The sequence below is a fragment of the Dermacentor andersoni genome, chromosome 8, assembly GCF_023375885.2.
Source record: "Dermacentor andersoni chromosome 8, qqDerAnde1_hic_scaffold, whole genome shotgun sequence".
NCBI classification, from domain to species: domain Eukaryota; kingdom Metazoa; phylum Arthropoda; class Arachnida; order Ixodida; family Ixodidae; genus Dermacentor; species Dermacentor andersoni.
This window is the reverse complement of record NC_092821.1, coordinates 32,438,939-33,015,654: the sequence shown is the minus strand read 5'-3', so window position 1 is coordinate 33,015,654 and position 576,716 is coordinate 32,438,939. Positions and strand designations below refer to the sequence as shown.

General features: G+C 46.4%; 8 protein-coding genes and 2 non-coding genes across 22 annotated transcripts in view; 5 read left to right on the top strand and 5 right to left on the bottom strand.

Moving 5' to 3' along the window:
• LOC126526470 (cytochrome P450 3A24-like) overlaps positions 1-60,139 on the top strand; it is a 109,226-nt gene extending 49,087 nt beyond the window's left edge. For 2 of the 3 annotated variants that reach the window (XM_050174386.3, XM_050174388.3), the window contains exons 3-14: positions 8,815-8,867; positions 14,951-15,047; positions 16,840-16,965; positions 26,177-26,420; positions 41,190-41,320; positions 47,052-47,160; positions 49,618-49,684; positions 49,742-49,850; positions 53,143-53,231; positions 54,016-54,156; positions 55,748-55,913; positions 59,778-60,139. In XM_050174386.3, the coding sequence (XP_050030343.2) occupies positions 8,815-8,867; positions 14,951-15,047; positions 16,840-16,965; positions 26,177-26,420; positions 41,190-41,320; positions 47,052-47,160; positions 49,618-49,684; positions 49,742-49,850; positions 53,143-53,231; positions 54,016-54,156; positions 55,748-55,913; positions 59,778-59,867 (1,422 nt within the window). In that variant the 3' untranslated portion in view covers positions 59,868-60,139. The remainder of the gene's footprint in view (positions 1-8,814; positions 8,868-14,950; positions 15,048-16,839; positions 16,966-26,176; positions 26,421-41,189; positions 41,321-47,051; positions 47,161-49,617; positions 49,685-49,741; positions 49,851-53,142; positions 53,232-54,015; positions 54,157-55,747; positions 55,914-59,777) is intronic. The other variant, XM_055068209.2, reaches the window with a different exon arrangement.
• LOC140219781 (uncharacterized) lies at positions 43,214-47,042 on the bottom strand. The gene is given in 1 exon segment (XM_072289614.1): positions 43,214-47,042. A coding segment is annotated over 1 exon segment (1,194 nt). The 5' UTR covers positions 45,670-47,042; the 3' UTR covers positions 43,214-44,475.
• A 41,873-nt stretch (positions 60,140-102,012) lies between the features above and the next one.
• LOC129380134 (uncharacterized) lies at positions 102,013-150,672 on the bottom strand. 4 transcript variants are annotated; one of them, XM_072289612.1, is made up of 5 exons: positions 150,493-150,672; positions 146,343-146,450; positions 145,144-145,298; positions 134,000-134,206; positions 102,013-103,206 (listed from the first exon to the last, which is right to left on the bottom strand). In XM_072289612.1, the coding sequence occupies exons 4-5, from the start codon at positions 134,190-134,192 to the stop codon at positions 102,158-102,160; spliced, it is 1,242 nt and encodes a 413-aa protein (XP_072145713.1). In that variant the 5' UTR covers positions 134,193-134,206; positions 145,144-145,298; positions 146,343-146,450; positions 150,493-150,672; the 3' UTR covers positions 102,013-102,157. The 4 variants fall into 4 exon arrangements, with proteins under 4 accessions (XP_072145713.1, XP_072145712.1, XP_072145714.1 ...); XM_072289611.1 differs by lacking the exon at positions 145,144-145,298; XM_072289613.1 differs by lacking the exon at positions 145,144-145,298 and having other exon boundaries at positions 150,572-150,672.
• Positions 116,663-116,737, top strand: TRNAS-GGA (transfer RNA serine (anticodon GGA)). Its single transcript has one exon. It is a non-coding gene; the product is annotated as a tRNA-Ser (tRNA).
• Positions 117,222-117,296, top strand: TRNAF-GAA (transfer RNA phenylalanine (anticodon GAA)). Its single transcript has one exon. It is a non-coding gene; the product is annotated as a tRNA-Phe (tRNA).
• Positions 150,673-189,834: 39,162 nt separating the features above from the next.
• LOC140212946 (uncharacterized) lies at positions 189,835-190,752 on the top strand. Its single transcript, XM_072284050.1, has one exon. The coding sequence runs from the start codon at positions 189,835-189,837 to the stop codon at positions 190,750-190,752; it is 918 nt and encodes a 305-aa protein (XP_072140151.1).
• A 16,235-nt stretch (positions 190,753-206,987) lies between these two features.
• Positions 206,988-425,277, bottom strand: LOC126526471 (uncharacterized). 6 transcript variants are annotated; one of them, XM_072289604.1, is made up of 5 exons: positions 424,995-425,277; positions 397,763-397,960; positions 338,364-338,561; positions 236,887-237,273; positions 206,988-212,798 (listed from the first exon to the last, which is right to left on the bottom strand). In XM_072289604.1, the coding sequence occupies exons 1-5, from the start codon at positions 425,059-425,061 to the stop codon at positions 211,969-211,971; spliced, it is 1,680 nt and encodes a 559-aa protein (XP_072145705.1). In that variant the 5' UTR covers positions 425,062-425,277; the 3' UTR covers positions 206,988-211,968. The 6 variants fall into 6 exon arrangements, with proteins under 6 accessions (XP_072145705.1, XP_072145706.1, XP_072145707.1 ...); XM_072289605.1 differs by having other exon boundaries at positions 338,385-338,561; XM_072289606.1 differs by lacking the exon at positions 424,995-425,277 and adding an exon at positions 414,098-414,181.
• Positions 425,278-427,132: 1,855 nt separating this feature from the next.
• LOC126526472 (uncharacterized) lies at positions 427,133-448,503 on the top strand. Of its 3 annotated transcripts, XM_055068211.2 has the most exons (5): positions 427,133-427,259; positions 427,750-427,858; positions 431,491-431,544; positions 435,835-436,041; positions 445,177-448,503. In XM_055068211.2, exons 4-5 carry the CDS (start codon positions 435,849-435,851, stop codon positions 446,223-446,225), a joined length of 1,242 nt encoding a protein of 413 aa, XP_054924186.2. In that variant the 5' UTR covers positions 427,133-427,259; positions 427,750-427,858; positions 431,491-431,544; positions 435,835-435,848; the 3' UTR covers positions 446,226-448,503. The 3 variants fall into 3 exon arrangements, with proteins under 3 accessions (XP_054924186.2, XP_050030355.2, XP_072145711.1); XM_050174398.3 differs by lacking the exon at positions 431,491-431,544; XM_072289610.1 differs by lacking the exons at positions 427,750-427,858; positions 431,491-431,544.
• An 85,280-nt stretch (positions 448,504-533,783) lies between these two features.
• Positions 533,784-552,175, bottom strand: LOC129386848 (uncharacterized). Its single transcript, XM_072284049.1, has 2 exons — positions 552,094-552,175; positions 533,784-536,481 (listed from the first exon to the last, which is right to left on the bottom strand). Exons 1-2 carry the CDS (start codon positions 552,173-552,175, stop codon positions 535,346-535,348), a joined length of 1,218 nt encoding a protein of 405 aa, XP_072140150.1. The 3' UTR covers positions 533,784-535,345.
• A 13,574-nt stretch (positions 552,176-565,749) lies between these two features.
• LOC140212945 (uncharacterized) lies at positions 565,750-575,075 on the bottom strand. The gene is made up of 4 exons (XM_072284048.1): positions 575,058-575,075; positions 574,741-574,979; positions 570,172-570,380; positions 565,750-568,786 (listed from the first exon to the last, which is right to left on the bottom strand). The coding sequence occupies exons 1-4, from the start codon at positions 575,073-575,075 to the stop codon at positions 567,786-567,788; spliced, it is 1,467 nt and encodes a 488-aa protein (XP_072140149.1). The 3' UTR covers positions 565,750-567,785.
• Between the last annotated feature and the right edge of the window lie 1,641 nt (positions 575,076-576,716).

The window sequence follows — 576,716 nt, the reverse complement described above, 5'->3', positions numbered from 1 at the left end:
CCTTTTAAATGTCACTGTGGCGCGCAGTTCAAAATCTCATTTTGGATCTTAATGTAAACGCCACGAATTCCGCCTTCGGTGCCTACGACGCGCTTAGCATAGGGCAAACGCGGTAGTACCATAGAATAAAGAACAAACTTAGAGAAGGGAAACTGTACCTTCCGCCGTGGTTCGAAAATAAGCAGCGGCAGCGCATGGAACTTACTTTGGGGGACGCCAGATGACGTTGCTCAAACCGGAAGCGGAAGTGCACATTTTTTTTTTTTTAGAGCAAAATTCAATATGGCCGTTTTTTGCCGGTCGCGTACGCTGGTACGCGCCGTGCTTGCCCTGCAGGCTATGCGGCATGCCTCAATGCCTTCGCTGCCGCGTAGGTGGTGCGTTCTAATTGCCAAGAGCCTCTACTGACGCCCATACAAACAAGCCACAAGTGAGTGAACAGAACGCGCGACTTTATTGGCAGAAGACAAGCAGTGTACATTCTCGTGCAATAGCAGAAATAAAGTTTGCATGTCGAGATACGCTGGAATCATTGACGCGAGCTCGTAAACGGCTCACCGTCGTCGTCGCACATGGTGGTCAGGTTAACGAGCAACAACCAGCAGCGGAAACATATTGGACAGAGTGTGCCACTTGTTTGCAGCGACAGTCGCCGTTAAAAATGCCCAAATTGCATTGCGAAGCAATCGGGAGACGCAGGCATCTGCTGCCGCAGCCTACACAGCGACATGGGCTACCCCAGATTTTAGCCGTTCACTCCTTTCCAACCTGCACGTTTCTTTTCTTTCGGGGGCCGCTAATGTGTGGCTCACACTTGGTGTCTCAGATTGTCTCACTATGGACAAGTCGCTTTCGTGGGCATCGCCTCCATCAGCTACTTTTGCGGGCCTTTCCAACCATCTGGCTATCAACTTCATACGCATCGGACTATGTAAGCACGTATGCCGGTCTCCGTTCATGCCTAATCGCGGCCGAGAAAGGCCAGAGGCACAATATGCCCATTGCTGCAGCAGGAAAGCGCGAATGGGGAGCACGAATCACGGTGCATGAAAATTGGGAGTCTATGTCGCTGTGCAGGCTGCAGGAGCGAATGCTTACTTCGAGAGACTGCTTCCCAGTGCAACCGACCAGGCCGCAATATTCTAAAAACATAACACTGCGACCATAACCAAGTGACATAACAGCAAAATTAAACAGCAATCAGTCACCGCATGAGGTTCAGACAATACATTATACATTGGCGACGAACCATATGGCAACAGTGAGCATTCACATACACGGGTCTCTTAGGGTACATTGAGCTGCCTACCTACAGGCGTAGTGCCTGCCTTCGTCGCATGTGGTGGTCTACTAACGAGCAACAACCAGCAGCAGAAACAGATTGGACAGAGTGTCCCACCTGTTTGTGGCGACAGTCGCTGTTAAAGATGAGCAACTTGCAGTGCAAAGCAATCAAGTGACGCAGGCATCTGCTGCCGCAGCCTACACAGCGACATGGACTACCCATCATTTTAGCATTGACTCCTTTCCAGCCTGCATGTTTCCTTTCTTTTGGAGGCCGCTAATGTGTGGCTCACACTTGGTGTCCCACATTGTCTCAATATGGACAAGTCGCTTTCGTGGGCATCACCTTCATCAGCCACTTTTACGGGCCTTTCCACCCAACTTCATACACGTCCGACCATGTAAGCACTTATGCTGGTCTCCGTTCATGCCTAATCGCGGCCGAGAAAGGCCAGAGGCACAATTTGCCCATGGCTGCAGCAGGAAAGGGTGAACGGGGAGCACGAATCACGGTGTGCGTAAATTGGGAGTCTATGTCGCTGTGCAGACTGCAGGATCAAATGCTTACTACGAGAGGCTGCTTCCCAGTGCAACCGACCAGGCCGCAATATTCGAAAAACATAGAACTGCGACCGTAACCAAGTGGCATAACAGCAAGATTAAACAGCAATCAGTCACCGCATGAGGTTCAGACAATACATTATACATTGGCTACGAACCATCTTACGGCATAATGCTTGCCTTTGTCACATGTGGTGGTCTGGTAACGAGCGACAACCTGCGGTACAAACAGATTGGACAGAGTCTCGCACCTGTTTGAACCAACAGTTGCCGTTGAAGATGAGCAACTTCCATTGCGAAGCAATCAGGTGACGCAGGCATCTGCTGCCGCAACCAACACAGCGACATGGACTACCCGGCATTTTAGCGTTAACTCCTTTCCAACGTGCACATTTATTTTCTTTCGGGGGCTGCTATGTGTGGCTCACACTTTGTCGCAATGTGGACAAGTCGCTTTTGTGGGCATCACCTTCGGCAGCCATTCTTGCGGGCCTTTCCACCCATATGGCTATCAACTTCATACACTTCGAACCATGTGAGCACATATGCTGGTCTCCATTTTGAGCAAATCATGGCCGAGGTAAGCCACAAGCACAATTTGCCCATTACTGCAGCAGGCCAGAACGAACGGGGCGCACCAGTTACGGTGTGTGTATACTGGGAGTCTATGTCGCTTTGCGGACTGCAGGAGCAAATGCTTACCTCGAGGGACTGCTCACCAATGCAACTGACCAGGCCCCCACATCTGAGAAACGTAACACAGTTACCACAGCCAAGTGTGGCAGCAAAACCAGATTCTGCAATCAATTACTTCACTGTAGCTTGCACAAAGACCCAGACTATCAAGGAAGAGGAGCAATCATCAACGAGACTAGGAATATGGAAAATGAGAAAGCTTGCATTCAAGAGAGAAGCCACTCTGCTCTGCAAGCATTGAAGGCTAAAAACATCAAGAAAAGTAAAATGGTGCATAGCACATGTGCATAGGTTAATGCAAGACGCATGCCGATGCTGCATCAGCTATTTCAGGAGAGGAATTGCGCATGACAACATACACTAGAAGATACTGCTACAGATATGTTAGGCTGCTAGACAGTGACTGGTATTAAGTATCAGCGAAGAATCGGTTGACCTTTATATTTGGATGAGGATGAATGACCTCTAACAAAAATGGGCAATGAGAAAGCTTGCATTTATAGAAGAAAAATTACACTTGGCACAAACGGAATTAACATGGCTAGGAAGCTGATTAAGGGCAAACTGATGGAACTCAATCTTTTGGCCAGCGTCGTCCGTGCTTGGTCAGATGTTGCAGGTGCACCTGAAGACGAAGAATTTCTAGAAAGTCCTTTTTGAGTTACCTGGATGACTCAACCAAATGTCCGTGCTGGTGGAATGGTGGCTGAAGCTCTTTTCAGTCTTGACACAGTCCTCTGTAGACTTGATATCTCATTCATATTCTTCTGCATGTGCTTCTTTGTTCTTGGTGTAAAAGCCTTGCAAATTCGGCTCCCGCCCCTTCCTGTTGGCGCAGATAGGAGCTCCTGTGATGACCAAGATTTGCTTGGCATAGACTCTGTTGAGGCAAAACGGTGACACATGAGATACAGCACAGATTAGCCAAATTTATGTGTGTTTTATATGTTCGAACCAATTATACTGAACCATAAATATGAACAAACATTCATATCTGCTGCAAACAGCAAGCCAATACAGCATATATCAAACATATTTATTTCTGAACCATGTGTTGTTTACCTTGTAGTAGTAGCCAATGTCCACACAATGACCTTGTTGTAGCAGGCAGCAGCTTCTGTTTAGTGCGTGGAGTGTGTTGCTTTATACTGGTGCCGTCTTCATTACTGCATGTCTGGAACAGAAATTTTGACTGAATCAGAAATTGAAAAAGCAAAGTTTTAAAATGCAAAAAGGTGTGACATATATGTTGTAATGATTTGCGACTACAGAACACATGCAAATGTACACTGTCTGTTCAAGGGTGCTTAAGCAGCATGTTAAATAAATATTGCTATTGTCCATAAAATTGATGTCTGCCTAACTACAATGCATGTCAACAGCGCAAGTACTATTAAGATCACAAATGAGAACATTTGTGGGTTCATTTATACACTAGAAGTGATCACACTGCTAGTTCCACAAGCAAATGCATGAAAGTCATGAAGCTATTAGAACTGATGCATTATTTTTCTGCACAAACGTGATGCACCGCTTCACTACTGCGAAAATAAATGCCCTACGGTAAACCAATCTGAACAGCAAGAACATTTGGAACCAACAAGTACGAAATATGGGTGAATTATCATGCTTGCAACTGTTTAATACATTAAATTCTGTACTTTCACTTCATTTTACCAAAGGATTATTCGGTTTTGTGGACGAAAGACGTTGCCGGCCGACTCGAAAAAAATGTTTAATATGTATATTGATAAGGCTACTCAGTCACCTACAACCACGGCTACAATAACATGAAAAATGAGACGCGCGTTCCGATATCGCTCTTTCTTTCCTGGTTGTGTGTGTAAACCAAACGACAGACTCGCAAGTAAAGGTTTATGAAACAGCAACTGAGATCCTCACTGCCCATATGTAATGCAGGATCTAGTTCGTTAACTTGTGCCCGCCTGGAAGGTAATGACACGGATATTATATAACGATTCAAGCAGCGGTGTTAAACGACTCACCGTTATTGCCGTTGTCAGCCGCAGCAAAATCCAGCTCCCGTTTCGATGCAGACCTGTTCCGAATGGCTCACGACCGAAACCCAACTGCCGGGCTTACATGTCCGCTTGCAAACACGTAACTTCACCCCAAGTTAAATAACGCGAGACATCGAAGCGCAAGAAACTAGTTTTAGAAACAAAGCAGTCTTGAGTGTACGAACGAATGAATCCGTGCCGCCGTCCACTCGGAAATACCGGTAAAAATTTTAAATCCAGGCCAGAGGTCACGTGAAAGATCGATGATGCTGAACGCTATTTGCGTTTATAATGGCGAAGAAACAATAAAGTTACTAACAAAGAGTACAATATCTAATTAGCAATGATAATTTTGCCCTGTTTTTATGCAAAAGAAAATGCTTCAGTAATTGTAAGAGAAAGTTTGTAAGATAAAATTGCGCTTGTTACGACGCCTCTACCGGGAAATGTTGGAACTAACGAACGAATCCCGAAGTGATGCTACTACGTCGGCTTTGTTAGCAGCGGCGCGCGGTCGATTTTTTCGCCCTCTGTGGCCATTTGTTGAACTTGAGAGTGTGCTACCCCTGGTAGTACCCTCATCGAGCTGCAGTGCGCTTAGCCAGTGGACCCGTGGCGGCACCCCGCGGCGGCCGCGGTATCTACGCCATCTTGCCGACGGCAGCTTCATGTCAGCGACCGACCAATAGCAGCCGTCGAACGGAGTGAGAAAATGGTGCGTCTAGAAGAGAGTGAGGACAGGGCTTCGTGTTGAAAAGAGAGCGTTTGAGAGAAGGGGAGTTCGCGAACCGCTTGCGAGCTCCACGCACTGCATACGACAGTCAAACTTGGCTGAGGTGTTCACAGTTGCGTATGCTAACATGATTTTGGCTTCTAGCGCGAAGTGCAACACGGACACAGAAAGGAGCAGACAGGACGAGCGCTAACTCTCAACTAAATTTTTATTAAAACGAAGAACATATATATATGGGTGATTGCAAAAACCGTAGCAAAAGAAGATGACAAGGTAAAAGCATCAGTTTAACATATCAGGGGGTATCGAAGTCAAGGAACAAAAATTACTTCAGATTAGTACACGTATTGTGAAGGTACTGAAATTCGCAATCTAACAGAGACAACGAAGCATGACTGACGCAAGTGTTCTTCGTTTTAATAAACATTTAGTTGAGAGTTAGCGCTCGTCCTGTCTGCTCCTTTCTGTGTCCGTGTTTCACTTCGCGCTAGAAGCCAAAATCATGTTACCGTGCCAACTCGCCCAACTGTCTATCCTTTTGCGTATGCTACCCGCGGAGTATGTTATTTCACCAAGACTGAGGGGTGGTTCAGGGCCCCTCTAAAGCGGTGAATTTGGTGAATTTCACAACTGTGAAATTCACCAAAAATTTGTGAGTAGGATTCGTGCGAAACCCTCGTGAATATCCTAGCAATGTTACTTAAGCTGTAAACTCATACATCCAGTGCACTCGCTTTAGATGCTCTAAAAGTGGCAGTTTGCAGAATGGTCCCATTTGTTCTTGCTGCAGAGTTAGAGTTAACTTGGTGTGTGAGCTTTTCGAAGCATCAGTTTTAAGCAATATTTCAAAATGTTTTGTTACTTAAATCAAAATTATGCCCTATAGATTCACTACAATATACCTTTCTCTCACAAATGCAACAAGCTTCATTCAAGTCGGCCCAGCAGCTATCTCATTACTGCGTTTTGCATTTCTGCATTGTAAAATCTGCATTCCCTTTATGCATTTCTGCATTCATTTCTGCATTGTCAAATAATTTCTGCGTTTTGCACGTATTTCAATAGGTAAATCGGAAATGGCCCCGAGCTAAAAATCTTAAGTAATAGGCCCTCACCATGCCTCTTGGACAATTTCACTTATACATTTGAATGAATGTGGTGCCCCCTAGCGTGCGTTTTACCGCCAGAATTTTTCAGTACTTCATTATTAATACGTCAGGTGAAATTGAAATGTCGGCTGCCATGTTACAAGGAGGAAAGCATCACTGTCACATTAGACAGTCTTCCTGTGCATAGGACCGCAAGGGCGCCGCCATGCAGCGACTCCGTGGAGGCGGCGTGCCATCGCAGGTGACGAGATGCGATCCGGACGAGGCGCGCAGTCCACGCGAACCCACGGCTCCCACAGCATGATCGCGCCATCCAGTTAAGGCGCCAACAAACGGATCCTTTTACGCACCGTAAATTTACGTCAAAGATCTATAAATGGCCATTGGACCTTTCTCAAAAATGTACAGAATGATCTGCACACGTTCTTCGTACGTGCAACCTATAAATGCTTATTTTCGCATCACTTTTTCAATATCTTTAGCGTTGCCATTTTTTTCCGCCCAGGTCTTCCTCCAGAGATAACAGACTAACTCTACGCTCCTCTGCATCAACTAGCACCCTCAAGCGACACGTCTTCGCGGCTTACTCCCCCACCGGAGCTGAAGGACCGCGTCACGTTTACGTCCCGCGTATAGTGTACTGTTCCCGAGCCAGTGCCTTACAAAACAGTAAAGTGGCGCCGTCTCGTAGGCATGCCAGGAAACTTGCGTGATGATCCTTGCGTGGCGCACGTACAGCTCACCAATGTTTTGTGGAGCCCGACCTAAAATGCATTCATGCTCAAATCCATGCACGAGGTTGTTGTGGGTCAATTCAACTTGTGCTTACGCATGCGGCTCCGTCTCAATTTAGTTTTGGTACACAGGACCACTTTGATGGAGGCGCGGCTATCTCTGACGGCATGTTGGACGCGCCACGGACTGATTAAGAAATACACTGGAACGCCTATACAACGAAATGACACGATAACGAAGGATTGCGCATCTCCCTGCCAAATTCCTATCTACCACGTGTCCGCCCCCACAGGGAAGACCGCTACTACGAATATGCTCGTTTAACAAAGGAATACAGAAGACCCTGAATGCTAATTTGTTGCTTTACAACGAGCGCCACGTAGCGGCGCCACCATGAAGCGGTGGCACGCATAGGAAACGTCTCCATGCGGGAGAGTCCGGATACCACCGTAGTTGTGGTACACCTGCCTCTCTCCTACTTTCAACCGACGGGGTGAGCGACTCTGAACTGACGAGTCACGGCATTGCCGAGGTCATCAAGGGCTAGACTGAGGTCGACCAATGCAGCAGTGGTGACGAGCCTGCAGGCTAGCCAAGCATTTTTTTTACGAGGCAGGCACTCGAGGCTACGCAGATGTGACTGCGTCGCTTTCGTATTTTTGGCGCTTTACATGCTACGAACCTCTGCCATAGACTTTCGCCTGCAGTCGCACATTCTGGTGAACTAATTGGACAGAAGAAATATTACCGACTCATTTCCGGAGTATCTTTTGTATTCATGCTAAATAAAGATTTTCTTCTTGCCGAGCATGCTAGGCCTTCTGTGTAGCGAAGCGGTACGGTGCGCGATTTTTACACCTAAGTGACCTGTACTCGAGATTTCAAGCGCTTTGTTATAAAGGCGTTTCACGTGTAGTTCTTTTTTTCCTCCTAGCGCCTGTAGGTAACAATCAAATTGTGCATATGCTCTGACCATGCGGCAGAATTTTTTTTTAGACTTCAATGTTATTAACCTTGCACTAGACCAATGTATAAACGGATAAATTCACGTCTAAACTAGATGTTTGAAGGGATGCTAAACGAAATAATTAAGTCAAGCTAGATCAATGGATTAATAGTGTAAAAATCTATCATAATTTTCTTTGTGCCAATATATCACTTTGTTGAGAGCACTGCCGCCGAAGGTCCCGCTGCTCCTTCTCGATATGAACCGATGGGATCTCCGTGTGACCTCCCTCTAGGCCACGCTCTGTAAATCAGCTCGTGCTTGCGCCCAAGAGATGTACCATAGTCAACAACAGGTAGCGCCACTACGAGTTTCCATTTTCCACATTTGCTCGCTTACAAGTGCGCTGTCATTGCTGCGAATAGCGAATTCGTTATTACAGAAGCCTGATATTTCAATCTAGCTCTACTTATTTTTCTTTAGGCTCTCTTCAACACCTAACTGTAAACTGCGCGAAGGGTCCTCCTATTACCTTGATTTTCTTTCAGTGGAGTCTTGAATGACTTGGCTGCAACTGTGACTTGACGATGTAACTGTGACGTAAATTTGACACGCTTATCCCAATTCGAAATTGAGGGGAATAATTTGTAAATTTATTGACTTCCTCGTGTTTTTCGAAGCATTGAAAAAGTCTTTTGTTTTAAATATCATCCACTTCTTTCATTTAAGCGTACCGAGGAAGTTATGGATGAGTGGTTCAAGAAATACGGTGACATCTACGGGTAAGTGAACGTATCAATTTAAGTTATTCTCTTTTATCCACGTCAACAATGGCCCATACAAATATCCACTAATATTGTGCGAAGAATACTCGATTTCTTGACTTGTTTATGCGAACAAGTTTGGCTCATACACAGTCATGTCAAAGGCAATCAATGTGAAATGGTTCCGTAATCAATGCTTTCTGGACGCGCCGTTGACCTCCTGGGTGGTAAAACACGTTAAACCTTTTGCGTGCTGCGTTTAGAATGTACATCAGTCCTACAAAAATAGTCCATATGATCTGCGTAGTGTGATCTGAGTAGTTTAGCATTGCAGAGATCAGACGAGGACACCGAAAGAACCATCAATGTGGACTCTGCTATGGGATGATCAAAAGTTCTAAATCATAACCATAATGTTTACCGCCTTCCTTCTTAAAGCTAAGAATTTTAAGAATGATTTGCTTGCGTTATTCAAACTAACAACTAGCAACATTCATCTTCCCTCGCATGCCTGCACCAAAATTATAGTAGCAATAATTTTATCCAACTTGCTGCATTTACTAAAGAAATATTATCACCTTGTGTCTGGCACAGCATGGCCTTAGCCGTTTTTACACCATTGACCCAATTTAACTAACACTTTCTCATCATATTACATCAGTATTCTTTTAAGTCTTACACTCAATTTGCAAAAAAAGCGGATGCACTCGTGTGAGAGATATTGCGATAACAACACTGAGACTCAAACTACTACTCACTTTTTTTATACTGCTCCATCAGTCTTATCAGAACCTCTAACTCTTCAATCAGTTCTTGGGTTCACCTATATAAAAGTACCTTTCTTTCTCTGAAAATGAGAGTGATTGCGTCAATGGTTTTGTTGTAGCGAAAATGATTGATTGAATGATGCATTATTAGATTCATTTGAATTGATTCGATCATTGAAAGATCACAGCTGCTGCACAAGAACTGGAAACCTATATCTCCGTGCGAATAAACTGATTTGAGCAATGTAAATTTCCCATTTCTGAGAATATTTCTTATATCTGTTTTATATATACTTTCAAGCGCTGAGAATGATAGCACGGGAAGCAGATTTAAGAGGAAGTTTCAGCACGGGCCCAACTCCAACGCAGCCTATTCAGATACATGTAAAACGCAAGAACGCTCTTCTGGGATAACCCTTGGACCGATTTTAATGAAATTTGTTGCATTTGAGGAAGTTAAATTCTAGTTACTGCTGGAAGCGGATTTTTTATTTAGGGCCAGAATTTTGGTGAAATAATTTTCGAAAATTCGAAAGCTAGAAAGAAAACAGAAGCACGAAGTTTACATATTAACAGCTCTCCATCAAGAACAGATATCGCGATTCTTTAAACAGCGTCCATTAGATCATTCAAAGCGGACAAATTCAGCATGTCAATTTATATATAACGTGAAGTTTTTACATTATGCACAAGGGTTCCGCAAAAGCTGTATTTCCAATTTGCAAAATTTTTGAAATTCATGTGTAACTTATCATTTTTTCAGCTTTAGATGTACTATTCGATGCAATACACACGACTGTGGTATAATTTTTCATTGCTGAGTTACAGAGTTGCTAACTTGACAGTTTCGTTCTCTGAAAATTTCCGATTTTTGCGTATTTCAAGTAAAATAATTGGTGACCTCATCGAAAATTAGAAACAGAGCATTACTTGATTTTAATTTTTTCTTTTAAACGCAACAAACATCGTCAAGTTTGGTGGAGTGGTTGCCGAGAAAAAGCGAATTCCCCTTTTACATGTATTTAGATAGGAGCACCCGTGCTGGCCAAGAGGGGAAAACGCGCTTTCCTATCGCTCAAGGTTGCGCGGACATAGTATAACTCTAGCGTCTAGGAACAGCTTAACCAGGTGCGGGGGCGCCACGCATAGCGTGGGAAGCTAGCCGCCAGAATAACTATCACAAGGACTGCTGCTGACGAGGGCGAAATACCTTCGTGTAATTATAATAACTTTATTAGGACTACTTTCGAAAGAAAAAAAAAGGAAACGGCCCAGAGGGCTATACTACGAGAGCTAAAAACCGACTATCGCGGACAACATTAGTCCCTTTCCATGTAAGTATGAGGCTCGGAGCAGGAGCTATGGCGCTTGAAAGTAACCTGGGGCCTGACAAACCAACCGACTGAGCTATCTTTCCGGGCAACATCCACCGGTCACGAGTTCAAATCACCTGTTATGTTCCTTTTTTTTTCTTTTTCCTTCTTTTTTTTTCTTTCTTTTAATGTCTTTTCCTTTATTTTATCACTGTACGGGAACCCTTCTAAAATAAAGAAAAAGAAAGATATATATCTTCAATTATGTATGGCCACACATGTGCAGGTCATAAATACCAGGTTCTCTAGCCGAGTGCCATCCGTGCGGTATAACCGAGCTCAGATTGGTCCACCTTGACTGATCAAATAGGGCACCACTGTAGGTTAAATGAGGCTTACAACTACTGCGGGACCCGCCGTGGTTACTCAGTGGCTATGGTGTTAGACTGCTGAGCACGAGGTCGCGGGATCGGATCCCGGCCACGGCGGCCGCATTTCAATGGGGGCGAAATGCGAAAACACCCATGTACTTAGATTTAGGTGCACGTTAAAGAACCCCAGGTGGTCGAAATTTCCAGAGTCCTCCACTACGGCGTGCCTCATAATCAGAAAGTGGTTTTGTCACGTAAAACCCCATAATTTAATTTTTAATTTAACTCCTGCGGGGTCGGTAGAGTATCCGCCTCCTGTGCAAGAGGACCGTGATTCAAATCCCGGTGCCGCACAATTCTCCAACGGAAAATACAAAAAAACCGTGCGTTGAGAAAATTGCACAAACAAGCCTGGACTGCGGCCTGATCCCGGTGACCAGAACCGGTAACGCACTCTCTCACCAGAGCAGGATTGGCCACCCTGGTGCAGTACTTGGCCACAACCTCCTATATGAACACAGCAATCAAACCCCGGCCCTCAGTCCCCAGCAGCTGCGAAGCAACTCACCACGGCGGCGGTCAGACCTGCGACGCTGCAGAGGGTGCTAAGAATCCCTGGCTCCGGACAGGCCGCCATCGGAATATGAACCTGGCAACGTTTAACGTTAGAACGTTATCTAGTGAGGCGAGTCTAGCAGTGCTATTGGAGGAATTAGAGGGCAGTAAATGGGATATAATAGGGCTCAGTGAAGTTAGGAGGCCAAAAGAAGCATATACAGTGCTAAAAATCGGGCACGTCCTGTGCTACCGGGGCTTAGCAGAGAGACGAGAACTAGGAGTCGGATTCCTGATTAATAAGAACATAGCTGGTAACATACAGCAATTCTATAGCATTAACGAGAGGGTGGCATGTCTTCTTGTGAAACTTAATAAGAGGTACAAAATGAAGGTTGTACAGGTCTGCGCCCCTACATCTAGTCATGATGACCAGGAAGTCGAAAGCTTCTATGAAGACGTGGAATCGGCGATGGGTAAAGTCAAAACAAAATACAGTATACTGATGGGCGATTTTAATGCCAGGGTAGGCAAGAAGCAGGCCGGAGACAAGTCAGTGGGGGAATATGGCATAGGCTCTAGGAATAGCAGAGGAGAGTTATTAGTAGAGTTTGCAGAACAGAATAATATGCGGATAATGAATACCTTTTTCCGCAAGCGGGTTGGCCGAAAGTGGACGTGGAGGAGCCCGCATGGTGAGACAAGAAATGAAATCGACTTCATACTCTGCGCGAACCCTGGAATCATACAGGATGTAGACGTGCTCGGCAAGGTGCGCTGCAGTGACCATATGATGGTAAGAACTCGAATTAGCCTTGACTTGTTGAGGGAACGGAAGAAACTGGTACATAAGAAGCCAATCAATGAGTTAGCGGTAAGAGGGAAACTAGAAGAATTCCGGATCAAGCTACAGAACAGGTATTCGGCTTTAACCCAGGAAGAGGACCATAGTGTTGAAGCAATGAACGACAATCTTATGGGCATCATTAAGGAGTGCGCAATAGAAGTCGGTGGTAACGCCGCTAAACAGGAAACCAGTAAGCTATCGCAGGAGACGAAAGATCTGATCAAGAAACGCCAATGTATGAAGGCCTCTAACCCTACAGCTAGAATAGAACTGGCAGAACTTTCTAAGTTAATCAGCAAGCGTAAGACAGCGGACATAAGGAACTATAATATGGATAGAATTGAACAGGCTCTCAGGAACGGAGGAAGCCTAAAAGCAGTGAGGAAGAAACTAGGAATAGGCAAGAATCAGATATGTGCGTTAAGAGACAAAGCGGGCAATATCGTTACTAATATGGATGAGATAGTTCAAGTGGCTGAAGATTTTTATAGAGATTTATACAGTACCAGTAACACCCACGACGATAAGGTGAGAGAGAATAGGCTAGAGGAACTTGAAATCCCACAAGTAACACCGGAAGAGGTAAAAAACGCCTTGGGAGCTATGCAAACGGGGAAGGCAGCTGGGGAGGATCAGGTAACAGCAGATTTGTTGAAGGATGGTGGGAACACTGTCCTAGAAAGATTGGCCGCCCTATATACACAATGCCTCATGACCTCGAACGTACCGGAATCTTGGAAGAACGCTAACATAATCCTAATCCATAAGAAAGGGGACGCCAAAGACTTGAAAAATTATAGACCGATCAGCTTACTGTCCGTTGCCTACAAAGTATTTACTAAGGTAATCGCAAATACAATCAGGAATACCTTAGATTTCTGTCAACCAAACGACCAGGCAGGATTCCGTAAAGGCTACTCAACAATAGACCATATTCACACTATCAATCAGGTGATAGAGAAATGTGCGGAATATAACCAACCCTTATATATAGCCTTCATTGATTACGAAAAAGCATTTGATTCAGTCGAAACCTCAGTAGTCATGAAGGCACTACGGAATTAGGGTGTAGATGAGCCATATGTAAAGATACTGGAAGATATCTATAGCGGTTCCACAGCCACCGTAATCCTCCACAAAGAAAGCAACAAAATCCCAATAAAGAAAGGCGTCACACAGGGAGATACGATATCTCCAATGCTATTCACAGCATGTTTACAGGAAGTATTCAGAGACCTGGAGTGGGAAGAATTGGGGATAAAAGTTGATGGAGAATACCTAAGCAACTTGCGATTCGTTGATGATATTGCCTTGCTTAGTAACTCAGGAGACCAATTGCAATGCATGCTCACTGACCTGGAGAGGCAAAGCAGAAGGGTGGGTCTGAAAATTAATCTACAGAAAACTAAAGTAATGTTTAACAGTCTCGGGAGAGAACAGCAGTTTACGATAGGTAGCGAGACACTGGAAGTGGTAAGGGAATACATCTACTTAGGGCAGGTAGTGACCACGGATCCGGATCATGAGACTGAAATAACCAGAAGAATAAGAATGGGCTGGGGTGCGTTTGGCAGGCATTCTCAAATCATGAACAGCAGGTTGCCACTATCCCTCAAGAGGAAAGTGTATAACAGCTGTGTCTTACCAGTACTTACCTACGGGGCAGAAACCTGGAGCCTTACGAAAAGGGTTCTGCTGAAATTGAGGACGACGCAGCGAGCTATGGAAAGAAGAATGATAGGTGTAACGTTAAGGGATAAGAAAAGAGCAGATTGGGTGAGGGAACAAACGCGGGTAAATGACATCTTAGTTGAAATCAAGAAAAAGAAATGGGCATGGGCCGGACATGTAATGAGCAGGGAAGATAACCGATGGTCATTAAGGGTTACGGACTGGATTCCAAGGGAAGGGAAGCGTAGTAGGGGGCGGCAGAAAGTTAGGTGGGCGGATGGCATTAAGACGTTTGCAGGGACAACATGGCCACAATTAGTACATGACCGGGGTAGTTGGAGAAGTATGGGAGAGGCCTTTGCCCTGCAGTGGGCGTAGCTAGGCTGATGATGATGATGATGATGACCCGTGCTAAAGCTTTCTCTTAAGCATTCGTAAAGGTATTTATCTTGATGTCACTTGAACTCAAACGCTTTCCAGAGCTTTTGCTGAGGAGGCTGTACTTCACAGCTCACATTCGTTTATTTTTTATTTCGGGTCTTTCAAAACTTGCCTGTGCTGTTTGATGTCATCGCAGGATGTTCAATGGCGACGCCCCTTTCGTCGTGGTGAAGGACATTGAACTTTTGAGGCGTGTTTTCGTCAGCGATTTCAGTCAGTTCGTGGAGAGGGGGGTGAGTGCACTTCTCTTAAGACTGCTTTCACGATTCGTAACCATTGTAAAGCTAGCAAGGTTGTGCAATAATTACGAGAACGCACGATTGAAACCATCGCTTTTCTCGTGTGATGAACCATGGTGGAAGAAGGGAACCGTGAATTGAGTCAATAATTCCACAGCGGAACGCATTCAGCTCAGCAAAGTAATGTATTTTCATTAAGGGCCTCACCAAGGCAAGACCCTTTGTGGAAACGCAAGAAATGGGATGAGCAGTTCAAGTGATTAAGACTAGCGATCTTATCAAAAACGATGACTCCAGGTTGAGGCTTCCCTTGTTCTGATCAATTGGTCTCCATCGTCTTGTGGTCCCACTGTCTTGTTTCACTTTCATCAAATAACACAACACCGGCTCTAAGCAGAGAAAGCCTTCTGCAGAAGTTCACCTAAAGCTTACTTTTCTCGCAGCAGGATGAGAACTTATAACCGATGTGGCGGGATTGGCCGAAAACAAAACCTGGTCAACTTACATCGACTACTCATTGGGCTCTATTCAGTCAGCACGTATTCACCTTCATAGACAGAAAGTAAGAAACATTCGGCTTTCCTGCAGAAAAAGAATCGCATAGGCTAAGCGTTTACCCGCCGTGGTTGCTCAGTGGCTATGGTGTTAGGCTGCTGAGCACGAGGTCGCGGGATCGAATCCCGGCCACGGCGGCCGCATTTCGATGGGGGCGAAATGCGAAAACACCCGTGTACTTAGATTTAGGTGCACGTTAAAGAACCCCTGGTGGTCGAAATTTCCGGAGTCCCCCACTACGGCGTGCCTCATAATCAGAAAGTGGTTTTGGCACGTAAAACCCCACAATTCTTTTTTTTAAGCGTTTCAACTAAGAATTTCCTGCTGGTTGCCTCATGAAATAAGCTATCTGAATTTCATTCTGTCATGTTTATTGTGAAGTCCACTGGCCTTTGTGCCTGCACAGTTGCGAATGGCGCCAGAGTCGGGTATTGTATTGCTATGCCACTGTCGACAACACTCGTGACAGTTCTGTCTCCCGCACTCCACGAAAGCATTGTCACTGCAGGTTGCGTTATCACAAAAGCCTCGATGTGTCACTGTTGCAAGGTAGCTGCCAGGAATCAGACGCGACGGCGTTATCGCTTAGGTCGTTCACCTTCTCTTCATGTCAAGCGCTCGTGCGCGTTAAACTACACGCCTACAAAAGGGCTCGAGATTTGTACGCGTGGCTTTTTATCCCGTGATGGTTGCTGCCATTTCCACTTCTGCACCTTGCCTGCGAACTGCAGCTATGTACGCGTCACATTTCGCAGCGCTTAACATTTTGCTCCAATATATTTCTTGTATGCATGATAGTCATTTCGTAGCCAATGTTGGGAAGCTCTCTACCTGTACATGAAATAAAAAATGCATAGGGGTTACGGTAATCGCCGAACCCCCAAATCTCGAGAAAAAGTAGTAGAAAAATGCTATAGCTGACTGAAGGTGTTTAGCTGCTTAATTTATCTAATTGGAACGTGTACATGGCGATAATTCACAACTGCGCAGTTCACAAGCAGTCCTAGAACGCGGAACGGCTCTCTTCAACGCAAAAGTGTCGATTCTGTCAAGTTTTGAAGTATCGATGACTGTGTACGAAATTAGAAGTGCGAAGAGTACGTTGCGACGTACACCGCCCTCTGGCGAAACAAGGATGCGAAAACTATGTGCGCATTCTAAGAGGCGATGCTAGGCGCACCTCTCGATACGCTCCTTGACTTACCGTTTTTGACATGTGTATTCCTCGCAGACTGTGTGGAGATCCATGAACGAAAACCCGGCGTTCCGCAACTCGATTAGCTTTGCACATGCGGACAGGTGGAAACCCCTACGGCGGTGCATCTCGCCGGCATTCACAGGAAACAAGCTGCGAGGGGTAGGCACAATTTCTTTTCTATCAGCGCGCATTGTCGTCCGCTAGCGGCGGTTTTAACGCACCTTCTAAATTTCTCACCATTGAGACTTCGCGATTGCGATGGGCGACGTTAAAGGCACGCTTACGAGAAAATTAATTTCATCTGCATTAGTACATTACCCTTTCACATTATAAAAGACGCCACTCTCAACAGGAGAGGAGGGTTGGTAAGCGAAAAAGGGCGCAAAAAGAAAAGACGGTTGGCGACGCCATATTGAAGTTCCCGCACCTGCTTGCCGTGACGTCATCGATTTTGACAGCGCATACTACTGCCTAGTTAGGTATATTCCGCAAAAAAATTACTTCATTGTGTTCTAAAGAAGTCAAATATCGAGCATGCCTAGATTCAGGGACCTTGACTGAGCGAATGCGGCCCAAATATAGGGAAAATAAACTTACAAATCCATGACGTCACAGTGGCGTGTCGGCGTTTGGGTTTCGATACGAAATTTAAAAACAAGAACCATAACTTGCACCTTCCTTTATCTTTTAGCATTTTCCAAGAACACTTTATCAGTTTAAACTTAGTGCTTCTCGTTTGTGTTCTCTTTATACGGGCTGCTGAATCGCAAGCGCCTTGTATTTGATTTTTTTAATGCAATTGCATTTATTTGAGTATGAGTCGCCCCTCCCTTACTATATTTGTGAATATTACTATCCTCAACGCACACTTTAGAGATATATCTAGCCTCTGCACTATACCTCGGCGATTAGCCAATGTGAAATAAGAAATAATTTTAACATTCGTTGTGTCCGAAAGAAGCAGTGTTTTAAGGCTACAACGAAACAATAGGCCCATTGCTTTGGGAATTTCGGTACCACCACTCTCCTGCCGTATTGCATTGCCTAAAAACGAAAAAAAAAGGTTTGTAATAACTTTACTCTTGCAGTACACCAAACAGTTTAGTAGTTCACATTAAAGCCATTAGGATCACAAAAAAGACATAAAGACCCTTTTCTTTTGATGCTAATTCAACTTCAGACCGAGCCTATATCGTAATAAGCGGAGCGGCGATCGTTCGCCTCATTTCATTCATTTCGCTTTTTCATTTATTTGCTCTAAAAGCCCTAAAGGCATTACAGCGAGGAGTGCTTACAAGACAAATAAAAAAAATCTTATGAAACAGCGCATGGTCGCAGACAGCCGTGCTCATGGTCCATATAACGTCAAACTATTCCAATGTGTCTTTATTTCAATGTCCTGACGTCAAATTTGCGTAACGAGCGACGCAAGCATCGGGCGTTGACCTGCAGGGTTGTCTGAAAAGACAAACCAAACGCTCTCTTCGTTTATAGGCGGGCACTTTTGTTTGCTTTAAAAACGAATAACGTTGCCTACAGCGAGCTGCTTGTCTTATCTAATTGGTCGACAAGAGGAGAGGAGCACGCTCAAGTGGAGAGGGATTAGATGGGGCCGAGCCACTGCACTGAAAATCGATAACTGCATGAAGAGGGTGGTGCCGGCGTCTGCGACTGGTCCGCTTTCCCTTACTTAGCTTGAGGTGGCTGGTCAAAAATCGCGGCGGCATGCAAAGGAAGGTTAAAAATGCTGCTAAAACGGACCCTGACCAAAGAAGAGCTGGCAGAGCGGGGTCGTAAACGTGCCGAAAGTGCTCGAAAACGTCACATGGCCACGCAAGAAGTTTTATTGTCCGCAAATAAACCCCTGCTCTGCGGCATGTGCGAGTATCCAGTGCCTGAGCGATCGGTGGCAGTCATCTTTTATTCCTTTCGGAACGGGGCAGCCTGTGGATAGCCAGTGTTGGAATCGCACCGCTGGCCCGAGTTGTTGGGGTCTCGGTGCTGACGCCCGTTATTGCCAATGGGTCGCAAGCCCCAAGGGTAGCGTTGGCCTGGCGGCCTGGGGCACTGGAAGCATCCGAAGGTCCCGGCAAAGCATGAGAAGACAGGTAACAGAACAACTTGTTTATTCTAACATGGCAAAAGAGCGGCCGGTCAGGTCGACCGAAGTGGAGAGACGGGAGAGCACGTAACTCAACAGTACAAATCGGAGCCTCTCTCTTGGCGTCCGGGGGCAGCTGCTCTTATACTCCCGGCGTCGCGGTCCAAAAGGGAAGGAGGGAAGGTCACGGGATGAAGGTCACGGGACGGCGCAGCAGGAGCCCACGACGGCGCGAACTGTCGGGCCGAGAGACCTGCTGAACCGAGTGTAGTGACGCATCGCCAACCCTCACCCACACGACGGCGCGAACAGTTGAGCCGAGAGAGACGTCCAGGCTCCTCATTCGGGGAACTCCGCTCCCCGGCTGCCGCGCTTTGACAAGCGAGGGCACACACACACACACGCACACACGAAGACACGTGGCACTGAAACACGCCTGGACACGCTTGGCGGGTAGGCGTTGCGGCGGCGTCGAACAGGCCAAAATGTCCGCCGTTTTGAACAAAGCCCCGGCGTCCGTTGCATCCGCGCCGGCATTACCGCGCGTTGTAGGCGAAACGTAACAGACCGCCCCGCCGGGGGAAGGAGATCCCGATGGTCAGGGGACTGCATCCGCTGTCCGGAGGGATGTCGCTCGATGATGCTCATAACCGAAGTCGGGCGTCCTTTGGCGTTTCTTGAGCGCAGCGCACAGAGAAGGCCTCGTTCTCACGTTCAGGTGCACACAGGACACTGCAAAGTGACTTCGGGAGAGTTGACATTTTTGTTCTCGTTTCCGGCAAGCGTTAGAACCACGCCAAAAGTCAACCGCTCAGTTAGCAAGCACGGCACAACCCTCACTAAGCCCTGCCAGGCTCTTTCCCCTTTTATACTGCTGCCTAGTTCCTTACAGTAGTTTAGCAGCACTCAGAACGCGTCCACAAATCGGAAAAATTGCACTAAAAAGCACATCATCACTTTGAAACACTACACAAAAGCAATAGGTTAAAAATCCTGCCTCAGGAAGAAAAACATCAGTAACAAGCAATTTTGAGGCTGATTCCCACGTTAGGGGCTTCGACTTAAGCCATCGGCGTTACCGTTGAGACTCCCCTTTTTGTAACGCACCTCAAAGGAATATTGTTGCAAAGCGAGGCTCCAGCGCAGGAGGCGGCCATTTTTGGGAGAGATGGTCTGCAGCCATTGGAGAGGGCAGTGATCCGTTTCAATGATAAACCTCGAGCCAGCTAGGTAACATGACAATTTCTGAACGGCCCACACGATACACGCACACTCTTTCTCGGTGGCGCTATACGCCTGCTCACGACTCGTCAGCTTACGACTAGCATACAGGACGGGGTGTTCTACTTCTCCATTTTCCCGTTGGCACAGTACAACGCCCATGCCTCGCTCACTAGCATCACACTGAACAACGAACCCTTTTGTGTAGTCGGGCGATCGTAGGACAGGCTGGCTTGTTAGGGCGCTCTTTAGGGCGCTAAAAGCTCTTTCCTTTGTCTCATCCCAGACGACTGTTTGCGGCTCTGTCTTTCTTAGAGCATCCGTCAAGGGAGCCGCGATATCCGAGTACCTGGGGATGTACCTCTGATAGTAGCCGGCGACACCTAAGAACGACCGAATATCGGTCTTCGTGCGCGGTTGCGGGAAGTCTCGCACAGCGGCCACCTTTATTTCAGAGGGGCGGCGACGACCCCGACCAATCACGTGTCCGAGGTAGACAACCTCGGCCTGTGCTAACTGGCACTTGGGAGCCTTGACTGTCAAGCCCGCATCGCGCAGGCGGGTTAGCACTGCCCGCAAGTGCGCCATATGTTCCGGCCAGGATGCGGAGAATATCGCTACGTCGTCTAGATACGGTAAAGCGAATTCTTGCTGTCCCCGCAACACTTTATCCATGAGGCTTGAAAAGCAGTATGGCGCGTTCTTCAAACCAAAACTCAAAACTTTAGGACGGAATGTCCCCATGGGTGAAATGAACGCCGCATACCTACTAGCCTCTTCTGTAAGTGGAACCTGCCAATAACCCCTGACAAGATCTAGGGTGGAAATAAACTGAGCGCTACTCACTCTCTCAAGGCGCTCCTCGATGTTAGGGATCGGATAAATTTGATCCTTAGTGATGGAATTAAGCCTGCGGTAGTCGACGCAAGGACGAGGTTCCTTGCCCGGTACCTCAACTAAAATCAAAGGGGAGGTATAATCACTCTCACCCGCTTCAATAACACCGAGCTGTAGCATTTTCTTTACCTCAGCCTCCATAATATCGCTCTGGCGGGGTGACACCCGGTACGCCTTGGATCGTACTGGCTCTGGGGAGGTAAGTTCTATGTCATGAGTAAGGACAGAAGTCCTACCAGGCCTCTCAGAGAACAGACCTTGAAACTCTTGTAAGAGCTGGTGTAGTTCGGTTTTCTGCTCAGGCGACAGCGATGCTTTACTTATTAAGTCACTAATGACTTGATCGGTGTCTTTCCTGTTCGTCACTGAGCCTAGTCCCGGAAGCTCGACCGGAAGCTCTTCTAACTTTCCCGCATCGGGAATTTCCTCTCCAGTATCTGGTGCCTTTAACGCTACAGGCTCAATTTTATCCCGTTCGGGCGTGCTCTGAATACTAGCTTGCTGCGCCTCTGACCCTTTCTCATCGTTCAACAACGTCGGCCCCGCAACTACCGCCTTTGCAGCGAGCTCCCGAACCTTCGATCTGGTTAAGGCCTGAACGCTAGCCTCACCAAACAAAAGCCCCTTCTCGCGCAGGAGGTGATCGGACCTGTTCGAAAATAAGTACGGGTACTGGGGGGGCAGCATAGATGACACTGCGGCCTCCGTCTCAAGTGCTCCGAAAGGTCCTTCAATAAGCACTTTTGCTACCGGCAGACACACGCTATGAGCTTCCACTGCTTGCTTGATCCATGCGCACTCGCCTGTGAACATATCGGGTTCTACGTAAGAGGGGTGAACTACATCCATTGTAGCTGCGGAATCGCGAAGCACTCGGCACTCTTTCCCGTTCACGAGGAGGTCTCGCATGTAAGGCTCGAGAAGCTTCATGTTCTCGTCAGTGCTGCATATAGACAAAAACACGACTTGTGTTTTTGTTTCTGGACACTGCGCCGAAAAGTGACCCGGCTTCTGGCACGTATAACAAACGCGCGCTTGCCTCGTCTCGAACCGCTTTCTGCGTTCGGCTTCGGTTGCCGCCGTCTCCTTACGTTCGGTCGGACTGCTTTCACTCGCATCCGCACTACGTGTATCCCCCTTTGCTCTCATGGGTGTGAACTTCGGCCTCTCCAACTTGGAGCCAAATTCACCCTTTTGACCGTCCTTAGCTCCGCGAGCCCGACGCGTCACAAACTCCTCGGCTAGCTCAGCGGCTCTAGCCACCGTACTAACGTCTGGCCTATCCAAGACCCAGTACCGCACGTTCTCAGGTAACCGACTATAAAACTGTTCTAGCCCGAAACACTGCAGAACTTTCTCGTGGTCACCAAACGCTTTCTCTTCTTTGAGCCACTCCTGCATGTTTGACATAAGCCTGTACGCAAACTCTGTATATGACTCACTTCTGCCTTTCTCATTTTCCCGAAACTTCCGACGGAACGCCTCCGCTGACAGCCGGTACTTTTTTAGCAGACTCGATTTCACTTTGTCGAAATCCTCTGCCTCCTCTCTCTCCAAGCGAGCGACTACGTCGGCCGCCTCGCCGGGTAGCAAAGTGAGCAAGCGCTGTGGCCACGTTTCCCGAGAGAACCCCTGCTTCTCGCACGTTCGCTCAAAGTTAACCAGGAACAAACCAATGTCCTCTCCAAGCTTAAACGGCCGCATCAGGTCAGTCATTTTGAACAATACTCGTTCTCCTGCACCGTGTGCCTGACTTCCATTACGAGCGCGTTCCATCACTAACTCGAGACGCTTCATTTCCAAAGCGTGTTGACGGTCGCGCTCTTCTTTTTCTTTCTCTTTTTGTTCTTTAAGTTCACGCTCCTGTCTCTCTTTCTGTTCTTTAAGTTCACGCTCATCTTTCTCTTTCTGTTCTTTAAGTTCAAGCTCCCTCTCCTCAATTGTCTCAAGGCATTCCGACAGCTCGTCATCCTCAGCTTCTAACTCAAGAATAGCCCTTAGCAGTTCTGGTTTTCTGAGTTTGTCTGAGACATCCAGACCCAACTCTCTTGCAAGCTCCAGCAATTTCGGTTTGCGCAACGACTTCAAATCCATGGCTGCTCTGAATGCTGCTTTCTCTACTGCCTACTATTGTCTTGCCGCAAACTAACCCGGTAGCAACGACAACCACAATTACCAGCTCTGTTTCTAACACTAACAAAAGCCTGGCAAAACTCAGAAGAAGAAAGTCCCGCACTCACCAAACCTCGCAGCCAAGACTTCAGCGCAGTCGTTCCGCTGCAGGCAACCAGTCATCACACAGGGCTCGTTGCGCTGCTCCCGGATGGTCGTTGTGCTGCTCAGCATACAGTCAACCGCATCTCTTCGCTGCTGGCCTCCGTTGTCGCGATCTCACCGCTGGCAACCAGATGTTGGAATCGCACCGCTGGCCCGAGTTGTTGGGGTCTCGGTGCTGACGCCCGTTATTGCCAATGGGTCGCAAGCCCCAAGGGTAGCGTTGGCCTGGCGGCCTGCGGCACTGGAAGCATCCGAAGGTCCCGGCAAAGCATGAGAAGACAGGTAACAGAACAACTTGTTTATTCTAACATGGCAAAAGAGCGGCCGGTCAGGTCGACCGAAGTGGAGAGACGGGAGAGCACGTAACTCAACAGTACAAATCGGAGCCTCTCTCTTGGCGTCCGGGGGCAGCTGCTCTTATACTCCCGGCGTCGCGGTCCAAAAGGGAAGGAGGGAAGGTCACGGGATGAAGGTCACGGGACGGCGCAGCAGGAGCCCACGACGGCGCGAACTGTCGGGCCGAGAGACCTGCTGAACCGAGTGTAGTGACGCATCGCCAACCCTCACCCACACGACGGCGCGAACAGTTGAGCCGAGAGAGACGTCCAGGCTCCTCATTTGGGGAACTCCGCTCCCCGGCTGCCGCGCTTTGACAAGCGAGGGCACACACACACACACGCACACACGAAGACACGTGGCACTGAAACACGCCTGGACACGCTTGGCGGGTAGGCGTTGCGGCGGCGTCGAACAGGCCAAAATGTCCGCCGTTTTGAACAAAGCCCCGGCGTCCGTTGCATCCGCGCCGGCATTACCGCGCGTTGTAGGCGAAACGTAACACCAGAGAAAAATTCTGTTTTGTTCGGCATGTTAGTTCATCTTTAATGCGTACATGTCACTTTGACGCGGTGAGCTTTCGCGATTTCGTGAGGTCGCCTGATAGGCAGGTGAAGTGGGTGCAGCCCAAAAACTTTTGACCAATAGCTGAGGGCTAGTGGCGAAAAGGTGTCGAATAAGAAATAACTATTTTTTTAATTAATAAAGGGAAAAATCAGACATCCACCCGTTCGAAGCAATTAATTAATTACTTCTCTTCACCTTGCGGGTTTCTGCAGAACTACTACGCCAACTATTTTTTTTGTTCGGTCCAATGAAGCATAATCAGTGTGTACGCGTCATATCAGATATGGAGCCATCGCGGTTTTCGTGACGTCGCGTGACAGACAGGCGAAGTGGGGGTGATTCTAAAAAGTCTTTGACCAATCGCGGAGGGCTGATTGCAGAATTGGAATAGAAAAGTTGGGAATAGCTTTACGTTATAGCGCCCCATCATTCCAACACGAGTGATGATGGCGATGGAAGCGGGAAGGCGATACCAGTTTCGGCTTGTTTTTTGAATAAAATATCCAGAGGAGAGGCTTCTCTTGCATTACGACAACTTTCATGCGCCGGTCACTGCGGGATGTCAAGTGCCTGGGAGGCTTAAAAAGAGGCATCCTCAAATCACTATTATTGCAATGGCAAATATACAGACACTCCAGGCAAATTTTTGCCATCATCATCGCCTTCGGTGTCGCCGTGATGTTCCCTAAAAAGCGGAACTGTGTAAGTTCGCGGAAGCGCGCCATCACACCACGCCGTAGGTGTGATGGAAAGCATGCGAGGGTGAGCAGAGGAGCATGGTGGCTTGGAACAGTCATGTCTTTTCACGTGATCGATAGGGGATGGCATGGGGGAGAGGTCACGCCGACATTTTGCGTGTGCGAAAAATGGGAACTGGGGAAGGACAGGGTAATGCGCGTCTCCGCTTTTACCGCGTTCACCGCCGCGGCTACGCATGGCGCCGCTGAGCACAGCCGCGCGCCTCGTGTCCTCGAGGTAATATGCGATGGAACCCACCGCACTGCTGATGGCTTCGTGTGCGCTGTGTTCTAGTGCACCTAGTTCGCGTAGAAGCTTGTGCAGCACGAACGGAAATTCGCTCACCGCTACTGCCGCTCTTCATCACGTCAGCGTTCTGACAGCGCGTATCCGTGGTCATGGAGTGTGATGTGTTCATGTTTGCCTGTGGGCGCCTGACACCTTGCTTCCTAATTTATCAATAAGTGAATATTTACAGCAGCTGATGAATGTACTAACCTTATTGCTTCTAACTGTCTGATAATTTGCTCTGGCGATCGATGCCTTGCGTGCGAAACTGCAACTTTCTCGTTTAGTAAACTTTCTGGAACAAGTATATGTGAGAAATATGGCGTCTAGTAGCTAGGTGACGGATTTAGCTTCGTGCAAAAGACGCTGACCCTGCCATAATGTGCAGATCAAAACTTCGCTCATGTCGCTATAGGGAGGTATGTCCGATATAGGAAGGTATGATAATAGGTGACGTTGTTGACTCATAGATAACTGCTAAATATATAATGTCGGTATAACTCGCCCGTGATTAGAGAAGAACTCTTGCCAATGTCACTAGATCTAAAGATTGTATAGTAAGATGTCAAACTTCTATCCCACGTCTCCGTTGAAACATGAGGGCTGGTCTCGCTTTTTCTGTTCTGGCCCAGTACGACTGCCTAATCCAAAATAGGTAATAATAAACTATTTCGTGTACAAATGTCTTTTTTTTCTCAGTATACATTGTTTATTATGTGTTCCCCCAAATTTTAGTTGTTTCTAGTTTTTTGTGCTACAACTCCCAGTCAAAATAATTTACATACTGTTAGTGTCGAAAATTTGGACCCTCTAACAATACAGTTGGGTACAGAATGGTATCTATAAATGTACGTGTTCTGCATCGTACTGCTAACATTAAAATTAAACTCAGTTATTTATCCAGTGATTTCGAGAAGCGTGCCGTAAACTATTGGACTTGACCAGTTTGTTTCAGGCATGGTGGAAGCCGTGGACAGCTTCTTGGAGATCCTCGAAGAGCGAAGCCTTCGCGAGTCTGGTGGGCAGATGGACGTACGACCTTACCTAAGCACCCTGGCGTTCGACATGTTCTCCAAGACCGCATTCAGTATGCGTCTTGACGTCCAGAAAAACCCCAGAAACCCGCTGTTCGTGCACGCCACGTCAGCCCTTCCGGGAACACTGGCCACCCTCTACCGCACGGCGATACGTAAGTTATTTCACATGGCCCATCGGTCATTTCAAGTCCTTCCACTCCTCCTTCTCTTCATCATCATCATCACCATCATTATCAACATCCTATTCTTATGCGCATTGGCATGACGAAGGCTTCTCCCAGCGATCTCCAGTTACCCCTGTCTTGCACTAGCACGGCGATGCGTAAGTTAGTTCACGTGGACCATCGGTCAGCTTGAGTAAACATCATCATCACTAGCCTATTATTCTGCCAGTTGGCAGAATGAAAGCTTCAAGGACTCGGGCCTGCCAGATCATAACTGAGCAGAGTCTCAATAAAGTTGTTACCACCACCCTCCCAGAGATCTCCTATTACACCTGTTTTGCGCTAGCTGATTCCAACATTAGCCTGCAAGTTTTAAGATGTAGATGTAACTAGCACCTGACGATGAATTAGCACCATTTCGAAAATGCCCGTAAGACCCATATCCAATGATTCAGTGCAAGCATATAGAGGGTCCCAGAGCAAAGTCCTTATGTTCCCATACACCACATGGGGGAAGGCATTACATAAAGAAACCTGTATGTTCCAATACGTCATGTGAGGGTTGTTCCCCATATAATGTATAGGAATACACAGGTTTCTATTTGTTATCCCCATGCGTTCGTATAATCATATGGGACTTGTAACGTATCGTATGCGGGATATGCCGTTCTTTTATGTGATTCTGTTCGAACGTATACTTATATGGGACTTATATGTGGAAGCACACGGGTTCTTGTATAGCATATATCTTCATGTGAGCACGCTTTCTTTTTGTGTGGGTTTATTGGATATGGGTTCTATTATTTTAATTCTTTAGTATGCAGATAAGAACGAGGTAATGATTGAGGAAAAGCTTGAAACTAGTTCGCTATCAATACTCATCCGGAGAAAAAGAAAAAAAAACAAATAAACATGCAACAGCGCGACTTTGGACTAGGGCAAGATGAAGAATAGACGACGGCAACCTCTTGTATTAGTCTGTTCTGCAGCTCCGCCATGTCCAAATTCGCGCTGTTACGTCTTGAATCGTTGCATTTATTTTACCCTCGTATCCATTCAGAATTAGTGGGGGAGCGGGCACGTAAGCTGCACAACATGAATGTGTATAAATGTGGAGCATGACATTATCTGTCAGAAATCGCAGTGTGAAACATTAAAATATAAGCACAATAATAATACAAGTGCAATGCAGCGTAATTAAATATTAACAGCGTTAACCGTACAGAATCAACTAGCTCAATATTTGACGTCGCTGAGCCAAAACTTACTTCTGCATTTTTTTTTTATTTGGCATACAGTGCTTAGTACACAGCACATTGAATATTCAGAAATGACGCAGAAGAGTATTTCCTATAAGTATAACCAGTACACAACGCTGTTGCTGCCGTAGGAGTCAGTATATAGCATCTAGCCGTAGGTGGCGCTGTTAGTCCAATTAGTACAAAAATGTTACATAACAATTGACAAACACGTAACGATAACTAAGTCGCTTAAAATATAAAATGAAGCAATAAACAGAAAAGAATTAGGTTAGATTGAAAAACGCATTCTTGCATCTCCTTTTTAGACATCGTGACTTTGTTCGCACCATATTTGTGGCAGGCATTAAGATGGTTTCGGTAGGGAGCGTTTCCACATGTGGTTCTTGCAGGTCAATTCCCCTACTCAACTGCACTTAAATAGTCAACTTGCTCTCATCAGACAACCACAAAATCGATTTGCCCTTCGAAGGAAGACCTATACGTGAGACATAATGCCATATACAGCTGTGCAAGGGAACGTGCTAGTTTTCGTACAGAATCCCTATGGTCAGGCACGATGGTGCAGCGTGCGGCGAAGACGATGCTCCTTCACTCGCACTCATACTCGCTCCTTGACTGGAGCTGCCGCTTCGACGTACCGTGGTGGATACCGGGAACAATCCACTCCTCTATCAGAATGTCACTTAACTAAAACACAAGGTGTTACTTTTTAGACAATCTTGTAAGCTTTACCTTATTTGCGACTACTCAATCGTTGAATAATGCATTATTTATTGGTCTCTGATTGCTACCGTTCGGAGCCTGGATGCGGCACACGAGTACCGATTCCACTGTGCTATCCTAAACAACATGCCGGTGATCGACTACGTTCTCTGTGGTATTTTCCAGAGAAACAGCCTACAGTATTTAAATACCTTCACTGCCACTGATATTCGCATTGCAGGGCGTAATATAGCAAAATAAACATTTTCTCATTTCACAAGGCGTCTAGCGTTTTTATGAAATTGCACGTGGCACACATTCAATGGAGGCTTGCAATAATTTTTTTTTTTTTTTGCTGAATAAAATGATTCCGCACCAAAGCCACCCGCGGTTGAGCAATAGAGGAAAGGAACGCCAAAGCGATCAGTGCAGCCTGCGTAATGCGTTCCAGCTAGCGCTCGAAACGCGCGCGCCCAGAACTGAGGCCAGAATTGTGGTTCAGGCATTAATGTCGGCGGCTTGGAGCACTACAGTCGATTCAGCCGCTGTGCCCTATGGGAGTGTCCGCTATTGTCGAATTTCGTTCTCGGTGGCCGCACTATAAACGCTCCTTTAGAGCCGCCCGAGTCCAGGCAATCCGACAGCAACGAGAAGATTCCGAGCTGGCGGATCAGGAGGCAGAAGCGATCCGGCACCGTTACCTGTGTGTTACTTAACCGCGACATAGATCAAGTGCACGCAGGACAACCCTCGCGCACCCTTATTTTCCTATAGGGGAGGGATGGCCATTTAAGTCGGTCTCGTATTTGAATTCTCACCTTCTTTTAGTACTCATCAAGAGCTTCAATGCCATAGCTTCCGCTGTAGATTTACCTAGCATTTCTTGTCGATCACATAAAGGATAGAAAGGAGATACGACGAACGTGCCGCTGCATCTCTTGCTAGAGCAACCTACTGCAGGAATAAATACATTGAGGGCTAGTTTGGCAAGGCAGCCAGGGCATGTGAGGTGGCTATTCAGAGTGACTATATTAGAAGTTTGGGCATTTCCTTGGCTCCATCGACATGACGGTCCATGCTTTCTGCTGACACCTGCTAAATAAGTTGAGGCCGTTCAAAATTAGTTTAGCGTAGATCTAAGCATAAAGACGAATCCTCTGATCGCGCGGAACTCCAATGCCGCCTGTTTCAATGCATTTAAAACGCAGAAATCTTTTTTGTTAGACAAGCGGGAGATCCACTCGAAGTAATCTTTTTGCATTTGAGGAAGCACGTGAAGTTCTACTGACTGTAGGGAGCATAACTTTGATTTAGGGCCTCGGATTTTTGACAAACAGCAAAAAAATTGAAAAGCCTTAAAGAAAGTGCGAAGTTTACAAAACCGCAACTCTGCGCTAAAAACAGACATTGCAGTTCTGTAAACTAAATCCTTTAGAGCATCGAAGGCAGGTACATCGGATGGAAGAATTTACGGCTTACGCAAGTTTTGCAAGGCACCTGCTCGCATATTATTGGTATGTCCTAGGCGGTCTGCATTACACCCCTTTTGTCAGCTTTGAATGTATTATATACATCTCGCACCTTATAAAGCTACAAACTTATTGTTCACTGCTCAGTTAGAGTTTTAACGAGATGAATTTGTTTTTTGAAATTTTCTTATCTTTAGCAAATTTTATTTAAAAATAGCCGGCCTAAACAAAAGATCCACTGCCTACAATCACTACATTTTAACTTATTCTTTTGAATTGATGGGTGGAAACAACTTTATTTCAAATCGGCAAAGTTTAACGACCCGGGCTCAGGTCTCCCATGAGGGGACTTCGAGGCCTTACCTCGTCGGCGCTTCTCGGGCCTGCAGGACTGCCCACTCTTGTGTCTTGAGGTTGGAGCTGCGCAGAGCGACAGCCCACGTCGACGCAAGAGCCTCCGGAGCTACTGCCATTCTAGCTGATATAACAACACTCCCACAACACGTGTGAGAGCGTCGCTCTAGTTCCCTGACATAACTTTCAAAGAGCACTCGGATATTGCGCGGGGAAATTGTGCCGCAATCGCACCGGACTGGGGATGGTATATATTGTCACGTGGGGGGTGACGTTAAGAACACAGTAGCAATACTGTGAAAGGCAAAACTAGATTTTATTGGGCGAACCTGTGCCCACAAAACAGGCTACACTTATAGCACAACGAAAGCGGCGAACACAGTCGGCGATCGTCGGAAAATCTATCAGCGGGTCAAGCGCGTCGGCTTTTATACAGCAGTCGTCGAATGTTCCAGACTAATCATTGGGACCCGCGTGCCTTCCACAAAGTTCTACACGATTCGCGTCACGCGATGAAATCTGATAACACAAGGTTAAGCGACAACAGACAGCCGGGTAGAAGCATCGATAACTTTCCAGACGTGTCGCCCGATAAAGACAAGTATACGTGTCAATACCCCCCTCTTAAAAAGCATCGACCCGATGCTGCATACAAACGAAAGTATAAAGAAAACACCCGTAGCAAAGAAAACAAAATAAGGAAGTTCGTCAGCGTGCGTAAAAGGGTTTCAGACGCACCACGTGGACCACTTCAGATCGTGCGCGGCGCCGCTGTGAATGCGAAATTCCGTCTGGCACGACCTCATAGTCCAGTGCGCCAATACGTCGAATGACCTTGTAGAGTCCGAAATAGCGGCGCAATAGTTTCTCACTCAGTCCTCGTCGGCGTATCGGGGTCCATACCCAAACACGGTCGCCGGGCTGGTACTCGACGAAGCGTCGTCGCAGGTTGTAGTGTCGGCTGTCGGTCCTCTGTTGGTTCTTGATCCGTAGGCGGGCGAGCTGTCGGGCTTCTTCGGCGCGCTGGAGATAGCTACCGACGTCAACATTCTCTTCGTCAGTGACGTGGGGCAGCATGGCGTCAAGCGTCGTCATCGGGTTCCTGCCGTAAACCAGCTTAAACGGCGTGATCTGTGTTGTTTCTTGCACTGCCGTGTTGTAAGCGAAGGTTACATACGGCAGGACCGCGTCCCACGCCTTGTGCTCGACGTCGACGTACATCGCTAGCATGTCGGCGAGGGTCTTATTCAGGCGTTCCGTGAGACCATTGGTCTGCGGATGGTAGGCAGTTGTCCTCCTGTGGCTTGTCTTGCTGTACTGCAGAATGGCTTGGACGAGCTCTGCTGTAAAAGCCGTTCCTCTGTCGGTGATGAGGACTTCTGGGGCACCATGTCGCAGCAGGACGTTCTCGACGAAAAATGTCGCCACTCGGCTGCGCTGCCTTTTGGTAGAGCTTTAGTTTCAGCGAAGCGGGTGAGATAGTCCGTCGCCACGACGATCCACTTATTCCCGGATGTTGACATCGGAAACGGTCCCAACAAATTCATCCCAATCTGCTGGAATGGTCGGCGAGGAGGTTCGATCGGCTGTAGTAATCCTGCTGGCCTTGTCGGTGGTGTCTTGCGTCGCTGACAGTCTCGGCATGCCTTGACGTAACGAGCGACGTCGGCGGTCAGACGCGGCCAGTAATACCTTTCCTGTATCCTCGACAGCGTCCGGGAGAATCCCAGGTGCCCAGCGGTTGGATCGTCGTGTAGGGCGTGCAGTATTTCTGGACGCAGCGCTGACGGTACAACAAGAAGGTAGCTGGCGCGGACTGGTGAGAAGTTCTTCTTCACGAGCAGGTTGTTTTGTAGCGTGAACGAAGACATTCCACGCTTAAATGCCCTAGGGACAACGTCGGCGTGCCCTTCCAAATACTCGATAGGGCTTTTAGCTCCGCGTCTCCTCGTTGTTGTTCGGCGAAGTCTTCCGCGCTTATTATTCCAAGGAAGGCGTCGTCATCCTCGTCATCTTGCGGCGGCGGGTCAATGGGGGCGCGTGATAGGCAATCAGCATCTGAGTGTTTTCGTCCAGACTTGTATGTTACAGTGATGTCGTATTCTTGTAGTCTGAGGCTCCACCGTGCCAGCCGTCCTGAAGGGTCCTTTAAGTTAGCTAGTCAACACAACGCGTGATGGTCGCTGACCACTTTGAATGGCCTGCCATATAGGTAAGGGCGAAATTTCGCTGTAGCCCAAACGATGGCGAGGCATTCCTTTTCAGTTGTAGAATAATTGCCTTCCGCTTTTGACAACGACCGGCTAGCGTAAGCTATCACGTGTTCATGTCCATCTTTTCTCTGGACTAGGACGGCACCGAGGCCTAGGCTACTGGCGTCAGTGTGGATTTCGGTATCGGCGTGCTCGTCGAAGTGCGCAAGTACGGGCGGCGACTGCATGCGTCGTTTTAGTTCTTGAAATGCGTCGGCCTGCGGCGTTTCCCATTTGAACTCGACGTCACATTTAGTTAGCTGTGTCAGAGGCTCAGCGATGCGTGAAAAGTCCTTGAAAAATCGCCTGTAGTAGGCACACATGCCAAGAAATCTACGCACTGCCTTCTTGTCGGTGGGCTGCGGGAACTTCGCGATGGCAGCTGTCTTCTGCGGGTCAGGGCGGACTCCAGACTTGCTGATGACGTGACCTAGGAACAGAAGCTCATCGTAAACGAAGCGGCACTTTTCTGGTTTCAGAGTGAGCCCTGATGACTTGATGGCCTCTAGTACTGTGGCAAGCCGCCTAAGGTGATCGTTGAAATTGCCGGCGAATACAACGACGTCATCCAAGTAAACGAGACAGGTCTGCCACTTCAATCCTGCTAAAACCGTGTCCATCACGCGCTGGAACGTTGCAGGCGCCGAGCACAGTCCAAATGGCATAACCTTGAACTCGTAGAGGCCGTCTGGGGTGATGAAGGCGGTCTTTTCGCGATCTCTTTCGTCGACTTCTATTTGCCAATAGCCAGACTTGAGGTCCATCGAGGAGAAGTATTTAGCGTTGCAGAGCCGATCCAATGCGTCGTCTATCCGTGGGAGGGGGTATACGTCCTTCTTCGTGATCTTGTTCAGACGACGATAATCGACGCAGAAACGTAGGGTTCCGTCCTCTTTCTTCACCAGGACAACAGGGGATGCCCACGGGCTTTTCGACGGCTAGATGATGTCGTCGCGCAGCATTTCGTCGACTTGTTCTCTTATAGCTTCGCGTTCTCGCGGCGAAACTCGGTAAGGGCTCTGGCGGAGTGGTCGAGCGTACTCCTCGGTGATTATGCGATGCTTGGCGACTGTTGTTTGTCGAATCCTCGATGACGTCGAAAAGCAGCCTTTGTATCGTCGGAGCAGACTTCTGAGCTGCTGTTGCTTAATCACGGGGAGACTTGGATTAATGTCGTAGTCTGGTTCGGGAATTATGGTCATCGGGGTAGATGCGGCGGAATCCGAGAGGACAAACGCATTACTGGTTTCCAGAATTTCCTCGATGTACGCGATCGTCGTGCCCTTGTTGATGTGCTTGAACTCCTGGCTGAAGTTTGTCAGCAACACTTCAGTTTTCCCTCGATGCATTCGAGCGATCCCTCTTGCGACGCAAATTTCACGGTCTAGCAGTTAGGTGCCCACAAAACAGGCTACACTTATAGCACAACGAAAGCGGCGAACACAGTCGGCGATCGTCGGAAAATCTATCAGCGGGTCAAGCGCGTCGGCTTTTATACAGCAGTCGTCGAATGTTCCAGACTAATCATTGGGACCCGCGTGCCTTCCACAAAGTTCTACACGATTCGCGTCACGCGATGAAATCTGATAACACAAGGTTAGGCGACAACAGACAGCCGGGTAGAAGCATCGATAACTTTCCAGAAACTTCGGATGCATGCAGGCGCGTCCCACGCAGTGCGGTAATATTTGTTAGGCGGCCAAACGTGTCGCCCGATAAAGACAAGTATAGGTGTCAATATGTGTCTGCAGTTGTCTCCAGACGACTCCTTGGCGACGTTTCAGGTTGGGATGAGGTGGGGGCAATATCCGCCTGCCTAGCTCGTAGTGCTTGGTGACGTCGTTGTATCTGGCTAATCGTTCTCACGTGTTTCGAACCAGGAGTTCCGAACTCGAGGAAGGGGTCTCCGATTCTGCACGGCGGGTCAGTTCTCGCACAGAGCGGTGTGCTACCTCATTCAGGTTAGGGTGGCCCTCGTCGGTGGGGGTGGCTACGTGCGCTGGGAACCACATGATCGCCGTGGTATCGAAGTGCTGTCGACCAGCTTTCCTTAGGATCTGAAGAGCTCCGGAGAAAATGCGCCCCTGCGCGTAGTCACGAACTGCGGATTGTGAGTCGCAAGGAACTACCTCGCAGAGAGGGTCGGTAAGCGCAACCTCTTCCCCTGTTTCTGGGTATTCCGTGCAGACACTACACGCGTGCGTAAGCCGGGAGTTCACGCCTATGACTACCGCCGTGAACCGGTGTTCTCGTGTGTATTCTGCGCGTAGGTAAGCGCGCAGTCCTCTTCCCACCAAAGGAGCGCAGCAGGGCCTCGGCACCGGCGCTGCGTCGGCCCCCGTTTGGATTATATTTGTTGCTTTTATTTTAAAAAGTTCAAACCTAGTAGCTGTAGCGAGCAATTTCTTTTATACCGGTATTCATGTTTGATAAAAATTGTTCAAAATTGCAAAGCAAAACCAGAAACCTTACGTATTAAGTTTTTACCTCTGTAGTACAATTCTGTAAAGCTAAATAAAACGATGTAGTATACAACACTCAGAAATACACCAATAAATTAAGAGTAGGACTTGTGCGAAACCCTCGTGAGCATGCTAACAATGTCAATTAACCAGTAAATTCATATATTGAGTGCACTCGCTTTAGAAGCTTTAAAGTGGCAGCTGGCAGAATCTTCAGGCCTGTCCTTGCTGCAGAGTTACTGATTTGTTGACTTGGCACGTATACTTTCTCAAACATCACTTTTTAAGAACATTTCAGAAACATTTCATTACTGAATTCAAAACGCTGCTTTCGATTCACTACAATTTACCTTCTTTCTCAAGTGCAACAAACTTCATTCAAATCGGTCCAGCGGCTGTCTCATAAAAGCATTTCTGCATTTTACATACATCTCAGTAGGCAAATCGCAACTGGCCTCGAGGTAAAGCTTTTATAGTAAAAGCCACCCCACCAAGGCCGACGACAAATTTTGCTTGTACAATGGAAGTTGCGCGGCACCCTCTAGTAAGCGTTTCACCGCAATATTTTTTTCAAAGCGCTTCCTTATTAAAACGCTATGCGAAATTGAAATGTCGGTTGCCATGTTACTGGGAGGCAAGCGTCCCTTTCAACGTGGGCACTCTCCCTGTGCTTCCACTCTGTCGACTAGCGTCCTCAAGCGACGCTTCTTCGCGGCTTACTCCCATTCCGGAGCCGAAGGACTTCGTCACGCTTACGTACCGAGCCAGCGATTTACAAAACAGCAAAGTGGCGCCGTCTCGTAGGGATGCCAGGAAACTGCAGTGATGATCCTTGCGAGACGCACGTCCAGCGCACCAATTTTTGTGGAGCCCGGCATAAAACACGCTCGTGCTTAAAATCGGCGCCTGAGGTTGTGGGCCAAGCGAACCTTCTGCTTGTGCAATGTGGCTCCGTTTCGCTTTATTATTGGCACGCAGCACCACTTTGGTGAAGGCGCTAACGGCATGTGCGACGTGGCGCGGTCTTTCATCAATGATCACGGAATACACTGTAACGGTTCTACGACGAAATGACATTAAAAAGAAGTGTTGTGCATCGCCCTGCCAGATTCCTATCTACCACGTGTATTGCGAACGTCGTCTTCAGCGAAGACTGCTACAACGAATATGACTGCACAACAAAGGAATACAGATGGCCCCGAAGGCTAATTTGTTGCTGTACAACGAAGGCCGCGTAGCGGCGGCACACATAGGAAGCTCCTCAGTGCGGGAGGGTCCGTATACCACCGTAGTTGTGGCATACATCTTCCTCTTCGGCTTTTCAACCGACGGAGTGAAGCTACTGGAAACTTACGACGGGCGACATCGCCGAGGCCATCGAAGACTAGACGGAGGTCGACGAAGGCAGGAGTGGTGACGATCTTGTAGACTAACAAATAATTTTGACGAGCCAGGCAATCGAGGCTACGCAGCTGTACCTTGCGTCACTTCCGGATTTTGCCGCTGTGTATGCTACGAAACTCGCTGCCATAGCATTGTCTGCAGTCGCACATTCTGCCAAATTAATTGTGCAGAAGAAATATCAGACTTATTTCACGAGTATCTCCTGAAATCAGGCTAACCAAAGTATTTCTTTTGCGCAGCACGTTTAGCTTTCTGCGTAGCGCGCGCTACGGTGCGCGATCTCTACACCGAAGTGACCTGCGTAACGAAGAACTTTCGAGATCTCCGTCTCTTTGTTATAAAGGCTTTTCATTGTGTAGCTTTTTTGCGCGCAATCGTAGATGCCACGCGTGTCAGACTGGCAATATTATCGTTGTCGCCGCAAGCGAAGGCGGCGCCGGAGGAGGAAGGCGCCTGAAGGTGGAGAACAATTAACGTCCTTGAACGCGCTTAAACCAAGTTTGTCGAGCGATAGAACAGTTTTGCTCACTTTGGGAAAGGACACAGACGCTACTCAGCGCAGTGATCAAATACCGCATCTACAAATGCGCCACGAGATAACACACATACACATAGGCGTGATTCAGCACCGTTGTTTGGCGCTCCGTCAGGCCAAGCGAATTTGCGTCGGGGGCGCTCTGCTACAACAGCACGCAGCCATGGGGAAAGAAGGTGCCCAGCCCTCAGCAGCGTATAGAAAACTTCTAGAAACGTCTAGAAAACATCTAGAAGCGTCTACAAAGTCTTTCCGCCGGCTGCGCCGGTATTATGAAACAAGGTGGGTGGAGCGGCATGATTCAGTCGCATTGTTTGGAGAAGCACATTCTGGGATAGTTCGCTCACTTGAAGAGTTCATGGACACCTTCCCTGACAAAGCAAGAGCGTCCACCGCTCATTGCCTCCATCAGCGAATCTGTTCTCAGCTTTCTTTCATGCCTCGCTGTTAGCGAGACATTCCTAGGCCTCACACGCCACTTGTCCGTGTATCTGCAAAGCCCATCTATTGATATGAGCGTCTCCTTGGAGCAGGTTGACCTGGTGCTGACTAAACTCAGAGAGATGGGCACTAATGCAGAGGCTGAGTTCCACAAAATATTTTCTCTATGTCAAATAGTGCGGCGGAGTTCGAAGTAAAGTGCGAGATTCCAAGGGTGGTAGTAACAGAGATACCGGACAAACTACCCTTGTAGTTCTGCGAAAGAGTACAACAGGCGAGCCACGTTCATTCCATACATAGATGACCTGAAAGCTTCACTCAAATGGCGCTTCGCAAACCATCAGAAAACACTGCAAAGTTTGCAATTTATGTTGCCAAATCACGCCTCCAAGGGTAAATCTGAATCTATGCAGCCGGCCTCCGATTTTTACCTGAGATATACGACAACAGCGCATATCCTTACACTAAAAGGTGAATGGGAAATCTGGAAAACTAAGTGGCGAGCCATGCAAGAGGAAGAACTTCCACGCTTTGCGACGGACGCTTTAGCTGAATGCGACAAAGCCCTCTTCCCGAACGCTCACACACTCCTCAAGATATTGGCAACGCTCTCAGTGAGTACAGCTGCTACAGAACGCAGCTTCTCGACACTGAAAAGAGTAAAAACATATTTGAGGAACCGGACGGCTGAAGAGCGGCTTAATGGCCTGGTTCTTATGTCCATTCTCCGGATGCAAGTAAGTATCGACGAAGTTAGGACTGTGTTTATGGAGATACCGCGACGTATGAAAATTGCAGCTTGAATCCCTCTTTTCGGACAAGCTACATGTTTCGTTCCTTTTATTTTTTGCACTGACTTCTTCTATATTGTAAAACCATTCATAATGCCATTCTTTAAAATTACTTGCTGTAGAAAGGAATGTTCACGTTCTGCATCTTTTGTGTCCTGAAAACATGCGTGATTTGGTTCTTTGTTGTTCAATAAAAATGTTTTTCCAAATATGTCTGTTTCTTGATTAAGAATTGCTGCCATAAAATGGCTCTCATTCTTCTCGCAGGCCAGTTCTTCAGACAGAGAGTGAAAAATTGGGTAGAGAAAGCATCCGATAATTTTCGTTTTTATTTACCACACATCTTCGTGAGTGGGTGCCTGATTCCTTCGCATTCCCTTTTTTTTTGTGTCACTCCTCTTTTCGTCACTGACTCTGTATGGCCCTTCTTGGTGGAGATTATTTGGTTGGAAAGTATTCTGTCTGCTCACACGCACTAGATTTATTGCAGTGTCATAAAATTGCTTTCCAGCTCGGATTAACTCGCCTCTTGTGCTGGTTTCTACTCTTTTCTTGTTCTCTTCTAATAATTAAGCGCCTTCTATATTCCCGGGCATTTTTCCTCTTTTTTATTTTGCCATGGGAAGAGTTTCTTTCGAACAATTAGGCCTTGCGCTCCCCTGCCCCCCTAAAAGAAATCCTGGCTACGTGCCTGACCCGAGTAGCAGAGCTATCGCTTTTAAAAGGATCGCCGCGTTCATGCCTTTTCCGTTTGTGCTTCGACGCCGCGGTGATAGCTGTGCATGTGCCCGGCGTCGCTACGTTTGCGCGTAACCCGCGTTCACCAAGCGAAACGTCACTGTAATGTAAGCTTAAACGGCGGAGCCGTTTAAGCTTTCGTTCCGCCGTAGAGCGTTACCAGAAAACCTAGCCCAGCTGTGCGCCGCCTCGCGTTGCCTAGCAACCGCCTGCGAGAGCACCCAGCCACGTAACCTCCTCACACCCCACGCGCGTAGGGCGGAATCGTGAAGTCACAGGCCGCAGCATCGGACTCCTCCAGGCAGAGACTCAAACAGCTGCTCACTTCCAGCCATCCGGATGGCAGGGTAGCTACCAACCCACCCCAAAACTCCTCACTGAGAACGGTCTCTCGCGACGGGACCGTTCCACACTCCTTCGTCTGCCCACGGGCTCCGTGTGGACGGCAGCTAGGCTTCATGCCAAGGGACGCATCGCCTCGCCGGCCTGCGGAAGGTGCGGTGACGCCGAGACCCTCGAGCACCTACTCTGCACCTGTCCTGCATTAGCCCAGGAGCGCGCTCCAGTCACTGCCACCTACCGACGGTATGGACTCCCGGCTACCTCAGAGACACATCTGCTCTTCCCGGCCCGCTACCACCTCCCAGCACTGGCAAGCCTGCTTGAATATGTGTACTCAAACGGGCTCCTAGATCGCCAATAGACTTCGGCCTCGCACGGCCTCTGCCTCAAGCGCCGGCCATCGCCCCTGGATGATGCTGACGTCGGCTGCCTGAAACCTACTCTCCCTTTCCCCCTCTATACTCTCATCTTTCATTCCCCGCCCCCATCCCCATTACGCTGCGCCGTGCTCCCATATGGGCTGCAGAATTGAGCGTATTTTCCCTCTCCCAAATCACGAAGAAGAAGAAGAAGAAGGCGAGCAGAAGCTCGGAACGGCCGGCCCGGCGACACACCTCTCGCCTCCTCTGCTCCGTGCGTACGTGCCGCTCCCATGGAAAGACCGAAGACCGGACGCCCGAAGAAGCGGCTTACCAGGAAGAGCGCCGTACTGCCAAGCGAGAAGCGATGCCTCGCCACCGAGCTGATCCGGACCACCGCGCCGAAGCTGCGGCTGAGAAGAGGTGACACCAAGTCGAGGATCCCGAGTTTCAGTCCAGGGAACGCGAGAGTCGGCGCCTGAACGCTCGATGTCGCCGAGAAAGCGATACCCGCCTGCGACTGCTCTAAAGCTTCCAGCGTTAAGCCCACCGAGACACATGGGGGGCGAACGGCTGATTGCAGCGCGAATTTCTGAGCATAGAGTTTGGGCACGGCTGTGGCGTCTGTGACCGACAAGGAAGCTCGGCGCGTGGCTCAGCGGGACTACGATCGACGAAGGAGAGCCGATCCTGCCCATCGTCCCGAGGCCGCCGCCGAGCCGAGGATCCCGAATTTCGGGCCAGAGACAACGAACGCTGCCGACAGAATGCTCGGCGCCGCCGGGAATCGGTTCCGGGTCTGCGCGTCACCGAGAACTTCCAACGCCAAGCCCGCAAATCCATGGGAGGTGCGAACGGCCGCTTCCAGCGCGAATTCCTCGGCATAGAGTTCGGGCACAGCTGCTGCGTCTGTGACCGGGTCTGGTTCGACGTGAATCTCTCCACGCTGAGCTCGGTGCGGAACTTTGAACAGAACAGCTCTGCCTTGCAAGTGCTCCGCGAAGCCTTCCCCGACGCCACCAACCACGACGACGGTCGGACGTCGAGGATGAGGACCGGATCGACAATGTTGACGACTGGCACTGAAGCACTGTAAATAATAAATTGTCCTGCACGTACTGCGGCGTGTATGCATATGACTTGCTGGGGCTTGTGTGGATTAACGGCCTGGCCGTGTATGATCTCGCAATAACTTGGCGAAACTTAGTAATTACTATCGTGGCGACATTTAGTACGAGCATAGTTAAGCCATGCATAACCTCTTACGAGGTTATGCATGGCTTCTTCTGACCGCTAAACTACGCTTCCATAATTTTGACAATTGATATGTGCCAGATGTAATCATGAGTGCTGTTCATTATTTGGGGCGTTGATAATTGCTACGGACAATCGCAGAGAGAAGCATTCGTCCTGCAGTGGACATAAAACAGGATGAAGATGTTGATGATGATCCTCGTAAGACATTGCAAAACCTAGCAGCGTTTGGTATGAGCCTAGCCAAGCCATGCATAAATTCACAAAACTTAGCAAATCCTAGCAATAAGCAAAAGCCGTAACTATAGCTCCACTGTGACCCAGCCTTGCACCACTATTGCGAGCTGCCCACATTTTTTTCTTCTTTTCCTCCTGTATACAATTACGAACAGAGTTGTTCTCGGACGTGAAGGGCTGCTTGCCTGTCATGTTGACCCTGGATCGATGGTTCGGATACGATGCGTTCCAGTCACTGGCCGATTGCTCCGTACCCGCCATCAAAATGCGGAAAGAGGACCCGACGGTAAGCAAAATGAACGCAATCTTCTTCTGACTGCTAAACTACGCTTCCATAATTTCGACAATTGATATGTGCCAGACGTAATCATGAATGCTGTTCATTATTTGGGGCGTTGATAATTACTACGGACGATGTCAGGGGTCTAGAGTTCTTGGCATCTTTAACGCTAACAGCAATATTGGAACACATTTTTTTTCATTTTTCATTTTATTATACGGTCTGCCTCATTTGGGCTATAACAGGGGTGGACAGGAGCATAAATACTCAAAAAAATAAGCACTCCTTATATAAACAACTATAACCATATCACAATGATTGACAAGGGATAGCCAAAGCTCCTTACTCTGAAGCACAGCAAACAATGCATAAAATACACTTTACATCTTTAAACACTAAGTCATTTAGTTTTTTTAACGAAAGAAGGTACACATTCACATGAAACAGTGGAATTTGGCAGCCTGTTCCACTCATTGATCGCCCGTGGAAAAAAACTGTACTTAAAGCAATCGTTGTGGTGTCTCGGAGGAGGAATGTACATGTTATTCCGGTGTCTTGACGTTTCCCCAGTTTTTATTTCTATGTACTTTGATCTGTCAATTTTTACTTGATCTTTAGTTATTAGAAAGAGTAATTTAAGCCTTTCATATTCAGTCCTTTATTCTAGTGGTTGAAGGTGTGCTAGTTTACAAAGTTGAGTTGGAGAGTGCAAAAGCTGGTATTTGTTAAATATGAGCCGTGAAGCCAGTCCTTGTATTATATCTAGCTTACTGCAATTACTTTTTGCATACGGATCCAACACCACCTTTGCGTACTCCATGATTGGCCGTACGAGTGCCTTGTAAGCCAAACATTTAATTTCTGGGCTGGCATTGGGCAGATTTCTCCACAGCGTCCACAGCGCTTTGTTGGCCTTAGCACAAACGGAGTCGATATGTAAACTCCATCGCAGATCTGAAGTTATCCATAAACCCAAGTATTTGTGTTGTTCGACTCTGGCAAGCTCGTGATCACCTATGGAGTACGGCCATTCTAGGATGCTTTTCTTCCTGGAAACGATCATTGCAACGGATTTTGCCATGTTTAGATGCATCTGCCAAGTAATGCGCCAGTTATTTATTTTCCGGAGGTTTAGATATAGTTCTGATTGGTCAGAAGCAGACTTAACTGGATTATAAATTACGCAATCATCTGCAAAAAACCTTATAGGGACAGTAATATATTTAGGTAAATCGTTGATAAATATCAAAAACAGCAGTGGGCCCAAGACCCTACCTTGGGGAACTCCAGAAATAACGCTAGTAAATGTAGATTTTTAGTATTGACTTGAACGTATTGGGGCTTGCGATTGGAGAAGAAAAAAACCATTGCGTTATGTTTGGGTTTTTAAAGATGGCATCTATTTTAACAACAATTTAGCATGGGACACCTTATCGAACGTTTTCGTGAAATCCACAAATATTATGTCAACCTGACCCCGGTAGTTTATTTCAGAGGCGAGGTCGTGAACAAGCTCAACGAACTGAGTGGTCGTGGATAGGCCTTTTCGAAATCCAAGTTGCTGAGGGTATATTATGTTGTGAACATCTAGATATGCCAAAAGATGTTTGGAGACAATATGCTCGAGAAGCTTGGAACTGGTATTTGTAAGTGAAATGGGACTGAAACTTTTGCAGTCGTTAGCACTACCACCTTTGTGTGTGGGTATGATCCATGTCCTTCTAAGCATTGGGAAAGCAACCACTGGTTATTGAGGACTGGAAAATAATTGTTAAATACTTCGAAAACCAAACTGCGTACCTATATAGAAATTAATTTGGTATTCCATTAGCTCCTGCGCTTTTCTTTTTATCGGTTTTAAGGAGCAGGTTCAATACCCCTTCGTCACTAGTCGCTATTTCTTCTATGGCAGGTGTGTCAGAAGCCTCATTAAAGTCGGTACTTGTCCATCATCGTGGGTGAACACTGACGAAAAAAAAAGCATTAAAACATTCAGCACGAGCTCGTAGGTCTTCTTTATCGGCATTAGGAATAGTTTGTGTTTTTGGGTTCACGTATCTCCAGAATTTTTCTGGCACTTCATGTAAGAATTTTTTTAACTTCGCATTATAAAAATTACCTTTGGATTTCTTAACAAGATGCCTTCATTCCGTGCTCATAATTTGAATGGTTCTCTTCCTCTCAGGGCAAGGTTTGTTTGAGTGTGCTTTACGTTTCCTTTTGGCACGGATCACTTCACGTTTTACCCAAGGATTTTTCTTTGCTGTCTTTTTTTTAGCGTGTTGGAATAAACATTTGAATTGATTCAGTGACCACCTGCGAGAAATATTCCCATAGTCTATCCGCACCTGAATTCGATTTTCGCAGGAGAACAAATGTAGCGAAGCAATTTTCAAACATTTCTAAAACAGAGAAGTCATCGGCAGCCTCAAAATTCAAAACTGTATTTTTGTAATCATTATGCAACTTGGCAGGTGCCATATCTAAGGAAAACATAGCCATCTTATGATCAGAGATACCCTCAATTACATCACAAGATTTAACGTTTGCTTCCAGGGGCGATGATACAAATACGAGGTAGAGTATAGAGGAAGCAGCCTTGAAAACACGTGTGTAATCTTACACAATTTGGCATAGGTTAAAACAAAAGGCAAGGTCTAAAAGATGTTCGCAATGTGCTACTTCGGCTCCTGTAATTTCATGTGAATCCCATTGAATACCTGATAAGTTGAAATCAGCAAAATTATTTTGTCGTTATGGGGCATATTAGAATCCATAAAACATATTAAGTCGGTCAGAGTCGTAACAGGGGAACAGGGGGGTCTGTACATAACTCCAATGTGCACAGAGAGATAATTTAATCGAATCCTAACCCATACCACCTCAATGGCATTAGGACCCGGTAAAATTTGAAACCCTCTGTCTCTCTAAATCATAAGTGCTACCCCGCCTCCTCTCTCGTCTCGATCTTTCCTTATTAAGACGTAACCTGGTGGTGTAACTTCCACATCATGTACTTCACTGTGCAACCATGTATCGGTGATTGCCAATATGTCAGGATTATGTTCTAGGGTTAAACTTTCTATTAAATGGCTTTTATTCAGCACGCTTCGAGCATTTAGGTTTACGATTTTAAGGTCAACTGGTTTGGGTCTTACAGGTCATGGGTGGTTGGGCTTAGCAGATGCTTTGCATCTGACCTTTTCCTTGGAATTTTCATTCCAGGCGTATAGAGCATTGTTCATCAGCACTTTGTCATAAACCAGTCTTACTTTTACTCCTTTCTTTCTTTGTTCCTTTCTTTCTTTCTTTCTTTCTTCTAGAGTTGAGATCCACAAGTTTCTCCGTATTTCAGTGACTCGTTTAGAGTAGTCCTCACTAATGTTAATGCGAGTGCCCTTTAGCTTGAAACAATTCAATATATTTACTTTGTCCCGGTAATCTGAAACTCGAATGATTACAGGACGATCCTTGCCAGGAAATTTATTTCCCAGTCTATGTATCTTTTCCATAGAATTCAGTTTCTGATTAAGAATGGACCCAAATATGTCGTCATTTATGTTCCTCAGTAGGACGTCTTCATTCTCGGGGCCTTCTTCTTTTACTCTTCTAATAATAATGCTATTTCGTCTCCAGCGGTTTTCTACGTCGTCAACCTGTCTACACAGAGCGCTCACTTCAATATCGCTCCTATCAATTTCATTCTCAAGTTGTTGCAGCCTGCCATCCACTTTCTCTAGGCACTCTAATTTCTTCTCAATGGTTAGTAATCTGTTCTGTACTTGAATCATAGTGGACTCGGATTAGGCCTATTTCTCTTGCATTTGCGAAATTTTAGACAGAACTGTCTTTTGCGTTTCTAATAGGTCCTGAAACATTGAATCCGTAATAGGTCCAGGGTTTACCTCGACATCCCCTGACAATGAAAGCAACAGACCTGCTAGCGCAAAACAGTCACTTATGCAGTTTATAATAGTCTGTGGACACGACAACACAATTAAGCAAGGATCGTCACTACGACAACGAAATTTCCAGCCATTAACCTGCACAAGTAGGGGTACATCAGGTGACATCGTCACGGCTTGGTTGCCGTGTCCACTGCCGCTCGAAGCAATAGGCGTCCCTTTTATAGGCACTGGCGTGGCGCTGGCGGGGTGGACTGATGATGTCGTCATGCCACGTAGTTGTGCGCAGCAGCGGTGGTGCTCGTCATGCAGGAACTGTGATACCGGCTTATTGAAGATATTGCCACCGTCGATGCCCGTGCCGAGCTTGAGCGATGTAGCAACGGTGTGAAGTAGGTGTTCAAACTGGTCCTTGCAAAACGCCGAAGAGCCGGACGACAAACGAGGCATCCCGTCAAAACCTACACAAGTAGGGGTACATTAGGTGATATCGCCACGGCTTGGTTGCATTATCCACCCGTAGGAGAAGTTGAAATAGCTTGCTTAGGCCAAAGTTGATTCAAATGGAATTAAATACTGTGTGTTTAACAGAAACATTCAAGTTGTGGTAGTACAGCAGCTGGCGCTAGATACTTTCTTAGTGTCGTTCTTTACATTGTTTGCAAAAAGCAAAAAAATGTCGGGACTCTGGATGATATTCAAAAAAATAATAACCAGATCATATAGCTATGCATTGAGACGAGACAACATCTTGTGATAAACCAAAACGCTAAATCATCTAGATTGAACAGTCGCCTGTTGTTTTACTTACATTTACTTAGTCATCTTACTTTATCTATTGTCTTGCTTTTTGCAGTTCACTACTTAAAGCTTCTCATTTTTTTCTTTTTGCGTTTGCTTACCTAAAGTATGGTACTCTTTTTATATGTAATACTTTTCATTTTATCCCTTTATTTATCGCATCTGTGAAGCTCAGATTATTTTGCGACACACTATGCTGTGTTCATTGAATATCTCTGTTACTATCTTGCTTTTTGCCTTCTTTATTTTGTTTATGAAATGTCGGTATGCCACGGACACGTACGACCCGCTCTTGTAATCACCTCGCCGCCATTAAGGAATGATAAATAAAATGAAATGGATTGAAGCACCAAGGGTCAGATGTGTAGCTCCCGAGTAAATATCAGAAATGCGATTAAATGTATTTATACGACATTTCATCTAAAACGAATAAGTTAAGGAACTAATATGTGCAAGCAGCTAAATCACGTAAATAATATGCGCTGGCCGAAAATTTATAAAGGCGAACTAGTTTATACACGTCTTAAACTGTCTCTTAAAACCATTGTGGTATCCATAGTGTGGGGAGTGACTGAGTGAAAGAGTAGTTTACTTTAAATTATAAAATTTTTCTGGTGCTTGAGAGTAGAAAAAACATGGGGAAGACAAGCAGTACTTTGCATTTACCAATATGTTTTACTAATAATGTCGAATTGCCTTAGCAGTTGTCTTAGCAAGCAATTAGGAAGGTCGACATCATTTCAGTCAGTACTTAGAAGCTCAACTTTTCTCTTAACGATAGCTTTGTACGAAATAAAACAGCGAGCTCTTAGTTTTTATGTTGCAGTTGGGATGCAAAGAACGTTGCCAAAGGAAAAATGTTGCCAGTGTAGAGAGTATGTTGTTTTAGCCCTCCTCGTTAACCCGCTTGGCGTAACATAGTGAAATTAATAATGCAAAGAAGGGATAAAGCGTTGTGAATTATGAATCCTTACCAACTAGCTCAGTTTTCTGTTGTTCTAAATAGTGAAATTCTCGTTAATCTACTCAAGCTGTCACGGCCAGACCTTCTCCAGTGCCTGCTGGAAATGGAATTCGAGAAAAGCCAGATGGACGAGAGCGGATTCCAATGGACCCAGGAGGAGCGGGAACAACACAAAGGTGCGCCTTATTCCCGTCACATATCTGAACCTTTCGCGGTCACACGTGTCAGACGCTCTACGTTCCCATAACTGCTTTTGACGCGGTAGTGATTAAATACACTTGTGTCGCAATTGCGCCCTCGTCTTCGGCGTCGTTGTGCTGCCCCAGTGTCGAATCCCAATAAGCTACTCAGGTGCGGAGAGTTAGAGGGTCTCCAGAGCGGCACCGCGCGTTTGGCTGCAAGAAAAAAAAAAAAGAAGTGAAGAAGCCAAGTGTCGCACCGTCCTGCTTTGCTCGATGGACTTTGCCAGAGCCACGGCAACGTTCCATCTTTCGCTCCTGGCACGAGCCCTATGAGCACACACGCCAACCTTCCATCCGGGCTGCTGCGTGCAAGCTGCACCGCGACGCATACACCAATCAGAGCGGAAGACTCGGTAAACGTTAAGGTAGCGTCAATTCGTCCTTTCATTGAGCTCTGTCGAACCCCGATGGTCCTCCTTCGTCCTGAACTCGTGAAGCATAGGAAGGCGACGCCTCAGACGCCCGTTGGTGGAGCTCCTATAATAGTAAAGCTTTATTTTGTATTCTATCTTTCTGTTGTCATATATACATATATATATATGCAGACGAAATCATAACATATATTTAAATAATAAACAGAAATTCACAAATTAACTGCCTGATAATTACTTTACGGCACATACTGCAATTTACGAATTGTAGCCGGTGAGCTTGCTAGACGTATCCATTTGAAAATCTCCAGGACGACACCAACTTCGACATGTTATTTTCCAAAGTGTTGAACGCAGTACATAGAGCGTTCCAGCTACTTTTGCATGGGAATGCATAAGCAAAAGCGTTTTGTCAAGATACGTAAGTGAAACCACAGTGCCTTTCTACCGCTTGTTTGATGGCGTACATCTATAACTCCCCTGCCATACTCAATATTTATTCCTATGGGATGTGCCTTGCAATCTAACCGGCCATAATTCTCGAATTGCGGTATGTGCCGTAGAGTAATTAACAAGTTAATTACTGAATCTTCGTCAAATAGCTGAAAATGTGTATAGATTCTTTTTATCAGTAATGTCCATCTCTGTTAATATTCCATCTCAAGAAATTGAACCATGCTGTCAGCCGCGAGTGATATTTTAAAAAATCCGTAAAATTCAAAAATGATCACTGCGTACATTTTTAACCTATCTTAGCAAAGCTATATGTTCTCTTTTTTGTTCACTGTTCTTGTATGCTGAATGTTTCAGTTGTTTTTGAAATGCCTATATCACCGCAGTTCCCAACTATTTTATTGTCTACAATTATTGGACAGTTTTGCTTGTAGCCTTCATCACTACTTGGTAGCGTCCATTTTTCTTATTTACTCGCGGTGGACGTTGTGAAGAAGGGTAAAAAGGACACCGACCACTGAAAGAATACAAGAAAAGACGTGGGAGCCTTGTTCACAATGAAACCAAGGACGTGCGATACAATGTTTATATTGATTTAAAATATATGACGCAAGCAGCGCGTGTAGATGGGGAGGAGGGTTCTGTCAGTCCGGTTGAGAATGTTATCTGTCATTTGGATTAGGAGGTATTCCAAGTCAAATTGTACATTGGACATTGCATGCGGGACTGTGTATTGCGCGTACACGAAACTAATATATTCTGGACACCGTTGTTTTATTTCTTAGTCAAACCTTGTTCTTTATCTGGTTTCCTGTAGTCCGATATTTATGTTTGAAATGGCATTTATGTGTCCACTTTATTGCAACTTCATGCAATGGTAGCGCTGGCCCTCACGGCATTGATATGTATGTATGTATGTATGTATGTATGTATGTATGTATGTATGTATGTATGTATGTATGTATGTATGTATGTATGTATGTATGTATGTATGTATGTATGTTGTCACGTGTTCATGACGGTGAATAATGCAGCGGTAAAACTGAATGATGAAACTGACTCATTATTGAGCGAATTTGTGCCCACAAAAGCAAGTTACACTCAAAGAACAGCAATGGCGGCGAACACGGCCGGCGATCTTGGAAAATCTTATCAGCGGGTCAAGCGCGTCGACTTTTATACATCAGTCATCGAAGGTTACAGAGCAATCGCTGGGTCCCGCATGTCTTCCAGGAAGTTCTACACCATTCTCGTCACGCATGCAAGCAATCAGATTACACAAGGTTCGGTGACAATAGACAGCGAATAGAACCATGGATAACGTTCCAGAAACGTGCGATACATGCAGGCGCGTCCTCCGCTGAGCGATAGCAATTGCTAGACGATGAAACGCACTCACCCGATGAGCAAGTGCACGTGCTATTATGATAAAGCAATAGCGTATACAGGTCCCATAAAACGTTCTCGCCCCAAATTACACTGTTGCAGTGATGCCGTTGTATTAGTTAGTGCAACTGCCGCGTTAGATACCTCTTGAAAAACGTTCATTTTCTTCCTCAATTTTCAGGAAAGGAGAAATTTGTAATGCCCATTAAAGACATTGCTGCGAATGCTGCCAACATGCTTCAAGCTGGGTGAGTTTTCTAATCCAAGATTAAACAGGAGGTTGACAAAGCTGCTTTAAAAAACAGGGTCGACACCGTGGGAGTCACGCTGTCGCACTGCCTATTCTGCATCGCCAAGTTCCAAGCTGTCCAGGACAGGATCAGGGCTGAAACTGACGCTGTCCTCACGAAACACGTGAGTCAATCCACTTTGTAAATATGCTAAATCGAAAACAGCCGCGAGAGGAGACACTTCAAATGAATATATATATATATATATATATATATATATATATATATATATATATATATATATATATATATATATATATATATGTGTGTGTGTGTGTGTGTGTGTGTGTGTGTGTGTGTGTGTGTGTGTGTGTGTGTGTGTGTGTGTGTTGTGAGGCATTAAGCCGCGATATGATTATGAGGGGCGCTGTTGTGGCTGACTCCGGATTAATTTCTTACCCCCTGTGATTCTTTCATCATCAGCCTGGTTACGCCCACTGCAGGGCAAAGGCCTCTCCCATATTTCTCCAACTACCCCGGTCATGTACTAATTGTGGCCATGTTGTCCCTGCAAACTTCTTAATCTCATCCGCCCACCTAACTTTCTGCCACCCCCTACTACGCCTCCCTTCCCTTGGAATCCAGTCCGTAACCCTTAAGGACCATCGGTTATCTTCCCTCCTCATTACATGTCCTGCCCATGCCCATTTCTCTTTCTTGATTTCAACTAAGATGTCATTAACTCGCGGTCTTTCCCTCACCCAATCTGCTCTTTTCTTATTCCTTAACGTTACACCTATCATTCTTCTTGCCATAGCTCGTGATTCTTTACGTGCACGTAAATCAAAGTACGATCAGCGTTTTCTTTTTTTTCTTTTTCATTCCGAGGTCACCGCGGCAAGCATCGTACCCGCGAGGTCCAGTAACGGTGCAGGGCCGTAGCCACTAAGACACTGCGGTGGGTCGCCAATGAATCTAGACCCTTGAGAATCCTTTCTGTGAACGTCGCAATATTTGTTTCATGGCAAGCGTTGACTTGGTGTGGCTACGGGATCTCACACTCCTCGTGTAGTACAAATCGCCCGTGACGAACTGGTGTGTTTACGTTGTAGCTGCACCTAACGCTGTTTGACGGGCTGGTTGTTTGGTAGATTTGCGAAACCAGTCATGCCAACACAACATACACGCAGTGACTCAATTAGAATCTGCAGGGCTGGTCAAGAAAACTGGTAGAATGTAACACTAAAATATGCAATTATATGACTCTGTGTTCAGTCGTCCGGCACCTCCACCACCAGGATGATCATTGTTTTCTAATTGCCTAGATAATATGAAAAAATATTCGTCTGAAATTCCTCTGAAAGAGCTGTTTTTTTTTTTTTTTGCTGTCGTTATGTAGCAGGAGTGGTTCCCGCCTTAATGTGGCTGCGGATACTAGCTGCGTCTTAAAAGATCGAATTTCGCACATTTCCAGCGCACTGTGCCGTGCATAATTATTTTATTTTACCCGCGTTAACCTTGGAGCACTAGATACTAACAACGCCGCATTGATTAAGTGTCCGTGAGCCATGACACTAGTGGGCCTAAAAGTTCTTTGATCGAACTAACTGCGCTCATTGCTTAACACGGCAACGGCCGGGTCGTTACATTGGCTGCAATGGTCACGCGGAACAGGAAGCTCGCAATCAGCAGAGGCCAACAGAGGCGCTAACAGCTTACCACTTCTAGGCGGTGGCTGTGGTTCGTTAAACAGGTGATACTTTCTGATACTTTCTTTTTGTCTTCATGCCATGCCATGCCGTGCGGTGCCATCATGCCATGACAACTGACTGGCTACGGGCGTCCTCCTGCACCCCACAAGGTTTCGATCCCACTTTCCTAGGGCATCATTGCGATGCTGACGAAATTCATAACCGTCCCTGTGCCGAGAGTTGGGCGAGCATTTCAAAGAAAGTCTTCTGGCCAAATAATCCGGAGATATGTACAGCGGAATCAACGACCAGCTGAAGCTGATTGATCCACAGAGCGGAGAAGATAGCAAGACCCAGCGGAGCCCTGGACTAGGGACTCCGACCATCAACGGTGCCCCCATTCGGAGTGAGGCTTATAGCGCGTGAAAAAGACAAGGACAAAAGGGAGACGTGACACACACAGGCAGTAGCGCCTGTGTGGTTCACGTCTTCCTTTCGTGCTTCTCTTTTTCACGCGCTATAAGCCTAACGATGTCTTACCAACAAGCCCAAATCACTGCTTTACACCCATTCGAAGGCCACCTGCAAAAACTGAATATTCTCTCAATAAAGTATATATGATAAAGGAGGTTTATTACACGACGGGCCGACGACTGGTTGAGCGCTTCACCGAGCGCATCCTCTAAGCTCGAGCATCTGTTGGCAATCCTGCTGCCTGCGTCCAGGCAAAAACGTTGGTCCAGGCGTCCTTCTTCATTACAATGGCCCCATCGGAAAAAGGAGCCATCCTGGCGACTTAGACTGAAGATCGGGTCGCAGAATCATGATAGGGCCGCTGGACGTGGACGACTTCGCGGTTAAGACTACGCATGTCAGACGGTGGGGTGAGTGGCTCTATGAGGGAGTTGACGGGAGAAATTCGCTGCAGAACGCGGTATGGTCCATCGTCTTTAGGAAGAAGTTTTGAACCGAGTCCTGGTGTCCGGGTCGGTACGGACAACCAAACGGGGGCCCCCGTAGAAAAGTTGGAGTCGATTTGCGAGCATCGTGTTTTGATTTTTGGCGATTGTTTGTTTAGCGATGTTTCTTTGTGGGGAGTGTAGTTTGCATTGGAGTCGACCGGATAACGAGGCGCCCGGAGATCATTGTCGATTGTTTGCACCCGGCGGCAGAACCTTGCGACGTGTCCAGGATACCTACATGCAAAGCATATAGGCCGATTATCGTGCGTGCGCCACGGGTTAGCAACAGGAGGGCCGGGCCAGGAGATGGGAAGAGAAGGGCGGCGCACGGGCTGCTAAAAGGGTCGTGTCGGCTCTTGGCGTGGCCTGGCAACTACCGCAGCATAACTTAGTGCAGCGGCCGCAAGCGGCTGCTGGGGAGCAACCGGTAGTGCGCAAGCGACTTCTCCTTGAATGACGTTGCGCAGAGCAGATGTGTATATATATATACATATATATATATATATATATATATATATATATATATATATATATATATATATATATATATGTATATATATATATATATATATATATATATATATATATATATATATATATATATATATGTATATATATATATAATCTTTTACAGATACAGATGTGTCACTCCAAGACGTTAGAGGCAGCAAATTTTCTTTTGTTTTTCGTACGTGAAAAATATGTCATTCCTATAGGCATTACTTCTTACACTTTAGCTTTAATATAGCTAACTATTCTGTGCAAGAAACATCTACGTTCATCATGTTTAGTGAATATGCCATTTCTCTTTATTGCCTCCTAGGGGGAGTTCTCCTATGACGCCATTTCCGACCTACAGTACACTGCACAGACATTACTGGAAACCCTGAGAATGTACACTCCAGTGGTCTCGTAAGTGCTGGTGCCTTTCGCACGACGTTTCAACGAAAGACGGCTCTGTATCGTATCGTTAATTACGTTATCGGCACCCGAATGCCAAACGATTACCTCCTCCACTAATTCCAGGCAAAAGTAGTTACTTTGCCTACTCTGTCAGGTGTCGAATATCAACAGCGTGCCGTAAACCTTTCGACGCACCGAAGTGACCGCACCTACGCTGTTCGGATAGCTGAACACGTGCCGGCGGTTCCGGGCCAGTCACCAAGTGGCTACTGACCTTTATCCCCCACAAAGCTCAAATGACATCCAATTAATGTGTATAACAACTGAAACTTCTTGTTCACCTATATTTCTAGCCTAGGAGAGCATAAATTCGTGCAAAAGCAACGAACTTGTAATCGAGTTAAAATATTAGTTTAGTAGTCATAAGTTATTGCTTCTTGAGCCATCGACAACCGAAACTTCCCTCAAGCGTATCAATAACGCTACTCTATTCTTTGCTTTAAACTTCACGCCATTCAATGAAAATGTTGAGGAATCAACTACAGGCTTAGCAGAAGTTATACGCTAGGTTTTGTCCAGTTAAGTAGATAACTGCAAGTTATCGTGTTTAATCTAGTCATCCGCTACAACGTCTCACATATCCAAGGTATTGGCTTCAGGCATTGATCCCTGTCATTCAATCAACGAAATCAGAAGATTTATCAGACGAAGCGACAAGCTGCGTGGTATACGACCAAAAAACATACGAATTGTGAATACCGTGACCGGTTCTCTATATTCTCACTGACCGCAGGTTTACAAGCAGACGTGCGTCCTGTGATTACCGCTACGAAAACGTGCTTCTGCGGGAAGGTGTGAGCGTTTTGGCCTGCAGTCACCAGGTTCACAAAGACCCCAACTTGTGGGAGCGACCAGATGAATTCGACCCAGAAAGGTGAGCACACTGCAGACACGAGGGCCATCAAGAGTGCGTTGAGAGCGACTTTCCGGCTCGACGCGTCAACGAGGTACGAAGCTGCTACGGTCACGAAATCCTCATTTGTGAATGGGCCTCTCATCTAAATACCTCAAAGCAATGGGACGACTGAGAGTAAACCCCGATGTTTTGCGAAACCCGCAACAGTGATCACGTATTCTCTTAAAGATTTGCCTGAAATGTCACTCATACGACCACCACGGTGGCTAAACAACTCCGACTCCACGTATGTCGCCTCTGCGACCAACGGCGCGATATTAACTTACACTGTGTCCTGGGGCACACAGGCACACCAGGAACTGTACCTGACCATCGACTAGAACTCAAAGGTTCCTGCTCTACCAGATGAGTTACCGTTGGTAGTATCCGGCATTCCCATAAGAGAATGGATAAGTGATTTTTTTGCAAAGGGGAGCGCAGAAGCGTTGCGGAAACAAGGAGACTTGGACAGGATAAACGCTCAATTGCAACTATATATATTTTCAGAAACAAACCACCAGGATCGTTATGTGCATGCGCGGCCATCGAGAATTCTGAAAAAGAAAATATTAAATTTTTTTATATAAATAATCGCCCGACAAAGGGGCATACATCACTACATCAGTAATGATAGCTTATGTTGGTAATAGCAACAACGCCACGTACAAGTGGCTTGACAGAACTCGTTCCGTAATAAACCTTCAGGGAGAGCGAGGCAGAGGAGGGGGCCGTAGAAACTGCAGCCAAAGGCGAGGAAGGTAATTTTCCTATTCCATCAGATGCACTGACGGGGCACTAACACAACGGTCTGTTTCTGAAAATGTACTTGGTTGCAAGTGAGCGTCTATTCTGTCCAGGTCTGCCTTTTTCCACAACTCTTCTACGCTCCCCTTTGCAAAAATCATGTCAAACCAACAAGCCCAGCAGCTTACTATTCTAAAGAATGAATAGGTGTTCATATAGAAAAGTAACGTCTATTCACCGATGTCCCAGTATTGTTTGTTCTTGTTTCACGTCGACTGAGACAGGAAAGAGGCTGTATTTTTGTCTGCGGCGGTCCGTTGCGCATAAGCAATTGTTGGAGAAATTCAGATGATTCCAGCTTTTTAACATTTGCAATTGATTTAAACAAAGGAAGTTCGCTTCTTTCCGGTGAATTTGCTGACTTCACTTTTTCCGGGCAGCTAAATGTGTTGCTAAACAAACAAGCGCCTCCACTCCCCTGATTCTTCTGGGACATATATAAGCACGATGTCGCGCTTCTTGCAAATGAGCATTCATCGTCATCATCATCAGCCTGGTTACGCCCACTGCAGGGAAAAGGCCTCTCCCATACTTCTCCAACTACCCCGGTCATGTACTAAATGAGCACTGCAATAATAAAAAAAAGAATTATTGGGGTTTACGTTGCCAGAACCACGATATCATTATGAGGCATGCCGTAGTGGGAGGCTGCGGATTAATTTTGACCACCTGGCGTGCTTTAACGTGCCCCCAGTGCACAATAGACGGGTGTCTTTGCATCCACATTGCACTGCCAACGCCGTGCCTTCTCTATCGGTTTCCGCAGGTTCTCTCCCGAACAGAGAGCGTCTAGAGACCCGCTTGCCTTCCAAGCGTACGGCATGGGACCTCGAAACTGTGTCGGCATGAAGCTGGCGCAGCTGGAAATGACGCTCGTTGTTGCCAAGCTCGTGCACCGATTTCGGCTGCATCTGGGCTCGAAACACGTGAACGTAAGGACCGTTTGACTATTTCTGTTTCAGGAAGTTCGCGCGATGTACTCCAAGTTCAAACAGTGCGTGTATGTATGTGGGTACTTATCCTTGTCTTTTCGCACTCTTTAAACTTGCCATAAGAGGCCCTCCTTCTCTATATCAGATGTTCGTTTTGGAGCTAACATATATATATATATATTAAATCGCCTTACAAATACCACACATCTCTACTCATTCAGCTGCATTACTCAGTGAGGCGGACATAAATCCCACAAGGAGTCACAGTACGTAGACATAGTTAAAGAACCATCAATACTTCACTAATCAGGATTTAACTCATAACCTTTGGGCACATATTGCAATATGCGAATTCAGCCAGGGACGACGCATCCACTTGGAACTGTTTTTCTCTCACCGGCACGTGTTGAATTAGGCACTGTCAAAGTTGCCGTAAAAATTCGTGGTTCCACTTATTTCTTTAACAGTACGCCCTTTTATGCTTAGAGCAGAATTAACCAAAATGTCCAAGCACAATTTGGGAGCGCGTGATTTGAAACTGGTGTCATCACTGCAATATTTTTGACATCAGTATGTCTTGCTAACACACCAATTGCAATTCGTAAATTGCGGCATGTACCGTGAAGCAGTCAGTTTAGATTTTAATGAGAGAAAATTTGACACGTATTCAATCCCAGATTTTTATTCCTCGTGCAAATAATGTCTGCCTCTTGCAATACTCCAGCTCAACGTGCAAAGCTTTGCTGCGTTACACAGGCTATTTTTCAGAAGTTTGTTAACTCTAAAAAAAAGCTACATATACGCATGTTCCCCAAACTTACAATAGCTTTCTACCCTGCGTGTACATAAAAAGGATAGTTCATTCCTTGGTGTGCTTCTAGGCATGCCATTGATTTCAACTCTCAGAGAGTCGATCCTCGAATCTCGAGAGCTGGTTCGACTTTTCTCGATTTAAAAAGACATCATGCCGAGCAAGTTCACTCACGCCAGCTTTTGAGCCGGGGGTATGCTCTCGAAAACAGCGGCGATGTAGTAAGGAAGAGAGGGCCTCTAGGAAATCGGGAACAGCCCGGGCGCTCCTGCTTTATTTCCACTTCTTGGCGGCGTCCTCCATCTTGTGTTGGTCAGACGAGATGCGTCGGGGAAGGACACTTGCCGAATCGCTTTTATTAGCCACAGACGGCTTGCACTGATGTAATCCTAGCCGACATCTTGGATTAGCCACAGACGGCTTGCACTGATGTAATCCTAGCCGACATCTTGGAAATGCCGCACGGTGAGCAGCTGATTCCGCTGGCACCTCGCGCGGCTCCAACGGTCTCCAGCTGAGCTGACACGATAGGGGCCTCTCCTAGGCTTTCCTTCCTCCATGGAAGCAGGTAACCCGCGGGGCAGTGGATTTGATACACGGACGTCATTCCAGGTGCCCCATTGAAGAGTTTTACAGGGAGAATTAAGCTGCGTTCGTGACGTCAGGCGCAAGCTATCTATTGACGCCACCCCGTTGAAAATACGCGGTACCCATTCTAATGACTCGAAATGTCCCGTTTAAAATCAGTTTAATGCAAAAAATTATGGGGTTTTACGTGCCAAAACCACTTTCTTATGAGGTACGCCGTAGTGGAGGACTCCGGAAATTTCGACCACCTGGGGTTCTTTAACGTGCACCTAAATCTAAGTACACGGGTGTTTTCGCATTTCGCCCCCATCGAAATGCGGCCGCCGTGGCCGGGATTCGATCCCGCGACTTCGTGCTCAGCAGCCCAACACCATAGCCACTGAGCAACCACGGCGGGTCCAGTTTAATGCAGTCAACCACTGAGAACAAAAGCGAAAATCACCAGGTTGCATTGCAGCGCGGAATGAGTGACAGTTTTCTCAAGTAGAGTCCGTTTTGTTACAGAACTCACTGGTGCTTGCTTTTAACAGCGCTCTCTCGGCGTGACGCCCGCAGTAGTTGCCTACCAGAGCACGGCCACCGAGATCCACGGCACAGCTATGTAAAACGAATCACTAGACTCCTGTTACTCCTTACTTATCGTAAGTATAATGCTGAAGACCAGTTGTAATTGAGACATCTCCACATATTAGAGAATCCGACAAGTGCTTGGGAAGCCCTACAGTACTCTCGAAAAACACCCAGAGAACGCCAACGCCTAGCATTGCAAAAGCGTAGGTTTGCGAAGGTATAGCTTCTCAGTCCCAGCAGTAACGTCGGCCTAATGGTCTGCAGCTTGACCAAGTCCGTAAGTGGAGAGGGCCGAACAGAAACGAGGTGACGTAGAACAAAAGGAAATTCTGGCAGACACCACAATATTGAAGTAATATAGCGCCACACAGTATTGCCGACGTCGAGACGCGTCATGTTTAGGAGCCGTGTACCACAGCCGTGCTCCTTTCCCATACTTATCTCTGGACATGCTGCGCCGTTTAGCGGTTGGCGCACGAAGTCCTCCTCTTTTTCTGCGGCCTCTTAGACTGCACCGGTGGCAAGCCTGTGCGTGCTAACTCTGAGAATTCGTCCCTCGCTGAACCTGGGAATTCGTGATGCAGTGCCACAGCTTCGGCCTGCTGTGCTTGAGAAAGCTGTATGACGTGGTTTAGAGTCGGCCCAGCACAAGTTTAAAGAATTCTTTTATTACAGAGGAAGGGGCGTGAAGAGGACAGACGGACAAACGGACGGACAGACAGACAGACAGACAGACAGACAGACAGACAGACAGACAGACAGACAGACAGACAGACAGACAGACAGACAGACACACACACACACATACATACATACACACACATACATACATACATACACACACACACATACACACACACACATACATACACACACATAGACAGAGATAGAGAGAGATAGAGAGAGTGAAGTAGGCTAAGAATGCTAATGGCATAGATAACGCGTTAATTAAAGAGCACTTAAGTGAGCAAGCTGCTCGAGAACGAAAGGTGAAGGCTGTTCTGCCGGCGAGGCAAGCCCCTCGCCCAGGACGGAGAACGAATCATGTGCAAGTCCACGGTCAGTCGACCTGCCCGGGAACTTCAGGCTCAATGCCTCCAGGCGAAGCGCGCGCCAGAGAGTAGTGGACAAGGTTCCGCGCTGAGGCACGACCGCAAACACCTGGCACCTACGCGTGCAGGCACGCTCGTACGTCTTCGGCGCTCGAAACACGGGACTTATCGTTTTCAAGTGTCCAACACGTGTTCGTTCTTTGGAGCAGTTGGTGTCGATTTTCGCTGCGTGGTGCGAATGTTTGTCCGGAGGAACAGCCGTAATGTCCCGGAAGACTAAAGATTGGTATAATAGCTAACCTTTCTTTTACTGTACTTTTAAATGACACAGCCTGTAGTGAGACACGGATCTTCCCATGACGGGGGCGATATGCATGAAAGCCTGTGTCCCGTGCCCTGGGGACACGTTATGGATGTACTGGTGGTCAAAAATTAACGCGGAGTCCCCCACTGCAATGTGCCTCATAATGAAATCTTCGTTTCGGCTTCTAAAACCCCGAAATTCAACTCAACATCTTCCCATGGAACGCTCATTCTTAATGAAGAGGCGCAGCGTTGCTATCGTGAAGTCAGGAAAATGGGCTCGGCGAACTTGAGACCTGGAGAAATAATTGATACCAGTTTAGACAGTGTTAGCTGTGAATAGTATTATAAGTAATTGTCGCTGTAAACCGAAGGTACTCATTCGTTGGCAAACTTAACCAACGAGCCAACGACTACTGAACTTCTTTTGTTCGGGCCAAGTGATGCAGAACGAGAGTGTCGCACAGGCCACATTTTGTAGAACTGTAATAAGCATTCTATATCTTCAGTCGTTAACTTGATTTTCTCTTTCTTCATCAGGGTGAACTGAAACGACACACATACTCCATCATTGCATGCCCCGTGGATGGAGTCTGGATCCGTCTTGAGAAGCTCATGCGTGAATCATAACAAGACAGGTCAAGTATGCAGCGACTTTTCAAGCGGTCCAGCCAACCAAGCATCATTCGCCGTCGCGCAGGGAGAAGACGAAGGCAAAGCGAAGGGGTTGCAAGTGTTCATTGTACATCAAAGAACAAAAAAAATGTCGCCGCGTGGAGCGTCATTTCTGATACAAAAGTCCTCTGTCAGTCCTCGGCAACTGCTCCGGGGTTTTATGTCACATAATGCGTCGCTGTTGAATAAATCTGTGTGCATACGTGCGTAATTTAGTATTAACATGATACGCTTTATTGTTGTGCTTCCTAAGCTAAATTTTTAGGCAATGTGAAAGACTCTTCTCTTCCTTGAATTTTTTATTGCCCTCGGTGTAGGGTAGCAAGCCAGACCCTCGTAAGGTTGACCTCCTTCCCTTTCCTCTCCTTGCTTTCTTTCTTTCTCTCTGGGCCCGGAAACTTGAGACTTGAGACACCACTGAAAATGTCACTTCAGACATAAAAGTCCTCTCCCGGGTCTCTGCAAACTGTTCCGCGTGTATGTCCGAGAATGTGTCACACTGAAATAAACTTTAGTGTACACCACGTGATAAATTAGATAAAAAACACGATACGATTCACTGTCCTGCCTGTGCCATGCACAAACTTTTTTTTCTTCCAATTCTTGCCAACAACATGCACTAATGAGTTAAGTACTAAACTAGACTGTAATAAAATTTTACTTGATCGTTAGATAGTTGTCAGGGCAGTATGAGAAACCCGCGTTCCTCTCCGAATTTTCCCTACCCCCCAGTGTGGGCTAGCAGATTGTACGCTCCTTAGGTTGACCTCCCGGCCTTTTCTCTCCCTGCTTTCTTTCTCTTCCTTCCTTTCTCATGGCACGGTAACTAAGAATACAATGTCGCCATTCAGACATCGCAGATTTCATGAATGTGGTAGGGGGCGCCATGGTTTTTGTCATTGCCACCCCACTGTCTTCGTCTGTCGTCGCCTTACTGTTACCTCGGAACTCGCACAGTAAACCACACGAGATCTGCTCGTTGCTTGTGTTGAAAAAAGAATCTAATCCACCCGAGTGCAGCATGAAGCTACAAAAGAAACTTGCATACGCCTTTTCTCGTAAAGAAAGCTGAGCGCTTGAAGAATGCATTGCCTTAGTCCGGATCTCGAACCAGTCACCAACGCCTTTCCGGAGGCGGTCGCTCTACCATATGAGAAAAGCTGTATAGACTAGTGGGTCGCAAAGCGAGGGCTAATTAATGTACCACTCAAGCGCGGCAACACTGAATAGTGCAAATCAGTTCCGCGGAAATCCTGGAGACAAAGGAAGTTCCGTGAAAGGGACATTGCCATCCGTCCGAGCGTCGCACGAACCTAGAAAGCTTTATTGCTTTGTAGATTCGTGCTACATTCGCGTGGATGAGCTCACGTGACTATAGAGAAGCTTCATCATAAACAGGCACCTAGAAAAAGAACACTGCAAAAAAACATGGCATCAGAAAAAGGTTGAATTTTTTTATGATGCCACCTTCTTTCCTGATAATGTATTGCGATAGCTTTGGCACGTGTCTGAATAAAAGCATAGTCTCTATAGCAATCACCTTCCTTCTCGACCGATTGTCTGCAGTGCCCGCCGTGCTATGTCCTATCAGGGTGGGGAGCACGCGCCTCAAAACAAAGGCAGGGATATGGATGCAATATACGTATAAGGAGATGGAGCACCGGACGAGGCCGTTCGCTTGCGCAAGCCTGTACGTACAGTCCGCGTCACCTTTGTGTAGAGCGCGGGAACGGCGGCTGCTGGGCCGCTCCGCAGCCAGCCAACGATTTCTCACGGTAGCTGCTGCGTTCGAGATAAGTAGTGTCTGGGCAAGCCCGGCCGACGCGTCTAATCTCGGGTCTAGTCATTATCGTTAGACGGCGCTGGCTGGCTGCGGAGCGCCCTGGTGGCCGCCGTTCCCGCGCTCTACACAAGGGTGACGCCGACTGTATATGTTCGCTCTGAGGGCCACTACGCGATGCTATCTCGACCAGTTTTATCTACAGGCTCCCAACCATGTCTTACCATTGATAGCAGCGAGCTATTAACAGTGTCTCCGATGTTTACTTTCAAAAACAAAATTAAGCACGAAAACACCAGCAGCACAGTGCACGCATTCGTGGCTCTTTTTGAGAAATCGCATATCCTCAGTGTGCTACATATAGCCTTCACACAGGACGGCGTTTCGCCTTTATTCCGCAACTTCGTCACTATTGCAGCGCTTAATCTATACTGCTCCGGCTCAAGCGGCCGTCCTGCCGGTCTCTGTTTTCTCAGACCGCAAGTGAATGAAGGAACAAGAAGCATGTGCTTGCTGCGGTAAAGCTAGGGAAACGATGGAGCATGTATTATTAGAGTGTGATCTCTAATCAGCGGTCGATTTAGGCACCCCTGGGCTCCTTGAAGCCCTTAGGTTCAGCGAGAGCAGGGTAAAAGTAAACATGTCCGCAGTAGGAGATTAGTAAGAGGCGATTGGAAGATTGGTGGAAGTAGGGAAACGACAAAAAACGGAAGCGTAGAAAAACAAAGTTCACAACAGGGGGTCAGGAAATTTTATTGTGGGAGTTCATCGTGTTCTCTTTTTCTTCTTTTTAACCTAGGTAGGAGATTAGGCAGTATAACAGCAAGAGTTTGGTGACGCAACCCACCACCCCCTTCCAAAGGGGACGCTCATAACATCCATCCCTCCATCCATCCGGGGGCACCGAGGCAGACGTTGGAACTTCCTGACTGAAGCGTGTGCGTGAGGCCCTTCGCCGTCATGACGTAATTATCAACTCGTAATAAACCTTGTTATGTTGAGTACACAACATCTGGCAACGAGGATGGGATTTCTAGGTACCCGGAGGCAAGCGCAGCAAAAACATCAGCCTGTGAAAAACAGAAGCAAGTGAATTTACGCCGGCGGAGTGAAGCACATTCTTTTCCGCGCAAACATGGCGACGTTTGGCCGAGTAGAGGAGTATGACAACAAAGAGCCGTGGTCGTCATACACGGAACGGCTAGACGCGTTCTTCAAAGCCAAAGGCATCGAGGACGACGAAAATAAAAAATGGAGATTTCTCTCGACAGTCGGCACAAGTACGTACGCGACGCTTCGCACACCTTCGAACACGCCCAGTCCTCAACCTTGGCAAGCTTCACAGCCTGTTGGCGCCCGCAAAACCAAAGGAGAAAGAGTTTAAAGAACTCAATGTCAATTTTCAACAGTCACTTCAGCCTCGCTCCTTGGGCGGGGACAGATGCTCAGAAACAGACTTATGCATGGGATTCGTGACAGAGCCGTGTAACAGCGGTTGTTAGTCGAAAAAACCTCACTCTGAATAAAGCCTTCGAGATTGCAAGAACGGCAGAGGCCGCAGAACTCAATGCAAGCGAGCTGCATAGGGGCCACTCGGACATACCCACTTCCCCAGTTCATGAAGGCTCGGTAAATTATGTCAAGTTCAAGAAGCGGCACTTACAAGCGTCCAAGAGTCAGCAAGCACGTGAACCCAATCTAAGAGGCGAAATCAAGGCTGTACTTCAAAAGTTCAAGCCGTGTGTGCGCTGTGAATCCCGTGATCACAGACCCCCGGACTGCAAGCATATCAACATGAGGTGTTACACGTGCGGAAAAGTAGGTCATTTAGCGAGCTGCTGTTTGGCTACTGACAAAGAAAAGCAGCAGCGTGCATCGCAGGTGAACAAAGTGCAGTCGAGTGACAAGCTGCCAGAGTATTACTTGCATTCTCTGCGCACGCAGTCACCCCTGAAGCCAATTACAATAACATTCATAGTCAACAGAATGCCATTGGAAATGGAGTTGGATTCAGTTTCTCCAGTTTTGATAATCTCAAACGACACCTACCTGCAGTACCAAGGTGCTTTGCCAGTGCCAGTGCAGGTGCTGCCAGTACGCGGAACAATACTCGTGCAGGGAACGCTCGGTGTTGATGTACGTCTGGGCAGGACTGCAAGTCAGCAAGCACTGCCTGCAAGAGCCCGTCTATGCGGTACGGATTGGTTTACCATTTTTGATTTACAGCCACGCCAAGTAAGCGCAACGCAGTTGCAGTCTGCCACTGATGAGAAGGTACCCGAGATGCTTCTGGAGTTTGAAGAGATCTTCAAGCCGGGTTGCGGCACATTGAAAGGACCGCCTGTGCATGTCAAAGTTTAACCTAATGCAGAGCCACGCTACTACAGGTTTCGCGCAGTACCATACGCCCTAGGGGTCAAGGTTGACAAGGAACTTCAGCGCCTGGAACGCGAGAACATCACGCCAGTAGACCATTCCAATTGGACTTCGCCAATAGTGCCAGCTCTGAAAGCAGACGGCCAGAGCGTCAGGATCTGCGAGGACTATAAGAACGTACTGAACCCAGCAATAATGACAACATAGTACCCATTATCCAAAGTGGTAATGCATCCTTGCAAGGTGGAGTGAAGTTTTCCAAATTGGATTTTCGCGAGGCTTACAACTAGGTGCCCATGCATGAAGAAACCAACAAGCTACTGGTTATCAGCATGCATAGAGGTCTTTTTGCATACAAACGCCTGGCATATGGCGTCTCCTCTGCCCCTGCCCTCTTCCAAAGAATGGAAGAAACCCTTCGTGACATTTCAGGCACCTCAGTATACCAGACGATGTCTTGGTGACCAGCAGAACGGACGCTGAGCACCTCCAGAATCTGCGCAAAGTCCCACAGAGAATCAGAGAGTCAGGGTTGAGACTAAAACAGGAGAAGTGCGAGTTCTTCAAACCATCTCTTATTTACTTGGGCCACGAAATCAGTACAACTAGTCTTTAACCATCAAGGAAAAATATTAACGCCATCATTGAAGCACCCGAGCCCAACGACATTGTTGAGCTAAGATCCTTCGCTGGGCTCCTGTCACACTACGGAAAGTTCCTACCAAACTTCTCTACAATGCTGGCGCCCTTGTATGCTTTGCTTCACAAGTACAGTGCCTGGAGGTAGACAGATGAAGAACGAAAAGCTTTCATCATAAGCAAGGAAGTCATCATGGAGGCAAAAGTGTTGGCACACTATGACTCACTTAAGGAACTGGTGCTAGCATGTGATGCTTCGCCATATGGAGTTGGTGCGGTGTTTCATATCGTGAAAAAAGGGGTGGAGTACCCATTATAATTCGCATCTTGAACCTTCACACCAGCTAAGCAAAACTATTCGTATCTGGAAGAAGAGGCACTGGCCATTATTATTGGTGTCACACGCTTTGAAGACTACTTGCTGTGTCGGAGTTTTGTCCTAATGACTGATCATAAGCCATTGGTCGGCATCTTTCGTGAAGACAAGGCAATTCCAGCCATGACTGCTCCCCGAATCCAGCGTTGGCCACTGATACTCGGAGCCTACCCTTATACCATTGAACACCGACCGGGGCGGGCATCTCTACGGAAAAGCTGATGCCATGAGCCTGTTACCACTGACAGTGCTTTATACAGACCCACCTGAAGCCGCGGAGCTGGTCAATACAATCTCAAAGCTGGAAAAGCCAACAGTGTCAGTGAGGCAACTACAATAGTACACCAGCAGTAACCAAACTGTAAGCCAAGTGCTGCAGTGGGTCGGAAATGGGTGGCCGCAAAGCACTCCAGACAAAGCTTTCCAACAATTCTGGCAAAGACGTGACGAGCTCAGCACGTACATCGATTTTTTGTACTGGGGGAACCTAATTGTCGTGCCCCATACCGCTCAGAAGTATATCTTGCAACTACTACATGAAATATACCAGTGGATGGTCGACATAAAAGGTACGGCATGGTCGTTAGTTTTGTGGCCAGAGATAATGCGGAAATAGAAAAATGTGCTCGCGAGTGCGCAAAGTGGTTTTCAGAACTCACCGTTGCCAGCAAAGGGTGAACCAGTGTCATGGCCTGAGCCGCGTGAGTACTGGGAACGGGAGCACTCAGATTATGCCGGACCATTTGAAGAGAAAATGCTCCTTATACTTGCTGATGCCAAGTCAAAGTGGCTTGAAGATGTCATCGTGTCAAGTGCCACAGCTGAACAGACCGCATAGCACTTGAGGAATATTTTCACAAGGTTTGGGCTACCTAGCTGCATTGTAACGGACAATGTAACACCATTTACGGGCCAAGCTTTTCAGGCATTTGTGCTGGAAAATGGCATTAAGCCCATGCGGACAGCTCCCTTTCAACCTTCATCTAATGCTGTTCGAACTGTGTTCGAACTGTGTGTTCGAATCGTGCTATTCGAACTGTGAAGGAGGGTCTCTAGAAAACCACAGGCGGAGATCTCAAGCTACGGTTTGCAAGATGGCTCCTTATCTACTGCAGAGCACCTCGCCCAAACGGAATGTCGCCATCAGAGCGGATGTTGGCATACCCAATGAAGGCAAAGATGTACCTTTGCATTCCCAGAAAGACGAAGGAGAGGATGCCGAAACAGTTTGGGACAGAGTCCAAGGGGCACGCTGGAGGTAGAAGCAAAAGGGGTCAAAGCTCAAGAAGGGAGACAAGGTCGCAGTTCGCAATTTTGGTAGAGGCCCTAAGTAGTGGTTGAGCAAAGTTGAACAAACAAACGGAACTTCCATGGTAACCGTTTCAAATCCTGAAGAGAAAGTTTGCCGCCACAACAACCAACTGAAAAGACACTTGGTCATCCCCACAAGTTCTGCGAGTACACTGGTAAACACCGAGGAAAACCACGTAGCCAGCACCCCAGACACTTTGGAGGCTTCAACAATACCTTCCTCGAGACATCCTTCTCGAACTGTTCACAAGCATCTACGTTACCAAAAACTTTGAGGAGGGAGGAGTGCTATGTATGCTTATGTGGCGTGCTCCTGCAGATGGCGCCACTGCCCCAAGCTGCATGTGGTGCCCGTTCCGGCAGATAGAAGCACCGGAGCAGACGTTGGAACTTCCTGACTGAAGTGTGTGCGCGAGGCCACTCGCCTTCGCGACGTAATCATCAACTCGTAATAAAGCTTGTTAGGTTGAGTACACAACAACATGGCACTCCAGACAGGTCGCAAGACTCAAAATGAAAGGCTGATGCATATACGCTAGAGCGTCTGATAGCCAGCCATCTAGAGCAGGAATTTGCAGGATGCATAAGAGAGCCCCTCCTCCACGTGAACACACACACACACACACACACACACACACACACACACATACTTGCTCAATCGCAGAGTACGGCACACACGCGCACAGTCGACGGGTGCACAACACGCACGAGTGCCAATTCAGTCCAGTCGCAAGGGAGTCCGAATGGTCAGGGGGTTGGAGAGCAAGCTCTGTATGCCAAATATAAGCATAGAGTTGCGGTGTCAAGCCATACAGGCGTGATGGGGCTCAGGCTGTGCTGACCGCTTGTTAAAACTGAAGAAGAAAAGTGCAGTGCAGAGAGCCGTCAAACACCTTGCAGAGTAGACAGACTAGTAGAGCGTTGCGCTGGTATTCCATGGTGTGCCACCTGAGGGCTTTGAGGCAATCCTCGAAGACGGGAATAGAGGGTGCATGTTGCCCGATGCTGGGGCCCTGTAAAGTAAAACTATTCCAATATGTCTTTATTCCAATCTCCTGACGCCAAATTTGCGTAACCGCCGACGCAAGCATCGGGCGGTCACCCGCAGAGTTGTCTGAACAGACCAATCAAACACTCTCCTCATTCGTAGGTCACTTTTGTTTGCTTGAAGAACGAATAACATTGCCCAAGCTGAGCGGCTTGTCTTATCTAATTGGCTGACAAGAGGCGAGGAGCATGCTCAAGTGGAGAGGGATTCGATGGAGCCGAGCCACTGCACTGAAAATCAATAACCGGATCAAGAGGGTGGTGCCGGCGTCTGTGATTGGTCCGCTTTCCCTTACTTAGCTTGCGGTGGCTGGTCGAAAATCGTGGCGGCATGCAACGGAAGCTTAAGAATGAAGCTGATATGGATGCTCAGCAAAAAAGAGTTGGCACAACGAGGTCATAAACCTGCCGAATGTACTCGAAAATGTTACACGGGCACGCAAGAAGTTTTATCATACGCAAATAAACCCACGCTCTCCGGCAGGTACGAGTCGCCAATGCCTGAGCGATCGGCGGCAGCAATTTTTTATTCCTTTCGCAACGGGGCGGCCTGCAGCTATTCAGCAGAAAATTCAGTTTTGTTCGGCATATTAATACATCTTTACCGTGTACACGTCACTTTGACGCGGTGAGTTTTTGCGGTTTTGTGGCGTCGCGTGACAGGCAGGTGAAGTGGTTGCAGCCCTAAAACTTTTGACCAATAGCTGAGGGCTAATGGCGAAAAGGGATCGAATCAGAAATAACTATTTTTCTTTTGTTCGGTCAAATCAAGAATAATCAGTGTGTACATGTCATATCAGATGGGGAGCTATTGCGGTTTTCGTGACGGGCAGGTGAAGTAGGAATGGTCCAAAAAAGTTTTTGACCAATCGCGGGGAGCTGATTGCCGAATTGGAATAGAAAAGTTTGGAATAGTTTTACGTTATAGCACCTCTGAACAAGCTCAAGTTCGTCAGCGACGCGAGTTTGGTACATGGGCTATAGACCGTTTTTTCGTAGGCGCCGCCATATAGTGAACGCGGTGGCGCCGCCTATGAGCAGCGCCATACTGGCTTGGGTGAAAGCGGTCTTTTGCATGGCAGGTATACGCTCGGCGGTAGGTTCTGGCGTTTGTTTTCGCGTTGGTGCGGTCTGTTTAGTATGATGTCCGTCTTCTACGTGGTAAACGGTTCTGTGAGACGTTCTGAAGTGGTTTAAGGCGTCATGGCCGGAATTTATGCAGGCGTTGAGGTGGACGGAAGACGCAGCGCGATGTGTGCGCGCATATTTGAGCCCACAATCAGCCTCGGAGATCAATTGTGTATTTATGAATGTTCCAATCACTAATGTGACCTTATTGCAGTATTATCCTCTATTTCTAAGCTGTGGTTTAGGAGCCATGAAACATACGCGACGATCGTAACAGCGTGGGTGCCGTTCTGCTACGATAGGAGCTGTGCTGTTATACTTTGACAAGCGTTCAAACAGTTCGCTGCAGGTTACATTGCGTGACTGCTTTGTTCGATGGATGAGGTTTTCACCCATGAATAATATAGTTTTGGCTAGTAATAGCAGCATACCTTACAGTCTGAATTAAGCTTGTCCAGCAAAGCGACCGTTTACAAACTGCGCGAGCGCCCTACGCATTAGTAGGTGCTGGATTACAGACATCTTTGTTCTATATAGCACATGGTCCAAGCATACGGCATCAGCGGTTATATATTTATAAACGTTCTGCGGCGTTAGCCCGTTTTCTCTTGCTTTTTAGAGAAAGAGAATGATAACCGAATTTTTTTTTTCGGTTCTGTTCGGTTGTGTTCCTTCAGTTCTCTACGACGCCCTCACACCGTATTACGGAACTATTGCGCTCAAAAATAGCCATCGCATTTTTTTATACGAACCCTCTCATATATTATGGCTGTATACAGGCCAAACAGGCGATGCCGAAGCACACAGCTTATATATGCATCGTGCTGCCTCACCAACCGCAGTGATCGCTGTGTTGAGCAGCGCCATGGGCCTCATGCAGCAAGGCTAGCGTAGGCATATGGTAATTTCAAGCACACTAGACTTAAAATGCGTGAGAACGATGCCAGTGTATCACAAATATTTGATAGCGCCTGCCGCTCAGATGTTTCGTGGTTGCCTTAGGTTGGCCGCGCACGAGCATGCGCTCTTATGTTTTACTCCCTACGCCAATCGATCAGACAGTGAGCTGATTTACCATTTAATGCTGGCAATACAGAGACGCCGGTTTTCTTTGTTGAATTAAAATCGATATAAGCAAAATAGTAAACAACACGTACACGCGCGTACACCGCGGCTGATTATGCGCGTCACATTTTTGCGCCCCCAAAACATATTTCTGCCTACAGCAGTTACCGATGCACCGAAAGGCTTCCCTGACGACCTTATATGAACGAACATGGTGTAAATTTCACAAAGTAAGATCTAAAACATCTCGAAATCGTTCCGCAGCGCGCGACATAAATACTTTCAAGCGGCGCCGCGCCTGATCGCCCAAGCCAGAGAGGAGGAAAGGCTCTCCGCGCGCCCTATCCTCCTCGCCCGATGAAACGGTCTATATTGATCAGTACTTAAGCCGTGGCAGAATGATAGGAGTGCAGAGTGCTCGGAAAACCTCAGGTCCATAGGGAAGGGGGACACGGGGCACAAACCCAAGAATGCGACGACCCTTAAATAAAGTGCTGGTGACAATGTGGAAAAGTCGAGAGAAGGGCTGAATGTTACACCCAGAATGGGGTGGGCTCCAACAGTCTTCATAGCGGTGCCTCCGGGGAAGTAGGTTGGACACGCGGCAGCTTTCTTTGTGGCTGATACGCATGGTAGCACTTTTTGCAGTACTACTACAAAGTTTGTTATTGTAGGCCTAGTCGTTCACCTTTACGGAATGTATGTATTTCAAGCGCATAATGTTGCAGTGGAAGTGTTAACTTGTTAATCAAACACATTCTGCGAAAGAGCATTAGGAACTTGGTTTTGAGTTAATCTTTTTCCTGACTACAGTTTATAGTATCGCTGGGAGAAACATTTTAGTGGAAGCTGAAGAGATTTAGACAGGTAAAGGATACGGACTGCACAAAGCGCTATGACACCTTTTCATCTTCCCCGCAATGCACTCACACCATCTGCTCTTTCCATAAACGAAAAAGAGATGAAAAGCCAATGACACTTTCATTCCCTCAGTACGTACTGCTTCTCAAGCAGGCATCGAAGCAGTCAGGTATACGCGGCTGCATGCATAGGTCTTGCATGATACAGGTCCTCCTATGCATTGCACACGGTGCACATATTGCACACAGATAATTTCTTTTAAAGTAAAAGCTTTCTTTGCCTCTTCCTTCGACTTTGCTGCTGCTGCTGCTGCTGCTGCTGCTGCCGCCGCCGCCGCCGCCGCCGCCGCCGCCGCCGCCGCCGCCGTCGTCTCGCACACCGCGTCGGGGGGTGGTTCCGAGCGTTTATGTACATGACAGGCGCGAGTAAGGAAAGGTGACGGGAGAAACGCGTGTTCACCCCACCGCGTAGAATCTGCACAATGCCCTCTGTAGCTCCCTGACCGTCGCCACATTAGCCGCTTGACAGCTGTAACTATCCGCGACTCCCCTCAGAAGCATTGCAGAAACTGCAGCGCTTCCTTTTCTACTAACTTGCGAGGCAGAACGGACGCAGATAGAACTGTAGACAGAAGGAGATGGGGGAGAAGCAACGCCGCCTAGACTGGCTCGAAGTCGAGGAGCTGCCTCCGTGACGTAAGCCGGACGGGGCCTGCTCCGGCGGAAGCATAGGAACGCCTCAGCAAAAGTCCGCATAATAGTTGTGCGCTTGGCTGACTTTTTTTTTTTTCGGCTGCGTGTGTAGTACTCTGATTAAAGTAAAACTCTTGCTTGGGCTAGTTGGTTCATGCTTGAACTAGTAAAGGCAAGGCGCAGAAGACCAGGACTCAAGAACACAAACGACACGACCGGCGCCTGTCGCCGGTCCTGTCGTTTGTGTTCTTGAGTCCTGGTCTTCTGCGCCTTGCCTTTACTAACTCTGAATAAAATTAGGCAAAAATAGAAAACAGAGAGACATGTGTTTTCTACACGCAGCGGCATTCTATTCGTTTATTCGCTAGAGTTTGCAGCTTCCGCTCTTTAGCCTTGTTGTCCGGGCCAGACACCTTGTCATTCAACCACCGGCAGAAATTTTTGAGGAGAATGTTTGTGCTGCGCCACAACACATATTTCAGCACCACCTCACTCGTGTGACCCTTTTCACAGGCGTCAAAGTCTGAAGGCTCCTCATCGCGGTGTAGTTGGAGTGTCAGTTCCGTGGCCACATGGCGCTGGTTTTGGACCTTTAGAAATTCCGCATGCTTGGAAAGCTTTTCCGCGACAACGTACTAGTGAGCCACAGCATTCACAGGTGGCATTGCTGGGTAAACCAGCCCTCCCCTGTCAATTTCTTTTGACAAGACTGTACATGTTATTTTCCGGCGAAACTGCGACAGTCTTGTCAATTGTCGAGATCTCCTTGCATTGGTCACATTTCAACCGCTTCAGAGCGATGTGCACCGAGTAACCAGCAACATAAGCAATGGCTGGAACGGCATCCTTCAGTTTTGACAGCGCCTGTTCGGTCACAACAATGTTTAATTTTCCGCTTGGCACGGCTGCTTGCGTTTGCAGTTCTTCCCAATTTTGATTTTTCTCGTTGTCGATTGCAGGTACCGCGCTCATTCGTGGAAGTGTGTTCTGTAGTCGCAACTTGTTTTCACACTCATAGCTCTGTATTACAGACAGTCCCTTCTCTGGACAGGTAGCTTGGGCAATCGGGAAATACCGCCGGTATGGCATCAGGTCGAAGCCGTAAACGTGAGAGCGACGCTGTCACTGTGCGGCCGGTGGCTTCGTCAATATAGCTTTTTTCTCGAACGATGCCTTCGGCTTTGAAGTGACGCTCGCACACCTAAACAAAATAAATATAACCTAGCATAAGTGCGGTTACTTGACATCGCGGGCTATGTGTGACGCATTTAGCCTTTACGTACCACAAAGGAGTTGTAAGCAAGGCTTGCAAACCAACGGTAGAAGCAACTAATAAGCATTCAAAATTTCTTACCCTGGAGTTAGCTGACACGACCACGTTTTCACGTGGAACCATGCTTTTCCACGTTTTCAGTATCCACGCTTTTCTTACTTCGTCGGTTTTAGGGAACGAGAAGACGTGCACCTTGGGGCCTGTCTTGTAATTGTCGTTGCAACGCGGCACACAACACTTCCCAGGCATTTCGCAGTTTCTTCTAATTGAGCACAAGCCTGTTCGGCACGCATAAGACGCGATAAACGCCGATGTCAGTCGCCGTTGCCGATTCAAGCACAGAAATAAAGATTCAAGCAAACAAACACGTTTTGCAGCGACCACGTGCGTTTGACGGCACCGCAGACGCGCGTTCAAGCATGCCACTGCTGCCGCCGCCGCGCCGGGGACCAAGGCCCCATGCCGATGACGTATGATCACGTGGCCACAGGAGCACCCTGGCCTGGAAGAATTTCCTCTAGGTGGCGTTGGGAGAAGAGGCAGTTCCCATACAAGAGGGGGGGGGGGGAGGTGACGTGAGAAGGCAAGGAAACCCCAATACTATACAACAGCGGTTGCGGGGAAACAGGATAAGCTTAAGTTCAAGCTACGGTACAGTACGCTGCTGCTATTTCTGAAAAATAAACGTCCTACAAATATACCAACGGGCAACTTACGCAGGCCGTGCAAAGGCAGAGCCGTATTAATTAAAGAGCACTGCTGGGTCCAGGAGACACTACGGAAGCGGTCGACCGTCAAATGAACACTTCCCGCGAAACATGGAAGCAGCTATTTGATGCGTAAAAGATGTCTTCAACGGCTAATTCAAAAGTCTAGTAGCTGTTTTGATCAAGACAATTTGTAGCCATAGACGTCTAGAAGTATTTCAGTAAGCCCTGCTAACGTTGCGCTAAAAGTTGGCTAATGGACAGCTTGAAAAGAACAACTGAAGACTTCTATTAGACGTTCCTTCAAATGTTTGCGGCAGTTCTTACCGTAACACGAGGTTTGCCCACAGTTACAATTTATTTCAAACGAGGCACGGTCATCAGAAATAAAGTTTATATTGTCGAATAGAGTCATGCACAGGTAGTTTTTTTTTCCAAATATGAACAATGGGAATAGTGTAGTACAGCCTCATTGGTCGATTAGTGCTTTCTACTTAGACCAATCAATTGAATGCCGCCTGTAAGAATTATTTTGAAAATAAAACAAGATCTGTATTGTATGCTGCTATCATGCCAATGTTCGCCCATGGATCTAAACAAGAACACCTCTGCATGACACACGTCATTATTGACAAAACTTCGTCCTGGTGGGTCTCCACCGAATTGAAATCGTTTCTAGCAGGGAAACATTTTGTCAGTGATGCTGCGGTTCAGGCAAAAATTGCATCCCCGTTTCAGCTATAGGAGGCAGGAAAGCCCGATACAAGTATACGAAACAGAACGCTGTACTGCAATAAATTGTTAATAAATAAAGGATAGTTCACGTCTGGAAAACAACTCTGCGGACCACTCTAACTAGCAATATCAATATATTTTTTCTGATGTCCTGTCCATACCTCATTTAACAGTAAATTGTAGCTAACTTTGTTGATGCCCGTTGTAAGGTAACGCCACATGCTTGCACAGCATGACGCAGAAATAATGGCCAGTTCTTCGGCATACCACCAATTACTGAATTCCTTGCACGTTGCATGTTACCGGAACTGAAAAATAAATCATAACATGCTGTTATTTTTATTCATACACTGTACGATGAGTTTTTCATGCGTTAAACATGATTGCAAGCGAAATTGCAGCAAGACATCTACTTCACACCATGTCACATAGTCATATTTTATTACCTAATAAATTATAAAAGATGCAGAAAGTGTAATTAACAAGAGTGACAAATAGCAGCAAAGGTGATCATACATGAATCTTGAAGATGATTGCCGCCGCTGCCAAAGCAGGCCAGCCTTCGTAGGAGAGCACAAGCTGCCCACAAAAGCTTGCTGTCACAGGCCACGCGTGAGTGTTCTTATGTCTCGACACAACAGTTCTTGTAGACATAGGCAAGCAACACCTGCACAGAAGAGGGAAACAAGGTGAGGGAGCAAATGGGAATGTTTAAATTGGAACTTCAATTAGCAATATGTGCAAAGTAAGAAGTTTGGCTCACATTAAAAATAAATTTAAGCACTCCTTTCTCTTATATTACGGGTATCTTAAGGTATGTATGCGATGATGTTTAATATTACTAGTATATTTTCTGGCATAGTTATTAAATTGCAGAGCAGAGTTAGACAAAGTTAGCCTTATAATTAATATATGGTGTTTTGTGGCTAGAAAGCTTTTATCAAGTTGCCGAACAAGCCTGAGAAGCTTCCTGTAAAATATAATCAGTTTAAAACAGCAATCCACTCTGCAGGTGAATGATGTACTAACTTAAATAAAAAGTTAAATAGCGCTTTATAATGTTCAATTAAAAGCAAGTTTGGCACTTTGCACTGCCTAGCTGTTGCCTTTCTTTTTAAACTTAAACATGACACAGTACAGAGTAAGCAGGTAGCAGGCAAAGGAGGACTGGTTATAAAGTAGTGTTCCAAAGCAACACTCCTTGCTGGATCAATCACTTTTGTTGATATATTTCATGTGACCCTGATTGGCTTAGGGCAATACCTCACACCAATGACGCATCACATTGCATGATACGTCATAAAAATTGAAAGTATCTCATGATGTGATCAAACGATAACATTGTCCACTGTCTTGGAAGTGTTAACATGCTTGTTGCGCGAGAAAGTGCAAAGTGATTTGTATAGGTAGCAAATTCATAAGTGCCTCTATAGCCTCAGGTGATTCTGAGCATCTACATTGACTCGCGGTTGAGAAGCCACTCCACACAAAAAGATGTATTAAACTAATGGTTCACATTGAATATTTGCCCACCTAGTGAAAGGTCAAATGTGGAAGCCTAATGAGCCAGGGCAAATAAATTGCTAAATTCTCATAGCACCTCCAATACTATTATTGAAATAGATGACAAGAAACAGCACTAGTAAAGTTATAGTTATGACAAAATTTTAAAAGCACCTCTGCAAACTCATAGAACCTCCAGCATCATGCCTGTTCTACATGCACATATATTGCAGCACAATCTCTATCTCAGACACAGGCGCCTCCACACGATTGTGCGCCCTCCTCACAATAAGGTTAAAAAACAGTCTACACAAGCTACCTCATGTGGTTCATTTGGCAAGCGCCAGCCAAGTGCTGATGGTGGTAGAGCCAAATTGAGGTTTGTTCTTGTACGGAAGCATTGGACCATGTTTTATCAACTGTAGCGGCAAAGCATACATTTTACAGCACACACATAAATTTTAAATTAGACTTCTTGCTGATGCTGTACAGTAAATTCTTGTAAAGAAACGAAATCACCCCGAAAACATTTAGAATACAGAACTAATCAGATACTGGCTTGGTTACATTGGTTACATAAGCAAGGTGCAATGTACACTGCTGTAGTAAATTTTTACTCGTGCATGGAATACTGGTAAGTTATGACACAACAGAGTCAATTTGTGAGTTCTTGAATAGCCCTGACTACCTACAATTAAATTTTGCAAGGCTTAGGGAAACTATTTAATAGTGGAACTGTGTATGTACACTGGCACTGAGAAATTGGCTATAATAGTGGTAGCTTATAAGAGACTAGTGCAAAAATATTCCCTTTGGTGAGACACCAACTAGCTATATTACCACAAAGCGCTCCCTGGCCTTAACCTATATCCAAAGCACTGGGAGGACCAGAGGGTGTAGAGTACATTGGCTTACATTGATCATGATGAGGTCCCGTCATCCAGCTAGCGCCAAGGGACAAGTAGGATGCCCAGCAGTCTATAGAGCGAAAAGGAACAAAATAAAAGAGCATCAAGTCAGTTGAAAAACAGATTTGCAATTACAAATGAGGTGAATGAGGTGACCCACAGTCATCAATTAATTAATGCCAAGCAGTCATGATTGCACTCCCAGATGAAGCACCCACTAGGCTCAACGTTTTGCTGTTTATTTAGAACAAAACACCAGTGAAATTTTTACCTCGGTAGCCGATTGCATTTGGAATTGTACAGACGAAGTAAACATTGCGGATATATTTTTGTTTTGGGAACGCTACAAGCTGCATAGTCACTGACACGCGCGCGCGCACGCAACGCTGTAACCCATGCAAGAACAAAATGACACAAAATAGGGAGAATTCAGTCTGATTCAGGATTACATCCAGCGCGTCCTCTTCGAATGCACTCCCTTCGGTTAATTTTTTATTCATGCTGCGTTAACCACAAAGACTAACAAGCAGAACCCTCGTATAAAAGTAAAGATGACGAAAACCCACAGGGCAGAAGAGCCCATCCATCAAGAATTGTCACAGGTAACACCTAAAAATATTCACATTGTTGACGAAAAACGAAGTGCAAAGTATTTCACTTAATGGAAAAAGTGTTATGCGAACGTGCGACGTACAAAGACGCACCGAGAACAACGAAGGCGGCGAACGCAGATCCCGCCATTCTGATAGCAAGCCGTCGGCGAAAACACGCAATAGAGCCGACGTCACGAAGCACTGATGCAAAACACACGGCATACAGTATCAGCACAGCTAAATGACTCCAGTTAATGTCCAGTATAAATGTACAGAACGGCTTATAATGATGCACAGCTGGCATAACGAACTCACGACCGAGACACTGCGGGCGGCAGTGGCCGTTCTTTCAAACTTCCTGCCTACCAGTGTTTCCAGCATGGAATGAGATGCCTAACAAATTTGAAGCGTGTCTACTTCACTGCCACCGAAGTGGTCGCAGCGTGGTGGCTCTGTGACACCACTGTGGTCACTGCAACACCAGCGTTTCGCTCCTGCTGCTGTCAATACCTGCTGCGCGACCATAGAAGAAAGGTTTCCAGGAGTCGTGTGCGCGCCCCGTATGGAAAACAACACGCCCTTGATCGTTGAAGTTCTGGTGTGAAATTATTTAACATTAAAGACAACTTATGTTCTTCCAACAAGTTCGATTTCTCTGCGGTGTCTTTTATTCGTTAACGCCACGGCAGACGGTACCCGTAGTTTTAACACATCGTTTCGCATTTTATGCACTTTTAAACAAAAATATATAAAAAAGTTCTTGAGTTAGACGTTCTGAATGTGTTTAGCAAAATAGACTCTAGTAACACCAGTAGTGGGTTTTACCGCAGATAGAATAGATACTAGCATGTTCCAGGTGCTGCAGGTTATGTTTAGAAGAAATTCTATTTTCAGTCTTATCATAGACCAAGACGTCTATAGCCGTTTGTAACCCTTTGGCTTCGAAGAGGTTTTAAAGAGGTTCCGTGTTTCGTGGGTTCTGTGCCCGCCGCGTTAGCTGTGCGGCTATGGCGTTGCTAGAAGTGGATTTGATCCCAATCGCGGCAGCCGCATTTCGACGGAAGCGAAATAGAAAACGCACGTGCACTTAGATTTTGGGACACGTTAAAGAACATCACGGTGTCAAAATTATTCCAGGGTCTGCGAGTACGGCGTGCCTCATAATCCTAGTGTGGTTTTGGTACGTACAACCCCCTAATCCAATTCAAGTTCAATACTTCTGCCACAATGCGATGTGCCATGTGAGGCATGATAATGCTCAACCCTCTCAGAGGTTCTAAAATATGGCGCACAACAACACCTCAAGCAAACACCTCTCCATTTGTATTCTGTATACTACGCAGACAAACAGCAGTGGTGCACGCAAGGTAACGTTTATTATCAACTAACCGCTCTCGTGTTAGCGCAAACGTTGAAGAAATTAAGCTTTAGCCGTCAACATTACCGCCAATTATCGTCAATCAAAGTATTCTGCACGGAAAGCTTCGCTTACATCGATTCCCACAGTGCGTGGGATCTGCATATTTTTTGCAGTGCTCAAGTATAAGGACACACTGACTCAAACATGACTGCGTTGTGTCATGTTTCCTTCAGTGCGTCAGCGTTCTTGAGTGCTGCACGAGCGATTTATCCCCAGCTAGCCCACAAGAAGCATGCACTTCAAGAAAGTGATGAATGAGTACTGTCAACTCATAGTGAACTGGATTCACATGCCGAATAGAATAGCGCACTGTCAGCTGTAACGGACGGCATGGCTGATGATCTACGCATATCCCATTTTTGGCTACTAATGTCTTTCGCTTTTTAAAGTTACCGTTGCCACTGGAAACAACGCAATGCTCTCCCGTTAAGCTTGAGCCACCTGAGACCACACGAAATAAACCGCGGTTCACCAACCGAAGTTCCACACGGTTCATTCACCACATCAGACACCACATGAAGTTAGAGGTGCCATACTTTAAATCGCTGCATCGCCAAACGGAACTGAAATTTCATCTTCTTAGACAGAATCTCTCAGCTGATCTCGTTCAATCGCCAGTTACGAACCTGATGGATGCGCTAGGCCTAGGCGTAACGTAAACAACATGGGTCCTAGGCGAGTGCTGATACATCCAGACTTCGGAGTTCGGAAGCATGTTTCTATTCATTTCGAAAACAACAAAATACGCATACACCAAGCACAGACATTGCCGCAATCGTGAGTAGGTTGGGTGTTTTAGCAAACAATCACACTGAGACCGGCGGAACACAGTGGGTAGGATGGATTTGTCGGTGTCGTTCGAAGTCGGTTTAGATCCACGTCGCACTGCCCCAACCATGAAGGTCGGTTGTGACATGTCGGCCTACTATCACAACACTCTTTCAAGAACACTATCGCGCGCGTCGTCCATCCAAAGAACTCGGACGATCATTGGTGTCGGCGTCTTCGCACCGGCGGCCATCATAGGCATAGCAGCGGGAGGCCTCACAGCCTCCGATTCGTTGACGCCGGTGACGCATCGCAGCCTCTAATTGGTGCACGCCAGCGAAGCGTCACCGAACTTCTAGCGTTGGTAGTCGACACAATCGCTGCACGTCGCCACGCGTCACTCTGTTCCCGACCAATGCTTTTGACGCTGTTGACAAATTGGCGCGTACCGAAGCTTGCCGACACGTGCCAGTGGTTCGCGCTGATGCGAGCGGCAGTGCGAAGGTCAATTCGCTTACTACTGCTGCCGCGCTTACTCACTCCAACGTTTTCACAGCGAGTTTCCGCGGTCATCGAGTGAGATGTGTTCATGTTTGCTTGTGCACGCTTCACACCATGCTTGTTAATTTAACTAGCATGCCTATGTTTACAATTTTATACGCACTATAAAACTACCACCTTTAGTACAGTTGTCCACTAATTTGCTGTCGCAATCGATGCTTTGCATCTCGGGCGAAGCTGAGACTTTTTTACCTTGGCTGCCGTTGGCTTGTGTTCGCCATATACCCGCAGAGTGGATTTACACCTGAAACCTGAGCCTCCGGAGCGCCTTTGCATGTTTTCCACATCACGGACTCGCGTTCGAGTCAGTCGAAACATCAGCAGTCATGGAGGCATTACGGAATCAGGGTGCAGACGAGCCGTATGTAAAAATACTGAAATATATCTATAGCGGCTCCACAGCCACCGTAGTCCTCCATAAAGAGAGCAACAAAATTCCAATAAAGAAAGGCGTCAGGCAGGGAGATACGGTCTCTCCAATGCTATTCACAGCGTGTTTACACCACCTATATACCTACATACCTATACCCACCTCACTTATACCACCTATAACACCCCACCTGTGCCACCCCACCTGTACCACCCCACCTATATATACTGTGGCGAGGAAAGCGTACGTCGCCTTGAAGAAGACAAGTCCACTTGTCGAAACGTTGGCTCCTGCATTCACCTTATTCACGTTTTGCTCATCGTGTTTACAGGAGGTATTCAGAGACCTGTATTGGGAAGAATTGGGGATCAGTTAATGGAGAATACCTTAGTAACTTGAGATTCGCTGATGATATTGCCTTGCTTAGTAACTCAGGGGACCAATTGCAAGACATGCTCACTGACCTAGAGAGGCAAAGCAGAACGGTGGGTCTAAAAATTAATCTGCAGAAAACTAAAGTAATGCTTAACAGTCTCGGAAGAGAACAGCAGTTTGCGATGGGTAGCGAGGCACTGGAAGTGGTAAGGGAATACATCTACTTAGGGCAGCTAGTGACGGCCGATCCGGATCATGAGACGGAAATAATGAGAAGAATAAGAATGGGCTGGGGTGCGTTTGGCAGGCATTCTCAAACCATGAACAGCAGGTTGCCACTATCCCTCAAGAGAAAAGTGTATAACAGCTGTGTCTTACCAGTACTCACGTATGGGGCAGAAACTTGGAGGCTTACGAAAAGGGTTCTGCTTAAGTTAAGGACGATGCAACGAGCTATGGAAAGAAGAATGATGGGTGTAACGTTAAGGGATAAGAAAAGAGCAGATTGGGTGAGGGAACAAACGCGAGTTAATGACATCTTAGTTGAAATCAAGAAAAAGAAATGGGCATGGGCAGGACGTGTAATGAGGGAAGACAACCGATGGTCATTAAGGGTTACGGACTGGATTCCAAGGGATGGGAAGCGTAGCAGGGGGCGGCAGAAAGTTAGGTGGGCGGATGAGATTAAGTTTGCAAGGACGACATGGCCACAATTTGTACATGACCGGGGTAGTTGGTGAAATATGGGAGAGGCCTTTGCCCTGCAGTGGGCTTAACGAGGTTGATGATGATGATGATGATGACATTGTGTTCATGCTGACAAAGGACTCTCGATTGACCCGAAAAGAGCAGAAGACATCCTCGCAGTCCAAGTACCAGACAATACTAAGGAACTCAACACGTTCGCGGGAATGGTGAATTTTATTGCTAGATTTGTCCCGAACATGTCGGAAATGAGCGCTCCGTTGCGAAACCTGCTGAAGAAAGGTAACACATGAGTCTGGAGAGACTCCCAGCAGTAAAGCTTTGAATGCCTTCAGACAGCCCTATCACAGGCACCGATCCTGGCATGCTACAAGACGCAGCACCTCGTGCTGCAAGTAGATGCTAGCCAGCATGGATTGGGACCTGTCACCCTGTAGAACATACACGCTCTGACCTACTCTTCTTGCTGATAGAAGTGCAAGAGAAGTATGCACAAATTGAAAAGATGTTAGCCATTGTGCATGGCTGCACCCGCTTCCATGACGTCTTTGCACAGCCATGCATCCTAGTGGAATGTAACCACCGCCCACTCGAGGCGATCTCTAAGAAGCCGCTCCACTAATGTCCACTACGTCTGAAAAAAATGTGCCCGACACTCCAGAAATACTCACTTCGGATAACGTACTGACCAGGAAACAAGACGTTCACAGCAGATGCCTTGTCTCTGTTTCCTTAAAAAGAAAAGGTGCCGGAAGAAGAGCACTTTCAAGTGAACGTCGTCCAATAGTACATCTCCACAGAAAGACTTCAGCAGATAGAGCATGAAACAAACCACGATGAGGAGCTCTGTGCCCTGAAGCAATATGCAAGTACAAAATGGCTGGAAGACAAAAAGGTTGTCCCAACAAATCCGGGCCTACTGGCCGTACTGTGACGAGATCAATGTTGAAGAAGATGTCCATTTCCGATCCAACCAACTTGCCATTCACTGAAGCATGAGGAACCACGTCCTAGACCTCCTGCACACGGCACATGGAGGTACAGAAAAGACGAAGCAACGTGCCAGAGACGTCCAAGTTCTGGCTGGGTGTGTCAGCAGATATCCAAGAGAAAATGGAAAGGTGTGCGCTCTGCAGACAACACAAGCCCAGAAACCAACGGCTGCCAATGAGCCACGACGTCCCCGAACTACCCTGGCAGACAGTTGGCATCGACTTTTTCCACCAAGCGGGATAGTATGGAATCATCATTGACTTTTACTTGTTATATATTGAGGTTCGGTGCTTTTAAGTACACAACGGTAGAAGCTGTGATTAAGTTCTGCCAAGAGGTCTTCGCTACGCACAGCATTGCCTGCAAACTTATCAGTGACAATGGGCCACCATATACAGTCACAGGTTTGCTGAATACATGGAACTATGCGACATCATCCACACTGCATTGAGCCAGCACTACCCCCGTTTAAACGGAATGGCAGAGCAAGCCGTCCATGAGGCGAAGCTTTGGAGCAAGACACCCTACCACAAGACAGTTTTACAGCACACTACGGGAGTGGAGAAACATGCCACATAACAATCTCCTGCAGTCTCCACTCCAGCGTCGAATGGGAAGGAAAAGGTAGCTGCCTAGCACACCAAGCTTCTTGAGCCTGAGACAGTGCCACGCCAGCAGGTGACTGAGAGACTTAAGGAAATACCCCAGCGCCAACATACATACTACAACCGAAGTGCAAGAAACCTGCAGCGTCTGCACCCTGGGTCTGTGGTTGCAGTGTTTTACAGCCGAACTGAGTGGTCCCCAGCGGTCGTGGACACAGAAGACCCTACACCCAGGTCCCACATTGTGGCAAAAAAGACGGTCAAGAGCCTCGTCACAACAAATAGCATCTCCACTCCCACAGCCCCACATCAACAGCAGCGACCATGCCACAGCCTACAGGACCCCAACCCCAGGCACTTAGGCTAAGCTCGAGACAGCGCCGAAAGCCACAATGCTACGTGGAATGTGACTGAGCCTTAGTTCCTAGACAGTCATTTTCTTTCACTAAAGAAAGGGTGATGTGGCCAGCAGCATCGTCATATGCGTCATATGCATCACCACCGTTGCGAGCGCCGCCTACCTCCTTAATCAATTTCAATCAAAGCACACCTATAAAACGTATTTATTTCTCAGCGGCCACAACATGCACCTGTTTGTTCACCACGGTCATAGGAAGGTGGAATAAGTACAAGCAAATGCAGAGCAGCGACTTTAATAGGCACCAGCATCATCATCATCATCATCAGCCTGGTTACGCCCACTGCAGGGTAAAGGCCTCTCCCATACTTCTCCAACTACCCGGTCATGTACTAATTGTGGCCATGTCGTCCCTGTAAACGTCTTAATGTCATCCGCCCACCTAACTTTCTGCCGCCCCCTGCTACGCTTCCCTCCCCTTGGAATACAGTCCGTAACCCTTAATGAACATCGGTTATCTTCCCTCCTCATTACATGTCCTGCCCATGCCCATTTCTTTTTCTTGATTTCAACTAAGATGTCATTTACCCGCGTTTGTTCCCTCACCCAATGTGTTCTTTTCTTATCCCTTAACGTTACACCCGTCATTCTTCTTTCCATAGCTCGTTGCGTCGTCCTCAATTTCAGCAGAACCCTTTTCGTAAGCCTCCAGGTTTCTGCCCCATACGTGAGTGCTGGTAAGACACAACAGTTATACACTTTTCTCTTGAGGGATAGTGGCGACCTGCTGTTCATGATTTGAGAATGCCTGCCAAACGCACCCCAGCCCATTCTTATTCTTCTGGTTATTTCAGTCTCCTGATCCGGATCCGTGGCCACTACCTGCCCTAAGTAGATGTATTCCCTTACCACTTCCAGTGCCTCGCTACCTATCGTAAACTGCTGTTCTCTTCCGAGACTGTTAAACATTGCTGTAGTCTTCTGCAGATTAATTTTCAGACCCACCCTTCTGCTTTGCCTCTCCAGGTCAGTGAGCATGCATTGCAATTGGTCTACTGAGTTACTAAGCAAGGCAATATCATCAGCGAATCGCAAGTTGCTAAGGTATTCTCCATAAACTTTTATCCCCAATTCTTCCCACTCCAGGTCTCTGAATACCTCCTGTAAACACGCTGTGAATAGCATTGGAGAGATCGTATCTCCGTCTGACGCCGTTCTTTATTGGGATTTTGTTGCTTTCTTTATGGAGGACTACGGTGGCTGTGGAGCCGCTATAGATATCTTTCAGTATTTTATGCGAAGCATACTAGCCGCACAACCACGCTCTTCCTTGCTGCGCCGCGCGCGGCCGCGTAGCTACCATATGACGTCATAACAGCTGCAAAAGCGGAGGCTCAACTCGTGCGCTCGCTTACGGCCGCGTATCTACATAGCCGGGTCTCAGCTCGTGCGCTCGCCTGCGGTCGCACAGATGGTACTGCGGCCTAACTCCCGCTCCTCCCGCTAGGGCACTGACGGCACAACAGCTGCAAGCCGGGCTCAACTCTTGCAAGATGGGCTGGGTGGGAATCGAACCAGGGTCTCCGTAGTGTGAGACGGAGACGCTACCACTGAGCCACGAGTACGACGCTTCAAAGCGGTACAAAAGCGCCTCTAGTGAATGCGGTGTTGCCTTAGAAACGAGCTGTTTCTAAGGCTCAGGCGTGCGTCGCTTGCTCAGGCGCACATTTCGTTGCCGAGCCGAACGCTGCGTTGCTCGACGCTCACCGCGTCCAATGCGGGGCGCGTAGTCGCTGCGCCGTAGCCCATTGTCTTACACCCCTTGGCGGGTCGACGGGAACGCTGTCGCGTTCCACTCTTGAAGGCGAAGCAGAGTAACGCATGAGTTGTTTCTTCGTCTAGCCGAACCAAATATAGCCAAGCAACAGCAGTTCACCAGGCTAAACAGTGGTTCAACAACTAAAATGAAGGCTAGTATGCTTCGCATCCTGGGCTTAACCTTAGCTAAGCCAAGCCATATTTTACATATGGCTCATCTACACCCTGATTCCGTAATGCCTCCATGACTGCTGAGGCTTCGACTGAATCAAACGCTTTTTCCTAATCAATGAAAGCTATATATAAGGGTTGGTTATATTCCGCACATGTCTCTATCACCTGATTGATAGTGTTAATATGGTCTATTGTTGAGTAGCCTTTACGGAATCCTGCCTGGTCCTTTGGTTGACAGAAGTCTAAGGTGTTCCATGATTCTATTTGTGATTACCTTAGTAAATACTTTGTAGCCAACGGACAGTAAGCTGATCGGTCTATAATTTTTCAAGTCTTTGGCGTCCCCTTTCTTATGGATTAGGATTACGTTAGCATTCTTCCAAGATTCCGTACGCTCGAGGTCATGAGGCATTGTGTACATAGGGTGGCCAGTCTTTCTAGGACAATGTTCCCACCATCCTTCAACAAATCTGCTGTTACCTCATCCTCCCCAGCTGCCTTCCCCCTTTGCATAGCTCCCAAGGCGTTCTTTACTTCTTCCGGCGTTACTTGTGGGATTTCAAGTTCCTCTAGGCCTTTCTCTCTCACATTATCCTCGTGGGTGCTACTGGTACTGTATAAATCTCTTTAGAACTTGTCAGCCACTTGAACTATCTCATCCATATTAGTAACGATATTGCCGACTTTGTCTCTTAACGCATACATCTGATTCTTGCCTATTCCTAGTTTCTTCTTCACTGCTTTTAGGCTTCCTCCGTTCCTGAGAGCCTGTTCAATTCTATCCATATTATAGTTCCTTATGTCAGCTGTCTTACGCTTGTTGATTAACTTAGAAAGTTCTGCCAGTTCTATTCTAGCTGTAGGGTTAGAGGCTTTCATACATTGGCGTTTCTTGATCAGATCTTTCGTCTCCTGCGATAGCTTACTGGTTTCCTGTTTAGCGGCGTTACCACCGACTTCTATTGCGCACTCCTTAATGATGCCCATAAGATTGTCGTTCATTGCTTCAACACTAAGTTCCTCTTCCTGAGTTAAAGCCGAATACCTGTTCTGTAGCTTGATTCGGAATTCCTCTAATTTCCCTCTTACCGCTAACTCATTGACTGGCTTCTTATGTACCAGTTTCTTCCGTTCCCTCCTCAAGTCTAGGCTTAATTCGAGTTCTTACCATCCTATGGTCACTGCAGCGGACCTTGCCGAGCACGTCTACATCTTGTATGATGCCAGGGTTTGCGCAGAGTATGAAGTCGATTTCATTTCTAGTCTCACCATTTGGGTTCCTCCACGTCCACTTTCGGCTAACCCGCTTGCGGAAAAAGGTATTCATTATCCGCATATTATTCTATTCTGCAAACTCTACTAATAACTCTCCCCTGCTATTTCTAGGACCTATGCCATATTCCCCCACTGACTTGTCTCCAGCCTCCTTCTTGCCTACCCTGGCATTGAAGTCCCCCATCAGTATTGGCCTCGAGCTCCACCACCGGAAAAGCTGGCGCCACCGTCGGCGTGATGTGCTATTAGGGATCACGTGGACATAGCGGCTGCGTCGGCTGCTTCGGGAGCGCCGAAGCGAGCTGAAAACGAGAGTTTAAATTCCCTCGTACGCTGCGGTCCTCATTTAGTGGCGAGATTTTCCCGCTTCGAGTGTCTCCTTTACAACGCTTTAAAGCACTACAATAGGTAGTGGCTGCCTTTGAAGGCGCGCAGCATGGTAGGCTACTGCTCGGTGCCGCAGTATCGGACGTGCGCAACGGAGCCTGGTGTCAGCCTTATTTACACGTAGCCGCAGGACAGGAAGCTGCGTGAAGCTTGGAAACATAAAATCGGCAAACAGTCATCGGCTACAACTCGGGTATGCAGCGAGCCCAGACGTGAGGAAGGTTTCTGCTACGGCGCCGGGTCTGCGATGTTCGGAAAACGCGCACTAAGACGCTCGCCCGAGTCCGCTGCCCGACTTATGTCTTGAAGGTTTGGTCTATGAACTTGTCGGTGCTATAGATACTGGCAAGTTCACTGGAGTGGAAAGGGAGCGGTAAGAAGCACATTAAAGAAAGCATGGCACATGGTTATGTTTGTGTTATGCATTAATGCACTGGATTACAAAAAAGAAGCAGCGGGAAATCGCACGCTGAGAACACCGAGAAACATACAGTGCGACGCAACTCCAGAAATAATATTGAAACGTCCAAGGATTTAGAAGAAAAAAAAAAAGATTGAATCGTCCCGACGGCACATCACAGTCCCCGTAGGCGTCGAAGTCTCTACAATGAAATTATTTTTGAACTGCTGTGATAGCGCCCACGCAACAATGGTTGCTTGTATCCTGTCAAATGCTCATGTTCTGCGGCCTAAAGCACATGAAACGGTGCGAAAATGCGCACGCAGCGAAAGCGAAACAGTGCGCGGAAAAGCATGCAGACGCGCAGTCGGTCGCTGCGAATCTGTGCGATCGCTGCATTGAGGCTTCATTCTATTACGCTCCATTTAGTTATACAAACACTATAAGAACATATTTCACATAGTTTGCTCTCAGCGTTTACCTACCTTTCACGCAAAAAGCCTGTTCGGGAAACTCCATCGCGGCAACCGCGCGCAGTGGCGTTCACTGTACGTATTCGGTAAAGAGATAGCGTCTGTAAACGATTCTGTGCTTTCAGTTTGCCCAAGGTTATTATTTGGACAGTAAAAAACTTCTCTCGTTTCGAAAGTACTTACAGAAATGTGCGGGAGAGCTCGCGCGTGGCGTTTTCAGTGAGCGCTGACAGCAAAACCTATGAGGAGCGCGCCACGTGATCCCTCATGCTATGCCAGCTAGGCGCTTCCGATAGATGGCGACTCCGTAACTCCTCGCCGCCAATAGTTTATTTTTTGACTTTACTCATCGCCGATTCCACGTCTTCACAAAAGCTTCCGACTTCCTGGTCATTATGACTGGATGTAGGGGCGTAGACCTGTATAACCTTCATTTTGTACCTCTTATTAAGTTTCACAAGAAGACATGCCACCCTCTCGTTAATGCTATAGAATTCCTTAATGTTACCAGCTATGTGCTTATTAATCAGGAATCCGACTCCTAGTTCTCGTCTCTCTGCTAAGCCCCGGTAGCACAGTACGTGCCCGCTTTTTAGCACTGTATATGCTTCTTTTGTCCTCCTAACCTCACTGAACCCTATTATATCCCATTTACTACCCTCTAATTCCGTCAATAACACTGCTAGACTCGCCTCACTAGATAACGTTCTAACGTTAAACGTTGCCAGGTTCAGATTCCAATGGCGGCCTGTCCGGAGCCAGGCATTCTTAGCACCCTCTGCTGCGTCACAGATCTGACCGCCGCCGTGGTCAGTTGCTTCGCGGCTGCTGGGGACAGAAGGCCGGGGTTTGATTGTTGTATTCATATAGGAGGTTGTGGCCAAATACTGCACCAGGGTGGCCAATCCTGCTTTGGTGAGAGAATGCGTTACCGGTTCTGGTCACCGGGATCAGGCTGCACTCCAGGCCTGTTGGTGCAATTTTCTCAACACACGGTTTTTTTTTCGGTGGAGAATTGCGCGGCACCGGAATTCGAACCACGGTCCTCTTGCAAGCGAGGCGGATACTCTACCGCCCCCACAGGAGTTGTACGCCTCATTTAACGTACAGTGGTGCCTTATTTGATCATTCAAGGTGGACCAATCTGAGCTCGGTTAAACCGCACAACCGCAAATAGGCACCACCGAGCCGTAAATCTGCCCCCCTACTAACAGGTCAGGGCGTGTGAGTGCGACCCGACCAAGTACACACTACAGTGTTGAGCTTGGCCCAAAGGCCGCGATGCTACATGGTTGAAATGCAGCAAGGTATTGTCCTGCAGCTTAATTGGTGCCACCCAAGGAGGTTAAAGAAGAACTTTCTTCTTTCTTTCTTGCAATATTTCTTTAACCTCCTTGTTGCCACCTGATAACTTTCATTCCTGCAAGAGAACAGCAGACAACTTCACCAGGTACACAAGAGCCACCACAGCAGGGTCAAGAATTACCCAGAGACAGTCAGTCCTCTATGGATGGTGATCGAGTAGTGTGGACATGTGGTGGCCAATGCTTGTTTCCGCAGATGGCCTGAACTTTTGTTTCCTGGCCTCAACTCTCTTCTGTAGTCTTTAAGGGGGGAGATGTAGAGGATGCGACTGTTAGAATGCCAAACGTTCATGGCTCCCTCTGGACGTTCGTTGACTAATATGTACTGGCCTTCGAATAAAGCGGGCACTTGTTTATTTGGGATCGAACGTGTCGGGCATGTCTTTCAATGCTGTGATAACAAGTGGCATGGGCCTACAAGACTACATCGGTCATATTTTCATACATCTTACATCTACACCATAGTGTGGGCTCCTACAATAAACCTACGCCGTGTTTACATGCAAGATGTAGGGAACAATGTGCAAACATAGTACCTCGCATAGCACCATCAAAAGAAGCAATACTAAATACAGGGTGTCTACCAAGTTGACATTTCCAAATTCCCTGAGTTTTCCCTGTTTTCCCTAAGTGTCTCTGCAAAATTTCCTGAGAGATGCAGAACTATGCTTTATGTCAAGACGGGCAGAAACCATATCGCCCGATGCTGTCACTCTCTAGTAAGCATACGAAAAATTTAAAAACAAACTACTTAGTCCAATTTGAATACTAAGGAGTAGCGTTTTGTTATTCACAGAGAATAGAAGGGAGGGGGTTAGAAATATGCACAGCAAATAAAATGTCTTCGAATTGCAAATCGAGTCAGACATTCTCAAATACGAATGAAAAGGAGATGCATACAGAAGCAAATATTTTCTAATATGAGCTATTTCTATCAACTGATAGCAAGCTCAGTGGTATGAGGCCCGAACGTTGTCACAATTGAGATTCGCTCTAAACAGAAGTCAACCTCAACTGTCCTGACATACTCTCAGCGCGCGCACGACGCCTCAGTGTTGTGTTTCACTGCTTTAAAGAGTTTATTTTGGTTTTGATGAGGGACCCCTGCATCTCGGCATCAGCCAACACTGTTTTTTGAGCTCAAGCTCCTTCAAAACGGCGGCAGCACGCTTCCTTTCCTGATCATTCCTCAATGCATAGGTACTTTGTTCTTGTTATCCTTCCGCCACTCGTTCGCCCCACAGACAACTTGAAGCATCTTCTTGGTCAGTTGCAAAGTCCACGTCTAATTTTTTGAGCTCCTTAGAGGCCGTGAAAACGTCAGAATAATCATCCAGTTGGAAAAACTAAATACATGTCATTTACTGCCCTTAAGGGCTCAAACCGCCACAGGCACATTCGAAAACGCTCTGAAGGCCTGCCGGTACACGTATTAGGCATATTGGTGCTCGTACTGTGACAGGAAATACCGGTTGCACGCGTGTATAATTAACCCTTTCGCTGTCGGACGTTTCTGGCCGTGACGCACCCCCAGTGTCGGCTTGCTTTCAGGGAACGAGCATAACAGGGAATGAACATAGCAATTTATTTTTGATTATGATTGGTATACAAATAACATAGTCAATGCAATATGCATATTTCAGTGTTCTGCAGCTGTTAGTAAACATCATCATCATCATCAGCCTGACTATAAAATCTGTTCAACATCCGAATCTGACGATGCGGAACCCTCTTCGTCTCAAGCGACTTTGTCCGAGTCCGAATCCGAGCTCGGCTCGTATTCTGAATCGGAATTCAGCCACCGCTCCCATGAGCAGACGAAGGTCCCGCGCGCCGAGCCATCCGAAAGTAACCGCGCGCAGGGAGGATGCGCTTTCAGTCGCCCGCGCAACGGAGAGAAATGGGACGTTGCGTGATCAAGAAGACAGAGGGAGATAAAAAAGGCTAAACAAAGTTCGAAGGGCTTTACGTTTACTGCTGCAAGTCGGAAGCGAGGGTGCGGCGAGAGAGCGAAAGTAGCAATCGAGTCACCCCTTTTGGAGAGGCAACGGCACGTGCGCCTGAACTTGACGCGCCGTAGCAGGCACACCAACAGAAGAAAAATAAAAACCTTCAAACCAGCGGAGATTACAGAACAACCCTTGAACCCATAACCACACGCGCGCGGCGCATGATCCAGCGAACGCGGAGCCACCGCGCCACTCAGCAAAGAGAAAGTGGGGAGTGGCAGTCGCACCGTACTCTTCAATACATGGGTTAACACAGGTTGGAGCGAATATACGAACTTGTAGAAAGAGTCAACAGATGGCGTGGCCAAACCAGGAGCGCCTGTTTTTGCGCTCAGGCGCGAAATTTTGAACGCACGATAGAGAACGTACCGGTACGTCAGTGACACCGTGGGGGGGAAGCGCGATGACGTACCGGTACGTCAGTGACAGCGAAAGGGTTAAGGAACACATACTGTCCCACGGCAATAGCCCCACCCCACGCTTGTTATGCTTCACTGCAATACTTTTGCGTATGCTTCACAGGGTGTCTACCAAGTATACATTTTCGAATTTCCTGAGTTATACAGGTTTTCCCTGAGTGCCTTTGCAAAATTCCCTGAATGACGCAGCACTATTTTTTATGTCAAGATGGGCTGAAACCACGTCGCCCGATGCTGTCACTCTCTAGTAAGCATATAAATAAGAAATAAGAATAGAAAAGAGGGGTTAGTAAAATGCACAGCAAATAAACTGTCTTCGAAAAAAAAAATGCAAATCGAGTCGGACATCTTCAAATACGAATAAAAAGGAGATGCATACAGAAGCAAGTATTTTCGAATATGAGCTATTTCTATCACCTGATAGCAAGCTCAGTGGTATGAGGGCCGAACGTTGTCACAATTGAGATTCGCTCTCAACAGCTCGTAAGTCAACCTCAACTGTCCTGACATACTCTCAGCCCGCATACGACGCCTCAGTGTTTTGTTTCACTGCTTTAAAGAGTTTATTTTGGTTTCGATGAGGGACACCTGTATCTCGGCATCAGCCAACATTTCTTTTTTTTTTTTTTTTTTGAGCTCAAGCTCCTTCAAAACGGCGGCAGCACGCTTCCTTTCCTGTTCACTCCTCAATATGTAGGTCCTTTTTGTTTTTGTCCTCCTTCCGTCACTCGTTCGCCCGACGGACCATTTGAAGCATCTTCTTGGTCCGTTGCACAGTCCAAGTCCGATTTTTCGAACTCCCTAGGGGCCGCGAACACGTCCGAAAACTCAGCCAGTTGGAAAAAATAAATGCATGTCATTTACTGCGCTTAAAGGGCTCAAACCACCACAGGCACATTCGAAAACGCTCTGAAGGCCTGCCGGTACACGTATTAGGCATATCGGTGTTCGTACTGTGACAGGAGATACCGGACGCGCGCGTGTATAATTAAGGAATACATACTGTCCCGTGGCAATAGCCCCTTCCCACTCTTGTTATGCTTCACTGCAATACTTTTTCGTATGCTTCACGAAGTAACATTTCTGTGAAAGGACTTTCAGGAACCGGCATTATGCAACGCACCGTGCTTTCCAAGCTTCTAAGCCAATCGCGAGGACCACAGAGGTGCGGTCGGTACCATTGCTGACAGCGGTGAATTCTTTCAATGAAAAACACGGCACCCAACGGCAAGAAGCTTAATAGCGAGCGTCGAAGCAGCTAGGTCTAGCGTTGCCGCACTGGTGGCTACGGCTGCCAGCGATCTGCGTGCGAGAGCGCCGGTTCGAGGCAGCGAGGTAATCAAAACGGCAGCGGTGGTGGCTTTGATTAATGCCATTTCGGACCTACGGTCACGGCAAAAAGTCCGGAAAATGGGATGCATGGCGAAGGGTTCATGCGTCCGAAATTTCAGACTTTCTGATACATTGACTCTATGGGGTAAGTGGGTGGTGCAGCGAAGCCGTCCAAATTATCGGGAATCCGGAAAGCCGGTCGTTGACTGTACACAGGAAACTCCTCCAGCCTTCGACAGGGCCTAAAAGACGATTCATTACGATTCCTGTCTGTAACTCGAGCCAGCATTACCGCGACTTTCGACCCTTTCAACAAAATTAGCGCTAATTTTCCCTGATAAAGGTACAAATTCTCAGAGTTTTTCCAGACTACTCAAAATCCCTGAGAATTACCGGTTTTCCCGGTTGGTAGACACCCCGACTTCACCAAGCAACACTTGTGTACGGAGGCGAAGCTGACTTTCGGGAACCGGCATTATGCAACGCACCGTGCTTTCCAAGCTTCTAAGCCAATCGCGAGGACCACAAAGGCGGATTCCGTGCCATTGCTGACAGCAGCGAATGCTTTCAAAAAAACACGGCATCTAACGGCAAGAAGCTTCATAGCGAACGTCGAAGCAGCTAGGCCTAGCGTTGCCGCCGTGGTGGCTACGGCTGCCAGAGGATCTGCGAGCGAGAGCGCCGGTTCGAGGCGGCAAGGTAATCAAAATGGCAGCGGTGGTAGCTTTGATTAATGCCGTTTCGGACCTGCGGTCACGGCAAAACCTCCTGAAAATCGGACGACTAAGAGTTCTTACGTTTGAAATTTCAGACGGTCTGATACATTGACTATATGGTTATGAGGTACGTGGTGGTGTCGCGAAGCCGTCCAAATTATCGGGAATCCGGAAAGTGGGTCGTTGACTGTACACGGAAAACTCCTCCAGCCTTCGACAGGGCCTAAAAGACGATTCATTACGATTCCTGTCTGTTACTCGAGCCAGCATTACCGCGACTTTCGGCCCTTTCAACAAAATTACCGCTAATTTTCCCTGATAAAGGTAGAAATTCCCCAAGTTTTCCCTGAGTTTTTCCAGACTACTCAAAATCGCTGAGAATTCCCTGTTTTCCCGGTTGGTAGACACCCTGTAAATAGCAGCTTGGCAATCAAGCTGTAATAAATCTCACAAAAATTTTTGCACTTCAAGACAGCCAAACTTTAGAGCAAAATTGAGCCTGACTAGAACTATGAGGGGCTGGGCCACATTCCTCAATATTTGTCTTTATTGTTTACATCTGGGTTACTGAACATGTACCTTTTGCATTGTGGAATACAGGTACTCAAGCAAGTCTTCAATTCACTATCCACAAAAATCTGAGATAAACAGGATAACAGAATGAACATGCAAGGCAAGAAACAATACACGTAAATGCTACGTAGAGTGCCATTAAAATTGGCAACAGCTCACCTACTCGCGCATTATCTAGAACAGCAAGCCCCATGAAGGGGGAAAATGTTTTTTTGCGATCGATGCACAAAAGTAAGTGGCAACAGCAGCAACAAGCGTAAGAACCAATTTAAACATTTGTACCATAAGAGAAAGGCTAAGCTGAGAGCACACATGTGCCCTATTCACAACAGCAAATTCAACAAACAAGAGCAACAGCACTTGAAGAAAGGAATAAAAGCTGCCCAAGACTAATGTACCAACCATAAACACACTGCAAGGCATAAGGAAATGAGCAACTCCAGAGTTTCACCTAAGTGTCCCAGCGTGTGTGTGGTCAGACCTTAAGTTTTGCATTGTTCAAGACTAGTTGAGTGTTCAAAACTAGCAAGACCCAACGACTATGACACCGATAAGGAGGAGGCCAGTTTGATTCCTATGTGGGCGGCTGCGGCCAATGGTGAGGCTCCAGAGGTACATATGTATTACCGAAATTTGGAAGCAAATTTTTCCTTACTTCGACCTGGTTATTAAACTCCATGGATACATATACACAGTAAACATAAGAAGAAGCACACTCATCCAAACACCCTTCTTGACTGATGCCAGCTATTCACCAACAGCCATGTGCCGCAATCACCTACATTACAAAATAAAGCAGCCCGAGAAGAGTTAGGAGCATGTTTCTGTCTAAAAGAAAGAGCATGAGAAAAAAGGTGACCTTGCACTCCACTTGCAAGCTCCACGCGTTGCACAGAACTCCAAAATTTGGCAATTGTGCCCGAACTATATGAACCTGCACTATCTTTCACTTTGGAACTATACATCTTTAACCACTCACAAGACAACAAGGGTCCGTTGGTGAATTCAACAGATTGCAACAACTGAAACAACTATATACCTACAAGATGCTCTGTGATACATGCAGACATGGGGGTTAACTCAAGAGGTAGACAAATAACTTCCTCAAACACAACACACCCTGAGATACAAGCTACTTGGAGTTATGTTATGAAGTTTTCAGATAGCTTATTATTTGAGCTTCAGGTTATACATGATGCGACAGAAACCCTTGCCAACATGCCTAGCATCAACATAGCCCACGTCTACAGTCACAAGCTCACCACAGTTAAGCAAAAAAAATTATGCATATTTGTAAGCAGGTAAAGAAAATTCACGATTCTATGCTCGTGAACATTACTGTCCACTGGGTGCAGGCACATATGGCCATGACTGTAACATTTAATGACATTGCAGACCACACTGTTCACTCTTTCTTGACATCCATAACTCCTCTTTCCTTTCCCTCTGGCCCTGCTGTTTTCAGTGGCAGAAAATCCATCATCCAGTGTGACACGTGTGCCCTTAACCCCCTGCATGTCTGCTTCATTGCCCACAATCTTTCTCTGGTGGAGGCAGTCTCTGTCCGGACACTTTAAGCCAACCCGCCATTACTTTCGCCTGGGGTCAGCGCTACGTACACATTGTCCGGTGTCCCGCAGTGCTCCGCTTATGCATCTGCAGCTGACGCCCGCCATCTACTTCAGACATGCCCTGCTGGGCCTCTAGGACAAAGACAACTCACAAAAGTGTGCTTAAAGGTGTGAAATTAAACAGTGATCAAGCAGAAGACTATGAACAATGGATTATGGACAATAAATTCTTTACGTCTGTTGCTGTATTTCAGTGAAACGAGCCTGCATGCATATATACAGTTTCATAATGACGTTAGGCCAGTTGGCAACCAAAGAGAATAAAAAATAAGCGTTTCGTTTCGGCCGAGGCACACTGTTACATTCCAGGCAATGCGGGCATTTATACATTAGCACTACGACTGATACATCAAAGACCATTCCGGAACGCAAGTGCCAGGTAACATTTCTTTGCAAAAAATACTATAGGTTTTCATGCATCTGACACTTCCACTTGCATGAACATGCCGTTACTGGCACGCTATACCTAGGGTGGCTGCCATATGGTTTGCCTGCACAGCACACTATGGAGAGTGGAAAAATAATTGTCCATATATCATGGCACCTAACTCATCAGCAGAAAAGGCCCTCGAGAGTAAAGGTAACACATTAATCTGCATATATTGGAGACTAAAATAGGATGCGGCAGCAATGCTAAGGCAGATCCAAAGGCTCCCCCCAACCCCCGATCCTTCTCCCGAAACATGCCACCTTCTTTGCGCTCACAGTATTGAGTGTGCAGCAACATCCCCTTATCCCCATTCCATTCTCCATGAGCATTAATGAGCCCTTATGTTAAGTCTGTGTGTAAGCAGGTCAGTACAAAAATGAAGGGGGGGGGGGGGGGTGCAGCACTATCCAAAAGCTGACGGGTTATCACTAAGGTCAAAAAGTTTGAGAACAGCTGCTTTGAGTAACTGTGCAATTTTCTAAGAAAGGCCTATACGCTAGCGCAAATTCCAACAGAATTTGAAGTGATCTATGCCACTTATTGTGAGCAGAGCCTGTATATGACAAAAAAGATGTATATATAGAATACAATTGGTAATGTCATTTTGCTTCCACACACTTGTAGACAAAAGGATCGCTCATGGCACAATGAGAAGATTCCAACAAAACAAATAAGCTTATTCACGAGTGCATTCACACTGCTTATGTCCTAAGCGTCTCGGTTGTATAGCTTAGCTCAAACTAAACGAGGCATCCACATATTGGTTCTACTCGACCAAACAGAATTTTCCAACAATTCAGGGCCTTAACTAAGAGAAACAATATGCACTTAGCTTTTGTTGTGCACATGTAAATCTTTTATTCACAAGGATGTTCAATTAGGCAGCCATTTACATGGAGAACATGTCCTAGTTAGCTGTGCAACATTCACAATTTATTGCTAATGAGTATTTTACTGAACACAGGAGTCTTCTGTAGGCATAGTGAATACACAAGTACTTCGCTGTCGAGCCGTTACATCAAGGAATATCACATGGCCATGGCCACTGAAATTGGTGCTCTAAACTGATTACCAAAAATGTCTCTGCAACCTTCAGCCCAACTGGCCTTAGCTATATCTTTATATAACTAAAGAACTTGTTATGTAATAATATATTTATTTTGATACAACACTTGACATGGTATGATGATGTCAGTGTCATGTGTCACGTCGTATCAGTGTTTACCAACTGTTTCATTGCATTTTTAAAATAAAATGAAATGGCTTGTCACATTGTGCTGGAACATGCTATGAATTACCGCAGCAGCTACACATATCCAAGCAAATAGTAATGCTTCTGTAACAGAATGCCATGCAGCATATTGCGCACATATGCATTTTCCCGTTCATATATTACTTTTTAACAGATAGACACCTACATGACATAACTGTGTCAATAGACAATTACTATCCGAGTTCACAAGTTACAAAGAAGCTTTGAAAGAACCGGCACTGAAATAGCCACATGTTGGTGCAGGTGCCTCTTCACATGGATGTAACGTGCCAAAGTGTGAAGGCGTATGCACCACCAAAATGGCTGAGTGGATGTGGAGGTGATCCTTAGGAGAGGAACTGGCAAAAAAAAAAAGCCTCATGTTTATTTATTAGATGTAGGTACATTGTTGCCCAATATAGAAGTAATTTTTCGGACTGAATGGAATACGAATCAAATAGTGCAAGAAGTGAAACAAATGTAGAATACGTTTGAAACAGTTTTCAAAAATGAACAGCTATTATCAAAATATGTGTAAAACACCCACATCCTGGTGTTCATAACATTGGCAAGTTCCCGTAGTTCCATTGCACATTATGCAGCATTGTTTACTAAAAGCACAAATGGAGCACAAGGAGTGAATTATGAAATTGCTGGCATACAAAGGGCTCTTCAGAGAGCACAAATGATCCCTGTATAGCCAGGAAAGGCTAGCTCCCTGAGAAACATATACAGCCTCTACTACGCACTTTCTCATATTTGAAGTCTATACTATGCCCAAGGGGGTGACATTTATCATGTTTGTTTCCATTTGAGCTTTACTTGTGCACAGGTAATGTTTTAAGCGTTCAAAGGCAATTAGAAAATATTTGTACTTACGAAGTGCCTACTTTAAAGCATCAAACATTCACACACCCTTAATCAAAACAGTGAATTCTTGGATTTATTATCTTGAAAAACATGTTGTGCGCATAATTTTGTTGGTCAGGAACTTCCTTATGAGAGACTGGCACAACTGCAATTCAGAAAGAATCTTTTCAAATGTTGATAAACAGGATTGGCCGAATTTCTTGCCTTTTGCACACAAATGTATTATACAGTGAAGCTGTATGCACGATTCAAAATCTAAATTTTATACAAATATTTCTACAGGTATACGTCACATTAGTGCTTATAGAAATTCGTTGAAATAAAATGTAGGAATGAATTAGGCATGGTGGACTTGACATTTCACTCAGGACTCAAATTACTCCTGTATGTTAGCTATAGCAAGTTCTTTCCGTGTTAATAATGAACTTCCAACTGCCATCACTTAAATTCTCTTGCAGCCCCAGACACAATAAAATGCTAACATCCCTGTATTGCATGCTGCCATTGAAGTACTAAAATACCAAGAACAGACAAGGAATACTCAATAAACAATGACATTTATTTGGTGCTCTGATGAAACAGACAGTGGAAAGCTAACACTGAACAATAAATTGCTCTGAAAAAGAACCCATCTGTAAAAAAACAAAAAGTGCAAATAGACTAAGATCAAGAGCCTGCAGGGCGAACCATGTATAGCAGAACCTAGAAGCAACAATACATCAGTAGGTCTAACAGAACAAGTTCATATCTCCCAAAAGCACTACTGAAAAAAAAATTGAAAAAAAGAACAACACAGTCGTTACAGAAATCAGATCATTCACGCTTATGTAGTGTATTAATAAGTATTACAGTGAATATATATATTCTGTAGGGGCATGCAAACAGAATTTTTGAGATCGAAAGAAATGTTGAATACTTTTCTAATAATAGAAAGTCACATATAACAAAGCAAATCGCTGATTTTACCGACATCATTATATCAAGGTTTAAATGCATTTTGAATTTTTTATCAGCTATAACGGCTTTGGGTGGGTCAGTTCTCATAATTCCTTTTGCTCTGTGTTATGACCCTGAAAAAATGTGTTTCAGGGACACTTTAAGAGGAAGCTTTAGCTCGAGGGCTCCTATCTAAATACATGGGAAAGGAGAAATCGTTTTTCTGGACAACTACTCCGCCAAATTTGATGACATTTATTGCATTTAAAAGAATAAGTTGGAATCTAGTGGCTGTTGGTAGTGAATTTTTTATTTAGGCCATAGACCTTTTTATAAAAATTGCTGAAAACCACAACTTTTCAGAAAACAGAACTATCAGGTTTATAACTCCATAACACAGGAATGAAAAACAAAATCACATATCTGCAAAATGCATCGAATAGGACATCTAAAGCTGACAAAATCGATGTATTAAGTGGGCATTCAAATATATCACTAATATGTGAGTAAGACTTTTGCAGAACCCTCGTAAACAATGTAACAGGTTAACGAAAGATATTTCATTTAATTTATTTCATTTATTTTCACCTTAAAGGCCCAGAGGCATTACATCAGAGAGGGCTTTAATCCTTGCGACAATGTTGGAACAAATGTAGGGAACAGTAAAGAAACAACAATAAACAAAAACAAGGCAGGAACAATTGTGAAAAAACAGGTACATTGTGTTGGAGTAAGGCTGGGTAGGATCGGTAAATAGGCAATGTGGTTTTTAACATTTCGCGGAATGATTTACGGTCAGTGCATAAGGCAATATCTTCTGGGAGGTTGTTTTAATGGGTTATTGTGTCAGCGAAGAATGAAGTGTTCATGGCAGATGATCGGGCGATAATGTAAGCTATGGGACAATTGAGGCTTAAGCAAGTGGATGTACGTAATGGTGGATTTAACAGGGAATGCCTGTAGTACAGATGGTAATAAAACCTGTGAAGCAAGCAGAGACGAGAGGTGATCCGGCGGGAAGCAAGTGAAGGTAGTTCAAGTGTACGTTTTAATGCAGCTATGCTGGTTTCACTAGTCACTGGAAGTTACAAACCGAGCGGTGCGATTTTGTATTGCTTCTATGCCATCGGTAAGATATGATTGGGAAGGGTGCCAGCTAGATGATGCATATTCTGACTGCGGACGTATGAAAGTTATATATGCTAGCTTTTTTATTTGTGGTGATGCGGTTTCCAGGTTACATATTATATATCCAAAGGTACGTGAAGTATTCGAACAGATGGTGTCAATATGAGTTGACCATGACAGTGTCGATGTCATGGGAAGGCCGAGCTATTTGCAAGATGGGGCATGACTGATAGGAGCTGAATTTATTGTGTAGGTGCGACTGGTTAAGTCTGGTTGTGGGTGAATGACAAAGCTTTGCATTTATTAAGGTTAAGCAGCATGAACCATTTCTCACAACATACTGCGATGGAATCGAGATCATGTTGCAGTGTGGTGATGTCATTTGAGCATTTGATAGGGGAATATATGACACAATCGTCCACGAAAAGACGCAACTTATTCTTAACATTAGCAGGTTAGTCATTAATGTAGTTGAGGAAAACTAGAGGCAATAAGCCAGCGCCTTGTGGCAGACCCGATGTTACGCTGCTAAGGGACGAATTACGGTTATTTGCAGAGGTAAACTGTGCACGCCCTTTTAAGTGTTCGAGCCAGTAAAGCAAGCTATTTGGGACTCCGATGCGAGTCATTGAAGCATGTGATTGTGGGAAATGCGGTCAAATGCTTTCAAGTAATCCAAGAAAATTGCATCAATCTGCAAGAGAATGTCCATGAATTGCAGAATGTCATGGGTGAACTTGGCGAGTTGGATCTCATATGAAAATAGTTTTCTGAAGCCGTGCTGGTGAGGGTAAAAGAAGTTGATAGACTTCAGGTGAACCATTAGGTTGGATGAGATTATATGTTCTAGTAGTTTGAAAGGAATGCTGGTCAGAGAAATTGGGTGATAATTTATAGCACGGGAGTGGTCGCAAGTCTTAAAAGATTGGTACGACATGAGCCATTTTCCAGTCGTCTGGCAAGTTTTCCGTCCATAAGGATCGCGTAAATGTTAGGTGTAGTACCTGGTTAGAAATGTTACTGGTGTTAACAACTATTTTGACATTTATATTACCACATTAAGCTAAGGTGATTAGTTTTAGTGAATTAATGAGGCTATGTATCCCATCAACGTTGATTTTAATGTCCAGCATCAATTTTACTGAAAGTGGTGGTATTAGTTTAACGGGAACGTCATTAGTGTTGGAGAAAACTGAGGTGAAGTAGTCGTCAAGAGCCGACACGCATTTCTCAGAGTTAATGAGGTTTCCATCCGAATCTGCTAGTTCAATCTGCCTAGAACGTGTCTTTACTGAAAGTAAGTGCCAGAATTTATTGGGATTTGAGTGTAGAATAGTCTGCAGTCTAAGTAGTCTGCAGAATAGTCGTAGAATAGTCTGCAATGTAAACTGATACATCAAATCTCTCGGCATTGGATGACCTACTGTATGTAGTTTACAAAACTATGACAATTATTCTAAGTGCAGAGCTACGAATTTATAAACTTCTTGTTCCAACTTTTTCAAATTTTTGTAAACTCCTGTTATTACATTCAGGCCTTCAATCAAAATTCTGCTTCCAGCAGTCACTAGAACATAACTTTTTCTCTGAAATACAACAAATTTCATTATAATTGGATCAGTGGTTGTCTCAGAAAAGCGTTACTGCATTTTACATGTATTTGAATTGGCAGCATCAAAATTGGGCCCAAGATAAAGCTTCCTCTTAAGAGCACATGGAGATACTTGTGCTACATGATGCAGCAGAGCAGAATGCAACATGCTGCACATTTGTAGATTTATACTTCAGACTCTCGTTCAACATGGTTGTTGACCTATCCTACAGTATCATGGTGCTGTGTTCTCTTATGTCTGCAATAGCGATGAGACTGCATAAAGACTTGGAGCAGATGGTGCAACTATATGGCCGGTCACCTGTATGAATGGGCTGGTGTATCTTGAGGGCATTCTTCAAGAATCTCTGAAGGCATAAAGGGCACTGAAATGGCTTCTCGCCTCATGTGTTGCCTAAGGTGGCTCTTTTGTGAAAAGCTCCGAGAGCATGAGGGGCACTGATACGGTTTCTCACCTGTGTGGGTGCGCAGGTGGACTTTCAGGTGACCCTTGTATGAGAAGCTCTGAGAGCATGAAGGGCACTGATATGGCTTCTCACCTGTGTGGGTGCGCAGGTGAACTTTCAGGTGAGACTTGTGTGAGAAGGCCTGAGAGCATGAAGGGCACTGATATGGCTTCTCGCCTGTGTGGGTACGCAGGTGGACTTTCAGGTTACGCTTGTGTGAGAAGCTCTGAGAGCATGAAGGGCACTCAAATGGCTTCTCGCCTGTGTGGGTTTGCAGGTGGTCTTTGAGGTGGCCCTTTCGTGAGAAGCTCTGAGGGCATGAAGGGCACTCAAACGGTCTCTCGCCTGTGTGGGCACGCAGGTGAACGCTTAAGTCGTATCTGTTTGAAAAGCCCCGAGAGCATGAAGGGCACTCATATGGTTTCTCACCAGTGTGGATGAGCAGGTGGGCTTTCAGGTGACCCTTGTGTGAGAAGCTCCGAGAGCATGAAGGGCATTGATATGGCTTCTCGCCTGTGTGGGTGCGCAGGTGAGATTTCAGGTAGCCCTGCTGTGCGAACCTCCGAGAGCATGAAGGGCACTCAAATGGCTTCTCGCCTGTGTGGGTGCGCAGGTGGGATTTCAGGTAGGCCTGTCGTGCAAACCTCCGAGAGCATGAAGGGCACTCAAATGGCTTCTCGCCTGTGTGGGTGCGCAGGTGAACACTTAACTTGTGTCTGTTTGGCAAGCTCCTATGGCATGAAGGACACTGAAATGGCCTCTCGCCAGTATGGATGCTGGCATGTGCTTCCAGATGAAACAGTTCATCAGCCTCATAGTCCCATAGGTGACATTGGTGGAGGCAACCTTGCTTTGGGGTGTCACATTTGGCAGTTGACGGAGAAATAGAATGTCTTGATGCTGCACAAATAAAACGAAAGTAGGCAAGAGTTATTATGAAATGCCAAAGAAGAATGCACATGCTAAATTTACCGACAAGCTTTTTTTTATTATTCGGGAGATCTTCATGGTGACTTCAAGTATGATGAAACAAAGAACTCCTGATAGCCCTTTTTAATTTAATCAATATTGCTGTATTTGAATGCTTCATGACCCTGTTTGTGAAGTACACTTATAAAATACTTATACATGTATAATTATTTTACAGAAAAGTAAAAAATCATTAAGTGGCAGAATATGGAGTGTATGACGAATCTCAAATATGTATGAACCTCAGAGAACACTTTAAAAAATGCTTTGACCAAGCTTGCTCTCTCATCCTCAATGAGCACTTGAGGTCTGGAGGCCATATTTGGCACTTGCAAAATGTGTTATGATTCACTGACACAAGAAATGTGTCTCATACGAGACTTCATCAGTGGCTTTTTTCTTGATCAGATGCTGAACTTCGGCAACGTTTTCATAAGTTGAGATTGCGAGGAGCTGGCCGGGAAATACCGTAATTTTGCCCATATAACCCGCCAACAAGTACAACCCGCATCCTCTTTCAGAACAGCCAAGAAAGAAAGAAATAATGTGCGTGTATAACCCACAGAAATAACTGCATACAACCCTCAGAAGTTTACAAAAACAGTATCCATTGGGGATAAATGATTTGTCCATGCTGTATCTTCAGCCAGTGAATCTGCTTTACTGTTTTCCGAGACTGAAGCTGGGCCGTTGAGTGCGGCTTATCGTGATCCAAGTAATACTTTGCCAGCGCCATGCGCTAAATTCGCAAACTGCTAAACGCAAAATGGCGACCCATGAAGAGGAGGAGAATGACCGACAATGTAGGAGGGGAGAAAGGAGCTTCAACACAGAGGGGTGCAAAAACAGTGCGCTACCCCAGGAGATAACGAAAGTGTGAGTAGCTGAGAACCTTGCCTTGAAGTGTGGCTTTGTGGCAACACAAGCTGTGCTGCCATGGAGCCACACTTCAAATATAAATTCGAGTAATCTGCACCCCAATCCTGACTTTACTGTAAAATTTTTACTATGTTTGATGCGGCTTATAGGTGCTAAAATACAACAATTTCTTTATGAGTGCACTCTGCTCCTAGTGCCCTGCCATCACAAAATAGTGGCAAATGATTGCTGGAACTGACAAGGAATAGTAAAAAAAAAAAACGCCCCCTTAACGAAGCGTAATGCATTTTAACACACAAAGAGGTGAAGGTATTGTGGTGTTTGTGAAGGGAGGCACTGAGCATCGTCGGTGGCTTTGAAGGAACGACACACACACTAGTTCCACACCGCACCCAATTACCCCTCGGTTGCAATAAGGGTGTTTAAACATATATAGTGGGGCGTCCCCTGGGGACACCCAACAGAACAAAGTACTATAATTTTCAACAGGTATAACAAAACATAACCTAAACACAGCTGGATAAAAACAAGGGAGGCAAGTGTATGCAGTGATGGAAGCTGCATTTCGTCTTTTGGAGAAGCTTTTAGAGCAGCAAAAATTGCAATTTCGAGAAGAAATATATGCTTCTGGAGCAGAAAATCTGCCGTTTGGAGCAAGAAAAGAATGCCATTGAGCTCTAACTTACTGCTCCGGTGCAAAGAGGAAGCACTGTGTAAGTTAGTACTTTTTGAATTAATGCTTTCAATGTGAATTACGCAATGCTGCCAGTATTTCTTCCCCAACTTGTTCCATTCTTGTGTTATTATACAAGAGGACTAAGAGAAGCACCAACTTAATAGTAATTCACAGTTAACTCTGCATTTCAACAAAAAGTTAAATCCGCCACCCTCAAGCTGTCCTTGGCTTCATTATTCATTTCACCTGCTAAATGATCTATTATAGCATTTCATCTGCTAAACAACTAAGCTGAATGCACATAGCCACCCAATTCTTTATTAATATGGTGCAAGCACTGTATCCTCGCAGATTAAACATACTGCGTAAGGATAACCTCATGCACTTGAAGCTCATGCTAGTCAAAGCGTATGGTCTTCCAGGATGTTCCAAGCAAAGCACTGGCACACCACTTATTTGACGCTGACACAATGTTAATAAATAACTGGGTGGCTGTACTATATTCACAATACATATTCCTCCAATTGAAATTACTAGCTGAGCAAGTTGGTAGTTGATCAGAAGCACGACTAAGCAGTGAAAATACAGATGGAACAGCAACAATGATACAATTTTAATTGTCATCGCAGGAATAGATTGAATAGCATCTGCGCAGTGTGACTTGTGCGCCTTTGACTATTTCCATGTCCCGTTTTCAATTTTCTTTTTCCATGTCGGAGCAGCCATGTCGTAATATAATGTGCTTATGCACTTGTCTATATACCACTAAGTAACCGCGAGAAAGGTACATTGAGAAGCTGTGCCCTTGCAATAATGTGGCACCATAAATACATCACATAATTACAATTGCTATAACAATTATATGTCACTAGAGGAGAAATTCCATGGTCATTGTCAGCGTCATTTTGTGCATAATGTCCAAGTGCGATAAGATGGTGCCCATGCACCCTAGATGCTGTAGCTGTGATGGAAACCGTGTGTGGACGAGTAGCGAAGGTTGGTTGCTTGATGCACGGTGCCTTGTCACGCACACAGAATATTCCCAATTTGGAGCTGTGCATGTTGGCTCAGGCCCGGCGGTATGGCTGTGGTAAACAACAATTTGGCATAGCATGTAGCAGCATTTCCTTCACAGCGCAATTCACGCAGCACTTCCATTACTGACAAACTTTTTTTCTGGTTACATTTCGGTCCGCCCTCATGCTTGGTTTTTGCAAGGCTTAGATGACCTATGAGTGCATGAAATTTTGTTGCATCTTCACATGAAGCAACACCATATGAAGGAACACCGCGTGTACATGGCAGCTGGAACGGCAAGAAAAAAACTTCGCTTGACATGTATATGGCTAAAGCAGGTGAAGAGCAAACAACATTTTCACAATAACGGCGTAGTCATTATTGTTTGCATAATGCAGCAGTGAAGAAAGTATCACCCACATGAACATCACCTCAATAAAAAAGATGAATTTGGTATGACTAGGGCTACATTAATCATATACTTTTCCCTAAAGCCTCCGTTCAATTGCTATCACACTGAACTCTTATTGTTTCCAACATAGGAATTCAAAAACACAATAACAACTTCAGATAGAAGTGAGCGCCATTGACTCTGCAGTGCGGTTCGTCAATGACTCTCTACCCCGAGCTTTCTCTTTCTCGCCTTTCTTTCTATTCCCCTTCTCCCTTCCCCCAGCACAGAGTAACCTATCGATTTTTTGACTGGTTAACATCCCTGCCTTCTTTTTATCTATCTCTCTCAAATAGAAGAATTCTGATAAAAAATGCTCCACAACATTTTCTGTCTCACTGTCACAGTATTAAACACTCTGAGTAGCAAGCTTTTCATTGCAAAAAAGAAAAAAATTAGTACCATAAATACTCATTGTCGGTTCCTTAGATAAGATATTTACTTTCACCTCTGGCTAACTGCCCCTTGTTACAACAGCAGAATTTTATGCATTTCAGTGTTCACAGGTTCACAGTTATTTCCCTGACGCCCCAGAATGCCACACAAGTTACTGCAGACACATTTAGAATCCTAGTTCCAGTTCTGTTACCTCTATCAGATATAAGGAAATGGCTATTTTTTTTTTTACTTTGCTGTAGTACAGTAAAACTTCAAGTGATACGTCTCTTGAGACAAAAGAAAAAGTAACAGCCGGGAAAACATAACAGTCACAAATGCCGCAAATTGCCACAGCAATGTCAGAAACAGCTCTGAATTGCTGCCAGTACCGTTATCAGACATCTCGGTGCTTGCATTATGACTGGGGATGGAGTGCGCACATGTGCATAACTAAGGGACCTATACAATGTTCCATGAAAGTGGCCACTTTCAACTTTATTGTGCTTCACTGCAATGCTATGCACATGCTTCACTGCATACCACAGCTATATTGCAGTGAAGCTGAATAAATAGAAGTGGTAAGGTGCCAGTGGCACTTAGGACTGCTTGAATGGGTGAATGCGAAAGCATTACCCTTCCTTTGGCAAAATGTTTTTCTCTGCATGTTCCTTGTGTGCGCAAGCTTTCGCCTGGGTTCTTATGTGCCAAGCGTCTCTACACGCTCGCTTGCCCGCGAGGTGTTCACAACTTGAAGGACCACTCGGCGGCTCAGCTGAGAGCAAGCTGTTTGTCTTGTTTTCTGCAGCACACGCTTTTGCAAGGTGCACGCGAGGACATCTGATTAATTGTATAAGTGCCACAGTCACAAACAATGAAGCAGACGCAAGCGAATGAAAGAGCACAATCGCACATCAGAACTGGGCAAAAAAATGGGGCAGATAGCTTCATTTACTGCACGAAATGACAGCCACAATAGAATAACAATAAATGAGTTTCGTTTACTCCATGAAATGACTGCACGATGTGGTAACAAGCAGACAATACAGAAATATGTACCTCTAGCTACGGCACAGAGTAAAGCATGGATTCACAGACATTCAGTTTGTAGGTTTTATAATTTCTCTAATTGTGAATCGTCATGTGTAATAAACTTTATTTAAAGACAAGGCGATAGTGGTCCTAACCCAGGTGGGTGGTGTCCTCAGTACAGGATGCCATGGTTTCTCACTGCCCGTCACACTCTGTGCAACAGACGGAGCTGGTCTTCAGGGCACAAGGAACTGCTTTTATAGCACGAGTGGCATGAAAAATTTACTTAATTTTGCCCTGTCCTGCACTTGACTGATACAGTCAATGACTGAATTTTCGGACGGCCAAATTTTCGGACATACCTTCGACGTCTTCGCGGCACTGCCACGAGCCCCATAGAATCAATGTATAAGGACATCTGAAGTTTCGGACGCTCGAACCCCCCGCCGTCCAATTTTCCTGACTTTTTGACGGACGGAAGGTCTTTTGGCTCCTCGCACAGCGCCCTTGCGAAGTAAATCGACTTGCAGCCGAAGCATATCACCGCTTTGAACCACAACTAGACGAATATAGCCGTCACACACCGATTTGGTCTGGCCACGCTGGCTATGTTCATCGCCGCACTTCCGCCTCCGGTAGAGTTTCTGGAGCGGCGCCATTTTGTTTGTTTGTTTGCGCAGACCACATTTTGGTTAGCGTGGTGAGTGGTTGTGCTATTGTGTCAAGTGTGCTCTGCGACGCTAGGCCTAGGTGCTTCGATGCTCGTCAGCGAACTCCACTGTTCGCAACATGAGGATTTCGCTTGGCTTTGATGGCGCCCACTCCGTCTTCGTCGTCCTCGCCGATGGCATCGAAGCGCGGAAAGCAGTACAGTCGGACGACGTGATCAACGACCTCCGCTCTGCTGGGGTTTCCATACCCACAGAAATAACTTTTGAACAGTTTGTTGACGCTGACAACGAGCTCGACTTCCGCGCAGAACTGACTGACAAGGAAATAGTCCGTCAGGTTGTGGTGGATTCAGAAGACTCCGATGTTGAAAATGAGGAGCCAATGCCTGCCAAGTTGACGCGAGCACTGTTGACTCTTTCATCGGTGTAGTACAGTGCTGACATGACCCTTGCTCAGATCGAGGAGAATATGATCACATGCAACCGGAACGCCGTCCAAACAACAATCAACAAGTTCCTCAAGCCACTGCAGCAATAACACCGGCTGCCCGACGATGCACATGTACATAATAAACCGGCAGTCGGCTGCATACAGAGTTTTTGAACGCCTCTTTTTATAGCCACTTCACTGATGCTGTGGCAGGGTTTCGGAAGCCTGTTACTTCGCCCTGGGAAAAAAAAGGGGGGTGCGTTTTTTTGCATGCATTCATTTTTTTGGACTGCCTGAATTTTCGGACGTTTTTACGTTCCCTAGAGGGTCTGAAAAATCGGTCGTTGACTGTATACTACATGCTTGAAATACCACAATGATGGATACCGAGGAGGTAGTTTGGTTTTGCTTGTCTTGCAGCTTGATGCATGCCGCACCCCATCACAAGATGTAGGTATATGTGCACGACCTTTGACTCTGCAACACTGTCCGATTAGGCTCTGGTGCACGAGCTCAGTTTTGCGAAAGCCTTCATAGTAGCTGCCAGCATGTCATCCGCAGACCCAATCTCGACCTCCGGCCAACAGACTGGTGCATGATATCAAAACCAATCGCCGAGGCACTTTACTGGTTTGAACAAACTTGAGGCCACCTAGCTGCAACTGGCTGCATGGCCACCATCACGTCAGTTAACAGTGAATTTTTGTTTATGGCCATACAATGCAAGCAGCTTAAACATAGGCCTAATCAGCTACACTTTTGTCAGTATCCTACGTCGAGAGTTGCTGTTTGGTGCAGACTTGACCAGTATCTTCATAGCTGCCATGCGTCATTTATAAAGCCATGCAGTCACTTTGCCAACAAAAAGGAGGGATAGAGGACAGACTGAATAGTGCAAAAATTGTTCACAGACACCATGTCTGCGACTTTGTGCGCATTATGTTGGAAATATCGAACAAGACACCATACAGTGTCCGAAACACTAATTGCCATTTTACATCGGTCATACATAATCAAGGGTTCGACGAAGTTCTCCAGACGCCTCAAGAAACATAAACGCGACGTAAGAAATAATAGTCACACGACGAACACCATTGCCGAGCATGCGCAGGAAAATAATCACAAGATTGACTGTGACAATGCCACTGTGTTGCCAAAGAAAAGAACCTGTCATCCTGACGGCTGCTAGAATTTCTAATCATTCAATCGACGCCAGCTACTATGAACCGGACACCGGGGACTATGCCTGCCGTTTACGCACGTTTATTACGTCACATGCTGACTATATAAGTGACCACGATTTTCTGTCCAACTCAGTGAACGAGGAACCCGTATGCGGTTCCAAAACGTCAGATTATTCATCAGACTTGGTCAGTGACCGTGATTCCCTTCATTGGTCATACAAGAGAGGAGCGCGGGGTCTTGCTCGGTGCCAATGTGATCGCTTGCTACAGCCTGAAACACGATGCTGTCCCATTGCCTAAGCAGCCCACACGGAGTGGGCATTCAAAATACAACAGTCCAAGGATGAAACAGTGGTACGATCCAGGCTCAACTGACTCGCTCTTGACTCAGTCTACCGCGAGGTTATCACAGCTGCAGGTTCACCATGTTCCTTTTGATGGCACGGAGAAACGGTGCTTGAGGACCAAGTTCAGTTTTCAAAAACCGAAGCAATACTTTCAGTGCAGGGTGGGCTCACATTTCTCATCTTTTGCTGAAATGAAGCAGGATGTAGGAAAATTCAGTGCAAACGGTGGAGCGGCAGCATCACTGCATGAATACCCAAACCCAGCAGCTTTGCCGTTTTTTTTTTAAAACCATTTGTTTCGGCATCTGCAATGCTCAATTTATGACGTATCAAAATGATTTAGTTGAAAACACACTCTAAGTGTTTAAAAAAGTTATGTCAGCGTGGACGACATGAAAGGAGTCTGTAATCGTACAGAAACACCACAGTTCAAGGAGCCATCTTTAGTCGTTTCTGCTGCTGAGCGCGCACCATTTTGGTATCATTCGAAAAAGTTCCGTCTATTCATTCCTTGCTTACAATGGCCACATAGGAAGACTGCGAACACACACACACACACAAAAACCATCAGGGGCCAGTCTCACAAAGCTTTAAGTGCAATCGGCGCTGCTAAGGGCTCATCACACCAGCAAGTTGAGAGAGACCTTATGATAGGTTGTTGCTATGGCAATCGTGCAACAATGCTGAGAGTAGCATTGCTAGGCCAGCACCTGCTAGGCCTGCTTCGAAGCTGATCTGCCATTTCTTCATTGATCAGACCATGATTACAAGCAGCGATTGTAATCACTTGTTTTAAGAAGTTCGGAACTGAACTCGCATACAGAAAGCAAAGCACACCCATTATCAGATAATATGGCAAGAAAAAGGAAGCGTTTGTTGCAAGCATTAGATGAGCCAGTAATATACCACATGATTACTAGCCCTGGTGATTCATATAAATGGCAAGGGGATCCCCACAATGTGTCACTCTGGTGTAACAAACAGAAAATGAAACTTAATGCTGAGAAGTATAGATATATGTGCATATCACGTACTGTAAACAATGGCAATCAGTACAGATATATATTTAAACCTTGATATAGTGGCCTGTAAAATCGGCAATTTGCTTCGTTATAGCGAAATTCCATTCTATTGCGATTCCACTTTTTCTGCAAATAATTAGTCACTGATCTATTTTTCGTACATGGAAAGGGGCCAAAAATTTTCCGAATTATCGGGGAATCGAGAAAACAAACAAATTACAATGACAAAACAATTCAATTCGATAAATTTAAGAGTCGGCGACGAATGATACGGTTTCATGCCACTAGTCGATGATATCTTCTCGGCGGTACGAATTAAGCGAAGCCAGCCATGCTTTCGAAAGGCACTCTGCCCCCGCGGCTGATAGCGCTGCCAGCACTGGGAGGACACTATCAGCAAAAGCGCCGGCAGTGGGGAGCACACGCTTCGTCTGCTTCTCGCTCCAACTGGTTACCAAAGCTCAAGATTACGCAACCTCCAATACTAAATGTGTGGTAAGACAGCTTACATTGTGTCACGCCGTCTCAGCATGCCCACTCTATGCACACGCAACAGATTACCTCTAAAGCAACGTGAGTGGCTGTGTATTCGCTTAGCTGCACTTACAGCCATGCGCAGCTACGGCCCAGATGTACGCCAGAAATCGAGACCCCCCCCTCACGTGCGCTTTATCGCGTTGCCACGAGCTCACTCCACCACCTCCTTACAATGCACGGAAAGGTGGCAGCCTTGAAGCCACCATCTTTCTTGTCTCACCCTCGCACAAGGTGCATGGGGTGCAATAGGATCTTTTTGCACTTGGGAACACGATGCGGCTCCACTTCGGCCATCGCCCTTGTTGTGTGGCGCATGATTTGTGAGGTGCGTTGGCAAGCGGCCACTTGTGATACGATTATCTGACCATCTGCGTTGGCAGAAGTTTCCATTTATTGCTTCGGCATTGCTTTCCGGCGGCAGCGACATTTCATTATATTGTAATCCCACGGAAACACACTTCGTTACATTCAGGTTCTAAATACCTCGTGTTCTATGGATAAGAGGTCATGAAAAGTTAAATAGTTCATTATATCGAGACTTTCGCTATACTGGAGTTCGTTATATCGAGGTTTAACTGCATACTGATTGACACTTTGCTATCATCAGTTAACACCCAGAAATATCTTGACCTTGACATAACTAATGATCTGTCAGGGAATATGCATCTTGACTATTTCAGTGCGAATGCTAATTGCACATTGAAATATCTTGGTCGCAATTTTTCCTCTTGTGCAAAGACTAACGCTCTACGAAAGCCTAGTTCCCTCAAAACTACAGAACTACAGGCTTTGCCATTCTTGAAATGCAAGCACCAGGCAATTTAATCCGAGGCGCCATTTTAATCTGAGTGCCACACAATGTAATCCAAGCACCGCTGAATTTAAACACCAGCAGAAATAATCCAAATGTCAGTGAATATAATCCAAGCATAATGCAATTCAAGAACGGTTGAATTTTCAGGCAACTGAAATTTTGTGAAAATATTAAGGGTCAACATACCTTCAAAATAAGAGGAACAGATGAGAGACCAGCAGCTTTCCTGCCATGTGACTAACGACAACCTTTGGGTTTTTTTTTCTCGTCTTTGTCACAAGAGTGACACAGCAGATGACAATTCTCACAATTAATTGAGAGAAAATGCCAACATGAGATTGTTAAGAGAATTATTGATACACATATGATTTGGTCATGGTTATCAAACAGAATAAAGAGTGATTCAATGATAATCACTAGGCACTGGTAGGCATCGGTCAATAGCGAATACGATTCACTATTTTACTACAATATCTGTAGCCTCCAATCAAAAATTTCGTCATTAATACCACTAAAACACACATGAAATAACAATTAATTGCATAATACACCTAACTGATAGGCTTGAGTAACTAGTGAGCACAAGTGAAATACAATGCTGATACAATCTCGACCGGGTAAGGTAGGTCTCAACACAAGCATCAGGAAATGATGACGAAGGCCGGCATCGTGATGACGAAAAAAAAAGTTGAAAAGAATGTATTCACTTCACTGGTACATGGTTGTGACTCTGTGCGAGTCTCAAACAGTTCTTCCTAATAAGGGGGCCAGGATGGCCTTAAATAACCCCTCGTAGTATTGTAGTCGTCGATGTCTTCTTGGAAAACTTGCGGAACGTGTGGAAATGTCAGTGCCTTTATCAGGTTGTGAAGTCGACAAGATCTCCCCCTTTGTGTCTCCGCCTTCAGTTTCTCCCGTTTTGTCTGTTCAAGGCGTAGAGGGTTGATGCTTTTTCAGGCATGGGAACACACGCATGAATCTTTCCCACACTGGTGAGGTCAAAGTCCAAGCTTATGCTAACAGCCTTCTCTGGGACGAGGCAAATCATCTTGACATGGGAATGTCCGCTTGAACCTTTCCTACACTGGTGATGTAGGAGTTTAGGCTGAACCCAACAGCCTTTTCTGGGACAAAGGAAATCGTCTTGTCATGGGAACACACGCTTGAATCTTTCCCACACTGGTGAGGTCGATCATAACAATGCGCAGTTCATTGTTCTCGCTATATTGCACACCATAACATCATCTATATCAAATGAAATGTGATAATACGAGCGACTCAACCATGCTTACTATGAAGTCGTATGCTTAGGTCACTAGTCATTATTATTGATTTATTTTACTGTCATAGTGGCAGCCTTCACTTGTAGAAGCCGTCATTGGTACCAATCACGCTGTAATAAAATGATCACACTTTTGTTACCACTCCTAATAACACCGAGTCATTAGTTATCACTAGTGATGCGTAAGTATCACTAGTAAGTAAGTAAGCAAGTATACTAGTATCACTTACTGCGATGTTGTCCTACTTTCATGCAGAATAGTATCATGGATATCAAATGAAACGTCATTAAGATGACGATTCAATAACTATAATACAATAACTAGGATATATTAAGACTGAGTGACTACTGATGATGAATCATTTTGTGCAGTGCGACCTTGATTTGTGTTGTTCGATTTTGTGTTGCAGCCTTCATTCGTACACATCTTCAATAGTATAAATGAAAGTGTCAATAAATGAGTTTTAACTAGTCAACATTCCTAACTGATATCAGAGATTTAATGAGGCTGTGAAAAACAAAACATTAATTTATACCTCTAAGCAGCGTATCAAGCATTAGGCACGCTGAAATAGAATTCTGCACTTGATTTCACGGATGTTTCAGGTTCACAACCGCGGTGTACATAGCATCCAGTGGCTGCGCGAACACTGGCGGCTATAATTTAGCGTGAATGAAATCGGTGAGTGACTCTGTCAACAACAGTGCACTTTGCGTGAAGGCCAGGGTCGGTGTCAAAGGCAGGCCACTGTCAATCTCGTTGTCACTGCCGCTGCTATCGTCACCTCTGTCGCACAACGCCGCCGTCTGTGTCGCAACAACAATCGCCTCGTCAGGAATTCTTAGCCTAATGAGGCAGCACTATCTACACTCGGAAACTACTCCATTGAAGCACCGCCTATTTTATCGCCAGTAGTGACATGCTCCCAAAGTTCGTTAATGTCAGCGGCTGCCACCGTGTTGGTTTCACACATGGGGCATTTCACCCTGGTGCACAAAGTCTGCCATTTCCATTGATCAGCATGATCACTGCTTCAAGCCTTCATGATGGTGGTGGTGATTGCGGTTTTCAGAATTGTCGATATTGTTGACTGTGCGAGCTTGTACATTCAGTTTTGCAAAATTTGCAGCTTTGCACTTTGTCGGTGCACCGACCGCTGCTTCCGCGGCACATTTCTGCGCTTGCTGAGAGAGATTGTAGAAAGGGAGCGCAGGTGCGGTTTGCTTAACGCTTTTTCTTTTTCTCCTTTTTTTTTTGTCTGGACGCTTGCTGGCAACGCATGATGCGAAGCAGCTGGCCCCATCTTGTGGGACACTGTGCCAACTTGCGATGCTCTCCGTGGCTTTCGCACTCAATGCACTGCCGGGACGTGCTGCGCTGTAATGGCGGCAAATAAGAACTCGCGTAGGCAAACTTTTTGCGCTGTCTCGGTTAAAAGGAACTTAGCAACGAAAATTTCACGGTTATTCTGCATAGAAAATGCCGCCCAAAAGGCAGAATTTAGATCGTTATGTCCGATATGCAGTAAATAACATATCATTACGTACAGGTTTTTTCTCATAGCCTTAAGCATAAGTTGATACTTTGAAGTAGATTCATCATTATAGCTGATATATCATTATTATTGTTATATGTTGTATGGTTATAAGTGGACTGCACTGTAACCAAAAAAGACATGTACCGCTTACCTCTCATAGATGACGCCCTTGACTGTCTCAGTGGTTCCGAGTATTTTTCTTTGATAGACCTTCGTTCCGGATATAGGCAGATTGCAGTTGACGACATGGATAGTGAAAAGACAGCGTTTATTACACCTGATGGGCTCTTTCAGTTTAACGTGATGTCATTTGGGCTATGCAATGCCCCCCCACATTCGAACGAATGATGGATGCCCTCCTTGACGACTTGAAGTGGTCAATCTGCTTGTGCTACCTCGATGTAGTCATTGTCTTTTCGCCAACTTTTGACACACACCTCGAGCGTCTCTCGACAGTTCTTTCAGTGTTCCGCAAGGTGAGACTTCAGCTCAATTCGACAAAATGTCACTTCAGTCACGGGCAACTTACTGTGCTCAGACACCTCATCGACTCTTCCTGTGTTCATCCCGATCCGTAGAAAGTTCGCGCGGTCAAGGATTTCCCTGTACCCACCTGCGCAACTGACATTCGAAGCTTTGTAGGCCTATGCTCCTACTTCCGCAGATTCATGCAAAATTTTGGTGACATCACCAATGAGCAATGACCGCGACCCTTACCTGAGAGACATATTCTCAGCCCGACGGACCTGCCAACTTAACCCCCTTCGCGTATGCGCTGCAAGATGGCATATTGTACCATTACAACATGCACCCTCACGGCCCTGAACTGCTACTGGTCGATCCCAAGCGTATGCATGAGACAATGCTCGCACAGTTGCATGATGACGTAGTAGTTCTGCGGAAACCCGCAAGGTGGAGAGAAGTAATGAATGAAGGGAAAATCAGACATCCACCCGTTCGTAGCAATCGCTACAAAGGAAACCAATACGGTTTCCTCGAAAGAAAAGCCTCATAGTTGAAGAAAAATTCGTCCTGGTACGGGACTCGAACCCGGGACCACCGCCTTTCCAGGGCAGCCGCTCTACCATCTGAGTTGTCGACAAATTCGACTTCGCCCTGCCATCTGCTAGCAGCCTGGTTAGCTCAGATGGTAGAGCGGCTGCCCCGGAAAGGCGGTGGTCCCGGGTTCGAGTCCCGGACCAGGACGAATTTTTCTTCAACTATGAGGCTTTTTTTTCGAAGAACCCGTATGGGTTTCCTTTGTAGCGATTGCTACGAACGGGTGGATGTGTGATTTTCCCTTTATTCATTGCTTCTCTCCACCTTGCGGGTTTCCGCAGAGCTACTACGTCAAACTCTTGCCTTTGCTTTGTGTTGTCGACAAATTCGACTTCGCCCTGACATCTGCTAGCCGCCTGGTTAGCTCAGATGGTAGAGCGACTGCCCCGGAAAGGCGGTGGTCCCGAGTTTGAGTCCCAAACCAGGACAAATTTTTCTTCAACTATAAGGGTTTTCTTTCGAGGCCGTATAAGTTTCCTTTGTAGCGATTGCTACGAACGGGTGGATGTCTGATTTTCCCTTTATTCATTACTTCTCTCCACCTTGCGGGTTCCCGCAGAACTACTACATCAAACTCTTGCCTTTGCTTCGTGTTGTCGACAAATTCGACTTCGCCCTGCCATCTGCGAGCCGCCTGGTTAGCTCAGATGGTAGAGCGGCTGCCCCGAAAAGGCGGTGGTCCCGGGTTCGAGTCCTGGACCAGGACGAATTTTTCTTCAACTATGAGGCTTTTCTTTCGAGGAACCCGTATGGGTTTCCTTTGTAGCGATTGCTACGAACGGGTGGATGTCTGATTTTCCCTTTATTCACAGTTGCATGATGTTCCAACCATTGGTCATCCAAGAGTCTCAAAGACGTATGATTGTGTTGTTTGGCATTGTTTCTTCTGGCTTGGTGTTTCCCGTTCCATTTGCGGTTACGTCGCCTCCTGTAAATCTTGTCAGCATCGCAAGAAACCAGCAGCCCTATGAGCTGGCCGTATTCATCCCATTCAAATACCATCTTCACCATTCTTTCAAGTTGGTCTTGATCTCTTTAACCCTTTTGCTCTATCACTTAGTGGGAACAAGTGCAATTGGAAGCATAGCAGTTGCTATGGCCTACACCACCTGGTACATGATCATGCGGGCTCTCCCGACCAGTTGTGCAACTGACATTGCTGACTTCCTTCTCAACGCCATGATACTTCACCACTGCACTCTCCGACAACTCTTTACCGACCGGGGCCGCTACTTTCTCTCACAAGTTGACCAGGACATCTTGCACACCTGCGCTACAAAGCACAAGTTTACAACGGTGCACCACTCTCAGACCAATGACCTCACAGAGCGGCTCAATAGAACTATCACTGAAATGCTCGCCACGTACGTTTCCTCCAGCCACCGTGACTGGGATGCCGCTCTGCCGTTTGTCATATTCACCTACAATATGTCCCACCATGATTCTGCTGACCTTATACTGCCATTTGACACGATCCTCCCAGCCGTTCTCGATACGTCAGAATATGCCCGAGATGCCATATCCAGAGCAACCGAGGCACGTGACATTGCGTGCCTGCGTCTGATTACTTCCCAAGAAAAGCAAGGACGCATATATGACACTCACCACCACACTGCCCACTTTAACAATGGTGACAATGTGCTTCTTTGAAAACCAGCACAGTGAGTTGGTCTTTGTGAGAAGCTGATTTCACCCTACTCAGGCCCATACCATGTCTTGCGTCAAGTGACAGACATGACCTACGAGTTGCAGCCTCTCGATACCTCACCAATGTGATCCTCCTCTGATTTCGTTCATGTCGCTCGCCTGGTATGATATCACTCCAACCCACCAAGTGCTGGGACAGTGCCTTCGCCACCGGAGGTCATGCTATGAGATGCTGCAGTAGCAAACGATGATGAGAGAACTGACGAAGACAATGATCACCAATAATCGTGGCAGAATAAATGTACACTCGCCAACTGAAAAAATTCAAAACACAGATTGACGTTTCGGCACCCAATACAGGTGCCTTGTTCACAATCAACGAATGCATGGTGGTCTTCATTATATACGCGTCGGAAGACGTAATGCACTTGCGTACAACTCAGGGAGGGGTCCCCGTGTCCGGTTTATCGTGTTAGTAGTAGATTGTATGCAGAATGATTCAAGGAGCAACGGGATGATAATTCTTTCTCTCTTTCGATGATAAAAGCCGAATGCCAGTTAATACCGTGTCCAGTCTTTTCGTGATGCTCTGCCAGGGCACTAGAGATCGTGTGTACCAATAATCATGCGCATGGGCTCCATCCTGTATGCTTCTCTTGTGCCCATTGTATAGATTGTGTAAATATGTTGTCAAGCGTCTTGTCTCCCCATAACAAGATCTATCAAAATGTCATGGAATAAGCATTACTTCTGTTACCATTGCTACCTGATAATGAAGAGTGATTAGTGATCACTGGAGATAAGCTCAGTTCAGTGTACTCTTACTATTGTAAAGCATAGTGTTACGGATGTCAAATGATAATTCGAATGGCGATTCAAGATTAATAATTAAGAGATGATAACAATTGGTCACTAGTTATCCCGAATCACTTTGTTTGGTACGACCTCAGTAGCCATCATCCATTCATTTTGCCACAGGTATGAGTATGTTCCTTTAAATACTTTCTGCTGTTTCAGATTGCAGATGTGGTCGAAACAGGGGTTCTCACTAGTGATTATGTTCACTTCAACTTTCTCGACTATTCACGAATCACAGCTTCATGGACATAAAGTGAAAGGCCTCTTAAAGGGTGATTCAATTATGACAATTATGAACTGAGTAGTTTGAGCCAGTAGTAAATATTAATATCCTTCTTACCATGATAGCATTTACTTGTACACGGTGCTGTTGAGCAGAATAACGTGTCAACATACCAGCGGTTAGTCGAAGAAAATAAAGAATATCAGTGAGCCAGTAGCGACAAGTATTGCTTTCGCACAGTTCTGTGTTGTCAGCATTTACAATGCTTCAGCGTAAGGATCTCACATGAACAGACATTAACACGGTTATTAAATTAGGTTGTGTGGGATCTCATATGCTTGAGTCCCTAGAGATCACAAGCGAACACAGCGTTGATGGTGCTTTGCAATGCAGATGGCAGCTCTGATGCATACAGGACGATTTCTCAAGTCTCGTATATTCAGATAACGGTGGTTGATTTGACAATTTGGTATTATAAATTTCTTGAAAGGGCGTATGGTGTGAAGCAGTAAAAAGTTGACAACAAAGGACAAAATGCCCAACAGATCTGTAAGGAATGAAGCAACCATGTGTCCATCAGATACGATTGCTCGGTGCCACTGCTTTAATGGAACCCCGTTTTCCCTGCCTTTGCACAGTTATGTCGCACTTCTTTTTCTGTTCACAAAACACTGCCACACATGAGGAAAGGGACAAGTTGGTCGATGATGACAGTGCTCCTTTTACTTGATGTTCTTCAGTTTACTGTGGATAAGGAAGTCATTGGCATTGTCCAGATTTTCTTGGTAGCTTCTTTAGGCACACCGTCCTTACAAAGTTCTTCAGCTGGTGGCAGTCTAATTGGTGAAAGTCATACCTGCTCTCTTTGTCACTTTCCGAATCTGCAACAGGCTGAAACGGAAGCCCAGGAACCACCCAACAGAGCGCGAACTACTGCCGCAGTCGTCAGAGTGGTTTGTTTCCATTCCTTCTTGGACCAGTTCATCAACAGCAGGTAGTCCATGTCATTCTTGTTCTCAACCTAGGCACCAGGAAGACGTCCGCAGGAACACGGGCGCAGCAATCTGTTGTACATCGTGATGGTGCCACAGCACTTTCAATCGAATTCGACTTCAGTCGTCTAACATGGAGTTGTTGGGCACCTGTGGCAGTGGCAGGCTTTGTGGTGTAGTTGGTGGCAAATAGCTCTGCCGGTAAATGAAAGTGAACCTTTTGGTCAAAGAAATTGGTGCAGTCACATACAACCGGGGCACGGTTGTGAGGTCCTCAACAGAGTAGTAGTGCTCGCATGGGTCTGTTCTAAACTAGAGCGGGTGCTTGTAGCGGTCTTTTCCAATGGTAACGTAGACATTCATGTGACTGTTGTTGCGGCCGCTTGTGTCATACATCTTTGTACAGAGTTTTAGGCAGCCTCGATTCTTGTCATTGATATGTTGTATTCATGCTTGTGGTTACGAACAGTGCTTCGCCGGTGGTGTTCGTTCTCCTCGCTGCAGTGGCAATGGTGGGAGGAGCAAGAGCGGTAGCAATTTTGTCATTTGTATTTCCGATGCTCGCAGGATAGGTTCCAAATCTGTGGCACCGTGTGCACAATGCAGCGCGAGTGAGCAGATGTATACAAATCGTCGACCAACCTGAGTTGTACCATTCGGCTAGTCGCCAGCATCTGTTCCCTGCCCAACTGATTTGGCCTCACTAACTGTTAAATAATGTGGGCTGTCAAGCAATTGGCACCTTATGCTGGCTCTCTGTTCTAGCTGTGATCTTAGGGTTTGAGTTGGTGATCACCTTCTCTTTGTTCAGGATGAACTGACGCTGTATCCTCACCTCGGTCTTGAGCTTCGGTGGTACGCACGGTGTCAGCGGTCTGGCATTTGTGCTGACATTCGGCTGCTTACCAGTGTACAGACTGGATGCACTGCATGCTGTGCTCGAAGGACTGGCGGCAGTAGGTAGTGATTCAATGCCGGCTCGGTAATAAAGACCAAAAATAACCTGTCTGACAGCACAAGATTTTTTTCATGGTAATCAAGCACCTTGGTGAACTCTGCTTTCTTTTCGTCATCGTTGGTCATGAGCTCTTCAATTTTGGTGTCAATTTCAGTGAGGCAACGGTCCTAGTCATCGAGTTCAATAAGGACTACTTTCAAGATGGTAGGCATCGTTTTGGTTTCTTGCAAGGCTGCGGCTGCGGCAGCGATGACATAGGTAGCGGTGCTTCGAATTATGTCAAACTGACGCCGCAGTCGGTCCATGGTCAGTTGTGCAGACAGCAGTCTCTTTCCCGGGTTTCACGGCACCATAATGAAGAAACAAAGTAACTGCACGTCTGTCGGTTATGGTTTGTCGGTGCGACTGCTTTAATGGAACCCCGTTTCCCCTGGCTCGTGTGCGTGGTTATGTCGCACTTCTCCTTCAGTTCAGAAGAAGGGCTGGGATGGACACGAGTGCTCAAGATGGAATTACTAGGAACGGCTATAAAATAAGAAAAAAATATCACCCCTCTTGAGAAACAAGCACAGCGGTGTGTGCTACTATCTGTCTTTTGTTTTCCGTCACATAAAAATAACGCACTATGAATGTACTGTGAATCATAAATGCTAAGAACATTTGTATTTCTTTCGTGTTGAAATGTTTTTGCGTAAATTCCTTTCAGGGAGAGCTTAATACATTTACTAACATTCGTTGCATGGTCCAAAGGTCAATCTTGTGTTAATCCATATTAGTACTGCGTTAATCGTTCGTTAATGTTACTAGGAAATTTCAAGGCTTCGGGCTACCTGACAGCAAGAACTCCGCATTCTGCTGTTTCCCTCTTCAAACATAACGCTTCACATTTACACTACATAAAATACATAAAACCCAAAAGCAAGGGAACCTACGTAGATTGACCCGTGTAGCCAATAAGGAAGTGCTTCACTGTCAGAAGCAAAATGTGGCAATCGTCAGCATCCCTACCCGCATACAACAGCAAAGCAGCTGAGAAGCAATTAAATGAAGTGTGGCGTGTATCCTCCAGCAAGAATACATAGCCAATACTGTGGTTGTTCTCTACATGAGCAACAAGAATGTCCAGGACGTCACGTGAGGGACTATAATTTCAAATGGAAATGATGCTTCGACATTCTGTGTCAAAAGAAATGTAAATTCAATACCGCAGAACAGCACTCTGATTCATCAATGCAGCAAGCACAAAGTTTGTTCGACTTCTTGTAAATCGCAGGAAGTCATCATCAGAGTAGCCATCACTGATGTCCATAAAGTGCTTCCACGCGTTCCAAAGTGATTGCAGAAGCCAGACAATGTCTTCAACTGACAATGCAACACGTACATTCAGCTCATGGGCATATTCCAGGAAACTCTCGAGTGGGAAGACAAGTCTAAAGTCTAGTCTGTCTAGGCTCTGCCATTATATCAGCCTGTTTTGTTCACCTCCTTGCCATCACAATGCTTGGAAATACTTGGTGCAATTTGTAACATGCTTATCATACTCAAATACTATTTGCTATAGCACTACCGTCCATTTTGCTAAGTTATTTTTTTAAATGCAAAGCTAAACAAGCGTTTACTGTAGTTACTCTCGTTAAACCCCTTTTGTATATCAAAACAGAAAATTTTTCTCTACTGCTTCTTTCTCATATAGTTAAGTTCTCAATAGATATTTTGATGGGGGCAAAATGCACAAATGCTGTCTCTCGTGCATTGGGGCCATGTTAAGGATCCCCTGGTGGCCAAAATTATTCTCAAGTCCCCCACTACGATGTGCCTCATAATCAAATCGTGGCTCTGACACACAAAACTCCAGAATACAATTCAATAGAAAAGATGCCTGGCTGTTTTGCACAGGAAGTATTTTGTCAACTAACATTTGAATATATGTAAGCATAAAGTTTGTTTTTATAACGCAGTTCAAACACAACGTTTAGGGTATAGCACATGGGCCTGAGCATTGCTTCTTTGTAGCACGCTTCAGCAAGCATGCTCAGTGTGACTCGGCCTTCTTAGGCATACTTGCGTTTTATAATGCCACTTGATGGGCAGTGGAAGTAGTGGCCATGCAGACTAAGGTTAGCCCATTTGTTTTGATTCATGTGCCAGTCAATTTAGGTGCCATACAAATTATTGCAGCAAACAAGAGTACTGAGTGCCGTTCAATTTATCCAAACAAGCCGTCAATCCTCAAGCCAGTCAACTTATTTAAAGTGCCAGTAATTTTTCCAAATGCGATATACTTCCAAAGCAATCGAAATTCAATGCAATCAAATTTCTGAAAAGAAGCCGAGGAGAAGGTTTTAGTAGGTAACTTTATGAATTTCTAAGCCTTTTTTTCCAAGAGCAGTACAAGAGGCATCAATTGACTGGAATAAATAAATCTAAACAAAAAAGTTAACCTAGCAGAAGCAGCACTTCATCAATCGGCTTGCAGCAGATTGGTGGGAAAAGAGCTAATTCGTCTTTTTGGTCTTACAGCCTTCATATAGTACTATGGTTAGTACGTTAAAAGTGCTTTCAGACTCTTATGAAGCAATTGATGATCCGCGCTGCAACAGCTATGCCTTAGAACACAAATGCTTACCATAAAAGCTATCAGTTGATCTGTGAGAGACCAACCTTTATAATATCAACACTCTGTTAGCTCTTTGTTAGAAGACTATCCACTTTCTTTTGCATGCACCACTGAGCAGTTTTCACGTATCATGGCACTTTAGGGCAGATTGCATAAAAGTGTAGTTTTGCCTGGCATAGGCAGCGCACTCTACTCGCAAAATGTGCAGCATTAACTCTTCCGCAGCCTCTACCAACAGTGCACGGTCATGCTGTTTCTTGGGAGATGCCTGGTGGTGTTGTGAAAAGGTCATTTCAACATCTCACTAGAACTTCTTTCACTAGCCTTGAACTTCGAAAAAGCTTCTTCAATTGGACTGAAGAATGGGCTGTACAGCAGCAGCCGCTTTACTGAGTGCTCAGTAGTGCCGAGGACAACTTCCTCAGCACAGCAGTGGGCCTCAGCGCCAGGTTCTTGATGACGAACCTTCTTGGACACATTGTCGAGAAATTCGCTGAATACAGTCCAGTGGATCTTTTCCACTAAAGTCCAATGCAGAAGGCTATTTGCAGACAGGCAAGCCAAAACATTTATACTTGTGCCCTTCGTGCTGGTTGCAAGATGAATAGCTGGGGCAGCTCGCCTTGCTATGCCAAATCTTCTTGCACACCACACATTGAAGCTCGTTGAGTCAATGTAGTGTCGCTTGACTGTAGACCCCTTGTTTTGAAGCCATTGAGCAAACTTGCGGCGCTTTTCTTTGAAATCAGGATGGTTACGGTGAACCTGCCTCTGAGTTACTAACTGAACCGTATAACCATAGCCACCAATTTGCTTATTTTGGTGCCGGGAAACTTCACTGTGAAGCACATGCTAATTTGCATAAGCCTAATGGATGGATTCATTTGTATAATTTCATGCAGCATCTCCACCACATCTCGGCCAAACATTTTTGACGAACCACCATGTTTCTTGGCTGTTTTTCAATCTGTCACAGCAATAGAGCGCACCGTCTCTATATATATTCCCAGGATTTGGGCCAGCTGCTTCAACCCACCACCACGTTGGTAGGCATCGATGATGCAGAAATGATCCACAACAGAAAAGTGAGCTTACTTGGTCATCTCTTGATCAAGCATCTTTCTCGGTCGCCCAGATGCTCACAAGTTGCCTTCACCATAGCACCAATTTTCAAAATATTCATTTTATATAAAAGTTCCAGTACGCCACTCACAACAATCACACAATGCCCAACGCTGGTCATCTGCCTGTCATGCAACAGTGTCCCAACAGTGTCATGCAACAGTGCCCCTGACCCATGCAACAGCAGTATTAGTTGTATTAGAGTCTGTATTAGTTGGAATGGTATTCTGTCCTCTTGAATGCCAGTTCAAGAATTTATCTTTTGTACAATAACGCCGAGATACTTTTAAGATGGAAGCTTTCATCATCTTCTTTTTTTATAGAATATATAGAAGTGTCTGAATTACGATGTCCAGAGGATTGCAACAACATCCAACAGAAGAGTGCAACTTCCTTGATCATCTGCTCGCACCTTGCAAGAAATTGCTTGCGCTATCTTGCACCTTTGGCACAATTTGTGCAAACAAATATCAGCTATGCTTCGCTTCTCCTTCTTATGTTCGGTGATCCAGCTTAACGCTTCAACACACATTATGAGGCTGAAGAATCAAAATAACCTTGAACTTTTGCTGTGTGACACCAAAGCGCTCTGACGGTCGGAAGCCTAGCGTATAGATCAGCCTGGCTTCTTGTGAACCCAAAGTATAGAGGGATTTCCTACTTTTACCTAGTACATTGTCAGCAGCATGGTAAAGCATGGAAGCGGAGCTGTAATACATAAAACGGAAAATTCATTGTGCCTATTTGAAGGGGTTCTAGCATCTCCTAGTTATCATAATTGAATCATTGTTTAAAAAAGTTTTCATTTGACATCCATGAAGCTATAACGCATAAAGTACAAGAACACCGAACAGAGCTTATTAGTAGTGACCATTAATGACTCTGTAATATAAATTAGGAATGTTGACTGATTCAAGATCATTAATTGACACTTTCATTTGAGCCATCGACGACGTGCATGAATGATGGCTGCAACTGCCACAGTACACAAAGTGATTTGTCATCACTAGTGACTAAATCTTAGCATCTCCTAGTTATTATATTATAGTTATTGAATCGCCGTTTGAATTACGCTTCATTTGGTATCTATGATGCTATTCTGCATGAAAGTAAAACATCACAGTGAGCGCATCACTAGTGATCACTGATGACTTGCTATTATCAGCTGGCAGTGGTAACAAAAATGTGCTTATTTTATTACAACTGGATTGATACCAATGACTTCATTCACGAGCGAAAGCTGACGCAGTGACAGTAAAATAAGTGAATAATGTTCAACAGTGACTTTTCCTCTCTATTGATTGCTAGAATTGTCAACTGCTATGTCACTCTCAAGACAAAGGAGAAAAAAAACTCCTAAAGCTGTCATTAGTCACATGACAGAAAAGCTACTGGTCTCTCACCTGGCCCTTTTATTTTAAAGGTATTAACCCCAAATATTTTCACAAAGCTTTAGTTCCCTTCAAATCTAAAGGTTCTTGTATTATGTTGTGTTTGGATTAAATTCACTTGCAAGTGGATTATATTGGCTAGTGTTTGGCAATGGTGCTTGTATTGAATTGGCACTCGGATTAAATTGACTAGTGCTTGGATTAAATTGAGCGGGAAAGCCTGTAGAATATGTATTTGTCATTTGGGATAAGAATTGAACATCACAGACCCTTGCACTTAAGAGATTCAAAATCGAGCACTTGGCTTTATTTTATTTTACTATTTCTGATATTCTAGTGTAACATGCATGAAAAAAAAAACTGAATCTTCCAGATTTCATAGCGCCTCAAATGTGCTTGCCTTTTCCTATTACACAAAGTTTATCACTCCAACCTTGTAGTGAAGAAACAACAGATCATATCATCTCTCTGTGTTTCATTGAGATTTGACTAGCATATAAAATTTGCATGCCAGCCACCAAATGAACAGGTGTCATGATCCTTTCTTGCCCTGGTGAAAAAAAAAAAGAAACAAAAGCAAAACTACAAAAATAGTTCCTCTTTTGGGCACTGGATGGTGCTAGCTATCCAGAAGCGCTCCAAGCGCGGCAGGATTCTAAGTTTGAACCAATGGCAATACATTATCGAGAGGCATAGGCACGGACAGAAAAGTGTTAAATAGGTGTTAACAAAAGCATTTTCGGGACCAAAAAGTCCTTGCACGCAAATCAAATTTAAGAGTACAGAGTGCGGTGCTCACACTTTTCGCAGGGCTAAGCAAAGTGGTACTTTCTCCCATGCTAATTAAAGAGGAAGCCATATCATCTCTGCTATTACATATATGGCACTTGACACATACCAGAAAACCTTTCTCTCGATAGAGTTGACATAGTCCATGTTGACTATCTTGTAACACTAGCGTCTGGTGTGATGTAAGTTAGTTACAAGGGTACAAACGTTCGAGGGTACAAAGTCCTGGTCTATGAAAATCAGCAGCAAGGCAAGCTGCAATGCAATTTGTGCGGCGAAATTCTTGCACAAGGCTCCCTTTGATTGGATCAAGCCAGCCCACCAACGGACAAAGCATCCATCCTATCAAGACAAGGACATAGAGTTCTTTATTACTGTAGAAAAAAAATTATTTTGAAAATGTGAAATTTCGAGAAGTCAACCATTTATTGTACATCCCTTCATGATGATTGTCCCAAATTTTTTTTTTTCGGATGATATGAATTTTTGCACCATCCTGAGAGGTTCATATAGAGATTCTACTGTAAATATTTTCACTGCTGAAATGTATTGCAGCTTTGTTACATTTTATTTTTGTATTCGTTTACAATCGCTGACTAGTTTGAGATTGCCACCGAAAAGTCGGGCATTCCGAAAAAACGAGTTAAAAAAAAAAATTTCACTGTATTTACAGAGTGGCTTAAAAGCTCGTCAATATGTTTCAGCGAGGTGCTACGTTGTCATACCCATAGATCAGCTTGCAGATCAACGAAGCTGACATTCTCACTGTAAACAGCTGAAAGCACCTTGCAGGTTTGTGTTAGCTAAGAGTTGGCAGCACGGACACCGGCTCCTCACTGCCAAAGCCTGATTCATCTTATAGCACCTGACAACTATTTTGTTGTGGATAACTTAAGCACAGAACTATAATTCGTCAACGTTGGTGAAGCGCTCCAGCATCATTTCAGTACGCAAATGAACGATGAGGTCAGCAGGTGAATGAGCCTAATCAGGTTCTATAGAGTTGCAATCAATGCATGATGCCAGCATTTCATGTCGGATCGTGAAACCCATGTGGCTCTGGATTGTGTTCTCGGCCACGGTCTCCATGCGTCTGAAAGCATACTGACTGCTGAGATCAAGTCAACATTGTAGCTCTTGCTACTGTCCATGCATAGCGCTATGCAACTAGGCATGCGTGGCCGATAGAGCTGCTTGAAGTCCGGACAATCCTTTGGTCCATCAGCTGTAGGAGTGATGTTGTGTTTGGCGGCTAGAATTCCACTTGCATATTTCTGACGTCTTTAACATGGCCCCGAGCAATGCAGTTGCCCATTATCATTAGAACTTTGGGTCCTTGACACTCCAACATCCTTCCGAGCTTCTGAGTGCATTCTTTGAAAGGAAGTTGCTTATCCACACCTTCTTGTTGGCTTCGTACAGCACTTGAACATCCGCTCTCCCTCAAGCATCTCAGATTTTTCTATTTACTTATAAGCATTGGAAGCTTTTCAGTTCCCAGGATGTTGCAACCGACAAGGATGGTCAGCTGTTCCTTGCAGTGCTTGCCACCGTGGCAAGGGTCCCCAGTGAATGCAAGAGTTTGTTATAAAACAGCTTGTAAACTTATAATACGGCCGGTTTTGTCACAGTTATCGTATTTACTTGAATCTAACATGCACTTTCTTCCAATAAAATGGATCCGAAAATTGCGTACGCATTAGAATAGAGTAAGACTCTAAACCTGCATTACCATATTGCCATCGGCATTACAAGGTGGCCACCTCGTATGCCCTTCAAGCCTAGCTGCCGTAGCTTCCTTCATGTGCTGTAGTACATGTGCTTGGGTTAGTCCACCACCTGTCTTGCCGTTTGCTGCATTTGCTCTATCAGCATGGAAGTGCAGACTGCGAAGACACGCCAAGTTCAACACGATGCCTCAGTTAAAAGGAAAGTGATCATGTGTGCGAAGACGAATGGAAATCGGGCCGCATCAAGGGTGCTTGGAGTTACGAAAACTTGCATGCAGGACAGGCACAAACAGGAGAGGCGTTCTACTCCGGTGGCAGCTGCGTATGGCATGGTCATGCGGCCCCTATATTGAAAGCGATATGCGATGAAGGCAGAGCTTACACGTCTAGGTGCCCCACACTGTGTTCTCGCCGCTTAGTTCGTGTTAAAGCAAGAGGTCACACAGAGGTCAATTCGCTTGCTCCTGCTACTGCACTTCCTCCCTCCAGTGTTTTGATAGAGTTTCCACAGTCACTGTGTGAGACGTGTTCATATTTGCTTGTGCGCATGTGGCATCATGCTTGTTAATTTAGTTAGTAAGTGAATGGTAAAAAGTTCAAATGGCCGATAAAACTACTATCCTTACTTTATGTATAGCTGTCTAATCATTTGCTATCACAATCTATGTCGCCCTTTGAGCAAAACTGTGATTTTTTTTTATTTATCGTAACCTTAGTGCATTGTGAGTAAACCTTTGTTTTTCCAAATGAGAGAAAGTTGTATTTCTACGTGAAACCGTGAGGTGTGCGGTACTGTCAAGAATTTCCTTTTTTTAGGTCATGGCAAATGGGTGCACATTACAATCGAGGGCAGTTTTCTTTCTCCCTTTCTTTCTTTTAGGTCATGAAACATGGCTGCGTGCCATGCTCGAGGGCATGTTAGAATTGAGTAAATACAGTAAATGTGCCTTCCAAGACCAATGACAATAACCTACTACAACGATAACTTTCAATAGCAGACTCGTCCACCAGTGGCACTTTCACCACACATCTTGTTAAAGCCCAAGTTTTTTCTCATCTTAAAAGGCCCCTCGCCAGGCCACAGAGCAAATTTCGGTTATAGGCTGGAAGTTGTTACTTGCACTCTAGGGAGTGTTCTGGCACAAGAATTTTTCAAATTGGTCCATTAATAACTGAGGCCGAAGCATTTCAGTGCCGCAAACCCATGATTTCAGGAGGCGAGGGCCACTGCCAAGAGACACTCTCTCTGCTTGCCCCTTCTAGCCTCCCCAAGCTAAATTCCTTCCCTGCGTTCTCCCATACTGGAGCTCGCGCATCGCGTGACGCATACATCACAGGCCCCGCCTTCACTTTTTTTTCCCTCTCTTTTTTGCTGCGCACCATACTTCCACTGACGGCATCGTGCGAGCTGTTGCGTTTGTCTCGTTTCACGCAGCACATAATTTTATGCGCTGTGCACGAGAACACCTGACTAGCGGTATAAGTCGGCGCTAAGCAAACACTAAGGCAGGCACAAGCGGCTCAGAAGTTTGGACGCTGGAATGCAGGATAAAATTACATACTTTCGTTGTCTGTGTGTGCAACTGCACGACGTGGAAACAAGCAGACGAAATGTAAGTACATCTCTCTTGCTGCTGTGCGAGTAAAACAAAAATGCAGACATTCGGTTTGTGCGTTTCATTATTTCTCTAAACTATCATTCGTCTACTGAAGCAACAATTACACAAATGTCAGATATTGTCTTGAATAATTCTCGAAGTCACGTGTCACTACGAGCAACGTCACAGCAGTGAAATGTACATGGGCGCACCTGTGCGATATACAGTCGACCGATTTTTCGGACCCTCTAGGGAACGTAAAAACGTCCGAAAATTCAGGCAGTCCGAAAAAATGAATGCATGCAAAACAACGCACCCTTTTTCTTTTTTTCTCAGATCTAAAGGTAAAGGGCGAAGTAACAGGCTTCCGAAACCCTGCCACAGCATCAGTGAAGTGGCTATAAAAAGGCGTTCAAAAACTCTGTATGCAGCCGACTGCCGGTTTATTATGTACATGTGCATCGTCAGGCAGCCGGTGTTATTGCTGCAGTGGCTTGAAGAACTTGTTGATTGTTGTTTTGACGGCGTTCTGGTTCATGCGATCATATTCGCCTCGATCTGAGCAAGGGTCATGTCAGCACTGTACACCGATGAAAGAGTCAACAGTGCTCGCGTCAACTCGGCGCAGGCATTGGCTCCTCATTTTCAACATCGGAGTCTTCTGAATCCCCCACAACCTGACGGACTATTTCCTCGTCAGTCAGTTCTGCGCGGAAGTCGAGCTCGTTGTCAGCGTCAATAAACTGTTCAAAAGTTATTACCGTGGGTATGGAAACCCCAGAAGAGCGGAGGTCGTTGTCGTTGATCACGTCGTCCGACGGTACTGCTTTCCGCGCTTCGATGCCATCGGCGAGGACGACGAAGACGGAGTGGGCGCCATCAAAGGCAAGCGAAATCCTCAAGTTGCGAACAGTGGAGTTCGCTGACGAGCGTCGAAGCACCTAGGCCTAGCGTCGCAGAGCACACTTGACACAACAGCACAACCACACACCACGCTAGCCAAAACGTCGCCTGCGCAAACAAACAAACAAAATGGCGCCGCTCCGGAAACTCCGCCGGAGGCGGAAGTGCGGCGATGAACATAGCCAGCGTGGCCAGACCAAATCGGTGTGTGATGGCTAGATACGGCTAGTTGTGGTTCAAAGCGGTGATATGCTTCGGCTGCGAGTGGATTTCCTTCGCAAGGGCGCAGCGCGAGGAGCGAAAAGACCTCCCGTCCGTCAAAAAGTCCGGAAAATTGGACGGCGGGGGGTTCGAACGTCCGAAACTTCAGATGTCCTTATACATTGATTCTATGGGGCTCGTGGCGATGCCGCGAAGGCGTCCGAAATATCGGGCATGTCCGAAAATTTGGGCGTCCGAAAGTTCAGTCGTTGACTGTATACATAGACTCTCCGGCTGGGAGCATGGCACCCACGAGAAAAGGTCAAACAGCGTTCCATTTGAAATTTAGTTCTTTCCGTGGTGCATAGTATTGTAATACCTAGCAGACACGATCTTTAATGCGCAATGTATGCACGGCGCTTGTCAGGTCGAAATGGCCACACCTGGTGAGGGGCCCTTTCACATTTCGGACCCAGCCATCACTCAGTTGAAAACCCTTAATGTACATCTGAAGCACCGCAGTTTCTGCCTTTTAATTTAAAGCATCACCAGACACCGGCACATGCAAAGCGATCATAGCTTTCAGCCGCATCACAATAGCTTCAAGTTCTGGGTGGGCACTTTGGCTGACATTCTTCTGTCGGGATTCAGAAGATTTCTCGGCAGCTTCCAAAATCTTCACCTAGTTGTTTATGTAGTCTGATATTGTCTGCTTTGAGATTTCTAATTCTTTTCCGACAGCCGATTGTGACAGGTCACTTTACACTTTTCTGATAACGGTGGCATTCTTTTGCACTGTCAATCTGCTACGATTTCCTCGCTTCGAAGCCTTTGTCGACTTGGAGACAGGCGACGAAGGCGGTGTCGGTACCACTGGTAGCAGGTGGCAATGAAACCACAGAAGATTGGTTGTTGAAACTGCTAAGCCTAGCACCGCGGTATGTAGCTGAAGAAAACTACAATGCACACGAGAGGCGGTACAAACAGTACCGCTGACCATATGCGACTGACGTGTGCTGACCACAATGACAGCACAAAGGCTCGTGAAAGAGTGCAGCAAGCAGTGCCTGCTATTGAGACTGTACTGGAAATGGAAGCTCTGAATTGGCAGGCGAGATGTGTGCAATGCTGGTGTGAGACTGCAGAAAAACAAAATGATGGCGATGTTGTTTTCCTTTGCGGTACCTTTTGACTTGCGATTGTGAGAAAAATGTTTAAAAAATCGAACGGGAACTGTTTGAAACATGAAAAACTTTGGTCATGGTTATACATAAATACATGAAGCATGTGACTGTACAATGGCAGAGCCAAAATATTAGGGCAGGCCCTTAAAATCGGGTGTCCAAAAATATTGGTCGGTGATTGTACCATTATTATGCTGTGAAAAAGAACATATTCAAATTTCATCTTGTACCAGTAAACATATTGTAAAACATTTTGCTAATCTTATGCTGCAACCACATGCGCCTGAATTACCAAGGAGAGGTTGGGCCTCGATGAGGTGTCACAATATAACTAACACAACTTTCCTGTGTTTGCCATGTAGTATACTGTGAAACAAAAGAAAGTTTGCTTGTTTCAAGTTGATGAACTGGAGAAAGCATCATCTTTTCATTACTGTAGCAAACACGCCAATTTTGCAAACTTTGTCCAAACAGCGTCTTAATACTGCTAGGGGTGCAAAAATAACATGTCAGGGCTTCACTTTATAACTGCACTTGAAAACAATGTGACAAGATGGGTGGAAGTGCAAAGCAAGATTGTAGCAGTGCGCTGCTTGGTTTCTATGAATAGAAAGTAGAACAGAGCAACTCTCGATTTTCACAATAGGTTTTATTGTGTAATCGCTACCCTGTTGACAGTGAACTTGAAGACATTCTGGTGGAATTCTTTTGTGAGCACAGTTCCCATATGGTTTTCACCTTCCTCAATGAATGAGCATATTTATAAAACAAGGTATGTTCTATAGTTGACTGCATTACAGAATTTTGTTTCAATTTTATTCACTTCAAACCCAAGGGTCAACTTACATTCTGCATTGATCTATATTAATGTTCTTACACTAATACACCAATCTAGCTATAACTAAGAGATTCACTGGGTGTAACGTTATTGTAGAGGTATGTAAGGGCCACAACAAAGCCAGGACAAGAGAGCTCTGGATAAAGCTCTGCCATCTAAGGTGCTTCATGTGCTCAGTAGAGCATTATTTTTGCATTTTGCCCCAATCTGTATGCAGACAAGAATCATAAACCTTCTAATTTGTCCTCGGCATCAACGTCGTACACACTTTAGCAAGTCGTACCAAGCTAGGCCAACTTAGCCATTTACAATACTCCCACACGTAAGCGAATTTAAGAGAAGTGCTGGTCACTGCCCACCTGAGGTGGAGCTTAACTGATCCACAGCCTCTGTAGTCTGCACGCTCCTAGACTCGCTCCCTGCTTTCAACGAGCACCCAACAGACTTGTCAGCCAGAGGCAAGCTGCACTGCATGCCAACCTCGACCTGACCGGCAACATTGGAAGGGCTGTGGCATGCCTTTTTGGCCGCGATGCTTTCAGCTAGGCTCATCGCATTTGTGAAGCCTGCAGAAAATAATTTGGGTGATTGCAGTCTTGTTACAGCACCAAAAACACAACACAAATACAGCAGTAGAATAATTAAAGGGACACTTTACAACGCATAGCCAAGGAACACAAAATAACCCCTTCGGTTCGGTATTCCTAAAGGACTACAAAGGACAATCCACATTGAATACTCAAAAGCAGGGAAACCTCTTTTTCATGGTAGGCTTACGACAGTAGAACGTATTGACACTTCATCTGATACATTGTAAAGGTACTGGTGGAGTACAACTAACGAAAAGTGGTTGTAGAATCCCGAGGTCACCACCATCAGCCTATTTAATGTAGACTATAGGATCTCCAATCACCCCATGTCTCATGCCAGCTGATACCATCCTGTGCTTGCAAGTTTTCTATTTTCTCGCACTACGTGTCTGCTGTCTACAATTGCATGTCAGTTCGACTGGTACCGATTCCGTCACCCAGATAGGCCGTCGGTTACCTGCCCTACACATTACATTGCTTGCCCAAAGTTATTTTCTAGCGTGTTCCAGCGCGCAATTCACTTGTGTCTGCCTCAGTGTTCATATAGCACTGACCAATGCCTCTTCTAAAAAAACTGGGATGTAGCTTGCTTTGCCATTATGGGTATGCCGCCATGCATTGCGAGTGGGCACCGCATGGTGGCACTCACGACTGTACCGCTGGAGCTGGAGTGACGCTGTCGGCAATATTGTGTCATTGCATTGGTGCATCTGGCTACACGTTGAGCAGGCAGTTGTTTGCATGCTCATGACAAGCACTGGAGGCGCAACGTAAAGTGGGCACCTGCTTCATCCCAAAACTTTTCTTTGAAGCAATTAGAAGTATTCTAATGTGAAAGAAATGACACACTTTCATTTTTGCATGTTATTAGGACATGACAGTAGGTTTATGGTTTGCATTGATGTAATTTGTTCCTAGCTTTATTTATAAGTGTTATCACCATTATAAGCGTTATCACCGTAGGGTCTAGGCGACACAATAGAAGCAGAAGCATGTGAAATCAACCCTTTTGTGCTCGCAGTGGTGGCTTTGTGGCTATAGTATCGCTCAAGGTTGCAGGTTCAATCCCGACTGCAGCAGCCATATTTCAATGGGAGTGAAATGCAAGAACACTTGTGCATTTAGATATAAGTGCATTCTAAAGGGATACTGAAACGATTTTGATTCTTTTTTAGAAATACGCTAGGTCGTTAGAATTGATCTTTCTGATCATTAAGTGACAAAAAGCATGTAATTTATTATAAGGTTTTAAAAATGTACATCGCTACCGATCACAGAACACCAGTCTGGCCCTGAGTTTTCAGCCACCCTTGACCAAATGACGTGAGGTGTCTATATGATGCCAGTAGGGCGAGTTATCTGATTGGCTGCCCCGGGCGCGTCATTGATAATTTTTCAAACTTCATGGTGAACAAATGTTGTTTGTAATAGTTGAAATTTTAATTTGTTTCCATAAAAAAGCAAGCAGCTGAAAGAGAATGCACAAGAACCAACTTATCACCCCACTCAAGCACTTCCAGCCTACAGTAAATGTCTGCTTGTGTTAGAACATGCTCCGTTATGACGCGAGCTGCACGTTTGGCGCTGGTCTCGATCTGCCTTTTTACAAGCAATATGGTTTGCCCTTGCGTTGTGGGCTGCAAATGTAGCCATTGGCAACATGTCAAGCTGCGAAATTGTGTCCCTCTGTGGAGCAAACATGCGAGCAGAGCGGCTACAACGCTGGTTGATAGTATCCGATAGACACCAGCACCTGCGTGTTTGCGGCCATCACTTCCCGCCGAATGGTTACCATATACCACAACAGTGTTTCGCGCGATGTATTCGGGTAAACGCAAGTGCAAGTGAACTAGGCTTGGACATTTTACGGGATGAGTGGAGGGGCCAATGTGAACAGTCTGCACGATGCAGCCACTTGGTGGGACAGCGCTCAAGCACAGAACTACTATACAGTAAAACCTCGTTAAACTGTACCCGCATAAACAGTAGTTTCGTTTTAAAAGTAGTAAAGTCAAATCCACGACTCAGCAGCCATTGAACATAATGTGTTTTGTATCCGCATAAACCGTACCAGCTTATTGCGTACGCATCGGTTAAAACGTAGCGTTTCAACTTTTCGTCGCGCAAACACGGCGGTGCGCCGTCTCCATCGGGCGGCCCGGCAGAACAACAAGCCTCAGAGATCGGAACAACGACCTCCAAGCGCCCTGCGCGTTTGCGCGTGAAGCCACATCAACATAAACATCATTTTGACGCCGTGCCAGAGAGCGTTATGGCGTCGTGCAAGCGAGGACTCACGTCGTTCCGAAGCTCGGATAAAAAAGACGCCGGGTGCTCAGCATAGAAGAAAAATTAGACATCGTCCGTGCTATCGAACGTGACACGAAGTCGGCGCTGGCACGCAACAGGGGTTTGCTGTTGACTACAGTGTGTGGCATTTGGAATGCGAAGTTGCTCGGCAGCGCTGCTGCGACCGCGAAGACATGTCGGCTACGAGGTTCAACTTTTCGCCATCGTTGCCTGTGTTGTTGCCGAAGTGTCGACTAGCGACAGTGATGAGGACGACACGGAAAGCGACAGCACGGGCGATTCAGGCCCGACAGTGGCATAAGCTGCGCGTTACGTCAGCCTCATGAATGCAATCGTCGAGACGAGAACAGGGGCGCGATAACGTAACTTTATTCCAAATGAAAAGTATTCCAAACTTCGGCACCCGGCAATGAAAAAGGCGCCCCCGGGACTTCTGCAGCACTACTGCGCACGTGCATGGAGAATACGTAACGCCAACAAGGAATCTGCCATGCGAGTGTTTGCCGAGAAGAGGGGGCTGCTGAAAATGTGGCACGCAGCTTCAGTAAGTTTGAGGCCGCTGTCGTCGTCGTGCTAGGCCGCCGCGGCATCAAACGAAAATAACACTTTTGTCGTGCGAAGTGGATAAATACTGCATGCTTTTTTCCCATTTCATCACACTCTCTCTGAGTTCCGTTTTCGACAGGTAAGTGGGCGATCTCATGCTATTCGGTTAAACAGTACTACCGTTTAGTATGTACTTTTTCCGAGCTCCGGCCAACTACGGTTTAACGAGGTTTCACTGTAGCAGTAACCAAGTGTATTGTATTTTGCTGCAGGCGTAAATTTTTGGTAGGAACGTAATCGTGAACATGTTCTTCTAAATGTTTAAATTTTTTTACACTTGGTTGCAGCAATATTAGCTCTTTGTTTGGCTGGTTAAGCTCTGCGCCAAGAGGTGGCTGGACCATGCAGACTGACAAGGCCGCTCACGTATGTCTACACTGAAGCTCCTTCATCACAGCAATAGAAATATGGGGAGGAGCTTTACTTTATGCCTACAACCATCCGTCAAAGTGAACAGCTCGCCTGTGGTTACCAGAATGCCGGACACACTCAGCGCTGCTACAGAATGCTCACAACGCACACTGCTTCAATAGCTCGCGCTTAGGATCGACTGCGGAGAAGTTGCAGGAACTTCACGCACTGATTCCAAGACAACCAGAAGTAGACGACATGACATCCCATCATGACGCAGAGCCAGTGAAAGTGGAGCTTAACCCCAATTACTCTGTGAGTTCATAAGAAAACGTATGGCTATGGAGGAGGGTAACTTGTAATTTTCTGTAGCTTTCTTGATATGAGATGCTTCACACATATTGTGGTGCGACTGTTTTACTGTAGCTGTACCCTAGGCATCTACAAAACTTGTTCGAACCATTTCAAAAAAGAACATTTAACTACGTGTCTTTACGTACCAAAACCACAATATGATTGCGAGGCACGCTGTAGTGGGGGACTTTGGAAATTTGGAACACCTGCAGTTCTTTAATGTGCACCTAAATCTAAGAACATGGGTGCTTTCACATTTCAATCCCATCGAAATGTGAAAACACTCGTGGTCTCATCAGATTTAGGTGCACGTTAAAGAACCCATCGAAATGCGGCTGCTGTCACTGGGATTCAATCCAGCGACCTCGTGCTTCGCAGCCCAACACCACAGCCAATAAGCAACCACAGCGGGTCCCAAACTGTTTCAGGGACCCTTCAAAGAACAGGGAGTCAAACCTAATCCATAGTCTGCCACTACGGCATGCCTCATAATCTGATTGTATTTTTTACACATACAACCCTATAATTTAATTTATGTTCAACACATCTGCCACAATGTGATATGCGATGCAAGGAATGATAATGCTCAACCTGCTTGTAGGTTATGAACAATGGTGTACAACTCCTCAAGAAATGAGTTGCTGTAATAACAGAGGTGAGACAAAACTTTATCAAAGATGCGCAATGTTAGCAAGAGTGCAGGCCCTAAGCTCTTGTTGGTAAGATTGCTGGCACCTTGTTCAGCCAATTAGAGTGTGAACTTGAGTGAATAAAAATGTGCGGAGACCATACACGATGATTGTCAATGTAAGCGAATAGCCCAAACGAACGAGCGGGTGAATGAGCAAAAGAACAATCGAATGAAAGAACGAAAAGGAGTGAACGAATGTCTTGTTTGCCAAGTCTGACCACCAGCCATTACAGACCATCAACTAACAGCAAAAACAGTCAAAAGAGCCACGGAAAGATATTCCCTTTAGAAGATTTCATCGCAGCCACACGTCCATGCCAGAATGAAATGCAGCGTACACCACACTGTTACACATAAAGCTCAGAGCAAGTGTCAAAGTAGCAATAATATATGACCATAAGAACAATAGGGCTAACAGTTTCCAATCACAACTCAGACAAACACTGAGACATTTAAGCATACCTGCGGGCCTCCAGAGCTATTTCTGATGTTGAAAAAATTTATGCGGTTGTTTTGGCCTACTGGCATTTCCTGCATTTGAGACCTAATCTACACTAACAGTTTCGTCACTGTTCACAGGCATCACTCATGGCGCAGCAAATGCATTGTACAATCGTGGTCAAAGATACGTGGCCCATGGCTACGGGCACAGGAGCAGCTGCGGGGCCACACCGCGGAGCTGCTATCGCCATCGGATGCCTGCTTTGAGGATGCATCGAATGACAACAAACTTCGCCCTCACACTGGAGTTCCAATCGGTCGGCTGAAGTGAACAGACATGTCGTCGGCGCACTCCGCAACCACGGAGTCTATGCGACCTTCACCGACCGCCCTTGACCGCCCTTGCCCGGGCCACTTTCGCCGGGAGTCATATGGGAAGCGGCTTTCTCGCCGTTTCCCACCGACCGCCTTTTCTTCCTGGGACTTTGTTGCCGCTCCCTGCGCCTCTACAGCTCTGAAGCAGTTCCAATGCGGCTTCCCCTGCCAGGGCCATAGCTGCCTTGGCGTGTTTTCTACACCATGAACCAAGAGCGCCAAGCGACCAGCTCTTCTGAGGCCCATGTTCTAAACAGGCGTGTAAAGGGCCTTCGGCCAATTCACCGCTCTGTTTCGATGGAGCATTTATCTACCGCAACGTCATTTTCCAACGAGCAGAAGACGCAATCGGCGAAACGCCGCCGCGCGTTCCTCGACAACAACAAAAGACGTCCGAGGTGGATATTGCGGGAGTGGCCGCCGATCCCATCGTCGCCAATTTTCCCTCCCAACAACGAGAGGTGGATACTCCGACTGGGAAAGGATGGAGGAAGATGCTGCCCCGAACATTTACGACGACAAAACTGACGACGACACAGGTGGCTTTTGGAAGACAGTCATACATAAGCGACGCATCCGTCAAACGCGCGCTAAGACGCAACCCTCCGAGAACATCTTGGGCATTCCGGATGCCTCCCAGCCTACCGTACGCAAGCGCAGTCGGAATCAGAACCTGCCTCAACTTTCTTTGCACGATGAAAAGATAATTCTGCGGCTTCACGGAGGACTTTGTCCCGATAAGTGGATGCGCCCAGAACTCGCCAGTTCTCTATGGAGTGCAGCCGGCCTGACCACCGAGGATCGTCAGGACATCATATTCCGACTGCGACCTCAGCAGAACTTGGAAATCATCAGCACACCCCAGTCACACGTGGACAACGCATTGTACAAGGTGAGGGAGCTGAACCTTGGTCAGCGGGTCTATCCCATCACGACATGTTTTGCAGCCCCAGACAACTCATGCAAGAGAATTCTTCCTGGCCTTTTGCCCGGTACACCGTCTTCCAAGCTAGTGGATGAGCTTGTGGCTCCTGGAACTCAAATACTTCAAGCACGAATGATGGGTCCAACCAACGTTGCGTTGGTAACATTTGAAGGACTTAAAGTGCCTCGCTACGTGCGTTTCTATGGTGCAGAACTCCGCTGCTACCCCCATCAACCCCACCAACTGGTTTGCAAGATATGTCACAAGCTCGGCCATTGGGCTGATTACTGTCCTACGCCGCACATGGTCATTTGCGTGACGTGCGGGACTGACAACCCCACCCCGTCACATCCGTGCACCCCACACTGCAGATCCTGTGACGGGACCCACCCTACAGCGGATCCAAACTGCCCGCGGCGTGCTAGGCAGACACTGAACAAAGCTTGTGTGCGGAAAGCTCCCGAAAAAGAGCAGCGTGAACTCCAACCCTGCAGCGACCCGACCACTACCACAGATACGGCGGAGACCCGAACGTCGCGCGCCCCAACGAGGGAGTCCAGAAAAGTCCGGTCGGATACCCGTTCGAGATCCCGTTGCAAGTTCCGGACCCGCTCCAAGTCTCGGTCCCGATCCCACGAGGCATCGGTGTGCCTCCCAGAGAAGCGCCCTCCTTCCCCATCTTCCCAACAACCTTACAAGAAGGCCCTGCAGACCAACACCCCAGCCAAGGTGACCCTGGTCCCTTCAGGGGTGCAGCAGACCCCGGAGAAGAAAACAGCAATGGAGGCGCCTCAGGAGGTAGGTCGGGTGGAGGGTCCCCCACAGCTCGCTCCGCCCCGTAAATCTCTCCCTACCCCTTCCCCTATTACCAATTCGTTATCAAATCGCGATCCTCTAATAGAAATAGCCCGCCTACGTCGTGACATGGAGACGTGCTGTTAGTGCCTGCAAAAACAAATGGACGCGCTGGTGGCAGACATGAGCACTAGTAGGCAGGCGGCTCTGGACAGGATAGAACGCCAAATGGAGGCCCTTCAAATAGGGATTACAGAGCAAGTGAAATCATGTATAGAGTGCACTTTCGCACGCATGCAAGTTCCTGAGCTTAGCGGTAACAACAAAAGCACGCTTTCCAACCAAGGCTCTTGGCCACAACCTTCAAATGTGGGCACCAGGCGCCCGCATCCCTATGCACGACTGCCTGCTTCCTCTCGCGATGATGATGGCACCGCGTAACGCGGAGCAACTAGTGGTGTGGCAGTGGAATTGTAGGGGATTCCGCCGAAAACGAGGTTCCCTACAGCAGTATATCACCACATCCACGAACCCTCCCGATGTCATCCTCTTACAGGAAGTCAATTGCACCCCTTCTTTATCTGGCTACAGCACGCTCTCGGGTGTCTCTCCTCTTGTGGGAGCCTTAGTTTCGAAACATGTTACATGTCGCATGCATACCACTAACACTGACATTCCTCACCAAATATTGGAAATAATTACGCAAGGTAAACGCAGCGAGTCTGTTTATACTCAATGCATACAGTTCCCCCCGTTCACGAACGCACTGTTTTCAGCACCTACTAACAGAATTTGGTAGGTTTGGACGGGTTTGTGTGGTGGCCGGCGACTTTAACACTCCGCATACTGCATGGGGTTACGTTAAATCGCAGGCTAAAGGGACCCGCTTATGGAATCCCATCTGTAACATGAGATACACACTGCTTACCGACCCAGAGCACCCAACTCGGATGGGCAACAGCTTATCTCGTGACACCTGCCCTGACCTTACCTTCGTGCGCAATACTGGCCCAGTCGTTGCGCACGGGCCTTTAGAGGAGCACTTTGGTAGTGACCACTACATTGTGGCGACTACCTTGTCATTACGGGGTGCGCGCAGGCCCGAGCGAAATGTGCGTATAACGGATTGGACGAAATTCAGGGAACGTCGCCAGGACCCACCTGAGCGCCAAGGGTACGAACGCTGACTTGACTTTCTCGCACAAGATCTAGAGGCCACCACGAGCACACTGCTCACCACAACCGAGACACCAGACATAGACCCGCATTTACTTCATCTTTGGAACGCCCGCAGAGGGTTGACACGACGATGGAAACGACAACGCCTCAACCGCAAACTTAGGAAATGTATAGATCAAATTACATGGGAATCTCAGGAGTATGCAGAGATCCTTACGAGGAATAACTGGCAAGGATTTTGCAATCGTCTCTCAGGCACATTGAGCACAGCAAAAACGTGGTCGATTCTTCGCTCACTCACAGATCCCACCACAACAAAGGGAAAAACATTTCAACAGCTGCACATCCTAACGCACGAGTACAGGGACGATGTCTCGACACTCCTCAGAGAACTAGAGAAGCATTTCATACCCACAGGCCCGCCGCAGCAGTACCCTGACTATCCTTATGTAGGCGAGGCGAACGAATTGCTCGATGCGGACATCACATCTGACGAGGTGCGGGTGGTCCTACAAGACCTACGCCGCAACACGGCACCGGGAGCCGACCACATCCCATACGCCACCCTTCGTGACCTCAGTGACGCGGATATTAACCATCTCACCCATATCTTCAATGATTGCTGGCGCAAAGGCATGCTTCCCCAAGCATGGCGACACGCTGACATCACACTGATCCCCAAATTGGGCAAGCCTGTTAAGGTTGAAAACTTACAACCCATCTCACTAACGTCCTGCATTGGTAAGCTCATGGTGCATGTACTCTTGTGGCGTCTGCAGCCCTTCCTCGAAGAAAAATCACTCTTTTCTAACTCTCAATTCGGATATCGGGCTCATCTGTTTGCCAAAGATGTGCAAAGATGTCAGTAGGAGGTCATAGGACCTCCGTCGTCCGCCTAAACGAGAGCGCTCATCGCCTTAGACCTAAAAGGGGCATTCGATAATGTTGAACATGACCTCATCCTTCGCAATGTTGCACATTCACACTGTGGAATTCGTATGTACAGCTATATTCGCGCATTTCTTCGAGATCGCACAGCCACCGTAGGAATGGGACCGCATCGATCCGGTACGATTCGCCTTGTAGGATGTGGGACACCCCAGGGCTCAGTTCTTTCCCCTACTCTATTCAATATTGCGCTCGCAGGGCTCCCCTGGCTACTTGACCAGATCCCTGATGTCGCCCACGCTACTTATGCGGACGACATTACTATCTGGTCGACACGGGGTTCCGACGGAGCCATGCAGGACCGACTGTAGCAAGCAGTCGATACAGTTTCCGAGTACGCGAGAAAATGCGGCTTAAGATGTGCTCCAGAAAAGTCGAAGCTCATAATCATTCGCCCCGGAGCCGTTCCTCTACTCCCCCTATCACTGTGCACGTAAATGGCACGCCGATACCAAAGGTTAATCTTGCGCGTATCCTCGGCCTACACGTCCAAGCGGATGGCAGGTCAAACTACACTGTTTCCCTTCTATCCAGACAGATTGAGCAAATTCTGGCCATGATCCTGAGGGTCTCCAACAGGCGCTCGGGCCTTCGAGAAGAGGACCTGTTGCGCTTGGTGGAGGCATGCGTGATCAGCCGCCTCACATACCATCTCCCATTTCAGCGGTTGACCCAAGCGCAACAACTTCGCATAGACTCAATGATTCGCAAAGCGACGAAGCTGGCTCATGGCCTCCCGAACTATACTTCCACACGCCGTCTCCTTAACTTAGGGACACATAACACCCTAGGCGAGCTGCTAGAGGCACACTGGGTCAGCCATCGCCAGCGCCTCCTACTCACTCCTACTGGCCGCCATCTTCTCACACAGCTAGGATACTCTGTCCCACCCCTTGAGTCTGAAACCCGTCCAACGATCTTGTTGTCAGCGATACGCCAAGTACTAAGTATTCATCCATTGCCACGTAATATGCACCCCGAACATGACAAAGGGCGGCGCAAAGCCCATGTACAATACATTGGCCGCATGCTTGCAAACATCCCGGAAACGCATACTTTATACACGGACACATCACGCACTCAAGAGGGCTACACCTCGGTAGTTTTGGATGGCACCGAATCCCTGAGAGACTCTGCTGCAATGCGCGGAACAAATGCCGCTTACGGAGAAATTCTCGGTGTTGCTCTTGCAATTCGATACACCATCCGTGTTCCTGAGGAAGTGTATATATTGACGGACTCGCAACAGGCATGCCGGGCGTTCCTATCAGGACATGGCATCCCGAGATCGGCGCACCAAATTCTCAAACAGATCCCGCAAAATACACCAACCACACCTCCCCGCATCTACTTACTCTGGACCCCTGGTCATACCTCGCTGCCGGGTAACGAACGCGCACATGCGGTTGCCCGAGAAATTTCCCTCCGGGCGACTCGGCGTGGTGAGGCGACTAGTTCAGAGTGGGGGGATCCCTTGCTCTGTTACAAAGACATACTCCGTCATTATACACGCATTCGTCGCACCACCGCCGTCCTTCTCGCGGGAGGAAGCAGTGCCATTACGCCAGTTACAAACCGCAACTTTTCCAAATCTTGTCTCTCTCAATAAATTCTACCCACACTGTTATGCAGATCGTTGCCCTGGCTGTGGCAGCTCGCCCACAATCTTTCACGTCACGATTGAGTGCACTGCTAACCTCTTTCCTACCTTGCAAACTCTCCTTTACCCCCTACGCAACAAAGAGCTGTGGGACGATGCCCTTCGCGACGGACCTCCAGAGGTCCTCCGAGCTGTGATACAACGGGCTCGAAACATCGCCGGAATCCTCTTAGGGACCCTGGACTGAGGGTTCCTCCCACACTGCTCTCGCCATTCAAATATTATTAATAAAGATGTTTTTACTCTTGCCCTGACACTCAAACAGCCGAGTCACCCACTTGATAAATTTCAATCAGGGCACTAAGCTGTATCACTGCTGATGGTCGGTGAACAGGAGGGCCCTACCATTTTGCTTCATTTGCTGTGCTGCTGTAGTTCTTGGCACGGCAGTGGCAGACGCCTTCCGGGAACGGCTGGCAGGTTCGGATGGTTTCTGCAATGTGAGCCTAATAACTCTTTTGCCTTAAACGAGAATACAACATTAGTCAGGATGGGCATTGACACTAACATAGTGGTAGCTCTTTGCTTGCTGCTGCTATGCACTAATACCTTGAAATGCCATTTTTCGTTGAGAGCCTGTATGTAAGTGCACCGTGGCACACACGGACGCAAGGCACACGTGAACATGAAGTGTGAAACCAAATCATCCGAACACCACCAGGCATACGTTCTGTGTGCTTAGCCGAACGGCCGAACTCGCGCCTGCCGGAGCCAATGTGCGTATGCAAAAGATGCGAGCTGGCGAGGGGAGGAAGGCAAGCATGCACTGATGAACGCTCTTTCTAATTGACCGTCACCTGCGAAACAGCCGAACGCCGCACTTGAAATTTGTCAAGTATGTGACTTGGCCCCACGAGAGTGAGGGCGAAGATTGGCATCACTCGGCGCACCCTCAAACCAGGTGCCCGATAGAGATAGCAGCACCGTGGTGTGGCCCCACAGCCGCCCCTGTGCCCGGAGCCGGGTATTTTTGACCGCGATTGTACATATAGACACAGATTTATGACAATGAGTCAGACATTGAGGATGCAACTGGCAAGTGATAGTGAACCTGACACAAAAGATGTTGGAAAGCAACAGTAGTCCCACAGGGAAATTGCTCACAGCAGAGCACGATCAGTCGTAGTTCGCAACATGATTATTCCTTATGATTTATTCTCTCGGGACACCTGGAAACAAATTTCCTGGATTATTCTACTATGTCTTCTGTGATGGCATCAGGCATCAAGTGCAACACAATACTACAAGTGTTTTGGCCTAGACAAATTTATATGGGCATTTAATGCATTGTGGGAACTTCCAACCAATAATTGGCCAGCCTTAGTCGCCTAAATCTGAAGGTGCCTTGCCACCTGTACAGCACAACACCTATATGGTCTCATGCATCCCTCAAGCGACCTTTAATTCAATCTTCATATACTGGAATATCTCAAGCTTTAGAATCAAATGCATGCCTTGAGCAAATGGATATACATACCAGATCCTTGACTAAGGCAACCAGCAGCAATCAGCACTTGCAGCTAATTGTTGTCAACAATGCAGAGATAGCATAGATCTTGATGGGCACAACTAACATCAGCACAAACTGTAAAGACAGCAGTAGCACAGTAAAACAAATTAGACAAATGACGGTATACACATCCAGGTACATGGGCCTAGAGCACTTCACTACATAATTCCCACACAGTGAAACGTACGCTCCTCGCGCAACTGGGAAAAAAGTTTTTAGCTGTAAATGTCAGGAGTGTGTAGAGTTTGTCTGGGTAGATCATAACCGATATTCTAAGTGCAGCACAGACAAAAATTAAGGCAGACACACTACCTGTGTAATCTACCATATTAGTGTTATTACAATGGCGATCACGGATTACGAGCATAACATATTGTTACAAGGAGTCTAATTAAGAAACTTGGCACTGAAGCACTGGATGGGGCGAGGCCACCAGACCAAAAGCAAAGTCCTCCTCTTCCCCTGCTCCTTTTTTTCAGTGTACAAAAGTTCCATTATAACATGAACAAAGAAAGCCGTGGACATAGGTATAAGGAGCCGATTCGTGCACTCATCCATGTTTACCTTTGAAGGTGCTCCCAAGCGACAGCAGCAGGGAAGTGAGTTTGTTTACCTGCTCACTCACCACGTACACAATGCATGACACAACTCTACAGCTCACACATAAGTGCTGCTAACAAGCTTTAAGTCAAGTAAATGTATTGTCACTATCTGAAAGCAGGATTACCAAATGGTCCCAACAAAAAATGGCCAAATGATCTCAAAATGCAGCCCAAGAATAGTCAAACAATTTTTCGTGAGCAAAAAGTACCCAATAACATAGCCAAAGCATTTGACGATATTCCGCAGGTGTCTTTTAGATAATGTAGATGGTGTCCAAATCTGTCTGCGTATTTTTACAGCTCTAAAATTACTTCACCTCATGCAACTAATGCAACATTGGCCTCGAGATACGCGAAAAGAAATCTAGTGAGAGCTGCCACTCAGACATGGGTTTAGACACCACTCAGTGTTACAATGAACCGAATAATTTCTTTTCCGATTTACTCATGACATCATTTACTGAGCTGTGTTCTGAGCTGTCTTTAGTTTGCGTCTCGCTTTACCTGAGACCCTTTTCAGTATGAGTCGGGCGAAATATTGCCAGCTCCAACCTCGAGGATCATGGTTCAGCTGGTCACGATCGAGTGCTCAAGAAGCAGCCCGAACTCAAGGCATTAAAATAGGGATGGTTTGACTCATAAAATAAACGTTATTTCCCTCCCACTCACTCTCTCACCTTCTCTCTCAATTTACTCAGAAGCAGCTCGATGCCGAGTTAGCAAACACTGCTGCTTGGAGACACACTGAACTTGCGAGAAAACTTGAAACCTTCTCGCATTGTCCCCGTGCGAAGAAGCGACAGTTGAGACTGCAATTCACCTTTGAGTGGAAACAAACAGAACGACCTGCTGGCCCATAACAGAAGAGGTGAATTAAAGTTCACGGTTTTAATTGCCACCTCAATTACGGCACTGGCAATAATCCAGGTGGTATTAGTGTAGAAAAGTGTTGAACTGTGCAATATTTAAACAGGGATTCTCTGGTAAGATTCACGCAATATGAAAAACATGCACACAAGTTTCTGTGAATGCAGGCACGAATGCATATGTTGCCAAATTTCCAAGGGGAGCTGTGTACCGTATTTTGAGTGCGATTTAAAAAAAAATAAGGTAACGTAATTCCACTAGGGAACACACAAAATCTATTTTATGAGTCTCGCACATCTGTCAAAGTTAAGTACAGCCTAAACCCCTTTGTCTAACAAATTCAGCACTATACATCAGAATAGGAAGTCAGTAGAACACTATATATACCTTTGCAAACTGGCAAGAACTCTTTGTCCAACCAGCACAGCGATGTGGGCAAAAATAATATGGACGTAACAGCACCACAAACAGCTATTATGTTTATCGAATGCAGTTTTTTCTTTTCATGACAGCTCGAAAATATGAGGAGCAAAGAACAATATAATGAATGGTAAGACAAACAAAGACCATTTACAATGGTCACAAAGCATGTAATTGTGCATATAAGACTGTGCATATAAAAAGTAAGCCAAAATTGCAATTACTCGTACATACATAGATTAAAGGGAAAAATTGCCGCAGGTGTACGGTATGGAAATATAAGAGTTCTCATCCTGACGCTGGCAAGGCATCACCGACCTTTGGTGAGTATGCCTTGCCATTTTCACTGTGGATGAACATCCTTTTCGTATATTTACAGAGCTTATCATTGTAATAATATGCAACGTTTAAAATGTATCATGAAAATTTTTACGTAATACAAAGCTGCTTGACTAAAACAAAGAACAAACAGAAAACATTGCGTAGAGTCCCAGTTGATTCTCACACTGGGGATTTATGCAAATGGATTAAACATACAATCTATCCCCACTTAACTCCTGCTTCCACTTAAACCACATAGAACTGCAGAGTTGAAACGCGACACGAACTGTTCATCTGGCTGAAAATCTTTGCAGCAGCCGCCACTCCCTGCCAGACCAAACTTAATGAGGTGTCTCATTTGACATGCGGTTTCTCACATCCCTCTTTGTCAACGAAGTCGTGTTGTTCAGCCAGGTTTCGTTTACAAAGAGGGATGTGAGAAACCGCATGTTGAATGAGACACCGCATTAAGTTTGGTCTGGCAGGGAGTGGCGGCTGCTGCAAAGATTTTCAGCCAGATGAACAGTTCGTGTAATGCGGTGTCTCATTCGACATGCGGTTTCTCACATCCCTCTTTGTCAACGAAGTCGTGTTGTTCAGCCAGGTTTCGTTTACAAAGAGGGATGTGAGAAACCGCATGTTGAATGAGACACCGCATTAAGTTTGGTCTGGCAGGGAGTGGCGGCTGCTGCAAAGATTTTCAGCCAGATGAACAGTTCGTGTAATGCGGTGCCTCATTCGACATGCGGTTTCTCACATCCCTCTTTGTCAACGAAGTCGTGTTGTTCAGCCAGGTTTCGTTTACAAAGAGGGATGTGAGAAACCGCATGTTGAATGAGACACCGCATAAAGTTTGGTCTGGCAGGGAGTGGCGGCTGCTGCAAAGATTTTCAGCCAGATGAACAGTTCGTGTAATGCGGTGTCTCATTCGACATGCGGTTTCTCACATCCCTCTTTGTCAACGAAGTCGTGTTGTTCAGCCAGGTTTCGTTTACAAAGAGGGATGTGAGAAACCGCATGTTGAATGAGACACCGCATAAAGTTTGGTCTGGCAGGGAGTGGCGGCTGCTGCAAAGATTTTCAGCCAGATGAACAGTTCGTGTAATGCGGTGTCTCATTCGACATGCGGTTTCTCACATCCCTCTTTGTCAACGAAACCTGGCTGAACAACACGACTTCGCGTGGAAGCTTGGGCTTGTTGGCGATTCAATGGAAAATGACACAGCGCAAGAAAGACACGGACACGAGAGAGCACTGTGTGCGTGTCGCTATCTCGTGCCCTTGTCTTTTTTGCGCTGTGTCCTTTTCCAATGAACAACATGCATTCGACAGTTGCGTTCGAAAGAGGCAGCGCAACGAGGGACAAGCAAGCTCAGACAGCATGGGGAACACTGCATTTCCGGCACTGCTTTTTGCACTCCTAATTGCTCCTGATGCTAGCCCACAACTTGGCGATGCTTGATGATACTGGAGCAGAATATTTCGTTTTGGTTTCGACAGTCGAGACTACTTCGCTTCGCTGTATTCACTCTTGTGTAAGCGCGCGAATGGCAGCCGCCGGGGCGTTCCGCAGCTAGCCAGCGACGTCGAACGGTAGTGCCTGGGCCCGATATTAGATGCGTCGGCCGCTGCGCGCCCAGAAACCTCGCGTTTCGAGCCGAGCTACCTGTACACATCGCTGACTGCCTCTGGAGCGTCCCGGCGGCCGCCGTACCCGTGCTCTACGCATGGGTGACGCGCACTGTCGCATACATACTCGAACAGTCGCGTTTCTCGTTTAAAGCGACTTGCGGATATAAAGTAAATGAATAACGCGGTGATTTGCGGGAAAACCAAGCAATAGGCATTGAGGAATCTTTGATAAACATTGAAGGAATCATCACGGGTGGAAATGACGCGCCACGTACCACATGCGTACGTACACTTGAGCTGTTCTGCAAGCCCACATAATGGTTTGCTGTATAGCAGCCGGCACGGAACACGTACTCGACAGCTGTCAGCCCAGCTATTTACGCGTGAACCAGCAGCAGAAGGCGCCAAACCCAAAACAACTTGGAGAGACGGGAAACTAGAACCATAGAACTGTACTAGACTATGGTTGAGTGGATCGAACAGCGCTTTTCGCTGAGGCGCCGCATGTGGAAACATTTTGCGAGGGCGCTGCGAGCGAACTGTATTGAGGCGGAGACGCGTGTCGCGGCATATTCAACGTAATTTCGCTGCGGGCCTTGAGACCGATCGCGCGCGTACGCTCTTATAATAGTACTTTATTTCCACTTCAAATTTATAATGACACCTTTTTGCTACGTATAAATATTTGAGACATGGGTTATGCAACATGACGTCCTCAATTTTGCTGTCGTTGTCAAGTGCGTCGTCTGTTAGCGAGCGCGCGTTCGTTGCGCGAACGCTGGCGGACGCCCAGTTTTTCTGGCAAACAGCCTGTGCAGTAAAATTTTTTATCATTTTACTTGCTTTCGTGTGCCCGCGACTCTGGTCGGCCGGTACCATAATCTTAGCCAGGTAAACTCCTATTTTTAACACTGTTTTCTTTTAAGTAACACGTTATTTTTGCCACAGAAGCTGCCTATCTGCAACACAAGGTACGTAAGAAAATTTTATTGATATCATGTCATTTTACGCCCGTTTCTTGTTGGTGGAATATTGATCAGGGACACTGATCAAGGAAAGCAACATATAGGGAAATAAGCCGGCTTTAACTCCGTGGCGCGAAGATGCAGATGAGCAATGCGCGCATGTAATGCATTCTAGGTAAATGCAAGGGTATATAGACATATATATCCATGACATGTATGTAAGTGAACAATTATCAAATATTATAACTACACTGATTGAAAAAGTGACAACTCCTGACCGGAATAAGCGTGTTTCTTTCAAAAGCTGCACCATATCCCTATGTGAATCAATCCACCTTCCGAGTAAAGGCATCAAGGCAGTTATTGGACGTTAATATGAACGACAGTGTTAGGGAAAAGATATTCCCTATGTACTCAGACTGAATCGGGGAGACGTACCGGGAAGTCTTTACTAAAGTAATCTCCGTGGCTTGTCTGCGCGATCTCCTTCAACGTGCCAGCAGGCGAAATGAAGTAGAAACATATTGTATTATCAAATGGGTATTTGCTATTCAGATCGTATCCGACTTCAGAATTCATTATTAAAAATAGTCGACTATAGCTGTTTCCGTTCAAATGTAACGCATAACAGCACTTTTGAAGTCTCGAAGATGAGGAGCCGATGCATTGAGTTAGGACTCTTATGGCCGAATGATTGTGCTGCTGGAGAATCGTGGCTGTTGCGCAGAGGCACACCAGTTCCTGAGAGAATTAACGCACGGGTGCTAATCGGTGCAGACTAGCTTTGATAAGCAACTGGCGAGGCTACACACAGCCGGCTACCAGAGCTCGGTCGTTGGGGCGGTGTCAAAAACATTGCTCCAGAAGGGGAAGGGAAAAAGGCATACGCCTAGGCCCGACCAAAAACGAGGCAAACCCGCAGTGGTGCCATACGTCCACAAGTTTTCCCACAACTTGAAGAAAGTCGCCACAAGGTTTGGTGTGCCAGCTGTTTTCTAGGCACCGCGCAAGTTGGCTGGACTGTGTCCGCGCATAAGCCGCGTTGACAAAAAGTCAGGATGCCAGAAAAAGCTCACTAGACAGTACGTGAAATGTGTGACGGTCGTTATATACGAAATAGCGCTAAAATGTGGGAAATCCTACGTTGGACAAACGGGGAGATGTGTTAATGACCGGGCCCGGGAGCATGAACTGTCTGTAATCAACGAAGGTAACGCGCATTTACCTGCGCATTGCACGGTTTGCCTGGAAGGAACATGCCAGCCACTACTGCGTGAGATAAAGATACTTGGCAGGAGTGGTGATACCTTAGCAAGAGAACTTTTGGAGGCATATCACATATAAGTAAGAGGCACGAGCTGTATTAGTGACACGTCTGTTTTTCTGTTTGAAAACGAGTTGCAAATGCTGAAAACGTCACTGTAATCGCTCTAGGCAACACTGATGCACGCATGCGCATTTGTTCATTGTCCCTGCCCTGCTCTAAGAATATTCAGTTGAAGTTCAGCGCTCAATCTGTCGTTTCGTACTCTTGGTATGGTATGGTATGGTATGGTATGGTACGGTATTCCTTATGTGAAGGCGCACACCCACTGTGGGGGATTGGCCAAAATTTGGGTGAAATTAGGCAATCTTTATTAAATACTAAAATTGGTCAAGCTAACTGGAGGAAACGAACAAAATAAAATGTTTAAGAATTCAAGACAATCTCTTTGTAGCAATTATAAATTCCTCCACGCTTAAGCAAATATCCCTGTGGCACTTTCCAAGAGAGGAGGCTCCTAGAGAAAGGATATTTATAATTGTAAAGCTAAGACCAAGCTGCGTAAATCTTGATTCTAGAATATTTTTTCTTAAAGAAGTAAAACGGCGGCAGAATATGAAAAAAAATGATCTATTGTTTCATCTTCTCCACAGACTGGGCACAGAGAGGAGGGCACCAGACCAGCCCTGTGACGATAGAAGTTTAATTTTGGTATTCGACAACGTAATCGGGTAAAGATGACTTCAGTTTTTCTGGTGTGAAAGGAATTTTTGGGCCAAGGGAATAGGAGGTTTCAATATTCTGAAAAATTAGCTCTTCCTTCCCAAATCTTTATTAATTCCTTTTTTTTTTGGCGCAACAATGTATTAATTAGATCCCAACCAACTCGCCCAGCAACGAGTTCTACTCAGTTAAAAATCGGGGCCGAAAAATCTTGCGTTCTTGTTTCCGCAAGACCAATGACAGAATATTGGATGCCAATGCTAAGGCAAAGAAGAGAAAAGCTGGATTTCTGCTAAATAAGGCAGCGGTTTCTTTGTAATATATATTTGCACGAATGTTCTGTATCTCCATTGCTAAACTCATTTGAAGTGTTGTACATATGTGGACTGCGGTACTTCATGTAATAATTCTTCGAAAGCGAAATTATTCGTTTAGAGCCTAATCTAGACTGGAATAAATACCTGTGTCCCGAATGTGAAGAAGGGCACACCAGCGAAGTTGTCATGAGATATTTGTTATGGTGCAGTGCTAACATTTTGTTGAAGAAATTTTGTGGTCGCATGAACGGCAAACTCTTTGACGCCGATGATAAATCAAGGCAAAGAAGCTACTCTGAAGAAGAGGGCAGCACTGTGACTTTTCAATATGTCATGCTCATAATATGTCATGCTACTGTTCCCCTTGTTAACTATGGCATGCTATCTCTTAATGTGTCAAGCACCTAGAAGTGACACCACCATGTTCTTTAAGTTCAAGCTTTCACCTGTCTGCGAATAATGTATGTGGGCGTCATGAGCTGAGAAGAAAAAACTTTCATTTTTTAATGTCGGGCTTTTTAATTATGCAGCGCGTACATAGTTATGCATAAATGAAATCATTTTGGAACACCCTCTGTTCTCTGCGGGCCATCTGCTCAACTGTGCCTTAAAAAAAAAGCAATAACTGCGCTCTGGTTAACGTTGCCCATAAGGGCGCGATCCCTCTATTCAACATGTACATGTACTTCTTAACATGTACATGTACTTCTTACATGTACAACATACATGTATATGTGCATGTACTTCTTATTAGTCGATTGAACAAACTGATTTTGAATTGAATTGAATTGAACCAGTATCCCCGAGCGCGCCGCCGGCCTCTTCTACATGACGTCACTCGCCCAGCGCTCAGGCCTTCTCTTGTCTAGGTGGTGTTGGCAGTGCGCAGAACACACAGGGTGAGATGTTTGTTTGAGGCGTTGTTGTACACCATATTTTATACTCTGAGAGGATTGAGCGTTGTCATTTCCTCATATGGTACATCGCACTGTGGCAGAAGTATTAAACTTGAATTGTATTATGGGGCTGTACGCGCCAAAACCACACTAGGATTATGAGTATTATTATCTGGAGATAGAGACCTTAATAACTTAACAACACGACTAACCAAACACCTTAGAAAAATCGCGTCTTGGTGTCTTGAGAATGCGCTGCAAATAAACGCCTCAAAAACATGCTTCATGATTTTTCATCCTCATCATAAGCAAACCTTTTTAGTTCCCAGTCTTCATCTAGATAACCACATAATTTAACCATCTGATACGACCAAATTTCATGGCGTCGTTCTTGACTCGCATATGGAATTTAACAAACATACCACATCCCTTGTTTTAAAAAAATTGGTTTTGGCTAACATGTATTAATGAAATCTCGACATTACATTCAGCAGCACGTCTTATACGGTCACTGTATTATACATTCATACATAGTCACCTGATATATTGCCTCACTTCATGGGGAAACACGTATGCAACACACGTCATGCCTTCATCCCTTACAAAACTAAGCAGCACGCCTCCTCACCTGGCATCTGCCCTTCCACTTTACCAGAAACTAATGGCGTTTTTCACTGGTCGATTCGGGGCAGGATTTCTTGCTCCGCGGCAACGAATCCGAATTTCACTGGTCGATCTGGAGCGGGTTCGCGCGTTCCACTGGTCGTTTCGGATCAACTCGCTCCGCGCCGGATCGCTCTCACTTGCTCCGCCGCTGAGGCGCGAATTCGGGCGGAAATAGCTCGCGTCACTTCCGTCTTCAAGTGAAATAGGTACCCGGTTGGTACGCACAACATTGTGTTGCTTCGCAAAATGGCTGCGTTCGGTGCTGCTGCAGCGCTCGCGTTTAGCGATGAGAGCTCGGACGACAGCGATTACGAAGTGACGCAGGTGCTGTACGAAGCCTTCTATGCACGTTGTCCATGCACAATCCTTGCGGGCGCGACATGGAAATGACGGACTATGCGACTGCCACGGTCAAATTACACACGGGGGACGGCGAGTTTGGTTGCCGTGGAAACGTACAGAACGGAAGTCGGGCATGGTTTTCGGAACCGGTTCGTGCGACGCGTGCGACGTGTACGCAGACTTCCTGTGTGATCCACCGCGGAGCGTTTTTGCGCTCCGTTGGCCGATTCAGATTTGTGAAACCCGAGCGCTCGCTCGAGGATTTCGGCGGCCGCTCCAGATCGACCAGTGAAAAACGCCATAAATATCCTTCCCAGGCACGTACCCAGGGGGGGGGGGCCCGGGGGGGCCCGGGCCCCCCCCCGAAATCAAGTGGCGTACCCCCCCCCCCCCCACCCCCACCCACGCCACCACTCCTCACACATTCCTAAAGCGCCGCCAGACCAATGTTGAGACTTGGCAGCTGTTCATCGGTCAGCATTATGCCGCCTTTTTCACTCCTTTTAGATGGCGGTAGTTATCGGCATCTCTTGTAATGTGAAGGACAGTTTTCTCATAGATTCCGCACCCGCGCGATTAACTCGAGATGCGTTCAGTTGTCACCATCTATTCAACCGTCACGCGCATAGCTGTTGCTTTTGTTAGTTCAACCTTCTTTGTTTAGGCTGATCCTGGGACCAGGAGAGGGATGCGGCTGTTACTCAGCTGGTCTGTACTCTCATGGAACGGGTTGCGGCCGGAGAAAACGCCAATTGCATTTAACTTATCCCTTTGCTTCATTATTTCCTTGAGTTACGGCTCGCCGCGACGCTGGCAGATGCCCGGAACCATATACACGTGATATGGGTTAGATAAGGTGGGAAATAAAATAATGTGAAAGAGCGTCCATCATGAAACCCTGCAATAACCCTTAAACCCATAAGCAAGATGACTGTCGCCCGTTACCTCGTCTGTTTTTCCCTAATTGTATAGCACTTTTCGTGCAAAACTGTCAACCGGAAAGAAAAATCGCAAGGAGTTGAGTAATTAAGCGATCTACTAAGGGAGAGAGCCAAGGCAACAACCAAACTGCAAGCAAAAGCGAATAATAAAAAGTTAACCGTTGTTTATGAGAATATTCATGGATCAACATCTTTTTATTTAAAAAGGACGTAGAGAAAACGCCGCCGGAAGTGGAGAACAATTACTTGTTTTGAATGACGCTTCTACAGTTATCGGTCGAACCGCCTCACGTAGCCACTTCTCTGCTGTGCTTATGTGGGTTTTTTTCTAACCTTTCGCGGTGAGCGCAGTACGTCTAGAATCGCAGAGCCCTGCGCTCTACGCGGTTGTATGGGACTGGTGGCCGTACAGCGTTACGCAATTCTCGGAACTCTCAAAACTGATCAACAAGGCGAAAATAACTGATATTCGAAACTATAACATGAGAAAAACTGAAAAAGCCGTAAAAAATGAACGCAGCCTGAAATCAGTAAAGAAGAAACCTGGCATAGGACAAACCATCATGTATGCACTAAAAGATAAGAAGGATAATATCATCAGCAATCTCCAAGATATAGTAAAAGCAGCGGAAAAATTCTAAGCTGACCTGTGTACAGTACCCAAAGGAGTCACGATACCTCACTTAGAAACAGTAATGAACAGGATACAGAAACTCTTTTATAACTAGCGATGAGGTCAGAAGGGCCCTGCAAGACATGAAACGATGAAGAGCGGGAGGAGAAGCTGGAATAACAGTCGATTTAATCAAAGCTGGAGGAGACATAATGCTTGGGAAATTGGCGGCTCTTTATACGAAGTGTCTATCGACTGTAAGGGTCCCACAAAACTGGAAGAATGCAGACATTATACGAATCCACAAAAAAGGAGACGTTAAAGAATTGAAAAATTATGGGAACATTAGCTTGCTCCCAGTATTATATAAAATATTTACCAAAATAATCTCCAATAGAATAAGGGCAACACTGGATTTTGTCAACCAAGGGAACAGGCTGGCTTCAGGAAGAGATACTTTACAATGGATCACATCCATGTCCTCTATCAGGTTATTGCGAAATCTGCAGAGTACAATAAGCCTCTCTATGTGGCTTATATAGATTACGAAAAGGCATTTGATTCAGCAGAGATAACAACAATCATAGAGGCACTACGTAATCAACGAGTACAGAAGGCTTACGTGAAAAGCTTGGAAAATATTGCTACGTGCGTGTGGTATTTGTTTGTTTGAACGAGGCGCGTAGGCGCCATCACTCCAGAAAAGAGGAAGAAGAACGAACTGGGCTCGCGCTGTGAATCTAACCGGTCAGCGCTGCAACCGTTGTTGTAAATATAATCTGTAAATAGTTTCTCGTCTTACTGACTCGTCCTTCGCGTAAGAATATCTACAGAGGTTCTACAGCTACCTTAATTCTACACAAGAAAAGCAGGGAGATACCTATAGAGAAAGGGGTCAGACAGGGAGACACAATTTCTCCAAAGCTATTCACTGCCTGCTTAGAAGAATTCAAGCTATTAAACTGCGAAGGCTTAGGAGTAAAGATCGACGGCAAATATCTCAGCAACCTTCGGTTTGCCGATGACATTGTTCTATTCAACAACAATGCAGACGAGTTACAACAAATGATTGAATACCTTAACAGAGAGAGTGTAAGAGTGGGGTTGAATATTATTATGCAGAAGATGAAGAGAATGATAAATAGCCGGGCAAAGGAACAAGAGCTCAGGATCGCCAGTCGGCCACTAGAGACTGTGAAGGAGTATGTTTACCTAGGTCAATTAATCACAGGGAACCCTGATCATGAGAAGGAAATTCACAGAAGAATAAAAATAGGTTGGATCGCATACGGCAGACATTGCCAGCTCCTGACTGGAAGCTTACCATTTTTATTGAAAAGTAAGGTGTGCAATCAGTGCATTTTGCCAGTGCTGACATATGGGGCAGAGACTTGAGAGCAAGTTAAGGACCGCGCAAAGAGCGATCGAACGAAGATTGCTAGGCATAACGTTGAGAGAAAGAGAGCGGTTTGGATCAGAGAGCGAACGGGTATATACGATATTCTAATTGACATCAAGAGGAAAAATGTAGCTGGGCAGGTCATGTAATGCGCCGGTTAGATAACGATTGGACCATTAGGGTTACAGAATGGGTACCAAGAGAAGGGAAATGCAATCGAGGACGACAAAACACTAGGTGGAGCAATGAAATTAGGAAATTCGCGGGCGCTAGTTGGAATCGGTTGGCGCAGGACAGGGGTAATTGGAGATCGCAGGGAGAGGCCTTCGTCCTGCAGTTGACATAAAACAGATTGATGATGACGACGATAATGATGATGGCGGAGGTGGTGGGCCCCCCCCCGAAAAAAAATCCTGGGTACGTGCCTGATCCTTCCGCTCACTTACTTGTTACAGCTAAAATTTCGTCTTTAATTTATCGCATCCGAAATCAAGGTACTGTCATTAATTATATTTCTGCCCCTCAAGTACTCAACCGTATTAATAGAAGATTATCAGAACAAAATAATATGTTATTACCTAAAGTACGCACAAATTACGGCAAGCAGACAGCGCTCTTTTCGGGAATAATGTTGTGGAATTCATTGCCCATAAACATCAAGTGCGTCTATTCAGAACACTCATTTAATAAAGCCTTGAAAATTCACTTGTGGTCAACAGCCTGTTAGTAATAAATGACCTTTTTTGGCAACGAACCATGTTTTGCTTTTTACACTTTACGTTATGTATCACCGTCTAGTACTTAATTCATTTCATGTATATTTCTCTGTATAGTAATGTTCTAATGAAGTTATGTATTCTCGTTGTTTAATTTATATTTCCTAATACTGTTTCACTGATCTGCAACACGACTGCCTATCTGTATTTGATTATTTTTTGTACTTAGCACAGGAGGTCCCCTCGGCAGCTTAAACTCTGGGACCTCCTTCGGTACTAATATTTACCATATACTTACCTGTATCCAAATATTTTTCAATAAAACCTTCAAAAACCTTCAAGCCGGAGTGGCGGACTCCAGATTAATTTTGGCACCGTGACGTTCTTTAACGTGTCCCAAAATTTAAGTGCACGTGCGTTTTCTATTTCGCCCCCGTCGAAATGCAGCTGCTGCGATTGTGATCAACTCCACGACCTCTAGCAATGCCATAGCCCCAAAGCTAACGCGGCGGCGGGCACAGAAGTGTTGATTTGATGGTCGGCTGCTTCTGTAGTATCTCGCATGGACCCTGCGGTGCGCTTTAATTAATGCTGCTCTGCTTTTGCACGCCCCGCGTAAGTTTCCTGCTTGACATATTTTCATGGCGTTTATTTTTCAGAAATAGCAGCAACGTACTGTACTGTACCTTGAATGCTGTTTCCCCGCAACCGCTGTGTGGGGTTTCCTTGCCTTCTCATGTCACCTCCCCTCCCCCCTGTCTCTTGTAAGGGAATTGCCTCTTCTCCTTCCTTTCATTCTTCTCCTCTCTGTATGGATGATTGGATGGATGGATGGATGGATGGATGGATGGATGGATGGATGTTATGAGCGTCCCCTTTGGAACGGGGCGGTGGGCGGTGGGCTGCGCCACCAAGCTCTTGGTATTATACTGCCTAATGTACTACCTAGTTTAAAAAGAAAAACAAAAAGACACGAACTCCCACAACCAAATTTCGTGATCCCCTATTGCGAACTTTGCTTTTGTACGTCTCCGTTTTCTGTCCTTTTCAATACTTTTCTTCCACCAATCCTCCAGTTGCCTCTTACTAATGTCTATTGCGGACATGTTTGCTTTACCACTGCTCCCGCTGAAACCAAGGGCGTCAAGGAGGCCAGTGGTGCCTAAATCGACCGCTGGGTAGACGTCTTCACATTGTAATAAAACATGCTCCGTCATTTCCCTAGCTTTACCGCAGCAAGCCCATGCTTCTTCTTCCTTCTTATATCTCGCTTTATATGTGCTTGTTCTAAGGCATCCCGATCTCGCTTCGAAAAGTAATGAGCTTCCCTTTGAGTTATCATAAATTATTTCTTTCCTGATTTCGTTTTTTCCTCTTAAGTAGTTACTCATGGCAGGTTTCTTTTCCATTGCCGCCACCCATGAGATTAATTCAGCCTCTCTGACTTTCCGCTTGACCTTCCTTGCTGCTGTGTTGCCCACCCTACAGGCCGCATACTTGCTGGTAGCTTCCTAGTTCTTTCCTCCAGTGTGAATGAATGTTCTTCCTGTACAGATGCCTCAACACTGTCTCAGCTCATTTACTTGGTCCATACCTTATTTTCACCTTGACTTGGTCAGTGACCGCAATTTCTTCATCAACCCGATTTACTTTCTTCCATATTCCTCAGTCGTTCTTCATAATCAATTTTACTGCGAGCTTCCCTCCCTTTAAAACTAGTCCAGCCCAGATCACCCTGCACAGCTTATGGATGGGATGGATGTTTTGAGCGTCCCGTTTGTAACGGACCGGTGGGTTGCGCCACCAAGCTCCTGCTATTATACTGTCTAATGTCCTATACCTAGATTAACCAAGAAAAAAAAAACACCATGAACTCCCACAACCAAATTTTCTGATCCCCTATTGCTGATCCCTTAGCTATTACGTGAGCTTAGATGGATGGATGTTATGAGCGTCCCCTTTGGAACGGGGCGGTGGGTTGCGCCACCAAGCTCTTGCTATAATACTGCCTAATGTCCTACCTAGGTTAAAATATAAAAAAGGAAGAAAGAAAAACACTGTGAACTCCCACAACCAAATTTTCTGATCCCCTATTGCTAATTGTGCTTTCGTACGTCTCCGTTTTTTTGTCGTTTCCCTACTTTTCTTCCACCAATCTTCCAATCGACTCTTACTAATCTCTAATGCGGACATGTTTACTTTTCCAGTGCTCTCGCTGAACCCAAGGTCTCCAAGGAGGCCAGTGGTGCCTAAATCGAACGCTGGGTAGACGTCTTCACATTCTAATAATACATATCCATAGTTTCCCCAGCTCTACTGCAACAAGCGCATGCTTCTTCTTCATTCTTATATCTCGCTTTATAGGCGCGTCCCGATCTCGCTTCGAAAAGTAATGAGCTTCCCTTTATATTATCATAAATTGTTTCTTTCCTGATTTCGTTTTTTCCTCTTAAGTTGTTACTCATGGCAGGTTTCTTTTCCATTGCCGCCACCCATGAGATTATTTCAGCCTCTCTGACATTCCGCTTGACGTTCTTTGTTGCTGTGTTGCCTACCTTACAGGCCGCACACTTGCTGGTAAGCTTCTTCGTTTTTTTCCTCCACTGTGAATCAATATTTTTTCTGTACAGACACCTGAACATTCTCCCAGCCCATTCACTTGCTTCCATATTCCTCAGCCGTTCTTCATACTCAATTTTACTGCGAGCTTCCCTCACTTCAAAACTAGTCCAGCCCATATCGCCCTGCACAGCTTCATTTGTAGTCTTCCCGTGAGCGCCCAATGCGAGGCGACCCACTGACTTTTGGTTCCCATCGAGTCCTGATTGTACCGCTGATTTAAAGCAAACAACCGCATTTCGAAAAGTAAGTCCTGGAACCATTACACCTTTCCACATACCTCGGAGGACCTAGTACCTATTGTATCCCCATAGCGCTCTGTGCTTCATTATGGCTGCATTTCTCTTCCCCTTCACTGTTATTGTTTTTTCTTGTGTTTCAATATATTGTGAGCATTATTCATACGCTTCATATTCTCACCTGTACATACTCATCATCACCGTTTTGGGGCCTGGTGGTGGGGCTCTCTCTCAAGAGAATAAAGAGGAGACTGGCTGCCTAAACCTAAAACCTAAAAAACCTAAAAAAGAAGAAGAACTCGAGGCAGATGTTTGGCGTCACCCGGGAGCCCTGGTCCTGGTCCAAGGCCTGTTCTTGCCTGACTGTTTTTGCCTCGTAGGGTTTTGGCCAAGAATTGAGTAGCTGTTATTTTTTTTTTCTTCTATCGCTTGTCAACAGTTCAGCTAGTCTCATTATTATTTAGCTAATCAGACCACGCAGATGTCCTTTTCTTCGCCAGGGCCAGGGGCATTCCCCTGGTCCGCTTCTCTTCCTCCGCAGGAGTTACCTGTGGATCTGTTTCTACGAAACGGCATCACATCAGTTCCTGTGGCTCTCGTTCCAACCAATAACGGAGTCATACGGATGAAGAATCCGAAAGCGATTCAGGCGGAATTGCGATCGGTGACGGCCCATTTCCAGAACATCACTGAGGTCCGCCAGTTTGGAAGAGGTGGAGTCCTCTGCTTTTCGGCAGACCAGTCCTGTGTACAAGACCTGTTAAACTGTTCGCTGTTTGCCGCCAATCCGGTGAGCGCATTTATTCCTCCCCACTTGGCATGTGTGAAAGGGCTTGTCCGCGGCGTCGACGTGAACATGACACCGACAGAGGTATTAGAGATGCTTTCACCCGCGGGTGTAATTTCAGTTTATCGGTGTGGACGTGTGGTCGAGAAAAACAGGATCCCTACTGAGTCGATCATAGCCACATTTGCAGGGACAAATCGACCCTCAGAGATAAAGGCATGGCCTCTAATCTACAGAGTGGAACCTCTGTCCCCTCGTCCCCTCCAATGTGTGAAATGCTGGCGCTACGGACACACAGTAAAAGGATGTAGATCTGCTTCCAGGTGCCGAATTTGTGGACAAGAGCACAATGCTAGCGAGTGTAAGAGCAAGGAAGAAAGGTGCTGCCTCTGCAACGACGCGCACTCTGCTGATTATTCTAATTGCTCAGCCAAGGCACGGGAAATTGAAATTCTGGAAATCGTTGAACGAAGACGTTGCTCACGTAGAGAAGCCGTAGCGGAAATTCATTCTAGGACACAGGGTTACGCCGGCGTCACAGCCCGCCAGGTGACAGCAACGGATACGTCTATTTCACATTCTATTGCTAATGCCATTGAAAGGGCAATGGAAAAATCTATGGAACGCCTAGCTGGAAACCTTTGTGAGTCCCTGACACAAATTCTAACTAGCCAGATGGCGCACATATTTGGAACAACAACAGCAGTAGGTATAACTTCTCGAACTACTGAGTGTCAACGTCCTTCAAACGAGGAAGTAACCGCCAATTTCACGTCGCAAGATGCCCAAAGTGTAATCCCACCTGTCGCTGTTAACGAGACCCAATGCACAGGCTCCAACGATAACACAGAGGGCGCAGAGGAAATGGACATGGATCCTCGATCTTTAAAACGATGTAGGTCCCCTTTGTCTAAAAAAGCTACGACTCTAACTCAGGCAAAGAAAAAAAAGTATCAGAAAGACAGCCTTACAAAGGAAGATTTATTAAAGGAAAACATTTTAGGTAAGGCAGTTACTGAGTCCATACTTACGCAACCATAGGTCTCCTCAAAATTCTTCATTGGAATTGCCGATCAATTTACTCCGCAGCAACAGATTTATTGTATCTATCATCGAAATTTTCCCCGGATATTATTGCTTTGCAAGAAACATGGCTTTCAGCTCATCAATGTTTTCAATTGGCTAACTATCGCTCTTTCCGACTGGACCGTCCATCGAAGGGCGGAGGTTTAGCTTTCTTCATCAATAACAGAATTAGCCTTAAAGCAAAGATTTCATATAAACATATGTCCCCCGAAAGCGAAATTTTCGCATTAGATATAACTATACCAGGGTGTCTACCTTTCTCTTTAGTAAACGTATACTTTCCGGCGGGTGTACAGAACACTCGATGTTTGAATTCAGCAGTGACTTCATGGTGTAAGGACAAAATTCTGGTTGGAGATTTCAACTCCCATCACACGTGCTGGGGTTTTCGAACTGACCAATGTGGCAAACGCTTGTGGGATTGGATAATAGATAATAATCTGACTTGCCTGAACTCTAGAATTCCTACATATATTTGTAAACAGTCCCGCTCCGCATTGGATTTAAGTTTTGTAAGTTCGTCCTTCACTAACTTATCCTGGACAGCCTTGGACTGTGCAACCAACAGAGACCACTTTCCAATAATGGTTGAAATTGCTTGCCCGATTATGCCATCGTGCTCCCAGGTACGCGTCATTCATCATCATCATTATCAGCCTGATTACGCCCACTGCAGGGCAAAGGCCTCTCCCATACTCCTCCAACTACCCCGGTCATGTACTAATTGTGGCCATGGTGACCCTCCAAACTTCCTAATCTCATCTGCCCACCTAACTTTCTGTCGCCCCCTGCTACGCTTCCCTTCCCTCGGAATCCAGTCGGTAACCCTTAATGACCATCGGTTATCTTCCCTCCTCATTACATGTCCTGCCCATGCCCATTTCTTTTTCTTGATTTCAACTAAGATGTCATTAACGCGCGTTTGTTCCCTCACCCAATCTGCTCTTTTCTTATCCCTTAACGTTACACCTATCATTCTTCTTTCCATAGCTCGTTGCGTCGTCCTCAATTTAAGTAGAACCCTTTTCGTAAGCCTCCAGGTTTCTGCCCCGTACGTGAGTACTGGTAAGACACAGCTGTTATACACTTTTCTCTTGAGGGATAATGGCAACCTGCTGTTCATGATCTGCGAATGCCTGCCAAACGCACCCCAGCCCATTCTTATTCTTCTGATTATTTCACTCTCATGATGTGGGTCAGCAGTCACTAACTGTCCTAAGTAGATGTATTCTCTTACCACTTCCAGTGCCTCGCTACCTATCGTAAACTGCTGTTCCCTTCCAAGACTGTTAAACATTACTTTAGTTTTCTGCAGATTCATTTTTAGTCCCACCCTTCTGCTCTGCCTCTCCAGATCAGTGAGCATGCATTGCAGTTGGTCCCCTGAGTTACTAAGCAAAGCAATATCATCAGCGAAGCGCAAGTTACTAAGGTATTCTCCATTTACTCTTATCCCCAATTCTTCCCAATCCAGGTCTCTGAATACCTCCTGTAAACACGCTGTGAATAGCATTGGAGAGATCGTATCTCCCTGCCTGACGCCTTTCTTTATTGGGATTTTGTTGCTTTCTTTATGGAGGAGTACAGTGGCTGTGGAACCGCTATAGATATCTTTCAGTATGTTTACATACGGCTCGTCTACACCCTGATTCCACAATGCCTCCATGACTGCTGAGGTTTCGACTGAATCAAACGCTTTCTCGTAATCAATGAAAGCTATATATAATGGTTGGTTATATTCCGCACATTTCTCTATCACCTGATTGATAGTGTGAATATGATCTATTGTTGAGAAGCCTTTACGGAATCCTGCCTGGTCCTTTGGTTGACGGAAGTCTAAGGTGTTCCGGATTCTATTTGCAATTACCTTAGTAAATACTTTGTAGGCAACAGACAGTAAGCTGATCGGTCTATAATTTTTCAAGTCTTTGGCGTCCCCTTTCTTATGGATTAGGATTATGTTAGCGTTCTTCCAAGATTCCGGTACGCTCGAGGTCTTGAGGCATTGTGTATACAGGGTGGCCAGTTTTTCTAGGACAATCTGCCCACCATCCTTCAGCAAATCTGCTGTTACCTGATCCTCCCCAGCTGCCTTCCCCCTTTGCATAGCTCCCAAGGCTTTCTTTACTTCTTCCGGCGTTACTTCTGGGATATCGAATTCCTCTAGATTATTCTCTCTTCCATTATCATCGTGGGTGCCACTCGTACTGTATAAATCTCTATAGAACTCCTCAGCCACTTGAACTATCTCATCCATATTAGTAATGATATTGCCGGCTTTGTCTCTTAACGCATACATCTGATTCTTGCCAATTCCTAGTTTCTTCTTCACTGCTTTTAGGCTTCCTCCGTTCCTGAGAGCTTGTTCAATTCTATCCATGTTATGCTTCCTTATGTCAGCTGTCTTACGCTTGTTGATTAACTTCGAAAGTTCTGCCAGTTCTATTCTAGCTGTAGGGTTAGAGGCTTTCATACATCGGCGTTTCTTGATCAGATCTTTCGTCTCCTGCGATAGCTTACTGGTATCCTGTCTAACGGAGTTACCACCGACTTCTATTGCACACTCCTTAATAATGCCCACAAGATTGTCGTTCATTGCTTCAACACTAAGGTCCTCTTCGTGACTTAAAGCCGAATACCTGTTCTGTAGCTTGATCTGGAATTCCTCTATTTTCCCTCTTAGCGCTAACTCATTGATCGGCTTCTTATGTACCAGTTTCTTCCGTTCCCTCCTCAGGTCTAGGCTAATCCGAGTTCTTACCATCCTGTGGTCACTGCAGCGCACCTTACCGAGCACGTCCACATCTTGTATGATGCCAGGGTTAGCGCAGAGTATGAAATCTATTTCATTTCTAGTCTCGCCGTTCGGGCTCCTCCATGTCCACTTTCGGCTATACCGCTTGCGGAAGAAGGTATATGAACAGGTACGCGTATTTGTAGATTATAATAAATTTAAATCCGATCTTAAGGTACATTTGGCTTCTCATTCCGAAGAGCAGGAAGACACCAAGGCTATGAAACTTTGTGCGATAATTAAAAGAACATACAAAAAGGCTGAATTCAGTGTTACATCTGCAAAGCAAACATCTTATAACCCTTGGTGGAATGCAGACTGCACGCGAGACCACCGACGCCGACAGGCAGCTTGGAAGCAGCTCCTGTACAACCAGTGCCCCAAAAATTGGTCTGATTACAAGTTTTATGCTGCTGTCTTTAAACGTACAGTTGCTAAAGCTAAAGAGGATTATGATAGGAAACACTATGATTTCCTTTCTAAATCTAAAAACAAAAAACCGCTGTTTAGGTATATGAGATCTCGGAAAATTCTGCCATCGCCAGCTAATATTGATTGTGTCAATCTGTCTCCCGATGAAATGAGAAAATCTCTCGAACTCCTTGCTAAAGGCTTGGAGAGTAGATTCACGTCATCGATGTCGTTTAATTTGCAAAAATTAGCCCCATCCTTAGTGTATACTGAAGTTTCATTGCCAGAATTATCTCAAGTGATTCGAACCTTACCATTGTCAGCCCCTGGTCCTGATGGAATTACCGTTCACATGATAAAAATTTTATTTGATCTATCTCCTGGAGACCTTCTAAACGTTATAAACTATTCCTTACAGAAAGCCTGGATACCTTACGATTGGAAAGTAGCTAAAGTAATCCCGATACCTAAAAAACAAGGACAAGGTTATAACATAGAAAACATCAGACCTATTTCTCTTACTTCTAATATGGTCAAACTCATAGAGAGGGTATTACACTGCCGCATTACTATGTGGATGACGGATAATTTAATATTAAGTCCAAATCAAATAGGCTTTAGAACTAATTGCTCAATATGGTGTGCCCATGCTGATTTAGAGAGCCGCATCCAACTTGCCCGGAAAAGGAGAGAATATTCTGCTTTGATGAAATTAGATATAGCTAAAGCTTATGACAGCGTCGAACATTCAATTCTGCTAGATATTCTGCAGCGTCGTAATTTTCCCTATTATATAACCGCATGGGTGGCAGAATTTTTGCGATCAAGAGAATTTTATTGCTTTAAGGACGGATGTTCTTCGTCTAAATTCAGACAAACTCGCGGAGTTCCCCAAGGATCTGTCCTATCCCCAATATTGTTTAATATATTAATGAGCTCTATCCCCACTTGTCAGGACGTGCACGTTTACGTGTATGCAGATGACATTGCATTCTTTGCTGCCGACACTGACATTAACACATTATACCAAAAATTACAAAGCTACATGAGCATGCTAGAAGTATGGCTTCAGACAATTTGTATGTCATTAAATGTAAGCAAAAGTGCCATTTTAGTGTTCTCGGTCATGGATCCGGTTTCAATTTCTATTACTTATAAACACGAACCCATTCCACAGGTTGAGTCTCTAAAATATTTGGGAATCACATATAATGGAAAACTCAACTGGAGTCCCCACATAGAGAGTGTAGCGGGTAAGGCACAACGTGCTTTAGGTATTCTGCGCAGAATGAGCAACCGAAAATATGGACTGCGTAGGGATTCACTGTTGATGATTTATAAAATGTATATGCGTCCCATATTGGAATTTGGGTGTGTCTTGTTCTCAGGCGGCCCTGCTTATAAAATAAAGCCTCTGGTTCTTTTGGAGCGTGAGGCTCTACGCCTATGTCTGGGACTCCCAAGGTTTGTGGCTATTAATGTTATCTACCAAGAAGCGCGCCTTCCAACATTGCCCTGCAGATTTCGCATCTTAACAGTTCAAGCCTTTCTGAAATTTTACAGCTTGCAGCTTAGACGATCTGAATACGCATTCATTGATGATCCAAATTCCTTCTTCCTTGCTCATTGGCCTCGATTTCACACTCCACAGATCATATTTGTTCAAAAAGAATTAGATAGCCTGAATGTGAACATTCGAGAGGTAATTCCGTCAACCGAATCACATCAGAATATTAAGATAGATTTTGATGACATATTCCCCCCCAACTCTAAAAATCAATCTGCCACTTTTTTAAATAACCTGTTGCAAGATTACCTAGCGCACGTGCAAACAAATAACATAATAGCTACAGACGCTTCAGTGAGCAACGAAAAGGCGGGCGTAGGCATCTTCTCGCTTCCGCTTGGCTGGTCATTCTCCTTGAGACTGCCAGATTTCACACCTGTTTTTGAAGCCGAGCTTTTAGCAATTCTTTTAGCGCTTCGGAAACTCCCGTCGAACTCAATAAGTGCAGTTATTATAACAGATTCCCTTTCGGTCTGTACTTCTCTTACGGCTTCACCCAATTCGCCACCAATAAAGACGTTTCTAACATTAGTTCCTCCACAGTTGACTTCTCTAAAACTATTATGGGTACCTGGACATTGTGGCTTACATTCAAATGAAATGGCAGATGCATTAGCGCGAGCATCCCTGAGTGGACCTATAATGCCTGTTCTTCCTTTGGTGGCTCACATAACAGCAATCAGATATAGAAAATATTCTATTCATAGAGATGTCAGTGAATCAATAACGACATGGACAGAATATCAGCACCTCAGATTTCCGTGGAAGATCCAGTGGTGTCCATCAAGACAATCAGAAGTAGCGATCACGAGATTACGCTGCCGTGTCCCTCCATTAAACCTATATTTACACAGGACTGGTCTGACGCTATCGCCTCTGTGCCCATACTGCCAAGAAACAGAATCACTAGATCATTATTTTTTGGTATGTCGACGATACAAATTGTTAAGAAAAAGACACCTAGAACTTCCGTTCGCAAAATTAGGGTTAATATTATCACCAGAAATCATACTATCTTTCGGTGCGTCAGTTATAGGGGTCAGCCACAGGGACGTATTTGATGCCGTTTGCAGTTACATTCAGTCAACAAAACGAATAACTTTTTAACTTTTGTCTTGTATTTTGTTTGTTCTTGTACATTTTTTTTTTAATCTCTCTTTCGTTATATTTTTTCTCATCGAATAAGTAGCACTTCAAAAGATTAGGTGAACGTTTCAGCACGCAATTCTTGGCCAATCCCCCAGCGTGGGCATGAGCCATAACATGAGGCCATCATCATCATCATCATCATCAACCTCGTCTCACAAGTGGTGGAGTGTGCTGTCCGGTTCCTTCGCCCTCTCGCTCCCGGTCTCTCTCCAGCTTCACCTACGCTACATTCCTGGAGCTCCGCTCGGGTCGCCGCCTCTACCAACTGCACTCAACCATGTCGCAAGACCAGCAGACCAGTACCACAACATCCACCTTGCCTACTCCTGCGGGAGCCCCTTCTTGGACAGGCACCACCCCTCAGAAGGATCCACCGGTATTTGCTGGGCTTCCAGGTGACGACGTTGAAGACTGGTTGGAGCTATACGAGCGCGTGAGTGACTTTAACCACTGGAACGAATCAGCAAAACTTGCTCACGTCGCCTTCTACCTAACCGGAGTTGCGAAAACATGGTTTTACAATCATGAGCTCGATTTGGCCAACTGGAGCATCTTTAAACACCATCTACGCCAGATTTTCGCGAACTCCTCTGTCCGCTCCCATATCGCTAAGAAGAAGCTTGCAGAGCGTGTTCAGCACTCAGGCGAGTCCTACACTTCCTACATAGAGGACGTCCTCGCCCTCTGCCGCCGCGTGAACACTTCGATGGCAGAGAGTGACCGTGTACGCCACCTGCTCAAGGGTATTGGGACTGCGGCATTCAATGCTCTTGTAGTGCTGAATCCCACTACCGTCGCCGACATCATCAGTACGTGTCAGCGTCTCGATGAGCTTCATATGCTCCGCTTACACCCTGACACTTCTGATTTCAAGGCGTCCAACGACAGCGAGCTACGTGCTTTGATTCGCTCCATCATCCGTGAGGAACTGCACGCCCAAGCTTCGTCAAACCCTCCTGAGGTCCATCTGACGCCTCCTGGTGGCGGCCTACGCCATATCGTGAGGGAAGAGATAGCTGCCGTGACCTGCCCGCAAATCACGAGCCCGCACCCTATCCATACGCCAACGTACGCTCAGGTTGCTTCTATAGTGCCACCCTCCCAGCAGCCACCACAACAGGCACCTGCACCGCACATGTCCCTGAATCCTATCACTACAAGACCATCGCCTGTTCCGTCTTATAACGCATGGAGCCCACCTCGACCGGTTTGTTACTACTGCGGCATCCGTGGCCACATTTCCAGGTTTTGCCGACGCCGTCAGCAAGATGAAAGACGTGGCTATGACGGCTTTGAAAGGGATCAGTTTTCTGGCCCTGTACCACAACGTCGGCATTCTGACTACGATTATTATCCACCACGTTCCCCATCTCCACAGGACTTCAACACTGCCGGTTCATTGCGTTTCCCGCGTCGTCGCTCTCCATCACCGATGCGGCGCTCTTCTTCCCCTCTACGACCGGCTACTTCGTCCTCCGATCACCGCCCGGAAAACTAAATGGTGCAGCTTCAGGAGGGAAAGCTGCATCTGTTAGACAACGTGAAACTCCTCCGGAGCGCCCGTCAAATGTACTTTTGGTGTCTGTTGAAGGTGTCCGAATCGAAGCCTTGGTTGACACAGGTGCATCGCTTTCCGTTATTAGTGCTGACTTGTGTTCTCGATTGCGAAAAGTGAAGACACCGTACAATGGCCCTCCCCTTCGTTGCGCTAATGCAGTTCTTGTTCAGCCCTCCGGTGTTTGCACTGCGCGCGTTTTCATTGATGGCATCCTGCACCACATTCAGTTCGTCGTGCTGTCTTCGTGCACTTACGCGATGATTTTGGGATGGGACTTCCTGTCCTCCGCCTCAGCTTTCATCTCTTGCCGTCAGCGAACTATTCATATGACGGACACTGAATCTTCGTCCGCTGTCAATGCTCATAGCCTGCGTTTTGTCACGTCTACCGACTGTTTCATTCCCGCGGGCAATGAGCATATTCTGACTCTGACTTCCGACACTATTATTAATGGTGATGTGTTCCTTGCACCGAGCGGTTACTGCATTCCTGGTGGGCTTAGCCTTACTCCTAGCCTAGTACGGTTTCAGGACGGTAGAGCGTTAGTCGCTGTTCATAACCCTACTTCTTCGCCAGTTGTGCTCTCCCAGGGCTCTACTGTGACATGCTTGACTGACACCGAACCTCTTTCGCTGGTACCGCTTCACACCGAATCACCACCTTTGTCTACCACAACTGATTATCACACTGCTGCCGCTGCTTTAACGGCCGCGATAAATCCCGATTTGACCACTGCGCAGAAAGAAGACCTTCTGGCACTCCTGCACAAACACAGAGCTTTATTTGACGTCCACTCCAAGCTTCTGGGGCGCACTTCCGTCGCAGTACATCGCATCGAAACCGAAGGCAGTTCGGTTGTACGCCGCCGCCCGTATCGCGTGTCTTCCGCAGAACGGAAAATCATTGCGGATAACGTTGATGACATGCTCAAAAGAGACATCATTCGGCCATCCTCTAGTTCTTGGTCGTCTCCTGTCGTGCTGGTTCGCAAGAAAGACGGCTCTGTACGATTCTGCGTCGATTATCGAGCCCTTAATAAGATCACGCGCAAAGACGTATATCCGATGCCAAGAATTGACGATGCCATTGACTCCCTCCAGGGTGCAGAATATTTCTCTAGTCTAGACCTCAGATCCGGATACTGGCAAATCCCCATGCACAAAGCGGACAAGGACAAGACAGCGTTTGCAACACCAGACGGACTTTACGAGTTCAACGTCATGCCATTCGGTTTATGTAATGCCCCTGCAACATTTGAACGCATGATCGACACAGTTTTACGTGGCCTTAAGTGGAAGACCTGTCTGTGCTATTTAGATGACATCGTTATTTTTTCTACAACTTTTCGTCAGCACCTTGAGCGCTTGGACGAAGTTTTAACGTGCATTTCCAACGCTGGACTCCAACTCAACACAAAGAAATGCCATTTTGCCAGAAAGAACATCAAAGTGTTGGGCCACCTTATCAGCAAAGATGGCGTTCGACCAGATCCCGAAAAGGTTGCTGCCGTGCTTCGCTTCCCTCGCCCTGAAAATCAAAAGCAATTAAGAAGTTTCTTGGGCCTGGCATCCTACTTCCGCCGCTTCATCAGTCATTTTGCGGCCGTGGCGTCGCCGCTACACAAGTTGCTCACGTCGGGCACTGCTTTCCCTTGGACAGATGACTGCGAACTTTCTTTTCAAGCCCTCAAGCAGGCATTAACCTCCGACCCTGTCCTCTGTCACTTCGATGAGAACGCACCAACTTGCTTGCACACCGACGCTAGTGGCCACGGCATCGGCGCTGTACTATTACAGCGTGATACCACCTCACGAGAGAGAGTTGTTGCCTATGCCAGTCGCGCACTAACAGCTGCCGAAACGAATTACTCGATCACAGAACAGGAATGTCTCGCAGTAGTTTGGGCGATCCAAAAATTTCGACCATATCTTTACGGACGCCATTTCACGGTCATAACCGACCACCACGCCTTATGCTGGTTGTCGTCAATCAAAAATTTGTCCGGACGACTTGGTCGCTGGGTGGTACGCTTACAAGAGTACGATTTTGACGTTGTCTACAAGTCTGGGAAAAAGCATCAAGATGCCGACGCTCTCTCTCGCTGCCCGCTGCCACTATTAGCTTCGAGTACATCTATCCATTGCTCGCCACTTGATGATGAGACTAAGTCGTCACTCCCATTATTACCGTTATTACCTCTATCTGTTACTGACACGTTATCTCCCAATCGCGTCACTCACCTCGCCTCGTGTCAACGTTCTGACCCCTACTGCAACAGCATTATCCAACGCCTGTGCGGAACTACATCTGCACCAAATGCCAGATTACGTCGACAACCGCGACTATTTAAGCTTGACAACAATGTGCTGTACCCCTACATATACACCTCCGACGGACACTGCTGGGTACCTATTCTTCCACGTTCGATGCGCACACAAGTCCTTGAAGCCTTGCACGACGACCCATCTGCTGGCCATTTGGGATTCCACAAAACATACCACCGCGTTAGGAGCCGTTTCTTTTGGCCAGGCATGTCTACCTTTGTGGCCAAGTACGTCGCTTCTTGCGTTCAGTGTCAACGGCGGAAACGACCGACTTCGCCTCCTGCTGGGCTTTTACAGCCCATCCCATGTCCCGAGACACCGTTTGCCATCGTTGGAATAGACCTAGTCGGCCCTCTGCCCATTACGCCAGCGGGTCATCGATGGGTCGTGACAGCTGTTGACCAGCTCACACGTTACGCAGAGACCGCTCCTCTACGCTCTAGTTCGGCCTCCGACGTTGCCACCTTCTTTCTAGATGCCATTGTGCTGCGCCATGGTGCACCTCGTGTACTGTAAGCGACCGCGGCAAGACTTTCATGTCAACAATGCTCACAGAAGTACTCGGAGCTTGTGGCACAGTTCATAAGACGACATCCGCATATCACCCACAAACAAATGGCTTGACCGAGCGATTTCATCGCACACTAATAGAAATGATATCAATGTATATCGGGCCAAACCACGACAATTGGGACAAACTTTTACCTTTCGTGACTTTTGCTCACAACACCGCTATCCAACGAACTACGGGATACTCACCTTTCTACCTAGTTTACGGCCGTTCACCGACATTCACCATCGACGCCGCTTTCTTCAATGCCCCAACTAACACCTCGGCCAGTATACCCGAACAGTTCGTCTCGAGACTTGAGGAATGCCGTCAACGTGCTCGCTTCAACACAGAAGTCAGTCAGCTAGATCGCAAGCAACGTTGCGACATCTCTCGTCGCGACGTCTCCTTTCGTCCTGGAGAGGAAGTGCTCCTTTGGACGCCTATTCGTACACCCGGTTTGTGCGAGAAGTTTGAATCCCGCTTCCTTGGACCCTATATTATTAACGAACAAACATCCCCAGTGAACTATCGCGTTACTCCCGTAGACGTTTCTTCCGACCATCGTTGTCGTGGTTCGGAGATCGTTCACGTTTCGCGCCTAAAACGATTCGTCCGGCGTTCCCCTCCTGGCTAAGTCGCGGCCTGGCTGGCCGCTTGCGCGTGCGGGGAAGTTAGTGTGAGCATTATTCATACGCTTCATATTCTCACCTGTACATACTCATCATCACCGTTTTGGGGCCTGGTGGTGGGGCTCTCTCTCAAGAGAATAAAGAGGAGACTGGCTGCCTAAACCTCGTCTCACAATATATATATATATATATATATATATTGCCTTCGTTTATCCATATACCAAGGTATTTATATTCTGTTACCCGAGGTATTTCCTGGCCCTGTATCGCCACTGTCTGTTCACTGTTTTCACTGAATACCATAACACCCGATTTTCTAACACTAAATTTCAAACCTAAATTGTTGCCTTCCTGTCCACATATATTAGCCAGACGTTGCAAATCACTTTGCCCGTTAGCTAGCAACACAATGTCGTCCACATAAAATAAACCTGGAAGTTGCTGCTCTACTACTCTACCCGCCTGTTTCTATGAGAGATTGAACCCGATATTACTTCCTTCTAGCGCCCTCTCCATCCTCACTATGTACATCATAAACAGCAGTGGGGATAAAGGGCACCCCTGCCTCAGTCCTTTGTTGATGTGAACTTTCTCCTCGCTCGTCATCCCTTCCCATTCAAATCAAACGGTATTTTGTAGGTAAATCTCTCTCAAACGCTGTAGGCAATCGTTACCTAAGCCTTCCCCTTCCAGAATATCCCACAAAATGTTGCGGTCTACGTTATAATAGGCTCCTGTAATGTCAATAAAATGGCCACATATAACGGTCTGCTTTCTACTTTTGATATTTCAATACACTGAATAAGAACAAATAAGTTATCATCTAAAAGCCTGCCTATTCTGAAGCCATTCTGAAGTGCTCCCAAAATGCCATTATTCTCTGCCCATACTTGAAGCTTTAATTTGATTGCCTGCATTGCTAGCCTGTATATTACCGATGTAATGGTCAGAAGGAAATTAACAGAAAAATAAAAATGGATTGGATCGCATACGGCAGAGATCGTGAGCTCCTGAATCGAACCTTACCGTTACCATTGAAAAGGAAGGTATACAATCAGTGCATTCTACCGGTGCTGACATATGGGGCAGAGACTTGGAGACTGACAAAGAAACTTGAGAACAAAGTGAGGACTGCGCAAAGAGCGATGGAACGAAGAATGATAGGCATAACGTTAAGAGACAGAAAGAGAGCGGTTTGGATCAGAGAGCAAACAGGTATAGAATTGACATCAAGAGAAAAAAATTGGAGCTGGGCAGGTCATGTAATGCGCAGATTAGATAACCGTTGGACCATTAGGGTGACAGAATGGGTACCAAGAGAAGGGAAGCGCAGTAGAGGACGACAGAAGACTAGGTGGTGCGACGAAATCGGGAAATATGCGGGTGCTAGTTGGAATCGGCTCACGCAGGACAGGGATAATTTGAGATCGCGTGGAGGGGCCTTCGTCCTGCAGTGGACTTTGCGAGTTTCCGCAGAACTATTACGCCAGAGAGTAGAGTGTTTTGAGTAGGGGCGGCTGACTAGCAGGAGAGAAGCGGGAGTGCCAGACGCAACTTGATATGTCGTCTGCTCAGAGTTCATAGAGGAGGAGGGCTGCCGCGACGGTGGGAGCGGAGGTTCAGAAGGGGCGCGTGGCCAGTGTGTAACACTGCACGTGCAGGATTGTGTCGCCATTTCTTGAGCCTTCTTGTAACAACGGAGGAGATATAATGCTGGGAAAACTGGCGGCTCTTTACACGAAGAGTCCTTTCGACTGCAAGGGTCCCAGAAAACTGGAAGAATGCAAACATTATACTAATCCACAAAAAGGGAGACGTTAAAGAATTGAAAAATTATAGGCCCATTAGCTTACTCCCAGCATTATATAAAATATTTACCAAAATAATCTCCAATACAATAAGGGCAACACTGGACTTTAATCAACCAAGGGAACAGGCTGGCTTCAGGAAGGGATAATCTACAATGGATCACATCCATGCCATTAATCAGGTTATCGAGAAATCCGCAGAGCATAATAAGCCTCTCTATATGACTTTCATAGATTACGAAAAGGCATTTGATTCACTAAAGATACCAACAGTCATAGCGGCATTACGTAATGAAGGAGTACAGAACGCTTACGTAAATACTTTTGAAAATATCTACAGAGGTTCTATAGCTACCTTAATTCTACACAATAAAAGCAGAAAGATACCTATAAAGAAAGGGGTCAGACAGGGAGACACAATCTCTCCAATACTATTCACTGCGTGTTTGGAAGAAGTATTCAAGCTATTAAACAAGGAAAGCTTAGGAGTAAAGATCGATGGCGAATATCTCAGCAACCTTCGGTTTGCCGATTACATTGTTCTATTCACCAACAATGCCGACGAGTTACAACAAATGATTGAGGACCTTAACAGAGAGAGTGTAAGAGTGGGGTTGAAGTTTAATATGCAGAAGACAAAGATAATGATAAATAGCCGGGCAAAGGAACAAGAGTTCAGGATCGCCCGTCGGCCTATACAGTCTGCGAGAGGGTACGTTTACGAAGGTCAATTAATCACAGGGAACCCTGATCACGAGAAGGAAATTCACAGAAGAATAAAAATGGGTTGGATCGCATGCGGCAGACATTACCAGCTCCTGACTGGAAGCTTACCATCAACATTGAAAACGAAGGTGTACAATCTGTGCATTTTACCAGTGCTGACATATGGGGCAGAAACTTGGAGACTGACAAAGAAGCTCGAGAACAAGTTGAGGACCGCGCAAAGAGAGATGGAACGAAGATTGCTAGGCATAACGTTAAGAGACAGAAAGAAAGCGGTTTGGATCAGAGAGCAAACAGGTATGGAATTGACATCAAGAGAAAAAAATGGACCTGGGCAGGTCATGTAATGCGCAGGTTAGATCCCCGATGGACCATTACGGTTATAGAATGGGTACCAAGAGAAAGGAAACGCAATCGAGAACGACAGAACACTAGGTGGAGCGATGAAATTAGAAATTCGCAGGCACTAGTTGGAATCTGTTGACACAGGACACGGGTAATTAAAGATCGCAGGGAGAGGCCGTCGTCCTGCAGTGGACATAAAACAGGCTGATGATGATGATGATGAAACCGGCGTTCCCGAGTTTGTCAGTGTTGAAGTCATGGCTGACGTAGTTCTCGGGACTCGGAAGTCGTTAAGACATCATCATCATCATCAGCGTGGTTACGCGCACTGCAGGGCGTAACCAGGTTGATGACAAAACTGGCGTTAACAGGCGTTAAGACAAAACTAGCCCAAATATAGCCATGGAGCCAACTCAGAATTTTCGACGCCAACCCGCATAAAAGGTAGCCCAATTTTGCTATCAATAGCCCAATCTTAAAACCCTGTCTGAGAGCAACAAATGGACAGTGCTGGCCCTTCAGCTGGAGCGGTCAGCACAATTGAACAGTGAGTAAGGGAAAGACAGGCAGCCGTGTGTGCATAGGTCCGCAGTGTGGGAGAATACCAACTCACGCTCACTCATAATTTTTCCAGGCCCGGCACTCACGTTCACGCTCACCTCCACTCACACTCACAAGCGCCCACTCACCTCCACTCACACTCACTGGAACTCACTCGCACTCGCACTCACCTCCACTCACACTCACTGGGACTCATTCACGCTTGCACTCACACTCACTCAAACTCGCACTCACTGGCACTCACTTGCACTCACACTCACTGGTACTCACTCGCACTCACCTCCACTCATTCACTGGCACTCACTCACACTCGCACTCGCCTTCACTCACACACATGGCACTCACTCGAACTCGCACTCACCTCCACTCACACTCACTGGCACTCATTCACACTTGCGCTCATTCACACTTGCACTCACACTCACTCAAACTCTCACTCACTGGCACTCACTTGCACTCACACTCACTGGTACTCACTTGCACTCGCACTCACCTCCACTCACTCACTGGCACTCACTCACACTCGCCTTCACTCACAGACATGGCACTCACTCGAACTCGCACTCACCTCCACTCACACTCATTGGCACTCATTCACACTTGCACTCACACTCACTCAAACTCGCACTCACTGGCACTCACTTGCACTCACACTCACTGGTACTCACTTGCACTCGCACTCACCTCCACTCACTCACTGGTACTCACTCACACTTGCACTCGCCTTCACTCACACACATGGCACTCACTCGAACTCGCACTCACCTTCACTCACACTCACTGGCATTCATTCACACTTGCACTCACACTCACTCAAACTCGTACTCACTGGCACTCACTTGCACTCACACTCACTGGTACTCACTTGCACTCGCACTCACCTCCACTCACTCACTGGCACTCACTCACACTCGCACTCGCCTTCACTCACACACATGGCACTCACTGGAACTCGCACTCACCTCCACTCACTCGCACTCACCTCCGCTCACGCTCACTGGCACTCACTCGCACTCGCACTCGCCTTCACTCACACACATGGCACTCACTGGAACTGGCACTCACCTCCACTCACTCGCACTCACCTCCGCTCACGCTCACTGGCACTCACTCGCACTCGCACTCGCCTTCACTCACACACATGGCACTCACTGGAACTCGCACTCACCTCCACTCACTCGCACTCACCTCCGCTCACGCTCACTGGCACTCACTCGCATTCGCCTCCCCTCGCACTTGCTGGCACTCACTCGCACTCGCACTCACGTCCGCTCACACTCACTGACACTCACTCGCACTCACGCCTTTTAATTGAGTGCGAGTGAATGTCGAGTGGGTGCACTCATGAGTGAGTGTGCTGCCCTCTGCCGCTCACAGTTCGTGTATATTCATACCGAAGCTTCCAATTTAGCATCTATTACATATGGAGTGGGAGAAGGCAGTGTTTTGGGCCCAGTTTTATTTTTAATATACATAAACGATTTGTCTTCCCGATTACATGGTAACATCTTTCTATTCTCTGAAGGTTGCTTTTCGCACCGCGAAATTAATTGCAATCTGGGCACGGTGGCACCGTCGACATGCATGCGGTTCACAAATTGCCCATTCGTCTATATTTTGCAGTTCGTCTTCGGCCTGCTGCTCGACGCAGGCGATGTGCGCTTCGGAACTACCGGGACCACTGTGACTGCGATGGACCGGTATGCAAGGAATGACTACGCACCGACGCTGTCAACACGGATCTTCGACTATCAGCTGCATCAGCTTACCGGCACATGCGCCTACCCATCTGCTGTAGAGCGCCACCCAGAGTCTGCACAATCCGCGGCTATATATGCGTTCTAAAAGGGACCCCCTGCCACTGGGCACGGTGGCACCGTCGACATGCGGTTCAAAAATTGCCCCTTCGTCTATATTTTGCAGCTGAGAAGGCGGTTTGGAAAATGCATCGGCTTAAGTGACCGTTTCTTGCTTGTGGTGCCGTGCCCTTGGCAGTATAGAGCTGTGTGTGAATCGTGCATGACATATTTTAAGAAGTTATTGTTGATGGGCGGATATATCGAAAGCAACCCGGTGCCTGACCTTGAGGGAATCGCCAAACAACTTACCGAAATTGTTTCCGACATTAAAGATATAAAAGAAAAGCGACTAGCGGATATAGATAGCAAGCTATCTTGAAGGAAACTTGAAGCTGAAGTCACCGCATGCCATACAGAAATGGCTTGTATGAATAAGGTAATTAAGAGTCTTGAAGAAAGAATGGACGACCTAGAAAACCGCAGCAGGAGGTCAAACCTAATTGTTTATGGCCTACCAGAAATCGAACAAGAAACAAGCGAAGGGTTAGAACAGGCCGTAAACGAGGAAATAATCGCAAAAATACCTGAACTGGAACCTGTGGCCATAGAGCGCATACATAGCTTAGGAAGACGAGGACCAAACAAGACGAGGCCAGTCATATTTAAATTGCTAGACGCTAGAGATAAAAGTGCCACACTAAAAAAGCGGCTTTAAACTAAAGAACTCAGACCTCTCGATAGGGGAAGATTTTTCACGAAAACTTAGAGAGACCCGAAAGAAACTCTGGGACATTGCTAAGCAAAACCGCGAAAATAAAGACAAGGTGTCGTTAGCATACAACAAACTATTCATTAACAACCGTGTTTTCATCTCGGATGACGAAAAGAATGACAGGGTAGAAATAAAGAAGCAGGACAAAATGGAGCAAAAAAACAACGCGGACGTAGAAAAAAGAAAAAACGAAGTAAACCGCCCGGCAACACGGCAATACCAGCGCAAGAAAAAATAACGTTGTTAAACGTAAACGCTCGAAGTGTCTTGAATAAAGTACAGCCATCTGAAAACTTATTGCTCGATTGTGAACCAGATAAAGTGGCACTCACCGAAACATGGTTGTCATCGTCTGTCTCAAGTCATGAAGTTACTCCCCCAAACTACGTACTGGTTCGGAAAGACAGGCAATCACGTAGTGGAGGCGTGGCGTTAGCAATAAAGAAATCAATCCCACTGGTCATTCTTCCAGAAGTAGCTGATGCTGAGGCAATCTTTTGTAATATTAACACTAAAGGCAAAAGTATAGTTGCTGGCTGCATATATCGAAGCCCCGTATGTGGACACGAATGCATAATTGCCATACAAGAATATCTGCAGCAACATGATCGAAATTGTCGTATTATTCTTATGGGTGATATTAACCTTCCCGACCTTAACTGGTCTACCATGCAGTACACAACAAAGGCTTCAGAAGCCCTCCTCGATATGATGTTAAATGTTAGCTTTCGCAAAATTGTGGAATGCCCCTCAAAGGTGCAAAACGAGTCTCGGAGTATACCTCACCTGAGCTTGTTAAATAGCAACTTTCTCTTAGGACAAGTGAAGGTAGAAGTAATAGAAGGAATATACGATCACAATATTCCGATGTGCATCGTACCTCTAGATTACAAAATATCAGTGCAAACCACAGCCCAAACTATAATCAATTTCGACAAAGCAGACGACGCCCACATACGAACCTATTTAGCTCACAAATTCCAAGAGTTTTCGGCATTGGCCTCAGATCCTTGGACTGATGTAAATGTTGTCTGGATGCGTTTTAAAGACATAGTGTCACACTGTGTAACAAATTTTATTCCTGTTAGACCGAAAAAAAAGACATTGAAAAATAACCCATGGATTACTCGGGAAGTAATACATGCAAAACGTCAACTCAAAAGGTTACGCAAAGTTAGCAAGGCAACATGCAATAATCCATCTAACACACCTAGGCTAGCGCTTGCAGCAAAAAATTTCAAACTGAAATCCAAAGAAGAGAAACACCACTACTTCAACACTGTACTCCCCAGCTTTATAAAGAAATCCCACATAGATTATGGAACCACATTCGCCAAAAAACACACTCACAACCCAGCTCTCGTTAAGTGAAAAAGCCGATAAAGTCAATAGATATAACCAATTCTTTCGTTCGATCTACACAAAAGATAATGGCGTCATGCCGGACTTAGTTCCACGAACTGTTTCCACTATTGACCCACTCTTTATCACAGACGCTGGTGTTCTTAACCTTCTTGCCCTAGACACTAAAAAAGCGTGTGGTCCGGACAATATGCACAACCAATTTCTTAAAAGGCACGCACAGTGGTGCAGCAAATACCTCGGCCTTATTTTCCGTAAATCCCTTTCAACATCAAAACTACCCAAAGATGGAAAATAGCTAAAATTATTCCAATCTACAAAATCGGGAGATAAATCCATTGAACCAAATTTCAGACCAATGTCGTTAACGAGCACGGCATGCAAACTACTCGAACATATAATTCTAAAACAGTTAGCTTTTTTTTTATTGAAGGCATCCTTTCCCCAAACCAGCATGGTTTTCGCAGTGGTTTATCTACCATAACTCAATTAACCGAAGTCATACATGATCTCGCGCTGGGTATTGGCAATCACAGCCAAACGGATATAATCCTACTTGATTTTTCTAAAGCGTTCGGCTGTGTTTGTCACACCAAGTTAATAACTAAACTAGAAAACATTATCGTAGGCGGAGAAATCGTTGCTTGGGTTCGTAGGTTTTTGCTTAATAGGTGTCAGTTTGTTATTTTCGAACATATCACATCAGATATAGTACCAGTTACGTCAGGAGTGCCCCAGGGTTCCGTGCTCTGGCCCTTATTATTTCTCGTGTATATTAATGATATAACTACTAACATAGACTGTAAAATAAAGTTATTCGCGGATGACTGTATCATTTACAGAGAAATTAAAAAGTTATACAGATCATTACTCCCTTAAGAAATCACTTAGTACTATTACAGAATGGTGCTCAGACTGTCAGATGATAATAAATGTAAAAAAATCAGCATGTATGACTATAACGAGGAAAAAAGAACCTTCAGACTTTTGCTACACCATAAATGGCACAACTCTGACTAAAGTACAGAAATATAAATACCTAGGCTTAACAATAACGTCATTCCTAAGGTGGGGCGAGCATATTCATCCCATTACTTCATCTGCTATGCAAAAGTTATTTTTTCTTCGCAGATCACTCCAACTGGCACCCTTGTCAACAAAACTCCTAGCATACGAAACATTCGTTAGGCCGATCCTCGAATACGGAAACACTGTATGGTTCCCTCATACCCAGGCTAACATAAAGAAAATACAAAAAGTACAAAGGAAGGCCATTCGATTTATCCATAACAAATTTAGACGGGAAGACTCTCCCTCTAACCTTCTAGTTATTTCTGGGCTCCTTACGCTCGAAGCACGAGCGAAACAGGCACGTTTGAAATTTCTTCATCAACACCTGCATAATTATTTCAAAATTGACACCTCAAATTACATTTCTTATTCGCAAACACGACCTACCAGGCATAAACATACACATACCTTAGTAGGGTATAAATGCCGTAATGTTTAAATATTCCTCTTTTTCCGGTTGCCTCCGTGAATGGAATATGTTAACGCCTCTCACCACTAACGCCGAGTCAATGTCTCAGTATGAATTCAAAATTGAAAATTTTTTTTCTAACAGGTTGAAATTGCTAGTGCTATTATTAGATGATGTAAACCACCGTGTACTTGTACCCTCTGTAAGTAGTGGTGTATGTAGCGTATAATGCGTAAATTGCCATTTATTCTATCTTGAACATTAGCGTGTACTTTTATTTGGTGTATACATTATGTAGCGTAATCTGTCTATGTGTAAAGCGCAAAGCTGATGTTATACATGTATTGCTTGATTTTTAACGTGATGAGCGTTCTTTGTATATGTAAATATACATAGTGCCCACCTGATATGGTCTCAGTAGAGACTAGCAGTATTGTAAATGTATAAATAAAATAAAGAATGGTGATCACCATATACAAAATTCCACCTTTTCTTGGTGTCAGGATTGGCAAATTACCCTAGCTGCCCAAAGATAAGTGATGCTAACAGTAAGTAGAAAGAAATAGATATCTGATTTTACTTACATTATTAATGACACACTTCTCAATTGTGTATTTCAGGGTAAATATTTTGGTGTCACTTTAACACGCGCTCTCCAATGGGAAATCCATATTAACCACATAACATCATGTGGACATTAATGTACATGATAAGCACCGAAGCGACTCACCTTTCTTAGAAGACGCCTTCGTCTTGCGCTAGCAGATACAAATCTGCTGGCCTACGAGATGCTTGTTCGACCAGTGCTGGAGTACGCCTGTATTGTTTGATTTACATACACAAAAGAACTCATAAGAAGGGGTGCAGATGAAGGCAATAATTTTCACTTATAATAAATACAAGTTAACGGATTCATCGACAGAATTATTAAAAAGAGACATTTTATTAACAGTGCAAAGTAGGGCAAAACTAGCACGACTAGCGTATTTGTTTCAATTTATTCATGGTGACAAAACCATTGACGCATGCATGCGAAGTTCTTTGAAGTGTACCAGGTCAACACGCCACAACACGCACACCTAATGAGTACACCTTTAACTCACATTGCTTTAAATATTCATATTTCCTTAAAACAATTAGGGAAAGGTTTGAACTTAGTCCTTCCATTACTAACGCTTTATATTTAAATAACTTGACGGCTTCGAGCGGCCGCCAACTTCAACGGCGTTCGCTCGGAGCTTGCCCCTCGTTGATCATCGAGGAGAGAACGGCACGTAGACGAGACGACGTAAAACAGACTTGTTTAATACATCGCTACGGGCTAGCAAACATCGAGCAACAGAGCACCGTAGTGTATGCCAGCAACTCCAAAAGTTAGAAGCAGAGTTCTTATGTACAGAGCAGCGCGCTTTCTTTATATCCCTTACGGAGTTCTATCTTCACAGCACTGGAATCTGGAACAAACAATTCCAATGCGTGTTCATGCTTTGAAGGCCGCATTGGCTTTATTTGTGTACTCGCGCGTTGCATCCCGTCCATTCGGTGTGTATTTAAATAAAAAATAAAACTACTGCGTGGTGTAGCGCGCGTGCATAAAGAACGCGCCGCGGGCACAGGCAAAAGCAACAAAAGAAAACTGCGCATCCGACGTGGGGGGGCGGAAGCCGGGAGCGAGCCGGACAAGTCGCTATAATAATTTAAAGAAAAGCTCCTTTGGAGAGGCGGTGCCGCGCAGCTGCTGTTCCTGTTGCCATGAAGACGTAGGCAACTATGTGCGCCACCACTTTCCTGAAGTATCGCCCGCCCGAAAGGGCCGTAACTGAAGGGCGCCTTGGCGCTAGCGTCGAAAAGAGCGGCTGCATTAACTCGACCAATGGGCGCCATGCGGAGATTCACACGGCGGTCTGGAACACGAGCACGGTTAGAGTGACCTAGAATCCTCCATGCCTAGAATACTGAGAGAGTGTCCAAAGCGCCGGCTCCCCCGTGAGGCTTTTGCGGAGAACTGCCACGTCGCTGCTGTGCCGGACCCGTGGGCTTTCTGCGCTCGTGAAGCAAGTGGAAAGCCAGAGGCGTCTGCTACTCGCTGCAGTTTCCTTGCGTTCAGTTTCTACGCAAGACACTTGGAGGCTATTTAACTTCAGTGGCGCGGTACGGCATGGAACTGACCCGTCTTTTAGCGTTGTCTTAGTGCTGGGGTAGCAAGACAATGGAAAAATCATGTATCGAACAGCATCAGCGTGGCCTAGTTCCGGTGCTATAGAGTTCAGAAACAGTAATATGGGAGCTGTACGTTCGTAGAAATGCGCAAAATGAAGTTGCATGCACAAAGAGGGAATGAAAAAAAATTTATTCGCATGGGGAATTGGGAAAAAAGGGTGATTTATGCAATAATTAAGAGTAACAAAATATCTAAATTGCTCACGCAGTCAACTGCAGTACTTAAGTGATGTTACAGCTTCCATCACCACTACGAGCTTTCCGGTCACGCTTGCCAGTGATTTACAGCCATATCCAAATGTCTTCATTCGACAATTTGTTAGCCTCGACTAGTACTTTATTATCCAAAGAGCACCGAAAGAGAGCTTAAGGGAAACGAGATAAAGAGTAAAGACGGCCGTAGCGCCGCAATCATTTCGCTTCAGAGAGCGTGCAGCAACGAGATTCACCGTGCTTAGACGAAGCTTGAATTAAGTGCAGACATTAGAAATAAAAGCAATGCCAGGTAAACTTTATTCCACGTGGTTTTACACAAAAAGGTGTCCCACAGAAAGGGAGGTTAAGAGATATTCAGATAAAAACAAATTAAGGCCATAGATACCAGCATTTTTGCTGTATAAATTACATCACTGCCGAATCAAAAATACGGCAAGCAATGCACAAACGTAAAAGTGTTATTTCACATACTTTAGAAAATTGATCAGGAATACAAACCTGCTCTATATAAATAATAAATATAATCAACAAATATAGAGGTCTCGTATGTTCCGTGCCTGACAAAAATATAACATTGGAGAACAAACATTCATTATGAACAGGTACAGACTGGACGTTTCGGTGTATGCTGGGGTCAGTCATGCATCGGCTTTGTGTCTTTCTACAGGGATCACTGTACATCAATAAAAAATATTCATCCGAGGTGCTGGGACTGCTACACCATAAGAAGTGCAATAGGTGAGAACAGGTTAAAATAATCCAGTCTCATGTACAACAGCTTAACTTCATATATTTTGAAGATTCACGGTGGTTAGCGTTCGCGCGTTTCAAAAACATTGCAAAAAAATGGAGACGAGTAGTTACGTAGAAAGCAATAATTTCAGCGGTAAGTGAGTGCCGCGAATGGGGCACCCGACCGCAACTTCCCGCTTTTTCCTGATGAGTTCAATAACGTCCATGCATCCCGATTTTGCGATGAAGCTCAAGAGTACTGAAAACCCTGTGAAAATGTTATCAAAATCTCTGATAAATCTAAAGAGATGGCCAGACGAATATAGCCTGCTTGTGCCGCAGCTAGACGTGTGTAGTCAGCTGCGCTCACCTGGCTACCATATTCTTTCTTGGTTAGTAGAATATCGCGACAGCGTTCACACTTTGTTTTCGAAAAGCGGCAAAGGTTAAAAAAAAAAACAATGAGCCTTTCATCACTTTTTTGAGACACGCGTTCGGTGTGATCCGGTTCTGCACCGGACTGGTTGCCTTCTTCTATCGGCCTTTCGATCAAGCCACGTTTTCTGGCTTTGCACCACCTGCATCATCTTGAAATCATCATTGACTCTGAATCGATGCAATGATGCAATGCCTGGCAATGCGGCGGAGGTGCGTAGCTGCGGAATGAGCGAAGAGAAGAAAGTAAAGAAACATTGGGAGCGGTGATGCAATGTGGGAACGACATATTACGCTGTATGATAGCTCAATATGAGCTGAGCAGCGAGAAAGGTTAGGAGACTGGAATTGATGACGTAATGCGGAGACGACATTATTAAGATTACGCCGTATGACTAAAAAGGTGCAGGGGCTTTGCGTATGATAGGTCAATGAGAAGATAGAAAGGAGCGAGGTCCGGAGGTGATATGACGCGGAGACATCCGGTCAACCCGCCAGACGCATTGAACCTTACATCTGGGTCATCTGCATTTGTACGGCCCCTCCTCGTATTAGGAAATTTTCCATTTATACATAAATTATCTTTTTTCTGGATTGAAATGATTATACAACTATTACTGGCCCAGCGGTTTACGCCTTTATTATGTGAAAGTTGAACTGCTACAACAGCCTTGTTACATAATCCGTGAGTCCTCCCATAAATCATCAACATGCAAGTTTTCTCATGCTATCATATGCAACTGGCCCGCCAGTGGGATAAGCGTAATTTATTGCCTAACGCAGGATTGTTACGTAAACTAGCAAGCATTTATTGTGCGTGACGATGTTATGCGTGTTTGCATTAAATTACCACCCTTGATGAACTACAACTATTTCTATTTAAATGTCAGTACTGCTAAGGCCTTCAATGGTAGTAAAACGTGAAAAGTTTACGTCCTTATAAGTTGTCTCTTTTCATTATGTAATTACAACTACGTATTAATTGATCAGCAAGTATAGTTGCTATGTACGAACCGGCGAGCATGCAGAATAAATTGCTATATTTACTTTCATGTTAAGAAGGAAACAGCAGAGCGCGGGAAGCGGTCTTGTAGAGCAAATCGAACCCATAAAATAAAAGGAAGTAAATGATAGGCGCAACGCGTTAGCATGAGCAAGCCGTTTATATCTGCTTCGTCCTCTTGGGTATGCGCGTCATCTCGCGCTTATTCTATTTGGTGGCACGTTTGCGTTCGTCATGCCACACTTAACTAAACACCTCCGCTCACAATGAAGTGCGCGCTGAATGTGTGCCAGAAACAGCCCCGTAAGTCAGGACCATTGCGGTGTCAAACCTGCAAGCATAGAAGGAAATATACAAAATCCCCGTATATACAGCACACAAACGCGTTCTCTGTGTGGCGAGTCGCTGCAGTATTATCTTGCACTTACGTAGTATATTATATTACATCCGCAAAATTACTCCATCTTTGCCACGTGCGTGTTGACATGCTCGAGAGCAACGACAGGTTCCGCCCGTGTATAGAGGCTTTCGATTCTTTACTCGGCAGGTGGTTATTAAAGTGCGTACAAGTCTTGTGACGGTCAGTCGCTGTGAGGTGGTCGGGAAAAGCATCTGCAGCTTCTTCCTCAAATTTCTCAGATGTGCACTAAAGATCGATCAGCGTGTGCAAAGTATTACAGTATTGGTTTCTCCTGTTATAGCCTAGAACGTGTCACAGCTTACTGAGACCTGTGCGTTCAAATGACGCGCAGCGGTCCATCCACTAGTCTCTGGCAAGTTTCTTAGCATGACATATTGCCTGCTCAGTCTTGTGCAGAACATTGATCAGGGTTTGTTGCGTGCGGCCACAATTTAAGTATGCGGTATGCAGCTCGGTTTGCTCACCCCAAAGTTGCAGCAGGTGCTTGTCAGGGCTGGATGTTGCCTCCAGTAAGCTCTAGTTCGCACGTCGCTCTTTGCACTGTGGTAAGAGTTCGTGTTGCTAGCGAGTCTTCAACATCTTCACATTCTGCAGACTCAAGTGCGTTACGGAAATGCGCCTAGCCTGAAACCCTGATCTTCTTTAATATGACACATTCTCACCCCTAGAAGTGTTATCTAGATCGGATAATGGTCGCTGCCTCTTGGGGCAGAGTCGCACTGACACTGGATGAAGGCTACAGTTGCCCATGTTAGGTAAGTGTACTTTCCTTCTGGTTTGAATGGAGGGCGTGGCAGTTAGGATAGTTGGCGTGATTTGTTGTTGTTGTTAAAATGTTTATTAAAATAACGGCGAAATGTTTCCGCCCCCAGGAAGTGGATCCATCAGGGCGGTGGGAAGGACGAAGGAGGAGGTCAGTTCAGATATTATCGGCCATTTTTGAGTCTTTCAGAAATCGAAGTAGTGACTGGAATATGAGGCGCCGGCTCTCGGGAGGACCATTGGGAAGGCGCCAGGCGTCTAAAATCTTAGGCCTCAGAGTAGGAGGGAGTGTGGCTATCACTCGTTTAGGGTGCAATTCTATCGTGCTTCTAAGGACGTCAGCGACGAAGCGAAGAAGCGGGTACTTCTCCACACGTTTTGTGGAGCCGACAATTTCTAACACTGTGCGCACTGATAATGCCGAAGATCCCCGGAGAAGTCAACTTCAATGATTTAGTGACACTTCTCAGACGGCACTTCGACACCAGGACATCCAAGCTTTACAGCCGGTACGTGTTTCAAGGGCACGACCAACGGCCAGACGAGTCGATCAGCAGCTACGCTGCGGCCCTCAGAACCTTGACAGCCGACTGCAACTTTGGAGCGCTGCCTTCAGCTACAATATGGACGACGTCACCTGACACTCAAACGACCGCTTCAGCAGAGAACCCAACTATGCCGCCCCAAGATGTGATGCTCCGGAACAGCTTCGTCCGCGGAGTCTGGGACGAACATCTTCCGCAGAGACTGCTCGCAGAAAAAGTCCTGACATTTCAACGCACTCTGGACTTAGCCCTGTCAGCGGAAAGTGCGTCAAGGCCTCGGCGAGGAATCAAGGGAGTGGCAAACTCGGGGGAAATTAACAGGACGCCGCAAATCAAGCCAGGAAGCAAGCATACGTCAGCACGACATTGCTATCGATGCCACGGCTTGCATAACCCTGAAACGTGGAAATTCAAGACAGCCGAGTGCCGTTTCTGCTCCAAGAAAGTCACGTCGAGCGTGCCTGCATCTCGAAGGAAAAACACGGAACCACGCTCCGACAACAGCAGCAACGGGCGCACAGTGCCAACCCACTACCTGTCAGAGTCCTGCTGCAAGCTGCACACAGTGAAAGTATGTACACACTGCCCCAAGTTCCTCGTGGACTTGAGAATGGAGGGAAAGCCAGTCCAGCTTAAGGTGGACACAGGTGCGGCATGCTCCCTGATGAGTGATGACACGGACTACAGAACGCGGAAGAAGACACCCCGTGGCTTTCAAGCGAGCCGCTCGATTCGTGCATATGGTCCGGTGAAGAATTACGCGTCCTGGGCTCCGCACAAGTTCGTGTGAGGTTGAGATCAAAGGAGCATCTGTTGCCGTTGTTGGTTATGAAGGGCACCGGGTGCAACCTCCTAGGAAGAGATTAGTTTTCGGCACTTCGCATTCAGGTGAAGGGGATCAACCACATTGGAGAGCAAGCACCAGAGATTACAGAGGTACTGGGATGACACCCAGATGTCTTCAAGGAAGACATTGGTAGATATACGGGTCATTTAGATCACCTGGAACTCGAAGACGGTGCCACGGCGAAGTTTTGCAAGGCCCCTCCGATTTCAGTGGTGCCGCAAGAGCTTATGAAACACGAGCTTGATCGTCTACAGCGCCAAGGCGTCCTAAAACCAACGCAGCATACCAAATGGGCAACCCCATTAAGTACCTGATCGCGTCCTACTTCACGGCGACGAGCCATGCCCTGGCATCGCCAAGCTCTGTCGACACCTACACCGTCGCGACCTCTTTGTCGTTTTGATTGACGGCCTCTTCCTCACTCTCTGGAATCTGCCAGCGGTCCGTACCTCGTTCCCCCACGGCGTGCGGTAACTCGCCAGCCTCCGCCGCGCCACACGCGTCGCGGGCTCTCGGCTTGCGATGCCGGCATAACTTGCCTGCGCGGCGACTGACATTTTTTCGTGGCCAGCCTCTCACCATCGTCACCGAAGACATCGCCTGATTTTTTTAGCTCCGGACTCTCGTTCACTTCGAGTGCCCCGACACCCAATGGCTGAGGCACGAGCAAGGATTGGTGCTGGACATGAGCCAATGGCTCACTCCAGAGAGACGAGGTTCCACAGCGTCGGCGGTCGGGCCCGACAGGCACTCTGAGTCGTTCCCGACACGTTCTTCCTTCGCGCGCAGCAGCGCAATCTCCCTCTCCAACTCTAGGACGCGGCGGCAAGACCGTGCCCAATCGTCCTAACCAGTCTCGCGCTGTCGAATTTCTTCGCGCCTCCGCTGCTCTTCCTGCTTGAGGCGCTCGTCCTTTTCGCGCTGACGCCGCTCTCGCGCTTCACTGCGGTCGCGACGATTCGCCTCTCCTTCGGAGCGTATATCGTGCAAAAACTCCCTGAGCGCTGGGCCCTCAAGGCCCATCTGCCTCCCGACGTCCACGATGCAGTCCATCGGCCATATCTCGGCTTTCTTCCGCTCTCCGGGGGTACGCGCCTGCTCTGCCTGCTATGCCCCGTGGTCAAGGAAGATCGTAGTCAGCAAGTCCTGTCGCGGACGCCAGTTGTCAAAGATTGGGGTATGATTACTTGCACTATCCGGGGAACGAACGAAATGGGACGACAACAAACCCACACCGCGTGCATTTACGGATGGTTCGACTGCTGACCCGCGATAAGGTCCACGCCTGATCGACCGTGGACCAGATACATGAGACGGGAGGCGGCGAAAAAAACAAACACTCCGTTTAATAAAATAAAATCAGGCCAGAGACATGATGAAAAAAAAAGAATAAGCAAACTGCAAGCAGATGGTGCAAAGCTTCGCGGAAGGCGTGCGGGTCACACACAACACACTCTGACGTGACGCGCAACACAAAGTCCACCACGTGGGAATTTCTGACACTTCGCGAAATAAAAAGAAATACCGGACACAAATGAAAAATACACGTGACAATAAACGCGGCAAACACTACACTAACAGAGCATACAAAAATGAACACGCGATGAATAAGTAAATGAAAGATGAAACGTGATTAAGCAAAACGAGTCCGGCGGAAGTTCTGAGAGCAGGTTGGAGCACGAGGCTTATCTGTGGCGTGCTCGCCGAGATCCCGATCTGACGAAGCGTCGGGCTGCTGGTATCTCACTGCCGAAGATCTTGACGGATTTGCACCGTCTGTCGATCTACCGGCGAAGACTTCGGCCTGGGGCCTTCAGCCTGCCGTTCAATTCTTCAGCTGTCTCTCGGTGTACGACCACGCTGCTCCGTCTCCCAAATCACTCTCTCCGCTCGCCGAGGCCACCTCGTCTCTCGTCATGCTCTTGCGACCCACGCGACAAACAGGACCGGCGAGCTCAGGAACAATAGGGAACTTGCCTCCCTGCCAACGTGTAAGCGGCCCTGCGGCTGCGGAGGCAATAGCGACCATGTCGAGATGGATGCGGGCTCACACTTTGTGAGAGTGTTAGTGCGACTGAATTAGGTTAGCTGTTTCGGCAAGAGGGCCAACCAATTGTCCTGCTTCTCCAGGAAAACAGGCACAACACGAGACATACAAGGGTACAAAGGCTAACTAAGCGGCTATAGAGCAACGGACATGGTGAGGAAAAGCACTAATTGGGCAGGCTCAAAGGGTCTATTCTGTTTCCACGGACGCTCCGAACATATAATTGAACATTATTTTATCATATCATCATCATCATAATCATCATCATCATCTGCCTATGTTATGTCTACTGCAGGACAAGGCCTCTCCCTGCCATCTCCAATTACCCCTGTACTGCGCCGACCAATTCAAACTAGCACCCGTAAAATTTCTAATTTCGTCGCACCACCTAGTCTTCTCCCGTCCTCTAGTGCGCTTCTCTTCTCTTGGTATCCATTCTGCCACCCTAATGGTCCAACGGTTATCTAATCCGCGCATTGCATGACCTGCCCGCGCCATTTTTTTGCTCTTAATGTCTATTAGAATATCGTCTATACCCGCTTGCTCTCTGATCCAAACCGCTCTTTCTGTCTCCTAAAGTTATGCCTAGCATTCTTCGTTCCATCGCTCTTTGCGCAGTCCTTAGCTTGTTCTCAAGCTTCTTTGTCAGTCTCCAAGACTCTGCCCCATAGATCAGCACCGGTAAAATGCACTGATTGTATAACTTCCTTTTCAATGATAACGGTAATTAAGCTCCCAGTCAGGAGCTCACAATGTCGGCCGTGTGCGATAAACACGTTTTTATTCCTCTCTGAATTTCATTCTGATGGTCAGGGTTCCTTGTGATTAGTTGACCAAGGTAAACGTACTCCTTCACAGACTCTAGAGGCTGACTTGCAATCTTGAACTCTTGTTCCCTTGCCCGGTTATTTATCATTATCTTTGTCTTCTGCATATTAATCTTCAATCCCACTCTTATACTCTCCCTGTTAAAGTCCTCAATCATTTGTTGTAACTCGTCCGCAGTGTTGCTGAATAGAACAATGTCATCGGCAAACCGAAGGTTGCTGAGGTATTTGCCGTCGATCCTTACTCCTAAACCTTTCCAGTTTAATAGCTTGAACACTTCTTAGGCTAAGACAGTGAAAGGAATCCGCTTTGACATTGGTCTACCTCTGTCCCAAAACACCGCGCACCTGACGCAACTTCACTTGGCTTTGACATCTACAAATTCGCTTTCCCCCAGCACAGAATACTCAATCGAGGTGACCTCAATTCACATCACCCACACTGGGGATGCAAAGACATACGGCCAAGAGGATGCCACCTTGACGAAGCAGACACCACAGACCTCGATTTTACGCCTCTGCCGGGGAATTTCACCCGAGCTGAAGCCACACGATTGCGATGCATCTTCACGGAGACAGCAGTGACATCAGCGCGCCGCGCCAAGATGCACCTCCAGACCTGGCAATCAGCCACTTGCCGTTCCTGTCCAGGGAACCACCAGCTGCTGGATCAGCAACGTACACTTGGATTTTGACCACTAGAGCATGCTTAGCAACTTCTAGAAAGGATATGTCACATCCTACCATGTGCCCCTTCCAAGGAGGTAACAGCTTGGTTGGATGCATTAAGCGATGTCCGAGGAGTGGGACATGCATTTCATCGCTAAGCTCTCTCACACGCAGAGAGAGAGGCTGTCTTACTCAGGGGCAATTACGGAAAAGTGTAGCACACGTCATATCGTTTACGGCATTAAAACATGTATGTTCATGATTAGAGTGTATTTTGAAAAAATTTTGAGGCTGATGTATGTTTTCTGTACACGGAGTGACCATTCATTTTACTTTACGTATAAGCTTTCAACAGGGCTTACTCTAAAAGCGTCAGTGGCCAAGCGGATACCTGGATGGTGGACAGGATCTAGCATCTATAGCGCGCTCGGCACCACATTCCAATTGTGATCAAATTGGACTTTTATAAAAATTCCTCAGACATTTTCCGTCGCTACCCCATGTTGTGTGGGATAGAATTTTCAGTAAGCTCATTGTTCTTAGACATATTTAATATAATTAATGTGTGGAATGAAAATAAGCCTGGAGTCAAGTATAATACCTAGAAATTTATGCTCTTTGTTGACAGGTATTTGTTGTCCACACAGTTCCACACAAGGATCTGAAACCAGGCCTCTGTTTCCGGTAAAAAGAATGCAAGTGCTTTTGTGGGGGTTGTTTCTAAATCTGTTTTTGTCTGCCCACTTGGACGCCTTTTTTACGCCATGCTGTACCTGCCTCTCACACACTGCGAGGTTACAGCACTTGAAGCCTATTTGAATGTCGCCCACGTAGACGTAAAAAAAATATGGCCGGTGGTAATTGTTTTATCGGGATGTGCAGTCTCCTCAACGATAGAGAGTGCGCAGCTGAGTACGCCTTCCTGGGGTACACCAGTTTAATGCATAAATGGACGTGATAATGCATTCCCGATTTTTACGCGGGAGGTACAATTAGACAAGTAGCTTTCTATTAGGTTTACCATATTGCCACGCATGCCCATTCCAGACAACTCTCTCAAGATTCCGTAGCGCCATGTTGTGCCGTACACCTTTTCCATATCGAGGAATAGGGTTAAAAAAACTGTGTACAAATGCGTCATGGATATTTCCTTCCATGCGCTGTGTGAACTTCAGTGGTTGTGCCTTCTCTGAAGCCACACTGATAGCGGTCAAGCATTTTGTTCAGTTCAAGGAAATGGATGAGCCGCCGATTAATCATTTTTTTCAAATACCTTACAAAAGCAACTTGTGAGAGCTATCGGGCGGTAACTTGCCACAGAGGAAAGGTCTTTTCCCTGTTTCAAAACAGGGACTACAATGGCTTCTTTCCATGCGGATGGAAAGTATCCGGCAGCCCAAATAGTGTTGAAAAGTGCGATTAGTGTACCTTGTCTGTCAGTGTGTAAGTTTTTGAGCACGTCATACATGACTGTCAGGTCCCGGTGCAGAGCTCTTGCATGCGATCAAGGCAGCTTTCAACTCGGCAATACTGAAAGGCCGGTTATACAGTTCGTTCTGTCTGTATTTACGTAGGACTGGCTTACGTTCTTCTATTTGTATTTAAGAAAAGATTGAGTATAATGGATTTACGTCGATATCCGCTCAAAGTGCTCCCCAAAAGAGTCTGCCTGGTTTTGCAAGGTATTTCTTTGGTCGTTCACTAGAGGAAACATGCGGATTTGTTGCCTTTTTAGCTTCCTTACGCCGTTACACACATTTGCCTCCTGCGTGTATGAATTAATACCCGAGAGGAATCTCACCCAGCTTTCTCTCTTTGGCTGACGCCATGTCCGCCTTCCCTGTGATTTCTTTAAATTGTCTGCACTTGGCGATCTACGCAACACACCCCATGCCGTATTTCGCTTCTTTCGCGCCTCTCTACAGTCTTCATTCCACCAGGGAACAGGTCTTTAAGTGAACCACCATTCGTTTGCGCGATAAGCTTTTCAGCAGCAACAATAATAAAAGCTGTAAAATGTGCGACATTATCATCTATAGTAATATTTATAAAATCGGGTGATAAATAAGTTGATTATTTACAATGCTGCCAGTTAGCTGATGCTACTTTCCATCGAGGAATATTGGGAGGGTTGTAATTCCGCGTTATTAAGTTTAAAGTTACAGGGAAGCGGTCACTTCCAAAAGGATTGTTGACGACATTCCATTCCAGGTCAGGCAGAAGAGAAGCAGATCCAATTACTAGATCTATCGATGTATATGAGTCATGCTGCACGTTGTAACAGGTGGGCTCCTTCTTGATGAAGAGGCACGCACCGGAGGTTAAAAGGAAATTTTCAATTAGTCGACCTCTCGCGTCGCATTGTGAGTCTCCCCACATCGTGTTATGAGCGTTAAAATCTCCCACGAGTATGTAAGGCTCAGGAAGCTGATGAATGAGGTTATAAAAGACAGTTTTTTCGAGATGATGATTCGGGATTATATAAATGGTACATACAGTGACGAATCTATTAACAAAAATGACCCGAACTGACACTGAATCAAGGGCACAAGGGCAGTGTCAGTTCGGCGAGCTGCAGACCTGTAGGCTACTATTGCTACACCGCCGGAGGCATTAGCCTCGTCACAGTCTTTTCGAAAGATGGTGTAATTTCGAAGAAAATTTGTGTTCGTAGGTTTCGGATGTCTCTTGAACAGACAGCAACCTTGGATTATGTTTGTGTAGTTCTCTAATGTCATCAAGGTTATGAATAAATCCTCTAACATTCCGTTGAAGTATTTGTGTATCCATTATGATAAAAGTGTTTTGTGCTGTGTGTCCAGCGCCTCTTGCGAGGCGCTGGACACGCACTCTTCTGAGCACTGTGCTTGACCTGAAGGCCTCGACGCTTTGGAAGAGACCTTTGAGGCCACCAGCCCGGAGGTCAATGACCCTTTCGGCTTCAGTGGCGGAGCAGCGCTAGCTGCATCCGCCGCGGGGTCAGATGGCATCATCGCCAGCTCACTGCGTGTGGGCCGGACAGCTGCCGGAAGCCATTTTGGCACTGCCTCCTGACGCACCACTTCCGCAAAGCTGTTTGGCAGGTATGCCATCCGCCTACGAGCCTCTTCAAACGTGATATTTTCCATTACTTTGATTCTGACTATTTCTTTTCCTTTCTACCAAGCCGGGCATGACCGCGAGTATGCGGCATGCTAGCCATCACAGTTCACGCACTGTGGAGCGTTTTCACGTGTTTCAGAGGCATGGCCACGGGAACTACATTTTGCACATGTCTGCCGGCCTCGCCAGTTCTGAGAACTGTGGCCGAAACGCTGGTATTTGAAGCATGGAAGAGGATTTGAAACATACTGCTTGACCCGTAGCTTTACATAGTCGGCCTCGAGTGTCTCACGCAGGATGCTTGAACAAAAAGTGAGTACTATATGCTTGGTTTTTATCTCCTTGCCATCGCGCCTTAGCATAATTCTTTTAACATTGATCACGTTTTGGTCACTCCAGCCTTCCGATAGTTCAGCTTCTGCTAGCTCCATCAAGTTATCGTCGAAGACAACACCACGGCTGGTGTTCATAGTTCGGTGTGGGGATATTGTCACTGGGATTGCCGCGAATGACACTAATTTAGGAAGGTTTTCAAGCTGGTTCGTATCGCGAAGTTCCAAAAGGAGATTATCACTAGCCATTTCTGATGCTTTGTAGCCTGCGCCAAGACATTTAGACACGAGGAAAGGAGAAATCATTCTCATGGTCTTTTCAGGCTGGTCAGAATGGATGACATGAAATCTGCGGAAATCTTGGGATTTGTTGTCAAGAAATTGAAGAACATCTTCGGTGCGCCCTCGTTCTGAGGGGCATCAGGGAGCGGGGGGGGGGGGGGGAATGAGGTTGCCATTAATATTGTGAAGATTTCGGCAGGGATGGCCGCCGCCTACCATGGAGCCCAACCAGGGGACGACACAGGACGGGAAGTATTCAGTTCTGCGCACGCCAGCGCGGTACGTCCCCGCTATAACCGAATACTTATAACCAAGGCTGGATATACTGCACAAAGTTAACTCTCGCTGCCCGCGATGTCGTAAGTAAAAGGATAATAAAGAGAGGACAGGAAATATTGAAACTGAGAGAAAGACGAAGATTGGAGGGAGAGAGAGACAGGAAAAGGCAGCTAGCGATTTCCCCTGGGTGTGTCAGTCCAGGGGGTGCTGTTTACGTGAAGCCGAGGCCAGACGGGTGTGTTGCTGCCGCTGAGAGGCCCTAAAGGTCCAAACACACGGAATTCGCACAAACCGCAGGATCCCCTTTTCCGCAGACACGGCTAAGCCATGCACGGTTAGACGCGGGAGGGTTCAATCCTCATGTGCTCGGGTACGTGGTGTCGTAACGCACCAAACGTGTGCTTACGCAGGCGCCCCTGCGGGGAACACAGATTCTGTACTGCTAGAGCTCACCGAGGCCAAAGCCACACTGCCCCACTACCTCTACTCACGGCTTTCTGCCAAGTAACACAGAACCTACAACCAACACACGAGCAATTCAAGCACAATCACACACAAGCAACGTTGAACAACGCGCGGTCCGCGGGGGTCAGAGGACGATCACGCCGAGAACGAACGCGCCCCGGCGTCGCTTGGCGCCACCATCGCGCCTTCTCAAGAACCTCTACACGATCCTGCCCCTAGGAACCTAATTTAAGGTCACGTAAGGGATTATTGTAGATTGGTCTCGGAGATCTCGTGCCTTTGTACATGTTTGCGTGGCTTCGAATTTGTGTAACTAGCACCAGCTCCTGTGCCTTCGCGAGAGCCAAGTGGTGCGAAGAACCATGGCTCGATTCTTCTATCTCCATGACGATCTCCGCAAACGCGGTGACGCTCTTGTTGACTGTACACGGAGACATCACTCTTGTGCAAATCTAAGCAAGTCTGATCGCCTCCAAACGATGCCCTGCCTTCAAAAGCAGGGCATTATTAGAGGTTTTCTTAAGCCGTTCTAAGCCTAATAAATTTCATTTTTCTGACTGTTCAATTTTCGGACTATGTTTCGGTCCCCGCGAGGTGCGGAAAATCGGTTGGCTACTGTATACAGTTTCATAATGTCGTTACGCCGGTTGGCAACCTTAAGAGAATAAAAGATAAGCGTTTCGTTGCAGTCGAGGGGCACTGTTACATTCCAGGCGATGCAGGCATTCGCATGCAGGCAATCGCATGCTTAGCACTGCGATTGATACACCGAAGGCCGTTCCGGAATGCAAGTGCCAGTCAGGTAACGTTTCTTTGCAAAAAAAAAAAAATACTACAGGCTTTTGTGCCTCTGACACTTCCGTTTGAGCGAATATGTCGTTAATGGCACACTTTGCCTAGCGTGGCAGCCATATGGTCCGCCTGCACAGCGCATTACGGAGAGCGAAAAAGAAATTGTCCATATATCATCGTACCTACCTCATCAACGAAAATTACCCTCGGAAGTAAAGATCACACACCGAACTGCGTTCACTGGAGGCCAAACCCAGACGCGGCAGCAGTGCTAAAGCAGATCCAAAGGCTCCAGCCAACCTCCCCACCCTCGATCCTTCTCCCGAGACATGCCAGTTCTCTGCGCTCACAGCACTGAGCGTTAAGCAACACCCTTTCTCATCCCCATTCCATTCTCCGTAAGCATTGATGAGCCCTTATGTTGAGTCTGTGTGTAAGCAGGTCAGTGGGAAAACGAAGATAGGGTTGTGTAGCACTATGCAGAAGCTGGCGGGGTATCACCAAAGGAAAAAAGTTTGAGAACACCTACTTTGCGTAACTGTGCACTGTTCTATCTAAGAAAGGCCTATACGCTAGCGCAAATTCCAACAGAATCTGAAGTGATCTATGTCACTCATTGTCAACACAGCCTGCACATGACAAAAATGGAATATACATAGAACAGAATTGGTAATGTCGTAATGTCATTTTGCTTCCACACACTTGTAGACAAAAGTATCACTTATGGCAGAATCAGAAGATTCCAACAACTAAGAAGCTTCATTCACGAGTGCATTCACAATGCTTATCTTCTAAACGTCTCGGATGTGTAGCTTAGCTCCAAACTAAACAAGGCACCGGCATATTCGTTATACTTAACGAAACAGAATTTTCCAACAATTTAGGGCATTAACTAAGAAAAACAATATGCAATAAGCTTTTGTTGTGCACATGTAAACCTCTTTACATGCACAAGGATGTTCAATTAGGCAGCGATTTACTTGGAGAACAACGTGTCCTGGTGAGCCGTGCAACATTCACAATTAATTGCAATGAGTATTTTACTGAAAATAGGAGTCTTCAGTAGGCAGAGTGGATAAACAAGTACTTCGTTGTTTAGCCGTTACATAAAAGAATATCAGATGGTCATGGCCACTAAAATATCTGCTCTAAACTGATTACCAAAATGTATCTGCAACCATCAGCACAGCTGGCCTCAGCTATATCTTAATATGACTAAAGGACTTGTTAAGTAATAATATTTTTACGCGAACGAAGGATTAAGAACTGGAGACTATTTACAAAGTATATTTAGAAAGGATAACTGCAGCGCTGGCCAGTTCAGCCGACAGCTCGAGAGCCAGCAGGGAGCGTTCGTCGTCTTCGTCGGGGCCCTCGCGTGCATCGTCCGCAAGAAACACGCAATATGCGTGTATCATTATCGCCGGCGGTAGAAGAACCGTCCCGGTGCGTCTAAATATCGGTGATAACAGGAGAGTAATATGGTTTGAGGCGTGCGACATGCACAATGTCAGTCGAATTCGGGGCAGATGAGGCACTGGTACTGACTAGGGCAATTTGGTACGTAACTGGAGTCCCGGCACGCCGCACTTGATATGGGCTTGTGTACCGAGACAGGAGTTTTTCTGGCAGGCCAACGTGATCAGTCGGGGACAACAAGAGTACCAGAGATCCAAGCGAAAAGTGGATGTCTCTGTGTCGGCGATCGTACAAACGCCGTTGCTTCTCTTGGGAGGTCAGGAGGCGAGTGCGTGCAATTTCGCGTGCTTGGGCTGTCCTGGTGATGGCGTCAAGTGCATACTCGCTGGTGTCTGCTGCGGCGGAGACAAGGGATGCCTTCAGTGGCAATGTGGGTTCTCGGCTGAACAGAAAGAACGGGGAATAACCGGCAGAGTCGTGACGCGAAGAATTATATGCAAAAGTGGCATAGGGCAGATCAAGGTCCCAACCAGTATAGTCAGACGAGACATACTTTGCAGGCATGTCTGTTGTACTTTGCAAGCATGTCTGTTAGGATGCAATTCAGACGCTCCATGAGACCATTAGTCTGTGGATGGTAAGACGTAGTCAGCTTGTGCTTGGCTGAGCAGGACTGCAGGACGTCAGCGATGACTTTAGGAAGAAATGTCCGCCCATGAGCAGTGAGCAGTTGGCGTGGAGCACCATGCTGCAGAATCACGTCGCGTAAAAGAAAATCGGCGACATCTGTGGCGCAGCTCGTTGGAAGTGTTCTGGTTATGGCGTAGCGCGTGGTGTAATCTGTCGCCACAGCTACGCGTTTGTTGCCAGACGTGGATAGAGGGAAAGGGCCAGTAAATCCAAGCCAACGCGAAAGAACGGCTTCAAAGGAATGTCGACTGGTTGAAGGCACTTGGCAGGGAGCGTCGATTACATGTGCTTTTCAGCGCTGGCATTTCTCACACGCCGCAACGTATTTCCGGACGGAGCGGCCAAGACCTGGCCAAAAGAAGCGTCGGCGAATCCGGTCGCAGGTGCGGGAGACACCAAGTTGACCTGCCGTTGGTAAATCGTGAAGTTCTTGGAGAACAGCTGACCGGAGGTGCTTAGGAATGACGAGTAGGGCAGGACCGCCTGGGCGTACATTGTGGCGGTATAATACACTATCCTGGAGAACAAGCAGGTGAAGGGACGAATCAGAAGGTGAAGATTCCAAGCCATCAATGATGGCGCGCAAGGTGGCATCCCGGCGTTGCTCGTCGGCAACGTGTAACAACTGGGAAACAGAGAAAACGCAAGTGTCGGCGTCGGGGTCAGGGTCGGCGGGTGGTTTGTCCACTGGATAGCGTGATAAACAGTCTGCGTCTTGAAGTAATCGGCCCGACCTCTACACTCCCGCATAGGAATATTCTTGCAGCTGCAGAGCCCAGTGACCAAGCCGGCCGGTAGGGTCCTTGAGTGAAGAAAGTCAGCCGAGCGCGTGGTGGTCCGTGATTACAGAGAAGTGCGTGCCATACAAGTACGTTCGGAATTTGGAAACCCCCCAGGCTCGAGCCAGGCATTCAGCATCTAATCGAATAGTTGTGCTCCGCTGCAGTGAGGAGGCGATAACACGATCTTGACCCTGTTCGCGCTGAGCTAAGACGGCTCCGGTAGCGTGACCACTGGCATTGGTACGTGCCTCTGTAGGAGAGGACAGGTCAAAGTGGGCCAGTATAGGTGGCGTGGTGAGAATGTTGGAGAGGTGCGCAAATACGACAGCTTTAGCGGGGCCCCACGTAAACGGCACGTCCTGCTTCAGAAGATCATTAAGTAGCCGGGCAACCGCTGCGAAGTCTTTACCGAAGCGTCGGAAGTAGGAGCAGAGTACTACAAAACTTCGGACGTCTTTGACAGACTCAGGTACAGGAAACGACGTGGCAGTACGAAATTTCTCCGGGTCTGTTTGAATACCTGAAGCGTCGACGAGGTGACCGAGCACTGTAATCTGCCGACGATTGAAGTGACACTTCGATGAATTTAGTTAGAGCCCATAGCCTCGCAGACTTGAAGAACAGCTGATAAGCGCTCAAGGTGTGTCTCAAATGCAGGCGAAAATACGAGAACGTCGTCTAAGTAGCAGAGGCATGTTGGCCATTTGAACCCTTGAAGCAGAGTCCATACTACGCTCGAACGCTGCTATGGCGTTCCATATTAGACCGTATGGCACAACTTTGAATTGGTAAAGACCGTTTCGTTGCAAGACGCGATAACAAGCTGCAGAGTCCCTGTCAGCATTAAACCGCAATTAGAACAAACATTGACAAGCCTGGAAAAAAGAGGTGTCATTAAAAGTATCGCAGAGCTAACGCAGTGGGTGAGCAGATTGGTTGTGGCAACCAAGTAAAATGGTGAAATGCAAATATGCGTTGACCCACAAGCACTGAACGAGGCTCTCGAACGAGAACGTCACACATTGCCCATCCTTGATGATGTGCTACCCGATCTTGCCAAAGCAAAAATCTTCTCAAAACTAGACCTGCGGGAAGGCTACTGGCAATGTTCTCTCGATAATGAGTAAAGCTTTATGACCACATTTCAAACACCAAAAGGTCGTTATCGATGGCTCCACCTGCCGTTTGGACTCGCGGTAAGCAACAAAATTTTTCAGAAAAGACTTCAAGTGGCACTTGAAGGACTTAGCGAAGTTCTCTGCGTTGCAGACGACATTCTTGTCTATGGAGTGGGCGAAAATCAAAAAGATGCTGTCAAAGATCATGACAAGAAATTAGAGAGTCTACTCCAGAGATGCCAACAAATCGGAATTCATCTCAACAAAGAAAAAACTCAGCTCAGAGCCTCATCAACTGTCTTCGTGGGACACCTGCTGACAAAAGAAGGACTAAAAGTTGATCCAAATGAAGTCAAGGTAATTGAACAAATGCCAAAGCCAGTCGACGTCCAGGGAACAACGCTTCTGCGGAATGATCAACTATCTCTCCAGATTCTTGCCGAAAATTTCGCGTGTATTAGAGCCATTGAGAAAGCTCACTGTCAAGGATATAACATGGCACTGGGGAAAACCGCAAGAAGAAGCATTTCAAAAGGCAAAAGACGCTGTGACAAGAGCTCCAATTCTGGCCTACTTCGACTCACGAAAGCAGTTAGAAATTCAGTGTGATGCAAGCAATCTTGGACTCGGAGCAGCTCTTCTTCAAGACGGACAGCCAATGTCGTTCGCCAGCAGAGAACTTACACCGACAGAGAGCCGCCATGCACAAATTGAAAAGGAAACGTTCGCTATCGTCTTCGTACTAAACAAGTTCCACCAGTACACATTCGGAAGAGAAACAAAGGTCATCAGCGATCACAAGCCACTACAAACGATCCTGAAGAAACGATTGGATTAAGTTCCAAGACGACTAGAAGGCATGATTCTTCAGACGCAAAGATACAACATTGTCATCGAGCACAGACCAGGCAAAGAATTACTTTTGGCTGATGCGATGTCACGTGCGTTCCTTCCCAACAAATGCCAGCAAGAACAGGCCGACGCTACACCGCAACCAGAAGAGGATACCAGCGCGACAAATCAGGCAAACCGCACCACCATCAGACTTCAAAGAAACACAAGACTTCTCAAGAGGTTCGAGGATTTTGTCGTCGGTTGAAAGGTTATCACCAAAAAAGGAAGGATGTTACAAGGCTCAAGAGATGGCGCCACCATACCGCACGTGCTGGCCACGCGCCCCTTCTTGTAACATAGACCATCAGAGGTGACGAACGCGGTCTTCTGTTGGTCATTTTCATCCACAGAAATTTGCCAACAACCACAACGAAGGTCCAATAATGAAATGTAGTTGGCACTGTGGAGACAATAGAGGGCATCGTCAATGCGAGGCAAGGGGTAGACGTCTTTCTTGGTAATGCGGTTTAGATGACGATAATCTACGCAGAAACGCCATGTGCTATCTTTCTTTTAACAAGCACCACGGGCGACGCCCAAGGCCTCGACGAAGGTTCAACAATGCCTTTGGCAAGCACCTTGTTCACTTCAACTTGAATAACCTTACGCTTTGAAGCAGAAACTCGATATGGCCGGCGATGAATAGAACTGGCATCACCAGTATTTATGTGATGCTTTGCAATTGTAGTCTGGCCCAATTGGCGATTGTTGAGGTCGAAGATGTCGTGGTAGGAAACCAAAAGACTACACAGAGCTGTTGCTAGTTCAGGCAGTAGGTCCGCAGCAATCATGGGACGAAATGTGGCGTCAGGGCAAACGGCATCCTGTGGACATGGTGAAGAATCTGAGCAGACGTCTACTCAAAACGTTGTGACGTGGTCATTGCCTATAGCATGAAACGTTGCAACCGAAATGTCTTGGGGTAGAAACTCCTTTGTCAGGCCAAAATTGACGACGGGGAGGCATGTCCGGTTATGGGCGACGGTGACGACGGAGTGGGGCACAGTGATACTGCGCATCAAAAGGACATCAGGAACAGGTGTGGCAACGTAATCACCATCGGGTACATGAAAAGATGATAGCAAATCGACGAAAGTCAAGGCTTTAGGCGGCAGGCGGACGAAGGCTGTCGTACAAAAGTTGTTGGGAAGTTCGGCAAGAATATGCGTGAGTATAGGAAGTTCGAGATAAAGGGTACCGGCAGAACAGTCTATTAAAGCTGAATGCGCCGTAAGAAAGTCGAGTCTGATGACTAGGTCATGGGGACAAATGGTCGGCACTCTTAAAGGAACAGGAAGATGGCGGTCGGCGATACTAATACGGTAAGTGCACATTCCAGTGACGTCAACAGTGCTGCCATCGGCCACGCGTGCGGCTCGAGCAGTAGCAGGCGTGAAAACCTTCAGTCGACGACGGAGGTTACGACTCATTATGGATACCTGGGCTCCAGTATCTATCTATTAACGCCGTCAAAGGGACACCATCGACGTGAACATCGTTCTGCTTCGTTGGGAGCGTCAATGGAGCATATCGACACGACGAAGATAATTCGGCACTACCCCCAGGAGCTATCGCTGTAGTTTTCCGTCCGGGAGGGTTCATATTGGTCGGCGACGGATAGCGGCGTGGCTGAGACGACGGGGATCGACGGCGCTGAGGGGACGGCGAGCGAGTACGACGACTGTCATCGACGGATACGTCAGAGGTAGCAGGCATACGGCGAGGCGAGTAACGACGCGGGTCGGCATATGGGCGAGGAGACTAGGAAAAGGAGCTCGAATACGGCAATGTTCAGGTGGTGCGGCAGCAGCGAGCCACGTGACCAATGCGGAGGCAACGGAAGCAAATGGGCTTGTCGTCCGGAGTTCTCCACTCGGTAGCGTTGCAGTATCTGGGAGGTGAATGCAGATCGCTATGAGGCGTAGCTGTCGGCACCGGTCGGGCGTCAGGTCGGGAGACGGGGCAGGCAGCAGGAAAACCTCCACCATTTATTTCTACAGTGTGGGCCTACATAACTGATACAATATTTGACTGTGGTATCATGCTGTTGTCAGTCTCATATCGTATCAGTGTTCACAAAATTGTTTCATTGCATTTTCAAAACAGAATGATACAGCTTGTCACATTATGCTGGGACAGGGTACGAATAACCCTAGCAGATCAATACATCCCAGAATACGCAAGGCTTGTGTAACAAGATGCCATGCAGCATACTGCAGACGTATGCATTCTTCCAGTTCATACTTTACTTCTATTAATACATAGACACCTACATGGCAGAACTGTGTCAATAGACAATTGCTATGTAAGTTCACAAATTAGAAAGAAACTTTGAAAGAACCCGCACTGAAACAGTCACATGTTGGTGCAGGTGCTTCTTGACGTGGACGTAACGCGCCGCCGTCTGAAGGCATACGTGTCACCAAAATGGCTGAATGGATGTGGAGGTAACTCTTAGGAGTGGAACTTTCAAAACCAAAAGAAAAAGAGAACTGATGTTTATTAGTTACATGTATGTACATCGTCGCTCAATATAGAGGTAATTTTTTCAGATTGAACGGAATACGAATCGAATAGTGCCAGAAATTAAGTGAAAAAAAAATGTACAATATGTTTCCAACAGTTATCGAAGAATGAACAGCTATCATAAACATACGTGCTAAACAATGCGCACGTCCTGGTGTTCATAACATTGGCAAGTTCCTGCATTTCCATCTCGCATCCTAAGGCACTGTTTACTAAAAGCACACATGGAGCACAAGGAACGAACGAGGAAATTGCTCGCATACAAAGGACTCTTCAGGGAGCGCAAATGACCCCTACATAGCCAGGCAAGGTTTGAAAGAGCATAAGTTTGGGCATGTTGGTATTCCATGACTTTTACGTTTTTAGCGCACGAAAAGGACGAGAGACAGATGTACGACGCGGATACAGCGCTAGCTTCCAACAATTGTTTTTTATTCTACGAAGCGGTACACATATATATAGGGAACTGACAGCAGCGCACGCATGCGCAAACAACACGTAAGATTATTGAAGCGGCGAAGATGGCTAGCTTGGGGAACGCTTGTGTTAGCGCGCCTTCAACCAATCTTTCAAAAAAGGAATGTGAGTTTTTAAACGTGACACAGAGGGTGGCTTGATTGAGATAGCATTTTAATCTTGCAGTTAAAAAATTTTTTGAGCTATGCATGGTCGCATTTTGTATCTTCGATATAACCTTAACTTGCCATTACACATGTCTCGTTCCTGTCGTTTTGTTCAAAACCAGTACATATGCGCATGCCTGCGCTGCTGTCTGTTTCCAAAATATATATGTGTACCGCTTCGTAGAATAAAAAAACAATTGTTTGAAGTCAGCGCTGTGCCCGCGTCGTACCTCTGTCTCTCGTCCCTTTTCGTGCGCTAAAAACGTAAAAGTCAAGAAAGGCTAGTTCCCTGAGAAACGTATACAGCCTCTAATACGCACTTTCTAGTATTTTATGCCCATACTACGCCCACGGGAGTGACCTTTATCATACTTTTGCTTAAATTTGAGCTTTATTTTTGCACAGGTAATGTTTTATGTGTTCGAAGGCTATTACAAGATATTTGTATTTACGAAGTGCCTATTTTAATGTATCAAATATTCACACACCCTAAATCAAAACAGCGAATTCTTGAATTATCTTAAAAAGTATGTCCTGTGCACAATTTCGTTGGTGAGGAAATTCCTCATGAGAGAGTGGCACAACTGCAATTCAGAAAGAATCTTTTCAAATGTTGAAAAACATGATTGGCCCAATTTTTAGCCTTTTGCGCACAAATGTATTATAGAGCGAAGGTGTATGCTCGATTCAAGATGTAAATTTTATACAAATATTTCCACAGATATATGTCACACTAGTGCTTATAGAAATGCTGATACTATAGTTGAAATAAAATGTAGGAATGAATTAGGCATGGTGGATCTTATATTTGACTCAAGACTCAAATTACTCCTGTGTGTTAGCTATAGCAAGTTCTTTCTGTGTTAATAATCAACCTCCAACTGCCGTCACTTAACTTCTCTTGCAGTCCCAGATACAATAAAATGCTAACATCCGTGTATTGCATGCTGCCATTCAAGTACTAAAATACCAACAACAGACAATGAATACTCGCTAAACAATGACATTTATTTGTTGCTCTGATGAAACAGACAGTGGAAAGCTAACTTACTGAACAATAAATTGCTCTGAAAAAGAACCCATCTGTAAAAAAACTAAAGGTTCAAATAGACCAAGATCAAGAGCCTCCAGGGCGAACCATGTATACCAGAACATAGAAGCAACAATACATCAGTAGGTCTAACAGAACAAATTCATACGTCCCAAAAGCAATACTGCAAAAAAAAAATATAAAAAGACAAGACAGCACTTACAGAAATCAGACCATTCACACATCTGTAGTGTATTAATCAGTATTACAGTGAACGTATATGTTCTGTAGGGGCATGCAAACAGTAATTTTTAAGATCAAAACAAATGTTGAATACTCTTAAATAATAAAAAGTCACACATACCAAAGCAAATCGCCGATTTTAGCGACTTCATTATATCGATGTTTAACTGTATTTTGATTTTTTCTGAGCTATGGGGCTCTTGCACTGCCCAGGGGGCACTGCGAAAATGGTGCTAAAAAGCGCCCTCTGTCCTGAACTGGGTAGTACCAAGCTCGGTCGTCTGCTTTGGAAAGCACGTTTACAATATCGACCCGCCACTTTCGGTTTTGTTGTACCACGGCTTGCAGCGAATATCGGGCGCCGAAGATTTTTTCACGGGTGGCACACTGCGTAAAGGCAATAAATTATGCAACGCCGAATACGTGTACGCCGTTCAAGAAATAAGCGGCGAAGTTTTAGCGCGGTGTCAATCGCAAGTTAAGCGAGTCGCGTACGATGTTGAACTTCAGGTAAGGTTTGCACGCAGCTAGATTTGGGCGCACGAACACGAAGAAATGCTTGCTATAAATAAATTCACAGCAGCGATAAGCAGACATCATGTTTACGGAACTGCTCGAGCGCACGACGGTACGCGCCGTGACGGCGGCGGTCTTTCGACATGCCGCGAAGCGGCGGGCCTCCAGCAATATTTGTTGACTGCATGCCGCTAGACAAGTAGTTATGCATGCACTATAGCAGCGGCCATCTAACCCTTTAGCAAGTAATAACTGATGCAATGCATATGAGCTCGCAGTAACGTACGTGCGAATCGCGCTGCAGCGCGAGCTCGTGCGCTGCTCGCTTGATGTAGCTTTTAATGACAGCGCTCGAACATCGATGTGCTGCACTGAGCACGTGCTGGTGGGCGAGTTGGTTATGCATGATTACAACGATTGTCTCGTGTGTCCTTTCAACGTCCGTTGTTTTATTTGGCGCCTTCGTTGTAAAGATGTGCTGCAATCAATACTACCTTGCTGTGCTGCCTCAACGTGCTGGCTTGAGGGCAAGGATGGCACATTTGATTCCCTAACCTGTGTCTCTCGTAGTGGGGTCGTGAATTGTCACCGAATCAGCCCGACCATCTGTGCTCATTTGCACACACCTGGTCACTTCACCACTTCGCACCGGTCGAATTGTTAATTGTCGCTGTGGCCGGGTCTCCAATCGTGAATCACTAGTCATGCCTACTGCTATGTCGGTCTGCCGTCGGGACTTTAGGTGCAAAATACCGAATTTAAGAACGCAGATAATCAAGCAAGCTTCAAGACAGGCGAAGCAGTCAGCATGGCGCGAAGTTTCGCTTACCCAGCGCGACGAACTGCAGCTATCCAGCGCGCCCGACGCTCCGCTTCGTGAGGCCTTGAAGGAAAACGGTAGAATGTGATGTTGGGATTCAGGCCGTCTTGTTCATGGCAGCCCACGACGCAGAAGTGACGACGGTGACGCTTTGTCGAGGCTGAGCTAGGTCTCTCCGGATCGGCGTCACCGATTCGTTCTGCTTCCAGCATTACGTCTCACGGAGAGTCCGTTTTCGTTAAACTATAGGCTGCGGCTAGCTCGCAGCGTGGTCTGCGAGAAGTGACGAGCCTTTTCGCACTCGCAACAGGGCAGAAAAAAGTGCGAATCGACGCAAAACTCGGGCTAGAAACGTGCTTCGCCACAGCCAGGGCTCAATACTACCCAAGCTGGTACTACCCAGATAACGTTTCGCGCGCCGCCACCAAGCGCCGCTACTATACCTCAAACTCCAGCGTAAGGCGCCCATAATAGCTTTGTGTGGGTCAGTTCTGATGTTCTCACAATTCCTTTTGCTCTGTGTTCTATAACATGTTGGGAAAAGTTGTACAGCAAATATGATGACCCCAAAAAAAGTGTTTCAGGGGCCATTTAAGCGAAAGCTTTAGCTCGGGGGCTCCTATCTAAATACATGGGAAAGGAGAAATCGTTTTTCTCGACAACTACTCCACCAAATTTCATGAGGTTTGTTGTATTTAATAGAAATAGCTAGAATGTAGGCACAATTGGTAGTGAATTTCTTATTTAGGCCGTCAATCGTTTAATAAAAATTGTTGAAAATCACAAATGTCCAGAAAACGGAACTATGAAGTTTATAACTGTAACTGAGCAATAAAAAAAGGATATCACAATTCTGTAAAATGCATCGAATAGGGCATCTAAAGCTGACAATATTGGTGTATTAAACAAGGCTTTCAAATATACCTTTAATATGTGAGTAGGGATTTTGCAGAATCCTCGTAAGCAATGTAACAAGTTCACGAAATATATAAATGGATACGTGAAATTTCTCCGCTTTGATGATGTACTGTATGCAGTTTACAGAACTACGATATCTATTTTAGGTACACAGCTACATATTTATAAACTTGCTTAATTTTTTTTTCACATCTTTGTAAATTCCTGTTATAACACTCAAGCCTTAAATCAATATTCTGCTTCTAGCAGTCACTAGAATTTAACTCCTTCTCTCAAATGCAACAAATTTCGTTGCAATTGGTCCAGTGGTTATCTCAGAAAAGCGTTCCTGCATTTAACATGTATTTGAATAGGCAACATCAGAGTTGGGCCTGGGCTAAAGCTTCCTCTTAGGAGCACGTGGAGACACTTGTGCTACCTGATGCAGTAGAAGACAGTGCAGCATGCTAAACGTTTGTAGATTTATATTTCAGACTCTTGTTTAACATGGTTGTTGACCTACCCGAAAGTATCCTATTGCTGCGATCTCTTATGTCTACTCAAGTGATGAGGCTGTGTAAGGGACTTTGAGCAGAAGGTACAACTATATGGCCGGTCACCTGTATGAATGAGCTGGTGTATGAATGCGCTCGACACGCGCGTAAGACAGCGCGTGTCGAGGACATTGTTGTTGTACAGGGAAGCCCAAGCGACATAGGTCATCTCTGTGAAATCTTTACACCGGTGAAATTATGGGCACAAAAAGACCTTGCGGCCACGGAATGACGGGCCTGTGCGGAAGTTTCTCAGCTCTGTAGGTTCGCTGAAATGGCTTCTCGCCTCATGTGTTTCCTGAGGCTGCTCTTTTGTGAGAAGCTCTGAGAGCATGAGGGGCACTGATATGGCTTCTCGCCTGTGTGGGTGCGCAGGTGGGCTTTTAGGTAGGCCTGTTGTGAGAAGCTCTGAGAGCATGAAGGACACTCAAATGGCTTCTCGCCTGTGTGGGTGCGCAGGTGGTCTTTGAGGTGGCACTTTCGTGAGAAGGTCTGGGGGCATAAAGGGCACTCAAATGGCTTCTCGCCTGTGTGGGTACGCTGGTGAACGTTTAAATCATATCTGTTTGGAAAGCCCCGAGAGCATGAAGGGCACTGATATGGTTTCTCAGCTGTGTGAGTGAGCAGGTGGGCGTTCAAGTGACCTTTGTGTGAGAAGCTACGAGAGCATGAAGGGCACTGATATGGCTTCTTGCCTGTGTGTGTGCGCAGGTGGGCTTTTAGGTAGGCCTGTTGTGAGAAGCTCTGAGAGCATGACGGGCACTCAAATGGCTTCTCACCTGTGTGGGTATGCTGGTGGGCTTTCAGGTGACTCTTCTGTGAGAAGCTCCGAGAGCATGAATGGCATTGATATGGCTTCTCGCCTGTGTGGATGCGCAAGTGAACATTTAAGTTGTATCTGTTTGACAAGCTCCTATGGCATGAAGGGCACTGAAATGGCTTCTCGCCAGTATGGACGCTGGCATGTGCTTCCAGATGAAACAGTTCATCAGCTTCATAGTCACATAGGTGACATCTGTAGAGGCATCCTTGCTTTGAGTTGTCACACTTGGCAGTTGACAGAGAAATAGAAGGCCTCGATGCTGCACAAATAAAACAAAAGTAAGTAAGAGTTATTATGAAATTCCAAAAAAGAACACAGATGCTAAATTTATTGACAAGCTCTCTTTATTTCGGAGACCAGGTTGATTTTAAGTATGATGCAACAAAGGACTCTTAAAGGTCCTTTTAATTTACTCAATATTACGGCATTTAAATGTTTCATGACCCTGTTTGTGAAGTAGACTTATAAAAAGTATTTTACAGAAAAGTTCAAAAAATCATAAAGTGACAGAATGTGAAGTGTTTCACAAATCTCTCATTCATATGAGCCTCAGAGAACACTTTGAAAAATGCTTTGACCAAAATTGCTTTCTTATCCTCAATCAGCACTTGAGGACCGGAGGCTATATTTGTCATTTGCGAAACTAATGATTCGCTGACACAACAAACTTGTCTCATACGAGACTTCATCAGCGGGTTTCTTCTTGATCACACGGTGAACTTTGGCAACGTTTTCATAAGTTGATATTGCAAGAAACCGGCTAGGAAATACTGTAGTTTTTCCCATATACTACGCCAACACATACAACACGCATCCTCTTCCAGAACAGCTAGGAAATAAAAAAAAAATTGCGCATATAACCAACGGAAATAACTGCGTAAAACCCTCAGTTGTTTACAAAAACTATAACCATTTGGGATAAATGATTTGTTCATGTCATATCTTCAGCCAGTGACTCGGCTTTACTGTTTTCGGAGATGGGAGCTGGCCCCTTGAGCACGGCTTATCGTTATCCAAGTTCTACATTGCAAATGCCATGCGCACTATTCGCAAACTGCTGTACGCAAAATGGCGACCCATGCAGAGGCGGAGAGTGACCGATAATGCAGCAGGGAAGAATGGACTTTGAACGCACAGGGGTGGAAAAACAGTGGGCTACCCCAGGAAGTAACGAAAGTGTCAGTAGCTGAGAAGCTTGTCCTAAATTGTGGCTTCGTGGCAGCGCAAGTTGTGCTACCATGGAACCACACTTCAAATATATATTCCAGTAATCTGCACCCCAATCCTGACTTTACTGTAAAATTTAACTACGTTTGGTGCGGCTTTTGGTGCTAAATACGGTAATTTCTTTTTGAGTGCACTCTGCTCCTAGTGCCCTGCCATCACAAAATAGTGGCGAATGATTGGGGGCACTGACAAGGAATAGCACAAACAAACCACCCCCTTGGCGAAGCGTAATGCATTTTAACACACGAACAGGTGAATGTATTGTAGTGTTTGTGAAGGGAGGCACTGAGCATCGTCGGTGGCTTTGAAGGAACGACACACACACTAGTTCCACACCGCACCCAATTGACCCCTCAGTTGCAGCAAGGGTGTTTATATATATATATATATATATATATAGCGGGGTGCCCCCTGGGGCCATCCAACAGAACAAAGTACGCACTATAATATACAACAGATATAAAACATAATCTAAACAGCTGGATACAAACAAGGGAAGCCCGTGTACGCGGTGAAGGAAGCCGCACTTGGTCTTTTGGAGCAGCTTTCGGAGCAGGAAAAATTGAAGCTTGTAGCAGAAATATATGCTTCTGCAGCAGAAAAATATGCTGTTTGGAGCAAGAAAGGAACGCTTTTGAGCAGTAATTTACAGTTCCGGTGCAAAGCGGAAGCACCGTATAAGTTAGTACTTTCTGAAACATTGCATTCAATATGTATTATGCTAAGATGCCAGTATTCTTTCTCCAACTTGCTGTGCAAGTTTTTTGTTATTATACAAGAGAATGAATATAAGCGCCAACCTAATAGTAATTCACATTTAATTCCGCATTTAAATATAGAGTTAACCCCTCCGCACTTACGTTGTCCTTCACTTCGTTATTAATTTCATCTGCTAAATGTTCTATCTATTATAGCATTTCATCCACTAAACAATTAAGTTGAATGCGCATAGCCACCCTATTCATTACCAATATGGCGCGAGCACTGTATCCGCACAGATTAAATATACTGCGTAAGGATAAGCTCATGCATTTAAAGCTCATGCTAGCCAAAGCGTATGGTCTTCTAGGGTGTTCCAAACAAATCACTGGCACACTCCCTGTTTGGCACTCACGCGATGTTAATAAATAACAGGGTGGCTGTATTTTAAAGACACTATATATCCCTACAAATGAAATTACTAGCTGTGCAAGTTGGTAGTTCATCAGACGCATGACTAAACAGTGCACATACAGATGTAACAGCAACAATCATATTTTATTTGTCCTCGTAGTAATAGATTGAACAGCGTCTGTGTTGCGTGACTTGTGCGCCCGTGACTACTTGCTTGTCCCTTTTTCAAATTTTGTTTGCATGTCGGAGCTGCCTAGTCGTGATATAATGCGCCTTACGCACTTGTCGATATACCACTAAGCAACCGCGAAAAAGTTGCATTGAGAAGCTGTGTCCTCACAATAGCAGGTAAGCATAATTACATCACATAATTATAATTGCTACAACAATTATATGTCACTAGAGGAGAAATTCCACGGTCGTTTTCGGCGTCGCCACGAAATTGTGCATAATGTTCAACTGCGATAGGATGGCACCTCGGTACCCTAAATGCTGTAGCTGTGAAGGAACAATGCGAGTATGAGTAGTGAAGGCCGGTTGCTTGATGTGCTGCGCCTTGTCGCGCAAGCAAAATATTCCCAATTTGGAGCAGGTCCGTGTTGGCTCAGGTCTGGCGCTATGGTTGCGACAAACAGTTTGGCACAGCATGTAGCAGGATTTGCTTAACAGTGCGATTGGCGCGGAAATTCTATTACAGACAATCTTTTTTTCTGGTTACATTTGGGTCCGCCCTCGTCCTTGGTTTTTGCAAGGCTTAGATGACCAATGAGTGCGTGAAATATTGTTGCATCTTCAAATAAAGCAACACCATATGAAGGAACATCGCATGTACATGGCAGCTGGAACGGCAAGAAAAGAAACTTCGCTTGACTTGTATATGGCCAAAGCAGGTGAAGAGCAAACGACATTTTCACAATAACGGTGTAGTCGTTACTGTTTAAATAATGCAGCATAACGCAGCAGTGAAGAAAGTATCCCCCACGTGAACATCAAATGAATAAAAAAGATGAATTTGGTATGACTAGGGCCACATTCATCATATAGGTACTTATCCCTAAAGCCCCCGTTCGATTGCTATCACACTTACCTCGTATTGTTTCCAACATACGAATTCGAAAACACAATAACAACTTCAGATAGAAGCGAGCGCCTCTGACTCTGTAGTGCTGTTCGTCAACGACTCTCTACCCCGAGCTTCCTCTTGCCTTTCTTTGAATTCCCCTTCTCCCTTCGCCCAGCGCAGAGTACCCTACCGATTTTTTGACTGGTTAACATCCTTGTCTTCCCTTTTATCTCTCTCTCTCTCTCTCAGATAGAAGAATTCTGATAAAAAATGCTCCACGACATTTTCTGTGTCACCATTACAGTATTAAACAATCTGAGTAACAAGCTTTTCGTTGCAAAAAAAGAAAAAAGTTAGTACCATAACTATTCATTGTCGGTCCCTTTAATAAGATGTTTGCTTTCACCTCTGGCCGCCCGCTCCTTGTTACAACAGCAAAATTTTTATGCATTTCAGTGTTCACAGGTTGGCAGTTATTTCCCTGATGCCCCAGAAAGCCCCAAAAGTTACTGCAGACACATTTAGAATCCTAGTTACAGTTCTGTTACCCCTATCAGATATAAGGAAATGGCTTGTTTTCTTTTTTGCTTCGCTGTAATACAGTAAAACTTCAGTGATACGTTTCTCGAGACAAAAGAAAAAGTAACAGCCGGGAAACTTAACAGTCAGAAAGGCCGCAAATTGCCTCAGCACTGTCATAAACAGCTCTGAATTGCGGCCAGTGCCGTCATCAGACATCTCGGTGCTTGCACCATGACTGGGGACGGAGTGTGCACATGTGTATAACTAAGGGACACATACAATGTTCCATAAGTGTCCAGTTTCAATTTTATTATGCTTCACTGCAATGCTATGCATATGCTTCAACGCATACCACAGCTTTACTGCGGTGAAGCTGTATAAATAGAAGTGGCAATGCACCAGTGGCACTTAAGACTGCTTAAATGGGTGAATGCGAAAGCATTACGCTCCCTTTGGTGAAATGCTTTTCTCCACGCGTTCCTTGTCTGCGCAAGCTTTCGCCTGGGTTCTAACGCGCGAAGCGTCTCATCGCGCTCACTTGCCCGCGGGGTGTTCATAACTCGAAGGACCGCACGGCGGCTCAGCTGAAAGCAAGCTGTTCGTCTTGTTTTGAGGTGCACACAATTTTGGAAGACGCGTGCAAGAACACCTGAGTTACAAGCAATGAAGAAGACACAATCGAATGAAAGAGTACAATCGCGCATTGTAACCAAGCAAAAAAAATGGCAGATAGTTTCGTTCACTGCAGGAAATTACTGCATGATGTGGTAACAGAACAAAAAATGGCAGGTAGTTTCGTTTGCTGCACAAGATGACTGCACGATATAGTAACAATGAGACAAAAGAGAAGTTGTCCCTCCAGCTACGGCACACCGTAAAACAAGGACTCGAAGACATTCAGTTTATAGGTTTTATAATTCCTCTAATCGTGAATCGTCACGTGTAATAAACTTTATTCAAAGAGCAGGCGACAGCGGTCATCCCCAGGTGGGTGGCGCCCTCAGTCCAGGATGCCATGGTTTCTCGCTGTCCATCGCACTCTGTGCACCAGTCGAAGCTAGTCTTCAGGGCACAAGCAGGCCAGCCGGCCCTCACACTGCTCTGGGGCAGTGGGTTGGGGGAGGGGAGGCAGTGTCACGTGTGTGCATTGTGATACCATATAGTAAAGCGAGCGCGGCGCCGAGCATTTTTTGCAGGCGCACTCGTAGCATGTCGACAATGTCGCATGAAACAGTGTCCTGTGTGCAAACAGGTTTGTCCATAGCCTTCTGTATGCAATGGCCTCCTCTCTCATCAATTTGTGGTGCAGTGGAAGATACGTTCTTCTTCAGAGTTTGTAATGCACCATATCGTCTGGACACGGCTTCACCTTGATCCTCCTTGCATGGACCTCCAGCACGTTAGCCTGGAGAGTTTCACACACCACAACGTTTCCCGCCAGGAGCTCGTGTCCCGGAGTACAGGCTGTGTGTATGTCCGGAATGTGTTTGGTTCTTTCGAGTATGTCGGAGCTAATGCAAGGAAGATCCACCTCCAGCAGCATGGGTTTTTGCACTGTTCTTTATATGTTTGTATCGCAATGCACACGCTGCATGGAATTGTCCATCGTACGCCGGGGTGAGGGGTGGACGCACGTGGTCACACCGAACCAAGACATGGCTGCAGGAATCCATATGCTGGCAGACAAATACAGACCTCTCGTGTCGGTCAGCACGAATTACAAGAACAAGGTCACGAAATGTGGTGAGAAGCTCCCGGATGCAGGTGAAAGTATCATGGGTGCAAGGTGGCGACGACGGCAGAACAATTCTCCAGGAAGAGGCAGGGGAACGCCACACATGAGTTTAGACAAAGAACAACCTAGGCGAGCCTTTAGTGCTGATCGGACGCCCAGAAGTACAAAGGGAAGGTGGAGAAGCCAATGTTCCCTTGGCTGATAGGAGGTGAGGACAGCCTTCAGTTGTCAATTAAGTTTTCTACCATGCCATTCGCGGAAGGATGATTGGCGGTTATATCAATTTGTCGAATGGCCAGGATGTTGGCAAGAGCGGTGAATAGGCCCAACTGAATCTGTGTGGCCTCGGTCAGCGGTGACGACAGAAAGGCATCAGAAACACGACACGCAGCCGCTAATGAAAGCCAGAGCAACTGTCTCTGCCGTAATGTCTGTAATGGGAAACACCTCTGGCCATCGGGTGAAGCGATCCACACATGTGAGCAGGTAACAGGCCCCACGCGATGACGGGAGAGGGCCGACAATGTCGAGGTGGACATGGGAAAACCTCGCGTCTGGAGGCCGAAATGGGTAATTAGACATGATGGTATGGTGATGAACTTTGACATGCTGGAATTGAAAGCAAGTTCGTGCCCAATGACGGACGCCTGCATTGATGCCAGGCCAAAAAAAGCGAGCGGTGACTAGCTTCTGAGTCGCACGAATACCAGGGTGGCACATGTTGTGCAGTTAATCAAAAATTGCGCGATGAAGAGCGAAAGCCACAAGGGGTCGAGTAACACCAGTGGATGTCTCGCACGTCATAAACGAGCAATAAAATGCAAGCGGGCGCTCAGTAAAGGATAGGGACGTAGATGAGGAACGAAATCGATGCAGCTCAGGGTCGCTGCGCTGGGTGGCTGCTAGCTCCTTCATGTCTACTGGTGGTTGGGCACCAAGGCATCGACGCGGGAAAGTGCACCAATGGCAGCATTTTCCGACCCGTGCACCTGACGGAGATCCACTGTGAACTCGGAGATAAAGCACACTTGGCGGATCTCCCATGCAGTGCAGTTGCTGCGATTCCGATGGAAGGCAAAGGTCAGGGGCTAATGGTCTGTGCCGACGCGAAAGTCCCGGCCCTCCATAAAGTGACGAAAATGCCTGATGGCGAGATACACCACAAGGTGTTCTGGACTGAATGTGCTGTATTTAGCTTCAAACAGCTTCAGTTTTTGAGAGAAAATACTGAGAGGCTACTACCGGATATGTGTTGCTCGAGAACTGCGCCGACTGCCGTGCTCGATGCATTGGCGATGAAATAAATTGGGGCATCATGAACGGGATGTATGAGCATGGTGGCATCTGCCAGCGCTTTCCTTGCAGTAGCGAATGCAGATGCAGAGTCCTCAGTCCACTCAAGTGGTCTGAGTGGACTGTGATTGTTTAGAAAGCGCAACCAATGTTTCTTATCACTCAAGTGGTGCAGCCGGATCCGTTTTGATAGCGAGTAGGTCGGTCGAACGATCCAGGAAATTGGCGTACGTCGGGAAAAAGCGGCAATGAAGGTTCAGTAGGCCCAGGAATTCTCTCTTTAGTGAACGCGGATCCGACGGAAGGCGGGACGGCGTTACTGGTGCGCACCAACATAGCAGCCACCCAGCACCTCACGGCGCAAAAGGGCTGCGAGCACACGCTGGTCGAGGTTCACACAAGGACGATTGCCAGTGTCGGAAACATGTTTGTGATGAGCGCATACTGCAGGCCGTCACAAAGGCAGTACGACTTTGAAACAACAGTGAGCCAGGCGAAGAGGTTGGCGGGGAACAGGCAGCTCCTGGCCCTAGGCGACTTCAACGCCCCTCACACTACATGGGGTTACAAATACCAATCTAAACGAGGCAAGGCTCTAGCAAAGGCAATGGATGACCAAGAAATGGCGCTCCTTAATGAACCGGGCGTCGTCACCCGAAAAGGAAACAGCGTCAACAGGGACACCACCCCGGACCTGTCGTGGATAACGGGCTCCCTAGAAGTGGCCTGGCGGAACGAAGACGTAGACCTGGGCTCCGACCACAGCATCATAAGTGTAACGATCAAGGGACCACGGTTCCGGGCAGCCCTCGGCAAAGCCCAGATCACCGACTGAGACAGAATGCGCAAACACACGGACGAAGAAAACGAGACCTCCGGAGACGTTGAACCGCGAGACGGTGAACACGACGATAAGGAAAGCAGTCAAACTCGCCATGGGCATCCCAGTCTACTTGTCAACGCAGAAGCTGCTGGAAATGGCTGCCCACAACACGGTGGAAGAGCTGGTAGAAGCACACCTATCCCACCAGAGAGTAAGGCTGAGCCGGACCGAGCACGGTCGGGCCGTCCTGCGCAAGATAGGATGGCAAATTGAGCAGCAACCGACAACGCAGCCGCTCCCCGCAACGTGGAGAGACATTATTAAGACCAAGCCCCTCCCCCGGAACATGCAGCCGGGGAGGAACGACGAGAGACGCTCTGCGCGGGCCAAGGCACTGGCGCGACAGCCGAAAGAGGACCCCGAGGTTCTCTACGCGGACGCCTCGCTTCCCAAGCACGGAACCAGAGCAACGGCGGTTGTCACCACCATCGATAAACTGGTCACAGGCGCGTCGATACGGACGACGAATACAGCCGAAACAGAAGTGGCCGTGGCCCTCACACTCGCACAACCGGGAGTGAGGACCGTGGTCACAGACTCCCAGACCGCCTACGCAAGCTACCGCAAGGGGAACATCTCTCCCGCGGCACTAGCGATCCTCACCAAATGCAAATCACCGGGACGGGCCGTTGAGCTCTTGTGGGTCCCGGCTCACTCGCAAGTGGAAGGCAACGCACTCGCCGACCACTATGCCCGAGAACTGTCAATCCGGGCCGAGGACGAGCCAGAGCCACCGCACCCCGTGACAAGTTACAAAGAAATCACGCAAATGTACAGAAGCGGCAGATGTAGGCTTCCCCGTCCGCATCCGCAACTCAGCCGAATGCAGCAAACGATCGTGCGACGCACGCAAGCGGGGTCGCTAGCGCATCCCGTGCTCTTGCACAAGATGTTCCCAATAGAGAATGACACTTCATGCCCTTTTTGCAGACGGTCAAAAGACACTCTAGCACACATCCTTGCAGAGTGCACTAAGCTCAAGAACCCTGCCACCATCCCTACCCCCCACCCTCCCCAGCCCCAACCCCAACCCCTCCGAGCGATGGGAGACCTTTTTGTCAAGCCCCGACCTACCGACCCAGCTCGCACTGGCGGCTAGGGGCCAGGAACTGCTGGACGCATATGGGACCTGAGAAGAAGGTTCCACAACATCTGGTGCCAGCGCGCACCAACCGTCACTAAGGACTCAGTACAAAAGTTGATTTTCTTTCTCTCTCTCTAGTGAAGTCGGGGGTGGAAAGTCTTGAATTGCCTTCACTTTGCTGGCGACAAGCTGGATATTTTGTGGGTGACAAAATGGGCTAAAAACTTCATGGTAGCGACGCCGAAGACGCACTTGTTCGGATTAATGACGAGACCGTAATCATCAAGTCGGTGGGAAAAGGGCGCGCAGGTGAGCTTCATGCTCCGGGCTGGATGAGCTTGCGACGAGGAGATCATCAAGGTAGGCGAACACGAAGTCGAGAACTCGCATGACCTGGTTGATAGTGCGCTGAATAGTCTGTGCAGCGTCGCGCAATCCAGAAGGCATCCTGAAATACTCGAAGAGCCCGAAAAGGGTTGCAATGGCCATCTTCGGAACGTCAGCGGGTTCCACAGGAATTCGATAAGTTTTCACTAAGCGAATTTAAGGTAAGATCGTGCATGTAACCGAATTGCATGTGAAGTCTTGTATGTGAGGAAGTGGATAGCGCTCTGGTAAGGTGTGAGCGTTCAGAGCGTGGTAATCTCCACATGGTCTCTAGTCGCCAGAATCTTCTTTTGCCACCATGTGGAGTGGCGATGCCCAGTTGCTTGAGGAAGGTCGTACGACACCGAGTTGAAGCGTGTGCTCAAACTCGCAGCGAGAGATGTCGAAGCGGTCTCCAGACAGTCGGCGGGGCCGAGTAAAGTCGGGAGGTCTAGTGTTCACGATGAGGTGAATGATCGGCGAATGAATGAGGCGATGAGGTGAAGCTGGAAGCAGGGCGGCCGCGGATGCCGGTACGTTTAGGGACAAATGCATACAACACGCGCTAAAAACGTCTACGTAGTAGCTAGGCAGAGTCACATATTCAAGGAGCAAAAGTTCCCACATTTATCTCTCGCACTCGCTCTTACTCGCGCAAGCGCGCAAATGTCCGGCGTCTCCGCAAGTGCCACGCCCAGCTGCACCTACTAGCAATTGTAAATACGCGGCCAGGAGCTAACTTTCTCCTCCTTGACGGTCTCTGCACGGTGTAGGGGTTGTAGGACGGACGTCGGGATGAAAACCAAACTTGGGAGGGTTTATTTTACATTATATACAGAGAGGTGAGAGTCAAGTAACAGTCATACAGTCATTACGGGCCGGCAGCAACTCGGACGCTGCGGCCCGCGGCAAGAAGTTCGAGAGAGGCGAATCAGGGAATGCTCAGGTCTCTCTGGAATGCTTCTTTTAAACCCTTCGAGGACTGGAAGTGGCGTCATGTTCGGCCAATGGGAGGGCCCGCTCCGATGACGCCACCTTCGGCCAATGGAAGGCGCCCGGGCAGTGGTGTCACACCGGCGAAGAGAGTCGCCGTGGTCCCCCTTGCTTGATCGCTTGATCCCCCTTGCCTTGCTGACTAGCAACTCGCCGTCACAAAAGCCAGGTGGGGCGACGCTGCCAGGCCTTCCCTGTACATCGTAGCCGTCTTGTTTCGGGACCCACTTTCCTTGCAAGAATGCCGGGCGATCCCTTCGTTTTCTGGAAAACTCAAGCAGAGAATAGCTACCGGCGGCGTACGAACTTGTTGGCACGTGAACTTGTTGGCTCGAGCGATCCTCTGGAATGTGCTGCGATTCGATGTGGTCCGGGGGAACTCGAAGTAGGCGCAGGAAACAGCTCCATATCTAACAACGGGGAGCGAGTTGTGGCCTGCAGCGCGGGCCCGAGGCAAGGGGCGCTACAGGTACATGTAAAGGCGACTTATTCATCCAGGTTGGTAGTGTCTACACACTGCTTGCAAGTACCTTATCACCAACACTTACTCCTTTCCCCTCACTGTGGTAGCCATGAGGGTGACTACTGTCGTTTTGGCTGAGTCCATATCCCGGGTGCCAACCGACATGGTCACAAGCTGCTCTCCTCTACTCAATCACTCCCACCGCATGCGCCTCCATTCCTCTGCACACTCCGGCATCCGCGTAGCCAACCTCCTCGTTGCCTTCTTTCGCCTTTCTGGAGCATCTAAATTCTTCCCGTTGTTCTTCCCTGGTAACACTCAGGATCCGTGCCGCAAGCAGCGCCGCAACCTTTATGTAGTTTCATAGCTGGTACAATATTATTTTCTTGCCTCTGTTGCTTTCTTCTGCTGAGTATCCCAGGCTTCTCAAGGTGTCTTTCCCTTTTTTGGTACGCTTGAGCCTCTCGAGCTGGCTTCTTCTATGACCTTCTGCCAGCATTTCCCATGTGTTGTGGACAATAATGCTACTGGCGCAAGCCATTCTGGATCAGCTTTTGGAGCAAGTTGTGAAAGCAATTGCAAACTATATTAAGCGGAGTTTTTACAGGGGGCAAGCTATGTAAAAGCAGTAAGTAGTCATTCATAAACACAATCAATCCAAACATTCAGCATAACGCACCCCCTCAATCGCATCATCATCATCAACATCAGCCTATTTTATGACCACTGCAGGACCACTGCCTACGATCTCCAATTACCCCTGTCCGGCGCCAACCAATTCCAACTAGCACCCACAAATTTCCTAATATCGTCGCACCACCTAGTCTTCTGCCACCCTCTACTGCGCTTACCTTCTCTTGGTATCCATTCTGTCACCCTAATGGTCCAGCGGTTATCTAATTTGCGCATCACATGACCTGCCCAGCGCCATTTCTTTCTCTTAATGTCTATTAGAATATGATTTATACCCGTTTGTTCTCTGACCCAAACCACTCTCTTTCTGTCTCTTAAAGTTATGCCGAGCATTTTTCGATCCATCGCTCTTTGCGCGGCGCTTAACTTGTTCTCAAGCTTCTTTGTCAGTCTCCAAGTCTCTGCCCCATATGTCAGCACCGGTAAAATGCACTGATTGTACACCTTCCTTCTCAATGATAACGGTAAGCTCCCAGTCAGGACCTCACGGTATCTGTCGTATGCGATCCAACCCATTTTTATTCTCTGAATTTCCTTCTCATGGTCAGGATTCAGAAAGCCTTGGGAGCTATGCAAAGGGGGAAGGCAGCTGGGGAGGATCAGGTAACAGCAGATTTGCTGAAGGATGGTGGGCAGATTGTCCTAGAAAAACTGGCCACCCTGTATACACAATGCCTCAAGACCTCGAGCGTACCGGAATCTTGGAAGAACGCTAACATAATCCTAATCCATAAGAAAGGCGACGCCAAAGACTTGAAAAATTATAGACCGATCAGCTTACTGTCTGTTGCCTACAAAGTATTTACTAAGGTAATTGCAAATAGAATCCGGAACACCTTAGACTTCCGTCAACCAAAGGACCAGGCAGGATTCCGTAAAGGCTTCTCAACAATAGATCATATTCACACTATCAATCAGGTGATAGAGAAATGTGCGGAATATAACCAACCATTATATATAGCTTTCATTGATTACGAGAAAGCGTTTGATTCAGTCGAAACCTCAGCAGTCATGGAGGCATTGCGGAATCAGGGTGTAGACGAGCCGTATGTAAAAATACTGAAAGATATCTAGAGCGGTTCCACAGCCACTGTACTCCTCCATAAAGAAAGCAACAAAATCCCAATAAAGAAAGGCGTCAGGCAGGGAGATACGATCTCTCCAATGCTATTCACAGCGTGTTTACAGGAGGTATTCAGAGACCTGGATTGGGAAGAATTGGGGATAAGAGTAAATGGAGAATACCTTAGTAACTTGCGCTTCGCTGATGATATTGCTTTGCTTAGTAACTCAGGGGACCAACTGCAATGCATGCTCACTGATCTGGAGAGGCAGAGCAGAAGGGTGGGACTAAAAATGAATCTGCAGAAAACTAAAGTAATGTTTAACAGTCTTGGAAGGGAACAGCAGTTTACGATAGGTAGCGAGGCACTGGAAGTGGTAAGAGAATACATCTACTTAGGACAGTTAGTGACTGCTGATCCAGATCATGAGAATGAAATAATCAGAAGAATAAGAATGGGTTGGGGTGCGTTTGGCAGGCATTCGCAGATCATGAACAGCAGGTTGCCATTATCCCTCAAGAGAAAAGTGTATAACAGCTGTGTCTTACCAGTACTCACGTACGGGGCAGAAACCTGGAGGCTTACGAAAAGGGTTCTACTTAAATTGAGGACGACGCAACGAGCTATGGAAAGAAGAATGATAGGTGTAACGTTAAGGGATAAGAAAAGAGCAGATTGGGTGAGGGAACAAACGCGCGTTAATGACATCTTAGTTGAAATCAAGAAAAATAAATGGGCATGGGCAGGACATGTAATGAGGAGGGAAGATAACCGATGGTCATTAAGGGTTACCGACTGGATTCCGAGGGAAGGGAAGCGTAGCAGGGGGCGACAGAAAGTTAGGTGGGCAGATGAGATTAGGAAGTTTGGAGGATCAACATGGCCACAATTAGTACATGACCGGGGTAGTTGGAGGAGTATGGGAGAGGCCTTTGCCCTGCAGTGGGCGTAATCAGGCTGATGATGATGATGATGATGGTCAGGATTCTCTGTGATTAGTTTACCAAGGTAAACGTACTCCTTCACATACTCTAGAGGCTGACTTGCGATCTTGAACTCTTGTTCCCTTGCCCGGTTATTTATCATTATCTTTGTCTTCTGCATATTAATCCTCAAACCCACTCTTACACTCTCCCTGTTAAGGTCCTCAATCATTTGTTGTTTTGTTGTAAGTCGTCCGCAGTGTTGCTGAATAGAACAATGTCATCGGCAAACCGAAGGTTGCTGAAGTATTCGGCGTCGATCCTTACTCGTAAACCTTCCCAGTTTCATAGCTTGAATACTTCCAAGCACGCAGTGAATAGCATTGTACAGATTGCGTCTCCTTGTCTGACCACTTTCTTTAAAGGTATCTTCCTACTTTTCTTGTGTAGAATTAAGGTGGCTGTGGAATCTCTGTAACGTTGCAGGGTATTTACGTAAGCCGTCTGCACTCCTTGATTACGCAATGCCTCTATGACTGCTATTATCTCTACTTAATCAAATGGTTTTTCGTAATCTATGAAAGCCATATAGCGAGGCTTATTGTACTCTGCGGATTTCTCGATAACCTAATTAATGACATGCATGTGATCCATCGTAGAGTATCCCCTCCTGAAGCCAGCCTGTTCCCTTGGTTGTCTAAAGTCCAGTATTGACCTTATTCTATTGGAGATCATTTTGGTAAATATTTTATAATACTGGGAGTAAGCTAATTGGCCTGTAATTTTTCAGTTCTTTAACGTCTCCCTTCTTGTGGATTAGTATAATGTTTGCATTCTTCCAGTTTTATGGGACCCTTGCAATCGATATACACTTTGTATAGAGAGCCGCCAGTTTTCCGAGCATTGTCTCCTCCATCTTTGATTAAATCGACTGGTATTCCATCCTTTCCTGCCGCTTTTCCCCGTTTTATGCCTTGCAAGGCTCTCTTGATCTCATCTCTAGTTATAGGGGGAGTTTCTGTATAATGTTCATTATTGTTTCGAATAGAATACTCTTGAGTCCTGTGGGTACTGTACAGGTCAGTATAGAATACTTCCGCAGCTTTTATTATACTTTCGAGATTGCTGATATTACCCTGCTTATCTTTCAGTGCATACATCTTGGTTTGTCCTAGCCAAGTTTCCTTCTCACTGATTTCAGGCTGCGACCATTTTTTACGGCTTCTGCCACGTCCTGGAAACGCCACGTCCGCGGAAACGGACAATTTGGTCGATGAAGACAGTGCTCTTTACATGGTGTTCTTCAGTTAGCTGTGGATAAGAAAGTCATTCGCATTATACAGATTTTCTTGGTGGCTTCTTTAAGTACATCGTCCTTACAAAGTTCTTCAGCTGGCGGCAGTCAAATTGGTGTAAGTCATACCTGCTCTCTTTGTCACTTTCCCATTCTGCAACAGGCTGACATGCTCGCTGTGGTGGCGACTGTAGTTGCTACAGGCGTCCCACCATTTAGGAATCACCCAACATTGCGCGAGCGACCGCAGCAGTCGTCAGAGGGGTTTGTTGCCTTTCCTTTTTGGACCAGTTCATCAACAGCAGGTCATCCATGTTGATCTTGTTCTCGAAGTAGGCACCAGAAAGGCGTACGTTGGTATACATGCGCAGCGATATGCAGTACATCATGACAGTGCTGCAGCACTTTCAATCGAATTTGACTTAAGTCGTCTAATGTGGAATCGTTGGACACCTGTGGCAGTAGCAGCCTCAGTGGTGTAGCTGGCGGAAAATAGCTCTACCGGCAGATGAAGGTGAGCCTTTCGGTCGCAGAAATCGGCACAGTCGCATACGACCGGGGCGGGGTTGTGAGGTCTTCGACGGAGTAGTAGTGCTCGCATGGGTCCGTTCTAACTAGAGCGGGTGCTTGTGGCGGTCTTTTTAAATGGTAACGTAGACGTTCATGTGACTGTTGTTGTGGCCGCTTGTGTCTTATATGTCGTTGTACAAAGTCTTAGGCAGCCTCGACTCTTGTAATCGACATGTTGTACTCATGCTTGCGGTTCCGAACAGTGCTTCGCCGGTGGTGTTCGTTCTCCTCGGTGCAGTGACAATGGTGGTAGGAGCAAGAGCAGTAGCAATTATGTCATTTGTATTTCCGATGGTCGCAGGATAGGCTCCAAATCTGTGGCACCATGCGCAAAATGCAGCGCGAGTGAGCAGGTGTGTACGAATCGTCGGCCAACCTAGACTGTACCATTCCACTGGTCGCTGACATCGCTCGCTGCACGTTGCATGGCGACTGATTTGGATTCGCAAACTGGGAAATAATGTAGGCGGTTGGGCAACTGGCACCTTATGCTTGCTCTCTTGAGGTTCGTGTTGGTGATCACCTTCTCTTTGTTCAGGATGAACTGACGCTGTACCCTCACATCGGTATTGAGTTTCGGTTGTACGCACGGTGTCGGCGGTCTGGCGTTTGCGCTGATATTCGGCTGCTTACCGGGTGTACAGACTGGATGTACTGCCTGCCGTGCTCGCAAAGGACTGGCGGCAGTAGGTAGTGATTCAATGCCGGCTCAGTAATAAAGACTACTAATAACCTGTCTAAAAGCGCAACAGATTTTTTCGTGGTAATCAGGCACCTTGGTGAACTCGGCTTTCTTTTCGTCATCGTCGATAATGAGCTCTTCAATTTTGGGGTAAATTTCAGCGAGGACACGGTCCTTGTCATCGAGTTCATTTAGGAGCACTTGAAAGTCGATACGCTTCGGTTGCGGCAGCGATGACACGGGAAGCGGCGCTTTGAATGGTGCCACACTGACAGCGTACTCGGTCCATGGTCAGTTGTGCAGACAGCAGTCCCCTCCCCGGGTTTCACGGCACCAAAATGAAGAAACGAAGCGACTACACGTCCATCGGTTATGGTTTGTCGGTGCAACTGCTTTAGTTGAAACCCGCTTCCCCTGGCCCCTGTGCATGCCTATGTCGCACTTCTGTTCAGAACAAGGTCTGGGATGGACACATGAGTGCTCAAGTTGGGATTGCTAAGAACGGCTACACAATAAGAAAAAAAAATATCACCCCTCCTGAGAAACAAGCATAGCCACGTGCGCTACTATTTGTGTTTTGTTTTCTTTCACTTAAAAATAGCGTACTATGAACAGAAGAAATCATAAATGCCAAAAACATTTGTATTTATTTTGTTTTGATGCGTTTTTGTGCAAATTGCTTTCAGCGAGAGCTTAATACACTTAGTAACATTTGTTGCATGCCTTGCGAGCAATGATTTTCGCGAGAAGTTCCCATTGGTGATATTACTACATTAAATAAAACAAACAATTAGGTACAAAGGTCAATGTTGTGTTAATCCATGTTAGTAATTGTTCGTTAATGTTACCAGAAAATTTGAAGGCTGTGGACTACCTGACAGCAATCCGTTTCAGCATTCATTCAGCAATCCATCAGCATTCATCCGTTTCCCTCTTCAAACATAACGCTTCGCGGTTACTCTACGTAAGATACAGAAAACTCGAAAACAAGCGAACCTATGTAGATTAATCAGTGTAGCCAATAAGGAAGTGCTCCACTTTTAGAATCCAAATTTGGCAATAACCAGCAACTGCACCTGCATACATCAGCAAAGCAGCTGAGAAACAATTAAATGAAGTGTGGCATGTTTGCTCCGGCAAGAATATGAGCCAATACTGCGGTCGTTCTCTACATGCGCGATATGAATGTCCGGGACGTAACGCGAAGGGCCCTAATTTCAAATGGAAATGATACTTCGACGTTCCGTGTGAAAACAAACGGAAATTCGACACCGTAGAACAGCACTCCGATCCATCAATGCAGCAACGACAAGTTTGTTCGAGTTCTTGTAAACCACGGGGTGGGGGCGAGCCGATATCGACGTAGCCGTCAGTGATGTGTATAAAGTGCTTACACGCGTCCCAAGATTATTGCAGAAGCCAGACAATGTCTTCAACCGACCATGCAACACGCATATTCACCTAATGAGTGTATTCCTGGAAACTCTCCACTGGGAAGTCTAAAGTCCAGTCTGCCTAGGCTCTGCCATTATATCAGCCTGTTTTGATGACCTCTCCTGCCATTACAGCAATTGGAAATACTTGGTCCGATTGGTAACGTGCTTATCATACTCAAATACGATTTGCTATAGCAGGAACTTCCATTTTACTGAGGTATTTTTTCTAATGTAAAGCTAAACAAATGTTCGCTGTAGTTACTCTCCTTAAACCCCTTTTCTATATGAAAACTGAACATTTTTCTCCACCGCTTCTTTTTCACATATTTAAGTTCTCAATAGAACATATAGGTCGCGGCGGCCGCATTTCGATAGGGGCGAAATGCTGTCTCGAGCATTGGGGGCATGTTAATGGTCCCCTGGTGTTACGAATTATTGCGGAGTCCACCGCTACGGCGTGCCTCATAATCAAATCGTGGTTCTGGCATGTAAAACCCCAGAATACAATTCAATTCAATAGGAAAGATGCATCGCTGTTGTGCAAAGGAAGTATTTTGGCAACTAAGATTTGAATACGGGCTAAGTATGGAGTTTTTTATATATAACGTAGTTCAAGCGCAATGTTTAGGGTAAAGCGCGCGAACTTGAGCATGCTTTCATTGTGGAGATGACCCTTCAGCAAGCAAGCTCAGTGTGACTGAGCCTTCCTAGGCATACTTCAGTTTTACAGCGCCACTTCATGGGCGGCAGAAGTGGTGGTCGTGCAAACTAAGGTTTGCCTGTTTCTTTTGAACCGTGTGACAGTCAATTTAGGTGCCAATCAAATTGTTACGGCAAACAACAATGCCAAGTGCCGTTCAATTTATCCAACTCGGCTGTCAATTCCCAAAGCCAGTCAATTTATTTAAAGTACCAGTAATGTAGTCTAAACGCAATATACTTCAACAGCAATAGAAATTCAACGCAATCAAATTTCTGCAAAGAAGCTGAGGAAAGGGTTTCAGTAGCCAACTTTATTAATGTTTAAGTCCTTTTTTTTACTAGAATGACACAACAGGTTTTAAATGACCTAAATAAATCGAAACAAAAATGAGATAGACTAAATAGACTAAGATTAAGAGCTGCAGGATGAACCAAGTCTATCAGAACCTAGAAGCAAGAATACATGAGTAGGTCTAACAGAACAAATTCGTAGTCCCAAAAGCAATACTGAAAAAAAGAAGAAAAAAAGAACCACACAGTACTTACAGAAATCAGACCATCCAAACATCTGTAGTGTATTACTAAGTATTACAGTGAACACATACATTCCGTAGGGTCATGCAAACAGTAATATTTGAGATCAAAACAAATGTTGAACACTTTTCGAATAATAAAAATCACACATAAAGCAAATCGCTGATTTTACCGGCTTTATTATATCAAGGTTTAACTGTATTTTGATTTTTTTTCAGAGCTATAATGGCTTTGTGTGGGTCAGTTCACATGTTCTCATAATTCACTTTGCTCTGTGTAATATAACATGTTGAGAAAAGATCTAGAGCAAGATGATGACGCCCAAAAAATGTTTCAGGGACCCTTTAAGAGGAAGCTTTAGCTCGCGGGCTCCTATCTAAATACATGAGAAAGGAGAAATCGTTCTGAACAACTACTGCCCCGAATTTGATGAGGTCTGTTGCATTTAAGAGAAACAGTTGGAATCTAGTGACTGTTGGTAGTGATTTTCGTGCATTGTTATACACACACTTTAAGGCTTTGAAAATGCGCACACGAGAATATTTCGCAAGACTCAAATATTCCTGCTCTTACACTAATATGTACATCCATAGCGTAATCAAACCGCGTAGGTGCGCGCACTCAAGAAAACTGTGTGGTTGTGTGCCCTTCAAAAAAGCAAAAAGTGGGACAAACTTCCGCGAATCTTCATCTTATCGCACACCAGAGGCAATTAGTTTTCACGAGTGTCCAAAAGAAAAACAAAAGCAACGGCAATGCATGCACGGCGACATCCTTCCTATGCGCACCCCTGTGAGCACTAAATGAGTGAGAAACAAGCGGTCGCCCTTTGAGCGAGTAGTAACGAGATAGCCATCAGTTTTGCAAGCGCAAGAAACCGAAACCGTTTGCGGAACAAAACCCAAACCGCCGCCCGCCCGTCCACCCGTGCGCCAATGCGCGAGCGGTAGTATATAGACGCGCGGGAGCAAACTAGCGCTAAAACCACCCAAGACAACCGAGAGGGAAGCGCGCAAAAAAAAAAAAAAAAAAAAAAAAAAAAACAGAAGATCCCTGTATTCCCAAATAGTGGCAGCACAGCCAGGAAAGAAAAAAAAAAGTTGAGAAATTGGCGCGCTTTTCAAACGTACAGTACAGATGGCACCGTAAATATACGAAATCGACCATTTTTGGACTTGTTCGCGGCGCCGTATATTTACGTCATTGACCCTGAAAGGGTTAACATTTCGTGGAACGATTTAGGGTCGCTGCATGCGGCGATATCTTCTGGGTGACTGTTCCAATGGGTTATTGTGTCAGCGAAGTATGAAAGGTTCATGGCAGATGGTCGGGTCATAATGTGTGCTATGGGACGACTGAGGCTTAAGCGAGAGGATATACGTAATGTTGGATTTAACAGGGAATGCCTGGAGTGTGGATGGTAATAAAAGGTGTGAAGCGAGCAGAGACGGGAGATGATCCGGCGGGAAGCAAGTGATGGTAGTTCAAGTGTACGTTTTAGTGCGGTTATGCTGGTTTCACTAGAGTAATAGGAAGTTACAAACCAAGCAGCGCGATCTTGTTTTGCTTCTATGCCATAGGTAAGCTACGATTGGGAAGGGTGCCAAATAGATGAGACATATTGTAACTACGGACGTACGAATGTTGCATATGCTAACTTTTTTATTTCTGGTAATGCAGTTTTCAGGTTACGTTTTAAACATCCAAGGGTACGTGAATCATTAGAACAGATGATGTTGATGTCACGTGAACGCCGAGGTATCTGTAAGACGGGGCATGCTTGATAGGAGCTGTATTGTCTAGGTCTGGCTGGTTAAGCTGCGGTTGCAGGTCAATGACAGAGCTTTGCATTTACTAAGGTTAGGCAGCATGAACCATTTCTCGCACCATACTGCGATGGAATCGATATCCTGTAGTAGTGCGGTGATGTCGTTCGAGCCTTTGATAGGGAATAGAGTAAAAGCCCATTAATTCGAATTCCGCCGGGATGCTAAGAAAATTCGAATTATACTAAATTCAACCTAATGAAAGTCAGAGAAAAAAATAGCTCAGTTAAGGCGCATTTATAGTCCAACGTAGCGTGAGTACGTGCACACGCTACGTTACGTTGCCGAGAAGAACGTCATAGTTGGAAGCACTGGCGCAGCCAACGTAACCACACGCGCCCAACACGACCTAACTTGCCCGACGTCGAGATGGCTCTTGCTCCATCCACACATTCGTCGCGCCGGCTGCGCCGATAAAAGAAAAGTGCCCACGACGCTTCACCGACGGTGTGTTGGGGATCGAGGCGGTGCGTGGGTTGGAGATAGTTCTGCGCATGTTCTGAACAGAACAGCCGACGGCGTGTGCGTCGAAGTCTTCAGAGGATCGCACTTTGGCTGGCGCAGCGCAAGCGCGGTAGCGTGATTGGCCACACGCGACGCGCGCCGCAGGAGCAAGAGCTGCGCTCTAAAATACACTCTCGAAAGGCATCACAACCTGGTACGACGTTAGCCTCCGTTGCACTTTCGTAGATGCACCGGCTGCATGCTGCTGAGTTCCACTATATGCATACGTGGCGTCCAAACTCATATACCAGCAATGCTTTCCTTTGATTAACAGCCGCGAATCTCAATGGCTATGCTTTTTGGCACTGCGAGCGCCGATAAACGTCACAGCCGCCATGTTATAGACATTACTTGGGGGCCGCTTCTCGGCAGTACACCTCGTAGATAAAGAGCGTAGCCTCCAAGATGTGACATTAAACAAATAAAGAAAGAAAAAAGACGCAGTTTCGCCCGAAAGGCGAAGCATCGATTGCGATATGAAATTAGCAGACAGCGGTATGAAGTAAGGAAAGTACTTTTATCGGCCGTATCAACTTGTAAACATTCGCTTGCTAACTAAAATACTAAGCATGGTGTCAGCGCGCACAGAAAACATGAACACATCACACCCCATGGCTACGGACACTCGCTGTCAAAAGGATAGCGTGGGGAAACGCGGCAACAGCTGCACGCGAAATGACATTTATGCTGTCTATCGCTTCAACGCAAATTGAGCGCCGAGAACACATAGTACGCACAAATCTACGAGCCACCGACGCAACTAGATTCTGCCCCCCCCTCCCCCCCCCCCCCCCCGTGCTCTGCCCCCAAAGCAGGTCACTCTCAAGATACAGCATCGTGAACGCGCGCAGCCGCCGCATGCGGAGTCGGAGCTCGAGAGAACGCCCGAGAAGTTATGATTGCGAAGACGACAGTAAAGCAGATTCAAGCTCTGAGGGCGACAACGTTTTCAATCAGCACGGGGCATCCGCAGCTGTTCACCGGCGAGTTTCCTTTACGGCCTTGAGCCGGCTCCTTCCCTGTGTGCGCTTATCTGCCGATCTTTTTTCACGACCTGACAGCTCTACGGATTATCTTCAGGGTGCATACTTCGCTTGGTTATAATGTGCTGCCAAAAGAAACTTCCGTTCACTCCAAGAAGGCTTCCCGTAGCACACCTCGGCCCAGCACTATGGATCAGCGCAAGGCGATTTACAACCGCGTGGGATTTCTTTCTACTCTTCCTCTCTGCAGAGGTGATAAAGACAATCTGAAAAAAAATGCAAACAGATGTGCTTGGGTGCATAATCTTGTAGTTGCCCAGCTACATTAAAAGCGATCGGTCCCGGAAGAGGTGCATGGCTCTAGACAAACTGGTGAGGTACGTTCCTTGGACTTCTCATCGGACTATCCTCAGAAGATGCCGAAAAGACGGAACTGCAAAATTTCTTACCACAATGTTGAACAAAAAGCATACGATCTGTGGGAAAATTGTAGACTGCACCTATGCTTCGCAATATCCAGGAACTGCTTCACCGCATGGCATCAGCGTTGAACTGGTCTTAGTTTCTTTTTCGTATGCAACGAACGGCGGTGTACTGAGCATTTATTTTTTCAGACACTATTCCTGGGTTATCTTTGAAATGCATCTTCTGAATTTTCTTTTATATATTTTTGTAAATATTTTGTTTTTTATTGCTGCTTTTATGAACTGACAGTAAAAATGGCAGTTTCTAGAATTTTTAAGTTTTACCTAATATTTTTTCGGACATATGTTTTTGGTAAGATCATTTCATTAGGTAAAATATGATATGCTGCAATGTACACTGCAATGTTATTTCTAGTGGAGAATAATTTTTTCTGAAACCTATAAAAAACGACCATTTCCTAGCCGTAAAAAAAGAGTTCATGAGGCTACATATGCCATCAGGGTTGATCTTCACGTCTGGCATTAATTTTATTTACATTGGTGGTATTGGTTCAATAAGAACGTCATTAGTGTTGGAGAAAACTGATGTGAAGTAGTTGTTAAGAGCCGACGCGCATTTCTAAGAGTTAATGAGATTGCCATCCGAATCTGTTCAATCTGTCTAGAACGTGTCCTTACTAAAAGTAAGTGACAGAATTTATTGGGATTTGATCATAGAATAGTCCGCAGTCTAAATAGGCCGCAGAAGAGCCGTAGAATATCATAGAATACGCCGCAGTATGGGTTCATACATCAAATTTCTCCGCTTTTTATGGTCTATACCGTATGCAGTTTACAGAACTATGGTATCTATTGTAGGTGCAGAGCTACGAATTTAGAAACTTCTTGTTTCAATTTTTCTTCAGATCTTTATAAATTCCTGCTATAACATCCAGGCCTTAAATCAAAGTTCTCTTTCCAGCAGTCACTAGAATTTCACTTATTCTCCCAAATGCCACAAATTTCGTTATAACTGGCCCACTGGTTATCTCAGAAAAGCGTTCCTGCATTTTACATTATTTGAATAGGCAGCATCGGAGTTGGGCCTGAGCAAAAGCTTCTTCTTAGGGGCACATGGAGACACATGTGCTACCTCATGCAGTAGAACACTATGCAACAAGCTACACGTTTGTAGATCTATATTTCAGACTCTCGTTAAACATGGCTGTTGAACTACACTATATTATCATGGTGCTGTGATCTGTCTGCTCAAGTGAAGAGACTACGAAAAGGACTTCGAGCAGAAGGTGCAACTATATGGCCGGTCACCTATATGAATGCGCTGGTGTGTCTTCAGGCAAATCTTCAACGAGAATCTCTGAAGGCATAAAGGGCATTGAAATGGTTTCTCGCCTCATGTGTTTCCTCAGGTTGCCCTTTTGTGAGAAGCTCTGAGAGGATGAGGGGCACTGATATGGCTTCTCACCAGTGTGGGTGCGCAGGTGGACTTTCAGGTGACCCTTGTATAAGAAGCTCTGAGAGCATGACGGACACTGATATCCCTTCTCACCTGTGTGGGTGTGCAGGTGGACTTTCAGGTGACACTTGTGTGAGAAACTCTGAGAGCATGAAGGGCATTGATATGGCTCCTCGCCTGTGTTGGTGCGCAGGTGGACTTTCAGGTGACACTCGTGTGAGAAACTCTGAGAGCATGAAAGGCATTGATATGGCTTCTCGCCTGTGTGGGTGCGCCGGTGGGCTTTCAAGTGGGCCCGTTGTGAGAAGCTCTGAGAGCATGAAGGGCACTCAAATAGCTTCTCGCCTGTGTGGGTACGAAGGTGGTCTTTGAGGTGACACTTTCGTGAGAAGCTCTGAGGGCATGAAGGGCACTCAAATGGCTTCTCGCCTGTGTGGGTACGCAGGTGCACGTTTAAGTCATATCTGTTTGGAAAGCCCCGAGAGCATGAAGGGCACTGATATGGTTTCTCACCTGTGTGGGTGAGCAGGTGGGCTTTCAGGTGACCCTTGTGTGAGAAGCTTCGAGAGCATGAAGGGCATTGATATGGCTTCTCGCCTGTGTGGATGCGCAGGTGGGATTTCAGGTAGGCCTGTTGTGCAAACCTCCGAAAGCATGAAGGGCACTCAAATGGCTTCTCGCCTGTGTGGGTGCGCAGGTGAACGTTTAAGTTGTATCTGTTTGACAAGTTCTTATGGCATGAAGGGCAGTGAAATATCTTCTCGCCAGTATGGACGCCGTAATGTGCTTCCAGATGAAACAGTTCGTCAGCCTCATAGTCACATAGGTGACATCGGTGGAGGCGTCCTTGCTTTGAGTTGTCACCTTTGGCAGTTGACGGAGAAATAGAAGGCTTCGATGCTGCACAAATAAAACAACATTAAGTAAGAGTTATTATGAAATGCCAAAAAAGTACACAGATCCTAAATTTACTGGCAAGCTTTCTTTTTTTTTCTATATTTGGGAGATCTTCAGGGTGATTTCAAGTTGATGAAACCAAGTACTCCTAATGGTCCTTTTAATTTAATCAATATTTCTGCCTTTAAATCTTCCTGACCCTGTGAAGTCCACTTATAAAAAGTATTTTACAGAAAAGTACAAAAATCGTAAAGTGGCAGAATGTGGAGTGTTTGACGAATCTCTCAAGTTCATATGAGCCTCAGAGAACACTTTAAAAATGCTTTGACCAAGCTTGCTCTCTTATCCTCAATTAGCACTTGAGGCCCGGAGGCCATATTTGGCACTTGAAAAACTTATGATTCGCTGACACTACAAATTTGTCTCATACAAGACTTCATCAGTGGGTTTCTTGTTCACACGCTGAACTTTGGAAACGTTTTCATAGGTTCAGATTACAAGAAGCCGGCTAGAAAACACCGTAGTTTTCCCCATGTAAACCACCAACACATACAACCCGCATCCTCAAACAGCCCAAAAAGAAAAAAAAATGTGCGCGCACAACCCATGGAATTAACGGCATGCAACCCTCAGATGTTAACAAGAACAGTATCCATTTGGGATAAATGTTTTGTCCATGCAGTATCTTCAGGCAGTGAATCTTCTTTACTGCTTTCGGAGACTGAAGCTGGGCCGTTTAGTGCGGCTTATCGTGATCCAATTTATCGTGATCCATGCTTTTCGTTGCGACAAAGAAAAAAGTTGGTACCATAAATATTCATAAGATGCTTGCTTTCACCTCTGGCCGACACCCCCCCCCCCCCCCCCCCTTGTCACAATAGCAAAATGTTATGCAATTCAGTGTTCAAAGGTTGGCAGTTATATCCCTGACACACCAGAATGCCACACAAGTTACTGCACACACATTTAGGATCCTAGTTCCAGTTCTGTTATCTCTATCAGATATAACCAAATGGCTAGTTCTTTAACTTTGCTGTAATAGAGTAGAACTCCAGTGATACGTTTCTCCAGATACAAAAAGAAAGGAAGAGCCGGCAAATTGTAAGAGTCAGGAAAGCTGCAGATTGCCACAGCAACGTCAGAAACAGTTCTGAATTGCTGCCAGTACAGTTATTAGACATCTCCGTGCTTGTACCTTGACTGGGGATGGAGTGTGCACGTGTGTACAACTAAGGAACAGATACCATGTTCCATGAAAGTGCCCACTTTCAACTTTAATGTGCTTCACTGCAACGCTATGCATAAGCTTTACTGTATACCACAGTTTTATTACGCTGAAGCTGAATAAATAGGAGTAGCAATGCGGCAGCGGCAATTAAGACTTCTTAAAGGGACATTAAAGGTTGCTATGAAGTCAAGTTAAACTGATAAACTATGCTCTAGAACGTGTAAGGCGTCAATATAATCGCGAACAGAGCTTTAGTAACCGAGAAATTGAGGTTAATGCATGACACGATTTGAGACCCCCCAGCGACATTCCGGTACTAGGCCGATGACGAAGGCACTCCTCATCATATTTTATGTCACTAGTACTCAACTACTCGAATGAGAAAGATCATTTCATTAGGTGATAAGACGGAAGAAAATGATACTTGTCTACTTCTGTTCGATTGTAAGAAAAAAATAACACTTTGACGCTACCCCTCAGTAGTATGGGTGGTCGGAAGGTTTCGTTTTCGCTCGACTCTACGCGCTCGACTCTGCGCCGCGCGCGCTTTGGAGTTTCAGTTGTTTCGTTATCGCGTAGTGCTGCGCTGGTTCTGCTGGCTCGCGAAACTTGCATTTGCAACAAGCAGCGAGAATGTCACGTCCGTGTTATGTCGTGGGATGCACGAACGGTCCGCAGAACTTGGCCAAGCGCATTTGCAGCGGCGAATCCAACGTTACTTATCAGCGTGTGTGCCAAAGAGTGCGCCTCTCCGTTCGAAGTGGTTAAGTGTCGTACCTCTGCCCCAGCGTGTTGGCAAAGAGCCAAAAAGTCGCACAGTGTGGTCGCTACACTTTCGTCCAGCGGATCACGAATTAAACGCCGACTTACTGAAGTCGTGCGGAGTGCCTTTCAAAGCAATGCTTTTCCGTAGCGCTGTTCCGTCGGTCTTGCCGGCATTCTCCGAAGCGCAAAAACTCCAGGTCGAAGACGGGGCGCTGAGTGCGGCATTTGGTTTTCACGAAGGAAAAGCTACAAATGTGCGAACATGTACAGCCATGACATACAGTTGCCGTCGTAGTAGTACGCAACGACGCCGGCAGCTCGAGCCCTCAGCAGCAGGTCACGTTCATCAGCGCTTAAATCGATGCAGTCAAGCCCAACGTCGTGAGCCAATGTGTGGTTGTCAGTGTCGTCCATTGCAACGGGCGTCGAAGTTGGCATTATAAAATAAAGAACCAGCTTATCGTCGCGTGCTTTCCCTTCAGCTATAGCCACAATTGTTCCGCTTTCGCGCTACTGTCGGCTCTGTCTTGGCTCTGTTCCTGGCCGCGCGTTTGAGTTTTGCCCAGAATAGCCGTAGCGTCGTCTGCGTGTGCCGTTTCACTTACCGACGGCGCAACGTCACTATGAGACCATGACGTCACCACTCCTCGATAGGAGGGCGGGCGATTTGAACGGCTCTACGCCGACGCTTCAGAACGCATTTTTTTTTAAACATAAGTCTCTTCTTCGCATGGAACAAGCGTTTCAAGGTTTCTGGGATGGTATTTCAACAGTCCAAGTTGACTTAATATTGACCTGTATTGTCCCTTTCAATGGGTGAATGCGAAAACATTACGCTCCCTTTGGTGAAATGTTTTCCTCTGCACGTTCGTTGTGAAGGCAAGCTTTCGCCTAGCTGCTAACGCACCAAGCCTCTCAATGCGCACGCTTGCCCGCGAGGTGTTCATAACTCGAAGGAACGCACGGCGGCTCAGCTGAGAGCAAGCTGTTCGTCTTGTTTTGAGGCGCACACAATTTTGGAAGGCTCGTGCAAGAACACCTGAGTCACGAGCAACGAAGAAGACACAACCGAATGAAAGAGTACAATCGCGCATTGGAACCAGGCAAAAGAATGGCAGATAGTTTCGTTTACTGCAGGAAATTACTGCATGATGTGGTAACAGAACAAAAAATGACAGATAGTTTCGTTTGCTGCACAAGATGACTGCACGATATAGTACCAATGAGACAAGAGAGAAGTATGCCCCTCCAGCTACGGCGCCGAGTAAAACAAGGACTCGCAGACATTCAGTTTATAGGTTTTATAATACCTCTAATCGTGAATCGTCACGTGTAATAAATTTTATTCAAAGAGCAGGTGACAGCGGTTATCCCCAGGTGGGTGGCGCCCTCAGTCCAGGATGCCATGGTTTCTCGCTGTCCATCGCACTCTGTGCACCAGTCGAAGCTAGTCTTCAGGGCACAAGCAGGCCCTCACACTGCTCTGGGGCAGTGGGTTGGGGGAGGGGAGGCGGTGTCACGTGTGTGCATTGTGATACCATATAGTAAAGCGAGCGCGGCGCCGAGCATTTGTTGCAGGCGTAGTCGTAGCATGTCGACAATGTCGCATGAAACAGTGTCCTGTGTGCAAAGAGGTTTGTCCATAGCCTTCTGCATGCAATGGCCTCCTCTATCATCAATTTGTCGTGCAGTGGAAGATACGTTCTTCTTCCGAGTTTATAATGCACCATAATTTCGGTGTATCGTCTGAATACGGCTTCATCTTGATCCTCCGTGGCATGGACCTCCAGCACGTTAGCCTGGAGAGTTTCACACGCCACAATGTTTCCCGCTAGGGGCTCGTGTCCCGGAGTACAGGCTGTGTGTATGTCCGGAATGTGTCTGGTTCTTTCGAGTATGTCGGAGCTAATGCAAGGAAGATCCACCTCCAGCAGCATGGGGCTTTGCACTGTTATTTATATGTTTGTATCGCAATGCACACGCTGCATGGAATTGTCCATCGTACGCCGGGGTGAGGGGTGGACGCACATAGTCACACGGAACCAAGACATGGCTGCAGGAATCAATATCCTGGCAGACAAATATAGTCCTCTCGTGTCGGTTAGCACGCATTACAAGAACAAGGTCACGAAACGTGGTGAGAAGCTATCGGATGCAGGTGAAAGCATCACGGGTGCAAGGTCGCGACAACGGCACGAACGATTCTCCAAGAGCCAGGTGAACGCCACAGATGAGTTCAGCCAAAGAACAAACTAGGTGAGCCTTTAGTGCTGATCGGATGCCCAGAAGTACAAAGGGAAGGTGGACGAGCCAATGTTCCCTTGGCTGATAGGTGGTGAGGACAGCCTTCAGTTGTCAATTAAGTTTTCTACCATGCCATTCGCGGAAGGACGATTGGCGGTTATATTAATTTGTCGAATGCCCAGGATGATGGCAAGCGCGGTGAATAGGGCCAACTGAAACTGTGCGGCCTCGGTCGGCGGTGACGACAGAAAGGCATCTTAAACACGACATGCAGCCACTCATGAAAGCCACAGCAACTGTCTCTGCCATAGTGTCTGTAATGGGAAACACCTCTGGCCATCGGGTGAAGCGATCCACACATGTGAGCAGGTTACAGGCCCTACGCGATGACGGGAGAGGGCCGACAATGTCGAGGTGGACATGGGAAAACCTCGCGTCTGGAGGCCGAAATGGGTAATTAGACATGATGGTATGGTGATGAACTTTGACATGCTGGAATTGAAAGCAGGTTCGCGCCCAATGACGGACGCCTGCATTGATGCCAGGCCAAATAAACCGAGTGGTGACTAGGTTCTGAGTCGCACGAATACCAGGGTGGCTCATGTTGTGCAGTTAATAAAAAATTGCGCGATGAAGAGCGAAAGCCACAAGGGGTCGAGTAACATCAGTGGATGTCTCTCACGTCATAAACGAGGAAGAAAATGGAAGCGGGCGCTTAGTAAAGGACAGGGACGTAGATGAGGAACGAAATCGATGCAGCTCAGGGTCGCTGCGCTGGGTGGCTGCTAGCTCCTCCATGTCTACAGGTGGACCATCAATGGGGGAATTTTCCGGCCCATGCACCTGACAGAGAGCCACTGTGAACTCGGAGATAAAGCACACTTGGCGGATCTCCCATGCAGTGCAGTTGCTGCGATTCCGATGGAAGACAAAGGTCAGGGGCTAATGGTCTGTGCCGACGCGAAAGTCCCGGCCCTCCATAAAGTGACGAAAATGCGTGATCGCGAGATACACCACAAGGTGTTCTCGACTGAATGTGCTGTATTTAGCTTCGAACAGCTTCAGTTTTTGAGAGAAAATACTAAGAGGGTGCTACTAGATATGTGTTGCTCGAGAACGGCGCCGACTGCCATGCTCGATGCACTGGCAACGAAATAAATTGGGGCATCATGAACGGGAGGTATGAGCATGGTGGCATATGCCAGCGTTTTCTTTGCAGTAGCGAATGCAGATGCAGAGTCCTCAGTCCACTCAAGTGGTGCAGCCGGATCTATTTTGATAGCGAGTAGGTCGGTCAAAGGGTCCAGGAAATTGGCGCACTTCGGGAGAAAGCGGCAATGAAGGTTCAGTAGGCCCAGGAATTCTCTCTTAAATGAAGTCGGGGGTGGAAAGCCTTGAATTGCCTTCACTTTGCTGGCGAAAAGCTGGATATCTTGTGGGTGACAAGGTGGGCTAAAAAACTCCATGGTAGCGACGCCGAAGACGCACTTGTTCGGATTAATGACGAGACCGTAATCATCAAGTCGGCGGGAAAAGGGCGCGCAGGCGTGCTTCATGCTCGGGGCTGGATGAGCTTGAGACAAGGAGATCATCAAGGTAGGCGAACACGAAGTCGAGACCTCGCATGACCTGGATGATAGTGCACTGAAAAGTCTGTGCAGCGTTGCGCAATCCAAAAGACATCCTCAAATACTCGAAGAGCCCGGAAAGGGCCGCAATGGCCATCTTCGGAACGTCAGCGGTTTCCGGAGGAATTTGATAAGTTTCACAAAGCGAATTTTAGGTAAGATCGTGCACCCAACCGAATTACATGTGAAGTCTTGTATGTGAGGAAGTGGATAGCACTCTGGTAAGGTGCGAGCGTTCACAGCGCCGTAATCTCCACATGGTCTCTAGTCGCTAGAATCTTCTTTTGCGCCCATGTGGAGTGGCGATGCCCAGTTGCTTGAGGAAGGTCGTACAACGCCGAGTTAAAGCATGTGCTCAAACCTACAGCGAGCGATGGCGAGGCGGTCTCCAGACAGTGTGCGGGGCCGAGTAAAGTCGGGAGGTCTAGTGTTCACGATGAGGTGAATGATCCAGGTCCAGATCCAGAGAGTCCTCTGGTATGCAGCTTTGTAAGATTGGGAAAATCAGCAAGGATTTTTGCGTGCAGCGAGCCACGTTAGCGAGGCGGTGCAGAGTACCCCATTGATGGAGAGGGCACTGTGATCAATGAGGTGATGAGCACGTGTGTCTATCACAAGGTTCAAGAAACTGAGGAAGTCAGTGCCGAGAACAGCTTGCGGGACATCAGTGAGATTAAAAATAGAGCCAAACGTACGACGCTATGCAAGGTTAGGTGTACGAGACCGTTGACCGTATGCGTTGATGGCGTTGTTTCGCGTTTGGAGCAGCCACGTCTGTTCGTTGTGACGGCAATTTGTACAAGAGGCACGTATCACGCTAACCTGGACTCCTGTGTCGACAAAAAAGCGAGCGCCACTGATCTTGTCAGAAATGTAGAATAGGCGACATGTCCTCCGACCAGTACCACTTGCCGCTGTCAGTGACCTGTCGCAGCATTTCGCGACCAGGAGGACGGACGGGTGCACTTGTGAGCAGAAGTGCCGAATACACGGTGGTACCAACACACAACAGAAGATGAGCTGTCGTGTCGCGCGTCGGATGGTTGAAGCTCCGGAGAGCACGGGGGCACCATGGAGCAACCGCGGAACCGGAACTTCGACGAAGATCGGCTTGAGAAGGGCGCGAGGTCATCGAGACATCTGACTTGCGGAAAATGATAGCCGCCATCAACGTGTCAAATGGACAGGCAAGGTGACAACATCCGTTAAGTCCTCGGCATCGTCTGGAGATAAGGTGGACACGAGATGTAAGAAATTACTCTGTTGACTGGCGATATGCCGGAGACGGAAGTGCGCCTGACCTGCAGGAACCAGGTGCTATAGGGCTGTTGGGCTAAAATGGTGGCAGGTTGATGTGTCGGAAAACGGCCACCACAGCACCGCAGGTCGGGCGACCTCCTGGGCGTCGTCACCGGCAGGAAGAGCGGAAGAGCCGGCAGAATGCATGCCGAAGGGTTGGAGCTGCGCGTTCTTTACCGGGTAATGACATCTGTCGGAGCTAATGCGAGAAGGATCCAGCTCCGGCAGCGTTGGGTTTTGTGCTGTTATTTTTATTTTTATATTGCGCTGTACACACTGGGCGACCGGGAGCCATTTTTACAATTGCTAGTAGGTACGGCGGGGCGTGGCGTTTCTCGCGGCACTCGGCGTACCTGTATAGGCGCGATAAGAGCGGGTGCGAGAGAGAAAATCTGGGGGCCTTTGCTCCTTGAATATGTGACTCTGTCTAGGCACTACGGAGGAGGTTCCTTAGCGCGTGTTGTGCGCGTTTGTCATCTTGACATGCTTGGCATTGCGGAGTGCGGCTGAGTTTGTTTACGGTCCGCCACTAGCTGCCCACGCGGTGAGGCAGTGGGCACAGCACCCCATTTAGTGATCGCGTTGTCATAAGGGGCAAGGTTCTGTCTGGTGTTGTATAAGTCGCGGTTCACTTTTTTCGTAGCGACAATAGATTGCACTCTTTACAAGCATTGCTCGAGGAAGACACATGTAGCCGGTAAACGGAGGGCTCAGGAGGTCATCTGAGGTTATAATAAAGCAGGCGGCGCGGGATCTCCAGGGCACCCAAGGGGTAGCGGGGTGATCAAATGGCTTCTTCGACAACACCCAGGAGCGCCTGATGCGGAATAGAATAAAACAAGTCTTTTATATCTATGGACATAGCCTTAAATTGGACGTCAGAATGTTGAGAGAGGTAGTGTATAACCTCGAAGGATCCTTTAACCAGAAACGGATCATTAGCATCCAGCTTCTTAAGGTGACACTGAAGCCAACAGGAAGGAGAATACTGCCACGTGCCCTTTTCCGAAATAATGACACGGAAGGGCGTTTCTGGCTTGTGGGTTGTCGCCGAGAAAAACATCCGAAGGGCCAACCCTTCGTTGCTGTCTACAGATTGTGCAAGAGTGCCTAAATTCAATTCCAATAATATGCGTTTTGCCTGCGATTTTACCCTCTTGAGATCAACACAAGTTCGCTTGACAAAGACAGAATCAATGGAAGCCTCGCTTTTTCCAAGAAACTGTTTCTAGTTCTGACGAAAAACCCACCTTCTTTGTCAGCTGCTGCAAGACAAAGGCCATTGTCGGTGAGGTAAGAAAACACAACTGGAATAGCGCTTTTACGAGGTGAGTATGACCGGAGCACGTACACACCCTCAGACATGCAATGGTCACCCTCCCATTCCGGAGCACGCCTCGACACATCACGCACCATAGTAAGAAGTTCCGCATCAGGGGGATCAAAGCTGGAAGCAGGGCGGCCGATGGGTTGGGGCCGCGGAGGCCGGCACGTTTAGGGACAATTGCATACAACAAGCGCTAAGAAACTTCTCCGTAGTAGCCAGGCAGAGTCATATATTCAAGGAGCAAAAGTCCCCACATTTCTCTCTCGCACTCGCTCTTACTCGCGCATGCGCGCAAATGTCCGGCTTCTCCGCAAGTACCACGCCCAGCTGTACCTACTAGCAATTGTAAATACGCCTCCGGGAGCTAACCTCCTCCTCCTTGGCGGTCTCTGCACGGGGAGCGAGTTGTGGCCTGCAGCCCGGGCCCGAGGCAAGGGGCGCTACAAGTACATGTAAAGCTAGACGACTTATCCATCCAGGTTGGTAGTGTTTACAGACTGCTTGCAAGTCCCTTATCACCAACACTTACTCCTTTCCCCACACTGTGGTAGCCATGAGAGAGACTGCTGTCGTTTTGGCTGAGTCCATATCACGGGTGGCAACCGACATGGTCACAAGCTGCTCTCCTCTACTCAATCATTCCCACCGCATGCGCCTCCATTGCTCTGTACACTGCGGTATCCGCGTAGCCAACCTCCTCGTTGTCTTCGTTCGCCTTTCTGGAGCATCTTGATTCTTCCCGTTGTTCTTCCCTGGTAACACTCAGGATCCGTGCCGCAAGCAGTGCCGCAACTTTTATGTAGTTTCATAGCTGGTACAAATTCTTTTCTGGCCTCTGTTGTTTTCGTCTGCTCAGTATCCCAGGCTTCTCAAGGCGTCTCTTCCTGTCTTGGTCCGCTGGCGTCACTCGAGTTGGCTTCTTATATGAACTTCTGTCAGCATTTCCCAGTGGGCAGGCATGCTACTGCTGCATGCCATTTTAGATCAGCTTTTGGAGCAGGTTGTGAAAGCAATTGCAAACTATATTAAACGGAGTATTTGCAGTGGGCAAGCTATGTAAAAGCAGTAAGGGGTCCCCATTTATAAAGGCAATCAATCCAAACATTCGACATAACCCATCCCTTCAATCGCATCATCATCATCATAATCATCATCATTATCCAGCTTATATTATGTCCACTGAAGGACGAAGGCCTCTCCCCTCGATCTCCACTTACCTCTGTCCTGCGCCAACCGATTCCAACGAGCACCCACAAATTTCCTAATTTCGTCGCACCGCCTAGTCTTATGCCGTCCTCTACTGCGCTTACCTTCTCTTGGTATCCATTCTGTCACCCTAATGGTCCAGCGGTTATCTAATCTGCGCATTACATCACCTGCCCAGCACCATTTCTTTCTCCTAATGTATCGGAGAATATCATCTATACCTGTTTGCTGTCTGATACAAACCGCTCTCTTTCTGTCTCTTAAAGTTATGCCTAGCATTTTTCGTTCCATTGCTCTTTGCGCGGTCCTTAAGTTGTTCTCAAGCTCCTTTGTCAGTCTCCAAGTCTCTGCCCCATATGTCAGCACTGGTAAAATGCACTGATTGTATACCTTCCTTTTCAATGATAACGGTAAGCTCCCAGTCAGGACCTCACGGTATCTGTCGTATGCAATCCAACCCATTTTTATTCTCTGAATTTCCTTCTCATGGTCAGGATTCCCTGTGATTAGTTGACCAAAGTAAACGTACTCCTTCACATACTCTAGAGGCTGACTTGCGATCTTGAACTCTTGTTCCCTTGCCCGGTTATTTATCATTATCTTTGTCTTCTGCATATTATTCTTCAACCCCACTCTTACACTCTCCCGTTAAGGTCCTCAATCATTTGTTGTAAGTCGTCCGCAGTGTCGCTGAATAGAACAATGTCATCGGCAAACCGAAGGTTGCTGAGGTATTCGCCGTCGATCCTTACTCGTAAACCTTCCCAGTTTCATAGCTTGAATACTTTTTCCAAGCACGCAGTGAATAGCATTGGAGAGATTGCGTTTGCTTGTCTGACCCCTTTCTTTAAAGGTATCTGCCTACATTTCTTTTGTAGAATTAAGGTGGCTGTGGAATCTCTGTAGATATTTTCCAGGGTATTTACGTAAGCCGTCTGCACTCCTTGATTACGCAGTGCCTATATGAATGCTGGTATCTCTACTTAATTAAATAGTTGTTCGTAATCTAAGAAAGCCATATAGCGAGGCTTATTGTACTCTGGGGATTTCTCGATAAGCTAATTAATGACATGCATGTGATCCATCGTAGGGTATCCCTTCCTGAAGCCAGCCCCTTCCCTTGGTTGTTTAAAGTCCAGTGTTGACCTTATTCTATTGGAGATTATTTTGGTAAATATTTTATATAATACTGGGAGTAAGCTAATGGGCCTGTAATTTTTCAGTTCTTTAACGTCTCCCGTCTTGTGCATTAGCATAATGTTTGCATTCTTCCAGTTTTCTGGGACTCTTGTAGTCGATATACACATCGTATAGAAAGCCGCCAGTTTTCCGAGCACTATGTCTCCTCGATCTTTGATTAAATCGACTGTTATTCCATCCTCCCCTGCCGCTTTTCCCCGTTTTATGCCTTGCAAGGCTCTTCTGACCTCATCTCTAGTTATAGGGGGAATAATGTTCATTATTGTTTCGAATAGAATACTCCTGAGTCCTCTGGGTACTGTACAGATTCGTATAGAATTCTTCCGCAGCTTTTATTATATTTTCGAGATTGCTGATATTACCCTGCTTATCTTTTAGCGCATACATCTTGGTTTGTCCTACGCCAAGTTTCCTACTCACTGATTTCAGGCTGCGTCCATTTTTACGGCTTCTGCCACGTCCTGGAAATGCCACGTCCGAGGAAACCGACAATTTGGTCGATGATGACAGCGCTCCCTTTACTTGGTGTTCTTTAGTTAGCTGTGGATAAGAAAGTCATTCGCATTGTCCAGATTTTCTTGGTGGCTTCTTAAAGTCAATCGCCCTTACAAAGTTCTTCAGCTGGCGGCAGTCAAATTGGTGCGAGTCATACCTGCTCTCTTTGTCACTTTCCCCGTCTGCAACAGGCTGACATGCTCGCTGCGGCGGCGACTGTAGTTGCTACAGGCATCCTACCATCCAGGAATTACCCAACATTGCGCGAGCGACCGCAGCAGTCGTTAGATGGGTTTGTGCCTTTCCTTTTCGAACCAGTTCATCAACAGCAGGTCATCCATGCTGTTCTTGTTCTCGGACTAGGCACCAGAAAGGCGTACGTTGGTATACACGCGCAGCGATATGCTGTACATCATGACAGTGGTACAGCACTTTCAATCGAATTTGACTTCAGTCGTCTAATGTGGAGTCGTTGGACACCTGTGGCAGTAGCAGCCTCAGTGGTGTAGCTGGCGGGAAATAGATCTACCGGTAGATGAAGGTGAGCCTTTCGGTCGCAGAAATCGGCACAGTCGCATACGACCGGGGCGGGGTTGTGAGGTCCTCGACGGAGTAGTATAGCTAGCATGGGTCTGTTCTAACTAGAGGGGCTGCTTGCGGCGGTCTTTTTCAATGGTAACGTAGACGTTCATGTGACTGTTGTTGTGGCCGCTTGTCTTATATGTCGTTGTACAAAGTCCTCGACTCTTGTCATCGACATGTTGTACTCATGCTTCCGATTCCGAACAGTGCTTCGCCGGTGGTGTTCGTTCTCCTCGATGGCAGTGGCGGGAGGAGTAAGAGCGGTAGCAATTTTGTCATTTGTATTTCCGACAGTCGCGGCACAGGCTCATCTGCCGCACCGTGCGCACAATGTAGCGCGAGTGAGCAGGTGTGTACGAATCGTCGGCCAACCTGGACTGTACCATTCCACTGGTCGCTGACATCTGTTCGCTGCACGTTGCATGGCGACTGATTTGGACTCGCAAACTGTGAAATAATGTGGGCGGTTGAGCAACTGGCACCTTATGCTTGCTCTCTGTTCTAGCCCTAATCTTGGGGTTTGTGTTGGTGATCACCTTCTCTTTGTTCAGGATGAACTGACGCTGTACCCTCACATCGGTATTGAGCTTCGGTTGTACGCACGGTGTCGCCGGTCTGGCGTTTGCGCTGATATTCGGCTGCTTACCGGGTTTACAGACTGGATGTACTGCCTGCCGTGCTCGCAAAGGACTGGCGGCAGTAGGTAGTGATTCAATCAGGCACCTTGGTGAAGTCGGCTTTCTTTTCGTCATCGTCGATAATGAGCTCTTCAATTTTGGGGTAAATTTCAGCGAGGACACGGTCCTTGTCATCGAGTTCATTTAGGAGCACTTGAAAGTCGATACGCTTCGGTTGCGGCAGCGATGACAGGGGTAGCGGCGCTTTGAATGATGCCACACCGACAGCGTACTCGGTCCATGGTCAGTTGTGCAGACAGCAGTCCCCTTCCCGGGTTTCACGGCACCAAAATGAAGAAACGAAGCGACTACACGTCCGTCGGTTATGGTTTGTCGGTGCAACTGCTTTAGTTGAACCCCGTTTCCCCTGGCCCCTGTGCATGCCTATGTCGCACTTCTGTTCAGAACAAGGTCTGGGATGGACACATGAGTGCTCAAGTTGGGATTGCTAAGAACGGCTACCCAATAAGAAAAAAAAATATCACCCCTCTTGAGAAACAAGCATAGCCATGTGCGCTACTATTTGTGTTTTGTTTTCATTCACTTAAATATAGCGTACTATGAACAGAATAAATCATACCGTAAATGCCAAAAACATTTGTATTTATTTTGTTTTGATGCGTTTTTGTGCAAATTGCTTTCAGTGAGAGCTTAATACACTTAGTAACATTTGTTGCATGCCTTGCGAGCAGTGATTTTCGCGAGAAGTTCCCATTGGTGATATTACTACATTAAATAAAACAAACAATTAGGTACAAAGGGCATTGTTGTGTTAATCCATGTTAGTAATTGTTCGTTAATGTTACCAGAAAATTTGAACGCTTTGGACTACCTGACAGCAAGAACCCCCCATTCATCCGTTTCCCTCTTCAAACATAACGCTTCGCGGTTACTCTACGTAAGATACAGAAAACTCGAAAACAAGCGAACCTATGTAGATTAATCAGTGTAGCCAATAAGGAAGTGCTCCACTTTTATAATCCAAATTTGGCAATAACCAGCAACTGCACCTGCATACATCAGCAAAGCAGCTGAGAAACAATTAAATGAAGTGTGGCTTGTTTGCTCCGGCAAGAATATGAGCCAATACTGTGGTCGTTCTCTACATGCGCTATATGAATGTCCGGGACGCAACGCGAAGGGCCCTAATTTCAAATGGAAATGATACTTCGACGTTCCGTGTGAAAACAAACGGAAATTCGACACCGTAAAACAGCACCCCGATCCATCAATGCAGCAACGACAAGTTTGTTCAAGTTCTTGTAAACCACGGGGTGGGGGCGAGCCGATATAGACGTAGCCGTCAGTAATGTGTATAAAGTGCTTACACGCGTCCCAAGATTATTGCAGAAGCCAGACAATGTCTTCAACTGACCATGCAACACGCATATTCACCTCATGAGTGTATTCCAGGAAACTCTCCAGTGGGAAGTCTGAAGTCCAGTCTGCCTAGGCTCTGCCATTATATCAGCCTGTTTTGATGACCTCTCCTGCCATTACAGCAATTGGAAATACTTGGTCCGATTGGTAACGTGCTTATCATACTCAAATACGATTTGCTATAGCAGGAACTTCCATTTTACTGAGGTATTTTTTCTAATGTAAAGCTAAACAAATGTTCGCTGTAGTTACTCTCCTTAAACCCCTTTTCTATATGAAAACTGAACATTTTTCTCTACCGCTTCTTTTTCAAATATTTAAGTTCTCAATAGAACATATAGGTCGCGGCGGCCGCATTTCGATAAGGGCGAAATGCTGTCTCGTGCATTGGGGGCATGTTAAAGGTCCCCTGGTGTAACGAATTATTGCGGAGTCCACCGCTGCGGCGTGCCTCATAATCAAATCGTGGTTCTGGCATGTAAAACCCCAGAATACAATTCAATTCAATAGAAAAGATGCATCGCTGTTGTGCATAGGAAGTATTTTGGCAACTAAGATTTGAATACGGGCTAAGTATGGAGTTTTTGATATATAACGTAGTTCAAGCGCAATGTTTAGGGTAAAGCACGCGGACTTGAGCATGCTTTCATTGTGGAGATGACCCTTCAGCAAGCACGCTCAGTGTGACTGAGCCTACCTAGGCATACTCCAGTTTTACAGCGCCACTTGATGGGCGGCAGAAGTGGTGGTCGTGCAAACTAAGGTTTGCCTGTTTCTTTTGAACCGTGTGACAGTCAATTTAGGTGCCAATCAAATTGTTACGGCAAACAACAATGCCAAGTGCCGTTCAATTTATCCAACTCGGCTGTCAATTCCCAAAGCCAGTCAATTTATTTAAAGTACCAGTAATGTAGTCTAAACGCAATATACTTCAACAGCAATAGAAATTCAACGCAATCAAATTTCTGCAAAGAAGCTGAGGAAAGGGTTTTAGTAGCCAACTTTATTAATGTTTAAGTCCCTTTTTTTTTACTAGAATGACACAAGAGGCTTCAAATGACTTAAATAAATCGAAACAAAAATGTTAACGTAGCAGAAGCAACGCTACATGCTTGTAGCAGACTGATGGGAAAAAAGCTAATTCGGCTTTTTTGTCTTACAGCCTTCATATAGGACTCACCCCTTTTGCTTATTGCAGCTCAAGTCATCTGGAAAGGTTATCACGTTAAAAGTGCTTTCAGACTCTTATGAAGCAATTGACAATCCGCGCAATGCAAATGTTGAGCATAAAAGGTATGAGTAAATCTGCGAGAACCTAAGCTTTATAATATCAACCAAAAGCTCTTTGTTATAAGACTATCCACTTTCTTTTGCATGCATCGCTGAGCAGTTTTCACGTATCGTGGCACTGTAGGGGAGCTAGCATAAAAGTGTAGTTGAGCCTGTCGTTCACACACATCCTGCGCACTCTATGCGCAGGATGTGTTGCATTGACTCTTCGCGGCCTCAACCGACAGTGCCTGGTGATGCTGTTTCTTGGGAGATGCCCGGTGGTGTCGTGAAAAGATCATTTCAACGTTTGGCTAGAAAAGCCTTGACACCAGCCTTGAACTTCGAAAAAGCTTCTTCGATTGGGTTGAAGAATGAGCTGTACAGCAGCAGCCGCTTCACTGAGTGCTCATTGGTGGCGAACCTCTTCAGCACAGCAGTGGGGTGGCGCGTTGCTGAACAAGAACACTGCCTCAGCGCCAGGTTCCTGATGATGAACCTTCTTGGACTTATCGTGGAGATAGAGCCCAGTGGATCTCTTCCACTAAAGTCCAATGCAGGCCATTTGCAGACAGGCAAGCCAGAACGTTTATATTTGCGCCCTTCCTGATGGTTGCAAGATGAATAGCTGGGTCAACTCGTCTTGCACACCGGACGTCTCTACTACACACTTTCTCATATTTGACGCCTATACTATGCCCATGGGGTGACATCATACTTTCGCTTCCATTTGAGCTTTACTTGTGCACAGGTAATGTTTTAGGTGTTCGAAGGCAATTAGAAAATATTTATATTTACGAAGTGCCTATCTTAAAGCATCAAATATTCACACACCCTTAATCCAAACAGTGAATTCTTGGATTTATTATCTTAAAAAGCATGTCGTGTGCACAATTTTGTTGGTGAGGAAATTCATTATGAGAGACTGGCACAACTGCAATTCAGAAAGAATCTTTTCAAATGTCAAAAAGCAGGATTAGCCCAATTAGTTCCTTTATGGTCATAAATGTATTAGACAGTGCAGATGTATGCTCGATTCAAAATGTAAATTTTATGCAAATATTTATACAGATATGTCACACCAGCGCTTATAGAAATGCCGATAGAATAGTTGAAATAAAATGTAGGAATGAATTAGGCATAGTGGACTTGACATTTGACTCAAGACTCAAATTACTGATGTGTGTTAGTTAAAACAAGTTCTTTCTGTGTTAATAATGAACTTCAAGTGCCGTCACTTCTCTTGAAGCCCCAGATACAATAAAGTGCTGACATCACTGTATTGCATGCTGCCATTGAAGTAACAAAATACCAAAAGAACAGACAACGAATACTCACTAAACAATGGCGTTTATTTGATGCTCTGATGAAACAGACAGTGGAAAGCTGACTTACTGCACAATAAATTGTTCTGAAAATGTACCCATTTGTAAAAAAAAGGTGCGAATAGACTAAGATTAAGAGCTGCAGGATGAACCAAGTCTATCAGAACCTAGAAGCAAGAATACATGAGTAGGTCTAACAGAACAAATTCGTAGTCCCAAAAGCAATACTGAAAAAAAAGAAGAAAAAAAGAACCACACAGTACTTACAGAAATCAGACCATCCAAACATCTGTAGTGTATTACTAAGTATTACAGTGAACACATACATTCCGTAGGGTCATGCAAACAGTAATATTTGAGATCGAAACAAATGTTGAATACTTTTCGAATAATAAAAATCACACATGAAGCAAATCGCTGATTTTACCGACTTTATTATATCAAGGTTTAACTGTATTTTGAATTTTTTTTTCAGAGCTATAATGGCTTTGTGTGGGTCAGTTCACATGTTCTTATAATTCACTTTGCTCTGTGTAATATAACATGTTGAGAAAAGATCTAAAGCAAAATGATGACGCCCAAAAAATGTTTCAGGGACCCTTTAAGAGGAAGCTTTAGCTCGCGGGCTCCTATCTAATTACATGAGAAATCGTTCTGAGCAACTACTGCACCAAATTTGATGAGGTCTGTTGCATTTAAGAGAAACAGCTGGAATCTAGTGACTGTTGGTAGTGATTTTCGTGCATTGCGCACACGAGAATATTTCGCAAGACTCAAATATTCCTGCTCTTACACTAATATGTACATCCATAGCGTAATCAAACCGCGTAGGTGCGCGCACTTAAGAAAACTGTGTGGTTGTGTGCCCTTCAAAAAAGCAAAAAGTGTGACAAACTTCCGCGAATCTTCATCTTATCTCACACCAGAGGCAATTAGTTTTCACGAGTGTCCAAAAGAAAAACAAAAGCAACGGCAATGCATGCTCGGCGACATCCTTCCTATGCGCACCCCTGTGAGCACTAAATGAGTGAGAAACAAGCGGTCGCCCTTTGAGCGAGTAGTAACGAGATAGCCATCAGTTTTGCAATCGCAAGAAGCCGAAACCGTTTGCGGAACAAAACCCAAACCGCCGCCCGCCCGTCCACCCGCGCGCCAATGCGCGAGCGGTAGTATATAGACGCGCGGGAGCAAACTAGCGCTAAAACCACGCAAGACAACCGAGAGAGTGAAGCGCGCAAAAAAAAAAAAAAAAAAAAAACAGAAGATCCCTGCATTCCCAAATAGTGGCAGCACTTGCCAGGAAAGAAAAAAAAGTTGGGAAATTGGCGCGCTTTTCAAACGTACAGTACAGATGGCACCGTAAATATACGGCATCGACCATTTTTGGACTTGTTCGCGGCGCCGTATATTTACGTCATTGACCCTGAAAGGGTTATTATTTCGCGGAACGATTTAGGGTCACTGCATGCGGCGATATTTTCTGGGTGACTGTTCCAATGGGTTATTGTGTCAGCGAAGTATGAAAGGTTCATGGCAGATGGTCGGGTCATAATGTGTGCTATGGGACGACTGAGGCTTAAGCGAGAGGATATACGTAATGTTGGATTTAACAGGGAATGCCTGGAGTGTGGATGGTAATAAAAGGTGTGAAGCGAGCAGAGACGGGAGATGATCCGGCGGGAAGCAAGTGATGGTAGTTCAAGTGTACGTTTTAGTGCGGTTATGCTGGTTTCACTAGAGTAATAGGAAGTTACAAAGCAAGCAGCGCGATCTTGTTTTGCTTCTATGCCATAGGTAAGCTATGATTGGGAAGGGTGCCAAATAGATGAGACATATTGTAACTACAGACGTACGAATGTTGCATACGCTAGCTTTTTTATTTCTGGTAATGCAGTTTTCAGGTTACATTTTAAACTTCCAAAGGTACGTGAATCATTAGAACAGATGGTGTCAATGAGTTGACCATGATGATGTTGATGTCACGTGAACGCCGAGGTATCTGTAAGACGGGGCATGCTTGATAGGAGCTGTACTGTCTAGGTCTGGCTGGTTAAGCTGTGGTTGCAGGTCAATGACAGAGCTTTGCATTTACTAAGGTTAGGCAGCATGAACGATTTATCGCACCATACTGCGATGGAATCGATATCCTGTAGTAGTGCAGTGATGTCGTTCGAGCCTTTGATAGGGAATATAGTAAAAGCCCATTAATTCGAATTCCGCCGGGATGCTAAGAAAATTCGAATTATACTAAATTCAACCTAACGAAAGTCGGAGAAAAAAATAGCTCAGTTAAGGCGCATTTATAGTCCAACGTAGCGTGAGTACGTGCACACGCTACGTTACGTTGACGAGAAGAACGTCATAGTTTGAAGCACTGGCGCAGCCAACGTAACCGCACGCGCCCAACACGACCTGGCTTGCCCGACGTCGAGATGGCTCTTGCTCCATCCACACATTCGTCGCGCCGGCTGCGCCGATAAAAGAAAGGTGCCCACGACGCTTCACCGACGGTGGGTCGGGGATCGCAGCGGTTGGGGATCGAGGCGGCGCGTGGGTTGGAGATAGTTCTGCGCATGTTCTGAACAGAACAGCCGACGGCGTGTGCGTCGAAGTCTTCAGAAGATCGCACTTTGGCTGGCGCAGCGCAAGCGCGGTAGCGTGATTGGCCACACGCGACGCGCGCCGCAGGAACAAGAGCTGCGCTCTAAAATGCACTCTCGAAAGGCATCACAACCTGGTACGACGTTAGCCTCCGTTGCACTTTCGTAGATGCACCGGCTGCATGCTGCTGAGTTCCACTATATGCATACGTGGCGTCCAAACTCATATCCCAGCAATGCTTTCCTTTGAGTTTTAGCCGCGAATCTTAATGGCTGTGCTTTTTGGCACTGCGAGCGCCGATAAACGTCACAGCCGCCATGTTATAGACATTACTTGGGGGCCGCTTCTCGGCAGTACACCTCGTAGATAAAGAGCGTAGCCTCCAAGATGTGACATTAAACAAATAAAGAAAGAAAAAAGACGCAGTTTCGCCCGAAAGGCGAAGCATCGATTGCGATATGAAATTAGCAGACAGCGGTATGAAGTAAGGAAAGTACTTTTATCGGCCATATCAGCTTGTAAACATTCGCTTGCTAACTAAAATACTAAGCATGGTGTCAGCGCGCACAGAAAACATGAACACATCACACCCCATAGCTACGGACACTCGCTGTCAAAACGATAGCGTGGGGAAACGCGGCAACAGCTGCGCGCGAAATGACATTTGTACTGCCTATCGCTTCAACGCAAATTGAGCGCCGAGAACACACAGTACGCACAAATCTACGAGCCACCGACGCAACTAGAATCTGCCCCCCCCCCCTCCCCCCCCGTGCTCTGCCCCCAAAGCAGATCCCTCTCAAGATACAGCATCGTGAACACGCGCAGCCGCCGCATGCGGAGTCGGAGCTGGAGAGAACGCCCGAGAAGTTATGATTGCGAAGACGACAGTAAAGCATATTCAAGCTCTGAGGGCGACAACGTTTTCAGTCAGCACAGGGCATACGCAGCTGTTCACCGGCGAGTTTCCTTTACGGCCTTGAGCAGTCTCCTTCCCTGTGTGCGCTTATCTGCCGATCTTTTTTCACGACCTGAGAGCTCTACTGATTATCTTCAGGGTGCATACTTCGCTTGGTTATAATGTGCTGCCAAAAGAAACTTCCGTTCACTCCAAGAAGGCTTCCCGTAGCACACCTCGGCCCAGCACTATGGATCAGCGCAAGGCGATTTACAACCGCGTGGGATTTCTTTCTACTCTTCCTCTCTGCAGAGGTGATAAAGACAATCTGAAAAAAAAAAAATGCAAACAGACCTGTTTGGGTGCATAATCTTGTAGTTACCCGCCGTGGTTGCTCAGTGGCTATGGTGTTAGGCTGCTGAGCACGAGGTCGCGGGATCGAATCCCGGCCACGGCGGCCGCATTTCGATGGGGGCGAAATGCGAAAACACCCGTGTACGTAGATTTAGGTGCACGTTAAAGAACCCCAGGTGGTCGAAATTTCCGGAGTCCTCCACTACGGCGTGCCTCATAATCAGAAAGTGGTTTTGGCACGCAAAACCCCACAATTTAATTTTTTTTACATCTTGTAGTTGCCCAGCTACATTAAAGGCGATCGGTCCTGGAAGAGGTGCATGGCTCTAGACAAACTGGTGAGGTACGTTCCTTGGACTTCTCATCGGACTATCCTCAGAAGATGCCGAAAAGACGGAACTGCAAAATTTCTTACCACAATGTTGAACAAAAAGCATACGATCTGTGGGAAAATTGTGGAGTGCACCTATGCTTCACAAGATCCAAGAACTGCTTCACCGCATGGCTTGTGCGTTGAACAGGTCTTAGTTTCTTTTTCGTATGCAAAGAACGGCGGTGTAGTCGGCATTTATTTTTTCAGACCCTATTCCTGGGTTATTTATCTTTGAAATGCATCTTCTAAATTTTTTTTATATATTTTTGTAAATATGATGTTTTTATTGCTGCTTTTATGAACTGACAGTAAAAATGGCACTTTTTAGAATTTTTATGTTCAACCTAATATTTTTTTTGGCAACATATGTTTTTGGTAAGATCATTTCATTATGTAAAATATGATATGCTGCAATGTGTGCTGTAATGTTATTTGTAGTGGAGAATAATTTTTTCCGAAACCTATAAAAACGACCATTTCCTAGTGGTAACAAAAGAGTTGATGAGGCTACATGTGCCATCAGGGCTGATCTTGATGTCTGGCATTAATTTTAGTTAAATTTGCAGTATTGGTTCAATAAGAACGTCATTATTGTTGGAGAAAACTGATGTGAAGTAGTCGTTAAGAGCCGACGCGCATTTCTAAGAGTTAGAAATTGCTATCCGAATCTGTTCAATCTGTCTAGAACGTGTCTTTAATAAAAGTAAGTGCCAGAATTTATTGGGATTTGATCATAGAATAGTCCGCAGTCTAAATAGTCCGCAGAAGAGCCGTAGAATATCATCGAATAGGCCGCAGTATGGTTTGATACAACAAATTTCTCCGCTTTTTATGGTCTATACCGTATGCAGTTTACAGAACTATGGTATCTATTGTAGGTGCAGAGCTACGAATTTACAAACTTGTTGTTTCAATTTTTCTTCAGATATTTATAAATTCCTGCTATAACATCCAGGCCTTAAATCAAAATTCTTCCAGCAGTCACTAGAATTTCATTTTTTCTCCCAAATGCAACAAATTTCGTTATAACTGGCCCAGTGGTTATCTCAGAAAAGCGTTCCTGCATTTTCCTGCATAGGCAGCATCGGAGTTGGGCCTGAGCAAAAGCTTCTTCTTAGGAGCATATGGAGACACTGTGCTACCTGATGCAGTAGAACACTATGCAACAAGCTACACGTTTGTAGATCTATATTTCAGACTCTCGTTAAACATGGTTGTTGAACTACACTATATTATCATGGTGCTGTGATCTGTCTGCTCAAGTGAAGAGACTGCGTAAAGGACTTCGAGCAGACGGTGCAACTATATGGCCGGTCACCTATATGAATGCGCTGGTGTGTCTTCAGGCAAATCTTCAACGAGAATCTCTGAAGGCATAAAGGGCATTGAAATGGTTTCTCGCCTCATGTGTTTCCTGAGGTTGCCCTTTTGTGCGAAGCTCAGAGAGCATGAGGGGCACTGATATGGCTTCTAACCTGTGTGGGTGCGCAGGTTGACTTTCAGGTGACCCTTGTATAAGAAGCTCTGATATCATGTAGGGCAGTGATATGGCTTCTCACCTGTATGGGTGTGCAGGTGGACATTCAGGTTACACTTGTGTGAGAAGCTCTGAGAGCATGAAGGGCATTGATATGGTTTCTCGCCTGTATGGGTGCGCAGGTGGGCTTTCAAGTGGGCCCGTTGTGAGAAGCTCTGAGAGCATGAAGGGCACTCAAATGGCTTCTCGCCTGTGTGGGTACGGAGGTGGTCTTTGAGGTGACACTTTCGTGAGAAGCTCTGAGGGCATGAAGGGCACTCAAATGGCTTCTCGCCTGTGTGGGTACGCAGGTGAACGTTTAAGTTGTATCTGCTTGACAAGTTCCTATGGCATGAAGGGCACTGAAATATCTTCTCGCCAGTATGGACGCTGGAATGTGCTTCCAGATGAAACAGTTCGTCAACCTCATAGTCACATAGGTGACATCGGTGGAGGCATCCTTGCTTTGAGTTGTCACATTTTGCAGTTGACGGAGAAATAGAAGGCCTCGATGCTGCACAAAGAAAACAACATTAAGTAAGAGTTATTATGAAATGCCAAAAAAGTACACAGATCCTAAATTTACTGACAAGCTTTCTTCTTTTTCTTTATTTGGGAGATCTTCAGGGTGATTTCAAGTCTGATGAAACAAAGTACTCCTAATGGTCCTTTTAATTTAATCAATATTTCTGCCTTTAAATCTTCCTGACCCTGTTTGTGAAGTCCACTTATAAAAAGTATTTTACAGAAAAGTAAAAAAAATCGTAAAATGGCAGAATGTGGAGTATTTGACGGATCTCTCAAGTTCATATGAGCCTCCGAGAATGCTTTGACCAAGCTTGCTTTCTTATCCTCAATCAGCACTTGAGGCCCGGAGGCCATATTTGGCACTTGAAAAACTTATGATTCGCTGACACCACAAATTTGTCTCATACAAGACTTCATCAGTGGGTTTCTTCTTGTTCACACGCTGAACTTTGGCAACGTTTTCATAAGTTCAGATTACAAGAAGCCGGCTAGAAAATACCGTAGTTTTCCCCATGTAAACCGCCAACACATACAACACGCATCCTCAAACAGCCCAAAAAGAAAAAAAAAAATCTGCGCGCACAACCCACGGAAATACCGGCATACAACCCTCAGATGTTTACAAAAGCAGTATCCATTTGGGATAAATGTTTTGTCCATGCAGTATCTTCAGGCAGTGAATCTTCTTTACTGGTTTCGGAGACTGAAGCTGGGCCGTTTAGTGCGGCTTATCGTGATCCAATTTATCGTGATCCAAGCTTTTCGTTGCGACAAAGAAAAAAGTTGGTACCATAAATATTCATAAGATGCTTGCTTTCACCTCTGGCCGACCACCCCTTGTCACAATAGCAAAAGTTTTATGCAATTCAGTGTTCAAAGGTTGGCAGTTATATCCCTGACACACCAGAATGCCACACAAGTTACTGCACACACATTTAGGATCCTAGTTCCAGTTCTGTTATCTCTATCAGATATAACCAAATGGCTAGTTCTTTAACTTTGCTGTAATAGAGTAGAACCCCAATGATACGTTTCTCCAGATACAAAAAAAAGGAAGAGCCGGCAAAATGTAAGTCAGGAAGGCTGCACATTGCCACAGCAACGTGAGAAACAGTTTTGAATTGCTGCCAGTACAGTTATTAGACATCTCCGTGCTTGTACCTTGACTGGGGATGGAGTGTGCACGTGTGCACAACTAAGGAACACATACCAGGTTCCATGAAAATGCCCACATTCAACTTCATTGTGCTTCACTGCAACGCTATGCATAAGCTTCACTATATACCACAGATTTATTACGCTGGAGCTGAATAAATAGAAGTAGCAATGCGGCAGCGGCAATTAAGACTGCTTAAAGGGACACTAAAGGTTACTATGAAGTCAAGTTAAAGTGATAAAGGAAAGCTCTAGAACGTCTAAGGCGTCAATATAATCGCGAACAGAGCTTTAGTAACCGAGAAATTGAGGTAAATGCATAACACGATTTGAGATCCCCCCAGCGACATTCCGGTACTAGCCCGATGACGAAGGCACTCCTCATCACATTTTATGTCACTAGTACTCAACTACTCGAATGAGAAAGATCATTTCATTAGGTTATAAGACGGAAGAAAATTATACTTGTCTACTTCTGTTCGATTCTAAGAAAAAAATAACATTTTGATGTTACCCTTCAGTAGTATGGGTGGTCGGAAGGTTTCGTTTTCGCTCGACTCTATGCGCTCCACTCTGCGCCGCGCGCGCTTTGGAGTTTCATTTGTTTCGTTATCGCGTCGTGCTGCGCTGGTTCTGCTGGCTCGCAAAACTTGCATTTGGAACAAGCAGCGAGAATGTCACGTCGGTGTGATGTCGTGGGATGCGCGAACGGTCCGCAGAACTTGGCCAAGGGCAGTTGCAGCGGCGAATCCAACATTACTTATCACTGTGTGCCAAAGAGTGAGCCTCTCCGTTCGAAGTGGTTAAGTGTCGTACCTCTGCCACAGCGCGTTGGCAAAGAGCCAAAAAATCGCATAGTGTGCTCGCTAAACTTTCGTCCAGCGGATCACGAATTCAACGCCGACTTACTGAAGTCGTGCGGAGTGCCTTTCAAAGCAATGATTTCCCGTAGCGCTGTTCCGTCGGTCTTGCCTGCATTCTCCGAAGCGCAACAACTCCAGGTCGAAGACGGGGCGGTGAGTGCGGCATTTGGTTTTCGCGAAGGAAAAGCTACAAATGTGCGAATATGTACAGCCATGACATACAGTTGCCGTCGTAGTAGTCGGAGGGCGGGCGATTTGAACGGCGCTACGCCGACGCTTCAGAACGCATTTTTTCTTAACATTAGTCTCTTCTTCGCATGAAAGAAGCGTTTCAAGGTTTCTGGGATGGTATTTCAAAAGTCCAAGTTGACTTAATGTTGACCTTTATTGTCCCTTTAAATGGGTGAAAGCGAAAACATTACGCTTCCTTTGGTGAAATGTTTTCCTCTGCACGTTCGTTGTGAAGGCAAGCTTTCGCCTAGCTGCTAACGCACCAAGCGTTTCAATGCGCACGCTTGCCCGCAAGGTGTTCATAACTTGAAGGACCGCTCGGCGGCTCAATTGAGAGCAAGGTGTTTGTTTTGTTTCGTGCAGCACACAATTTTCGAAGGTGCGCGCGAGAACACCTGATTAATGGTATAAGTCAGTGCCACAGTCAGAAACAATGAAGCAGACACAAGCGAATGAAAAAGCACAATTCGGTGCTTTTTCAAGAAGCTGCAATTCGGTGCAGTCATTCGGTGCTTACTGCACCGAATGACTGCACGATGTGGTAGCAAAAAATGACAGATAGTTTTGTTTACTGCATAAAACGACTGCACGATGTGGTAACAAGCAGACGAAACAGAAGTATGTACCTCCTGCTGCGGCGCAGAGTAAAACAAAGATTAACAGACATTCAGTTTGTAAGTTTTATAATGTAATTGTGAATGGTCACATGCAATAAACTATATTTAAAAAGCAGGCGACAATGGTCATCCCCATGCAGGTGGCATCCTCAATCCAGGATGCCGTGTTTCCTGCTGCCCGTCGCACTCTGCACCAGTCGAAGCTGGTCTTAAGGGCACAAGCTGGTAAGCAGGTCCTCCCGCTGACCTGGGGCAGAGGGTTGGGGGAGGGTAGGCAATGTCACATGGGTGCACTGCGATACCATATAGTAGAGCGAGCACGGTGCTCAGTATTTTTTACAGACCTAGTCGTAGCAAGTCAGCTATGTCGCATGAAACAGTGTCTTGTGTATAAACAGGCTTGTCCATATCCTTCTCCATGAAATGGCCTCCTCGCTCATCAATTTGCACTACAGTGGAAGATACATTCTTCTGCCGAGTTTGTAATGCACCACGATTTCGGTGTATCATCTGGGTACGCCTTTGTCTTGGTTCTCCGTGGCATTGACCCTCAGCAGATTAGCCTAGAGAGTATGTTCACACACCCCAACATTTCCTGCCAGGCGCTCATTATCCGGAGTACAGAGTGTGTATGTGTCCGGGAGGTATATCGTACTTTTGAGTATGTCCGAGCTAATGCAAGGAAGGCATTGCTGAGGCAGCATTGGGTTTTGAACTGTTCTTTTTATTTTATATCGCGCTGTACAGGCTGCACAGAATGGTGAGGGCTGGGGTGAGGAGTGGACGCATGTGGTGAAGCCGAACGAAGACATGGCCGCAGGAATCACTATACTGGCTGACAAATGCAGACCAGTGGTGCCATTCATCCGGAATTAAAGCAGCAAAGTCACCAAACATGGTGTGCAGCTCCTGGACGTAGGTGGAAGCATCATGGGCGCAAGGTGGTGATGACGGCATGAAGAATTACCTAGGAATGATGATGATGATGTGTAGTGTTTTATGGCGCAAGGGCCAGGTTTGGCCAAAGAGCGCCATGACAAGTGGTAGTGTTAACGATGTATTATGGAAGATGTGACTTGGCTGTAAAGTGACCTAAATATAGTCGCTGTAGAGTGCGTAAAATCTACGTGCTATAAAATTATGGCGATGACTAATGACGAATACTATGAACATTAAAATCGATCGTAGAAGAATGATACATTGTTTAAAATATGCGAGATGTTAAATTGCTTACAGCACTACTGCCTCGCCAGAGCCCTTGAACCACAAGGGTCTGGAGGCATGTGCTATTCAATATAATTATCATAGCGGCCTCCTCTGAAGAGAGAAAGCGCTACGAACGTGTGGGGCAAATAACATGCAATACAACATCTTTCAAAAAACCTAGGACGGCGTTGGTGTCAAAGAGTGGTTCTGGACCAAGTAACATAACAGGATGAAGGGGGATGTGCTGTCGGTATGCTAAGAGAAAATGTTTCTTTCTTTCACATTCGGCTTCCCGACATTCCAGTAGGACGTGGAGGACGGTCAGCCTCTCCCCGCATCTGCCACAGGTTGGAGGCTCGTTTCCCGTGAGTAAAAAGTTATGTGTGCCAAAAGTGTGTCCTATTCTTAGACGGCAGAATAGGACATCTGTCCGGCAGGATTTTGTTACAGGAGGCCAGAAACCTAATTGTGGCTTTATTACATGCAGTTTATTATTTATTTCTTCGTCCAACATGCGTTGCCAGTGGTTTCGTAGTTTCCTTCTTAAGAAAGGCTTCAGGTCTGTGACAGGGACCGAAGCAGTAGGATTAACTGCATGCAATGAAGTTGATGTGGCCGTCTGGTCGGCTAGAACGTTTCCCTCGATGCCCCTATGTCCAGGCACCCAGTATATAATCACATGTTGGTTAGATATATATGCTTTACACAGTGCGGAGTATAGTTCATTAAATACTGGATTTTTGTGATTACAGAAAGACATCAAGGCCTTCACAACACTGAGGGAGTCTGTATATATAACTGATTTCTGGAATTGTGATTTATTTATATGCTTTACGGCCGACAGCAGTGCGTAGGCCTCAGCCGTAAAGATACTAGTTTCCGGGTGCAGTACATCGGTTTCCGAGAAGGATGGACCGACGGCTGCATAGGACACCCCCTCACGTGTCTTCGATGCGTCTGTGTAGAACTCCGTACAGGAGTATTTGTGCTGGAGTTCCCGGAAATGCATTTGTATTTCAATCTCTGGAGCATGTTTTGTAACTTGCATGAAAGATATATCGCATTGTATCAGCTGCCACTCCCAAGGAGGTAACAGCTTGGCTGGATGCATTAGGCGAAGCTCGAGGAGTGGGACATGCATTTCATGACTAAGCTCTCTCACACGTACAAGAAAGGCTGTCTTACGGAGGGACGATTATGAAAGAGTGTAGCATATGTCATATGTGTAACATATGTCATATGTGTATAACACGGATGTTGAGGATTAGAGTGGGCTTTCAGAAAATATGTTTGGCTGATGTATGTTCTTTGGAGATGAAGTGACCACTCATTCGATTCTGCATATAAGCTTTGTATGGGACTCGTTCTGAAAGCGCCAGTGGCCAGTCGGATTCCTAGATGGTGGACTGCGTCTAGCATATTTAGCGCGCTTGGGGCGGCAGAGTGATAAATCACGGCACCATAGTCTAGTCGTGAACGAATCAGGCTTTTATAGAGTTTCAATAAACACTTCCTGTCACTACCCCATGTAGTCTGGGATAGAAGTTTCATTATGTTCATCGTTTTTAGACATTTTTCTTTAAGATGTTTGATGTGGGGGACGAAAGTGAGTCTATAGTCAAGTATAACACCTAGAAATTTATGCTCTTTGTTTACAGGTATTTGTTGTCCACACAGTTCTAAGCAAGGATCTGGGATCATTTTTCTCTTTCTTGTAAAAAGAACGCAAGAGCTTTTGTAAGGATTGATCTCAAATCCATTCTTGTCTGCCCACATTGAGACTTTGTTCAGGCCATGCTGTACCTGTCTCTCGCACACTGCGAGGTTACAGGATTTGAAAGCTATCTGAATGTCGTCCACGTAGATAGAGTAAAAGATGGCCGGTGGTAATTAAGCGCGAAGCGTGTTCATCTTCACGATGAAGAGCGTGCAGCTGAGCACGCCTCCTTGGGGAACACCCGTTTCTTGCGTAAATGGACGTGAAAATTCATTGCCGACTTTTACCCGGAAGGTACGATCGGACAGATAGCTTTCTATAAGGTTTAGCATATTCCCGTGGATGCCCATTTCTGACAAATCTCTTAAGATTCCGTACCGCCACGTTGTATCGGACGCCTTCTCCATATCGAGGAATATGGATAACAAAAACTGTTTGTGTACAAATGCGTCGCGGATATTTGCTTCTACACGTACAAGATGGTCAGTTGTGGAGCGCCCTTCTCGGAAACCGCACTGATAAGGATCAAGCATTTTGCTCTGTTCAAGGAAATGAATGAGTCGCCGATTTATCAATTTTTCGAACACCTTACAAATGCAACTTGTGAGGGCTATCGGGCGGTAACTTGCCACCGAGGAAGGTTATTTGCCTTGTTTCAAAACAGGGACTACAATGGCTTCCTTCCACGCGGTAGGAAGGTACCCTGCATCCCAGATGGTGTTGAAAAGTGTGAGTAGTGCAACTTGCGTATCATTGTGTAAGTTTTTAAGCATTTCATACATGACTCGATCAGATCCCGGTGCGGAGCTCCCGCACGCGCTCAAGGCAGCTCTCAGTTCGGCAATACTAAAACGACGGTTGTAAGGCTCATTCTGTCGACATTTTCTGATGAGTGACTTGCATTCTTCTATTTGTTTATATTTCAGGAAAGATTGCGAATAATTTGTTGAACTTGACACGTTCTCAAAATACTCCCCAAGTGAGTCTGCCTGGTCTTGCAGTGTATCGCCCTGTGTGTTTACCAGAGGGAGTGAATATGTTTGCCGCCCTCTAATCCTATTAACCCTGTTCCAGGCTTTGGCCTCATCTGTATAGGAGTTGATACCGGATAAAAACTTCTGCCAACTCTCTCTTGCCTGTCGGCGGGTTCGCCTGCCTTGGGATTTTACTTTTTAAAATTGACAAGATTCTCTGCAGTGGGGGAGGCACGTAGCAACCCCCACGCTTTATTTTGTTTCTTACGAGCGATCCTACAATCGTCGTTCCACCACGGGACACGCCGTTTGCATGCCAATCCATTTACTTGTGATATACATTTAGTTGCGGTATCTATTATGAAAGCTGTAAAATATTCCACAACCGCATCAATTCCTAACGAGGACATGTCATCCCATGAAATACTACTGAGAGTTCGGAATTTCTCCCAGTCAGCTGTATCAATCTTCCACTTTGGAGCCTGTGGTGTACATTCGTTCTTTTTAGGTGTTCGTAGCAGTATGGGGAAGTGGTCGCTTCCGTAAGGATTGTTTGTAACTTCCCATACGAGTTCAGGCAGTAGTGACGGCGAGACTAGGCTAAGATCTATTGAAGAAAAGGTTTCGTTGGCAAGACAGTAATATGTGGGTTCTTTCTTATTCAGAATGCACGCACCAGAAGAGAAAAGGAATTGTTCAACAAGTCGTCCTCGCGCATCTATACGAGAATCGCTCCACAGGTAATTGTGTGCATTGAAATCGCCAAGAACAATATAAGGTTCTGGCAATGACTGAAATTCATGTTTAGTTAATTTGTAATGTGGGGGTATGTAGAGCGAGCAAATAGTGATGAGTTTGTTTAGCAGAACAACTCGCACCGCCACTGCTTCAAGGGGCGTTCGTAGCTGTAAGGGTTGACAGGCTATACTTTTATGACTGACAATCGCAACACCACCCGATGATGCCACGGCATCATCGCGATCTTTGCGAAACGTAGCATACGTTCGGAGAAAGTTTGTGTGTTTGGATTTTAAGTGTGTTTTCTGTAAACACAGCACTTTTGGATTATGTTTGTGGATGAGTTCTTGCAAATCATCAAGGTTTCTAAGGAGACCTCTGATGTTCCATTGAATGATTGGTGAATCCATATTTAATGTAAATTGGTGCTGTGTTTACGGAAACGGAATGGATGCCTTAGATTACAGAGCCCTTTCGAGGCCCTGTAATAGGGGTTTTGCTCTTTCTGAAGCGTTCGAGCGAGTGTAGACGCTCCTTAGGCGTTTGGTGCGCCTTGAGGACAGGTGTAGTGTCCATTGCCTCGTGTGAGGCGCCGGACAAGCGCTCTTGCGAGCGAGAGGTTTTCCGAGAGAGTCCTGCCCTGGAAGGCAAGACCCCTGTGCCCACCAGCCCGGAGGTCGATGGGGCTCCCTGAGGGATTTGGCTGCGCTGGCCGTTGCCAGCGCTGGAAGGGACCTCGGAGATTGGGGCAGCCTCGGCTGCGCCCACCTTCGGGGTCGATGGCCCCGTCTGCTGGGTTGGCGGAGCAGCGCTAGCTGCAACCGCCGCGGGGGCAGATGGCGTAACTGTCGACTCACTGACTGTGGGTCGGACAGCCGCCGGAGGCCGTTGTGACGCTGCCCCCTGACGCGCCACATCGGCAAAGGTTTTCTTGGGCAGGTACGATACCCGCCTGCTTGCCTCTTTGAAACTTATGTTTTCCTTGACTTTAACTGTTACGATTTCCTTTTCTCTTTTCCAAGACGGGCACGACCGCGAGTATGCGGCATGCTCGCCATAACAATTTACACAGTGAAGAGCGTTTGCACAAGATTCAGTGGTGTGTTCGTGGGCACTACATTTCGCACATGTTTGGCGGCCCCGGCAGCTCTGCGAACTGTGGCCGAAGCGCTGGCATTTGAAGCATCGGAGCGGATTTGGCACGTACGGCCTAACACGGAGCTTGATGTACCCGGCCTCGATTGATTCGGGCAGGACACTTGAATTGAAGGTGAGAATTAGGTGCTTGGTCGCAATTTCTTTACCATCGCGCCTCATCTTTATTATTTTCACATTTATAACATTCTGTTGGCTGAAGCCCTCCAAGAGCTCAGCCTCAGTGAGCTCCAGCAAATCATCGTCCGAGACAACGCCGCGGGAGGTATTCATCGTGCGGTGCGGGGTTACTACTACTTGGGTCTCCCCAAATGATACTAGCTGAGGCAGTTTCTCAAATTGCTTCTGATCGCGGAGCTCCAAGAGGAGGTCTCCGCTAGCCATCCTCGACACCTTATATCCTGGACCAAAAACTTCGGTAAGAGACTTCGATACCAGGAACGGGGAGATTGTTCGCACTTGTTTAGCTGGTTTTTCAGAGTGGATCACGTGAAAACGAGGGAAGGATTCTTTTTGCCGACCAAAAAACTGGAACACATCATCGGTGCGCCCTCTTTTCTGAGGGCGATCTGGGAGGGGAGGGAAGGAACTAGCCATAGAATAATGTAATTTTCGGCAATAACGCAAGCCACCCACCGTGGAGCCCTACAAGGGGACGCTACAGGGACTGTAAAAGACAGGTCCTGTAAGCGCCAGCTGTACGTTATCACTATAACCAAATATGAGATAACCTAGGTTGGCTATTCACACAAGGTTAATCCTTGCTGCCTGGAAAAATTGGAAGTAAGCGGAAGCTAGGAGAAGACAGGAAAGATGAAAAGTCAGAGAAAGATGAAGGCTGGAGGGAGAAAGAGACAGGAAAAGGCAACTACCGATTTCCCCCGGGTGGGTCAGTCCGGGGGTGCCGTCTACGTGAAGACGAGGCCAAAGAGGTGTGTTGCCGCCGCCGGGGGGCCGTAAAGGTCCAAACACCCGGCATTGGCTCAACCCCCAGGATCCCCTTTTCCCCGGACACGGCTAAGCCGCGCACGGCTACGCGCGGGAGGGTCCAACCCTCGTGTGCTCGGGTACGTGGTGTCGCAACACACCAAACGCCTGCTGACGCAGACGCCCCTGCGGGGTATTACCCAGGAAGGCGCAGGGGAACGCCATAGACGAGTTCAACCAAAGAGCACCCTAGGTCAGCCTTTAGTGCTGATCGGATGCCCAGAACGACAAAGGGAAGGTAGACGAGCCAACGTTCCCTCGGCTGATAGGTGGTGAATGAATGAATGAATATTTGATGTTTAATGGCGCAAGGGCCAGATGTGGCCAAAGAGCGCCATGCTAATTATTAATGAGTTCGCAGTGCTTGATGGGTTTTATGGTCTTAATGCGCCGTGGCTGTAAAGGGGCCTAAAAGAGTTGATGCAAATTCCATAAAATGTACAAGTAATAAAATTATGGGAATGACTATTGGCGTGTACTATGAACATAAAAATGTATTGAGAAAGGATGATGCAATATATAAAATATGTGATTGTCTAGATGTATAATATTGTCTAGAGCACTACTGCCTCACCAGGGCCCTTGAAACGCAAGGGCCTAGAGGCATGTGCTATACAGAGAATCTATCCTAGCGATATCCTCTGGAAAGAGGATGCGCTTAGAAATGAATGGGCTTGTAACATGTAGTACAACATCTTTTAAAAAAGCGAGGACTGCTTTGGTATTAAAAAGCGGTTCTTCACCAAGAAACATAGCCGGATGCAGGGGAATACAATGGCGGTATGCAAACGGGAAATGTTTCCTCCTGTCTCTTTCGGCTTCCCGGCACTCCAGGAAGACATGGAGGACGGTCAGCCGGTCGCCACATCTACCACAGGTTGGAGGCTCGTTACCGGTCAAGAGAAAATTGTGAGTGCCAAATGTGTGTCCTATTCTCAGTCTAGTGAATAGGACGTCTGTTCTTCGTGTTTTCGTTGTTGGCTGCCAGAAACCTAACTTAGGCTTAATTACGTGAGTGTGTGCCAAATGTGTGTCCTATTCTCAGTCTAGTGAATAGGACGTCTGTTCTTCGTGTTTTCGTTGTTGGCTGCCAGAAACCTAACTTAGGCTTAATTACGTGAAGCTTATTGCTCGTTTCTGCGTCCCACAAGCGTTGCCAGTGGCTTCGCAGTTTGTTTCTGAGGAAAGGCTTCATGTCTGTAGCAGGGACTGCAGCAGAACGAGTACCCTGCGATGCCATTGATTTGGCCATCTCGTCAGCAAGCACATTTCCCTCGATTCCTCTATGGCCAGGTACCCAGCATATTACTACGTGTCTGTGTGATAGATAAATATTGCATAAGAGCGAGTAAAGTTCTATGAAAACAGGATTTGTATGCTTTTGTAAAGAGTTCAGCGCTTTTACAAGGCTTAACGAGTCTGTAAATACTATTGCTCTGTCGAGTTTTAATTTATTTATATGTTTTACTGCAGACAGTACGGCATAGGTTTCTGCAGTGAAGATACTCGTTAAGGGGTTCAGCACGTCAGATTCAGAAAGAGAGTGACCAACAGCAGCGTAGGATACACCAGCATGGGATTTGGACGCGTCTGTGTAATATTCGTAGCAGGAGTACTTCGATTGAAGCTCTCGGAAATGCATAGCAATTTCAAGCTCAGGAGCGTGCTTCGAGACCTCTACAAAGGATGCGTCACATTCTATCATCTGCCACTCCCAGGGCGGTAATAGATTAGCAGGAGCCATTAAGCGATGTTCGAGAACTGGAACATCCATTTCTTCACTGAGTTCTCTTACACGCAGCGACAAAGGAAGTCTCATGGAGGGTTTGTTACGGAAGAGTGTTTCACACGTTAAGTCGTTTACTGTCGTGAAACACGGATGTTCCTTATTAGAGCGCACTTTAAGAAAGTAGGTGAAGCTGATGTATGTTCTCTGAATATGTAGTGACCACTCGTCTGACTCTGCATATAGACTTTCGACGGGGCTTGTTCTAAATGCGCCAGTGGCGAGGCGGATACCCAGATGATGAACGGGGTCTAACATTTTTAGCGCACTCGGTGCAGCAGAGTGATATACTAAGGCACCATAATCTAACCGTGATCTAACTAGGCTCCTGTAAAGATTCAACAGGCACCTCCTGTCGCTACCCCATGTAGTGTGGGATAGAACTTTAAGTAAGTTCATGGTTTTTAGACATTTTGCTTTAAGACATCTTATGTGTGAAATGAAGGTAAGCCTGGAGTCAAGGATAACACCTAGAAATTTGTGTTCTTTGTTAACAGGAATTTGTTGTCCACCCAGTTCTACACAGGGATCAGGTACCAGGCCTCTCTTTCTTGTGAAGAGAACGCAAGTACTTTTGTGCGGGTTAATTCTAAATCCATTTTGGTCTGCCCACTTGGACACCTTGTTTAAGCCCTGCTGTACCTGTCTTTCACATACTGTAAGGTTGCAGGATTTGAAGCCTATCTGTATATCGTCTACGTAGACGGAATAAAAAAATGGCTGGGGGCAGTGAAGAACGAAGTGTATTCATCTTAACGATAAAGAGAGTGCAGCTAAGCACGCCTCCCTGGGGTACACCAGTTTCCTGCGTAAAAGGACGTGACAGTGCATTACCGACTTTTACACGGAAGGTACGATTTGACAGATAGCTTTCGATTATGTTCAGCATATTTCCACGGATGCCCATTTCCGTCAGGTCTCGCAAAATCCCGTAACGCAATGCTGTGTCATAAGCTTTTTCCATGTCAAGGAATATCGATAGGAAATACTGCTTATGTACAAATGTATCGCGGATATTTCCTTCAATGCGCACAAGGTGATCGGTTGTTGACCGCCCTTGTCTGAAGCCACACTGATAGAGATCGAGTATATTGTTCAGTTCAAGGAAATGTACGGGTCTGCGATTAATCATTTTTTCGAAGAGCTTACACAGACAATTGGTGAGAGCTATCGGACGATAACTTGCTGCTAAGGAGGGGTCTTTTCCCTGCTTCAGGACAGGAACCACAATCGCCTCTTTCCATGTAGATGGGAGGTATCCCGCAGCCCACAGAGTGTTGAAAAGTGTAAGTAGTGTAAATTGCGTGTCAGTATGTAAGTTTCTGATCATGTCATACATGACTCTGTCAGGTCCCGGTGCAGTGGTTTTGCATGTATTCAAGGCAGCTCTCAGCTCGGCAATACTGAAAGGCCGGTTATAGGGTTCATTCTGTCTGGATTTTCTAATTATTGGCTTACATTCTTCTGTTTGTTTATATTTGAGAAAGGACTGAGAATAATGGGTTGAGCTCGAGACGCTCTCAAAGTGCTCCCCAAGTGAGTCTGCCTGATCTTGCAGGGTATAGCCTCGTGTGTTTACCAGAGGGAGTGATTGCGCTTGTCGCCCTATTATCCTAATAACCCTGTTCCAGACTTTGGCCTCATCTGTGTACGAGTTGATGCCCGATAAAAACTGCCAGCTTTCTCTTCTGGCCTGTCGGCGGGTTCGCCTGCCTTCGGATTTTACTTTTTTAAAGTGGATAAGATTTTCTGCAGTGGGTGAAGTGCGTAGCAAACCCCACGCTTTGTTCTGTTTTTTACGTGCGATCCTACAAACGTCGGTCCACCACGGGACACGCCGTTTGCACGACAGGCCATTTACTTGTGATATGCATTTAGATGCGGCATCTATTATAAAGGCTGTGAAATACTCCACAGCTGCATCAATTTCTAACGAGGAAATGTCATGCCATGATATACCAGTAAGAGTTCGAAATTTGTCCCAATCAGCTGTCTCAATCTTCCACCGAGGTGCCTGTGGTGGATATTCGTTTTCTTGAGGTGTTCGTATTAGTATGGGGAAGTGATCGCTTCCGTAAGCGTTCTTTGTAACTTCCCATTCGAGTTCGGGCAGAATAGAAGGAGAGACTATGCTGAGATCGATTGAAGAAAAGGTTCTGTTTGCTAGAGAGTAATATGTGGGTTCCTTCTTATTCAGAAGGCACGCACCACAAGAAAAAAGGAACTGTTCAACAAGACGACCTCGCGCATCTATACGAGAGTCGCCCCACAGGGAGCGGTGCGCATTGAAATCCCCAAGTACAACGTAAGGTTCTGGCAATTTGTCTACGAAGGACTGAAATTCATGTTTGCTTAGTTTGTAGTGTGGGGGTATATAAATCGAACAAATGGTGAAGAGTTTATTTAAAAGAACAGCTCGAACCGCCACTGCTTCAAGGGGCGTTTGTAGCTGTAAACGCTGACAGGAAATATTTTATGAATCAAAATGGCAACACCGCCTGATGATACGACAGCATCATCGCGATCTTTGCGGAACTTGACATACTGTCGGAGAAAGTTTGTGTGTTGTCGTTTTAAATGTCTTTCCTGTAGACACAGCACTTTTGGATTATGTTTGTGGATGAGTTCTTGCAAATCATCAAGGTTTCTAAGGAGACCTCTGATGTTCCATTGAATGATTGGTGAATCCATATTTAATGTAAATTGGTGCTGTGTTTACGGAAACGGAATGGATGCCTTAGATTACAGAGCCCTTTCGAGGCCCTGTAATAGGGGTTTTGCTCTTTCTGAAGCGTTCGAGCGAGTGTAGACGCTCCTTAGGCGTTTGGTGCGCCTTGAGGACAGGTGTAGTGTCCATTGCCTCGTGTGAGGCGCCGGACAAGCGCTCTTGCGAGCGAGAGGTTTTCCGAGAGAGTCCTGCCCTGGAAGGCAAGACCCCTGTGCCCACCAGCCCGGAGGTCGATGGGGCTCCCTGAGGGATTTGGCTGCGCTGGCCGTTGCCAGCGCTGGAAGGGACCTCGGAGATTGGGGCAGCCTCGGCTGCGCCCACCTTCGGGGTCGATGGCCCCGTCTGCTGGGTTGGCGGAGCAGCGCTAGCTGCAACCGCCGCGGGGGCAGATGGCGTAACTGTCGACTCACTGACTGTGGGTCGGACAGCCGCCGGAGGCCGTTGTGACGCTGCCCCCTGACGCGCCACATCGGCAAAGGTTTTCTTGGGCAGGTACGATACCCGCCTGCTTGCCTCTTTGAAACTTATGTTTTCCTTGACTTTAACTGTTACGATTTCCTTTTCTCTTTTCCAAGACGGGCACGACCGCGAGTATGCGGCATGCTCGCCATAACAATTTACACAGTGAAGAGCGTTTGCACAAGATTCAGTGGTGTGTTCGTGGGCACTACATTTCGCACATGTTTGGCGGCCCCGGCAGCTCTGCGAACTGTGGCCGAAGCGCTGGCATTTGAAGCATCGGAGCGGATTTGGCACGTACGGCCTAACACGGAGCTTGATGTACCCGGCCTCGATTGATTCGGGCAGGACACTTGAATTGAAGGTGAGAATTAGGTGCTTGGTCGCAATTTCTTTACCATCGCGCCTCATCTTTATTATTTTCACATTTATAACATTCTGTTGGCTGAAGCCCTCCAAGAGCTCAGCCTCAGTGAGCTCCAGCAAATCATCGTCCGAGACAACGCCGCGGGAGGTATTCATCGTGCGGTGCGGGGTTACTACTACTTGGGTCTCCCCAAATGATACTAGCTGAGGCAGTTTCTCAAATTGCTTCTGATCGCGGAGCTCCAAGAGGAGGTCTCCGCTAGCCATCCTCGACACCTTATATCCTGGACCAAAAACTTCGGTAAGAGACTTCGATACCAGGAACGGGGAGATTGTTCGCACTTGTTTAGCTGGTTTTTCAGAGTGGATCACGTGAAAACGAGGGAAGGATTCTTTTTGCCGACCAAAAAACTGGAACACATCATCGGTGCGCCCTCTTTTCTGAGGGCGATCTGGGAGGGGAGGGAAGGAACTAGCCATAGAATAATGTAATTTTCGGCAATAACGCAAGCCACCCACCGTGGAGCCCTACAAGGGGACGCTACAGGGACTGTAAAAGACAGGTCCTGTAAGCGCCAGCTGTACGTTATCACTATAACCAAATATGAGATAACCTAGGTTGGCTATTCACACAAGGTTAATCCTTGCTGCCTGGAAAAATTGGAAGTAAGCGGAAGCTAGGAGAAGACAGGAAAGATGAAAAGTCAGAGAAAGATGAAGGCTGGAGGGAGAAAGAGACAGGAAAAGGCAACTACCGATTTCCCCCGGGTGGGTCAGTCCGGGGGTGCCGTCTACGTGAAGACGAGGCCAAAGAGGTGTGTTGCCGCCGCCGGGGGGCCGTAAAGGTCCAAACACCCGGCATTGGCTCAACCCCCAGGATCCCCTTTTCCCCGGACACGGCTAAGCCGCGCACGGCTACGCGCGGGAGGGTCCAACCCTCGTGTGCTCGGGTACGTGGTGTCGCAACACACCAAACGCCTGCTGACGCAGACGCCCCTGCGGGGTATTACCCAGGAAGGCGCAGGGGAACGCCATAGACGAGTTCAACCAAAGAGCACCCTAGGTCAGCCTTTAGTGCTGATCGGATGCCCAGAACGACAAAGGGAAGGTAGACGAGCCAACGTTCCCTCGGCTGATAGGTGGTGAATGAATGAATGAATATTTGATGTTTAATGGCGCAAGGGCCAGATGTGGCCAAAGAGCGCCATGCTAATTATTAATGAGTTCGCAGTGCTTGATGGGTTTTATGGTCTTAATGCGCCGTGGCTGTAAAGGGGCCTAAAAGAGTTGATGCAAATTCCATAAAATGTACAAGTAATAAAATTATGGGAATGACTATTGGCGTGTACTATGAACATAAAAATGTATTGAGAAAGGATGATGCAATATATAAAATATGTGATTGTCTAGATGTATAATATTGTCTAGAGCACTACTGCCTCACCAGGGCCCTTGAAACGCAAGGGCCTAGAGGCATGTGCTATACAGAGAATCTATCCTAGCGATATCCTCTGGAAAGAGGATGCGCTTAGAAATGAATGGGCTTGTAACATGTAGTACAACATCTTTTAAAAAAGCGAGGACTGCTTTGGTATTAAAAAGCGGTTCTTCACCAAGAAACATAGCCGGATGCAGGGGAATACAATGGCGGTATGCAAACGGGAAATGTTTCCTCCTGTCTCTTTCGGCTTCCCGGCACTCCAGGAAGACATGGAGGACGGTCAGCCGGTCGCCACATCTACCACAGGTTGGAGGCTCGTTACCGGTCAAGAGAAAATTGTGAGTGCCAAATGTGTGTCCTATTCTCAGTCTAGTGAATAGGACGTCTGTTCTTCGTGTTTTCGTTGTTGGCTGCCAGAAACCTAACTTAGGCTTAATTACGTGAGTGTGTGCCAAATGTGTGTCCTATTCTCAGTCTAGTGAATAGGACGTCTGTTCTTCGTGTTTTCGTTGTTGGCTGCCAGAAACCTAACTTAGGCTTAATTACGTGAAGCTTATTGCTCGTTTCTGCGTCCCACAAGCGTTGCCAGTGGCTTCGCAGTTTGTTTCTGAGGAAAGGCTTCATGTCTGTAGCAGGGACTGCAGCAGAACGAGTACCCTGCGATGCCATTGATTTGGCCATCTCGTCAGCAAGCACATTTCCCTCGATTCCTCTATGGCCAGGTACCCAGCATATTACTACGTGTCTGTGTGATAGATAAATATTGCATAAGAGCGAGTAAAGTTCTATGAAAACAGGATTTGTATGCTTTTGTAAAGAGTTCAGCGCTTTTACAAGGCTTAACGAGTCTGTAAATACTATTGCTCTGTCGAGTTTTAATTTATTTATATGTTTTACTGCAGACAGTACGGCATAGGTTTCTGCAGTGAAGATACTCGTTAAGGGGTTCAGCACGTCAGATTCAGAAAGAGAGTGACCAACAGCAGCGTAGGATACACCAGCATGGGATTTGGACGCGTCTGTGTAATATTCGTAGCAGGAGTACTTCGATTGAAGCTCTCGGAAATGCATAGCAATTTCAAGCTCAGGAGCGTGCTTCGAGACCTCTACAAAGGATGTGTCACATTCTATCATCTGCCACTCCCAGGGCGGTAATAGATTAGCAGGAGCCATTAAGCGATGTTCGAGAACTGGAACATCCATTTCTTCACTGAGTTCTCTTACACGCAGCGACAAAGGAAGTCTCATGGAGGGTTTGTTACGGAAGAGTGTTTCACACGTTAAGTCGTTTACTGTCGTGAAACACGGATGTTCCTTATTAGAGCGCACTTTAAGAAAGTAGGTGAAGCTGATGTATGTTCTCTGAATATGTAGTGACCACTCGTCTGACTCTGCATATAGACTTTCGACGGGGCTTGTTCTAAATGCGCCAGTGGCGAGGCGGATACCCAGATGATGAACGGGGTCTAACATTTTTAGCGCACTCGGTGCAGCAGAGTGATATACTAAGGCACCATAATCTAACCGTGATCTAACTAGGCTCCTGTAAAGATTCAACAGGCACCTCCTGTCGCTACCCCATGTAGTGTGGGATAGAACTTTAAGTAAGTTCATGGTTTTTAGACATTTTGCTTTAAGACATCTTATGTGTGAAATGAAGGTAAGCCTGGAGTCAAGGATAACACCTAGAAATTTGTGTTCTTTGTTAACAGGAATTTGTTGTCCACCCAGTTCTACACAGGGATCAGGTACCAGGCCTCTCTTTCTTGTGAAGAGAACGCAAGTACTTTTGTGCGGGTTAATTCTAAATCCATTTTGGTCTGCCCACTTGGACACCTTGTTTAAGCCCTGCTGTACCTGTCTTTCACATACTGTAAGGTTGCAGGATTTGAAGCCTATCTGTATATCGTCTACGTAGACGGAATAAAAAAATGGCTGGGGGCAGTGAAGAACGAAGTGTATTCATCTTAACGATAAAGAGAGTGCAGCTAAGCACGCCTCCCTGGGGTACACCAGTTTCCTGCGTAAAAGGACGTGACAGTGCATTACCGACTTTTACACGGAAGGTACGATTTGACAGATAGCTTTCGATTATGTTCAGCATATTTCCACGGATGCCCATTTCCGACAGGTCTCGCAAAATCCCGTAACGCAATGCTGTGTCATAAGCTTTTTCCATGTCAAGGAATATCGATAGGAAATACTGCTTATGTACAAATGTATCGCGGATATTTCCTTCAATGCGCACAAGGTGATCGGTTGTTGACCGCCCTTGTCTGAAGCCACACTGATAGAGATCGAGTATATTGTTCAGTTCAAGGAAATGTACGGGTCTGCGATTAATCATTTTTTCGAAGAGCTTACACAGACAATTGGTGAGAGCTATCGGACGATAACTTGCTGCTAAGGAGGGGTCTTTTCCCTGCTTCAGGACAGGAACCACAATCGCCTCTTTCCATGTAGATGGGAGGTATCCCGCAGCCCACAGAGTGTTGAAAAGTGTAAGTAGTGTAAATTGCGTGTCAGTATGTAAGTTTCTGATCATGTCATACATGACTCTGTCAGGTCCCGGTGCAGTGGTTTTGCATGTATTCAAGGCAGCTCTCAGCTCGGCAATACTGAAAGGCCGGTTATAGGGTTCATTCTGTCTGGATTTTCTAATTATTGGCTTACATTCTTCTGTTTGTTTATATTTGAGAAAGGACTGAGAATAATGGGTTGAGCTCGAGACGCTCTCAAAGTGCTCCCCAAGTGAGTCTGCCTGATCTTGCAGGGTATAGCCTCGTGTGTTTACCAGAGGGAGTGATTGCGCTTGTCGCCCTATTATCCTAATAACCCTGTTCCAGACTTTGGCCTCATCTGTGTACGAGTTGATGCCCGATAAAAACTGCCAGCTTTCTCTTCTGGCCTGTCGGCGGGTTCGCCTGCCTTCGGATTTTACTTTTTTAAAGTGGATAAGATTTTCTGCAGTGGGTGAAGTGCGTAGCAAACCCCACGCTTTGTTCTGTTTTTTACGTGCGATCCTACAAACGTCGGTCCACCACGGGACACGCCGTTTGCACGACAGGCCATTTACTTGTGATATGCATTTAGATGCGGCATCTATTATAAAGGCTGTGAAATACTCCACAGCTGCATCAATTTCTAACGAGGAAATGTCATGCCATGATATACCAGTAAGAGTTCGAAATTTGTCCCAATCAGCTGTCTCAATCTTCCACCGAGGTGCCTGTGGTGGATATTCGTTTTCTTGAGGTGTTCGTATTAGTATGGGGAAGTGATCGCTTCCGTAAGCGTTCTTTGTAACTTCCCATTCGAGTTCGGGCAGAATAGAAGGAGAGACTATGCTGAGATCGATTGAAGAAAAGGTTCTGTTTGCTAGAGAGTAATATGTGGGTTCCTTCTTATTCAGAAGGCACGCACCACAAGAAAAAAGGAACTGTTCAACAAGACGACCTCGCGCATCTATACGAGAGTCGCCCCACAGGGAGCGGTGCGCATTGAAATCCCCAAGTACAACGTAAGGTTCTGGCAATTTGTCTACGAAGGACTGAAATTCATGTTTGCTTAGTTTGTAGTGTGGGGGTATATAAATCGAACAAATGGTGAAGAGTTTATTTAAAAGAACAGCTCGAACCGCCACTGCTTCAAGGGGCGTTTGTAGCTGTAAACGCTGACAGGAAATATTTTATGAATCAAAATGGCAACACCGCCTGATGATACGACAGCATCATCGCGATCTTTGCGGAACTTGACATACTGTCGGAGAAAGTTTGTGTGTTGTCGTTTTAAATGTCTTTCCTGTAGACACAGCACTTTTGGATTGTGTTTTTGGATAAGCTCTTGCACGTCATCAAGGTTCCTATAAAGACCTCTGACGTTCCATTGAATAATTTGTGTCGCCATTTTGAAAGTAAATAAGTGCTGTGTGTATGGAAACGGAGGTGATGCCTTAAGTTACAGAGCTCTTTCGAGGCCCTGTAACGGGGGTTCTGCTCTTTCTGGAGCGTTCGAGCGAGCCTCGCCGCTCCTTAGGCGCTTGGTGCGCCTTGAGGATAGGTGTAGTGTCCATTGCCTCTTGTGAGGCGCCGGACACGTGCTCTTGCGAGCGAGAATTTACCAGCGAGGGCCCTGCCTTGGAGGGCAAGACGCCTGCGCCCACCAGCCCGGAGGTCGATGGGGCTCCCTGGGGGATTTGGCTGCGCCGGCCGTTGCCAGCGCTGGAAGGGACCTGGGAGGTTGAGGCAGCCTCGACTGCGCCCACCTTTGAGGTAGATGGTCCCCTCTCCTCGGTTGGCGGGGCAGCCCTAGCTGCAACCGCCGCGGGGGCAGATGGCGTAACTGCCGACTCACTTACTGTGGGTCGGACAGCCGCTGGAAGCCTTTGTGTCGCTGCCCCCTGACGCGTCACATCGGCAAAGCTTTTCTTGGGTAGGTATGAAACCCGCCTGCGTGCCTCTTTGAAAGTGATATTTTCTTTTACTTTTATGGTCACAATTTCTTTTTCTACTTTCCAAGTTGGGCAGGACCGCGAGTACGCGGCATGCTCGCCATCACAGTTCACACAGCGTGGGGTATTCTGGCATGTTTCAGAGGAGTGTTCGTTTTCACTACACTTGGCACAAGTCATCCGGCCTCGACAGTTCTGTGAGCTGTGGCCGAACCTTTGACACTTGAAGCATCTCAGGGGATTTGGCACATATGGCCTAACACGAATCTTGAGGTACCCGGCCTCAATGGTGTCGGGCAGAACACTAGAGCCGAAAGTGAATATTAGGTGTTTTGTCTGAATTTCTTTCCTGTCCCGCCTCATCTTAATTCGTTCGACACTGATGACGTTCTGATCACTCCAGCCCTCCAGGAGTTCAGTTTCAGATAGCTCTAGCAAATCAGCATCGGACACGACGCCGCGGGTGGTATTCATGGTGCGGTGTGGGGTAACTGTAACCGGAACATCGCCAAAGGACACTAGTTTAGGTAGTTTTTCATGCTGTTTCTCGTCACGAAGCTCCAGTAGGAGATCGCCGCTTGCCATTTTCGACGCTTTGTAACCAGGTCCAAAGACTTCAGTCAGGGATTTCGATACCAGAAAAGGTGAGATCATTCTCACCGTCTTTCAGATTGATCAGAGTGGACGACGTGAAAGCGAGGAAAGTTACATGTTCGGTTGCCCGAAAATTGAAAGACTTCGGTGCGCCCTCGTTTAGGAGGGCGATCAGGAAGTGGGGGAAAAGAATTTTCCATGGATAGGCATACTAAATTCAGCAACAGCGCCGACCGCCCACCATGGAGCCCAACGAAGGGGACGCGGCAGAGCTTGCATGCAAGTCTGCACGACGCCAGTCGTACGCCGCCACTATAACCAAATATGGTGTATCCAAGGTTGGATAGCCACACAGGGTTAACCCTTGCCGCCCAGAAGATGGAAGTAAATAGAAGAAAGAAGGAGACAGGAAAGGTGGAAAGTAAGGGAAAGACGAAGGTTGTAGGAAGAGAGAGACAGGAAAAGGCCACTGCCGATTTCCTCCAGGTGGGTCAGTCTGGAGGTGCCGTCTATGTGAAGCCGAGGCCGAAGAGGTGTGTTGGCTCCGCCGGGGGGCCTTAAAGGTCCAAACACCCAGCATCGGCTCAACCTCCAGGATCCCCTTTTCCCCAGACACGGCTAAGCCGCGCACGGCTACACGCGGGAGGGTCCAACCCTCGTGTGCTCCGGTCCGTGGTGTCGCAACACACCAAACGCCTGCTGACGCAGACGCCCCTGCGGGGGATAGGTGGTGAGGACAGCCTTCAGTTATCGATGAAGTTGTTCTATCATGCCATTCGTGGAAGCATGATTGGAGGTCATATCGATGTGTAGAACGCCCAGGATGCTGGCAAGCGCGGTGAATAGGGCCAATTGAAACTTGCGGCCTCAGTCGGTGGCGACGACAGAAGGGCATCTGAAACAGGACACCGAGCCGCTCATGAAAGCCATAGCAACTGTCTCTGCCATAGTGTCTATAATGGGAAACGTCTGTAACCATCAGGTGAAGTGATCCACACCTGTGAGCAGGTAACAGGCCCTCCACCATTACGGGAGAGGGCCCACAATGCAGAGGTGGACATGGGAAAACCTCGCGTCTGGAGGCCGAAATGAGGATTTAGACGCGGTGGTACGGCGATGAACTTTGACATGCTGGCACGGAGGGAATGTTCGCACATGCAAGGCCAAAGGAAGCGAGTGGTGACTAGCTCCAGGGTCGCACAAATACCAGGGTGACTCATGTTGTGCAGTTGATTAAAAATTGCGCGATGAAAGGCCAAAGGCACGAGGGCTTGAGTAACACAAGTGGATGTATCGCACATTATCAACGAGCAAGAAAATGGAAGCGAGCACTCAGTGAAGGACAGAGACGTGGATCAGGAGCGAAGGCGACGCAGCTCAGGGTCGTTCCGCTGGGCGGTGCTAGCTCCAACATGTCTACAGGTGGTTGGCCGCCAGGGCATCGATGCGGACGAGTGCATCAATGGCAGCATTTTCCGACCCATGCACATGACGGAGATCCACTGTGAACTTGGAGATAAAGCACAGTTGGTAGATCTCCCATGCAGTGTAGTTGCTGTGATTCCGATGGAAGGCAAACGTCAGGGGCTTATGGCCTATGATGGCAAGAAAGTCCCGGCCCTCAAGAAAGTGGCGAGAATGCTTCAGTTTTTAGAGAAAGAAACCAAGAGGTTGCTACCAGATACGTGTTGCTCGAGAACTTCACCGACTGCCATGCTCGGTGCATTGGCGATGAGATGTATTGGGGCATCATCAGAGTACGGTAGCATCTGCCAGGGCTTTCTTGGCAGTAGCGAAGGCAGATGCAGCGTCCTCAATCCACTCAAGCGGCACAGTCGGATCTTTTTTGATAGCCAGTAGATCGGTCAGAGGCTTCAGGAAATTGGCACACTTCGGAAGAAAGAGGGAATTAAGGTTCAGTAGGCCCCGGAATTCTCTAGCTTGTGGGGTGACAAAGTGGCCTAAGAACTTGATGGTAGCGACACCAAAGAGGCACTTGTTTGGAATAATGACGAGACCGTAATCATCAGGTCGGTGGGAAAAGGTCGCGCAGGTGAGCTTCATGCTTGGGGCTGGATGAGCTTGCGACGAGATCATCAAGGTATAGGCGAACACGAAGTCGAGACCTCGCCTGACCTCATTGTTACTTCACTGAAAAGTCTGTGCAGGTTCGAGCAATACAAAAGGCATCCTCACACACTCGAAGAGGCCGAAAGAGGTGGTAATGGCCGTCTTCGGAACGGCAGCGGGTTCCACAGGAATTTGATAAGTTTTCACTAAGTCAGTTTTAGAGAAGATCGTGCACCCAGCCAAATTAAATGTGAAGTCTTGTACATGAGGAAGTGGATAGTGGTCTGGTAAGGTGTGCGCATTCAGAGCACGGTAATCATCACATGGTTTCCCGTCGCCAGAATCTTCATTTGCCACCATGTGGAGTGGCGATGCCCAGTTGCTTGAGGAGTCGTACAACGCCGAGTTGAAGCGTGAGCTCAAACTCCCGGCGAGCTATGGTGAGGCGGTCTCCAGGCAGTCGGCGGGGCCAAGTAAAGACAGGAGGTCCAGTGGTTACGATGTGGTGAGTGATTGAGCGCTTAATCGGTGACTCTCTGGTATGCAGCTTCGTAAGATTGGGAAAATGAGCAAGGCTTTCTACGTACAGTGAAGCGGGTGCAAGAGCTCAAAGCCCCGTCGGCGAGGCGGTGCAGAGTATGCCATTGATGGAGAGGTGGGTGAAGAGATCAATGAGGCAATGAGCATGCACGTCTACCTCAAGGTTGAAGAAACTGAGTAAGTCAGCTCCGAGAATAGCTTGCGAGACACATCAGCGAGGAAGAAAAAAACGCGAAACGTACAACGCAATCTAAGTTTAAGTGTAAGAAACCGTTGACCGTATGTCAGGATGGCGGAGTTGTTTAATGTTTGATGCAGGCAGGTCTGTTCGTAGTGACGGCGATCTGCACAAGGGCGCCAACATAAAGGCGATGCCCTGACGCTAAGCTTGGCTCCTGTGTCGACAAGGAAGCAAGCGCCACTAATCTCGTCAGAAACGTAAAATAGGCGACATGTCCTTCGACCAGTACCACTTGCCGCCGTCAGTGGCCTGTCGCAGCATTTTCTGACCAGGAGCACGGAAGTGTGCGCTTGAGAGCAGAGGTGCCAAATACGCGGTGGAACCAACACACAGCAGAAGACGAGATGTCGCTTCGCACGTCGGATGGTTGAAGCTCTGGAGAGCGCGAGGGCACCAGGGAGCGACTGCTCGACCGGAAAGTCAACGAAGATCGGCGTGAGAAGGGCGCGAGGTCATTGAGACATCTGACTCATGGGAAATGATAGCCGCCGTCAAAATCTCGAAGGGATGGGTCGGGTCTGGAAAGGTGATAACATCCCCTAAGTACTCAGCGACGTCTGGAGATAAGGAGGACACCAGATGTAATAATGTCCATTGACTGGCAATATGCGGAGACGGAAGTGCAGCTGGAACTGCAGGAGCCAGGTGCTGGGGTTGTTGGGTCAGAATGATGGCAGATTTATGTGTTGGAACGAGGGAACCACAGCACCGCCAGGTTAGGCAACCTACTGAGCGTCGTCATCGGCAGGAAGTACGGAAGTGCTGGCAGAATCCATGCCGAACGGTTGGAGCTGCGTGTTCTTTATCACGTAACCAAGTATGTCGGACGTCTTGCGAGGAAGATACAGCTACGGCGGCGTTAGGTTTTGAATTCTTTTTATTTTTATACTGCGCTACCATCCTCCTCCTTGACGGGCCCTGCAAGCGGAAACGAGTTGCGGCCTGCGGCTCCGGCCCAAGGCCGGAGGCGCTACAAGTACATGTAAAGCTGGACCACTTATCCCTTCAGGTTGGTAGAGCCTGCTTACAAGTCCGTTATCGCCACTAGTTGCTCCTTTGACCTCACAGTGGCAGCCATGAGGTCGTCTGCGGTTTTTTGGATGAGTCCATGTCCCCACAAAGATCCACGACCCCACAAAGATCCTTTTTATTCCGCATTGAGGGACCAAGACGTCCAGACTTTGAAAACAGTTCTCGGCTGCTTTCAAGGGCAAGGTTATTTTAGTCGCACAGTACAACGGCAACAGTGCGGCCGGGAGGTAGTTTGGCGTCAACGAAGGAAGCATTCGCGGATGGCACAGCAGACGGACGCAAGCGCCCGCCCTATGCCGTCTTCGAACGCAAGACAGTGCCTAAAGGTGAGGAGCTGCCAAAAATGTGGTTGTAATATACCATGAGAAAGGCTGGATGAACGAGAACCTTGTGCTCGAGTGGATAATGTCCGTCTGGTGTAGGCGGCCTGGTGCACTGTTGTCGTTCCCGTCCATACTCGTGCTGGAAGCATTTCGTTGCCATTTGGCCAACTCAGTGAAAAGGCTGTTGCGCGAATCTGGCCCTGCACTCGTCGTTATCCCGGGTGGGACGTCTCAGCTGCAGCCTTTCGGTGTTTGCGTGAACAAGCCGTTCAAGGACGCGGTCAGGCGGTGTTATGCAGATTGGATGCGCTCAGGTCAGCCTGCAGCGACGCCGACCGGGCGGCTGAAAGAGGGCTTCACCAGCCGCGCTATGCAAGTGGACTGTGGAGGCATGGGCCAACATACCACAGTACCTTGTGCGACGCGCATTCAAGAAGTGCGGCATCTCAATATCGCTAGATGGCCAGAGGATGAGTACCTCTGAGAAGATATGTCCGACAAGGAACTATTCGAAGAGAGCGCCGCTAAGACAGTGATTGAAGTGCGGAGTGCAATTTAAATAATTTTTTTCCTCGGGTTTTCCTAAGAAATATTATGCGTGGATAAAACAGATTTTTTTTCATTTCGCGTCCCAAAAATTTCACCTCGTACTATATGCGGGTTCGCGCTATATGCGCGTTTTTACGGTAATTGACCAATATCTTAGTAACCGCCATACGTTATATTTAAAGCCGTGCAATCACCTCGCCAACAAAAAGGAGGATTAAGGGACAAATTGAATAGTGCAAGAATTGTTCATGGACACCATGTCTGCAACATTGTGCGCATTATGTCGGAAATATCGAACGAGACACTATACAGTGTCCGAAAAATTAACTGACATTTTGCATTGGTCATACAAGAGAGGAGCGCGGGCTCTTGCTCGGCGCCAACGTGATCGCTTGCTGCTGCCTGAAGCACGATGCTGTGCCGTTGCCGATGCAGCCCACACGCATTGGGGTGGAAGGCGTTCGAAACAGACAAGAGTCCAAGAATGAAACACAGGTACGATCGAGGCTCAACTGACTCGGTCTTGACTCAGGCCACTGCAAAGTTATCGCACCTGCTGTTTCACCATGCTGCTTTCGATTGTGCTCGAGGACCAAGTTCCATATTCGAAAACCGAAGCAATGCTTTAAGTGCAGGATGGACTCATATTTCTCATCTTTTGCTGAAATGCAGCAGGATGTAGGAGGGTTCAGTGCAATCGGTAGAGCAGCAGCATCACTGTATCGATACCCAAGATCAGTAGGTTTTCCGTGTATTTTTAGGGGGGGAAACCGTTTATTTTGACAACTGCAATGCTCAATTTATGCTGTATCATAAAGATTTAGCTGAAAGCACACTCTAAGCATTTAAAACTGCTATGTCAGCACGGACGACAAGAAAGGAGTACACAATCGTAAACAAACACCAAAGTTCACGGAGCCATCTTTAGTCGTTCCTGCTGCTGAGTGCCCACCATCTTGGTATCGTTTGAAAACTCAAAGTTCCGCGCATTCATTCCCGTGCTCTTTGCTTACAATGGCCACATAGGAAAAGTACGAACATGCACCCACACAAAAAACAACAGGGGCCAGTCTGACGAAGTTTTCACAGCAATCAGCCCTGCTAATGGCTCATCACACCAGCATGCTGAGAGAGGGCTTATGATTGGCTGTTGCTATGGCAACAATGCTAGGAGCGGCATTGCTAGGTCATCACCTGGTAGGCCTCCTTCGAAGTTGACCTGCCATTTTTTTCATTGGACTCGCATTCGGAAAGGAAAGCGCAACCGTTATCCGATCATATGCCGAGAAAAAGGAAACTTTTGTTGCAAGAATTAGATGAGCTAGTAACATAGAACATGGTTACTAACCCCGGTGATAATGTGTCACTCTGGTGGAACAAACAGAAAATTAAACTTAACGATTAGAAGTGTAGATTTATGTGCATAACACGCAATGTAAACAATGGCAATCAGTATATATATACAATTAAACATTGATATAATGAAGTCGATAAAAACAGCAATTTGCTTCGTTATAGCGAAATTTGTTCTATTGCAACTCCACCTTTTATTCATATATGTACAGTCACTGATCTATTTTTTTTAACATGAAAAAGGTCCACAATATTTTCCGCATTTTTGGGCAATCGAAAAAAGCAAATTACAATGAGAAAACAATTCATGTTTATAAGCTTGGGAGTCGGCGACGAATGATACGGTTTCATGACACGTAGTCGACAATATCTTCTCGGCGGCACGAATTAAGCCAAGCCAGCCATATTTTCGCGTGCACTCTGCCCCCCCCCCCCCCCCCCCCGGCTGATAGCGTTGCCCACCCTGGGACGACGCTATCAGGAAAAGTGCCAGCAGTGTGGAGCAAATGCACATCTGCTTCACGCTCCAACGGGTTACCTAAAATTGAGATTACGCAAACTCCAATACTAAATGTGCGGTAAGACAGCTTACATTGTGCCACGCTGTCTAGGCACGCCCATTCTTAACACATGCGGCAGATCACCTCTAAAGCAGCACGTGCGGCTGGCTATTCGCTCAGCCGTGCTTACAGCCATGCGCAGCTACGGCCCACATGCACGCCAGAAATCGAGACCCCCTCGCGTGTGCTTGATCGTGTTGCTACGAGCTCACTCAACTATTCCCCCTTTCCCTTTGCATCGCGCGGGAAGCCAGCACTCGTGAACCCACCATCTTTCTTGTCTCTCCCTCGCACACATCCACTCGCACCTAAAGCACACATTGCGCTGAGCACTTGGACTATACAGTACACGATGCGGCTCCACTTCGGCCGTCAGTCGACGCACAGCGCACGATTTGAGAGGTGTGTTTGCAAGCGGCCGCTTGTAATGCAATCATCTGACCATCTGCGCCGGCTAAAGTTTCCATTTATTGTCTCTGCATTCCCTTTCCGGCGGCAGTAAAATTTCGTTATATTGAAATCCTGCGCAAACACACTTCGTTATATTGAGGTCCTAAATGCATGGTGTTCTAGGGACAAGAGGTCATGAAAAGGTAAATACTTCGTTATATCGACAATTTCGTTATATTCAAGTTCGTTATATCAAGATTTAACTGCATACTGAATGACACTTTATCATCAGTTAACACCCAGAAATATCTGGACCTTAACATAACTAATGATCTGTCAGGGAATATGCTTCTTAATTATTTCACTACGAATGCTAATTGCACACTAAAATACCTTGGTCGTAATTGTTTTCCTTTTCTTCTGAAAAAACTGAAACTCTACGAAACCCTTGTTCACTCAAAGCTAAAGGACTACAGGTTTTCGCACTCAATTAAATCCAAGCACCAGTGAACTTAATCCAAGGCTGGTCATCTTAATCTATGCGCCACTCCCCAATGTAATCCAAGCACCACTGAATTTCAACACCAGGCAAAATGTTCCAAATGTCAGTGAATTTAGTCCAAGCATAATGCAATTCAATAACGTTTGAATTTCCAGGCAACTGAAATTTTGTGAAAATATTGTTACGCGAAGGACGAGTCAGTAAGACGAGCAACTATGTACAGGTTATATTTACAACAGCGGTTGCAGCGCTGACTGGTTAGATTCACAGCACGAGCGTAGTAAGTTCCTCCTCCTCTTTTCTCGAGTGATGGGGCCCACGTGCCTCGTTCGAACAATCAAATATCACACGCGTGTAGAATAATCCCCCAGCGAAGCTGTATGTGGCTAACCAATTCTTCCCTCCGTCTGTTGCCTGTACGCTGAAAACTTCTCCGGCGCAGCCCCATGCGAAAAAAAAGCAAAAAAGAGGCACGCAATTGGCTGCGCCAGTAGTGAAGTGGTTGCTCTCCATCGCAGCCGAGCGGGCGCACAGCAGTTTCTCTCCGGCTCCGAAATGGGTAGGCCATGCGTCATACATACTCCTGAGGAGCAGGCAGCTTTCGATCAGCAACACCGCGAGCAGATCTGGGAACGAGCTCGTCTACGCCGTCCCGGTGCTGCAACCCGGGCACAAGAACAGTCTTGTGCAGCCAAGCACAAGCAGCAACTGCGTACCGGGAATCTGGCCGCCTACCAAGCTTTTGTTTAATGAACCATCGGAATTAATCCAGTGATAAACTACGGGGCCGCACGTTTCAGTTTCGCTGGTTAACCATTTGTACAGAGTGCTTGGACAGTGATTTTTTTCTTTATTTCCTTCATTTCATTCTGGCTAACTCAGAGGGAGCCTGTTCAAGGTTGCTGCTTTATGATGCGGGTCGGAGCACAGTCATGTGCTATTGGCCATATTACGCAGGGTTCATTTATAAGTCGCAAAAAGTAGTACGCAATCAGTACGTCGCTGAAAATACCGCAGTTAGATGTCCCTTGCCTGTGCCTACAAATGCCTCATTGACACTTTGATAATTATGATAGTATGTCTCGAGTTACATAATTATTTACGATTACCTAATTAAGTCTCAGGAATTAAAAAAATTACTGGAAGCTACTCCACTGTACTGGAAACAATATGCACTAGGTTTTCTTCGAGCAACGCATGACTTGTTTTTTAAATCTTGGTGCATGATAGTTAATTGGAACACACTGTATATATTTATGACCTCTGCATGCAAGTGACGATGTTTCCATCCCTAATAAATGTTGTAAATTATAAGTGTTTCTTTTTTTTTTACCGAGTCATTCGCTTTGTTTACTGGAAAGAAAAGCGAGACTGAGACACATATCATTAAGGTGCATTTCACACGCCGTTGATAAAAGAGTCTACAGAAGGGTTCACTAAAGTCTACAGGTTTCTTTCAGGGCCAAAAAAGCATGCAAAATATTTTGAAGGCAGGTGAACATACAGCAACATATTCATTCTCTAGGCATAACCTATCCATACCTTTAGAAATAATTTGTTAACTGGCTACCTCCTTCTTCTTAAAAATATGAACTTTTTCCTGTGTATATATTTAAATATATTCTGTATGTACATGGTGTTTACAGTGGAAATTTAAAACAATGTTGAAGTGAGAAAATACGGACGAGGCAGCCGCCGCTGGTAGTTCTAATGCACTTGTTCTCCTATTGTCAGGATTTGCAGAAATAAAGCAAAGTATGAATTGAAATCTGGGAACGTCCGCGCCAACAATGATGCAGTAAGCTATCAGCCACAATAACATTTGATGTCAAAAGGTCGAGGCAAGTCAAAAGAAACCTCAAATGATGTGGGTGACGAAACTGGCAATGACACGTTAGGGGGGGGGGGGTGCTTCGGCATCGCCGGAGGAAGGCTCAGGCCTCGGAGCCTCCCCGTAATCGGTGCCTATGGGAGCATGTAAACTTTAGCTGAGCAAATACAAGCTCAACGCAACTGCGACCGGGCCCGCAGGTAAGCTCAAAGAAGCTTAAGCGGCAATGTTTTTGGTCATAAATGGCAAAAAGGGATGGAGGGTTTACTAGGCGTTTAACTTTGAAAATAGCAATGACGTAGACAAGCTACTCAAGAAATTTAAAGAACACTGCAAGCCCTTCATTAACTCCGCGTACCTGGACTTTGTTTTCGGCACGAGACCGAAAGCCGGGAGAATGCTTCGATAAATGGCTGACAGAACTTCGTACGTCGATTCGAAACTGCGAGTACGGAGAACTCGAAGAGAGACTGTTAAAAAGCCTCATCATCCTAGACAAAGGACAAGCGGTTGCAAAGCCATCTGACCAACGAAAACCTGTATTTCCGCAAGCTCGTGGAAATTTGTTGCGGAAAAGAGAGAAGAAAGGAGCAGGTAGAAGAGATACAGAAAACGTCCGAAGGAGCTAGGCCGCGGCAATGCTGACAAACGCCAGGGCAGCCCAGAAGAGGTAAACCCTGTCAAAAAGACAAAGCGTGCGCAAAATGTGGTTACACGTGCGTACCATAAGAACCAAGCCCGCCCAACAGAAGGGAAGAAACCAAGCAAAATTGGCCGAGGGACGCCCATCAGGCGGTGCTCGGCGGATCGCTGGGAGCCGATCATGTCGGCATGAAGAGCTTGAACTGTAAAAAGGCCGACCTATGTTGCTGAGCCCGTCGGCGCTGGCTCGGCCACGGATGCTGGCATGGATGCGCAGGGCTGCATAATGTCGAGCGCGAAAGTTTTCGCTGGCCAGAGACGTCAGCTTAAAGCTGGTGCGATGCTGCCGTCCGATCATATAGGATGCCGCCGCCTCCTAGTCGGCGCCTGAACAGGTTACGCCTGCCGAAGCCGACTTCTAGTGCACCTGGAGCGTGCAGGTGGGGGGGGGGGGGGGCAATTCGGGAGCGAAGACTGTTGCCTCAACCGTCTGCAACATTCGGATCAGGCAGCATTCACTGGTAAGTAACCGGCAAGAAGCGGGCGCGTAGATGGTGGCTGTTTCGGCAAGCTTTTTGCGGGAAGAAGTGTCTGCACTGGCTGCTTGATCGGCGCAGCTTCGCAGGGTTTCTATGGTGCTGCGCTTCTTGTCAGCGAGAAATGGATATTTCCAGCCTGTATATTTTCATCTCATACGGACCTCCACATTTACGCGTAAGTTGCACGTATTATTTATGCTATTAGAGCCTATCGTTTGTAAAAGCATTGCGGAAGGAGAGCGCGTAAGGGCGCGTTGCTTTGTTTCAAGAGCTCGTCTATGCTTTCGATATGTTGAAATCAACATGTTAATGTTAATAGTACAGCCTAAATTTGATGCCTTGTCTTTTTAGCTGCTTTTAATGTGCAAGAGTTGTGCAAGCGAATTAAGCGAACTTGTGCAAGCGAATTAAGAGACTGTGGGTGCATCGCAATATGCATGGACACCGATGTGTGCATGTAGTGTCCGTAGCGTACTATACAAGGTGTCCTAGCTAATCTTAGTTTAGGAATATGCAAATGCCACGTAACTGGACAGAACAAAGGTAATGTTGTTTGCCGTCCCTTGAAATTACTTAAACCTTTTTTTTTCATTCTGCCTCACTGGATAATTACCCGCAATTAATCAACTTCTCAAATGTTACAGTTAGGTGAAAAGTGTAAATGAGAAAATAGCACAGGGACATGAAAAACTTACGATACAGCTTTCTGTTCCTCAATACGCGCTACATAATAGTGTTTTTCCGAGTGTAAAAGAAGCCCGCGAATACACACAAAGTGCCGCGAGCGGCCAATTGCGTGCTAATTTTGCGTGCATTTGAGGGCTTCTTTCACGCTCGGAAAAACATTTTTATGTAGCATGTATTGAGCAACAGAAACCTGTATAGGAAGTTTTTCATGTCGCTCTACAATTTCCTCATTGACACTTTTCATGTAATTGTAATATTTGAGAAGTTGCTTAATTACTTAAGACCAATTATCTAATTACACCGATTGAAAAAGTAGTTTGAGTATCTCCAAGCGACGGTAAACAAGATTACCTTTGTTCTGTCCAGCTACATGGCATTTGCATATTTTTAAGCTAGCGAAAGTTATCTGGGACACCCTGCATATGCCATGCGCTAGATGCAAGTAAGTTGCGGTTGTGGTGACCCGCGTAAGATAACTTGAAACGAGAATTTCGCCCCGCTGGCATGCCATGCGCCAGATGCATGTTCGTTGTGGTCATGGTGACCCGTGTGAGATAATTTGAACAAACGAGAATTTTGCCCCACTGGCAAAGATTTTTGCAACGCTTATTTTGAGGCTAAATAACGTGAGACTGCGTTTGTATGTGAGCTGCATATTTAGTGTTTATCATGAAAAATTGTGGGTTTGTCAGAACCTGTTCATAAGTACATTGCGTAAGAGTTATTGAGAGGTCACAAAGCATCTGGTCCAATATTCAGCACCCAATCAATAGTTATGCATGTCCAATTTCTGGAACTTACATAGTACACGTCTTAATTTCAGATACCAGAGCGGGACCATAGCAGAATCAGTGAATTGAGACCTGGCTTCACAGTTCTCTGGTGAATGGACCTATGCAATTCAAGGAAAGACATATTCAACTACCCATACAAGACTGTCATTAATTAATTACCATTTTATGGCACAACCACTAATCTACTTTTACAGCATTTGACAAAAAAGTATTCCAATTTCTGTTGTGTTTGCAGTAAATAGTTAAATAAAATTGAACCGTAGTGATAATTTGTCTACGAAGCCTTCGATAGCGCACTTTTAGACACGTGCGCATGAATTAAAGAGCGAATTATACAGGGTGTCTTCGTAGGTAAATTTTTTAAATTCCTGTTGCAGATACAAGCATTCTGCTTCTTTGCCCGAGTTACATTTAACGGGTGGATTTTCGAAATGGGTAGTGCATAATCGGGTAATTGACAAAATCGTGCCAACTATCTTTTTAATTAATAACTTTTGTGCACTTGTTGCAATGGTGGAAATGAGTCCGTAAACATGCTTGCAGGGGCTATTCAGTTGGAACCAACCAGTTTCAAGATATACGTCAAAGCATATGGCAAAAAATGTCTTGGTGTCATAGTTATTTTCTTGTTGCACTGCGAATATATGCAGTGCTCGTGGGAAGTAATCAGGACACCAGCTCATATTGCTGACTCTGACTTCATATATCTCGAAATTGGTGCTAGTTACAAAATTGGTTCTGACTGAATAAGTCCTGCACGTTCACTGCCTCTAATTCCGCTATTACAGCGTGTGTCCTAAAGCAATAATTTAAAAATATAGTTAGCATGACTTTTTCAATTAGATGCTACTATATATACACTTGCGACTTTTTCAGAATTTAATGTCTACCACTTAAGGTAACTCTGTTTAAGAAGCGGAACACGCTGGTATCCGTGAGAAAAGGCCTTAAAAATACTTATGAAATATGACATATATACATATGTCATATATACATATGACATATGAAAAAGCACTCCGTATACGTGACTTAAAAAAGAAAAGATATCTCAAAATGAATGTCGACAAAAGAACGCGTGCCACGGAAAAGCCATGCTGTTGCCGTCGAGGGGAAGTCATTGGCGCGTGCATCAGCCGATTGTGGTCACGACAATTTTAACCGGCAGTCATGACACTGGCGCGTAGTAGCCTGCTGACCCCCTGCCGTCGGTCGGCAAACAGGCTGGCCACGTGCAACAACCAAGCTCGGCCCGACCTAGATGGCCGAGATCGCACCATCTACTTTTTAACTTGCCATGGGCGTTGGCCCGATCTTCTGCCGAGCTCCTTTTTTTTTTTTTTGCTTGCGAAATGCAAGCAGTGCGGCACATCCAACCACTTGTGAGCGTCTGCCACTCAAAGAAGTCAAACAAGAGATGCGCACTACAGACAAAGAACCGGAAAGTTGACAGCCTGAAATGCGAAAAAAGCTACTTTCTCTATGCCGTCTCGCCTAAAACCCCTCCATACACGTTTTCGCCGACCAGGTTAAGTACCGCCAACCTGCCCTCCTCCTCCACGCTCCTCTCCCACTCACCCCCTTAGCTTCCGGCGGCAAGCGGAACTTACGTAGCTGCAGCTTCCTGTTCCGAGTGGAAGTGGACGCTTTGTTTTTTAGCGTTGTTTACTTTCGCAACGCTGGAGAGGCTTCAATTGCACGAGCTGCGGTTGAAACTGTGAATGGGATTCCATCCAAGAACCACCGCCTACTGTAACCAGCGATCTGCTCGTGTTCGCTGCTTCGCGTCAACCTGCGACGGGTTGTGGTACGAGCGACAACGTACAGTGGAATGTAGTGCCTAGGTGCTTGGAGACCACTGCCGTTTTTCGTGCATTTGGAAAACAGCGACCGCGTACTACTACTTCAGCGGAATACACAGCTTGTCCCCTTTGCATTCTTCTTATGGCGACTGCCACAGCTCTACTAAGCACGCGCGGGCGTCTCACCATCGTCCAACAGCAGTCAAAGCGGAAATTCCCACAGCGCAACTCCAGGAAGCGGAAACGCCGGAACCGGAAATGTTTAAACCGGAAATGCCGGAACCGGATTTGGTGTGAGGGGCAAAGGCGGCGCACAACAAAGGTTGTCGCTACTTAAGAAAGCGGCGGTGGCGCGTGGATGGAGGGGCTTTAGTCTCGCCGAGCCACACTCAAACGGATGGAGTTTGGAACGCCAAGATCGAGATTGAGGGCAAGCCAGTGGTCTGCAACTTGGATACAGGAGCAAACTGTTCAGTGATTTCGCTCAAGCAACCGAAGGCGATAGCATGCAAAGAACTGGAACCAAGCGACACACTACTGAACACATTCTTTGGGCGGAAAAAGAACGCAGCTGGGAAAGTGACTTTACAGGTGTCCAGCAAATATGGAGCTGCTCGGGCACAGTTTTTCATTGTAGAAGAGCCAGTGCAAGCAACCCTCAACTGTGAATTGTCCCAGGAATTAGTCCTCATCTGACTGTGGCCGCAGTTACAGAAGGAGGCCAACATTATGTAGCACAACTGCTTGAAGAGACTTTCAAAGGCTGAGGCGAGATAGCGTACCACATGAACCTGCACCTAAGATTTCAAGGTTTTTCAAGCCTGCCCGCAGCATTGTGCTGGCTCGCTGTGACATGGTCAAGGCTGAACTCAACCGAATGGAAGCAAATGGAGTGCCAACACCTGTCACCATACCAATTGAATGGGCCAGTCGGATAATTGTGGTGCTCAAAAAAAAAAAAAAGATAAGGATCTGCTTGGATCCTGTTGACCTCAACAAGGCACTCAAAAGTGAGCACTACCATGCCGACGCTTAAGGATGCTGTGACAAATGTCACAGCATCCTTAAGCATCCAGCATCCACTGTCAAATACTTTTCTACAGTGGATCAAAAACGCAGCTTATACTTGTGCACTATGAGCATGCCATATGAGAGATAGATTCCTTCGGATCCCGTCTGGAAGTGCCATTGCCCCAGAGGTTTTCCAGAGTGCAACGTACCAAGTACTCCAAGGCCTTGATGACATCCAGGTAATTATGGACAGCACACAGGTGTGGGGCTCAATAAAGGAAGAACATGACAGATGACTGCAAAGCATTTTGCAATGGTGCCAAAAAGTAAACCTCAAAGTGAACCTGGCTAAAGGCCACTTCTGCAAAATTGAGGTATGCTACCTTTGGTTCATGCTAACTGACAAAGGACTCTCGATTGACCTGAAAAGAGAAGACATCCTCACAGTCCAAGTCCGAGACAATGCTAAAGTACTCAAGACATTCGTAGGAATGATGAATTGCTAGATTCATCAAGAACATGTCGGAAATGAGTGCACCGCTGCAAAACCTGCTGAAGAAGGACAACACACGAGTCTGGACAGACTCCCAGCAGCAAAGCTTTCAATGCTTTCGCACAGCCCTATCACAGGCACCGGTCCTGGCATGCTACAAGATGCAGCCCCTTGTGCTGCAAGTAGATGCTAGCCAGCATGGATTGGCACCTGTCACCCTGCAGAACATACACGCTCTGACCTACTCTTCTTGCTGATAGAAGTGCAAGAGAAGTATGCGCAAATTGAAAAGGATATGTTAGCCATTGTGCATGGCTGCACCCGATTTCATGATGTCTTTGCACAGCTATGCATCCTGGTGGAATGTAACCATCGCCCACTCGAGGTGATTTTCAAGAAGCCGCTCCACTAATGTCCACTACGTCTGAGAAAAATGTGACCGACACTCCAGGAATACTCACTTCGGATAGCATACAAACCAGGAAATAAGCTGTTCACAGCAGATGCCCTGTCTCTGTTTCCTTAGAAAGAAAAGGTGCCGGAAGAAGAGCACTTTCAAGTAAACATCATCCAAGAGTACGTCTCCACAGCAAGACATCAGCATATCAAGCATGAAACAAACCACGATGAGAATCTCTGTGGCCTGAAGCAATATGCAAGTACAATATGGCCGGAAGACAAAAAGTTTGTCCCAAAACAAATCCGAGCCTAACGGCCGTACTGTGACGAGATCCATGTTGAAGACGATGTCCACTTCAGATCCAACCAACTTACATTCCATTGCAGCATGAGGAACCATGTCCTAGACCTCCTGCACGCGACACATGGAGGCTCGGAAAAAATGAAGCAACGTGCGCGAGACATCCATGTTTTGGGTGGGTGTTTCAGTAGATGTCCAAGAGAAAGCGGAAAGGTGCGCAGTCTGCAGACAACACAAGCCCAGAAACCAACGGCTGCCAATGATAAGCCACGATGTCCCGGAACTACCCTGGTAGACAATTGGCATCGTGTTTTTCCATCAAGTGGAGGAGTATGGTGTCATCGTTGACTTTTACTTGGTATATTTTGAGCTTCGGTGCTTGAAGCGCAATACGGCAGAAACTGTCATTCAGTTCTGCCAGGAGGTTTTCATTACGCATGTCATTCCCCACAAATTTATTAGTGACAACAGGCCACCATTTACAGCCACAAGTTTGCTGAATCCATGGAGCTATGCGACACCATCCACGCTGCATTGAGCCAGCACTACCCCCGTTTAAACGGAATGGTAGAGCGAGCCATCCATGAGGGGAAGAAGCTTCTGAGTAGAAAAACACACCACGAGACAAGCTCCTGCAATTTCCAGTCCAACGTCTGATGGGAAGGACGAGGACGCAGCTGCCTATGCACACCAAACTTCTAGAGCCTGAGACAGTGTCAATCCAGCAGGTGACTGAAAGACTTAAGGAGTTATGCCAGAGCCAACAGACAGAACAGAGGTGCAAGAGACCTGCAGCGTCTGCACCCTGGGTCTGTGGTTGCAGTGTTTGACAGCCGCACCTCCAAGTGGTCCCCAACGATTGTTGTCACAGAAGAACCTGCACCCAGGTCATACATTCTGGCAAACGAAGATCGTAAAGAGCTTCGTCACAACAGATAGCATCTCCACTCCCACAGCCCCACATCCACAGCAGCGACGATGCCACAGCTTACAGGACCCCGATCCCAGGAACTAAGGCGAAGCTCAAGACAGCACCGAAAGCTACGTAGAGTGTGACTGAAGCCTTAGTTCCAAAACAGTAATTTTATTTCACTAAAGAAAGGGTGATGTGGCCAGCAGGATCGTCATATGCATCACCACCATTGCCAGCACCACCTACTGCCTTAATTAGTTGCAATCAAAGCGTACCTTTAAAATGTCTTTATTTCTAAGCAGCCACAGCGTGCACCTATGTGTGCACCACGAACCACAGGAAGGCGGAATGTAAAGAAGTACAAGCAGAAGCAGATTACCGACTTTAATAGGCGCCACCAAGCCGTAACTCTGCCACCACTAGTAACCGGTAAGGGCTTATGGGAGTGACCCAACAAAGTACAGGCTGCAGTGTTGAGTTTGGCCCAACGGCCACGATGCTACATGGTTGAAACGCAGCAAGGTAGTGTCCTACCGCGTAATTGGTGCCACCTGATCTCTTTCGTTCCTGCACGAAAACAGCAGACAATTTCAGCAGGTATACAAGAGCCACCATAGCATCCTGTTGCGGTCCGGGGAACACTGTCTTCCAGCACAGCGGGGTCAAGAACCACCCAGGGACAGTTCTCTATGGACGGTGATCGAGTAGTGTGGACATGTAGTGGCCAACGCATTGTTTCCCAAGATAGCCTAAACTTTTGTTTCCTGGCCTCACCTCCCTTCTGTGGTCTTTAATGGGGGAGATGTAGACAAACCCGCCATGGTTGCTCAGTGGCTATGGTGTTGGGCTGCTGAGCACGAGGTCGCGGGATCAAATCTTTGCCACGGTGGCCGCATTTCGATGAAGGGGAAATGCAAAAACACCCGTGTACCCGTGTAAACACCCGATTTAGGTGCACATTAAAGAACCCCAGGTGGTCAAAAATTCCGGAGTTCTCCACTACGGCGTGCCTCATAATCTGAAATGGTTTGGCGTGTAAAACCCCATAATTTAATCTTTTTTGATGTAGACGACACCACTGTTCTGTTAGAATGCCAAAAGTTTGTGGCTTTGGACGTTGGTTGACTGTATATATGTAGTGGCCTTCGAATAAAGCGGGTTGTTCACTTGGGATCGAACGTGTCGGGCATGTCTTTCAATGCTGTCATAACAAGTGGCATGGGCCTACAAGACTACATCGGTCATATTTGCATCTTACATCTACAACATAGTGCGGGCTCCGGCAATGAACCTATGTTGTGCGTGTATGCAAGATGTGAGGTACATTCTGAATATGGTACCTCGCATAGCACTATCAAAAGAAACTATACTGCATTGCAGCTCGGCAATTTAGCTGGAATAATCTCAGAAAATTTCTTGGGCTTCAAGTGCGCAAACGTTACAGCAAAATTGAGCCTGAGTAGAACTATCAGTGGCTGGGCCACATTCCTCAATATTCGTCTTCATTGTTCACATTTTGGTTACCAAACATGTTCCTTTTGCATTATAGTGAGCAGGTGCTCATGGAAGTCTTTGATTCACTAGCGACAAAAATCTGAGATAAACAGGGTAACCGTATGAACATGCAAGGCAAGAAACAGTAGATGTAAACGCTACATAGAATGCCAGTAAAATTTGCAACAGCTCACTAGTCTCGCATTATCTAGCACAGCAAGCCCCACAAAGGAGGAAAACTATTTTTTTTTCGCAATCGATGCACAAAAATAAGTGGCAACAGCAGCAACAAATGTTAGAACCACCTTAAACTTTGCACTATATGAGAAAGGCCGAGCTGAGAGCCCACAATTGCCCTATTCACAAACTCAAATGCAATAAACAAGAGCAACAGCACTCAAAAAAAGAATAAAAGCTGCCCAAGACTACTGTACTAACTATGGAAGTGCTGCAAGGCTTAAAGAAATGAGCTACTCCAGAGTTGCATCCAAGTATCCCAGCGTGTAGGTGGTCTGACCTTAAGTTGTGCATGGTTCAAGGCTAGTTGAGTGTTAAAAACTAGTAAGACCCGACGACCATGACACCAATAAGCAGGAGGCCCAAGTTTGATATCTACGTGGGCAGCTGCCGCCGAGGACGAGATTCCAAAGGTACATATTCATTATCGAAAATTGGAAGCAAATTTTTGCTTACTTCGACCTGGTTATTAAACTCTATGGACACATATACACAGTAAACGTAGGAAGAAGCACACTCATCCAAACATCCTTTTGGATTGATACCAACTATTTGGCAACAGCAGCCACGTGCTGCAATCACCTATATTACGAAATAAAGCAGCCCGACAAGTGTTCGGAGCAGACTTCTGTCAAAATGTGAGAGTAAGAGAAAAAAGGTGACCTTGCACTCCACTTGCAAGCTCTACACGTCGCGCACAACTCCAAAATTTGGAAATTGTGCCACGACTATACAAACTTGGGCAATCTTTCACCTTGGAGTTATACAACTATAACCACTCACAAGACAACAAAGCTCCGTAGGTGAATCCAACAGATTGCAACAACTGAAACAACTATATACCTACAAGATGCTGTGATACATGCAGACGTGAGGGTTAACTCAAGAGGAAGACAAATAGCTTTCTCAAACCCAACACACCTCGAGATACAAGCGACTTGGAGCTATGCAATGGACTTTTCGTATCCCTTATTACTTGAACTGCAGGTTATACAAGATGCGACAGAAACCCTTGCCAACTTGCCTAGCATCAACATAACCCACGTCTACACTCGCAGGATCGGCACAGTTAAGCTAAAAAACAATGCATATATCTAAGAAGATTCAGAAAATTCACGATTCTACACTGCTGAACATTACTCTCCACTGGGTGCAGGCAAATATGGTCATTACCATAACGTTTAATGACATTGCGGACCACAAAGTTTCTTTGCAGAAAATACTATAGGTTTTCGTGCATCTGACACTTCCACTTGCATGAACATGCCATTACTGGCACACTATGCCTAGACTGGCAGCCATATGGTTTGCCTGCACAGCACACTATGGAGAGTGGAAAAATAATTGTCCATATATCATGGCACGTAACTCATCAGCAAAAAAGGCCCTCGAGAGTAAAGGTAACACATTAAACTGCATATATTGGAGACTAAAACAGGATGCGGCAGCAATGCTAAGGGAGATCCAAAGGCTCCCCCCAACCCCCGATCCTTCTCCCGAAACATGCCACCTTCTTTGCGCTCACAGCATTGAGTGTGCAGCAACATCCCCTTATCCCCATTCCATTCTCCGCAAGCATTAATGAGTCCTTGTGTTGAGTCTGTGTGTAAGCAGATCAGTGGGAAAATGAAGGGAGGGGTTGTGCAGCACTATGCAAAAGCTGGCGGGGTATCACTAAAGGCAAAAAGCTTGAGAACAGCTGCTTTGAGTAACTGTGCACTTGTCTAAGAAAGGCCTACACGCTAGAGCAAATTAAAACAGAATCTGAAGTGATCTATGTCACTTATTGTGAGCAGAGCCTGTACATGACAAAAAAGATGTATACATAGAACACATTGGTAATGTCATTTTGCTTCCACACACTTGTAGACAGAAGGATCACTCATGGCAGAATGAGATTCCAACAAAACAAATAAGTAAGCTTATTCACGAGTGCATTCACACTGCTTATGTTCTAAGCGTCTCGGATGTATAGCTTAGCTCAAGCTAAACAAGGCATCCACATATTGGTTATACTCGACCAAACAGAATTTTCCAACAATTCAGGGCATTAACTAAGAAAAACAATACGCACTTAGCTTTTGTTGTGCACATGTACACCTCTTTTCATGAACAAGGATGTTCACTTAGGCAGCGATCTATATGCAGGGTGTCTACGAAGTTCACATTTCCCAATTCCCTGAGTTTTCCAGGTTTCCCCTGAGCGTCTTTGCAAAATTCCATGAATGAGCCAGAACTCTGTTTTATGTCAAGACATGCTGACACCATGTTGCCCGATGCTGTAGTATGCATGTTGAAACAAAAAATGACTTAATCCAGTTTGAATAGTAAGGAGTAATATCTAGTTTATTTAAAAAGAAAACAGAAGGAAGGTGTTAGTAAAATGCACAGCGAAAGAAATGATAAAGCCCATTGCAAATTGGGCCGAACATTTTCAAATACGAATGTAAGGAGATGCATACATAAGTAAATATTTTTGAATATGAGCTATTTCTATCAACTGATAGCAAGCTCATCGGTATGAGGCCTGAACTTTGTCACAACTAAGATTCTCTCTCAGCAGCTGGGAAGTCAACCTCAACTGTCCTGACATACTCTCAGCCCGTACACAACATCTCAGTGTTGGGTTTCACTGCTTTAAAGAGCTTATTTTAGTTTGGATGAGGGACACCTGCATCTCGGCATCAGCCAACACTTTGTTTTTTGAGCTCAAGCTCCTTCAAAGAGGCAGCGGCACGCTTCCTTTCCCGTTAATTCCTCAGTACGTCGGCCCTTCCTGTTCTCATCCTCCTTCTGCCACGCGTTCACCCCATGGATCATTTGAAGCATCCTCTTGGTCAGTTGTACAGTCAACGTCCCATTTTTCGGACTCCCTAGGGGCCGCAAAAACATCCGAAAATCGGGCAGTCCGAAAAAAATGAATGCACGTCTTTAACTGCCCTTAAGGGCTGAAATTGCCACAGGCAAGTCCGAAAAAGCTTTTAAGGCCTGCCAGTACACTTATTAGGCATATCGGTGCTCGTACTGTGACAGGAAACGGGGGTGCACGCGTGTATAATTAATGAATACATACTGTGTGCCGTGACAATTGCCCCTTCTCACGCTTGTTATGCTTCACCGCGTAACATTTCTGTAATGAGGCGAAGCCAGCTTTCGGACACTGGCATTACGCAACGCGTTGTAAGCTATTCGCGAGGATTACAAAGGCGGAGTCGGTGCCATTTCTGACAGCGGCGAATTCTTCCAATGGAAAAACACCGCACCGCACGGCAAGAAGCTTAATAGCGAACGTAGAAGCAGCTAGACCTAACGTTGCCGCGGTGGTGGCTACGGCCGCCAGCGAATCTGCGTGGTTCGAGGCGGCGAGAAAAAATGGCGGCAGTGGTGGCTTTGATTGTTGCCATTTCAGACCTGCAGTCAAGGCAATATACACTGACTATATGGAGTACGTGGTGGTGCCGCAAAGCCGTGCGAATTATCGGGCATGTCCGAAAGATCGGGCATCTGGAAAATCGGTCGTTAACTACTCTGGCAATACCTCGTGCCGACGACACCGCGTCAATGACGATTCGTTGCGATTCCTGTGTTACTGGAGCCAGCATTAACACGACTTTCGTTCCCTTTCAATGAAGTTACAGCTAATTTTCCCTGAAAGAAGCACAAATTCCCTGAGTTTTCCCTGAGTATTTTCAGACTATTCAAATTCCCTGAGAATTCCCGGTTTTCCAGGTTGGTAGACACCCTGATATGTAGAACATGTCCTAGTGAGCCATGTAACATTCACAATGTATTGCTAATGAGCACTTTACTGAACACAGGAACCTTTTGAAGGCATAGTGAATAAACAAGTACTTCGCTGTTGAGCCGTTACATTAAGGAATTTCACATGGCCATGGCCACTCAAATATGTGCTCTAAATTGATTACCAAAAATGTATCTGCAACCTTCAGCAGAACTGGCCTCAGATATCTTAATATAACTAAAGGACTTGTTAAGTAATATTACATTTATTTTTCACAGTGTGCGCCTACATAACTGATAACCAACTTGACTGTGGTATAGTGGTGGTTAGTGTCATGTGTCACGTCATATAAGCGTTCACCAAGTGTTTCACTGCATTTTTAAAATAGAATGAAATGGCTTGTCACATGTTGGAACATGCTATGAATTACCTTGGCAGCTCAACATATCCAAGCATACAGTAACACTTGCGTAACAGAATGCCATGCAGTATACTGCACACGTATGCATTTTCTCAGTTCATATTTTACTTTTATTAATACATAGACAACTACACGGCCTAATGGCGTCAATAGGCAATTGCTATTTGAGTTCACAAGTTACAAAGAAGCTTTCAAAGAAGAACCTGCACTGAAATGGCCACAAGTTGGTGCAGGTGCCTCTTCACATGATGTAACGTGCCAAAGACTCAAGGCGTATGTGTCACCAAAATGGTTGAGTGGATGCGGAGGTAATAATTAGGAGTGCAACTTCCAGAAACAAAAGAAGAAGAAAAAGAAAGGCTCATGTTTATTTATTACATGTAGGTACATTGTTGCCCAATATATGTCATTTTTCAGATTGAATGGAATACGAATCTAATAGTGCCTGAAGTGAAAGAAATGTACAATGTGTTTCAGAAAGTTTTCGGAAAATGAACAACTTTTATCAAAATATGTGTTAAACAATGTGCAAAACCAGATGTTTGTAATATTGGCAAATTTCTGTAGTTCCATCTCCCGTTACGAAGCATTGTTTACTAAAAGCACAAATGGAGCAGAAAGAACGAACGAGAAAATTGCTCGCATACAAAGGGTTCTTTAGAAAGCACAAATGATCCCTGTATAGCCAGGAAAGGCTAGCTCCCTGAGAAACGTGTACAGCCTCTACTATGCACATTCTCATATTTGATGAATATACTATGCCTAAGGGGGTGACATTTATCATATGTTTGCTTCCATTTGAAATTTACTTGTGCACAGGCAATGTTTTAAGTGTTCGAAGGCAATTAGAAAATATTTCTATTTACGAAGTGTCTATTTTAAAGCATCAAACATTCACACACCCTTAATCAAAACAGTGAATTCTTGGATTTAATATATTAAAAAACATGTGTGCATAATTTTGTTGGTGAGGAAATTCTTTATGAGAGACTGGGACAACTGCAATTCAGAAAGAATCTTTTCAAATGCTGAAAAACAGGATTGGTACAATTTTTTGCCGTTTGCACACAAATGTATTATAAAGTGAAGGTGTATGCACGATTCAAAATGAAAATTTTATAAAAATATGTATCACATTAGTGATTATAGAAATGCTGATACATTAGTTGAAATAAGACGTAGGAATGAATTAGGCATCGTGGACTTGACATTTGACTCAAGACTCAAAATACTCCCATATGTTAGCTATAGCAAGGTCTTTCTGTGTTAATAATGAACCTCCAACTGCCATCACTTAACTTCTCTTGCAGTACCAGATACAATAATATGCTAACATCCGTGTATTGCATGCTGCCATTTAAATACTAAAATACCAACAAGAGACAATGAATACTCACTAAACAACGGCATTTATTTGTTGCTCTGATGAAACAGACCGTGGAAAGCTAACTTAGTGAACAATAAATTGCTCTGAAAATGTACCCATCTGTAAAAAAAAAACAAAAGGTGCGAACACACTTGTCCTACCTGATGCCGTAGAACACTATGCAACAAGCTACACGTTTAAGACTTATATTTCAGACTCTCGTTCAATATGGTTGATGAGCTACCCCATAGTATCATGGTGCTGTGATCTGTCCACTCAAGTGATGAGACTGCGTAAAGGACTTGGAGCAGAAGGTGCAACTATATGGCCGGTCACCTACATGAATGCGCTGGTGTGTCTTCAGGGCAATCTTCAACGGGAATCTCTGAAGGCATAAAGGGCATTCATATGGCTTCTCTCCTCATGTTTTCTAAGGTTGCCCTTTTGTGAGAAGCTCTGAGAGCATGAAGGGCACTGATATGGCTTCTCACCTGTGTGTGTACGCAGGTGGACTTTCAGGTGACCCTTGTATAAGAAGCTCTGAGAGCATGTAGGGCACTGATATGGCTTCTCACCTGTATGGGTGTGCAGGTGGACATTCAGGTTACACTTGTGTGAGAAGCTCTGAGAGCATGAAGGGCATTGATATGGTTTCTCGCCTGTATGGGTGCGCAGGTGGCCTTTTAAGTGGGCCTGTTGTGAGAAGCTCTGAGAGCATGAAGGGCATTGAAATGGCTTCTCGCCTGTGTGGGTGCGCAGGTGGTTTTTGAGGTGGCCCTTTCGTGAGAAGCTCTGGGGGCATGAAGGGCACTCAAATGGCTTCTCACCTGTGTGGGTACGCAGGTGAACTTTTAAGTCATATCTGTTTGAGAAGCCCCGAGAGCATGAAGGGCACTGATATGGTTTTTCACCTGTGTGGGTGAGCAGGTGGGCTTTCAGGTAACCCTTGTGTGAGAAGCTCCAACAGCATGAAGGACATTGATATGGCTTCTCGCCTGTGTGCGTGCGCATGTGGGATTTCAGGGTGGCCTGTTGTGCGAACCTCCGAGAGCATGAAGGGCACTCAAATGGCTTCTCGCCTGTGTGGGTGCGCAGGTGAACGTTTAAGTTGGATCTGCTTGAGAAGCTTCTATGGCATGAAGGGCACTGAAATGGCTTCTTGCCAGTATGGACACTGGCATGTGCTTCCATATGAAACAGTTCATCAGCCTCATAGTCGCATAGGTGACATCGGTGGAGGCACCCTTGCTTTGAGTTGTCACACTTGGTAGTTGACGGAGAAACAGAAGGCCTCGATGCTGCACAAATAAAACAAAATAAGAGTTGTTATTATGAAATGCCAAAAAAGTACACAGATCCTAAATTTACTGACAAGCTTTCTTTTTTTCTTTACTTGGGAGATCTTCAGGTTGATTTCAAGCATGATGAAACAATGAAACAAAGAACTCCTAATAGTCCTTTTTATTTAATCAATATTCCTGCTTCTGAATGTTTATTATCCTGTTTGTGAAGTCTACTTATAGAAAGCATTTTACAGGAAAGTGAAAAATCATAAAGTGGCAGATTGTGGAGTGTTTAACGAATCTCTTAAATTCATATGAGCCTCAGAGAACACTTCAAAAGATGCTTTGACCAAGGTTGCTCTCTTGTCTTCAATGAGCGCTTGAGGCTCAGAGGCCATATTTCGCACTTGAAAATGTGTTAAGATTCGCTAACACAACAAATTTGTCTCATACATCATCATACTTCATCAGTGGGTTTCTTCTTGATCACACGCTGAACGTTGACTATGTTTGCATAACCTGAGATTGCAAGGAGCCGACCAGGAAAAACCGTAGTTTTCCCCATCTAGCCCGCCAACACGTACAACCCGCATCCTGTTTCAGAACACCCCAGAAAGAAATAATAATGTGCGCGTATAACCCACGAAAATAACTGCTATAATACCGAGACCGATCAAGTTGTCCAGCGCTGTTTATTCCACCAAAGGCAACGCCCCCAGCTCACGCGCGAAGAAGTCGAAGAACAGTGAAGATGATGATGGCTATGTACAAATGAAAACGACGAAGTACGTTAATAGTGCTTACACTAACTTCCCCCCGTCATGGAAGCGGCTAGCCTGGCCGCAGATTAGAGATTATCTAAACGGGGAGTGAAGGGCTTCATCCGCGAGACGTGAACAATTTCAGCATTCCGGCGGCGCCGGTCAGTGACGGAGTGTACTGGGCGAACGAGATAGTTCACTGCAGATGTTTGCTGCACAACGGTGTATGGGCCAATGTAGCGTGGAAGGAACTTCTCACAGAGGCCTGGGGTGCGGACTGGAGTCCAAAGCAGGACTTGGTCTCCAGGGTGAAAACGTAGGTCACGGCGTTTGTTGTCGCAGTAACGCTTGCGCTCAGCTTGGGTAGCTTCTGTGCTTTGCCGGGCGATTTGACGGCAATGTGCAACTCGGGCAGCGAAATCTTCCGGAAGCGACGCGTTAGGCGAAGAAGGTGCGAAAAATAGTTCTCTGTCGAATATGGTGGAAGGAGATCGTCCATACACAAGGAAGAAAGGGCTGTAGCCGGTAGTTCGTTGAATAGCAGTGTTATATGCGAATGTCACAAAAGGAAGAATTTTATCCCAGTCAGTGTGGTCAGGACGGATGTACATGGAAATCATGTCAGACAGCGTACGGTGGAAGCGCTCAGTAAGGCCATTGGTTTGCGGATGATAAGTGGACGTAGATTTGTGGACGGTATTAGTGGCTCGAAGAACTTCCTCGAGGACTTGTGAAATGAACGCCTTGCCACGGTCACTGAGAAGAACGCGAGGAGCCCCATGGCGCAAGACGATGGCGCGCAAGAAAAAGTCGGCGACCTCAGAAGCGGTGCCGGATCGCAGAGGGGCAGTCTCGGCATATCTTGTTAAATGATCGACCGAAGTGACAATCCAACGGTGACCGGAGGGTGTCAACGGCAAGGGACCATATAAATCAATGCCAACAAATTCAAAAGGTGCGTCCGGGCAAGGGAGAGGTTGTAGTAAACCGGCAGGAGGGGATGTCGAGCGTTTGCGGTGCTGACATGACGCACAAGAGGCAATGTATTTGGCCACCGTTGAGGATAGGCCAGGCCAGAAGCAGCGGGTCTTTATGCGGTCGTAAGTCTTGTGGAAGCCTAAGTGGCCAGCCGATACATCGTCGTGAAGTGCCTCTAATACCCGCAAACGAAGGCAGCGAGGTAGAACTGGGACCCACCGGTGACCTGTTGGGTGGTAAATGTAGCGGTGTAGCACGCCACCTTGAAGGCGGAATTGTCGAAGTTGGCGTCGCAAGCGGCTGTTGGGCGGTTCGGCGAACCCACTAAGGCGATCCATGAGAGCTCGACAGTAGGAGTCGGCCCGCTGAAGCGAGACGAAATCAGAGCGTGATGAAAGCGTAACTTGGTCCAGGGATGTTATCGAGAGTTGGTGAGAGGCAGGCGTAGCATCGGAACGACGTGGTTGGGAAGACGACGGCGCGTTACCTGGAGAGAGTGAGAGTGGGCAGCGAGACAATGCGTCTGCATCATGATGGTGTTTTCCAGACTTGTACGTTATAGTGAAGTCATATTCCTGCAAGCGGAGTATCCAGCGTCCTAAGCGTCCTGAGATGTTTTTCATTGATGACAGCCAACACAGAGCATGATGGTCGGTGACGATGGTGAAGTGGCGGCCGTAAAGGTATGGGCGAAATTTCTGAATCGACCAAACGATAGCCAGGCACTCTTGCTCTGTAATGGTGTAGTTCCGCTCAGCTGGAGAAAGTGTTCGGCTGGCATATGCTATGACTTGCTCTTTAGATGCTGTATTACGTTGCAGAAGTACTGCGCCAATACCTTGTGCGCTTGCGTCAGTATGGAGTATGGTGGGGGCACGATTATCGAAGTGGCGAAGCACTGGTCCGGAAGTAAGATGCCGCTTAAGAGCTTGAAAAGCCGACTCACAGTCGCTAGTCCACGTGAAAGAGGCACCGGTAACCAGTAGCTTGTGTAGAGGAGCTGCTATTGCTGCGAAGTTGCGTATAAACCTACGAAAATATGACGCCAAGCCGAGGAAACTACGTAGATCTTTCTGTTGCTGGGGGCGAGGAAACTGAAGAACGGCACTAATCTTGTCGGGGTCAGGCTGGATGCCATCTTTTGAGACGACGTGACCCAATACTTTTATTGTTTTGGTTGCAAATTTGCATTTTTTTGTATTGATCTGGAGACCAGCATTCGCAAGGCACTTGAGAACTTCGTCTAATCGTTGAAGATGTTGGCTGAAGTCAGACGAAAAGATGACAATATCGTCCAGATAACAGAGGCATGTCTTCCATTTTAGACCACGAAGTACGTTGTCTATCATGCGCTCAAATGTGGCAGGAGCATTGCAAAGGCCAAAAGGCATCACGTTAAATTCATAAAGGCCATCCGGTGTAGCGAATGCGGTCTTTTCTTTGTCAGTCTCGTTCATCGGAATTTGCCAATATCCTGATCGAAGATCAATGCTGGAGAAATACTCCGCCCCTTGTAGTGTGTCCAAAGCGTCGTCAATTCGAGGTATTGGATATACGTCCTTGCGTGTGATCTTATTGAGCGCTCGATAATCCACGCAAAAGCGAACTGAGCCATCTTTCTTCTTTACCAGGACCACGGGAGACGCCCATGGGCTAGATGAAGGTCGTATTATCTTCCGCGCAAGCATGTCAGCGACCTGTTGTTCAATGACCTTTCGTTCGGACGGCGATACACGATAGGGGCGTCGTCGTATTATAGCGGAACCTTCGGTTTCGATACGGTGTGTAGCCGCAGGAGTTTGGCTCAACACAGAGGAACAGCTATCGAAACAGGCTTTGTGTTTTGCCAAGACCACCATTAAGGCTTCGGACTGCGCGGCTGTTAGGTCAGAACCAAGAACGGCTGGAGGAGGGAAAGAATCATCCAAACCTGAGGTTGGTGCTGGCGATGAAGAAGGGCAAAGCGTGACTAGAGAGATTGGTTGAGTGTCGGCGAGGGTTGCCACAGTCATCCCTTTGGGCAGCATCACAGGATCTGGGGTCGTGTTGCAAGCAGACAGAAGGGCGCGGCCGCGTGAAAACCGGACGAGACAGGTGGCAATGAGAATTCCGCGAGAAGTACAGCGGGAAGAAGGGGCGACTAGGGCATCTCCGTCGGCGATCTGACTGGACGTTACGGCTACAACGTCTTCGTGACCAGGACGCAGGACGTAGTCTGAAGCGAGGACCAAGTTCACGCATGAAAGTGAAGAGTCCGCAACAGGTTCAAGCTCTGTATCTGTGATGTGGACAACTTCTTCTTTACATGAAATGACGGCTGAAGCAGAATGTAGGAAGTCCCAACCAAGTATAAGTTCATGGATACACGTTGGAAGGATGATAAACTCGATGTGGTGGCGTATGCCGTCGATGAGAACACGAGCAGTACACTGTCCGTCAGGGTGAATGAATGCATTATTAGCGCCACGCAAAATAGGTCCAAGATAAGGCGTTTTTACTTTACGGAGCCGGGAACACAGATCACTCCGAAGAACAGAAACGGCGGCACCGGTATCGATGAGAGCTGATGCGGGAACACCTTCGACAGTCACAGAAAGCATGTTGGCCGGGCGAACAGGAGGAATTTTTGAAGACCGATAAGAAGCAGTTTCCCCTCCAAAAACTGCAACAGTTAGTTTTCCGAGTGCTGGTCGACAAAATGGGAAGTGGGACGAAGTGGTGATGTAGAGCGCCGGTAAGGGGATGGAGAACGACGTCTGGCCGAACGGGAACTATGAGGCAGATTGGGAGCAGCTGGTGGAGACGGAGAACGCTGTTGAGGGAATGAGTGCGGTCCGGGATAGTAGTCGTCTGATCGGCGAGTGCGGTCTCTTTCGTGCTCAGCATAGCCTCGCCTTTCATCCTGCTGGCGCCGGCGGCAGAAGCGAGATATATGGCCGCGTATGCCACAGTAAAAACAAACCGGACGAGGTGGACGCCACTGAGGGTACGATGGCGCAGCAAGTGCTCTGGTTCCCATCGAAGCCAAATGGTCATAGGAAACGCCAGTAGGCACGGAAGTCACGGTAGGGGTGGGTAGCGAAACAACATCCGCGTAGGTAGGGGTGGAGCGCGCTACCGGAGCAAGATGCGTCGTGGGTGTAGTCATCGCTGTCAACTCCTGCTTTACGACCTCGCGCAAGTCGAAGGTGGGGGTTGGTGCGCAGGCAGCAGGGGGACGCTTTAGGTCTTGTAGTTGAAGCTCCTCGCGGATGATGGTGCGGATAAGAGCACGTAGATCTAGAGAATGAGCAACCTGAGGATCGCTGCTGTCATGTGGAAGACGAATAGACTGCAGCTCGTCGAGGCGTTGACACGTTGAAGTGATGTCTTGGACAGAAGCCGGATTTTGCACGATTAAGGCGTTGAACGCGACAGGCCCAATGCCTTTTAAGATGTGGCGAACGCGTTCGGCTTCCGTCATGCTAGGATTCGCACGGCGGCACAGAGCCAAGACATCCTCTATGTATGAGGTGTAAGACTCTTGGGGAAGTTGGCGGCGCGTTCCCAGCTTCTGTTTGGCGACTTCTGCACGGCCAGACGAGGAAGCGAAGATTTGCCGCAGCTTCGAGGTAAACGTGGACCAATCCGCGATGTCGGATTCGTGGTTGAAATACCACGTCTTTGCAACACCGGTCAAGTAGAAGGCGACGTGCCTCAATTTCTGGGTGTCGTTCCACTTGTTACAAGAACTCACGCGGTCGTAGTGGTCGATCCAATCGTCTACGTCATCACCGCGGAGTCCCGCAAAGACAGGGGGATCGCGCTGAGGGCTCGTCACAGTCCAAGAGGGCGCCGCAGGTGGGGTCGTCTGTGTGGTAGGGTTTGAGGCGCCGGAAGGGCCGGGGTCGGAAGTGTCCATTGTTGTAGGGGTAGTTGGGTGCAGGCGGCGACCGGAACGGAGCTCCAGGGAGGACGGGAACGCGAGAGGACGTCGGGATCTTGACGTACCTCCACCACTTTATAATACCGAGACCGATCAAGTTGTCCAGCGCTGTTTATTCCACCAAAGGCAACGCCCCCAGCTCACGCGCGAAGAAGTCGAAGAACAGTGAAGATGATGATGGCTATGTACAAATGAAAACGACGAAGTACGTTAATAGTGCTTACACTGCATACAACCCTCAGATGTTTACAAGAACAGCATCCATTTGGGGATAAATCACTTCTCTATGTCGTATCTTCAGCCAGTGAGTCTGCTTTACCGTTTTCAGAGATGGGAGCTGGACCGTTGAGTTCGGCTTATTGTGATCCAAGTTATACTTTGCCAGTGGCTTGTGCTATATTCGCAAACTGCTAAACGCAAAATGGCGACCCTTGAAGAGGAGGAGAATGACCGACAATGCCGGTGGGGAGAAAGGAGCTTCAACACAGAGGGGTGCAAAAACAGTGGGGTTCCCCAGGAGATAACGAAAGTGTGAGTAGTCGAGGACCTACCTTTGACGTGTGGCTTTCTGGCAGCACAAGCTGTGCTGCGATGGAGCCACACTTCAAATCTAAATTCCAGTAATCCGCACCCCAATCCTGACCTTACTGTGAAATTTTTACTATGTTTGGCGAGGGTTATAGGTGCAAAAATATGACAAATTTTTTTAGTGCACTTTGCTCCTTGAGCTCTGCCATCACAAAATAGTGGCAAATGATTTCTGGAAGTGACAAGGAATAGCACAAGCAAACAGCTCCCTTTGCAAAGCGCAATGCATTTTAACACACCAGCGGGTGAAGGTATTGTAGTGTCTGCGAAGGGAGGCACCGAACATAGTCAGTGAATCCAAAAGATTGACACACACTAGTTCCACACCGCGCCCAACCTACTCCTCGGTTGAAGCGAGGGCATTTAAACATATTGTTACGGGAAGGAAGAAGCGTGCATCTATTTACAGATAGCTTTTAATGGCTGAGCCAACAAGCGTATGGCAGCGATAATACTACACTCTTCTTCGTCTCCAAGGTCACCATCATCGTCCTCTCCTTCCCACATTACCGACTGTGACATCAGCCCCGTCGGAAAAAGCACCTTATTGGTGCGGCTCATTGGTCCGAGAAAGGTAAGGTTTGAGACGGCTGACGTGGATGATGTCAGCGAGAGATGAAGGTACCGTGGCATCCAGCGGAGACACTTCATATGTGACTGGGGTCACCTGGCGAAGGAAGCGGTAAGGGCCATAGTATCGTGAGAGGAATTACTCCGAAAGGCCAACATGCCGAGTTGGATACCAAACTAGCACAAGAGCACCTGGTTCGTAATGCGCGTCGTGATGGCGTTGGTCGTAACGGCACTTCTGGCGTGTCTGTGAAGAAGAAAGACGAATGCAGGCAATCTGGCGTGCTTGGGTCGCTGTGGCTATGACATCCCGAGTGCACTCGGTCGGGGAGTTGAGGGTGGTCGAAAGGAGAGTCTCGAAAGGTAAAGTCGGCTCACGGCCGTAGAGGAGATAGAAGGGGGAATAGCCAGCTGTGTCGTGGCGCAAGGAATTGTAGGCAAACGTGACGAATGGTAGAGCAATGTCCCAGTCATGATGATCGGAGGAAACATACATTGCTAGCATGTCAGTTAATGTGCGGTTCAGGCGTTCGGTAAGACCATTAGTTTGAGGATGGTAAGCGGTAGTAAGTTTGTGTTTAGTAGCACGATTGAAGTAGGTCGTCTATGACTTTGGAAAAGAAGTATCTGCCGCGATCGGTGAGAAGTTGACGAGGTGCATCATGGTGCAAGATAACGTCGGCAAGCAAGAAATCAGCGACGTCTGTAGCGCATCTGGTCGGTAGGGCTCTAGTAATGGCATGGTGAGTCGTATAGTCCGTAGCGATGGCAATCCACCTATTTCCGTCATTTCATATAGGGAATGGTCCAAGAAGATCAACGCCAACGCAAAAAAAAGGGTCGGCCGGTATATCCAAAGGCTGCAGCAGTCCGGCAGGAGGCACAGCTGGTCTTTTCCGGTGTTGACACGACTCACACGCGGCAACAAAGCGCCGGACGGAGTGGGTGAGACGGGGCCAGAAAAAACCGTCGCCGAATTCAGTCATAGGTCCGCGTGACGCCAAGGTGTCCAGCGGTGGGAACGTCGTGCGGTTGCTGCAGTACAATCTGTCGCAGATGAGACGGAATGACGGTTAGGAGCTCAGGCCCGTCGGGGCGCATGTTGTGGCGATACAGGATGCCATCTTGTAGTACGAACATGTGAAGGGATGGGTCAGACGGATCCGAGAGCAGGCGTTCGATAATGGGGCGTAACGACTCATCGCGTCGTTGTTCAGCGCCAATGTCTTGCAAGGCAGAGAGCGAAAGAACGCAGAACGGTGCGACATCCACTAAACCGTCCGGTACATCGACGGGATGACGAGACAGGCAGTCGGCGTCCTGATGTTGACGACCCGACTTGTAGACCACATTGTATGTGTATTCCTGCAGCCGTAGGGCCGAGCGACCGAGGCGTCCGGTGGGATCCTTGAGGGATGAAAGCCAACAAAGGGCGTGGTGGTTGGTTGTGACTGTAAATGATCGACAACATATGTAGGGTCGGAACTTGCCCACCGCGCAAATGAGGGCCAGACACTCGCGCTCAGTAATCGAGTAATTGCGCTCTGCGGGAGAGAGGAGGCGGCTGGCGTAGGCGATGACACGGTCTTGCCCACATTGGCGTTGAGCTAAAACTGCGCCGATGCCGTAGCCACTGGCGTCAGTGCGGATTTCTGTCGGAGCGGAGGCGTCAAAATGGGAGAGAACAGGAGGTGTGGTGAGCAACGAGATGAGCTGCGAGAAAGGAGACGCTTGTTCAGAGCCCCAACAGAAAGGAACGTCTTTCTTCAGGAGGTCAGTCAGGGGACGGGCAACATGGGCGAAATTTTCCACAAACCTGCGGAAGTACGAGCAAAGGCCAATAAAGCTGCGAACATCTTTGGCACACGTTGGTACGGGGAAATTCTGCACAGCATGAACTTTAGCGGGGTCGGGGAGAATGCCTGACGAATTGACGAGGTGTCCGAGCATGGTTATCTGGCGGTGACCGAAGTGGCACTTGGATGAGTTGAACTGCAAGCCAGCGGTGCGAAAAACAGAAAGAACAGATGAATTTTGAAGAGAATACGATGACGTCATCCAAGTAGCACAAACAGATGGACAATTTCAAACCACGCAAAAGCATGAGGTCACCGGGCCATTGCACAAGCCAAAAGGCATTACCCAGAACTGATATAGGCCATCTGGTGTGACGAATGCGGTCTTTTCACGGTCCATTTCATCCACGGCAATTTGCCAATATCCAGAGCGAAGGTCTATAGATGAAAAATAAGTGGCACCGTGGAGACAATCCAGAGCTTCCTCAATGCGTGGAAGTGGACATACATCTTTCTTGGTGATCGTGTTTAGATGATGATAGTCAACGCAGAATCGCCAGCTGTTATCCTTCTTTTTGACGAGAACAACAGGGGACGCCCACGGGCTGGAAGAGTGTTCAATAATCCCTCTGGCAAGCATCTTGTCAACCTCGCTCTGGATAACTTGTCGTTTAGAAGGCGACATCAGGTATGCGCGTCGGCGAACAGGTGCTGCATCACCGGTATTTATACGATGCTTCACAACCGTAGTTTGATGCAAAGGGCGATCGTTCTGGTCAAAAATGTCGGAGTGGGACTCGAGGAGGCCACGGAGCTCTGAGGCTTGTGGGGTTGAGAGGTCCGGTGCAATCATCTTTGTAAAGTCGTCAGTCGGGGCTGATGCAGAAGGCGCAGAATGAGCATTGGTTGAAGACGGCGCAACAGATAGAGTGGAAATGTGGCACTCGTGCGTCGGTGACAATGTGGCAAGAGACATGCCTCAAGGAAGTACTTGTGGGCACTGTCCGAAATTTAGGATGGGAAGACATGTCTGATTGTCCGCAACAGAAACGATGTGTGCGAGAAGGAGACATTGCGACAAAGCAGGACTGAAGTCGCGGGAGTGAGGACATAGTCTCTGTCAGGTACAGGTGGGCAGGCTAAGACAGGGACAAGGTCTGACTACGGGCTAGTTGGAATTCCATGGTATAACTCGTCAATTACAGCGCAAACATAGACGGAGGACAAAAAAGACGACGTAGACAAGCGCTGTCTACGTCGTCTTTTTTGTCCTCCGTCTATGTTTGCGCTGTAATTGACGAGTTAAGACAGGGATGCAGATTGCTGCAAGAGATGGCAGGCATATAAAATCTGCGGAACAAAGCTGAGTTGGAGCTTGAGTAGGAAGGTCAACGGGAACAGGTAGGGGTAGGTCAAATTGTACAACACCGGCGGAACAGTCAATCAGAGCAGAATGGGCGGTTAAAAAGTCGAGTCCGAGGATCACATTGTGAGGGCAACGTTCGAGCACACTAAACAAAACGGACGTGTGGCGACCGGCGACACTGACACGAGCAGTACACATTCCAAGCACAGCTGGAGTTCCACCGTCAGTGACCTGGAGAAGTTGAGTTGGAGCAGGAGTAAGTACTTTCTTCAAGCGCGTTCGAAACCCCGCACTCATGATGGAAATTTGGGCTCCAGTGTCGATGGGTGCTGTAACGGGCAAACCATCCACGTCCACGTCCAGAAGGTTCCGAATAGCAGGCAGCGTCAGCAGAGGAATTTCAGGCCGGGGTTCTAGAGCAGCGTCACCTCCAGGAGCTGCCCCAGTTAGTTTCCCGTCGGAGAGTGGTGACGGTAAGCTTGGGATGGAGAGCAACGCAGCTGGGGTGAACGGGAGTGGCGACTATGTGGTGATGGCGAGCGGCTGGTCGCGGTGGCTCGAGCGCTGTCAGGAGCGTCTTCAACCTTGGTGGAGAGTGCTGGCGGGCGAGGATTCAGCGGGGCGCGGCGGTAGGCGGGAAAGCTTGGTCGAGAGTGGGCTGGCCAGGAACTCGACAGTGGCGAGAGATGTGGTCCACACGTCCACAGTAAACGCAGATGGGTGTATCGTCATGTGTGCGCCATTCGGCCGGGCTGCGATAGCTTGGATATGGACCGTATTGACTCCAGTGAACAGGGGCAGAGGCAGCAGACGAAGCAAAGTAAGGACGGCTGGCGGAGCAGATGGACGAAAGACCCACACTGGCAAGTTTTAGGCGAATTACCGACTGAATGAGAGACACAAGCGGCCGGGAATTGTCAAAGCACTGTGTCACTGGCGTGGCAGGAGACTGCTTCGATTTCTCGCCAAACGATACGTACGACGTTGTCGCACGAGGTGGGCTCACGTGGTGGACAAATGTCTTCGCACGTCGATGAAGCTGCGGTATTAAGTAGATGCGTAAAAACGCGTCGTCCGCGATGCCTCTTAAAACGTGGCTGACCTTGTCTGCATCTGCCATATTGCTATCCACTTTGCGGCAAAGGGCGAGGACATCCTGGATATACGCAATGTAAGATTCAGCGAACGTCTGTACACGGGTCCCAAGGTCCTTCGCAGTACGTTGGCGGCCGACGGGCTTGCCAAACAAATCTCTAAGCTTCTGTTTGCACTGGTCCCTACTCGTAATCTCTTCTTCGTGTGTGTCGAACCAGACCTGTGCTGTTTTCTTGAGATAGAATATTATAGTGGCCAGCATAAGCGTGTTATCCCACCTGTTGTGTGCGCTGACCCGTTTGTGATTCTGCAACCAGTCATCGACGTCAACATTGTCGATCCCGGAAAACATGCCAGGGTCGCGAGGGTGGGCCAGGATGACCGTCGGTGGTGACGACGGGGCCGTGGTTGGACTCTCTCCTTCGGATGACATGGCGGCCAGGTTACGTCCGCTGCAGAGCTCCGTCTTGCGCAAGTGATCACCCCGCACGTCCACCAATGATGTTACGGGAAGGAAGAAGCGTGCGTCTATTTACAGATGGCTTTTAATGGCTGAGCGTAGGGCAGCGATAATACTACACTCTTTTTCGTCGTCTCCAAGGTCACCATCATCGTCCTCTTCTTCCCACATTACCGACTGTGACAATATATAGTGGGGCATCCCCTGGGGCCACCCAACAGAACAAAGTACTATAATATACAACAGGTATAACAAAACATAACCTAAACAGCTGGATAAAAACAAGGGAGGCAAGCGTACGACGCAGTGATGGAAGTGGCACCTTGTCGGAGCAGAAAAATCTGCTGTTTGGAATAAGAAAAGAACGCTTTTGAGCCGTAACATACTGCTCCAGTGCAAAGAGGAAGCACTATGCAAGTTAGTACCTTCTGAAACAACGCATTCAATAGGTATTATGCTAAGATGCCAGTATTTTTTTCTCCAACTTGTTGTTCCAGTTATATGTTAATAGACAAGAGGATTAAGATAACCACCAACTTATTAGTAATTTACAGTTATTTCTGCATTTAAATAAAGAGTTAACCCCTCCGCGCTCACGCTGTCCTTCGCTTCGTTATTAATTTCATCTGCTAAATGTTCTATCTATTATAGCATTTCATCCGCTAAACAATTAGGCTAAATGCGCATAACCACCCTATTCATTACTTATATGGCGCGAGCACTGTGTCCTCACAGTTTAAAAATACTCTGTAAGGATAAGCTCATGCACTTAAAGCTCACGCTAGTCAAAGCATATGGCCTTCCAGGATGTTCCAAGCAAAGCACTGGCACACTACTTATTTGACACTCACACGATGTTAATACATAACTGGGTGGCTGTACTATATTGACACTACATATCCCTACAATTGAAATTACTTGCTGAGCAAATTGGTAGTCGATCAGAAGCATGACTAAGCGGATGCAATACAGATGGAAAAATTATATCATCTTAATTGTCATCGCAGGAATAGATTGAATAGCATCTGTGCTGTGTGACTTGTGCGCCTGTGACTATTTCCTTGTCCCGTTTTCAATTTCCTTTTTTCCATGTCGGAGCGGCCGAGTAGTAGTATAATGCGTCTTATGCACTTGTCGATATACCACTAAGCAACCTCAAGAAAGGTGCATTGAGAAGCTGTGCCCTCACAATAGCGCGTCACCATAATTAAATCACATAATTACAATTGCTATAACAATTATATGTCACCAGAGGAGAAATTACATGGTCATTGTCAGCGTCATATTGTGCATAATGTCCAACTGCAATAAGATAGCGGCCACACACTCTAAGTGCTGCAGCTGTGATGGAAACCGTACGAGGGTGAATAGCAAATGTTGGCTGCTTGTGCTGCGCCTTGTCGAGCAAGCAAAATATTCCCAATTTGGAGCAGGTGCGCTTTGGCTCAGGCCTGGAGCTATGGCTGTGATAAATGACAATTTGGCACAGCAACTAGCAGGATTTCCTTAACAGCGTAATTGATGCAGCACTTCCATTACTGACAATGTTAATTTCCGATTGCATTCAGGTCCGTTTTCGTGCTTGCTTTTGGAAGCCATAGTTGACTAATGAGTGCTTGAAATTTTGTTGCATCTTTACATGAAGGAACACCATATGAACATGGCAGCCGTAATGGTTTGAAAAAACTTTGGCTTGACTTGTATATGGCGAAAGCAGTTGAACAGGAAACGACAACAGTGTGTAACCGTTATTGTGGAAGTAATGCAGCAGTTCAGAAATTATCCGCCACATCAACACCTAAATAAAAAAATATGAATTTGATATGCCTAGGGCCGCATTCATCATATACTTCTCCCAAAAGCCCCCGTTCGATTGCTATCACACTGACCTCTTATTGTTTCCAAGAAAGGAATTGAGAAACACAATAACAACTTCAGGTAGAAACAAGCGACATTGACACTAGTGCTGTTTGTCCACGTCTCTCTACCCCCATCTCTCTCTTTCTCACCCTTCTTTATATTCCCCTTCTCCCTTCCCCCAGCGCAGGGTAGCCAACCGGACTCTTGACTGATTAAGATCCCTGCCTTCCTTCTTTTTTCTCTCTCAGAAGAATTCTGATGAAAAATGCTCCACAATTTCCGTGTCGCCATGAGAGTATTCAACACTCTCAGTAGCAAGCTTTTCGTTGCGACAAAGAAAAAAGTTAGTACCATAAATATTAATTGCCAGTCCCTTTAATAAGATGCCTGCTTTCTCCTCTGGCCAATCCCCTCGCTCCCCTTGTTACAACAGCAGAATTTTCATGCATTCCAATGTTCACAGGTTGGCAGTTATTTCCCTGACACACCAGAATGCCCCACAAGTTACCGCAAACACACTTAGAATTTTAGTTCCAGTTCTCTTACCTCTATCAGATATAACAAAATGACTAGTTCTTTAACTTTGGTGTAATACAGTAGAACCTCAGTGACACGTTTCTCGAGAGACAAAAAAATAAATAAATAAAGCAACAGCGGGGAAAATGTAACAGTCAGGAAGGCTGCAAATTGCCACAGCAACATCAGAAACAGTTCTGAATTGCTGCCGGTACAGTTATTAGACATCTCGGTGCTTGTACCTTGACTGGGGATGGAGTGTGCACATGTGTATAACTATGGGGCACATAAAATGTTCCATGAAAGTGGCCACTTTCAACTTCATTATGCTTCACTGCAATGCTATACAATGCACACTGCTCCGCAGAATATTAAGCCACCCCTACCCACATGACGTAAATCACCCAATTGAGGTCAGTGGGGCGAGCTATCCGACGGGCTGCCCAGGGCGCGTGATTGATAATTTTGTCAACTTTCTGGTAAACAAATGATGTTCGTAAAAGTTGCAGTTAGTTACATTTGTTTTTGTAAAAAGAAAGTAACATAAAGAGAATGCACAACAATAATTTTTCAGTACACTTAGGCACTTCAGCCACACAGCAAGTGTCGTCTGCTTGTGTTACAACGTGCTCCATCTTTGACGAGAGCTCCACTGTCAGTGTCCGTCTGTCTTTTCGTGAGCACGATGAATCACCATTGTTGCGTTGTGGGCTGCAGACTAGTGACTAGAAATATGTCAAGTCGTGACATTGTGTCCCTCTGCAAGGCGGCAGACGAGCGGAGTGCCTGAAGCGCATGGGACTATCGGTATCCGATATGCGCCATGATTTGAATAGTAAAAAGAGCACACCGTACAACTTGAATTTTTTTTCCTGTTACAAACTATACAGCTCCGAGAAGACAGACGCGTATCGAATAGAGAAAGTAAATTTCCATATTTAAGCTTACCGGTGATCGTTGTCGTCGGGGCCGTCAGGGGAATTCGGTAAGTCTGGTGGTGGCGAATCGCTGCTACCGTCGTCAGCGTGGAGCGGAGTGCGAAAAGGTGTGTCGCTATATGGGTCAAAACCCATCTCCTCGCTCATCCTGCACAACCGCTCCTCAAGCTCTGAGTCCATGACGCAAATGACTATCAACAGAATGATTGCAACGCACACTGCTTGGATAGCTCTCGCTGGTGATCGACAGCCAAGCGGCTAACAGAGAGGTTTCGCACGGGCGGAGGCAGGCTCCAAAACAAGCGGAAGTGGACGATGTGACATCGCACCGTGACGCAGAACCCGTGAAGGCGGAGCTTAGCACCGATCACTTGGCAAACGAGTTGAGGAGGAATAGCATGGCTAGGGAGAAGGGTAACTTGTAATCGCTTGTAGCTTTCTTAATACGTAACGCTTCAGTTAAATTGTGATGCGAATGTTCTACTTAAGCTGTACCCTATGCACCTACAAAATGTGTCCTAACCGTTTCAAATGCCCTTTAAGACTGCTTAAATGGGTGAAAGCTAAAGCATTACACTCCCTTTGATGAAATGTTTTCATCCGCACATTCCTTGCATGCACAAGCTTTCGCCTAGGTTCTAACGCGCAAAGCGTCTCAATGTGCTCGCCTGCCTGCGAGGAGTTCATAACTCGAAGAAGCACTCAGTGGCTCAGCTGGGAGCAAGACGTTTGTATTGTTTTGTGCACCACTTGATTTTGCAAGGTACGTGCGAGAACACCTGATTATTCGTATAAGTGCCACAGTTACGAGTAATAAAGCAGACACAAGCGAATGAAAGAGTTTAATTGTACACTGGAACCAGGCAAAAGAATGGCAGATAGTTTTGTTTACTGCACGAAATGACTGCAAGATGTGGTAAAAAACAAAAGTATGTCCCTCTACTTTTGGCACAGAGTAAAAGAAGGATTTGCAGACATTTAGTTTGTAGGTTTTATCATTTCTCTATCATGAATCATCACGTGTAATAAATTTTATTTAAAGAGCAGGCGACAGTGGTCATCCCCAGGTGGGTGGCACCCTCAGTGCAGCATGCAGTGATTTCTCGCTGCCGTCGCACTCTGTGCACCAGTTGAAACTGGTCTTCAGGGCATAAGCTGGTCAACAGGTACTCCCACTGCTCTGGGGCAGAGAGTTAGGGGAAGGGAGGCAATGTCATGTGGGTGCACTGCGATACCAAATAGTAGAGTGAGCACGATGCTGAGCATTTTTTACAGGCATAGTCATAGCATGTCAGCTATGTCACATGAAACGGTGTCTTGTGTATGAACAGGCTTGTCCATAGCCTTCTCCATGCAATGCATTCCTCGCTTATTAATTTGCACTGCAGTGGAAGATACATTCTACTGCCGAGTTTGTAATGCACCACGATTTCGGTGTATCATCTGGGTACGCCTTCGTCTTGGTCCTCCGTGGCATTGACTCTCAGCAGGTTAGCCTGGAGCGTATGTTCACACACTGCAACATTTACTGCCGGGTGAGCATGCTCCGGAGTACAGACTGCATGTCTCTGGGAGGTATCTGGTACTTTTGAGTATGTCGGAGCTAATGCAAGGAAGATCCAGCTCCGGGAGCATTGGGTTTTGAAGTGTTATTTATTTTTATATCGAGCTGTACACGCTCCACAGAATGGTCCATGGTAGGCTGGGGTGAGGGGTGGACGCATGTGGTGAAGCCAAACGAAGACATGGCTGCAGGAATCCATATCCTGACTGACAAATACAAACCAGTGGTGTCATTTAGCAGGAGTTAAAGCAGAAAGGTCACTAAACGTGGTGCGCAGCTCCTGGATGTAGGTGGAAGCATCATGGATGCAAGGTGGCGATGACGGCATGAAGAATTCTCCAGGAAGGCGCAGGGGAACGCCGTAGTCGAGTTCAGCCGAAGAGCACCCTAGGTCGGCCTTTAGTGCACATCGGATGCTCGGAAGGACAAAAGGAAGGTAGACGAGCCAACATTCCCTTGGGTGATAGGTGGTGAGGACAGCCTTCAGTTATCGATGAAGTTGTTCAATCATGCCATTCGCGTAAGCATGATCGGAGGTCATATCGATGTGTCGAATGCCCAGGATGTTGGAAAGCGCGGCGACTAGGGCCAATTGAAACTGGCGGGCTCAGCCGGTGGCGTCGACAGAAGGGCATCTGAAACACCACACCCAGCCACTCATGAAAGCCGTAGCAACTGTCTCTGCCATAGTGTATGTAATGGGAAAAACCTCTGGCCATCAGGTGAAGTGATCCACACATGTGAACAGCTAACAGGCCCCACGGGATAACGGGAGAGGGCCGACAATGTCGAGGTGGACATGGAAAAACGTCGCATCTGGAGGCTAAAATGGGGAATTAAACATGATGGTATGGTGATGAACTTTGACATGCTGTTACACAAGAGATATTCGCACTCAATGACGGACGTCTGCATTGATGCAAGGCCAAAGGAAGTGAGTGGTGACTAGCTTCTGCATCGCACGAATATCGGGGTGGCTCATGTTGTGCAGTTGATCAAAAATTGCACGATGAAGAGCCAAAGGCACGAGGGGTCGAGAAACACTAAGGGATGTCTCGCACATTATCAATGAGCAAGAAAATGGAAGCGGGCGCTCAGTGAAGGATAGAGACATGGATGAGGTACGAAGGCGATGCAGCTCAGATTGTTGCGCTGGGCGGCTGCTAGCTCATCCATGTCTACAGGTCGATGCCGCCAGGGCATCGACGCGAGACAATGCATCGATAGCAGCATTTTCTGGCCGATGCACGTGACACAGGTCCACTGTGAACTTGGAGATAAAGCACAGTTGGCAGATCTCCCGTGCAGCGTAGTTGCTGCGATTCCGATGGAAGGCAGACGTCAGGGGCTTATGGTCTATGACGACATGAAATTCCAGGCCCTCCAGAAAGTGGCAAAAATGCTTCATGACAAGACATACCAGAAGGAGTTCTCAACTGAATATGCTGTATTTAGCTTCAGACAGCTTTAGTTTTCAGAGAAAAAACTAAGAGGCTGCTACCAGATATGTGTTGCTCGAGAATTGTGCCGACTGCCATGCTCGATGCATTGGCGATGGGAAGAATTGGAGCATCAGGGACGGGATGTACGAACACGGTGGTATCTTCCAGCGCTTTCTTGGCAGTAATGAAGGCAGATGCAGCGTCCTCAATCCGCTCAAGTGGCGTAGCCAGATCTTTTTTGATAGCCAGTAGGAAGGTCAGAGGCTTCAGGAAATTGGCACACTTCGGAAGAAAGCAGCAATGAAGGTCCAGTAGGCCCAGGAATTCTCTTAGTCTGTTTAGTAAAGTTGGGGGAGGAAAGTCTTGAATTGCCTTCACTTTGCTGGCGAGAGGCTGGATAGCTTGTGGGGTGACAAGGTGGCCTAAGAACTTTATGGTAGTGACATCAAAGAGGTACTTGTTTGGAATAATGACGAGACCGTAATCATCAAGACGGTGGGAAAAGGGCGCACAGGTGAGCTTCATGCTTGGGGCTGGATAAGCGTGTAATAAGGCGATCATCAAGGCAGGCGAACATGAAGTCGAGACCTCGCCTGGCTTCATTGATAGTCCGCTGAAAAGTCTGTGCAGCGTTGAGCAATACAAAAGGCATCCTCACAGACTGGAAGAGGCCGAAAAGGATGATAATGGCCGTCATCGGAACGTCAGTGGATTCCACAGGACTTTGATGATAAGTTTTCCCTAAGTCAATCTTAAAGCTCGTGCACCCAGCAAATTAGATGTGGTCTTGTAATTTGAGGAAGTGGATAGCGCGTTGGTAAAGCGTGCACATTCAGAGCGCGGTAATCGTCACATGGTCTCCAGTCGCCAGAATCTTTCTTTGTCACCATTAGAGTGGCGTTGCCCAGTTGCTTGAGGAAGGTCATACAACGCCCAGTTGAAGTGTGTGCTCAAACTCCCGGCGAGCTATGGTGAGGCGGTCTCGAGACAGTCGGTGGTGCCGAGTAAAGACAGGAGGTCCAGTTGTCACGATGTGGTGAGTGATCAAGCGTTTCACCAGTTACTCTCTCGTATGCAGCTTCGTAAGATTGGGAAAATCAGCAAGGACTTTTACGTACAGTGAAACGGGTGGAAGAGCTCGAAGCCCCGTCGGCGAGGCGGTGCAGAGTATGCGATTGATGGAAAGGCAGATGCAGAGATCAATGAGGCGATGAGCATGCATGTCTACCGCAAGGTTAAAGAAACTGAGGAAGTCGGCCCCGAGAACAGCTTGCGAGACATCAGCGAGGATAAAAAACCAGCGAAATGTACAACGCAATCCAAATTTAAGTGTAAGAAACCATTGGCCATATGTGTAGATGGCGGAGTTTATCGTTTGGAGCAGGCAGGTCTGTTCGTTGTGATGGCGATCTGCACAAGAGGCTGGTATGACGCTAACCTTGGCTCCTGTGTTGTCAAGGAAGCAAGCACCACTGATCTTGTCAGAAATGTAAAATAGGGGTCATGTCCTTCGACCAGTACCACTTGCCACCGTCAGTGGCCTGTCGCAGCATTTCCCGACCAGGAGTACGGATGTGTGGACTTGCGAGTGGAGGTGCGAAATACGCGGTGGTATCAACACACAGCCGAAGACGAGATGTCGCTTCGCACGTCGGATGGTTGAAGCTCTGGAGAGCACGGGCGCACCAGGGAGTGACTGCTCGACCGGAAACTCAACGAAGATCGGCGTGAGAAGGGCGCAAGGTCATCGAGACATCTGACTTATGGGAAATGATAGCTGCGGTCAACATGTAAAAGGGATGGGTCGGGTCTGGAAAGGTGATAACATCCGCTAAGTCCTCAGCGACGTCTGGAGGTAAGGAAGACACCAAATGTAAGAACGTCCATTGACTGGCGATATGCCGGAGACAGAAGTGTACCTCAACCTGTAGGAGCAAGGTGCTGAAGCTGTTGGGCCGAAATGGTGGCAGGCTGATGTGTTGGAACAAGGACACCACAGCACCGCCAGGTTGGGCGACCTACTGGGCATCGTCTTCAGCAGGAAGTGCGCAAGAGCTGGCTGAATCCATGCCAAAGGGTTGGAGCTGCGTGTTCTTTACCGGGCAACCAAATCTATTGGACCACATACAAGGAAGATTCAGCTGCAGCAGCGTGGGGTTTTTTTGAACCGTTCTTTGTATTTTTATATTTCGTTGTACACGCTGCATGGCTGAGCTATCATCCTTCTCTTTGGTGGGTGCTGCATGTGGAAGTGAGTTGTGGGCTGCGGCTCCGGCTCAAGGCAAGAGGCGCTACAAGCACATGTAAAGTTGGACCACTTATCCATCCAGGTTGGTAGTGCCTTCACACTGCTTGCAAATCCACTATCGCCACTATTTGATCCTTTGACCTCACTGTGGCAGCCATGAGGTTGACTGCTGTCTTTTTGGCTGAGTCCATGTCGCGGGTGGCAACTGACATGGCCGCGAGCCGCTCTTTTCTACTGTTTATCACTCTAACCACACGTGCCTCCATTCCTCTGCACACTGCGGCATCTGCGTAGCCAACATCCTCATCGCCTTCGTACACCTTTCTGAGCATATTGATTCTTCCTGTTCTTCCCTGGTGACACTCGGGATCTATGCCATACGGCAGCGCTGCAACTTTTATGTTCTTTCATAGCAGGTACAATATTCCTTTTTTGCCTCTGTTGTATTCTTCTGATCAGTATCCAAGACTCCTCAAGGTGTCTCCTCCTGTCTTGGTCCACTTTCATCTCTCTAGTCGGCTTCTTATACAATGTTCTGTCAGCATTTCCCACGTGATATGGACAGTGATGCTACTGGCGCATGCCATTTTGGATCAGCTTTTGGAGCTGGTTGTGAAAGCAATTGTGAACTATATTAAACGGAGTTTTTACAGTGATCAAGCTATGTAAAAGCAGTAAGTGGTCACCCATTCACACACGCAATAATTATAAACATTCAACATAACCCACCCCTTTCATCGCAGTGCTTACTATAGACTGTGATGAAGCAGAGATGCCTAAGAGGCTCGCATAGACCATTTCAGTGGCTTAGAAAAGCATAAAAGCACTTAGACATGATACGACCAGACTTCCAAGGAGCTTTGAGAGCATTCAGCATGATCTTGCTGCTATAAACGCATTGTTTGAGATGAAGCACTCCGTGAAAAACAACTATGCTAACAATATGGCACAGCCTAATATAGGCATACCCTCTTTCTCTACTTCTCTAAAGTGGCTATATTAACTTTTTTTTTTCGTTCCCGCAAGGCCGTTATCATCACATTATATAAGTCCTTAAAGTTTAAGTATCGGTAATTTTGATTAAACAAATACTGTGTATGTAAATAGTTGTTTGCCTAGTTAATTAATATGCTCTGACAGACAGTTTTTTGAACGCATAGACTGGGCAAACAAAAAATGTTTTCTTTATTTGGGGTTTTATGACGCGTGCGTGCGTGCGTGTGCGTGTGTGCACATTAAAAATCCGAGTAATCATATTGAAGAAAACTACATTTCGCTCTATTCTTCAAGAACACTTCTGTTCCGAGATATTTATCAAATTTGATACTCAGTAGGATAATTTTGCATTCGTAGGCGAGGGTATAAACAAAAACCCCCATCGATCTCCACACAGATTCCCACAAGTGACATAGCTTATTATGGGGAAATGTCAGCTTATGGAGGGCAGTAGTGCAACTGCCATAACCACTGCCAGAGCTCTAGGCTGGCATGCTACATAATTGCTTACGTCAAATGGAGGCATTGTGCGTGCCAGAATTTTCACATATGAATGTTAAATTATGTTACTGAGTCATACACCAGAATTTCCAAACATCCAAATAATTGCGTGAGCAGTCTGAAAACAGCAACTTTAGTGAGAAAAATTATTCAAGTGCTTTTACAGCATGAGTGGTATGAAAAATTTAGGTAATTTTGGTATGTGCTGTACTTGACCGATATACTGCATGCTTGAAATACCACAATGACGGCACCGAGGAGGTAGTTCGGTTTCGTTTGTCTGGCACCTCGATGCATGTCGCACACCATCACACTATGTAGATATATGTGCACGAACTTTGACTCTGCAATGCCGTCCGGTTAGGCTCTGGTGCACAGGTTCAGTTTCGCGAAAGCCTTCATAATATCTGCCAGCATGTCATCTGCGGACCAAATCTCGGCTTCTGGCCAACAGACTGGTACGTGATCTCAAGACCAATCGAATCTGGTTTGAACAAGCTTGAGGCCACCTATCCGCAACAACCTGCTACACGGCCACCAACGCATCAGCTAGCAGTGAATTTTTGTTATGGCCATACGATGCAAGCAGCTAAATCTTAGGCTTAATCAGTGACACTTTTGTCAGTATCCCGCATCGAGAGTCACTGTTCAGTGCATACCGTAATAGCCTGCATATAATACGAGGTTTTTTTCCTATTATTAGCGTCCCAAATTTTCGCCTCATACTATATGGGGATCTGAATGAAAATTTCAGTCAGAAATTTGGAGTAGAAGTTTTGGTTTCGTTATTGGTGTGTGGCTATCCCTTGACTTCGTTATTGCTGAGTGACTACAGCATCGTTACTTTATTGTTGAGCAGCACACGTGCAAACCACGCTTCGCGAAGTGCATCTTTTTTTTCCGCATTGAAGGACCAAGATGTCCAGACTACGAAAAGAGTACTCACGGAGCCATCTTAAGTCGTTCCTGCTGCTGAGTGCCCACCATCTTGGTGCCGTTTGAAAACTCAAAGTTCCGCCTATTCATTCCTGCACGTCTTGCTTACAATGGTCACATAGGAAGAGCACAAACACGCACCCACACACAAAACATCAGGGGCCAGTCTGACGAAGTTTTCACAGCAATCAGCCCTGCTAATGGCTCATCACACCAGCACGCCGAGAGGCCGTATGATTGGCTGTTGCTATGGCAACAGTGCAACAATGATGGGAGTGGCATTGCAAGGCCATCACCTGCTAGGCCTGCTTCGAAGTTGACCTGCCATTTTTTCATTGATCAGACCATGATTACAAGCAGTGGTTGTTCGAGGCTTCTTTTAAGAATTTTGAAACTGGACTTGCATACGGAAAGCGAAGTGCAACCGTTATCTGATCATATGCCGAGAAAAAGGAAACTTTTGTTGCAAGGATTAGATGAGCTAGTAACATACTACATGGTTACTAACCCCGGTGATTCATATAAGTGGCAAGGGGACTCTCACAATGAGCCACTTTGGTGCAACAAACAGAAAATTAAACTTAACCATTAGAAATGCAGATTTATGTGCATATCACCCACTATAAACAATGGCAATCAGTTTCTATATACAGTTAAACATTGATATAATGAAGTCGATAACATCGGCAATTTGCTTCATTATAGCGAAATTTCGTTCTATTGCAATTCCACCTTTTATTCAAATAAGTACAGTTACTGACCTATTTTTTTTTACATGAAAAGGGGCCACAAAATTTTCCGCATTATTCGGCAATCGAAAAAAGCAAATTACAATGACAAAACAATTCATGTTGATAAATTTGGGAGTCGGCAACATATGATATGGTTTTATGCCTCGTAGTCGACGATATCTGCTTGGCGGCACGAATTAAGCCAAGCCAGCCATATTTTCGCGGGCACTCTGTCCCCCCAGCTGATAGCGTTGCTCACACTGGGACGACGCTATCAGAAAAAGCGTCGGCAGTGTGCAGCAAATGCTCATCTATTTCTCATTCCAAAGGGTTACTGAAACTTGAGATTACGCAAACTCCAATAGAAAATGCGCAGTAAGACAGCTTACATTGTGCCACGCTGTCTTGGCACGCCCACTCTTAACACATGCGGCAGATTACCTCTAAAGCAGCATGCACGGCTGGCTATTGGAGGTATGCGCGGCTGGCATGCGCGGCTGACTACGGTGGAGCTCACTCCACCATTCCCCCTTTCACTTTGCATCGCGCAGGAAGGCGGCACTCATGAAGCCACCATCTTTCTTGTCTCACCCTCGCACACATTCCCTCGCACCTAAAGCACACATTGCGCAGAGCACTTGGACTGTATACAGTACACGATGCGGCTCCACTTTGGCCGTCACACGGCGCACGATATGAGAGGTGCGTTTGCAAGCAGCCGCTTGTAATACAATCATCTGACCATCTGCGTCGGCTAAAGTTTCCATTTATTGTCTCTGCATTCCCTTTCTGAAGGTGGTAAAATTTCGTTATATCTAAATGCCACGCAAACACACTTCGTTATATTCAGGTTCTAAATACATGGTGTTCTACGGACAAGAGGCCATGAAAAGTTAAATACTTCGTTATATTGAAGTTCGTTAAATCGAGGTTTAACTGCATACTGTATGACACTTTATTATCAATTAACACCCAGAAATAACTTGACCTTCACATAACTAATGATCTTTCATGGAATATACTTTTTAATTATTTCACTATGAATGCTAATTGCACACTAAAATATCTTGGCCATAATTTTTTCTCTTCTTCTGGTAAAACTGAAACTCTACGAAACCCTAGTTCATTCAAAACTACAGAACTACAGGTTTTACCCCTAAATTAAATCCAAGCACCAGTGAATTTATTCCGAGGCAGGTCATTTTAATCTGAGTGCCACTCAATGTAATTCAAGCACTACTGCATTTAAACATCAGGCAAAATATTCTAAATGTCAGTGAATTTAATCCAAGCATAATGCTATTCAAGAATGTCTGAATTTCCAGGCAAATGAAATTTTGTGAAAATATTAGGGGTCAATACTGCAACGATGTTGACGAACACGGGTTAACAAAACAACAATATTTATTAAGTGCGAACCTGTGCCCACAACTAAAGGTCACTGTGGTCATGAAGAAATCCCCAGCAGTCGCGCTCTAAAACTGGCCTCGAACTGTCTTCTTTCTTCCCGCGTGATACCTGGCGCACATGACGCATGCGAGCCGGGTCCAACCGGCTACCCTTCCCACGAATACCGCTGCCTGTTGTTACTGAACAACACCATGGTACGGCGGGCACAGTTTCCAATACGAAGGGTGTGCAACTTGAATGGGTTAGGATGGCCTTAACCTTTGACGGTCAATGACGTAAATATACGGTGCCGCGAACAAGTCCGAAAATGGTCGATGCCGTATATTTACAGCGCCGTTTGTTTGTTTAAAAAGCGCGCCAATTTCCTAACTTTTTCTTTTCTGTCATGTGCTGCCACTATGTGGGGATACAGTGAATTTTTTTCGCGTGCCTCCCTCTCTCGGTTTTCGTTTCATGGTTTGTTTTAGCGCTAGTTTGCTCCCACGCGTCTATATACTACCACTCGCGCATTGGCGTGCGCGCGGGCGGGTGGCCGTTTGGATTTTGTTTCGCTGGCGGTTTCGGTTTTTTGCGCTTGGGAAACTGATGGCTATCTCGTTCCTAATCGCTCAAAGGGCGACCGCTTGTTTCTGGCTCGTTTAGTGCTCACAGGGGTGCGCATAGGAAGGATGCCGCCATGCAAGCGTTTCCGTTTCTTTTCTTTTTTTTAAGACTCGCGAAAACCAATAGCTCTAGCTGGTTGGCGATAAGATGAAGATTAGCGGAAGTTTGTCACATGTGTTGCTTTTTTTGATGGGCACACACACAAACTATTTTCTTGAGTGCGCGCACCACGCAGTGCGATTACGCTATGGACGTACGTATTACTGTAAGAGCAGGAATATTTGAGGCTTGCGAAATATTCTCGTGTGCGGATTTACAAAGCTTTGAACAATGTGCATAAAAATGCATCAAATTTTTCATTCGGTAATTTTATTTCTTTTTTATTGTTGTTATTCATGAATGAAGAGTGCATATATACCAACGCAAAATATTTTTTTTTCACTTTACGGTCACCCTAGAAAAATTACGGTAATGATTTTTCGAAATAAGTCTCTAAGAAGAATCGGAACCTTCAATAAAAAAAATCGACCCTGGGCGGTCGCATATGGCGAAAAAAATCGACCCTCGGAGGGTTAAATAACACTTCGCAGTTTTGTGGTCTTCGATGTCTTCTTGGAAAACTTGGGGAACTTGCGGAAGTGTCAATGCCTTTGTCAGGTTGTGAAACCGACGAGCTGTCCCCCTTCGTGTCTCCGCCTTCGGGTTCTCCCCTTTTGTCTGTTCAAGGCGCAGAGGGCCGTTGATGCTTTTTCGGGCATGGGAACGCCTACTTGAATCTTCACTACACTGGTGAGGTCGAAGTCCCGGCTGATCCCAACATCCATTTCTTGGACGAGGCAAATCATCTCGACATAGAAACGCTCGCTTGAATCTTTCCCACACTGGTGAGGTCGATCATAACAATGCGCAGTTCATTGTACTCGCTATATTGCATGTCATAACATCATGTATATCAAACGAAATGTGATAAGACAAGTGACTCAACTACGCCTACTATGAAGCCGTATGCTTAAGTCACTAGTGAATATTATTTACCTACTTTATTGTCAAAGTGGAAGCTTTCACTCATGAATGCCGTCATTGGTATAAATCCAGCTGTGATAAAATGAAAAAATGAACACATATTTGTCACCACTGCTAACTAATAACACCGAGTCATTAGTGACCCCTAGTTATGCACATACTGCAATGTCATCCTACTTTCATGCAGAATAGCGTCATGAATATAAAATGAAACCTCACTGAGATGGTGATTAAAAAACCATAACATAATAACTAGAAGATGTTAACATTAAGTCGCTAGTAATGATGAATCACTTTGTGTAGTGTGACAGTTGCAGCCATCATTCGTGCACATCTTCAATGGTATAAATGAAAGTGTCAATAAACGAGTTTTAATCAGTCCACATTCCTAATTATTATGGGAGATTTAATAATGACCACTAGTGATAAGCTCAGTTCGGTATTCTTGCTCTTGTATGCATCATAGCATTATAGATGCCAAACAAAAAACCCTTTTAGACAACGATCAAATTACGATAACTAGAAGATGCAAAAATGCAGTCACTCGTGATCACAGATCACGTACTTCTTTACGACAGTGGCAGCGATACCTCGGGTACGTCATCAGTGGTATCAATCAAAATGTCATTATATGAGCATTTTTTTCTGCTACCATTGGTAACTGATAATGCAAAGTGATTAGTCATCACTAGTGATAAGTTTCGTTTGGTGTTCTCATACTTTCATACAGCATAAAGTTATGGGCATCAAATTAACAATTATTCAAATGACAATTCAGGCTTAATAACTAGGAGTTGCTAGGAATTTGTCACTAGTGATCGCAAACAATTTTGTTAGGTATGACAGCGGTAGCCATCAATCGTACACACTGTCATCAATATCTATCGAAGTGTCATTGAATAAGCATTATTTCTGTTACCATTGCTACCAGATAATGAACATTGATTATTGATCACTCACGATCAGCTTAGCTTAGTGTTCTCTTACTATTATAGAGCATAGCGTCACGGATTTGAAATGATAATTTGAACGGCAGTTCAAGATTCAAGATTTAGTCATTAGTTATTTTGAATCACTTTAGTATGACAGTGGTAGCCATTATTCACTCATTTTGCCACAGGTATGACTGTGTTTCTTTATATAACTTCTGTTTCATATTGCAGATGTGGTCAAAAACAGTGGTGCTCAGTAGTGATTACGTTCACTTCGACTTTCAAGACTATTTGCAAATCACAGCTTCATAGACATAAAGTGTCCGTGTTTCTGTTTTCGTGCTCCTCCCGTCGCGCGTTGGCCCCATGGAACACTTGAAGCATCCTCTGGGTCAGTTGTACAGACAATATCCGAAAAATTGGGTCGTCCGAAAAAAAATGAATGCATGTCTTTCACTGCCCTTAAGGGATCAAATCGCCACAGGCACGTCAGAAAAAGCTCTGAAAGTGACAGGAGACGGCAGGTACACGCGTGTACAATTAAGGAATTCATACTGTGTTCCGCGACGAGTGGTCCTTTCCACAGTTGTTAAGCTTCACAGCAATACTTTGCGTATGTTTCAACGCTTAACAATGCTGTGTTGAGGCGGAGCTGACTTTCGGGAACCGACATTATGCATGGATGGAGGGATGGATGGAAAGTAGGAGCGTCCCCTTTGAAACGGGGTGATGGCAGTTGCCACCATGCTCAGATTTTTATTTTGCCTTTTGTTTTTATTTTTATCTGTGTTGTGTGTTATTGAAATTCTCGATTTTCTTTAAATACGTCTCCCTACCATTTTAACCTTATGTCACCTCCCTGCTTTTGAGCCACCAATCCTCCAATCGCCTTTTGCTAATTTCCCCCGCATATGTATTTACATGACTATTATTATCTCTGAACCCTAGGGCCTCAGGAAGCGTGACTGTGGCCGTATCGACATCGGGACTGATACCATCACATTTTAGTATGAGGTGTTCCATTGTTTCTACATATTTACCACACACAGTACATGTGTCTTCTTCTTCGTTAAATTTCTTTTTATGGCTCCGCGTTCTAAGACATCCTGATCTAGCTTCAAAGAGTAGGGCACTGCCTCTTGAGTTATCATAAAACGCTTCCTTCCTGATCTGCTGTTTCCAGTATCGATATACTTCCACACTATGCTTCGTTTCCATTGAATATATCCAATCATAAACTTCCCCGTTTTTAACCTGTCGTTTAGTGCTCTGTATTTCTTCGTCCTCGTGTCTGGCATACTTACTGGTTAGCTTCCTAGTTCTTTTCCGCCATTGTGAGTCAACGCTCTTTCTATATAGGTATTTAAATACCTTAGCTGTCCACCTGTTATCATCCAATTTCTTCAGACGTTTTTCGTATAGGATTTTACTCTGAGCTTCCGGTGCTTCGAACGATGCCCAGCCCATATTTCCCTGTGCTGCTTGGTTTGTGGTTTTCCCATGGGCACCTAGTGCTAACCTTCCCACAGCTCTCTGATTTCTTCTAGTCTCGACTGAATCTCTGCCCTTAAACACAAGACCGCATTCCCAAAACTAAGCACCGGCACCATTACTCCCTTCGAAATACCTCTCAGTACCTCATACCTGTTGTACCCCCACAATGCCCTATGTTTCATTATCCCGGCATCTCTTTGCCCTTTTGCTATGAGAGACTGTTTGTGCTTTTCCGTATACATCTGCCCTTCCTTTATCCATGCCAATACAATGCGCCGGAGTCAGTGCCATTGCCGGCAGCGGCGAATTCTTTCAATGAAAAACACGGCACCGAATGGCAAGAAGCTTAATAGCAAACGTCGAAGCAGCTCGGCATAGCGTTGCCGCGGTGGTGGCTATGGCTGCCAGCGGTTCTGCGTGCGAGAGCGCCGGTAGTCACGCCAAAAAGTCCTGAAAATTGGACGGCGAAGAGTTCTTGTGTCCGAAATTCCAGACGTTCTTATACATTTGCTCTATGGAGTACATGGTTGTGCCGCGAAGCCGTGCTAATTATCATGCATGTCCCAAAAATCGGGTGTTCGGAAAATCGGTCATTCACTGTACACTGGCGACTCCTCCAGCCGACGACACAGCATTAAAGACGATTCGTTACGATTTCTCTATTACTCGAGCCAGCATTTTCAGAACTTTCATTCCATTTCAATAAAGTTATAGCTAATTTCCCCAGACATACCGTATTTACACGATTGTAAGTCGACTCGAATGTAAGTCGACCCCCCCATATCGCGTGACCGAAAAAAAAAAATAATAAGAGAGCATACCCGAGGGCGCATTCGATAACGAAAATTTATTAGTAGCTGACATGGTCACTGGGCTACTCGTCTTCACTAGTGCTGCCATCGTCATCGTTGCTGCGGTCCCACAGCGCGTCGTGGTCCAGCGAAATTTCAAATTTGGCAAACGACCGCACCAGGACATCTTGCAGAACAGCAGCCCACGCCAAATGCACCCAACTACACGCAGCCGTCAGGGAGGCTCTTTTGACAGGTCCAGTTGGCGTAATTTCGCAGTCTTCTGCCGCCAGCCACTCGTTGTACTCACAGCGGAGCAGAACCTTAAGATTAAGGCGAAGGTCCGGGCTTGTTTCATGACCACGTTGCACTTCACTGGCAGGGACCGATCACGGATTACAGCGACGTACGCCGCAAGCTTAGCCTACAGCTCCGGAAAGCGTCCAGACTTTGGCACGTGGGAAATGTCTCACTTGTCGTCACAGGTGAAAATTTCGCTTCGCTGCAGTCGCCACTCTCGCACCACCCGTTTAGAAACATCGAAATTGCGGCCCACTGCGCAGTGATTTGTTTCTTCGGCGTAAAGGATGGCAGCCCTCTTGAACGCTGCTGTGAACGAGTGCCGAACGATTAGTGGGCCTGGAGCACTCATGACGACTGGGGAAGCATAGAAGTAGCATGTAGCCGGCAGTCAAGTGGAACGCGTCAAACCATGCCAATACCAATGCCTTCAAACAGAGAAGGAGAAACCAGCGAGCGGTGTCTGCTCTTCCATGAACTACCGATACTCCCCGCAAGCGCCGCCGTTCTGAGGGTGCCGCCGCAAATGGGAACAGCGGCGCTTCCATCAACTATCGACACCCCCCCATGAGTGTTGCATGCACTGTAAAACTCTCAAAAATGTTGAAAAACTCTTCCGAAAAGCGAACAAACACGCGGGATAGCGAAAAAATACGGCTCGGGCCATATTATTATTGTAGCTTCCGTTGGTATCGCTTATTTTGGCGGGGCCATGTTTCGGTTTCGATTGTAAGTCGACCCCCCAACTTCAGACTTCCAAATTTAAAAAAAGGGGTCGACTTACAATCGTGTAAATACGGTAAGCACAAATTCCCTGAGTTGGTAGACAAATTCCCCGGTTGGTAGACACCCTGTCACCGATGATTTGCTGTGAGATATCGCGACTCAATGCTGTCCGAGGACAAGAATTCTGACAGTTTCCGTGCAGTTTTCGCCTCCCTGAATGAACGAGCATATCGATAAAACAAGGTATGTTTTATAGTTGACTGCATTAAAGAATTTTGTTTGAACTTTATCAACCTAACACAGCGGTCAACTGACGTGCCGCATTGATCTATATTCACATTCTTACACTAATACACCGATATACACATAAATAAGAGACTCACTGGGTGCAACGTTGTCGTAGAGCAATGCAACAGCTACAACAACACCAGGACAAGAAGGCTATGGATTACGCTGTGCCACCTAAGGTGCTTCAATGTGCTCCCTAGAGCCTTATTTTGGCATTTTGCCCCAATCAGTATGCTGACAAGAATCACAAACCTGCTACTCTGTCCTTAGCAGCAGAACATCATACACACTTGAGCAAGTCATACGAAGCTATGCAGACTTCAGAATTTACAACACTCACACATGTAAGCAAATGTAAGAGAAATGTTTGTCACTGCCCACCTGAGGTGGAGCATAACTGACCCACAGTCTGCACGCTCCTAGACTCGCTCCCTGCTTTCAACGAGCAGCCGACAGACTTGTCAGCCAGAGGCAAGCTGCACTGCATGCCAACCTCCACCTGACCGGCAACCTTGAAGGGGCCGTGGCACGCCGTTTTGGCAGTGATGCTTTCAGCTAGGCTCGTTGCATTTGTGAGGCCTGCAAATAATAAGTGGGACAATTGCAGTCCTGTTACAGCATCAGGAACACGAGGTAAATAAAACAATAGAATAAATGAAGGGGCATATTACAATGCATAGCCAACGAACACAAAATAACCCTTCCGGTTCAGTATTCCTAAAGGGCCACAAAGGACATCCACATTGAGTGCTCGAAAGCAGGGCAAACTCTTTTTTTGTGGAAGGCTTACGACAGCAGAACGTATCTCAGACACTTATTCATCTTTTTTATCTTTATTTATTTATTCGATACACCTACATCGCCTGCACGGCATTATCGTAGGAGGGTTAAAATACAGGTGGTCACAATGGAAAAATATTCTGCAACATCAAAAGAATACATCAGTAAATACAACATATTTTTTAAGCCCTGAAATTCCCAAAAGTGGAAGACAAACTAACCGATTACCGAACAAAGTAAGTAACAAAGTAACTAGAAAAAAAGAAAACAGTAGCGTATGTACAGACATGAATAACAGAATATTCAAAGAATATGGTTCTCAATAGCATTTTCAATACTAGACGCTGCCATCACGTCATTAGGGAGCTCATTGCAATTGTTAATCGTGTTAGGAAAAAAATGAATAAACACATTGGTACGGCACTGATAAGCTCTAATTTTGTTAGCGTGGTCTCTCCTAGATGAAACGTATTGCGGCTCCTTAATGAACATTGTTTTGTCGATACCAGTTTTACTTTGGTATATATTGTAAAGGAATTTCAATCTTAGGATTTTCCTGCATGAAGAGAGTTTTCCAACCCAACCCTTCCCGTATTCCTGATCCTCTCATAGTAAAATTATAATTTCCTGTTACGGAGCGTGCTGCTTGCTTCTGGACGCATTTTATTTTGTCTGTGAGGTTTTTAGTGTACGGATCCCAGGTAACACATGCATATTCTAAAATAGGCCTGACGTTTGTTAGATACAAGGTTGCCTTCAGTGATGAAGGAGAATGCTTAAAATTTTGTCAGAAAAAGTGAGGAAGACGGTAAGCTGTAATTGTGTTAACATGATTAGTCCAGTCAAGTGTTTCAGAAAGCGTAACTCCAAGATATTTAACATGCTCAGTGGTACTGAGTACAATATTATTTACGCAATAGGAACTGGGGAATTTTTTCTTTTTCTTTGGAAACTGCACATGGTAGCATTTACCGGTATCTAGAGTCATCTGCCACCAGTTGCACCAGATAGACACTTTTTCAAGGTTGCCCTGTAAGACAGACATACCCGCATGGCATTTCACTGTACGATACATGACACAAGTCGTCGGCATACAGTCTAATGGCTGATTTAAGGCCTACTACTTAATCATTAATATAAACAAGGAACAAAAGTCGTCCAAGCACAGAGCCCTGAGGCACTCCTGATAGCATGTGCATTGGATCTGATGTCGCCCCATTAATACCAACTTGCTGTTTGCGCAGGTGTAAATAATCCCTTATCCAGCCGAGAATATGTTCAGGAATGCCTAGGAATTATAATTTTAAGCAAAGCAGATTGTGTGGGATGACATCAAATGTTTTCCGCAGATCAAGGAAGAGTGAATCTATTCGTTCACCATGGTCCAGGCCGAGTGCAATGTCATGCGTGAATTCGGTTAATTTTGTTATGCACGAAAAACCAGAGTGGAACCGATGCTGAGCCAAGGTTAAAAAGTTATTTGCTTGAAAATGCTTCATCAGATTAGAGTACAAAACATGTTCAAGCATCTTACATCAAACGAAAGTTAAAGATACTGGCCTGTAATTGCCTACGTGTATACGACCACCCTCTTTGAATATCGGAGTCACGTTGGCTGTCTTCCAATTTTTGAGCAGCTTTTGAATATCTAGTGACTTGTTGAATAATATTACTAAAAAGGCGCTATCTGTCTTTAACAGCGTTTCAAAACAAGATTAGAAATTCCATCAGGTCCGTGAGGTGAATACACGTTCAGATTAAACAACAAAGCCTCCACTCCTTCCTTGTTTATGGCAATGTTTTCCATTTGCGGTAATCATGTCCATGTGTCAGAAATAGCAATGCTACATGGCTTCGTAAAAACTGAATGAAAATACTTGTTAAGAACTTCTGCTTTTCTTCTGTCTTCCTTAAAGGGACACTAAAGTGAAAAATGATTTCTTCTGCATCAGTAAATTACCGTTCTACAACACCTCTTAAAACGATAAGACGTTTGGTAAGCCAGAAAAAGCGCAAGAACGAAATACGGGTGGCAACGCCTATTGAAGTTCCCGCACCTGGGGGCTGTGACGTCTTGAATTTTGATGCCATCTTCTAGGGCCTACTAATAATATATAGCGGTACAGATTGACTACATTGTGTTCTAAAGGAACCAAATATTAAACATGGCAAGTTTCGGGAACCTTTATTCAGCCAACGCAGCCCAAATGCGAAAACATACTTTGGAATCCTTGACGTCACACTGACGTAGGCCCTGGAGTTTCAGCGCAAAATTCAAATACTGATACTTGGACCTTCATTTTCTCATCTAATATTCAATCTATTTTTTTAAATGACTGCCTGCAGGGTTCTCAAACAATGCTTCATTGGTCTAAAATGATTTATTGTTTCGCTTTAGTGTCCTTTTAATTGGGTCACCATCATTTGCAATGGCCGGGATGCCAGTGTAATCCTTCTTGTTGCTCTTGATACACCGCCAGACCTCTTTGGGATTCATTTTGAATTTATCTGCTAAGGCTTGTAGATATGCATTCTTCGCAATTTTCACTTCGCTTTTAAGTTTTGTGCTGATATCCCTTAGCTTTGTGTACAAGTTTGGGTTTCTTGTTTTGCAATATATTTTGTAAGTTCGCGATTTTTTCTGAATTGATGAATGTAAAGCCTTATTAATCCAAGGTTTATCTTTGCGGCGCTTAGCCGAAACCACATTAGACGGAACGAAATTTGAGGTCAATGAAAGAAGTTTATCCCTGAATATGACCCACAGACTGTCGATGCTGCTAAATGAACTATAATGCGCAAATATAGGCAGGAAATCATTTACCTCATTAGAGATAGCCTCATAACTACCCCTTTCTTAAAAAAATACTTTTCTCGGCCGCATTTTGGTAAATTCAATTTTTTCTGCAACGAACAGTGCATGATCACTAATCCCTGGTACTGGTGCACTGAAGTCTATGATGTCTCTCTGGTTACTAAAGACCAAGTCTAACTCATTTCCGTCTGCACGTCCAAAACGAGTAGGAAAATCAACGAACTGGAAGAGCCCATAGGTCATTATTAGCTTGCAAAATACAGACTCAAGCAATGACCTATTATTCTGCACAGGACATATAGATCACACCATTCAACATTTGGCATGTTAAAATCACCACCAAGAATTACCGTTTCAGACGACTGGGCTGAGAGTGACCTTGAAAGGCTGATAAATGGTTCAACAGTGTTCAAATTAGGTGGTCTGTAGAAAGAACTGACAATAAGGGTGTTTCCATCTGAGAAGCATAGCCTGCACCATACAGATTCTGAGATATCGTCAGCTAGAAGTAATGGTGCACTTTCAATTGTGTCCCAAACTAGAACAAACACCCCCTTCCCCGCACATTTCGGTCCTTTCTATATGCAACATAGTCTGATGGAAAAACCTCAGAATCCACAATGTCAGGGTCTAACCAGGATTCAGTGGCGATAACAATGTCGGGCTCTGATATTGATAGAAGGCCTGCAAAATCATCAGTTTTACTCTTTAGGCTTCGGCAGTTTACGACAATAAAAGAAAGTTGTTCAGGTCTATTTCTAGTAAATCGGGAAGAAGGCTGTGTTTGCTATTGCGTACATTCTCTAACAGAACCACTAGAGCCATCAAAAATATATGTTTTTTCCACCCATCACCAGCTTGTTATACCATCTCATACATTTTATACTCATTTATACACATTATACACATTTATACATCTCATACATTTTCATCTCATACATTTTAAAGCTATTGGCGTTGTCTGACTAACGAAAAGTGATTGCAACATCCTATGGTCATCGCAATCAGGCTATTTAACGTCGGCTGTAGGATCTCCAATTGCCACATGTGTTGTGTCAGGTGATGCCATCCTGTGGTTGCAAATTTTCTATTTCCTCATGCTGCTGTCTACGACTGCACACCAGTTCCATTTGTACCAATTCAGTAATCCTGACAGGCTGTTGGTTACGTGCCCTACACATTACATTAATTAATTTTTAAGGCAATGGCAATCTTCAAGAACTTCACTCAGTTACCCATTGGAGCACGAATATCCTCTTGACATCCCAACTAGATGCGAAAGCCGAAGTCCCGGTTAGGACGTCCAGTAGATAACATGAGGACATTAACTTCTGGATGTCCTATTTAAGACATCCTTCAGAAATCCACACGATTGAACTTCTGGGATCTAAAAAAATTCCAGAACTTTAATCCTATGGATTTCCAAAGGATGTTTTCAACGGGATGTGCCATACCGGACATATGTAGGACCAACACGCACAATCCAACACGTACTGCGTGATCATATCACGGAATGTCTTCTCCACAGCTGCCTTCAGCGCACGCTCATCCAAAAAGACATGTCAGCCAGCAACGTGAATCTGCTGCCCTCAGGATCAAACTTTCAATGCAGACAATAAATGGAGAAGTTGCAATGAACGACCGAAACTGCACAAGCACATCCGCAGGAAACGTCACAAAGCGGTAGGCAGAGCACCTAAACAGCTGCACATTACCACCTACCGCAAGGCGTAACTAAATCAATCGTGTTCTACGCTCCTATGCCCTCCGAACATGTCAAGAAAGCCGAGTACTGCAACCTTTGCAACGGCTTAAACCCCCGCCGTTGAACAGAGAAGTGACTGCCTTTACCCAGTCGAATCGCCACTGTCTGTTGCATGCATGCTTTGTGCTCATTTGCGCATAGTCGGTCACATGACTTTACACAGCCGTTTTATCGGATCTCTTCGCCCTTCTCTGTAAGCTCGAAATGCCTGAAGGTTGCTGGGTTGGTGCGCTCCGCACTCTCACATGCTCAGCTCACGCGTTTTCTCTGAATGTGGTGGTTGTGTCAGCGTGCGTCTAAATGTCATACAAAAATCCCTCACGTGACCTGATCCTAGGTGCCTAGGGACAGGATCGCTTAGGAATTTTTGAGAAGGTGTGGTGGTGGCGCCGAGCGACGCCGTGGCATGTTCATCCTCGGCGTGATCGCTCTCTAGCAAATGCAGACCGCGCATTGTTCAACGTTGCTTATGTGATTGTGCTTGCGTTGCTTGTGTGTTGGTTGTAGGTTCTGTGTTGCTTGGCGGAAAGCCGTGAGTAGTGGCGGTGCAGCAGTGCGGCTTTGGCCTCGGTGATCTCTGGCAGTACAGAATCTGCGTAGTGTGACCCGTACTTCCTTGAGAACTCGGCGGTGGTGACAATTGAAATGTCGAAGTGGCCTAGTGGCCTAGCGCCTCGGCAGCGAAGTTTTGCGTACCGCGATGTGGCGTCGCCGTGTCCACCTTTGCTTAACGGACATCGAGGAATGTGCTGCTCGCTGCAAGTCATGTAAATGCAACTGCGTCGACCACCCACTGTTCAGTGCTGAATGTGTGATTGGTGTCCTGTGCTTGTAACGAGTGGGGCAGCCGTGCTGTGGAGGTGGTGGAGGAGCAGAGTGGCTTAGGGGCTCCATTTGCGCGTTCACAGACATGTGCTCCCGTTTTGGTCTCATTAGTGCCTGTCACGGGATTGCGGTGGGCTCCTTGCCTTATATGAAGTTTACGATGCTAACACACAGCATGTGCACATTTTTCTGTGCTATATGTCATTTCCATGACGGCCGAATTGAAAACGAGGCACATGCCTGTGTTCTTTGTGTGTTGTAAATTACTTTCTATTGTGGAAGTTCAGGCAGTCTTATTACGCAAGGAGTACAAACGTAAACATATAAACATATTTCTGTGTGCCTGAAATTTTGCATTACCCATAATACCCTTTACGGCTGATAAGTGGGCTACACAGCCCGTGTGAATCAGCTGCCTTTTGTTGCGACGCTCTTCCGTGTGGTGGACTGATGCATGGTGCACGTCAGGCACGTACCCAAGGGGGGGCCCGGGGGGGCCCGGGCCCCCCCCGAAATTAGGACGCATACCCCCCCGCCTCCCCGCCCACGTCACCACTTCTCACACACATTCCTAAAGCACCGCCAAACCAATGTTGAGACTTGACAGCTATTCGACGGTCAACAAAATTTTGCTGCCTTCATTTTCCCTCCTTTTGAATGGCGGTAATTATCGGCGTCTCCTAGGATGTGAAGGCCAATTTCCTCATCAACTTCAGATGCATTCAGTTGTGACAGTTTATTCAACGGTCGCGCTCATCGTTGTTGCTTCGTTAGTTCAACCTTCTTCATTTAGACTGATCCAGGGACCAGGAAAGGGATTCGCTTCGTGGTCAGCTGGTCTGTATGTACATGGAACGAGTTGGGGCCAGAGAAAATGCCAATTGCGTTTAGCTTTTCTTTTTGTTTCATTATTTCCTCGAGTGATGGCTAGCCGCGACGCTGACAGATCCTCGGAACCTTATACCCGTGATATAGGTTAGATAAGTAGGAAAATAAGATAATGCGAGACCGCGTCTATCATCAAACCCTGCAATAACTCTTGCACTCATAGGCAATATGACTGTCACCCGTTAACTCGTCTGGCTTTTCCCTAATTGTACAGCTCTTCTCGTGCAAAATTGCCAACTGGAAACAAGAGTCGCAAGGATTTGAGAAATTAAGCGATCTACTAAGGGAGAGTGCCAAAGCAACAGCCAAACAAGAAGGAAAAGCGAAAATGAACGAATTTAACCGTTCTTTATGAAAATATTCATGGATCAACATCTTTTTATTCAAGAAGGAAGTAGAGAAAACGCCGCCGGAAGTGGAGGACAATTCCGTGTGTTCTGCATGATGCTTCTACAATTATCATTCAAACCGCATAACGTAGCCACTTCTCTGCTGTGCTTATGCAGGTGTTTTTCTAACCTTCCACGGTGGGCGCAGTACGTGTAGAATCGCAGCTTCCTGCGCCATACGCGGTTGTACACGACTGGCGACCACGCATCGTTACGTAGCTTCCCAAATAACAATACGAGTCGGTTGTGGCACTTGACTTGTTAGAGCAGTAAACGAGGAGCCAAAAAGAACTGTGATTGTTCCGCAAATGTATATTTCTGTATAATTCTTCCAGAGCTAATAGAAAAAGCGCTGCTATAGTCGGATACAACTTAAGTCTGCAGTGAAGCCCCGCCCACGCCCTTATAACCGCCAGCCACTGTTCCTCCGCGAGGTTGCTAATAATTCGCACTTCAAAGTTTTTTTGTAACCTAAATAAGACGGTAACTACAAAAATAAAATTATTAGCGCGCAATTTTCCCTCACCTATTATATTGGAATGGCGAATGCCTAATTCTTTATTGAACTGAAATAACATGCATGCTTCGCTACAACTATTTGTGGTGAAGTTTCACTTCAGTTGGCAGTGAAGTTTCATGCGAAATGCGCAGACTCCATACATTTTGTCATGTCTGTTGCACACCTCATGGCTTCCGCCGATGAAAAGACTCAAGAACAGCAGAAGCTCCGTCCGGAGGTATCAAGTACGATGCCATGTTGAAAAGGCCGCATGACGGCGATTTTGTTTGGTTTTGTGACTGGCTGGCGGAGAAACAACTCCGCGCGGTACGTGTGCCTTTGCTGCCAAGTGCTGTTTTTAAGTTCTATTCTACTAAAGTAATGTTTATTTTACATTTCCGGGGGCTCCTTGTTCTTGGCAGTGTTCTTCCTGCGCTTCTTTTCTGCGCGAGTCCATTTGACGTGGTTCTTTGTTTGCCAAGTAAAGGAGAGGTGTATCGCACAGGCGTACCTGTAAAATACACCTTATTTCATTTCTCTTTCGGGGGTTTACGCGTTTTTTTATCGAGTGGTGGGCGTTATGCACACTTGTACTAGTAAAGGTACCCCCCCCCCCCTCATTTACATAGGAAAGTTACCTTCGGTTGGGCCCCCCCCCCCCGAAAAAAAATCCTGGGTACGTGCCTGGTGCACGTTTATTTCTGTACTGTTATAAAAACCATTTGTTTATTCACTGCTTCTCTGCCGCAGTACATTTTAGTTACGCGGTGAAGCATACTAAAAGTGGGAGGGAGCCGCTATCACCCAGCATAGTATGCCCACTAAGGCGACGTAAGAGGCGGCGGGTGCACGAGTGTATAATTAAGGAACTCTTATTAGGTCCACCGACAGTGGCTCCTTTCCACTTTTAGTATGCTTCACCGCAGTACATTGCTTAGGCTTCACCGCAAAACATTGTATTGCGAGAAAGGTAATCTTAAAAAGCCCAATTATGCAATGTTTATTTTGTGGCTTGCTACGCCACAATACAGGGGTGGAAATAAGCATCGTGCAGTAAAGCATACTAAGAGTGGAAGTGCACATAGGTTTACACTGTGCTCATTATTTTCAATTGTGATATAATTTGCAAGAGCATCTGTGCTCGTGGTAAGCTTCATTGACAATTCTTTGTACACTACAAATTCATATTGCAGGGAAGCTCACTAAAGCACATTCGCCATTATGGAACGTGTTCTTCACTTTCAATGCACGAGCACAACGCGGATTCATGCCCATGCTTTTGGCTGGACTGCACATGCTCTATGAGAATTGATTTGTTGTTCATAAGTGCACTGGTACTTTACTCTAAACTGGAGCGCTGAAGTTGATATGGAAGCGTAATTTTTATTAAGGGGACAAGGTGTTGCCAAGATGGTTGCAGCACAGCTTTTTTTTTTCCAGGCACTTTTTCTACTAGAAGCTTCCATTGCAGTGTTTCGAACTTCTTTGAGCCAGTACAGTTTATATAAATATCTGACACTGATTGGGAACATCACCTATGCTCTCTCCAGTAAGCTGTGCACGGGAGAAGTTCATGTCTATGTATAGTAAAAAAATGTAGCACCACCATACAAAACAAAAGTGGGTAGGCTGCAGCAATACTAAGTGTTAAATGGTGCTTTATCCTTTCCGTTGAGTTTTTTTTGTGCTTTTTACTATGGATCCTCCACAGAACCCATGCGAGTGCTGAACTTGAGCTAGTTGGTTTCAGGTCTCATGATTGTTACTAACAGAACAGTGTGATAAACGAACAAGGGCTTGGAGGCATCCAGTCACCTTGTTTGTCTCATGATGTCGCTTCATGAGCACCGTGAGCCTCCAGACCAACTAGGAAGGGAGGTTTGCTGCAATCGCTTCTGAACTGTATTGCCACCAAACCAACAGTGCTCCCAATGACAACTTTTGGACAGCAGAGTGCTTGCACCCAGCTAAGTCTAAGAAGGAAGCATTCAGGATGTGCGAAGTGGGCCTTTTAAAGCTGGCAGCATTGCTGAAGGGGCTTTGCCTGTCTGCTCTCTGTATGGATACACAAAGATGATTTCCTCCTTGAGAGGGATTGTTTCAGAGGTCATTACATGGCTACAGTGCTGGGTGTTTAGTAGTAGAGAAACTTGTCTTTGCCCCTTGTCAGTGATCTGTTCCTTCTCCAGTGCCCCTGTGAAGTTCCTACTTTTTGGACGCAATGTGCTCTCCATGCATGCATGCATTTTTAGCTTGTAAAGATGCCTATTACCCCTTGCCTCAAGCTGGTGCTTGCTGATGTCACCCAAGAAGGCATTGGGGAGTATGGCGATGCACACTTGCAAAACAATGTTGATACCAATGAAACCACATTAATGGAGCTGGTTATTTTTTTCTTTACTCCATCCTCGTTAGTTAGAATGAGCAGTTCTCTCTCTGGACCGAAGGCATATGCAGTTGGTCGTGCATAGACTGCGGCCAAGACTTGTTGGCATGTTATGCCTCTAAATCTTACTAAAACTAAATTCATGTCTTTTACTAATCAGGCGCCCCAAACATCAACATCTTACATCTTAAACAACAGCCTTGTTGAACAAGTTTCCTACAAATATCCTGGCGTACACTTAACCCCTAACTTGACGTGGAATAATCACATTAACCATATCCTCGCTTCTGCAAACCATTCGCTTGGTTTCCTTAAACATAACCTCAAACAAGCTCCCGTACACTTACGCAAATTGGCATACACAACACTAATACGCCCTAAAATAGAGTACGCGTCAGCCATATGGGATCCCCATCAAGCATACCTAATAACTGACTTAGAAGCCCTGCAGAACCGTGCTGTACTCTTCATCTTTTCAGATTATTCACGAGAAACAAGTATAACAGCATTAAAAAATCACGCCGAACTTGAAGCCTTGTCACTTCGCCATAATATATCTCGTTTAACACTATTCCATAAGCTCTACTATCACGTATCCCTTCATAACGAGTTCATGCGTATACCCTCAGTCATTTTTCCACGTCGGGATCATTCTTGCAAAGCTAAATGCATAATGTGTCATTCCCTCGCATTTGGTCAGTCATTCATACCTCGCACCTCAAAAGAATGGAATAATCTGCCATCGCACATTGTCACCGAAACAAATGCCTTAAAATTTAGACGCTCTACGCAGTACCATGAATACCTAATATATCACGTCTGGCTCTCTGATTTGTAAACATATTTTTTGTTTGTTTGTTTGTTAATGCGCCGTTAACCAAGCTTCCATGACAGTGTCACATTTTGTACAAACCATTTAGAGTTGCTGTACTGATAACTATCATTATTTTTTTGTGTTTGTACGTTGATGCACTGTAATTAATTTTTTCCCAGTTTTGTTTTTCCATTGTATTTACATTACGCACTGTTCACCTCACCTATGTAACATTTACCCTATGTAATACCCTCCCTAGAGGGCTTTTAGGGTTATTGTGAAATAAAATAAAAGGAAAATAAAAGAAACCTACCCAAGAACCTTAGCACAGTGTCTATATATAGAAACCTTCGGATGTGTTGATGACTTCCTTCTCTTTATCACACTTTGCCTGATGAGGCCAGCAACTGGGTCAACCAGATGTTCAACAGGCTTCCCACTAGTTTCCCCAGCGTCTCCTTTACCAGGGTGCTGCTCATAGATATCTGTTTTCTTGACCTTGTCATGCACTTCAACCATGGCCACACGTGCTGAACCTATAGCATGCGATCAATAAAGTGCTATACATCATGTTGCTCCATACTCATGACGTGCTACAAGGCCTTGAGGAATACCCTCATTTATTTACGCCCTCATCATACTCTATGAAGCTTTACATGATAAGTGCGATAAGTGTGATAAGTGGTTTTTCAGCATTATTCCTGTCCAGGTTGCTGAAAGCTATCCCGAGTGTTTCAAAAGCAAGACTGCTGCTGGACAAGAAGTGCATAAAGCAAGTCACTATAACCACATATGTCACATAAAATGAAGAATGCCACTGAGTGTACAGGCGGTTTACTTCACATACAACAAGCTTGGTTCTCCCTTTGCAAGTGAGTAAACTCAACTTGTCACGAAGACATGGCCTGTGACAAACTATGTGCCAGATGTTATGTCCCCTGCAAAGCTGAAGATTTGCACAAGATCCTGACACCCGCAGCGGCTTCTACACTGGGCAAACAGGCTACTCTAAAGACGACTGCCTTTACTAATATGCTAATAACATGAAAACAGGCAGAATTTGGTTATTCACTGGGCCCAACTGCAGGTGCAAGCCAATCTTCCACCAGATGCGTGTTGTTCACAGAAACTGGAGCTATACAAATGCAGATAAAAACAATGATGTTTGAACGCTGTAGAGTTCAACTATATTCTGCACAAGCAGTGCTACCTGCAGCGCTGATACCTTATAGCCACAATTCATGGCTGCACCACCATGCAAAGGAACCATTCTTGAGTTAATTTCTATTTATTATATTTATGGTGGCCATATAATTGCGAGTACACATCATCCACATTGTGTGCAATATGGTTAAATGACGTCAACTATGATAGCCATTCCTAATCTGAAATGCAACAAATGAGCAAACATAGGCAACAAATTGTAATTCAAAAAGACAAAGACAACCACACAGGATAAGTGACAGACTTCCTTTTATTGAAAAAAAAAATGTCACATTTGTCATGCCACCATTGTGGGTAGCAATCTTTCAAGCTTGGGCGACAGAGGTAAAACTTAGCAAAATTTTTTATTTATTTTTTATGGCACCCTCAAGGCTCGAAAGCATTACAGAGGGGAGTGGGAAAACAGAAAAATGCTAAAATCACATTCAAATGTAAAACGGCCTTGGACACAAGAAACCGACATCATATTGTACAGAATGAAAGGGCAAGACTCCATCCAAGAACACTATGGCACCACATACTAGACATGGTATAAAAATGTTAGCATGCCCTACCCATAAAAAAAGCAAAAAACACGGAAAACACGCCTTAAAATGCAATGTGCTGAGTCTGAAACCAAGAAAAAAAAACAAATGTTTTCGCTAAGTATTTCAATTATTCAAATTGTCAAACTGCCTCATCGCTTCTTAATAAACCTGCACAGCTGAAAAGGAAAGAAAGAAAGCCCAATAGCAGGGCCACAGAAAATGTCACCAAATAAACGTTGCCAAATTAAACAAGGATAACTTTGGTTCAGTTGTGGTCCGACTTTGCACAATAATTGTGCATAAGCTTTTTGTCGTTTAGAATGATTTAGCAGATAGGGAAAAATAACCATGAGAGCACCAGGTGTATGCATAGTCTATGCACAAAAAGCCACTGCTTTCTTCCTTTTATTTTTTTCCTCTACTACTATTCACAAGTATTTAAGTGCCTTAATAGCACTGCTGACGTCCTACTGCAAAACAATATTGGGGAAGTTGTGGCATCAAGAAAATTGCAGTTTCACTCAATGTGAAACAATGATACAGTAGCTGGTGAAATATGTGCAGGAAGCTTGCTTCATGCAGTGTTTGTTGAAGTGAACACTTGCCAATGCAAGTCAGTAATCCCCTTTAAAGAAGTAAAATAAGTACGAGTCATATTTATTAGTGGGAGTTGTGCCTCCCAGTGTTAAAGTGGAAAGAATCGACTTTTCTTCCTCTCATAAGTGGACTTGGCCACTGGTCTCCACCAAAACGACCCTTTAGCTTCTTACTGCTGAATTTGTTTTGGTTTTCTCAAATCTATATTTGGGCTACCCATGGCTAGGTCTCGCGATGTGCTTGAGCAAAACAAGACCCCAACAGCCCCATTCAGTAAATCTGAGAAGCCAAGCACTAGAAGATTAATGAAGCAGATGCACCCAATCACTGTCATTACATGTAAGAAGAAAATTCAACATAGGACTGGCTTCACAAGTGGGAAGGTGATGCGTCAGAACTTGAAGGCGTGGACGCCAGCTCTATATACTGTACGCAGACATTGAGCAGGTGTCAGACAATCATGGCACCTGTCGGCTAGATCGTGCTCTCCAGGATCAGTATTCACCATGACTGTACCTTCAGCAGAGTGGCTGAAATGCAGAATTGCGGACTGCCAATCTTTTGATTATATGTTTGAATCCTCACAGCACAATGAGAACTTTATTGGCAACATTCTAGCGAGAAATATGGAAATTCCAGTGACAACACCAGTAGACTTTAGAACAACCACGGGAGTTAGCCCATAGCAGCACTTGCTGTAAAAAATATTACTGGCATAAGCACAAGAATTGAGATGGCCACACTACATGCCTTTGTTCTGGTAGTGGTCCACCACTTTGATGCTACAGTTAATGATCTCGAATAAGTTCAAGGAGCAAGAATTTAGCCGAGAAAAAATATTACGCTCAACAGCTGTATTTAGTATCATTTTGTCTGTGCAGCTTTATATAACCCTGTCCACACTTACTTAAAGCATGTGAGTGGCATCCTGAAAAAAAAAAGAGCTTTTGATATTGCTTAGGAGAAAACTCATCTGTTTCGGCCTAACAGTATACTGGACATACCTACATTCGGTTTACCTTATCACTAACTGTTAAGTCACCTTCTTACCTCATCACGAATCACTCCTGCAACCACGCGTGCTGGTCTGGGTTTTACCTGCATATCTACCTGTGCACTTGGTAAAAGTCTTTGGCTGTTTACTGTAACTTCATATTTCAAACATTTGGTTGCATAGAGGCCTTGGCAACACTGGCAACCCTAATGCCTGGGCAGGCTTCACGAAAAGCCACCAGTACCTCCTCGTTGCAGACTGTGCTCAACATCCATCTTGGTTCGACTGTTACTAAGAACCCATATATCTTTCCTCCGAAGCGGCTGGTATTGGCAATGCTTTGATGCAGAAAGAAGCTATTGTGGCACATGTCAACCTTAGCCCAGAAACCAATCTGGCACCGGTGGAAATAGTCTTGATTTTCCAGATGGTGGCTCAGCCTCGTAAGGCACATTCCTTCAGTCAATTTGCACACTGTCAATGTGACTGAGACTAAGCGAAGGTTGGCTATGGTGTCAGGTTTCTTGCCAGGTTTCGGTAGCAGCATCATGAGCAAGTGTTTCCACTCTTTAGGGAATTACAATATTCCAGATTTCAATTATTACAAGCAATGGTGCTTGCTTCCTCGTTTTGGCAAGATTCCTCAACATCTGCAATATGACTCCCATATTTGCCATGCGCGCTTTAAGTGTTGACATGCTTGAGAGCAACAGGTTCTGCCACCGTAAAGAGGCTTGCCATGCCTTCTTTGGCAAGTGGTCATTAAGCTGCGTACAACTTTGGTGACGGTTAGTCACTGTGAGGTGGTCGGGGAAAGCATCTGCAGCTTGTTCCTGAAATTTCTCAGATGCGCACTGAAGATCGAGCAGCGTGTTTTCAATAGTATTACAGTACTTCATTCATCCTGTTATAGCTGAGAATGTGTCACAGCTTACTGAGACCTATACGTTTAAACGACGCGCAGTGGTCCATCCACTAGTCTCTGGCAAGTTTCTTAGCACGACATCTTGCCTGCTCAGTCTTGTGCAGAACATTGATCAGGGTTTGTTGCGTGCAGCCACAATTTAAGTAAGCAGTATGCAGCTTGGCTTGCTCACCGCAAAGTTGCAGCAGGCGCTCGTCAGAGCCGGATGTTGCCCCAGTAAGCTCTAATTCACATGTCGCTTTTTGCAGTGTTCCTAGCAATACTTATACACCTTCACATTCTGCAGACTCAAGTGCATAACGGAAATCGTCCCAGCCTGAAACCCCGATTTTGTGAATGTGGCACATTTTCACCCCTACACCAAGTGTTATATCAAATACTGGCTGCTGCCTCTTGGGGCAGAGTAACACTGACACTCTGGATGAAGGCTTCAGTTGCCCATGCTAGGTAAGTGTACTGCCCTTCTGGTTTTAATGGATGGTGTGGCAGTTGGGATAGTCGGTGTCATTTGTTAATTTGAGGCCTGTGGTGTCTGCTTCGTCAAGGTGGTATCCTCTTGGCCAGCAGACCCAATGCATCGCCAATGTGGGTGATGTGCATTGAGCTCAACTCGACTCAGTATTCTGTGCTCGGGAAAGCGAATTTGAATATGTCAAAGCCAAGTGAAGTCGCCTCGGCTGTGGCACCTGGTTTTGCAACAGAGGTAGACCAATGCCAAAACGGCTTCCTTTCACTGCCTTAGCCTGCAGCACACCACCACAACTTTCTGACGAGACATATGTTTATTCTAGCTGTTCTTTCCTTGCCCTAATTCAATAACAGCCAATGTTAGCAGCTGCAAATTAAGCTGACTTCAGAAGAATGCCGATTTTTTACCCACTTCTAGAAGCTTATTGCTTGGTTAATTTTCTAGTTGTGCATGACATGCTTCGTGCTTAAAAAATGAACTGTTTAAAGAATTCTTGGAGTAATATTTGGACAGGCAACTGTCATTGAGTGATCACTTCTTTTGTCGCAAAACGTGGCAACGAGCTAGGCAGTTGCTGTCACGACAGCGTAGTGTTTAGGTTGTAGTGTTTAGATAAGGTTCAGGCCCTGTAGCCCTCCCGTAATCGGCACCTATGGGAGCATGTAAACTTTAGCTGAGCAAATACAAGCTCAATGCGACTGCAACCGGGCTCGCAGGTAAGCCTAAAGAAGCTTAGGCGGCAATGAATTAACCGAAAATGACGCCACCTGTTCACTAGTGAGCTTTGGTTTGCAGTCCGAGTCGTTTTATTCCACTAAATGTATTTCTGAAGGCCCACCACATGTGCAACATGTGCACACGGCTTTCGCAACCAGTTTCCAAGAGTTTCGGTAATGCTTCTCTCATAAAATTCCAGCAAGGGGCGCAGCCGGTCTCGCTGCGCAGCTATCGAAAGTCGCTCTGATTTCGTTGTCCCGCGTGACTACGCCAGGAGAAAAGCGTCCTGCTCAAGACCGTGCTGCATCTGCACTTGAATTTAGTGATGAGGTCTCCAGTTATGATTGCGAAGATGACGGTAAAACAGATTCAAGCTCTGAGGGTGACAATGCTTTCAGTCAGCATGGCACATTTGCAGCTATTCACCGGCGAGTTTCCTTTACGACCTTGAGCTGTCTCCTTCCTTGTGCGCGCTTATCTGCTGATCTTTTTATACGACCTGAGAGCTCTACTGATTATCTTCACGGTGCATACTTCACTTGGTTGTGATGTGCTGCCATCGGCAGCAAAGAAACCTCCATCCACACCAAGAAGGCCTCCCGTAGCACATCTCGGCACAGCACTATGGATCAGCGCAAGACAATTTACAACCATGTGGGATTTCTTTCTACTCTTCCTCTCTGCAGAGGTGATAAAGACAATCTGCAAAAATGCAAACAGGATGGATGCATATTCTTGTAGTTGCCCAGCTACAATGAAAGCGATCGGTCCTGAAAAAGGCACATGGCTCCAGACAAACTGGTGAAGTATGTTCCTTGGACTTCTCATCTGACCATCCTCAGAAGATGCAGAAAATATGGAACTGCAAAATGTGTTATGAGGACCACAAAGTTGAACAAAAACCATATGTTTTGTGGGAAAATTCTAGAGTGCACCTATGCTTTACAAAATCCAAGGACTGCTTCACCGCATGGCATGAGCATTGAACTGGTCTTAGTTTCTTTTTTTGCATGCAAAGAATGGCAGTGTACTGAGCATTTATTTTTTCAGACACTATTCCTGGGTTATTTATCTTTGAAATGCATCTTCTGAATGTTCTTTTATATATTTTTGTAAATATCATGTTTTTATTGCTGCTTTTATGAACTGACAGTAAAAATTGCACTTTCTAGAATTTTTATGTTTTACCTAATATTTTTTTGGCAACAACATATGCTTTTGGAAAGAGCATTTCATTATGTACAATATGATATGCTGCAATGTGTGCTGCAATGTTATTTGTAGTGGATGCGAAAACACCCGTGTACTTAGATTTAGGTTCACATTAAAGAACCCCAGGTGGTCGAAATTTCCGGAGTCCTCCACTACGGCGTGCCTCATAATCAGAAAGTGGTTTTGGCACGTAAAACCCCATAATTTAATTTTTTATTTGTAGTGGAGAATAATTTTTATCGAAACCTATAAAAAATGACCATTTTCTAGCGGTAACAAAAGAGTTGATGAGGCTACATATGCCATCAGGGTTGATCTTGATGTCTGACATTAATTTTACTTAAAGTGGTAGTATTGGTTCAATGGGAACGTCATTAGTGTTGGAGAAAACTGATGTGAAGTAGTCGTTAAAAGCCGACGCGCATTTCTAAGAGTTAATGAGATTGCCATCCGAATCTGTTCAATCTGCCTAGAACGTGTCTTTACTAAAAGTCACCACCAGAATTTATTGGAATTTGATCATAGAATAGCCCGCAGTCTAAATAGTCCGCAGAAGAGTCGTAGAATATCATAGAATAGACCATTATGGGTCGATGCATCAAACTTCTCCGCTTTTTATGGTCTACCGTATGCAGTTTACAGAACTATGGTATCTATGTAGGTGCCGAGCTATGAATTTACAAACTTCTTGTTTCAATTTTTTTCAGATCTTTATAAATTCCTGCTATAACATACAGGCCTTAAATCAACATTCTTCTTCCAGCAGTCACAAGAATTTCCCTTTTTCTCCCAAATGCAAAAAATTTCGTTATAACTGGCCCAGTGGTCATCTCAGAAAGGCGTTCCTGCATTTTACATTATTTGAATAGGCAGCATCAGAGTTGGGCCTGAGCAAAGACTTCTTCTTAAGGGCACATGGATACACTTGTGCTACCTGATGCAGTAGAACACTCTGCAACAAGCTAACACGTTTGTAGATCTATAATTCAGATTACCATTCAACATCGTAGTTGACCTACCCTAGAGTATCATGGTGCTTTGATTCTTATGTCTGCTCAAGTGATGAGACTGAGTAAAGGTTATGTAGCAGACATTACAGCTATATGGCCAGTCACCTGCATGAATGAGCTGGTGTCTCTTTAGGGCAATCTTCAACGAGAATATCTGAAGGCATAAAGGCCATTAAAATGGCTTCTCGCCTCATGTGTTTCCTAAGGTTGCCCTTTTGTGAGAAGCTCTGAGAGCATGAGGGGCACTGATATGGCTTCTCACCTGTGTAAAGTAAAGGTTATGTAGCAGACATTACAGCTATATGGCCAGTCACCTGCATGAATGAGCTGGTGTCTCTTTAGGGCAATCTTCAACGAGAATATCTGAAGGCATAAAGGCCATTAAAATGGCTTCTCGCCTCATGTGTTTCCTAAGGTTGCCCTTTTGTGAGAAGCTCTGAGAGCATGAGGGGCACTGATATGGCTTCTCACCTGTGTGGGTGCGCAGGTGGACTTGCATGAGACTTTTGTATGAGAAGCTCCGAGAGCATGAAGGGCACTGATATGGCTTCTCACCTGTGTGGGTGTGCAGGTGGGCTTTTAGCTTACACTTATGTGAGAAGCTCTGAGAGCATGAAGGGCACTGATATGGCTTCTCGCCTGTGTGGGTATGCAGGTGAAATTTAAGGTGACCCTTGAATGAGAAGCTCTGAGGGCATGAAGGGCACTGATATGGCTTCTCACGTGTGTGTGTGTGCAAGTGGAGTTTCAGGGTAGACTTGTGTGAGAAGGTCTGAGAGCATGAAGAGCATTGATATGGCTTCTCGCCTGTGTGGGTGCGCAGGTGGCCTTTCAAGTGGGCCTGTTGTGAGAAGCTCCGAGAGCATGAAGGGCACTGAAATGGCTTCTCGCCTGTGTGGGTGCGCAGGTGATTTTTGAGGTGGTCCTTTCGTGAGAAGCTCTGAGAGCATGAAGGGCACTCAAATGGCTTTTCACCTGTGTGGGTACGCAGATGGACTTTTAGGTGGACGAGTTGTGAGAAGCTCTGAGAGCATGAACGGCACTCATATGGCTTCTCGCCTGTGTGGGTGCGCAGGTGACACTTTAAGTCATGTCTCGTTTTGAAGCCCCGAGAGCATGAAGGGCACTGATATGGCTTCTCGCCTGTGTGGGTGCGGAGGTGAACGTTTAAGTGGTATCTGTTTGACAAGCTTCTATGGCATAAAGGGCACTGAAATGGTTTATCGCTTGTGTGGGTGCGGAGGTGAACGTTTAAGTTGTATCTGTTTGACAAGCTTCTATGGCATAAAGGGCACTGAAATATCTTCTCGCCAGTATGAACGCTGGCATGTGCTTCCAGATGAAACAGTTCCTCAGCCTCATAGTCGCATAGGTGACATCGGTGGAGGCACCCTTCCTTTGAGTTGTCACATTTGGCAGTTGACGGAGAAATAGAAGGCCTCAATGCTGCACAAATAAAACAAAAGTAAGAGTTACTATGAAATGCCAAAAAAGTACACAGATCCTACATTTACTGACAAGCTTTCTTTTTTTTTCTTTTTTTGGGGGACTTTTAGAGTGATTTCAAGTATGATGAAACAAAGAACTCCTAATGGTCCTTTTTAATTTAATCAATATTCCTGCCATTGAATGTTTATGACCCTGTTTGTGAAGTCCACTTATAAAAAGTATTTACAGAAAAGTAAAAAATCATAAAGTGGCAGAATGTGGAGTGTTTGACGAATCTCTTAAATTCATATAAGCTTCAGAGAACACTTAAAAAAATGCTTTGACCAAGCTTGCTCTCTTATCTTCAATGAGCGCTTGAGGCTCAGAGGCCATATTTGGCACTTGAAAAATGTGTTAAGATTCGCTGACACAACAAATTTGTCTCCTGAGACTTCATCAGTGGGTTTCTTCTTGATCACATGTTGAAATTTGACAATGTTTGCATAACCTGAGACTGCAAGGAGCTGACCAGGAAATACCGTAGTTTTCCCCATCTAACCTGTCAACACGTGCAACCCACATCCTGTTTCAGAACACCCCAGAAAGAAATCATAATGTGCGCATATAACTCATGGAAATAACTGCATACAACCCTCAGATGTTTACAAGAACATTTGGGGATAAATGACTTCTCTATGTTGTATTTTCAGCCAGTGACTCTCTCTGTTTTACTGTTTTCAGAAATGGGAGCTGGACCGTTGAGTTCAGCTTATCGTGATCCAAGTTCTACTTTGCAAGCGCCATGTGCTATATTGGCAAACTGCTAAATGCAAAATGGCGACCATTGAAGAGGAGGAGAATGACCGACAATGCAGGAGGGGAGAAAGGAGCTTCAACACAGAGGGGTGCAAAAACAGTGGGGTTCCCCAGGAGATAACGAAAGTGTGAGTAGTCCAGTTTATGAAGGAAAAGGCTGCGTTAATAATCTATATCTTATGTAAAAAGCCAGTGTCATCTAGAAATTTACGGACGTCAGAAAATGGGACTAGCGGATCATCACCTAAAATTAGAGCAGGGTGTAATGGTATGTGTAGTTGATATAATTTGTGCAAAAGTGCTCGTCTGTATGTTTCAATATGCGTACATGTCAGTAATATGTGCATAACTGTTAGTGGCTCTTGACATTTCTCGCATGTTGGTGTGTTTTCTTTCGTAAGTAAATAATTGTGTGTGAGGTGTGTGTGTCCAATGCGTAGTTGGTATAAAACTACTTCGAATGAACCGCTCCTGATGATAACATCACTTCCACTCGCCAACTACGGGTTTAGTGGGATGTAGCTTGTTGTCGGCACAATGATCCCATTCGCGTTGCCATTTTGCCGTTACACTTTTCTAATCGCACGGATGCTATCTTTGTATGGAAGTGTTGTGTTTGTTATAGCTTTGTACGCTGCCATCGATGCACATCTATCAGCTGCTTCGTAACCCGGTATCCCAACATGGCTTGGAACCCAGCAGAAACAAATTGACCTCCCGTATTTGTTATGCGCCACCATGTTTAAAATGTCTCCTATCAGGGGTTCACACTCAGATTTCAGCTGTAGAGCCTTCAAGAGCCAGTCCTTGTGCTTCAAGAGTCAGTGCATATGAGCGCATTTTCGCGTTTATCAGTGACAATCTTTTTAACAACCAATATAGCATAAACTTCGGCCGTGAAAACAGAGGTGTGTTGTGGCAATCGAATAATTGTTTCCCAATTTTCCATTACGGCCCCCACACCCATGTGATCTTTTGTTTTAGAGCCATCAGTGTAATATTGCATGTTATTTTGATATTCGTACTGAAATGCACGGAATCCTTGTATAATGTGTTCGTGCGGGGTGTCTTTCTTCTTTAAATGTGTCAATGTCCAGTCACATAACGGTTCAAAATCATACCACGGCGGCAAACGCTGTGGCTTTCTGGCAACCTGAAGCACTTCGCGAGGAATGTCATAATCCTGAACATATTCCTCGTATCGCAGGACATGTGGCTTAATCATGTTCGATTTGTATAGTGTAGGCATGAGTTGCATTGTGTGAGGATGTTGTAGCAAATGTGTTGCGGTGATGACTGAATTCTGAGTACGTAAGAGAAAGTGAGTAATGCTCTGCAGTGCTGTAATGAGGGTTCATTACACTCAACGTATAAACTTTGGATAGGTGACGTTCTGTAGGCACCACTGGCCAGTCGTAGTCCAAGGTTATGTACTGAATCAAGTCGTTGGATGTAGGACTGTCTGGCTGAGCCATAAACAATGGAGCCGTAGTCTAAAAGGCTACGAACAAAAGACCGGTAAATACGTAAAAGACACGTTCTGTTGGAAGCTCAGTGCTTACGAGATAAAACTTTGAGGATATTCAATGCTTTATTTGCCTTAATCTTTAGTGTTTTAATGTGGGCTAGGAAGTTTAGTTTTTTGTCAAAGATTACTCCCAAGAATTTATATTCTTGTTTTACCTGCAGCGCGACATCACTCAATTTTAAATCCGGGTCTAAGTACAACCCTCGTTTTTTCGAGAATAGCACTGTAACAGTTTTCTGAGTAGAGAAGCGGAAGCCATTTTTCTCAGCCCACTCCATTAGTTTATTGTTATCTGGAGCTGCCTTTCACACGTTGGTAAGTTTGAGGCGCGGCGCTATTGCAGATCATCGACGTATATGGAGTGCATAAAAGAGGTGGGAATGACTTTGTTGATAGAGTTCATTTCTACTATAAAGAGTGTTGTGCTAATACGCAACCTTGTGGCACGCCGTTTTCCTGAATAAATGTGCGCGAGAGCACACTGCCTAGACGGATTTGGAATGTTCTGTTGGACATAAAATCAGCGAGACAGTTTGGCATTGTGCCACGGATTCCTAATTCGGCGAGGTCACGTAAGATTCCAAACCTCCATGTGGCATCATACGCTTTCTCTAAATCGAAGAACACTGCCAGGCAGTGCTGTTTGTGTAAGAATGCTTCACATGTTTCGTGTTCAAGTCGGATGAGGTGGTCTGTCGTTGAACACCCTTTTTTATAGCTGCACTGATGAAAATCAATGGAGTTCTGTATATGAAGTGTGGAAGTTAATCTCGCATTTACGACACTTTCATACGACTGCGCCAAACATCTTGTCAGGGCAATGGGTCAAAAGCTGCTTGGGGATGAGCGGGATTTACCTGTTTTTAAAAAAGGCACAACTATTGCGTTTTTCCAACTTTTTGGCATGCTTCCACCTTCAAATACGTTGTTAAAAAATTTAAGGAGAGCATCTACGGATGCTTGGGACAGGTGTGCAAGCATGGAATAATGGATCCAGTCAGGACCGACTGCAGTTTTTTTACCAGCACAGAGAACCCTGTTACGTTCTTGTACCATGAATGGAGCATTGCAGTCGTCGCTTAACATGCTAGCAGTTGGTAGTTTCTCCTTTTCTGCCGACAGTTTGTATTTTAGGAATGTGTTTGAATAGTTAGCCGTGGTGCAGACGTTGCAGAAATGCTCCCCAAGTATATTCGCTTGTTGTTGTAGTGTTGTTTGAGGCCTGAAGGTGTAAGTAAGGGTATCATGTATGATGAGTAGTCCCCCTTAAACTTCCTGACCTGTTCCGACATCCTTTTGGATGTGACAGTGCTATTAATTGTAGATACATATTTTTGCTAGGAAAGTTTTTCCACCTGTCTCCAGATATATCGAGCTTTCGCTTTGGCTTGTTTGAAATTTAGAAAGTTGTTATATTGTTGCAGGAAGGAAGCAGGCCCACGAGTGTAAAATAATGTATACAGTGGAACCCCGTTCATACGTTTTTCACCGGACCGAGAAAAAAAAAACGTAACAGCCGGGAAAATGTTAGTGAGGAAAGCTCCAAAAATGAATGAAAAAAGTGCCGCTTCAACTATAGACAATTTATTTCCACAGAATGCGCTTAGAACTTAAAATAAGTCCAAAATGGTGGCTTGCCGTTTCTTTCACTCGCTAGAAATCACCACACGTTTCTCAATAGCCTGGAAGGCCGCATTGCTGTCAGCGTCACCGTGAGGTGCGACGTACCTGCGGAGGAGGCCCAGAGCCGCGACGGCTTCTCCAAAGTTAGGATTTGGCAACTCCCCGGCATCATGCGGCTCGTGCTCCTCGTTGTCACCACGCCACGGCAATGGCAACGAATGAAGGAATATCCGCGGGAAATTTTGCCCTCTTTGGCGTAATCATGCTAACGTGCTAACGATTGTTTAGTATTGCTGCGGAGCGCGCGCGTCCGAGCAGCCCGGTTGCGCGCAGCGCGGCGTGGTTTCGCGAGAAATGTAAACAAGAGAGGAGAGCTGGCCCGATAGGTGGAGCAACGCCATGAGCAACGCCAACTTCCGGCTTCCTTTTAGCTATAGCTTTACAAAGAGTGACGTCAGGGCCTCTCCCGAGTTTCCTTCCTCCGTGAATCGACCCGTCCAACAAACCATGCGGGGACCGTAATCACAGTGATGACAGTGAGAGCATTTTTCACGAATGGCCACCTAGTGGCGGCCTCTCGAACTGGCGTGCGGCTTCTTCCAGCCAGTTCCATAACCAAGCCCGGCCAAGCCCGGTCAAAACTCGTCAAAATTCAACATGGCGGTTGAAGCGCGTTGCCTATTTTAGCCCAGGCAGGTTCGGGTTGCGACGCATCATGTGGGAACGTTTTCACAGCTACTACGTAACAGCGGGGTTCCTTATACATTGGATCCTATGGAAGCTATGCCGGGACCGGATGAAAACGACGTAGTAGCCGGGAAAATGCAGCAGTGAGGAATGTAACAGTGGGGTTCTACTGTATTTACAGCTGAGGTTAAAGGCGTTCAGGCAATTGCCAGACTTCGTCTTCCTCTCGTCCAATCCAACTTCTTCCTTCCCTTCACCGTAACATCACCCTCCCGGCGGAGTAGCTCCGTCCCGGTGCAAGTTATAGAGCCTCACTTAATGGGGGGACATAGGGCTTCAGCCTGGCGACGTGAACAACATCGCTGGTGACGCAGGGAGGCACTGAAGGCTGACCGACTGGGGCGATCTCTTATGTCACGTCGGACAGTTGGCGTAAGATATGGTACAAACCAGACTAACGGGAAAGTAGTTTTTCCGACAAGCCGACATGACGTGAAGGCGTCCAGAGAAGGACAAGGGAACCAGGTGAAAAATGGGAGTCTCGGTGCCGAAGGTCGTAGCGTCGCTTTTGAGAAGCTTGCGAGACTGAGGCGATGACGGGAGACTTCTCGGGCCTGGGCGGCTAAGTCAATAGCATCGCAAGCGTAACCAGTGCTGGGTGATTGTACTGCGGAAAGTAGCAACGTGTCAAAGGGCAGGGCAAGGTGGGGTCGCAGCCATACAACAGGTAAAATGGTGAAAATCCGGCAGTGTCGTGACGGGACGAGTTGTATGCGAAAGTGATGCATGGTAAAGCGACGTCCCAGTCGCGGTGATCGTCGGAAACGTACACGGCCAGCATTTCAATTAGCTTGCGGTTGAGTTACTCGGTGAGGCCGTTCGATTGAGGGTGGTACGCGGTAGCAATCTGGTGTTTTGTAGAACAGGAGCGGAGCAGATCGTCGACGACCTTCGATAGAAAGTAGCGGCCGCGATCCGTCAGCAACTGGTGAGGGGCACCGTGGTGCAGGATGACGTCGTATAGTAAGAAGTCGGCGACATCTGTAGTGCAGCTGGTTGGTAGCGCTCGTGCGATGGCATATCTCGTGGCATAATCGGTTGCTACAGCAATCCATTTGTTTCCTTTGATGGAAATTGGAAAGGGGCCAAGGAGGTCTAGGCCCACACGGAAGAAGGGCACTGTAGGGATATCAATTGGTTGCAGCAAACCAGCGGGAGGCATAGCAGGCGTCTTCCGGCGCTGACACAGGTCGCAAGAAGCGACATAACGGCGCACAGAGCGATAAATGCCGGGCCAGAAGAAGCGTCACCGCAGGCGGTCGTATGTACGAGTGATGCCCAGATGTCCAGCAGTAGGAGCGTCGTGAAGTTGCTGGAGAAGTTGCTGCTACTAGGAGGAGCTCCGGGCCATCAAGACGAACGCTACGACGGTATAAAGTTCCATCGCGCAAGGTGAACATCCGGAGGGACGGGTCATTGGGCGAGGAGCTTAGGCGTTTCATAAGTGTTCGAAGAACAGGATCCTTGCGCTGCTCGTCACCAATATGGAGGAAGCCGGAGAGGGATAGAACACAGATGTCCGACTCTGCATCGGAATCGTCCGGTTCATCCACGGGATTGCGGGACAGGCAGTCAACGTCTTTATGCAAGCGCCCTGACTTATACATAATAGAAAATGTATATTCTTGAAGATGCAAGGCCCAACGTGCAAGTCGTCCAGTTGGGTCCTTCAAAGAGGAGAGCCAGCAGAGGGCGTGATGATCGGTTACGACGCAGAAGCTCCGGCCGAAAAGTTACGGCCGAAATTTCACAACCGCCCATACGAGCGCGAGACATTCTCTCTCAGTAATGGAGTAATTTCGCTCGGGCGTGGAAAGAAGGCAGCTAGAGCAAGCGATGACACGGTCTTGGCCCTGTTGACGCTGAGTGAGGACAGCGCCGATGCCATGACCACTCGCGTCAGTTCGTACTTCAGTGGGCGTAGAAGGGTCAAAGTGTGACAGAATAGGGGAAGTTGTAAGCCGCTCAATCAGGGTAGAGAACGCTTTCCCCTGCAGTGGTCCCCAAGAGAAGGAGACGTCTTTCTCAAGAAGGTCAGTGAGAGGGTGAGCTATGTTGGCAAAATTTTTCGCAAATCCCTGGAAATAGGAGCATAAGCCCAGAAAACTACGGACATCATTTGTTGAACAAAGTACAGGAAAATTTCGCACGGCGTGAACTTTCTGTGGATCATGTTGGATTCCGGCGGCGTTTACGAGATGGCCAAGGATGGTAATTTCACGGCGACTGAAATGGCACTTGGAGGAGTTTAGCTGAAGGCCAGTTTTGCAAAACATGGAGAGTATGGTTGTGAGGCACCGCAAATGGCTCTCAAAGTTCGGCGAAAACACAATCACATCGTCGAGGTAACAGAGACATGTAGACCACTTCAAGCCGTGCAAGAGAGAGTCCATCATGCGCTCGAATGTAGCAGGCGCATTGCATAATCCAAAGGGCATGACATTAAATTGGTACAGACCGTCCGGTGTGACAAAGGCGGTTTTCTCGCGGTCCATCTCATCGACGCTAATCTGCGAATAGCCGGAGCGGAGGTAAATGGATGAAAAGTATTGGGATCTGTGAAGGCAGTCAAGAGCGTCATCAATGCGAGGCAGGGGATAAACATCCTTCTTTGTTATCCTGTTGAGGTGACAGTAATCAATGCAGAAGCGCCACGAGTTGTCTTTCTTCTTTACTAAGACAACTGCTGATGCCCACGGGCTACTGGAAGATTCAATGATGTCCTTGTCCATCATCCTGTCTACCTCTTTTTGTATGATGGCCCTTTCTGTTGCGGAGACACGATATGGCCCCCTATGAATGGGGCTGGCGTCACCGGTGTTGATGCGATGTGTCACAACAGATGTCTGGCCAAGTGGACAGTCGTCCAAATCAAAGATGTCCCGATAAGATGACAGGAGGTGACGAAGAGCTGCTGTTTGCTCGGAAGGAAGGTCAGGGGCGATCATCTTAGAAACATCGTCCGAAGGTGTCGAGTATGCAGGAGTGGGTGACAAACATCCATTGGTACTGAGGAAGGATTCAGAGGTCAAAGAAGAAACCTCAAATTCTTCCAAAGGAGTGATATACGATATGGCGATACCGTGTGGCAGCACATGCGACGAAAATCCAAAATTGAGGATGGGCATGCGAGTGCAGTTTTTGCAGATCCGGACTAAGGTGCTCGGCAGGGCACTATTGCGCGACAAAACCACATCAGTAAGTGGCGGCACGACGTACTCGCATCAGGTCAGAGGACAGGGCGTCAGGAGGACATTTGTAGCCACTTGTGGAGACAGCCTTGCAAACTCAGCAGAACATAAGCAGTGTGAAGCACAAGTTGTTGCGTCGGCAGGAAGCGGCATATCCAACTGTACAACACCTGCGGAGCAGTCAATTTGGGCAGAGTGTTTCGAAAGGAAGTCGAGGCCGAGAATTAGGTCGTGCGGACAGTGTTCAAGGACGATAAATAGAACAACGGTATAATGGCCCCCAATGGTCACATGTGCTGTGCACATTCCAAGGACAGGTGAAGTACTCCCATCGGCGACTCGCACAGAGCCCAGTACGGCGGGTGTCAGAACTTTCTTGAGTCTTCGGCGGAGAGCAGCGCTCATAACTGAAAGCTGCGCTCCTGTATCAACGAGAGATCTAACAGGAACGCCATCAACTTCAATGTCATGTAGGTTTCCACATGTAGGCAGGGTCAACAGAGGATTTGTGGGCCGGGTCGTAGTTGCAGCTTCACCTCCGGGAGCTGCACCGCCTAGTTTCCCGAAGCGAAGCGACCGGTTGCAGAAGGGGACGAAAAGCGGTGAACGAGAGGCGAATGGGACCTACGACCTTGCGGAGACGGGGAGCGGCTAGATCTTGGTGGAGCACTGTCGGCGTTGATGTTCCTAGTCAGCGTATAGGGCGAGAAAGTACGATTGTCTGGTACTTGGCGGTAGTGACTCGGAGACGACCACCGAGGAGGCGACGACCAGTGGTTGCGGCAACGATGGGCGATGTGTCCAATACCGGAACAATTAAAGCAGATGGGTTTATCATCCGCTGTGCGCCAGTCAGCTGGGTTGCAACGGGGTGGCGGAAAGCTTTGCGTCTGGGAGCAAGCGGCCGGAGAAATCTGGTAGGTATTTGTATGGCGGACCAAGCAGAGAGATGGAATGCCCAAACTTGCTATTTCCTCCCAAACCACCACTTGTATAAGGGAGATAGCGGGCACGCTTTCCCGACAGTTGGGATGAACTGGAGCCGGAGCCATGGCCTCAAGCTTACAGCGAACGATGCACATGATATCTTCCGGTCCTGTGGGCTGAACGAACCGCGGCGGGTCTTCGCAAGAAGATGTCGCGGCGGTATTGGGCAATCGATCGAAAGTTTGAGCGATGCGGCGGCCCTTCGCTTGTTCGAAGCGCCGGCACTCCTTTACAATTGCATCCACAGTGGCACAATCCTTACACATCAGGAGATTGAAGGTGTCGTCTGCAATGCCTTTCAGTATGTGACCAATCTTGTCTGCCTCGGTCATGTTGTCATCAGCCTTGCGACAGAGGGCCAGCACATCCTGTATGTACATGACATAGGATTCTGTGGACGTCTGAGCGCGGCACACAAGTTTTTTTTGCTGCCAACTGAAGACCAACAGGTCTGCCAAACAGGTCTCGCATTTTCTCTTTGCAGACATCCCAGCTCGTTAGGTCCGCTTCGTGTGTGTCGTACCATTGCTTCGCAGTTCCTCTTAGATAAGATATCACGTTTGCTAGCATCATTGTTGGATCCCACCTGTTGTTGTCGCACACTCGCTTGTACAACGTAAGCCAGTCCTCGACGTCGGCGTTGTCCGTGCCACAAAATGTCCCTGGGTCCCGCGGATGAGTGAGGATGACCGTTGGCACGGGCTGCTGAGGCATTGTCGCTTGTGTCGGTTGATTTGCCATTGTGGCGGCAGGTGGATGACGTCCACCGCGAAGTTCCGTGATTGTACCCCGCACTTTCCACCAAAATGTTGCAGGAAGGAAGCAGGCCCACGAGTGTAAAACAATGTATATTTACAGCTGAGGTTAATAGCGTTCAGGCAATTGCCAGACTTCATCTTCCTCTCGTCCAATCAAACTTCTTCCTTCCCTTCACCGTAACAATAGGTTGGGTACCTGCGTAAGATTCCCCAGGCCTTATTTTGCAGCTTTTTTGCCACGGTGCATTCATGTGTCCACCAAGGATTAAGCTTTTTCCGAACAACACCAGAAGATTGCGGAATGGCTTTCTTGGCTGCAGAAATAATACAGTTAGTAAATTTTTCATTAATTTCGTCAATGCTTAAGTCTGTTAAAGTAAGCTCCTCCAGCATGGCACTTTCTGTGAAAACAGACCAGTCTGCCATTTGTAGTTTCCAATGCCCAGTTTTTGAGATATAATGGGTAGCGTTGAGCTGAAGTTGATTATAGCAGGTAGATGATCACTGCCATATGAAGTCTCCAGTACATCCCACTTAAAATCTGTAAAAATGTCGGGAGAGCAAAATGCTAAATCAAGGCAGCTAAAAGTATGTGAACTTGGTGAAAAATGAGTTGGTGCACCTGAATTTAAAAGACAGATGTTGTTTGTAAAAATAAAATCTTCGATAAGTTGTCCTCTTTGGTCATTCTTATCGCTGCCCCAAAGAGTGCAGTGAGCATTAAGATCTCCAACTAAAACAAAAGGCTCCGGCAGCTGGTCAATTAAATCTTCCAAATCTCGTGTTGTGAAATGGCTATGGGGAGGAACGTACAATGAACACATGGTGACAGTCATAAATGACAAAATGGTGACAGCTACTGCCTTGTATGGAGTATTTAATAAAACGTTCCGTGTGGGGATGCCGCTTTGGACGACAACAGCGACACCTTCTGATAAACGACTGGAGTGCTCACGGTTTTTTCTTACGACAGTAAAACCTTTAAGAAAATGTGTATGTTTGATTCCTAGGTTTGTTTCTTGGAGGCAGAATGCTACCGGTGATAACTTATTTATAATGTCTTTGATGTCACCTAGATTGTGCATTAGGCCTCTGCAATTCCAATGAATGATGAAAGTCATCTTATTGCTATTGGGAAAAAAAAATACTTATGTGCGTGAGCTTACAAGTTGTAGGTGATGTGTTTTGAAAAAGCTGATTACTCTTATGAAGGGCGGTAACCGTTCAGGTTACCTTTCCCTTTCTCACAGGAGTTATATGTTTCTCCTTCTGTGAGTGCTCCAAGGAGCGCGGGTCTCTTGGCGTCAATGACGCCGGGGTTGCAGGATCGGTCCCTATCGCCTTTTCCGAGGCACTGGGCGATCGCGAGCCAGGCGTCGAGACGCGCGTCTTGGGCCGTGGGGTAGGATTCAAATTCGGGCCCTGCAGCACTGTTGTCTGCCGGCCCGTCTTCGTTGCTGATGGAGCCGCACTGGCTGCAGCCACCAACGGGGCGGTTGGGGTTTCTACAGAAGTACCGGACGTGGACCCTGTAGGTTCCTGAGACCGATGTGGCGCTGCCCCCTGCCGCGTCACAATGGCATAGCTTACTTGAGGTGTGTGCGCTAGCCTTTACCTCGCTTCATGGAATGAAATTTTTTTCTTTACAGTTATTGCGATTATTTCTTTTTCTCTTTTCCAGCAAGGGCAGCTCCGCTAGTAAGCAGGATGATCGCCCTTGCAATTGATACATAGTGCGGGAGCATTGCAGTTATCAGAAGGATGGTCAATGGCACTACATTTCGCACGTTTCTTTGCATCTGCATGATTGTGATCCATGCCCGAACCTCTGGCACTTGAAACACTGCCTCGGGTTCGGTATGTGCGGTCTCACATTGATTGTCAAATATCCTGCGCCGAGTGAACTAGGGACAGTGCTGTTACCAAATGTCAATATCACATGTTTCGTCGGAATCTGTTGGTCCATAGTGTCGTAGTGTGATTCTCGGTACCTTAATTACGTTTTGCTCCTGAAATCCTTCGAGGAGCTCTTCATCACTGAGGTCCAGGAAGTCTTCTTCTGATATAACTCCTCTGCTTGTGTTCAGTGAGTGGTGTGGAGAGATTGTCACTTTGATGTCACCGATATTGGTGAGTTCGGCGAGCTTTTGTAGTTGATCTTTTCTTGTTTTTTGGAGGAGGTCTCCGCTAGCCATCTTCGAGGCTTTGTAACCAGCTCCAATTGTGTTTGCTGGGCATTTCGAAACTATGAATGGTGACAGTTTTCTTACGGTTGTGTTGCCTTCACTGTGAAGAATGTGGTATTTTGGAAATGAGTTTTCGGTTGGTTTTAAAAAGAACTGGAAAGTTGCTTCGGTGCGACCTCTTTTCAGAGGCCGTTCTGAAAGTTGCGGGAACGCTTCTGCCATTGGATGGTTTGAAAACTCGGCAGCGATGGTAGCAACCCACCACCGGCCGAACAAGGGGATGCTACAGGTTCCAATAAACTTGCAGACGCCAGTTATACACCGCCACTATAACCTAATATATATACCCAAGGTTGAATATATGACACACGGTTAACCCTTGCCGCCCGGAAATACGGAAGTAAGAATGAGTAGAAGACAGGAAATATTGGAAGTGAGAGAGACAGAAAAAGACTAAAGAGGAGGACAGGAAAAGGTGACTGCCGATTTTCCCCAGGTGGGTCAGTCCGGGGGTGCCGTCTATGTGAAGTAGAGGCCAAGGGGGTGTGTTGCCTCCGCCGGGGGCCTTTAAAGGTCCAAACACTTCGCATCAGCTCAACCTCCAGGATCCTCCTTTCCCTAGACACGGCTAAGCCGCACACGGCTACACGCGGGAGGGTCCAACCCTCGTGTGCTCGGGTACATGGTGTCACTACACACCAAACGTCCGCTGACGCAGACGCCCCTGCGGGGGCTGTACTATATTGACACTACATATCCCTCCAATTGAAATTACTAGCTGAGCAAGTTGGTAGTTGATCAGAACCATGACTAAGCAGTGCAAATACAGATGGAACAGCAACAATGATACCATTTTAATTGTCATTGCAGGAATAGATTGAATAGCATCTGTGCTGTGCGACTTGTGCGCCTGTGACTATTTCCTTGTCCCGTTTTCAATTTCTTTTTTTCTATGTCGGAGCAGCCGAGTAGTAATATAATGCGTCTTATGCACTTGTCGATATACCACTAAGCAACCTCAAGAAAGGTGCATTGAGAAGCTGTACCCTCACAATAGCGCGTCACCATAATTAAATCACATAATTACAATTGCTATAACAATTATATGTCACCAGAGGAGAAATTCCATGGTCATTGTCAGCGTCATATTGTGCATAATGTCCAACTGCAATAAGATGGCGGCCACGCAGCCCAAGTGCTGTCGCTGTGACGGAAACAATGCGAGGGTGAGTAGCAAATGTTGGTTGCTTGATGCGCTGCGCCTTGTCGCGCAAGCTAAATATTCGCAATTTGGAGCAGATGCGTGTTGGCTCAGGCCTGCAGCTATGGCTGTGATAAACGACAATTTGGCACAGCAAGTAGCAGGATTTCCTTAACAGCGTAATTGATGCAGCGAAACTTCCATTACTGACGATGTTAGTTTCTGATTACATTCAGGTCCGTCCTCGTGCTAGGTTTTTGCAAGCCATAGTTTACCAATGAGTGCTTGAAATTTTGTTGCATCTTCACACGAAGGAAAACCACATGAACATGGCAGCCGTAATGGTTAGAAAAAAACCTTGGCTTGACTTGTATATGGCCAAAGCAGTTGAACAGTAAACGACAACAGGGTGTAGCCATTATTGTCGAAATAATTCAGCAGTTCAGAAATTATCCTCCATATGAACACCTAAATAAAAAAAAAAGATTAATTTGCTATGGCTAGGGCCGCATTCGTCATATACTTCTCCCCAAAGCCCCCGTTCGATTGCTATCACACTGACCTCTTATTGTTTCCAACAAAGGAATTCAGAAACACAAAAACAACTTCAGGTAGAAGCGAGCGACATTGACTAGTGCTGCTTGTCTACGTCTCTCTACCCCCATCTCTCTCTTTCTCACCCTTCTTTATATTCCCCTTCTCCCTTCCCCCAGCGCAGGGTAGCCAACCGGACTCTTGACTGGTTAAGATCCCTGCCTTCCTTTTATCTCTCACTCAGATAGAAGAATTCTGATAAAAAATGCTCCACAATTTCCGTGTCGCCATGACAGTATTCAACACTGAGTACCAAGCTTTTCGTTGCGACAAAGAAAAAAGTTAGTACCATAAATATTGATTGCCGGTCCCTTTAATAAGGTGCTTGCTTTCACCCCTGGCTAACCCCCTTGCTCCCATTGTTACAACAGCAGAATTTTTATGCATTCCAATGTTGACAGGTTGGCAGTTATTTCCCTGACACACCAGAATGCCCAACAAGTTACCACAAACACATTTAGAATTCTACTTCCAGTTCTGTTATCGCTATCAGATATAACAAAATGGCTAGTTCTTCAACTTTGCTCTAATGCAGTAGAACCCGAGTCATACGTTTCTTGAGACAAAAAAATAAATAAAGCAACAGCAGCGAAAATGTAACAGTCAGGAAGCCTGCAAATTGCCACAGCAACGTCAGAAACAGTTTTGAATTGCTGCCAGTACAGTTATTAGACATCTCGGTGCTTGTACCTTGACTGGGGATGGAGTGTGCACGTCTGTATAACTAAGGGACACATATGTGGCCACTTTCAACTTTATTATGCTTCACTGCAATGCTATACAAGGTTTTAAAAATGCACATCTCTGCCGATCGCAGCACACTGCTCGGCGGAATATTAAGTCGCACCTACCCATATGACGTAAAACACCCAATTCACGTCAGTGAGGCGAGCTATCCGATTGGCTGCCCAGGGCGCGTGATCGATAATTTTTACAACTTTATGGTAAACAAATGATGCTCGTAATAGTTGCAATGTTAGTTAATTTGTTTTTATAAAAAGAAAGTAACATAAAGAGAATGCACAACAATTTTTCAGTACACTTAGGCACTTCAGGCACACAGCAAGTGCCGTCTGCTTGTGTTACAAAGTGTTCCGTCTGACGAGAACTCCGCCGTCAGTGTCGGTCTGTCTTTTCGTGAGCATGATGAATCACCATTGTTGCATTGTGGGCTGCAGACATAGTGACTGGAAATATGTCAAGTTGTGACATCGCGTCCCTCTGCAAGGCAGCAGACGAGCGGAGTGCCTGTAGCACATTGGACTATCGGTATCCGATCAGCGCCAGAATTTGAATAGTAAAAAGAGCACACCGTACAACTTGAATGTTTTTTTTTTTCCTGTTACAAGCTAGATAGCCCCGAGAAGACAGACACGTACTGAATAGAGAAAGTCAATTTCTGTATTTATGCTTACCGGTGATCGTTGTCGTCGTCGGGGCCGTCAGGGGAATTCGGTGAATATGGTGGTGGCGAATCGTTGCTACCGTCGTCAGCGTGTAGTGGATTGTGAAAAGGTGTGTCGCTACATGGGTCAAAAACCATCTCCTTGATCATCCACTGCAACCGCTCCTCAAACTCAGAGTCCATGACGCGAATGACCATCAACAGAATGATAGCAACGCACGCTGCTTGGATAGCACTCGCTGGTGATCGACGGCCAAGTGGCTAACAGAGAGGTTTCGCGCAGGCGGAGGCAGGCTTCAAAACAACCGGAAGTGGACGATGTGACGTCACATCGTGACGCAGAACCAGTGAAGACGGAGCTTAGCCCCAATCGCTTGGCGAACGAGTTGAGGAGGAAAAGCATGGCTAGGGGGGAGGGTAACTTGTAATTGCTTGTAGCTCCATTAACACGTACCGCTTCACTTAAATTGTGGTGCCAATGTTCTATTTAAACTGTACCCTACGCAACCACAAAATTTGTCCAAACTGTTTCAGGGGCACTTAATTTTGGACTACTTAAAAGGGCGAAAGCGAAAGCATTACGCTCCCTTCTGTGAAATATTTTCCTCTGCACGTTCCTTGTATGCACAAGCATTCGCCTGGGTTCTAACATGCAAAGCATCTCAACGCGCTCGCCTGCCTGCGAGGAGTTCATAACTCCAAGGACCGCTTGGCAGCTCAACTGAGAGCAAGCCATTTGTCTTGTTTTGTGCACCACCTGATTTTTGCAAGGTATGTGCGACAACACCTGATTAATGGTATAAGTGCCACAGTTACTAGTAATAAAGACGACACAAGCGAATGAAAGAGTACAATCGTGCACTGGAACCAGGCAAAAGAAATGGCAGATAGTTTCGTTTACTAGATAGTTTTCAAAATGACTGCACGATGTGGTAACAAGCAGACAAAACAGAAGTATGTCCCTCTAGTTATGGCACAGAGTAAAACAAGGATTCCCAGACATTTAGTTTGTAGGTTTTACAATTTCTCTATCATGAATCAAGTTGTGTAATAAACTTTATTTAAAGAGCAGGCGATAGTAGTCATCCCCAGGTAGGTGGCACCCTCAGTGCAGCATGCTGTGGTTTCCCGCTGCCGTCGCACTCTGTGCACCAGTTGAAACTGGTCTTCAGGGCACAAGCTGGTCAACAGGTCCTCCCACTGCTCTGGGGTGGGGCAGAGGGTTAGGGGAGGGGAGGCAATGTCACGTGGGTGCACTGCGATACCATATAGTAGAGCGAGCACGGTGCTGAGCATTTTTTGCATGCGTAGTGATAGCATGTCCGCTATGTCACATGAAACAGTGTCTTGTGTATAAACAGGCTTGTCCATAGCCTTCTCCATGCAATGGATTCGTCGCTTATCAATTTGCACTGCAGTGGAAGATACATTCTACTGCCGAGTTTGTAATGCACCACGATTTCGATGTATCATCTAGGTACGCCTTTGTCTTGGTCCTTCGTGGCATTGACCCCCAGCAGGTTAGCCTGGAGAGTATGTTCACGCACTACAACGTTTCCTGCCAGGTGCTCATGCTCCGGAGTACAGACTGTCTCTGGGAGGTATCTGGTACTTTTGAGTATGTCGGAGCTAATGCAAGGCAGATCCAGCTCCGGTAGCATTGGGTTTTGAACTGTTATTTATTTTTATATCGAGCTGTACATGCTGTACACGCTGCGCAGAATGGTCCATTGTAGGCTGGCTGGAGTGAGGCGTGGACGCACGTGGTGAAGCTGAACGAAGACACGGCTGCAGGAATCCATATCCTGACTGACAAATACAAACCAGTGGTGTCATTTAGCAGGAGTTAAAGCAGAAAGGACACTAAACGTGGTGCGCAGCTCCTGGATGTAGGTGGAAGCATCATGGTCGCAAGAGGGATCACTCGACTCCACAGTGGGAAAGCGGAAGTTATGCTAACCAACTTCAGCCAAGAGTTCAAGCACATCATCAAGGGCACGACAATCGCGTACATCAAGGAAATTGTGCAAACCAGCAATGCTTTGTCCTCTTGCATTCTGCTGCGTCTACCCTGATAAGCATAGTCCCCGAACCAGACTTCGACGAAAATCCAAGTCTTCCTATGAGTAAGCAGCAACAGATCAGAAGTCTTCGACGATACAAAGACTGCCTTTCGACGTCATCGATGATTCGACAAACACCAATTACAAAGCATCGCATAATAACCGAAGAGTGCGCTCGACCACTCCGCCAGAGCCCTTACCGAGTTTTGACGCAAGAACGTGAAGCTATTAGGCAACAAGTCCACAAAATGCTGCGCGACGACATCATCCAGCCGTTGAAAGGCCCGTGGGCCTCTCCTGTAGTCCTGGTGAAGAAAAAGGATGGAACCCTACACTTCTGCGTCGATTTTCGTCGACTGAACAAGATCACGAAGAAGGACGTGTACCCCCTTCCACGGATAGATGATGCATTGGATCAGCTCTGCAACGCGAAATACTTCTCGTCGATGGACCTCAAGTCTGGCTACTGGCAAATAGAAGTCGACGAGAGACATCGCGAAAAGACCGCCTTCATCATGCCAGACGGCTTTTACGAGATCAAGGTCATGCCATTCGGACTGCGCTCAGCGCCTGCAACGCGTCATGGACACGGTGTTAGCAGGATTGAAGTGGCAGACGTGTTTTGTTTATTTGGAAGACATCGTTGTCTTCGCCGGAAATTTCGACAATCCCCTTTGGCGGCTTTCCACAGTATTAGAGGCCATCAAGTCATCAGAGCTCACTCTGAAGCCAAAAAAGTGCAGCTTCGCTTACAATGAGATTCTATTCCTAGGCCACGTCATCAGCAAATCTGGAATACGCCCCGACCCGCAGAAGACAGCTGCCATCACAAAGTTCCCAAAGCCAATCGACAAGAAGGCAGCGCGCAGATTCCTTGGCATGTGTGCCTACTATATGCGCTTTGTCAAGGACTTCGAGCGCATCGCGGAGCCGCTAACACATCTAACCAAATGTGATGTCGAGTTCAAGTGGGAAACACCGCAGGCCGACACATTTCAAGAACTCAAACGACGCATGCAGTCGCTGCCGGTACTTGCACACTTTGACGAGGACGCTGATACCGAAATCCAAACTGACGCAAGTAGCCGAGGCCTCGGTGCCGTCCTAGTAAAGAGGAAAGACGGACTTGAACGGGTGATATCGTATGCTATCCGGTCGCTGTCAAAAGCGGAAGGCAATTATTCTACGACTGAAAAGGAATGCCTCGCCATCATTTGGGCTACAGCAAAATTCTACCCTTACCTCTATGGCAGGCCATTCAAAGTCGTCAGCGACCATCACGCGTTGTGCTGGCTAGCTAACTTAAAGGACCCTTCAGGACAGCTGGCCTGATGGAGCCTCAGACTGCAAGAATATGACGTCACCGTAATATACAAGTCCGGAAGAAAACACTCTGACGCTGACTGCCTATCACGCGCCCCCATCGATCCCCCGCCGCAAGACGAAGAGGACGACGATGCCTTCCTTGGAATATTAAGCGCGGAAGATTTCACTAAACAGCAATGGGCAGACCCGGAGCTAAAAGCCCTCGTCGAGTATTTGGAAGGGCACACCGACGTTGTCCCTAGGGCATTTAAGCGAGGATTGTCTTCGTTCACGCTACACAACAACGTGCTCGTGAAGAACTTCTCACCAGTCCGCGCCAGCTAGCTTCTTGTTGTACCGTCAGCACTGCGTCCAGAAGTACTGCACGCCCTACACGACGATCCAACCGCTGGGCACCTCGGATTCTCCCGGTCGCTGTCGAGGATACAGGAAAGGTATTACTGGCCGCATCTGACCGCCGACATCGCCCGTTACGTCAAGACATGCCGAGACTGTCAGCGACGCAAGACACCACCGACAAGGCCCGCAGGATTACTACAGCCAATCGAACCTGATCGCTGACCATTCCAGCAGATTGGGATGGATTTGTTGGGGCCGTTTCTGACGTCAACATACGGGAATAAGTGGATCGCCATGGCGATGGACTATCTCACCCGCTTCGCTGAAACTAAAGCTCTACCAAAAGGCAGCACAGCCAAAGTGGCGAAATTTTTTTGTCGAAAACATCCTGTTGCGACATGGTGCCCCAGAAGTCCTCATCACCGATAGAGGAATGGCCTTTACAGCAGAGCTCACCCAAGCCATTCTGCAATACAGCCAGACAAGCCACAGGAGGACAACTGCCTACCATCCGCAAAAGAATTGTCTCACGGAGCGCCTGAACAAGACCCTCGCCGACATGCTAGCAATGTACGTCGACGTCGAGCACAAGATGTGGGATGCGGTCCTGCCGTATGTAACCTTTGCTTACAACACGGCGGTGCAAGAAACAATACTGATCACGCCGTTCAAGTTGGTTTATGGCCGGAACCCGACGACGACGCTTGACGCGATGCTTCCGCACGTCGCTGTCGAGAACCTTGATGTCGCCACCTTTTTCCAGCGGGCCGAAGAAGCCCGACAGCTCGCCCGCCTACAGATAAAGAACCAGCAGCATACCGAAAGCCGACACTACAACCTCCGACGATGCTTCATTGAGTACCAGCCCGGCGACCGTGTTTGGGTATGGACCCCGATACGCCGACGAGGACTGAGTGAGAAACTATTGCGACGCTATTTCAGACCCTACAAGGAAATCCAACGTATTGGCGCACTGGACTACAAGGTCGTGCCAGACGGCATTTCGCATTCACAGCGGCGCCGCGCAAGTGGACCACTTCACCCTTTTACGGACGCTGACGAACTTTCCTTATTTTGATTTTTTTTGCTACGAGTGCTGCTTTATTATTTTCGTTTGTTTGCAGGATCGGGTCTATGCTTTTTAAGAGGGGGTATTGACACGTATACTTGTCCTTATCGGGCGACTCGTTTCACCGCCTAACAAATGTTATCGCACAGCGCAGAACGCGCCTGCATGTATAGGAAGTTTCTGGAATGTTATCGATGGTTCCATCCGCTGTCTGTGACCGAACCTTGTGTAATCTGATTGCATGTGTGTGCGACGCGAATAATGTAGAACTTTGTGGAATGCACGCGGGTCCCAGCGATTACTCTGGAACATCCGACGATTGATGTATAAAAGCCGACGCGCTTGACTCGCTGATCAGATTTTTGACGATCGCCGACCGTGTTCGCCGCTATCGTTGTGCTATAAGTGTAGTAGCCTGTTTTTGTGGGCCCAGGTTCGCCCAATAAAAGTTAGTTTTGTCATTCAAAGCATTGCTGCTGTGTTCAACGTCACCACCACGTGACAATATGCTGGAAGTTTTTACGTGTTCTTTAGGAAGCGTTCTGCCGCAAGAGTTATTCAAATTGGTTCATTAATAGCCAAGATAGAAATATTTCAGCGCCGCAAACCCACGATTTCAGGAGGTGATGGTCACTGTCAAGAGACATTCTCTCCGCTTGGCTCATCTAGCCTCTGAGCGAGATTCCTTCCCAGCGTTCTCCCATACTGGAGCTCGAGGATCGTGTGACGCATACGTCATGGGCCCCCCTTAATTTTTTTTCCTGTCTTTTTGCAACAAGGTGCACTTCCACTGATGGCGTAGCGCACAAGCTATTGCGCTTGTGTCGTTTCACACACACAGCATACAATTTTGTGCGCTGTGCACGAGAACATCTGACTAGCAGTATAAGTCAGTGCTATGCGAATACTGAGGCAGACACAAGTGGCTCGCTTATCAAGCATGTTTGCATACAGGAACACAGTAGAAAATTATGTACTTCCATTGTCTGCGCATGCAACTGCACGATGCGGGAACAAGCATGCAAAACGAAAGTACATCTCTCTTGCTGCGATGCAAAGTTAAATAAAAATACATTTAGTATGACTGTTTTATTATTATTTCTCTAAACTTTCATTAGTCTACTGAAGTAACAGATTACACAAACAGATGTTGCCTTGAACAATTCTTGATGTCAAACGTCACTATGACCGATGTAACAGCAGTATGATGTGCATAGGTGCACTTTTGCTATATACGTCAACTCTCCGGCTGGGAGCGTGGTGCCCGTGAGAAGGGTAAATGGCATTCCGTGTGAAATTTGAGCTCTTTCTGTGGCACGTAGCGATGTAATACTTAGCAGACACGATTGTTAGAGTGCATCGTATGCACGGCGCTTGTCAGCTCAAAATGGCCCCACCTGGTGACGGGCCTTTTAACATTTCGGACCACGCCATCACAAAGTTGAAAACCCTCAACGTACATCTGAAACGCCGCTGTTTCTGCCTTTCAATTTGAAACATCACCGCACACGAGTTTGCACGGCGATCATGGCTTTTAGCCACATAAGCATAGCTTCAAGTTCTGGGTGGGCACCTTGGCCAACATTCTGTCAGGATCCAGAAGCTTTCTCGGTGACGCCATGTTCACCTGGTAGTTTATGTAGTCCGATATTGTCAGCTGCAAGATTTCTAACTCTTCTGCGATGTCCAATTGCGACAGGTCACTTGGCACTTTCCTTATAATGGTGGCCTTCTTTTCCATTGTCAATCTGCTACGATTTCCTCGCTTTGAAGCCTTTGTTGACTTGGAGGCAAATGACGAAGGCAGAGTCTGTACCACTGGTAGTAGTTGGCGATGAAACCGCTGAAGAAGATTGGTTGTTGAAACTGCTAAACCTAACGTCGCAGTATGCAGCTGCAAATACAAATGCAAATCTATGTCTTTTACCCGAAAGCACAGTCCCTTTCAGTCCATTATTGCATTGGCTCTGTCAACATCAGTGCCACTTCATCTTACAAGTACGTGGGGTCTTATTTTGACGTCATCACTCTCTTGGATAACACATATTGAACAATACGTCGCAAAGCCGTCACTCTCTTGGATAACACATATTGAACAATACGTCGCAAAGCCGTGCGCTCACTCGGGTATCTACAAAGAAATCTAAAGAAGGCATCCCCAGAGCTAAAGAAGTTGGCATACGTGACATTTGTCCGTCCACAACTCGAATTTGCTTCTACTGTCTGGCATCCATCTCAAGATAACCTAGCCGCATCATTGGAATCCGTTCAAAACCGAGCCGCCCGCTTCATCACTTCACATTATTCACGGTACACTAGTGTCACTTCTTTGAAGCAAACAATAGGTCTGCCAACACTGAAGTCTCGCCGCATCATATCACGTCTTTGCTTGCTGCACTCTTTTTTTTACAATCCACGCTCAAGGCGCCAACTTCTTAAACCCCCATTACGAACTTCCTCTCGCATAAGTCACAGCTCTGCCATAGCATGTTTACCCGGCCGCTCATCTGCCATGGCCACTTCCTTTTTTCCTGATGCAATCGTTTATTGGAATGCGCTCCCTGACAACTTTGTTACCTGTACTGACCGCAAAAAATTTCGTGAATACCTAACAAATCACTTTGAATAACTTTCTGTTCTCAGTATACATCATTCATGAACCCATCATAAACCACTCAGAATAGTCTACCCTTGTTAACCGTTCCACCTAGTCTTTTTCTTTTGTTTCTTTTATTGCGAATGTATTACCGTGTTACTTCTTTGAATTCGTATTTTTTCTTTGATTATTTAAAGTCGTACAAAATCAGCAATGTTTCTTTTCTTTTTTTTCGTTGTTTTGCACGTAACCACTCTTACACGTGTTTGTATTGCCCCTCCCTTGTGTAATGCCTTCGGGCCTTCAAGGTGATAATAAATGAAATGAAGAAAAGCACAATGCAAACGCGAGGCGATACAAACAGTACCACTGACTATATGCGACTGACGTGAGCTGACAGCAATGACAGTGTAAAGGCTCGCAGGAAAGCGCAGCAAGCGGTGCCTGCTATCGACCCTGTACTGGAAATGGAAGCTCTGAATTGGCAGGTGAGATGTGTGCAACACTGGCTTGAGGTTGCAGGAAAACAAAATCAAGGCGATGTTTTCCTTTTCCGCATCTTTTGACTTCCGAAGGTGAAAAAAATTCAGAAAAATCAAATGAGAACAGTTTGAAACAAGAAAAAATTTCGGTTGGTATGCATAACTACAGTAGAACCCTGCTCTTACGTTCCTCTGTCCTGCCTCCTCCCGGCTGCTATATCGTTTTTGCCCAGTCCTGGCGAAGTTCGCATAGAATCCCATGTATTAAAATCCCCGCTGTTATGTTGTAGCTGCGAAAATGTTCTGCGTGATATGTCGCAACCTGGTACCCAAACCCGCCCCAGCCACACGCGCATTGTTTCAACCCGCTCGGGCAATCTGGGCCACTGGGATGCGCTGACTGGGTGGGTTGCCGGATGACCGCGAAACGGACGTAGTCTTTGGAGGCGCCAGGAGGACGTGTTTACGCCGGCTCCGCGAACAACCAAGGATTCTGGTGGTTTTTCTGGCAAAATGATCTGCGATAGTGCTAAAATCGATTTTCGGAAGTGACAAGGACCCCGTGGACAGAATTGTTTGTGCCTGTGAGTCGATTTTTTGTGATTTTACAGCTAAAAAACTGTAAACGGAGCACAACGCCGCGCTAAGCCTCATCTCGGCTTCGGCATGGCCCCGGCCGTGGACGGCGTCGACGGGCAGCCCCAAGCCAGCGGCGGCTCCCAGAGAAGCGGCGACATGGAAGTGACGGTGGAAGGCAACGAAAAAGATCCTAAGGGACCCGACAACGAAGGATGGTTCACCGTTTTGGCGAAAAGGAGGCAGAAGACTGTGCCAGCTGGCGCGGAGACGACGCTCGGACGCTCGGCGGACGCTCGGCGCAACGCGCTCAAGAAGGGAGCAGGGAAGAAGGAAGCGGAGCTATCGGTAGCATCGAACCTACCGAGACTGCCGGCCACGGGCTGGAAAGTGACTCTACGACTACGAGAAGGCCTCTCAGTGCTCCAGAAAGCACCGGAAGTGAGCCTAGGAAGAGCAGTGCGCGAAAGCGCGGGCGTCAGCCTACAAGAAGCCAAGGGAGACCGCTTCGTGATAAACACCAAACAAGGTACGATTATCTACCACACATTATCGATGGAGAATGCTAAAAAAAATAAGCAAGATAGATAAGATCAGAATCGGAGACAAGGATTACGGGGTCGTCAAGTACGTGAACGCACCGGAAAGCTGTGGGCATGGAGTTATTCACGGCATAGAGGAAATGTACTCCGACAAAGAAGTCCTAATCAACCTCAAAGAGGATGCAGACAACCCGACAATCCTAAAAGCAAGAAGAATGGGCAAAACCAGAACTTTCCTCCTAACTTTTGACGACGAAGTTCCACGCAAGGTTTTCTTCATGGGCGCTATTCTACGGTGCTTCCTATACAAGAAGAGGTACGAAGTATGCTACAAGTGTGGAGGACTCGGGCACAGATCAGATGTGTGTGACAATGACGAACCGAGGTGTAGAGGTTGTGGGGTAACCAGACCGCAAGAAGGACATCAATGCGAGCCGCAGTGCCAGCTCTGCGGCAAAAACCACGTCACAGGGGATAAGAAGTGCAGGAATTTATTCCGCACCCCGTACATCGTGAAGAAGAGACAATGGGAGCAAAAACAAGCGGCCGACGAGGCGAACCAAGAGGAACTTCGTAAAAGCAGGCCAAGCGAGAGATCGAGCAGCAGGACCAGGAGCCGCTCGGAGTCCTTCCCGAGGCTACAGACGCCGCAACAACAGACACAACAGAAGGAAACAAGTAACAAGGTGAGCTGGTCAGACAAAGTCTCCCAGGATTCAGAAAAGGATAGAGAAAACCAGGAGCTAAAAGAGCTTATTAAGAGGCAGGAAGAACAAATCAGAATACTGATTGATGATAGGAAAAAGGAGAGAGAAGAATTTTTAAAGATAATCGAGGAGATGAAAAGAGAGAAGGGTGGAAACAGTACGAGACAGGAAGAGAGTGTAGGGGACAAAGAACCTAAAACAGATCGGCCCCCGCTCAAAAAGAAGAGAACGGGAGAGACAGACTCGGACAGCAAGATGGACAAAGTTACTCAGGATATTACCCTGATGAACGGAGCTATGATGCAATTCATGGAACAAACTCGAGCGGAATTTGAAAAGCGCGACATCGCCCTCAAAGCAGAATTTGAGAAACGCGACTTCGCTTTAAAAGTGGAATTCGATTGGTTTAGAACACAATTAGTTAACATTCAAAATGCATTGGCAAAATAACACGATCTGGCAGTGGAATTGTAGGGGCTTCCTGAAAAAGAGAGCAGTCCTACAAACGTTCCTAACTAACATCGATAAACCAGATGTCATTGCATTGCAAGAGTGTGGGAAAAATGCAAAATTGGCCGGCTACACAGCCTACACTGGGCAAGGAGAGAATCAGCAGACAGCTATCTTAGTTAAAAGAAACTTAGCAGCTGTCCTACACGAGATTGACACAAATAAGATTGATCACGTCCTAATTGAACTAGTACCGAGGAAAAGAAAAGATAGAAGCCTATACGTTCTCAACGTATACAGCTCTCCTAAGCAAAAAAAGAATTGTGGCTTCGATCAGCTCATCGAAAGGTCGAAAAACATTGCAGGGAACAGCCCCATAGTCGTAGTCGGAGACTTTAACGCGCAACACACGGCTTGGGGGTACAAAACCTCGCAACAAAAAGGCAGATAATTATGGGATACTATCTCCAAGCATGAACTAACTCTACTAACAGATCCTCAAATTCTGACTAGAAAGGGAAATAGTGTTTCCAGGGACACCACACCGGACCTTACTCTCATAGGGGGACACATTACCGCACGATGGTGTAACACGGGAGAGGACTTGGGGAGCGACCACAGAATAATAGAGACGGTGGTAGAACACGGCATACCAACTCCCAAACCCAAGCAGATCGAAGCGGTAAATTGGAACCTCTTTAGGCAGAAATGTGCCGAAAAAGAGGAGCTCAAGGATGTAAGCAGTTGGAGCAAAGCCCTCTTGGAAACAGTTGAAGAGGCCACCGAAAAGGTGGAGGCAGACGAAACGCAAGAGGTAGTAGACCGGAAAATGGTCGGATTATGGAGGAAAAAGAGGCAGCTAGAGCAAAAATTGAAAGAGAATAGAAGCAATAAAAACATTAGGAGGGCATTAGCGCACCTGAACGGAGAGATTGAAGAATACGCACTCGAACTCACGAAACGAAATTGGAATAGCATATGTGAACAGATGGATCACAAAATTGGTAAATCAAATGCATGGCAACTATTGAGGCACCTACTAGATCCTCAAAGCAGTAAATCAGAGACGCGTAGAAACATGCAGAAACTAGTGTATAAATACGAAGGTAGTAATAGACAATTGTTCGCTGACGTTAAGGCTAGATATTTTAAATGTGGTTCGCAACAAACACTGCCGGACTACAAAGGCGAAGAGAACCCCCTCTTCGACAGCCCCGTCACGGTGGGAGAAGTCAGGGCCGAGCTGAATCGACTCAGAACGAAAACAGCTGCAGGACCGGACAGAATCAGCAATCGGATGTTGAGGAACCTAGACGACAAGTCAATAGTAAACCTAACAAATTTTATGCAAGAGTGTTGGGAGAAGGGTAAAATCCCAAAAGAATGGAAGGAGGCTAAATTAGTCCTAATTCCAAAACCGGGCAAAAAGCTCAGTCTCGAAAACCTCCGACCAATATCCCTCACGTCATGCATCGGGAAACTAATGGAACACGTGATACAATCTAGAATCAGCAGATACTTGGAAGACCAAGACATGTACCCTGACACAATGATAGGCTTCAGAGCACACCTATCTGCGTGCGATGTCATGCTACAGCTTAAAGAGCAAATTATCGACCACCAAACGAAGGACACGAAAGCCATCATTGGCTTAGACGTGGCCAAAGCATTTGACAACGTAGACCACAAGGCAATCTTAGAACAATTGAATAGCCTAAACGTAGGGAGACGTACCTACGAGTATATAAAGGACTTTCTGACTGACAGAACAGTAACGGTCAGTCTAGGGGGTAACGAGGAGAAAGGGATAGAGCTCAGTAATAAGGGGACACCGCAGGGCTCTGTGCTCTCACCCACTTTCTTTAACATAGTAATGATGGAACTCCCGCACAAACTTAAGGACTTACAGGGGCTAGAACATACGATCTATGCGGACGACATCACCCTATGGATAAATAGAGGCAGTGACGCCCACATAGAAGAAACGCTGCAAAAGGCCATCAATATAATTGAAGAGCACTTAGAAAAAGCCGGACTTAAGTGTTCAGCTACGAAGTCGGAGGCTCTCTTCATCAGTCCACAGAAAATGCGAAAGAAAATCCATAACCACGGGATAAAACTCACTGTTAATGGGGACGCGATTCCACACGTAAAAGCTATACGAGTGCTAGGCATGCACATTCAGGACAATGAAAGAAATACGGAAACGATTAGAAAGCTTGAAATGAGCGTAAGCCAAACATGCCGACTCCTCCGAAGAATCGCCAACAAGAAGGCAGGCATGAGGGAGGCTAACCTATTAAGGATAGTACAGTCCTTCGCGATCAACAAGATCACATACACAACACCGTACCTTAAACTAACAAGGGCCGAGAAAAACAAAATAGAAATCCTCATTAGGAAAGGAGTTAAAACAGCCCTAAACCTGCCACCATGCACATCTACGCAGAGGATACTAAACATGGGCATTTCAAACACCCTAGAAGAGTTGATCGAAGCCACACGTCTCGCAGCAACAGAGACTAATGCGAAGCAGAGGTGGTCTGAGAATTCTAGAGAAACTAGAATACAAAACTAACAACAAAGTAAGGAACACGGGAGCCATCCCGTCACAAATCAGAGACAGGATACGCATACCACCACTCCCAAAGAATATGCATCCCAGTCACCATCAGGACAGGAAGAAAGACAGGGTTAAAGCGTTACAAAAATAACTAGATAAAAAGCAAGGGGTGTTCTACACGGATGCAGCAGAATATGAAAGCAGACAAGGTTTTGTCTCAGTGACGACACAGGCTAACGGTGAGAACTCAAAGAGCTGCAGTACCCCGCAAAACAGAGTGGAGGTTGCAGAGGAGGTGGCCATAGCCCTAGCTTTGACTCAAAAAGGTGTGAAAATCAGTGTCAGATTCCAAAACAGCTATCAGGAATTATACCGCAGGGAGAATCTCCAAAGAGGTGCTCAACATATTGGAGAAAGGACCAATTCCAGAAGAATTAGTAAACCTTATATGGATTCCTGCCCATGAAGGCTTGCCCGGCAACGAGAAAGCGCACACATTGGCCCGAGAGCTTATTTACTGGTACACCAATGCAGCCTCTACAGCCAGGGAGCCCCTACAAAAAGAAGAAGGCATAAACACTTACAGCGAAATTCTCGATTATTATAGAATGGGAAGAAAAACACTGCCAGAGGCGCATAAGAAACTAAGTAAGCAAGAAGAGATAACATGGAGGCAACTCCAAGCGGGGGTGATCTGCAACCCCTACATTCTGAAGAGATGGAACGATAGCATTGAGGACATGAATTGCAAACACTGCGGGGCAAAGGCGGACATGATCCACATAATATGGACATGTCCTAGATACAATAAACCAGATAGGGATAGACAATCCTGGGAGACTTTAATGACCAGCTCAAAGGAAGATGACTAAAGAGAAGTCATCCGCATGGCCCTGGACTCCAAGGCTGAGCTCCAAGGAGCATTAGCCAGCTGAAAGGGGAGGAGCAAGCCGAGGAGACAGGAAGACTCTTGACTCCTCAGGGCTCTTTTTGCGGGTGCAAATAGACGTTATTTCTCTCTCTCTCTCTCTTGGAGGTGCCACTTACGAAGGGTGAGAGTCAGCATATTGAGGGTAGTGCCAACCCTCCACCAGGCGCTAGGCAATCATGGTACGGCCTTGCCGCAAAGTAGCGGCAGCAGACGATCATAGTTGTTTGCACTCTTCACATAATAATGGCTTAGAGTGGCGGTTGTTCGAAGTGCCCGCATTGTGCGCCAACCGCGTGCCATGATGGCATCGCGCAAGCGGAAGGCACTTTCCTTTGAGGGAAAGCTGGACATACTAAACACAGTTGACAAGCAGCCAGCGCGGAAAAGAGTCGACACTCTCAAAGACACTGGACTGCCACCCTCAACGCTTAGCAGTATCATAGCGAAGCACGCCGAGATAGAAGAGAATGCCGCGCTCTTCGGCCCGAAAGCTAAGCAGGCTCGTAGTGCCTAGTACGGGAACCTCAATAAGGCTCTTCTTACTTGGTTTTACCAAGCACACGCTGCCAGTGTTAGCTTCAGCGGCAGCATTTTACGTGAGAAGGCGATTGAGATAGCCGAAAGACTGGGCATCACTGACTTTGCAACGCCAAATGGTTGCATCGACCGTTGCTGGAAAAGGCATGGCATCACATATAAGAGGGCAAGCGGAGAAGCAGCAAGTGTGAACTTGGAAACCGTCGATGATTGGAAGGCCACACTATCGCATACAATGACTGCGTCACTATGGATGCTGCCATCATGATGTCAGAGTGCCAAAGCACTGCCAAGATCGTTGCGAATTCGGTCGCGATTGAAGCTGCTAAATGTGGTGGTGATGACAAGCATGAGCTACAAGACTCTAGGGAGTTGGCTAATCCAAGCCTTAGAGAAGCCGTCGCGGCTCTGGACCTCCTCTGCAGGTACGTCGCACCTCAAAGCGACGCTGACAGCAATGCGGCCTTTCAGGCTATTGACAAACACATGGTGCAAGTGAAAGAAACAGCTATTCTCCATTCTCGATTTTTCAAAGTACTAAGCTCACTTCGAGGAAATAAATTGTTTCAAGTGAAAGCTGCACTGGCGATTTTCACTATAAGCTTTGTTGTGCAATGGCTACTCTGTTAACAGTGAACTTGAAGACATTCTGGTGGAATTCTTTTGTGAGCACCGTGCATGAGCTCTCCTGATGACAGCAGATTCAAGTCATTCCAAAGGCAATTGAATTGCTCTCTAGTGTCTCATTTGTGAAAGGGAAAAGGCTTCACTTTTCGTACCAGCAAAGGTGGATTACCGTATTTACACGATTGCAAGTCGACCCATTTTTTAAAATTTGAAAATCTGAAGTGGGGGGGTCGACTTACAACCGAAACCAAAACATGGCACCACCAAAAAAACCAAGAACAACGAGATATCAAGGAAGCTACAACATAGTTACAATTTTATATTTGCTCTATGGCCCTACCCATAGTTTTCGCTATCACACGCGTTTGTTTGCTTTTTGGAAGGGCTTTTCAAAATTTCTCAGTTTTACAGCGCACACAACGCTTATGGGGGGTGTCGGTAATTGATGGAAGTACCGCTGTTCTATTCGCGGCGGCACTCCCAGAACTGCGGCGCTTGCAGGGAGTATCGATAGTTCATGGAAGAGCAGACACCGCTCCATGCAACCTGTGGTGCTACTTCCATGCTCCCTCGGTCATCATGAGTACTCCTGGCCCACTAAACATATGGCGCTCATTCACAGCAGCGTTCAAGAGGGCTGCAGACCTTTACACCGAAGAAACAAATCAATGCGCAGCGGGCCACAAGTTCGATGTTTCTGAACAGGTGGTGCAAGAGTGGCGACTGCAGCGAAGCAAAATTTTCACCTGTGAGTGCAAGTGAAGAATTTCCCACGGGCCGAAATCAGAACACTTGCAAGCTTGCGGCATACGTCGCTGAAATGCGTGATCGGTCCCTGCCAGTGAAGTGCGACATGGTCATGAGACAAGCCCGGATCTTCGACTTTTAAGGACCTGCTCCGCCGTGAGTACGAGTGGCTACTAGCAGACCATGAACTTACGCCAACCGGACCTGTCAAAAGAGCCTCCCTGACGGCTGCGTGTAGATGAGTGCATTCAGCATGGGCTGCTGTCCCACAAGACGACATGGTGCGGTAATTTGCCAAGTGTGGAATTTCGCTGGACGACGACGCACTGTGGGACCATAGCAGCGATGACGATGGCAGAACTAGTGAGGACTATGGCACAAGTCAAGACGAGTAGTCCTGTGACCATGCCAGCTACCAATAAATTTTCATTATGATGATGAATGTGTTGTTTAGTGGCGCAAGGGCCAGGTATGGTCAAAGAGCGCCAAGACAGTGTTATTGATTTCGCGGTGGAATGACGAGTTCTGTGAAATTGATATGACGTGGCAGTAGAGGGGCTTAAAATTAGTCACTGTGAAGTGTGTAAAATCGACGTGCGATAAGATTATGGCGATGACTAATGATGAGTACTACGAGCCTTACACTACATTGCGGAAGAATGATATGGTATGCGGAACATGTAAGAAGTAGCTACAGCACAACTGCTTCACCAGAGCCCTTGAAACACAAGGGCCCGGAGGCACGTGCTATACAGTACAACTATCCCAGCGGCATCCTCTAAAGAGAGGAAGCACTACGAATGTATGAGACTACTAACGTGTAGGACTACATCTCTGAGGAAACCTAGGATTGTGTCTGTATTAAAAAGCGGTTCTGGACCGAGAAACATTGCAGGATGAAGAGGAATGTGCTGCCGGTATGCTAAGGAAAAATGTCTCTTTCTTTCAGATTCGGCTTCCCGACACTCCAGGAGGACGTGGAGTACAGTCACCCTTTCCCCACATCTACCACAGGTTGGAGGCTCACTTCCGGTGAGTAGAAAATTATGGGTGCCAAATGTGTGTCCTATTCTGAGACGACAGAAAAGGACATCTGTACGACGTGATTTTGTTACAGAGGGCCAAAATCCTAACTGTGGTTTTATCAGGTGGAGCTTATTATCCGTTTCCGCATCCCACATGCGTTGCCAGTGGTCTCACAGCAGCCTCCTTCGCAAGAAAGGCCTCAGATCTGCGACAGGCACCTGAGCGGTAGGGTTAACAGCTTGCTATGTGATTGACGTGGCCATCTCGTTCGCCAGAACGTTACCCTCGATGCTCCTATGGCCAGGCACCCAGCATATAATGATATGCTGGTTAGACATGTACGCTTTACACAAGATGGAATTTTTGTGTGTATAGAGTGACATCAGGGCCTTCACGACACTTAGGGAGTCTGTATATATCACTGACTTTTGAAGTTTTGATTTTATTTTATGCTTAACAGCAGACAGTAATGTGTAGGCCTCGGCCGTAAATGTACTTGTTTCTGGATGTAGTACATCAGATTCTGAGAAGGATGGGCCGACGGCAGCATAGGACACCCCGGCATTAGACTTCGAAGCGTCTGTGTAGAACTCTGCGCAGGAGTGCTTGTCCTGGAGTTCTAGGAAATAAGTTCGTATTTCGATCTCTGGTGCGTGTTTTGTTACTTCTAAAAAAGATATGTCACATTCTATGACCTGCCACTCCCAAGGCTGTAACAACTTTTGTTGAATGCATTAGGTGAAGCTCGAGGAGTGGGACATCTATTTCATCACTAAGCTCCCTCACACGAAGCGAGAAAGGCTTTCTTACAGAGGGATGATTATGGAAAAGTGTAGTACAGGTCATATCGTTAACAGTGTTAAAACATGGATGTTGATGATTGGAGTGTATTTTCAGGAAATATGTAAGGCTGATGTAAGTTCTCTGTAGATGGAGGGACCATTCATTTGATTCCGCGTATAAGCTTTCAATCAGGCTTGTTCTGAAAGCGCCCGTGGCTAAGCGGATACCTAGATGATGGACAGGATCTAGGATCTTTAGTACGCTCAGAGCGGCAGAGTTATATACGACGGCACCATAGTCCAATCGTGATCGAATTAGGCTCTTATAAACATTCATCAGACACTTCCTGTCACTACCCCATGTTGAGTGGGATAGAATTTTAAGCAAGTTCATTGTCCTTAGATATTTTTCTTTAAGGTATTTAATGTGCTGTACAAAAGTAAGCTTGGAGTCAAGTATAATACCTAAAAATTTGTGTTCTTTGTTGATAGGCATTTGACGTCCACAGACTTGAACACAAGGATCTGGAACCAGGCCTTTCTTTCTAGTAAAAAGAACACAAGAACTTTTGTGGGGGTTAATTTTAAACCCGTTTTCATCTGCCCACTTAGATATCTTGTTCAATCTCTGCTGTACTTGTCTTTCGCACACTGCAAGGTTACAGGATTTAAAACCTATTCGTATGTCATCTACGTAGACGGAATAAAAAATAGCTGGTGGTAATGAAGCGCGGAGTGTGTTCATCTTAACTATGAAGAGGGTGCAGCTGAGCACACCTCTTTGGGGTACACCAGTTTCCTGTATAAATGGACGTGAAAGTACACTCCCGACTTTCATGCGGAATGTACGGTTGGACAAATAGCTTTCTATTAGGGCGAGCATATTGCCATGGATGCCCATTCTCGACAAGTCTCTCAAGATTCCGTAGCGCCACGCTGTGTCGTACGCCTTCTCCATATCGAGGAATACGGATAGGAAATATTGTTTATGTAGAAAGGCATCGCGAATGTTTCCCTCAATGTGCACAAGGTGATCGATTATGGACCGCCCTTCTCTGAAGCCACACTGAAAGGGATCAAGCATTTGGTTTAATTCCAGGAAATGTATGAGTCGCCGATTAATGATTTTCTCAAACAGCTTACAAATGCAACCTGTGAGGGCTATCGGGCGGTAACTTGACGCCAACGAAGGATCTTTACCTTGCTTCAGAATGGGAATCACAATCGCTTCTCTCCATGCAAGTGGAAGATATCCAGCAGCCCAAATAGTGTTGAAAAGTGCAAGTAAAGTCAGTTGTGTATCAGTGTGTACGTTCTTAATTATGTCGTACATAATTCTATCAGGTCCTGGTGCAGAGCTCTTGCATGTGATCAAGGCAGCTCTCAGCTCGGCAATACTCAAGGGACGGTTGTAAGGCTCATTCTCTCGACTTTTTCTTGTGAATGGCTTACGTTCTTCTATTTGTTTATATTTGAGAAAAGATTGTGAATAATTCGTTGAACTTGACACGCTCTAAAAATGCTCCCCAAGTGAATCTGCCTGGTCTTGCAGGGTACCGCCTTGTGTGTTTACCAAAGCGAGGGAGTATGTTTGTCGCCCTCTTATCCTATTAACCCTGTTTCAGACTTTGGCCTCATCTGTATACAAGTTGATACCTGATATATACTTCTGCCAACTCTCTCTTCTGGCCTGTCGGCGGGTTTGCCTGCCTTGGGATTTTACTTTTTTAAAATTGATAAGATTCTCCGCAGTGGGGGAGGCGCGTAGCAACCCCCACGCTGTTTTATTTCTTACGCGCGATCCTACAATCGTCGTTCCACCACGGGACACGCCGTTTACATGCCAATCCATTTACTTGTGATATGCATTTATATGCGGCATCTATTATGAAGGCTGTAAAAAACTCCACTGCAGCATCAATTCCTAACGAAGACATGTCAGCCCATGAGATACTAGTAAGAGATCGAAATTTCTCCCTATCAGCTGTCTCAATCTTCCACCTAGGAGCATGTGGTGGATATTCATTTTCTTTAGGTAATCTTAGCAGTATAGGGAAGTGGTTGCTGCCGTAAGGGTTGTCGATAACTTCCCATTCAAGTTCAGGCAGTACAGACGGGGAGACTATGCTAAGATCTATTGAAGAATAGGTTCTGTTTGCAAGAGAGTAATATGTGTGTTCCTTCTTATTCAGCAGGCACGCACCAGAAGAAAAAAGGAACTGTTCAACAAGACGTCCTCGCGCATCTATACGAGGGTCGCCCCACAGGTAGTTATATGCATTGAAATCGCCAAGAACCACATAGGGTTCTAGCAATTCATCTATAAAGGACTGAAATTCATGTTTGCTTAGTTTGTAATGTGGGGGTATATAAAGCGAGCAAATAGTGATAAGTTTGTTTAGCAGAACAACTTGAACCGCCACTGCCTAAGTGCCGTTCGTAGCTGTAAACGTTGACACCCTATGCTTTTTTGAATTACAATTGCAACACCGCCCGATGATGCGACAGCATCATCGCGATCTTTGCGAAAAGTAACATACTGTCAAGAAAGCTTGTGTATATTGATTTTAAGTGTGTTTCCTGTAAACACAGCACTTCTGGATTATGTTTGTGGATGAGTTCTTGCAAATCATCAAGGTTTCTAAGGAGACCTCTGATGTTCCATTGAATGATTGGTGAATCCATATTTAATGTAAACTGGTGCTGTGTTTACGGAAACGGAAGTGATGCCTTAGATTACAGAGCCCTTTCGGGGCAATATAATAGGGGTTTTGCCCTTTCTGAAGCATTCGAGCGAGTCTCGGCGCTTCTTAGGCGTTCGGTGCGCCTTGAGGACAGGTGTAGTGTCCATTGCCTCCTGTGAGACGCCGGACAAGCGCTCTTGTGAGCGAGAGGTTTTCCGAGAGAGTCCTGCCCCGGAAGGCAAGACCCCTGCACCCACCAGCCCGGAGGTCGATGGGGCTCCCTGAGGGATTTGGCTGCGCTGGCCGTTGCCAGCGCTGGAAGGGGCCTCGGAGGTTGGGGCAGCCTCGGCTGCGCCCACCTTCGGGGTCAATGGCCCCGTCTGCTGGGTTGGCGGAGCAGTGCTAGCTGCAACCGCCGCGGGGGCAGATGGCGTAGCTGCCGACTCACTGCTTGTGGGTCGGACAGCCACCGGAGGCCATTGTGACGCTGCCCCCTGACGCGCCACATCGGCAAAGGTTTTCTTGGGCAGGTACGATACCCGCCTGCGTGCCTCCTTGAAACTTATATTTTCCTTTACTTTAACTGTTACAATTTTCTTTTTTCCGGGATGGGCACGACCGCGAGTATGTGGTGTGCTCCCCATCACAGTTTACACAGTGGAGAGCATTCTCACAAGCTTCAGATGTGTGTTCGTGGGCAATGCATTTCGCACATGTTTGGCGGCCTCGGCAGCTCTGCGAACTGTGGCCGAAGCGCTGGCATTTGAAACATCGGAGTGGATTGGGCACGTACGGCCTGACACGGAGCTTGATGTACGCGACCTCGCTTGACTCGGGCAGGACACTTGAACCAAAGGTGATTATTAGGTGCTTGGTTTGGATCTCTTTACCATCTTGCCTCATCTTTATTCTTCTGACATTGATAACATTTTGCTCACTGAAGCCCTCCAGGAGTTCCGCTTCAGTCAGCTCAAGCAAATCATCATCCGACACAACACCACGGGTGGTGTTCATTGTACGGTGCGGCGTTACTGTTATGTGGGTCTCCCCAAATGACACTAGTTTCTGTAAATTCTCATATTGTTTCAGATCGCCGAGCTCCAAGAGGAGGTCACCACTTGCCATCCTCGACACCTTGTAACCTGGACCAAAAACATCAGTCAAGGACTTTGAGACAAGGAATGGTGAAATGGTTCCGACTGCTTTGTTTGGCTTTTCAGAGTGAATAACGTGGAAGCGGGGAAAATTCTGGGTTTGGTGTCCAAAAAACTTGAAGACAACTTCGGTGCGCCCTCGTTTCTGAGGGCGATCAACAAGGGAGGGGAAAGAAGTTTCCATGAAAATATGTATACATTCGGCAACAGCGCCGACCGCCCACCACGGAGCCCAACGAGGGGACGCGGCAGAGCTTGCATACAAGTCTGCATGACACCAGTCGTACGTCATTACTATAACCAAATATGGTGTACCCAAGGTTGGACAGCCACACAGGGTTAACTCTTGCCGCCAAGGAGAAAGGAAGTAAATAGAAGAGAGAAGGAGACAGGAAAGGACTGAAAGTGAGAGGGAAAGACGAAGGTTTGAGGAGAGAGAGACAGGAAAAGGCGACTGCCGATTTCCCCCAGATGGGTCAGTCCGGGGGTGCCGTCTATGTAAAGCTGGGGCTAAAGGGGTGTGTTGCCTCCGCCGGGGGGCCTTAAAGGTCCAAACACCCAACATCGGCTCAACCCCCAGGATCCCCCTTTCCCCAGACACGGCTAAGCCGCGCACGGCTACACGCGGGAGGGTCCAACCCTCGTGTGCTCGGGTCCGTGGTGTATCAACACACCAAACGCCTGCTTGCGCAGACGCCCCTGCGGGGAAATTTTCATTATCGAATGCGCCCTCGGGTATTTTTTTTTCCCTGTCACACGCGATATGGAGGGCTCGGCTTACAATCATGTAAATACGGTAGCTTGTAGCACATTGTAAGAAGCGTGGTGCGGAAGAATGCCTATCCGCTGGAACAAACTGGTGGCACAGAAGGGATCCCATCGGCCACCGCACTCTGCAAAAAGCCTGCAGCTGCTATAGACAGGAGAGGATCAAAACGAGTGTATGGCCAGCATTCACCCCAAGATGACTACAATCGACTTAAGTGACAGTTGGCGTGCACCTCAGGTGCCCAGTGCATGTTGCTCATTGCTTGATGACAGTGTTGCGCATGCCTAGTCCTGCTTAGTCATCACCCAAGGTGTTTACTAAACTGACATTTCCGAATTTCCCCGAGTTTTCCAGGTTTTCCCCGAATGTACTTGCAAAATTCGCTGAGTGACAAAGAACTCTGTTTTGTGTCAATACGAGCTGACACCATGTGGCCTGATCGTGTCACTCTCTAGTAAGCATATTAAAAAATAAAGGAAGGACTTGTTCTAGTTTCAATAGTGAAGAGTAGTGCTTACTGCATTAAAAAAGAAAATGGAAGGAAGGCGTTGGTAAAATGCAGAGCAAATAAAATATCTTTGAAAAAGTGCAAATACGAAAAAGATGGTAAAGCCCATTGCAAATCGAGTCGGACATTTTCAAATACAAATAAAGATAGATGCATACAGAAGCCAATATTTTCGGATATGAGCCATTTCTATCAACTGACAGTAAGCTCATTGGTATGGGGACTGAACTTTCTCACAAGTGCGATTCTCTTTCTGCAGCTGGAAAGTCAACCTCAACTGTGCGAACCTACTCTCAGCCCATGCATAAAGTCTCAGTGGTTTGGATAAGGGACATCTGGATCTTGGCATCAGCCAACACTTTATTTTTTGAGCTCAAGCTCCTTCGAAGAAGCAGCGGCACACTTCCTTTCCTATTCATTCCTCAATGCATCGGTCCTTTCTGTTCTCGTCCTCCTCCTGCCACGCATTAGCCTCATGGAAAATTGGAAGCATCCTTTTGGTCAGTTGTGCAGTCAACGTCAGAAAAATCAGGCGGTCCGAAAAAAAGGGATGCATGTCTTTCACTGTCCTTAAGGGCTCAAATTACCACAGGCATGTCCAAAAAAGCTCTGAAGGTGACAGTAGATGGTAGGTGTACACGTGTATAATTAAAGAATACATACTGTGTTCCATGACAATTGGCCCTTCCCACGCTTGTTAAGCTTCACAGCAATACTTTGCATATGCTTCACTGCCTAAAACTGCTTTGTAGATGCGGAGCTGACTTTCCGGAACCGGCATTATACAATGCGCCAGAGTCGGTGCTACTGCCGACAGCGGTGAATTCTTTCAGTGAAAAACATGGCACAGAACGGCAAAAAAAAGTTAATAGCGAACATCGAAGCAACTCAGCCTAGTGTTGCCGCGGTGGTGGCTACGGCTGCCAGCGGATCTGCGTACGAGAGCGCCGGTTTCAAGTGGCGAGATAGTCAAAATGGCAGTGGTGGTGGTTTTGATTATTGCTGTTTCGGACCTGCAGTCATAGCAAAAAGTTCGGAAAATTGGACGGCAAAGGCTTCTTTCATTCGAAATTTCACACGTACTTATACATTGACTCTATAGAGTATGTGGTGGTGCTGTGAAGCCGTCCTAATTATCGGTCATGTCCCAAAAATAGGGTGTCCAGAAAATCGGTCATTTACCATACACTGGCAACTCCTCCAGCCGACGAAATGGCGTCGTCGTTTGATGATGCCATGTCGTTACAGAGGAACAAAGTAATTCGTTACTCGTTACAGAGTAACAGAGCAATCTAATGATGATTCGTTAGATTCCTGTTACTCAATCCAGCATTCACGCAACTTTCGTTCCCTTTCAATAAAATTAGAGCTAATTTTCCCAGATATAAGCACAAATTTCCTGAGTTAGGGAAAACTATTTCAAGACTATTTTAAGACTACGCAAAATCCCTGAGAATTCCCGATTTTCCCAGTTGGTAGACACCCTGTCACCGATGACGTGCTGTGGGATGTTGTGACTCAAAGGTGTCCCAGGACAAGAATCCTGACAGTTCCCATGCAGTTTTCGCCTCCCTCAATGAATGAGCATATCGATGAAAAGTTGACTGCATTAAAAATTTTGTTTGAACTTTATTAACCTAAACATAGGGGTCAACTGACGTGCCGCATTGATCAATATTCACATTCTTACACTAATAAACCGGCATACACATAAGTAAGAGACTCACTGGGTGTAAAATTGTCGTAGAGCAACGTAAGAGCTACAACAACACCAGGACAAGAAGGCTATGGATTATGCTATACCAGCTAAGGTGCTTCAATGTGCTCAGTAGAGCATTTTGCCCCAATCAGTATGCCGACAAAAATCACAAACCTGCTAATCTGTCCTCAGCAGCAGAACATCATACACATTTGAGCAAGCCATACAAAGCTAGGCAGACTTCAAAATTTACAACACTCACACCTGTAAGCAAATGTAAGAGAAATGTTTGTCACTGCCCACCTGAGGTGGAGCATAACCGATCCACAGTCTGCACGCTCCTACACTCGCTCCCTGCTTTCAACGAGCAGCCGACAGACTTGTCAGCCAGAAGCAAGCTGCACTGCATGCCAACCTCCACCTGACCGGCAACCTTGGAAGGGCCATGGCACGCCGTTTTGGCAGTGATGCTTTCAGCTGGGCTCATCGCATGTGTGAGGCCTGCAAAAAATAAGTGGGATGATTGCAGTCCTGTTACAGCATCAAGAACATGAGGTAAATAACACAATTTAATAAATGCAGGGGCACTTTACAATTCATAGCCAAGGAACACAAAATAACCTATTCGGTTCAGTATTCCTAGACGACTACAAAGGACAATCCACATTGAATACTCAAAAGCAGGGCAACCTTTTTTGTGGGAGGCTTATGACAGCAGAACGTATCTCTGACAGTTTTTAATCTCATACATTTTAACCCATTGGCTTCCGCAGCCGGCGGATCGCCGGCCGCGCCGCGAAAGGCCAAAGTCGCTATGGCTGGCGATTCGCCTGCTGCTTAGGAAATGGCTGCTTGTGACTTTATTCAGTAGATGGCAACACAAAACAAGGTGTTTTCGTTTTGCTTCACATGTTTTCCACTAGATGGACCTAGTTGTCCACTGTCCGAGCTTGATTTTTGTTTTTTAGAAGGCAAAAAGCTCGCATCCCAGTGTCGTGCAAACATGGCATTTGCGGAAAAAACACTGACACAAGAGGAAATTCTTGAACTTGTGTTCAACAGTGAGGCCAAGAGCGACGTCAGCGATGATGAGGATGTTCAGCTAGAAGATGCGGAGTGCCACGGTGATCACGACAGTGCCAGTGATGATCAAGAGCTTCTGTGTTCAGATGAAGATCCCACGGACTCTTCTCCACCGTCTCCAAAAATTAAAAAAATTGAAGACTGAAAATGGGAAGAAGACGATAGTGCTGAAAATGTGATCAAGCACCTGTTCAATGGTCAACCAGGCATCAAGAGAGGCATTTAACTGCAAATAGGTGCGCGTCCCAGTGCTCTTGGTATGTTCAATGCCCTCCTCGGAGATGAGATTTGGAGCATCGTTGCTCGAAGAAAGCTGCTTGTCGCCGCGACACCAATGCGACTGCAGGCAGCCGAGTGGGCCCATTTCCCTCGCCAGACATCACCAAACACAGTGCAGCAAAATCCATCCAGGCTGTGCTTCGTCAGCAAAGCGCAAGTGAAAAAGAGCAGATGGGAGTGTGAAATGTGCGAAGTTGCACTTCACATGCCTGTGTGTTTCAAGGCATTCCACGCACGGAAGTCATTTTGAGTGTGTTGGTGCACTGAGAAATTGCACATCCAATAAATCCAGGCTTATTGCTGTCCCACGTGTTTAGCGGAATTTATCGCGATTTTTATACAGCGCCGCATGCAGTCCACCGTCAGAAAAATTTCGGCGCGGAGTACCAGGAAGGAATGGCTGCAGAAGTCAAGGGATTAAAGCTATTGGTGTAGTCCAAGTAATGAAAAGTGATTCCAACATGCTAAGGTTATCGCAATCAACCTATTTAATGTCTACTGTAGGATCTCCAATCGCCCCATGTCTAGTGCCAGCTGATACTATCCTGTGCTTGCAAATTTTCTATTTCCTCACACTACCTGTCTATGATTGTATGTCAGTTCCACTGGTACCAATTCAGTAACCCTTATAGGCTGTTGTTTACCTGCCCTACACATTACATTGCTTGCCCAAAGTTCATTTTAATGCAATGGCATTCTTCAAGAACTTCACCCAGATAGCGGTAGGTCTCCGTCTGTGTGCGTGTGTATGTGTACGCACCTACCCTCTTTCATGCTAACTTGGGTCACTGTGCATGTAACAGTGGGTATGTGCTGCTCTTCAAAAGCTTCCTTGATGCCAAGTTGGGTCACTGGGTATGAGGCCCTCAGTACGTGCCACTGTTCAATGACCCTGACTAGCCTCTCTAAGTGATCTTGTGTACTTCCGGTTCGTCAGCTTATTCCCGCATCGTTTAGTCGCACACACAGACAATGAAACTGACGTTTTCAAGAGTGTTCCAGCGTGCGATTGGCTTGTGTCTGCCTCACTGTTCGTGTAGCGCTGACCAATACCTCCTCTAAAAACTTTGCCTCGGAGATCGCTTGCTTTGCAATTAGGGGTACGCCGCCATGCACTGTGACCGGGTGCCACGTGGTGGCGCTCGCGACTGTACTGCTGGAGCCGGAATGACACTGTTGACAATGTTGTGTTGGCGCTGCGGTGCATCTGGCTACATGTTGCCCATGCAGTTCCTTGCATGCTCATGACATGCACTGGAGGCGCAATGTAGAGCACGAACCTGCTTCGTCCCAAAATTTTCCTCTGAAGCAACCAGTAGTGCAGTCGAACCCACTTATAACGATACTGGTTTTAACAATATATCGGTTATAACAATCAGAAGCTGCTGCACCGTCAACTTTAATATGCCTTCCATGGTGAAATAACCTGCTTACTACAATGCCCCTATGCCCCATTATCGGCTATAATGATGAAGCCTGGCTGCTGGGTGTCCGTGCGAAATGGTAGTGAAATGTGAAATCCTTGAAAAGAAAGAAGTAAAATGAGAAATTTGAGCCGCTGAATAATGGCCCACTACCCCAACCGCCACCACGTGCTCATTTTCTAGCCTTCTCTAAGCATCGCTCTCCCGTCGCACTTTCACGCCTCCGAACACGAATGGGCTGCGCTCATAGTTTTACACCGTGCCACCCTCTCAAACATCAATGGACCGCGCCAACTGTGCTGCTCCTGAATTTCTCACTGGCTCCTCATTCAGCGCAGTATCTGTAAACAGCTTCATTTCTCACGTTCGTCTTTCTTGGTTCTGTCTAAATCGTCCCTGGCCATGTGGTTTCTCAGCCTCGTTTGACTCACCACCAAAACGGAAGATCGCTGATCTGCCCGCTGATCAGCAACAATGCGCAACGTTGCTGGTGAAAAATAAACGCACAGCTATAGATTTGGAAACAAAGTGCTTCTAACCAATGAGGCAGTTGTCGCAAATGTGCTCGCATCAGACAGCAACGGCGACGACGGGTGCGATGACGCAGTAGAGCAGGCTGCCTCAATGTTGTCCTCACAGGACACCCAGCAGATGATTCAGTCTCTCCAGTGCTTCGTTTTCGTGAGGAACCTTCGCTGCACTACGTGGAGCACCTGGAGAAGCCTTGGAGAAGGATGTCAGTAAGCGTCATGTAAAGCCTGCAAGGCTGACGGACATAGGGTTTCCTCGTGCAAGCCAGTGAAAAGTAGGTATGTGGCGAGATGTTTGTGGCCATCTTGCCTCAGGATTTCTTCTGGATTTCTCAAGCTCACAGCATGTTGCGACAACCTTCTTGCATTATTTAAAAGGCTTCTTTTGGGGCTACCAAAGCGATGCCTTGGCAGAGCTCGTGTATCGCTTGCCACTGTTAGGGTTAGCGTCCCGCACCACGTGCAGAAAGAACTTTCTCTCACGCGACCTTGTTCGTCGAAATGAGGCGTGACTTCTCCTGTAAAGGTTGGCGTCCCGCACCACGTGCAGAAAGAACTTTCTCTCACCCGACCTTCTTCCACCAGGCCTTGTCGAAATGAAGCGTGACTTCTTAATTCGCCATGACCATTTCGAGTGTCTGCCGGTCTGGCGGAAGCCCTGCAGTGTACAGGTTTCTTTTGTGTGTGTGCGAGTTTAGAGAGACCTTTTTCTCGAACAAACTACAGGAGAACTTCCACGAACCCGCAACAAGCAGAAGAGACGGACAGGCGTCTACAATTCCAGGAAGCATGACGACCTCCTCCTTGCAGCAGGCTCGGTATAAGCGGAGGAGGAGGGGCCCTCTTTCTGTGCCAGTCACGTGACGTCGACGGAAGCAAGATCCCACCCACAATTGTAGAGAGCCTATTTAAGGGGCTCCGAAATGTACTTTTGATCACTTCATGCTCTTCTCATTTTTTTTTCATCTACCTTTGAATAAACCGTGCAAGTTTCGCACTAGAAATCGTCTCGCCCTTGCTTGGTTGCCATGGTCTACCAGATGCCTGCAGCCCGCCGACAACGCCAAGCTACCCAACAGTTTGTTGCGTACTCCAGGGTAGCGTATCGTACTGCTGCCGAGAAGTAGCGACGCCTGCCTATCGAAGCTCGACCAACGTTCATGACTGCATATGGTGAGTGCATGGCTTTCCTTCACTAAGATATCACTTGGCTTTACGTATTTTTTGGAAAGTACAGGGCAGTGATTTTTCTTTAACCAGTGACGGAAGTTTTGAATATGACAAGGTTGTTATAGAGAGAAGAGTTAGCAGCACTAAGGGCAGCCATGAACTTGAAGGCACTTAAGAAGCCGGAATTGTAGAGCTTGGCCAGAGTTGGGCCTCGAAAATGCCGAATCAAAGAGAAAGCCGGAGATCATTCAGGCGATCGAAGCGATCGAGGCGGACAATGAACTGGCGGAATGCCTAGAGAGCATTGCAGAGGAAGAGCGTAAGCGCCTAGAGGAAAAAGAGCGTAAGCGCTTAGAGGAAAAGGAAGAGCATGTTGCACCCGACGCACTTGAAATGAAGCGCCTAGAGATTGAGCTCTTGAAAGCTCAAAATTCTGAAAGACCTAGCCCAGAGGCACGCAAAAGTGAGCGCAGAATGACAGACTTGATGGCACCCTACGCCATAGGAGGGGACATAGGTCTTTTTCTGGTACAGTTTGAGCACACATGTGAGAAGTCAAAATTCGCGAGAAACACGTGGCCGCAACGCTTGCTTACGTTGCTGCCACGTGAGGTAGCTGATATCATCGCCCACATGGGGAAAGAAGAAGCAGAGGACTTCGATGAAGTCAAACGAAGCTGCTTAAAAAGCACAGATTATCAGTGGAAGCGTTTAGGCGAAAATTCAGGGAAGTCGAGAAGACCAAAAGTGAGTCATATTCAGATTTTGCATACACCTTGGAGGTAAACCTGAAGGAATGGCTCAGAGAAGAGGGTGCACTCAGCGACGCCTAAAAGACAATGCAGTGCATTGCTTTAGAACAGTTCTATCGCCAGCTGCCAGTAAACATCAAGCATTGGGTTCAGGATAGACCAGGCATAGACACTATCATGAGAGCGGCCAATCTCACTCAGGAGTACGTAACTTGCCGTGCGTTCGAAGGCAACGAAGCTCCTAACAAGGAGGTGACTAAATACAGACCTGACAAGCCAGAGCGATGGTCGAAGTCGAATCAGTATAAATCAAAGGAAAGGTCAGATTCAGTGAAAAGTAGTGACAAGAACAGCAAGGGAAGGGAGGAGTCACCCGAACAGAGGGCAGAAAGGTAAAAGAAAAAGGCTTTCAAGGCCAAGAAACCAATAGTTTGCTACAACTGCCAGCAAACAGGGCATATCTCCGTGGGATGCAAAAATCCCAAACTAGTGTTGATGTCACTGACTAGTAACGAGGAAAATCTGAAATTGCTAGAACCATACGTTCGAGACCTCGTGGTAAACGGCAAACCGTGTAGAGTGCTTCACGACTCGGCAGCCACAATGGACGTGGTGCATTCGTCGTACGTAGAGGAAGGCCGGTTCACAGAATGTGCTTGTATAAGACAAGTCGTGAAAACCTCCAGTGTTTGTCTCCCTGTGGCCAAGATTCATATCGAAGGACCTTTTGGAGTACTGGACACCGAAGCCGCCGTCTCGGCACATCTCCCGCCGCAGTATCCGTATTTGTTTTCTAACAAATCAGAGGATTTGCTATGACGCAAGGGAATCGGGTTTAGTGAGGGAACAGAGCAAGCCCTAACTCGTTCCAAGGCAAGGGAGCTCGCGGCCAAGGCAGCGTACGAATGCCCAGTGGTGAAGGAAACAGGTATGACGGAGCATTCGTCAGCCAGCACCAGACAGGACAGCCCTATAGGGGATAATGCGGAAAGTGCACCAGCTAAGGAAGAGGTCAGGCAAGCGCTGGACCCTGAAATGTCTTGCGAGGCAGAATGCAGAAAGTTATTGAACATAAGCCCTGCCACAATGATCGCTGAGCAGGAAACGCGTAAGGCACAAAGCAATGCTGAGCATTACTATGACAAGACGGCTCCTCGCACGCGACGCTTTGAAGTTGGGGAAAAGGTAACGATCCTGAAACCCTCGTTGAATAACCAACCTGAGGAGATGCCTGTCGACTTTCCAAAATTAACAGCAGTGACGGAGGCAAAAGACATTCACAAGACCATTGACAAGTTGGTAGAACAGGCAGAGTTGAATCCAAATCAAAGGGCCGAACTGAGGGAACTCGTGTTTGAATTTAAAGACGTATTTTCAGACACACCGGGCAGGACCACTGCGATCGTTCACGACACAGAGATAACCTCATCGGACCCAGTGTGTTCGAAAACTTATCGCGTTTCGCCTCGTCAACGTGAAGTCATGACCGCTGAAATAAGCAAGATGTTAGAGCTAGGTGTAATCGAGCCAGGAGATAGTGATTATACCTTGCCTCTTATCTTGGTTGAGGTCCCCGAAGAGGAGTCGCAACCATGTATCGACTACCGCAGGCTCAACTTAATCACAAAGGACCAGACTTATTTAATACTGCATATCGAGGAAAGGCTTGAGAAAGTGAGCAGTGCTAATTTCACCTCTACACTCGATTTAGTCAGAGGGTATTGGCAGGTTCCGTTGACCGAAAGGGCAAGTAGGCTTGCAGCGTTTATTTCCCCGATGGGAACCTTTCGTCCGAAAGTCCTGAGCTTTGGATTGAAGAATGCGCCGTATTGCTTCTCTAGCCTTATGGACCAGGTGCTACGAGGAATGGAGGACTTTGCACTTCTGTATCTCGATGACATAGCAATCTTTTCTTCATCCTGAGCGGACCGTATGCAACGCCTGCGAACCGGGCTGTGCCATCTATGAGAGGCCAGCTTAACTGTTAAGGCTCCCAAATGCCAATTAGTGCGCGCGGAGGTAGCTTATCTAGGTCATGTAATAGGGCAAGGTCATTGTCAGCCTTCCGAGGTTAAACTGACCTCCCGCAACCACGCACCAAGCGGGACATCAGATCATTCCTTGGCTTTGCAGGTTATTACCAAAGATATATCCCGCGGTATTCCGAGTCCTTTAACGGATGCTCTCAGAAAAACAGAACCCCAAACAGTAAAGTGGAATGACGCAAAAGAAAAGGCTTTTAGTAGGCTGAAGAAAGCATTAACGAGTCAGCCAGTGTTGAACGTGCCCGACTACTCTAAGCCATTCATTCTTCAGTGTGATGCCAGCGACGGGGTATGGGGGTGGTGCTTTGTCAAAAGAGAGATGAAAAGAACGAACACCCTGTACTCTACGCCAGTAGAAAGCTTTCAGTTCGTGAGGAAGCATACAGTGCATCAGAAAAAGAATGCGCCTGCGTAGTATGGGAGGTGCAGAAGCTAGCTTGCTATATCACTGGTTCAAGGTTCACCATAGAGACTGACCACTGTCCCCTCGCATGGCTGCAGTCCATGTCTACGAAAAACAGGCGTCTTTAGCGCTGGAGCTTGGCTCAATAGTACAGCTTCGATATTCGCTACAAGAAGGGTAAGCTTAACGGCAATGCCAACGGTTTGAGTCATTGCCCCTAGAGTAACGAAAGCCTCATGCTTACCCGGGTTTCCATGGCATTTGTACGTTCGTTCATACGTTTTTCCGATGTGTAGTCGATTGTTAGCTGATTTTATAACCACGTCTTAACGCTTTCAAGAAATGGCTGTTTTTAGTGTTCAGGAGGTAGGGACGTCCCGTAAGGAATGGGAAAGGTGTAGCGCGTTTTCTTTTTTTTTTAGAGCCTGGTGTGCCTTGGAGGAGGGTGGCCTTGTGCACGCTGCTTTGTGGTTGTGGGTCTGGCACTGTTCTGGGGTGATTGCTTGCCCACGCAGGAGATGAAAAGTTGCGAGACCTGCTTGCAAGACCAATTTCACCGGACCGGACCAGGGAGAAAAGTCACAAGAGCAGCCACGAGGACTGACGACAACTCCCAGGAATCTACCAGCTACGAACTAAGAGTTCGTCACCTCTAAGGGGACTTCTGCTACTGAAACGCCAATCCCTTGCACAGCAGCTGCTGGCCCCTACACGTCGGGATCTTCCTCCCCCGCCGGAGGTGCTGTTAGGCTTGGCGTCCCGCACCATGTGCAGAAAGAACTTTCTCTCACGTGACCTTTTAAGTTGAAATGAGGCGTGACTTCTGCGATGGTTGGCGTCTCGCACCACGTGCAGAAAGAATTTTCTCTCATGTGACCTTCTAAGTCGAAATGAGGCGTGACTTCTCCTGCGATGGTTGGCGTCCTGCACCATGTGCAGAAACAACTTTCTCTCACCCGACCTTCTTCCACCAGGCCTCGTCGGAACAAAGCGTGACTTCCTAATTCGCCATGACCATTTCGAATGTCTGCCAGTCTGACGAAAGCCCCGCAGTGTACAGGCCTCTTTTGTGTGTGCGTGTGTGTGTGTGCGCGAGTTTAAAGAGACCCTTTTCTCGAACAAACTACAGGAGAACTTCCACGAACTCGCGACGCGCAAGAGAGATGGACAGGTGTCTACAATTCCAGGAGGCGTGACGACCTCCTCCTTGCAGCAGGCTCAGTATAACCAGAGGAGGAGGGGCCAGTGGCGTAGCAACAGGGGGGGCCGGGGGGCCGTGGGACCCGGGTGCAAGGGGCCAGTGGGGGGGAAGGGGGTGTCATACGCCTGAAGACAACCCTCTTTCCGCCGGCTTGACTGGGTGCAAATGGCAAAGAATGCTCCAATATCCAGTAGCCCGAGCTCATGTACCTGATGCTTTGCGCCGCAGAATTGTCGGCTGCAGCTCTATCCAACACCCCACGAAACAATTGCACGAATGTTCGGGCTAAAAAATTTAATTCGCAAAATGGTCACTAAGCTATTCGCTTTAGCGGAACGTTTCATGTGGGGTGCGCTCGTGCTGTGTGTTCATGCTGGGAGCAGGAGTCGCTAAACATACAGTGAGGCGTTGTAAGGCGTTGGGGCTCTTGGGTACCTCTTCCGTTCAGAACGCGCAGCGAAGACGAACAAAGACAGCAGCAAGAGGGCGTTCAACCAGCGCGCCCGGCGCGCGCGTTTACGGCGGAGCGTTCATTGAGAGCGACGTTGCATAAGAGGGGTCGTCAAAAGTCGCGAATGGGATTCTCTGGATCGTCTTCAGACTCTGTTCGGCCGAAGAGTTTGGCGGCGTATGACTCGGCAGGCTGTAGTCGCGGGCCCGCCGCGATGTCCGGCTCGCTTTTACTTCCCCTATCCCGCTCGCTCCGAGAAGCCGCTGCGAAACCTGCCGCTATGTTTCACACTTTCCTTCTTACCCTCGAAAGTTTCAGAAAACTGTTGTTGTTGTGCGACTTCATGTCACAGGTACAGTGTCTGTTTCAGCTGCACAGAATTTCATAAAAAGAAAGGTGAATTTTGTAATGACATTTCCCGATCGAGATTCTATGAAGTTATGTCTTTTTGTGATTACTAGGAACTCGGTAGCGCGAAAAATATGGCAGATAAGTAATAACCATATCCTTGATAATTCCGTAATTTGTACTTATAGAGGAAGCACTTCAATTCGAGAATTGAGAACTCAAAGTCATATTATTAACTCAACAAAAACTTCTTAAAGAAAACCGTTGTGGGTGCTACAACCTACAGTACTTTGGCCCTGCGGGCGGTGCCAAGTATGGCAGTAGCGAAAGAAATATGAAAGAGGACCAGTGACGTACGTTGATCCCTCAACCATCTCCATTGCGAGTGCAGACCAACAGGTTTCGCTGGCACGGGCTTCATCGCGGTCTTCTTTTCTTTGTGTGGTGACGCCAAGAATCGACGCGAAGCGTTGCTCTATTCTGTTCCCAATCTTTTGGTGGTACCGCAGCTCGGATAATCACGTTTGTCCGTATAGCAGCAAATAAAACAAGGCTTTATTGATCAGAATGAAGAGAACTAGTAATTGTCATAGCATTGGCGCCCGCGCAGCAGGGAGGCAATTGGCGTTTTCCGTTTTTCTAATATGGTGGGGAGATCAGCGTCACTGAGACACAATTTAATTTTAGTTTTCGTTCAGGGCTGCCCACCGCCAAAATACTGCGGGCCATAGTACCTACGACGATTTTTGTGAAGTTGTGGTTGGGCAAGATATGAATGTCGGCCTTCAATTTTGCAAGTGCAATGTTCCCGTTAAAATTGGTAATTAAAACTTTACAAAAATGTTTTTTTTTCTTGTGACGTGAGCCGTATTTGCCACGATGCCGCATTTGTATTGGTTGTCAAGCCTTACAGTCTGACAGAAGATGTGCACGTGCGCTTATCACAAGTTATCAGTGCAGCACCCTGTGTTATTTGGCGCAGAAAAAAACAGCGTGTATTGGCCTTGAGCTCTACCACTGTAAAGCTGGCGCCACCGTCGGTGTGACGTGCTATTAGGGATCACGTGGACATAGCGGCCGCGTCGGCTGCTTCGGGAGCGCCGAAGCGAGCTGGAAACGAGAGTTTAAGTTCCCTCGTACGCTGCGGTCTTCATTTAGTGACGAGATTTTCCCGTTTTGAGTGTCTCCTTTACAACGATTGAAAGCATTACAATAGGTAGTGGCTGCCTTTGAAGGCGCGCAACATGGTAGGCTACTGCTCAGTGCCGGACGTACGCAACGGAGCCCGGTGTCATCCTTATTCATACGTAGCCGCAGGAAAAGAAGCCGCGTGAAGCTTGGCTCGCGAAACATAAAACCGGCAAACAGTCATCGACTGATACTCGGGTATGCAGCAAGCGCAGACGCGAGGAATATTTATGCCACGGCGCCGGGTCTGCGATGTTCGAAAAACGCGCCCTGAGACGCTCGCCCGAGTCTGCTGCCCGACTAATGTCATGACGGTTTGGTTAATGAACTTTTCGATGCTATAGATACTGGCAAGTTCACTGGAGTGGAAAGGGAGCTGTAAGAAGCACATTAAAAAGAAAGCATGGCATATGGTCATGTTTGTGTTTTGAAATAATGCACTGGATTACAAAAAAAGAAGCAGCGCGAAATCGCACACTGAGAACACCGATAAACATATAGTCCGACGCAACTCGAGAAATAATATTGAAACGTCCAAGAATTTAGAAAAGAAAGATTCAATCGTCGCGATGGCACATCACAGTCGCCGTAGATATAGGCGTCGAAGTCTCTACAACGAAATTATTTTGGAACAGCTCTGATAGCGCACACGCAACAATGGTTGCCTGTATACTGTGAAATGCTCATATTCTGCGGCCTAAAGCTCATGGCACGGTGCGAAAACGCGCACGCGGCGAAAGCGAAACAGTGCGCGGACAAGCATGCAGACACGCTGTCGGTCGCTGCGAAGCTGTGCGATCGCTGCATTGAGGCTTCATTCTATTATGCTCGATTTAGTTATATCAACACTATAAGAACATATTTCACATAGTTTGCTCTCAGCGTTTGCCTATCTTTCACGCAAGAAGCCGGTTCGGGAGACTCCATTGCTGCAATTGCGCACAGTGGCGTTCACTTTACGTATTCGGTAAAGAGATAGCGTCTGTAAACGATTCTGTGCTTTCAGTTTGCCCAATATTTTTATTTAGACAGTAAAAACTTTCTCTCGTTTCGAAAGTACTCACAGAAATTTCCGGGAGAGCTCCCGCGTGGTGTTTTCACTGAGCACTGACAGCAAAACCTATGAGGAGCGCGCCGCGTGATCCCTCAAACTACGCCAGCGAAGCGCTTCCGATAGATGGCGACTCCGTAACTCCTCGCCGCCAATACCTGCTGCATTCGCGATCTCTGGGAAAGAAAGCGAAGGAGAAGGGGAGCCGGGGGACGTGCGAGGTATGCAAGGCGGCTGTACTGGTGCTGAAACCCAGAAATTGTCGATATCCTCGCCTTCCTCGACTACACCAGGGGGGGGGGGTACGACAGAAGACCTATGGGCCCCGGGTGCCAGACAACCTAGCTACGCCACTGGGAGGGGCCCTCTTTCTGTGCCGGTCACGAGATGTCGACGGAAGCAAGATCCCGCCCACGATTGTAGAGAGCCTATTTAAGGGGCCCCAAAATGTACTTTTGATCACTTCATGCTCTTCTCATTTTCTTTCATCTACCTTTGAATAAACCAAGCAAGTTTTGCACTAGAAATCGTCTCGCCCTTGCTTGGTCGCCACGGTCTACCAGATGCCTGCAGCCCGCCGGCAACGCCACGCTACCCAACCGTAATGTCGGTCGAGCTTTGATAGGCAGGCGTCGCTACTTATCGGCAGCAGTAAGATACGCTACCCTGGAGTACATAACACCACCCATGACCCATCTTTGCAATTGTTAAAGCAGTGCCATTCTTTAAAATGCCCCTCACCAGGTCTGGTCATCTTGAGCTGACACGCGCAGGGCATACAATGCGCGCTAACGATCATGTTTGCACAGAATTACATCGCTATGCACCATGGAAAGGTCTGAAATTTCAATCTGAACGCCACTTTCCCTTTCTCTCGCGGCGACCATGCTCCAAGCCGGACAGTGACACAGTCGTGTCCCAGCTCCTACGTAGTCATGTCCGCAGGGTGACATCGCTCGTTGTGACACCCGACTTCGAGAATTACTCAAGGCAACATCTGTTAATTATATGATCTGTTGCTGGAATTGACGAGTTGAAGTTTAGAGAAATAATAAAACAAAACACACAGACGGAATATCTGCATGTTTTTTTTATTTACTTCGCACTGAAGCAAGAGAGATGTGCTTCCACTTCGTCTGCTAGTCCCCACGGTCATGCCGTCATGTGCACAGGTACTGAAACTATGCCATTTTTTACCATGTTCCAGTGCGTGATCATGGGCTGCGACCCACTTGCTCCAACTCAGTATTCGTGTAGCACTGAATTATACCGCAAGTCATGTGTCCTTGTGCACAGTGTGCAAAATTGTATGCTGCACAAAATGAGACACCACAACAGCTCACGTGCAACACTGTCAGCGGAAATATGCAGCGGCAAAAAAAAATAAAGGTAGAAGAAAAAAAAAATAAGGCAGCGCCTGTGACGTATGCGTCACGATCCTTCAGGTCCGGTATGGGAGAATGCAGGGAAGAAATTTCGCTTGCAGAGGCTAAATGGGGTGAGTGAAAACAGTGCCTCGCTATGCAGTGGAGCTCACCTTCTGAAATCATGGGTTCGCGGCATTGAAATATTTCTTTCTCGGCTATTAATGAGCCGATTTCAAAAATTTTTGTGGCAGAACGCTCCCTAGAGGACATGTAACAACTTTCAGCATATAACCAAAATTTGCTATGGGGCCTGGTGAGGGGCGCTTTACCGCCAACAGCCATGGCTTATTGCACGTGATCTAAGCACCAAGGAAACAGTTAAATGAGGGAACACACTCAGCAGTCACATGGAGGAACGTGGTGGGGAGGGGCGCTGGCCTACTCCCCATTAGTTTTTTCAGAACAGCTCTGATATCCCCCTATATTGATTTTTTCATTCAACCCGATAACAACTATTGGGTAAAAAACGGAATTTTCCTGGCGCTTGAATATTGTTATAACTGGGTTCGGCTTTATTCTAATGTGAATGAAACACCATGCTTACTTTCATTTTTGTGTGTTATTACGACATGACAGCAGGTTTATGGTTTCCGTTGATGTAATTTGTTCCTAGCTTTTTTATATGCATTTGGCGGTCTTTTGACAATGTCATGCAGTGAGTTTTGAAGTTTTTAGCAATAGATTCACTTGGCGAATTTTCAAAGAAGAGTGAAAGTTTTGTTAGGATTGGTTTAAAAAAAACATGCACAGTGAAGACAGGTATGCTCCAAATTCCTGCCCGTCCTTTTTGTTGATCAGATTTGGCATCGCTGAGGTGGTATGAAGTAATGGTTGCCACAATCACAGTGGCTGTAGCTCAGGGAGGGCAGGCTCCTCAGTTCACCGTTCCCAAGAAGAGTGTGAAGGCATGCCTTAGTGAGTATATTTCTTTAACCATATACATTAAAAACCTTTCTGTTTGAAGGAACAGGAGTGGGACATGAAGAAAGCAGGCAGCTTTGACGCGTCGAATGCGTTTCGGTACTATGTTATTTTGCACCAAGGCGACGCTATGAATTAATGTGAAAAACATGAAAAAGAACTAAACAAAGCATATTTGATTCATGAATGAAGAAACTTTATTATGTAAACGGAAAACGCTTAAAGTATCACTGGGCGGATGCGTAGGGACGGAAAAGGGTGAGCTAGCAGCTAGGTGAGGCAAGTTATTTCAAGAGTAGATGCATATTCCGGCTTCCACCAAATCCCTCTCTTCCCAACATGCCAAGAGCTGATGACATTCATAACGCCAACTGGGCGCTTGCACTTGACAAGACTCCCATTTGATCAGCATAATGTCAGCACCGAAATACTTCAAAAAGCAAATGCCCAAAATCCTGAGCAGACTAACAGGAGTCGTCAACCTCACGGACGACATTCCCGTCTTTAGCCACAACGAAGCCGAGCAGAACAGAAACAATGACACGATGCTCAAGGAGCCATCTCGTCAATCCTCCCAGCTCATTACTCTTCGACAGTGATGACCACAGGATTCGTCAAAAGTCTCCACACCACTGTCTGATGACTGCATCTCGCAGACATCCGGCTCGCCAGTGTTCATCAACTCATCCACATCACCTTTGCTGCAGAACATGGTCAAGGGACCTTGCTTGATACAGTGATACAACTATGGGGAAGCAGGGAAAGGAGGAGGCAAAGGTAGAGAAATATTTCAGCGGTCAGCCGGCTTTGCTTCCGTCACTTACAAATTGTGCTTCAGGGATGCGCAGCAAGATTGCGACAGTGATTTGCTTGCAGAAAGTTCGACTATAACTTAAGAACTTTTCGAGACAGTGGTTTCCTTATAAGCAGCTTGGCGGCAGCATTTCTGTCAGTCACTACTTGAGCAAAATTTTTAAAAAGCCACCTGATAAACTTCCTGGCAATTAGCAGCAGCAGCTTTTTGCAGTGGTCGGCATCGGTGTTTCCACAGCTCAACACTGGTAGGCTCACTAAGGCGTGCCTCATAATCTGATTGTAGTTTTGACACACACAACACGACAGCTTAACTTATGTTTGACACATTTGCCATGATGTGATATGCCATGCGAGGTAAAGGCAATGCTCAACCCTGTTGTACGTTATGAACAATGGCGGACAACTCCTCAAGAAATGACTTGCTGTAATAACGGAGGTGAGACAAAACTTTATCAAAGATGCGCAACGTTAGCAAGCAAGAGTGCAGGCCCTAAGCTCTTGTTGGTAAGACCGCTGGTGCCTGAGTGAAGAAAAAATGTACAGAGACCATACACGATGATTGTCAATGTAAGCGAATAGCCCTAATGAACAAGCAGGTGAACGAAGAAAGTAACAATCGAATGAAAACGTAAAAGAGCGAACAAATGTTTTGCTTGCCAAGTCCGACCCCCAACGATTACGTACCTCCAACTAACAACGAAAATGGTCGAAAGGGCCAAAGAAATTCACTTCAAAATATTTCATCGCAGCCACATGTCCATGCCAGAATGAAATGCAGAGTACACCACACTGTTACACATAAAGCCCAGAGCAAGTAGCAAAGTTGCAATAATATATGACCATAAGAACAATGCGGCAACAGTTTCCGATCACAACACAGACAAACACCGAGACATTTAGGCATACCTGCAGGCCTGCAGAAATATTTCTGATGTTGAAAAAAATGTATGTGATTGTTTCGGCCTACTAGCATTTCCTGTGTTTGAGACCTAATCTATACTTAGAGTTTTGCCACCGTTCACAGGCATCGCTCGTGGCACAGCAAATGCATTGTAGACATAGACACAGTCTTATGACAATGAGCCAGACATTGAGGATGCAACTGGCGAGTGGTAGTGCACCTGACACAATACACGTTGGAAAGCAACAGTAGTCCCACAGGGAAATTGCTCACAGCTGAGGATGATCAGTCACAGTTCGCAACACGATTATTTCTCAAGATTTATTCTCTTGGGAAAGCTGGAAACAAATTTTCTGGATTATTCTACTTTGTCTTTTGTGATGGCATTAGGCATCAAGTGCAATACAATACTATAAGTGTTTTGGCCTAGACAATGTTATATGCGCATTTAATGCATTGTAGGAATGTCCAACAGATAACTGGCCACCCTTACTGGCCTAAATCTGAAGATGCCTTGCCACCTGTATAGCACAACAGTGATAGAGTATCATGCATCACTCAAGCAACCTTTAATTCAATCTACCTTTACTGGAGCAGCTCAAGTATTAGAAGCAACAGCATATGCCTTAGGCTAATGAATACAAATACCAGATCCTGGACTAAGCCAACCAGCAGGAATCAGCACTTGCGGCTAATTGTTGTCAACGATGCAGAGATAGGCTAGATCTTGATGGTCACTGGTGGCAGCAGTTGCGAGCGTGCACGAGGGAGCCTCTGGCATTCCTGCTAATAAGCATCTGCTATTCCCTACACAGATATCACAAGGAGCGCGGATCCGGCGACACCGCGTCCTGCGGTTTGCTTCTGCGCATGGTCCAGAGGACTCGGGCCTGATCACCGACCTGAAGTTTGCTTCTGCGCATGGCCCAGCGGACTCAGGCCTGATCGCCAACCTCTGCGCAGTGAGGCACCGTCACTTCCGTCAGCGGCAGCACCGTCTACTTCTGAGCCTATATATACGCAACACGCCCAGGTCATCGACACTGGTGACAGCAGTTGCGAGCGTGCACGAGGGAGCTTCTGGCATTCCTGCTAATAAGCATCTGCTATTCCCTACACAGGTGGGCTTTGGTTTTCATTTTTTCCTAACTCTTGCATATCGCAACTGCTGCCACTATTACAGTTGTTGTCTCGGTGCTTTGTATCCATCATGCCCTCAAATGTTGAACTCGCGAAGCGTCTTGATGCGCTAGAAAGTGTTCTGCAGGGAAAACTGGCTACCGTGGCTCAACAAGTTCTGGCGAGAGTTAAATCGAAGATGGCCACTGAACCAGAAACGTGTGATGGTAACTTCAAGAAAGACTTGGAGGAATTGCAGGGGAGCCTGGCTTACTTAAATGAAACTGTTGAGGAACTGAAGTCTGAGAACGAGAAACTGAAGATTACAAACGTGGCACTTACAACTAGAAACGCAGCCTTGGAACAGAAAGTAAGTGAGCTAGAGCAATACTCGCGCAAAAATAATGTTGAATTAAAGCGTGTACCCTGCACTCAAGGCAAAGACTGTGTGGCGATTCTTCAGGCTGTTGGAAGTAAAATTGACTGCCCGGTATTGAGGGACGACATCGAAATTGCCTATCGAGTGCCATCTGTCTCAAGCACGAAAAATTTAATCGCAAGGTTCACCTCGAGGGCAAAGAAAGCAGAATTCGTAAGCAAGGCGCGTAAGGCGCCTCTACAGACTCGAGACATAGGCTTTCATGGAACTGAGTCTAAGCCGATTTACGTCAACGACCATCTGACACAGGAAAACAAAAAGATATTTTCGAAAGCTCTATCTTTGAAAAAAGAAAATCACTGGCAGTTCCTATGGACTGACGACTGCCTAATCAAGGCAAGGAAGAACACTGACAGCAGGGTTTTTCGAATTCAAAACGAGGCAGATCTCGCGATTTTCACTAACCATGCGTAATAGCACTTCGCTTCTTCCAACATGGCTTACGTTGAATCAAACGAACTGGCATCGTTGTTGTCAAATCCCAGCTGCTCAGCTATCCATTTCAATGCAAGAAGTCTGAAAAAACACTATGATGAGTTTCACCTGCTGTTATCATCGATCAATATTTCGTTTTCACTGGTTTGTGTAACAGAGACATGGTTAAGCGATAGCGACAAGAATTTGTTTTCATTTCCATCATACACTCCGGAATATTGTCATCGCGTGTCATCCAATCACGGCGGTTCCGCAATCTTTATTTCACAAGATATAGAGTATAAACGCCGGATAGATTTAAATCTTAGTATGCCCGATTGCGAAGCAGTATGGATTGAAATCAATAATTCATGTTTCAATACCGGTGAAAAAAGCACTGTATTTGGCTGCATCTACCGATCACCGAGCTCTAGTATAAACACGTTTTGCTGCGCTCTAGATGAAATTTTGCACACTGTTTCGAATAAAAACAAGAACATGGTTATCATGGGAGACATAAACATCAATCTTCTGGATGAGGACTGCGCTTACAGCAGAGAATACATTAGCATCTGTCATGGATACGATATCGAGTCATTGTTACAACTACCCACTAGGTGAGTCTCTAACTCGACTACTCTCATCGATCATGCACTAACAAACCTGCTTTATCCCCCTAAAGCTTTTATCGTACGAAGCAACATAACCGACCACTTTCCAATTGTGCTCCGTTTTCCACGTCTTAATCCCGCCATGGAAACTGTGTACACTAAACCCAGGTTTGACAAAGAACATTTTATAGAGCTAGTTAACAGTTCAGATTGGTCGCGCGTAACATCATTAAATGACGCTGAAGCCTCTTATACTGAGTTATCTGGCACAATTAAAGCTTGTATATCCTCAGCAACAACAATAGTTAAGTGCCGTAAAAATTTTGCCTCCCCGTCAAACCCTTGGCTTACACCAGGATTGTTGAAGAGCATGCGCAAGAAAGAAAACCTGTATCGTAAATGCAAACATAGACCATTTAACCAATCTCTTAAGCTTCGGTACAAGAAGTTTTGCACCTTACTGACATATCTACTTAAACAAGCAAAGAAAACTTACTATGAAAATGTAATAAATGAAACCGGGAACGATTCCCGGAAACAATGGCAGATACTTAATGCGTTTCTGAATAAGAATCCTACTAGGAATAGAATAACGAAAATTCAAGAAAAAGACTGCACACTTGCAAACCCTGAAGATATTGCATGCGCATTCAGCAACTTTTTTGGTACTGTGCCTGATATCCCTGGGGGTAATGACACTCACATGCCACGCTTGACACAACAATCATTTTATCTGTTCCCAACTACACCCAGTGAAGTTCGAGCAACAAATGTGAATCTTAAAAATTGCAGTCCTGGTTTAGATTCCATATGCTCGTATTATATCAAAGAAATTGTTGACAGCATATGTGAAGCTTGCAGTCACGTTGTCAATTTAATCTTTAAAACTGCCGTTTTTCCTAGTGACTTGAAAAAGTCAAAAATAATTCCTGTGCACAAAAAAGGAGACGTCACCTTACTAGCAAACTACAGGCCCATATCCATCTTGCCGTGTTTCAGTAAAGTAATAGAAAAACTATTAGCACAGCGCCTATCTAATTACTTGGACAAGTTCCAATTATTAACACCAAGACAGTTCGGTTTTCATGCTGGATATTCTGCTAACCTAGCTTTAATCACCCTCACTGACAAGATAAAAGCGGAAATTGATGGGGGCAGATTCGTGGGATCTGTATTTATCGATTACTCGAAAGCATTCGATTCCATTAATCACAACATTCTCTTTACTAAACTCGGCGCATATGGCATAACAGGTCCATCTTTGGAACTACTGCGAAGCTATTTATACGACAGACAGCAACAGGCTTGCGTTTCAGCAGTGCTGTCTGACACAAAAATAATTAACACTGGCGTTCCACAGGAGTCCATACTCGGTCCCCTCTTATTTCTAATCTTCATTAATGATTTCCCCAACTGCCTAACTTCTACAGAATGTCTTTTGTACGCGGACGACACCACTATTTACGCCTCACATAACGACATCTTTACGCTAACCGAGCTTTTAAATGATAAACTAAATAATGTCAGTAGTTGGTGCAAAAAAAATAAATTGCTAATTAACCCTCAGAAAACAAAGTTTGTAGTTTTTAGTTCACACAGTAAACCTCGACATAACCTTCTACCACTGTACATAGCTTCTCACCCAATATTACCATCTAATGAGTGCTCATTTTTAGGTGTTCAATTACACCCCTTTCTAAAGTTTAATTTGCATGTCAGCTTCATAAAAAAGAAAGCTGCCTATGGTATCAGGGTGCTTTTAAAGGCCAGACAGTACTTTCAAAAGCACACTCTCCTAACATTGTATTATGCCTTCATTTATAGCCATTTAAATTACTGTATCAGTTCTTGGGGTCTTACATATCGCTGTCATATAGCTCCCTTGCAGCACATCCAAAATAACGCTGTCCGTATTGTCACGTGGTCGTGACTTCAAAGAACACAGTAGCAATACTGTGAACGACAAAACTAACTTTTATTGGGCGAACCTGTGCCCACAAAACAGGCTACACTTAAGCACAACGATAGCGGCGAACACGGTCGGCGATCGTCGAAAATCTGATCAGCGGGTCCAGCGCGTCAGCTTTTATACAGCAGTCATCGAATGTTCCAGACTAATCGTTGGGACCCGTGTGCCTTCCACAAAGTTCTACACCATTCGCGTCACGCGATGAAATCAGATAACACAAGGTTCGGCGACAACATACAGCGGATAGAAGCATCGATAACTTTCCAGAAACTTCGGATACATGCAGGCGCGTCCCGCGCTGTGCGATAAGATTTGTTAGGCGGCGAAACGTGGTCGCCCGATAAATATAAGTACACGTGTCAATACCCCCCTCTTAAAAAGCATCAACCCGATGCTGCAAACAAACGAAAGTAATAAGGAAAAGCACTCGTAGCAAAGAAGACAACAAAATAAGGAAGTTCGTCAGCGTCCGTAAAAGGGTTTAAGGCGCACCACGTGGACCACTTCAGATCGTGCGCGGCGCCGCTGTGAATGCGAAATGCCGTCTGGCACGACCTCATAGTCCAGTGCGCCAATACGTCGGATAACCTTGTAGGGTCCGAAATAGCGTCACAGTAGCTTCTCACTTAGTCCTCGTCGGCGTATCGGGGTCCATACCCAAACACGGTCGCCGGGCTGGTACTCGACGAAGCGTCGTCGCAGGTTGTACTGTCGGCTGTCGGTACGCTGCTGGTTCTTGATCCGTAAGCGGGCGAGCTGTCGAGCTTCTTCGGCGCGCTGGAGATAGGAAGCGACGTCAAGATTTTCCTCGTCAGTGACGTGCGGCAGCATAGCGTCGAGCGTCGTCGTCGGGTTCCTGCCGTAAACCAGCTTAAATGGCGTGATCTGTGTTGTTTCTTGTACCGCCGTGTTATAAGCGAATGTTACGTACGGCAGGACCGCATCCCACGTCTTGTGCTCGACGTCGACGTACATTGCTAGCATGTCGGCGAGGGTCTTGTTCAGGCGCTCCGTGAGACCATTCGTCTGCGGATGGTAGGCAGTTGTCCTCCTGTGACTTGTCTGGCTGTATTGCAGAATGGCTTGCGTGAGCTCTGCTGTAAAAGCCGTTCCTCTGTCGGTGATGAGGACTTCTGGAGCACCATGTCGCAGCAGGATGTTCTCGACGAAAAATTTTGCCACTTCGGCTGCGCTGCCTTTCGGTAGAGCTTTAGTTTCAGTGAAGCGGGTGAGATAGTCCGTCGCTACGACGATCCACTTATTTCCCGAAGTTGATGTCGGAAACGGTCCCAACAAGTCCATCCCGATCTGCTGAAAAGGTCGGTGAGGAGGCTTGATCGGCTGTAGTAATCCCGCTGGCCTTGTCGGTGGTGTCTTGCGTCGTTGACAGTCTCGGCATGTCTTGACGTAACGGGCGACATCGGCGGTTAGGTGCGGCCAGTAATACTTTTCTTGTATCCTCGATAGCGTTCGGGAGAAACCGAGGTGCCCAGCGGTCGGATCGTCATGTAGGGCGTGCAGTACTTCTGGACGCAGCGCCGACGGAACAACAAGAAGGTAGTTGGCGCGGACTGGTGAGAAGTTCTTCTTCACGAGTAGGTTGTTTTGAAGCGTGAACGAAGATAATCCACGCTTAAATGCCCTAGGGACAACGTCGGAGTGCCCTTCCAAATACTCGACTAGGGCTTTTAGCTCCGGGTCCCCTCGTTGTTGTTCGGCGAAATCTTCCGCGCTTATTATGCCAAGGAAGGCGTCGTCATCCTCGTCATCTTGCGGCGGCGGGTCAATGGGGGCGCGTGATAGGCAATCGGCATCTGAGTGTTTTCGTCCGGACTTGTATGTTACAGTGATGTCATATTCTTGTAGTCTGAGGCTCCACCGTGCCAGCCGTCCTGAAGGGTCCTTTAAGTTAGCTAGCCAACACAACGCGTGATGGTCGCTGACCACTTTGAATGGCCTGCCATATAGGTAAGGGCGAAATTTCGCTGTAGCCCAAACGATGGCGAGGCATTCCTTTTCGGTTGTAGAATAATTGCCTCCCGCTTTTGACAACGACCGGCAAGCGTAAGCTATCACGTGTTCATGTCCATCTTTTCTCTGGACTAGGACGGCACCGAGGCCTAGGCTACTGGCGTCAGTGTGAATTTCGGTATCGGCGTGCTCGTCGAAGTGCGCAAGTACGGGCGGCGACTGCATGCGTCGTTTGAGTTCTTGAAATGCCTCGGCCTGCGGCGTTTCCCACTTGAACTCGACATCACATTTGGTTAGATGGGTTAGCGGCTCCGCGATGCGTGAAAAGTCCTTGACAAAGCGCCTGTAGTAGGCACACATGCCAAGGAATCTACGCACTGCCTTCTTGTCGATGGGCTGCGGGAACTTTGCGATGGCAGCTGTCTTCTGCGGGTCGGGGCAGAGTCCAGATTTGCTGATGACGTGGCCTAAAAATAGAAGCTCCTGGTAAGCGAAGTGGCACTTTTCCGGCTTCAGAGTAAGTCCTGATGACATGATGGCCTCTAGTACTGTTGCAAGCCGCCTAAGGTGATCGTCGAAATTGGCGGCGAAGACAACGACGTCATCCAAGTAAACGAGACAGGTCTGCCACTTCAATCCTGCTAAAACCGTGTCCATCACCCGTTGGAACGTTGCGGGCGCCGAGCACAGTCCAAATGGCATAACCTTGAACTTGTAGAGGCCGTCCGGGGTTATGAAGGCGGTCTTTTCGCGATCTCTTTCGTCGACTTCTATTTGCCAATAGCCAGACTTGAGGTCCATCGACGAGAAGTATTTAGCGTTGCAGAGCCTATCAAATGCGTCGTCTATCCGTGGGAGGGGGTATACGTCCTTCTTCGTGATCTTGTTCAGACGACGATAATCGACGCAGAAACGTAGGGTTCCGTCCTTTTTCTTCACCAGGACAACAGGGGACGCCCACGGGCTTTTCGACGGCTCGATGATGTCGTCGCGCAGCATTTCGTCGACTTGTTCTCTTATAGCTTCACGTTCTCGCGGCGAAACTCGGTAAGGGCTCTGGCGGAGTGGTCGAGTGCACTCCTCGGTGATTATGCGATGCTTGGCGACTGGTGTTTGTCGAATCCTCGATGATGTCGAAAAGCAGGCTTTGTATCGTCGGAGCAGACTTCTGAGCTGTTGCTGCTTGCCCATGGGGAGACTTGGATTAATGTCGTAGTTTGGTTCGGGAACCATGGTCGTCGGGGCAGGTGCGGCGGAATCCGAGAGGACAAACGCATTACTGGTTTCCAGAATTTCCTCAATGTACCCGATCGTCGTGCCCTTGTTGATGTGCTTGAACTCCTGGCTGAAGTTTGTCAGCAACACTTCAGTTTTCCCTCCATGCAGTCGAGCGATCCCTCTTGCGACGCAAATTTCACGGTCTAGCAATAGACGTTGGTCGCCTTCGATGACGCCTTCTACGTCAGCAGGTGTTTCTGTGCCGACCGAAATAACAATGCTGGAGCGAGGCGGGATGCTCACTTGATCTTCGAGCACACTCAAGGCGTGGCGACTACGAGGGCTCTCCGGCGGTGTCGCTTTATCTTCCGACAGCGTTATAGACTTCGACTGCAGGTCGATGATTGCGCCGTGTTGGTTCAGGAAGTCCATACCGAGAATGACGTCTCGTGAACACTGTTGGAGGATAACGAAGGTGGCAGGGTAAGTCCAGTTATGAATGGTTATTCTTGCCGTGCATATTCCAGTCGGCGTGATGAGGTGTCCTCCAGCGGTCTGAATTTGAGGGCCTTCCCATGCGGTCTTAACCTTCTTCAACTGGGCGGTGATGTGTCCACTCATTACGGAGTAATCGGCCCCTGTGTCCAATAAGGCGGTAACTGCGTGGCCGTCGAGAAGCACGTCGAGGTCGGTGGTTCTTTGTCTGGCGTTGCAGTTAGGTCTTGGCGTCGGATCATGGCTGCGTCGCGTTAAACTGAAGCTGGAACGTCGCGTCGTCACGTAGTCTTTTGTCGGTGTAGTCTTGGCTTTCTGACTTCGTCGGGACGGTGGCGTGTCATTATTATGTCGTGGAGATGTTCTCTTTAACGTCTCCGTCGGCGTCGGAGGATATTCGTCAATTCGACGAACAGCAACCGCACCTCCATCGGTTGCTGCTTTTAGTTTTCCGGATATGGGCTCGCAGACCGGCCCCGGGCTGGGCCAGTGTATGGTCGGCGCTGCGGCGACAGGTAACGGCCTGGTGACGGCGAACGGGACGGTCGTCGAGGGCTCCACTGAGCGGCGCGTTCACGGCGAACCCTCGGAGTCCCATCTCCCGGTATGGGCATCGGTGGTAGATGTGCCCGGCTTCTCCGCAGTGATAGCAAAGCGGGCGATGGTCAGGGGCGTGCCAAACGTCAGTCTTCCTTGGAATGCCGCGTGGGGTGACGGGTTGGCGGGCTGGCGGCGGGGTTGGTGGTGGACGACGGAACTGTGTCGTCACTGGGCCCTGCCGTGGGTGCGGAGGGGGAACGTGACGGCGGGCTACAGCGGCGTATGTCATCGCTTGCGGCTGAGGCTGCGGCGATTCAGGGGCTACTCCGAGTTGTTGTTGGAGCTCCTCACGTACGGCGTCGGCAATCGAAGCCACTTGAGGCTGCGGTGAAGGAAACAGCTTTTGTAGTTCCTCCCGCACGACCGCTCGGATAGTCTCGCGCAGGTCGTCGGTGGCCAGTGACTGAATTCCTGTGTAGTTGGTAGAGTTCGTGCGGCGGTTGAATTGCCGGTTCCGCATTTCGAGTGTCTTCTCGATGCTGGTGGCCTCGTGAAGAAACTCTTCTACGGTCTTCGGTGGACTTCGTATCATTGCGCCGAAAAGTTCTTCCTTCACGCCACGCATGAGAAGGCGGACTTTCTTCTCTTCGGGCATATTCGGGTCGGCGTGGCGGAACAGGCGGTTCATTTCTTCCGTGAATATGGCGACGTTCTCGTTAGGTAGCTGCACTCGGGCGTCCAGCATAGCTTCGGCCCTTTCCTTGCGCACGACGCTTGTAAAGGTGCGCAGGAAGCCGGTACGGAACAGGTCCCATGTTGTCAATGTCGACTCCCTGTTCTCGAACCACGTTCTGGCGGAGTCTTCTAGGGCGAAGTATACATGCCGCAACTTGTCGTCGGAGTCCCAGTTGTTGAAAGTCGCGATTCGCTCGTACGTCTCCAGCCAGGATTCCGGGTCTTCAGTTGCTGCTCCATGGAAGGTCGGTGGGTCCCGAGGTTGTTGCAGGACAACGGGGGTCGCTGGGGCAGCCATTGGGGTTGTCTTGGCCACGATCTTCTTGGTCTTCTCAGGTAGAAGTCCGTGTTCCGGGGGCAGCTGTTGTAGACGACGGCTTACTCGATGGTCCGTGACTACGTTGGTGCTCTCTTTACGGTCCGGGCTTGGATCACGGCTTGTCGGGGGCGTCCGGTACATGGACCAAAAGCACCTCCACCAGATGTCACGTGATCGTGACTTCAAAGAACACAGTAGCAATACTGTGAACGACAAAACTAACTTTTATTGGGCGAACCTGTGCCCACAAAACAGGCTACACTTAAGCACAACGATAGCGGCGAACACGGTCGGCGATCGTCAAAAATCTGATCAGCGGGTCCAGCGCGTCAGCTTTTATACAGCAGTCATCGAATGTTCCAGACTAATCGTTGGGACCCGTGTGCCTTCCACAAAGTTCTACACCATTCGCGTCACGCGATGAAATCAGATAACACAAGGTTCGGCGACAACATACAGCGGATAGAAGCATCGATAACTTTCCAGAAACTTCGGATACATGCAGGCGCGTCCCGCGCTGTGCGATAAGATTTGTTAGGCGGCGAAACGTGGTCGCCCGATAAATATAAGTACACGTGTCAGTATCATCGCTTCAGCTCCTTATAACGCTCATGTTACCCCCATCTTCACTGAGTTAAGTATCCTCACTATAAATAAAATTATCTGGTACAACCACAGCATCGTTATTTACCGCCTTCTTCAAAACCCACAATTACATTATGTCATTGGTAGGAATAGTCTTGCTAATCCTAACACTACCAGGTTCTCTTTACAAAATAACCTTTTACTTCCAAAATCACGCAGCAACTATGGCAAACTAACTGTTGGTTTTGCTAGTGTGAAAATGTTGAATAATTTACCTACTCACGTGAAATCCTCACCTACATTATCGTCATACCAACGTTCACTGAGAGCTTATATTAATACCCTGTAAACTGCATCTATTCTTTGAAGTATGTTTATGTTGCTTATTATGTAATTTTTTTTATGTTGTGATGTGTTGCCATAGGTTTTATTACTTTTACACTGTAGAAATTGTGTAATCCATTCTTTGTTTATAACCGCAACTGACGCCTTTTTATTTATATATTATTATGTAACTAAGAACAAGAGGTCCCGCTGCAGTTTATAACTGTGGGACCTCTTTCTGTATAACTTCTACTGCATATATGTACCACTAATGAATGAAGCAATAAACTTGAAACAACTAACATCAGCATCAGCAGAAGCTGTAAAGACAGCAGCACAATAAAACGAATTAGACAAATGACGATACACACATCCAGGTATATGGGCCTAAAGCACTTTAGTACGTAACTTCCACAAAGTGGAACATAAGCTCCTCATGCCACCGGGAAACGTTTTTAGGTGTAAACATCACGAGTGTGTAGTTCGTAAATGATATCCTAAAAACAGCACAGACAAAAATTAAGGCAGGCACACCACCTGTGTAATCTACTGTATTAGTGTTATTACAATGTCGCTTACGGATGAAAAGTTACGCACATGACATACTGTTACAAGGCAGGAGGAGTCTATTTAGAAAGCTCAGCACTAAAGCACTGGATGAGGCGAGGCTGCCAGAGCAAAAACAAGTCCTCCTCTTCCCCCGCTCCTTTTCTTCTTCGTGTGTATGAACGTGCCGTTACAACATGAACAAAGAAAGCAGCGGACTTAGGTATAATGAGCTGTTTTGTGCGCGAATCCATGTTTACCTTTGAAGGTGCCCCCAAGCGACAGCACCAGGGACGTCCGTTTGTTTACCTGCTGCTCGCTCACCATGCACACGTTGACACAACTCCACCGCTAACACATAAGAGCTGCTAACAAGCTGAAAGTCAAGGAAATGTGCTGTATCTGGGAGCAACAAATGGAAAGTGCTGAGGCTACAGCTGGAGGGGTCAGCACAATTACACAAGTGCATGTAACGCAACGTTGAGCTTTGGGGCCATTGCATGGCCAGTGTAGCATGACTGTAGTGTTGGTAGTGTCACCATGGGTAGGGTGGCTAGAAGGGGAGGTGTGAATACCGGCGGCGCAAACGTGACCCCACAGCGCACCGATGCCGCGGGGCGGCGCTGTTGACCAAGGCGGGGTAAGCACGCAGCCGAAATGAGCGCCTCGCCAGCCTCGCGTCGGCTGCATCTCTACCATCGAAGTGAAAGTGAGCCCGTTTCGGGTATCGCGCGCTTTCTGCGAGCGTCAAAGAATGAATCTTTATCATGAAAACAATGTTATGTCAGCCCACATCATTACTCCTGTGAAATTTTACGGGCCCAGTTCGCACTGTATCGAGATTCAAACGCGTTTTGTCTGTGCGCATTTCGTGAGCTGGCTTTGGATGTTAGGGGCTAGCGGGGGGCTTCGAAATAATTTCGACCACTTCGGGTTCTTTAACGCGCACTGACATCATACGGCACACGGGCGCCTTGCATATCGCCTCCCTGAAAATGGGACCGTCGTCCTCGAGATCAGCAGTCAATCACCCTATGCGTACCGTAAGACCTGTAAACTGCAGACATTACCTGATAAAGTCTGGACGTACTTACAAACCACTTTTTGTCTGCTCTTGCAGACCTGTAATGTCATTTTGACGCTCATATAAGCAATTTACTATGATTGCAGACAGTGAAGCAACAGATCTGGTCATGAAATCGTTTATTTACAAGTGAGGTAAAAAATTTACAACACACAAGGTTTCAGTGTTTTCCGTTTCTTCTCACTGCTCTGCTGATTGACACCTTAAAGCAAAAAGTGAATCCTTGTGAGGCAATAAAGACGTATAACTGAGGCTGTCAGGGTAGCAGAATGGTCTAAAGCAACCAATCTTTGACATTTAACCAATTGACTGCAAAGTCTCGGCCACAGCTTTGGCATGCTAGCGTGTTACACTGAATTAAAAATTATGGGGTTCTACGTGCCAAAACCACTTTCTGATTATGAGGCACGCCTTGTGGAGGGCTCCGGAAATTTTGACCACCGGGGGTTCTTTAACGTGCACCTAGATCTAAGTACACGGGTGTTTTCACATTTCGCCCCCATCGAGATTCTGGCCACCGTGGCCGGGATTCGATCCCACGACCTCGTGCTCAGCAGCCCAACACCATAGCCACTGAGCAACCACGGCGGGTGTCACACTGAATAAACGAGTGAGTTTGTTTTCAAGGGCATTGTCCAGCTTACAGAACGATTCTGAGGGATATAAAAGGCCCTCAAGGTCCCACTCTTTGGATGCCTCTGGTGGAAGCTCTCTGGGTACAGTGGCTCTGGGTACAGCCACTGTACTCTGGGGATATTGCCTTTATGGTGCTTCGCAGTCTTCACAATGTGTGGGCAAAACACGCCTTCTCGCCACGTAACCTGCAATGTAATAAACTAGCCGTGCATCGCTGCGGTGCTCAACATAACTTTGGTGGTCCACAGCATCTCGCCCTCGAATGACGGAATGTCGGGAGGAACACTCCAAAACAGGCGACGAGACCTATACTGACAGCGGAGGGCGCAGGCCAGCGCGGGAGTACCACGCCGTAATACGGTAATACCACGCCGCGAGCAGCAGCGCCACGTTCACCCTGGTGGCATCGGTGCGCAAGGGGGTCACGCGCGCCCGAAGGAAAGCGCCGCCGGTATTCACACCTCCCCTTCTAGCCACCCTACCATGGGTGTCACTTAGCACAGCCCATAGAGTAGCCCCCTCTCGCCCCTCTCCATGCTCTGGCTTCTGGATTGAATTGGCGCGGCTCGCTACGTGCTTGTACGCGCTTTTTCGAGCGCACATTGGTGTGCGCGTGGTTTCGGCACTAGGCTTTTATACAATCGCCAACAATCGCTTGTCGCTGCTTTCTTTCTTTCTCTGGATTGATTCGATACCGAAACTAGCCCTGCTGTGGAGTTGTGTCGTGCTATGTTTGCATGGTGAACGAGCAGGTAAACAAACGTACGTACGTCCCTGGTGCTGTCGCTTGGGAGCACCTTCAAAGGTAAACATGGATGAGCGTACGAATCAGCTCATTATACCTACGTCCGCTGCTTTCTTTGTTCATGTTGTAACGGCACGTTTATACACATGAAGAAGTAAATGAGCGGGGGAATAGGAGGACTTAGCTTTTAGTCTGGCGGCCTCACTCCATCCAGTGCTGTAGTGCCAAGCTTTCTAAGTTGACGTATCCCGCCTTGTAACAATATGTCATGTGTGTAACTTAGCATCCGTGATCGACATTGTAATAAAACTAATACGGTGGTTAGTGTGTCTGTGCTGTATTTAAGATATCAGTTACGAACTACCCAGACGAACTATACACACTCGTAATGTTTACACCGAAAAGAATTTTTTTTTTTTTTTCGGTTGAGCGAGGAACATATGTCTCACTTTGTGGAAATTACGTACTGGAGTGCTCTAGGTCCATATACCTGGATGTGTGTATCGTCATTAGTCTTATTTGTTTTACTGTGCTACTGCTGTCTTTACAGCTTCTGCTGATTTTAGTTGTGCCCATCAAGATCTAGCCTTCTTCTGCATCGTTAACAACATTTAGCCGCAAGTGCTGATTGTTGCTGGTTGGCAATAGTCCAGGATCTGGTATGTACATTCATTTGCCCAAGGCCCTATCACTGTTGTGCTATACCAGTGGCAGAGCATATTCAGATTTAGGCCAGTAAGGCTGGCCAGTTATCTGTTGGAAGTTCCCACAATGCATTAAATGCGCATATCAAATTGCCTACACCAAAACACTTATAGTATTGTACTGCACTTGATGCCTGATGCCATCACAAGAGACACAGTAGAAGAATCCAGAAAATTTGTTTCCAGCTTTCTCAAGAGAATAAATCTTGAGAAATAATCGTGTTGCAAACTATGACTGATCGTCCTCAGCTGTGAGCAATTTCCCTGTGGGACTACTGTTGCTTTCCAACGTATCTTGTGTCAGGTGCACTATCACTTGCCAGTTGCATCCTCAATGTCTGACTCATACTCATAAGACTGTCGATGTCTAAAATGCACTTGCTAAGCCACAAGCGATGCCTGTGAACGGTGGCAAAACTCTTAGTATATATTAGGTCTCAAATGCAGGAAATGCCAGTAGGCCGAAACAATCGGATAAATTTGTTCAACATCAGAAATATTTCTGCAGGCCTGCAGGTATGCCTAAATGTCTCGGTGTTTGTCTGAGTTGTGATCGGAAACTGTTGCCGTATTGTTCTTATAGTCATATATTATTGCAACTTTGCCACTTGCTCTGGGCTTTATGTGTAACAGTGTGGTGTACTCTGCATTTCATTCTGGCATGGACATGTGGCTGCGATGAAATATTTCGAAGTGAATTTCTTTGGCCCTTTCGACCATTTTCGTTGTTAGTTGGAGGTGTGTAATGGTTGGTGGTCGGACTTGGCAAGCAACACTTTCATTCACTGTTCTTCGTTCTTTCATGGGATTGTTCTTTCGTTCTTTCACATGCTCATTTGTTTGGGCTATTAAATTGACATCATTTTTTCTTCGCTGAAGTTCACACTCTTATTTGCTGAAGAAGGTGCCACCAATCTTACCAACAAGAGCTTGGGGCCTGCACTCTTGCTTGCTAACATTGCGCATCTTTGACAAACTTTTGTCTCACCTCCGTTATTACAGCAACTCTTCTCTTGAGGAGGTGTGCACCATTGTTTATAACCTGCAAGAAGGTTAAGCATTGTCATTGCCTCACATGACATATCACATCGAGGCAGATGTGTCAAACATGGATTAAATTTTTGGGTTGTATGTGTCAAAACTACAATCAGATATTGCGGCACGCCGTAGTGGCACACTATGGATTAATTTTGACACCCTGTTGTACTTCGAAGGGTCCCTGGAATGGTTTGGGACCGCCGTGGTTGCTTAGTGGCTAAGGTGTTGGGCTGCTAAGCACGAGATCATTGCACGAGAAAGCATGCTTTCTTCTACTGATTGAGGAAAAAATGCAAAAATACTGTTCTACTGAGCACATTCAAGCACCTTAGATAGTATAGCTTAATACAGAGCCTTGTCTGAGTGTCGTTGTAGCCCTTATGTTCTCTATAATAATGTTACACCCAGTGAGTCTCTTAGTTATGTCTAGATCATTGTAGTGGTGTAAGAACGTGAATGTCGATCAATGCAGAATGTCAGTGGACCACTAGGTTTGAGGGGAATAAAATTCAAACGAAATTCCTCAATGCAGTTAACTACAAAACATACTTCATTTTATCAATATGCTCATTCATTGAGGGAAGCGAAAACCTCGTGGGAACTCTCAGGATTCTGGTCCTGGGACAGCTTTGAGTTGCGACATCCCACAGCACATCATCAGTGATGATTAAGCAGGACTAGGCATGCGCAACACTGTCATCGGGCAATGAGTAGCATGCACTAAGCTCCCGAGGTGCATGGCAGCAATCACTTCAGTTGACCTGGAGGCGTCTTTGAGGTGAATGCTGGCCATATGTTCGTTTTGGTCCTCTCCTATGGAAAGCACCTTCAGGTTTTTTGCAGAGTGCTTGCACACTGCAGTGGCCGATGGGACCCCTCCCATACCACCAGTTTGTCCCAGTGACTGAGCCTGTGTTGGTGGGCTAGTTGGTTAAGCATGATTACAAACAGCTCAAGCTCAAACAGCTCAAGCAACCTAGCGCTGTAAACCAGGGTCGAGCTGGCCCGTCTGAAACCAGGTGTGCCATTATTCCATATGTTCACGGCATATCTCACAATCTCAAAAAAGTAGGTACACGAGCTGGTGTTCATGTTATATTTTCCACTCCAAAATGTCTTGGTTTGATGTGTGCCAAAGTGAACGCAGGAAATCGGAAAAACAAACAGGTGTGCACAAAAAAAACATGGGCAGAAACATGTCGGATGTGTACAGAAAGTAGTTTATTCGGTCCCCTTGTCGTGCGGTTCATCATATGTAGGCCAAACGGGCAGATGTCTGAATGACAGATTACATGAGCATAGATATAAGATGGAAAACCAGCTCTCCGGTCATATAAGTGCGCATTGTAAGGCTCACAAGTGCATCCCAAATTTCGATAGAACCAGTGTTCTGTACAGAGCTGACCATCAACTGACAAGGGAGATATTGGAAGCGCTTGAGATAAAAAAGCGCGGTGTTGATTGTATCAGTGAAGCCTCAGTTTCGCTTTCGACAAAGGAACTGGCGTATCTTGAGAGTGACACTTAAAAGTTATTCTGTATCTTGGCTTCTTTGTGCAATGCAGATGACCGCCCTGTTTAAAAAGCGCCTACGTGCTGTCTCGTGTCCCCCGTCTTCGTGTATTGTTTTATTCGGCGCCATCTTTGTAATCTTGTCCCAGTGGATAGGTATTCTTCTGCAGCACGCTTGTTACAATGTGCTACAAGCTCATCTACCTTTGCTGGTGCGAAAAGTGAAGCCTTTTCTCTTTGAGAAATGAGACACTAGCTTTTGCCTTCGCAGTTAATTGAATTTGTTGTCATCGGGAAACCTTGTACATGGCGCTTACAAAAATATTCCACCTCGATGTCATCAATTTCACTGTCAACCGGGTAGCCATTTCACAACAAAGCTTATAGTGAAAATCGACAGTTGCTCTGTTTTGCTTTCTGTGCACGGAATGCACTGCCACAATCCTGCTGTATGATTCCACCCATTTTATCACATTGCTTTCAAGTGCATTCATAAAGTCAAGCCCTGACATGCAATTGTTCCACCCCAAGCGGTACTAAACATGCGTTTGCACAAAGTTTCTAGAGTCGGCATGTTTGCCTCAGTAACAACAAAAATGATGACACTGGTTCCATTTTTTGACAAGTACAAAAAGAAACCTTTGTTCTGTTTCACAGTACACATGGCAAAGACAGGAAGATAGTGCCAAAGGTATCTTGCTACATGTGGCCAAGGCCCCAACATCTAATTGGTAATTCAGGCACATGTGGTTGCAGCATAAGATGTGCAAAATGCTGTACAAAATGGTTACTGGCACAAAGTGGAATTCGAATATGTTCTTTTTCACAGCATAATAATGACACAATCGCCGATTGATTTTTTTGGACACCCAATTTTCTGGGCCTGCCCGAATATTTGGACTCTTAAATGGTACCGCCACTTCATAGAGGCATTGTATAACAACAGCAAAAATTTTGCGTGTTTCAAACTCCTCTCGTTTGATTTTTCACACTATTTCTCATGCAAACAACATTGACGTGATTTTGTTTTCCTGCAGGCTGAAACCAGCGTCGCACACATCTCGCGTGCCACTTCAGAACTCCCATTTCCGGTATAGCCTCTTTAGCAGGCACTGCTTGCTGCACTTTCCTGGGAACCCTTGCACTGTCATTGCTGTCGGCCCTCGTCAGCCCCATATGGTCGGTGATACTGTTTGTATTGCCTCTTGTGAACATTGGGGTTTGTTTCAGCTGCACACCCCGATGCTAGGCTTAGCTGCTTCAACAACCGATCGTCTTCGGTGGTTTCATCACCAACTGCTAACAGTGGCATCGGCACTGTCTTTATTGTCTGCCTCCAACTCGACAAAGGCTTCGAAGTGAGGAAATGATAGCAGGCTGACCATAGAAAAGAGAGCCACCATTATAAGGCAAGTGCAGATTGGCTGGTCCAAAGAGGATGTCGCAGAAGTAGAATTCTTGAAGCAGACAATATCAGACTACATAAACAACGAGGTGAGGATTTTGGAAGCCACCGAGAAATCTGCTGGATCCCAACGGAAGAATGTCAGCCAAGGTGCCCACCTTGAACTTGAGGAAGATGGACCAAGGGATTATCCACACACTGAAGCAGCACACGTGTGGTCACGTGTGCTTAGTCACGTGGTGCTATGCGTGGACAGTGGCGAGGGCTACTACGTTGACTTAATCTCTGCAGTCGGGATACTTTCAGACGCATGGAGGCCTTGACCGAGAACGCAATCCAGAGCCACATGGGTTTTACGGTTCAACATGAAATGTCGTCGTCATGCAATGATAGCAACTCTAGCGAGCCCCATCAGTCCCCTTCATCTTCTGACCTCATTGAGCACTTGCGTACGGAAATAACGCTGGAGCAGTTCACCAACGCTGACAATGAAATCTATTTTTTTGCTGAACTTGCCAATGACAAAATAGTTCGTCAGGTGCTGTAAGATAAATCGGGCTTTGGCAGTGAGGAGCCAGTGACTGTGCTGCCAACTAACTCTGATCTAACGTGAGTCCGCATGGAGCTTTAAGCTCTTTACAGTGATAATGGCACCTTTGTCGAAGGGCATGCTGATCTATTCATATGACAACATAGCACCCCGCAGAAAAATGTAGAAAAGAACCGCTTGGTAAATAAAGTGACATTTCTTGCGTGTACGAATTCATTTTTTCGGAATGCCCGATTTTTCGGAGGCAATGTCAAATTGGTTGGCAACTGTAAAGAAGTACAAAAATAAAATCTCACAAAGCTGCAATACATTTCAGCAGTGCAAATATTTACAGTAGAATATTTATACTAATCTCTTGGGATGGTGGAAAAATTCATATCGCCCAAAAACAAAAAAGAATGGGCAAATCATCATGAGGGCAACATTCAGTGAAATGGTCGCCATCTCAAAATTTCACATATATTAAAAAAATTTTTTTTTCCACAGTCGAGGTCCTTGTCTTGATAGGCTGGGTGCTGTCTGGTGGTGGGCTAGCTTGGTCCAATCAAAGGGAGCTTTGTGCAAGAATTTCATTGCACGAATTGCATTGCAGCTTACCTTGCCACTGATTTTCATGAATCCGAACTTTATGCCCTCGAACTCTTGTACACTCGTAACTGGCGTGCGTCACACTAGATGCTAGTGTTTACAAGATTGTCAACATGGACTTTGTCAACTCTATCGAGAGAAAGGTTTCCTGGTATGTTCCAAGTGCCGTATATTAATAAAAGCGATGATATTGCTTCCTCTGATTTATTAGCATAGTGGCAAGCACCACCTTGCATGGCCCTGCGAAAGGTGTGATGCCTCGCACACTGTACTCTTTGATTCGACTTGCGTGGAAGGGCTTTGTGGACCCTAAATATGCTTTTGTGAACCCCTATTTAAGAACTGCTGCTGCATAGAATAGAACCGTTAATCAGCACTACTTCAGCAATATTATAGGTAGACAGCACATGCTGAAGAGCTGGGAAGGTTGGGTCCAGCAACAAACGTGACCTAAATTGTGAGTGTGTGCGTTCGTTGCATTGGCACGTTTGTTTGAACTAAGCAAGCAGTAAGTAATTGGCTATTATAATTATAATCAGTTGCCCAGGTGGGAAGTCTCAGCAGTTTAGCAATAATCTTCCTAGTTTCAGCTTCTAGTCACCATTCGGCCTTTCTTTTTGTTCAGGTTTTCAAGCAGCCATGATGTGATCATTGTTTGCATGTACATGCTAAGCATGCCACACCACTCAAGCGATGCCAGTGACAGGCTTCAAAGTGCTTAATAAAAATGGGAGGTAATCTTAATTTTTGTCTTGGGTATATCTTAGTGGCACTCGTACCTTGGCGTTGTTCTTTAAGGAGACAGTTGCTTGAGCATCGTGTCAACATTTCTGTTGTGCGGCCTTCATTCTGGCTAAAGACAAGAATGTCGTCTATGAGGTTGACGGCTCCTGTTAGTCCGCTCAGGATTTTGGACGTGTGCTTTCCAAAGTATTTCAGTGTTGATATTATGCCGATCGAATGGGAGTCTTGCGAAGTGCAAGCATCCAGTTGGCGCTATGAATGTCACCAGTGCTTGGCATGTCGGGAAGAGAAGGATTTGGTGGAAGTCGGAATATGCATCTAGTCTTGAAACAACTGTTGCCTTACCTAGCTGTTAGCTTACCCTTTTCGGTCCTTACCGATCCTCCCAGAACATACTTTCAGTGTTTTCCGTTTACATAATAAGCTTTCTTCGTTCTTGAATCAAATATGCCTTGTTTAGTTCTTTTTCATGTTTTTTGCATTAATTCATAGCATCGCCTTGGTGCAAAAAAAACACGGTACCGAAACACATTCGACGCGTCGAAGCTGCCTGCTGTATTCTTGTCCCACTCATGTTCCTTCAAACAGAAAGGTTTTTAGTGTAAATAATTAAAAAATACACTTGCTAAGGCATGCCTTCAGACTGTTCTTGGGAACGGTGAGCTTAGCAGCCTGCCCACCCTGAGTTGCAGCCACCATGGTTGTGGCAACCACAACATCAGACCACCTCGGCAATGCTAAAGCTGATCGAAAAGAAAAAAAACTACCAGCAGGAATTTTGAGCATACCTCTCTTTACCATGCATCTTTTAACACCTACTAATCCTGACAGAATTCTAACTCTTTGAAAATCTGCCAAGGAAATTTAATGCTCAAAACTTCAAAACTCATTGCATGACATTGTCAAAAGACAACTGAATACTTATAAAAAGGGCTAGGAACAAATTACATCAGTGAAAACCATAAACCTGCTGTCATTTCCTAATAACACGCAAAAATGAAAGTAAGGAGTCGTTTCATTCACATTAGAATAGAGTCGAACCCAGTTATAATAATATTCAAGTGCCACAAAAATTCCATTGTTATAACCAATAATTGTTATAGCCCGTTTGTGTGAAAAAATCAAAACGGGAATGACAGAGCTGTTGTGAAAAAACTATAATGCCGAGTAGGCCGGTGCCCATCACCTTCCTTCATCCAGCTGCTGATTGTGTTCCCTCATTTAACTGCTTCCTGGGTGCTCAGATCACATGTAACAAGTCGTGGCTGTCGGCATTAAAGAATGGCCCTGCTATAGCAACTGCAAAGGGGGGTTACGGTTTCAAGCGATATGCGAGGTCCGCTGAGGCATCGCTCTGGCGGCCGCAACATGGGCCTTTTAAAAAATGCGAGAAGGTTGCCGCGGCAGCCTGTCAGCTTCAGAAATCCAGAAGAAATGCTGAGGCGAAATCGCCACAAGCATCTCGCCGCGTACTTCTCACTGGCTTGCACAAGGAAACCATATGTCCGTCAGCCTTGCAGGCTTTACATGAAGCTTGCTGTCCAAGGCATCCAGGTGCTCCATGTAGTGCAGCTTGTTTAGGCAAGCTGTGTAATGTGTACAGCAGGTAACCGACACCCTATCAGAGTTACTGAATTGGTATCAGTGGAACTGATGTGCAATTGTAGACAGCAAACAGGTAGTGTGAGGAAATAGAAAATTTGCAAGCACAGGATGGCATCGGCTGGCACAAGAGATAGGGAGATTGGAGATCTTACAGTCTACACTAAATAGGCTGATGGTGATAACCTCAGAATATTGCAATGACTTTTCATTAGTTGGACTGCACCAATAGCTTTAAAATGTATGAGATGAAAAAGTGTCTCAGATATGTTTTGCTGTCGTAAGCCTTCGACAAAAAAGAGGTTGCCCTGCTTTCGAATATTCAGTGTGGATTGTCCTTTTGTAGCCCTTTAGGAATACTGAACCGAAAGGGATGTTTTGTGTTCCTTGGCTATGTGTTGTAATGTGCCCCTTCAATTATTCTTTTGTTTTATTTACTTTGTGTTCCTGATGCTGTAACGGTACTGTAATAACCCCAATTATTTTTTGCAGGCCTCACAAATGCGATGAGCCTAGCTGAAAGCATCGCGGCCAAAACGGCATGCCACGGCCCTTCCAAGGTTGCCGGTCAGGTCGAGGTTGGCATGCAGTGCAGCTTGCCTCTGGCTGACAAGTCTGTCGGGTGCTCGTTCAAAGCAGGGAGCGAGTCTAGGAGCGTGCAGACTACGCAGACTGTGGATCAGTTAAGCTCCACGTCAGGTGACCAGCACTTCTCTTAAATTTGCTTACGTGTGTGAGTATTGTAAATGGCTAAGTCTGCCTAGCTTGGTACAACTTGCTCAAGTGTGTATGACGTTGCTGCCGAGGACAAATTAGAAGGTTTATGATTCTTGTCTGCATACAGATTGGGGCAAAATGCAATAATAATGCTCTACTGAGCACATGAAGCACCTTAGATGGCAGAGCTTTATCCAGAGCTCTCTTGTCCTGGTTTTGTTGTAGCCCTTACATACCTCTACAATAATGTTACACCCAGTGAATCTCTTATTTATGTCTAGATCGGTGTATTAGTGTAAGAACGTGAATATAGATCAATGTGGCATGGCTGTTGACCCCTGTGTTTAGGGTGAATAAAATTGAAACAAAATTCTGTAATGCAGTCAACTGTAGAACATACCTTGTTTTATCAATATGCTCATTCATTGGGGGAGGTGAAAACCATATGGGAACTGTTAGGATTTTTCTTCTGGCACAGCTTTGAGTCATGACATCCCAAAACACATCATCGGTGATGGCTAAGCAGGACTAGGCATGCGCAGTGCTGTCATCAGGCAATGAGCAACATGCACTGGGCACCCGAGGTGCATACCAGCAATCACTAGAGTCGGCCTGTAGGCGTCCTGAGGTGACTGTTGGCGATATGTTCGTTTTGGTCCTCTCCCATTGATAGCAGCTTCAGGTTTTTTGTGCCTTGTCTGCAGGGTGCAGTGGTCGACGAGACTTCTTCTGTACCACCAGTTTGTCCCAGCGGATAGGTATTCTTTCTCAGCACTCTGTTACAATGTGCTACATGCTCATCCACCTTTGCTGGTGCGAAAAGTGAAGCTTTTTTTCTTTGAGAAATGAGACACTTTGAGAAATGAGACACTTTGAGAAATGAGACATTTGAGAAATGAGAAATGAGACAATTGCCTTTGCAGTGAATTGAATCTGCTGTCATCAAGAGAGCTCTTGCATGATGCTTACGAAGGAATTCCACCACAAGGTCTTCAAGTTCACTGCCAACAGCGTAGCTATTGCACAACAAAGCTTATAGGGAAAATCGACAGTTGCTCTGTTTTGCTTTCTATTCACTGAAACCAAACGGTGCAATGCCACAATCTTGCATTGTGCTTCCGCCCATCTTGTCACATTGTTTTCAAATGCAGTTATAAAGTCAACCCCTGACATGTTATTTTTGCACCCCTAGCAGTATTAAAACATGTTTGGACAAAGTTTGCGAAATTGGCATGTTTGCCACAGTAATGACAAAAATGATGACGCTTTCTCCATTTTATCGACTATAAACAAGAAGACTTTGTTTTGTTTCACAGTATACAACGTGGCAAAAACAGGAGGATTGTGCTAAAGTTATCTTGCAACACCTGACCGAGGCCCAACCTCTCCTTGGTAATTCAGGCGCATGCAGTTGTAGCGTAAGATTAGCAAAATGGTTTACAATATGTTGACTGGTGCAAAGTGGAATTCGAATATGTTCTTTTCACAGCATAATAATGATACAATCACCGAAAGATATTTTTTGGACACCCGATTTTCTGGGCCTGCCCAAAAATTTGGACTCCGCCATGGTACAGTCACATGCTGCATATACTTATGTATAACAACGAACAAAATTTTTCATGTTTGAAACAGTTCTCGTTTAATTTTTCAAAATTTTTTTCACGATTGCAAGTCAAAAGATGTCGCAAAGGAAAACAACATCACCGTCATTTTGTTTTTTTGCAGTCTCACACTAGCATTTTGCACACATCTTGCCTGCCAATTCAGAGCTTCCATTTTCAATACAGTCTCAATAGCAGGCTCCGCTTGCTGCACTCTCCCGCGAGCCTTTGCACTGTCATTGCGGTCGGCACACGCCAGTCACGTATGGTCAGGGGTACTGTTTGTGCCGCCTCTCGTGTGCATTCTAGTTTTCTTCAGGTGCATACCATGATGCTAGGCTTAGCAGTTTCAACAACCAATCTTCTTCTGTGGTTTCATTGCCACCTGCTACCAGTGGTACCGTACCACCTTCGTCGTCCGCTTCCAAGTTGACAAAGGCTTCAAAGAGAGCAAATTGTAGCAGATTGACAATGAAAAAGAAGGCCACCATTATCAGGCAAGTGCAGAGTGACCTGTTGCAATCGGACATTGCAAAAGAATTAGAAATCTCAAAGCAGGCAATATCAGACTACATAAACAACCAGGTGAAGGATTTTGGAAGCTGCCGAGAAATCATCTTGATCCCAACAGAAGAATGTCAGCCAAGGTGCCCACCCAAAACTTGAAGCTATCCTGGTGTGGCTGAAAGTGATGATCGCCGTGCAAGTGCTGGTGTCCAGTGATGCTTTAAATCAAAAGGCAGAAACCGTGGCGCTTCAGGTGAACATTGAGGGTTTTCAACTTACTGATGGCTGGGTCCAAAATCTTAAAGGGCCCCTCACCAAGTGTGGCCACCTTGAGCTGACAAGCGCAGTGCATACAATGTACGGTAACGATCATGCCTGCTAAGTACTACATTGCTGCACGCTGGGGAAAGAGCTGAAATTTCAAACTGAATGCCATTTGCCCTTCTTATGGGTGCCTTAGCACCCTCTGCGACGCTGCAGAGGGTGCTAAGAATCCCTGGCTCCGGACAGGCCGCCATTGGAATATGAACCTGGCAACGTTTAACGCAAGAACATTATCTAGTGAGGCGAGTCTAGCAGTGCTATTGGAAGAATTAGAGGGCAGTAAATGGGATATAATAGGGCTCAGTGAAGTTAGGAGGCCAAAAGAAGCATATACAGTGTTAAGGAGCGGGCACGTCCTGTGCTACCGGGGCTTAGCGGAGAGACGAGAACTAGGAGTCGGATTCCTGATTAATAAGAATATAGCTGGTAACATACAGGAATTCTATAGCATTAACGAGAGGGTGGCATGTCTTGTTGTGAAACTTAATAAGAGGTACAAAATGAAGGTTGTACAGGTCTACGCCCCTACATCCAGTCATGATGACCAGGAAGTCGAAAGCTTCTACGAAGACGTGGAATCAGCGATGGGTAGAGTGAAAACAAAATACACTATACTGATGGGCGATTTCAATGCCAAGGTAGGCAAGAAGCATGCTGGAGACAAGGCAGTGGGGGAATATGGCATAGGCACTAGGAATAGCAGGGGGGAGGTATTAGTAGAGTTTGCAGAACAGAATAATATGAGGATAATGAATACCTTCTTCCGCAAGCGGAAAAACCGAAAGTGGACATGGAGGAGCCCGAACGGCGAGACTAGAAATGAAATAGATTTCATACTCTGCGCTAACCCTGGCATCATACAAGATGTGGACGTGCTCGGTAAGGTGCGCTGCAGTGACCACAGGATGGTAAGAACTCGAATTAGCCTAGACCTGAGGAGGGAACGGAGGAAACTGGTACATAAGAAGCCGATCAATGAGCTAGCGCTAAGAGGGAAAATAGAAGAATTCCAGATCAAGCTACAGAACAGGTATTCGGCTTTAAGTCACGAAGAGGATCTTAGTGTGGAAGCAATGAACGACAATCTTGTGGGCATCATTAAGGAGTGTGCAATAGAAGTCGGTGGTAACTCCGTTAGACAGGATACCAGTAAGCTATCGCAGGAGACGAAAGATCTGATCAAGAAACGCCAATGTATGAAAGCCTCTAACCCTACAGCTAGAATAGAACTGGCAGAACTTTCGAAGTTAATCAACAAGCGTAAGACAGCTGACATAAGGAAGTATAACATGGATAGAATTGAACAAGCTCTCAGGAACGGAGGAAGCCTAAAAGCAGTGAAGAAGAAACTAGGAATTGGCAAGAATCAGATGTATGCCTTAAGAGACAAAGCCGGCAATATCATTACTAATATGGATGAAATAGTTCAAGTGGCTGAGGAGTTCTATAGAGATTTATACAGTACGAGTGGCACCCACGATGATAATGGAAGAGAGAATAATCTAGAGGAATTCGATATCCCAGAAGTAACGCCGGAAGAAGTAAAAAACGCCTTGGGAGCTATACAAAGGGGGAAGGCAGCTGGGGAGGATCAGGTAACAGCAGATTTGCTGAAGGATGGTGGGCAGATTGTTCTAGAAAAACTGGCCAGCCACTATACGCAATGCCTCAAGACCTCGAGCGTACCGGAATCTTGGAAGAACGCTAACATAATCCTAATCCATAAGAAAGGCGACGCCAAAGACTTGAAAAATTATAGACCGATCAGCTTACTGTCCGTTGCCTACAAAGTATTTACTAAGGTAATTGCAAATAGAATCCGGAACACCTTAGACTTCCGTCAACCAAAGGACCAGGCAGGATTCCGTAAAGGCTACTCAACAATAGATCATATTCACACTATCAATCAGGTGATAGAGAAATGTGCGGAATATAACCAACCATTATATGTAGCTTTCATTGATTATGAGAAAGCATTTGATTCAGTCGAAACCTCAGCAGTCATGGAGGCATTGCGGAATCAGGGTGTAGACGAGCCGTATGTAAAAATACTGAAAGATATCTATAGCGGCTCCACAGCCACTGTACTCCTCCATAAAGAAAGCAACAAAATCCCAATAAAGAAAGGCGTCAGGCAGGGAGATACGATCTCTCCAATGCTATTCACAGCGTGTTTACAGGAGGTATTCAGAGACCTGGATTGGGAAGAATTGGGGATAAGAGTAAATGGAGAATACCTTAGTAACTTGCGCTTCGCTGATGATATTGCCTTGCTTAGTAACTCAGGGGACCAACTGCAATGCATGCTCACTGATCTGGAGATGCAGAGCAGAAGGGTGGGACTAAAAATGAATCTGCAGAAAACTAAAGTAATGTTTAACAGTCTCGGAAGGGAACAGCAGTTTACGATAGGTAGCGAGGCACTGGAAGTGGTAAGAGAATACATCTACTTAGGACAGGTAGTGACTGCTGATCCAGATCATGAGAGTGAAATAATCAGAAGAATAAGAATGGGCTGGGGTGCGTTTGGCAGGCATTCGCAGATCATGAACAGCAGGTTGCCATTATCCCTCAAGAGAAAAGTGTATAACAGCTGTGTCTTACCAGTGCTCACGTACGGGGCAGAAACCTGGAGGCTTACGAAAAGGGTTCTACTTAAATTGAGGACGACGCAACGAGCTATGGAAAGAAAAATGATAGGTGTAACGTTAAGGGATAAGAAAAGAGCAGATTGGGTGAGGGAACAAACGCGCGTTAATGACATCTTAGTTGAAATCAAGAAAAAGAAATGGGCATGGGCAGGACATGTAATGAGGAGGGAAGATAACCGATGGTCATTAAGGGTTACGGACTGGATTCCGAGGGAAGGAAAGCGTAGCAGGGGGCGACAGAAAGTTAGGTGGGCAGATGAGATTAGGAAGTTTGGAGGGTCAACATGGCCACAATTAGTACATGACCGGGGTAGTTGGAGAAGTATGGGAGAGGCCTTTGCCCTGCAGTGGGCGTAATCAGGCTGATGATGATGATGATGATGATGATGATGGGTGCCGCGCTCCCCAGCCTTAGAGTTCGCGTATATTGCAAAAGTGCATCTATGTACATCGCACAGCTGTGATGTTGCTCGTAAGACACGTGACTTCCAGAATTATTCAAGACAGCATCCGTTATTTGTGTAATCTCTTGCTTCAATAGACAAATTAAAGTTTAGAGAAATAATAAAATAATCATACTGTGAACGTCTGCATGTTCTTGTTTTACTTTGCATGTAGCAAGAGAGATGTACTTCCGTTTTGTCTGCTTGTTCCCACGTCGTACTGTCACACGTGCAGACAGCGAAAGTATGTCATTTTCTACTGTGTTCCAGAATGCAAGTATGCTCTGTGAGCCGCTTCTGTCTGCCTCAGTATTCGCATAGCACTGACTTGTACCGCTGGTCAGGTGTTCTTGTGCATAGCGCACAAAATTGTGTGGTGCATGAAATGAGACAAACACAACAGCTCGCGCATGGTGCCATCAGTGGAAGTGCGCTGCGCAGCAAGAAAGAGAGGGAAAAAAAAAAGTCTCCTGTGACGTTTGCGTTATGCGATCCTTGAGCTCCAGTATGGGAGAACGCAGGGAAGGAATTCCACTTGTGGAGGCTAGAAGGGGCAAGTATAGAGAGTGTCTCTCTTGGCAGTGGCCTTCGCCTCCTGAAATCGTGGGTTCGCGGCACTGAAATATTTCTGTCTCGGCTATTAATGACCCAATTAAAAAAATTATTGTGGCAGATTGCTCCCTGGAGGGCATATAACAACTTCCAGCGTATAACCAAAATTTGCTATGTGGCCTGGTGAGGGGCCCTTCAAGAAGAGTAGCAACTTAGGCTTTAAGAAGATGTACAATGAAAGTGCTACCATGGCCGAGTCGGCTGTTGAAAGTTATCGTTGTGGTAGGTTACAGTCATTGCTCCAGCAGTTAGTGTCAGAAGGCACATTTACATTATTTACTCAATTATATCACGCCCTCGATTATAACACACCGTTTTCTGTGACCAAAATGAAGGGGAGGAATAACCGCTCCTGATTGTAACGCACACCCGTTACCCATTTGCCATGACTTAAAAAAAGGAAATTCTTTACAGTACTGCACACCTCAATCTTCCACATTTCCCAAGCCGAAACGCATAGCTTCTGCCGTTGGCCACTGCATGTACCCCTCCCCCCCCCCCTTCCCCCGTGGCGGCGACTGCATGAGAGCGTGCAGTGTTCTTCGGTTGCCAAAGCGCTGGCTTGCTATCAGTGAATCAAAGTGCACGCTTCCCAAGCTGAAACGCAGAGACACCTTCAGTTGACTCGCTAGCAGCGTCAATGGCATTAGTCAGTCGCTGCCACCTCTTCGCTGTGCAAGGTTCCTATGCGCCTACACGCTGCCTCCGGCGACCTGCCAATAAGCGAGGCAGTTGCGCCAAGCTACGCTCCGCTTGCGGCAGCTGGTGTGAAATGTTCCGCATGAGACGGATTCTCCGAGGCTTAGACGGTTTATATTATAATCCATCTGTCTTTATAAATAGTTTATTCTCAGCCAGTTCTTTCTGAGCCTTGAGCGAGGCAACCATTGGAAGTCCTTTGTCTGCTGCTGCTGCTAAACGAGCTGCCCGAGCAGAGGCCCAGCACCGTCGCCAGAATCCAGAGGTGCGCTACGCCAAACCAGGCATTGGTGCAGCAAGTCGAGCATATACCCATCTATTTCACCGACCACAAAGCTTCCTTCATGAAAATCAAGAACTTGGAGTGGAGTGTTTCTTGAAGAATGAATATGTGTGAAAAATAAAGAGTTGTCTGTAACTGTACATACATGTCTTGCTCGAATTCTTTGCCTCAATATAACGAAAAGCCAAAGCAGCTAAACTGCTGTGTTCAAATTTCCCATCTGGAAGTAACGTAATCATCGGCAATTTTTTTAACAGTAAATTACTATTAAGTTGGCGTTTATCTTAGTCCTCTTGTACAATAAAAAAAAAATGGAACAAGTTGGAGAAACAATACTGGCATCTTAGCATAACACATATTGAATGCATTGCTCCAGAGAGTACTAACTTGCATACTGCTTCCTCTTTGCACTGGAGCAGTAAGTTATGGCTCAAAAGCATTTGTTTTCTCGCTCAAGATGGGAATTTTTTCTGCTCCAAAAGCTGCTCCCAAAGACCAAGTGTCGTTTCCATCACCGTGTACACTTGCCTCCCTTGTTTTTATCCAGCTGTTTAGGTTCTGTTTTGTTATACCTGTTGTATATTATAGTACTTTGTTCTGTTGGACTGCCCAAGGAGGTGCCCCAACATAGATATATATATATAAACACCCTCACTTCTACCGAGGGGTAAGTTCAGCACGGTGTGGAAATAGTGTGTGTGTGTGTTGATTATTCGGTGCCACCGCCGATGCCCGGTGCCTCCCTTTGCAAACACTACAATACCTTCACCTGCTGGTGTGTTAAAATGCATTGCACTTTGCAAAAGAGGCGGTTTGTTTGTACTATTCCTTGTCAGTTCCAGCAATCATTTGCCACTATATTGTGATGGCAGAGCACAAGGAGCAGAGTGCACTCAAAAAGAAATTGCCGTATTTTTGCACCTATAACTCGCACCAGACATCATAAAAATTTTACAGTAAGGTTAGGATTGGGGTGCGGATTACCGAAATTTCGACTTGAAGTGTGGCTCCATGGCAGCACAGCGTGCACTGCTGCAAAGCCACACTTCAGGGCAAGCTTCTCATCTACTCACACTTTCATTATGTCCTAGGCCACCCGACCATTTTTCTAACCCTGTGTGTTGAAGCTCCATTCTCCCTTCCTGTATTGTCAGTCATTCTCCTCCTCTGCATGGGTCACCATTTTCCGTTTAGCAGTTTGCGAATAGTGTACATGGCATTGGCAATGTAGAACTTGGATCACGCTAAGCAGTGCTCAATGGCCTAGCTCCCGTCTCAGAAAACAGTAAAGCTGGCTGAAGATATGACATGAACAAGTCATTTATCCCAAATGGCCACTGTTTTGTAGACATCAGAGGGTTGCACGCAGTTATTTTGTGAGTTATACGCCCGCATTTTTTTTCTTTCTGGGCTGTTTTGGAAGAGAATGTGGGTTGCACGTGTTGGTAGGTTATATGGGGGAAAACTATGGTATTTCTTAGCCAGCTCCTTGCAATCTCAATTTACAAAAACATTGCCAAATTTCAGTGTTTAATCAAAAAGAAACCCACTAATGAAGTCTCGTGTGAAACAAATTTGTTGTGCCAGTGAATCATAACAAATTTTGCAAGTGCCAAATAAGGCCTCCAGGCCTGAAGTGCTCATCGAGGTTAAGAGAGCAAGCTTGGTGAAAGCATTTTTCAAAGTGTTCTTTGAGGCTCAAGGAATCTGAGAGAGTCATCAAGCACTCCACATTCTGTCACTTATGATTTTTTACTTTTCTTTATTATACTTTTTATAAGCGACTTCACAAACAGGTTCATGAAGCATTCAAATGCAGAAATATCGAGTAAATTAAGAAGGACCATTAGAAATTCTTGTTTCATCATACTAGAAGTCACCCTGAAGATCTCTCAAATAATAAAAAAAAGATAGCTTGTCATTAAATTTAGCATCTGTGTTCTTTTTTTGGCATTTCATAATAACTCTTACTTACTTTTGTTTTACTTGTGCAGCATCAAGGCCTTCTATTTCGTCAACTGCCAAATGTGACAACTCAAAGCAAGGATGCCTCCATCGATGTCACCTATGTGACTATGAGGCTGATAAACTGTGTCATCTGGAAGCACATGCCAGAATCCACAGTGGCGAGAAGTCATTTCAGTGCCCTTCATGCCATAGGAGCTTGTCAAACAGATACAGCTTAAACGTTCACCTGCGCATCCACACAGGCGATAAGCCATTTGAGTGCCCTTTATGCCCTCAGAGCTTCACACAAAAGTGCCACCTCAAAGACCACCTGCGCACCCACACAGGCGAGAAGCCATTTGAGTGCCCTTCATGCTCTCAGAGCTTCTCACAACAGGCCCACCTAAAAGCCCACCTGCGCTCCCACACAGGTGAGAAGCCATATCAGTGCCCCTCATGCTCTCAGAGCTTCACATACAAGGCTAATCTGAAAGTTCACCTGCGCACCCACACAGGTGAGAGGCCATATCAGTGCCCTTCATGCTCTCGGGGCTTCAAAAACAGATATGACTTAAAGTGCCATCTGCGCACCCACACAGGTGAGAAGCCATTTGAGTGCACTTCATGCTCTCAGAGCTTCTCACAACAGGCCCACCTGAAAGCCCATTTGCGCACCCACACGGGTGAAAAGCCATTTCAGTGCTCTTCATGCTCTCAGAGTTTCTCACAACAGGCCCACCTGAAAGCCCATCTGCGTACCCACACAGGCGAGAAGCCGTATCAATGCTCTTCATGCTCTCAGAGCTTCTCACACAAGTGTCACCTGAAAGTCCACCTGCGCACCCACACAGGTGAGAAGCCATATCAGTGCCCTTCATGCTCTCAGAGCTTCTCATACAAGGGTCACCTGAAAGTCCACCTGCGCACCCACACAGGTGAGAAGCCATATCAGTGCCCTTCATGCTCTCAGAGCTTCTCACAAAATGGCCACCTTAAGAGACACATGAGGCGAGAAGCTATTTCAATGCCTCTTATGCCTTCAGAGATCCTCGTTGAAGAATGCCCTGAAGACACACTAGCGCATTCATGCAGGTGACCGGCCACATAGTTGTGTCTGCTCCTGGTCCTTTACGCTGTCTCATCACTTAAGCAGACATAAGAGATCACAGTGCTATGATACTGTAGGGTAGGTCAACAACCATGTTGAACAGTAGCCTGAAATATAAATGTATATAAAATTAAATGCAAATAAATATATTGTGAGCATTATATTACCCCTTCATCTTCTTCATCTGTATATATTCATCATCATGGCGAGCATCATCTTCTTCAGCGCATGAGCTGCAAAATTAATCGTTGAGGCCGAACAGCTGTCTCGCAAGTGGTGAATGTGCAGGGTATCGATCCCCGTACCTCTCTCAGAGCAACGTTCAGAGCGAACGTTGGGAGCGCCAAAAATCTGCCGAAGCTGGCATTTGAATGCCGCCCAGTCAGGCAAGGTGCTCTCGTGGTTGAGAAACCAAGTCCTGGCAACGTCAGTGAGGTAGAATGCAACGTTGCGAAGCTTGTACATGATATCCCACCGGTTAGACTCACTCACGTGGTCATAATTGTCCAGCCAGTCATCAACGTCGTCACTATGAAGGCCAGCAAACATGGTGGGATCGTGCTGCCGCGTGCTGACGGTCCATGAAGGAACGGCCGGTGGGGCAGAGACGGTGAGGCCGGAGGCTCCTGGAGGATCTTCTTGGGGCATGCTGGCGGAAAGGCGGAGCAAGCGGCGGCCTGAACGAAGCTCCAGAGAAACTCGAAGGCGTAGAGGACCAAGGGATCGAAAGCAGCCTCCACCACTTGCAAGACAGCTGCTAAGCCTCAACGGTTTATTTCACAGCTCGCGCGCTGAAGAAGATGAAGGGGTAATATAATGCTCACAATATATCTACAAATGTGTAGCATGTTGCATGGTGTTCTACTGCATCAGGTAGCACAAGTGTCTCCATGTGCTCATAAGAGGAAAGTTTAGCTCAAGCCCAACTCTGATGCTGCCTATTCAAATACATGTAAAATCCAAGAACACTTTTCTGAGATAACTACTGGACCAATTATAAGGAAATTTGTTGCTTTTGAGACAAAAAGATAAATTCTAGTGAGTGCTGGATGCAGAATCTTGATTTAAGGCATTAATGTTATAATAGCAATTTACAAAGAGTTGATAAATTTGTAGCTCTACACCTAGAATAGATATAGTAGTTTTGTAAACTGCACATGGTAGATCATCCAAAGCGGAGAAATTTGATGTATCAATTGATATCTTTCGTCAACTTGCTACATTGTTTATCAGGTTTTTTGCAAAGTCCTACTCATATATTAGTGCTATATTTAAAAGCCTTATTTATTATATACGTTTTGTCCGCTTTAGATGTACTATTCGATGCATTTTACAGAATCGTTATATCATTTTTCATTGCTGAGTTAGAGTTGTAAACTTGATAGTTTCGTTATCTGAAAATTCGTGATGTTCAACAATTTTTTTAAAAGATTCACGGCCTCAATAAAAATTCTCTACAAACAGTCACTAGATTCTATTTCTTTTAAATGCAACAAACCTCATCAAATTTGGGGCAGTAGTTGTTGAGAACAATTTCTCCTTACCCATGTATTTTGATAGGAGCTGCCGAGCTAATGCTGTCTCTTAAATGGTCCCTGAAACACTTTACTCGGGTCATCATATTCGCTCTAGATCTTTTCTCAAGATGTTATAGAACACAGAGCAAAAAGAATTATGAGAACTGATCCATATGAAGCCGTTATAGCTGAGAAAAAATTGAAAATACTGTTGAACCTCGATATAATAAAGTCTGTAGAATCAGCAATTTGCTTTGTCATATTGTGTTTTTTATTTTTCCAAAAGTATTCAACATTTGTTATGATCTCAGAAATTGCTGTTTGCATGCCCTTATGGCATACGTATGTTAATTGTAATACTTATTATTACACTACAGATGTCTGAATGATCTGATTTCTGTAAGTGCTGTTTTTTTTCAGTATTGTCTTTTGCTACATATCAACTTGTTCTGTTAGACCCACTCATGTATTTGTTGCTTCTAGGTTCTTGGTTAAAACACGTTGGCGGGCTACTTAGTTTGAATCCATGATAGAGTGTGTAAGCGTGACTGAACAAGCACATAGAAAGAAACAGGTACACAGAGACAGTGCTGACTAGGTTCTGGTATACATGGTTCATCCTGGAGGTGCTTGATCTTACTCTATTCGCACCTTTTTTTACAGATGGGTACTTTTTTAGAGCAATTGATTGTTCAGTAAGCATTCCACTGTTTGTCTCATCAGAGCATTAAATAAACGCCTGTGTTTAATGAGTGTGCATTGTCTGTTCTTGGTACGTTAGTACATGTACTTGAATGACAGCATGCAATATAGTGTTGTTAGCATTTTATTGTATCTGAGGCTACACGAGAAGTTAAGTGACGGCAGTTGGAAGTTCATTATTAACACAGAAAGAACTTGTTATAACTAACATACATGAGTAATTTGAGTTTTCACTCAAATGTCAAGTCCACCATGCCTGATTCATTCCCACATTTTATTTCAACTATTCTATCAGCATTCCTATAAGCACCGGTGTGACACATATATGTTTGAATATTTGCATAAAATTTACATTTTAAATCAAGCATACATCTGCACTGTATAATACATATGTGCCCATAAAGGAAGTAATTGGGCTAATCCTGTTTTTTTGACATTTGATAAGATTCTGAATTGCAGTTGTGCCAGTCTCTCGTAAGGAATTTCCTCACAAACAATATTTCGCACAGGACATGTCTTTAAAATAATAAATACGAGAATTCACTGTTTTAAGGGTGTGCGAACATTTGATGCTTTGAAATAGGCACTTCGTAAATACAAATATTTTCCAATAGCCTTCGAACACTTAAAACATTACCTGTGCACAAATATAACTCAAATGGAAGAAAAAGTACGATAAATGTCATCCCCGTGAGCATAGTCTAGGCATAAAATATCAGAAAGTGAGTAGTAGAGACTATACATTTCTAAGGTAGTGAGGCTTTCCTGGCTGTCACGATCCGCCCGGGTTCGTGAACAAGGGAGGGCTCGGGGCTCCGTTAACGGTCCGGTGGCCTCCGCCGTCGAGTACTCCGCCTGGGCACCAGTGTTGACGGACCGGGTGTGGCAACGCCGGGTGCTGCCTGAGACAGCCTCGCTCCATCCGGAGGGTCCGCAGTGGCTGGCTTTGTGAGTGATGCAGTCGAGGGTGCTGACCAGGTCCCGAGACGAGGCGTAACATGGTCGGCGTGTCTGTGCTACGTGGCCCCGTCTGGCGTGCGGACGAGCAGTGATGAGGCGCTGACAGGAGACACCACCTGTCCGGCGGACCAGGGTGGGCAGGACGGAAGTTCCTGGCGAAAACGAGCTCCCGACTCTAGGGACGGTACTCAGGGACGGCACCCTTGGTCAGCAGCCAGCTTCTGCTGCTTCAGGAGCACTGTAGATGGGAAGTCCAGATGCAAGACATCCAAGGCTGTCTTGACCATCCGACCCAGCAGGAGCTCACAGGGTGCACGGCCAGTGACATCGTGGGGCGTGGTCCGGTGCTGGAACAGTGTCTGGGCAATTTGCATCCGGAAATTCCATCTGATTCTTCTTGAGCTTATCCTTGATGGTTTGCACCACCCGCTCGGCTGCACCATTTGAAGCAGGGTGGACGGCGGAACCATCATCCGGCGGATTCTGTTCTTCATCAGCCAGGCCAGGTACTCTGTGCTGGCGAAAGCAGGACCATTGTCGGACACGATGACGTCCGGCAACCCCTGGGCGGCGAAGACCTGTCGCAGCACTGCAATGGTCGCACCTTCTGATAAAGTGGTAACAGGCATAACCTCCATCCACTTCGAAAAGGCGTCCACCATCACCAGGAAGTAATGACCCTTGAAGGGCCCCCCAAAATCCACATGCAGGCGGGACCAGGGTCTCTGTGGGAATGGCCAGGGTGTGATTTCCACATGATGGGAGGCCCGCTGATGCTCCTGGCAGATTTGGCAGCTCTGCATCATGTGAGCGATGTCCTGGTCCAGGCCACCAAACATGGGACCGGGTCACCATCTTAGTCTTTTCCACGCCAGGATGACCCGTGTGCAGCAACTGCAGGACCCTGGCCCAGAGACTGTGGGATCATTACCCTGATACCCCGTAGTAGGCAGCCCTGCTGCAAGCTCAGCTCAGCGGCCTTGTGGCTATAGGCCTGCTGAACCAATTGCTCTCAACGGGAAACCGCCTTGACCACCTGAGACAGGACTGGGTCTTGGCTGGTCGCTTGCGATACCGCAGATCTGGAGAGTACCTCCGGGTACGCATGCTCCAGCATGAACACTTCAGCAGGTTCTGTGACTGCATCAGGCACCTCTGGCAGGGCAGGCAGCTCAGGGCATCAGCAGGTCCCAGGCCCTTTCCCGGATGGTAAACCAGCTGGTAACTAAGCTGCCAGCCTCAAGGCCCAGGGTACCACTGGAGGTGATGCCTGCACAGGAACTGCCTTGTCAGGCCCCAGCAGCCCCAACAGCGGCTTGTGGTCCGTGACCGCCTCGAACTTCCGGCCCCACAGATACTGGTGGAAGCGTTCGACGCCGAACATGAGGGCCAAGCCTTCCTTGTCCAGCTGGCTGTACGTTGCTCTGAAGCATGAAGCCGACGAGAAGCAAACGATACAGGGCATTCCTGGCCGTCCTTGTCCCGGTGTGCCAGGACGGCTCCCACGCCATACGGCGACGCATCTACGGTCAGGACGACAGACTTGGCAGGATCGAAGTGTACTAGCACTGGAGCCTTGGTGATTAGCTTCTTGCTGTGCTGGAAAGCCCGGTCCTGCTCCTTCTTCCAGACCCATTGCTCACCATCTCGAAGCAGAAGATGGAGCGGCTGTAGATGTTCCGACAGGTTGGCAGAAAACTCCTGTAGAAGTTGATGAGGCCGAGGCAGCTCTGAAGCTCCTTGTTCTGGGGCTTGGGTTCTTGAGCACAGCATCAACTCTGCGGGGAGCGGGGCTAGGCCAGTCTGCGAAATGACATGCCCGAAGTACTCAACAATGGGGGCCAGGAAAATGCACTTTTCCAGCTTGAGCTTGACGCCGGCGTCCTGTAGTCGTGCCAGGACGTTGTGCAGGTTTTGCAGGTGGTCCCCGTCGTCGCTGCCAGTAACCAGGATGCCATCCAATTACACCGCCACATGCCTCATGCCCCTGAAAAGGTTGTCCATCTCCCTCTGAAATATGGCTGGGGCTGAGGCCACGCCAAACGATAAGCGCGTGTACTGGAAGAGCCCCAAAGTTGTCGATATTGTGACATACTTCTGGAAGACATCCCGGAGCACCAGCTGCTGGTAAGTATCTCTGAGGTCGAGCTTGGTAAACTTCTGTTCACCGGACAACGCTGACTAGAGATCTTCAATCCGGGGCGACGGTACCTCTCGACGATAGCGACGGGGTTGATGTTAACGTTGAAATCCCCACAGATCCTGACACTGCCGTCTTGCTTGAGGACTGGTACGATGGGAGCGGTCCATTCAGAAGTCTTGACGGGCACCAGGATGCCCTCTCGCTGTAACCGTTGCAGCTCTGGGGTGACCCCGTCCTTCAGGGCGAACGGCAGTGGGCGAGGCTTGAAAAAACGAGGCCGGGCTCCCTCGGGTACATAGATGCCAGTCGTCGTGCCGGGGAATGTGCCCACCCCTGGCTTGAACAGGGACTTGAACTCGGCCAGGAGGCTGGGGACGTCTTTCACCACATGCAGGCTGGGTGCTTGGTACTCTGGCAGACGAACGCCGAGCGCATGAATCCAATTTCGGCCCAGCAGCGTCAGCGACGACCTCTTGGTTAAGTAAAGTTGAAGGGTTGCCTCCCTGTCGCCAAAGCGAACGCTGACCTGTGCCCAGTGGCGTAGCAACGGGGGGCCGTGGGCCCCGGGTGCAAGGGGCCAGTGGGGGGGTTGTCATATACGTCTGAAGGCACCCGGAAATTGTTGATATCCTCGCCTTCCTCGACTACACCCGGGGGGGGGGGGGGGGGGGCTGACAGAAGACCTATGGGCCCCGGGTGCCAGACGACCTAGTTACGCCACTGCCTGTGCCTGACCCTGCATTTGGGAGAGCTGCCCGGAGTAGCTGTGCATCATTATGCCCGAAGCCTCGACGGACACGCCGGGAAAGTATGCTTGAAGAGTTTCCCGGCCATTACTGATACGCTGGCCCCTGTGTCCAGCTGCATGGAAATGGGGTGCCCGCAGATTTCGACGGTCAGCATGTACGGCGGCACAGACGACGGCACAAAGCCTGTGTGCCACGTGTGGAAATATGCAGGTCGTCGGCCACGACGTGGAGCCTGGCCACGGAAGAACTCGAGCCTGCTGCCGCACACCCCCGGCGCATACCCTTGTGACGGCTACCCTGGCCGCAGGCTTGTGGTACCTGGGCTTGAACCAGGCTGCTGCTGCTGTTCGTCCTCCCCCTTCGCCATACACGTGCCAGGTGCCCAGTTTTACCGCACGTGAAGCATTGTGCTTGAGAGAACTGGCACTGTGGGGGGAGTGGGCACCACCACAGTGACCTCAGGTACTGGCCTTTGTCGCCAATTAGTTGAACGCCGCTTCCTCCGACGGTGAGCCAGTCGCACGCGCAATCTCGCCGGAGCAGGGCCGGATTAAGAAAAATGGGGGCCCTGGGCTAATGCGCATGCAGGTCCCCTTTCCCTATACTGACCCCCCCCCCCCTGTCGCCTGCTACGCTACTGGAAGTATGCCATGCTTCATTTTAATTACACCAAATTAAAGAGAACGAAGTGCGGTCAACGGGATTATTATTATTGCTTGCGCGGGCGAAGTTACGCGCCCTCCGTCGCCTCTGAGTCATCTTTTCCTACATCTTCCTGGCAAGTTCGGCGGCCAGTCTGACCTACTTTTTCCGTCGAGCGCGCGCGAGGGTGCGCAGCCACTAGGCAGGAATGGGCCCTGGAGACAGGCCTCTGTATCCAAGTCTCCAACTTCCCCCTTCACTCCTCCACAACCCTAGGCCGAACCGTGAACAGTCCATGCCCCACGGCACGCGGATAAAAGCATGTGTGACGTCATCTTTCCTTTCCTGCGTAGACTCTGCCATCAGACTCATCATCTGCTATCAGACTCATCCTCCCCCGTCCAAATTACCATCACGGTAAAGAAAAGTCGAATGGGAGGCACTGTTGGGTACTGTTGGACAGCGGCGGAACTATTTGCAAGGTAGAGGGTGGCGTGGTGGTGACGAGGGGCAAGGGAGATTAGGTCGTCATGCCACATTACACGTTTTAGGTGTTTTCCCCTTGCCTGTACTCTCCAGACAGCACTGGACAGTAAACGACGAAAACTCTTCCAAGAAAACGCACCTTGCTTCGTAAGAAAGACGGCCCCGCCGGGGTGCCGGGGGATTCCTGTTTTTGCAGCTCGACAAGCTCTCCCCAAATGATCAGGCTAAACGCATGCTGTTACATTAGGCGGGGGGCCCCGTTTGCTCGTTCTGGTTTTCTCGCTTCATGCATGTCGCTCGAAGTTCCGTTGCCCATGGTTCCATATACTAAGCAGGTTAGAATAAATGGGCCCCATCCTCCTACTGTCTGAGGTGAGGCCCTGGGCTGCCGCCCCCTTAGCACCCCCCCCCCCCCTTGATCCAGCGCTGCGCCGGAGTCCTTGGCGGCAGCTTCCGTTGCCAGCGCTGCCTTCACGGCGTCGTCCAACGAGGGGTCAGGAAGCTCCAGGAGTCGCGTCTGCATGGCGGGGTTGTTGATGCTGCTGACGAAACGGTCCCAGGGCAGCAAGTCCAGCTGGTCCCTGAAGACGCAGGAACTCGCTAACCCTCGTAGCGCAGCAACGAACTGCCAGAGAGTCTCTCCTTCCCGGCAGCTCCGGTTGTTGAAGCGGAAACGCTCCATTAGTGTGGACGGTGCTGGGTTGAAAAGGGAGTGCAGTATGGCGAGCAGCTCACCCAGCAGCCTAACATGCTGCGTGGCTGGCTTTAGAAGGTCTAGCAGGAGACTGAAGACACGGGTCTCGCAGCTGGCCAGGAAAATGTCCTGGTGTTTGGCCTCGGGTGTGTCGTTTGCCCGGATGAACACGTGGACTTAATTTTGCTCTTCGTAAATTGGCCAGGCAGACCCATCTCCCTCGAACGGCTGGAGCCTTCCGTACAGCGGCATGGCGGCAGCAACGGGGGGCAGTGTTTGGCCTTTCGGGGCGGGGTGGAACGATCCGTGGGTACTCGTCGCCAGTGTCACGATCCGCCCAGGTACTACATGCATACAAGCAAGCGCAATGCCACCGGCGAGAATACCAGTAAGCTGGCCATTAACGCACGAGAATTCGTCACGTGTACACTTGGATTCCGGTCCAGTGAAAAACACCATGATCCCAGTGGCCATATATTCACATTTGAAATGGATCGAAGCAATTCCAGTGCGTCATGCCACAGCGCAATCGACAGTTACATCCTTGCGTGAAATCTTCAGCAGTCTGGGCACACCAAGAACCATTGTGACAGACAACGGAACTCAGTTCATGCCAGTGACTTTCACGAAATTTCTGGCAGGAAATAACATAAAGCACTTCCGTACGGCACCATATCACCCCCAATCGAACGGGCTTGCTGAACGCGCCTTGCGGACGCTGAAAGATGGCCTCAAGAAGGTTCGGTCAGGTGACTTGGTTGAGCTATTGGCTAAACTGCTCTTTAGCTGCCGTAGAACGCCCCTGGATGATGGACGTTCACCGCCTCAACGTCTTTTGGGTTATAAGATCCGTTCTTGGTTAGACACGTGCCTTCCACCGCCCATAACTTTTCCTATCTGTTCACAGGCAGATCAAGGAAGCAAGCTGAACCCGGGCACTCCTGTTTGGGCTCGCAACTTCGGAGGAGAGAGGTGGCTGCCAGCCACAGTAAAAGAGCAAGACGATCCCGAATTATCACCGTTGAAACGGCAGAAGGTGAGCTTCAGCGTAACATGGATCAAGTCCGTCCTGGATACAGTCCTGTGCCTGCAAAACCTTAGCAAGGTCGACCAGCTGGTGTGCCGATGCTACCAGAAGAGGCTGAACCAGCTGTGCTTCCCGTTGTTGAGAGCCTCAATTCCAGCGACGTTCTTTCGTTAGCAAATCGTAGAGCGGGGATAGCAGACTGGCCAAATTGGGAAGGAACTTGCTGTAATACGTGAGAAGACCCAAGTAGGAACGCAGTTCACTCAAGTTCTTGGGTGTTGGCGCCTTCATGATAGCGTCCATGTTCTTCTCCAGAGGTTGCAGCCCTCCCGTACTGATCTTGTAGCCAAGGTACGAAACCTCAGGCATCCTGAAGGTGCACTTGTCCTTCCTTACTTTGACGCCGTACTCCCGAAAGCGCTGGAGAACTGCCTTGAGGTTCTTTCCGCCGTCATTCACCTTCTCGGCAACCAGAACGTCGTCCATGTACACCTGGACTCCCGGCAACCCGTTCAGGACGCTGTCCATTATACGCTGAAAGTTAGCTGGGGCAGAAGACACACCAAATGGCAGGCGATTAAAACAGAATAATCCCCGATGTGTGTTAATGACCGTCAGCTTCTTTGACTGCTCATCCAGGGGAAACTGGTTGTAGGCGTCCCGAAGGTCCCATTTGCTGTAAACGTCACCCTCGTGCAGTGCAGCAAAAATGTCATTGATTACCAGGAGTGGGTACTGCTCCGTCACACAGCTGGCATTTACCGTTAGCTTGTAAGCGCCACACAAGCGAACGGTTCCGTCTTTCTTAATTACCGGAACTATCGGCGTCGCCCACTCCGAGTGAGCCACCGAGGACAGTACCCCGGATTTAACAAGCCTGTCCAGCTCGTCAGAAACCTTTTCTCGCATTGCATATGGAAGTGGCCTGGCTTTGAATGACTTTGGAACCGCATCCTCCTTCATGTATAGATGAGCGGGCGGAACCTTGAATAGACCCAGTTTAGGTGCAAACACGTCCTCGTACTCACACAGGCTCGCTTGCAAGTTTAGCCCTTGCTCCTTAATGCTGGACACGCTGAAAACCGCAGCCCCTTCGTTGTTCAGTGCCTGAATGAGATTATGGCCGCACAGGCTCAGTCCGGAGACGCGAACAACGGTCAGTGACGCCGTAACAGTCGTGCCGCAGTATGAAACTGGGAGCGTCAGCTTCCCGGCTATAGGCAACGGACCAAGTAGCTTGACAACTTCAAGCTCGATTTTCCAAGGCAGGGCCACCTTGAGCGATGTTTTCAGTAGACGTCCCAGGACACCACGCACACGGGTGAGCCAGTGTCAATTTCCATCACGATATCGGCTCCACCCCAGCAAAAATTGCGTCATACCGGGCTGACGATTCCGTTGTCTGCGGTTGGTTGCGGCTTTAGTGTATACAACTGTGCGGAGAGCTCGGCTTCGGCATTTTCCATTGAGGCGCTGCTTAGCGCCAAGCTCTGCTGCGGTCGCTTTCCTTTAGATCGACACACTGTAGCCAGGTGCCCCTTTTCCTAAAGTTGAAACATTTGGAGGGTTTAAAGGCGGAAGTCGCCTCACCGTGCTCGCAGCTTGCACACCGATGACAACCTTTAGACGATCCACTAGCCTGACTGTTTTTCCTGCCTGTCGCTGCCGTCTATTACCCGCTAGCCTGTGAAGCTCGGGCTCGTCCTTCGGTTCCATCTGCTTCATAAGCTGAACACCCTGTCCTGCAGCCTCTGCTGCAAGCACGATGTTTTCTGCCTCCTGCAGCGTCGGTTTCGGGCGAGAAAGCAGTGCCTTCTGCACGTCACTGCTGCGAATTCCGCACACGATTCTATCTCGCAGCATACGGTTCAACATGGTCCCGAAGTTGCACTTATCAGCCAGGCGTCGAAGCTCCACGATAAACTGCTGAGCTGATTCCTCTTCCCCTTGTATGCGGGCAAAGAACTTGAAGCTTGTGGCTATCTCATTTGGCGGGGGTGCGTAAAGTTCTTCGAGAATGGTAACCGCTTCCGCGTAGGTTAACTCGCTCACCTTCCGCGGGGCACAACGCCCACTCAGTACGTCGATAGGCTTCGAACCCAGTGCCAAGATGAGAAGCGCCCTTTTTTTTTAGCGTCGTCGACGATGTCGTTAGCCTCGAAATACGACTTGTCTCTGATGTAGTACGACGACCACTTGTCCTTGGCGTCGTCGAACTGTGGAACTTGGTACGCCATGGCAGGAGTGTTCGCCGTCATCAAGGTGCTGGTTCGTTGCTCGTCGCATGCTCCCCCCTGTCCCCAGCGTAGGGTAGCAAACCAGATCTTCCCCTCTGGTTAAGCTCCCTGCCTTCCCTTTTTCCTCTGTCTCTCTCCTTGTTTCTACTAGTAGCTCGACGTCGGTGCGGTGCCTAAAACATGCGTAAGACTGCAACTCCACTTTCAAACAGAAAAGGGCCAGGGTTTGGTCCGGACTGCACCAAGAACCGCGTAGTTGCCGCCTTGCATTGACGGCTGTCAAATTTATCGATTAACGGCTGCGTTACACTTGGGCGACCCTTCAAAAAACACGTTCCTGACGCAGTCTTCTTGCAGCGTCGGCCCAGTGTTGCTGGTGGTGGCAGCATGTGCCTGGCTTCATGTATTCTTTTTGAGGCGTGGTGACACTGGATCCATAGGAGACCGACAAGACGCTGGCGCTGACGATTGGCCGACTACTCAGCACTGTGTCACTGAGACCACTTGATTGTAATAGGCCGACAGCGACGCAACCGACGGGTGCGAGTTGTCGTATAGCGCGACGGGCTTTCGTGTCGACGGCACCGACAAAATCAGCGTGCCGACCGTGATAGCTTGACCGAACCCTACGTGATCAGCCGCTTAACCGGCAACGCGATAGCTGAAGCTCATTCACTTGTAAATATAATTATTCGCGCTCAAAATGCGTCGACATACCTTCGAAGTTGAAATGCACGAGCTTCGGTCTCTCAAGCCGTGTACATGAAGTTTGAGTGAATGGTGAAACTTTTTAGCGAAGTTTGGGTTAGGCCTAGTTAGGGTTAGGCCTAGTTTGGGTTAGCGTAACGGTGGCGTTCCACGAAAGTTGACGTCGCCGTCGCAACTGGCTGGGAAAACTTGCACCTCAGCACGGCCTTCTAGGGAATGGCGAAAATGCTTGATAACCAGGTAAACAGCGAGCAATTCGCGGCCGAACACACTGTAGCGGAACTGCGCAGGCTTCAGTTTCTTGGAGAAAGAAGCGAGTGGATGCCACGCATTGTCGATGAATTGCTGCAGAACGGCATCAACGGCGGTGTTTGAAGCGTCGGTCATGATGGCAGTGGGTGCGTCGGGCTTTGGGTGTCTAAGCAGCGTGGCGTCGGCGAGGGCAGACATGACTCTTGTGAAAGCGCCGGTGGCCTCTTCAGTCCACTGAAGCACTAGTTTGCGTTTGTTTACCAGGAGAGCGTCTAGCGGAGCCATAAGTCGTGCGCACTCGGAAATGAATCGGCGGTAGAAATTGACAAATCCGAGAAATTGGCGAAGCTTGGTGAGTGTGGTCGGTCGGGGAAGATTTTCGGTGACATGAATCTTGGACGGCAGTGGTCGAATGCTGTTAGCGTCGACTCCACATCAGAAGGTTGCGTGTTTAAATCACGTCGGGGTCACCAAACTGTGGCGACGAGCGACCACGTACACTGGTAAAGTCTCGGGCTCTCGCAGGAGAGGAAGAACCGACACTCGATCTCTTAGCGTAGCATTCTTTTTTTAATGATCTCTTTCGGAACGCTAGCCCGTGCCGGAGCGTGCCAGCCGCTCGTGCCTCGTGTAGACGCGAGCGTTCACGTCATCTCTCGTGCGACGCCGATGCTGCTGCCGCTACATGCTCAAACCATCCGCATTGCTATGCAACTTTCCCTTCTTATATCTAACGGAGAAGTTGTACTCTTCGAGAGTGAGACTCCATCGGAGCAAGCGGCCATTTTTGTGTGACATTTGATTGAGCCACGTCAGAGGACAGTGGTCGGTCTCGAAGATGAACTTCGCTTCGTAGAAGTAACACGACAACTTCTGGGTGGCCCAAACTAAACAAGCGCATTCCTTCTCTGAAGCGTTGTAGGCTTCCTCTCTTACATTTAGTTTACGGCTGGCATAGAGGATAGGATGCTCCTCGTTATCGTCGCCGACCTGACTAAGTACCACGCCCATACCTCTGTCGCTTGCGTCACACTGAAGTATGAATTCCTTTGTGTAGTCTGGCGCGCGAAGCACAGGACGAGAAACCAATAGCGTTTTCAAACTTTGGAAAGCGTTCTCTTTGTCCTTATCCCAGTGCACGCTACTCGGTGCTCCCTTTCGGAGGGCGTCCGTTAATGGATTGCCATGTGCAAGTAATTCGGAATGTACCGTTTATAGTACCTCACAAGTCCCAAAAATGAACGAAGATCTGTTTTCGTGCGCGGCTGAGAAAATTCTCCAATCGTAGCTATTTTCAGCTCGGCCGGACGTCTCGTGCCCTGGCCAACATGGCCCAGATAAGTAACCTGCGAACACCCAAATCTACACTCTTCCGCTTTCATCGTTAAGCCGGCTTCCCTCAACCATGAGAACACCTGTTTGAGGTGCGATACGTGTTGTTACCAGCTGTCCTAAAATATTGCTACATCATCAAGCTATATATATGGCAAGGCGAACTCCTGCAAGTCTTTTAGGACAATAGCCATTAACTTAGAGAAGCTAAACGGCGCGTTCTTAAGCCCGAAGCTGAGTGCGATAGGGCGAAGAGTACCTACAGGTGAGATGAATGCGCCATAGCGGCTGGCACTTTCTGAAAGGGGAACTTGCCAGTACCCCCGCACGAGATCTATAGTTGAAATGTATTTAGCAGCGCTAACTCCTTCAATTCGTTCCTCAATATTGGGTATCGGGTACAGCTGATCCCTGGTGATGGCATTTAACTTCCTGTAGTCAACACACGGACGAGGGTCCTTGTTAGGGGTTTCTACCAGTATTAGCAGTGACGTGTAGTCACTCTCAGCGGGCTCAATAACTCCCAACTCTAGCATGCGCTGCATCTCTGCCTCCATAATCTCTCTCTGTCTTGAAGACACCCTGTAAGGCTTTGATCTTACGGGTTCGGTTGATGTCAGCTCTATTTCATGCGTTATTAGTTGGGTTCTACCTGGGTGATCGCTGAACCTGTCGATATATTCCCCTAACACCCCTTTTAGCTCATCTAGCTGCTCGGATCTTAAAGCGTGCGAGCTTACCGAATGTTTTGCTACTTCTTCTAGGCCGATTTCAAAGTTGGAGGTCGCCCTATACTCCTTAAACTTGGTACCAGTTCCATCCTGCTCTTTGGTGGTATAGTTAACGACTCCGCTCCACTCTACATACGGCTTCATCAAATTGCAGTGATATATCCTCACCTCCTTCCTGCGACCGGGCATTTTCAGAGCATAGTTATTATCTGAAAGTTTGTGCAACACTTTAACGGGCCCGTCCCAGTGAACTTCAAGCTTGTTCTTTCTTGAAGGTTTGAGGATCATTACCTGGTCTCCGGCGTTAAACGTACGAAGCCTCGGATTCTTGTCGTAATAGAATTTGGCGTTCTTTTGAGCTACTCCCATGTTCTTTCCGACTATAGTTCTTGGGTTGCGTTTAGCCGTTCCAGCAGATTTAGCACGTATTCAACCACTGTTGGACTCTCCCCTCTTTCCTCCCACATCTCTTAACATTCTTAGTGGAGAACGGAGTGTCCTCCCATACACTAGTTCTGCTGGCGAGAACCCTGTAGCCTCATGTGGAACCGTTCGCAAAGCAAACAAAGTTGCCGTTGCCAAAGCAAACAAATTTGCAGTCCTCCTTGTGCTCGTAACAGAGCGCACGCAAAACTCGCTTAAGCACTGAATGCCACCTCTCTACACTGTTTGACTGAGGGTGATAGACGGAACTGTGTATTAACTTTACCCCGCACTTTTGCAAGAATGTGGAAGTCAGTGCGCTGGTGAATAGTGACCCTTGATCCGCCTGAATTTCGGCTGGAAACCCAACTCGTGCAAATACTGTCAAAAGCGCGTCCACTACTTCGGTGGAGCTGAGCTCTTTCAGAGGGATTGCTTCTGGAAACTTTGTAGCCGGACACAGCATGGTAAACAAGTATCTGTAACCCGATTTTGATTTTGGTAGGGGCCCTACCCTGTCTATCACAAGTCGTCTGAAAGGTTCTGTTATTAAGGGCACTACCTTTAGTGGAGCTTTCCATGTCTCTCCTGGTTTACCCGAGCGCTGGCAGGCGTCGCATATCTTACAAAGTTTTCTACGTCTTTGAAACAACCAGGCCAGTAGTATTCCATAGGCAATCTTTCCTTTGATTTGTTTATGCCTAGGTGGCCGAACCATCCATTTCCATGACAGAGACTCAAAAGGTCCTCCCTGTACTTAGTAGGTACGACTAACTGATGTAAAATCCGACCCTTTCGATCTCTTTAGTGCCGATACAACAATCCTCCTCTCTCATGTATCGCCACGTTGCGCCTAGCAATGCCTTCTTTAGCTGTGTGATGTAATTTAGCTAAGCTCTCATCATTCTTTTGCTCGGCTGCCAGTGACTCTCTATCCACACGGAAGAGCTGATCAAAGTTCTTTGAGGCCGGTGATAGTAATGACCCTGTCTCGCTTGCGAGTGCATCAGCGGGCTCTTCCTGCAGGGGTGAACTTTGACACCCTGGCGATACGCTCTCATTAATCTGGTTAGCTTGCAGGCTTTCCTCAACTGTTTTTTCATCCTTCGAGCCTAGCTCGGATTCGGTTATTGAAGTTATCTCTTTGGCTGCTTCCGCTGGAGCAGCTTGTGTATTTTCAGCCGAAAGCGACGCGATTTTACGAGCTTGGCCCCGCGTCAATGCCTGTACTATGCCCTCTCCCAGTTTAAGCCCGTTTTCACGCAGTAACTGATTCGAACGATTCGAAAAAATGTAAGAGTACTGCAGTGACAAAAAATTGGAAACTGCAGCCTCGGTCACTAGCTCCCCGAATGGTCCACTGATTTTGACTTTGGCCATGGGCGGACACACGCTGTGTTCTTCTACAACCTGTTTGATCCATGCTACTTCTCCAGTGAAGTCATCTACCGTCACGTAAGACAGATGGACAATGTCCATCGTGGCGGCACTGTCTCTTAGCACTCGGCATGGTTTGCCATTAACTTGCAGGTCGTGAAGATATGGGCTTAAAAGTTCCATATTCTCGTCTTTTTCCTCTACGCAGGAAAAAAACTACACTGGGCTTCCCGCAGTTTACAGCTATATGTCCCACTATGTGACATTTATAACAGCGGATTGGTCTAAAAGATTCGAATTTTATTTTCACGGTTTCCCCGTTAGTTTTCTCCTCGCTCTTTTCTGAGGGCTTTTCCTCCACGTCTACAGGCTCCGATCGTCTAGTCTGCAAACCCTTTTTGAACGGAAATGGTTCCCGCGGTCCATTTCGACCGTCCCAATTTCCGTCGTCAGCGTTCAACTTTCTACGCGTTGCGTACTCTTCGGCTAATTCAGCCGCCCTTTCCACAGTGTTTACATTTCCTCTGTCTTGCACCCATAGTTTCACAGTTTGGGGGATGCTTTTGTAAAACTGCTCTAGACACATGCATTCAATGATCATGTCTCTGCTGTCGTACGCTTCCACGCTTTTCAGCCACTCGACTAGGTTGGCCTTTAAGCCGTATGCAAACTCCGGATACCCTTCGCTATCTTTCTTGCCTGTGCTCCTAAACCTTTGCCGAAAAGCTTCGGCTGAAAGGCGGTATTTGTTCAGGACACTGGCCTTAACTTTTGCATAATCATATGCATCCTGTGCACTGAGGCTGGCGATAACTTCCGCCGCCTCACACGGCAACATAGACAGCAACCGCTGTGGCCATGTATTCGGACCTAAATTCATCTTCTCGCAAGTCCTTTCAAAATTGCATAGGAACAAGGCTGTGTCGGTCCCGACCTCAAATGGCTTTAATAGCCTGTCCATGCGGTATGATTCTGCCTCACTTGATCGTCCCAGAGCCCCTTAACTTCCTTGAGACAACTCCAAATGTTTGCTTTCAAGTTCAAGTTACATTTTTCTTAACTCGCAGTCTTTATCGCGTTCCTCTCTCTCTTGTTCTTTTCTCTCTCGTTCTTCTCTCTTTTCGAGAAGTTCGAACCCCAGTTCAATTTCTTCCTCACTGGCCTGTTCGGAAATTAGCTCCAATAATTCCGACTTTAGCATTTCCTTGCGTACATCTAGGCCCAGTTCCTCACCAACAATCAACAACTCGTCTCTCAGCAGTGCCCTTAACTCCATGATTGCTGCTTTACAGCCTTGGTCCTGCTTGCTAAATCTATCTAGGAAAACACAACCTAGCTAACAATCAACAATCTAGCTTCCCTACAGTTATAAACAGAACAACCAAAATATGAAGCCTAGAGACCCAACGCAAGAACCAAGCACTCACCGCAGACACAGCACCACTTCGCAAAGTCCATCTACCGCTGTCAGCCAGTTGTCAGGATTGGGGGCTCAATCTCATCGCTCGTAACCCGTTGTCAAGATTGGAGTCGGGCATGAATTAGAAGGTAGCTGGCCCATGCCGTCGTCCAACTTATCCACGCTGAGGACTTTGATGAAGGGAAGGACTGCTTCTCATCGAGAACGAGGAATATGGGTTTATTTACAGCATCTACATGCAGTTCATCAGTCTAGCATGACTGCGAGAGAAAGTACATCAGTCTAACATGACTGCTTGAGAAAGAGCACCAGTCTAACATGACTGCTTGAGAAAGTGCACTGAGCAGCCGCACAACAGCGGTTTATAAACACTCGGTCCTCCCCCGATACTCAGGTGACGGAAACGGCCGTCCAGTCATCGTAAACAAGTCGCCTCTGCGGGACGGTTTACACACACACACACTCGCACACAAACTTCCTTGCGCGAGGTTCACGGTCCGGAGCCGATGTCAGACGGACGTCGTAGAACTCGGGGCTTGTGTCAGGAAAGGTGCCTTTTATTCCCCGAGCTGACCCCGCAGCGCGGCCGGGTGCCCATTGTCTTGCGTCTTGGACGGCGCGTGGAAAGGGGCCTTCGTAGACGTTCCCGCGGCAACTCTCCCGCTCTTAGCAGAACAGGTCGGCGTTGGTGGGTTCGGTAACAATAGTTGGTCCGCTGATCGCGTTTAGTCACAATGCGACGAGGCTAGAGCGTAACGGTGGCGTTCCACGAAAGTTCACGTCGCCGTCGCAACTGGCTGGCAAAACTTACACCTCAGCTGGGCCGTTCTTAACAGCCTGACCCCGTTGAGTTCGTGCACCCGCTACCGATGGAGCTCGACTTAAAAAATAAGCAGTCAGGATGAAGGCAACCGCTCTTACAATTAGGTTGTGGCCCTATAGCGATTTGATAACTACTCTTCACTTCGCACGGCACGTACACAATAAGCGGCAAGTGGCGACACAGCGCTGTGCCAACATTTTGTACTTTGGTCACAGTTCCCGAACGCTGCCGGTTGCATTCCCGTAGATGGTAGGTCTGTGTGTGTTGTTATGCTGACATTTCTTAATCCCAAAGATGCACTGTTTACCTCTGCGTGAAACAGGAAAGAAGAGACAGTGCATTCGGTGCAGCAGCATAAACTCGCTCAGTTGCCAACGGTGTCAGCGATGGCATCCGCGTTTTCGCGAGAGAACTGTACGGCTTATATATAAGGGGGGAGGGGGGGGGCTTATGCCGAGCACAGTTGTCTCTAATGATACTTTATAGCACGCGCAAACTGAAAGTATGATGAATTTAAACAAAAGCGAGAATCAGTAGTAACAGCCCATAATATATATGTGCCTGGATCACAGTTGTAGTTGTTTAAGAAACTTGGCCGCACATACTGACTCGTCTGTACGTTTTGCTAGGTTTTGAGATTATTTCACATCAGCGATGCGCCGTTTCTACAATAATCGAAGCAAACAGCGATATGTGAAGCTGTAGAGGTAAACAAATGCACTGCTTTGGAAAATCCCACGTGGAAGGCTGCGCTCGAAGGCTCCTTGAATAAGCGGAATGTTTAGTGAATGTGTAAAAGGAATACAAAAAGCGATGTGCAATCACAGACATCAGCGACAACGAACTCAAGGCAGCCGCGTCGGCAGATGGAACTCAGCGTGCCTTTATCGGCCGCGCTGTTACCACAACCGCGCACTCGGGCCTGTTCACCCACTACATGTATACTCGATGGGTGAACGACATACTGCCCCGGAGAAACTATTAATAATTAATCGCTATCTACGAAACGCACAACCGACGCACACTCAACATGGGCGCAGGTACACAAATCAACCGGCGAAATCCCCGACACCCTTCCAAAACGTTTCCAGCGGCGTGCGTGAGAGGGCAGCACAGGAACATGAAAGTGGCGGATTTTTGAACATCGCCTAATGCCTGCAGCTAAGCTATTACCACCCTGGGAGTGGCAGGTGATAGAATGTGATGTATCCTTCGTAGAGGTCACAAAGCACGCTCCTGAGCTCGAAATCGCTATGCATTTCCGTGAACTTTAATCGAAGTATTCCTGCTCCGAATTCTACACAGAAGCGTTAATGTCCCATGCTGGCAAATCTTACGCTGCTGTTCGTCCCTCTTTTTCTACATCTGACGTATTGAATCCTCTAAAAAAGTATCTTCACTGCAGAAGGCTATGCAGTGCTGTCTGCTGTAAAATAAATAAATTAATACTTGACAGAGCAATAATATTCACACGTTAACTCTTGTAAAAGCGTTAATGTCGTTAGAAAAGCATACAAACCATGTTTTTATTGAATTTTGCTCAACCTTGTGCAACACTTATTTATCTGGTAGACATGTAGAGATATGCTTGGTTCCTGGCCATAGAGGAATCGAAGGTACAGTGCTTGCTGACGAAATCGCCAAATCAATAGTATCGCAAGGTATTCGTCCTGCTGCTGTCCCTGCCACAGACGTGAAGCCTTTCCTACGAAACAAGCTGCGAAGCCACTGGCAACGCTTGTGGGACGCTGAAACGAGCAATAAGCTTCATGTGATTAAGCCGAAGTTATGTTCCTGGCCCCCAACTACAAAAACACGAAGAACAGGTGCCCTATTCACTAGACTCAGAATGAGACAGATTTGGCACTCATAACTTTCTTTTGACTGGCAACGAGCCTTCTACCTGTAGTAGATGTGACAGGCTGACCGTCCTCCACGTCTTCCTGGAGTGTCGGGAAACTGAAAGAGACGGGAAGAAACTTTTTCCTCTTGCATACCACTATTGTGTCCCTCTTTATCCGGCTATGTTTCTTGGCGAAGAACCGCTTTTTAAGACCAAAGCAGGCCTCGCTTTCTTCAATGATGTTGTCCTACATGTTATAGGCCCATTAAATTCGTAGCGCATCCTCTTGCCGCTATTAAGCCTGTTTCACATGATGCGATTTTCGTCGCACCGGAAGTGCGATTTCCGTCGTTTGCGATGAAAATCGCAGTCGCAGTGCCGACCCCCCGATTTTCGGCTGCGACCAACCGGTTGGTCGCACAGTCGCACCGTCGCACCGATCGCTGCGATTTTCCGTCGAAATTGCGTGGAGAGCTGTCAACGGAGCTATTTCGCCGGTTTGTTTTGGAAAATGGCGTCTGGCACTACAAGGCGTGCGTCTATTTGTCGTACAAAAATCCCTCACGTGACCTGATCCTAGGTGCCTAGGGACAGCATCGTTTAGGGATTTTTGAGAAGGCGCGATGCTGGCGCTGAGCGACACCGTGGCGTGTTCGTCCTCTGCGTGATCGTTCTCTGGACCGCGCGTTGTTCAACATTGCTCATGTAATCGTGCGTGCGTTGCTTGTTGTGTTGGTTGCAGGTTCTGTGTTACTTGGCGGAAAGCCGTGAGTAGTGGCGGTGCGGCAATGCGGCTTTGGCCTCGATGAGCTCTGGCACTACAGAATCTGCGTTGTGTGACCCGTGCTGTCTTGAGAACCCGGCGGTGGTGACAATTGAAATATCGAAGTGGCCTAGCGCCTCGGCAGCGAAGTTCTGCGAACCGCGATGTGGCGTCGCCGTGTCCGACTTTGCTTAACGGACATCGAGTCATTTAAATGCAACTGCGTCGACCGCCCACTGTTCAGCGCTGAATGTGCGTTTCGTGTACTGTGCTTGAAACGAGTGATGCAGCCATGCAGTGGGGGTGGCGGAGGAGCAGAGTGGCTCCGTTTGGGTGTCCACAGACATGTGCTCCCGTCTTGGTCTCATTAGCGGCTGTCGCGGGACTGTGGTGTGCTAGCTCCTTGCCTAATATGAAGTTTACGACGCTAACACACAGCATGTTCACGTTTGTCCGCGCTATATGTCATTTGCATGACGGCCGAGTTGAAAACGAGACATATAGTGTTCTTCGCGTTTGTGTGTTGTAAATTACTTTCTATTGTGGAAGTTCTGGGAGTCTTATTACGCAAGGAGTGCGAACGTAAACATAAACACATATGTGTGTAAAATTTTGAATTACCCATAATACCCTTTACGACTGATAAGTGGGCTACACGGCCTGTGTGAATCAGCTACCGTATGTTGCGACGCTCTTCCGTGTGGTAGACTGATGCATGGTGCGCGTTTATTTCTGTATTGTTGTAAAAACCATTTCTTTATTCACTCAATACAAATGTACGGCTTCTTCGCCGCAGTACGTTTTAGTTACGCGGTGAAGCATACTAAAAGTGGGAGGGGGCCACTATCAGCCAGAATTAGTATGTCCTCTTAGTTGACCTGAGAGGCGGCGGGTGCGCGAGTGTATAATTTAAGAACTCTTATTATGTCCAGTGACAGTGGCCCCTTTTCACTTTTAGTGTGCTTCACCGCAGTACATTGTTTAGGCTTCACCGCGAAATAATAGTGAATTGCGAGAAAGATAATCGTAAAAAGCCTAATTATGCAACGTTTCTTTTGTAGCTTGCTACACTGCAATACAGGGGCGTAAATAAGCATCGTGCAGTAAAGCATACTAAGAGTGGAAAGGGCACATAGGTTTACACTGTGCTCATTACTTTCAATTGTGACATAATTTGCAAGTGCATCTGTGCTCGTGGTAAGCTTCATTGACAATTCTTTGTGCATTACAAATTAATATTGCAATGAAGCTTACTAAAGCACATTCGCCATTATGGTACGTGTTATTCACTTTCAATGCAGGAGCACAATGCAGATTCTTGCCCCTGCTTTTGGCTGGACTGCACATGCTTTTTGAGAATTGATTCATTGTTCATAAGTGCACTGGTACTTTACTCTAAACTGGAGGGCTCAAGTTAATATGGAAGCACAATTTTTATTAAAGGGACAAGATGTTGCCGAGATCGTTGCAGCACAGCTTTTTTTTTTCTTCTAGGCACCTTTTCTACTTGAAGCTTCCATTGCAGTGTTTCGAACCTCATTGAACCAGCACATAGCGTATATAAATATTGGACACCGATTGGGAACATCACCTAAGTTCATGCCTATATATAGTAAAAAGATGTAGCACGACCAGACAAAATAAAAGTAGGGGGTGGGCTGTAGCAATACTAAGTGTTAAATGGTGCTTTATCCTTTCCCTTGAGTTTTCTCTTTTTGTGCTTTTTATGCATCCTCCGCAGTAACCATGCGAGTGCTGAGCTTGAGCTTGTTGGTTTCAAGTCTCATGGTTGTTACTAACAGAACAGTGTGATAAACGAACAAGGGCTTGGAGGCATCCATTCACCTTGCTTGCCTCATGGTGCTGCTTCATAAGCACCGTGAGCATCCAGGCCAACTAGGAAGGGAGGTTTGTTGCAATTGCTTCCGAACTTCATTGCCACCAAACCAACAGGGCTCTCAATGACAGCTTTTGGACAGTAGAATGCTTGCACCCAGCAAAGTCTTAAAAAGGAAGCATTCAGGATGTGCAAAATAGGCTTTTGAAGCTGGCAGCATTACTGAAGGGGCTTTGCCCATCTGCCCTCTTTATGGATACACAAAGATGATTTCCTCTTTAAGAGGGATTGTTTCAGAGGTCGTTACATGGCAACAGTGTTGGGTGTTTAGTAGCTTGTCTTTGCCCACTGTTAATAACCTGTTCCTTCTCCAGTGCCCCTGTGAAGTGCCTACTTTTTGGACACAATGTGCTCTCCATGCATGCATGCATTTTTAGCTTGTAAAGACGTCTATTACCCCTTGCCTCAAGCTGGTCCTTGCCGATATCACCCATGAAGGCATTCGGGAGTATGGCAATGTACGCTTACTGTCGATACCAGTGAAACTAAATTAATGGAGCTTCTGTTCTTTTTTTGTCCACTCCATCCTTGTTAGTTACAATGAGCAATGTCCGAACAGAAGGCATATGTAGTTGGTTGTGCATAGCCTGCGCAATAAGACTTGTTGGCATGTTATGACCTTAGCACAGTGTTTATATGTAAAAACCTTCTGATGTGTTGATGACTTCCTTCTCTTTATCATACTTTGTCTGGTGGAGCCAGCAAGTGGGTCAACCAGATGTTCAACAGGCTTCCCACTGGTTTTCCCAGAGTCTCCTTACCAGGGTGCTGCTCATAGATATCTGTTTTCTTGACCTTGCACTGCACTTCAACCATGGCCACACCTGCTAAACCTATAGCATGCGATCAAAAAAGTGCTATATATCATATTGCTCCAAACTCGTAACATGTGCTACAAGGCCTTGAGGAACGCCCTCATTTATTTACGCCCTCATCATACTGTATGAAGCTTCACATGATAAGTGCAACAATTAACATCTGCTGGTTTTTCAGTGTTCCTGTCCAACTTGCTGAAAGCTATCCTGAGTGTTTCAAAAGCAAACCACCGCTGCTGGACAAGAAGTGCTTAAAACAAGGGTCGCTATAACCACATATGTCACACGAAATGAAGGCGACTGAGTATACAGGCGGTTTACTTCATATCCGACAAGCTTGGTTCTCCCTTTGCTAGTGAGTGAACTCAACTTGCCCCGAATACATGGCCTGTGACAAACTATGTGCCAGATGCTGTGTCCCCTGCAAAGCTGAAGATGTGTATGAGATCCTGACACCCTGCAGCGGCTTCTACACTGGGCAAACAGGCTACTATAAAAACGACTGCCTTTACTAATATGCTAATAACATGAAAACGGGCAGAAATTTGGCTATTCATTGGACCCAACTGCAGGTGCAAGCCACCCTTCCACCAGATGTGTGTTGTTCACAGAAACTGGAGCTATACAGATGCAGATAAAAACGATGTTTGAAAGTAGTAGAGCTGCACTATATTCTGCACAAGCAGTGCTATCTGCAGCGCTGGTACCTTATAGCCACAATTCATGGCTGCACCACCATGCAAAAGCACTATTCTTGAATGATTAACTTCTATTATATTTATGGTGGCCATATATTGCAATTCCATATCATCCACATTGTGTGCAATATGGTTAAATGTCAATTATGATAGCCATTCCTGATCTGAAATGCAAGAAAAGAGCAAATATAAGCAACAAATTACAATCTAAAGAGACAAAACGCAACCAGTGCACAGGATAAGTGACAGACTTCCTTTTATTGAAAAAGAAACGTGACATGTGTCATGCCACCACCAGTGGGTAGCAATCTTTCAAGCTTGGGTGACAGAGGCAAAACTTAGCAAAATGCTACAATCACGCTGTAAAACGGCCTTGGACACAAAAAACCGACATCATATTGTACAGAATGAAAGGGCAAGACTTCATCTAAGAACAGTCTATGGCACCACATACTTGAAATGGTGTAAAAAATGTTGACATGCCCTACCCATAAAGAAAAAGCAACAAACACGCCTTAAAATGCAATGTGCAGAGTCTGAAACCAAGAAAAAACAACCTGAAAAAGGTTTCGCTAAGTCTTTCAATGATTAAAATTGTATATGTATCATCACTTCTTAATGAACCTGCACAGCTGAAAAGGAAAGCTCAATAGCAGGGCTGCAGAAAATGTCACCGAATAAATATACTTTGCTTACCAACGATACCTGTGGTTTAGTTGTGGTCTGTGTATAAACTAATTGTGTATAAACTATTCTTGTTTAGAATGGCTGAGCAGATAGGGAAAAAATGACCATAAGAGCACCAGGTGTATGCATAGTCTACGCATAAAAAGCCACTGCTTTCTTACTTTTTTTTCTCTGTATTACTATTCATGGGAGTATTTAGGTGCCTTATTAGCACTGCTAACATCCCACTGCAAAACACAAAATTGGGCAAGTTGTGGCATAAAGAAAATTGCAGTTTCACTCATAATGTGAAACAATGATGCAGTAGCTGGTGAAATATGCACAGGAAGCTTACTTCATGCAGTGTTTGCTGAAGTGAACACTTGCCAATGCAAGTCGGTAATCTCCTTAAAAAAGTAAAATAAGTAAGAGTCCTATTTATTTGTGGGAGTTGTGCCTCAGTGTTGAAGTGGAAAGACTCGGCTTTTCTTCCTCCTCTTTCATATCCGGACTTAGCCACTGATCTACACCAAAACAACCCTTCAGCTTCTTACTGCTGAATTCGTTTTGGTTTTCTCAAATCTATATTTGGGCTACGCATTGCTATGTCTCGCGCTTTGCTTGAGGAAAACAAGACACCAACAGCTCCATCCAGTAAATCTGAGAAGCCAAGCACTAGAAGAAGATTAATGAAGCAGATGCACCCAATCATTGTCATCACATGCAAGAAGAAAACTTAACATAGGACTGCCTTCACAAGAGGGAAGGTGATGTGCAAGAACTTGAAGGTGTGGATGCCAGCTCTATATACAGTATGCAGACATTGAGCAGGTGTTAGCCAATCTAGGCACCTGTTGGCTAGATCACGCTCTCCGGGATCAGTATTCACCACGACTGTACCTTCAGCAGAGTGGCTGAAATGTAGAATTGTGGACTGCCACTCTTTTGATCGCATGTTTAAATCCTCGCAGCACAATGAGAACTTTATTTGCAATACTCTAGCAAGAAATTCGGGAATTCCAGTGACAACACCAGTAGACACCAGAACAACCAGGGGAGTTAGCCCATAGCAGCTATTGATGTAAAAAATAAGACTGGCATAAGCACAAGAATTGAGATGGGCATACTACATGCCTTTGTTCTGGTAGTGGTCCACTACTTTGGTGCTACAGTTAATGATCTCCACTGTCACTGGACATAATAAGAGTTCTTAAATTATACACTCGCGCACCCGCCGCCTCTCAGGTCAACTAAGAGGACATACTAATTCTGGCTGATAGTGGCCCCCTCCCACTTTTAGTATGCTTCACCGCGTAACTAAAACGTACTGCGGCGAAGAAGCCGTACATTTGTATTGAGTGAATAAAGAAATGGTTTTTACAACAATACAGAAATAAACGCGCACCATGCATCAGTCTACCACACGGAAGAGCGTCGCAACATACGGTAGCTGATTCACACAGGCCGTGTAGCCCACTTATCAGTCGTAAAGGGTATTATGGGTAATTCAAAATTTTACACACATATGTGTTTATGTTTACGTTCGCACTCCTTGCGTAATAAGACTCCCAGAACTTCCACAATAGAAAGTAATTTACAACACACAAACGCGAAGAACACCATACGTCTCGTTTTCAACTCGGCCGTCATGCAAATGACATATAGCGCGGACAAACGTGAACATGCTGTGTGTTAGCGTCGTAAACTTCATATTAGGCAAGGAGCTAGCACACCACAGTCCCGCGACAGCCGCTAATAAGACCAAGACGGGAGCACATGTCTGTGGACACCCAAACGGAGCCACTCTGCTCCTCCGCCACCCCCACTGCATGGCTGCATCACTCGTTTCAAGCACAGTACACCAAACGCACATTCAGCGCTGAACAGTGGGCGGTCGACGCAGTTGCATTTACATGACTCGATGTCCGTTAAGCAAAGTCGGACACGGCGACGCCACATCGCGGTTCGCAGAACTTCGCTGCCGAGGCGCTAGGCCACTTCGATATTTCAATTGTCACCACCGCCGGGTTCTCAAGACAGCACGGGTCACACAACGCAGATTCTGTAGTGCCAGAGCTCATCGAGGCCAAAGCCGCATTGCCGCACCGCCACTACTCACGGCTTTCCGCCAAGTAACACAGAACCTGCAACCAACACAACAAGCAACGCACGCACGATTACATGAGCAATGTTGAACAACGCGCGGTCCAGAGAACGATCACGCAGAGGACGAACACGCCACGGTGTCGCTCAGCGCCAGCATCGCGCCTTCTCAAAAATCCCTAAACGATGCTGTCCCTAGGCACCTAGGATCAGGTCACGTGAGGGATTTTTGTACGACAAATAGACGCACGCCACTACAAGTGCAATGCGCGGAGACGTGGATTGTCGAATTCGGTACGTACGCGAAGGGAGAATAAAAAACTTGTACCGCATATTCGATTCTCCCATTTATGTACATTTGTCGACACGGTACGCAGCAAATAAAGTGCATTTTCACGTTTGCTTCGTACGCCTTTGTGAGTTGTCAGTGCTAGGAGGTGTTCGATCCCCAGCAGACGACGAGGTCGTCACAATTTTCTTTTGTTGAGTAGCATGCAAAAATCGCGCTTACGGAGCAGCTTGAATTATTTCAACCTCGGCAAGGGCAAATGACAAGACAGCAAAGTACCCGAAGTTTCAACGTTGCGCTGAACGCGGTACCCTTCAGTTGCATTTTCTTGTCGGTTTTCAAGCATGAATTTCCCGATGCATCTTGAAAGCTTATCTTGCCTCTTATTAAATTTGACAGAGCAAAAGTGTAAGCTGTCGTAATGAATTTGCTACGATAGCATTAAATCCGTGGCTTGAATAAAATATTACATGCGCGTTAAGTTGCACCTCTTCTCTGGAGAATTTTTTTTCCTTGCACAGAAACCAATAAACATTGACTATGTTGCGGACTTTGTATCCTTACTGCATCTGTATGAACACTTGCTCAGCAACGTAATTAACTGTACAGCTAGTAGATTAAGTAAATTGCTTGCTATAGTGGCACAGTGACAACGTACCCTCCTGCACAATCATGTAGAACTCGTGCAACAATGCGAAAACCAGGTAAACAGCCTGTTCTTGTGGGGATAAAACAGTATAAAACGACACGCTGAAGAAAAGTAAATCAAAACTGTGCAGTGAAGTCAGCCAGTAGAAGCAGTTCTTGCACGTTCACAGCTGATCAAGTGTGCAGAAACATTCATGCCTTACATGTTTCTAGTAAGTTTCTAATAAGTTTGTGATCACATATATTAGTGTGTAAACCCATGTAACGATATCCGCTGCGATTACTATCTTTATAAGTAATGAAATACCATGCTACTTGCAAGAACATATATCACCCGAGAATTTTAGAAATTTCTGCATTTCAACTATACACAATATGTGGTTTATTCAATAAAAGACCACAAACTGGGCTTGTTTGCAGTGACAAACTTATTCCAAACTTTACTTACATACAGGCAAGAAAAAAAATTATAGACAGACATATCGTTCTTCAATTTGTTCACCTGCCACTGTGGCTATAGCATTCTGCTGCTAGCACAAGGCGAGGGGTTGATTTGCCAGCCATGGAAGTCGCATTTTGATGGGAGTCATAGGTGAAAAAAAAAAAGCTCTTGCACTTAGATTTAGTTCATCACCTTTCACTGAACCCTTACACTTCAAAATACTATTGCATAGGGGGGCATGCTTATGCACCAATAGAAAGCAAAGGGCAGAATTGTAAAACAACCATCTTTCGTGATAATTCGAGTGTGTAAATATTCATTGGATCAATATGTATTGTTCAACAGCACTGCACAAATAAGCATGATCAGGTATAGCAAGTAGGAAGCTGGTTCTACAGATGTATAAATGTCAAGGCATGAATGCTCATGCTACGTCGCACACATAGCACAAAGAAAACCTTTTTCAAGAGTTGTCCCTTCTGGCAGATATGAGTGGGCCATAAGCAGCAGAAACTTTATTGCAGGACATTGTGTAATACCGCTTATGAAGGAATGAAGAGAGTGAAGAGGCTTTTAACAGCAGTACCTCATGCTACTCTAATAAGAAGAACGATGAGCAAAAACATTTCTGGTAGAGCACTTAAACAGTAAATTTCTGAAAGACAGAAAATTCCAGGTGAGAGTTGGAGGTACATTTGGCCCACACACACCAACAACGCGGGCATACTACAAGAAACACTACAGCCTATGGTGTATTACAGTCTGTGGGAAAGCTATCTTATACAGAAATCAAGAATGATGCAACAAGCCCTCAACAACACTGCAGACTTTCTTGGCCAGCCTGGCCTCTCGCTTTCTGATAAGTCAGCTCATATCGACGGCGGAAAAAAAAAAGACTAGAATCAAGAACTGCCCCAGATTACACATTGTGATCCACATAGCTGGACAAATATGCCTGCAAGTCAACATCTACAAATCCTCAGCTAGTGTAAGCCCATGACGGCAGAGCCAGCACGTGGGTGAAACAATTATGCAATGCCTGGACGCAACTTCCACACCTGGTGAAAAGAATAATCTCGAAATAATGGGGGTGTACGAGTGGATACTATGGAAAATCACAGATGCTGTGCTTGGGTCCAAGGTATAGTACGGTATGAATTACCAGCAGCACACAAAAAAGACAACTGATCGAATACAGGCATCAGGTAGTAATAATAGGTCTTTCCAACTTTACCATGCTTGAAGACCTCTATGAGAAAGAGCTAACGAACAAGCACCTAGACAGAGTAGAGTTGCAGCCTGCAGCAAAATTCTTTGTCTCAAGAGCTCAGAACCTCGTCCCAACATACTATGCCAACTAGCATATGAGATGCAAAGATGACTACCCCTCCCTTCAGAAACACAACCTCGGGAGTACCTGAACTTGAAACACAACAGGCCCATATCGTGAAATATGGGGGCAAAAAATTAGGCCAGGAGACTATATGCAACTGCCAAACACACAGAGGAGGTTGCTAATCATGAAGATGCAAGCAAACATAAGGCACATATAGTACACTGATCTGGCAATAGCAGTGTAACAGTAGTATGACACTACATAAAACTAAACCCCATATAAGTGAGTACCACTCCAGGTCATCCTACACCTATAATAACTGAAATGAAAGCATTCAAAGCAGCACTTGTAGTGCAGATTACACCCTGTACAACACCCTGCATGGATTCACCAGAAACTGTCTGGGCCTGCACATCATACAAGATTGTCAGGAAAATCAGGAGATTGACACGCGACTTGCAAGCACATGGCCAGAAATTAAATTACAGGATACATAGCCATGCAGATATTCCAGGACACAAGCGGGCTTATAAGCCCGACATAATAACTGAAAACTAGATGAGTTTGTGTGTATTCATTATTAACTAAAGCGCAACAGATTTCCCCAGAAAAAGAAATACATCTTTGAAGGATAGATAAAGATTGGTGCTTGATGCAGCCAAACATAAATAAAAATGCTACAGAAAGAAAATAGAGAAAAATTCCAAGTGCAGGAAAAAATCATTACAATCGCCAATCCTGCATGCCAGCACCTTTCAAGAAACACTGTTGTTATTCCAATAGACAGACTGACAGCTTGCTGATGCAAGCACATTCTTCCAGTTCCATGCCATTGGGAAAAAAATGAGTTTCCTGGAAGGTAGCCACATGCACACTTGGTGATCACAATGTTTTTTTTTTCCCTGGACTTGTATATCTATATGTATTTTCTCCCTTTCCTGCTTTTATGTTTGGTTTCATCAAGCACTAGTCTTTATCAGGTTTTATTGCTGTACTACTTTGTGGTAACCTTTATAGATCACTGCATTTTCACAATAAACCTTTTAATTAGAAGTTAACGTACCCTGTTCTTACTGCTTCACACTGTACAGTCTTGCTACATTGGCCAAATAAAAGATTTTATAAGGTATCATGAGGGCCATTAAAGTGACTTGTTGCAGTCTAAAAAAAATATGAATAGCCTGGCTGCAAATGGCACCAGAGAACACATAGGACGAACAAGAAAACCGAGATGATCTAACAACCAAAAGTTTAATGTACACACCGAGTAAATGCTCGCTGACAAGCAATAGACTGAACATACACGAAAAGGAGAAGCAAAAATTCATGTGCGTTTCCTGACAGGAAATGCATCCATTTCTAATGGAGGCCGTGCTGACAAGATTAACCCAGCATTTTTAGATCTACAGCTTCCGTAATTTTTCTAGGCAGCCGATCTGCACAGAATGCTAGCTTCTTCCTCTACAATGCACGCTCAGATGTGGAGAGTGCATTGTAAAGGAAGAAGCTAGCATTCTGTGGAGATCGGCTGCCCAGAGAAATCATGGAAGCTGTAGATGCAGACACTGGGAGAATCTTGTGTCAGCATGGCCGCTGTTACACTTTCAGAGATGGATGCGTTTCCTGTTGGGATCAGTATGGACACACATCAGATCTTGCTTCTGCTTTTTGTGTAAATTCGATTTATTGCTCGGCATGTTCAATAAACTTTCATTTGTTTATACACCTCATGATTGTCTTGGTCTCTAGCAGAAAGGTGTTCATTCTTTTTACGGTGAAGCTGTATATGCCTAGGCGAAACACTCGTGGTCCGATCCCAAAAACCCTAGTGTAGGGGTATGAGCCATTGTTTAAGGGGGTGTGAGCCATTGCATTCGCCTTGCATGATGGACAGAGAAATTTCATGTTGGGTAGACATAGAAATGCTTATGCATTTCAAACATACATTTATCTGCGTATTATTGCAGGGAAGGGACACAGAGGGGGATGGGGTTAAGACAAGATCATGATGTCATTATTATCTCGCAGCAAAGGTGTGGTGGGCCATTGGCTAGACCGATAGTGACGTCGTTTCTCTCTAGCAGCAGAGCGCGCGTGCAGCAGTCTCTCTCAGACTTCCCAATAGGTTGGAAAATGTGTCCCTGTATTTAATTAAATGAAATGTGCAGTCCCGGTGTGTCACTTGGTAACTACAGTGCATAACTGAGTCATAAACATTATGATTAACGCATTACAAAACGCAAGTGCGTAACATAATTCAGAAGGACTTTGATGGGCCCGCTGGATTAACACAATGTACCGCTCATTGCACTTTCCATGATGGTGATCTTTCAAAGTGCAATGTGTGGCATTCCAAATAAACAATGTGATAAACCCAAGCCAAACATGTGCATAACCTCATTAAGAAACACAGACATAACCAATAATATAGAAAGACCTGAATAAACAATTGGAATTAACCCAGTGATTAACACCGGGGCCGCACATTTCAGCTTCGCTGGTTTACCGTCTGTACAGGGTGCATGGGCAGTAACTTTTTCTGTTATTGATTGTTAAGTATTGTATAATGTTGTGCCAGTAAAACACTTTGGGCTAGTTGATGCAATGTATTGGTACTGCTCTTATTGCTGTTTTTTGTCTTAATGTTGTGCCCTTCTTCCTTCTGTAACAACTTTTTTATTCCCCCTTGCATAATACTCCAACCTTGCAGCCTGCGAGGTATATAAATAAATAAGTACATAAGCACGTCATTCATTCATCTGCATACACCTCACACCATTCCTTGCTCAACAAACGTCACTGTGTTGATGTCTCGCAGCGTGCATGTACTTTAACTGCCGTTTGCATTTCGGTATGGTTTGTGAACAGTGTAATGCATAAAGATTACATGACATTAAGGTTGTGACCTATGCGGTGCATAAGCAAACCTTGCAAAAGATGACATGTTGGATGTTGAAAATAAGACAAATTGTATATATTGCAGTTACTTTAACAGCATTTAATTGACCACTTGACAAAAACTTCACTTCGCATAGATTCCAACACTTCGCATAGATTCCAACACGTACACTGCATCTGCAGTTTTTTTTTTGCTTATTAATGTGGTCGTTACTGCATGGCCACATTGCAGATTTGAAAACAAAGTTAAATAAATTTGTTTGTTGCAATATAACAATATGTGTAGATCACTGCGATTGTAACACCAGAACTTGATACAAACATGCACACTATAGGATGCCGACAAATGCTCAGGACAAACTCTAGAATGTTTGCATCCTGATACTTATGAAAGTGAACGGTTTCATTCCATGGCTGTCAATGAGAGGGAGAGAGAAAGCTTAATTGTGTTCGTGGAACAAAAACGCATTGATAAGCTTAGAGATATAGTAATTGCTTAACACTCTCGAAATGAATAATTATAGCTTGCTATCGACATTGAATCAGCCTTTCGACAGCAAGAAAAGGAATCAGTTTTTCCAGCTCTGAACATTGAATTGCAGGAAGTGCAAGCAGGCATAACATTCTGCCACTATAATCTGTTTAGGAATATTAAATTGGAATAAACATTGAGACTTGCATTTGTACTTTCTCTGGCTGAGCAACCTAGTTTGAAATGATTCCCATAAGCATGTCGTAACAATGTTGATCTAATACATGTTAAATGCATGACTAGCTTAAGAAATCTGGATGATTGCTATAAATTACTGCGAAGGAACTATAATGTTTTATAACATTAATAATATAATAATAATATTTATTTCCACAAGACAGGCTAACCGTGAGCGGCGTGCGAGGCTGAGCAGAAAGCCGAAAAATTCTACGGCAAGTGCGCCTACCGTCGGCCTAGGATCCTGCATTATGAATAGCGCGTATTGATATGGTCTTCTTGTTAGAAGTTCCGAGTATACTACCAGCGCGAGACACAAAGTGGACGAGAAGCGTGTCTTTTATAATGCTGTGTTACAACGTACAGGTTTCTACAAAAGTGACGGTAACTGCTCGAAACATTTGATGCGTCGGCTTCTGCGCCTTTAGAAATGTTTAGAGAGGGCTCCCATATATATATTCGCAGCGCAAGCACGGCGATGGATGAACCAGGCTAGCGCTAAGGTTGAATTTCACAACACAATTTTCATTCCACGTCCAGTAATCACACAGATCATTTGAGGCTTCGTTCAGGGGCACACGCGGGCTTTCGGGTTGGTGCTTCTTGTTGCTTTTGGCGCAAGAATATGGCTAGGATCAGGCACCACATAAGCGCAATTACGGGCAATATACACGCATCATTTCTCCAGGAGCTGACGCCGAGCACGGGTAGCGCGATGATCTTGTTGGGCTGACACGAGAACTTCGTGGCAGCCGAATTCCGAATACTGCATAAGCGGTGAGGGTAGCTATATGAACTTGTCGATAGGTCATCTTGTATATTGTTGTAGCGCAGGCAGAACGAAACGGTCATAGAAGGTAGATAAGACAACACACAGCGCTGAACCACCTGCGAACAGCTGTTTACGTGCGCGATGTCGCACTGAACTACAGAAACCGCCGTCGCGCATTCCAAGACAAATCTTAACTAACGTTTTTAAATTAGTAAACGTACATATTATTTGCTTCTTGTCAAGAGAAGTCAATAATATTATAGTATCAACGTTTTATTCACTACAATAAAAGAATTATGCAGCGTGTGCCACGAAACCTGGCAGTCAGCAACCCTGGGCGTCGCACCAGTCGCATTGTTAAAATCGCAATCATGTGAAATGAGCCCTCTAAAAATCGCATTGCGACGCGTGCGACAGCACCGATTTTCGTCGTTGCAGTCGCAGCATGTGAAACAGCCTTTATAGTTGTTTTATGTATCACATGCCTCTAGGCCCTTGTGTTTCAAGGGCATTAAGCATTAAGCGGCTAGCAGAGGCAGGGCAGAACTATTATGTCAAACCGTTGCCTTTGCTTCGAGTTGTTGACAAATTCGACTTCGCCCTGCTATCTGCTGGACGCCTGGTTAGCTCAGATGGTAGAGCGGCTGCCCCGGAAAGGCGGTGGTCCCGGGCTCGAGTCCCGGACCAGGACGAATTTTTCCTCAACTGCGAGGCTTTTCTTTCGAGGAACCCATATGGGTTTCCTTTGTAGCATTTGCTGCGAATGGGTGGATGTGTGATTTTCCCTCCATTAATTACTTCTCTCCACCTTGCGGGTTTCCACAGGACTATTACGTCAATAATGACGTCGTTTTGTCTCATATCGAAACTGTTAAAATCCCGAAAAATATCAAACATATTGAACCTTATGAAAAACAAGCTATGTCATAAAAATATGCTTTCCTTTTTACCGTTTGCTGTTTTCCCCGAGTGAGCCTAGAGCAACACAATTAAGGACAAGGATGCATAGCTTTGCTCGCACTCTTGGAAAGTCAAGCAAAAAGGAAGCCATCATCTTGAAATTTGAGACTGCATGTCCCACTGGAAATTATAGAAAAAAGTTGAAGCGATTCAGCTTCTAGCTTATCATTTTGGTGGTCGCCTGTCTGAATTCATATATAGTGGTTCATTTCAACAGATCATTATTCTTTTAAGGAACTCTAAGTAACCTTAGCAGTTCCTCATTGCAGTATCCTAGGACTTTTAATGTTTTTGATATATTTTAATAAAATCTTTAACAAAATTTATCGCCATGTTCAAGATAGACTATTTGTGAACAATTGTGTCATTTAAGGAGGTTACTTGCTAACAGTATGAATAATTGCCTAACAATAGCCTTCAAAGCACTATTTTCTTTCGTGCTAGCCGGTGGTGCATTGAACCTCAGTTTAATAAAATCACATACTTGTTCATTTGTACGAAAAGTATTAAATTGTCTTTTGTCCCTCACTTCACTAAATTGAGCCAACGCAGAAAAACAGGAATCATAATAACCATTAACCTCAGGACGAGTAGCGAAATTTCCAAGGCGTGCAACTCGTCTTTCAGGAAACTTCCTCTTCCTAGCGACCAACTAAAGCGCGCTCCTCCTAGCACTAGAAAACTGGCTTAAATTTCTTTCATGCAACTCAAATTCGATTGTACTTCTAATGTATGGTATAAGAAAGTAACAATAATGCTATGGAGATCTTGTATTGTAAATGTGTCAGGTTCGTTGTTTCTAAATGTCGATTAAGTGACGATTCACCGAGCCTAATGAATACACCACCCTCATACTGAAGGTACGTAGAGTAATAGAAATACTAAACTTTGAAGATACGATTAGCATTCGTTATGAACTTCAAGTTTGCTGTATGTATCTGTGTGTCTGCTTGTTTGTCCCTTTGTACTCGACTAACCCCTTTCGGACTAACTAGCGTCACTGTGTAGTGCATGTTTCAATTGGTCGTTGTGCTGAGTGAACGGGCTTCGAAACCGACCACCGGACCAAATTGGGTGAACTGGTAAGTCTCGCTCGGTTTCTGCCGCTCTTCAATGCACCTCCGTCATGTCAGCTTGATTCACTCAGTATGTGTCACTCTGTTTGCGCCACACATCAGTGAACTTCTTTGACGCCAACTTGGGTCACTGGTTATATCGGTTATCTGTGCAGAGAAAAACGCGAGAAAGGAACCCAGCTGCAGTACGCGCCTCATAGGTGACCCCTTTCGGCGGTGGCAGTACGATGTGTCTGTACACTGGTTCAATGCTAATTGAATTAACAGCAACGGTCTTTCTGGGATGCTTTCTACTATGGTTTTTTTTTTTTTTGCTTCAACACAACATTTTGCGACAGCCTAATGCAAAACCAAGTATAGCGCAGAATACGGCATCGTTAGGCAGCTTCTGTAACGCCCTCACCACCTGAAATAACCCTTTTGAATTTTCTTTCTTTCCACGCGCTATACAAAATTGGAACGATTTGCGAGCATCACCATTGACAAGCACTGATTTGTGAACGGATGTTTCGTTAATGGTAATGTATCGCTATGTTTACATTGCTTTAGCGTTTCTTACAGTAAATTCAGCCCTGTGCATTCCTCATCTTATTTTGTAGTCTGAGCACTGAAACTTTTTTCTCAACAATCAAGAGAGTATCAAAGTTGACCTAACGTGTTGTGCCTTATATTTTTCAAGAATGCATATACTTTCTTCGTTTGTGTGCATTAAGTTTACTTTTGCTGCATTTAAATCCGTCTGATTGTGTTTGAATATCTGCCAAGTCATTATCTCTTCGCTGTGCTTTCGATGTATCTGATTTACCTGCCTCTATGGTATTTGTTGATCATTGCGTGGATTAACTTAATGATTCTCTCTTTTTCTCTATTCCAGTATTTGCCCCTCCTGCTTGGTTGCTGACTTGTGCATACAGGACTTCATAAATGTAATAAATCAATAAATCGACTGAACTGACGTAGGCAGTTGTGTGCGGTAGGCTTATTTAAAATGTGTTTTTATAGCAATTTTCAGAAAATTATGTCAAATCTATACCGCTGTCAACAAAAAATCTGCTCCCAATTGACGCGGTAGAAATGAGCCACCACTTAAGTGTAACAAATGTCATTACAGTCAATTAAGCGACGGTCTATCGTAAGCGATTATTGGTCTCACACGTAATTCAACATGAAAATTTGAGTTAGCCCAAAGTTGAAGCATTCTGTAATGAATAACCATGGATACTCGGAACTATTCTTGTCATTGTACGCGGGTAATATGCTGGTACGAGATAATGTTTGCTGATGCGCTGTAGCCGGTACCGAACACGACAGATAAATGCCGTTTTTTTCTCTTCACACATTCACTTCTTGTTTGGTATTGCTGAGAGTAACTGTAAAGGGGAAGCACTTATGGAAAATAGGTAATCTGTGTTATTGACTGCTGTTTCACGGGTGTGATGTTCTTGATATATGTAGTTACTTGAGCGTTCTGAGTTGAAATTGGGAAAAAAGGTTGCCATTCTTTTTTCAATGGACCTTTATACGAAACGCCAATGCAAGGAGCTTGCAATGGCAAATCATTTCTTGAACTGAAAAGGACAAACGTTCAGGAAAAGAAAATTTAGAAGAAACTGCATTCAAGAATTTGATGGTTGATTTTGAATCAGTTGCCTTAGCACATCAGTCCAATCACAGACTTGCACGCAATTACACACTTGCCTTTGCCCAGCGATCTGCTATGGTCCTGGTACGTCCTGATGGAGAGTGACCACGCCGGAAAGGCGTTGGTTCCGTGCTATATCCCTCCACCAGGACAAGTGTTTATTCAACTGCGTGCCTTTCAATATTAGAAACTCGTATGGGTTCCGCTGTATATATAGCTTCGTAGTGTAGTCAAGTGGACGGCAACTCTTTGTTATCAAAGAGGCTGCGGGGTGAACATATCGTGTTGGCCTGCTGCACAAGTAATCTTTATTTCATTCTGCGCATTTTTTCCTTGCAAGTGTGAGAAAAACGAGAAGGGCGCCTATTGAAACTAACATGCGGCCTTCCGCATTGGCAAACGGGCGAACGGGAAAAGGGCAAAAGAGACGTGTAAGGAGCATTTATGGATTAGCCGCACACGGCAAGGCAAAAAGCAGCGGCTGGGAGTAGCTTACCTATGGACAGATACTTATAGCAGAGAAAAACATAACGAAATTGTTGATTGCATCAGAAGCGACATTAGTGAGTTCAAGGAATCGGGCCTGTTTAAGTTAGTTGGAGAGGTGAACGCATGAATCGATGACCTAAACGGATATACTGATTACAATGGTTCTCTAGTGCTGGATCAGTGCAACGAACAGAACGTTATAGTAGTTGATAGGGAGAATAACTGTCATGTACAGGTAACGTGGCAGTGCGGTAATAGGCAGTGATGTATCGGTCACGCCTTCGTCTCAAAAACGGTCTATGAACGGCTAGACCAAATGATGATAAATGAACACGGAAAAGGCAGCCTGGTTAGCGATCACAAAGGTTTCAAATTAAAATTTGGAGTAGACACTAGCGCAAAAACACGAACAATGGCAGCGGGATTTCTAAAAATAAACAAACATCAAATACCAGAGATTGCGAAAACATAGTGCACATCTCTAGTGTATTTTTATGCCATATCTTTCAGCCATCATTATCATCTGGAGTGGTGCCGCAAGACTGGAAAATAGGTAAGATAATTCCAGTACCAAAAGAAGGATCATCGTAAATCGTGCCACAATTACCGTCAAATTTTTCTCATCAGTGTTTTTTCCTACCTAACAGAGCATATAATTTATTCTGATATTGTAAACTATCTAACATCCGATAATTTCTTTAATCCTAATCAAAATGGTGTTCAGAAAGGCATGACCAGCGAGACTCAACTAGCTCTCTTCGTTAACGAAATCAGCTCGCATTTTGATCAAAACATACCCATAGATGCCCTCTTCCTAGATTTCCAAAAGGCTTTCGACAAGGTTCCTCATGAACGGCTCTTCCTAAAGCTATCGCGCCTTAATCTTAAGCCTTGTGTTCTCCAATGGTTACGCAGCTTTCTGACTAGCAGTCAACAGTTCGTTTACGCTGACCAATGCTCGTCTAATTTATCACCTTTTATCTCCGGCGTGCCACGAGGCACAGTCCTGGGGCCACTACTCTTCTTAATATACATTAACGTCTTACCGATAGGTTGTTCTTCCAAAATTCGTTTATTTGCTGATGATTGTGTAATCTATTGTCCTATTACTAACGACGCTGATTCTCGCGCCTCGTGCTCTCCAGTCCGACCTTAACGTCATTGAAACTTGGTGTAATAATTGTCTAATGTCCCTCAACGTCAAAAACGTCGCTACTTACTTTCCATTGTCGCCAATCATTTATTTTAGCTAATTACGTCATCGCCGGTTCGGAAATATGTGATGTGATTTCTTATAAGTACTTATGTATTAACTTGTCCAATAACTTCGGTTGGTCCTCGCACATTTGCAGCGTTAGCAATGATGCCAACCGTGTACTATGCTACCTGCGCCGTAATCTAAGTCTTGTTCCCTCCTCAGTAAAACTACTCGCATACTTAACAACCGTTCGACCCAAACTGGAATACGCATGCTCAGTGTGGGGCCCACACCAATCTAACCTGGCAACAGCACTGGAATCCATACAGAATCGTGCAGCAAGGTTAATTAATTCTGACTGCACTTGACACGCTAGCGTTACTAAACTTAAGTCATCTCTGAAACTTCCAATCCTCGAGCACTGCCGCAAAACAGCAAGACTGTGCCTCTTTTACAAATTTTATCACTGGCTGCTTCGCCAGACCGACATCACGCCTGCGCATCGCATTTAATCCCGTCATAGGCATTCAAAGGCTGTTTGTCCCCCTCCAGCTCGCACCACCGCTCATAACTCTTTCTACGTTCAAACAGCGAAAGACTGGAATCATCTACCTGCTAAAGCGGCGCACCACTCCAGTCATTCATCGTTCAAGGCATTCATTGAAAGTATGATCTAAATATGCCCACCCCTCATGTAAAACCCCAAATGGGGTACTTGAGGTTCCAATAAATAAATAAATAAATAGAGAAGAAAATGGAAGCGCTTCCTAAATATCAATTGTCTGGGAACATAAGAAACGGGTTGACGTTATGCAGATAGAGATACGACAGACAAGGAAAAAGCTGTTGGATTGGAAAAAGGAAACTACGTAAGTGGTGGAACAAGGAAATAAAGCAAGCTATAGAAGAGCGTAAGCAGGCGTCTAGGGATCATCGAGAAGCAAAAAAGTTGAGATTGCGCGAAGAAAAGGTGCGCATTAGATGAAACAATTAGCAAGAAAAAAGGAGGGTGGTGAGGGAGCTCGTGCAAGGGAATATTAAATACACAGATGAACGTTGGGTGCACGACATTTGCAACAGAGACAAAGGCGCACAAAAGAGATTCTGCGACCATTTAAAAGCACTCGGAGCTAGAACTAAAAGTCTGCAGATGGCTATAACGGATGGAGAAGGTAACATCTTCGAAGGAGATGATGCGCTGCGGTACATCACACACACTGTTAGGGCTAACTTCGACAAAAAAAACAACAACAACAACAAGCAATAATAGTTCAGACCCAAACAGATCCATCATCAACAGAGAAGTCTGACAGATCAAAATTTACCATAGAAATGCTTTACTGAAAAAAGCTGGAAATGCCCCTAATAACACCGTCGCAGGACTCGATGGTGTTAATCAAACACATCTGTCCAAAGAGCACGGCTCTCCTGACTAATGACATGGAACAATTTATTAAAATGTAGAAAATTGCAGTTGGATGCGGTGTAAGAAACATCAACCTCATCTATAAAGGCAAAGGTGATAAGGGCAATCTCGTGCAGGCCAGTTACAGTAACGTTGGTTGTATATACAGCCTGGTCATTTTTTTAGATGTATGGAATTTTCAAAAATAGCCTGTTGCATATGACATAACTCCAGTCCTTGAGCAGGATAATCCAAATAGGCTGACATTGCTTGCCCGAGAAATCAAAGTACATATTCAACTAGTTAACAAAAATCCACTAAATAACTATGTACTTTATGGCATATACTGCATTTACGAATTATAGCCAGTGAGTTTGGAAGGCGTATCCACTTAGAATGAATGTCCATAATGACGCAAGTTTGGAGATATGTGCCATCAAACTTGCCGCAAAAGTGCACTGTTATTTGACTTGCTTTTTTATCAAAACGCTCTTTTATGCATTGACGCATTAAAGTAACTGGAACGGCCATGTATTTCGTTCCACACTTTGGGAAATTATCTCAAAAAAGGTGTCTTGCTGGAAAATTATATGAAGCGCAGACGTCTTGCAAGCTCACTGGCCAAAATTCGTTAATTGAAATATGTGCCCTAATGTAATGAAAGCTGCTAGTGAAATTTTGTGAATTAATTGAATATGCCTTTCGATTTCATGTACTGGCAAATCCCGCCTCCTGGAATAATGCAGTTCAAGGTCAAGAATTATGCCGTGTGCCACAGGCGAATTTTGAAAATTCCATAGAGCCCAAGATTTATCACCGCGTAGAATGGCAATGCAAGCGGTAATATTAGAACTGTGGAAATGGGCGGAAAGAAATGACGTACTGAGGGAACCATGGAATAGGTTCAGACCAGGAAGACGCTTAGAAGATATTTTTTTTTAGTTCATACAGATTTGAGTAGCTCAGAATATACCTTGGATGGATAGTATGTCTACATATTTAGGGAGCCTACGACAACGTAGACAGGGAGTTGTTATGGGATATTCTGAAGAACGAAGGCATACATGACGATTTTGTGAAGCTGCTAGGTGAGAGATATATAGAGACAACGGAGTAAACATTGTATGCGAATGCTGAAATTGTAATGAAGTCTGGAAATTTACCAGGGACTTGAGCAAGGATGCCCTATGTCTCCATTGATGCTAACACTTTCTGTTAAGGGCGTAGAAAGACAACTAGGAAGGAGGCAATTAGGACTTGATTTATCATACACGCATAATGGACAAATGATGCAACAGAAAGTCCCCGCAGTGATGTATGTGGACGACGTGGTGCTACGAGCGGAAAATGCAGGAGTATAACAGAAACTGGCCAATGTGTGTGGCAACGCGACGACAAATCTAGGCCTTAAATTTAACACTGAGAAATCGGGAATCATGATCTTTAATGAAGAGACGAGTAACTACGTGGTGCCGATTCAACAGCAAGTCATACCCATAGTCAAGGAATATAAAATACTACGGCGTTACATAAACTAAGGAACGGCTTACTCAAGCGCCCACCAAGATAATCAGAAGATAAAAGATAGCGCAATGCAGCAATAATGAAACATAGGACACTTTGGAGCCTTAATAAATATGAGGTCGCGCGTGGAGCCTGCTAGATTTATTCAGATATGCTGTACATGTTTAGCATTCCAGCATTTTTGTATACGTCTCCTTAATCTTCGTTTTCTTCCTCAAACCTTCTATATCTGCACTTTACCGTTACCCATGAACTGCTGCATGGTACGATAATCTGCAACTGCAATGCAAAGTACACTCGATCATACCGACGCTGCGCTCCGCGCATGTCACACGCCATGAAAACTAGCCCGATACGCTGCTAACTTCTTTGAAACGTGACGGTGACAAGCAGTTACCTTGCTTGCTTGATTTATTCAGGTATAAGATAGATATTTTTTTTCTAGGATTGTTATACTTTTCTTAATCTTCTTTTTCTCTCAAGACTTCCCGAACATCCTTGTGCGGCTACCTATAAAGTGTTACATGGTGTGCCACCTGGAGTATTATTATGCAACTGCAATGCGAAGTGTACACGTGTCGACGCTAAGTGGGGCGCATCTCACGTTGAATTATATTTATCACATAAGTGTACTGATATACATAAGCGTAGGGGATGGCAGAGTGAAAGCTGCGTAAGGGCAGCTTGACTGGCCCCACCTCCCCATGAACAACAGGCAGCAACATGGCAACATATTCGTTGTACATACTTGTGGCAAGATAAAAGAAATATATGCATGTACAGCAAGAGGAAAAATTCACACCTTTGAAACGGTTAAGAAATGCTTTTCAAGAGACACACAAAAAATTAACATTCACAGAAGTATTTGCAGTAAATGTGCTCTTGGCTATATGGCTTGAGTTTTCATCACTTCGTTGGTATTTGTTAAGTGTTGATGGAACACAATAGGAGATTGTTTGAAGCCCGTAGTTTGTGCGTGGGCGAGTAGCTGCCCAGTGTTCAGTGTATTGATTTAGGCGAAAAGCTGGATTCTGTTGCAAGTTTGCAACATTTCTGATATGAGTAGCACCCTTAAGCAAATCACATTTAAAAGGACATATAAGTTGGTACCCGTAGAGGTAGTATACTCGTAAAATTTTAAACTTGTGGAATACACTACGCGTACGTACATTGTGCAACAAATGATTGATTACCTTAACAGAGACAGTGTAAGAGTTGGTTTGAAGATTAATATTGCCACGATTCAGAAATAGTCAAGCGAAGGTATATTTACAGGCATGTACAAATTGCAGCAACGCTGGATGCACAAGATCCCACTGGACGACTTTGTCGCTGGGCACTGAAACTGCAATACAGCTTTCTCGTCACTTACAAGTCTGGCAGACTGCACCTGGATGCGGACTGCCTATCCCGTCGATCCTCCCGACTTGTCAGCGCATGGTTTGGACGCGTGCGTCATCGCGATGTCCGATTTAACCGACATACGCAGCGAACAGCTCCGCGATTTGCGGTCAATTATACACCGTCTGCGCTCTCATCACTCTGCCCCGTCCCTACAATTATTTGTGCTTCGTGACGGAATCTTACACGGACGCAACACCAGCTCCGGTGACGCAGAGCTTCCACTGGTTGTTCCCGAAACACTCCGTTCCACTGTTCTCGAACAGCTTCATGACGCCCCAACCGCTGGACATCTTGGAGAAACTCGCACGTACGATCGCCTTCGGCGTTGATTCTTCTGGCCAGACCTCAACCGCTCTGTACGCCAACACGCTGCCGCTAGTGAGCCCTGCCAGCGGCACAAGCATCCATCCTTGTCGCCGGCCGGTTCTCTTCAACCCATAGACATTCCCGGTGTCCCGTTCTACGCGTCGGCCTTGATCTCGTCGGGCCATTCCCAACATCTCTGACTGGGAACAAGTGGATTGCCGTAGCTACGGACTACGCGACACGATACGCTATCACGCGGGCACTGCCGACAAGCTGTGCCACTGTGCGGAATTTCTACTTTACGACGCTATTCTTCACCATGGCGCTCGTCGACAGCTGCTGATCGACCGTAGTAGCTCATTTCTGTCCCAAGTCGTCGACGACATTTTTCGCTCGTGTTCCATACGTCACAAGCTAACCACTGCCTACCATCCGCAAACCAATGGGCGTATACCGAGCGCCTCAACCGCACGCTGACCACTATGCTCTCCATGTACGTTTCCTCAGGCCACCGTGATTGGGACAGCACATTGCCTTATGTGAAATTTGCCTACAACTCGACATGCCATGACACCGCTGGCTTTTTCCCCTTTTCTCTCTTCTTTGACCGCCATCCCACGTTGACCTTCGAGACTCTTTTACTATCACTTGTGCACCCTGTTACAGACTACGCCCGCGATGCAGCTTCTCGGGCTGCAACGGCTCGCCAGATTGTAAGGGATCGTCTTTATGCCTCCTAGCTGTCCCAGAAGGCCCGCTACGATCAAGATCACAGAGTCGTTAATTACTCTCCGGGCTCCTTGGTACTCCTCTGGACGCTTTGCCATCACGTTGGCTTGTCGTCCAAGCTTCTTTCCCGCTACTCCGGGCCTTACCAGGTCCTACGCCAGATCACTGACGTCACGTACGAGATCGCTCCATTGGAGAGTCATTCATCTGCCCCGTCCACCACTAATATCATGCACGTCTCCCGGCTTAAGCCGGACACGATCTTACTGCTGCGCTAAGACGGCGCTCTCGTCGGCAGAGGTTTTATGTTACGCGCTATTCCCGCGCACTGAAGCACGCATCCTGCCGAGCGTGAAAGAATGCGCCAGAAAGACGGTGAACACGACGATCGGAGTAGCGCTCGTGTTGTTGTTCTGCTGTCTAGCCTGCCGGCGTCTCTCTCTGTGTATATTCTGTAAATATAATTTCCCATCCCTTTTGGCTACTCTCATCCTTGTGGCAATATTATTGTTGTGAGGTTGGTGTGCAAAATTCACGGCTTAGTCTTTTTTGTTACTTTTGAAAGTACCGTTTTTTTCCAATGTTTAGCTGCATACCTCAATTCGTACACCAGTGGGAAATAGCTTGTAAAGTGTCCTGCAATATCTATTGATCGTTTGTGCACATAATTTCTTTAAACACAACACAATCATCGGCAAATAGCCGGTCAGACACTTTCTTAGGAATAATATCCAGCAAGTCATTGAAAAAAATGTAATAAAGGAGCGGGCCCAAGACACTTTCTTGGGGCACACCAGAGGTAACATATAACAACCGAGAAGAACAGTTCCTAATGGTGATGTACTGTTTCCTATCGCTGACATAGGCTTTGATCCCGTGAACAATACATTACAATTTAAATAGCAGTTTTGCATGTGAAACCCGGTCAAACGCTCTGGAGAAGTCCAGGAAGAATACATCTAATTGACCATTTCCGTCCAAGACACATCTCAGTTCATGTACAGTAGTTATCAGTTACGCGACAGTAGATAATCCTTTTCAAAAACCGTGCTGGAATTCTGATACCTGGTTGTCTTCTAAATGTTGATGAACGTATGATGCTATAACATGTTCCAGTATATTACAGCCTGTGCTTTTGATCGAGATTGGTCGATAGTTCGTGGCATTTAAAGGTTCGCCTTTTTTATAAACTTGGACAACACGTGCTTTACGTGCACCAGTCTGTTGGAATTTCACTGGAAGCAAGTGATGGCTGGAAAAGGTCAGTCAGAAATGCAGATATCTGTTTGGCGTAATGCTTTACGAATGCATTACGTATATCATCAGGCCCTGGTGATTTGCTGTCATCAAGTTTAAGAAGCATGGCTAAGACTCCTTCACGAGCAGTGGCGTAGCCAGAAATTTCGTTCGGGGGGGGCTCATATTAAGCTCGGCCTCCTCCTAAGAGGAAACATTAGGTCGGATGCTCCTATCTAAATACATGTAGAAAGAGAATTCGTTTTTCTCGGCAACCACTGCGCCAAATTTGATCAGGTTTGTAGCATTTAAAAGAAAAACTCATATTCTAGTGACTGCTTGTTTTAAAGTATCGATTTAGGTCGTCGATATTTTATTAAAAAGTGGCAAAAATCGAAAATTTTCAGAAAATGACACAATGAAGGTTACAACTCTGGAAATCAGCAATGAAAATTGATATCACAATTCTGTGAATTGCACATTATAGTACATCTACAGCGGACAAATTTGATATGTTACACATGAGCCTCAAAAAATGAAGTATTATGGAAATACGGCTCTTACAGAACCCTTGTACATAAAATAACCAATTCACGTAAGATACAAAAGGACATATCGAATTTGTCCACTTTGAATGGTGTAATGGATGCCGTTTACAGAACCGCGATCTCTGTTCTTGATGCAGAGCTATTAGTTTGTGAACTTCGTCCTTATATTTTTTTTTTGAAGTTTCGAATTTTTCTAAATATTTTAAACAAAGTTCCGACCCTAAATCGAAATTCCGCTTCCAACAGACACTAGAATTTAACTTACTCTCTCAAATGCAACAAATTTCATTAAGAGCGATTCAGGAGTTATCTCAGAAAAGCGTTTCTGCGTTTTACTTGTATCTGAATAGGCCGCGTCGGAGTGGGGCCAAGCTAAAGCTTCCTCTTAAACAATTTGCCTAGGGATCAAATACATAAATAATAACTCCATTGCCATTGCAAAAGATGCTGCAAACGAATTCTTGAACGCTACGCACTGTCAATACAAGTAAAATATGTATTTTTTCATAAAATATTATACTCGTATGTGCCAAAAGTTGTGCCCAACATAACTGATGTCAATGCTTCCATGTTTTTGTCTATTTAATAAGTGAATAAAATATCACACGAGCTTCAGAACTACATCAGTTAGATACCAACAAAGCAGTGCATGCCGCTGATATGAAAAATGTAAAGACCATAAAATGAACAAGTTGAGCACAAATATGTTAATGAAACTTTGTCATTCAAGATCCTTGTTTACATTCTTGTACATATGCAACGGCCAGTGAAAAATCTCAATGACGCTGTCATTTGTTCCACTGTATTAAGCAGGAGCAGCTGTCACCGGTCTTGTATCGTGAGTAATTGCACCGAAAGTATAGTCGCAGCAGAGAGCACGTATAAAAAGCATGAGTTCTGCAGAATATACGAGGGCGAGTCAAATGAAAGTGAGGCAATGCGAATATATGACAAACGGGGTACTTTATTTAAAAGTAGCCTCCATGAGCATTTAGACATTTGTCCCATTGACTCATAAAGCTCCTTGGGTTGCTGCTTCAAAACGTCTGCAACTGACTTTCACGTCATCGTCCGAGACGAATCTGGTTCCCTTGAGCTGTTTCTCCGGTTGCCCCAAAATGTGGAAGTCGCAAGGCGACAGATCTGAGCTGTATGGCGCATATTGCAGCGTTTCCCACTTGAACTTCGCCAGTTTTGTACTAACCACATCAGCGACGTTGGGACGGGCATTGTCGTGGAACAAGATGACCCCATTCGTCAATTTTCACGTAGTTTGTTCTTGATTGAGACACGCAGCCGATCCGGCGTTTCACAATATGGGAAAGAATTGATAGTCTTTCAAGATTTAGCAAGTTCTATCAGCAATGGCCCCTGACGATCGAAAAATAAAAGTGAACAACACCTTTCCGGCGGAAATGATAGCCTTTGCTTTCTTGGGGGGTGGTGAATTCGAATGTTTCCATTGTAAGATTTGCCGTCGTGTTTCAGGCTCGTAGTAGTGGCACCATGGTTCGTCCCCGATCACAATTGCAGAAAAGAAATCGTCACCCTTATTGAGATACCGGATCAGATGAGTAAAGGCAGTACCGAACTTATCCGTATTCTGGCGGTGGTTCAAAATCTTGGGCATCCATTGGGCACACAAGAGCCGATAACCGAGATGTTCATGAATGATGGCGTGAACGGTGACGGTGAACAAAACCGTGACTGATGTTCACACGCTCTGCCAGTTCATCGATGCTTATCCTCCGTTCTTGTGTCATCAGTTCATCAACTACTGCAATTTCGTTAGGGGTGATTGCACGATGGCTTCGGCCCGGTCTGGGATCGTCTTTGCAACTTTCACGTCCTTCTTTGAACCGTTTGTTCAAACGCTTCACAGTAGCCAATGAAATGCAATGTTCAATGTACACGGCAGCCATACGGTGACTAATTTCTTTTTGGGAAACCCCCCACCTTCAGCTGACAAAAACCTCACGGCACCACGCTGCTCAACTTCTGGAGCGTCCATTACGTCACGCAGCCATGTTCAACCCAGTGTACGAGCGCATTAAAGAACATTTATCCTCATACCTGCGAGCCACTTTTGTAAATGAGAGTTGCCTGCGTGCTACGCGCAGGCCTTGCAGATAATGAACAGAACCATAACTGCGCGGGGTGGGTAGGCTCACTGTCATTTGACTCGCCCTCGTACATTACAAATGCGAAGATACAATGGAATATACAAATGCGAAGATACAGCTTGATAAATGGCAAAAAAATTGCCACTGGAGACAAAGTTCACTGCACGTATACACAAAACCTCGCAACAAGATATCCAAACATAAGTATAAGTCTCCTATAAATCTACGTATCTAAGAAAAAGTCATGGCATATAATGGGTCAAACAAGGCAAATAAACCATGTTGGGCAATCACAGGTTCACAGAATCCTAGATCCCGCCCCAATAACATCCACTCCCCCCGGTGCATTGCGCGCGACGGAAGGCGGCGCGCTTGCTCCCCGCTTTTCTCCTTTGCGCACAAAAGACTAAGCCACCATCGTTGACTCACCCATTTCCCCCCCCCCCCCACGCTTTCACTCGCACATACAGCATGCGGCGCGCGGTGACGATGTTATCGCCCTTGGACTTTATGCGGAACATGAGGGCGACGGCGATGGCAGCAATGCGCCTAGTCTCCATATAATTGCTATCGCAATAATATTGTAAGTGTGTCCGGCAGCTGAAGCGTCCCATGGCCTATTACTTTCCGCAAAAGATGTAACAAAATAGAACTTACACCATGCGACAATTCGCTGCGCCGCAACGTTTCCTCTTTTTTCATTCTTGGGGCGGGGGAACCATAATGAAAAAAGAAAACGCAAAGTATGTTGGTCACAATCGAATGCCTACTTTGGGCAACTAATGTGGCTATTAAAGGAATATCGAAGAAAACACGAGACGCTTGGTGCACCAAGAACAATGCGCATACTGCTCGGTATCCTACACCGGCGAGACAAGACTTTCTGGAGAGGTTGTGCTCAAGCGAACGCGGTGCAATCCGTCGAGTCCCCACAGTGATGGCGGCGAGCGACCATTGTTTATTTTTCTCGACTGCTAGCTAGAAAGCGTCCAAAACTCTGCCAGTCAAAAATGCACTCGGCCAGAGAACGCGCACCGAAGTGCGCCGCGCGGTGGTCGGGGCAACACTGAAAAAACGCATGCGCTCTGGCTGGCTCTGGCAGCCCCCGGGTAGGTGAGCGAGAACAAAAAAAATTGAAGAGGCTCAATGTGCCCTCCCGATTAAAAGTCGAAGTAGAATAAATAAATAAGAACATAGTTACCTTGGCTGGCTTTAGTGTCTTCACAGGAGGCTTTGGCGCAGGTGAAAAAAAATGTTGATATTTTTTTATGTGACATGACGGCACGAATAAACCACCACAACGCTTCGTTCCATCGGGCCTCACTGTGGGCTTTGACAACCTGTCTGATAGTGTGTTGTAGCTTGTCTCATTGTATGGCCCGTTGTACGACTTCGGAAAAGTTAATGCACCTTTGGCATCAAATATTTATGGGAACATTAAACTTACAAAGTTCCGCAATTGAAAATCTAAAGCACACGTTTGGAAATATCAATGCACCTTTCACATCAAAAGTTTATGAGAACTTTATACCTATAATGTTTCGGAATTGACATCCACGCGCTTCGTAGATTCCATGATAGAGTGTAGATTCCGCGGCCTCCGCGAGAGGCCACGGCGAGCCCCTTTGTCATCGAAACGCCACTGAAACTTTGTGCTCGGATGGGGCTGCTTGCGTTATGTGACTCCCGGTGCATGGACGTTGCCGCGAAATCCAACCCGAGTTCGCAATTTTCGCGGTGAAATGGCTTTTCGAGAGTGAAAAAGACATTCTAGACCAAATCCAGAATGATTTCCTGCGCCTGGGGTTGCTTTGGTCGGCGGTGCATGGACAGCACGAAAAAATTTCGGGGGGGGGGGCTGAAACCCCATAAGCCCCCCCCCCCCCCCCTGGCTACGCCCCTGTTCACGAGTTATCGTAATATATTGTGATTCTGTACAATTTGAGCACCGGGCCGCTGTCTTGTACAGGTTCGAAAAGCCGACGATCGATTTCGCCTCGCGCGATTGTCCAGGCTGCGCCAATATCGTGGCCTAGGCCAATCTAGTCCAATCGCGTGAGGCGAAATCGAACGTCGGCTTTTCGAACGTGTACAAGATAGCGGCCCTGATGTTCGTGTTGCTCAGTCCTTGAAAAAACGCTCTGAAAATATTGGTTAAGATGTTCCGTGATCTCCCAAGCATCAGTGGTTGAACCTCCAGCAATATTTATTTTCTCGGTGTCATAATGTGTCTGTTTCAAGCAGCGCCAAAATTTTTGAACATCGTTGCTAATAAATTCGTTAAGACCACGGGAGAAATAACTACTTTTTGATTCGCTTTTTTTATGTAACATGCTATGTTTTAAGTCGGTAAAAAGGAGTGTTGACTCCTTGTTTTGCTTCCTCAGCCACCTAATCTTGTGCATCATATGGATATTTCTCTGGTTATCCATGGGTTACGCCTTCGCTTGCGAACTTTCGAAGGGACAAACCTATCGATACCAATCAAGTTGCGTCGATTGAGTGTCCGTTCCGAGCAACCAAAGACTCTGTCAAACGCTAGGCGAGTACGTGGCGTGGTAACATATTTGCAAAAACTTCGCCCCCGTAGCTTTCCCTTCATAGCTACAGAAAGAAGACCGCGAGTATATGAAGAAGTCAGCGATAAAAGTGGTGTCCAATAGCACACTTGCAATCTGCACAAATATCAGTTAATTTATACAACCAATAATCTTCTCTATTATCAATAAGCATTGCTTATCCTTCTGGCGTGGAAACTCTTATGTCCATCATTGATCATGTCATTACTTGCAGGCAAACTTATGACACGTGATGAAACATTCTACCCATCTGGCCTGAGCTTTGAAATGTTTATATTTTTAATGTATTTTTGTTTCTGTGGTTACCGGCTTTAGATATGAGACTTCTTTTTCTCCTTTTTTCTACAGAAGCCGCAAGACAGATGTAGTGGACATAGAAACCAGTGACAATGGGGATGGTGCCCCCATCCTTAATGTGTAATTGGATCTTTTCGCTTTCTCATGTTTTAACGAATAATTTGGTAGATCATCCCTCGAAGGCAGACCAGTACAGCAAGAGTTCTGACTTCGGAAAGCATCGAAGACTGGTGCCAGCCAGGTGCTGCTCGACCACCTCAGTGGCCTCCTGCAAGGCCATCTTGATCTGTCTGTCGCTACTCCCGAATGGACCAGATCATAACGTCATCTGCGTATGCTATGTGCTTGATATTGCGCACTGTCTGAAGCCTTTCGGCAAGCCCAGTCACGATCAAATAGAAGAACATCAGCAATATGACCGAGCCCTGCGGGGTCCCTCTGCTGCCGAGCTCTTGTTCTTCGCAGGTAATATCACCCGCGATAAGGATGGATTTTCTTCCAGTGAGCAAGCCTCTGGCGTAGTTATAAATCCTCCCACCGAGGTTGAGCTCGGTGATCTCTCAGAAGGCCGAACGGCTGACCCTGTCTAAAGCACTCTCCAGGTCAAGGCCCAGGATTGCCTTGGCGCTGCGACACTTGTCATCGATGACTTGATGCTTGAGCTGGAGTATCACATCCTGCGTTAACGATGGTGTACGGATATACTCCCTTAGACTCGAGGTAGTTGTTCACCCGGTTGAGGGTGGTGTGCTCCATTGCCTTTCCCACACATAAAGCTACCAAGCTAGGTCTAAGATTGTTGAGACAGGGGGGTTTTGTCAGGCTTGGGGATTAGGACTGTCTTGGCCGTGTTCCACAGCATCGGTACGTCTCCTGCCTTCCATCATTCATTTATATTGTCAAGGGAATGTTGGGAGTACAGAGAGACTGTATTTACAATGTATATACAAGCACAGTCAATGTGGTTAAGATGGCTAACCAGCAACATGCAGCAGGCTGCACCTCGCAATTTTCTTCCTTTCTCTTCTTTTATCCTTCTGTAACATGCCCCCAGGTGCTAAAGCGCAGTCTCGGAACATGTTAGATGAAGAACTGCAAGCGAACTATGGCTTCAGCCGCGAAACGTGCACGGTGTCAACAGGCATCAGACTTTAGGATGGATCAAACTTTAACGGCGAGATCTCGTAATTGACATGATTAACTTGACGTAGGACTTCATAAGGCCCTGTGTAGCGATGATGATGATGTTTGATGTTTAATGGCGCAAGGTCCAGGTATGGCCAAAGAGCGCCATGCTAGTGTTAATGAGTTCGTAGTGGTCTGATGGCTTCTGTGAATTTAATGTCACGTGGCTGTAAAGGGGCCTAAAAGAGTTGGTTTGAATTGCATAAAATCTACACGTAATAAAATTATGGCAATGATTAATGACGTGTGCTATGATCATTAAAATGCATTAGGAAAGGATGATGCGATATATATAATATACGAGATGCTAAAATTGCCTCGAGCATTACTGCCTCGCCAGAGCCCTTGAAACACAAGGGCTTAGAGGCTTGTGCTATACGAAACAATTCTCACAGCGGCATCCTTTGAAGAGAGGAGGCGCTACGAACGTATGGGGCTAATAACATGTAACACATCTTTCAGGAAACGTAGGACTGCGTTGGCGTCAAAGAGCGGTTCTGCACCGAGTAACATTACAGGATGAAGGGGGATGTGCTGCTGGTATGCTAAGGGAAAATGTTTCTTTCTCTCAGATTTGGCTTCCCGACACTCCAGGAGGACGTGGAGGACGGTCAGCCTCTCCCCGCACCTGCCACAGGTTGGAGGCTCATTTCCAGAGAGTAAAAAGTTATGGGTGCCAAATGTCTGTCCTATTCTTAGTTGACAGAATAGGACATCTGTTCGGCGCGATTTTGTTGCAGAAGGCCAGAAAACTAATTGTGGCCTTATTACGTGCAGCTTATTATTTCTTTCCACGTCCCACAAGCGTTGCCAGCAATTTCGCAATTTCCTTCGTAACAATGGGCTTCAGATCTGTGACAGGGACTGCAGCGGTAGGATTAACAGCATGAAAGGCAATTGATGCGGACATCTGGTCCACTAGAACGTTAGCCTGGATGCCCCTATGGCCAGCTACCCAGCATATGATCACACGCTGGTTAGATATATGCGCTTTACACAAGACGGAATAGAGTTCAATGATTACAGGATTTTTCTGCTTACAGAATGATATCAAAGACTTCATAACACTTAGGGAGTCCGTATATGTAGTAGATTTTCGGAGTTTTGATTTCCTTATATGCTTACAGCCGACAATAGTGCGTAGGCATCAGCAGTAAGGATACCAGTTTCCGGATGCAGTACATTGAATTCTGAGAAGGAGGGACCAACGGCTGCATAGGACACCCCGTCGTGTGACTTCGATGCGTCTGTGTAGAACTCCGTGCAGGAGTGCTTGTACTGGAGTTCCAGGAAATGCATTTGGATTTCAATCTCTGGAGCGTGCTTTGTAATCAGCATGAAAGATATACCGCATTGTACCAGCTGCCACTGCCAAGGAGGTAGCAGCTTAGCTGGAGGCATTAGGCGATGTTTGAGGAGTGGGACATCTATATCAGTGCTAAGCTCCCTCACTCTCAGTGAAAAGGGCTGTCCTACAGAGGGACGATTACGAAACAGTGTAGCATATGTCATATAGTTAACGGTATTAAAACACGGACGTTGAGGATTAGAGTGAACTTTCAGAAAATATGTTTGGCTGATGTATGTTCTCTGCAGATGGAGTGACCACTCATTTGATTCTACATACAAACTTTCAATGTGACTTGTTCTGAAAGCGCCAGTGGCCAGTCGGATTCCTAGATGGTGGACCGGATCTAGCATCTTTAGCGCGCTCGGGGCGGCAGAATGATAAATCACGGCACCATAGTCCAATCATGATCGAATGAGGCTCTTGTAAAGACTCATCAAGCATTTCCTGTCGCTGCCCCATGTTGTATGAGATAAAATTTTCAGTAAGTTCATTGTTTTTAAGCATTTCACCTTGATATACTTTAAGTGTGCTTTAAGTGCGGAATAAATGTTAATTTAGAGTCGAGTATGATGCCTAAGAACTTGTGCTCTTTGTTCACAGGGACTTGCTGACCATACATTTAGATATTCGGATCTGCAATGAGCCCTCTGTTTCTTGTGAGAAGCACACAAGAACTTTTGTTCAGATTCACTTTAAATCTGTTTTCGTCTGCCCATTTGGACACTTTGTTCAAGCCCTGTTGTACTTGCCTCTCACACACTGCAAGGTTGCAAGATTTGAAACCTATTTGTATGTCGTCTATGTAAACAGAATGAAAGATGGCTGGCGGTAATGAAGTACGAAGCGTGTTCATTTTCACGATAAAGAGCGTGCAGCTAAGCACACCTCCTTGGGGTACACCAGTTTCTTGTATAAAAGGCCGCGACAATACAGTGCCGAGTTTCACGCGGAAGGAACGTTTGGACAGATAGCTTTCTAGTATGTTTAACATATTTCCATGGATGCCCATTCGCGATAAGTCCTGCAAGATCCCGTATCGCCACGTTGTGTTTCCACCGAGTATCCACCGATGGGCGTGTGGCGGGCATTTATGTTGATTTACTAAATTTAACGTTATAGGAAAGTGGTCACTTCAATAGGGATGGCTGAATAAACGTACACTCGCCAACTGAAAAAATTCAAAACACGGATTGACGTTTCGGCGCCCAATACGGGTGCCTTGTTCACAATGAGCGAATGCATGGTGGTCTTTATTATATATGCGTCGGAAGACGTAATGCGCTTGCGTATAACTCAGGGAGGGGTCCCCGTGTCCGGTTTATCGTGTTAGTAGTAGATTGTATGCAGAATGATTCAAGGAGCAATCGGGATGATAATTTTTTCTCTGTTTCGATGATAGAAGCCGAATTCCAGTTAATACTGTGTCCAGTCTTTTCGTGGTGCTCTGCCAGGGCGCTGGAGACCGTGTGTCCTTTGGCTACATCATTGCGATGCTGCTGTAGCCTTCTTTTAAAGTTCCCCGTCTCGCCTACGTAGCACGCATGGCAGTCCTGGCAAGGAATTCTGTAGATGACACCCGGAAATTTTTCTTTTTCGAGGCGGTCTTTCACTCGGACGAGTTGTTGTTTTAGCTTGCTTGAAGGGACGTGGCAGATTTGTACATCATAATCTTTGAAAATTCTTGATAATGACTCGCTCACGCCTCGTGCATAGGGGAGAGACGCCCGTTTTCTTGTTTTCATCGGCCTTACAGGGGGTTCAGCTGCACGCTTTTCTTCAGTCCTTATAATCTGGCCGGGGTAGCCATTGCTGACCAAATCCTGCGTCACTCTCTTCAGCTCAGCTCTGCGTGCGTCAGTAGTCGAGCATAATCGGAATGCACGGGTGAACAATGTGGAGGCAACAGATCGTTTTTGTCCAAGGGGGTGGGCCGAATCAAAGTGGAGATATTTCCCTGTGTGTGTAGGCTTTCGGTAAACACTCGTGGAAAGGCCGGATGCAGTGCGCATGACTTCAACGTCAAGGAAGGCCAAGCGACCATTAACTTCTTCTTCAACGGTGAATTCTATTGTGCTTTGGAAAGAGTTCAGGTGCTGCAGAAAAGGTACGACGTCTTCGCGGCGGATAATAGAAAAACAGTCGTCGACATACCGCAGGAACAATTTTGGGGTGGGCTGAAACGTCGTGAGGGCTTTATCTTCGAGGGCTTCCAAAGCAATGTTGGCACATGACACTGACACCGATGCTCCCATTGCCGTTCCAAAGACCTGCCTGTAGAATGATCCATTAAATGAAAAATATGTGTTGCGTAAGCAAAAATCCAAGAGGCGGCACACGTCGTCGACTTCGAATGGGGTGCGCAAAGGCAGAGATGTGTCGTTTTGTAATGCTGTTCGGCAGCAGTCAACAGCATAATCCACAGGTATGCGTGTGAACATAGACTTGACTCCTTTTACAAGCACGCATCCTTGAAACGAAGGCTACCATAAAGCGCTTGGAGAACGATGTTTTCTATAGCCAACGCACGCTTGAGCGCACCGTTCCCACGGAATTCCACGAGATTTTACTCTACTCTAACGGAGCAGCTACGGCGACTCGACAAAAAAGAGAAAGGTGCCAGGAAAAGAAGTTTTCGTCTCTGCTGGACAAACGTCCGGCCCCTGACAACCAAGCTGGTGTTTGCAACTTGTCGTCGCACGACCTTGATACCGCAGAGCTTCATCTACTAAACCGCGGCCTGAATTTCAACATTGGTACCATGCCAAGTATGCGAAAAATGGCTTGTGCAGTTGAGGAGGCAGTACGCCATGTCGAGCCGTCTCTGCAAAACGAAGCACGTACCCGCGCTGTTGGGGCTCTTTCAAAGCTTCGTAATGCTAGGACCTCAAGTATCAGCCACCTCGATAAAGTAGCCATGAAAAGACTGCAAAATAACAAAGCCATTGTCATCTTGCCTGCGGACAAGGGGAATGCCGCGGTTGTCATGAATCGGGATGACTACGTTTCAAAGATGACGGAACATCTCCAGGACCTGACCACGTATTCAAAGGTCAACCGGGACCCCACAAAAAAGACCGAGTCAGAACTTCAGAAGCTACTGACTGACGTTTTCAAGTTTGTGCCTCCCGAAAAGAAGCATCTGTATAACCAGCTGCTGTGCCACAACGGCTCAGCTCCTGCAATATACGGCCTGCCTAAGGTTCACAAACCTAATGTCCCGCTGCGGCCTATAGTAGACTACAGTGGCGTAGCCAGAAATTTCGTTCGGGGGGGGCTCACGTTGCAGGTGGACCTCCTGTTTAAGAGGAAACATTAGGTCGAATGCTCATATCTAAGTACATGTAGGAGGAGAATTCGTTTTTCTCGGCAACCACTGTACCAAATTTGACGAGGTTTGTTGCATTTAAAAGAAAAACTTTAATTCTAGTGGCTGTTTGTTTCAAATTTTCGATTGAGGTCGTCAATATTTTATTGAAAAGTGGCAAAAATCGAAAATTTTCAGAAAACGAAACAGTTAAGTATACAACTCTGTAAATCAGCAATGATAATTGATATCACAATTCTGTGAATTGCACATAATAGTACATCTACAGCGGACAAAATTGATATGTTACACATGAGTCTCAAAAAATTAAGTATTATGGAAATACGGCTTTTGCAGAACCCTTGTACATAACATAACCAATTCACGAAAGATACACATTGACATATCGAATTTGTCCGCTTTGAATGGTGTAATGGATGCCGTTTACAGAAACGCCATATCTGTTCTTGATGCATAGCTATTATTTTAAACTTCGTGCTTCTATTTCTTTCGCACTTTCGAATTTTTCTAAATATTTTAAACAGAGTTCAGGCCCTAAATCGAAATTCCGCTTCCAACAGACACTAGAATTTAACATACTCTCTCAAATGCAACACATTTCATTAAAAGCGATTTAGGAGTTATCTCAGACAACCGTTTCTGCCGTTTTACATGTATCTGAATAGGCCACGTCGGAGTTGGGCCCGAGCTAGAGTTTTCTTTTAAACAATTGCCTAGGGATCAAATACACGAATAATAACTGCATTGTCATTGCCAAAGATGCTGCAAACGAATTGTTGAACGCTACGCACTGTCAATACAAGTAAAATATGTATTTTTTCATAAAAGAATATACTCGTAGTGCCAAAAATTGTGCCCAACATAACTGATGTCAATGCTTCCACGTATTTTGTCTATTTAATAAGTAAAGATAATATCACACGAACTTCAGAACTACATCAGTTCGAAGCCAGCAAAGCAGTGCATGCTGCTGATATGAAAAATGTAAAGGCCATAAAATGAACAAGTTGAAGACAAATATGTTAATGACACTTTGTCATTCAAGATCCTTGTTTACATTCTTGTACATATGCAACAGCCAGTGAAAAATCTCAATGACGCTGCCATTTGTTCCAATGTATTACGCAGCAGCAGCTGTCACCGGTCGTGTATCATGAGTAATTGCACCGAAATTATAGTCGCAACAGAGACCACGTATAGAAAGCATGAGTTCTGTAGAATATACGAGGGCGAGTCAAATGAAAGTGAGCTAATGCGAATATATAACAAACGGGGTACTTTAAATAAAAGTAGCCCCCATGAGCATTTAGACATTTGTCCCGATGACTAAAGAGTCGCGCAATTCCCGTCTCGTAAAGCTCCTTGGGTCGCTCCTTCAAAACGTCTGCAACTGACTTTCACGACATCGTCCGAGACGAATCTAGTTCCCTTGAGCTGTTTTTTCGGTTGCCGCAAAATGTGGGAGTCGCAAGGCGACAGGTCTGAGCTGTATGGCGGATGTTGCAGCGTTTCCCGCCTGAACTTTGCCAGTTTTATATTAATCACATCAGCGACGTGGGAACGGGCATTGTCGTGAAACAAGATGACCCCATTCGTCAATTTTCCACGTAGTTTGCTCTTGATTGCGACACGCAGCCGATCCGGCGTTTCACAATATCGGAAACAATTGATAGTCTCTCAAGATTTAGAAAATTCTGTCAGTAATGGCCCCCGACGATCGAAAAATAAAAGTCAACAACACCTTACTGGCGGAAATGACGGCCTTTGGTTTCTTTGGGGAAGGTGAATTTGAATGTTTCCATTGTAAGCTTTGCTGTCGTGTTTCAGGCTCTTAGTAGTGGCATGATGGTTCGTCTCCAATCACAATTGCAGACCAGAAATAGTCACCTTTATTGTGATACCGGATCAGATGAGTAAACGCAGCGCTGATCTTCTCCGTATTCTGGCGGTGGTTCAAAATCTTGTTCATCCATTGCGCACACAAGAACCGATAACCGAGATGTTCATGAATTATGGCGTGAACCAAACCGTGACTGATGTTCACACGCTCTGCCAGTTCATCGATGCTTATCCTCCGTTCTTGTCTCATCAGCTCATCAACTTTTGCAATTTTGTTAGGGGTGATTGCACGATGGCTTTGGGCCGGTCTGGGATCGTCTTTGCAAATTTCACGTCCTTCTTTGAACCGTTTGTTCCAACGCTTCACAGTGGCCAATGAAATGCAATGTTCCATGTACACGGCAGCCATACGGTGACTAATTTCTTTTTGGGAAACACCTTCAGCTGTCAAAACCTGACGGCACCACGCTGCTCAACTTCTGGAGAGTCCATTACGGCACGCAACCATGTTCAACCCAGTGTATGAGAGCATTAAAGAACATTTATCCTCACACCTCGTGTCACTTTTGTAAATGAGAGATGCCTGTATGCTACGCACAGGCCTTGCAGATAATGAACAGAACCACAATTGCGCAGGGTGGGTAGGCTCACTTTCATTTGACTCGCCCTGGTACATTAGAAATGCGAAGAAGCAATGGAATATACAAATGCGAAGATACAGCTTGATAAAGGGCAAAAAGTGCCACTGGAAACGAAGTTCACTGCACGTATACACAAAACCTCGCAACAAGATATTTAAACATACGTATAAATAAGTCTCCAATAAATCTACGTATCTAAGAAAAAGTCACGGTATATAATGCATCAAATAAGGCAAGTAAACATGTTGCGCAATCACAGATTCACACAATCCTAGATCCTGCCCCCATTGCATCCACTCCCCCCGATGTATCGCGCGCGACGGAAGGCGGCGCGCTTGCTCCTAACTTTTCTCCCTTGCGCCCACAAGACTGAGCCACTATCGTCGGCTCGCCCATTTCCCCCCACCCCCCACACGCTTTCACTCGCACATACAGCTTGCGGCGCGGGGTTAGATGTTATAGCACTTGGACTTTATGCGGAACATGATGGCGACGGCGACGGCAGGAATGCGCCTAGAGTGTCCATATAATTGCTATCGCAATAATATAATAAGAGTATACGGCAGCTTAAGTGTCCAATGGCCCATTAATTTCCGCAAAAGAAATAACAAAATAGCACTTTCGCCATACGACAATTCGCTGCACCGCAACGACGCTTCTTTTTTCGTTTTGTTGTGCGGGGACACCGTAATGAAAAAAAAAAAACGCAAAGTATGTTGGTCACAATAGACTGCCTACTTTGGGCAACTGATATGGCTATTAAAGGAATATCGAAGAAAACACGAGACGCTTGGTCCACCAAGAACCAGGCGCATACTGTTCGGCATCCTACACCGGCGAGACAAGACTTTCTGGAGAGGTTGCGCTCAAGCGAACGCGGTGCAATCCGTCGAGTCCCCACAGTGATGGCGGCTAGCGACCATTGTTTCTTTTTCTCGTCTGCTAGCTATAAAGCGTCCAAAGCTCTGCCAAGCGAAAATACACTCGGCCAGAGAAAACCGAACGCGCACCGAAGTGCGCCGCGCGGTGGTCGGGGCAACACGAGAAAAACGCATGCGCTCTGGCTGGCTCTGGCAGCGCGCGGGTAGGGGAGCGAGAACAAAAAAAAAAAATAATGAAGAGGCTCAATGTGTCCTCGCGATTAAAAGTCAAAGTAGAAAACACTAAATAAGAACGTAGTTGCCTTGGCTGGCTTTAGTGTCTTCACTGGATGCTTTGGCGCAGGTGAAAAAAAAAAATGATATTTTTTATGTGACGTGACGGCACGAATGAACCACCACAACGCTTCGTCTCATCGGGCCTCGCTACGGGCTTTGTCAACTTGTCTGATAGCGTGTTGATTTGGTTTGTCTCGTTGTATGGCCCGATGTGCGACATTGGAAAAGTCAATGCACCTTTCGCGTCAAATATTTATGGGAGCATTAAACTTACAAAGTTCCGCAATTGAAAATCTAAAGCACACGTTTGGAAATGTCAATGTACCTTACACATCAGATGTTTATGAGAACTTATACCCATAAAGTTTCAGAATTGATATCCACGCGCTCCGTAAATTCCATGATAGAGTGTAGATTCCGCGGCCTCCGCGAAATGCCGCAGCGAGCCCGTTCGCCATGAAAACGCCCTTGAAACTTTGTGCTCGGATGGGGCTGCTTGCGTTATGTGACTCCCAGTGCATGGGCGTTGCCGCCAAATTCAGCCTGAGTTCGCAATTTTCGCGGTGAAATGGCTCTCCGAGCGCGCAAAAAACGCTCTAGACAAAATCCAGAATGATTACCGGCGCCGGGGGTTGCTTTTGTCGGCGGTGCATGGACAGCACGAAAAAATTTCGGGGGGGGCTGAAGCCCCATAAGCCCCCCCCCCTGGCTACGCCCCTGGTAGACTACACTCGCTCTCCGTTGCACCGTCTCTCTGCCTATCTTCATGGTGTGCTCCGACCCCTCGTTGGACGAACGCCGACATACGTAAAGGACTCCGCTGATTTTGTCGACAAGGTCAGGAACGTGACTTTAGGGAGCGAAGACGTCATGGTTTCCTTTGACGTCAAGTCTGTGTTCACACGCATACCTGTGGATTATGCTGTTGACTGCTGCCGAACAGCATTACAAAACGACACATCTCTGCCTTTGCGCACCCCATTCGAAGTCGACGACGTGTGCCGCCTCTTGGATTTTTGCTTACGCAACACATATTTTTCATTTAATGGATCATTCTACAGGCAGGTCTTTGGAACGGCAATGGGAGCATCGGTGTCAGTGTCATGTGCCAACATTGCTTTGGAAGCCCTCGAAGATAAAGCCCTCACGACGTTTCAGCCCACCCCAAAATTGTTCCTGCGGTATGTCGACGACTGTTTTTCTATTATCCGCCGCGAAGACGTCGTACCTTTTCTGCAGCACCTGAACTCTTTCCAAAGCACAATAGAATTCACCGTTGAAGAAGAAGTTAATGGTCGCTTGGCCTTCCTTGACGTTGAAGTCATGCGCACTGCATCCGGCCTTTCCACGAGTGTTTACCGAAAGCCTACACACACAGGGAAATATCTCCACTTTGATTCGGCCCACCCCCTTGGACAAAAACGATCTGTTGCCTCCACATTGTTCACCCGTGCATTCCGATTATGCTCGACTACTGACGCACGCAGAGCTGAGCTGAAGAGAGTGACGCAGGATTTGGTCAGCAATGGCTACCCCGGCCAGATTATAAGGACTGAAGAAAAGCGTGCAGCTGAACCCCCTGTAAGGCCGATGAAAACAAGAAAACGGGCGTCTCTCCCCTATGCACGAGGCGTGAGCGAGTCATTATCAAGAATTTTCAAAGATTATGATGTACAAATCTGCCACGTCCCTTCAAGCAAGCTAAAACAACAACTCGTCCGAGTGAAAGACCGCCTCGAAAAAGAAAAATTTCCGGGTGTCATCTACAGAATTCCTTGCCAGGACTGCCATGCGTGCTACGTAGGCGAGACGGGGAACTTTAAAAGAAGGCTACAGCAGCATCGCAATGATGTAGCCAAAGGACACACGGTCTCCAGCGCCCTGGCAGAGCACCACGAAAAGACTGGACACAGTATTAACTGGAATTCGGCTTCTATCATCGAAAGAGAGAAAAAATTATCATCCCGATTGCTCCTTGAATCATTCTGCATACAATCTACTACTAACACGATAAACCGGACACGGGGACCCCTCCCTGAGTTGTACGCAAGCGCATTACGTCTTCCGACGCATATATAATAAAGACCACCATGCATTCGCTCATTGTGAACAAGGCACCCGTATTGGGCGCCGAAACGTCAATCCGTGTTTTGAATTTTTTCAGTTGGCGAGTGTACGTTTATTCAGCCATGTTATTTCCTCGCCAGACGAGTTTTCGTCAAACCCTAGACTTCAATAGGGATCATTGGTTATATATGCCATTGCAAATCAGGGAAAATTGAAGCAGAGCCAATCGACAGGTCTATTGACGAATATGAATTATGATAAATAATAAAACACGTTGGCTCCTTCTAGCTGAAGAGGCATGCACAGGAATTCAGAAGAAAATTTTCAATAAAACGCCCTCTCGCGTCACATCGCGTGTCTCCCCACATGGTGTTGTGGGCGTTAAAATCGCCTACGGTTAGGTAGGGGTCCGAGAGCTGATCAATTAGTTTATAAAAATCGCTTTTTCGAAGATCATAATTTGAGGGAATATATATGCAACATACAGTGATTAATTTATTAAAAAGAATGACCCGAAATGACACTGCCTCAAGGGGCGTCTGAAGGGCGACATGACGACAAGGTACTGACTTGTCAACAACTATTGCTACACCGCCAGCCGAGGCGTTTGCCTCGTTGCGGTCTTTACGATAGATTGTGTATTGACGGAGAAAATTTGTGTTCGTAGGCTTCAGATGTGTCTCTTGAACACACAGCAACTTAGGATTGTGTTTGTGTAGGAGTTCTCTAATAACGTCGAGGTTATGGAGCTGTCCTCTAACATTCCATTGTAGTATTTGTGTATCCATTATGCTGTATGTGTTGGGTGCTGTGTTTAAGAGACGAGGATTAGCTCACGGGCCCTTTGCAGGCGCCGTGACGGGAGTTTTGTCACGATCGAGAAGAGCGATCGAGAGCCTTGCCGCTCCGTAGGCGCTGGGGCGCCGTCTTGCTGGTGGTTGTGTCCATCGCCTCTTGCGAGGCGCTGGACACGCGCTCTTCGGAGCGCTTTGTTTGGCGTGAATGCCTCGGCACGTTGGACGAAGCCTTTGAGGCCACCTGCCCGGAGGTGGATGGCCCCTTTTGCTGGGGTAGCGGAGCAGCGCTAGTTGCAACCACCGGGGCGGAGAGGGGTGACGTCACTGCCGGCTCACTGTGTGTGGGCCGGACAGTCGCCGGAGGCCGTTGTGGCGCTGCCCCCTGACGCGCCACATCGGCAAATGTGTTCTTGGTCAGGTAGGATACGCGCCTGCGTGCCTCCTTGAAAGTCATGTTTTCCTTTACTTTTATCGTCACAATTTCTTTTTCATTTTTCCAGGATGGGCACGACCGCGAGTATGCGGCGTGCTCCCCTTAACAGTTTACACAATGGAGAGTGTTCTCGCAAGCTTCAGAAGTATGTTCATGGGCACTGCACTTCGCACAGGTTTGACGGCCTCGGCGGCTCTGCGAACTGTGGCCGAAACGTCGGCATTTGAAACATCTGAGCGGACTGGGCACATATGGCCTTACACGGAGCTTGATGTACCCTGCCTCGATTGACTCGGCAGGACACTTGATCCGAAGGCGATTATCAAGTGCTCTGTATGGATTTTTTTTTGCCATCTCGCCTCATCTTAATTCTTTTGACATTGATTACATTCTGTTCACTGAAGCCCTCCAAGAGTTCAGCCTCAGTGAGCTCCAGCATGTCATCGTCCGACACAACGCCGCGGGTGGTGTTCATAGTACGGTGCGGGGTTACTGTTAGTTGGGTCTCCCCAAATGACACTATAGTTTCGGCAGTTTCTCGTATTGCTTCTTATCGCGGAGCTCCAGGATGAAATCACCGCTTGCCCTCCTGGTCGCCTTATAGCCGGGTCCAAAAACATCAGTCAACAGTCTTTGATTCAAGGAACGGTGAAATGCTGCGCACTGGTTTGCGGAGTTTTTCCGAGTGAACTACATGGAAACGTGGGAAGTTGTGGACTTGGCGTCCGAAAAACTGCAAAACACCATCGGTGCGCCCTGTTTTCTGAGGGCGATCAGGGAGTGGAGGAAAGGCGCTATCCATAGAAAAATGTGTAGTTTTCGGCAAAACGCCAGCCACCACCATGAAGCCCAACAAGGGGACGCTACAGGGACTGTAAAAACAGGTCCTGCAAACGCCAGCTGTACATTATCACTATAACCAAATATGAGATAACCTAGGTTGACTATTCACACAAGGTTAACCCTTGCTGCCTGGAAAAATTGGAAGTAAGCGGAAGCTAGGAGAAGACAGGAAAGATGAAAAGTGAGAGAAAGACGAAGGCTGGAGCGAGAAAGAGACAGGAAAAGGCAACTACCGATTTCCCCCGGGTGGGTCAGTCTGGGGGTTCCGTCTATTTGAAGCAGAGGCCAAAGAGGTGTGTTGCCTCCGCCGGGGGGCCTTAAAGGTTCAAACACCTGGCATCGGCTCAACACCTCCAGGATCCCCCTTTTTCCAGACACGGCTACGCCGCGCACGGCTACACGCGGGAGGGTCCAACCATCGTGTGCTCGGGTACGTGGTGTCGCAGCACACCAAACGCCTGCTGACACAGACGCCCCTGCGGGACCTGTGTAGCGAGAGAGAAGCTTCTGGGAGAGGCCGACCCGACGACATGGCGATTAAAGGAGCACCCAAGCACCTGGGGCACACTTAACATCGCGATGGCACTGGTCGTAAGTCTCTTTTTGCATATGCTGCGAGGCTAATAAACGAGATCAGGCGACTTGACGCGCCATAAGGCTGTTTCACATGGCGCGATTTTCAGTCAGCGACACAGCGAATTCCGTCGCTCAGCGACCGCCGCGACGTCGTGGGCTCTCCGCGACGAGATTCCAACAAGTTGGTCGCGCCGTCGCTCAGTCGCAGCGATCGGCGCGATGTGGGAGGGGCAATGTGTGTTTCACCGCGCGTTGGTAGCTCTGTGGAGCAATGTCGCGCGTCAGTTCTAGCTATGTTTACGGTGTACCCACTAGCGTTTGCGGCTTAGGAGCTTCATACATTTTTTTTTTCTTTCGCTTACACAATTCGTTTGAAAGGAGAAGCTGCACTATCCAGATCGGGAGGACGCCGCTTCAACATAAGGCACGTACCCACTTGATCGCCGCCGTCGTCAACCGCTTCATCCCTACAAACCGCGCCAGCTGCTTATATACATGCACACTCAACAGTAGTTTGTTCTTCTGTAAAAGCAAATACTCATCCAGGAAAAAAAGTTGCGGCTCCCATAGTAACAACGAAACTAGAGTGTACCACACAGAACCATCCCACCGACGCCGCGCAAGCTGCACGGTCATACTTGCGGTGTAGAGCAGCGCCTCACTCACCGTATCTGCAAGCTGTCGTGTCTCAACGCCTTTAAACGTTAAAAATGGTGTACCTATTCTATTATCGAATAAAACTAGGAAAATTCGAACATTTGACCAGTTTCCATGTTGTTTTTGTTTAACGATGTAGGTATGGATACTTTGTGAGCAGGAGGCAGCCCTGCGCATCGCTGCGACGGATATCGCGCTGCCATAATCGCATGTGAAAGCTGTGAGCGAAAATCGCTCTGCGACGTGCGCGGCAGAACGATTTTTTTCGCCCCAATCGCGCCATGTGAAACAGCCTATACATGTGAGCGCCATAGATGACTTCATGAGCGTACTCAGTTGCGGCACGTGACACAGAAGGTAGGATGGTGCCAAATGGCAATGTGAGATCGCGACCATACAAAAGATAAAAGGTGAATATCCTGCGGTGTCGTGACGAGTTACACGCGAATGTTACGTATGCCAGCATGGCGTCCCAGTCGTGGTGATCGTTGGAGACGTACATTGACAGCATCTCTGTGAGCGTTTGGTGGATACGTTCTGTAAGACTGTTCGTTTGTGAGCGGTAGGTGGTGGACAGCTTGTACTCAGTGGCACAAGAGCAGAAGAGGTTGTCGACAACTCAAGACAAGTACGAGAGGCCGCGGTTGGTAACTGTCAAGGTGCACGGTGGTGAAGAATGACATCGTGGAGGAGAAAATCGGCGATGCGAGTTGCGCAACTAGTTGGCAACGCCTTTGTTATGTAGCGTGTCGTATAATCAGCAGCGACAGCGATCTACATATTCCCTGTAGTTGTCATCGGAAAAGGGCTAAGCAGGTCAAGTCCTACGCGAAAGAAAGGTTCACAGGGAACTTCAATGGGATGGAGTCGTCCGAAAGGTGGCAGGGGAGGTTTCTTCCGGTGCTGACACAATTCAATAGTTGTGACATAACGACGCAAAGAGCGGTAGAGACCCGTCCAGAAGAACCGGTGTCGTACACGGTCGTATGTATGCAAAACTCAAAAGGTGTCCCACCATCGGTGCATCGTGAAGTTGTTCGAGAACGACGGATCGTAGATGACGAGGAAGGACAAGGAGCAACTCAGGGCCGTCAGGGTTGATATTGCGGCGGTAGAGGATGCTGTCGTGCAGGACGAATATGCGACACGTGTCGTCGGTGCTGCCAGATTGCACTCCGGCGATGATGGGCTGTAAGGATTCGTCACGTTGTTTTTCAGCACGCATGTCGGTCATGTCAGTAAAAGCCATCACGCAGGTCACTGGATCATAAACAACAGGATTAGGATTCATGGGGTGACGAGAAAGGCAGACAGCGTTCTTGTGCAGACGTCAAGACTTGTAGAAGACAATAAATCAAAATACCTGGAGCCGCAAAGCCCAGTGACCAAGCCGTCCAGTCGTGTCACGGAGGGAAGACAGCCAACAGAGGGCGTGGTGGTCTGTAACGACCGAAATCGTGCGGCCATACAAATATGGCCGGCACTTGGCGACAGTGCAGACTAAAGCCAAGCACTCCCGCTCAGTGATCTTTTTCTCTCGGGAAATGACAGCAGGCCGCTGGCATAAGCTATCATGCACTCAGTACCATTCTGCTGTTGGGCAAGAATAGCGCCGATGCCATGGCCGCTTGCATCAGTGTGGACTTCGGTCGGTGCAGATGAATCAAAGTGGGCAAGTATGGGAGGGGTGGTCAGAAACTCGATGAGAGCGGCGAACACGTGAGCCTGCTCCGGGCCCCTTGAGAATTGTGTTCTTCTTTAGAAGATCTGTCAAAGGCGGAGCAATTCCGGCGAAGTTTTTGATGAAACGGCGAAAGTAAGAGCAGAGGCCGACGAGGCAGCGCACGTCAGAAGCAGAATGTGGCACAGGAAAACTGCGAACGGTATGAACTTTTTACGGATCTGCCTGTATACCGGATGCATCAATGAAGTGTCCCAATATGGTAATCTGCCGGTTCCCAAATTGACATTTCGTGGAGTTCAGCTGGATGCCGGCTTTTCGGAAGATCGCAAGCATGTGCGAGAAAAACAATAACGTCGTCAAGATAACAAAGACAGGCGGTCCATTTGTATCCTCGCAGAAGAGAGTTCATCATGCGTTCGAATGTCGCAGGAGCATTGAATAAGCCAAAAGCCATGACTTTGATACAAACCATCAGGTGTGATGAAGGCCTTCTTGCCATGGTCCATTTCATCTAATGAAATCGGCCAGTAGCCGGATCGAAGATCAATGGACGAGAAGTATTTAGCCCCGTGCAAGCAGTCCAAGGCATCACCAATGCGTGATAGTGGGTAGACGTCTTTACGCGTGATCTTGTTTAAATGGCGATAATCGACACAGAAAAGCCAGGTACCATTTTTTTTCGCAAGGACGACAGGCGAAGCTCAAGGGCTGGCTGATGGTTCAATGACCCATTTGCGGAGCATTTTGTCCACTTCCGATTGAATGACTGTACGTTAAGCATATGATACACGATAGGGACGCCGACGAATGGGATTCTTGTCTCCAGTGTTTATACGATGGTGAACAACAGATGCTTGGACTAAAGGCCTATTGTCAAAATCAAAGATGCCACTGTACGATTTCAGCAGGAGACGTACGTCCATGGCCTGTGCAGAGGTGAGGTCAGGTGTAATCATCTTCGCGAAGTCATCCGTTAGGAACAGGAGCTGTGAGCTGCAATTGGCGCTAAGAAACCACTCTCTGCATTCAGACTCTCAATGTCAAATTCGGAAGTACCAGAGACCCTGGCCAAGAACAAGCTGCCGGAAGCACTTGAGGGCGCAGGCTGACATTCGGAAGCAGAAGAATGACGCCGTTATTAGTGATCATGACCAGGATATGCGGAAGTTCCGGTTCAAAAGCACGTCGACCATAGGGCGAAGCCCAAACCGTATTTGCTCGAACCTAACGCGCACCTTTTTTTGATGAAACGGGTCCAAAAATTGCATGCGCGTTAGAATTGAGTACGACCTTAAATTTCGCGTTGCCATATCGCCATCGGCATTCGGAAAATGGCTTCCTCGTACGCGCTTCTAACCTAGCTGCCGTAGCATCCTCCGTGTGCATACCTCCATGTTGTGCTGTTTTCCCGTTTTCTGTGTTCATTCATAAGCATAGAAGCGCCAACTGCGAAGACATGCCAAGTCCACCATAATGCCGCATTTAAAATGAAAGTTATCATGTGCGCAGAGACAGACAGAAATCTGGCCGTATCACGGGCGTTCGTAGTTCTCGAAGCTTGCGTGCGGGACTGGAGCAAACAGAAGGAGAATATTTTCGCCAGCAAAGCAACAAGGAAGGGTTTCAGTGGATCGAAGCATGGCCGCGTCGCCGGAATAGAAGATCTGCTCACGGAATACGTGCAAGAGCAGCCAGCGGCACAGCGGCCTGTGACGACCGATCTGCTCAAAGTACGGGCGATGCAGTTAGCCCTACAGAAATTGCTAATGCGGAGTGACTTCCAAGCGAGCAGGTGCTGGCTATCAAATTTTATGAAAAGAAAAGGCTTTTCCTTTCGAAGGGGACACGGATATGCCAAGAAATTGCCCGAAGAAGACAAAGAGAAATTGCACAGTTTTCGGCGGTACGTTATCAAGTTGCGCCATAGAAATGGCTACCACTTCGGACAGATTGGAAATGCCGATCAGATGCCGCTCTACTTTGACATGCTTGCCGCCAGAACCATTGAAAAGAAGGGGACAAAGGAAGTGCGCATTTGTCTTCCGGCCACGAAAGAACTAGAGTTGCCGCGATGCTTTGTTGCACTGCGGAAGGGCACAAGCTGCCCCGGTATCTTAGCTTCAGACGGAAGACGCTGCCGAAAGGAATCGTGCTTCCGAGTGGCGTGATTGTGCGCACAAATGAAAAACGGATGACCACAGACTTGGGCACTGACTGGATTGATAACGTTTGGCAGAGGAGACCCGGCGGCAGTTTGGGTCTGCGTGGGATGCTTGTGCTCGATGCGTTCAGGTGCCACCTTGACCAGCGCATCAAGGACAAGCTGGCTGCATGCAACATCGGGCTTGTGATACCACGCGGCATGACATCACAGCTCCAGCTGCTCGATGTTTGTTTGAACAAGCCAGTGAAAGATAGAATTCGGGCGCTCTATACCGAATGGCTTGTCAGTGGCTGCCACGAATTCACGCCCACCAATAAAGTGAAGCATGCCTCGCTGCAAGACTTTGCTGGATGGGTGAAACATGCATGGTGCACGATCCTGTCTGCCATGGTCAACAAGGCCTTTGAAAAGTGCGGGATTTCGAATGCCATGGACGGCACCGAGGATGAAATGTTTGGTCTGCAGATAGCGATAAGGAGCTGTCTGATAGTGATGACAAGTGATATCGCGCCACGCGACTCGTACCGGCACAGTGAATATCTTGGCGGCAAGGTACGCCACTTCAATTTGTTTTTGTTCATCGCAAAGTTAGTGTATTGGGAATTAATGTTTTTTTTTTCAAATGAGAGAAAACAGTATTTCTATATGAAAGCAAGAGGTGCGCGGTATTGTAATTTTTTTTGGGTCATGGAAAACAGGTGCATGTTACAATCGAGATTTTCTTTTTTTATTTTTTGCTTACGAAATACGGGTGTGCGTTACAATCGAGGGAGCGTTACAAGCGAGTAAATAGGGTGTTCACCGTCAGGAACCTGTGGCTGTGCGGTCAAAGTGACGTAAGTGACTGCCTCGGGCGACAGACGCACATGTTGAAGCGAGCACAAGTGTGTTGGGACAGTGCTCGGAGCATCGGCGAGTTGAGGCGGTTCTAACTGAAGAACGTCAGTTGCGCAGTTGATGAGAGCAGAATGAGTAGAGAAAAAGTCCAATTCAAGGATAACGTCGTGAGGGCAGTTGTCGATCACAGAAAAGAGCACAGAAGTAGGGCGGCCGGCTATACTTAAACGTGCAGCACACATTCCAAGGACAACCAGCACGCCGCCGTCTGCCGCACGAAGCACTTATGCAGCTGCTGGGGTGAGGACCTCCTTTAAACGTCTACGTAGGCTAGCACTCATCACAGATACATGGGCTCGAGTGTCGATGAGTGCTCGGACAGGTACGCTGTCTATTTTAACATCAATGACACTTCTCTTTATGGGCACAGACAGAGGATTTGCTGCAGTAGTAGGCAATGCTGCACCACTTCCGACGGCTTCATTTCTTAGTTTTCTGAAAGGGTGCAGCTGAAAGCCACACGGGACGAAAGGCGACATGGCTGCAGCGAACAAGAAGATGGGCGAAGTGTTTGCGGTGAACGAGACTGGTGTCCGTGTGGCAATGGTGAGCGACTACCACGGTTCCTAGCAGAGTTGTCAGTGCTGTTAGACACGGCGGTGCGCGAAACATTGCGGGTAATTCTCTCAAAACGGCTTAGGTTGGTCGGCGTGCAAGGTGTTGAGGGCCACGAGTTGCGACAATATCGGGCGACATACAAATGCTGCGACAGGTGAAACATATCAGCTGGTCGTCTGCAGTTATCAACTCAGCTGAGTTGTGATAATGCAGAGAGAAGCATCAGGCTGGAGCGAAAATAGTAGAAGGGCGTTCATTGGCTCTGGGGTTGGCGAAAGTACAGACAGAATGTAGGGTAATGTTTTCAAGTTCCCGGTGAACGATAGCTTGTATGAGCGGAACTGCAAAAGGGGTAAAATTAGGGCTACACAAACAGAAGGCTGCGGATGCCATCAAGTCCAGTTCATGTCGAACGATTCGCACCATGTCCTCTGACCTGCTCGAATTGTCGGCACTCTTTGATGATAGCATCGACCGCATAGCAGCTTTTGCACATTAGCAGATTAAAGGCATCGTCATCAATTCCTTCGAGCACGTGGCCGACCTTCTCAGCTTCTGTCGTGTCGTGATCGGCTTTATGACAAAGTGCCAGCACGTCCTCGATGTACAAGACATAGCACTCTGTGGAAGATTGGGCATGGGAGGCCAGTTCCTGCTTTGCAGGAATTTTAAGGCCGGCTGCTTTGCCAAACAACTCTGTTAACTTCTCTTTGCATTGGTCCCAGCTGGTTAGCTCCTCTTCTTGCTTTTCATACCACACCTTTGCCGTGGCTCTTAGGTAGGCAAAAGTTAGCTGGCAGGTTAGCTGGCATAAGCGTAAGGTCCCATCTGTTGATTCCACTCACGCGTTCGTACATAGCCAGCCACTCTCCAACAACGGCTCCGTCAGTCCCGCAGAAAGTTCCGGGATCCTTGGGTTGCACAACCACAACCATAGGGAAAAGCGACGTAGCTGGCGATGGTGACGGAGGGGGCAACGATGTTGATCCCGCGTGCTCACCACCATTCACGGTGAGGACAGTGATACGATGTCCACTGCGGAGCACCGTTCCCAGCTGTGGTACTTAGCACCTCCCACCAATATGTTACGGGGATGTTGGGCGTATAGACAGACTGTATTTACAATATATACAAAGGCACATTTATGTGGTTACGATGGCTGACCAGCAATAGCATGCAGCAGCCCGTCTTGCGATGTTGTTCTTCCTTTCTCTTCTTTTATCCTTCCATACCAATATAATCCATGAGTGCAATGAGCAAGTTCTCATCAAGGTTCCTGAGCGTTTTGTAACACCATCCGGCCGAGGTGACGAGCGTCCGTTAAGGTTGTGCAGAGCAGCTTGGATTTCTACCTTGATGCCTTCGTCCAGCAGTGTGTTTGCATTACCACAGTAATCTGCATCTGAGTCCATCATACGCTCAAAGGAGGCACGGGCGTTGTATAATCCAAATGGCATTACTTTAAATTGGTATATGCCGTCAGGTGTGACGAACGCGTTTTTTTCTGTCCATATCGTCAACAGCAATCTGCCGTATCCCGAACGAATATCAACAGAAGAGGAATAGCTGGGACCGTGCAGGCAGTCAAGGGCGCCGTCTATACGTAGGAGCGGGTAGACGTCCTTCTTAGTAATGTTCTTCAGATGACGGTAGTCTACACAGAAGTGCCACGTGCTGTCCTTCTTAACCAACACCACAGGTGACGCCCAGGGACTCGAAGAAGGCTCAATGATGTTTTTATCTAGCATTTTGTTCACTTTGAATTACTCGGCGTTCCGACACAAAAACTCAACACGGTCGTCGGTGCATAGGTGTAGCATCGCCAGTAAGAATCCGATGCTTGACCGCGAGCGTCGGCCTAAAGGGCGATCGTCGAAGTCGAAAATATCTTGGTAGGACGATAATGCTTGGCAAAGGTCTTCAGCCTGCACAGAGGACAGGTTCGTCGCAACCATTTTCTTTATGTTGGGATCGGCGCCCGAGGCTGGCGCGAGGGGCCTGCTAAGCTCGCGAGAACCATCGGTCGATAACGCTGCCACGTGATGGTCGCCGAGACAATCAACGGTGGCAAGGCAAATACCTTGCGGTAGAATTTGCTTTGACAATCCAATGTTAAAGAAAGGCATGCCAGTGCGGTTTGCAGAAATAGTAAGTATACTGTGAGGAAAGGTAACGTCATGCTGTAGTGGAATGTCCGGCAGAGGAGTGACGAGGTACTCGCCACCAGGAACTGGTGGGGAAGATAACAGTGCAACATAGGCTATCACCATCAGCCGGCAGGCGAAGAAAGCCGGTGGGGCGTAAGCAGCAGTGGGGTGTGTCAGAAGGTTCTGCAAGAATCGGCAATTCAAGGCGAAGGGTACTGGAAGAGCAGTCAATAAGACCAGAATGCGCGGACAGAAAATCGAGGTCGAGAATCCGGTCGTGGGGGCAATGAGCAATTATGGCGAAGAGGACAGGAGTGTGGCGGCCGGCGATGCTGACACGTGCCGTACACAGGCCGATGATAGGCACAGCACCGCCATCCGCAACGCGGACGACTGGTGCCGACGCTGGAATGAGGAGCTTGTTCAATCGTCGTCGGAAGGCGGCACTCATAATAGAAAGATGTGCTCCTGTATCGGTGAGTGCCGTGACAGGCTAGCGTCGACGTCAACGTCAAGAATGTTTTAGTTCGTATGTAACGTGAGCAGAGGATTTGAGGGCAGGGTCGACAACGCAGCTTCACTTCCAGAAGCTGCAGTGACTAGTTTTCCGGCTGGATCCGGGAGGCGATAGGCGGCGAAGAGAAGCGATGGGGTTGGAGCGAACGACACTGATGGCGTCGAGGTGAGGGCGAGCGGCTGTAGCGAAGGTTCGGAGCAGGGGCATCAACGGCAGTGGATTCATGGCGGGTGGCATAGGGAACAGAAGGTCCAAAGGTGCGGGAATAAGAGGCGGCGTATGTCCGAGGAGGTGGTGGCCATCGGTTGCGGCAGTGACGAGCGACGTGGCCGATGCGACAGCAGTGGAAGAAGATCGGCCTGTCATCAGGGGTACACGCCATTCGGACGGGCTGCGGCGAGATATGGCAGAAAAGGACTGCCGGGGACGAGGAGGGCCGGTAGAGAACTGGGAAACGCTGGGTTGAGATGTTGAACACACGGAGTGTAGACCCATGTTCTCGAATTCCTGTCTGACTACGGCCTGAATCATCGCAATCGTGGTTGCTGGCGGATCGGGAGGCGTCGCGGAGAAAGCTGGCGAACAGGCGGCCTCGAGTTCGCGGCGAACAATACGGGTGACGTCGTCACAGATGGTGGTCCGTTGCGGTCGACCCTCACATGTCGACGCAGCAGCAGTGTTGGGTTGTCGCGTGATGTGGTGTGAGATACGGCGGCTCTTTGCTTGTTCAAGGCGACGACATTCTTTTATGATGGCGTCGATAGTGGAGACGATAGCCAAAAACAAGCAAATTGAAAGCATGGTCGGCGATGCCTTTTAGCACATGTGCCACGTTATCTGCTTCGGACAGATTATCATCAGCTTTGCGGCATAGAGCCAAGGCATCGAGGATGTATGAAACGTACGGCTCTGTAGATGACTGAACACGAGACGCAACAACCTTTCTCGCGGCAACTTTGCGCCCATTGGGGTGGCCGAACAGTTACCGGAGCTTTTCTTTGAAACTGTCCCAACTGGTTACCTCGTCGTCATGCGTTTGGTGCCACACGCGTGGGGTGCCGCCGAGATAAAAGATGACATTGACGAGCATAATCGTTGGGTCCCACCTACTATTAGCACTGGCGTGTTCATAGAGCTTGATCCATTCGTCAACGTCATGTCCCTCCAGGCCAGAGAACACACCAGGGTCGCGATGTGGGGCAACCGTGATGATTGGAGTAGTCGGACAAGCCGAAGTCATTGCAGAGGCGGGAGGTATGGTGACAAGCTCGATGTGCCGAACACTTCGGAGTTCCGTGGCGAGGACAAAGATCACTAACCTCCAGCAGAATGTTACGTGTGGAAAGACATAGACGAAAGAGGCTATTTACAGGCTATTTACACTGGAGTCAGACAGCCAGGCCGACACTCGCTCGCGCCAAGGGCACTGACCAACTTCATCGTCGTTCTCGCGGCGGCTCGTCGCTTGAGCATCGCTCGATGATATCGTAATAATTTATAGTTTCACAATGACGTTAAGCAAGTTGGCAACCAAAAGGAATAAAAAATAAGCATTTTGTTGAGGGTGAGGGTCACTGCTACATTCCACGCGACGCGAGGATTTATGCTTAGCACTGCGACTGATACACCAAACACCGTTCTGGAACGAGAGTGCCTTGTATCATTCCTCTGTAAAAAAAAAAAAATGCTATAAGCTTCTGTGCATCTGACACTTCCGTGCATAGGGTGGCCTAGAGTGGCAGCCATATGGTCCACCTGCACAGCGTGTTACGGAGAGCGGAAAAAGAATTGTATATATCATCGTACATACCTCATCAACAGAAACGGCCCTCGAGAGTGCAAAGATAACACATCGAACTGCGTATCATTATCATTATCATCATTATCATCATCATCATCAGCCTGGTTACGCCCACTGCAGGGTAAAGGCCTCTCCCATACTTCTCCAACTACCCCAGTCATGTACTAATTGTGGCCATGTTGTCCCTGCAAACTTCTTAATCTCATCCGCCCACAACTTTCTGCCGCCCTCTGCTACGCTTCCCTTCCCTTGGAATCCATTCCGTAACTCTTAATGACCATCGGTTGTCTTCCCTCCTCATTACGTGTCCTGCCCATGCCCATTTCTTTTTCTTGATTTCAACTAAGATATCATTAACTCGCGTTTGTTCCCTCACCCAATCTGCTCTTTTCTTATCCCTTAAGGTTACACCTACCATTCTTCTTTCCATAGGTCGTTGCGTCGTCCTCTATTTAACTAGAACCCTTTTCGTAAGCCTCCAGGTTTCTGCCCCGTAAGTGAGTACTGGTAAGACACAGCTGTTGTAAACTTTTCTCGTGAGGGATAACGGCAACCTGCTGTTCATGATCTGAAAATGCCTGCCAAACGCATCCCAGCCCATTCTTAATCTTCTGATTATTTCAGTATCATGATCCGGATCGCAGTCACTACCTGTCCTAAGAAGATGTATTCCCTTACCACTTCCAATGCCTCACTACCTATCGTAAACTGCTGTTCTCTTCCGAGACTGTTAAACATTACTTTAGTTTTCTGCAGATTAACTTTTAGACCCACCCTTCGGCTTTGCCTCTCCAGGTCAGTGAGCATGCATTGCAGTTGGTCCCCTGAGTTACTAAGCAAGGCAATATCATCAGCGAATCGCAAGGTACTAAGGTATTCTCCAGTAACTCTTATCCCCAATTCTTCCCAATCCAGGTCTCTGAATAGCTCCTGTAAACAGGCTGTGAATAGCATTGGAGAGATCGTATCTCCCTGCCTGACGCCTTTCTTTATTGGGATTTTGTTGCTTTCTTTATGGAGGACTACGGTGGCTGTGGAGCCGCTATAGATATCTTCCAGTATTTTTACATACGGCTCGTCTACACCCTGATTCCGCAATGCCTCCATGACTGCTGAGGTTTCGACTGAATCAAACGCTTTCTCGTAATCAATGAAAGCTATATATAAAGGTTGGTTATATTCCGCACATTTTTCTATAACCTGATTGATAGTGTGAATATGGTCTATTGTTCAGTAGCCTTTACGGAATCCTGCCTGGTCCTTTGGTTGACGGAACTCTAAGGTGTTCTTGATTCTATTTGCAATTACCTTAGTAAATACTTTGTAGGCAACGGACAGTAAGCTGATCGGTCTATAATTTTTCAAATCTTTGGCGTCCCCTTTCTTATGGATTGGGATTATGTTAGCGTTTTTGTAAGATTCCGGTAGGCTCGAAGCCGTGAGGCATTGCGTATACAGGGTGGCCAGTTTCTCTAGAACAATCTGCCCACCATCCTTCAACAAATCTGCTGTTACCTGATCCTCCCCAGCTGCCTTCCCCTTTTGCATAGCTTCCAAGGCGTTCATTACTTCTTCCGGCGTTACCTGTGGGATTTCGAATTCCTCTAGACTATTCTCTCGTCCACTATCGTCGTGGGTGCCACTGGTACTGTATAAATCTCTATAGAACTCCTCAGCCACTTGAATTATCTCATGCATATTAGTAATGATATTGCCGGCTTTGTCTCTTAACGCCTAAATCTGATTCTTGCCAATTCCTAGTTTCTTCTTCACTGCTTTTAGGCTTCCTCCTTTCCTGAGAGCATGTTCAATTCTGTCCATATTATACTTCCTTATGTCAGCTGTCTTACGCTTGTTGATTAACTTCGAAGGTTCTGCAAGTTCTATTCTAGCAGTAGGGTTAGAGGCTTTCATACATTGGCGTTTCTTGATCAGATCTTTCGTTTCCTGCGATAGCTTACTGGTATCCTGTCTAACGGAGTTACCACCGACTTCTTTTGCACACTCCTTAATGATGCCCACAAGATTGTCATTCATTGCTTCAACACTAAGGTCCGCTTCCTGAGTTAAAGCCGAATACGTGTTCTGTAGCTTAATCTGGAATTCCTCTATTTTCCCTCTTACCGATAACTCATTGATCGGCTTCTTATGTACCAGTTTCTTTCGTTCCCTCCTCAGGTCTAGGCTAATTCGAGTTCTTACCATCCTATGGTCACTGCAGCGCACCTTGCCGAGCACGTCCACATCTTGTATGATGCCAGGGTTAGCGCAGAGTATGAAGTCTATTTCATTTCTAGTCTCGCCGTTCGGGCTCCTCCACGTCCACTTTCGGCTATCCCGCTTGCGGAAGAAGGTATTCATTATCCGCATATTATTCTGTTCCGCAAACTCTACTAATAACTCTCCCCTGCTATTCCTCGTGCCTATGCCATATTCCCCCACTGCCTTGTCTCCGGCCTGCTTCTTGCCTACCTTGGCATTGAAGTCGCCCATCAGTATAGTGTATTTTGTTTTGACTTTACCCATCGCCGATTCCACGTCTTCATAGAAGCTTTCGACTTCCTGGTCATCATGACTGGATGTAGGATCGTAGACCTGTACAATCATCATTTTGTACTTCTTATTAAGTTTCACAACAAGCCCTGCCACCCTCTCGTTAATGCTTTAGAATTCCTGTATGTTACCAGCTATATCCTTATTAATCAGGAATCCGACTCCTAGTTCTCGTCTCTCCGCTAAGCCCCTGTAGCAGAGGACGTGCCCGGTTTTTAGCACTGTATATGCTTCTTTTGGCCTCCTAACTTCACTGAGCCCTATTATATCCCATTTACTGCCCTCTAATTCCTGCAATAGCACTGCTAGATTTGCCTCACTAGATAACATTCTAGCGTCAAACGTTGCCAGGTTCATATTCCAATGGCGGCCTGTCCGGATATTGGAATTGGATTTGGATATTGGAGGCCAAAGTCAGACGTAGCAACAATGCTAAGGCATATACAAAGGCTTGCCCCCCCCCCCCCCCCAATCCCAATCCTTCTCCTTAGACATGCCAGCTTCTCTGCACTCACAGCATTGGGTGTGCAGCAGCATCACCTTTTATCCCCATTACATTCTCCATAAGCATTATTGAGCCCTTATGCTGAGTCTATGTGTAAGCAGACCGTTGGGAAAAGGAAGGGAAGGGTTGTGCAGCGGTATGCTAAAGTTGGCATGGTATCACCAAAGCCAAAAAGTTTGAGAACGCCTGCTTTGCGTAACTGTGCACTGTTCTATCTAAGAAAGATCTATATGCTAGCGCAGAATCTGTAGTGACCTATGTCACTTATTGTGAACAGAGCTCGCACGTGACAAAAATTTTTTATACGTAGAACAAAATTGGTAATGTTACTTTGCTTCCACACACTTGTAGACAAAAGGATCATTCCAGCAAAACAAATTCATAGGTTCATTCACGAGTGCATTCACACCGCTTACGTTCTAAACGTCTCGGACATGTAGCTTAGCTCAAACTAAACAAGGCATCCACATATTGGTTCTGCTTAGCCATAGAGAATTTCCCAACAATTTAGGGCATTATCTCTAAGGAAAACAATATGCAATTAGCTTTTTTGGCGCACATGTAAACCTTTTTTCATGCACAAGGATGTTCAATTAGGCAGTAACTTATCTGGAGAACAAAATGTCCTAATGATGCAACATTCACAATTTATCAGTAATAAGTACTTTACTGTACACAGGAATCTTTTGTAGGCGTAGTGAATAAACAAGTGCTTCGTCGTTGAGCCATTACATCAAGGAACTGATTACCAAAAATGTATCTGCAACCTTCAGCACAGCTGAGAGAGAGAGAGAGAAACAACTTTATTGAGCCGAGCTCGACATCTTCTTAGACGCCGTCGATGGAAGTGGTTCCCTCTTCACGGGACCCATATGCTTCCCTAGCCGCCTGGCCCCTGGAGATCAGGACGAGCTGGTCTTCCAGGACGGTGCTGGTTAGCAAGGTCTCCCATCGCTCGGTAAGGGTGGATGAGGGATGGGGTAGGGTAGCGGGGCAGTTAAGAGGTGGGGGGATCGCCTTGATGAAATCGCATACTCTAATGACGTGTTGGAGCGTGCCTAACTTAGTTTTCCAGAAGTTACAATCCTCCTCGTACCTTTCCGGGTACATCTTGTTTTGAAGGTAAGGGTGCGGGAAGGATCCTGCCTGTATTTGCCTGTAGATCGCTTGCTGTTCTCTGCTAAGCGATTTGTGAGGATCGGGGTAACGGCGCCTCTCCGTCTTATAATGGTTCGTAATGTCTCTGTAACTAAATATGGACTGTGGCTCACCTTCCTCAACCCGGTGTTCCATCTCTCGGGCGAACTGGTGGGCAAGTTCGTTGCCCTCCAGCCCAGAGTGAGCCGGTGTCCATATTAACTCAACTTTACTTTCAGGCACGTCGCGTTTACTTTGGAGAATATCTAGTGCCGCAAGAGACACCCACCCCTTCCTGTAGTTGTTATACGCCTTTTGCGAGTCGGTGACAATTCTTCCCACCTTGGGCTGCGCGAGTGCTAGCGCTATCGCGGCCTCTTCTGCCACCTCTGGAAAAGACGTCTTGATGGAGGCGCAGGTTACGAGCACATCCCGCGTCGTAACTGCCAGCGTTGCTTTCGATGAAAACTTGGGTAACGAAGCGTCTGTGAAGAGAGTGACCCCCTCTTCCTCTTCTACTATTTGACCCAAAGTCTCCGTCAAGGCCGCTATACGAGCCGCTCTGCGGCCGTCGTTACGACCCGACCTCATGTTTCTAGGCAGTGGCTTACTGTGGATTTTATACGCCCACAACCTGGGTAACGGCCCCGTTACCTTCCGCTCTGCCTCTTGCCAGCCCAACTTGGCAAGAACGCGACGTCCCGCCGACGTCTGACTGAGCCGAACTCTTTGATTAGACAGATCAGCTTCTATTAACTCTTCGACGACGTTGTGCTTGGCCATGCCGAGAAGCTTGTCGGTCGAAGAATGCTTCGGAATGCCCAGCGCCATCTTGGTTGCCTTTCGTATAATGACGTTCAACTGGTCCCTCTTTTTTCAGTAACTTGAGGTACGGCGCCGCGTAAACGATGCGCGACGTCAAGAAGGCCTGGACGAGCGTCAGTACATCGTCCTCCTTCAATCCTCTTTGTCTGTTTGTGACTCTTCTGATCATGTTCGAAATTTGTTCCGTTGAAACTTTGATTTTGTCGATCGATGCCATTGTTCTGGAAGATGACACCCAGGATACGTGCTTGCGTGGTTGGTGTTATGGTCGTCCCGTCGATGGTGATGCGTACGTTCTCTTGGTCTCCTTTCTTTCTTCTTGGCTTGATGACGAGTAACTCGGACTTCTGTGGCGAGCAACTGAGGCCGCACGATTTAGCGAACTCGTGCACGGTCTTTGCCACTCTCTGAAGGGTCTCCTCCATCCATCTCTCCGACCCTGCCCTCGACGTCCACACAGTGATATCGTCTGCATAGAGAGCGTGATCTGTGCCCTCTATGTCTTGAAGCAAAGTCGGGAGAGGGAGGAGTGCCAGGTTTAAGAGAAGCGGCGAAAGAACCGATCCTTGCGGGGTGCCCCTGTCTCCCAGGGCTATCGGTTTCGACTTCTCCTCTCCAATTTTGATGGTTGCCGTTCTATTGGTTAAGAAATCCTGCACATATTTGAATGTTCGCTTTCCGCATCCCGTTTGGTGCAGGTTACGGAGAATACTTTCGTGTGTGACGTTATCGAAGGCCCCCTTGAGATCGAGCGCCAGGATAGCTCTTGGCGTAGGGGTCTTCGCTTGCTTGATAACCAGCTCGTGTATTTGCACCAAGACGTCTTGCGTGCTCAGGTGCCACCGGAATCCGTACATGGTCGGTGGCATCTGATCAGTGACATCCAAATGTCTCTGTAGTCTCTTTGAACACCGTACGCTCGACCACCTTCCCTACACATGACGTGAGGGAGATGGGGCGTAGATTGTCGAGGTGGGGTGGTTTCCCCGGCTTGGGAATGAAATGCACTTCCGCTTCTTTCCATTCTTTTGGTAACGAACCCTTCTCCCAGGACGCGTTGACGACGTTTAGCAGTTCAGCTCGGCTTTTGTCACGCATATTTTTTAGCATCTTGTATGTAACGCCGTCGATTCCCGGTGCGCTGCCTTGATTACTTTCATCGATGGCCGCAACCAGCTCCAGTTCGGTGAAGGCTTCGTCCATCTCGACGTTGCTATCGCCTTCATACTCGTGAGTCGGGTTACTGCTCTTCTCGGTCTTGAGGTATTTACTTGTGAGTTCACGAATGAGCTTCTCCCCGGCCCCGTCGTAACTGTTGATCGTTCTTGTGAGGTCTCGAGCGCATGCGCTCTTGCTTTTTAACGGATCTATGAGGTGTCGCAACAGCTTCCAAGTCTTCTTCGTAGACAGTGTGCCTTGCAGGTCATCACACATCTTCATCCAGTTTTCCCTGCATAGTTGTTCCGCATACTCGGTCACTTGCTTGTTGAGCGCGTGTATACGTCTGCGAAGCTCCTTGTTATGTCTTTGCCTCTTCCACCTTCGAGTAAGACCGTGCCTGGCCGCCCACATGTGACTAAGCCTGCTGTCTACGAAGGGAATTTGCGTGGTCGTAGTAATCTTCTGCGTAAATTTCTTTACAAATTCGCGTTGCTTTTTGGCCCACGCCTCATACGTCTTGGTGTCTTGGTTTTCGTCCTCGCCTTCACTGTCTGCGCTTCTACGTAACCGGTCCCAGTCTGTAATGTTGGCTTCACCCAGTTTCGCCTTGATGTCAGTCCCCCCGAGGGTTACACAAATTATGTCGTGATCGGAGCCAAGATTTTCCCCCGTGTTACGCCAAGTTATGTCGAGGTTCCCCCGAACAAGCGTCAGATCAGGTGTGGTGTCCCTGACCGTGCTAGTGCCTGTCCTGGTTGGTACGCCCGGTTCGTTAACCACCTCCATGTCGTGATCCTCTATAGCTTTAACCAATTGGTTTCCTCTTTTGAACGAATACTTATAACCCCACATCGTGTGGGCGGCGTTGAAATCTCCTAGCACTAAAATCGGTCTTGTTTTTGCTTCTTTAATGCAGTCCAATATGGTGCCTTCAAAGTCAATGACCCTGCTGGACGGTCGGCAATAAGCATTCAGGACGAAAAAGTTCTTGTCCCCCCCACTCTTCTGCTGTGAATTTCGATGAGCGTATGTTCGCAGCCTCGCTGAGCGGTCACGTGCTGTGTGGCCGCCACGTTGCTGCGGACCAAGATCGCAGTACCCTTTTCGCTAGGGTCCGTATACGTAATGTATCCCGCGAGCTTGGCCCGGCCGTTGGTCTCTTGTAACGCTATGGTATCCGGTTTTTGGTCCAATTTATCAACGAATAGTTGTAACTCCCCTATCTTGTTTCTAATACTCCTACAGTTGCATTGAAATAACGTCGCAGTCTCTTTCTGCTTTCCTTTAGTCTTCGTCATTTTCTACTTTTTGAGCGGTAGATTTGCGCACGGAACCAACTTTTCGCGGCCTGACCCGTAGATTAAGCCGTGATGACTTCATCTTGGCAACGGTGAGATGCTTATTTTTCGCATCCATCGTCATGACTCTAACGGAGAGTTGGCTGCATTTGGCCTCCACATTATCCATTCTTACTCTTAGATTGTTCACTTGCGCAGACATTTGGGAAACTTGGCTGGAGATATGCGTAAGCATGCTCATGATCGACTCCATTGTCGGAGCAACGGCGGCTTCAGCCTTCTCTTCCTCCATGGCAACCACTGCCGTTTCTGTCTGTGGAGTTTGCGTCACTGACTGCGTCAACGCCGGTGATGTGATCTGCGCCGGTGACGTGATCAGCTTCGTCACCACTGGAGCAGCGCTGTTGGTGTCTCTCTTGGGTACTTTCGTTTTAACTGCACTGACGTCATTAGCACTGTTCTTTGTTCTACTGAGCGTCTCGATACGCTCCATCATTGCTTTTATCTGATTGTCTGATTATCTGAGCCCTCGGCTATATCTTAATATAACTAAAGAAGTTACGTAATAATATATTTATTTCCACAATGTGTGACTACATACATTCCATACTTGACTGTGGTATCGTGGTGTTGTCAGTGTCATGTCATATCAGCATTTACATGTCGTTTCATTACATTGTTAAAACAGAATGAAACAACTTGTCACATTACGCTCGAACATGCTATGAGCTACCTGGGCAGCTCAACATATCCGAGCATATGGTAACACTTGTGTACCAGAATACCATGTAGCATAGTGCACACGTATGCATATTCCATATTCAGATTTGAATATTTACATAGACACCTACACTGCATAACGGTGTCGATAGACAATTGCCATTTGAGTTCACAAGTTAAAGATAAGCAAGCTTTGAAAGAAGAATCTGCACTGAAATGGGCACATACTGATACAAGTGCCTCTTCACGTGAACGTAACGTATCAAAGTCCGAAGGCATATGTGTCACCAAAATGGCTGAGTGGATGTGGAGGAAATCCTTAGGAGTGGCACTGGCAAAAAAAAAAGCCTCACGTGTTTGTTTATTACATGTAGGCACATTGTTGCCCAATATAGAAGTAATTTTTCGTATTGAATGGAATACGAATCGAATAGTCCCAGGAGCGTAAGAAATGTAGAATACGGTTGACATAGTTTTCGAAAAATGAACAGCTATAATCAAAATGTGTAAAACAAAGTGCACAACCTGGTGTCCATAACATTGGCAAGTTCCTACGGTCCCATCGCACATTATCAACCAATCAAGTTTATTTTCATTCTGTCAAATATACAGAAAGAAGGACTGTGACAAAAAGCTGTTTGTCAGAACAGTTTGACTAGATCACAGCCCCATAGAAGAACTTAGAAGCGGTAACAGCACTATTGTAAGATAAATAAAAAATTGAAACTTAACAGACAGCGTAGTACTATAGGACACACACTAAGATATGGAAATGTCAAGCTAATACAGAAAAGTTAAAGCAGTTTTTACAATCGTCATAAAAATAAATACAAAACAGTTTCTTAGTAAAAAATGAATATCTGAAATGCTATCAAATTACAAATATCTAGAACAAATACAATGAAAATACGGGAAAAAGCAGTAATCAACTTGTTACAAACAGTTACATACGACCAGGTGAAACAATTCGATACAATTATGTATTTGATAAATGGGACAAGGTTTGTAATAAAGCAAGTGCTAAGTAGTAGAAATCTCAGAACTATACATTACTGTATATAACTTGCGGATATCCTGATAGGAACAATCAAATAGGTCAAAATTGTTAAGGTCATAGTGATTCAGAAGGGAGGGAAGAGTGTAAGACAAGCACTCTTTTCCGGGCTGTGTCTACTTCCAAATTTTTTTCATGACTCGTGGATAATTTAAATGCGTAATTCTTACATTGGCCAAACCGTGCAAATTTGTTATGTTTTTACGAGTTTCTAATTTGAATTTTCTGCTTAACGTATAATTGTATGTCTGGTGTACTTTAACTATTCCTGAACTACCGAATAAAACATTAGAAGATGCTGCAAACTGCGCCTTGTAAATATGCCTAGTACATTTTTTCTTAACCAAGTATATTTAAGATTAGTGACCACCATTGTAGCCCATACTAGTTGGTAATAATTTAAACGAGCTAATGAGCGAGTGATAGAGCAGAAGCTTGATTCCTTTTGGAAGTAAGTATCGAAGCCGACCAATTAAACCTGTCACCTGAGCTAATTTTTGTAGGACATGTCTTATGTGGTAATCCCAGGTCATATTCGCAAAAAAAATATGCCGACATTTCAAATGGTCAACTATTTCAATAGTGTGAGTACTCAGTTCTATGTCTTTATGAGGTGGAATAATTTTATTTCTTGGTCGGAATATAACAGCTTTTCTTTTATTTTCATTAATACGCATAGCATCTGCTACTGACCACCTCTCTAGCGTTTTTATTGTCTGGTTACAAGTTCTTATAGGCCCGTGAATATCTTGCCGTGAAAAAAACTATGCTGGTATCATTAGCATATATTATGTATTTGGCCTCGAAATTATTATTTACAATGTCATTCAGATAGATGTAAAAAAATAGTGGACCTAGAATACTGCCCTGTAGCACTCCACACAGCAAAGGTTTCACTCCGGAAATAGAGCCACTTGTCTGAACGACCGGCTCTCTGTTTCATAAATAAGAATCAACAAGAGTTAAGGCTTGTCTACGAATATCATAGCAATGCAATTTGTTGAACAATATTTTATGGTTTACTAACCTTTGAAACATCAATAAATGTACCAAGAACGAGCGCTTTATTTTAAAATTGTCTAAGAACATACCCTTTTGCTCCAGGAGTGCCCGTTCAAATGATATCTTTTTCCGAAAACCAAACTGATGTGGTGTAAATCAATTATATTTATTAAAGAAGCTTGAAAATCAAGTGTGCAGAATTTTTTTCAAAGGCCTTGTTTCGAAGCATTGTTTACTAAACGCGAAAATGGAGAACAAGGAACGAATGAGGAAATTACTCGTATACAAAGGGATCTTTAAAGACCACAAATTATCCCCGTATAGCCAGGAAAGTGTAGTTCCCTTAGAAACGTATAAAGCCTCCACTACGCGCTTTCTCATATTTTATGAATAGATTACGTCCACGGGTGTGACATTTATCATACTTTTGCTTTATTTAGTTATTTAGCTTTATTCGTGCCCAGGAAATGTTTTAAGTGTTCGATCGCTATTAGAATATATTTGTATTTACGAAGTGCCCATTTTAAAGCATCAAATATTCGCACACCCTTAAAACAGCGATTTTTTGGATTTATAATTTTAAACACATGTCCTGTGCGCAATACTGTTTGTAAGGAAATTCTTTACGAGAGACTGGCACAACTGCAATTCAAAATGAATGTTTTCAAATGTCAAAAAACAGGATTAGCCCAATTACTTCCTTTCTGGGCATATATGTATTAAACAGTGCATATGTATGCTCGACTCAAGATGTAAATTTTATACAAATATTTCTACAGATATATCTCACACCAGTGCTTATACAGATGCTGATACATCAGTTGAAATAAAATGTAGAAATGAATTAGGCATGGTGGACTTGACATTTGACTCAAAACTTAAATTACTCATGTATGTTAGTTATTGCAAGTTCTTTCTGTGTTAATAATTAACTTACAAATACCGTCGCTTAACTTCTCGTGTAGCCCCAGATACAATCAAATGCTAACATCTTTATATTGCATGCTGTCATTCAAGTATTAACATACTAGAAACAGACAATGAATACTCATTTATTTGGTGCTCTCATGAGACAGACATCGGAAAGCTTACTGAACAATCAATTGCTCTAAAAAGTACCTATATCTAAAAAAACAAGAAAAAAGAGAGGTTCAAGTAGAGTAAGATCGAAAGTCTCCAGGATGAACACTGTATATCAGAACCTAGTCAGCGCTGTCTCTGTGTAGCTGTTTCTTTCTACATCCTTGTTCAGTTGCGCTTACACACTCTATCACGGATTCAATCCGGCTAGCCCGCCTAAGTCAGTGGGTCTAACAGAACAAGTTCATACGTACAAAAAGACAATACTGAAAAACGTACTTATAGAAATCAGATAGAGACGTCTGTAGTGTAATAATAAGTATTACTATTAACATACATATCCTGTAGGGGCATGCAAACAGTAATTTTTCAGATCAAAACAAATGTTGAATACTTTTGTAAAAATAAAAAGCACAATATGACACAGCAAATCGCTTATTTTACAGACTTTATTATATCGAGGTTTTTTCAATTTTTTCTCAGCTATAACGGCTCAGTGTGGGTCAGTTCTCATACCTCTTTTTGCTCTGTGTTCTATAACATCTTCAGAAAAGATCTAGAGCAAATATGATCACAACAAAAAGTGTTTCAGGGACCCTTGAAGAGGAACGCGTAGATTAAGGGCTCCTATCTAAATACATGGGAAAGGAGAAACCGTTTTTCTCGACAACTGCTGCACCAAATTCGATGAAGTTTGTTGCATTTAAAATAAATAGAATCTGGTGACTGTTGATAGTGAATGCTTTGGTTAGGCCGTGAAAATTTTAATAAAAATTGTTGAAAATCAAAAATTTTTCAGAAAACGAAACTAAGTGTACAACTCCAACCCGGCAATGAAAAACGATATAACCATTCTGTCAAATGCATAAATTGGACATATCTAAAGCGGACAAAACTGATATATTAAACGTCTTTCAAATATAACCCTAATATGTCAGTAGAACTTTGAAATAACCTGATAAACAATGTAGCAATTTGACGAAAGATATAAAGTGATACATCAAATTCTTCCGCCTTGGATGATCCATCGTATGCAGTTTACAAAACTACGATATCTATTCTAGGTGCAGAGCTGCGAGTTTAATAACTCCTTGCTTCATTTTTGTCAAATATTTCTAAATTCCTATTATAACATTAAGGCCTTAAATCTAAATTCCTTTTCAAGCAGTTACTAGAATTTTAACTTTTTGTCTCAAAAGCAAGACATTTCGTAATAATTGGCCCAGTGGTTATCTCAGAAAAGTGTTCCTGCATTTTACAAGTATTTGAATAGGCAGCATCAGAGTTGGGCCCGAGCTAAACCTTCCCCTTATGAGCACATGGAGACACATGTGCTACCTCATGCACTAAAACACTACGCAACATGCTACATGTGTGTAGATTTATAATTCAGATTTCTAATTCAACATTGTTGTTGACCTACCCTAGAGTACCAGGGTGCTGTGATCCCTTATGTCTGCTCAAGTGATGGGACTGAGTAAAGGACCTGCAGCAGACGTTACAGCTATATGGCCGGTCACCTGCATGAATGAGCTGGTGTGTCTTCAGGGCATTCTTCAACGAGGATCTCTGAAGGCATAGAGGGCTTTGAAATGGCTTCTCGCCTCATGTGTCTCTTGAGGTGGACCTTTTGTGAGAAGCTCTCAGAGCATGAGGGGCACTGATATGGCTTCTCACCTGTGTGAGTGCGCAGGTGGACTTTCAGGTGGGCCTGTTGTGAGAAGCTCTGAGAGCATAAAGGGCACTGAAATGGCTTCTCGCCTGTGTGGGTGCGCAGGTGGGTTTTTAGGTGGGCCTGTTGTGAGAAGCTCTGAGAGCACGAAGGGCACTCAAATGGCTTCTCGCCTGTGTGGGTGCGCAGGTGGCACTTTAAGTCATATCTGTTTTTGAAGCCCCGAGAGCATGAAGGGCACCGATATGGCTTCTCACCTGTGTGGGTGCGCACGTGGACTTTCAGGTGGCCCTTTTGTGAGAAACTCTGAGAGCATGAAGAGCACTGATATGGCTTCTCGCCTGTGTGGGTACGCAGGTGGGCTTTCAAGTGGGCCTTTTGTGAAAAACTCTGAGAGCATGAAGGGCACTCAAATGGCTTATCGCCTGTGTGGGTGCGCAGGTGGGCCTTTAGGTGGGCCAGTTGTGAGAAGCTCTGAGAGCATGAAGAGCACTGAAATGGCTTCTCGCCTGTGTGGATGCGCAGGTGGCACTTTAAGTCATATCTTTTTTTGAAGCCCCGAGAGCACGAAGGGCACTGATATGGCTTCTCACCTGTGTGGGTGCGCAGGTGGACTTTCAGATTAGTCTTGTGTGCGAAGCTCTGTGAGCATGAAGGGCACTCAAATGGCTTCTCACCTGTGTGGGTACGCAGGTGGTCTTTGAGGTAACACTTTTGTGAGAAGCTCTGGGGGCATAAAGAGCACTCAAATGGCTTATCGCTTGTGTGGGTGCGCAGGTGAACGTTTAAGTTGTATCTGTTTGAGAAGCTCCTATGGCATGAAGGGCACTGAAATGGCTTCTCTTCAGTATGGAGGTTGGCATGTGCTTCCAGATGAAACAGTTCATCAGCCTCATAGTCACATAGGTGACATCGGTGGAGGCATCCTTGCTTTGAGTTGTCACAGTTGGCAGTTGACGGAGAACTAGAAGACTTCAATACTGAAAAAATAAAACAATAGTAGGTAAGAGTTTTTATGAAATGCCAAAAAAGAACACAGATGCTAAATTTAATGAGAAGCTATCTTTTTTATTATGTGAGATATCTTCAAGGTGACTTCAAGTATGGCAAATATCAGGATTACTAATGGCCCTTTTTATTTTCTTGATATTCTGCATTTGAATGGTTCATGGCTCTGTGAAGTCACTTCTAAAAAGTATTTTACACAGAAGTAAAAAATCATAAGTGACACAATGTGGAATGCTTGACTCTCGGATTCCTTGAGCCTCAAAGACCACTTTGAAAAATGCTTTGATCAAGGTTGCTCTCTTAACCTCAATGAGCACTTCAGGCCCGGAGGTCTCATTTGGCACTTGCAAAACTTGTTATGATTCGCTGGCACAAGAAAGTTGTCCCATACGAGACATCATCAGTGGGTTTATTCTTATCACAGGCTGAAGTTTGGCAATGTTTACGTAAGTTGAGACTGCGATGAGCCCCCGCTAGAAAATACCATAGTTTTGCCATTATAACCCGCCAACACATACAATCTGCATCCCCCTTCCAGAACAGCCCAGAGAGAAAAAAATAATATGCACACGCGTAATCCACGGAAATAACTGCACAAAACCCTTGGATGTTTAGAAAAAGAGTATCCATTTGGGATAAATGACTTGTCCATGTTGTATCTTTAGCCAGTGACTCTGCTTTACTGTTTTTGGAGACGGAAGCTGGACCATTCAGCATGGCCTATCATGATCCAAGTTCTATTTTGCCAGTGTCGTGTGCACTATTTGCAAACTGCTAAATGCAAAACTGCGACCCATGCAGAGGAGGACAATCACCAACAATGCAGGAGGGGAGAATGGAACTCAAACACACAAGGGTATATATATATATATAAAATTATGGGGTTTTACGTGCCAAAACAACTTTCTGATTATGAGGCACGCCGTAGTGGAGGGCTTCGGAAATTTCGAACACCTGGGGATCTTTAACGTGCACCTAAATCTAAGTAGACGGGTGTTTTCGCATATTTGCCGCCATCGAAATGCGGCCGCCGAGGCCGGGATTCGATCCCGCGACCACGTGCTCAGCAGCCCAACACCATAGCCACTGAGCAACCACGGCGGGTTATATATATATATATATATATATATATATATATATATATATATATATATATATATCTGTGTGTGCGTGTGTGTGTGTGTGTGTGTGTGCGGGTGTGTGTGTAAACACCCTCGCTGCAACCGAGGGTTAATTTGGGCGTGGTGTGAAACTAGTGTGTCTGTCGTTCATTTGGAACCACTGACTATGCTCGGTGGCTGCCTTTGCAAGCACTACAGTACCTTCTTGTGCTATTCGTTATCTGTTTCAGTGATCATTAGCCACTATTTTGTGATTTCAGAACACTAGGAGCAGAGTGAACCCAAAAAGGAATTGCCGTATTTTTGCACCTATAACTCACACCAAACATTGCAAAAAATTTACAGTAAGGTCAGGATCAGGGTGTGGATTACTGGAATTTCGATTTGAAGTGTGGCTCCATGGCAGCACCGCATGCACTGCCACAAAGCAACACTTCAGGACAAGGTTCTCGACTGCTCACACTTTTGTTATGACCTGGGGACCCTCACCATTTTTCTACCCTTGTGTGTTTGAGCTCCATTCTCCCCTCCTGCATTGTTGGTCATTGTCTTCCTCTGCATGGGTCGCAATTTTGCATTTAGCAGTTTGCAAATAGTGCACATGACACTGGCAAAATAGAACTTGGATCATGATAGGCCATGCTGAATGGTCCAGCTTCTATCTCCAAAAACAGTAAAGCAGAATCACTGGCTAAATATACATGGACAAGTCATTTATCCCAAATGGATACTCTTTTTCTAAACATCCAAGGGTTTTATGCAGTTATTTCCGTGGGTTATTTACGTGTGCATATCATTTTTTTTCTATCTGGGCTGTTCTGGAAGGGGATGCAGATTGTATGTGTTGGCGGGTTATAATGGGAAAACTATGGTATTTTTTTAGCGGGGGCTCATCGCAATCTCAACTTACGTAAGCCTGTATTTCCAGTAATTCACAGCCTGATCCTGACCTATATATATACGGTGCAGCGCCCCATGGGTCATCCAACAGAACAAAATACTATGATATACAACAGGCATAACAAAACATAACCAGCTCGATAAAAACAAGGGAGGCAAGTGTAAGCGGCGATGGAAGCGGCAGTTAGCCTTTTGAAGCAACTTTCGGAGCAGGAGAAATTGCAGTTTGGAGCAGGAAAAAATGCTTTCGAGGCTTAACTTACTGCTCCAGTGCAAAGAAGAAGCACTAGGTAAGTTAGTACTTTCTCAAGCAATGCATTCAATATTTAATATGCTAAGATGCCAGTATATTTTCTCCAACTTGATCCATTTTTTTTGTTTTCATACAAGATGATTAAGGTAAGTGCCAACTTAAAAGCAATTTTTCACAGCTATTTCTGCATTTAAATAAAGAGTAAGACTACTTCCTTGTTCTGTTTTCGAACTTTTTTCCATGTCGAGGCTGCCTAGTCATAATATAATGTGTCTTACGCGCTTGACGATATACAACTAAGCGACTGCGAGAAATGCGCATTGAGAAGGTGCCCCTCACTCAGTGCTTCACCATAATTACATCACATAATTAAAATTGCTAAGACAATTATACGTCACTCTAGGAGAAATTTCACGGTAGGCGCCACCGTGAAGTTGTGAATCATGTCCAAGTGCTATAAGATCGCGGCCACGCACCCTAGATGCTGTAGCTGTAACGGAAACCATACGAGGGTGAGTAGCGAAGGTTGGATGCTTGATGCGCTGTGCCTTGTCGCAGGCGCAAAATATTCCCAATTTGGAGCAGGTGCATATTGGCTAAGGCCTGGCATTATGGCTGCGATAAACGACAATCTTGGCACGGCATGTAGCAGGATTTCTTTCACAGCGCAATTCGCGCAGCACTTCCATTACTGACAATGTCAGTTTCCAGTTACACTTGGGTCTGCCCTTGTGCCTGATTTTTGCAAACCATAGTTCACCAATGAGTGCTTGAAATTTTGTTGCATGTTCACATGACGCAACACCACATGAATATGGCAGCTGGAATGGCAAGAAAAATAACCTTGGCTTGACTTATATATGATCAGAGCAGTTGAGCAGGAAATGACAACAGGGTGTAGCTGTTATTGTGGAAATAATGCAGCATTACAGAATTTATCCCCCACATGAACATTACTTCAATAAAAAAAAGATTAATTTGCTATGGCTATGGCCACATTCATCATGTACTTCACCCCAAAGCCCCCATTCAATTGCTATCACAGTTAACTCTTATTGTTTCTGACAAAGGAATTCAGAAACACAATAACAACTTCAGATAGAAGCGAGCGCCTTTGACTCTGTAGTGCTGTTCGTCCATGTCTCTCTATCCCCAACTCTTTCTCTCTCTTCTTTCTATTACGCTTCTCTCTTCCCCCGACGCAGCGAGGCCAACCGGTCTCTTGACTGGTTAAAATCCCTACCTTCCTTTTATCTATCTCTCAGATAAATGAACTGTGATAAAAAATGCTCCACGACATTTCCTGCGTCACAATTAGAGTATTCGACACTCTAAGTAGCAAACTTCTGGTTGCGGAAAAGAAAAGAGCTTAGCACCATAAATATTCATTGCCTCTGATAAGCTGTTTGCTTTCACCTCTGGAGCACGCCCCTTTGTCATAACAGCAGAATTTTTATGCATTTCAATATTCATAGGTTGGCAGTTATTTCCCTGATGCACCAGAATGCCACGGAAGTTACTGCAGACACATTTAGAATCCTAATTCCAGTTATTTTACCTCCATCAGATATAATGAAATGACTAGTTTTTTTTTACTTTGCTGTAATACAGTAGAACCCCAGTGATACGTTTCTACAGACGAAAAAAAGTAACAACCGGGAAAATGCAACAGTCGGGAAGGCCACAAATCGCCACAGCAATGTCAGAAACGCCTCTGAATTGCTGCCAGTACAGTTTTTAGACATCTCGGTGCTTGTACCATGACTTTTATATGCTTTACTGTATTGCTATGCACATGCTTCGGCGCATATCAGAGCCTTATTGGGGTGAAGCTGAATAAATAGGAGTGGCAATGCGGCAGCGGCGCTTCAGACAGCTTAAATGGTTGAATGCGCACCCTTTGGTGAAATCTTTTTCTACACGCTTTCCTTGTCTGTGCAAGCTTTCGTTTGGTTTCTAACGCGCCAAGCGTCTCAACGCGTTTGCTTGCCCGCAAGGAGTTCATAACTCGATGGACCACTTGGCGGCTCTGCTAAGAGCAAGCTGTTTGTCTTGTTTTGTGCAGCTCACGATTTCGCAAGATGTGTGCAAGAACGCCTGATTAATGGTATAGTCAGGGCGACAGTCACGGGCAATGAAGCAGACGTAAGTGAATGAAAGAGCACAATTGTGTATTGGAACCAGGCAGAAAAAGTGGCAGATAGTTTCGTTTGCTGTGCGAAATGTGCACAGTAAGGCATCAGTGAGACAAAATAGAAGTGTGACCCTCAAGTTATGGCACAGAGTAAGGCAAAGATTCGCACACATTCAGTTTGTAGGTTCTCTAATTTCTCTGTCGTGCATCGTCACGTGTAATAAACTTTTTTTTAAGAGCAGGCGACAGTGGTCATCCCCAGGTGGGTGGCACCTTCAGTCCAGCTAGGATGCCATGGTTTCTCGCTGCCCGTCGCACTCTGTGTACCACTCGAAGCTCGTCTTCAGGGCACAAGCAGGTCAGCAGGTCCTCCCACTGGTCTGGGGCAGAGGGTTGGGGGAGGGGAGGCAATGTCACGTGTGTGCGCTGCAATACGATGTAGTAGAGCGAGCATGGTGCTGAGCATTTTTTGCACACGTGGTCGTAGCATGGTGGCTATGTCGCATGAAACAGTGTCCTGTGTATAAACAGATATGTTCACAGCCTTCTCCATGCTATGTCCTCCTCTATCATCAATTTGTGGTGCAGTGGAAGGTACATTCTTCTGCCAAATTTGTAATGCACCACGATTTCGCTGCATTGTCTTGGTACGCCTCCATCTTGGTCCTCTGCGGCATGGACATCAAGCAGGTCACCCTGGAGAGTTTCACACGCCTCAATGTTTCCCGCAAGGGGCTCGTGTCCCAGAGTACAGACTGTGCGCATGTCCAAAAGGTATCTTGTCGTCTTCAGCATGTGGGAGCTGATGCAAGGAAGGTCCAGTTCCAGCAGCGTTGGGTTATGAACTGTTCTCTTTATTTTGATATCGTGCAGCACACGCTGTGAGGAATGTCCGTTGTAGGCCAAGATGAGCGGTGGACGCACGTTATCACTGTCTATAACTGTCTCTGCCGTAGTGTCTGTAATGGGAAACGCCTCTGGAAACCGGGTGAAGTGATTCAAACATGTGAGCAGGTAACAGGCCCCACATGATGACGGGAGACAGCCGACAATGTGGAGGTGGACATGGGAAAACCTTGCATCTGGAGGCTTAAATGGGGAATTAGACGTGACGGTATGGCAGTGAAATTTAACATGCTGGGATTCAAGGCAGGTTTGCGCCTAATAACAGACGTCTGCATTGATGCTAGGTCAAAGGAAGTGAGCGGTGATGAGCGTCTGGGTCGCACGAATACTAGGGTGGCTCTTGTTGAATTGGATTGATTTCCACATTGAATGGGGAAAAGTCCGAATTAAAAAGTGAAAGTGAATTCACTTGACAGAGGTTCGGACTCCCTTTACAAGGCATACAGTACGCTAAACCAGTGACTAACATTTCAAACATAATATGAGCACAAGAAGCGTTAAAAACAAAACAGCATACATTTCAACATCAAAATTTGAGGCACGGATTACTATTTCACATATTCTCTGTAGGAAAAAGAAAAAAATACAGAGAATACAGAGAATTGCAGGGTTGTATGCATGAAAAGAAATGCCCATAATGAAATGCTTAATACTTTTCAGACATTTATCAATTTCAGAGGGGACAGGCTGCCAATGATAGAAATGCACTGTTTCTGGTATTTAAAATATGAGGTTAAAAGTTTTAAAGGTACTCCTCTTATCCCGCAAAGTTCAAATTTTACTAATAATGTGTCATGGTTCAAACTGTCAAATGCTTTTGAAAGATGTACACATATTCCAGTAACAAACTGTTTTTCCTCAAATGCTTTTAGAATAATTTCTTTTTGTCTTAAAAGAGCATGCTCCGTCGATCGACCTTTGCAATAACCAAACTGACATTCACTCATCAAATTGAATTTATCTACGAAAGAAGAAATCGTAGAATGTAACAGTTCCTCCAGACCTTTAGAGAACAGCGGTAGAAGAAAAATCGGTCAGTATTTGGCAAGGTTGTTTTTCTCTCCGCTTTTAAACATTAGAGTTATCTTTATTATTTGCATTTTTTAAAGTTCCGGTTATGAGGGCTAGATTGTATTTAAGAGTGAGTATCAGTGCAATTAAATTGAGTACGTATTTTACAGGTTTTATTTGCAAATTATCTATGTCCCAAGGTGTGCGATTTCTAAGTCAACAAAGGGTTGCGAAAGCTTCACATTCGCTCGTCGGGTTTAGAAAAAGGCTCTTAGGGTTTTTTTTTAACCATATAGGTTGCATCAAAATTTTGGGAGCTTTTCCTTAGATTCAGAAAGAAGTCATTAAAAGCTTGTGCCAGTTTAGTACCCTGTACTAATTGATCGTTTAATTTTAATTCAGTGATATATTGATTTACATTGGTCATTAAAAAGGTCATTATTTTTTTCACATGGCTTCAGACTTATAACGGTTCTCTAGAGAAAAAAATATTCTGCAGGTATGAGCGTTTCACATTACGTAGGAATGTATTGGTTGTGTTTTTGTTTGCGAAATAGTTCCCAGTCCTCAAGGCTGCGTGTGGTTAAAAATTAGTTGAAAAGCTTATTCTTTTTTTTGATTAGTTTGAGGCAGTAATTAATTATCCAAGTATTACGTGATCCAAGGTTTACGTGATCGTGCTGACTTCCTAATAAGGATAAGCGGAAATGATTCAAAGTACGCTTTCTGAAACAGGCACAGAAAATTATCATAGGCTTCATCGCATGTTTTCGAGTCATAGACGACTTCCTAGGCAATATTTACGGACTTATTTCTAAAATGTCGAGTGTATGTTGATTAATGTTCTGTATTTTTCGATCTACGCAAGAAAGTTTTTTAGTGTCTTGGTAGGGGGTCTTAACAAAAACAAAATTGGCAAGCGATCGCTAACTTGTGAGGCAAGAACACCACCCATAGTGTCGCTAGGATCTAGGTTTGTTATGAATGAATCAATTAAGGTACTATGATTGGCGGTAACATGGGTAGGGCTATTAGTAATATCATGGAATCTATTCGAATCTAACACTGAGTGAAACTTTTGGGATAGAGACACATTCAGAATATCAATATTGTGGTCACCACCTAAAATAAGCGTTAGCTTATGTTCAATTACATAGTTACGAAACGTTTCAAGATAATCAATGAATTTTGACAAGCTACCGTTAGGCGGATGGTACATTGTAGCAATGGCATAATTTTTGGTTTGGATTTGACCACAAGACTTTCCATATAAATGCCAACTTTAATGTGGAAAATAATTTCGGCGCTATTACAGCACAAGCAGTATGAAATATTTACTTAATTTTGCCCTGTGGTGTGCTCGACAGACATATTGCATGCCTGAAATAATACAATGATGGACACCGAGGAGGTAGTTCACTTTCGTTTGTATCGCAGCTCGATGCATGTCACACACCATCACAAAATCTAGGTATATGTGCACGACCTTTGACTCTGCAACGCCGCCTGATTAGGCTCTGATGCACAAGTTCAGTTCCATGAAAGCACCCACAGCTGCCAGCATGTCGTCCGTGGACCTAATCTCGGACTCTGGTGAAAAGATTGGTGTGTGATCTCAAAAGCAATCACCAAGGTGGTTAAATGGTATCAACACACTTGAGCCCACTTAGCCGCGAAAACATGCAGCATGGCCACCACCACGTCAGCAGGCAATGAATTTTCGTTATGGCCATACGATGCAGGCAGCTTAAACTTAGGCTTATTCAGCGACACTTTTGTCAGTATCCTGCGTCGATAGTTACTGTTTGGTGCAGAGTGGACCAATATCTTAGCAGCCACCGTACGTCATTTTTAAAGCCGTGCAATCACGTCGCCATCAAAAAGGAGGGATAAGGGACAAATCGAATAATATAAAAATTGCTCGCAGAAAACCACGTCCGCGACGATGTGTGCATTATGTTGGAAATATCAAACAAAACACTATAGAGTGTCTAAAACATTAATTGCCATCTTAAATTAGTCATAAAGAAAAGGAATGCAGGGTCTTGCTTGGTACTAGCATGATCGCTTGCTGCTGCATTAAATACCACGCTGTCCCGTTGCCTAAGCAGCCCACAGGCATAGGGGTGGAAGGCATCCAAAATAGACAACAGTCCACGGATGACAGAGCGGTACGATCCAGACTCAACTGAGTCAGTCTTAACTCGATCTACTACAAAGTTAACGCAGCTGCTGGTTCGCCATGTGGTTTTCAATGGTGCAGAAAAACAGTGTTTGAAAACCAAGTTCCATTTTCAAAAACCAAAGCAATACTTTCGGTGAGCTCAGATTTCTCATATTCTGTTGAAATGCAGCAGGATGGGGGAAGGTTCAGTGCAATCGGTGGAGCGGCAGCATCACTGTGTGGATGCCCAAGCTCAGCAGGTGCTCAGTCATTTTTTTGGAACCATATATCTCGGCATCTGCAATGCTCAATTTACGCTGTATCAAAATGATTTAGCTGAAAGCACACTCTAAGCATTTAAAAGAAGTTATGTCAGCATGGACTACAAAAATGAATCGATAATCGTGCAGAAACGATAGAGTTCACAGAGCCATCTTTAGTCGTTCCCGCTGCTCATCACCCGCCATCTTGGTATCGTTTGAAATGTTCCACCTAATTATTCCCACACTTCTTGCTTATGATGGCCGCATGGAAAGAGCACAAACACACACATAACATACAAAAAAAAAAAGCATCAGAGGCCAGTTTGACGAAGTTTTCATTGCAATCGGTCTTTCTAATGGGTCATCACAGCAGCACTCTGAGAGAAGCCTTATGATTGGGCGTTGCTATGGCAATAGTCCAACAATGCTGCGGATCGCATTGATAGGCCAGCACCTGCTATGCCGCCTTAGAGTTGATCTGCCGTTTCTTCATTGATCACACCGCAATTACAAGCAGCGGTTGTTCGATGCTTGTTTGAAGAAGTTCGAAACCGGACTTGCATAGGGAAAGCAAAGCACAGCCGTTGTTTGATCTTGTGCCAAGAAAAATAAAGAAGTTGTTGCAAGAATTACATGAACCAGTAATATATCGCATGGTTACTAACCCTGGTGATCCATAAATGTGGCAAGGGAATCCCCACGACGTGTCACCTTGGGGTAACAAGCAGAGAATGAAACTTAATGCTGAGAAGTGTAGACCTATGTGCATATAACATACTGTAAAAAGTGGCAATAAGTACAGATGTACAGTTAAACCTCGATATAACGAAGTCTGTAAAATCGACAATTTGCTTCATTATTGCGAAATTTTGTTCTATTGAAATTTGACCTTTTGTGCAAATAAGTGCACTGATCTAATTTTCTACATGGAAAAGGGCTGCAAGAATTTCCAAGTTATCGGGCAATAGAAAAAGCAAATTACAATGAGAAACCAATTCCTTCTAACAAATTTGGGAGTCGGCGATGAATGATACACTTTCATGCCACGTTGTCGACGACATCGTCTCAGCACCACGAATTAAGCGAAGCCAGCTATGCTTTCGCGTGTACTCCGCCCGCGGGGCTGATAGCGTCGCCGTCACTGGAACGGCGCTATCTGGAAAGGCAGCAGGGAGCGAATGCTTCGTCTGCTCCTCGTTCCAACAGGTTACCGAAAATCGAGATTACACAACCTCCAATACTAAACGTGCGGTAAGACAGCTCACATTCTGCCAAGGCATCTCAGCACACCTACTTTTTGTAAATGCAGCAGATTACCTCTAAAGCAGGGTGCACAGCTGCGTATTTGCTCAGCCACGCTTACAGCCATGCCCAGCTGCAGCCAAGATGCACGCCAGAAATCGAGATCCCCTTGCGCACTTGATCGCGTTCCCACGAGCTCACTCCACCCCCGTTCTCCTTTGCATCGCGTGGGAAGGGGCACTCATGAAGCCACCATCTTTCTTGTCTTACCCTTGCACACTTTCACTCGCACCTAAAGCACACAGTGCGTGGGGCGCGATGGGATCTTTTCACACTTGGGCTTTATACAGAACACGATGCAGCTCCACTTCAGCCATCGCTCTTGTCATGCTGCGCACGATTTGAGAGGTACGATTTGAGAGGTTGAGAGGTACGTTGGCAAGCGGCCACTTGTAATACATTCACCTGACCATCTGGGTCGGGGGAATTTTCCATTTATTGTCTCGGCATTCCTTTCTGGTGGTATGAAATTTTGTTACATTGAAAGCCCAAGCAAACACACTTGATTATATTGAGGTTCTAAATACATGGCGTTCTATGGATAAGAGGTAATGAAGTTAAATACTTCATTATATTGAGAATTTCGTTACAGAAAGTTTTTTACATCGAGATTTGACTGCTTATTGAATGACACTTCGCCATTATCAGCTAACGCCCAGAAATGCCTTCAGTTTTATATAACTGATGATCTGTCAGGGAATATGCGTCTTAGTTATTTCACCATCAATGCTAATTCTACACTAAAATATCTTGGTCGTAATTTTTCCTCTTTTGCAGAAACTGGCACTCGAAGAAACCCTACTTCACTTAAAACTACAGGTTCTGCCACTCAATCCAAGGCAAATCAATTTATTATGAGGCCCGTCAATTTAAAACAAGCGCTACTCAATGTAATCAAGAACAACTGGATGTAATCCAAACACCAGCCGAAATAATACGAACATTAGTCAATTTAATCCAAGCATAACACAATTCAAGAACGTTTGAATTTCAAGGCAAGCGAAATTTTGTAAAAATGTTAAGCGTCAATATACTTTCAAAATAAGAGGACCAGGTGAGGGACCAGTAGCTTTCTTGCCACATGACTAACGACAATTTTTGGAGTTCTTTTTCTCTTCTTTGTGACGATAGCGACACAAGCGACAATACTCGCAATTAATTGAGAGGAAATGTCCGCATGGGAGAGTTAAGAGAGTTATTGACACATATATTATTTTGTCATGGCTATCAAAAAGAACAATAACGAATGATCCAATGATAATCACTAGGCACTGGTAGGCTTCGGTCACTAGCCAATACGATTAACTATTTTGCCACAATATCTGTAGCCTCTAATCAAACACCTATTATAAAGCCGTATACTTAAGTCACTAGTGAATATTATTCACTTATTTTACTGTCACAGTGAGAGCTTTCACTTGTGAATGCTGTCATTGGTATCGATCCAGCTGTAAGAACATGAACAAATTTTTGTTACCATTGTTAACTGTTAATGCCGAATCATTAGTGATCACTGGTGATGCACTCACTGGAATGTTCTCCTACTTTCATGCAGAATACCGTCATGGATATCAAATGAAACGCCATTGAGATGGCGATTCAATAACCATAATAACTACGAGATGTTAAGATTGAGTATATCCGATATCAATTAGGGATGTTGACTGAATAAAACTCGTTTATTGACACCTTTATTTCTGCCATTGAAGACGTGCACGAATGATGGCTGCAACTGTCACACTACACAGAGTGATTCATCATCACTAGATGATGAATCACGTCTTCAATGGCAGAAATAAAGGTGTCAATAAACGAGTTTTATGATGAATCACTCTGTGTAGTGTGACAGTTGCAGCCATCATTCGTGCACGTCTTCAATGGCAGAAATAAAGGTGTCAATAAACGAGTTTTATTCAGTCAACATCCCTAATTGATATCGGAGATTTAATAATGACCACTAGTGATAAGCTCAGTTCAGTACTCTTGCATTTGTGTGCATCATAGCATCGTGGATGTCAAACAAAAGACCCTTTTAATCAACGATTCAATTATCATAACTAATAGATGCAAAAATATAGTCACTAGTGATCATAGATGACATATTTATTTATTACAGTGGCAGCCATCCCTCGTGCACATTATGATTAGCATCTATCAAAATGTCATTACATAAGCATTTTTCTCTACCGTTGGTAACTAATAATGCACAGTGATTAGTCATCACTAGTGATACGCTCCATACGGTGTTTTCTCATTTTCCTAAAGCATAAACTTATGGGCACCAAATTTTAAAATGAGTGAAATTACAATTCAAGTTTAATAACTAGAAGATGCTAGGAATTTGTCACAAGTGATCCCGAACCATTTTGTTTGGTATGACAGCGGTAGCCGTCAATCGTACACATCATCATCAGCCTGGTTACGCCCACTGCAGGACAAAGGTTTCTCCCATACTTCTCCAACTACCCCGGTCATGTGCTAATTGTGGCCATGTTGTCCCTGCAAAATTCTTAATCTCATCCGCCTACCTAACCTTCGGCCGCCCCTTGCTACCCTTCCCTTCTCTTGGAAACAGTCCGTAACCCTTAATGACCGTTGGTTATCTTCCCTCCTTATTACATGCCCTGCCCATTTCTTTTTCTTGATTTCAACCAAGATGTCCTTAACTCGCGTTTGTCCCCTCACCCAATCTGCTCTTATCTTATCGCTTAACGTTACACCCATCATTATTATTTCCATAGCTCGTTGCGTCGTCCTCATTTTAAGTAGAAACCTTTTCGTAAACCTCCAGGTTTTTGCCACTTAGGTGAGTACTGGTAAGACACAGCTGATTATACACTTTTCTTTTAAGGGATAATGGCAGCCTACTGTTCATGATCTGAGAATGCCTGCCAAACGCACCCCAGCACATTCTTATTCGTCTGATTATTTCCGTCTCGTGATCCGGATCCGCCGTCACTACCTCCCTAAGTAGATGTATTCCCTTACCACTTCCAGTGTCTCGCTACCTACCGTAAACTGATGTTCTCTTCCGAGACTGTTAAACATTAGTTTTCTGCAGATTAATTTTTACACCCACGCGCGCGCGCAGGCAGCACGTTAGGTCGGGCCAACGTTGGAAACGTATTGCAGTTCTTGGCCCAATGACGGCCTAAGATTAACAGCGTAGTTCCAATATTGGCAGTGCCATTCTGATTCCTGGCCCAATGATGGCCTAAGGTTAACAGCGTGGCGCGAATATTGGCCGTGCCATTCTGATAGAGATCCAACGTTGGCCAACATTACATAGTCAGTAAACAATATTGGCTGTGCTATTCTGATAGAGATCCAACGTTGGCCCACATTACACAGTCAGTAAACAATATTGGCACCGCCGTTCAACAAGGCGGGAATTATTGGTCCGACTTTAGTACGGACTTGCCATTACGGGTTACTAGTTGGCTTTCATTGGAGAACATTGGCCCGTAATAAGCCAATGTTTACCTTGCCAGTTTTTAGTGCTCTACGACTTGCTGAGATTGAACAACATGTTTTGAAAACTAACGCACTGGTCACAGGCACACTGCGCAGGAACCAGAAATATGTTTGCAAGCTGCGACACCTGTGGAACCACCTGTGGTTCTCCCATGTCAACTCCATGCATGGTACAGGGTCATTTTGCACTTCGCCTTCCCCAAAATGCGCCCCCTAAAGAGAAAAGCCAGTGCACAACGTAGCAAGCAGGGGAAGTCACATAACGGGCAAACTAGCCGCTGCTTTATTGATCGTGCATGGGAACATGAGCTTTCCATAAGAATCAACGGTATTGCGCATTTGCGTATACATATATTGCGTATACAATGCACATTTGCCTGCGCATTGTATATTTTGCATGTACGCTCCACGGCTTTGGAGGATCAGGATTCTGAGGAGAATCGAGAATTACAGTGCCACAGAGCTGATGGAACCACTTTATATTGCATCGAGATGGAGCGCATATGTATTAGTGAAACTTTGTTTGTTTAGCTTGCATGGCATGTTGCGGTGACATAATCATCATGCTCCTATTCCAATATATTTGTTTGTTCGTGCATGGGTAATAAGCTTCTTGTATGAATGCCCCTGAGAGAAAGAAAAATTAATTGCACGTTTGGGCTTTTCGGTGTCAACAACCTCTAGTATTTGCCTGTATTTGGCACGGAGCATTCCGGATTTTTTTTTTTTCGGCGAACTTTCCTTCCTTCAGCCCCACTTGCCTCTCCCCCACGCACCCACGTGAGCCTGGTCAATGCTATCAGTCAAGCGCTCAGACAGCTACAAGCTGCTGTGTCGAATTAGCTGCTCTCGCAAGCAGGGGGGAATGCGGCGGGGTCACTATTGTCCTCTTTACCTCACTGGGTCGCTGCCGCCCAAAGAACGCGGTCTGGTTAGGTCCAGAGGGGGAAAGTGTGGCGTTTACGCCGTTTTATTCATTCACCCTTTCCTTTTACCCTTTCCTTCTATGCACTCCATGAATGTTAAAATTAATATAGGCGAAACAACAACTAGCAAAAAGTCGCCGCTGGTGGCCACCGTCTTCGAAGTGGGATGAACTCGGATACACAGAAGCATGGATCTTACAATAGTGAGTGCATTTGTTTTGCGCACGTTATAAGTTTTACAAGGAGCAATATCACCCAAGCAATATCACGCGGTATATATATTACTGAAACATCCCTAGCTAATGTAGAGTGCCTGTAATTACACAGCTATTTTTATTCGCAGCCTCTGGATAGTGCTCGGAGTAGAACACGTGTAAATCTCTTAATTTCACCCAAATTTCAGGACTCCGATTTTATCAAGCCATGCGCGCTGCCTGATCCTGCTAGTCATACCGAGGAACCGCGCTTGTTCTCACTGTTCTAGGTCAAGCATCATTTCCAGCTGGCAGTATTTCTTTCTTTTCGTATAATAAATGGCTATTTTAAAAGTGTTTGCTGGCGGAACTTCTCGGATTCCACATTAAAAATTTCACACGAAAGCCGCATTGTATCTAGATGGTCTGAAGCTAGGCTTCTTGTGCTGTAGCAGGTTATGCTGCAATTTTTTATTATAAAGTTCTAGGCACACTAGCTGTGGGGTGTAAACAAGGCGGACGGATCCTGCGAATTTTATGTTTGTTCTAAGTCTTCTCTGTTACACTTTCTACGAAATATGCCATATATGTCGAAATATTAGAAAAGTGTTACCTGACAAATCTCTTGCAATAAAGTTTCTTGATTCACCCCTTCGAACTCTCTGCTCAAACGTATATTATTCTTGAGGTATGGCGATTTTTCAAATATAACATTGCCACACACATTTGTCATACCAACATCTCTGATAATATTTCTTTTTATTTTACAGTGCAAGCATATCCTCCAAGTAATGGTGAAGTTGCTATGGGAAGTGGTAGCAAATTCAACGAAACCACAGCGTTCATCAGGGGCCTGACCAGCCCGCCGTCAACCAAGCACTGACCAACCTGCCTACCGACGTCAGCTCGCCGCCCTGAAACCCCTGGCCAGCCCACCGTCCTCGGCACCTCGCCCAATTTCTATCTTGAGGGCAGTGCCTGTAAATAAACTGTTTGAAGATAACCGACCGTCACCCATCTAGGTTCGCGGAAAATGCCTGTTCGCGAAAATTCATTTGCGAATAAACTGTCATAAATGTCAATTTCAGTAATCTTTAATTATTATTTGCAAGTATAGAGGACTTCTGCTTCTTTACATAGTATCCTTTTGTCGAGCTTTCCTAGCTACTATAGAGGAAGACGGTGTGGGGACAATTTCTATAAAAATGCAGCTAGCAAAATGTTTGCGGTAAGAATGGATGCGTGCTCTAGAGCCAGCGTATCTGAAATATTCATAATAAAAAGGGCATTGGCTCAAAGTTGGCATTAATAATGGCAACGATATGGCTCAGCACTGGTCCTACACTGGCAGCACAATGGCTGCTACATTGGCTCAAAGCTGGCAATAATAACGGCAAAGTTATGGCTCAACACTGGTCCAACGCTGCCAGCACGATGGCTGCTGCATTGGCATAGCATTGGTCGAATCTTGGCTTTAACGCTGGGCCAGCATTGGATTGGGTTGCACTTTGCCAACATTGGCCTAATATTGGTACCAATTTCTGCCAGCATTAGGTCACTCTTGGACCATTGCTGGTGTGCTGCCTGGTACGTTCTGCTTTGCCTCTCCAGGTCAGAGAGCATGCATTGCAATTGGTCCCCTCAGTTACTAAGCAAGGCAGTATTGCCGCATGGTGTGGCGCGGCAAGGGACTGAAGAAGAGGGGAACGAGGTTCGTCTCGGCATCGCGCGTCGCCGCTTACGTTTTCGTAAAGTGCAACCGTCTGTATCTTCATTCAGCTTGTATACTCCAGTAGGGTATACGCGACAATTTGGTGGAGCTTGCTGGGTACGCTCAACTTACGCAGGAGACCCCACTGGGCAACAAGAACCTCGCCCCACAGTTGGAGCTGACCCCAGTCCACCGCACAAGCCCGCGAATCCGAGGCCTCGCCCCAGAATTTGGAAACCTCCAGGAAAAAGTGATGACTGCGACCACTGCGACTTCTACGGAACGGGTGACACCGACTTACCTCACGCTGCTGAACCCCCAAGTGCCGACGGCTTTTCATGGCGACACATTTGAAAACGTGGAAGACTGGCAGGCGGAGTTCGAGCGCGTGGCTGCGTTTAACGAGTGGGACAACGACACCAAACTTAGGAACGTCTACTTCAGCCTCCAGGATGGTGCTTGCACGTGGTTTATGAACCGCGAAAGTGCCTTGTCATCCTGGCCTGAGTTCCAGCGCAAGGTACAGGAGACTTACTCCAGCCCAGATCACCGGTAAAAAGGGGAGCGGGCCCTTCCGTCACGCCTTCAAATGCCCAAAGAGAGCGTCACGACGCACGTACGTGGAGGACATGACGCGTCTCTATCAGCGTGCCGATCCGAGCATGTCGGAAGAGAAGAACGTGCGTCACCTCTTTGGAGCAGCTCTTTGGCGGTCTTGTTCGGAATACGCCCAAGACTGTTTCGGAGTTCCTCACCGAAGCCACCGCGATGGTGAAGACCCTTCAGCAATGGTTGAACTTGTACAACCAACAAGTAAATGCTGCCTGCACTCTGGATACGCCGGTAGGCTTCGGGTGCAACATCGCCTTGCTTTGCCAGTTGATTCGCTCACTGGTTCGCGACGAGCTGCAGAAGCACCGCGGTACGTCGCCATCTCCAGTCAGCTCCCTCGCCAGCGTCGTACGCAACGAAGTACAGCAGGCACTGCAGGCATCTCTTTCCACCAGTGAAGCGCCACCTCTGCCAAGAGAATCCCGGCGCAAGACTTCCGCAGAAACATTACTGAGCCCCGTCCAAGCTTTCGCACCTACGTATGTGGCGCCGCCAGTCGCGTTGCAATTGGCGCAAGCCGCTCCGACAACTCCGCTACCGTACTTCGACGATCGCCGAACACCCGCGAGGAAATCAGGGGTTTGGCGAGCACCCGATCGGCGACCGCTGTGCTACCACTGCGGCGAAGCTGGCCAAATATCGACCTTACTTTTACGGCCGCCCATTCAAAGTTGTAACTGATCATCACTCGTTATGCTGGCTTGCGAATCTCCGGGACGCTTCTGGACGACTGGCACGGTGGAGTCTACGTTTGCAGGAGTACGACGTGACCATCGTGTACAAGTCGGGCCGCATACACGAAGACGCTGACGCACTTTCGCGCACCCCTATCGTCACTACCGACCACGACATTGAGGACGACGGCACTTTCCTTGGGGCCGTAAGCGTTACTGATTTGTCCACACGGCAGCGCGCAGACGACGCACTACGGCCTACATTCGAACATCTGGAAGGACGAAACCCATCAATACCCCGGCATATCGCTCCAGGATTGTCGTCTTTTTGTTTACGACATGGCGTCTAGCACAATAAGAACTCCGCTGCCACCAACAAGACCTACCTTTTGGTCGTTCCAGCCGACCTCCGTGCCGAAGTTTTGTTCGCCTGTCATGACGAGCCTCCGTCTGGCCATTTTGGTTTTACGCGAACGCTTGATGGAGTGCGCAAATCCTACTACTGGCCGCAACTTGCCGAGTGTGTTAAGCGGTACGTCCAAGCCTGCCGTGAATGCCAGCGCCGAAATTCGCCAGCTGTGAAGCCTGCGGGATTGCTGAATCCGATTGACCCACCTGGAAAACCTCTCGACCAGGTCGGCATGGATCTTCTGGGCCCGTTTCCACTGTCATCTTTGGGCAACAGGTGGATAATTGTCGCCACGGACTCTTTAACGCGGTATGCTGAGACAAAGGCGCTGTCTTGAGGCACAGCTTCCGAGGTTGCCCAGTTTTTCATACAGAGCATCGTTCAACGGCATGGCGCCCCATCGCATGTCATCACAGACCGAGGCAAAGCATTTACCGCACAGCTCACTGAATACGTTTTTAAACTCAGCTGCACGACCCATCGAAGGACAACTGCCTATCATCCGCAGACAAATGGCTTGACCGAACGACTGAACAAAACGATGACTGAAATGCTGTCTATGTGCGTAGACGTACAGCACAAGACATGGGACGAGATATTCCCTTACGTAACGTTTGCCTATAATACTGCTGCGCAGGAAACAACACGCTTCACGCCGTTTTACCTCGTTTACGGCCGTGAAGTGCCGACTATGTTAGAAGCAATGTTGCCGTGCGACAACATCGATCATCTCGACCTCGCCCAAGATACCGAACTTTTCGTGCAACGCGTGAAGTCCGTCAGCTTGCCCAAGTGCACATAAAGCAACAACAGAGCATCGACGCGCATCGTTACAATCTCCGCCATCGACATGTCGAGTTCTAAACCTGGTGATCAAGTTTTGGTCTGGACTCCCGTGCGCCGAAAAGGACTATCCGAGAAGCTTTTGAGTCGCTACTTCGGACCTTACAGAGTTTTGCAGCGAATTAGTGACGTGAATTACGAAGTCCTCCCCGACGGAAGCCAGCATCCCCGACGTCGACAACCGCAATCTGAGATTGTGCACGTTGTGCGGTTGAAACCGTACTATAGCCCCTAATATTCGACGTTTTCAGCCGCTTCGGTTAGTTTTTGTTGTTGCTCTTCCATCAGTGCCTTGTGACTATATCGCATACCACAGTGGTTGTGACTATAGCCTATGTGTTCGTCCTAGACCATCTCGGCGCTCTCAGGTCAAGCCTATGTATGCTTTCCTTTTTTTTTGAATAAGGGACAATGCCACATGGTGTAGCGCAGCAAGGGACTGAAGAAGAGGAGAACAAATTTCGTCTCGGCATCGCGCGTCGCCGCTCACGTTTTCGTAAAGTGCAACCGCCTGTATCTTCATTCAGCTTGCATACTCCAGCAGGGTTTACGCGACAATATCATCAGCGAATAACAAGTTACTAAGATATTCTCCATTAACTCTTATCCCCAATTCCTCCCAATCCACGTCTCTGAATACCTCCTGCAAACACGCTGCTAATAGCACTGGAGAGATCGTATCTCCCTGCCTGAAACCGTTCTTTATTGGGATTTTGTTGCTTTCTTTATGAAGGACTACGGTGGCTGTGGAGCCACTATAGATATTTTTCAATATTTTTACATATGGGTCATTTACACCCTGATTCCGTAGTGCCTGCATGACTGCTGAGGTTTCGACTTAATCAAACGCTTTCTCGTAATCATTGAAAGCTATATATAAGGGTTGGAAATATTCCACACATTTCTCTATCACCTCATTGATAGTGTGGATATGGTCTATTGTTGAGTAGCCTTTATGAAATCCAGCCTGGACCTTTGGTTGACAGAAGTCTAAGGTGTTCCTGATTCTATTCGTGATTACCGTAGTAAATAATTTGTAGGCAACGGACAGTAGGCTGATCGGTCTACTATTTTTCAAGTCTTTGGCGTCCCCTTTCTTATGAATTAAGATTATGCTCGCGTTCTTCCAAGATTCCAGTACGCTCAAGGTCATGAGGCAATGTGAATACAGGGTGGCCAGTTTTTCTAGAACAATCAGCCCACCGTCCTTCGACAAATCTGCTGTTACCTGAGCCTCCCCAGCTGCCTTCCCCCTTTGCATAGCTCCCAAGGCTTTCTTTAGTTCTTCCGGCATTTCTGGTGGGATGTCAAATTCCTCTAGACTATTCTCTCTTCCATTATCGTTGTGGGTTCCACTGGTACTGTATAAATCTCTATAGAACTCCTCAGCCACTTGAATTATCTCATCCATATTAGTAATGATATTGCCGGCTTTGTCTCTTAACGCCTAAATCTGATTCTTGCCAATTCCTAGTTTCTTCTTCACTGCTTTTAGGCTTCCTACGTTCCTGAGAGCATGTTCAATTCTATCCATATTATACTTCCTTATGTCAGCTGCCTTATGCTTGTTGATTAGCTTCGAAAGTTCTGCCAGTTCTATTCCTGCTGTAGGGTTAGAGACTTTCATACATTGGCATTTTTTAATCAGATCTTTCGTCTCCTGCGATACCTTACTGGTATCCTGTCTAACGCAGTTACCACCGACTTCTGTTGCACACTCCTTCATGATGCCCATAAGATTGTCGTTGCACGTCCACATCTTGTATGATGCCAGGGTTAGGGCATAGTATGTCTATTTCATTTCTAGTCGCGGCATTCGGGCTCCTCCATGTCCCCTTTCGGCTATCCTGCTTGCGGAAGAAGGTATTCATTATCCCCATATTATTACTCTCTGCAAACTCTACTAATAACTCTCCCTTGCTATTCCTAGAACATATGCCATATTCCCCCACTGACTTGTCTCAAGCCTGATTCTTGCCTACCCCGGCATTTAGGTGGCCCATCAGTATAGTGTATTTTGTTTTGACTTTACCCATCGCCGATTCCACGTCTTAATAGAAGCTTTCCACTTCCTGGTCATCATGACTGGATGTAAGTGCGTAGACCTGTACGACCTTCGATTTGTACCTCTTTTAAGTTTCACAACAACTGCCACCCTCTCATTAATGCTATAGAATTCTTGTATGTTACCAGCTATATCCTTATGTATCAGGAATCCGACTCCTAGTTCTCGTCTCTCTGCTAAGCCTTGGTAGCACAGGACGCGCCCGCTTTTTAGCACTGTATATGCTTCTTTTGCCCTCCTAACCTGACTGAGCCCTATTATATCCCATTTACTGGCCGCTAATTCCTCCAATAGCACTGCTAGACTCGCCTCATTAGATAACGTTCTAGTGTTAAACGTTGCCAGGTTCAGATTCTTGAACACATAGTCATCTATATCTATCATCGATATCTATCAAACTGATGACTGATCACGCGATGACTGATGATCACACGATGACTGATATCATCGATATCAGTCATCGATATCTATCTGCACATAGTCATCGATATTTATCAAAATGTCATTGAATGAGCATTATTTCTGCTACCATTGCTACATGACAATAAAAAGTGATTAGTGATCACTGGCGATAACCTCAGTTCAGTGTTCCCTAACTATTATAGAGCATAGTGTCATGGATGTGAAATTATAAGTAAATTGAACAGCAATTCAAAATTAATAATTAGAGAATGCTAATAATTAGTTATTAGTTATCCTGAATCACTTTGTTTGGAAGGACAGCGGTAGCCATCAATCATTCATTTTGCTGCAGGTACGAGTGTGTTTCTTTAAATACTTTCCTCGGTTTCAGGCAGCAGGTGCAGTCGAAAAAGTGGTGCTTACTAATGATTGTGTTCACTTCCAACTTTCTTGACTATTCGTAAATCACAGCTTCACGCACATAAAGTCACAGGCCGATAAAAAATTGACTAAATTATGACCATTAGGAACTGAGTAGTTTGAGCCAGCAGTAAATATAACCTTCGCACCGTGATAGTGCTTACCTGCACAAGGTGCTGTTGAGGAGAACAAAATGTCAATACATCAGCAGTTAGCTGAAGAGTATAAAGAATATCAGCGAGTCATTATTGCAAAATATTGCGTTTGCGCAGTTCTGCGTTGTCAGCATTTACAATCCTTCATTGTAAGGGTATCAATCAACAGCCGTTAGCAGGGTTATTAATTATGTTGTGTAGGATCTCATATGCTTTAGTCCCTAGAGATTACAAGCGAACATAGCGTTGATGGTGCTTTGCAATGCAGATGGCAGCAGTGATGCACACAGGATAATTTCGCAAGTCTCATACATTCAGAGAACGGTGGCCAATGCGACCATTTCATATTATAAATTTCTTGAAAGCACGTATGGTATGAAGCAGTAAAAACGTCACAACAAAGAAGGAAATTCCCAACAGGTCTGTAAGGAATGAAGCGACTGCGTGCTCATCAGATACGACTGCTTTGTGTGACTGCTTTAAAGGGCCCCTCAGCAGGTCTGGCTATATTGAGCTGCCAAGCGCAGATGATACAATGCATGCTAACGATCATGTTGGCAAAGAATTACACCGCTAAGGGCAGCGGAATGGCCTGACATTTCAATCCGAACGCTGTTTTCCTTTTCCCTAGCGGCGACCGCTCTCCAGGCTGCACGGTGACGTCCTCGTGTCCCTGCGCCTACGTGCTCGTGTCCGCATTGTGACGTCGCTCGCAGTGACACGTGGCTTCGATAATTATTGAAGGCAACATCAGTTATTGGTGTGATCTGTTGCTTGAATTGACGAATTGAAGCTTAGAGATATATTGAAACACACAAATGGAATGTCTGCGTGTCCGTGAAATGTGTGCGAAGCAAGAGAGATGTACTTCCGCTTCATCTGCTTGTTTCCACGGTCATGCAGTCGCGTGCGCAGGTACCGAAACTATGCCATTTTCTACCTTGTTCCAGTACGAGATCATGCTCTGCAATATGCTTGCTCTGCCTCAGTATTTATGTAGCACTGAAGCTGGTTGCCAAAAGACTTCCTGTGCAAGCCAGCCAGGCTTCTTGTTTATTGAATTGAATTGTATTTGAGGGTATTACGTGGCAGAAATATGATTTGATTACGAGGCACACCGTAGGGGGGGGGGGGGGCGGACTACGAAATAATTGTGACCACCAGGGGATCTTCAACACGCCCCCAATGCATGAGAGAGGGTTTTTGCATTTTGCCCCCATTAAAATGTGGCCGCCACAACCGATATTTTTCAATGAGAACTTATATATCTAAGATATGGTAGAGAAAACTGTTCTGTTTTGATATCGACATGTGCACTTGTTTATCAAATGACAGTGTTTCATCATCTAACAGATGTTATCGCTCAGCGCAGGACACGCCTGTACGTATCGCAAGTTTATGAAATGATAACGATGGTTCTATTCGCTGTCTGTGGTCACCTAACCTTGTGTAATCTGACTGCATGTATGCGCGAGGCGAATTATGTAGAACTTTCTAGAAGACATGCAGGTATCACCGATTACTCTGGAACCTTCGATGCCTCATGTAAAAAGCCGAAACGCTTGACCGGCATATAAGATTTTCACAGGCTACCGACTGTGTTCGCCGCTATCGTTGCACCTTGAGAGCAACCTGTTTTTGAGGCCACAGGTTCACCGAATCAGACACGTTTCACAATTGGCAGTTTGGCTGCTTTCTTCACCGTCACTAACACGTGACGATACAGTGCTATGCAAAAAATTCACCTCAACCTTGTGAAGAAACATATTCCGGTTATTATCAGACGCGATATAACCACAAAGATCATTTCGCATGCGGATGGCTTGTGGAAGTGCAGATGTGCTAAAAGCATTCGCGTTACCAAAGATGCGCGTGAAGCTGAGGTGATTAGGTAGCCTGCGCGAGGTGAAAAGGGGGCATTCAAGGTGTAACGAGGTGATTTTACTGCTGTAGGCGTACTTGTGAAACAGGTATAGCAGACACATTTGACCGTGAATGGCCAATGGTTGAAGAAAATGACTGAGTTTAAGCTGGTTGACACTTAATGGTGGTCATAGTTATTTGAAATGTAATGGTGGCTCTGTTCTGAACACCTTCAAGACAGTTAATTTGATAATGAGCGGAAGAAGACCAGGTCAGGCACGTTCAAGTTGTGGGCGAAGGAAAGTTAGGATAACTTGCGAACATTAGAGGGACATTGACGGAGGTTGCGGCGTAAATCACCTGTTTTTAAGGCTTTCACACAGGCAGCACAGATTTGATCATACCAGGAGAAGCCTGGTGTAAGGTAATTGCCAAGATATTTATATAATGATGTCTGCGACAGCTTGTCTCCTTGTATGTGGTAGGAAAAATAAGAAACATCACGCCTACGTACAAAAAAAAAAATAATTTTGCATTTGTTTTTATTTAGGGCCATGAGCCAGGTGTTACACCAGTCAGAGATAATGTTAAGATCATCTTGAAGGATAATGTGTTCGTCGGGACAGTTTATTGGCCTGTATAACACGCAGTCATTGCAAATATTCTAATACTTGATGATATTTTATTTGGCAGATCAATTATGAAGGTCAAGAAAAGCAGCAGGCCTACAATGCTGCCCTGTGGAACGCCACAAGAGACATATGAAGAGTGAGAGGACGAATTATTAGCCGTCGCGAAGAGCTTGCGAAGGGAAAGGAAATTCTGATGCCACAATAAAGTGAGAGATTCTAACTGAAGGGCACCTAATTTAGAAATAACGCAGCAATAGGTGAAACGATTGAAAGCTTTGGCAAAATCAACAAAGAGGGAATTGGTATCCAGTAGCTGTGTTTCGCATGACAAGTTTTCCTGAACCGTCCTGGCTTGCAAAGAATTTGTTATCCTCCACGTGGCTCTAGACATGGGAGGCGACTATAAGCTCAAGAAGTTTGCAGCAGATGCATATGAGTGATATCGACGGTAGTTTTCAGGTGAATTCTTATTTGTAGATTTAAACATGGGTATTATTTTAGTATTTTAGTAATTTTAGTAATGATCATCGATACCGGCTGATGAAGATGCCTTAAGCTGCTTAACTATACAGGTAATACCATCCACCGTGATTTCAATGGGCTGCATGTACTGGTAGTTGTGTAAAGAGACAGATGGCTCATCGGAATCATCTTCCCGAGTGAATCCAGATGAAAAATTGTATGAAATGTAGAATAAGATTCAGAATGTGCGAGAGGAAGGTTGTTTTCATCCAGTGGATAACTGGTTAGTACCTTGGTCAGAGGACATGAAGCGCCAGAATTTCTTAGTATTTTGCAAAAGGGAAGGCGAATCGTTGTGGAAATATTTATTTTTGGCATTGCATATTGCGGAATCGTAGCTGGTCAAAAACTGTTTGTATTCTTCCCAAGCAGAAGGTGTACCAGAGCACTTCGCATTACAATACAAAAATGTTTTCCTGTTTCTGTGTTTACGAAAAGATTTGGTGAACCAAGGGTTTGCTTTATCGTTAGAAATTGTGATAATTAGGATACATTGCTTAATAAGTGAGGTCAGTTTATCTTTGAAAAGTGCCCAGTTTTCATTTACAGACCTACTGTAGAAAGACAATGGTAAATCTTTACTGAAGAATACTTCGAGCTCTCCATTCATATTGTTATAGTCGGCTTTGTTGGAGTCCAAGATTTTCTTTTTTGATATACCTGTGAATGGTAGAGGCAAGTCCAATGTAACTTCAATTAAATTATGGTCATTAAAGCCTTTTTGGCAAGATACGGTCTTAAATGTATACGGAGCATTCGTAAGTAACAGGCCTAATGTGTTCATAACGCAGGTTGGCTGATCAATGAATTCTGTTCAAAGGCAACATGGTGAAAAAGAAGTTGTGGAAACAATTAGTGGAAAATTAAAGTCTCCAAAAAGATAAATTCATCAGTGGTACAAACGAGAAGAAGGGGAGTTAACCGAGGGGCCCGATTATTGTTAGTCATATCACAAGAAGCAAATAAAGACTGACACCAAGGACAACGTAGGGGAACCTCTCCTTAATAAATGATATGAAGAAACGATAAATTAATGGAAATGAGAGTGGATGAAAAAACAACTTGCCGCAGGTAGGGAACGATCCCACAACCTTCGCATTTCGCGTGCGATGCTCTACCAATTGATCTACCGCTGCACCGTTTCCCCATCCACTTTCTTGGGTATTCGTGCTTCCTAGTAGAACCCTGGGAGTGTTAGCCAGCACCACCACCCACAGACCTTGACAGCGGATGTAGAACGTCCTTTCTGCCGCAGGCTTCATGAGAACGTGATGATATTTTTGAGTGAAGGCAACCGGTCAATAAACCCACAGATGCTACCTGAAGGCATCAATGTTGCTGGATTTGAGAGCCTCGTTATGTAAGAACCGAGAGGCCAGATATTTATCAGTCATATCACAAGAAGCCAACGAACACCAACACCAAGGACAACTTAGATGAAATTGCTTATGCCTAATAAATAAAATAGAGAAATGATAAATTATAGAAATAAAGGTGGATGAAAAAACAACTTGCCGCAGGCGAGGAATGATCCCACAACCTTCGCATTTCGCGTGCGATGCTCTACCATTTGATCTACCGCGGCGCCATTTCCCCATCCACTTTCTTGGGTGTTCATGTTTCCTAGTAGAACCCTGGGAGTGTTAGCCAGCACCACCATCCACAGACCTTGACGGGGGATGTAGAACATCCTTTCTGCCGCAGACGTCACAAGAACGTGATCGTTTTTGGCTGAAGGCAACGTCAATAAACCCCAAACATGCTACCGAAGGCATCAATGTTGCCGGGTTCGCTTCCGTCAACTATCGACACACCCCCCTGAGTGTTGTGTCCACTGTAAAACTCTCAAAACGTTGAAAAACCCTTCCAAAAAGCGAACAAACACGCGGAATCATGAAAAGCTATGGGTAGAGCCATAGAGCAAACATAAAAAGCTAATTACGTTGTAGCTCCCGTTGGTCTTGCTTTTTTGGCGGTACCACATTTTTGGTTTTACTTGTAAGTCGACCCCCCCACGTGGATTTTAAGATTAAAAAGATAGATCGACTTACAATTGTGTAAATACGGTATTGGTTCTAGTTAGCCGTACAGAATTTTCCAACAATTCAGGGCATTAACTAAGAAAAACAATAGGCAATTAGCTTTTGTTGTACACATGTAAACCTTTTTCATAAACAAGAATGTTCAATCAGGCAGCGACTCACTCAGAGAAGATGTCCTAGTGAGCTATGCAACATTCCCAATTTATCACTAATAAGTGCTTTACTATACACAGAGGTTTTTTGTAAGCATAGTGAATAAACAAGTACTTCGTTGTTGAGCCATTACATAAAGGAACTGATTACCAAAAATATCACTGCAACCTTCAGCACAGCTGCCCTCAGCTATATCCTAATATAACTAAAGAAATTGTGTAACAATATATTTCAATAATGTGTGCCTATATACATGATACCCTACTTGACTGTGGTATCGTGGTGTTATCAGTGTCATGTCATATGAGAGTTTACAAATTTTTTCATTGCATATTTAAAACAGAATGAAACAACTTGTCACATTATCTTGGAACATGCTATGAGCACCTGGGCAGCTCAACATATCCGAACATATGTTAATGCTTGTCTATCAGAATGCATTGTAGCATAGTGCACACATATGCATAGTCCACATTCAGATTTGAATTAATACATGGACACCCATATTGCATAACGTCAATAGACAATTGCCATTTAAGTTCACAAGTTGAAGATAAGCAAGCTTTGGAAGAAGAACCCGCACTGAAATGGACACATGTTGATACAAGTGCCTCTTCACGTGAATGCAACGTGCCAGATTCCGAAGGCATATGTGTCACCAAAATGGCTGAGTGGATGTGGAGGAAATCCTTAGGAGTGGCACTGGCAAAAAGAAGCCTTACGTGTTTGTTTATTACAAGTAGGTACATTGTTGCCCAATATAGAAGTAATTTTTCGGACTGAATGGAATGCGAATCGAATAGTCCCAGGAGTGGAAGAAATGTAGAATACGTTTGAAATAGTTTTCAAAAAATGAACAGCTCTTATCAAAATATATGTAAAACAAAGCGCACATCCTGGTGTTCATTATATTGGCAAGTTCCTGTGGTTCTATTACGCATTGTGAAGCATTTTCTTGAAAGCACTTGTTTCGAAGCATTGTTTACTAAAAGCACAAATGGAGTACAAGGAACGAATGGGGAAATTGCTCTCATACAGAGGGCTCTTCAGACAGCGGAAATGATCCCCGTATAGCCAGGAAAGTCTAGCTCTCTTAGAAACGTATACAGCCTCCATTACGCACTTTCTCATATTTTATGCCTATATTACGCCAACGGGTGTGACATTTATCATACTTTTGCTTCCATATGAGCTTAATTTGTGCCGAGGTAATATGTTAAATGTTCGGTGGCTATTAGAACTTACTTGTATTTACAATGTCCCTATTTTATTGTATCAAATATTTACACACCCTTAATCAAAACAGTGAATTCTTGGATTTATTATCTTAAAAACATGTCCTGCGCGCAATATTGTTGGTGAGGAAATAAATTCCTTACAAGAGACAGCCACAAGTACAATGTAGAAAGAATATTTTCAAATGTCGAAAAACAGGATTGGCCCAATTCCTTGCCTTCTGTGCAGAAATGTATTTTACAGTGCAGATGTGTGCCCGACTCAAAATGTAAACTGTAAAAATGTGTATGATGATACATTTTTAAAGGGAAAAGCGGACATCCACCCGTCCGTAGCAATTGCTACAAAGGAAATCCATACGGGTTCCTCGAAAGAAAAGCCTCAGAGTTGAAGAAAAATTCGTGCTGGTCCGGGACTCGAACCCGGGACCACCGCCTATCCGGGGCAGCCGCTCTACCATCTGAGCTAACTTGCCGGCTAACAGGTGGGAGGGCGAAGTCGAATTTGTCGACAACACACGAAGCAAAAACAAGTGTTTTACGTAGTAGTTCTGCGGAAACCCACAAGGTGGAGAGAAATAATTAATAAACGGAAAGGCAGACATCCACCCGATACATCAGTTGAAATAAAACGTGGGAATGAATCAGGCATGGTGGACTTGACATTTGACTAAAAACTCACATTACTCATGTATGTTAGTTATAACAAGTTCTTTCTGTGCTAATAATGAACCAACTGCCGTCACTTAACTTCTCGTGTAGCCCCAGATACAATAAAATGCTAACAACACTATATTGCATGCTGTCATTCAAGTACATGTATTAATGTACCAAGAACCGACAATGCAGACTCATTAAACACAAGCATTTATTTGGTGCTCTCATGAGACAGACATAGCAAAGCTCAATGAACAATCAATTGCTCTAAAAATGTACCTATAGGTAAAAAAAATAGGTGTAAATTGGGTAAGATCAAGAGACTCCAGGATGAACCATGCATATCAGAGCCTTGTCAGTGCTGTCTCTGTGTACTTATTTCTTTCTACATCCTCGTTCAGTTGCACTTACACACTCTATCACGGCTTCAATTCAGCTCGCCCGCCAAAGTGAGTGGATCTAACAGAACAAGTCTATATGTACCAAAAGACAATTCTGAAAAAAAAATGTACTTACAGAAATCAGATCACTGAGATGTCTGTAGTGTAATAATAGGTATTACAATTAACATACACTTTCTGTAGGGGCATTCACACGGTAATTTCTGAGATCAAACAAAATGTTGAATACTATTGGAAAAATAAAAAGCACAATATGACAAAGCAAATCCTTGATTTTACAGACTTCATTATATCGAGGTTTAACTGCATATTGAATTTTTTCTCAGCTATAATGGCTTAGTGGGGTCAGTTCTCATAACTCCTTTTGCTCTGTGTTCTATAACACCTAGATAAAAGATCAAGAGCAAATAGGATCATCCCCAAAAAAGTGTTTCAGTGACCGTTTAAGAGGAAGACTTAGAACAGGGGATTGGATTGGAAAAACTTTAATAGAAGTCCTGCAGGACGCACGTCAGCGCGCAGTGGGCGTCTCCCACGCAGGGACCGACAGGGAGTACCTGGCGGCCGCTGCGCGACCGCCAGGTACGTGGGATAGAATAAATGCGTGGGATAGAATAAATGTTTTTTCTCGACAACTGCTGCACCAAATTTGATGAGGTTGTTTGTATTTAAAAGAAATAGTAAGAATCTAGTGAGTGTTCATAGTGAATGCTTTATTTAGGCCGCGAATCTCTTGATAAAAATTGTTGAAAATCACAAGTTTTCCGAAAGCGAAACTATCAAGTATACAACTCTAACTCGGCAATGAAAAACATTTATCACAATTCTGTCAAATGCATCAAATAGGACACAACTAAAGCGGACAATACTGATATATTAAACAATGCCTTCAAATATAGCACCAATATGTGAGTAGGACTTTAAAAAAACGTCATAAACAATGTAACAAGTTGACGAAAGATATAAATTGATACATCAGATTTCTCCGCTTTTGATTATCTACCATATGCAGTTTACAGAACTACGATAACTATTCTAGGTGCAGAGCTGCGAATTTAATAACTTCTCGTTTAAATTTTTTTCAAATCTTTGTAAATTGCTATTATAACATTAAGGCCTTAAATCAAGATTCTGCATCCAGCACCCACTAGAATTTATCTTTTTGTCTCAAAAGCAATAATTCGTCCAGTAGTTATCTCAGAAAAGTGTTCCTGCATTTTACATGTATCAGAGTTGGGCCCGAGTTAAACCTTCCCTTTATGAGCACATGAAAACATTTGTGCTACCTCATGCAGTAGAACACTATGCGACATTCTACACATTTGTAGATTTATAATTCAGATTTCATTCAACATCGTTCTTGACCTACCCTAGAGTATCATGGTGCTGTGATCCCTTATGTCTGTTCAAGTTATGAGACTGTGTAAGGGACCTGGAGCAGACGTTACAACTATACGGCCGGTCACCTGCATGAATGAGCTGGTGTGTCTTGGGGGCATTCTTCAACGACAATCTCTGAAGGCATTATTGGGCTTTGAAATGGCTTCTTGCTTCATGTGTCTCAAGGTGGACCTTTTGGGAGAAGCTCTGAGAGCATGAATGGCACGGATATGGCTTCTCACCTGTGTGAGTGCGCAGGTGGACTTTCAGATGGGCCTGTTGTGAGAAGCTCTGAGATCATGAAGGGCACTCAAATGGCTTCTCATCTGTGCGGGTGCGCAGGTGGCACTTTAGGTCATATCTCTTTTTGAAGCCTTGAGAGCATAAAGAGCACCTGTATGGGTGCGCAGGTGGACTTTGAGGATAGACTTGCGTGCGAAGCTCTGAGAGCATCAAGGGCACTCAAATGGCTTCTCGCCTGTGTGGGTGCGCAGGTGGCGCTTTAAGCCATATCTCTTTTTGAAGCCCCGAGAGCATGAAGGGCACTGATATGGCTTCTCACCTGTGTGGGTGCGCAGGTGGCACTTTAAGTCATATCTCATTTTGAAGCTTTGAGAGCATGAAGGGCACTGATGTGGCTTCTCACCTGTATGAGAGCGCAGGTGGACTTTGAGAGTAGACTTGCGTGCGAAGCTCTGAGAGCATGAAGGACACTCAAATGGCTTCTCACCTGTGTGGGTGCGCAGGTGGGCTTTCAAGTGGGCCTGTTGTGAAAAGCTCTGAGAGCATGAAGGGCACTCAAATGGCTTCTCGCCTGTGTGGGTGCGCAGGTGGCACTTTAAGTCATATCTCCTTCTGTAGCCTTGAGAGCATGAAGGACACTGATATGGCTTCTCGCCTGTATGGGTGCGCAGGTGGACTTTGAGGCTAGACTGGCGTGTGAAGCTCTGAGAGCATGAAGGGCACTGATATGGCTTCTCGCCTGTGTGGGTACGCAGGTGGGCTTTCAAATAGGCCTGTTGTGAAAAGCTCTGAGAGCATGAAGGGCACACAAATGGCTTATCGCCTGTGTGGGTGCGCAGGTGAACTTTCAGTTTAGCCTTGTATGTGAAGCTCTGAGAGCATGAAGGACACTGATATGGCTTCTCACCTGTGTGGGTACGCAGGTGGTCTTTGAGGTTGCACTTTTGTGAGAAGCTCTGAGGGCATCGAGAACACTCAAATGGCTTATCGATTGCCTGGGTGCGCAAGTGGACGTTTAAGCTGTATCTGTTTGACAAGCTCCTATGACATGAAGGGCACTGAAATGGCTTCTCGCCAGTATGGACGTTGGCATGTGCTTCCAGATGAAACAGTTCATCAGCCTCATAGTCACATAGGTGACATTGGTGGAGGCATTCTTGCTTTGAGTTGTCACAGTTGGCAGTTGACGGAGAACTAGAAGGCCTCAATGCTGCACAAATAAAACAAAAGTAGGTAAGAGTTATGAAATGCCAAAAAGAACACAGATGCTAAATTTGATGAGAAGCTATCTTTTTTATTATTTGAGAGATCTTCAGGGTGCCTTAGACTGCGATAAACATATGAATTTCTAATCATTTTTAGTTTACAAGATAATTCTGCATTTTAATGCTTTATGACCCTGTTTGTGAAGGTACTTATAAAAAGTATTTTAGACAAAAAAAAATCATAAGTGACAGAATGTGGAGTGCTTGACGACTCTCTTGGATTCCTTGAGCCTTAAAGAACACTTTCAAAAATGCTTTGACCAAGCTTGCTCTCTTAACCTTAATGAGCCCTTCAGGCCCGTAGGCCTTATTTGCCACTTGCCAAACAATTTGTCTTATACGAGAGATCATCAGTGGGTTTCTTCTTATCACAGGCTTAACTTTGTGAATGTTTACGTAAGTTGAGATTGCAAGGAGCCCCCACTAGAAGATACCATAGTTTTCTCCATATAGTCCGCCACCACTTACAGCCTGCATCCTCTTCCAGAACAGCCGAGAAAGAAAATAAAATGTGCGCACGTATACCCCACGGAAATACTTGCGTGCAACCTTCAGATGTTCATAAAAACGGTATATGTTTTGGATAAATGATTTGTCCACGTTGTATCTTTAGCCAGTGACTCTGTTTTACTTTTTTGGACAGGAGCTGGGCCATTCAGCATGGCCTATCGTGATCCAAGTTCTACTTTGCCAGTGTCATGTGCAATTCAGAAGAGTATAGGCTTGGGCTGGTTGGTAATACATAGTTTCACTGAAAGCATAGCATGGAAAGGAAAGCGCTTGTCCTCTCCAGTGTTTGTCGATCGTGCTTTCCACGCTACGTTTCCAGCGTAACTATTTGCACTATTTGCAAACTGCGAAACGCAAAATCAGGACCCATGCAGAAGAGGACAATGACCAACAATGCAGGAGGGAGAATGGAGCTTCACCACACAAGGTTAGAAAAATGGTGGGGTTCCCCAGGACATGTCTTGTTTTTTCCTGGATATTCAGTGTACTTATTCTAGATATTTGCAATTTGATAGCATTTCAGATATTCATTTTTTTCTAAGAAACTGTTTTGTGTATTTTATGACAATTGTAAAAACTGCTTTAACTTTTCTGTATTAACTTTACATTTCCATTACTTAGTCTGTTCCCTATAGTACTACGCTGTCTGTTAAGTTTCAAATTTTCGTGGTTTCAAAGATTCAAACCACGAAGCCGATCTCCGCACGTGAGCTAGCTTCAAAACCGGCATCGCAGAAATTTTCGGCTGCCCTGGCGTGCGCAAACTTCGCGCAGAACAACGCCTACACAGCCTATCCCAGCAAAATGGTGAAACGTTCACCAGCTACATAGAGGACATCGTCGACCTCTGCCGGCGTGTCAACCCAACAATGGCGGAGGCGTGCAAGGTACGTCACATCATGAAGGGCATTTCCTACGATGCCTTTGATATACTGCTCTCCAAAAACCCAGGCACTGTTTCTCTGGTAATTGAGCTTTGCCAGAGTTTCGACGAGATCTGCAGACAGCGTCTGCTCACGCGGCGCCCCCCTGCGTCCGACGAAACCCTCGCGAGCATGACGGCGGCTCCAGAGATTGACTCCCCGCTTTGCCAAATAATAGAGCTCGTCCATGCTGAGGTAGCTCGTCAGCTTTCGCTGCTGTCCTCAGCCACGCCACCACCTTCGCCTTTGCCGGCGAACCTTCGCCAGGTCATCCACGAATACAGCACAAGAGAGCAGCAGGCAGCGTGTCTCAACCAGAGCAGCTCAGGCAATCTCGAGCTCGCGCCTCCCGGGTAACTGGCGATGTGGTTGCGGCGCCGGGCATTCCCCTTCACTACAATCGCCCCCCACAGGAAAAGGAGCCATCCTGGCGACTCATGGTGAACATAGAATCATGGGGTCGTAATACGGCTTCAGGCGTTGTACGTGGACGGCTTCACGACCACGACAGCGTTGGTCTGTAGGTGGCGTGACAGCCTCGACAATATAGTTCACAGGCGTTGTCTGCGCTACAACACGGTAGGGTGTTTGATATTTGGAGACAAGCTTAGATGAGAGTCCAGCAGGAACGGCGGGAACCCAAAGCCACACAAGCGAGTCCGGAAGAAAGTGAAAATGCGGGTGATCATCGTCAAGCCTAGATTTTTGTTTTCATTGGTCGACGGTTGTAAAGGAACGGGCGAGCTGACGGCATACCTCTGCGCGGCGGGCAGCTTGAGAGATGGGCGTACATTTGGATGAGTCGGGTCTGTACGGAAAAATGGTGTCCAGGGTAGTTGAACGTTCGCGGCCATACAAGAGGAAGAATGGGGAGAAGTTTGTGGTCGCCTGCGGTGCAGTGTTGTAGGCGAACGTGATGAATGGCAAAATAAGGTCGCAATCAGTGTGATCAGAGCATGTCGCCAATATTTGGAGAGCATGTCACCAAGGGTGCGGTTAAATCTTTCCGTCAGACCATTAGTTTGAGGAGGGTAGGCGACGGTGGTGCGATGAACGATGCGACATTCAGCAAGGACCGCATTTACGACTTCGGAGAGGAAGACACATCCTCTATCACTTAAAAGTTCGCGAGGTGCACCGTGACGGAGAATAAAGTTTTTCAGGAGGAAGGACTGTATATCGCGAGCGGTGCCAGCAGGCAGAGCGGCTATTTCTGCGTATCGCGTCAAATGGTCGATGGCGACTACTATCCAGCGGTTCCTGGAAGCCGTGCTCGGAAGGGGTCCATACAGGTCAATGCCAATGCGATTGAAGGGGCTGGCAGGATACGAGATTGGTTGGAGTGGACCAGAGACATGCTGAGCGGGAACCTTGTGGCATTGTCACTGAGGGCACGACCGAATGTACTTGCACACAAAGGTGTACATGCCACGCCAATAGAACCTGGAGCGAAGCCGGGTGTACGTCTTGACGACACCCACATGTGCACACTGCGGGTCAGTGTGGAAGGCAGAACATATTTCATCACGAAGATGTCGAGGTTTGACCAGCAACCATTTGCGGACGCCAGAGACGTAATTCCGGCAATAGAGAAGTCCATCCCGAATTTTGAAGTGAGATGCTTGATGGCGCAGAGCTCGAGAAAGTGAAGGTACAGTCGACGGGTTTGAAAGGAAGCGGATAAGAGTACTAATCCAGGCATCCTTGCGTTGCTCCGAAGCTATGTCGCAGCCTGCTGGGAACGAAAGTACTTGGGCAACGGCAGAGAGGCAGGCATCGCTTTCGGTTGACACGGGCGAACGGGAAAGCGCGTCGGCATCGGTGTGGCGGCTGCCAGACCTGTAGACAACGCGCATGTTGAAATCCTGCAACTGCAAAGCCCAGCGAGCTAATCGACCTGAGGGGTCCTTCAACGTGGACAGCCAACAAAGCGCATGGTGGTCTGTAATCACGCCGAAGGGGCAGCCATAGAGGTAGGGTCGAAATTTACCAAGTGCCCAGATTATGCCCAAACATTCCTTCTCCGTAACGGAATAATTCTTCTCGGCTTCGGTGAGGGTGCGCCTTGCGTATGCAACGACGTACTCGCCGAATCCAGATTTGCGCTGCGCGAGCACAGCGCAGAGTCCAATACTGTTGGCGTTGGTGCGTACTTCGGTCGGAGCTGTCGGGTCTAAGTGACGCAGTATGGGCGGCGAGGTCAGTAGACGACGCAACTCTTGGAAGGCATCGTCAGAAGCTGACGACCAGGCGTAATCGTTCAAATCGCTCCGTAGAAGCTGATTCAAGGGAGTGGTGATGGACGCAAAATTCCGAATGAAGTGGCGAAAGTAAGAACACAGGCCAAGGAAGCTGCGAAGTTATCTTACGGAGCAAGGTTTGGGAAAATCAGCAACTGCATGGAGCTTGGCGGCGTCAGGAAGAATACCGTATTTAGATACTACATGGCCAAGGATGGTGAGCTGACTTGCGCCAAAGTGGCATTTCTTCAGGTTGAGCTGAAGGCCGGCGGCAGTTAGGCACTCCAACACTTCCTCCAGCCCACAAAGATGGGTGGGAAAATCGGGCGAGAAAATGACCACATCATCTAAGTAGCACAGGCACATTTGCCACTTGAGACCACGCAAAAGGTTGTCCATCATACGCTCAAATGTTGCAGGGGCGTTGCAAAGCCCGAAAGGCATGACACGAAATTCATATAGGCCATCTGGTGTCACAAAGGCCGCTTTAGGTTAGTCTTCGGGTGCCATGGGGACCTGCCAATAGCCGTTGCGTAAGTCGATAGAAGAGAAGAATTCCGCGCCTTGGAGACAGTCAAGGGCGTCGTCAATTCTCGGAAGAGGGCAAACATCTTTGCGAGTTATTTTGTTAAGACGACGGTAATCGACACAGAGTCGAATCGATCCATCCTTCTTCTTAACAAGAACGGGAGATGCCTAGGAGCATGTCAGCTACTTGGTCGTCGATAACACGGCGCTCTGTCGCGGATACCCCATATAGTTTTTGTCGCAGTGGCGCAGTGGTACCCGTGTCGACGCGATGACAAACAGTTGACGTGCGGCCCAAGGGAACATGCCGGCAGTCGAAAGACGAACGGAACTTGTCGAGAAGGCGTAGAAGCTGGGCGCGTTGAGAAACAGTCAACGTGTCGGCGATGGAGCTATGTAAAACATCGGGCGAAGTGGGCTCCTGGGCAGGCTTACAGGTCACTCCGCCGACCTCATGAGTGGCGATGGGACAAGTTGGCATGTCAATGACGGTAGCAGAGTCAGGGTTACAGGTCACTGTAACCCTGACTAGGCACGGCCAACACACTAGGCACGGCCAACGCACTCCCCACGAAGCAAAGTGAGAGGACAGGATAATCGGTTGGCGACGAGCAGTCTGCTGATGCCAGCATGAACGTCCAAAAGAACGAAAGGCAGCGGGGAAAATTCGCGACGATCGGAAATTGCAGATGGCGTAAAAAGTGCCCTGGCATGAGCAACAATGTTGCATGACACTGTGGCAAGGGCAGATGAGTGCGGTGGAATTGTAACGTCTTCGGCAAGGAATACTTTATCTTCAGGTTCATGAGCGTCAAGGAGTGGGGCATTACACCGAATTTCAAATTCAACTTCAGCACGAGAACAGTCGATGACGGCCTTATTAGCGGAAAAAGAAGACCCAGCCCAAAATAAGATCGTGGGAACAAGAACACAGCACCAAAAATTTCACCATGTAGAGGAGGCCGTTGATCACAACGCGAGCGGTACACGCAGCTGCAGGCGTGATGCGGTCTGCGCTGGCAGTACGAAATGAAACGTTGGACAGTGGCGTCGTGACTTTCTTGAGCGAACGGCAAAGTTTGTCACTAATAACTGAAACTGCGGCACCAGTGTCAACGACGGCGAGTGCAGCGACGCCGTCCACACATACGTCAATAACGTTAGACAGAGAAAGGAGAGGCGTTGGTCTGTTCGTGGGTGACGCAGTTCTTGCCTCTGGAATTGTGACGATTAGTTTCCCCATTCCGGCGAAGAATCATGACGGCGCATCGGCAAAAATGAGCGGCGTCGAGGCGATGGAAAACGGCGGCCTACAAGAGGGCGGTGGTCCGAGTAGGAAGACATCTGGGCGGGGTTCTGGGACGCGGAGGATGACGGGTATGGGGAAACGTATGGTGCGGCGTCGAAGCTACGGCGGTAGGACGTTGCGCGGCGACGACAGAATCGTGCAACATGGCCAGGTACACCACACGCAAAACATATTGGCCGGTTGTCAGGAATGCGCCATTGTCCATTGCTGTACCGAGGCTGAACGAAGTGAGGTGAGCGCAGTGGCACGACCGGTGGGGATGGCGCAAAGGTCGGAAGTGGTGGCCGCGCGAGAGCCTCGGCATAGCTGAGAGGTGCAGTCAACTCGGGAAAAGCAACGGGAGTCGGCACAGGCGGAGTCTCGCGGTCAGAAGGGAGAGCTGCGCACACCTGCCCGTGGTGACCTGGCGAAGGTTGGCCGGAAAAATCGAAGGTGGTGGCGTGGCTGAGGACCGCAGGGAAAGCTGACGAGCGACCTCAGCACGGACGAACCCTTTGAACTGGCAAAGCAGGGAGTCCATTTCAGGAGCCGCGGTCATGCTTGCGAGGGCTTCGTCGGACGCAGGAGGGCGCCGCACGAGCAGACGCTGCCTGCAGAGCTCGTCGAATCTCTGGCAAAGCTCAATGACCTGAGAAAGAGTGCCTGGGTTTTTTGAGAGCAGCATATGAAAGGAATCGTCGGCAATGTCCTTCATGATGTGACGTACCTTGTCCGCCTCCGCCATCGTCGGGTTGACACGCCGGCAGAGGTCGACGATGTCCTCTATGGAGCTGGTGAACGATTGACCAGTTTGCTGGGATCAGTTTCGTAGGCGTTCTCCAGCGCGAAGTTTGCGCACGCCAGCGCGGCCGAAAGCTTCTGCGATGCCGATTTTGAAGCTAGCCCATGTGCGGAGATTGGCTTCGTGTTTTTTGAATTACAGCTTGGCGACGCCCGATAAATAGAAGATCGCGTTGCCGAGATTTAGGGGATTCCAGCCAATCTTCAACGTCTTTCTCATCGGTGCCGCTGAAGATATCAGGATCCCGCTGACGCTGAGCACCGGCACATACGATGGCTGGAGTAGCCGGTGGGGATGTCGGGCTGGGGTAGTCAGGCATGACGGATGGCAGGGTTCGGGTGCGTAATTCCAGGTTGGGGAAAACCATAGCACCTCTACCAGAATCCAATATGAATACAGCCTGAAAGAGCAGCAAGCAGCGTGTCTCAACCAGAGCTGCTCAGGCAATCTCGAGCTCGCGCCTCCCGGGCGACAGGCGATGTGGCTGCAGCGCCGGGCATTCCTCTCCACTACAATATATATATATATATATATATATATATATATATATATATATATATATATATATATATATATATATCTATTGTGAGCATTATTCATACGCTTCATATTCTCACCTGTACATACTCATCATCACCGTTTTGAGGCCTGGTGGTGGGGCTCTCACTCGAGAGAATAAAGAAGAGACTGGCTGCCTAAACCTCGTCTCACAAGTCTCATATATATATATATATATATATATATATATATATATATATATATATATGATAAGAAGCCAACAAACACTGACACGAAGGACAACATAGGGGAAATTACTTGTGCTTGATCAATGAAATTAAGAAACTATAAATTAATGGAAATTAAAGTGGATGAAAAAACAACTTGCCGCAGGTGGGAACCGAACGCCCAACCTTCGCATTTCGCGTGCGATGCTCTACCAATTGAGGTACCGCGGCGCTGTTTCCCCATCTACTTTCTAGGGTATTTATGTGTCCTAGTAGAACCCTGGGAGTGTTAGCCAGCGGCACCACTCGCAGACCTAGGCGGCGGACGTGGAACGTCTTTTTTGCCGCAGGCGTCACGTGAACGTGATCGTTTTGAGTGAAGGCAACTGGTCAATAAACCCACATATGCTACCTGAAGGCATCAATGTAGCCGGATTCGAGACCCTCGTTGTGTAATGAACGAGAAGAAAGGGGGTTAACCGAGGGGCCCGATATTTATTAGTCATATGATAAGAAGCCAACAAACACTGACACCAAGGACAACATAGGGGAAATTACTTGTGCTTGATCAATGAAATTAAGAAACTATAAATTAATGGAAATTAAAGTGGATGAAAGAACAACTTGCCGCAGGTGGGAACCGAACCCCCAACCTTCGCATTTCGCGTGCGATGCTCTACCAATTGAGCTACCGCGGCGCTGTTTCCCCATCCACTTTCTAGGGTATTTATGTGTTCTAGTAGAACCCTGGGAGTGTTAGCCAGCGGCACCACTCACAGACCTAGGCGGCGGACGTGGAACGTCTTTTTTGCCGCAGGCGTCACGAGAACGTGATCGTTTTGACTGAAGGCAACTGGTC

Coding starts and splice junctions, on each gene's coding strand:
- LOC129380134 (XM_072289612.1), bottom strand. CDS start 134,192: ATGAGCCTAGCTGAAAGCATCGCGGCCAAAAAGGCATGCCACAGCCCT. Junction 103,207..133,999: donor TCAGTTAAGCTCCACCTCAG/GTGGGCAGTGAC, acceptor TTATTTGTGCAG/CATCAAGACATTCTATTTCT.
- LOC140212946 (XM_072284050.1), top strand. CDS start 189,835: ATGCCGAAGATCCCCGGAGAAGTCAACTTCAATGATTTAGTGACACTT.
- LOC126526471 (XM_072289604.1), bottom strand. CDS start 425,061: ATGGTGAGCGAGCAGCAGGTAAACAAACGGACGTCCCTGGTGCTGTCG. Junction 237,274..338,363: donor TCAGTTATGCTCCACCTCAG/GTGGGCAGTGAC, acceptor TTATTTGTGCAG/CATCGAAGCCTTCTATTTCT. Junction 212,799..236,886: donor CCACCTGCTCACCCACACAG/GTGAGAAACCAT, acceptor TTATTTGTGCAG/CATCGAGGCCTTCTATTTCT.
- LOC126526472 (XM_072289610.1), top strand. CDS start 435,849: ATGAGCCTAGCTGAAAGCATCGCGGCCAAAACGGCATGCCACGGCCCT. Junction 436,042..445,176: donor TCAGTTAAGCTCCACGTCAG/GTGACCAGCACT, acceptor TTACTTGTGCAG/CATCAAGGCCTTCTATTTCG.
- LOC129386848 (XM_072284049.1), bottom strand. CDS start 552,175: ATGGGTGACGGTCGGTTATCTTCAAACAGTTTATTTACAGGCACTGCC. Junction 536,482..552,093: donor TGGGCGAGGTGCCGAGGACG/GTGGGCTGGCCA, acceptor TTATTTTTTCAG/TATTGAAGTCTTCTAGTTCT.
- LOC140212945 (XM_072284048.1), bottom strand. Junction 570,381..574,740: donor CGCCAGGTCACCACGGGCAG/GTGTGCGCAGCT, acceptor CGTCGGACGCAG/GGGGGCGCCGCGTGAGCAGA. Junction 568,787..570,171: donor CGATGTCCTCTATGTAGCTG/GTGAACGTTTCA, acceptor TTATTTGTGCAG/CATTGAGGCCTTCTAGTTCT.